At 41.8% G+C, this 440,477-nt stretch overlaps 3 protein-coding genes across 6 annotated transcripts; 2 read left to right on the plus strand and 1 right to left on the minus strand.

Annotated features, from left to right (window-relative positions):
* Positions 1-50: 50 nt before the first annotated feature.
* UBL3 (ubiquitin like 3) lies at positions 51-57,139 on the plus strand. 2 transcript variants are annotated; one of them, XM_039718360.1, is made up of 5 exons: positions 51-1,071; positions 46,948-47,056; positions 50,613-50,699; positions 54,904-54,981; positions 55,384-57,139. In XM_039718360.1, exons 1-5 carry the CDS (start codon positions 1,045-1,047, stop codon positions 55,434-55,436), a joined length of 354 nt encoding a protein of 117 aa, XP_039574294.1. In that variant the 5' UTR covers positions 51-1,044; the 3' UTR covers positions 55,437-57,139. The 2 variants fall into 2 exon arrangements, with proteins under 2 accessions (XP_039574294.1, XP_039574293.1); XM_039718359.1 differs by lacking the exon at positions 51-1,071 and adding an exon at positions 11,923-11,949.
* A 45,046-nt stretch (positions 57,140-102,185) lies between these two features.
* On the plus strand, positions 102,186-140,137 carry SLC7A1 (solute carrier family 7 member 1). 3 transcript variants are annotated; one of them, XM_039718407.1, is made up of 12 exons: positions 102,186-102,317; positions 117,685-118,068; positions 122,819-122,977; positions 125,181-125,355; positions 127,196-127,320; positions 128,873-129,095; positions 129,883-130,022; positions 131,689-131,791; positions 133,512-133,723; positions 134,053-134,201; positions 136,314-136,422; positions 136,981-137,090. In XM_039718407.1, the coding sequence occupies exons 2-12, from the start codon at positions 117,699-117,701 to the stop codon at positions 137,088-137,090; spliced, it is 1,875 nt and encodes a 624-aa protein (XP_039574341.1). In that variant the 5' UTR covers positions 102,186-102,317; positions 117,685-117,698. The 3 variants fall into 3 exon arrangements, with proteins under 3 accessions (XP_039574341.1, XP_039574342.1, XP_039574343.1); XM_039718408.1 differs by lacking the exon at positions 102,186-102,317 and having other exon boundaries at positions 117,691-118,068; positions 136,981-140,137; XM_039718409.1 differs by lacking the exon at positions 102,186-102,317 and having other exon boundaries at positions 117,933-118,068; positions 119,210-122,977; positions 136,981-140,137.
* Positions 140,000-378,766, minus strand: MTUS2 (microtubule associated scaffold protein 2). The gene is made up of 16 exons (XM_039718410.1): positions 378,492-378,766; positions 303,637-305,071; positions 302,400-303,560; positions 296,256-296,496; positions 286,592-286,798; positions 204,899-205,060; positions 196,557-196,655; positions 191,269-191,477; positions 164,722-164,788; positions 158,290-158,504; positions 154,568-154,673; positions 152,232-152,305; positions 150,705-150,803; positions 150,272-150,391; positions 147,850-147,947; positions 140,000-144,852 (listed from the first exon to the last, which is right to left on the minus strand). The coding sequence occupies exons 2-16, from the start codon at positions 304,765-304,767 to the stop codon at positions 144,636-144,638; spliced, it is 4,206 nt and encodes a 1,401-aa protein (XP_039574344.1). The 5' UTR covers positions 304,768-305,071; positions 378,492-378,766; the 3' UTR covers positions 140,000-144,635.
* Positions 378,767-440,477: the final 61,711 nt, after the last annotated feature.

Consider the following 440,477-nt stretch of genomic DNA (forward strand, 5'->3'; position numbering starts at 1 on the left):
GGCGGCGGAGGGCCCTGGCCGCCTACAAGCCCCATGGTGCCGCGCGGGGCGGCGGCGTGTGACGCGCTGGAGCGGGGGTGGCGGAGGCGGCGGCGGAGGGTCCGTGTCTCCCCTGCCGCGTCCCCTCGCTCGGCTCGGCGGGCGCCATGTTGGCTTGAGCCGAAGATGACAGGGGGCGGCTGCGGGCGAGGATCGCGCTGAAGGAGCGGCACCTCCGGCTCGCAGCGCGGCTCTCGGGGGGCGGCCGGAGCCGCCGGCGGACGAGGCGGGGGAGGGAGGGAGGGCGGGCTGAGGAGGCGGCGGCGGCGGCGATGCGAGCGGAGAGCTGAGGCTGCGGGAGGCGGCCGCCGTCGAACGCCCCCCGGCCCCCTCCGAGCGCCGCGGGGGAGGGCTCTCCCCTCGGAGCGCCCTCCCTCCCTCCCTTCCCTGCCCGGCCCGCGTCCCCGCCGGGCGCTCTTGGATGCCGCACACCGCCTAGGGGGGGCCGCAGCCCGGCGTCCTCCCCAGCGGCCCCGGGCCCACCCCGGCCCTCCCGCCTCCCTGCCCCGCCGCCCAGGGCAGGAGCCAGGTCCTGCCTGCGCGGCCGGGTCGCCTGCGCCGACTGAGGAGGTGACTTGGACGCACTATTATCCCGTGTGAATCACCCCGTCGTCATTTGTCGAGGCTGGGAGAGAAGGCAGAGGGCGAGAAGGGGGGAAAAAGCCCGCACGCAGCTCATGTGGCGGTGTAGTCCTGCTGCCTGGTCTACCTGGCACCGCCGGTGCTGCCGCTGACAGGGATCTGCTGCCATCTCTGGTCTCCCGCTGGCTCCTCCGGTCCAGCCCGGCACCGCTGCCCCTGGATATTCCTGCTCCTCAGCCGGCCGCCTTCCCCACTGCTTTTCGGGCACCTCTCTCGCGTAGGGGCCGTGGAAGCTGCTGCCTCCGATACTGACACCGGTTTTGCATCTTGAAGATCTCCGGCGGGCTGCTCTTGGTGCTGCTGCCTTTTTTTTTTTTTTTTTTTTTTTAAAGTTGAATTAAAGCCATTTAGGGTAACATCAAAATGTCCAGCAGCGTTCCAGCTGATATGGTGAGTGTTGTACTGCTTATTTAATAGTTACATGATAGAATAACGTTTATTTCAGGCTGGTTTTGACAGAGAACAAGGAAATAAGGGGCGTGGGAAGAAAAAAAAGGTCTTGGTTACATATTTAAGGAACATAAAGTTCCCACTTAATTACCGTCCCCCTCCCGCTCCAGATGCTGGTTCTGCTTCGCTTTTTGGTGATGGAGTGGGAGATCTGCAGCGTCGCCTCCCGTGTAGCGAGGGAAGGGGGATGCCAGGCTCCCTTACCTATGGCTTCAGTCAGTACCTGAGTGACCACACTCGGGTCGTGCAGCACTGCTCTTCAGCTCCGTCGAGCATTTTTTGTGGGGGAGATAAATACGAAGCAGAGTGTTCGGGATTAATTGCTCGACCCATTTCTTTCTTTTTTTTTTTTTTCTCCCCTTTTGTTTCTTTCTAAACCTCTTAAACTTGGCTTGTGTCTTGACAACGCTTTGTCTTCCGATGTTGATGGGAAGTTAATCTCTTCACTTGCTGCCGGCTCAAGAGCGAGAGAGAAATTTTCATGCGCTTTATTTTCATGGCGAGGTCCTTTGTGCACTAGCTGCAATCTGGACATTTTTCAAGGGCACTCCTAGTACTTCTTATGGCGGACTATACTTCAGCTTGTATTGGATACTCGGCTCGGTACATTTAAATCAGGAAGGTATAGCAGATCATGAGGAGCTAGGGTGAATCAGGTCTGCTAGGTAATCTTCCGTTCAGCACGACTTTCTCCATTTGTGTGTATTTCCATAAATCAGGATATATTTTCGTAAGTCACTTAATTGGAAAAAACACCCACGAACTTGTAGCTGCAGTTTGGTATGTTAATTCTTTATTCTTACAGCACAATATTTTCACATATCTCCACATGGCTTTTCATATTTGAAGGTACTGTTTTCTCCTCCCCAAAAGCAGAGGACTTGTCTATGCTTTTGGGTTTGGTTTTTTTTTTTAATTTCAGGATGAAGTTCTGTTTTGTGGGTACAGCCTGCCCCGGCAGTGAGAACAATCAAACCGAGTAGCCCTTGTTTAAGCCATTGATGTACAGTTAATTGGGATATGTACGGCCACTGGGCTGTTGAAATAATGGTATCTGTTTAGTTGCTTGCTTTCTGCATTTCCTTCCCAGCTTTTGTACAGCAGTCACAATGAGTGAATTTTGACCGCAAAAAAAGCAGAAGCAGTAAGTTACAGAGGATGATCAAACAGCAAGTTACAAGCTTACAGTTTTTCTTTTCTTCCCCCCGCCTTTCTCAAATACTATAAATAATTTTTGCTTCCCCTGGATGAAAAGAGTGATGAAAGGATTTAAACTCCGAGGCAATAAGCTCCCCAGCTATCAGTTTGCACGTATTTCTTTTTAGTGTCTCTCTGTCTGGCTGCTAGAGCCTTTTGAACGCTCTTCTCTCCTGCACGTGGCTGTCTAGCGTTATGTCACAGAAATCCTCGCCTGGCCCGTGCAGGATTAGGTACAAATCTTTCAGTGCTGCTTTTTAAGTTGCCTGGAGGAGTCCCTTGACTGTGACATGAAACACACTCCTCCTCCCTGTCACCCTGGGCTGAGCTGCCACCTCCGTGCTCCTCCTGGGGCCTGCCTGCCCGCCTGGGAGTCCCGCTGCTGCCACTAGCCTTGTAACGCTTGACATTTTCTGCAAAGTTTTAGGATTTTAAGATAGGCAAAATACAATTTTTTCCTATGAAAACTGTTTCCTTGTGTTGTTACAGTGTAATGAGAATACCACTGCTGGGGGTAGCTGGGCCTAGTGCTGCTCTGTTTATTCAAATCAGGAAGAAGCTTGTTATACATAGTGATGTTTAAATACTGAGTCATTACAAAAACATTTGAATGAAGATGTTACCAATGTTGGTAGAATTTAACTAAATAAATAGATATTTCCTGGCCTGTCATGGGATCATTTTTCTCTTAATTTCTGCATTATTAGATGCAGTTTCTCTCTGAAAGTTTGAAGTGTGCTGTAGAAATTACAGTTATTAATTACAACTAAAAATATTACTTTATGAAAAGATTGCTTGAAAACACATTTTTGGTCTCCATTTGTTGCCATCCTCCATATTTGAAAGGAGTTTGTTCAGGAAGGAAAATGGGATTGCCATTCCTTGGCTATTTGAAGAGGAGTCCTTACCAGGCTGTCACCATGTTTATATATGTTTTTATTTAGTGTAGGATTTTGCAGTTTGCATTTCTCTTACACACCCACTGTGTAATTTGCATTTGCAAAAAATTGATTTCCCATTTCTGTAGGAGCTGGCAGCAGTGTGATGGAGTGTCATTTTATGAAGACTCCATTATACTTAGTAAATCTGCTGTGAATTACATAAGTATTGTAATAATAATGTTTGAAACTGTTTATGTCAGATACATGAACTAACCTGCTCATAATAATAATAATAATATTATAATTGCTGCTTCTTAAAAATGTGTTAATTTTTCTTCCTGTCCCACCTTTGAGAATGATCTGCTATACATAAATTAATAGTAAATTATCTGATTTCCAGTAAGCTTTGGATTTCTGAGTAGACATAATTTGACCCAGTCTCCTGTTCTCTGACACTGAGTTGACTTGTTTCCAGAACTACTGCAGTTTTTACCAGCTAACCATTTCAACATCACTTCCTAAATAATTAACACAGTACTTTATCATTTGCATTCCACTAATAAATTGGATAGTGACACACCACATTCCCGGTGTTGTAAGTTTGTGGTGCATTATTCCTTAGCAATGTTTCCTTATTGCTTAGCATTATTCCTTAAGCAATGGCTTAAAACTCCACTCCTGGGATGAAACCTGCTAATACTGACTTCTCTACCTGAGTAGTTTCATTGACTTTGTGTGGACTGGATGTGTCTGGGGCAGTTCTTGAGGACTGAACTGCATCTAGAGCCTAATTTTGCTCAATTTTTCACATATGCACTGATGACTGTAGTGGCAGCAGGGCAACTCTGATTTTGTTCAGTAATTTAGTCAGGTAATTTATCAGTTTTACCTTTTGGTAGCAGTTAGACTGTGAATAACAGAGCTGTTTGTAAGTTGTATTTCTTTTGTAATGATAAATAGACATGCAGTAGTTTATGGACTTGTGAAATTAATCACCCTGGCTTTTTGAGTGGACAAAATGAAAATGGTTTGATATTTATTGAAACACTCTCGCTGACAATTTTAAAGCAAGTTATGAAAAACGTATGCTCAGTCAAGAAGTTCTTACTCAATTGAATTATCCCCTTTATTTTAGTGGAGTTATCAGAATCTGGGAAGCTTCCTTTCTGTATTCTGTGTGCCTGTGATACTTCTTTTGACAGTTAGAATTCTTCAGGGATTTTAGGGGTCCACAGAAAGCTGTCTGCATGACTAAAAAGTTTTAACAGTGTCCACTGTTTCCTGTAGTCCGTGTGTTTTATGTCGGTGTGAAAAGGCTCTGCCAGCACTTTCTTTCTGGGCAGTTCTTTGCATGCCCTCTAGGAGATCCAATTCTTTTTCTGTCTGAGCAGTAACAGAGGGTGATGCTTCTGGCTCATGGTGGGGTTTTTATTGTTGGTTTGTTGGGTTTTTCTGCATTTAGTAAACAGAAAAGTGTTGGAATCTGCCAAACAATTAAAGGTTTTAATTTTAATGTGCACAGCTCTTCAATCCATATGCTGTACTTAAGAGATGTAGGTGGTATGGGAGAGATTATTTTTAAGAAATCTGAGTGTTTGGTGCGAGACATTTGCAGACATAGAAGAGCATGGAGTGTATGGTCTAAAATGCTTATACGTGGTCAATGCTAAAAGGGGACAGTAAGTGGAAGAAGAATAACAAATAGAAACCCTGCTCGTTTCACTCCTTGTTAGAGTTAATATCGTTAGTGGAAATCTGTATGTGCATCTTCTTCTTTAGGAAATTTAATATAGAATGTTGATGAATAGTTGAACATATATAAGGACTTAACTTCTAATGCATATTAATGGAGACTGACAGTGGAAAAGGATGGACAGAAACTGATGCTACATCGGTAAGGGAATTTTGACATCCAAGAATAAGGTTCAGATATGAGAGACTTAAAGGAGTAGTTGGTTGTATGGCAGCTGAGTTTCGTTGTCCATCATTCCATTTGAAAAATTATTTAATTTAAGAATAATAGGTGTAGTAGCATTATAATACACTTGGAACATAGAAAATAATTTGTTCACTATTGTGCTTTAAGAAAATGTGAGAAGTCCTGCATCTCTGCTCTTCTGTTTTATCTGCTTTTCCTTTTGCCTTCAGTGGATCCTTTTTGTGGTTTTGAAAATTATTGTATTCCTAGTAGCCTATGTGCATAACAGGCCTAAGTTGGTCCCTTATGTTTTTTGCAGCAATTGAAGTATGATTATTTCTCTGTATTTTTGTATCCCCCACATGTTGAAAGTTCTAATTCATTACATTCTGTAAAAAAAATAGCTAATTGAGTTTTTCTGTATGGGTATCTTTTCCTTTTGTCTTTTGATTTTTTTCGCACCACAATTGTTTGCTGATTATAACAGAAATTAGTGGCCTATCTTTTGCCATTCTCAATGTTTGTTTTGGTTTTGTTTTTCTCCTCTTGGAGAAGGAATTGGAGGTGGGATCTGTGTTAGCAAGAAGAGCTTGGAGAAGCTTCTTTCTCACTCCTTTTGTATTGAGCCAATATATAAGCCAGTTGAGCCTTTGTAGCATATTGCAGTGCTTCTTGTAATGAAATGAAGAGTCTGTCTCTGTTATTTGAAGCAGTGGCCAGGGATAAACTTAAAGCTCATCCTCAGTGTGTATATATTTGGGTATACTCCAAAATTATTTGTATTTATCATTTCTCCCACCCACCGTTTTTTTGTTTCACAGATTAAAAATGTATCTAACAACCAAAAAGAAACATCTTAGCAACCACTGACATTTTTAGGTATGACACTGTAGAAGAAACTTTGTAACATAGTAATACATCTGACATATTCTGAAACAATGGGAAACAATGTTTGCATGACCGTCATCTCGTTTTCTTTGAGGTGAGCAGCTGTAACCTGTGGTTGGATTGATCCTTACTCTGGGCTGTGGTGCAGCTCTGTACTACAGATAGAAGTGTAGGCTGATGGTATAAACTCTTCCTTCCTTCCTGCCACCCACCCTTGTTGTTGTCATTACCTGATCTGATTTCTTTCTGCTTTTGTTGTCTAACTTCATGAAATACTGGGGGGAATATATGCTGAAGGAGATTTAACTCCTCCCACATGGGGAATGCTGGGATGTAGCTGCTGGGAGCTTCCAGCAGGACTGAGAGGCGAAAGACGAATGCTGAGTATATGTGAGTGTAGGAAAACAATCATATCTACAGCAGGAATGCTCAATTCTGCATGCTAAAAAACTAGCAGACATCATCTGGTAACTCGACAGTCAGACCCTGAACGGGAACATGTTGCACCTGTCAGATGTGGAATTAGGGACACTGTCAGGTATCTGTGGTCAGTGTGTCACCGAGGGGCTTGTGACTGCTTTGTGCTTATCTAAACCTGAACTTTCGATCATTCGAAGCCCAGATCTCAATTCCTTGGTTTGGCTTAAGGCTGCAGTAGGAACTCGGGCTGCCTGAATGTGGTCCTTGCAACAGTCTTGGTGAGAAGTATTTTCATGATTCTATGAACAAAATGACTAAAGGCACGCTTTACTACTTTTTTAGTTGTGAGTTCCTCCTAGGTGTAACTTTTGTGAATATTGAAAGCCATGGCCATGGTATTTGTAATCAGTGGGATTTACTTGTTTTATACTTCTGGTCAGTCAGCTTTGTTACTCAGTAAAACTCAGAATATAAACTTTTGGAGATGTCGCTGTACCTGCTTATGTAATAGTGAGCAGAATGGAGACCTCGGTTCTGACTCAGCCTGCGAGTGCTACACTAGGTTGCAGGAATCCAGAAATAACTGGAATGTGACTAATCATTCTTGTGGTTTTATGTAAAAGAGATAATTCAGCTTATTTTCAGTCTCTCCCGAGTACAGTATTGGATCCACTAGGTTGGTTATTTCTTATTCTGAATATGGTGAAGACATTGCTGCTGATCACTATTCTTTTTCACATTGAGTCTGTTTTTGCAGCAATTCATTGAGCCTACTAAAGCAGCAAGCCTTTCCTGACACAATTTTGCATGGGTAAACTTTAGCTCATTGTAATTATTAAAGGAATATGATTGAGTGTGTTGTTTTCATTTTAAAAACATTGGAAAATGAGCAGCATGTCAATGCACTTCAATATCTGAAAAGAAATTTGAAGTGAGAGAAAAGTTGCTCTAAAAGCTTTTTAACAATGTAAATAAATTATTTAGGAGGTCTGTTTGGTTTTGAGAGCCATACTTAAAAAAAAAAGTTAAGACCTTCTTATTTGTAGGTTTTCTAAGCCTGAGAAGTATAGTTCTGCAGAAATGCTTAAATGTTGCAGCTGACAGCTCTTATATATTTGTGGAAATTTGGTGTATTTTGTGGTCACTAACTGGGATTGTGTTTAGCTCCTTGACAGGGGATAAATTTATTTCTGCTTGTGAAGGCCTGCTCTCAATTTGTAGTAAGACTCCACATGTACGGTAAAATGTGATTTAAAAAAATAATGTGCATTTGCCACAGATAGAAACTTTGTGTAAAATGAAGATTTGGCAGATTGTACAACTCTGACAGTGTCATCAGTGTCTTGGAGTTTTTTTTCTTACTTTCTGTAAAGAAATTTGAAAATAGCTTGCCAGTGACAGGATTACATTTGTGGGTTTGTTTTGGTTTGGCTGCTTACTTAAAATTATTTGAGAGATTCAGTTTAGAGTTAAATGGAAGGCTTGTGGCAGAGTTTAGCTGAGACTTTATTCCATGAGACTGTTGTTATGGAGACAGAAGCAAGCAAGAAACTCCTTGAGTTTTATGTATCCCATAGAAATTGGCCAAGTAAAACCAGAGATTCTGTCTGGGAGTTTGGTAGGTTTGTTTTACTACTACCTAACAAGAAATCTGTGCCTTAGTGGGATGGAGGTACCCAAATGATACTTGATGTTCACACAAGGAATACAAACTGGAATTGTTTGTGTTGGTGTCTACCTGCTGTGATGGTTTTAGTCTCTCTCAGGGCTGGTATGATTTATGACAAGGGCTTGGACCACTGCTGAGGAACAAAGATGGTCTTGTCCTGGGGTGCTCTTTAGCTGCAGCTGAAGGTCTGGATTTTATTTTATTTATTTTTTTTTTTTTTTTTTTAGTGGTCGAAAGTTTTTCTGTAAGCTCTTCTGTGGTCTTCACTATGCAATATTAACTGTTTTATGTTGCATAAGAAATTATTTCCAGCACTTGATAAAAGTGGGATATCAATTTCAAAATGAACAGAAGGAAGCTATGTGTGTTCTTCTTTGAGACTGAACAGTGTATTTTATCTCAAAAAGAACAGTACTTCACAGTCATATACTGTAGCATTGGTTGGTGTCTCCTCAGCAAAATTGTGATGTTGTAATGCTCTGTGGTTTGGCAGAGATCCACATCACCATAATCTGTTTCTGATACTTAATATGTGCTCTAGATGGTACTACCTAATCTGTCCCCAGAATCTGACATATGTTTTTAATATAGAGGAATAATGGAATAGTGATAAAATAGTGAAGTGCACTGCTAGTCAAAAATCTTTCATAGCTAAGGTTGTAAATTCAGGATTCTCTTCTTGAAAGTAGATTAATGCCAATGTATATGTGAATGTTTGTGGTATATACTAGTAAGTCTCAGAAAACTTACTGTAAATTACATTACTATAAAATAGTTCTTCTAAAACAGTATTTCTTTTCAGTATTTCTTTGAAGATTAGATATATGCAAGAGTTTTCAGGCATGCTTACCTTTTATATGCTGTAAGAGAGTAACTAGAAGCCTTTGTGTGCTTTTAAAGTCTGGAATACCTGGTTGCAGTATTTTCTTTTATTTATTGGATTCTTGTTTTTATGGGTAGTAGCACCAAAATAAAGTTAATTTTTGAAACAGTGCTTGGTTGTTGTATTTGGTACACAACACATTACTTAGGGCATATTACATATGAACATTTATGCATTTTTGCCTGTGAGTTTATTTTTAATCTGTGCATCATAACAGTTGTGTGGTGTGACAGTGAAAGCTTAGCTCTCACTTCTGAATCCAGGTTATTGACCCGTGATGCAAACAAATTCTATTGCAAGTTTTAGTGATTTATGCTTTGCAAACTTGTATAGGTATTTTTTGGCAATAAACCCAAAACTTGCAAAAACCTTTATTAAAATATTTTACATGTGAGGAATAAATCCACATTTGCTAAGTCCACATGATTTGGTAGTAATGTTAACATGAAGTCCCAACACAAAATGAGTAACTTCTACTACCCATATTACAGCACGTAAGTGAAGTACTGTTTGACATGAATATTCAAAGGTTTTGTACCAAAATGTGCTGTAATGTGTATGCTTCATGCTCCACGAAAAGGTGTTTTAGAGACTACCTTTATAATTTAAAGTCATGTTAAGTATTTTTTGTAAGGTCAGCGTTATGCAAGTTCATTTCAATCTCAAGAAAGTAGGAAGGGAAGCTTTTATCTCAAAGAAAAGATTATGCTAGTGGGTATTTCTAGTATTCTAGACATAAGACTGAGATTTTTGAGTGCAATAGGTGAGGTGTGGCACCAAGACAACAATTTGTTACTGAGATATTTGACTCTGTTTTGAGGATCTCATTTTCATAACTAATGACAAGATAGCTAGGAGCTCTTAACAAAGAGAAACTGTAACTGGGTTTGATTTCTGTCTGCTTACTGCATCTGGCCAGTATATTTCTGGATAAATCAGGATTTCATGTAAGTCTGCGAATGGCTTTTTTATTTTTTTTCAAATGACATATGTTTGAAATTATTTGGAGGTTCAAAGTAGCCATCATAGTGGGTGGAATGATTGGTAAACTGTGAATGAGATTGTGATGAGGGCTCTGGTGAAAGTGGCAGCAGGTATTTGCAAAATTGTTTTTGCAACAAAAAATTAAAATTTAATGAAAAGTTAATTTTAATTTGGAGAGGATCACTTTTGAATTGTTTCTCCTGACTAGGAAGAGAGAAGGTGGTTCAAAGGATAGCCAGGAAAATCCCTCTGGAGGGCTGCAAAGTGGTTGCTCAATATTTCTTGTTCCAGCATTCTCATGCAGGCACTTGATGATCCCAGCATATGTGCTCCTTGCACTTAACTGCAGGAGTAAGGAGTGGAAAGTTTTTAAGGGCAAACTTTTGGTGGGGGTGGACTCCAGAAGTGCAGCTGTAACTGTCCCTGAATTAACTACAAGGACTGAAATATCCCTCTGCAAAGAGCCTGGCATTTTTAAGCTTAGATTGTCTTTCAGTACAGATTTTGTGGCTTTCAATTTTATCTTGTGTGTTCAGCTGCTGTGAGTGCAGTGTATGTACCATAGTGCTGTGTCATACATGGAAACCCCATATTGGGGGAACTCCCTCGTCTTGCTAAATTAAGTGCAACTGGTCCTAAATATCTGACTGTTCAACAATATTTATCCATCCTTGGTGTAAATGCTTAATTGTGTCTCTTCTTCCAGGATCTTGTGCTTTTGCCCCTCCCGTTATTCAGCACGTCCTCATTGTTCACAGACTGGTTCGATGTCTTATCTTCCTACACTGTTCAAAATTTTCATCTTGTGCTTTTGCCCCTCTCCTTATTCAGCACATCCTCATTGTTCAGGTTCGATGTCTTATCTTCCTACACTGTTCAAAATTTTCTTGGAAGATAAATCTCAATCTTCAGCCTTCCAGTGATACTAGCTTTCTTAAAAATATAATCTTCTTAAAAAGCACTTAATAAAAATACATCTATTTTTTTGGGAAGTAGGTTCTTATTTATCAAAAATGGTGGAAATGTTGTGGAAATGTAATTTCACTCAAATATACTCTTATGCTAGATAACTGCAGCAGAGCTGCAGGGAATAAAATCTTACAGTTTGAATTGGAGTGGTTTGACTCAAATATACTCTTATGCTAGGTAACTCTGCAGCAGAGCTGCAGGGAATAAAATCTTACAGTTTGAATTGGAGTGAGTCAAACAAAATTCAAACAAGATCAAGACCTTCTTGTGATTTTTTTGTAGTTTATTTTTTTAAATGACATTTCTTATTTTAGTCAAATTCTGTTGAAATTTCTCAAGCCAGCTTCGCTCTGGTGCATCTTCTGTGCCTGTCAGTCTTGCTTCTTCAGCGTACGACTTTATAAGCATTTCAGTTAAGCCAACGTGCTCTGTGCTCATATGAAAGGTTTATTTCAAAAGACTTGTGGACAGCAAGTTAATTAAAATCAGGCAAAAGACAATGAAGTATTTACACATTAAGAAATGCTCCCAAGAACATTTGGAGAACGGTTGTAAATGTATTTGTTAATGAGTTGTAAAAAGCAAGTTTTGAGGCTAATGCATATGGGGAAGCTGGTTTCTGGGGTTATGTTAGTATTTCTTTCCACTCTTACTATTTGAGAATCATGTGATTTTATTATATGTTTTTGTTGGTCTTTCAAAAAAGTAGTAATTCTGAGCTCTTGATTGTCAAATATTGACTTAATATATCTGTCAGTTTTCATGTTCCTACTTTTTAAATAGCTTTCCCTCAGTTTAAATCTGGAACAATCTCAGGAGAAGAAAAAAAATCCAGAGTAATTCCCAGTGTTCAAGGACATGGGGATTTAGTTTTATTCTTAAATGATCTCCTTTAAATTCTGTATTAATTTTTTTTTCAGGAAATGAAAAGTAGGAAAGACAGCTTGCCCTAAGCATAGAGCACAGAATGATTATCAGTCAGTGCCTTTATCTCCAAATGTGCTGCTTGGTAAGTTTCAAAGTCAGCTTTAAAAAAGCCCACAACCAACAGACAAGCACCAAAGTGAATAATTCAGTGTGCTGAGTAGTGCCAGATAAGGCAGAGTGTAGGTAAATAGTTTGCTGCCTTTCATACTTGATTCTGCTCCTGCATGTCTGTCCTGACTTTGATGCTTAAATAAGTGTCCTAGGTTATGAATTTTATTATAAATAAACTTGTGGTTTGGAGGTGATTTTGTTCCCCATTATTGTTCTCTTCAGCAAAGAAAAAAAAAAAGAAACTTCTTGTTTTATCTTGTAATTCTTAACATATAGAAATTAAGACCATTTGAAGTACAGTTTTGAAGTTGTTTTTTCTTTTCTTTGACGACTAGGTGTTTTGCAGCAAATGGAAGATAGAGAACTATATTTGAATGAACACAGCATTTTCTGCTGTGTTTTGTATCACATCATTTTTCTTGTAAAATCGCATTGTAGCATGTTCCAAAAAATGGGATCCAGTTTTTAGGAAGATCCGTAGCTCTTTGTTGTAGCAGTTTAAAATTTTCTCTGCAGAAATCACTTACTCAAAATCCATAGTATAGTATGGATTTTGAGTAAGTAGTCTTGTATTTTTGTCTTGTGTTTAACTTTTTGATAAAGCCAGCAGTTATTTTGTGGGGCTGTGTTGAAAGCTGTATTGGCTAACCCCCCACAGTGTCTGTGGAGCTATTGGAATAGAGAGGAGAAGTCTTTTGAATTGCTTCAAAGTAGTTCTTGCTGGATGGCTGGATAAGATGGCATTCACTTGTCAGTGCAGGCATTTTGGAGTAGTGTAGCAGTTTGTAGCATGGGTGGTGGTAGCAGCTGAAAGGAGTTAAAGGGAAAGACAAATTGTGATTACACAATTGTGTAGTGATAAAGGTGTAGACACTGAACATATCAGTGTCAAAGCTATCAGGCTTATTTATGGACAGTAATTTGCTGTACAAGCACAATGGGCTGCAAGAAACAGTCAAGGAGTTATAATGAATTTCTCTTACCATGCATAGGTTGTACTTGGTGTGATTAAATTCCATTTAATTAAGCTATTAGTGTGTCAAATGATAACAGGTTTCTGATGAAGAACACCCTTGCTGTTCCTCTGCCTTCCAGACACAAACATATCCAAATCCATCACTTAATATTTGTATTTTCAGTATTGCTGCTGAGTGGAGATAGAAAAGCAGTGTGTGTTACTTTGCTGGATGGAAAAACTGTTGAGAAGTGTCCATGTAAACATTATCTCACCTTTTGGCAAAAGTAAATCTTACCTTACCAAATACAGGCTTTACAGCAATAAAGCTTCAAGCACATGATTCAGTTGCCTAAACATGGCATCTGGTGCCAGTGTGCACATGCCAGCATTCCAGGATGGCCAAAAAGGGCAGGCAGCAATGGTGGCACATGAGCTGCAGGAGACCCATGCCCGGCAGGAGATGCAGCTGCTCTGGACAAAGGGAATATTTCTCAACACCTGGAAATAGCACTAGATGTATATCTTTAGGTAATTCTTTTGAGTTGTTGGGGCTTTGTAAAACCTCATTTCCCATACTTTTATACTGGTTTTTGGTAGGTTGGCTTTTCCTAGCTTAAATTAATTAAATCTTGTTTAAAAATCTTGAAATGGTTCAATTTGCAGGTAATCACAGTTCTACCAGCTTTGTTATTTCCTACAGAAAATTCTCACATCTACGGACGCGAACACTCCAAAAGAAAGAAACTTTTCTGGGTTTCAAAATACATTGCTGCCATTTGAGTGTAGCAGATCTTCTCCTAACTGCAGCAGTATTGAAACATTGTACAGCTGATTGTGGTGGTGAAGTAGGTACAGTGTGGCTGCAGATCTTTGCTAAGCATGATCCCATCCAGCTGTTGGATACAACCTGTTAAAAAGGAAAAAAAGGAGTTTTATACATGTTATCACAGTAAATTTAAAAGTAATCTTTTAAATTACCAAATAAATAAAAATTGGGTTGATTTAATTTGGGCTAATTCTGAAAAAATTTAAAGGGCATTATCCATTCTCATCATAATCTGTTGTATAAAGTTGGACTTGAATGGTCTGTCCTAAAAATCACAGCAGAGATGTGGTGTGCTTTTGCTTCAGTGTGTAATGAAACCTGTGGAACACAAGAGAAAGATCACTGCCTATACCAATGCTATGATGCTTTAATAACTGAACTTTTTATAGTGGAATCTTGGAAAGAAAGATATGGATTGGTTTGGGGGTTTTTGTATTAGATTAAAAGAAAGAGGCTTACTGCTTGAAGCTTGACAGGTCTCTCTTGACATTTGGCCTGAAATGTTTGCAAGATATTTCATATCCTCAGAGCAGAAATGAATATGAGTGGGTTGAAAAATTATGCTTACATAATTAAATAATGAGGATTCTTTGGCATTATGTAAGATATAAATGCAGGGAGGTTTGTTATCATTGCCCTAGGAATTCAATGCAATTTCTCCAGTTGGATACTGGAGTAATTTCACACTTACATTTTGATGAATATATTTTCCATTTATATTTTGGAGGGCAGCTTTTGATATGTGTGTACTGCTAAAGATTACCTTACAGGTTGAGTGAAGCCTTTCTGGTGTGTTTCATATTAGCACTTCCATCTGAATTTAAGTTTTGAAACATTAGTTTTGTGTATTTGTGTTTTTTGTTGTGTTTTTGTTGTTGCTGGTTATGGTTTGCTTTTTAAAGTTGATGTAGAAATCTAATGGTTATAAATGAAACCTTTCAAGTATAAAATGTCATGAAATTTATTTTGCTTATACACTTTTTCATGCTTTGAGGAACTTCATGTAGAGGAATCTTTACATGGGTAACTGTGTAAATAGATATATATCCAAATATAGTCTTTATCTATACTATCCAAATATAGTCCTTTGACAAAAGTAAACTCTGTAGTTTTGTTTCTAGCAGACTTCTTTTGCATGGCCAGATTCCATTACTAAGAGGTCAATGAACAATTGGCAAAGAATTTGTAGATCGAGAACCCTAGAAATAATACTTGTCCTGAAGAGTCAGATTTTTTTTTTAAATAATTTTAAATTACAAAGGAGCAAAGAACTGTCAGCCCAGAAATACATTTGTTCAACTCCATCTCTTTTCTCTTGTGGATACATGGGGTGTTACACATACAGCTTCTGTTTGAGGTTGAGTATATAATAAGTGTTGAATGCAGGCAGATTTGTTTAAATGACTTTTTTATTGTTCAAACAAAGCTGAAAATTATCTGTAAGGTAAAGCTGTGACATAGTTCTGTATTTCCACACTTTGGAAAGCATTAAACTGCCAAATCTCCGCACATGTATGTCTATGTTTAATTTTATTTCCTTCTCTGTGAAGATTGATGATGAATAAATTATTTTATGTTTAGGAGTTATGTGTCTGTTAATAGAATGTGCACAGTATTTTATTAAATGTTAGCTTTTAGGGTTTAATTTTAATGCGAGGAGAATGTTTCACCCAATGTAACATGTTGGAGAGCTCAGCCTACATAATTCATGTGGGCTTTGGAGTAAGTCGTTTGCACATTTGTGGCATCAGCATGGTATGTATTCGGGGAGAATTGACTGCCCAACCTGTAGAATTTGTTAAGTGTTTGAATTTTTGAAGTCTGATAATTACAGAATCATGGAGTACATTAAGTTGAGAAAGACCTGTAAGGTCAAGTCCAGCTGTCAAGCCAGCGCTGCCAAAGCCCCCCCTAAGCCTTGTCCCTCAGTGCCACATCTGCAGGGCTTTTAAACACCTCCGGGATGGTGACTCCACCACTTCTCTGGGCAGCCTGTTCCAGTGCTTGATGGCCCTTTCAGTAAAGAATTTTTTCTTGAAGTCCAATCTAAACGTCTCCTGGTATGTATTCACTTTTCTTTTTCAGGGATGATTAAGTCACTGTAAATGAGCACATTTATTACTTAGACTTGTAAAAATAGAGGTCTTAAACATTAGAATAAAGAATTGCAGTTAAGTAGTTACATTCTGTGTTTTGCTTTCCTTTCAAATTGATGAAGTATGGGGCTGTACTACTTAAGCTTGAGCCCAAACTGAGCTTGTTTTTTCTGGCATTAAATTTGATGATTAAGAGTTCGCAGGATTGACAGACATTTATTTGCAAATTTAAGAAAAACCCCTAATTTAAACCAGTGTTTTTTGATAGGATACCTTCATTTTTTTTCTGTACCATGTGAAAAGGTTAAGGCTTCGATTTATGAAGGAATAGAAGGGAATGATCTTTGTTATTTGTAAAAAACAAATCTCTTTTTCCCCTGAAATCCTGTGATATAAAACAAAGATAACAGCCCTACTCTTTTCTCTGTGAAAATTGCATGTTGTTGCATGGCATTGCATTCCAGAACACCTGTGTAGAAGACAACTTGGTAGCTATATGAATGAGGGGAAAATTTTAATTGTTGGTAATTTTTTTAAAGCAATGTGATATTTAGATACAAGAAAGTCACCCTAAACTCCTCGTATGAATGAGGGGAAAATTTAAATTGTTTGTAATTTTTTTAAGCAATGTAATATTTAGATACAAGAAAGTCACCCTAAACTCCTCACTTTTGTCAGCACAGATTTTTTTTCTCTGATAACAGAAATGTGGAATAGGGTATAGTCTATATACACACATGCACTTCAGTTAAGTGCTTAGTTTTGTTTCATCTGAGAATTATTCTAAGGGTGTTTAAATATTATATCTCAATTATGTTAAAAATAATATTTGGAGACTGAAGCAAAGACCAATTTCATAACCTGTGTCACCATCTGTTAAATACACCAGAAGCTTATTTTTTTTTCTGGATGGGTTTAGCCAGCTGTCCATTTTATAATGTTGCCTGGATGGAGGCGTGCATTTAAGAATAACACAGTAGGCTTTCTGTGAGTTGACAAAAAGCTTTTTTATTTTCATCTGCAACTCCCCTAGCTTGTCTGACACTTCCTTATATTTAGTCTCTGGCTGAGGAATGTATTTGAAACCTTTCCCCTGCTGCACTCCTCTGGTTTGTGCTTTCATCTGCTCCCACTGCGGTCTGGAGCTGCCCTACAGGAGGAGTTGTGCCTTCGCAGCGACCCCTCTGCCAGCCATGTGGATGTCTTTGCTCGCGGCAGCCAAAGTCCACTCTAATCCTATTGACATGCAGCCCACGTGGAGGTCACTTAATCTGTCCGGTGCTCTCCTTGCTCTATCTGACCCTATGAGATGATACAGCTTCTTGTAACTTTATTTTCCTTGACATGAGTGTCTTGGGATGGTCATTTAGACCACTAGAGTTTGCTGAAATCATTCTCTGGTTTTGAGTGTTGTCTTGACAATAAAAAAGGTCTGTTCTGTAATGGTGTCAGGGTGACCTGGCAGATTTTAGTGTTGTTTGTGTACTTGATTATAATTTATATAAGGGATGATCAGACAAGGAAAGAAGTCAGTATTTACAAAAGCCTGGGAAGAAGGTTATTGCAGGTCAGGTAATCATTCTGATCTGCTGTTCAGTTTGCAGCAAAACAACCTCTATTCAGGAAAAAATAATGAATTGTAGAAAATGGTTTAGAATTAACTTTTTGCTGACTGCAATTTAGAGTTGGCTTTAAAACATAGTTTTAGTAGTTATCTTTCTGACTTCCACAGGACTTTTGCCTTTTTTAAATTGCAGAATAATGCCTTAGTAAAATTGAGCAGAAGTCAGTTGAAGAAGTTACATGAGGCAATGCACTGTATTTTCTGATTTGGATTTCCTTGAAATAAATTGTGTGCTGTGTCTGATCACTCAGAGTGGCAAAGCTCCTTTCATTGGCTCACTCTGTTCAGTGATAAGACTGCTGTGCTGGGAAAGATGGAGGCCCTAGTTCGTTTATTCTTCATCACTGTGTTAGCTAGACGTGTCCTTAAAAGCATGGAACCTCTCGATGCAATGTTGTTTATGAATACCCCAGTATATTCTTGCCCTGTCCAGCTTCCATTTTGATCTTCCCAGAACAGCAGCACTGTTTATGTTCAGCTTGATGGAGAAACATTTTGCTGTTTGTCCAAACTTTCATAGGCAAATGAAATTGAAAACAAGAATTTGTTGCTATTGTATGGGGTACATCTGGACTACTAATCAAGCTATGGTATCAAAATACTTGAAAGTGTTCAGCTTGATGGAGGAACATTTTGCTGTTTCTCCAAACTTTCATAGGCAAATGAAATGAAAACAAGAATTTGTTGCTATTGTATGGGGTACATCTGGACTACTAATCAAGCTATGGTATCAAAATACTTGAAATGCTTGGGGCTTTTTTATGCATATGTGACTTGGCTAAACTGACTTGAGAATTAATTGCATCCAGTCTCTGCTGTTTGTACATGGTTTGCTTTGGCTTAACTTTATTGGCCCAGCTCATCAGAGGCTTATTGTAGGAAGATCAAGGACCTCGAATCTATGCTTTTAAAATCTCCTTTGCCGCAGCCCTTGTCTTCAAAATCTCACTGGAAGCTTTGTAGCTAAAACCAGTGTATATAAGATGATTGCAAGATGGTCCATTTATCTGTGTTCCTGGCAAGCACCTCTGGAGATCATGTAGTTCAACCCCCAGCCAAAGCAGGGTCACCTAGTGCAGGTTGTACAGGAACACATTCAGGTGGATTTTGAACATCTCCACGTGAACCAGTAGACAAAACTGTGCTGTAAGCTCTGTTTCTCCCTCTGCCTTCCCATCTAGTCATTATGTCTGTACATGATTAGCCACGTAATACTTGCCCTCCACTGGTCTCCACATCCTTATAGTAGGACTTAGTTTGAGGTCCTACTGCTCCAGGAGGAATTAGCCAGTGAGTGATTTGAGGGAGCAGTAATCTACCAGAAATTCCCCCAAAGCTTTTCCATAGGTCCAGCTTAAACCCACTGATCTGGTGATAGTAGGTCATTAGATCTGACCCCAGCAAAGAGGAGAGAGTGGGAGCATCCCTTTTATTGATAGCCTGTGTCACCTCATGAGAGGTAACAGGAAATGCACACTCGTAGTGAAAAGACCAGCAAGCTGAATGTTAGAGATCCAAGCCTGCTTACATTTATGTAACCACCACTGTTCTGAGACAATGCCAGTCTCCAAGTCGGATCATAGCAGTGAACATAGCTTAAAGGATTAGTTGCTTGTCAGGCAAAACAGAAGCGCTCTTCTGATTTTTTTTTAATCTCATGAACTGAATATATTAATAGTGAAAGGCAGGTGAATACCTAAGTAGTCTTAATTTTAGGTACTTATTGCTATTGTAGACTTCTGGTGGAATTGAATAACCAAGAAGAGAATTTAGGAAATAAACTTATTTCATTTTAATACCTTTTTGATACAATATTTACTCACTCTCTTCTGATATTCCTGGTGCCATATTCATCAGACATTAATCTCCCAACAGGTTCTGTTTTAGGAGAGGGGGGAGGAAGTAAGTCAGAGGAACAGTGAGGAATCTGCAGCAATAAGTCTGTTGGTCTGAGAGAGGACTTTTAATACATTACAGTTTTAATAAAACTGTAGTGTGCATGGGTGTTAGAAGCATTGAGGGTGTTTGCTATTCCTGTAAATTTTTTTTTGTTTGGTTTTTTTGTTGTTTTTTTTTTTTTTTTTTGTAGTGTGCATGGGTGTGAGAAGCATTGAGGGTGTTTGCCTATTCCTGTAAATTTTTTTTTGTTTTTTTGTTTGTTTGTTTGTTTTTGTTTTTTGGGTTTTTTGTTTGTTTTTTGTTTTGTTTAGCCCTTCAGCTATCAGTTGTAGTAGTGAAGTAATAGTATAAAATGTTAAGGTAAACTAGAAGATTACTTTTTTTTTAACTCTTGGAGTCTCATAGAAAATTTGTAAATCAGAGTTTGCTATGCAGACATATAGTTCTAGACTGATAATAAATCATTTTCCCAGAACTTACTAGCTGGGCTTAGTGAGCTTACTAGCTTGGCAGCTGAGGCTGCCTGACATGAACTTTGAAGCTCTATTCAGTTTACCAGTGCTTTGATATATGCAATGTGTTTAATACAAATGCTAAATAAAAGTAAGAAAATCTCTATTTATAGATCATTTGAGTCTTAAGATTAGAAGAAACCTCTGCAAGTTTGTAGCCCAAAGTATAGCTAGCTGTGATGGTGGTTCAGAGCAGAGCTAACCTCAGACTTGGATTATGCTGCTTGAGCCTTTTACATTTGAGTTCTGGCTGTGCTGATTTTGCTGCCTTGTAGGGCCAGAGCTTAACATGCCTTCACTGGGAAGGTTGTCTCTGCATGGGCAGTGGACATGCTGCTTGAGCCTTTTGCATTTGAGTTCTTGTAGTGTCCAAATGTGCTGATTCTGCTGCCTTGTAGGGTCAGAGCTTAACATGCCTTCACTGGGAAGGTTGTCTCTGCATGGGCAGTGGAATTTCCCTTGCTGCAGCTTGCCATCATCGAGATGGTAAAAATGCTCTCAGATACTTTTGCTCTTGGAAACCAAACTACATCAGAATTCCTTTTATTTTAAAGTCCATATGTGATTGATTTGTCATCTGTAGTGGATAAGGATTTTACCTGTACATAGGAGCTTGAAGATATATCTCTGAAGTTTTACCAAAATAGCCTGTCATTCTGCATTTCTCACTTCATTTAAATGTTTGCCCCCATCTAAAGATGGAATGGTTGTGATTGTGTAGATTTGTATTGAAAATCAAGCTTACCTGAAATACCAACTAAAAAGGCCATCTCAGTTACTTGGGTGGAAGTAGGAAAGAGAAAGTAAATTTATTTTCTTGTGTTAAGAGGGACTTGAAAATAGCAAGATACTTCAATTGAAACTAGATAGTGAAATAGGAACAAAGAAAAGAATTCTTCCTAAATACTAAACAGGCTTTTGTGTGTGTGAAGCTTTGGAGAGGAGCAGTTGGTCAGATTTTTGTAAGGCAAAAAACAATAAACAAGTAAAAGTTGTTTTGGTTTTTTTTTCAGTTTGTAACAGGGAAAAATGCTTTAAAAGTGTATGCAAAATGTTATGTTTTCCCATCCAATCTTCTGGGTCAGAAGTTAACCTTTTGTTCCTTGCACATATAGTAACCTGTATTTTGTTCACATATACTTTATTTAATGTGTTGGAGAGGTTTTTTGGTTGCTTGCTTGCTTTTGGTTTTGTTTTAAACTTTATTTTAAGCATTCAGGCTACTGAAAGAAACAACCAGAAAAAGGGGAAAAGAAACCAGCAAATACTTATTTAATCTGAGTGGTGTCATTGATACTGAAGGATGTGGAAGTTGTGTTTTAAGTTGTTCTCTAAAATGCTTTATTGCATGTGTTGCATAAATTTTTGAAAACAGATAGAAAAGTTTTTTTTTGTTGTTTTGTTTTTTTTTTTCAGTTTGTAACAGGGAAAAATGCTTTAAAAGTGTATGCAAAATGTTATGTTTTCCCATCCAATCTTCTGGGTCAGAAGTTAACCTTTTGTTCCTTGCACATATAGTAACCTGTATTTTGTTCACATATACTTTATTTAATGTGTTGGAGAGGTTTTTTGGTTGCTTGCTTGCTTTTGGTTTTGTTTTAAACTTTATTTTAAGCATTCAGGCTACTGAAAGAAACAACCAGAAAAAGGGGGAGAAGAAACCAGCAAATACCTTATTTAATCTGAGTGGTGTAATTGATACTGAAGGATGTGGAAGTTGTGTTTTAAGTTGTTCTCTAAAATGCTTTATTGCATGTGTTGCATAAATTTTTGAAAACAGATATTACAAGAGTTGTCATCTCTGTAATATGTATCCTGGTAGAATTTGGTACTAATTACTGGAAAAAAAGGGACATCTGGAGCAGAATATTGCTCTTAGCTTTTGTTATCAGCTAAGAAAGGGGCCTCAGTGATCTTGTCCCTGTCTGGTCAATCATGTGATGTGTGTTTCACTGTCCTGTGTTTCTCTTGAATGTCCACGCTGTCACTGTACCTTGCTATTTGTACATGACAAACTTTTTCATTTGAGTGTCTGTTCCCCTGGCTTTATTTCTGAAAAGCCCTTCCCTTTTCTGAAGTGATGAAACACAGCAGTTCAATCCTGCAGGGCCACTGGGAGCTGTGTCCCTCAGGATAATGCCACATTAGATGTACAGTACCTTCATCTGAGTGCTATCAAGCAGTGTCATCCTTGCAGCAGGCTGTGTAGTATTCTAGGTGGTGTGACCATTTACTGAGTAGTGTTTTTCACTCTGTCACTGCTCGTGTGTGTGTTGCTCTCTCATTCCATTTCAAGGTGTGAACTCAGTGAAGAAAAGCATGTTTGTAGCATTTGCATATCAAGGGTGTGTGGATGACTGCTTATACCTGGTAACTCTTTTGATCCTTTCAGATATGGGAAAAAAAATATGTGCCTGTCACTCTAAGAATTGCAATACTGAAAATAAAATTATGACCTAAGAAAATGCCCGAACCACCCATAAAGCTCTGTAAAGAGTTTGGGTAACATTCTAGGAAGGTGATGCTTCTGAATATCTTAATTTTAATGAAAGTGACGCTATGGTATTTTTTTTCCTCTCTTCAAATATGGGCCATGAAGGGAAAAGTTCATGCTGTTTTAATGAATTAAAAAGTTACCTTTTCATAGTCATAGTAGTTAGAGGAAGAAATCATAAAAAAGCACAAAAAATACCTTCAAATCCTAAATTACTTTCTGAACAGGTATTTACTCTCTTCAATATGTTTGTCTTTCTAAAGAGATCCAAGGATTGGTATATTAAATGTGCATTTAATTCTCAGTGCCAAGGGAGGATTATGAATAAAATGAGAATAATTTATAAGTAGGTTTGTATACCAACAATGAAAATGTTATGATAAGACATGCTTTTCTTCCCTGGACTTCTGCCTGGCCCGAAAGTCCTGACATCCGTGGCATGGTTGTGGGGGAAAACTGTGTTAATTCAGGTATTCTGTAGACAGACATATGGTAGGAGAAGAAACAGAAGGTTGTTTTTCTTTTTTAATTAGATAATGGTGGAGATCCTGTAGACTGCAGCATCCTACAGTGCCAGCTGGAAACTGTGCCATGCCCCTTGCCAAACTGCTGAAGCTTTCCTTGTCTGAGCTTGCTTTATCAGGGCTTTTTGCAAACTCCACTTGCTCTAAGCACAGAAGTAGTCTGTCCCAAGAATGGGGAAAATGAAGAGAGGAGCTTGTAGGCTGGTTGGTTAAACAGGGAACTCATGGTTGGGTTTTTAAACCAACCCCATGGCTGGGTACAAGCAGACCTGCAGGGCTCTTGTTGTTGGACCAGATTATTTAATATCTTTTATCAGTACCCTGGAGGAGGAGACACTCCTGCCTCGTGAACTCTTGTGAACACCAAACTGCAGGTGCAGTTGACCTGCTGGAGTTGCAGGGCTGCCGTGCAGAGGAACCCAGCCAGCCCAGGGAATGGAGCAGCAGGAGCTTCAGACAATTCAGCAAGATCAGATGTCTTGCACTTAGGGTGGACTAAGCTCTAGAAGTGATGCATGCTGAGGACTGACTGACTGGGGGCCAGACATGAGCTGCCAGGGCATCTTGGCAGGAGTGAAGGCTGACAGCACCCAGGTGATTCCAGGAGGAGCATAACCTAGGGAATTAGGAGAAGTGAATGCTTACCTTTACTTGGCACTCAGTAGACTCCATGAGGAGTGGCCAGCTTTGAACATTGTTTCCTGTACTGCACTGGAAGAGGAAACCTGTGCAGTGTGTTCAGCAGAGAGGAGTGAGGTGGAGCACTTCTTTGAGGGAGGCTGGGTGAACAGGGCTTCTTCAGCCTGGAGAAAAGCTGGCTTTGGGGAGACCTTACACCAGCCTCCTTGTATCTACAAGAAGCTTGTCTAAAAGCTGAAGCAAATCTTTTTACTAAATTAAGAGAATGAGAGAATGAGTAACAGTGGTAATAAATGGGTACAAGAAAGGTTTTGAAGTAGGGGATGGGATAGGGAAATACTTGTGGCATTTTTTTTTTTTTGTTTTACTTTGGCATTCACCTACAGGGAAATACTTGTGGCATAATTTTTTTTTGTTTTACTTTGGCATTCACCTATATAACATTTTTTTCACTCATTCGTAAGCTTGCTTCATGTCCTTAGTGTTAAGGTTTACTTTGAAATTATTTTTGCTTAAATCTAGGTTTAGATAAAATTTAACCCTCCCTACTATATTTATAATATTTCAAATAGAAAACATAAATGATGTAAAGAACACGACTACAGAAATGGAAGAGGAGGTTACAGTTAAGTGATTTACATTAAGATTGAATCTGGAATACTTCCCTCTTATATCCAGATGGTTTGCCATATTTTATTTCTTGAAATCCACCTTGACAGGGATGCTGTCTTTTTGTGATTTGTTCTATATGTAGTTGCTTCTCCTGGAGCCTCTTTAATTTTTTTGTAATTTATTTTTTTTAAATCTCTGGCTTTTTAGTCCTAAAAGGCTGTGAACATATTTAATCACTTCATTGAAGCATCTTAATATATACTTCAGACAATGTCTTCTGTTGTGTTATTACAAGTACTGTATTACTTTCCTGAAGATGGAATTGCAATTTTATCTGGTGTAATTTGCAATTGTTTTTGTCCTGCTAGGAACAACACAAAAATACTCAGAACTTCTTGTTCCAACTGTGCCCACTCTAGTGCCTGTAAATCCTTGAAAGAAATGTCATCTTCAACTATATCTTATGTCTGTGTCCAGTGTTCATTAGATGATACACTTGTTACTAACCTCTCAATGAGATGTGTGCATATATCTCTCTATTGGCAATAAATTACAGCCGTGGGGTTATAATGGATTTGAGGAAGTCCATCCCTCAGGGATACTGTAACTTTATTTTCTCTTCTTTTTTCTGCAGTATCTTTATTGCTTTAGATGGCTCAAACTCTTTCACTCCAGGCTTTCTTGTGGCAGTTTCAAAACATACTGTCCTTGGTACTTTGCTCAGTTGTGTTTGTCTGCCCATCTGTGCTCTGTCTCTCCTTGCTACAGCTTTCCCAAGCACTTCCTTGTTCACAGAGATCCATCTGCTGCCAGGTTTGTGAGAAAGCCTCTAGTCCAGGCTTGTCTTTTGGTCCAGCTAACATCTCTGCCCCTCTGATACATCTTCTACTAGCTTGAGCAGAACTGGGCCTAAAGCTGTTCGCTTTACCTCTCTTCTGGTTACAGGAGCAGCATCAGCTTTCTGATCATCACTTGGGCCTGTAATCTGGGTGACATTTTTGAATGGGTGTGATTGAAAGGCCTTAATAAGATCTTCATCTAAAGCTTTCAGATTCTTCTTTCATAGCAACTCTAAGTAACTTACATTTTCTCATTTTCTTGTCCCTACAGCTTGTATTGTCCAGGTTCTCCTTTTTTTTTTTTTAGTTGCTGCAGTATTCTTTTTTCTGACTCATTTTATAAGCTTTCAGAATTATCTGCAAAGATAATACATGTAATGTTTGCATTCTTAATATGCCTATTCACTGTCTCTTTCTTCCCTAGTTCATGAAAAAATAGGTTGCTTATCTTTGTATTATACACTTCTGTTTGCTGCTGGATTGTTTGTCTCTCACTGGCAGCTGCACGTGCACTTAATGATCCAGTGAGTACATCTTGACCTTTATCCCATAGTGCTCATTCTGTTCAGAAAGAGTATTGTGTATGTCTGTTGCAAAACTAATATTTTCTTTTTTTTTTACCCCTTGAATATCTTTTGCAAATTTCCCCAAGGATTTTGATAATACATAGGTGTTATTCTAAGACCACTGAGCATAATAATAGTCAGCAGTGCTACCTTTGTGCTTTGTCTGTAGAGGTTTTGTAATTTTTGTCAATCTTGAGTTCTAAGGGACAGCTTGTTTATTCTGGTAACAGTTAAGTGTGCTAGACTTGGATTTCTGGGCAATATTGTGACACAGATAAGTAAGGAAAAGGTGGATAGTGTCTGTCCATGTTTGTAAGGAGCAAATGAAAATTGTAAGGTGCTCCTCAGTGAGTCCTAGCCAGCAACTACTCACAGCAGTCAGAAAAATGGGACAATAGTAATAAGTACAAGTAGGAAAGAGTTTGAAGGTAAAACACAAGCTTACTTTGGATTGTGCTGAGACTGAGCTACCTGCAGATAAAATGAATTGTCACATATGTGACTAAATTAAGGGAAAGTGCTTCAATGTATAGTGTCAAATAAATGTGTGAACACAAATGAGTCGCCTTATACTGGGTGCAGATAATGACAAAACAGTGCTGAAAGGGGGAAAATTGGGAAAATAAGTAGGAAAATTGATAGGAAGCTGAAGTATTAAAAGAGGTGGAGAGAGGACAGAGCATCCAGGATCACAGCAGATGACTAAGGATTAAACAGTCATCAGAGTGGTTGCTTGCTAGTTTTGTTCACTTTCTGGGAGTCAATTGATTTTTGGCTTCTTGACAAATTCCAGTCAAACAGGAAATGTGATGTAATCCATGTTTTCTAGTGATTTGTACTGTTTTTCCCAAGGAGAAAGAACTAACCCACCTAGAAAAAGTAAAGTTAGTTGTATAGGATGATTCCTGAGGGAAGCTGAATATTGTATGGAATGCTTATAGAAAGACTTCCTCAGTGTTAGATACTTACCTGTGTTGTTGTGGATGCTTGGTCTCTTGAATAGCATTTACTTTTTCATCTAGTTGCACCTAGTTCTCTGTGAGCTAGGAAATAAACCTAAGCTACAGACAGCAATGTGGGCCAATGAATTAATTACCAGAAAGCTGTCAGCTAAAATGACATCTGCAAAGGATGACTTGTTGCAAAGCTTCCCTTTAAAATGTAACTCTTCCAGGAAAGACTAAATGTTGTGTTCTGATACAGTTTCCAAGATAACTGTAAACAGCTTATTTTTCTTTGCTTGAGTTAGAAGGTAGCTGTGTCAGATAGCAAACATCAAGGGGTTGGAGTGGGCCTTAAAGATGATCCAGTCCCAGCTCCCTGCCATGGGCAGGGACACCTCCCACCAGACCAGGCTGCTCAAGGCCTTATCCAACCTGGCATTGAACACTGCCAGGGTTGGGGCATTCACAGCTTCTCTGGGCAGCCTGAGCCAGTGTCTCACCACCCCCACTGTGAAAATTTTTTTCCTAATCTCTAACTTAATTTTCCCGTTTCAGTTTTCATCCATAACTCCTTGTCCTATCAGTTCCTGATGAAGAGTCCCTCTCCACCTTCCCTGTAAGCCCCCTTCAGGTACTGGAAGGTTGCTATGAGGTCTCTACACAATCTCCTCCAGGCAGAACAGCCCCAACTTTCCCAGCCTTTCTTCATGAGGGAGTTGCTCCAGGCTCTTATCAACTTAGTGGCTTTCCTCTGGATGTGCTCCAACAGCTCCATGTCCTTCTGTTGGGGACACCAGAACTGTAGGCAGTTCTCCATATGGGGTCTCACAAAAGCACAGTGGAGCACATGGTACTCATCACTTGAGCATTACCACTGGGCTGAGTTCCTTTCCATTTGTATTAATACAGTTGTTTCAAGCTTTAAGTTAAATTTTAACAGTTGCTTTTTAAAAAATAAGTGGAAATGTTTGTCCTTTTTCTTTGTTTCTTCAATGTTTTCAGAAGCAATTACTTCATTCCATCCCTCTTTTGGACATATAAAGCAAGCCCTATCTTGAGTCAAAACTAGTGTAGAAAATCTCAGTGTCACAGATGTAGGTCTCACTGTGATCAGTGCAGAAGGTTTCAATGGAAAACCTCAGTAAGTGTTGACTGTCCCTTTGCTGCTAACATTGAATGTGTTAGTAATGCAGTGAATGTGGGCCTGTTTGTCTCTAAAAATGTTTTTCTGGAAAGATTGGAGTCATATGTACAACCTGCAGTTTTATACAACAAAAATGTTATTGTATTGTTTCTCAAGCAATTAAAATAATTGTGGCTCTTTAAAAGCCCTAGCAACTCTACCCCTTTATTTTACATAGAAGTATCTAATCTCTTAAAAGATATGTATTCCCAAGCACTTAATGCTTTTCTGGAAAGGGAAGCAATCAGTGTTATTTCAAGAAATTAAATATTTGTTCTGTGTTTTGTACTGCTTTCATACTTGAACCATGTGCTAAGGGGAAAACATTTTGGTTAGTAATAGACAGTTTCAATGCTAGAGCACAAAGTGCTTTACGTGTCACACACACAAAAAAAAAAAAAAAAAAAAAAAGGAGAAGCTACCACAAAAATATACTGAAGTTCTTGAAGTACTATTGGAAAAACTACTAACTGTTGTCCTTCCTAAAGCACTCTGGATCAGAAGTCATAAGGTCTTTAAAATCTGTTAATTTTGGAAGCCAGTGGGGTTCAGTTCCCTTCTCTGCACATTGAACTGCTGCCTGTGGAAGACTGGTAAAAAACCATGTTCTTCTTTCTCTTATGCTCAAACTAAGAGTATGTACTGAGGGTGGTACTTTTACACCCCTTTCCATAGACATTATGTCTAACTGAAACTATTTCAAGTGTGCACAGGTATGACACAGTTTTAAAAATGGAAATGGAAACCTTTCTCAATTTGAGGCTTATGCCTTTGGCCTGTTGTCATGAACTTATGCTTCCAACTGTTAATCTTGCTGGTTTGCCTATAGGATAATTTTCTCCCATATGTATTTCCTAGTGTTTCTGTCTGCACTCGTTTATGTGCAGGAGACAAATCATATGACAGGCCGTGTGTGGTTTCGGAGAGACAGAAGGGAGTGGAAGGGGGTCCATTTAGCAGCTTGTCACCTTTAATATTTCTCTTTGGTTTTCTTCTTAATGCTTTTCTACAGAGCCGTAACAGCTCTGTAGGAGAATCTGTTTGCCTTCAGCCCGTTGTTAGGAGGCAGCAGAAGCAGCAGCCTGTGGAGCTGCAAGTCAAACTTCAGGTCATCCCCACCTACAAGCACATGGAAATGCTGTGGAGGCCTCACTTGTAACTTCTCCTGTTGAATCAGTGTCAGTCGAACACTCAGCATCCATTCAGAGCTTCGTTTGTTGAGAGAGAGGAAAAAATAATAATTAAGAGTCCTAATGACTTTGTCTCTTGTGGTTTTAATGTCAGCTACGCTTCCTTCCTTGATGAAACAAACAGTATAATAACAAGGAAGTATTATTTACCGTTGTATTTTCCTTTGGAAAGTTTGGAAGTACTTAACTGATGAGTGTGAATGTAGCTTGTGAGGCAGAGGAGGGTGAAATACTATTTTGATTTATGTCCCTATAGTAATTTAGCTTATTGCAAGTACCTTCCCTCTGTGCAAGTTCCCTCTGTTACCAAACCACAAAAGAATTTATTAGTTGGCAAGAAACATTTGAGTTTATGCTGCAATTTGCAGAGTTCTTAAGAAATGTGTTTTCTCTGTATGTATGTGCATGTGTTTTTTTAGTAATGATTATCACTATTTAAAGAAAGATCAAAGTTAATGTTTTTTCAAGCTTCCCAGTGTGCACCTTAGTGCACTTGTATTTGACTTGAACTTTATCTATACGTGGAAATATCATATTATGAGTTGTGTTAACTATTAAACATTAACTGAGAAGATAATGGAGTCTGAGGAGTTGTGAATTGTTATTAACCCTGAAATTTAAACAAAGTGAGAAGTTCAAGTATATTAAAGAGTAAAAGTGCTGGTTTGGGAGTGAAAGGTTACTTTTTCTTGACTAAATACAATGTTTCAAATAGACCCAAATCAGGTGTGCCACCTGCTGAATTACTTCATTTTTGGACCTGTAAAACATGCTGAATTCCCCTTCTGAGGCAAGAAAAGGATGGGAAAATGCTCTAAGAGTTAATAACCATATAAATTGTCTTAATATAAAGGGTCAGATTCTAAGAAAACAGAGGATGTGCAAGGTGTTGTCTTTGGACAGTGAGGGAGATTAAGGGTCAGATTCTAAGAAAACAGAGGATGTGCAAGGTAAGTATTGAGTGAAATTTACTAGTTTGTTTTAATGAGACAAAAGATGTAATTTAGTAAGAATCATTGTGAAAATGATTGTCTTGATTTACATCACACAGGGCTGTTAATTTTCAAGACCCCAAACCAGTCATTGAAGGCAGGAAAACGTTCTTCAGTTATGGCACAGTGGAAATGAGACTCTCCATAACAGTTTTACTCCTTTCTCTGAGATATCCAGAATAGGTTTGTGATAAAATAAAGCTCCATCTGCAAGTTAATATTCTCTGGATAGAGTTAGTACTGAGAAGTAACTATGCTTAATAATTATGGAGCTGCTTGCTAGTACATGGAATTTACTGTTGTTTATTTGGCAGAGTTTTTAATGGGCAAAGTTAGACGTGCCTTTTGTAAAAATACTAATAATATTTGAGTTGCAAATAAATATCTCAGAAGTTTAAGAGAAGTTTAAACTTGTGACCTGACAATCATCTAGAATGTAGGATTGAAATACTGCCTCCATTTTCTTTGTGAAAGCACAAATTATTAATATTGTATGTATTATTAATATTCTCACTATTAGTGAAACTAAATTCTATGGGTAGTTTATCTTAATTTTTCACAGTGACATTGCATGGGAGTTATTGTAATAAAACCAGATTGACTCACGGTATGTGTAATGCTTAGAAAACCGGTGGGCTTTAGCAACACTAGTCACATTTTAATTACTTAATCTCTTCTCTTATGTACGTTCCTGTTTGTTCAGTGTTTTGAAGTTTCAGATCATATCCTGATGGAGACTTATTTTATAAAGACGTATTCTTGTTTCCATGCTTAGTGTGTTGAAGATTAGTTCTGTTTTGTTAATCTATTATACTTCCTAGTATACTACATATAAATGTGTGTAATGTAAGTAATATTACATTTATTAACGTAAGGATTTTAGTTTATTATGGAGGAAGTCCATTTTCTTCACATTTAAAGAAAGGAAGATGGATTATGGATCACAGATGTGATCTCATTTCCAGAGTGTGGATGGGTACAAGAGTGCAAGGTCTGTGCTGTATAACACAGCAATCCTGCGACCTTTCCTATGTTGTTTTGAGATGACACCAAGGCTTTTGAGATTTGGCTGTTAGCAGGTAATCATGATAATGGTCTCTTCTTCGGAGAGCAAATAGCACCCTGATGACTTTACTGACGCACTTGGGGAGGAAGGTGAATATGATCAGCTGGTTCAGTACTTGCATAAAAAGCTAATTAAACTTCTGAATCCTACCTTTGAGGCATGTATTGGAAAGGTCCAAAATACCATGGGTTTTGAAGAGAGGAATTTTGCTTACAGTCGGTTACAATTCTCTTTGCTGCAGTTATTAAAATTTGAAACATGTTTTTGCCAGGATAGAATATAAACTTTGGTATTTTATTAGAAATTTCTAAACATTTGCCTCAGTGGTACTTTGGCCAAGCTTTTATGGTGGGCATATCTTATTAGGTGTATTCACCTGCTCTTTCTTGGAAAGGTTTGCAACTCAGGAGACTCAATTGATTATTGCCTTAGTTTTACTTATTTTTAATTGTTTGGCCATGAATATTTGTGGCCAGTTACTTTTCATGGCTTAGAGCCTCATAGGCTTCAGGTAGCTTTACAAAGTTTGTAGCTGGTGGCCATCAGTCTTGTTGCATGCTGTGTTCATCACCACTGTTCTTGATTTTTTTCCTTTTGCTGCCGTTCTGTTTCTCTTGCTGATGATATTACTGTGTTCTTTACAGTCTAGAATTGAGTTGGGTTTGGGTTTTTACGGGTTTTTTGTTTGTAGTTATTGTCTGTTTGTGTTTTGCTTTGGATTTGTTTGTTTGGTTTTTTCCCAGGGAGACAGTTTCCAGGTTCTGCAAGTTTTTGTAGCTGTCATCTTGTTCCACTTCTACATTTGTTCTTCCTCTCTGCGCTGCCTTGTCTAGTTGCTTTACAGGGGTTTCAAGCTTTATTAAAAAATCTTGAATAAAAAAAAAAAGTTTTTTGAGCATCACTTACAGTACAGATTAAAACAGAACTGAAGTGTCCCACATGGTACTCATCTGTCAGATAGCTGACATACTAACAAATGTGTTCCTGAGATGACAAGATGGAATGTTTGTGTAATGTGATGCTGTTTAGCTCCTAGACAGTAACCTGCAGCGTACGTTTATTCTGCTGCTCAGATCCTTTATTTGTTGTGTAAACACTGCATAGTGTTCATATAACACTTATTTGGAATGATCTGATGGGCTGTTTCTTGCAAGCATTGGTTGTTGAAGTAATCAATGGAATAGTTATATGCCCAGGAGAATTCATTATGTTTGCTAAAAAGTAATTTCTGAATGAGGATGGGAGTGTGAAAAGCAGATGATGCCATAGCTGTGTCTGGCACAGTAAGGGACAGTATTACTTGTCGCAGGTTGATGCTGATTGACTCTCTGCTGAATGGTCGTCCAAGCCTTGCATGACTTGAGACAATGGTTTTCTTGATAGCTGTTTTGTATGACAAATACACTTTTCTTTCTAAATGCCAGATCTTCCTTTCAGCTTTGTATAATTATTTGTCCCCCAAACCGATAGGGAAGAATGGAATAGTTCTGACCATGTGGACCTTCATTCTCTTCCTCTAGAGCAGCTGTATTTTTCTAGGCCTTCTTGTGTGTATGTGCTATACCCTTTGTAAGAAATGGTTATGCCTACAATTCTACTACTGTGCTGTAATTTTGACTTGCAATTAGCTAGAAAATCATTTGCTGAAAACTTTTGAACCATTACACTGTTAGCATTTATATGTACAGAACTGACATTCGGCCAATATACATAGATATTTCCCTAAAAACATATTTATAATAATGAATGTTGTGTCTCCTGACAGAGAGGACTTGCTAAATTCTATTCTTATCCTCTTCTCTTCAAAAGCATGGTTCCATTAACTTTATTATGTCATGACAGGAAGTGCAAAACTATAGCATCTTTCTTCTCTCTAATCAAAAGATGCCTTTATATATATTTATACATACATATATATACACACACATATACATATATGCATATATATACATACATATATATATAATTATTTTTGCTAAATATTGGTCATTGTTGCTGACATGACATCTGTCCACAACTCTTGAGTTGAATATGTTGAACCTCAATAAGGAAGACAACCTTCTGGCTTGTTTGTTTTTGTGAGAGGTTATTCTGTTTCTTGCAACATCAAAGTAATGCCTCAATTGAGATAAATACAAAAGTTTAGTAATTGTCCACGGAATCATTCTTCTCTAACTGTAGCTAGTGATAACCAGTGGTGCCAGTGAGATTTTTCATAACATGGTCAGTTGATGCTATCACTCTAGACTGTCAGACCTTTTCCTTAATGAAAATAGAGGGTTAGAAGGTCTTTGGAACCCATTATAGCATTTGTGGAACTGTTAATAAAACACTCTTAATTTTAAATCAGCATCTGTCCTGTGGCCTGGAAGCAATATTACGTGTCAGGCATAACAAGTAGCTATCCTGAAAAACTTAACAGTGTGAGTACTCAAGAAACAAAAACAAGGAGTGAGAGTCAGGTCATCTCTGATTGGATCATCTCCAGGTCTCAGAGGGCTTGGACATGCAGAGGTGGTGAGTACTGTGTGCTAGCTGTATTGACCACATGCAAAAACATGAGGACAGACAAATTTAGAGTTTTGGAATATGACTTAAGTCTAAAATTATTTTATTCTAGCAAAAGTCACAACATATGAGAAGAAAAGCATGTTAAATTATGTATTCTGCTGTTGCCTATGTATATAGATTCAAACAAATTAGTTCAGGAAGGTAATACTAATTCCTTTTTACTTTAAAGGTAATACACATAGCTACATGGGGAGCTGTCAGTGACATACCTCTGTGGTTGTCCATACATAGTGTTTTGTAAACCATAATTAAGATGCAGGCTAGAACACATGTTGCCCCAGATTCACAGAAGCCAACCTTACTCACTGCTTTGACACAGAGCAGATGGCTTGTTATAATGTAGTTGTTGATGCAGTAAGAACTGAGAGCCGTGACTGGTGTTGCTTATAATCACTACTGATTAAAAGACTGCATTGCCTTCAAGAAGCCATCAGTGTTCTCTCTTCGTAGAAAGGATTTAGTGAGATCCTAGACCAAGAGAATATTTATGCTTAGAAGATGCCTGAATATCAATTGGGTCTTAAGTTTGTGCTATTTGTATGAAGACGGATTTTTCTGAAGGGCTGGAATGAAGCATTTTGTGTAATTTGATGCTTTTTGTGAAGACTCTGGGCATATAAGACTAATGAAGATAGAAGAAAGCTTTAAAAGTCTTTTCTTATAAATGATTTTTTTTTTCCATCTTCACAAAAATTTGTTTTTCTTTGAGGAAAACTCTTGTGTGGACAAAAAATTTAAGGTACCTTGCCATGCAGACACACTGTGGTGGCAAGTACTTCACAAAGCCATGGGTAGTCATAAAGGGATACTGCATCAGAAACTAGATCATTCAAGGAAGTTGAGTGGTAAGTTAACAGCTGGTAAATTGTATGTTTCTGACTCTACAGAAGTCTTAACAATTCTGGAAAAGGAGGAGACCAAAATGAAAGGGCAGCTTTAACTCTTTCAGTCATTAATAGGCAGTCTGGATGTGCTATTGCTCTCAATAACGGAAACAGGATAAGAATTACTTGTAGACTGAGACCTGGTTGGAACAACACAAGCACTTGACTGGCTTCAGAGGGGAATAAGCTGTGCCTTTTAGTGTTCAACAGTGAATTCAGAGCACAGTAAATAATTGCATGAGACCTTATTTGTGATGTCATTCCATTAATTCAGTCAGTTGACTTCAGCAAACTTAGCTTGGGGATGCATTAGTGCCATAATGTTTCAATAGAAGAAAAACATGTAAGCTTTCTATAAACATGGCTTAAACTTTTGTTGAACATTAAGGGAAACTCACTGAGGAAGGAAAAAAAAAGGAAAGAAAGCGTGTTCATTATTCTAGTCTGAGAAGTACAGGGAGAGGTCAAAGTCAAGCTGTTTGCTCTTGAAGAGTTGTATTCTGAATAAATTGGCATCAGCATCAAAATCCTTGATTTTTATCACGTAATTCAGTGTTTTCACTGGGCTATTTTAAAAGGAAAACAATTAGAAAAGGTTGTGTTCTCATTCATGTCTGAGTTGCTTGGTTTTGCTAAAGTAAAGGAGCTCTCTGGTCATTGAAACATCCATTTTGATTAAAATATGAACTATATTTTGCATCAGAGACAAAAATATATAATGTCCTGTCTCTTGCCTTTAATTGTCACAGTTCAGTGGTTTATACAGTGCTTTGGAATGGCAAAACTAGCTGACTGCCAGAGAAGCTAGGAATTGGTAGCTGTTAATAAAAATTTAATTTTATGGTATGCCCACCCAAGATTTATATAGTGGAATGGCAAACCTGGCTGACTGCCATGATACACAGTAAGCCCAGAGAAGGTAGAAATTGGTAGCTGTTAATAAAAATTTAATTTTATGGTATGCCCACCCAAGTGATCTGAAATATATCTCTAAGTGAAGGTGCAACTCTTTGCCTCTTTCATGCTTTAAAAGATTTTTAAGATTTTTTTTTTTCTATTTTGTTTTTGACACACATTCTCAAGGCCTGAAAAATTTCATACTTTGATGCTGACCAAGTTAAAGGATCTGTCAGCAGAGTCCCAATATGACTCTGAAGTGAGAAGCTGCAAATTTGACTTCCTGTTGCTGGTATTTCCATTGGGATCTAGATATTGAAAAATACTAGGGAAGTGGTTTTTTTACTCACACACACACACACATATATATATACATATATACCATATATATATTGATAGCTCAGAGTTATGTGAGGGGACTTCCATAGAACTGTGTCACTATCCTTATGAAGTGACTTTTTTCTCTTGGAATTTTTCAAGCTGAGTTTAGTTGAAATGGAAAATAGTATTTTTTAGCTATAATCTCCTACTTAGTCATAGTGTGATGTTTTCTGTACTGGACAGTATACTGCATTAAGTGGCATATAATGCAACAGTTATTGCAAGAGAAAAGACAAGATAAAAGTGGATTCAGAAGGTTGGGTTGTTCCCATGCTCTTTTATTATTTTTCTTCTGTTCCAAATCAGGCTATTTTTGTCCCTTTTTGGGGACCTGAAGAATAGCACATTTTAAATACAGGCTTTGTGTGGGAGATCAGTTTGTTTCTGAAGAAAAGTATAATCTCATGCTGTAATCTTCATGAGTAAGACCTCATTAATCTTTATGCTCTCATATGTAAGGAGTAGACCATTCATTTCCAGGACAGTGGGGTGATTTTTTTGTGGATTTGTATGTGGTTTTTTGTATGTGTTTTATGTTTGGGGATGTTTTCTTTTTAAATAAAAGCTTTTTTCCCTTATTTAAATATTTCCCAAGAGATTTCTGAATTGGCCAGTTACTTGTGTCTTTTTATGTATATGTTCATGTACCTGAATATACACACTGAAATAATCCTTAGTCGGTATTCCTACTTCACGTGGTAGAAAGGAGAAGCAAAGGGAGGAGCATTTGGACTTCTGCAGCAAAGTCTAGCTCAAGAATGCAGAGAGCTCAATGTGTCTTTATTATGTTTAGGTAATTTAATATGAAAAATTATATTTTAAAACTTCATTCTAAAAACAAACAAAGAACATTTTAAAAACCTCAAACTTTTCTCCTGAAAATTAGGATGTGGAACTAGAGGATATCCGTGAATATGTGCTGCTTGCAATTATAATTATTTTGATTGTTCCAGTAAATAGCAAACTCCCTTGAAATGTCAATTTTTCCATGTATTTTTAATGTTTTTATTGTGTTCGCTTTTTTTTCCATGAAAGAGCTTTAGTCTTGGTCAAATTGAAGCTGATGTTTATTTTCATCCAGGCTATAAATGGAAGACTCCTTTGACTTTTGTCTATGGTATGACCTGTGTGGGTTATAAATTGTGGTATCTCTCAGTCTACTGATCTTCTAGGTACATGGTTAAATCAAATTGAACCCTACAAAGTTGGTTAAAAGTAAGAAAAAATAATGGATTGGGGATTATGAAGGGATAGAGAGTATCTGTCTGCCACTTACACTTGGAAAAAGTAGCTATGTATGGAACTGGTTCAGTGGAATTAGATGTTCTCCTTTGTCAGCAGCAGTGGTAGTGTTGACTTTCAAACTAGAGGTGTTAGGCATTGCACAACATCAGTGTTCACAGACTGGGTGGTCCTGCATTGGTCTTTTAAAAGATGCCACTGAACTGTCCTAAATAATATTTTAAAATAATACATAAATATTCTCTCTACAGAACACAATGGAACAATTATTGAGTTATATCAGAATTAAATTCAAATTTAAGTGACTAGAATTATCATTAATAATATTTGTGGGGTGGACTTCAAAGCTTCAAATATCAGCTTAATAGGAGAGGATGAAAACAAGGTGTTGGGCTCATCCAGGGGCAGCTCTTGAGAAGAGATGGCAGAATGGTAACACAAATGGTACACGCTGATTTCACTTTTAAATTCTGGAGTCAAACACTGGGATGTGTGTCATTAAAAGATATTTTTAGGGAGACAGAGATTCTCACTTTAGAAAGAGACCCTGGGATGCTCTTCTCTGCTATTATTATATGTAAGTTCTGAGGAAGGCATATAAATACCTGTGTTGGAGCTTCAGCGCTAACTCCATGCACTACAGGCCAGGGACCCCAGGATATGTTGCAGCAGGATGGCCGTTCCTGTTTTACAGGTCCCTCCTGAGCAAGGAGCTGTAAACCACCGTAGTTACCAAACCACCTCCCTGTGGCCCTGCTGACCAGAGCTAACTGGTTCAGCCTGCCAGCATGAACTTCCTTTGTGGGCATTGGCATTGGATGCAATTTTACTGCTGTTTCCACTCTTGTGTTTGGAATTGACTGGCTCAGTGTGGCATAGCAATGGCTAAAATGGTCTCTACCAAAATTTCACATTAATCTGAGTATATCAGTTTCTCTGTTTCGTGTTTATTCCTCAGTGAAAGTACACTTATTCCAACACTGAGTAGGAAGGATGAACTTTGAAAATAGCAAACTTGGATGGCTTATTTTTTGCATTTTTTACTACCTATTTATATTAAGTTTCCTGCTCTTCTGACATATGTTAAAGACAAGTTAAAGGTTTTCTGTGTCTTGTAATTTGCACATTAGGATCATGATGGACTAAGACAATTACAACATGTGCAGGGTGAAACTGCCCTCACTATGGCTAATGAGTAATCAGAGTAGGTCTTTGAGTCTTTTCTGTCAGAGTGAATTCTCCTGGGAGGCAGCAGGAGACAGTTTATGACTAAAGTATGTGCTTGGGATACAGTGGCCAACATTCCACTTGACCTGAGAAGATCAGGTACTTGGTCCAGGTAAAGTAGTGCCTCAGTTTTCTTTTACTGCAGTGAGACAAATTATTCTGTGTTAGAGTCTTACTTCATTAAATCATGAAAAAATCTTTTGCTAATAGAACCAGTATGTTGTAAGAAAAAGTTATTCTTCTGGTTTTGAAGTCTTTTTAAAGTTGATTTTCAGTGAAAATTCTTAGTTCTCAATTAGCTCAGCAGACACGTTAGCGTGTTGTGTTTACTTCATGCCTCCCCACAAAACCCAAAAACCCAAACCAACCCAGAATTGTTCCAGGAATGCAAATAGTCAGGATAGTAAAGGAAACAGTATGTAAACTTGACTGAAATCCATTGTATTTTGCTGGTTATTTGTCACAGTGCTTGTATTAATTTATTTTGAAGAACAGTGTTTCCTAGATATTTCTTCTGAAAACATAACACTGGAACTCATTGGAGGACATTGTCATTGTTATGTTACATGAACTGAAGTGAGGAAATGGATGAAGTGTAACCAAGCACTAGGATTTTAAGTTCAAGAGTGTAGTGGTTTCCATAGAAACAGCTGGTCCTATCATAGCTACTGAATTAAATGCCTGTAGGATTTTGCTTTTTTTCCCCTCTTTAAGTAAAATTTGTTTATGATCTTTTTTGGTTTTCTCTTTCTTTTCACTTCAAGTTTCTGAAATTTTCTAACTAAATTTTTAGCAGTGCAATGCTTCCTTAGTCATTCCTTGTTTGAGAAAGCAGTGGCACATAAAACCATATTTGTTTCACTTTGTAGTAATCTAAAGGTGAGTGTGTCATTGGAAGTGGTATGAAGTTCACCTTAGCCCTGAGTGGAGTGACGCAGGGTGCTGTCACATTCACCTGGTGTCATGTTGGGATTGCCCTACTTTCACAAGTGGTGTGGCTTTGAACAAGTGATGCAGCTGGCAATGGATCTTCACAGCTTTGTTCATTCATGTGGACAATTTATATTTATTTTCCTTTTCTGTGTCAGTCTTCTTTTCATAATGCAAAGTAAATTTATTACAGGTACTGCATGGTGCTGTAGAGGTAGGGCAAAGCTAAATACGGAGTTCTGAGGGTTGCCAAGTGCTAATTTTAGGTGTTCAGTTAAGGAAGTGGGGTTAAGTTACCTGTATTTCCTATAAAGTATCTGGTGAAAATAGATGTCTAGAAGTGGGATTAATGAGAACTGTAGTTTAATTTATTTTACCAAGTGACTCTTGAAGAAGGGTTCAGAATGAAGGATTTCTTTTCTCTCGTTGAGAATGCTTGCACATTTAGGCTACAAATTTATACTTTTGCTGTCTTACTTTCTTACCTTGGGCACCTTAGCTAGTTTCTGGGCTGAGAAGGAGCTAATATTATTATTCTAGATGTGTCTCAAATTCCCAGAAAGTTCTGGAAGTCTTCAAAATGCTGCTTGGGGAGATGACTTTGTTTCAGTGACCATGAGCTGATACAGTTAAAATCAAATGGAAGAATAAACAAAGCAGGAGTATGTGTAAAGGCTTAGAATTTCAAGGAGGTAGGTGCTGATTAAACTAAATGTACTAGGTTAGTAATAGGGAGTCTGCCTGAGGAATTTGCATGCTTGGGGTTTCTTCAGGTTGAAGAAATTAAGTTATAAAATATCTGTGTGCTAGTTGAGTGAAAAGATGTGAAGAGAGACTTTGAACTTGACAGATGAGTAACTATCTCGGGAAGGATGCTGAGAAGGAGCAGAAAATAAATAATGGAATAAAATTCGTGATTTCTATTTATCCAAATTAGATCATGACAGATTCATCAGCCAGTTTTCTCTGGAAGGAGAGTGTTTTCCACATGGGGGAGATGCAGAAGAGGTCTGATCTGCCTGAACTTCAGTGAGTAGTTGATGTTGCGTAGCAAAAGGATCAGCTGGGGAAGGCAGGGCTTGATTGAGTGTGTGACTTAGGAGGAGAAGATGGTAAAGTACAGTGCTCAGGATGTAAGTGTCAGGCTGCCAGTTATGCTTAGTGGAATTCCTTAAAGATAATTTTGGGACCAGCTGTCTTTGTATTGTTTTCGTTTATGCCTCTAGGACAAGGAAAATCAGTATGCTGATGAAATTTGTTGATGATGAATAGTATAGAAGATGATTGTGGTGTTGTGTGGAGATGGGATTATCTCAAAGACTGAATTAATAGGAACAGAATTAGTTGAATTACAATAAAAATATCCTGTACATTATGGGTGATTAAAAGCTGTATTTTGAAATGCAAGCTTGAAAGTTTATGTCATAGAAACAACTGGGCTAGAGAAGAGCATAGTGAGATTATTGCATTACAAATGTAAGACAGTTGTGATGTTTGTAATGGAAAATGGAGAGGCTTTTGCAGTCGGTTTAAGGAGGTTCTAGTGTAATTTCATAAATTCCTGAAACACTGTGTGTCATTCTAATTATGCATACTTAAGAAAGTTTAAACAAAACTAAAGATATGCATAGGGATTAAAGTGGATTGTGGAATTGTTCACTTTGGAAAGGACCTTGAGCAATTTTCTAGCCCAGCTCAGCACTGAATTTAGACCAGATTGCTTGGGGCTTTGTTGATTGGACCTTGAAAATCCACAAGACCAGACCTTCCAGAGCATGAACCTTCCAGGTCATTCAGCATTCTGAATGACCACTGTTTTGAGATCCTCCGGGTGAAAACCTTTTACCTGATCACAGTTCAGTCTCTTGTTTCCATTTATGACGATTATCTATTGATCTTCTCTCTTGGACCTCAGTAAAGAGGTCTTTGGTAATTTAGGCATGGGAAGGCTGCTAATAGGTCCCCTCCAGGCGTACCAAGCCTAGTTACCTTAATGTCTATTGATGTGCTTCAGCATTCTGAAGACAATGTTCCTACCAAGGGCCAGCCTTTTAATGAAGAAAACCTTTGCTTTTTCATTCTACCTAAGTGTGTCCTTGTCTGCAGATGCAGAAGAAAGCCATCAAAACCCTAGGGTTTTTTTGGCTAAAGCATGATGCGCATGTGACATCAGTGAGTGTAACTTATTCAAGAATAAATTTAAGCTGGGAATGAGAAGTAAACACTCAGTGAAACAGCTCAGGTTCTACAAAAGACTTCCAGGACATGTAAAAACTGAAGTTCTTCATTGTATTCAGGAGGATGAATTCCAGCAGTGATGTGGTGTCCAGAACCTGCAGGTCCCTGCTGACTTGGCTTGTGTGATGCTTAGAGAGTTACTTGGGCTTGGTTCAACTTTGTATGTAAATCTGGTGGAATTCAGTCACTAAAGTGGGGATGGGAGATTTAGTCTAGAGCCATTAGGAAACCTTAATGTGTCTTTAGAGAACCAACTTCTTACAATAATGAACTTGAACAAGAAGGTAAGTGTATTGGAGGTTGAGGAAAAAAATGTTTTGTGTATGTATTTCAATCTTAAAACAGCTAAAGAAAAGCAGTTGGTTTAACTTGGGGCTGCATTTTAATTGGAAGTTGGGGAGCAATCTTAAGCTGCTACTGGAGCATAAAATTGATAACCAACTAGCTTGTTTAACTGAATAGATGAGAAGTCAAACATTAAGAAATGAGATTTCCAATCTACACAATGTTTATTGATATTACAGTGACTTCCCATTTATTTAACATTAACTGTGAAATTAGAAGCACTGTGGTACTAAGATATTTTGTAGGTATGCCTTAAAGAATGAACAAACTTTGCAGATGCCTAGAAAAAAAAAAAAAAAAGAAACCACTACAATTTACTCTCTGTCTGCATACATGTGACCCAAATTTCTCTTCCAAAAATTGTGGTCACAGTTATTATCTTCTCATAAATACAGTTTTATTTTTGGGTGGTTTTCTCTTTGGTGCGGGGGTTTGTTGTTGTTGTTGTTTGGATAATATAATGAACACTGAAATTTTTTATTGTGTATGCAGTGCAACTGATGGGGTAGTTACTGGAGCTGTGATTATGAGATTGGGGTGGGGGAGAGGGTGAGATTTGCATGCTTGAGATCACAAAGAGAATATGCTATTACATAAGTGTGCAGAGGGGATGTAGTCTGCAAATTGTATTTAATCCTTCTTCTGATACTCTGGCTGCCCTTGGCTGCTTTCAGCAGTAGTGTTGCAGTTGGTGCTACAAAGCAAAAGTGTGAGGATTTGATCCCTATCACTTTGTAGCAAAAGGCTGGAACTCCCTTTGGTACCCTGAAAAAAAGAAAAAACCCATAATCAGGACAGTTGTTGTAACATTCCCAGCCAAAGAACGAACTTGTCAGGGCTATGAGAATTGCAAAAGTTTTTTGTGATCAAGACACTTGACAAGAATAGGTGGAGGGGCTTTAATTATACAAGGAATACAGATACAACCTCCTTGGCAGCTTTTAATGTAGGAAATGGGATAGCTAAGATTGCTAAGAATCCTTTCTTAACTTGAAAAATAAAAACTTGACGCTTTTGTGTCAAAATTCCTCTACCTAACCACGACTTTTTTCTTCACTTTGAGTAATTGTGTTTACATGTATGCAGCTATCTTTTCTCATTCTTCTTTTAATTCTGAGGTTTCTGGAATTTTGCCAGAAATATTTTTTTCAGATCTCCTATAGTTTGTTTGCAAGATTAAGTAGTACAGCAGTTGCAAGTTGTTACATTTACCAATATTCTTGAGGGAAATGAGATTGGATTCTAAATTTAGAGGCAAGTTTTAGGATTATTTGCTTCAAACCCTTTGGAGTAGTATGATACGCAACTCAAGACTAAGATTCCTTCAAGCCAAGATTAAGAAACATAAATATATATATATATATAGAGAGAGAGAGAGAGAGTGAGAGAGACAGAAACATGTAAACTAAATATGTCAGTGCATGCTGTACTGTAAATAAGAAAATATTCAAACCTTTCATTAGAACAGACATATCTTTGACTGTCTTAAAAATTCATTTTGGGCTTCTGGTGATATGTGATGATTTTTTTAAAAAATGAAAATATTTGTCCTATGTTTTATACATATTTTGTAATATACCCTGTAAAACTATTATCTCAATGTGCCTTTTATTTTTATGGTAAGACTATAAGAAATGCTCTTCAGCATCAAGAACCTTATCCATCTTGGGGAAGTAGAGGGAAAGAAGGATCTAACATTTTTCACTCTTATCCCCCACCCCCGTCCCCCTCCTATTGCTTATATTGATTTTATGGTGTATATTAACTGCAGAGGTGTGACTTAATGAAATTTTTCAAGAAGCCAAGTTAGTTTTGGTTATTTTTTAGAGATATTAATCTCTTTTCTATATTCACTTTAGTGTGCCTGGTGATCTCAAAACTCAGTAGTAGAGAATAAAAAGAAATGTGTCTTCTTAATGTTGTGGCAGAAGAAGAAGAATTACTTTACTTCTGTGTTAATGTAGTGCCATAATCATACTTCTAAGTGCTCAGCAGGGCTAATCTTCTGGGGTTTTTTAAAGTCATCTCCTTACAGGATCCAAACCTGATAGTTCTAGGGAGTGGATGGTTTGGTGTTCTGCCTACTGCCTAGGAAAGTGCTGTGGTCTTAAAACCAGGTAACTCCCATCACAGCTAAATTACACACAGATGAAGCAAAATAAATCCTTAGATAAATGATATAAATTCAGAGTTTAGGAACTAACTGCTTAGCCAGAGGGAGCAAGCTAAGAGGGATGTCTCAAAAGCCACTTAGAGTATAGGAAATGAATATGGGGAATTGGAGTGAGAGGCAAAAGGGCTGCTGGTGAAGAAGCTAAGGTAGGCACTGGTGTTGAAAATTTTGGGTTGGTTTGTTTGTTCTCAACAGGTAGCCCATTTCAAGCATAAGTAACAGTTTCTGATGTGGTCTGAACTTCCTAAATTTTTGGCAGTATGCTGGTATTTTAAAAAGGTGCGTTAATGCTTAAAAAATAATTTAAAATAATACGTATAGAGAGAGTGGAATCAAATGCAGTGCACCCCACTTCCAAAAGCTGGAGTGTGGCAAACTGATGAATAGAACTTACTTTCTACATATGCATATGCATGCATATTTTTTATAGTGTCATCTGAATATGTACTTGGTAACTGACATGGTGCTGTTTTGCAAACTGTTAGTTAAACAGGAGAGATTAAAAAATATTAGAGAAACTGTGTGTCTGTGAGCCTTATATAAAGGACCTGGCTGAGAGGGAGGGAGGCAGCTCAGAGAGCTCTTGTTATTAAATTCATTATGAAACAACTGTCAGATCAATTTTGATGTTTCCTAATTCATTTCATGACAAAGGTAAGTGTAAAGATGTCTTGCTGCTAGAATTCTTTGATGACACGAAGTTTGAAAAGTGCTTGTAATGGAGAGAGGAAGAAGAACTTTGAGGGATTTCTTAGGTCCAGTGCCCAGACATGGGATAAATCTGAAACATCTTTGTGATACAGAATACTTCTTTACACTTAGCCCCCTTTCTCTCTGAGGGATGGAGTAATAGGAGTGGGATGAAATTTGTAGCCATGTGCTTTAGGGTGCTACAGCCAAAATAAAAGCTTGGAGGCTGAAAAATTGGAAGGGTCAAAATAGAGAAGGGTGCAAAATAACCCAGCAAACAGCATGGTGCAGTTGTGAAGAAGGCATATGTGGTCTTGGGACACAGTCACAGATGTAGACAGGAAGTTACTGGTGGTGTTCTACAAGCAGCTGGTTAGACATCATGTAGTATGCTTCAGAAATTGTTGTTTGTTTGAGGAGGAAATAGAAAAAATTGTGCAGAGACAGGCTCCTAATGGATGAAAGGAGGAATAGGTGTCTCACTGGAGAAAGCTTGAAGAGGCTGTCTGGGGTAGTCCAGCTAAAGAAACTGTGTATGTGAGTGATGTCTATACATACACAGGTACAGTCAGTAAAGGGGGGCGAAATACTGAAACTGAAAGATATAAGCAAAACAACACCTGAATATAGTCCAAATTTTGAAGCTGTAGTTTCATCACAGTAGTCAGGTTTTTGGAGTAAACAAGAAGAGTAGAATTTGATGTGCTTTTTTGGCTAAATGTTGGTGAAATTTGAAAATAATTCTTTAATCATTGTGGAAATTCCAAAGAAAACAGTATGGTGTACAGCCAAATGTATTCTGAATTTTATGAAGAATTGTCTTCGACTAAGCAGCATTCACTCAGTTTCTCCCTTTCAAGTTTTTTTGTCATTTCGTGGTATGCAGTGATGCTCCTGGAGTGGCTGTGGTGCTTTCTCAGAGACAGCTACCATTTGCTTTCTTGGGCTAATGGGAGAACTTGTATTTTTCCAAAGGGTGTTAGTGGGAGGACAGGGAGGAGAACTTAGCCTTTTATGCTCACTCTTTTTATACTTGCTACACTTTGAAATAGACACTGAATTGCTTTTAGGAGGGGTCATTTCCTTCATTGACCTTGCAGTGTGCTGGATGGTAGAGATTGTAATTTGGATATCTCCATTAGGTGCTTAAAGATTGGTCCGATGAATCCAAGCCAAAGCATTCAGGAGGGAATAGATGATCTGTCTAAAGAGCTCCTGAGATAAGTGGAGAGTAGGCAGCTGAGGCAGGGCTCTTATGTTCAGAAGATGTGATGCACTGAGATATTTTTCAAGAAGTCTAGCAAACTTGGACTTTGCTGTAAATTTTGCACTTGGTTTTTGATGTAGAAAACAGTTTGCTGAATTCCAACAAAGAAAGCTTTGTTGCAATTTACCTAAAGTGAGAGCCACAGCTTGAGAGTGTGACTTGGAAAAAAGTATCCAAGCAGTTAGTCTGCTAAAGTCTCACTGAAACTTGATGAAATGTGGGCTTGTAGGTCAAAGTACAACAGCAGCTAGACTCCTGCTTGCCATGGGCATTGCTAAGTGTTAGCTACCCAAATGTATTTTGTGACCTTGCTAACAGTCGCTTGCGGAGCCAAAATTTAATCTCTTTTGCATCGTAAATAATGTCATAGTGAGCTCTTTATATGTGTTATTTTAATGCTATATGGAAAATAAATTCTATTCAGTAGTTTGCAAATAGAAGAGAGGAAAATTATGGCTGAAGGTGCTGGTGGTTATATGGAGGAAATTAATGAAAGAAACATTATGGTGTGATGTTATTACTGTGTTGCATGTGGACCTCACTTTTCTTGTGGTGAAAGACAGTTGTGGGATAAAGTTTTGGATTCAGAAGACCGGCTGAGGGATTATTCAGGAAGGCAGCTTTGTGGCAGCTTGTGGGAGCAAGGAAGGATGCTGTCTGACTCTCGGGCATTTTGGAGGAGATGCACTGGCTGAGATCAGGAGAGACCATTCTAGGGCTTTTATTTAGGCTCATACGGTATTCAGGTGCAGATTTTGATATTTTAATTGTCTCTTAAGTTAATTTTTCAGGTTTATATTTTTCCTCTTCATTCAGGAGCTATATTGCTTATGTGTCATTGTTAGAGTATATTTCTACCTTATTGAGAGCTATTTTTTACTGGCACAATTGATTCAATCGCTAACAGAATCTTCTGGTGTTTATAATCAAAAATACCAGCTGTTAGAATTTAATCTTCCTAGATTATGGGTATGTGAACAACATTTTATTGACCTCTTTGACCCTCTTTTTAACATATGTTAACATGTTGAACTGTTTTCTCAAATCATTTGGATCAGTCTTCCAAAAGCAACGACAGTTTTTAATAACTGTAAAAAAGAAATAATTTAAGTTGTCTCTGTAAACTTTCCTAATACTGATGTTTTGGGGTTTTTTACCAGATAAATTTGCGCCTCATCTTGGTAAGCGGGAAAACAAAAGAGTTCCTGTTTTCACCGAATGACTCTGCTGCAGATATTGCAAAACATGTGTATGACAACTGGCCAATGGGTGAGTAGCAGCGTGCCTTTGGCTTTGTAACTGGTGAGCAAGGAGATTGCCTGTATATGCAGACTGAAGTGTCAGTAAACTGATCTCTTGCTCAACATTCAAATTAAGTATGCTTATTCACTATCTGGACAAAGATTTATGTAGAAATACAGGTGTCCTGCCTTCTTTTTCACAGTTCCTTCAGTTGGGCAGAATTTTAGATGTCAGGACTGTTTTCTACTTTATTTCTAAAATCTGCTTCCCCAAATTGAAGTACTTCTTTCCCCCTGTCTTTAGACACATTTCTTTATCGATTGATTTAGAGGATCTAGTAAGTGTGAGGAAATGTTGGAGATATAAAACCTCTTATGTGAGAACAGCTAAAATAAAACATGGGAAGTCACAGGAATGCATTAGTGAAATTGAGTCTGAAGTACTTTTTCCTTACTGCTTAATCTTGGAAAGGATCTGTAATACTGATATTTTTCCAGGGAGAAAACAAATATAAAAGCTCATTTTAAGAGACATTAGAAGACTGGATGTTGTTTGTGTAAATATAGTTGGTGTCATACAGGAATACTGGCTTTGGAAAATGGACTTGAGAACTTAAGATGTGTATTCACATATGTGAATAGCTCCCCAAAACAAAGTGCTTCTGTTCTCCCCGACTATGATTTCATGGGAAAATAGCCAAAACACAGACATAGCATTACATAGGATGAAAGAAAATGCTTCTTTTGGTGCAGGACTTCATTTGGGTTACTGTTTTGATGTTAAAAAGACTACTATTTAGACAAACTAAAACATTGCACTATCTGTTTCTCTGGTGCCTTTGTCAAAGACATATGGTGGATAATAGTTTATGCCAAAAAGTTAATAGTGATAATCAGTATTTTAAGGCTTAAACTGGTCTTTGAGGTCAGGAAAATGTTCAGTTTGCTGTTTGATTTGCTGGGATGCAGTATTATGTATTTAGTAAAATATGTAATGAAGGAGGAGGTTTTAAGTCCTCTGAAGCATCAGTTACAGATGTAAAATGCTTTAAAAATAGGTTAACATAGCTTCTGTGCTGTACATATTTTAATGTACGTATGTACATAATGTACAACATAGTTGTCATATCCAAATGTTCTTTGTGTACATTTATTTGAATTGGTAGAGGCAGAACTGGATTTTTTTTCTTACTCAGGTTTATGCTTGTGAACATGTGATGTCATGTTCACAGTCTTGTGAAGAGCTTGAAAGTTGCAGATTCTGAGTTTAGAGTTGGGAAGAAACCCAGACCTTAAAGTCTCTTCTTTAGAAAACAGTAGAACCAGAACTGGAAATCTCAGTTCAAATACCTGCAGTCCTGAGGGAGTACTCTAAATTTTGATGAATATTTAATTACTTTTGCAAAGAAGAATAGTCTCAATTTAAAAGGAAAAAAAAAAAAAGTCACTTCAGAATAGCATGTAGATTTTCACAAACATTAGCCCATTAGCTGTTTTCAGACTGAGAGTGCCACAGGACTGAGAAATCTTGATGAAAACTAAAGTTGCCTTGAAACAGGTGTTACAATTTTTTTTACCACCATTTTGACTTGTCATGATCTTGTGGGGAAAAAAGGAATGAGATAACCTCCGTCACATGCTGGCAGGATTAAGGCAAACGTCGCCCCACCTCTTTTGCCAATACAGTTGTTAATTAAGGATGCCTCGACTTGCAGTAGAAAATGCCAAATTTATTTTAATGTGTATCATCTAGACAGGCTACCTGTTCTCTTCTTCTCCTCCCCATTTTCTACCAAATAATATTAACTTCTTTCTGGTACAGCAATTATCTGAACTTAAAAAAAAAGGTAGATTCAGTGGGTCCTTGGCTCATTTAGTCATCACTGGAAATTAAAATCTGAATTCATGTCAGAAAGAAATGTTTCAGACTTCCAGCCAAGAAGCAGAAATTAAAAGGATGGGTAACTTGGCAGCTTAACAGTGAGAAAATACCTGTGCCAAAAGCAAGTCTGTCTTCTTTTGATTGTGGTTTTACATCATTATGGCACTGTCAGCTGACTGAATTTCTCTTTACAGCCACAGTATAGTGGAGTTCAGACTGTATGGAGTAAAAAGAACCAAAACAAAACTATTATGGTAGCAGTGTGATAATTCAGATCCTTGATGTAGCCCACTTCACAGCACAGCGGAATGGGCATGTGCTTGAATTGCAAGACAATTGAATCAGACCCTAAGTGGAAATACTTGAAATTCAAATAGCTTTGGTTGCCTAATTTGATCTAATCTTATAAACCAGGCACATGGGAGCACCTGGGAGTGTTGCACATTCTACTGCTGGTACCAGCCTTGCTCCCACCATGGTCGGGCTGAGATGGCTCCTGCTGCCCAGTCTGCCTGCTTGCTTTTTGCACCAGATGCCTCTCTGTACACTCTGCAGCTGTGGCTTTTGTTTTAAATGCTTCCCCTTCTACCCTTTTCAGTTCTTCTCCTTTTGTGGTGCCAGTTGCTCTTGCCTGTATGTTAATTGTGTGTTCCCAGTGAACAGGTTGGTTTCTGTGGCTTGTCCTGATCCCATGCTGAATATTGATTTTGCTATATAAACACTACAAAAACAGAGAGGACATTTGTGAACAACTGTAGCCAGATATCTGGTCATCTAAGAAACAGAAGACACTGTATTCCCAGAGAGACCATTTAAATTCAGCATTTCAAGGCTTTATGATACTTGTTCTGAAAGCAAAGTGCATATTTATTTGTTCTTCACATTGTGACAGGGAATGGGAAAAGAGTAGGAAAAGACCATTTAAGCTTATCAATTATTTATGATAGCTTAAGCATTATAGGAAAATGCAAGCTTGCTTTTTTTGAACCACTGCTTGCCACATAAAAACATTGAAACACATAAAAACACACATAAAAATGGATGGACCTTGGAGAAGCTCCTTAAAATGTATTGGTGGGTGTGTGCTCTGAGAGAGCCTGCGTTCGGGCTCTGTGGTGGCGGTTGGGGGCTGCTCAGGCCACTGCCCCCTCCAGACATGGAACTGGTTGGATCTGGCTGTCATCGAACGGCGCTGAGCCGCCTCCGGAGCTTTTTTTCAGTGCTGTGATCTCAGAGTCCTGGTTCAAGTGACCCATCACATGCGCGCTCGCTCTGGGTGCCGCAGCTTCCCGTTGCTGGAGAACGGCTCCAGTTAGTCAATTAGCTGGTGGTGGGGAGTGTGGCTTGGGAAACTTCAGAATGGCTTGGATATCAAGATTCAGGAAGCAATTTGCATGTATGAAATATTTTCTTTAGGACTTGTGTATGTTCTAAATATATCCTGCAGTCTGTGACATCAGTAATATTTATACTTGCAGACATAAGATTACGTGTTTCAATGCCCAGGGTCAAATAATAGATTCAAGAATAGACTTCAGGAGTGCTGGCCTTGAATTATCTTCCTGTACCTTCGGCCTGCCTTCTCTCTTTAGTGTTTTGTGCAAAAGAGTCCTTTCCCGATTTTCTTCCTGGGTAAAGGTGAGAGAAATAACAAAAGATGTTTTTATTACAATGTAACTGTGAAAATTCTCTCTCTCTTCAGATTGGGAAGAAGAACAAGTCAGCAGTCCAAATATCTTGCGGCTTATTTATCAAGGGAGGTTTCTTCATGGCAATGTGACATTAGGAGGTATGAAAATAATTTTCATTGTACGTGTTACAGTTAGGCAAAGGGGATATTTACTTACAGTTCAGTGAATACTACTTTACTGTTCAAGATCAAGGATGGCCTGCTTTATACTGCTGTTCTTGTGCATAGAGTGGCATTGTACTTTATTGCATATTTTTCCATCTTGTTACCACGAGCTGTTAAACTTTGCGAGGTGCCACCTGCTAAGTCAAGTCTCCTCTCACACAAAGAAACTGTAGTGCTGCTTTTATTTGTTGTCTTTCTAAATGGAATATTTTGTTCCACCTCTCTCACACTGCATTTGCAGGACAAGCTACTTAATAAATATCTGAAGTATTTTAAAATGCATGATAAACTTTATGATAATTGGTCAAACAATACTTTAAATCTTCGTGCAACGCAGGAAAACACCCTATGAATGAGAATGAGGGGAAGCATTCTTGCTGTCCAGTGCTCTCCCAGGGATACAATTGCATAGTTATGTGAAAACAACAGTAAATGGCTTCACTTCGTTTGCTAAGGAAATGCAATTCAACTGTGCCCCCTCGTGGCAGCTGTTTCCTCACAATTACGCGTTTTGGTGGGAACCCTTGATAGAGGTGTGACACACATTTAAGTCATCCCTCCTTTTGTAGGTGGCATTTGCCAATGGGAATATCAGCTGTATCAACGGCAAAACAATGTGAGACTCCCCATTCTGTGCCAGTTTAAAAACAAATCAATGCTCCTACTTTGTATGTTCAAATTATTTATGGTTTGGTACCTGAATTCAGTACAGAAATGAGAATATAATATAATACAAAATCACCAATGAATTTTTTTTTAAGTTAAGAGGAATCTGAAAAGAATACTTCTGGACTGCCTATGCTGATTTGCCATGAAGAATTGACTGGGATGATATAGTTATTGATTCACTTTCTACCATTCCCAGTGTTGCCTAGTGATGTACTTATAGATTTACTCTCCACATATATAAATTTTTAATGCTTCTATATATACAAACAAGATCATTGTCAGCTCAGCTGGAAGAACTCTGAAATTTTTATTCACTCTTTAATTTGTATTTTTACCAGGTGACAGTGAGTGCAGCTAGTAGCAGTTGGAATAGAGTTGAAAGACAAATGTTAAGTCTTGGATCATCTCTGCAATTAAAGATGCTAGTCTTACCCTACATTTCCAGGCAAGGATAGCTAACTGGGATTTACTTCACCATTTATTTACTTTATACTTTGCTGAGTGCTGCTCTTTACCACCAGTATTTTTTTCCCTTCAGTGACATTTGTCTAAATCTGAAAAAATGTTGAATATTTGTTGAATATATTGTTTAATGAGTTAAGCTGAAAATAATAGCTGCATGCTGCTGACTGTGCATCAACTTAGGTCTATGAATTTTGAACACTTACTTGGGTTCAGGGCATTTTAGTTCATTCTTAATCACTCATGCGTTGAGATTTAATCATCATGTTTTTACCCCAAGGATCTTACATGTATATTAGTGTTTTTCAAAAGTATTTTCGTTACTGTATTGTTTTAAGAAAAAGCATCCCTGAAACATTGGCTTAACTTCAGCACTAATGAAGTTATCAGGAGTAAGATTACACTGCTGAAAGTGGAACAGGAATTCATGAAACAGCCTGAAAAGTCTCTTATTTTAGTTTGTGTTGTTCATTGGAGGTACCCTTAAGTGAACTTGTTACCTTTAAAAGGGAGGTGAAGGGGGGAGTTTATTAAACAATATTTTTATTATGTTTCTTAGCTTAACTTACATTAAGCTTTTCTAGCGGCAGTTCTCTTTGAATGAGTTATAGCACTTAGTGTCATATTTGCTTTAGGTGATTAGGAATTATTGACTGGAATTTGGACCTCCTGAAAATCACTTTATCATCCAGTGAAACAAAAGTTTCCAAGGAAACAGTTTGGTGTTTTCCTTTTTAACTGGAGTCCATTTTTGTTCACTTTTACCTTACATGTCTGTGTAGTGTTATGAATTTGAGACTTCTATAAACAAAGATGCCTCAAAAAAGAGAAACTGGTAGGAAAAAGTGCTTTTGAGTGAAAAAACTGTATTTTCAATAAATCACCCTTTGTGATACCTGAATGTCCTGTCACTACAGGAACAGCAGAGCTAATGGCACTGGGAGCAGTGTGGAACAGACACCTCTGTAAAGCTGCACTGCTCCTGCCTGCAGTGCTTGAGCCACACTGCTTTGTTGTGTCCTGCCTGTGCAGAGAGCTGGAGAGTTGGCTAGCAAGGCGTTGTTCAGCTTCCAACAGGAAATTTAATCCTTTAGCTAAATATTTGTACTGCAGTTTGCATTTCAAATAATATTAATTAGGGAAGTAATACATAATCAACAGGTCTCCATTTCTTGGTAGATAATGGTAATCAGCAGGATTTGCTTCCTTATTTACTGGGGAAGGGAAGTTTAACCCACCATGTGCCATCCACATTCCAAAAGGGGGTGAAAAGTAAGTTCTGACGATAGAAAATACAAAGCAACAATGGAATTGAACAGTTGGGAAAGGCATTAAATACAAATTGGGTAAACTGAGAGAAAGGGGTGAGAGCACAAAGAGAAGAGCAATAAAGGATTACTGAGCATAGGATAGGCTGCTCAGTTCTGTTGTGGTGCTCCAAGCAAGAAGCTGGAAATTTCTAGCAAGAACTTGCGTAAACTATGCAAACTACTAGCTGAAATTAGTTAATATAAATATTAGCATAGTACTACTTGATTACTGTAAATAGTTAATCTCCACAACTCACCAATCAAGTCTCATGAATTGTGTTGATATTATGAAAGATGTTCCTAATATGATTATTGTGTAATTTAAGAGTTTGTTATGAAGGCAATCCTTTTCCATGGAGTTTGCAAAGAGCATATTAACAGTCAGAGTTTTAACTTGTATCATGGCATCAAGTACCCAAAATACATCATCTTTCAGTTATCAATACATCCAATCTTACAGTTTCTAGTTGCAGGCACAGGCAGTGCTTCAATTAAACTAAGCAACTTTCAGATTTGCCTTTCCACAGAGATGGGTTTTCCCAAAGTACAGCTGCTTCAAAGAATCTTTGTGGAGTTCTGTTTCACTTTGTGTGCTTACACCTGTGTTTGAACCTGTGTTTTGATCATAATTTGCATTTATTTAAATAAATATGTAGGGAATGAACATGATTTAATAGTGGTGTTGTAGTGAGGCTTTTATTGGTGAATCCTTAATCCATGCTGTAGGGATTAAAACAGAGAGGCATTTTTTGCTTCATTTGCCTCTTTAGGTTTATTGCACATTCCTTATTAATTTATTCACTTAAAATGCAATTTCACTGTCTGTGAATATAAAAGTTGTAACTTGAGTTTGACAGGACAAAGTCTACTCAAATCAGAATGATTTTTGTATTAAGGATTAAATTCTTGTTAAATTTATAACTTTTTTTTCCACTATAAAGTGGGAAGGACAGAACTTTGCTAGAAGACCATCTTTGCCTTTTATTTCTCAGAAAAACAATCAAGGAAGATACTCTAAGTATACAGTGTATTTATATACTTAAATTGGAATGTAGAAAAATTATCATTTTAGTTTCAGACACAAGCAGAATGAATTGTGGAAAGGACGATCTTTTAAAATTTTGTGTTGCTAAAGCTCACAAAGGCAGCATTGTGAGAGCTACTACTTTAAATTTGATATTTTTCACATGCAGCTGATGTTACAGATTACTATTATAAAGCAAGAGGCAAGATTTCGAAATTTTGTATTTCAAAAAATCTGTGTTACGGATCAAAATATGTTTTAGGAAAATCTGTTTTACCATAGAGGCTCAGTGTTTTGATATCTCAGGAATAATACGATTGGGTGGCTATAATACGATTGGGTGGCTGCATTAGCAACTTTTTTTCATCCTTATCATTAAAGAGTGCTCAACACCTGAGTCTTGGCATGAATGCCCACTTCACTTTTTTACTCAAAAGAGGAAAGCTAATCTTCCTAACAGGAGTATCCTGTGTTTAAGAATGCAGTGTTGTAAGTGACTGTTGCCATGCCCTGAGTCCCTGATTTACCAAACTTCAACCAGTAAGCTGTTCAAACCTAACAGTATGAACTCTTGAATATGTGCTAATCCAATTATAGTTAGTTTCAACTGGGTGTTTTGAAGAAAAAAAGGCTGATACAATGTGTTAATAACTCTCCCTTTCTCTTTTTGCAGCATTAAAACTTCCTTTTGGCAAAACAACAGTGATGCATTTGGTGGCTAGAGAGACACTGCCAGAACCAAACTCTCAAGGTAGGCTGGGCACTGGAGGAGTTTCTTACTCAAGTACATGGCAAAGTGGTCAGGTCTCTTACAGGCTCTTTGAGTATTTCATAGTAAAGTCAAATCCTTGTGCTCTTTTGTGAAGAAGCTAATAGAATGCTTTTGCACCCCTTTCTAGAAAACTAAGAAATTAACTTTCTGGTTTAGCATTTTTATATAGTGCAGAAACTTACTCAGACCTTAAAAGCTCTTGTTTTTATGGTGAAAAACTAGTCCTGATTTATTTTTCAGTTCTGTATGCATGTGCATAGCAATAAATAATTTTTTTACTGGAAACAATTAAGAACAGACTTGTATTAAGCATGCTTCTCACACAGAACTGCCTCATGTTTTAGAAATGGAATGTAAGTAAAACTTCCTTCTTCTTTGCAGGTCAAAGGAACCGTGAAAAAACTGGAGAAAGCAATTGCTGTGTAATCCTGTAAACCCTGTTAGCTTTACCTGCTAAGTGTGATGTAATATAGTCTTTGTCTTTCATGCTGCTGGAATAGAAGAGGCCCTACCTTGCTTCAAACACCTGTAGGAAGAGCCTGTCTGTAAATCCATGGAACTGAAATAATACATGAACACTGTCTCATTAGTCTAAAAAAAAAAAGTGAAAGATCTATGAACATTTTGTTTATTTTTTTCAATTCCTCCTTTTTGTTTGTTGAATAATCTTACAGTACATCACTTTTTGAAAGAATTCAGTCTCCAGAAAAGTTTGTGGTTTTTTCCATAGCAGGAATCTTTTTGCTACCACAAAAATCTGCATTAACCGGATCTAACCAGTCAAGCTTTCTAGATGCAATTTGCACTAAATATGGTTGACAGTATATTTCTCCTCAACAATCTCTAACAATATTTGAGACATCTAGTAATAACCCACAATGTATAATGCAACACTGGAAAATAGTGTATTAATAAGTAAAACAAATCTCACTTACGGCCAAATCAAAGGAAAAACTGTTAAGTCAATTCTACCTAAGTCAACCTCGGTGGCCAAACTGGCACAGAATACTAACTAAACCAAGTCTAACTATATATCTTTTCACTGCAACAAAGAAAAAATACTATGTGCCTGTAATTTAAAAGCACTCTGTAGAGGGCTGATGAAACTGATTTTTTGTTACTGTGTGCACTCCAATCGTGTGTTAGTTGAGTGCTTATTCAGACAGCACAAACAAGTGCAGAGAGTGCATTTCCTAGCCTTAATATGGGAGGGGTAGTTTCCTGTAGTTCATAGGCTTTTATTATTGTGCATAAATGTTAGAAAACATCATTTACTAATCAGTTTTATGTATTTGAATATTGGCAATTGGTGTTTTTCAGTCATTTTTCTCATCTGTACCTTAGACGTCAGTGTCATGCTTACTCATTAGAGATTTCAAAAGAATTATTAAAATTTAAAAAGCAAAAAGAAAAACTTCTGCCATAATACTAGTTTTGTTTCTTTACGTAATCTGCATTTGGTATTAGTGCTTGCAATGGTATTAAAATCAGAAGCTGATTTTTGAAGGCATACATAATTGAAAAGGATGCCATTCTTTTATTTCATATCAATAATTTAAATGTTGATATGCTAAAGAAATTTGCACAGCACTAAAGCATGAGCTAGTTTCATCTAAACCTGTAAAAAATAAAAATAAATAAAAATTAAAAAATATAAAAGATTTTATATTTTTTCACTGGGGAGGAATTCTTCCTGGGTGAAATTACAAATATGTGTAGAATATATTTAATAAAAATCTTATAAATTACATAACTATAGAAGTTAAATATAGATTGGCGTGTAGTATAATAGAACAATATTCCATATAAATAGCTTTAGCCTTTAAAAAACTGAGTCACAGGTTGACATTGTGTTCTGTACTTAAGTGTCCACAACTCTTACAGATGTTCTGTGTAATCGTTTTTCCGAATGATTGGCATCATTCAAATGTAAACAGGTTATTTTATTCATTGTTACTGCTTTGATGAAATGCTTTATATGCAGTAGATTTACAAAAATATTGTTCATACTGATCAGAATTAAATTTGTATAGAGCAGAGTTTTAAAACAAATTGTAAATAGCACTAAACATTTTCTTTCTGCAACCTGTACTGATAGACTCTTCTGTAAACTAAATAAAAGAATATTGTAGTGCATTTCAGTGGTGTTTCAAGGGTTGTAATTGGGCCTGAACTGCTTTTAATAGTGTTTCTTAATCTGGAAATTAAGTAAGGACTCCATTTTACTTATTTTTTAAAAAGGAGGGGCACAAAGCTTGCTGGAAAATGCTAATGGGATTTATCCTTTCACTCCATAAGTGGCCTGGAAGTCTTTCTTGTGTTGAAGAGGAATGTGAACATGAGCAGTTGCAAATGTGCAGCCGTGTCACACTCTTGTGTGCCTCACAGGAGCCGTGTGCTCATACTGTGAGTTTTTGCAGTCTCGTTTGCTGATCCCAGAGAGCATGGACATACCCCTTGAGGTGCTGGAACTGAGATGACACCATTGTGTGCTTGTTACCAAAATGAATCTTGGGAGGGGGCTTTTCCTTCTGCTCTGCAGTGTGGTTGCTAAATAAGAAACTGTAGGGACACAAACCTTCTTCTTTAAAAAGACAAAAGTGTGATAGACTTCCCTTGTCCAAAATGCTGACCTCCCAAGTAATACAGAATTAGATGGGAAATGGCTATGACAGCACAAGAAAAAGGAATGGTCTGAGACAGGACATGCTCAGTTAGTTAAAGAAGTCTTTCAAATGCATTGATTTGAAAAACAAATGCATGAGATGTAATTCTGGTTTGAAAAAGTAGCCAGGTACTTAATACAGAATAAATACATGAAAATCCAGAAGCTTCCAGTTAAAGTATTTGGTGAGGTTCTGTAACAAAGCATGTGGAGTTCCCTTTTGTTAAGGTGAATAAGATGCATATATGCACATGTCCAAGCAAATCCTTAAATACTGCCTGGCATTTAAAGCATGCCAAAATGACTCCTGCAGAAAGTGGATAGAACAGTTTGCCTGAATTTTCCCACCAATTGTCACAGTTCTGCCCTTGGAAGAGCATTTCTGCTTGTGGTGTGAGGAGGGTGGAAAACTGGGGTGGGGGGATTGCTAAAAGATGTGTGCTTTTTTCCTTGTGTGCTTTGTATTGTGGTTTGTGCATTTGCCAAAGCAAAAGCAGTGGCTCTTTGTCCCACATTTCCCAGCCTTGCTAAAGCTCATGCATATGCTTCTCTTCTTCTTTGATGGGAGTAAAGTGGATACTAGCAGCCCAAAAAGATTAAAGCTAAGTCTTTGCAGGGTCAGGCTGTTGGATGGTCTGATGATACACTGAAGAGTTTGACATTTGATTTGCACTGCTAGATGGAAATGATCTTTTCCCTATGCATGAGATGTCATGAAGGAAGGGAAGGACAGGATGATCGAGAGCCCTTCTTATTCTGAAATACCATGAAGGGACTCCATCTGTCTCCTCTGCCATTGTGTGTGTGTTGTAAACCATCACACGTGAGAGGAGTGACATTGTGCCCGACAGCCCAGAGTGCTGTGCAGCCCTTCAGAAGGACCTCAACAGGGTGGAGAGATGAGCAGAGAGGAACTGTCTGAAATTCAGCAAAGGTAAATGCAGGGCCCTTCCCCTTGCACCAGCACAGGCTGAGGGAAGGAGCTCTGCAGAGAAGGACCTGGGGGTCCTGGTGGACAACAAGGTGCCCCTGAGCCAGCTCTTCCCCTTGCATCAGCACAGGCTGAGGGAAGGAGCTCTGCAGAGAAGGACCTGGGAGTCCTGGTGGACAACAGTGTCCTTGTGGCCAAGAAGGGCATTGGTGTCCTGGGGTGGATTAGGATAGAACAGCAGTGCCAGCAGGTCAGGGGAGCTGATCCTGCCCCTCTACTCTGCACTCCTGAGGCACATCTGGAGTGCTGTGTCCAGTTCTGGGCTCCTCAGGACAAGAGAGACATGGAGCTCCTGGAGCAGGTCTAGTGGAGAAGAGCAAGGAAAAGTGAGGGACTGGAGCATCTCTTACAAGGAAAGGCTGAGGGAGCTGGGCCTGTTCAGCCACGAGAAGAGATGAGTGAGATGGGACCTCAGCAGGGTCTTTAAGTATCTAAAGAAGAGCACCAAGAGAATGGATCCAGGCTCTGCTCAGCTGTGCTGAGCCATAGGACAAGAGGCAATGGCAGAAACTGATGCACAGGAAGTTCCACCTGAGCATGAGGAAGGACTTCTTTAGTGTGCAGTGACTGCACACTGGAACAGGCTGCCCAGACAGGGTATGGAGTGTCCTCACTGGAGACATTCCAGAACTGTCTGGACACCACCCTGTGCCACTTGCTTGAGCAGGGAGGTTGGACCAGATGACCGACTGTGGTGCCTTCCAACCTGGCCCTTTCTGTGATTCTGCAGTAGCTGGTAGCAATGAAAGTGCTCCACTTCTAACTTCTCTTAAAGGATAACAAAATTATGGCTCTGGAAGCAGTCATGGGGATTAGCTCAGCTGCTGGAAGAAGAAAGTGTGGCCACTGTAATACTAGAGGCTTTGCTAAGGTGCTGCATCAAGATTAATTTAATGCTGATCTCTGCAGTTTATGGATACCATTCCTTAGCACATTTGCAACAGAAGGAACAATGATTTAAGTTAGAAGAGAAACATAAGCACTTTGTAAAAACTTCCTTCCTCTCTCACAGGTAAGAAGGCAGGCTGGTGTTTCTGGGCTAGCTAGAAATCAGGAGTGGCTGCTGCTGCTTTCCAGGGGAGTAAAGCTTGTGTATTTTGTAGTTCTGTGTGTGTTCTGATTAGATTTCTTACACAAAACTTGCTTCAAGAAAAAAACAGACGGATGGATATACTGCTCCCTCTAAAACTCTCTTGCTAAATTTATGTTAAGCGTGAGCAGATTTTGAGCTATGTGTCCTGTGTAAATTGGCATTTATACAATTAACAGCAGTTACATTATTGAAACCGGGAGGAATTCTGTGCCTAAATCAGAGGAAATGCTGAGATCTGTTAAGAGTTAAAGGAGAGTTCCTTCCCTCTATTTCTGCTGCAGTACTGAGGTTCTTCCTAGATACCCTGTTTTGGCCATAGCTTTGAGTTTCAAGCTTATTTTCAGAGCACAATGAAAGGTTTGTTGTTACTCAAGAGGCTGATGGTGATATATGGTTCATGATAATAAGCTGTTAACAATCCTCATAACGTAGGATAATAAAGGCAAATTTGTCCTTCTGTGCCACATGTACATACCTGTGAAGAGATTTTAAATGTGCAAGCAAATTTGCTTACCAATTTATTCCACTAGACTGTAAAATTACAAAACCCTTGTTATGCTCTGGGTTTTTCCAGTAGTTTATTATTGACTTCTGCTTGGCTTTTTTTTTTTTTTTTTTTGGATTCTTTAATTAATCTGGAAAAGGACTAGTGAGATAGAAAATAATGAAGGTTATGAAAGTCAAGCTCACAGAAAATAAAAAAGAGACTAATGATATGTTATCAAGCTCAGGGAGTGGATCACAGTGACAAATGAAGTTGCAGTTTGGAATGTGAAGGAGAGCATAGGCAGAGAAAGCAAAGTATTCTAACAACTCTTATTTTTTAAATTACCTGGATCAGTCCAAATCCAAGTTCTGGGCATCATGGGCAGATGCTTTGTATTCCAATTTCCTTAGGATTTTGAAAATGCAAAATCCTAAGGAAATGCTCGTCTCACAAAAATTCTGAGACAGCAGAAATATTACAGAGAGATCGAAGAGAATGAGAGGTTAAAATAGCTACAGTGATGATGAACACAGACAAAATGGATGGAGAACTATTTTTGTCTTGTAGCTTTATAGGCCCAGTTTTTACATTTGTAAAGCAGAGGTGACAAATTCAGATTTGATAGAAACATTTTTTTCATTAAATGAGTGGCACTCACTGCCACCAGAAGTAATTTGAGGAGAACAGCTGAATTAGATATAAAAGTAAAATGGATTATTGTATCAATGAAAGTTGATAGAATTTCCAGAATTAGCAACATTAGTGATGCCAAACTCTTTCCCAACAAAGTAATATTTTTGTCCTTCAGACATTGGGAAGAGCCCAGCTTTGAGGGGAAAAATACTTCTGGCATGTTACCACCTCCATTATGTACAAGCAAGTGCATAATGTGAGCCCTGGGGCCAGCATATCTGTACTCCAGCAGGAGTTTATCTCTACAAATCTTCTGCTTCCTGAGAAGAAATTTTGATCAGAGTCAAGGAGATGTTTGTGCTGGAGAAGGCTGGAGGGAATAATTTACTGTGTTTTAGCTGGTAGAGAATGGGAACTACAGTTCCTTAGGGCAGAAGCTGCTGCCTCTTGAGTGGTGCCACATGTCAGCACCCTGCTTTTATCACTTCCAAGGATGCTGAATTTATAGGTAGTAAATGTTTTGACACTTCTAACGGAAAATACACTTCAACTACTATTTTCTTTGTATAGAGGCAAAGTAGTGGGATGAAACAACAATTTTACCTTTACTTTCCTTGAACTAAAAATCAGGAAGAAACAATGGGAGAAGTTTTAGGCACCTACCATAGGATCAACCATTAAATGTCTGGTGAAAAAAGAACTGACCAGCAGCTATCCAAGCAAGAAAGAACAGCTGTAGGAAAGAAGTGATCACTGCCCACAGTCAGCAGGTGATTGCAAGGATGAAATAGCTCAGGTTGAGAATGAGAGGCAGAAGGAGTGACAAGTTGTCACTTTGGGACTTGCAGCTGTTGCCTGGCAAAAAAGGGGAATAGGATCTTGCACCAGTCATTAGGGAGCAGAGTAACAGAGTGGAACTGCCTGTAGAGGTTAGATTGGAAAATTAATGTTTTTAAAAATCCATTATGCTGGAAGCCAATTCTGTATTGGATGGATGATATTGGACTTCCAGAATGAGGGAAATATATACTGGTGTATATCTTACCTTGATTTGCCCGTTATCTGTACTGGCTGAATTAAAGAAATATTGGGTTTCAGTTTGTTAATTTGTGCAGCTCATGTGTCCCTAAATAAGGCTCGTTAATCCCCGGTGGTCCCAAGGTTATGGCTCTGCTGGAGCTGGCAAGGAGCTCCAGGGTGCCCTGCAGCCTCACCAGGTGAAAAGTCACTGCAACTGTGCCCACTGTGTGACAGGAAAAGCACAAAGGTCTTGAGTGGCATAAAATGTCAGTGTGGCTACTCAGCAGGTGTCCAGACTGGGGCACTCCACCGAATCCATAGGACTGTCCAGCTGAGCTGTCTTTCAGTGAATTCGATGTGTGCTCTGCAAAGCAAAGAGGCAAGAGTCTTCTCTTGCACTCCTGCATTAACCAAGTGATGCCAGCCAAACCTTTTGGTTCCTGTCACCATGGCTGACAGCATCCCAAGGAAGGGTCTGCTCACAACAAACAGATATGAAGGCTGCCTCAGGCTCTATTTTTCTTGTGCCCTGAGCAATGACTGTCTCTGGCTTCATCACCAAGGGCTTTGAGCATCATTCTCCTGCCAGCAGACAGGACTCCTCCATTGCTCGGGTTGTTGATGGGCAATCTGAACTGCCTAGAGGAGAGGAACATGCTTTGAGCTTCCAAGCAGAGTGCCCTATTCATGGCAGTGGCCAGCCCCCAGCTCCAGCTGCATTTGCATTTGGTGACCAAACTAGTGAGAGCTGCTTGCCCTCCTGCAGCAGAGGGGCTGGAACTCCTGGGCTGCTTCTCCAGTCTGACCATGAGAGCAGCTGTGGGTCAAGAGCACCCTAAGCTCTGCCCCAGTGCAGAGGTGAGTGCTGTGCTGGCTACTCTGGCGACCATGGGGAACATGGGATGGTTTGGGACATGCTGGCCCTGTTCTTCTCTGCTGCTGGAGCTCCCTGTCACAGTGGAGCAGAGCTGGGATCACAGGCCCTGGCTTCAGCACCCGGAGCTGCCCTGGGAGGAACTCGCCTGGGGCTGCTCAGCTGCCAGTGCATTTTAGCATCTCAAGGTCTGTGATGATTAGAATAATCCTGAGCTCCCGGTTGGGAGGCTGGGATGTAACTGCAGGGCTGGGACAGCCTGAGGCAGCCCTGTCCTTGGAGAGCCTCTGGGGAGGTGCAGTCAGTGCAGATCACTTCTGCTGGCTCCGTGTGGCTGCACAACTGCTCAGCTGTGCCCCAGCCCCTTTGGAGAAGTGACCTCGATTACCACACTGACCTTGCACGGCCCAACCTGACTGCCAGGGAGCAGCCTCATTGCCCCCCTTATTCCCAGATCCAGCACCCACACCTGAGCTGGTAACTCCTCAGGAATCACAGGCTCCCCTGAGCTCCCTGGATGTGTGCTGCCACAAGTGGGATGGGGGGACCTGAGCTTCCAGAAGGTCTTGGAGGATACCAGGCCTAAACCTGTTGCTTTCCTTTTGCCTCACTGGCCTGGCAGCTTCCCCTGAGCTTCAGGGCTGTGGGGGTTCCATCTTCAAAGACACAGTTTCTCCTGCCTGCTGGGTAAAAGCCTGGGGAGGCTTTTGTTCCTGTTAGATTGTATGTGTGCCTGGCTGTTCTTTTCCACCTGAAAGTTAATAGTTAAGGCCTGGAGACTGCAGCCAGGCACTTAGAAGCCTCTCCTTGCCTCTGGAAATTAAGGTGGCTTGAAGGTGTGGTGGCTTGTTGCCTGTGCAGGTGCCAAACGCCCACCCTGCCTTTGAGGAGGGCTGGGCTGTCACTGATGTGGGGCTGTGCACGGCTGGGAGGATCCGTCTGCGGCAAGGCTTGCATGCACAAGCTCACAGGCTGCTTGAGGGAGCCTGGTCTTAAAGAGTTGGGTTGGTGTTGTGGGATCTAAATCTCTAACTCAGCTTCCCTTTGATTCAGCAAAGAACTTTCATCCTGTTTCCTGGAAAGGGGAACCAGTGTGCAGAAGTCAGTCAGCTCCGGTAAGAGCTCTGCTGGAAATAGCTGCCTGGAGGGCAGGTGTAGGTATTCCCCTGTGCTCCAAGAGGGAAGAGCTGGCCACAGACAGCAAACACGGGGATTCCTCGCATCCTCCTTAGAGTGAAATAGTGCTGCTGCCAGGAAAAACCTGACTGGTTCTTCTGGTCCCTGTAGGTTGATTCCAAAACCTGGAGAGACACCTCTCCTTTCTCAGGTGAAAAAAATGAAAAATGGAGATGAGGCATCTCTGTGTTGGTGGATTAGGGCACACAGGAGAGCCTGGAGATAATGAAGCTTCTGAGAGCACGGCATAATTGGCGTTCAACAACTCACCTTTTTCAGACAGGAGAGCTACTTAAATGTGAGTGGTTCACCCCTGGGATGAACACTCCCCAACTCGCCAGATGTTTTTTTGAAGACAGCCAATGGGATTTGCAAAATCCCAGACTGAAGCTTATTATCTGCTGAGTGAGAAGACAAGGGAACTTGATAGCCCTCCAGAGCTCCTGGCCTTGTGTGGGGCCAGAGAGTCTCGGGAGCCCCAGCCACGCTGGCACCGGTGTGGGAGGAGAGAGAAGGGGCCCAGCAGCTGCGGGGTGGAGCTGCCTCAGCCCTGCTCACCTGCTAAAGGAGGCTTAAATTAGGAATGTGGGCACCCCTAATTGCACCATCAGGCCAAGTAAGTCAAAAGGGTTGTGAGCCAAAGCTGAAATAAAGTATTTGTGGAATGGGAAGGAGATCATACGTTCAACTCCCCTGAAGCAGCATTGCTGTCAGAGATGCCAGGTTCCAAGGTGAAAAGGCAGCACGGTAATGGAAGAGGAGGAAAAAGGCTGAGTGCCATTCAGCTAGGGAAGCAAGCAGGCTACTGCAGCATCTGGCATCAGCAAAGAAAGGCTGCTTGTAAATAATGCTGCTTCCAGCACTTTGGGATTTTGGAGACTGTCATACTGGGGCTGTTATTGATCCCTGGGTACAGGTGCTGAATTCCGACATCTGATAGCTCATTACAGCTGCAGTTCTCGAGCTTGTTTCTTCATAGAAGTACAGTTTCTACTGCTGGAAAGAGCTTTGTGTTAAGAAATGCTCCAAGGGACTTAAGCTGGTTTTGTCAGGAAGCACAGAAGTGACTGGTGAGGGGAGCTGAGGCCATGGCTTTTCATCTGACATTTGTGCCAGGTCCTGACAAGGGACTGACAGCTCCTGCAGATCAGGACTTTCCCTCCTGTACCCGCTGCCATTCCTGCATCAGGGTATTTGTGCTTGCTGATATTTTCTTAAGGGTGAAAATAAGGTCTCACTAAAGGATAATTTCCAGAGCAGGCTCTTTTTGTCACCTTTATAGTACTGTAAAAGTAGCTTGACTTTCGGTCCTAGTTTTGTAATGAAAACGGTATTTTTCTACTGAAAACTTGAAAGAAAAAGGGATTGTAAAAGACTAAAGATGCAGGAGCTTGTAATAGATGCTATTATTCATTTCTAGACTGAAAATCCAGCCACGATGTTGGCATCTGATTCAACAAAAATTCCTTCTTTTCCTGTCCCTTCTTTACACCTCTTTTGAGCACTGAATTCACTCAATCAACATGAAAAATCACCTTTCTGGGTGATGTGACATCTTGGCAATGCTGGACCATCAGTCCTGCTGTGCTGAGAAGAAGTATTTCCTCCTTATGGCTACTCCATCACTGCTCCCTATTGGGACTGCTGGCACGAGCATGGGCAGAGGCAGAGGTCACCACCTCCAGCTCTCAATCACACCTTGGATGAGGCTGCCAGGTTTTCTGGTGCTATCAAGAATGGTGCTATGAATGGGCAAGCCTCTGAATTTCTTTAGAAAAACCCTATAATAATTCCCCAATTTGTGTCTCTGCATAGTTCCCGTACCAGTGGTCTGTGCACTTATATACTTTTTTTTTTTTGATGTGCCAACTACAGGATTTGGTTGGCCAAGCTGCAGCAGGAGGAATCCATCTCCTTTCCTCCTATGAGGCAGGCATCTTTATGATACAGTTGTGTGCAGAGCAATAGCTGCTCTGCTAGTGCAGTCATTACTAAGCAATCTCAGGGAAAGTTCAGCAAAAGCAGCTGAGAGCTGCATCACAAACATCTCACAGGGAAGGAGGAAAAAAGGCTACTGTACTCCAGGACCATAGAGAAAAGGCTTCAGTCTATGGATGGGAAGGTGGGCTGGTGTGCAGGTGCATCCCGTGATGCCTGACTTTGGGCTGGTGTACATTAGCATTGGGCACACTGGGGACCAAACCAGAGGGCTGTCTGCTCTCACCAGCAGCTGTTTCACAGCCACACTCAGATTCCTCTTCCAGTGCATCCTCTCTTTTGGGCTTTTTGCATTTGTCTTATGCCAAGCTGCAGGATTGCATTCACCATGTGTTTAGAAGGAGGGAAGAGAGATTTTTCTCTGAGCAAGTTAATACAACTCTAAGCTGACATAATATCCCTGTTAGGGAAAGGGCAGACGATAAAGGAGCTTGCACTGACTTTGCCCTGTTTAGCTGCTCTGCTGTGTTGGTCCCTCAGCAATCCATCTGCATCTGTCTGAAGACCTGAGGGTCCACCTTACCTGAGTACTTGAAGCTCATGTGTTACATGATGCTGCTGTGCAAACTGGTCTGTGCAATCTGTCAAGCCTAACTGGACTGTCGGAGAGCTACGGCTGTCAGATAGATCTTGTTCAGTCTTCCTCTGCCCAGACTACCCTGGGATTTATTAGCAAACTGAAAATTGCTGCACAGTTTCCTTTCCTTCCCTTCAAAGGCTCCTTGGTCAGCTCTTGGGAGCCGTTTGGTTTGGCAAGTGTGTGTTGTTCTCTCAGCAGGCACCTGTTCTGCTGAAAACATTTTGGAAATCAGAAAGGCTGATGCTCATTTACATGAAGGACTGCATGTGCCATGAGGGAGGTTTCAGCATTAACAGATGGGAAATTTGCATGTGGATGGAGCCTTCATGCCTTTGTGTCAACAGCGATGCAAAGGGCTCACAGCCCATTGAACCTGGATTACACTTGCATCCTTAAAATCAAAGCAATTCCTAATGGATAGGGACAGAGTCCTACCTGAGCACCACACAGGAGCACCAAGTGCAAAAGGAGTCATGAAGGAGCTAAGATCTTTCAGAATCTCCTCTAGAAGAAATCGTTTGAAATGGCTTACAGAGTGCTGGAGACCCAGTTGTCAACACAACGTTTCACAGTCTTTAATTAGCTGAGACTTCATTTTGTCAAGCTATCCTCGTTGCAGGAAATGATAATGCACTAACAGAAGCAGCCAGTGCAAGGCTATTGATTTTTAGGTGTGTGCTGAAAAATGAGGAGCACAGGAAGCAGACTTGGCTGGTCTCCAGGGACTGCCAATAGAGAAGAGTAGCAAAAAGAAAAAGCTACTGAGAAATGTGGCCTCGTCTTGTTCCTGTAGGAGCTCATGGAAAGTTTTCTGTTGACTCCAGTCATTACTTTGTTTGCATTTGGCCCCTGTACCAAACATGGTGAGAGCTGTGATGGAAGTTTCCCAGTGAAAGACTTTGTCCCTTTTCTGAATGCAGGATATCTCCGTCCTTTTCAAGATTAGAGTCAAGTCCCTCTGGGAAGAAGATCCCCCTGGATATCTGAGTAAGTCAGCAGGCTGGATCAATCTTCCCCTCCCACAGTTTTCATCTGAGGACTTCCTCCAGGGGGCTGCAAGGAGAGAGCAGTCTTTCTTTTGGTGGCTTGTCTGCTCATGGTGGAAAAGCAAAACAACATCTGCAGATGCAGCCATGCATGGGACCTGAGGACACTTTTATCTGCCCAGATTATTATAGTACCACTTCACAGCTTCTGTTAAATTCCTCCTAATCTTTGTCATGTCTGCTCTTTGCGAAAGCAAGCTACTGATCTCACAAAGACTAGTGTTAGCACACTTCTAAATAATTACTGAGAAGACGACAAAATTTGTGAAGAGAGGAGAAATTAGCAGTGCCTCCAGAGACCAGCTTTTCAAATTTACCATCCTCTTCCTACTCTCTGCTGTGTTGAGGAGCAGAAGCAAAGACCTGTCTAGATGATCAGAGGATAATGGCTTGTGCTCTTCCCACAGCCCAGGAAGCGGGGTGCCAGGGTGTCACCATGATATTTTATGAAAATCCCTTTGCTAGGATTTTCTCCTGAGAAGCTGAGAAGTCTCAGAGAAAATGTAAACAATAATTATCTGATGGCTGTGGAATGTGGTCTGGACATTGTTTACCAACAGGTGCATCTTTGATTGGTCCATATGGATTGTTTCTGCTTGATGGCCAGTCAGGGTCCAGCTGTGTCGGGCTCTCCGGCTGTCACAGGTTTTTTCCTTCCTTTTCCTTTTCCTTTTCCTTTTCCTTTTCCTTTTCCTTTTCCTTTTCCTTTTCCTTTTCCTTTTCCTTTTCCTTTTCCTTTTCCTTTTCCTTCCCTTCTCATGGATCCTTTTTCTCTATTCTTTTTAGTATAGCTTTAATATAGCATTTTTAATATAATATAATATCACTATATAATAACTCAGCCTTCTGAAACATGGAGTCAAGATTCTCATCTCTTCCCTTGTCCCGGGACCCTCGAACACAACCACACCAGGGCCATCGTGGGCACCTGTCCTGTTTGGCATTATTAACCAGCTGCCTGGAGGAGGCAACAGAGGGCACTTGTCAAGTCTCAGAGCTGACCCTGCTCTGGGCAGCAGGTTGGGCTAAAGACCTCCTGGGGCCCCTGCCAGAAGTATCCAAGGGTCCTAAGATGAACAAAATGCTGAACCATTGTTGGAGCTGCCAACTACAGCCTGGTGCATTACTTACCCTCTCACACAGCGGCAGCTCCACCTTGTTTGGTGGGTATTTGGTGCGTGTATGGTGTGTATCTATTTCCAAATGGTTTCCTGACAATCACAAAAAAACCCTCAGATACTTCCATTAAAAACGACTCCAGTGTGAGCAGTCATACCAAATGATGTGGCTGACTGCTTTAAAAGCTATTTACTCGTAACTATTCCCAGAAACCTTCTTGCTTAAAACCAGGGAGAAGTACAAAACTGGTTGTCACTATGGAAAAGGCAGTCCTGCTCTTTGAAGAGGCCCGGGGGAGGATGGGAGGGGCAGGAGTAGCTGCAGCATCCTCTGGGGAGGCTCAGTGGGGACAGAAAAGGAAAACGGTGATGTGCATGCAGGGGGAAGAGGAGGAGAAAGCCTCTCTCTGGCCCTGCCTGGCATGATGGCAGGTGATGAGGACCCCTGCACACTTAAAAGCTTTTGCCTTCCAGATTGGAGTGAGGCAGGCAATCCATATCAAGGTAAATGTAAGAAAGGTCAGTCTGAAAAGGGTAATTTATTTTCTCTCTTACATTTAACAGCGTCTCCAATTCAGGTGATTCTGCCAAAAAAATACATGGATAATGAGACAGGAGTAGGCAGCAGTTTGTTCCCTGTCCGGGCCATTTTTTCCTCTGGCAGATATCTCATAGCTTAAAAAAAAAAAAAAAAAAAAGAAAGGTACAGGTTCTGCTAAACAGCCCTGGCTTTCCTGTACATCCTCTGCATGAAAGTGGTCTCCAAGCCCCTAAATCAATACATTCCTTCCTGTCCTTCTGAGATCACTTATCTCTGTGACTTCACTGCTCTTGCTGCAGACTGCTGAGCTCATTGCTTTGCCAGTTGAGCTGGGTGCAGTGAAAGAAACCTTCGAATTCCCATGCCCCAGATCAGTTTGCTGGCTCAAAGGCATTTTCCTTCTTTGTCACTGCAAATCCCAGTCCCTGAAAGCTGCAATTCTTGCTGCCATTCCAGCCCCTGCCATATCACCATTTGCCATTGGTGGCATAACAAGAATGTAATTCCTGATGAATGAAAAAAACCTACTTTACAATGGACCAAAAGTGCTCCTAGCCTTCACCAGGAGCCCGTGCAGTGGAAATCCAGTGTTTATTTTGGAAGGTACAGGCGGAGGTACTGCTGGATCCCCCTCTTGTCCCTGGCTGTGCTGTACTCCCAGTCACTCCTGCACCATCCTGCAGCGGGCAGTAGAGGTGACTGAACACACTTTTACTCCCTTTGAGGTGTTTTGGCTACTGCTTTAGCTGGATTTTGTGCTTTTGGATTTTGGAGTCAGATGACTTTAGATTATACCCTGATATAATGTTCATGGAATGCCTGGGGAAAGCCCTCCTGAGCTCCACTCGACTCCCCCTGGGTGTGTGCCCCATGCCAGGGGCTGCTGCTCCCCCTCAGCCCTTGCCAGACCTGCCAGGGCTGCTCCCAGGCTCCACAGCAGAGACAGGGACTGGGGCAGGTGGCACACACCGCAGCTTTGGCAGGATCAAATGCTGTGTTTGTCTGCTTGTAAGGAAAGGGCACAAAAGAAATGCATCTGTTTCACAGCAGTTGCTGCAGCAGAGCCACTGATGGTGGAGTTTCAGGGACAGAGACAGCAGCTTCCCACTGCTGCAGCCTGAGCCTCAGGGTGCTCAGACAGCCCCAGAGGCACCTCCAAACCAGGCAGCAGGGAGTGAGTGGGGGATAGCTGTCCTAGGGTGGCTTTATGTCCCTAATCCAGGACAATAGCTCAGCCCAGGCTCTTGTGTGCTCATATAGGTTTGTTCTGGCATGTCTCTCCTAGGGAATTTCATCCCTGATGCAGAAGGCTTCCCGAGCCACAGACATTGGCTGTGTGGGAAGAGGTTGTCTCCAGCAGGCTGTACTGGCACCTACAAGCTTAAAAATTTTCCCTCACCTTCATAATTGACATAATTATCCAATTACAGGAGTGAGATGTTGACTGAGATTGATGTCAAAGGGGGAGCCAGCAGGATGGCTGCAGTCAGATGAAATTCTGGCTGAAAAGAAAAATCCCTCAGCTGAGGCTCCTGCTTGAACACCAGGGAATTTCTCTTTGTCCCTGCCATTTAACAGAGCCACTTCCATTTTCTGCTGTTCCTGGTTTTCCACAGGAGCCCACTGGGACTCCTGGCAGAGGGTATGTGTTCTTTTGTGATTTCAGGAGCACAGAAAGCCTGTCAGTGTGCCCTGGTGTGGTTATTCCTGCCATGGGAGAGCATCCTGAAGGCAGCACATGAGTGTTGGGTACAGCATGTTCTTCACCTCCTATAAACCATGAAGAAGAGGGAGAAAATGGGAGGAAATTCATCCTGGGGTGTATTTTGCTTATATGCAAAACTTTATTTTATTGGCTATTTCATGATGGCAGAGACTGCTCCAGATGAGAAGGGCAGCTTGGCTGCAGATGCTCTGCCTGCACAGGAGGGCATGGCTGGCTGTGGAGGCTGCAGGTATCTGTTCCCTGTTTCCCTGCACTGCTGCTGCCTCCTCAGCACCAGCACACTGCAGTGAGACACAAAGGGGAGGCTGCACACATCCCCAGCAGTGCTCAGCATGCTGGCTGCAGGAGGGAACAGTGGTCCCTTCCCTGCCTGAGGAACCACCCCTGGGCTTTGCCCATCTATTTTTAAAGTACATTTTTTTGAGACTGATCCCTGTGCAGTGGTGCAGAACCACAGCTGAGCTCTGAAGAGAAGAAGGCATTTGGAGTCCTGAATAGGCTTCACTGGACTGAAGTTGCCAGAAGCAAGTTTCAGAGGGGTTTTTGGCTCCTTCCCTGCCTGCTGCTGCTGGCATGCCCCCAGCACCCCTCTTCCTGCACTGGCCTATTGACCCTGTGGCTGGACACAGGAGATGCTGGTCTTGTTCATGTCTCTTAATGGTATTTTTTAATTTGCTTTTTGATCTCTTTTAGTGCCAAAGATCTAAAAGGCTGTTATCACCTTGTAGGGCAAAGCCTCCTGTGCCTTCCTCCAAGGAGAAAAGGGAGGGTAGGCATAAGTTATCCTTGGGGCAGAGGTGATGGGCTGTTTCCCCTGGGCACCTGCACATCTTTGCTGTGTGTGCTGTAGGTGTGCTCTTCAGGAAGCACCTTGAGTGTCCTTCTCTGTCCCGGCAAGGGGGAGGTGAGAGGAGAAAAGCACAAAGCTACAGCTGCAGAGAGCTCTGGGGTCCTTGGGCTGGGCACCACCTGCACGTGGTTCGTGTTGTTTTGCTGTGACCACTGCCAGACAGAGCAGAAGGAAACATGAATGAGAATGATCGCTCTGCTCTTCTCCTGAAATCAGAAACATTCCACAGATGACACCTGGCATGAGCCTGGCAGGCAGCAGTGCTGTCCCTTAGAGAGGAATGGATGAGCCTTGTATCCCAGCCTGACTGCTCTCCTAAATAAGATGGATTAAAATGGCAGAACATGCTTTGTCCTGGATCAGGAGGAGCACAGCTTTTTCTGCAAGGGAGGCTCAGCTAAATGAGGCTGAGCTGACTCTTTTCAAGGAAGCTGAGCAAGCATGGGCAGTAGGTGAGCTGGGACCCAGTGCTGTATGAGTGAAGGGCCTGCTGGCCATGAGGATGCCTCTGGAAGGCTCCCCAAGCCAGCAGAAGTGTGGAGGGAGGGCGGATGCAGAGTCAGTGGGCAGCAGCCAGACACCCCCACTCTGGGGCTGGGCTGGGGCTGTGGGTGCCAGTTGAGCAGCAGGAGGCTCAATTCCCATTTAAAGGCTTTTCCATCCTTATTTTCTGTGACTCTGCTTCCATGCTTGGGGATGGATTTCTTTGTCAGACATAGAAATAAGGAGGTCTGTGTTAACAGACAGAGATCTTTATTGCTGGATATATGTATTGGACCTTTTGCTCTTACAGGACATGCAGTGAGCCAGAGCTACCTCTTCACATCCTCATAGAAACCACTGCTGTCATGGCACAAACACTTAATTTTAGCTTAGATTTCTGAGGAAATGAGGTCCATAAACTCACACAAGGCATCTGTCTCACCAGCCAGGCACCCAAGCTGGGGCTGCTTGCTCTCAGCAGCTTCTGATGCCACTGAAAACTCTCTCAATCTGCAGGCAGGTGCCACTCCCAGCAGTGGGAAGATCATAAAGGAGATGTTAGGAGTTATGTATGGCTGCATGGCTGAGAGGTCTGGAGACCTAGAGGGGGGAGGCGGGAGTGTGAGCTGAGCTATTCATTGCTGATGGCCACGCAAGGAGCTGGGGCAGGACACCAGCACGTGGAGATGGCCTGCCTCCCACTGGAGCTGCCAGGTAGATGGATGCCAGCTGGGGACAGAGGTGGGAAATAGGACATGACTTCTGCTGTGATAAGATTTTGGACCCAGTTCTCGAGGAAATCTGTCTTTTCTTCCTCTGCCATCCCCAGGAAAACCACTGCCTGCAAAGTGGAGCTGGACTGGACAGCTGGAAGAGGCAGAGTTGGGGAGAAGCTGCCGAGGGCTGGCCGGGGGGGCACAGTTATTTCCCCCTGTTTCTCCATGGTTAAATCAGGGCAATGCATTTGCATTTTGTGTGATGTCAGAGGAGCCAGGCCCTTCACCTCCCTCCTGCCTGGCCCTGCCTCCAGGCAGCCACATGTTCACTATTTCAACTCCCACTGCGTAGGCTGGAGCGCAGCTTGGGAAATCCTCATTTATATTGCCAGGGAGTGCAGAGCGTGGCAGACAGAGGCCAGGGCACCACTTGGCACAGAGCAAGGAGACAAATGCTCCTTTCTTCTCCTCTGTGCTCTCTGAACTCGGGGCACCCTGTGTTAATGGACTCCACGCTGCAGGAGGATGGAGTGCCGTGAGGAAGAGTTTTTCCATTTTGAATAACTAAGAGTAAATCCTGCCTCATTTATCCCCTTTTCTGTTTTTCTGACCCTTTAAACATGTAGGCTTCTTTAAAAACAAAACAAAACAAAAAACCAAAAGCTTTGTGAGATTTTACCCTGAAATAACTCCAAATCTCATAAATTCAAACACACTACTATTCAGCTGCCAAGCATCATAATCCTCACAGTGAGACTGCAGGGGGAAGCACATTTAGATATTACCAGGGCTTGCTTTGCCACATCACTGGTTTTATGGGAATAAAACTGTCTTGCAGACTGAGCTCCACGAGCCAGTGGCTTAATAACCTTAACTTTCTCTAGAGTGTTATAATAACATTTTTAACAGATCCCTGGTGAAAAGTAACCTACTCTGACTTATAGATGCCATTTTGCTGTATCCTAACATCTAGTCAATATTTAGAGGGCTTGAAAGCTATTTTCATCTGGAGAGAAAACAGCCCCAGGATGGTATCCAGCGTATTTCAAGTATTTTTTCTGCTGTTGCTTAGCATTTGTGTTTGTTCCCATTGGTCTTTTCACTCCCCTTTCTAACATTATGCCTGTTCCAATCTGTGAATATCCAAGAAGCTGTTTGTTGTCTGCAATGATGTAGAAACTGCATACATCTAATATTTGTCTGGAGTGGTAGCTTTTGTGCCAGCTGACACGGATGGGAACTCCAGGCTGCCACGTGACAATGAAGCTCTTCCATGGGACAGTGAAGCTTTTCAAGAGCAAAAAGATGACCAGGTTTTGACTGGTGACCTCCTGTGAACCAGATTAGGGTATGCCAGAAAACACAGGTTTGAAACCCTGAAAGTCCTTTTGACTCCGGGGGGCTGATGGAGTCAACTGTGCATTCATCTGCTTGCGTGATGTGACTGTGCTCCCCTCAGACCCCGCAGAGGAGCAGCTTTCCTCTGCAAGGACTTGCTCTTTCAGGAGCCTTTTCCCCTTCCTGAGCCTTTCCAAATCAGTGAGCTGTGAAGCTGAGCCCTGGGGCAAAACCTACCACACCCCGGGGGTTTATATCCCCAGCTTTATCCCCCATCCCAGGGCATGTACAGTTCCATGAGTGTTCATCACTGTGATGACTCTGGTAATGTGGAGTGGCTGTATGTACTCATATTTTCAGAGCAAACAATGTCATGGGGCAGTGGGGATGCAAAGGTGGGGGGATATGAACCATCCTCCACTTCCCACCTTCCCAACCCAAGTAGTTTCCAAGAGGCAGCAGTGTTGCAGACCAGCTCTAGGGATGTCCTCTCTCACTGGACCACGGGAGGAAGGATGCAGAAAAATCAATGGGCAGCATCCATTTACTGTAATGGGCTTTTGTTTGGGTCAATGGGCTTCTTCCTCCTATTAATCACCACTGCAGTCCACTGTGCAAAGGCAGCACTTGAAACTAAAAGGGAATAAAATCCCATCCCTTCAGGGAATGAAGGCAATCCATTAGCTATGCTCTCTCACTTGCATAAGTTCTGTCTGTCTGTCAGTCTGTTGTGACTGAGGTTACAAGGGGAGGAAGGGCTGGGCTCAGTTTAAATATCCATTTATCATTTCAAGGATTACTCAGAAAGAAGTGGTCAGCATGCCAGTTTCCCTGAATAATCCTTGACATTTCTAAGAGTCAGACATTTCCCCGTGCTACTCAGCTTCCTGACAACCTTTTCTTCTGACTTAACTGGTGATGAAATTAGATTTTAAAATTACCTGGTAGCCCTTGCAGCTCCTTATGGAGAAGTGTCTATCAGGAGTTTGTCCTATGATGGGAACTGGGTGAGGCTCCTAGCTGTGTGCCACAAACAGCCCCTTGGCCCCATGTTCTCCCAAAATCCCTCTGGGAGCCAGCTGCCACACATGCTCACCCAGACCAGCCACGCTGCTGTTCATGCTCAGTGATGAGGAGTGGCCGTGCTGCCTCCACAGGTGTGGGAACCAGATCTTCCACCCCTAGGGGAGTCTCTCAAATATTTTTTCCAGTGGAAGGCAGCAGCAGTGAGGTGCCTGTAGAGGGAAAATTGCTCGGCCACCAGTGCTGGAGCCGGGTGCAAGACCCAGGTGCTGGTGGGACTTGGTGAGATCCAGGCTTCCCCCAGGCCCATCAGCCTGTGAGTGGGTAATAAAACTCTTGGCGATTAACAGGCTTCTGAATGGGGCTAGGACCTGGAAACAGTCCAGGGAAACACAAGCTGCTCACGGCTGTGCCATGGCACACAAAGGAGCCACAGCCCTCGGATAAATTATTCATTGCCGCTTTCCCAGCTCAGCTCTCTTGATGACCTGGTACCACTGATGAAAAAAGGCCTGCAGGGAATAATGGACAAGGTGGGACTGGAAGATCAGAAAGCTTGGACAGAGGTTTAGCATGCTGGAGAAAATCATGTCAAATGGAAACCAACAGGAAGAGGCAAAGATTGAATAGGGAGGTGGAAAGGGAAAAACCTGGTGCAGAACTACGGGAAGTGATTAGAGCTGTGGAACTGGCACCAGGAGAGGAACAGTTCTAGAAACTGCAAGGACTGGAGTGCAGTCCCAACATTTTGCCCAAGTCAGGAATGAATGTATTTAATATGACTTGACTGAATGGGTCAGGATGTGGAGCATGAGAACGGCAGCAACTCAGGAATGGGGACCACAGAGAGAAGCCAGCTGGGCTGGAGCTGCAGAAAATAAAAGATGATGTGATGAGGGAAACAGCTAAGAGGAGAAGCTGCCCTCTTACTGAAGTGTTGGAAAAGACAGCTGAGATGACTGGGATGCATGTCAGGAATGTTGCCTAAAAGATACCTTACATGGCAATGCACATGGCAGCACTAAGAATAGAGGAATGCTGAGCACAGGGCAAGCAGTGAAGAGCAAAACTGATCTAAGTGGTTTGAAGGCAAGGGAGGCTTCTCCAAGACTAACAGGGTAGAAGGAAACCTCTACTGAGCTGATGGGCTAGGAAAACAAAACAGAAAGCCATCGTCGTTTTCTTGGTTCAACTAATTAATGGAATGGTATAAAACTCAACCCATCCAAAGAGTGCCTCTCACCCGGGTGTTGGAGGAGCTGCTGGTCCCTGGGAGGGCTGGTAGGGAACTGAAAGGAGCTGTCACATCCTGGGAAGAGGATCAGGATCCACCTCTACTCACAGCCAAGACACTGGAGTGCACATATGGTCCCCTGTGTGTTTGGTGGACACTGCTCATGGACAGGCTTGAGTATTTTGTTGCAGCCTGTGAAATAACAGTCTTCATACTGTCTAGGCACCCACATCCCACTGTAATCCTTGGAGTGGGGCTAGTACTGGAAGAGCACCATTCTTCCAAAGTGTTTTGGCTACCAGGGAGGAGCTGTGGGGTATCACAGCTGCCTGCTGTGAGTGGGGAGAGTTAAGGAAGATTCTGCATGCAGCTCTTTTATGGCTTTCTGAGATTCATCTTTGCTTTGATTTATGCTGAAATTTATATGCACCTAGCTCATGTTTTGGAGCTTTGAAGTGTACTTCAGGCAGCAGCAAAGGGGCAGTGGATATTAAATGAATAATTAAAATGAAGAAAAGCAGTTAGTACAAACACAGAGGCACCTATACAGAGAAATGATCCCATCACTTTTCTCATAAAGATTAAAAAGTGCCTTATGTAGGTCAGGATATTTGGCTTTCAGGAATTCAGATGGGAATGACTTAGTGGAAGTAACAAATATGGCCAAGAAAGAAAGCAACAGCTTTGATTTACACTGTTGAAGGGGGGCTCCTTCTCCAACAGGATGGCTCCCACTGCAGTGGTTCTCATGCCCACCAAAACCAGAGGGGGGCCGTGCCTTTGGGCACAGCTACCAAGGCAAACTCAGATGGGAAGCAGTGCATCAAGTGAGAACATGGTTATTTAAAATTCATTAAATGAAAGCAGCATCTCACAAGCCAATGCAGCCTGTCCATCACATTCTACCAATTGCCTTGGGGGAGACACCCCAAAGCCAAGAACCTCCTTCCTTCCCACCATTAGTGAGGTGCACTCCGTGGCGTGAGCACCTGGGTTTGCAGCAGCTCCTCACTGCAGGAGGATCATGATTTATGGAAAACCAAGGACATGGTTAAAGTGTTTGTATACTTTTCTTACTGAAAACATGAAGCCTAAATACATATGCAGAGCTGGCCTGGCTGATAAATCCATCAGGGCTTGCTTTCTCCAAGATCAAGCTGTCAGCTTGTCAAAGGCAGCTGCTCAGAGCCTGAATTTTGTTTCTGCTCCCACATTCATCAAATTTTAAGTCATTTCCAGCTTGAATAGTTGTTGTAGTTCTTCAACAGATTGTCTGTGCATCCCTCTTTCTCTTTGGTGAGGACCCTGGGATGGGAGGGAAGCTTGGGCAGGTCCTGGTCCCCTTCCCAGATGCAGCAGGGCATACCTCCAGCCCCTCCAAGGACAGGTGGCACTCAAGAAAACCCAGGAGAAAGATAAAAGCATCCGGTTTCTTTCCACAGGGCTGTTTTTCAAGATTCAGGAAGTGCCAGAGACACACTTATGGCTGAAATTGCTTAGCTTTGTTAGTAGTAGTAAAGCAAGAAAGTATCATTCCTTTTTCCAGGAGAAAGCATTTTAAGGAAAATTTTTAAGGGAACTTCTAGAGAAAAAGACTGAATAAAATCCTGGTAGCAAAGAAGGAAGCATTGCACTAAAGTAATAAAATTACTTTGCTTCATCTCTTGCATGGTGAAATACTTGGCTCAATCTTTTGTGAGGCAACATGTTCTGAAATTCATTTAATGCAAAAAAAATCCCTGTCAGTTGCTGAAATGACAACAAACACTTGACAGATTTCAAAGTATCTACTTGTGTTTCCCAAGTTTAGTTTTATAGGGAATTCCAAAACTTTCTGGTTTTGATCCAGCAAAGAATAATAGCCCGTTGAAAACCTGGGGAATTCCCCACGAACATGGAAATTCCAGCTCCTGCACTGTGCTAGTTACTCTCACTAGCTTTAGTTTCTGTCTTGAACACTCCCTGTTTTCCCTCTGCCCCCTGGGACACTGTGATGCAAACATGAGAGACAGCCAGAGCTGCCCAGCCACGTCTGCCCCCTCCCCTGCCCTCTGCAGCCACAGTCTGGGGAAAGCACCAGCTCAGCAGAGTGAGGAGGGACAGGGAGCTCATACAGCACGGGAAGAGCTGCCCATGTTTCTTTGTGCTTTGGACAAAAGCAGTCCAAGAAGCAAGAAGAACAGGGCTGCCAGCTTGGCTGAATGTGGTCATGAAGGCTGGGAGTGTGCTCATGCCACTGGAGGAGGCACCTCGCTGAGGGGGAAAGCCTTCCTCCAAACCTGCAGGCAAAAATGAACTCAGGTTTGGGCAGATTGTTTGCAAAAATGGAAAATCAAAGTCTTACTGGAACTGCAGCATCAGATAAGCCTGGTCCCATCTGGGTTTGTCCCTGGCAGGGTATGCCCAGGTGGCTCCTGTGCCTCGGCAGGAGTGAACTCTTCTTCTCTACCTGGACACCTATACCCACCAAATGAACAGGATATCTCCTCCTACAGCTGATCTCCACTCTGCAGTTAGGTTAATTGTTGGGGGATGGAAAGGTGGATATTGAAGCACTTGTGAGAAAACTGCTTTTTCTCCCTCCCAAGCGTGATTGTGCCAGAAAAGGGCTGAATAGAAATTGATTTAGCCCTAGATAAAAAAAATAATGAGAAAGTTTTCCCATCCCTGCTGGGTTTTTATTTTTTTTCTGTCTAGTTTCCACATTTCAGCATCACACAGAGAGAGGGATGGAAAGTTGGATGTTCAAGGACTTGTGAGAAAACTGTTTTTTCTCCCCCACTCCCAGCATGATTGTGCCAGAAAAGGGCTGAATATAAACTGATTTAGCACTGGATGAAAAAAATAATGAGAAAGTTTTTCCCATCCCTGCTGGGTTTTTATTTTTTTTCTGTCTAGTTTCCACATTTCAGCATCACACAGAGAGTTGCTTTCCATGGAAAAACTGTACTTACCACCAGGAAAATCATCTTGCTGCTCTCATGATCAACAGAGCTGCTTGCCTTGGCCAGGAGTTTGCTGTCCCAAATGTGTTTGCATGGGTTCACCCTGTCTGGACCCAGGCATGCAGCCACAAGGATACATGCCCTTCATGGCTCACAGACCCCCAGCACAGGCAGGCCTTGTGCACCTCAGTGTGAGGGTGCACTCATACTTTACTCCTTGACACGCTTTAGGCTCTTTGCAGCAACATATTCCAGCGTGAAGCTTCCCTTTAGGATGAGAATGAGGTTGCACAAGAGCCCCAGCTGTGATTCCACAGTGCAGTTCTTAAAAGCATAATTGTATCATGTATGCAATTTTTACACAGTTCTGGCAAACATTTCTGGGCATTGCTGCAGCATTCATGAGAAGCAAGAGTATGCCAGCCTCTGAGAGCATTCCCACTGGTCCCACATGTGCTCCTGAGTCCAGTGACAAGGGGACTGACCAGCATGCAGACCTGTGGCAGGATGTGCCTCCAGCCAGGGACAAATAAACAACTCTTACAAGGAAAGAAAGGAAGTAATTGGGAGAGGGAAGGGCAAAAGCAACAAACTGAAGGAATGGAATATTTTCTGTCATTTGCTATGACAGAAAATAATTTTTTAACAATACAGAACATGTTCTAGTTGGGCTTTTAGGTGTATCTCCTGTGATTCACAGGCTGACTCATATCAGAGCATCACCAGTTATATAAAGGGATGTGTTCTTGAAGGTGTGTTGTGGCCTGAAATTTTCATAATGGATGAAATTTAGTAGAGAGGGGCCTCTATTGGTACATGGCTGGATCATTCTGGCAGTGACATACTGCGGAAAGAAGCAAGAACAGGGCGAAGTCACAGAAACATGTGCTTTAAAATTAGGAGCTCATGAAGTTTGCCCCAGAGAAGGGCTCCCCTGCAAGATGCACTCCATGTACGTGGTCACTGGCAGCAAGGCAACTAGTCAGGTCTCAGATGTGTATGGATAAGGGCTAATAAGCCCTATTTCTGCTTCCTAGTGGAAATTCCCAGGGAGACTGAGAGCTGTGGACTGATGAGAGTCCTCAAAACAGACCTCCTCTTGCCTTCTGTGCCTCATCAATCACCTAGCACTGCTTACAAAGCTGCCATCCTCTGTGCCCAGGTGGAGCAGGGCCCTGCACGCTGGGTCAGGGCTGCCTGAGCCCACTGGGACCCTCGGGGAGTGCCCTTGGCAAGCTGCTGTCACCCTGCTCAGTGCCAGCACTGGTTCACAGCGCAGAGAGCCTCTTGAGCCTTCCTGTGCTTGCCCCTGGGCATGAGGAGAGTGCTCACAGCCTCTCTCAGGCCTCCTCATGAGGCTCGAAATGCCCACCCCATCAGCGTATGCTGATTCTGGGAAGTTTTGTTTGTTTTGGGCATGGCTGAGCAGAGCCAAGGGATCACCAGGTCTTCAAAGGAGGTTTTCCAGCCACCATGCCAGTGTAGGGCCTGCAGGCCAGCACCACAGCACATGGAGTTCATTGCTCTGCCAGCTTCTCCTCCCGCCCCGTCACCACAGGGCAATGTGCTACTGCCCCGCCAGGGCACAACCCCTGCTGCAGGGGGATCTGCTCCTTCTCCTGTGGTCCCCAAGGTGAAACAGAATCACAGAATTATTTAGCTTGGAAAAGACCTTTAAGATCATCAAGTCCAGCCATTAACCCAGCACTGTCAAGTTGACCACTAAACCATGTCCCTCACACATCTACACATCTTCTAAATCCTTCCAGGGATGGTGGCTCTACCACTTCCCTAGGCAGTTTATTCCAGTGCTTGACAACACTTTCCACAAAGAAATTTTTCTAAAATTCCACCTAAATCTCCCATGGAACAGCTTGAGGCCATTTTCTCTTGTCCTGCTACTTGTTACCTGGGAAAAGAGACCCCACCTGGCTACAATCTCCTTTCAGATAGCTGTAGAGAGCAATAAGGTTCCCCCCGAGCCTCAGTTTCTCCAGGCTGAACAATCCCAGGTAATGATCAGGATTTTTACAGAAAATAACCATTTGAAGGAGCTATATCACCAAATGCGGCACATTGTTAGTGTTTCACTCAGAGGACTGGATATTCTCCTCTGGATGTGGATAGCTCCTGGCACTATAACCAGCTTCAGGTGCTGTGAAGGTGGCACACAGACCCTGAAAGCCCTCATTTTGAGACAAGGGCTTTCTCAGGGAGGATCAGGGCACAAACATAACCAAAAGGCTTGTGATACTGATGAAACTTTTAGTACTAAAGAAATACTTCTAACTTGTGGTGTTTGTTGTTGATGCTACAGCCACGTTCTTCATGTTGTCTTACTGTGATGTGGATTTAATGTTTAGATTTTTTCTTCATAAGGCCAGTTGCTTCATCTATTTTTTTAAATTTCAAGTTTTCATTTATAAGACACAACTACTGTCAACATGGAATACTTATAGTGAGCAATTAGGATAATTATTTTTATTTAGGTAACACCAGAAAACTTTCAGTGAGGGCGAGGTCACTATGATTTCATGCATTGTTCAAAGAAAGGGCAGAGACTGTTTTCATTCTACCTTGTTGTCTGTGTCTTGCTCTTTATTTGTAAAGATAAACATGCCCAGAAGAGAGACTGAGCAAGAGCTGAGGACTTGGCCCAGTGACGTTGCTGCACAGTTAGAGGTAATGCCATGGAGAACTGTCCCCAGGAACACAGCTGAAAAGCCTGGGGAGTGCTTTCAGGCTCAGAGATTGCTGGGGCACATGAATCACTGCTTTGCTGCCTGTGGAAATGTTGTGTTCAGCACCACTGCAGTAGGAAGTGCAAATCACAGGGATTGAGCTGCGCCAGGTGTGGGATGCTGCAGATTCACAACCTCATGCCAAAGCAGAGTTGCTTTGGGGGCCAACAGAGAGGGTTTTCACTCTCTGGAGAGGGTTCTGGCACTGGAATCCTGCTCTGCATAGGCAGTAAAGATGAAACAATCTGCATTAAAACCAACCTGGATGGTTATTTATGAACAAACTTGTCTGGTGAACAGCACTACCAAGGGCTGAGCATTAACATAAGAGGTGGTTGAACCCTGAAGTGTCCTGCTCAGATGCTTCCTGTGACATGGATACCCAAAAACGTGGTTTAGACACCAGACTTCCCGGTGTTGGCTCTGTACAGACTGTGAGGAGCAGGGCCTGTGTTCAAACCAAAGTCTACCGGCACCTCCCTAGGGTGTTTTGATGGCTTCTCTTTATGGATCATGTAAGCAGGCAGGGTCTGGGCATGCTGGAAAATAGGACTTTGAATTGCTCATTGCTCTCTCAAACACCGACTCCACAGGAGGCACCAGTGACAATTGTTGGTATCATAGACAATTACCTCAGTATCATCTTAGTCACTTTTTGAGACATTTATCTAACCCAAGACAACCACTGATCTGCACATAGGTTCATTCTAAAATAATGGTTTTCCACAAACAGAACTCTAAAAGATATTCATGATTAAAAACTTAATTATTGCATAAACAACTTTAGCTTAATTGCAAGCTCCAGCTGAACAGACCCACTGGGACATTAGGGAATTACAGCTAATGCAAACAGAACCCTGATGTGTTTCTTCTTTCTTAACACAATATTGTGTTAAGTAAAATCCTTGAATTCTTCCAGTGTTATTCTAAAGAACTGTGTGTGATAAGTCAACTTGGTTATGTATGCTTGTGTGACAAATTGCCAAACATCCCACAGGGAAAATATGAAAAAACAACAGAGAAGTCATTCTGAAGAAATGAGACTTTATTGACTTTTTGTGCCACTTTCAAAGGCCATCAATGATATATTGTTGAAGACCATGATTTCACAATTTCATTGCAATTCCAGAGGGTGGGGATGGGGAGCAAAGCAAATCTCACGTTGGCATATCATTGATTGTGTGATTTTTCTTCTTCAAACCAAAAAAGAAACAAAGCAATTGAGGGAAGAGTGATGGAGAGCAAGGAAACATTGACAGTCCTTGATTCACTCCTTTCTGATATCTATGACAGCTGGTGTTGGTCTGTTACAAGCACAGGATTCCTTGTAACAGAAGAGGATATGATGGGAAAGCAAAATCCATCATCAGGGAAATGACTTTTGAGCAGATCAAGAAAATTTGGATCCTTTACTTGGAGTGGTTTGTTTTGTTTTGTTTTTTTTAAGAAGAGAAATAATAACTAGAGACACAGGTATCTAGTTAGTCTACAGTGGCATTTTTTTGTTCTTTTCTTCTTTGCCATTGCCAAATACTGCTGTTCCAGCAGATCAAAACTGAATAAGGGCTTTTACTCTGTGCCGTATCACATTTCTGTTTTGTAAATGGCATTCCTTGAAAAAAGAAAGCAGCGTGTGACAATCCCACTGGTTCATGCAGGACCACCCGCTGCTCCAGCTGGGGCTCAGCAGGTGCAGAGGAGCACAGCTGTCCCCCACTCGTGCACAGCTGCACCAACCTTCTCCATCCATGTGCCCACGAAGATTTAGGGCCTGCTCCACCATCTGGTTTCTACCATCTTCTCCAAACCTTTCAAAGTCCCACATCATACACTCCATTACCAGAGGTGACCTTTGATTATTCCCTTTGCCATATGTCTCATAGCTCAAGGGCTGGTTCTCTTTTTCCTCCTTACTGTTTAGTCTCCATGCTGATGCCATTACCATCTTTTTTACCTATTGATACATATTTTTACCTATTAGCAGTGTAGTCCCTATCTCAAAGAACGTTGTGGGCTTGACAACAGTGATCCACGTCCTCCAACACCCCCAATGGCCTTGAGCTGTTAATTGTCAAGGACTACAGTGAACGACATCACCAGAGGATCCGGTGCTGTTAATTTACAAAAGCAATAATTTTTGAATGCAATCATCTAAGTGAGCTTGTGATACGAACAATAATGGAAGAAGAGGAACTGGGGAGGGCTGCATGCTGAGGAAGCAACAAGGAATGCCAGGAATGAGCATAATTGCAGGTGGAAGGGTAAAACTATAGACAAGGCAGGAAAAAAATAATGAGGTAACTTGTGCTAAATTGCAGCACCAAGCTGTGAGTGAATTGTCACCATGAAGTGGTGTCACAGGCAAACCCAAACTGTGTGTAGGCCTTCAGAAGTTTTTTGATATTCCTGCTTCCAGATGTTGTTTCTCGGGATTTGGGTCCTACTGGAGATGGGACAACATTAATTCAAATGCTGACAGTCACTTATGCTGCTTCTTGGAAGGCTGCAAAGTGCTGTTTTTCTTCACATTTCAAAGGAAATGTCCTTGAAATGTCAATAAGTGTGACAGTGTGATGAAAAGGATTTACAGCAGACCTGCCTGGAATGTGTATGAGGGGACAATGACAAGCAAGGAAAGAAGAAAAGAAAGCAGGCAGAGCTGTAAATGAATGAAAATATAGGGTTTATTTATTAAAACAGAATTTAGTATCGCAGTAAATATCTTGTTGTTCTCTATTACACCAGAATATGTGTTACATATCAGCATCTCCTGCAAGCATCAGAAACATCATCCTGTTTCTCTTAGCAATGGGAGCCTTTCTTTCTGGCTAGATTTTGAATCTGATTTCCAGGTTATCTTAATTACTTTCCAACTGAGTCAAGATACTGGAATGTTTATTTTGGAATTGTCCAAAATAAGCTTTTTCTTCTTTTCTTGGAGATTCACTTCTGTTTCTGTATGGAGTTCATGAAGTTCTGGGTATTTAAATTTTCTGCAGCTGACCAGTGTCAACGAGAGCTCTGCACACAAAAGGCTTTGTAAAAACAGATCCTTGGCACTACTGCAGATGAAATGCATTAAATGACCTGTGTGAAACTGTGGAAATCAACAAGTATTTTCCAGTAAACTTAGAGGAGGGAGAATAACCTGGACAACTCTGACCAATTTTGCAGCTATTCCTGCGGTGAGAGTGGCTGATGAAAAGGAAGGGAAGGATGGGAAGATGCATTGAGACACTTATCTCTGTCATGTCTTGATTAATACAACTGAAAGGCAGAAGCTGTAATTGAACACGAGGTCCTGTGCTGAAGTCTCTGACAGACACATGCTGTGAGGAGAGCTGATAAGCCAAGCTGGTTTTGGTACATGAATATTGCTATGTATTATGTTTACCTAAGCATTAAGGAGAAAAAAAAAATTGAAGAGAAAAATGAGCTCTTTTCTGAGTTTGAAATATTAAATAGAGGCTAAACAATTGGTTCTGAGCCCTAAAAAGCCTCCTTACATGAATCACTGATGAAGTGAAGACATGAACCTTATTTAATATATCAGTTCCTAGAATGGGACTCTGGGCTTTTTACTATGGAAAAATCTTCCCTGAAACTAATGGCTTTATCAGTGTGATTAGCACCATCCAGAGTCTGGTGCCTTCTGAAATCAGGGGTCCCTTGTGAGAGGTCCAGGACAGTACTTGGCTCTTGTGAGTGGCTGTCCTTCCTCACGCACAGGTGCTTAAAATAGGGAGAATGTAGCTGTGTGACATAGTCATAGTTCATGGGGCTGGATTTATCTGTATGCTGGGGAATGAGCTGATTGCTCTACTTTTTCATGAGCTGATTTATTTTGCGTTCTGGTTATGAATGTAATTCCTTAAGGGGAAAGACGTCTTGACTGCAGTTATATTTGTTCTTGCTACAGAGCTACTCCCCATGTCAAAGTGCTTAATTTACTTTCCTAACGTTGTCAAGTTGCTCTCAGATTTAGAATTCAAGCTTTGATGTACCAAAAATACCAGGACTCTCCAAAGTACAAGTAGTCTGAAGTCTGTGTAAAATCGCTGCCCTGGAGACTGCTGAATTAGTTGAGAATTTTTTTTTAGAAAAAGATATTGAATAATAGAGCTATATTTGGATGTTCTTTTAAAATCAGTGGCTGTCTAAGAATGGTAGCTGCTAGCACAGGCTTCACTGTAACTGGAAAATGGATCCATCCAGAGAGTTCAATCACACATATATCACACAGGCTGACAGCTCACATTCTATTACCTTTCTTTAATGCTTCATTTCTAAGTTATAATTATTTTAATGGGTGATTAATCTATTTTTGAGCAGTTTAAGGAATTTCTGGTATGGGTAAGCAGGCATAACTTTTAAAAACCTTTACTTCACATAAATTTGCTCTATAATTGATCATATAATCTCTGTGATACAACCCCTAAAAAATTATCTGACTAAAACCTATCATTTTATCTCCTTTGAGATACATTTATCCATTAGACAAGGTTCTCCATTCTCTCTTTAATTATTGTTCTGGCAATACAATTTTTGGTGGCTGTTTAAGAAAAAAAACCTGGAGTTCAAAAACTCCCAGTAGAAACTGTGGTGAATATTATTTCATTATACACAGCACAGAAAACATTCTATCTGCTGAACCCTTTGTGGCTTACTGGGAGAGTCCTGGAACAGAGAGAGGAAAATGCCTCTTTCTATGGGTTGCAAATTTGACCATATCTAAGTTTTAATTTTGAGATGAGACGGGAGTGCCAAATGAGTCACTGGCCAGATGAAGAAAAAATGCAACAGACTCCAATTTTCTTTATTGTTTGTCAGCCTTGTCCTGGCCCTTTTTTTTTTTTTTTTTTTTTTGCATAGAGGACAAAAATAAGAGTTCTAAGCCTCCTTCATTCTTCAGGAAACCATGGAAAGCAACTGTCTGGGCATAGGAGCTCCTAATTTGATGGTCATTGAAAGAGAAAGAAAGGCATAGACATGAAAGCTGTTCTCCTGACCAAGTCGGTCAGGAGAGAGATTCAGGATAGGGTACTGTCCCTGCCAAGCAAACTGTGATGAGCAGATACCCAAGGAAGGAGAATATCTGCTTTTCAAGGACCACCACTGCAAGGAAAGGCTCTGGAGTTACTGGTGCATCTGCTTCTCACACTGAAGACTGGTGTGGGGGTGGATACATCTGTGTTGGATGTTTTCCCACACACTGCAATTATGAAGAGGGGATTACCCAAGGATTTTCCCTATTCTGAATGAGGACAAAGGCAGATGTGCCAATCTGTGATGAACATGTTGGGAAAGAGGAGCTGCTGCAAAACACTGTGTTCCTTCTTTATGGTTGTGGGGTAGGAGGGCAGATAATTCAGGATCTGGTCTGGTCCTGTTTCTTATGACCCCATGAGGGAAGCTGGAAGGAGGAAAAACAAGGCAAAGCAAGTTGTGGTAAGGAGAAGAGTATATAGTTTTCAGATACAAAATAAAACAAATGGAATCCTAAAATATTCTTTGACTAATGCATGAATGTACATACCATCATCAAAGAATAAATTCTCTCAAGAGAGGCCTGTGGTGTCCAAAATATCCACAATGTTTTCCCATTCTGTCTATTCTCATATTTTTAATGAAAATACATATATATATAATATATATCACAAATTTGTGATATACTGGAATAAGTGTGCAGGTAAGAAAGGACACAGTCACAGCAGGACACAGTAAGCCAATAATACCTTGTGTGTGTGACCAGCTCCTGCTAGACAGATCCTCATAGTCTTCATCACTGATGCAAAGCGCTCTGTGAACAGGAAGATCTCCAAGTGAGGTGGCTAAAGCTGCAGCCATTGGGGAAAGTCAGCTCTCTTCTGGCAGTCCAAAGATGGACTTCAAGGGATTAAAACCAAAGTATTAGGATAAACCCCATGAAGTGTGACTGGCCCAGAACTGTGTGATACTGGTCAAACATGAAAAAGTATTATTTGCTGGTCAGGTGAACAAGTCAGGTCCTCTTCTTTGACAAGGACATAGGAATGCTTCAGCCAGCACAGTTCTTGGATGAGCAGAAAGTATGTCTTTGTCAGCTTTCCAGGAAGATGGGTGAACTTTTGTCTGCATTCCTAGCTGAGACTCATTCAGTATCCTGAAGGGCAGAGCTCCTTTGATCGTGTTTCATCAGCCTGCTTTGCTGAGCAGGTTTCAGCCAACTTTTGATCTGTGGCTGGTAACACACTCCTAATAAGCCAGCACTCAGTTCTGCAACCAATCAGCCTCTGGCTTCAGGCAATGGGCTTCTTGAGAGGGCACCTGCTGTGGCAAGAGTCTTCCCCTGGGCTGCCAGGACCACAAGCTAATTGCCTCATCCCTCACATCTGGATTCACTGCACTCCCTGTGAGAGCAAGCTGGGACAATCTGACAGGAAGAACTGCTCGTGGTCAGCTGTGAGAGCTACAGAGAAGCCTCTGGTGATGTTTTTTCTCTTTGTGGAACAGCATTCCTAAGGCATATCCCATCAGCCCAGCCTCACCATATCCTTCTTTCTCAGTGGAAGATCTCCTCTTTGGTATTGGCACATTTTGCTGGCAGAAAACAGGTGAGCTTTAAACAGAGCTAACAATCGTCTTGTAACATAATTTCTTCTATGCCCACCATCACTTCCTTTTCTGCACTTCAGTCAAAGTACCACAGTTCAAAGATTCCCAGGTGCCAACCATTTTGGGATATCTTTTTTTTTTTTTTTCCCAATAAGTTGGTCACACCCAGATAAGAGTTCAGCTCCATGGTGATGCTCTGTAGATGTCCTCAGCTGGCTCTTGCCGGGGGAGTACTGGCCATGGAAATGAAGCTTTTTCTTGTGAATCCACATCTGCTTGCATTCAGATGAGTCTGGCTTTTTGAAACAGTCACAGCATTTTGGTCAGATGATCACAAAGCATCCAGACAATACAGCCATGCACTACAATGTGGTGAAGGTCATGCTTATGAATATTACAGTGGGTGGCTAATTGTCTTTCCAAATATCTTAGATGCAAATGAAGTTTCAAAGAATAAATATCTGAGCTTGCACCTTCAAATGCAGCTAGTGGGTGTCTGGAGAGCAGCTCAGACATGAGGGAGTGATACCCACAAAATACCATTCATTTTAGCATGTTCTTGGCAAGTGCATGCCCGGCTGTTAGCCTAGCTAAAGATTGTGTTCCAGCTTTTCCTGATCTCTGAGTTGGGGACCATGCTATGGCCTATCACATTTCCTGAGCTTTATTTTGCAGAGTTAATTTTGAGGAATATCAGATAGGCTTCCACAGCAAATAACCTACAAAGAAAGGATAGTTCCCCTAATTTTTACCAAGTTGTCCATGTAAGAAGGGGAGGCAGGAGCAGAGAGGAGAAGCTGAGTGTCACTGAAACTGCTGGGCATGTCTGTTTGCATTGGTGTCGGTGATTTAAGTCTTGTGACAACAAAACTGCATATTGCAGCTCTGAATGGGGCTGTGTGCTGTAAGGCAGCTCTTCTGCAGGAACTGGAGCTGTATGAGTCCTGCTGGCCAGCCATGGCTTGCCTTTAGCTTCTCAGCTTGAGCGGGGATTCTCATTAAGCCTCTGTCACAACTAGTTCTTCACTTAAATTACAGCTCAGCAGCACTATTTAAAAGGTTTTAACTCAACAGATGTCTTCCTGTGTGGACAGCATCTCAAACCATGCTGGTGTCCTGGATACTGATTCTGGCTGTGTGGATCTCTTTGGTACATAAAATTGCCTGCCAACAGGGCAGGGTGTGTGCTGAGCCAGAAGAGATTCGTACATCTTCTCAGGAGTATCTGTTCCTATCATAGTCCTGAAACAGACTGTACTCTCTCAGTGTGAAATCCCTCTATTCCAGTGACTTGGTCCCTCTTCTCCCAAGAGTCAGATGTGTGTCTAATGGCCCTTGTGTCCTTTATTACCTCAGCCATTGGAATAAGCAGCTACCGCTGCACCAGATGCATACAAAACTGTTTGATTTTGCCTTACTTTGTACAGACTGTTTTTAGTGTGTTTGGAAAAGCTGCTACAGTGAAGGTTATTGCTGATATTTCTTTAACTGCTGGCATCAAGTAATAACATGGTTGATGTTTCCTAAGGGACTACTGGACCCTGCAATGTCGCCTGCTGCTTCTTGGAGTTCTTGGTTTGTGTATTTGCTGTAATTGCTTTCCCAGGCACCAAATCAGTGTCAAGCTACAGCTTCTCTGACATCCAGCAATCTCTCTCACAAAAAATAAAAATAATTCTTGTAACATTTAATCATGAAACCTGCTGGTGGGATGTGCAGGGCTATGAAAGCTTTGTCAATAGAATCAGTCTTGTACAAAAACCCCCCAAAAAACAAAACCAGTATATTATGAAATATTAATTCAAGTTGCCAGCTTCAGCATTCTAGACTTTTGCATTTTTGAAGTCATCAGCTTGAAGGAAAATATGTTTTCAGCTCTTGGCCCACCAAATACAGAGCAGAGCTGTTCTGAGAGTTTGTCAGCCTGATCCTTGGCTAGACTGCTTGAATCTTATTTTCCATTTGGTCTAATCATCCCCAGCCTTGAAATAAATTCAGCATCTGGCAGTGGTATTATTTATTTATTACCTCTATCTTTATTACCTTTATTATTCCAATTCAGCCATTGGAATAAGCAGCTACTGCTGCACCAGATGCATACAAAACTGTTTGATTTTGCCTTACTTCGTACAGACTGTTTTTAGCGTGTTTGGAAAAGCTGCTACAGTGAAGGTTATTGCTGATATTTCTTTAACTGCTGGCATCAAGTAATAACATGGTTGATGTTTCCTAAGGGACTACTGGACCCTGCAATGTCACCTGCTGCTTCTTGGAGTTCTTGGTTTGTGTATTTGCTGTAATTGCTTTCCCAGGCATCAAATCAGTGTCAAGCTACAGCCTCTCTGACATCCAGCAATCTCTCTCACAAAAAATAAAAATAATTCTTGTAACATTTAATCATGAAACCTGCTGGTGGGATGTGCAGGGCTATGAAAGCTTTGTCAATAGAATCAGTCTTGTACAAAAACCCCCCAAAAAACAAAACCAGTATATTATGAAATATTAATTCAAGTTGCCAGCTTCAGCATTCTAGACTTTTGCATTTTTGAAGTCATCAGCTTGAAGGAAAATATGTTTTCAGCTCTTGGCCCACCAAATACAGAGCAGAGCTGTTCTGAGAGTTTGTCAGCCTGATCCTTGGCTAGACTGCTTGAATCTTATTTTCCATTTGGTCTAATCATCCCCAGCCTTGAAATAAATTCAGCATCTGGCAGTGGGAGGACCCAGACCTCAGCGCCATTGTTAATACTGGATTCCTGCAGAGAGCATTCAGAGAGCTCTCTCATTCTCTTCCCAAGTTTTTTCCCCCTCCTGTCACCACAGACATTTTCTTGTTTAAATAAAAGCTGCCCATCTGCTCTGGTCTCCACAGCGTGCTTCTACTCAGCTTTTAGCAAAGTAGCCTGAGGAAGTGCCGTGCTTTCTGGGAAAAATCCCAGCAAACCCCCTTCTCCACTAGCCAATAAATCAAAGCCCACACTCCAGCACCCTGTGGCAGGAGGGAGCAAAGATGGCATTACTGCAAAGGGGGGAGGAATCCCAGGAACACACAGAGCAATAATAACAAGAGAAGGCTCGTGGTTGGGCGTTCCTCAGCAATAACCGTGTTTTGGAGGGTTTGCCAGAGCTACTTAGGGCATGCTGCAGAGCTGTAGTGAGATTCCTGCCCCACAGTGCTCAAAAGCCTCTGTCAGCTGCCTTAGTCCTGAGTGCTTACTGCACAGTGCTTGGTACCACATGTGAAATCAAATGGAAAATACCCCCAGTGAAAAAGGGAAGCCATTCAGGAAAAAGCCACAGCACAAGGAACTGCAGGCTCTGTGGCAGACACCACAAACAGAGATGATGTCTGTCATTTGGAAGGAGATGCAAAACCTGCAGCGGCTCAAGCATTTTGCATTGACAGAGGTTGCCAGTAGGTGCAGAGCACACAAGGGTGATCAGCCCCAAACCAAACTGGTATTTGTTTATTTAAAATGGGATACAGATGCCCACACTGGTGTGGTGCTAAAATCAGTTTTATCAACACTGGAAGAAACACTATAGGTAAGACAAGACATGCAGTAAACCCTAGACACTACACAAACTGATCTTGAACAGGAAGGGTGTGAAATGCAAACTCAGGTAAGTACCAAAGTGAGTGTAAACTCGTTACATTCAGAATGTATACCTGCAGGAAACAGATCCTCTTTGTTATTTGGGAAATCCTACATGCTGAATTTCAGCAGAAGGAATGGGCACCAGAGAAAGAGGAGACTGAAAGAAGGGAGAGATCAGAACTCTCTGATGGAGAGATTTGTAAATATGTTGGAAGGGAGTGATTTCATTACATGCAAAGGAAATGTTTTCTTTAGGATATACTTGATGCCAGATATTTTTCCACACTTCATCATCAGCAGGTCCCTGGTAAGGCTGTAAAAAGACAGCACATTTTTTTTTGCATTCTGATTGAGAGATATTCTTGTCTCCAACCACAGCTAATTTGCATAAAGCAGCTCAGAGGTTTTCAACAGGCCAACCAACCATCGTTTCTTACTGTGAGGAGGGATAGAGACTGCCCTCACAGATCTTTGGAAGAACATCTCAAGCCAACAGCTATCTGGCATAGTGCTGGTAAAGATGATGCTGCATTTGGCCTAAGAACTGGAAACAAGACCCCTTAATTCTGCATGTCATATACTGAGACCTGGAAAACACAGTAGCAGAGATTGTGCCAGCACACCAAGCTGGTTGGACACCAGCTGGAGCACTTGGGCTAAAGCAAAGTGACAATAATAGAAGACAGCTGCAATATGCTTGTCCTGCCAGAGAGAAAGGTTTACAGAAAAAACATGTGTCTCATCTTCCTCAAGCAACACCTAGCTGTGTAATAGAGACTGAAAGAATGGGAAGAAAATCTCATTCAGGGGAAAAAACTGAAAGAATGCTTGAAGTCCTGCTGTAAGGGCAACACTTGGTTGGCTGAGGTAGCTCTGGGCAGAGCCAGAGGATAGATTTGCCCAGGGTGCAGATATTTTTATGACACTTCTACAAGTGCCAACACATACACCTCGAAAATCAATAGGACATTTTAAATCAGTGAGGTTGTTTATTTATGCTGGAAGCTATGTGTTATGACCATTTCAATTCTTACTTGCTATTACCTTTGGCTTGAGGAAGAAAAAGGCGTGAGGAGCTGCCCTCTTTAAGGGAGCCTGGTAAGAGCCAGGCAGAAAGAGCTGTGCTTGCAGAGCTGTGTCAGGCAGCCCAGAGTGGCTGGATGTCCCAGTCAGTGTCCTTTGCTAGGACTGATTACAGAACATATTTAGCTTGCTACCATTTAAATGTACAAATGAGTGCTCTGTGACTCAATTAATAGCTTCAGTGCTCCTCGGCTGGCTCTCTCCCTTGAAGGGCAAAAGGCAATCTCTGTGACTATTATCGCTCCTATAATGATGCAGACTTGTTTTGATTTTTGTGATGTGGCACTCCAGAACCAGAGCATTCTCAGCTGGATCTCCCAGACTTGCTTTCCCACTGTGCTCCCTCTTCCAGGGCAGTTTGTCATATATCTCATTCCTCAGGGACAAAGACTCAAACTGTTCCTTTTGTCTTCAAGGAAAATTGCTACCATTTCTGGTAACACTAAATTTAGCAGGAATCAATTGATTACCTCTGAGGAAAGGGTGTCACAGTGAACACCCATCTCCTCCCCAGGCAGTGGGACCCACTCTTGATTTCTACCAGCAATTCTCCACACCCCTCACTTAGTGACTGGGAAGGGTGGGAGCACAGTGCCCGTCCTGTCTGTGCTGCACATGGTCACTGCTGGGCAGTGATCTGATGAGCTTCAGCAGTCCCAGGACAGCCACAGCCATCGTGTCACTGGGCAGGAACACAGTGGCTCCACGGTGAGCAAGCACCACAGAATGACAGGCACAGTAATGGTCTTGTCAGGCTCTCTGAACCCTGCTCAAGGTCAAGGCCCTGGGCCAAGCGGTGGGCCTGGGCTTTCCCAGTGATGGAGACAAGTTTTCACATAACACTTCCCTGGCTTGCAAATACCAGGAGAACCAGGCTTGTTTGGGGTAAAAACATTGCATAAGCTGATTAGGTATTTTCTGTCTGAATTTAACTCTGCCAGAACCTGAGAAACAAAACACAGTGGGGGAAGTTGGAGACAGCAAACACCAAGCTGCTTCATTTCAGAGACAGCAAGGGTCTGAGAGGACAGGGCAAAGATCAGAGGTGCCTCTGGTTTTGCCACTCAGATGTTTTGCCTCAAACACATGTGTTTTTTTACTGAGAGACTGGAGGATGATATGTTGCTCTGGAGAAAAGTATTAAAGGCTACCAGTGGGAGGGAAAGTCTGGGGAATTTCTAAATGGCACCACAGCTGGGGTGGAACATAATTACTCCTCTGGAAAAAAAGCATAAACAGCAACCAAAACCCATGAGGTCTTAGAGAATTGCATGCAAGGTACGTGCATTAAAATAAAGCCATATTACAAACTTAGGAGAGGGTAGTAAACTACTAAGAATGCCCAAAGAGGAATGGGCCACATTAGGCAAGCTTAAACAGGAATCACCAGAGGCACATAATTCCCTGCTGCATTTTCATTGACATGTTCAAGTTTCCTGCAAGGGCAGCCCTTTCTCCTTGAAGACTCATAAAACGTTCCTTCATGAATTCCTGGTTGTAGGCAACCACTGCAGAGCAGGAGAGGGAGACGAAGGACAGGGGCTGGGGAAAACCTATGAGCAAACACAAGGCACAGATTCTGCTGGAAGGTTATTGAGGAGAGATACTGGAAACGCATGGGAAAGATGTTCACAGCTGCTTCTCACTGCCTTGGTGTGGTGCAGCTTGAGGGAAGGAACAGAACAGAACAGAAGGAAGCAATCTCAAAGATGCTAGCTTGGGAGATGCTGGTTTCAGGCTGCATCCAGGCCTCACCAGGCTGCCCTGCACCAGAGGGGCTGTGAGATTCTAAATCAGAAACTATACAGGCCTGAACTGTCTCATCGTGGCAGGATTATTGAATACAGAAGAAGAAACGCTGTGTTTGAAGGAATGGAAAAGCCTAAACAAGGCACCTGAAGGAGAGGATCTGAAGTTCTTTGTGAGAGCTAGGCCAGACCATGGACCTGGAAGGATCTGCTTTTGTGAGAGTTCTTTGTGAGATCTTTGTGAGATCTTTTGTGAGAGTTCTTTGTGAGAGCTAGGCCAGACCATGGACCTGGAAGGATCTACTTTTGAAGGAAATTGAAAGAGTTTTCTGATGCACAGCAGGGTCCAGATAGGGGAATACTGGCAAAAAGAAAAAAAAAAAAGAAAAAGAGCCACTGGCTCAGAGTAACAAAGATTTGGTAGCCAGGAACAGATGGCAAATTGGTAAATTCAAGTAATGGATTTACCCATTTACCCAATCAATGTCTTGTTGTGGTTTAGGAATGGTATTCTTCAATTTAGTAGTCCCACTAAAAAAAAATAACACATCATCCCTCCCCCTCTAGTTGGAAGCACAAAAAGCAAAGAACATGGATTGAGATAAGAACGATTTACTGGGAAGAGTAATGAGATAAGAAAACAAACAGTAACAGCAACAATATTAATAATAAAAGTTATAAGACAAAGAAACTATTTATGCAGAAAGCCCCAACAAATACAGACCAGCTCGTCCCCACCACAGCTCACCTTCTCCTCACTGGAAAAGAAAGCCCTTCTCCTCAGAAGCCAGAAAGTCCCTTACCCCTGGCACAAGCAACTAACATGAGGTGGTACAGAATAACTTCCAAGCCACGTCCACACCACTCCAGGCTTCCCCTCCTCACAGCTAGTGCAAAAATTAACTCTGTCCTGGATAGAAACAGGACACTTGTGTGTCAGCAAGAACATGAGCTGTGGATGGCAATGACCCCACTCTTCATTAAGCAATGGGGAGACCAAAAGGATATTTCCAGAGGGTGTGCAATTTTTGTGGGGGAGATGATGGACATGTCAAATGGAGGAGGGTCAAAGTCTGGGCATTTTTGGTATAATTAAGCAGGTTCAAGTAAAAGCTGCAGTAATGGGTTCTTTTGTGGGCACTATGGGAACCTTTAAATAAGGAGGAGGGATGCTTTTCCCTCAGGAGCACTTCTCCCAGGCTACATCCAGGAAGGCTGCTCTCATGGCAGTAATAACCAGCATCAGGATAATCTGATTTCAGCCAGTGCCTCACCGTGTTGTCCCCACTGGAGGTGTCAGGAGGGCTCAGCCATCACCCTGCTCAGCATCTGACCTGGCCAAGACTTGGGAGCTTCATTTCCCCCACTAGCACTTTGCAAACTGCATCCATCTTATTCAAGCCAACCAAACCACCCGGCCTCACTACAGCACAGTCTTTGGGTGGGTATGTTTTCCCCTTACATGTTTTCCCTTTTGTGTCATGGATACGAAATAATTTCTGGTGAAGAACACAACCACCTCCTCTATGGAACACAGGTGCTCCACAGCTACAGGGTTTTCGCTTTATGTCAACAAAGGAGAGTTTGTAGGGGGTTTCTTGGGGAGTTTCTCCATTAGCTCAGTGGGAAATTCCACATTGCCTGGAGAACGTGAAAGAAATTAAGACCTACACATGTATTTAGGTACCAAGATCCTACTGAAACCAGAGGGTTTAGGTGCCCAAATGTTTTTGGAAGGTTTGGTGGTGGGAGCTCAAGCCGGGGAAGCGAGAGTCTGTCCTTAAAGGCGGGAGCCCCCCGTAAATCCTGGGGCCCTCAGGGGAGGGAGAGGACACCGGGGATGTGGCCCAGCGGGTGACAGGGTGAAGCCCCAGCAACGCGCACGGTTGGCTGAGGCTGGAGCGCCGCGGAGCAGCCGCCGATGCCGGGGGCTGGGCTGGGGCTGGAGGCGATCCCGCCGCGGGCCGGGAACGGGAGCGGCAACGCCCCCGCCGCCCGCACGGGGGCGCCGCAGGACGGCGCCTGGGCCCGGGGCGGCGGGACCGGGATGGGCTGGAATGAGCCGGGATGGGCCGGGATGGGCCCGGGCGGGAAGCTGCTCCTCCCTCTCCAGTTCCTGGGTATTCAAGGTGTGAACACGTCCTTGCATCGCAGCATGGTCCCGGCGAATCGTTCGCACCGCGCTTAGCGGCGGTGGTGACAGGCACAGCCTGCTCGCTTGTGGCATGGCTTGCCTGGTTTTTTTTCCCCCGGACCTTGCTCATGTGCCCAGAAACCATCGCCTAGGCCAGTGGCAGAGCGAGAGTTTAGAATTTGGCTATCACGGGTTGCCTGGGTTATCAAGAGAGACTGGAAATGGTGCGAGGCCACTAATTCCTGTAGTACAGAGGATGCACATGGAGCCCTATACTCACAGTTTGGACCTGCTAAAGATGAGACTGTGTCTAATTCAGGTAGGAAGGCAGAAATAACAAACCCTCTCTATTACTGCAAGGACTAAGCTGGGAAATGTAAAGAGAAGCAGCAGAAAAAATACCCTCACTGGAGAATATTCAAGCACTTTGGTTGCAATACTGTGCCATGTGCTTTAGGATGAGCCAGCTTGAGCAGAGGGGTTGGACCCGATGCTCCACTGTGGTCCCTTCAGCCTGACCCATTCTGTGAAGAGGGTGCAGAGGGTGTATGTGAGCAATGTAAGAGAACCACAGAAACAAGATCTGAGTTTGGGAGGACATGGCATTAAAACCAGTCCGTCCTGCATGAAGGACTGGCTGAAGGGCAGAGCTCAAAGGGCTGTGAAGTGAAGGGGGCTACATCCAGCTGGTGACCGGTCCCCAGCAGTGCTCCTCAGGCATCAGTTCCAGGGCCAGTCCTGTTCCTGTACTTCCCAACGATCTGGATGCAGGAGTGCACTGCACCTTTACTGAGTTTGCTGGTGGTACCAAACTGGGAGGTGCTTTTGGCTTTTTGAGGAACAGGGAGCTTTGTGGAGGGGGATCTACAGAGATTGGAGCACTGGGCTATGATTTGTAGCATGAAATTTAACAAGTCCAGATGCCGGATTGTGGCCCTGGGACAAAGTAATGCCAGACACGAGTATAAACTGGGACAGGAGTGGCTGGAAAGCAGCCCTGCAGAAATGGATCTGGGGGTCATGGTGGGCAACAGCTCAATGTGAGTCAGAGTTGCAAACTCAAGAATAAAGGGATGTGGTATTACACTTGTGTATCTGCACAAGAAAAAGGGCATATAGTTGGGATATAGCTTTGGTAGTGAACATGTTATAGAAGAACTACTTACAAAAAAAAAAAAATAAAAAAATTGGACCAGAGTGTTGATAGCATTTCAGTAGAATGGGGAAGAGGTTAAAAGTATCTTTCTGGGGTTTGTTTGTTTGTTTTTCCACAGGGAAAACATAAAGAAATGTAAGAAAATAGTGACTGGAGTTAATCAATTCAACAAGCTCTGGGGTTGCATATGAACATGTATGAGATTTTACATCAGAGGTAGAAAATCCTTCTGGCATTTGTGTGCTAAACAAAGGGAAAACTAACAAGGACATTGTGCAGAGTTACCTGGATAATTGACTGTTCAAGGAAGGATGCTAGGTGTAAACACTCTGTGGGAACAGATAAAGAGGTCAGTCAGTCTATGCAGCTATGTTTTGAAAGTCAAAAACTGTAGGAATATAGCATCAAATGCCAAAAGTCAAGCTGCGTTAGACCTTGCAAAGATCTGTGAAGATGGATGCGGAAAGGTCTGTTAACTGTATAAATAGAAATAAAATTTAAAAAGGAGGAAGTGGGGCTGCTGTGTGCAGAGTAGGAGGCTGAGATCAAACACAGTATTTGGATTACACTCTGGATCATCAAGGGCCAGACCTAGGGGGGGGGTACACAGTCTTGAAATGCCAGGAAGTTAATTTAGCTCTGGGAACAAAATGTACAATGCTAAGGAAGATGTCTTATTCTTCTGGCTTATAAATGAGAGAAAGTCACATTCTGGGGGCTAAAATCTACAACAACTGGCGTGGTGTCTGAGCTACTCATGAGGAAATGCCAAAGCCACCTGTCCAAAACCATCTTGTCTGGTTCTAGGTTCCACTTTATTTTGGACAGTTTGAATCTTGACGTTTCTTCAAGATTCATGTTCAGATGTTATCTCATCCTGCTGCACACTGGACAGTTTTCCCATAGTGGTCTCTTATGAATGGGAATGGGATCTTGTGAAGAATGCTCAGACACCATGCTGTTCTTCCAACATCCACCGCTCTTCTGGAATGTTTGCCATGGGGTCAGCCATGGAAGTTTCATCAACAGTGTATTTTCCAGATTGGGACCATTGTGCTTCATGGGAGGTAATGTCAAAAGCCTAATCCAAGTCCACCAGTGTCTACCATTATTGAATCCTGCGCTGCACCAAAAGCAGCATGGCCAGCAGGCTGAGGGTGATTCTCCCCCTCTACTCTGCTCTTGTCAGTCCCCACCTGGAGTGCTGTGTACAGTTCTGGTGTCTCCAAAATAAAAAGGTCATGGAACGGTTGGAGCAAGTCCAAAGGGTGGTCACAAAGTTGGTATGAGGACTGGGACACTGTTGGGTGTTAGGTTTTGGTTTTTCTCTTCTTTCCTGTGGAAACGTGTAGGAGCCTGTACATTTCTTCCTAGTGAGTTGCTAATCGGAACTGATGGCTTGAGGCAGGGAAGGGGAACTCTTAGTTTTTGGGAGTTTTTTGGTGCGGGGTGGAGATACCAAGAGATTCAGGCTGAGAGAAGGGGCTGAGGACAGTTCCTGGCTGGCTCTCGCTCTCTCGGCACGGAGGGGAGACAGGCTGCAGGCATTGCGGAGAGGATTCACCACCACTGTGAGGCTCCGTCCCTGCTGCCTTCTCCTGCCACCACCATGACCCAGCGGGGAGCCTTTCCTCTGCTGCTGGGCTCCCGCACTCCCCTGCCAGGACACCCCGCAGCTTTTTGCCATGGAGTTTTGGGACATTCTTGTTCACTGCCCCAAGATTTCTGCTCATTCCTGCCGTCTGCAGCCTGCTGCTTGCGAGAGTCCTGTTAGGGTGGCCGAGATCGGCGTTTGTGGAGCGAAGCCTCTCCCCCATCCCCTCCCGTGTGGGCCCCGCCGCCATTGCCGCGCTGCCCTCGCCACAGCGCCCCCTGCCGGCGCGGGAGTCACCGCAGGGGGAGCAGCAGCGCCCCCTGCCGGCCGCGCCCGGAGCCGCACCGAGGGGAAAGCGGCGCGGCCCAAAGGCTGGCACTGGGTTGGGATTCTGTTCGGTCAGGGCCCTCGTCGTTGTTGTTTGTTTGCTTTGTTATGCATACCAGTAAAGAACTGTTATTCCTATTCCATATCTTTGCCTGAGAGACCCTTAATTTCAAGATTCTAATAATTCGGAGGGAGGGCGGTTATATTCTCCATTCCAAGGGAGGCTTTTCTGCCTTCCCTAGCAGACATCTGTCTTGTAAACCCAGACAGACACCTCTCCTGTGAAGACAGACAGAGAGACGTGGTACTGCAGTTAGCTGGATAGAAACTTTCAGACACAATTCTGAGTATTAGATAGCAGGCATTCTTTGTTACAGCATGCTGGCATTTGGAGGATATTTCCTCTAATCGATGTCCCGACTGTCAGGTGTACAGTTTTTATCATAAACATTGATTACATATTCATTAGCTATCCCCATTTCCTTGACTTTATTCTACAAAGTCGTAATCGTTATCAAAGTCCTTCTATTGGGTCTTTGGGGTCCATCATCAAATTCCAGTGTCCTTTCCAGGGGGCTATTCTTTACCCCTGCTTTTGATTAAATACAGCATCATTGTTTTGCTTAACTTCTACTATTTCAGCCTTGCAGAGCTGAGCTGGCATCCTGCTTGCGTTTTGCATGACTTCTGTTTGCCTAAGTTACATCCTTTATTTATTTCTCCAAGGCTGTGCTGTTCTGTTTTACTGTCCTTGGTAAGAAGTAAAGTGTTGCTCCTTATCAAGTGAGCGAAATACTGTTCTACTGTCCTTATCAGGGGCTGTTCAGCCTGGAGAAAAGTTTGTGTGGAGACCTCAGAGGAGCCTTCCAGTATCTTAGGGAGGCCTGCAGGGAAGCTGGTAAGGGACTTTTCATCAGGAACTGTAGTGATAGGACAAGAAATAATGGGTAAAAAATTGAAAAGGGAGGAATTTAAGTTAAATATTAGAAATAATTTTTTTACTCTGAGGGTGGTGAAACACACGGGAAGAAGTTGCCCAGGGAGACTGTGGTTACCCCAGCCTTGGCAGTCTTCATTGGATAATGCTTTGAGGAACCTGGTGGACTGGGAGGTGTCCCTGCCCACAGCAGTGGGAAGAGGTTGCCTGGGGAGACTGTGGTTACCCCAGCCCTGGCAGTCTTCAAAGACACACTGGATAATGCTTTGAGGAACCTGGTGGACTGGGAGGTGTCCCTGCCCACAGCAGGAGAGTTTAGGACTGGATGACCTTTAAGGTCCATTCCCAACCCTTAATATTCTATGATGCCAGCTGCATCCATTTCACGCTGGCATCTCTTGCTGGACCACGTTCTGCAGAATCCATCAGCTCTTGGAGCAGGGTGTGTGTTACAGCTGAATGGATGTTTCAGTCGAACCCAGCCCCTCAGTTCTCACTCCCAGGGAGCACGAGGAGAAAAAGACAAGCCGAGTAGCTGTTCACTCCACGCCAGAGGGGCGGCATGAGCGCTTTGCAGGGAGCCGGCCTGTGAGGGCCCTCCCTGCCCCGGGAGGCGACCGGCCGTGCCCAGCCACGCGGTTCTCCCGCGCAGGCGATGCGCCGGCCTTCCGCACGCCGGCGCCCCCTCCATCACCCGCCCACCCCCCATCCTGCATGTAGGGCTCTTCCCACGTGGACCAGCGCCTTCTATTCATTGGGAGGCACGGCCGGGCGGGCGGGGCCCGCGCAGGGGAGCTAAAGCGGCAGCGGGGAGCTGGGGGTCGCCGCTGCGCTGCCTCGCCGCCTGCCCGAGCCCCCTGGCTGGGTGAGTGTGGGACGGAGCGGGCGGGGGCCCCTCGCGGTGCGTCCATTTTGCGCGGTGCGGCGGGCGCGGCGCTGCGCGCTCCCGGCCCGCCGCCGGCCCCGCGGCGCGTCCCTGCCGCAGCGCTCCCTCCCTCCCTCCGTCCCCTCGCCTGACCCCCAGCCACGGCCCTTTTTTGCCTGTCTTCTCTGCGGTGCGAGCAGGGAACGTGCTGTGCTGGAGGTGAAGGCCCAGGGGCCGAGGAGAGACCCTGGGCCGTGTCCCTGACGCCCTTCCCCGTATCCAGGGTGGCTCCCGAGGGGCTGCCATGCTGGGCTTTGCTTCCTTCGTCAGATTGCAAAAGAGACTGAGAATGTACCGAGAACGCGGGTATCGTCCATGGGGCTCATGGCCAGGCCCGTATCCCAGGAGTTCTTGCAGCCTGCTGCTCCCGAACCTGTTCCCGTGAGCAGGACAGGGAATTATGTCCATTTGGACTGTCAGTGCTTTGGAGGCAGCTGTTCTAACAGATGGGGTCTTACCGTGTTCTGCATATGTATGTGTCAATGTGGGTGGCAGATGGGGTGGAGCGAGGGAACCCACTAAAAATCCTTAAGAGGAAATTTGTAAGGCTGGAGAGGGAGATTGAGACTACATAGAAAATTGCTAGTTACCTCTTTTGTCAGCTGCTAGATACCTTAGTTTTGGAGCAAGGTGGTCTTTTTGTAGGTGCTCTGTAGAGTCGTAACAGAAAGGCAGTTGCAGCTCTACAGAGGCTGCAGATCTGGGCCGAAGAGCTGATGGTAATGGTGCTGAAGGTTCATGAGTCAGCCGCCTCACTTGGCTGTGGTCATTTGCAAACGTTACTTTGTGCTTGAGCAGTGACTGCATGGTGAAGTCCAACATCAGTGGGTACCCTACCCTGCCTCCCTTTGCCCAGCTCTGTGGACTGTTAAGCCACGGGGACAAGTGTTGAAGATGCTGTCATGCGTGGCAATGCAGGTGTCATGTGTGACCCTCTGCAGTGGCACAGCAATGCCTCTTGAAGCCATTCGTCCACTCACTGATGCTCGACTGTCTGCTGTCTCCAGGTTAGAGGCAAATACAATGAAAACTTGGAAAGAACAGGCAGAAATGTATCTTTCTGGTCAGGTGCTCTATGGACTTCTGTTATCTTCAATGGCCATCTGGACGTGTTTTTTGGACAAGCTTTCCATATAATGCAAAAGACTAATGGCACAGGCTCCTTAGCTGCAAGTGCTGACCCTGGCACAAAGCAGGAGCAAGCTTGTGCATTGCCACAAGCTTTGAAAGTTACTTTGCATTCAAGAGCTTCAAGTATCTTGCATTTTGAGTGATCTGGCAGGGTCAGACTTTGACTGTGCTCCATCACATGCATTCTTTAGATGGTCACGTTGGCTTTGAAATAAAGCCTTTTCTTGGGCAGGGGAGCTAATTGGTATTTAGTCCCTGACTTATGCCACTTTGGTGGTATTTGTAAAATTTTGAGTCTTGCTGCTTGTAGGGCTGTGCTTAACAGTGAGGAGTGTGTTCAGAAGGCACTTCTTGTTTCGAGTGGGCTGTAACAGAAACCTGAGGCCTGCTGGGTTTCTAATTCAGGCAGTTCAGTTGTGCATGTGGTTGAGATGCAATATGCTCTTGACTCCTCATGGAGTATATTCTTGCAATATTTTTTCTTAACAGAAGGCATTACCTCAGAGAAGAGGAAGCTAGTAACTCTTTAACCAGTTACTGGAGAAACCAGTTCCAAGGTGTATTGTTGAAAGATTTGTCACTCCCTCTTTTTTTTTTCCTTCTCTTTTCCCTTCTTTTTTTTTTTTTTTTTTACTTCCTCCTTTCTTCCTGTGTAATCTGTTGCCATGTGGTGGGTAGTGTTCATTCTCATGGTGGTGTGCCTGGGTTCTGTGTCTCTGCTTTCAGTTGTGTGACATGGTAAATGGTTGGATTTGGTCATCTTGGAATCCTTGTCCAACCTTAACAATAGCATGATTCTGAGATGACAGGAGCGAGTTCCAGTCTAGCTGGTGTTGAGCACAGTTGCTGGCCTGGTGTATGCAAGAGGGAGGGGGAGAAAAGGAGTCGTGGGAAAAGAAGAAAAAGCACATGGGAAAGAAGAGATGGAGAAATATGGTTCATGTGAAGGAGGGCAGGGGTCTTACTGCAATTACTGCCTCTGCTACCTTTTAGTTCACTCTTGATCTAGCAAGTTCCTCAGCCTTGAGGACAGATTAACTAGACTTTGGTAGCCTTTCAGAAATGTCACTTCCAATTGCATCCCAGCTTTAAGTGAATAGAAAACAAAGTGGTAAGTTTAATTTTCTTCTCTTGACCCATATCTGTGATGTTAAAAGCATCAGTGTAGAGTGGGGCAGGAGGAAAACTTTGTCTGCAGATGTGGTGACTTGATTCTGACGGGGTTTATTGGCTCTGCCTTCCAGTGGTGGCAAAGGCAGATGGGGATGCAACACAGCCTCTTTGGCACTCCTGAAGGATGAGCTGGGAAATCCTGCTGACTTAACTCTGTTGTGGAGAAGCTAGTGCTACTGACCATCAGCACCATCAGTGAGGCTGCGTGGTGTGGAGAGCTACTTCAGTGCTGCAGCCAGAGTTGGTTGGGGTCAGCTGCAGTCAGTGCTGACCCAGAGTTAGTGATGCTAGTCAGAGTTTCATTTGGGAATGCTCATGTAGGAGGTTTATTTGAACGTGTATGCAGCAGGAGTAAATGCGCTGTACAAGAAATTACTGTGGTTTGATAAATGAACTGTATCCTTAAGCTGAAGAATAGCTTGTTTTTGTCAGGTGACAAATTCTCAAAATAAACTAGTGGGAAAATGCATTGTTGAGTTTGTAGATTGTTTTTTTGAAATGACTTTTTTATAATGCAGTTTCGGCTAACAAAATAAATAACGTGTTGTATCTTTAGAAAATATTCCACAGGGAATTAGTTATCTGAGGTAACCAGAATATAGTTTTCTATCCTGAGGTTGCTGATTGAACGTTACTGGGGGTTGCACACTGCCTGATAGCTGGTTGATGACCTGTGTGATAAAATCCCCAAGCAATGGGTGCTGCTGCATGCCACTTTATTTGTTTTTCTCCCTCCAAAAAGTTCACAAAACAGGGTGACCTGTAACATATATGATGTGAAGATTCTTACTGTTTGTCTCACATTGCATTGTCTCTCAGGCTGGTTTGTGTGCTTGTAGCTTCCAAAAGGAGGCCATTGAGAAGAATACAGCACTTGGCTATCTGGGTGGAAGTGCAGAAGTGCTGTACTTTTGTGTGTCTGTCCGTGCTGACCTCAGGTGCATTAGGCACGAGTGTTCTGACTGTGTAGTTGGCTGGTCGAAAGGAGCAAAATGTTCTAGTAGCACAAGCAAAACGAAGGCATAACAGCCAGAAGTCATCAGCTGGATGATGGATTAGGGTGGAGGTGCTACATCTAGCGGGAGAAAAACAATAGGTGTTTGTTGGGGTTTTGGAAGTGAGAACTTCTGTGAGATGGGAGCAGAAATTTGGCTTCCAGCAGCTTTATATTTCAGGAAAGGTACCAACACAAGCAATACAGTGAAAAGTGTAACAGCTAAGTAACTGGGAAAGAGCTGAAGCAAAGCGCTTATGCTTTGCTCTGGAAGTGCTAGAATCAGTACTTGGACAGTCCTGAAATCCAAGGTTTTCTCCAGAAAACACTATTATTTTTGAGGAAAGCAAGAACAAGCAGGAATTGTTGCTCTTGTGAGAAAGGTGCATGTCTTGAGTTGTTAAAACCCCTAAGACTATTCAAAGACTTTCACCATCCTTTTATTGTGTCCACAGAAAGACCAGTCAAAATTCATCACGATGTTTCTGCTTCAGCTGGGTCTAGGTGCAATCCTGTCTTCTGTCTTGTGCATCTGTCTGGTGGAGTTTTTCTAGATGTTTGTTACAGTAGTGCAAAGCAGGTACCTCTGGAGGGCCATAGCTCCCATCTTTCCTCCAAAGGGAAAAAGTTCATGCCTTTCATGACAGGAGGTGCCTGTCTTAGCCTGTTAGTTACAGAGGGGGGTGAGATGATACCCTGTGTGTGCTTTGGAGTGGGCTGAAACTAGTCAAGAGGAATCCTACCCCTCATAACCTCGTTGGCATGTAAAGAAACACACGTATGATCCCCAAAAAAACTTACACAAGCGATGAAGCCTCACTGTTGGGCTTTGGCAGCTCCAGATAAGCCATCACAGATGTTAGAACACTTTTGAGTCTGTTTTTTCCTTCGAAGGAAATAGCTGGAGAGCAGAACAGCATGGTGTAGGGCACCATCAAAAACACAGCAGCAGTGCTTTACTTTCCATGCTCCTGTTCATACCTTGGGGAAAAACGGTAATTATCATTTGTTTAACTTACTTTGTTTTAAAACTACCTATTTTCTTTTGCAAGTCCCAGCACAGGGGAGCTAAGCAGAATGTTTACAGCCAGTTGTTTGTTTCCTTCTTGCTGTCACTTAAAGCACCTTGCAGCAGCAGAACTTCTTATACTTCAAAGTTTCTTGTTCTAGGTAAGTGACATGGGGAGAGATGGTGTTGTATATGTTCTGAGAGGTGTTGCATTATACATTTCTCCACACTTCTCAAGACTGTCATATCTAGGTCTCTCTGTGTATTCCCCCCATAAACATAATTAGGAATGATTTCCTTTGATGCCAGAATGATGATGTGGAAAAATATAACATTGTTTTAAAAAGTTGAGCAGACTGGATGATATTAGTCATTTTTCTCCCAATAAAAAGTGTATACTTACTCCAAACACTGTATTTTGCTGAGAGGGACACAATTATTTTTAAGGATAGTATAACTTCCCTTGACAGGACTGTGTGCTGGGTGGCTTCACTTACCTGTGTTACTGGGTTGGAGAAACACTTTTTGGGGCAGACCAGGCTTCTGCATGAAGGGCAGGGAGGTGCAGGTGGCAATTCCAATACATTCAGAAAACTGAGTAAGATTTTGGCCTACAGATTGGATAACTACTACACTGGTGGAGTTGAATAAAAAGTAGTGGTTTTTTTTGCTCAGGATTTAATTACTTCTCTAAGTTGACTTGTGCTTCCAAGGGAGCATCTTTCTTCATGGAGAGATGTAGGTCGCAAGACGTGGTTTTCTGCCACACAGATGGCAGAATAAACTGTAAGGGTGTCTACAAGGTATGCTTGTCCTTGTGCAAACCAGGGAGCTCAGTCTGTGTGGTATTTTGCAGTAGCCTCATGTTGAGGTTCAGGCCAAGTCTGCCAACTTTTTGCATTTCTTACCTCCTGGTATCATTGTATTGTCCCTGCTGTCACTGCTCCTTCAGCTGTCACATCCAGCAGCTTTCTCCCCAAACTCCTCTTGGGGCTGGCCAATGTGGAGCCCTGTGTTGAGGTTGTGCAGAATCCTTCTGTGTGACATTGGCAGCAGTAAGATGTGAAATATGTGGGTCGTGGTCTGGCTCACAGTTTGGTTGGTCGGTGTCATCTTTGCTTTTTGAGGGGAAAAACCCCTTAAAATCCCACAAACTTTAGCAAGTCTTGCTTTGATCCAAAAAAGGAGCAGGAAGTCTTTTGTCATGCTTTTGATAAAAGTTCTGAGATAAATATGAAATGGGCTATGTTTGGATGCCTCTTTTCCCCAGTCCTTCCCTATCAGCAGCCTTGCAGCCATGAATGTTTGGGTTAGGTGGAGGCAAAACTCTACTTAAACAACAGCTTTCCTGTTCTGGAGCAGGAGAAAGCTGAATGGTGAACGTGTGCCTAAGAAAAGAGTATTCACCCAAAGCAAAAAATCCTCCACACCTACCTCACTCTGAAATTTAATTCCACATCAGTGTTCTAGCACTTTTCTGATGAGATTTATTTAAGTAGAATATATCAAAACTAGGTTGTTGTACCTGTGTGTGAAAACAGGAATGGTTGGTTACCCCACTGACATACTAATCAAACATGATGCTTGTATCATTTGCCATGCTCTGTACTTAATTTAGACTTAAATGCCTAAAACAGATACAGTTTTCCAAGGTATTTTGTTGCAAATCCATCAGTTTAGGAGCTGCGAAGTCTTTGCAGTGATGGCTTGTGGGATAGTATACAAAACACCTTTGAGACTGAATTTTTTTCCACATAGCCCCATACTTTATCCCCTCTGCTCCACCTCCTTGCACCATCCTCTGCTCCTGTTTTTCTGTGCTTGTGTGTCTAGGCTACACTGATGTAGGCATTTCCTGTAGACCTGGCAGCCAGGTTTTGTGACTGACCTGCACAACCAAGTCCCATCCCAAAACGACAGTCCCTGGTGAGGCACGTGTCACGGACTGGCGGGGAAGGGGAGTCTTTGACTGGCCCAACAAGTTGGAACATTGCCATATCCCTGTTACACTGGGAGTGTGGCCACACCATTGGTGCTCAGCATGCCCCTTTTCCTTTTATTGGGCTACCCAGGCTGCCTCATTTAGGGCTTCCTCATGTGGGAGCTTCTCATGCTGTTCCAAGGCAGCTGAGGCTTTGGTGGCCCATCCAAGTCGTGCACTGTTGTCTCCTTCAGCACTGAGTGACCCTGGCCAGTGGGGTGGGTCTGATCAATGGGCAGTACTAGTTGGATCAGATGGTAGGATTCAGTCATTGCTTTCATTCCAGTGTGCATCAGGGCTCTGCCTGTTATGGGAAGGCCTTTCTGAAGAACTTGACAGTGGGAATTTCTTGCAAGAGGCACCTGGGGAACTGCAGACATGCAGCAGCCTCTCTGCTGCAGGAGAGGATGTGTCTGCTGCACACACCAGCCAAGCAAGGGTGTGGAGTGCTTGTCTGTGCCTGCAGTGATGAGCACGTGATGCTTGGAAGGAGCTGATCCTTCCCCAGCCCTAGAATTATGGCTGGAATGTGGGAATACTGTATCTAAAAGCAAACGTTTTAACTCCTTTCACAGTCAGCATCTCTTTTGTATGGTGTAAATCATAGTTGCAAAAAGCTTTAGTATTAGGTCTGTAGTCATGCAAGCACCCTCAGAAGGCTGTAATACATTTTTTAATTCAGCTGGTGTGTTCAATGAGAAATTAACTTCAGTTTCTTCAAAAAAAGGGAAGTTTTTTTTTTAATTATTCCACTGTGTTGAGTCACCCTCCAACAGCCACACCAAGGTACAGGGTTGGCAGGTCTCACTTGGAATTCTTGAAGGCCCTTGAATGGCCTGCAAACCAGTGGAAAAACTCCTAAATTAACAAAAATGTATTCTAATTACTTTGCTAATGACTTTGTTTTGATTGCAGAAGCCTAAAGGAGTGATGCAGCATATTTTGAATTTTCATAGAATGCTTGAATGGTTTGGATTGGAAGGAGCCTTTGAAGCTCCATACAGTACAATCCACCTGCCATGGGTTATTCAAAGCCCCATCCATCCCAACTCTAAATGCTTAATTTGCATACACAGTTACCCAGGGATAACAAAACCTTTCTCAGAAGCCTGCCATCACCTTGGCATAAGGCAAGGAGCCCTGTGACTTGACCACATACAATTTCTGTTCCTCTTTCTCCCTGAATGAGTTTGTCCACAGTGAGTTCTCCTTTATGTTGGCCATTCCTCTGAGGTTTGTTACAGAGTGTTTTCTCTGAAAAAGCTATTCAAACCCTTCCATCTCATTCACAGAAACAACACTCCTGCTGCTTTCCCAGGGAGGGAAAGGGATCTTTTGCTTAAATTCAGTACCCTTTATGGTAATGGAGGAAGTTTTTAATTGGGACAGCATTTTTTAAATTGGGACAGTTTTTTTAATTGGTTCAGCAGTGCTGGGAACGTGCCTGTTTGAGAAACATCTGATCTGCAGACATGTTGATCCACAGGGGTGGCCACAGGTCCGTGGTCCAGCCTGTCACTCGGGCAGGATGCTCATGGGTCACTTGGCAAGGGTGACCAGGGTCTGCAGCTGCCTCATAGTCCTGCCTCCAGCTGGAGCTGCCACTGCTCTCTTTGACCTACCTGCTGGCCTCTGCCTGTTCCCCGCTGCTCAGGGATGTAGCAAAGTCCAATTGTTTCTATCCACTTTGATCTGCTCCTTGTCTGCACCTGAGAGTCCCAGATTGGCTGTGCCCTTTGTACTGGATTAAAATAATGGTGTTTGGGGAAGTCTTCTCTTTCCTTTCTTCTATCAGTCTGATTGGATGTGTCCCATGTCTTTACAGGATACTTTTTGTTCTGCATGAAGGTTGGGGCTCTTAATGTTTTGTTTGTTTCCCCACTATTGTTTTAATAACAAACCAACTTCTGTTGCTGTCTAACTTACTTCCTTATCCCCTAAGGGACATTTCCCACCTTCTTCCAAGCAGCATTCTCCAAGGACCACAACTGGTTTATGCTGAATGACATGGCCAGGGCTTTTGGCTAAGCAAAGTTCTATCTTCATTTTATCTGGGTTTAGGGAGACAGAAGCTCACTTATTTAATATTGTTTCCCAGAGCATTATTTTTTTTCTGTTCAATACCAAGGCCGAGTCCCTGGCAGATTATGGATGATGGGTTGTTTCAAGTGAATCCCTGCTAGTCTGTCTCAGGCTTTCAATTGGGAAGTTTAATTATCAGTGGAGATCCCCTTTGGTGTTATGACAAATTGAGGGAGTTAAATCAAGCAATTTTCTTGCAAGGTGTAATTTAAGTCATGCTGAGGAACTATTTGAGGAGACTGTACTAGAGCTGGTGGGAGACTTTTCAGTTAGATGTTTTTTCATCAGAAAATAGTTATTCTGGTAATTAGGCGTGATGCCCTTTAATGGCTAGGCAGGAAGACATTTCCTTAACTTTTTTATCCCTGGGGAGCTCTGGATGGCAAATGTGCTGCTGTCCTTCTCAAAACATCCGGGTCCTGTTTTGAGCTGACAGGATCCTCGCCAGCTGAAATTTGAGGTGTGGGCTAAAAGGGCTGAGGGCACTGCAGGCATCTTTCACTGGATGGTGCTTCTCAGATGGGAATCTGTCCTGGAAAGTGTCACCTCCCTCTCTTCTGCCCTGGCTGCTGTTTGTGGTGGCCTGCCATTTGGTCAGCTGTAGTCACAGTGATGAGTTTGTTTTGGTGGTGGTGGTTTTCAGCATGATTCCCTGGGTGGTTATTCTGGTACAGCTATGGATGTTAGGCAGCAGGCTGGGGAGATGAAGATGTGGTTTCATGATTTAACCCTGCCAAAACAAAAACGTTGTCTGGCTGCTTCTGTTTTCCCTGTTTTGAGGCAGGGTGCACTATATCCAGCTAGAGTCTAAAAGGTATTTCTCTAATCTGTTTTTGCAACATTTGGGTGGTGGAGATGTGATGTTGTACCCTGTCCCAACCTTTCATTGTGCCCGCAGTTGGAAAGTGATTGGAACATCAAATTCCCCACTGCAAATTAAGCATGATATGATGTGTGTTTCTGCAGTAGGGGAATTAGTGTTTATCCAGCCTTTTCCCTGTTCAATGGCTTACTGTGTGCCATGTTTGATGATAATCACAGCTGGAGCTTTGTGCAGAAGAAAGGGCATCACAACTTCTATTTTGTAGATTTTGAAGCTTGAACTCTTGAGTGTTTCAAGTACTCTTCTCATGACTTCCACAGCAGGAACCTCCCTCCTTTGGTCAAAAATAATGGCTCACTTCAAAATGGATTTTGTGTATCATCACAAATAACCCAGATTGACTTTTCTGCGGGTGTTGAGATAAAACACTGAAGTTTACCTGCTTCAAAATTTTGGGGAAGTTGAAAATTCCTATCTGAAGTTGTGCAAAAAGATGATCTTTGCCATCCTGGAGGTTGTCCTGGGATGAGGGGTTTTTCTGACCTTGGTACAGCCAGTAGCTGTGACAGTTTGGAAAGCAACTGGGTGAGCTACATCACCCTGGCGTTTGCCCATGGTGGTAATTGAGCACTGTCTTCATGTCCAGTGGGACTTGGTGGTCACCTTTCAGTAATTGGTTGCTGGTCAGTGGGTGGTGTAGGGATTATAAAGAGCACCTCACTGTACCTTTTGCAGTGGAAGAAATCCTCCAGGTCTATGAGACACCTGAAGAGGAGCGGGCAATGCTGGTTTGAAAATGTTCCTAGTACTCAGGAGACTGAGGAACAGAAACCTGCAGCATGCCCAGCTCTCTGTGACAACAGGCTGGTCCCCCAGTACCACCTCCCTCGTGGTGTTAAAGAATCTGCTCAACAGAGGAGGGTAATATGATCCCCTTCAGACAGGCAGTGTGCCTTGAAGCAGGTGAAAAAGATTGGGGTTTGTGTACACTGCACAGCCACTCCTGTGTGTGCCTCTGTCTTTGTTTAATGTGTTGTCTGTATTTAACTCCCTGGCTCCCTTCCTCTGAGTAGCAAATGCCTTGCCAGTGGCTGATCTTGATTTCTAATGACAGAATTGGCAAAGAATTTAACATTAATGTCCATATATGCATATAAGTATATACACTCAAATGTAATCTAGATTAATGTATATTGAGATACATGCATACATTTGCACACATACTATAAAAAAAGATAATCTATAAGGGAACAATTTAACAGCTAATAGACAATACCTTCATTTTCTAGTTAAAATACTTTAGCAGGTCAACATCTCTTCACACACAATGAAACAAATGCAAAGAATTTCAGCTACTTGGGTGACTTTTGGCTTGGACTCCCTGCCATTGCTGCTGCTATAGTGAGATAACTTCCAGCTTTGCATAATGCTTGGTCATGCCTTTGCTTTCACTGGCATTTTTGCTGGTGGCTGCATTGCAAGGGGCTACAGTCAAAATCTCTGAGCTGGTCCTCAGCATTTGTCCCAAGCGTGTCTTTCTAAACTGCCTGCCCATTCCAGCACAGCTCATAGGGACACTTGCAGCCACTTCAGGGACACAGCCAGATGCAGCTTCGGGTCTGATGCCACATCCTTTGCTTCTGTTTCTAAAACTCTAGAGATAGCTGCTCACATATGTGTTGGGAAGGCTCAGCATCTTCTGTAGTCATCTTGACTCTGCTCTGTTGCTTGTTGCAGAGCAACATAAGGCATTGGTGTTTTCCAAGGCAAGACATTTTGGAAGGACATACCTGACACAATTCTCGCTTTAAACTGGAATGGATCACACCCAGGACTGATGTGCCTTGGTGATTTGGTTTTCTGAATGATGCTTCAGAAACCATTCAGGAGATCTAGTTTGGTCCCTTACTTTATGATCTTTTGCTTTTAGGAGTCTACAGTCAAATCTGACACCCCAAAAATACCTGTAATGCTAACAGCAGTAGTAGGAATTGAGGTTTTCCACCTCTTTTCTTCTGTAGGACTTCTGTGTGAATGATGCTGTCCTGGGGACTGAAGCAGCAAAACCAGCCTTTTGGAAAGGGCTCCCAAAGGGGTTTGTTACCTATGTGTTGATCAACTGGTTGGCGTCATCACTCTGTGCTTATTTGGGGACCATGTTTGAACTAAATATACAGGGTGAAAACCATTCTGCATTGTCAAATATACCAGCACCAGCGCAAGCTCTTTGTTCTGCAGACTTGAAGCAGTGATTATATGGCTGTATGAGGCATATTTTTCCTCAGCATCCTTTTGGTCTTCAACAAATGTCAGATTGTCCACAGGACATGACTTAGCTGTGAGAGAAGGGTACTGATGGCAGTAGACATTTCCATGTGTTTCAAAATGGATATAAGCATATGTGGGGCAATGTTGAATGAAGATTTCAGCTCACTCCTCCTCCAAGGAGATGTCTGGGGTCTTGGATGTAGGACATGCAGCAAGGTTAGGGTTAGGTTTTCTTCTTTCCTTAGTAGAAAACTCGTTGTTCTGCTTAATCAGCTTTAGTTTTATGCTCTTCTGCAAATTGGAGAAGAAAATTCTCAGGAACAGTAATGCCTTGAAGTAGGTAAGGGGTGGTGTTTCAGAAGTTGAAACAACTTGTAATTGTTGAGGAAGTGATAGTATTGCTTATGTAAAATGGTGCTCTGTCAGCTTATTTTTACACATGGTGTTTTATGTTTAGCTGGACAGATGTTTATTATGGTTTACTTTTTTGCTGTCAACCGCATGGCAGATTGCTTATTTTCTTACGGGTTTGAGGAATGGGGAAGGAAATCTATCAACCTGATATAATAGCTATGTTAACCATTAGATAAAAGGAGGAAGAATATCTTATTTTATTTGAAAATACAATAGAGTCAAGACACAAAAAGTTGGACAGGGAACAAAAGTAATAAACATGAAATGCACTGTAAATAAAACACCAGTAGCAGTTGGACTATTGAAGTTGGTGGGAGCTTTGCCATTGACTGTGGTGGGACAGGATTCACCCAAGGAGGTGGCCCCTGGCCCGGGGTCCACCCTGCTAGGCGACCTGGGTGTGTCCTTGCTTCCCACCACTCCCAAAGACCTCTGCTCCAGCCAGAACATGGAGATACCCAAAGTCATGGGGTGAAACCATTTCCTACCCAGGGTCTGAGTAGCTGGGACTTGCACCTCGGTGTTTCTCATGGGAGAAACCAGAGCTAAGGCAGGGGTAAGTGTTAGGCATGCACAGAACAAAACTCATCTATATTCATTCAGATTCAAGTTTCCTCAGCTTGAAGGTGGTTAGGTACCATCTGGAAACATTTCTGGAATAATTTATATTGTTTTATGTTATTAGGACTGCATTATGCCACAGGAATACTGACTGTGCATTCAAAAAAAAGGCTCATCTTTTCAAGTGAGGCTGGGAGTGGAACCAGCCCAGAACAAAGGGTCACTTCAAAGTCAAGGATGACTGTTTCAGACGGCAAAATCACAGCTGGATCCAACATCTAAGGAGGGGAAAAATCATAATCTCTGCCAAAATCACCCTTTGATACACTTGCAAAGATAACAAATGATACACAGAAAGTTTTGGGCAGAGGTGTAATGACTGTACTGCATCCTGCTAAACCAAAAGATCATTCTCCTGAAAAAAATCCCACTTGTCTTCATTGAAGGTCTCTTTGTTAAGTGACAGTGAATATAATTGAAAGTAAAATGTTGATATGGTACCTGCTGTTTCAAAGCAAAGAAAACGTGTAAGAGATGCTTGGATGGTGATCAGTGGCCTGTGAGATGAATGACAGTGCTGTGTGTAAGGGCCACAGAACATGGCTGCATTGCAGGCTCCCTGTTTATTACCTGCAGGCTATGGGAAGTATTCTATTCACAACAGAGATGCTCAGACTTTTGACATCTTTTTTGTGAAAGAGGCAGTTGATATCTTCATCTGGAGTTCACCTGGAAGAGCACTGTCTGCTGGCATTAAGCCAGTTGCACGATGTTGGTCTTAATTTCCAGGTCTGTCATAATTAAATAGCCCCTCTTCTAAGCAAATCATTAATAAAAAGCAGTTTTGCTTTATTCTTGATGGCCGTAGTACAGCTGTGCACACCTGTAGATAGGCCCAAGGGAGCTTCCAAATGAAATTGCTTTGAAATATGTTTCTTCTGGAACACTCTTGAGTGATATATAAACTTGAAATAATTCAATAGGTTTATTTTTTTAGTGAATAAATTGTACGTCTCCCTGCCCCCTAGGACCTTGCCAAGTTCTCACCCTGATCCTCCACCTCTGCACCAAGGGTCTGTTCCTCTCCTGGGGACATTGCCCCTCACCAGCCCTGTTTTTGCCAAGGAAGTGATTTCTCATGATGTGTGTGTCTGTGACAAGGCAGGGAATTGGGGACCAGTTACCCCTTCATTTTCAGTGCAGAATTAAAACCACTAAGTTATGTTTGTTTTGCAGGGTACCAGATTTTGTTAAGGTAGATAGATGGCTGTGTAGGAACTAAAAGGTCTGGCATTGTTGTTAGGTAGCATCCTAGAAAGCAACAGAATTCATAGGAGACACTCCAGTACCACAATCTTCTTGTCCTTTTAATCCAGTTCAAAGTTTGTGAGTGCTATGTCCCAGCTTTGGGGAGCTGGGCAGTTGTCCAGCCAAAAGCAATCCTGGCTGCCATGGATTTGGGTAAGGTTCAGGTGAAAAGGAGGTTGTTCACTTAATCTGACATGAATGCATTTAGGTGAAGACTTAGGTGTGTCTTCCTGCTGAAGGGAGAAGATAGTTTTCCCTCTCTGTATGTGTTGGGAACTCCCATGGTTAATGAAACAAGATTTTTGTAAGATTGGCCTAAAACCTGCCTTTCTTTATTTGTCTAAATCCATGCCTGTTGGGAGCATGTTTGAGAGCTGTTGGTGGGGTACAATTCCTGACACAGTGGGTCTTGTAAATCCTCAGCCCTGTTCCTGCAGTTGTAATTACTTTCTCATAGTAGGGGAGTTAGTATAAAGCCAAGAAAAAGGGATTTAAGCCAGGACTTATGACGGGTGTCTTGGAAAAGTGAAGAGGATTTTTGGTTTTGTAGTTGATGCTGTGGTAACAAAATTGAAGCATGAATTTAACAGTTGCCTCAGTTAATTAAGTTTCTTAGCATGTATTTTCCCACCTTTTTCACTAGATTTTAGCTGGAGCTGATGAGGTACCAGTCTCACTGAAGTGTACTGTAAATTGCATTTAGGAGTATTTTTGCCTGCACGTTATTCTCAGCACAGTATTGATGTCCGTGTGCAGTGTGTACTGCTGGAAAATGTATGTCTCAGTCCAGCATTGCATCAAAATAAAAGAACCTTTTTCCTTTTCCATAATTAATGAAGAAACATTTTTTAAGCCCTGTTGCTTAAGCCAGGTTTAATGGAGGGGTGAGGCTATTGGAGCTGAAGGATGCAGTCTGAGATGGAAGATGAGGTTCATCCTTGTAGGCTGTGGCCACACAGCCTGGAGATTTGTAGAGCAAAACAGAGAAAATCTGATGTCTGCACAGCACATCTTACGGAGGAGGTTGTCCTGGAGTGGCTGTTTCCTCAGGCTGTCAGGTTGAGAGGTGTTATGTACATCCCTGCAACGTCCTCAAGTTTAAATTCATCCCAGTAGTACAGGGTTTATGCACTCTGCAAGCTCTCCGCAATGTGAACCAAATTATGGTAAATGGAGAAACTGGGACATTCACTTTTAAAGTACTCTCTTGCCCAGAACAAGAAAACCCCTCTGAAAGAGAAAATTTGCATTTTTAATTTGTCCACTTGTGTGTGAACTGCCTGTGGAGCAGGGTGGGAGTGTAATATTGCCTCTCTCCCGGGATTGCCCAAGGTTTGCAGTGTGACTGAGAGTTAGAAGCAGAACTTTGGTGTTGTTTATTTTAATTCCCCATGGTAAGTCTAGATAAAATGTCAGAGGAGACATTTCATCTTGTAAGAAGGTGGAAGATGAGAAGTTTCATGTGCTGAAATGTAACAGGGCCGTAGCATTGTTCCTGGTGCATTGATGCTGATGTAGGAGGGTCTTCTGCTCTAGATAATGATGGCAGCATCTTTCTTGCAGGCCCAAACAGGAAGATGGAGTGTCAAAAAATTACCAATTTTGGAAACCAGCTTCTTCGCCGGAAAAACGTGGACTGCTCTCGAGAAGACAGTCGCCTGTCGCGATGCCTTAACACGTTTGACTTGGTGGCCCTGGGTGTAGGCAGCACTTTGGGTGCAGGTGTCTATGTACTGGCTGGAGCTGTGGCACGGGAAAACGCAGGACCTGCCATCGTCATCTCCTTCTTGATTGCCGCCTTGGCTTCGGTGCTGGCCGGACTCTGCTACGGAGAATTCGGTGCTCGAGTCCCTAAGACAGGATCAGCTTATCTCTACAGCTACGTGACTGTGGGTGAGCTGTGGGCCTTCATCACGGGCTGGAATCTAATCCTGTCCTATGTTATTGGTAAGTATGCTGGGTGTGCTGCCAGAGCCTAGCTTTAGTTCAAGGTGGCAGCCTGGTCTGTAGGGTCACCCTTGTTTGCGTACCTGTGTTTCTGTTACAAAATGGATGTTTCACTCTTGCACTCACCCAGGGTTTCAGGCCTCATCAGTGGGATGTGCCTTTGATGGCTCCTGTGCTGCTGACTGAGGGCTTATTGCTGCTGGGAGTTCCTCTGAATCTCCACCTCATCCCTCTGGCATCCCCTGGCTTCTGCACGCTTGCTAGGGTGCTAAAGAGTGTCCTGTCTGCTTAGAAAGGAGCTGCTCACGCAAAGATGCTTTTCTACAGAGTGTCTGTACTCACAGTTGATCAAGGATTAATTCTGGTCCCTTTGGGATCTATTTAAAGTATCTGGAGATAAGAGTTTTGTCTTGTGAATTGCTGGGGAATTAATCTTGAGATGATCTGCAGGTTCACAGTCTCTGGAAAATACAAACCAAATCCCTCCTAAGCCCTTGATTCCCACTAGGAGAGGCCCTGGCTCAAGCTCAGAGCATGCGCTGTGCAAATCAGCTGATGCATTAAAACTAAGCCACACTTTGCTAATTAAGGATTCGTGTCTTTTCAAGTACATTCTGGGCAGGCTGCTTGTTATCACGCCTCTAAGGCTGCAACAGACTCGCCAGTTGAGACTGAAAGCTTGCTAGTTAAACTGAAAACCAACATTTGCTAAATTACTAAAGGGAGTTGTTTTTTTAAAATTCGTTTTATGGGATTTGTAAGCATTACCTCGGAATTTAGTTTCCATGGTGCTTGGAGGGTAAGATCATATAAAGAACAACATAGTGGCATAGCAGCTGCCTGTCTGAGATCATGCTGGCTTTCCTCTGTGTGTTACCTGAAATATTTTTCTCCTCTTCGACTCCTTATTAAAAAAAAAAAAAGAAAAAAGAAGATGAAAAGCCAGAGTAATTAAACTCCTCTCCTTAAGAAGTCTGAGTCCTGTAGCTATTTTGTGAATTACATTCACTGCAAAGAGTAGATGAAAATAATTTTTTTAAAAGTAAGCGTATGATTTCTTCCACACTTCTACGATGGACTCTGCTTAGGCTACACGAAGAAAAATTGAATAGACTTCTTGGTAATTTTTCTTCTGTTCCAGAAAGGTAATGATAAATCGTCTCCTTCATGCCCTTCATCTAGTTGGTTTTGGGGCCATTCCTACCATGATACTGGACGACCAAAATGAGTGACATAGCCGTGGTTGCTGTCCCATAACCTGATTCTGCAAATGCACAATGAAAAGTTTTGCCTACTGAATGTTCTGCTCCGAGGATCTGGGCTCAGAGTGGTATTTCCGAGATTTTTTTTTTTTCCTCTCATAATGGATTTTGAACAACTGTCTCAATTCGTATTTCAGAGTTGACTGATTAGTGTATTGTCACAAGGCAGAGAATTCAGTTAAAAATAAGTAGATACTATCCATGAATGTGTTCAAATACAACTTCATTACTTTTATTTCAGTCCTCTATCAAGAATGAGTATTTGCAAACTGTCTTTCTCATAATTTGTGAGAAAGGGTGGCTAAGGTGGAAAAACGCTGGGGGAGGATATGAGGTGTAGGAAGTCTCTTTATCTTACCCAGCTTTTTTCTCAGAGCTAATTGCCCCTCTTGAGAGCAAGGACAACTCCCAGCAGCTTCTGGGGCGTGGAGGAGAAGGATATGTTGGCTGCCACTGTAAGGCCCCAATCAACTCTCAATGAGACTTTTGAAAGTGTTTATAATGGTTCCTGTACTCTGAGTTAGACACACGGGAGAAATACTGACCAGATAGTCTCAAGAGGCCAAACAACACAAAAGTTTACTGGCAAACTTTGAAAAATTAGGTGACTTTGGCTAAAGACTTACTACAACATCTGATCAACATAAAACACTTCTCACAGCATTAATTTAGCCCATCCAACTTAGCAAACTTTAAACCTGTTCCATGTTAGTTACTCAAACTCTTCCAAGAGGAGGGAATTAGAAGAAGGAGCAAAAGACAGAGAAGATATAGAAAAGCACACATAGCTACCAGTGCCTGGGTTCCAGCAGTGTTCAGATACAAACTCCAAGAGGAAGGTAGGGTCAAGATGTGCTGCACTCATGCTCAGCCATAAAAACCCCTGGGCCTTTGTGGGCCAGGTGGGACTTGTGGTCATTTGGCCACTCGGGAGCCGGGTTAGGCAGAGTGGAGGGAGCCCTGCCCCTGGTGTGCCAAAGCAGTGCTGGAATAGAGGCTGGGGGGTGTGGGAGCAGGGCACTGCCTCAGCAGGGCAAAGCTTGACCTGCTCACTCTCAAACACACAGACATCCTTAAATGCCCTGGTACATCAGTCCTTCCAGTCTCTGACAGGTACATGCTGCACTTCAGAGCCAGGGCTTGAGAGGGGCAGAAAGCTGTTTTTTTCTTAATCTTGCTGAGAAAATGCCAAGCAGTGTATCAAAAATGTGCATCTCTAAAGGGCTCGGTCAGCTTGGTGTTTTCATGCTGAGGTTCTCAGACAGTGGCTCAGGAAGTATTGGAGGGTGGAAAAAGAAATCCTGGAGTCCCAAGGATGGGTGGCCAGTAACTTTTAATTAATTGAAGTGATTTTACCTGGGGGAAGGCTCATGTGGAGCCTTGGAGGTGGGTGATGAGAAATAAATGGGGGTGCAACTTATCAGTTATGGCCTAGAGAGAAGGAGACAGGTGTCCAGGTCTGGGATCTGATGTGAACTTTCTTCTGGGATGATGTGGGTTTGGGGAACTGTGCCAGATTGTGGGATGTGTTTCAGGAACTAGAAAGTGGTGGGAGCTGGTAGTATGATGAGTAACAGTATCTCATTACTCATAGGTAAGTAGGTTTTCTGGGGTTTTCTGGCACTTGGTGACCTCCTTGCCTGTGCCTGTTCCTGCAGCAAGCCCAGCACCTGAGCTCTGCAGTCCTGGGAGCTGCGTGCTGTAGGCAGGAGCCAAATCTGCTCTGGTGAGGCTATGCTGATGCAGAACTAGTAAGTCCTTCTGGGTACCAGCTGAATGTCTTAGCACTGTGCTCTCTAACAACAGCAAGATATTATCCAGGTGTCTGTGCTGTTGAAAGAATGTGAAATTCCCCCTGCTCCCTGAAGCCTGTTGGTTACAGAGAGTTCTGGATAAATGGCTCATAGTTTTGTGGAACTGGCATTGAAGCAGCTGGCATCTAATATAACACATGCAGGAGCTGGGTGTTCCCGTCCGAGAATGTAAAATATTAGAGCTAGGACAAAAAAATAGCACTAAAATAGTCTTTTTTCCTCAAATCGTGCCAAAGCTAACCTGAAAAATTGTAATGTGGTGTACAATAACTTCTGCAATTTCTCAAGATTAAATTGATGGCAGTGATGTCCAAACTCTTTAAAGGTGTTCACACTGTGCACTTTTCTGTCTTGGTGAACAGAAGAGTCTCCCAACAGGTCTGTTCTGCAGCTTAATTTTTATGCTGTTGCAAAGCTGGATTGGGCAGGCGAGTGTTCCCAGCTGTGCTGCAGGTGCTGCCCACCGCTGCTGCAGAGGATTTGGCTGTAGGTGAGCACAGACATTGTTTGACAGGATTGCAGGTGCTGGAGTTGGGACCTGAACACCCACTCACAGGTGAGTGTGGCAGGACAGACTGTTCTGGGTGGAAAGGGGCCCCTGATGGCATCCTCTGAGGAGCTGCTCTGCAAGCCAAAACCAAGCCAAGCTCTTTTTTTAACTAGGTAGTTATGTACAGTAATAATTATGATATGCAATTAGGTGCTCTTATATACAGTGTGTGTACTGTATGAGACATTGAGAGTGTAACAGTAGCCACATTAACACAGGAGAGGGAGAAGTTGGCTTTCAAAACCCAATTTATTTTACAAAATACTGTCACTGTCTGGTGGTAATTCTTTGTTGTTACTATTTCAGTTCTCTAAAATTACTTTTATGGCCCAGACACTGTCCCCAGCTTGCTTGTCCTGAGACCCAGGTTCACTCCTCACCTCAGCAAGCTGCACACAGTTGGATGCACTCAACAGAAACAAAAAGCAACCCAGAGGATGAAGCCTGAGCATTTGCTGCAGGCAGGAGCTGTTTCACTTGCTGTGGTCATCCCCAGCATTCTGCAATAGGCTGACTTATCCTCAGATAACATGTAAATTGTATCTGAGTCTTTTTCCTGCTTGGATGCTCTAGCACTGGAGGTCACAGCAGACCTGGGTGTTGCCAGAGTGCAGAGCTGGCCACTGGTGTGGTCCAGGCTCTGGTGCTGCAGCATTGCACTGCTGGAGGGCAGCTGGATTCTGTAAGGGCCCTCTGCCTGGGCTGCAGCCACCTGACTGGGGCTGCCAGGGACTTCTGCCAGCATTACCTTTGGACCTCTCTGGTGACAGAAATTACCAGGTTTCGGGGAAGGACAGGCCCTTGGGAGTTTAAGGAAAAGGTCAGTCAGGGCAGTATCAAAGGCAAAGTTGAGGTTTGCAAAAAAGCCAGACTAAAAATACTTTTCTCGTCAGCTCAGCATGAGTCTGGGACCCACCACTGTGTGTGTTACTATCAGAGCAGATGCCAAGCATGAACACAGGCTGTGGGCTGGGTATGGATGTGAAAGGCTGCTCCCAGCACCTGGGAGCACATGCAAGGTTGCTTCGAGGCCCTCTGTATTGAAAAACCTTACAAGGCTCCCCCTGGTTTGGAACATGTGTCAGCCACAAAGGGTGATCTCTGTCCTTTCTGTCCTCTGGCAGGAACTTCGAGTGTGGCCAGAGCCTGGAGCGCGACGTTTGATGAAATCATAGGGCAGCACATTGAAAAATTTTGTAAAAAATACATGACGATGGATGCTCCCGGAGTGCTAGCAAAATACCCAGACATCTTTGCTGTGGTGATAATCATCATCCTAACAGGTGAGGCACTGGAGGAGTTTGTGGGTCTTGCATCTCCTTCTTCCGTCATCTCATTGTTTGCTTTTGGAATGAGCATGAAGTCCTGATTTCTTTTGAACAACATATTAAAGACTTTCTTTGCTACAAGTATTGGATTGACCTATATAGCTGCTGTGGAGTTTGCACAGGGCATAGCCTATTTACAAGGTTTTTAATTAGAGGGGAGCATTCTCAATATTTTTTGAGCTACTTTTAAAACCTTCAATCAAATTTTGTATAAGGAGGAAAAGAAAAGATGACTTGTTATCCTCAATCAGGTATAGGAGTTTAATCCTTCCCTCCACAAATCCTATTACACAAGAATTTCATGCAGTTAGTCTATCAGCCTTATTCCCCCTTTGATAATCTGCCAGTTTTTGATGCCTTGAGCCATGAAAGTGAGGGGAAAAAAAGAAAGAGGACTTGGTTACAGTTTCATGTACTACTGTTTTAGTTTTGGGTTTTTTAAAATATATATGGGCTTCAATTTGCAGAAGTGAATACAAGACTCCAGAGAAATAAATGTGTCACAGACAGTCCACACCTCTTTTTTCCCTAAAAATGTGCCAAGCCTTTGTTCATAAATCGGAAAAGTTTTGACAACTTGCAGGATCAAAATTCTTGTGAATGTTTACCTCTACGCCAGCTGGGTCTTGCAAAGCATTACCAAGTTTAGGCAAATTTTAAAAATTATGCTTCTATACTCCTCTCTGGTTTCCAGCAGGCAGAAGCTGCAGTGTCACACTGGCAAGATTATCCTGACATTTCCCACTGATCAGAATGGCCTTCTCAGTGTGAGCTGTGCTCATGGGGACAGGCCTCATAAACAAGGGATGCTTTGGCATTTGGGTTTGCATTTGGATCTAGGACTGTATCAAGGGCTGCTGAAGCCAATAGCAGCCGTCTGTTTTCAGGATTACATCTGAATGGGAGAGATTTTCCCATTTGTTCCTTTGTAAGTTATATGAATTGCTTTCATTTCAAATCAGAATCTGATCTTTCACTTCAGATACAATTTACAAAATTTAGAACTCTTCATTTGAGCACTGCTGAGGTATAAAATTACAAAGGTTACTTTATAATAAGGTGGCTTTATGCTCCTGCATGAAGCAAATTCCAGGATTTTAATAAAAAAGGCAAACCATTATTTTCTAAAAAAAAGCTGCTGAAAGAGCAGCTTTAGTCTCAAATACCATCACCACAAGTATATTTCTGTTTGCACTGTCTCGAGCTTCAGATTTCTATAGAGTACATTATAAGTTTTTGTGGGCTAGTATGCAGTCCTATCAAACACTCTTCTGATATGGCTGTCTCAGCTTATTTCTTGCCTTAAAAGAAGGAAAGGTGAGTACACAGGATGCTCCTCTCTCATTGAAGTCCCTTGGAGTAGCAGTAAAAGAACACTGTGTTGTGCTTCTCTTCCCCCTCAGGCCTATGTGAAGTTTTTTTACTTCTCCTTCAGCCTTAGATTTGAGTTAAAAGTTTCAGTTCTTAACAATCAGAAACCTGAAGGGGAAGTTAAGAGAGCTTGTCGACCTGAGAAGCCAAGCTATGCCTCAGTGAGATTTTGTTTGCCAAGCCCTGTATCCATGCTCTTCTTCAGATAGATGATCTTAAGACCAAGCTACAGTCCTTCTCTCACTGAACTCACAAAGCTCTTGCTGATTAAGTGGGAGCAGGATTCCTGAGATGCCACCTTCTTCTTTGTCTTCAGCTCTAGAAGTAGCTGTTAGAAATAGAATGCTCCTGGTTTTGGTCCCTGCTCATAAACAGAGGAACCCTGTTTCTAAGGAAAGTTGAGTGCTGTATATAACTTCTGCATTTGGCCAAGACCTCTAAGACAATGTTCCTTCATTGAAACCCATCTGTTATGCTTTCTCCTGGTCTCTGTGTGGAGTTTGAGACTGTGGGAGTAGTTTAAGTGTATTAGCAAAGCACTTTACCGGACACAGTCCACATGGGCGTGCTGAGTGGGAGAGTGTATCACATTCTGCAGAAATAATGTCAGAGCTGAAGTCCTCATCCTACTTCTGGGTGAGTGAATCCTCAGCTACTTGGCTTTATGAAGAAACAAGGTGTGATAATTTGGGCAGAGCACAGCACAAACACAGTTGAGCTATGTCTGTAAGTCTCCAGCACCTGCTGCTGGTGGTGAACTACCTGACCTATGCCATTTTTTCCCCAGGGCTTTTAGCTTTTGGTGTGAAAGAATCTGCCCTGGTGAACAAAGTGTTCACCTGCATCAACGTCCTTGTCCTTGGATTTGTCGTCATCTCCGGCTTTGTGAAAGGATCTGTTAAAAACTGGTACCTGACTGAACAGGACATTTACAACACCAGCCATAGCATTTTCAAAGACAAGTAGGTTGGATGTTTTCTTCTCATCTCAGGAGCTGGTGCATTTTCAAAAGCAAGTTTAAATGGGGGTTGTGGACTCAGTTAGAAACCCAGTGAATGGGATGGCTGCCTCCTTTGCTGCATACCTTGGAGGCAAAGCTGTCTTTGGTGCGTGTTTGCTGAAAGCAAGCTGTGCTGATGGGCTGAAAGTGCTAGGAGCAGGCTGTGTCATTGTGAGCCCTGCTGCAGGATGGGCCATTTCTGGCCTTATAACCAATATAGCACCCAAAGCTGAGAGAAAAGAGGCCCTTTAGACAGTGTTCTACTCAAGTCTACATCAGGCTGACTATGGTGCCTGTATGAAGCCATATCCAAGTATAGCTGAGTACTTTCTTTGAGTACTTGGGCAATATCCTTTTGGCATTGTTGTACCTTGTAGAGACCTTGTCCCAAATGCCTTAAAATGAAGGCAAGTTGCAGATTATTTTAATGCATTGCTGCAAGCATATCATAAATCTGTTTTTAATGACATTTTGCTGCTTGGCCAAAATTCTGTCATCCTACACAAGATCAAAATTAAGGAGCTTAGAAGGCTTACCAGTAAGACAAAGCTATTAATTTTTTCTTGAGACTGTACCATAAAGAATAAGGGCCTTTAAGTATCTCCATATATATCAGGCCTTTTATGATGGCCTGCAAGGAAGCACAGTTGGGCAAAATTTGGTGAGATTCATAAGTGTTGTGTGGGTCAAATTTATCTTGTGTAAAAGTCACTTCTTGAGCCGCTTTTCAAAATTCAACCTGCTGCAAACAAATTGCTTCTAAAGGACCAGTCCCTTCTCCTTCTCTCCTGCTATTCCCATGCAAGGAGCAATTACTGCAAGAGTTTCAAAGTATGAGTGCAGCTCTTTGACCTGTATGGCTTACTATTTTTGTAAAATCTGTCTGGGGTTTATTTTATCATTATTTCCAGAGTGATCCACATTTGGGTTGTGCTATTTCTGTTGGCCAGATTTCATCTAAGTCGCAGCAGAGCTTCTGTGAGAGAATTCAGATGTTTATATGTGAGAAGACTTGCAGATTTGGGATTTAGTTTAGTTTAACTGCCTTAATTCATCTTTACAAAGACTTTTCACTGAAAAAGTGACCTAAGTCACTTGAAGTGAAGGGTGTGCTTATTATGTCACTCAACACAAGGCACATGGATATGGGGTTGCAGTCCAGAGTGCTCTGGGATCAGCCTGTGTTTGTTGACTTAAATGAACTTTGGTTAAGGCTCAGCAAAGCAGTTGGTGTGTTGGGGATCCATGCTCCACTTCTGTGTCATGGTTACAGGCATGGTTGGAGTATGAGCTTGGCACACAGAATTTCAAAGATGAGAATTGAAAATGGGGTGGATTTTAAACAATTATGGCACCCTGCATTCCTTTCTTATGTCTACTCACCTACCCTTTATCTAAAGTAAAAAGTGGATGGTTCACATGTTTCTCAGTCTTCACCTTTTCCAAAGCTTCTGTTCAAATGAATATATGTATCTACACACATGCAGTAATATTAGGAGATTATTTTCAATATTCATGCTATTTTCTCCTTGTCTTAGCCAAGACATTTTTATCCACCCCACAGAAGAGGTGGTGGGAACAAACCATGAACCATTTTTATTCCATGCCTTCCCCAGGCTGTTGCAGGCCAGTCCAAAGCGCAGCAGTGGGTAGGGCTTAGCATTTTGCCTGGTATGCTAGCTTATGAAAGGGAGAGCCTGCTTCTTCAAACTTTGGCTGTGGATCTTGTTATGAGCTGTGTGAATAGCTTTGTGACTCCCAGCTAGGCAGGATCACTTCTAATTCAGTGCCGTGCCTTTCAGTCAAACACAGGAAGAAAAGCTCTACGGTGTTGGAGGGTTTATGCCCTATGGATGGAAAGGAGTCCTCTCAGGGGCAGCCACGTGTTTTTATGCTTTTGTGGGATTTGACTGTATTGCTACTACAGGTAAGAGGGAAGATGTCTTCATTCTGGTTATGAACCTGGCTGCTGGTAGATTGACTTTTAATAACATTGCAGAGTACAGATAATAGGGAATTCAGGACATCGCATTTGTCGTCCCTCTGAAACTCAGCTCAAAATAGGCTTTTGGCTCAGCTGCTCCTAATAGTGAAAGTGCTGAATTTGTTCAAGTCCCTGAGTGCCTGAGTGCTGACTTCTAGCTGCTGTGGCACACGGATAAACTGTATAACCACGAGCTTCCTCCCTTCTTTGCCTGCAGGGCCCAAGCTTGTGGATGGTCAGTGATGACACAACCAGGTCAGACTCCACAGAAAACATGTCCAGGTTTACCAGCTAGGCAAACAGGGAAGGCCCAGGTTCACGTGTCTGGTACGAGTTTGAGCCTCTAACTCTAGATGATAATTTAATCAACAGGTTATTCTGGAACAGAGTTCTTCAGTGCCTTCAGGTGAAGAAGCTCTGATGGCTTGGAGTATTTTAAAGATCCAGAGAAAGAGGAAGCCTCTGAGGAGTAAACTGCACCCTAGAGCTGTGCTTCAGAATCAGGAGATTTTACCTGTAAATGTTAAGAGGTCTCATTTTGAGAGAGAAGCCATCAGCATAGTCATATTTCTTGTGGCTAAGATGAATCTTAATTCCCTGAAGAAAGGATTATCCTTAATTTCACATTTGGCAAGAGCAGTTGGAGCAGAGAGAGAAGGGAAACATCACAGACAAATAAAGCATTACTACATCTTCTTCCAAGCAAGGAGTTGGAGAAGTGTTGGCTCCATTACTCCAGCCAGCCCTGGAGCCTCTCCTTGTGGGAGAAACATTCATCTGCTTTTGACTTGTAGGTGTAAGGATCAAATGCTGTACCTTAGGAGCTCTTGCGTTCAGAGCAGTTTTGTAGGACTAGGAAAGCTCAAATCTGTTCTGTAATTGATCAGTGCCTGAATTTTGAGGAATTTTCGGGTTTTTTTACACACATTTTTCCTACTTGGTTGTTGAAAATTTTCCATAAAAACTAGTGGAGGTCCTTTTGTTGTGAGGCATTTTTCAAAGATCCATGTGACTTTCAGACACTCTGCCCTTCTCCAGAAATAGGCACCTATGGTGCCATGATCCTAATGTATTAATTCTGGTGGAGATGGTACTAAAATGGACATCCATGGATTTCACCTGCACAATAATTTCTTGTTCCATCATCTGTGGTCATTGAACTCTTCTTGGGTCTGCACCGTCAGTAGGATAGAAGGAGTAGGATAGAAGGATGATCTGTTTTGGGGAAAGGACTATTTTTAATCCAGATTGTTTCTGTGCCTGAGTTTACAAGGCTTCCATGAATGTGTGTCAGAAGAAGTGACAGGAGCAGCAGAAATGGGATCAAACAGGCTGTAATATCCCAAGTGGATGGAGCAGGCCATCAACAGCATGATGGTGAAAGAGCACTTCTGTACCCATGATACCTTTGAAAGCCCCAGCCAGCACCCCTGCCCTAGGTTGGGATAAAGGTCTTGCTTGTCATTTAGCTGATATTTAAATTTCTTTCTTCTAGGTGAGGAGGTAAAAAACCCTCAGAAGGCCATTCCTATTGGCATTGTGGCATCTCTTCTCATCTGCTTCGTGGCTTACTTTGGCGTGTCGGCTGCCCTGACACTCATGATGCCTTACTACCAGCTGGATACCAATAGCCCTTTACCCAATGCCTTTAAATACGTGGGTTGGGATGGAGCCAACTATGCAGTGGCTGTTGGTTCCTTGTGTGCACTTTCTACAAGGTAAGACACTGCTCTTCATTTCTGCATCTCTCAAGGTACATCTCTCATGTACCTCCATCTCCTTTAAGAAATGGAGCGGAGACCAGGGATGAAATTCAGAGCTACTGACCTCAAAAGGACCAGGATTTCACCCTGTGGTAGGTACCAGAGAAGCAGGTGACCAGTATCACTTCAGAAACTCCCATCTTAGCAGAAGACCCAGCAGGTGCATCTCAGGAATATAAATCTGGATTGAGTGACTAAGTCATGGAGGAAATTATGCAATGCAAGCACGGTTTGGGGGCAGGACATCCTGGCCTGCTGGGTGGAGAGCAGACTTGTGTCAGGTGGTGCAGGGGGCATCTTCAGGAACACATGGGGCTTACCATATCCAAGGCCATCTGTCTGCAGGTTACCTGCAGGACAGCCATCTGGATGGGAGGCAGGGCAGGCTGGAGGCAGAACCTGTCACCTCTTGAACTTGGAAGGCCTATTCCAGATCAACTTAGACATACTCAATTAGGTGAGCAACTCACAGAGGCTCATAGAGGTTACAGCTCTTTTACTACCTGAAAGTCAGGCTGGTTTTATGCCTGTGGCTAAGTTTAGCTATCCAGAATCATACAGCTTCACCTCAGTTACCAGCTATCAGTAACGTGGGTATTCAGGGGGAGCCCTTGAGGAGAGGCTGAAGTGAACAAAAGCCACCTGTTCTATAGTTACACTGCCATAAACTTGCTTTCATTTGTGTGCCTGTGCTCAGCAGGAGATGATATAAGTAGATTATTTCTCCTTCCTGTGTCTGTAGTCTCCTTGGCTCCATGTTTCCAATGCCTCGAATAATTTATGCTATGGCAGAAGATGGACTTCTTTTTAAATTTTTGGCTAAAGTCAACGAGAAGAGAAAAACTCCCTTAATTGCAACAGTGACCTCAGGAGCTACTGCAGGTAGGATCCAAAGACTTGCAAAAATGTGTGGAAAGGAGACATAAGCTCATCTTCAGGGCAGATAAGTCCGCCTGACTCTAGCCCACTTACTAATTGGATATACTGCAGAATATGGCATCCCAGAGGGTGTCCTGGATTTCCAGGGGCATGCCCTGAAGAGTCTGGGTGAGCATGAGCAGCTCACTGTGTGCTTGTCCCTCTTTCTCAGAGCTCATAGCTTACAATCCTGTCTCATGCCAGGAACTACCTTTATCTGCTCAGCCAGCCTTGAAAGTAATTAATGCTCTGCAAGGTAGCAGCCAGCGGTGCCTCAGCATCCTCCTGGCTGTTGGCCTGTAGACACTGCACCGTCTGTGGTAGCAGCTCTGCAGAAGATGCCAGAGCAGCCGGAGATGAGCAGATGGCCCCTGTGGCACTGGCATTTGTTAATCAGTTAGTCACAGCTGGCAGCTGTCCTGTTCTCCCCTTCTCCTGGCCCACCAGAAATACAGGAATGAAACCTCCCGGACAGCAAGGATGAGCAGCTTACCCTGTTCTTGCAGCCATCCCCCTTCCTTACAATGCCTGGCAAAGAGGAGAGTGGCCTTGCTGCTTCCTCTTTACCTTCTGCTGCAAATGCAGGATGAGCCGTGGGTACAAGAACGTGCCACCTTTAGTGGGAAGTTGCTGCCAGACTGCTGCCTGGGGCTCTGAGCTCCTGTGAAAGGGCTCAGCTCCTGCTGCTGGGACTCGCAGAGCTTCCTCACAGCCTCCTTCTCCCACACCTTCCTCTTCAGGTATTCTTGGGTCCAGACCATGGTGGGGTAGGAACAAGAGCAGTATAAAGTAAAAAAAAATTCCAGCTTTGTGTTCTCATCCAAGTGGTCTGTAGTGCCTATGACGAAAACCCACACAACACTGCAGGGACAGCATTTGCCAGCTGAGTTTGAAGGTTGGGCTGGTTATTGGGCTCCAGGTTGTGCATTAAGGCTGAGCAGGGCCAGGCTTGGCTCTGAGGTCCCTACACTCTCATATGGCTGTTGGTGCCACCTGATGTCTGACTGTGTGTCTTTTATCCACTTTGCCTTCTGAAAGCTCTGTACAAATTCCTGTACAACCAGGGTTACTTGGTGAGGGTGTGTAAGCAGGGTTATCCCTAAGGAATGGCAGCCTTTTTCTGGAAATCCCCGTGATGACACCTGCTACTTCAAGATGCTCTCTTTGATGCTTGGTCCCATTGCATGCACAAGCCTGATTGCAACCCAGCTGAGCTGAGACACCAGGGCAAGGTGCTGCCCATCCTGTGTTGCCTCTAGCTACTTCCAGGAGATAATTGTGACTTTAGGAGTGCTGCAGCTGCACTGGGGGACTAAAATGAGGTTGTGGCTTAAACCCATGCTTTTTGTTGGTAGTTGGGTGAACATAGCTGTGTGAGACAAACAGGCTGGAATTTACTGTAGTAAGCATTTCCTATTGTTTCAGCTACTGAGGCTGGGACAGCCTGTGGAGTCTTAGGGTATTCGTGCACCAGGGCCTGCCTTTTCTTCTCTTGGGACATCTTAAGCTCCCCTTCCAAGTCCTGAGGAAGAGTCAGATGTGTGCTGCATCAATATTAACGCTGCTGAGATGTGCATGTTCTGCCATGTTGCTGATTTTTCTTCTCTCTTACATTCCTCTCCTCCTACAGCTGTTATGGCCTTTCTCTTTGACTTGAAAGATCTTGTGGACCTCATGTCCATCGGGACCCTCCTGGCTTACTCCTTGGTAGCAGCCTGTGTGTTGGTACTGAGGTAAGAATGTAGAAGCTTTGTCTCTTCTGGCACACAGAGAGAATTCCACACAGCAGTCAGATGCCCTCATAGTTTCTATGGACACATCTCCAGCTACAGGCATGTGAAGAGCTTGTTTCTTTAATTTCACAGGGGATTGTGTTAGTTGGATCTACAGGGAGGTCCTCTGAACTTGGTTAACCCTTTTTCCCTGCTTAACCCTTGTCCTGTGCCAGTCCTGCTGTGGTCAACTCTAAATGCCCCAGGAGATAGGCCAAGGGGTAGGGAGGAAAGATGTGTGGTCCTGGATGCCTGTCTTGTCCCCACTCTTGTCCCCAGTGGGGATACCATTTCAGGTTGTCCTCCTTTTGAAAGGGGATTTGAGATGAAGTCTAGTAGCAGGAAAGAACTGAGCATGTGTTTGCAGGATCAGTGTGTCTTAGAAGTGCTGAGCTCCCACAGCTTCCCAAACCTAAGCTTCAGTGCTTGGCACCTTGCAGACAACAGCACTCAGTTAATGAAAAAAATATCTGAAGATCATGTTACTGAAAAGTACCTTTGTGTTTGGAATGACTTACTCAGAATCCAGTGGAGGCTTTCACAGCAATTGCACTGATCTAAGAACAGTTTTGAAGCAGGTGAAGGGCCAGTGCTGTTCTGTGGTACCATTGCTTTGTGTTTGTGCTCTGCTCCCTGCCCCTTGAAAATGCTTACCAATTTGCCTTATCCGTCTTAAGTTTCCTGATTTCCCAGCCTACTCTTTTCCTCAGAGCTAGAAATGGCTTTTTTATGTGATTTTCCAAGCTGCTGTACCTATTGCATGACATTTCCCCCATCATGGGTTGGCACTACTGTTTTGTAGTGACCTTGGCAGTGGATTTGTCTGCCTCTTGACTACTTAATGATGTAGCAGCTGAATTGTTTCCAAAGCTGTAAGATCCTGCCACTAGTTTCTTGCTGTGGCTAGACCCAAGGATTTCACTGCGTTTCACAATTCTCAGTGTTTAACAAAGGCCTCATTGTGAACACATCCCCACAAAAACAGTTTTAAGGTGACTTTCAAAGTGGCCCAGTCCTTTAGTCAGACTTGTGGCTGAGTAATTTGACAAAACCTTCTCTAACGAAGAGCTGAGGCTGGAAGAGTTTTTATTTATGGTTCCACATGGTTGTGTGTCACAGCCCTGTTGAATGTGCTGTCCACACATGCAACAACAATTCTTGCTTCAGCTTTTCCTTCCTTGTGTGGCAGCAGATAAGCTGGCAGAAGAGCCTGGGGTGGAGGGGTATGGAGCACCAGAAATGCTGCTGCAGGGTGTGATAGCTGCAGAGCTGTTAGCTCAGCCACCTCCGTGCCAAAATGCAAGAGCTGAGCTGCCACAGGTGACACAATGGCCTGGTTATGACAATTGGTCTGTCCCTCTGCTGTTTGCTTCCCCTGTCACACAGTCATGTCTTGGTGACATGGATGACAGGGCTCAGGAAAGGGAGCACTGTCTGCTTTAGAACGCTTACGTTACAACCACGCTGTGGGTGATAAGAGCTGGCCATTCTTGCTTACATCATGATGACATCATTCCTCAAATTTCCCCTTGAAGCAGAAGGGTATAGACATGACGTGGGCCTGTTCTGATGCTGTAAAGGTCTGGCAGGTATCCATGATTGTCTGTGTGGCTTTTAAATGAGTGGTACCCTTATTTAAAAGCCAAACTAACAGGCTCTTTATGTCATTTCCTTTTCCTAGGTACCAGCCAGAGCAGCCTAATTTGGCATACCAGATGGCAAGGTCGACAGAGGAGACAGATAACAACGAGTCTGTGAGCACCAGTGAGTCACAGGCTGGGTTTCTGCCAGAGGAAGAGGAGAAGTTTTCACTCAAAACCATACTGTGTTCCACAGATTCAGATCCTTCCAAATTCTCTGGTTTGGTGGTGAATGTCTCAACCTTCATCTTAGGTAAGTGCTGGGCAGTGTCTGGGGCAGAGTCAGCTGGTAGGGCTTTGTACTCACCATGGTGGGAAAACTCATCTCCTTGATGTGATTTTGATGAGCTTTTGTAATGGCCAAAATAACTGAAGATTAAATTTCTGACTTAAAAGAAATCCACAGATGGATTGTGTGGGGGTGTATAGTGGGAAAGGCATTTCTGTTATGGTTGGGGGTTTTGTGAGTTGCTGTTTTGTTTGTGAGCTTTCAGATTCTGCTTTGCTTGCTTATGATTTGTTCTTGGATTTTCCCTGTACCTAAAAAAAAAAAAGTCAGTAACCTTTGGTGTCTGTTCACAGGTTTCCTTATTGTGGGTATCTGCATCCTGACTTCCCTTGAGCCAAGCATTCTGATAAGCACTGTACAGATTATTGCCGCCATCCTTGTTGTCACTATCATCTTCATTATACGGAAACAGCCTGAAAGCAAAACCAAACTCTCCTTTAAGGTGAATGTCCTGGGACATGTAGGTAGAAAAGAGGTGTCTGGGAGGTGGTTGGAGGAGGAAGTGCATGTGTTGTATCAGAAGGGGGACACTGGCCAAATGGATGTGCATGGAATATAGGCGTGATGTCAGCTTTGCTATCCAGGAGAAGCTGGAAAGGCAGAACCTGCTGCAGAGGTGTGGCTGGAAGGGAAGGGCAGGACCCTCCTTTTGAAAGCACATGGTTATAGGAGAGGGAACAGACAGACACTGGAGGAAAGGGGATGGTTGTGAAGGGCCACATCAAATTATGGATATAGAAGGAGAAAGAACACAAGAAGTAAACTTGTTTGCAAAGGTCTAAGGCTCTAAGTGCACTTTCATGTCCTCCTTAGTCCCCATAGAGGCTGAGGGATGACCATTCTCTCTTAAACAGCCTTAAGTATGAGGAACTCTGTTGTTTTCCTGCCCTCTCCAATCACACCATCCGTTCTGTATTAAAGAAACACTGGGATGGGGTTTTTCTCCCGGCGTAATCCTACACAGCCATGCTTTATCATATTGATTTCAGGTAGCTCTGCAATTTATTAAATTAATTTCGGGTTATAATTCCATCCTCTAAACTGCTTTCATTTGGATTGCTCTTCAGTTAAATTTTTTCAGTAAATTCACAGATGTTAGTAACTTAGTAACAGCCAGAGTTCTCCAAGGTTGTGTTTGCAGCTCATTTTGGGGTAATGGTCCCAAAGATGGAAACAGAAATGTCCAGGAGCAAAAAAGTTACACATTCTCACTAGATTGTATTTTCTGAACATACTTCTGAGGAGGTCTATTCACCTTTTGCTCAGGATGTCTCACCTCTTTTTTTTTCCCCTCAACCATTGCCCTGTCCAAGGAAAGAGAAAATTATAGCTGTCACAGCTAAATCTGTAATCAAAATCATAGAATCATTTTGGTTGGAAAAGACCTTTAAGATCATCGAGTCCAACCATTAGCTCAGGACTGCCAAATCCACCTCTAAACCATGTCCCTCAGTGCCACATCTACATGTCTTCTAAACGCCTCCAGCTATGATGATTGCACCACATCCCTGGGTTGCCTGTTCCAATGCTTGACAACCTTGTTTCTTATCTCCTTACTGTTCTCTGGGCATTTACAACCTGAAGGTGATTTTTCTCCAAAATCACTCTGGAAATCCAAGGCTGACCTGTTTGTTTCCCAGTTGTTTTACTGTATTTTTAACAGGTAATTTTTCTCCCTTCCCCAGTCTTCAGAGACTTCACCAGTCTACCAAGAGCTGTCAGAGTTGCTTATTTAATAGTTTAGAGATCACTTCTGCAATCTCTGGGTACATAACTCACCCACCTAGGGAAATTTTATTTCTCTCTACTGACTTGACAAAGCCAACTTTAGAAAAATATTCTTGTTCTCTTTTCCAATTTGTGTGCCTATCCCCTTTCTCTAATGATGTGAGCAGCTACTTTACATAAATATTTTCTGGCAAAGCGTAAATTAAGAAAGGCCCATATTTCTGCCTGTTTGTTTTTGTAGATCTCCTTTTTCCCTTAGGAGTGAAGTTCGCTTTCCACTTAATTCCACCATATTAAGAAACTTTTCTAGTATTATAATTTGCCTTGTTTGATTTTATATTTGCAGTGCTATTTTCTGTATTCTTATTTTTGCATTTTGGCTTTGCTGTCTCATTCTTTGATTCTCAGACCACTAAGACATTCTTGGTACTGCTGTAGTCATCTCTTGCAGTATTTGCTGGTTTTCCTTGCTTTGGGATAATTTTCTCTCTATTACTTCATTGCTTTGGTACCTGATGGATGAAGTTCCTCAGGTCCCTCCTCTTACATTCCCTTTACCTTCATCTCTTGGTCTTCAATATGTGCTTGTCATGATACAGTCCTTGTTTTTTACTCTTCTCTCCTTTGCCCCACAAGTATTTAGTATTGCCACTGAAATTTGCCTCTTGCCTCCTTCTAGACCACAAAACAGGCTTTTAAAACGGGTTCACATCTGGCAGCTGAAGGGTTGGTAACAGCCATCATTTCTCATTTACAAGAGATGTGATGTTGGTTCCTGCTCATTAACTGTGCTTGTAGATGTAACATATCCCTTGTTCTTTCTCAGGTACCTTTTTTGCCCTTTCTTCCTGTTGGGAGTATTTTTGTGAATGTTTACCTCATGATGCAGCTAGACGCAGGCACGTGGATTCGGTTTGCAATCTGGATGCTCCTAGGTGAGTTTAATTGAAAAATGCTATGTTCAAAGCTACTAGATTTTGTTCACCCATACATTTATTATAGCATTCCAGGGAGGGATTCTGCACTCTGGTCATCCTTGGGCAGCCCTGGTGACTTGACTGAAGCCCTTTAGTTAGCATGTAACAAGCTTTGTTTCAAATTCAAGGGTCTTGAAGCCTTTGTGTGGACAAAACAACAACCCATGAACCATCTTATGGGTCTTGTTGCCAGCAGAAACTCGGAGCATTCCTTGTTGGCTGGCCTTGCACTGCTGTCCAGGTGGTGGAGCTTGTGCTTCTGGAGCTGAAGAAGCTGAGCTGCATCCCAAGATGCTCCCAGCAGCCACGTAGATAAGGGGGCTGGGATAGATTGACTTTTAAAGACTGATGCCTGTGTTAATGGCTTTTTTCCCCTAAAGAAGATAGTGGCTGTCTGCTAGAAGCTAACCATGAGGATAGCTGGACTTAGACTGGTGTAACTTGTGTCAGTGGCTGTGAGTAGAGGTTTCTGTTTCTTTACAGAGCTAACAGTGCCCTTTCCCTTGGCTTCCACAGGCTTTATCATCTACTTTACCTATGGAATATGGCACAGTGTGGAAGCCAGCTACGCAGCCTCAGCAGAAGCAGAGAGAAACACAGACACTGGCTCAGACAGCTGTAAATGACTGTGCTTGACTTACGGGCGACTGAAAGAATGGCTGCAGTGAAAGAAGCTTTGTGGTGGGGATCCTGAACCAGATTACACCTGTCATCAGTTATGCAGAAATAAGGAAGCAGAATGCAGGCCTCCCCAGCTTGGTTACTGCAGCTTGCAGTTTGTTTAGCAGCACAGTTAAAAGGGACCACAAGATGAAAAGACACAACTCTGGCATATTCCCAGCAACACTGGCAGCTCATCCGGGCGCTTCCCTCTCTCCCTCTCCGGTTTTGTTTTTTTTTCCCCAGTGTGTAGAAAGAGAACTGCTTCTGTGTGCAACTGCTGCTATGAAACCAGGCCTCACAAATGTCCTTCTTTCAGTAGCCCTGGGAATTACCTCCCAACAGATATTCTACTCAATTTTACATGGAGCAGGTTTTGCAGTGCTACTGTCAGGCATAGATCAGTATCTATCCTTCACCCTATGTGGGCTGTACCCTCTGTGTATGCACACATACAAAAAAAAAACAAACAAAGGTTCTCGCCAATCACTAGATTCCCCCAGGTTAACAAAGCACTGCAAGATTTGCATTCTTTAAAATATCAGGACTTACCTTTTTTGTTTTTATTTAACTGGGTTTTTTGGCTGCGTGCTCACATGCTTTAAAGCATGTCACTGCTGTGAAAAATGTTGGGAAGGTTTGTGGTTGCTGATTGTCAGGTGAGTAATCGCTCGCCAGCTCACAGTAACACCAGCAGGTGTTTCTTCCAACTGTACACTCCACAGAGGAACTGCCAGCTTTAGTCAGGAAACCATGTTGTGCAAGAACTGCAAAGGCTTGAAAACAACGTGTGTCTCCAAAGAGCAATCCTGCCTCTCTGCCTCAAAAATCACCAGTGGCGTGGCTGTAGTGGTGGGGGTGGCCAGCAGAACTGAGCTAGCTCTGACAGCGAGTGCAGCCCAGTGTTCCTCCCCCCACATCAGTCTTCTGTGCTGGCTGCCTGGCATCAGCAACTTTGGTTTGGCTTTGGTGGGTGGAGCACATTCCTGCCGTGGGAGGGGAAGCACAGGAGAATCCTCAGAGGCATGAAGTTCTTACATGAGCAATGCCTGGTGTCAGCCACCTGCCCAGGGGAGGCTGTGGGAGTGTGCAGGGACTTTCCAGTCCTGTCAGAGTGTGCAGCCCAGAAAACAGCATTAAGTTCTAGGGTCTGACTTGCTGAGGGGGGCTTTCCCTTTGGAGTTCGTCTCCAGAGCCTGCCTGTATTGAAAAGTGGGAAATTTGGAGTTGAGGGTCTGTATTTGATTGGCAATGCCTTGGTTTTGGCTGTTAAGAAGATTTTTTTGTTTTAATTCTCTCTGATAGCTTTCCCTAGCCAAATTAATCCACTACCCTAAAAAGGCTTATTAAAGCACTCTGAAGGTGAGCCATGCCCAAGTAATGCCACTGATTGAAATTAACGCTTCAGCTTGTACTGAAAAACAAATCATAGAATTGTGGAACAGTTTGGGTTGGAAAGGGACCTTTAAAGATCATCTGGTCCAGCTTGCCTGACATCAGCAGGGACATCTTCAACTAGATCAGGTTGCTCAAAACCCTGTCCAGCCTGCTCTCAAACACTTCTGGGTTGGAGCATCCCTGATAGACACAGCAGAAATCCCCTTTCCCGATGTGAGTAGGTGCTTTCCTAGGTGTCCTGCACACTACTGCCTCTGAACACTGGACAATCTTTAATTGGTTTGTCAGCATGGCTCTTGCTGATGAAGCGACAGGCTCTTGCACCTGTCATTGAGTTGCAGAACTGAACAGACCCCTGCATGACTTGCCCAGGATCTCACCAGGCATCTGATGCAGCAGAAAAGGGAATCGGACCATCTCCTGGATTTTATGGCTGGATTGTGGACCATTTCTCATGTTTCCAAGAGACTTTTGGCCTTTCTGCCCATTGAAGTGTTTTCATCTTTTAATTCTAGCACAGTGGGAGGCTTTTCTTGACAGGATTGCAATTTGAGGAAGTGAAGGCAATGTGTTCACTGCCTCCTAGGTGCACTTCAGGGTGTGTTATGAGTGCAGCTTCCCCCACAAAATGAAGTTGGGGGTCTGCTCCAGTCACTGGGTCTTGACCATCTGCCAAGTCTTTGCTCCTTGTGCATATACAAAGTCTTATTCAAGCAGGGAGAGATTGATACAGAAATTAAAAGCCACTAAGTCGAAGTCTATTTTGTTTAAACACAAGCAAGCTCAACGCGCTCCACAGCCTCCCAAAAGGCACTGAAAATGTGGTGGGAGGGCAACAAGATGAAAATTCAGACAGGATCAAAGTTTTGTATTGTACTAAAAATATAAGGATGTTTTTCCTACCTGGCTACCAGCTTCTGTTCAATGAAAACATGAAGCTTATGTCATTACCAAAGCTTCATCTGTGCTGAGCAAACCAAGGGCCTGGTGAAAAATCTTTCAGGAGGATGTTGTCAGGCACATATGACTGCGGTCCCTTTTTTAATCCTTGGGGCAAAGCCTGAGCAGCTCTGTGGCTCTCAGCAGGAGGGCAGGCAGAAGGGAGCAGGGGTTGGGGTGTTGAAACTGAGTGAACTGGAACATGGGGGAGTTCAGGTATTTGCTGATGAGCCTGAAACACTGGCAGAAGTGTTCCTGTTACCACATGCTGCAGCATAACCCTTTTATGGAAACATTGCAGATGACAATCACTGTTCTGGCAGCCCCAGTCATTTTGGAATTATCCTAGAAAATGAGTCCATGGAAACTCATAGCATATGAGCCACTGTCAGGTAAGGCAGCTGACCAGCCCTGCTGCCAGGAAGCTAATGGCTAGCTTCTGTCTTTGCCTTAATGGGGTAACCCTCTAATGGGCTTTACTTTGTTTCCCATTCATCCCAGTTTCTGTGTGCACAGAAAACACGGCAGAACATGCTGGTTTGTATCCGTCAGCCCACAGGTGCACTGGCGCACGGATTTATTATCAGGAATATATTACACTTATCTGTACATCATAATTGAAATAATACAAACTCTTCCTGTAATCATTAGCCACATAATAAACCGGACCACAGAACTCCTGCTGCATGGGAAACTGTACAGAGGCTCCTCAGAGTGTCCATGGGACACAACCACCATCAGTGCAGACAAAATACCTGATTTTGCACTTGATAGTTTTTCCTTTTCTCCCCCCGCCTGCCACCACCACAAGCCTTTGCTGCTGTGCACCAAGTGGGTCAACCCGTCTGTGCCAGCAGTCACTGGAGGTCCAATCCCAGTAGGGACAAATGGTAACTTCCCACAGTAAAAAGGAGTTTCTCATGCCCTGCTTGCTGCTGGCTCATCTGCCATCCCATGGCTGATACACCTGCTCCCAGTGCCCATCTCTGGAGCTCCCTGGGAGCAGCTGTAGGCTGGTTTTATTGCTGCTACACCCTTCTGCATTGAGTAAAGATTAACGAACCCAAACAGCTTCCTTAAAGACAGAGATGATGAAACTCTTCCTGCTTAGTGCTGGCTACATTCCCTCTGGTGCCAAAGGCCATCCTATTTCAAATGGGAAAGTCCCCACAGTGGCCATGGCATTCGGGAAGTTTCCAGCCCTGCAAAAGCAAACACTTCCCCTTCCCAGCCTGGCCCTGCATCCAGGGATCTCCATTCCCTGGGAATGGCTGCCCCTTTCAGGAGCTGCTCCCTTCCTCCCACTGTCCAAGTGACCTGGGATTTTCTTTTGCGTCTACTTCAGCATGCAGAGACAAGGAGGGACAGGACAGAGGAAAAGTATAAAAATGGAATAATCTTTTTTCGGGAAAAAAAGTCTGTTTCTGGGCTTGCACCAGAAGGAGACAGTCTTCACACCCCCCACGGGGACAGGTTGCTGGGTCCCTCTGGTTAGGCAGAACTTCCTGCAGTTTTGCTAGTGATTGGGCAGGCCCCAGAGGGTGTGCCAAGGAAGAATCCAGTGAGAGCAGGATTGGGAGGCAAAAATCTGATGGGAAAGGGATTGGCAATGATAACAAATGATGGTGGAGCTGAGTTCAGTCCCAGTTTTCCCACCATAAAAGCCCCACTCCCAATTCACTGCTGGAAGCATCTTTTGAATATAATTTTAAACCAACAAAGTGATAAGGAAAGCACCAGATATAAAGGGGAAAGATTAATAAATTACAACAGGTTCAGCCAGCCTGTCCTGGGCCAATAATATGCTTTAGTGCATTTAAAGTTTTGAGTAGCATTAAGATAACAACTCCAGTTGTATCATCTCAACCATTTTTACAAAGGGTAAAAAGGAGAATCCTAGAAACTACCAACAAGCCACTCTGACTAATCTGATGGTCCTCTGCAGTGGTGTGACTGTGTTGGTGAGTGAGGGATGAGCAGCTGATGCCATTTACCTGGACTCTGTAGGGCCTTTGACATAGTCCCACACAGCATCCTAAACTGGGGAGATACGGCTTTGATGGATGGAAGCTGGATATGGAATTGGCTAAATGGTTGCACCTAGAACAGCTCAATGTCCAAATGGCAGTCAGTAAGAAGTGGTGCCCCTCAGGGGTCAGTATTGGGACCAATATTTAAGATATTACTGTGTAATAGCTTAAATGACTCAGACAGTGGGATCAGGTGCATGCACAGCAAGTCTGTGGGTTGACACCAAGGTGAGTGGTTCAGTTGGTACACTGGAAGGAAGGGATGCCATCCAGGGGCATCTGGACGTGCTTGAGAGGTGGGGCCATGTGAACATCATGAGGTTCAATAACACCAACCCTTGGTATGAATACAGGGTGGGGGATAAAGGGACTGAAAACAGCCCTGCTGAGAAGGACTTGGGAATACTGCTGGATGAGAAGCTGGACATGAACCAGCAATGGGTGCTCAAAGCCCAGAAAGTCACTTCTCTCCTGGGCTGCATCCAAAGCAGCGTGGCCAGCAGGGCAAAGGAGCCATTCTGTCTTTCTACTCTGCTCTTGTGAGACCCACCCTGGAGTGCTGCATCCAGCTCTGGGGATAAGAAGGACATGGACTTCTTGGAGTGGGTCTAGAGGAGTGCCACAAAGATCTTAGAGGGCTGGAGCACCTCTTCTATGGAGACAGGCCAAGACACTTGGAGTTGTTCAGCCTGGAGAAGACTTAGGGGAGATCTTTTAGCAGCCTCCCAGAACCTCAAGGGGGCCTATAAGAAAAATGGAGAGAGACTTTTTACCAGGGCCTGTAGTGATAGGACAAGGGACAACAGTTTTAAACTGGAAGAGGATAGATTTAGATTGGACATAAGGAAAAGAATTTTTACAATGAGAGTCGTAGGAAACTGGCATAGGTTGCCCAGAGAAGTTGTGGATACCCCATTCCTGGAAGTGCTTTAGGCCAGGCTGGATGAAGCTCTGAGCAACCTGGTCTAGTGGAAAGTGTCCCTGCCCATGGCAGTGGGGCCTGGACTAGACAGTCTTAAAGTTCCCTTGTAACCCAAATCACCCTCTGAGTCTGTGATCTCACTGTCTCAGAATTCTGTTGGTGGAATGGAAGATGACCGTGCTGTAGGTGTTGCAAATAGCTGTGCAGTTACCAAGTGTCAAAATGATTAAAGTCATACATGGCAAGAAGGGGCTTTGTGTGCATATGTGTGCTATTTATCTATCTTTCAGGTTGTACTTGCTGGACACACTAAAATTTAGCAATGCATTTCAACAGTAGTAGCTGGCGTGGCATAATCTATTCTAAGAAGATGCTCAATTTACTCAGTATCACAGTACCATGCAAAAGCTGCTACAAAAATAAATTTCTCTAAAAAGGAGAAAAAAAAAATCATCTTTCTTTTTAACACTGTGGAACAGGCCACAGGTGCTTTGATGGTGGTTGAAGCTGTATCTAAGCTGCAGTCTGTGAATCCTGAGTATTTCCCAGGAAAGCTGAAGCACAGCTCCCACTCGAGCAGGATGGCAGGACTGTGCAATGCCACCTCTGTGGGTGCAGGGCCTGCTGGTGCCACCACACACCCAGGTGAGAAAGCCACTCTCCCTGCAGCACACCTGCACCTCAGGGATTTCCTCCAGGTACTGTTGCCCTGCTAATTTTGGCCCCAGTGCACAGAGCAGGCCTGCATGCAGGCTCTTTGCCCGAAGCTGGGTAGAAAAGATCCCACAGATCTCTTTGTTTTTTGAATTATGCTTAGGGATATTTTTATCTTAGTAGTGCCCATGAGGGCCCTGCAGACACTCTCACCCCAACTACCCCTCGGCCTCACCATCCCCTCAGGTGGGATATCACCCCAAGCCTGAGTGAACATTTTTGCTTCTTGATGGGAAAGTTAAAGGTAGTTTAGCCACTCATTTCTATGAATCTTCAAAGTGCTCTGTAACTCTGGGTAAGCTGTAGCAATGTGAAATAATGCAAATATGTGGAAGGAAGGAAATTCAGGCTTCATCTGCACATATGAAGTTGGCTATGCTCTATTTGGCATTTGAGGTGGAAGGAAGCTAGAGCCCTAGCAGATGCCCAGTATCTCATCTTACTATTGGAAACCTCTCATCCAGCAAAGGTCAAGGGTAAGCAACTTATTTTCTCCTTCTTGCTTCTGGGGCTTGAAATAAAACAAAATGGACAGAAACCTACAGCTAGAGATTTTGATTGCATCCTAACAACGACAAGGTAAAACAAGATAAGATCTGACTGGAATTGAAATAAAGACACTAAAATTGAACCATATTAACCAGTAACCTCTACCAAATTTGCTAAAACTCTCAGTTTTCTCATCTCTAGCCTATCTCCACTTACAATATCAATGCTAAGAGTTAAAAAGCAGTGGATGATATGCATATTTTCTGGTGTTCAATGCAAAGGTGATGGTTTCGAAGGCAGTACTGTCTTAAAATTTCAAATTCGCTGGTGTTCATGTAAGATAGAGTACCACTTGGTGGTCACTTAGAAGGCGCTTCTACTTCTGTGTAACTTTCTTCTAGGTTGGGTATAAATATTCCTGGGAGGCTAAACAGAAATGCATTTGTTTAGATACAAGTCTTAGGCACGAGTTAGAAAACTGCTGACTGTAATGAAAATATATCAGCACTTAATAGTATCCAATAATATAAAAAATGTAATTCAGAACATCTGCAACTACATATATATGTGTGTGCGTCTATATGTAGGTATAAAGGTACAATACATACATGTATATAAACACAGACACATATACAGAAATATTCACACAATTTGCAACTAACCTGAAATACTGCAGCAAAAGTTCATTCTGATGAACCATTAATAGAGCATTTCCCAGCTTTTGGCTCTAACCATAGTTAAAACGTTCACACATCAAACTAAACCTTTTGCTATCCTAACTTTCTGCTCTTCTAGTTCTTGGCTATCTTTTTTGCTACCCTAATCAACATGTCAGAACCAAGGATTTCTGTATGGGGGCTGTAAGAGTACCCTGCCTAGTGTAAAGCTATGCAGCTACTGAACATGCTTGCAGCCATGAACCCTGGGCGCCTGTTGATGGTAGTGCTTCCTTGGATGGTAACAATTTGCAGACTGGAAATGCATAAAAGGCAGGGACCCTTGGGCACACTGCTGCTGATTCATCGCCTCAAGGTTCTGACTTTTGCTGGAGAGGAGTTCCCTGATGAGCAGCGGTAAAAAGGAGTGGATGCTGCGGGCGGGAGTTTGACGGGGCTCACGGCATCTCCCTCCTGCAGCTTCCAGAGCAGCTCCTCGTTAGTCCTGCTGAGCTTCTTCTTCTCCTCCACTTCTTTCTCAACGTATTCTTGAAGATTTGCATTCTCCTCTGAGAGTTGCCTGGAGAGAGAAGCAGCATGACATGTAAGGCACTCCAGGGCAGAGATGGTGGCATTCCTGCAGGCACCCCTGCCCCTAGGGCTGAGCTGCCAAAGCTGGGGCACAGCTGTCCCCAGATCTGTTCACTGCTGGGTGAGAAAGTCATCTCCACAAGTCATAGCTTCCCCCCAGTGTCTGATTCAGCTTCCAGATGCACCTGTGTCTTTGCTGTACACCTCTCTGAGGCATCTCAGCTGCCAAAGCTTAGGTGGGATGAGCCCCAGCCTTTCTCCCTGGCCTTTGGCGTGTCAGAGTAAGTGCAAAGAGGGGTGACAGCAGTTGCATCCATGATTTTTCAACTCACTGCTACAGTATGCAAAGGAAGAGCAGTCTGGCATTTCCATGCTCTGAATTCCAGCTGATGTCCTAATGCAGGACACAGCTCAGCTTCAAGGCTTTCCCTCTACTCTGTAAAAGGTCATGAGGTTATGGGTCCTTCTCCTGCTCCTTCCTCCTTTGCCCCAAAGTAGCTTCTATTCCTGACTTCAACGTTAGAGAAACTTCATCAGTAATGACCAGGGAGCTGTTCTCCCCAGAATGCCCAGTAACTTCATGGCTTTTCTGGAGCTGGCGCGTGGAAATCTCCCACGGCCACCACAGCCTTAGTGAGTCTGCACTCACCAGCCAGGTGAATGGTTTTGAAACAAATGGGGCAGGGCAAGTAGACTGTGGGACCTGATCCAGACGTGTTTTGGGCATGTGCTGACAGCACCTATGTCCCAAAGGATGCGTGCAGGAGCACCAGGCTTCTGCAGCCCCACTACGCTTGGGCAAGAGCCAGCTCCTCATGTGATCAACCTGTGGCAGCTCTGGGCAGGCACCTAACCTGATTTACTGGCAATTTAGGGTTTTATAGGAATGAGCAGGGAGGAACCCAACCTTCCCCTAGGTGTTTTCAGTGTTCAGCAGCAGTTGGGTGTGGATTTTGGCCGCATACAAAAAATTCTGTACAACTGCTTTTCTGGATGTAGCCTGAAGGTTGTAGCAGATGTCATGGACTGCTGGTCCACTCACCAGAAGTCTATGAGGGGGGGGGTTGGCATTTCTGATTTTGTTTAGAAGACATTTTTAAAGAATGTTTGGTTTTTTAGCCTCAATTCCTACAAAAATGTAGCTCAGGTAATCAAGAATACGTCTCTTTCTTCTCCCAGTCTCTGAAAGTTCTGCACTGTGAAGCAAGCAGTGGCTAGCAGAGTCACCTTGAACTCTTGGCTGTTGGAAACTATCATTCTTCAGACATCCCTAGTCCAAAGGACCAAAAAAAATGCTGGTTGATTTGGAGGGAGGATCTGAAGTGCTGGGAGATCAGATCATTTATTCAAGTTCTTGGGGAAGTCCCAGCAGGGGCTCTGTGGAGCTCTCGCATCCAAAACTGGGTCATGATCTACCTGAAAGGCTCTTGTCCTTCCCTTTGTACCTGCCCTTGTCCTTAATTGGAAATATCTCTGTGATGCACCCCTCACACCCCAGTGCCTCTGGGACCCCTCCTGACGGTGCTGCAGGGGCTGGCTTTGCTGTTCCCCTCCCTGCTCTCACTGCTGCTGGGCTGCCACGGCTGCTTGGGCACCCAGACTGCAGAAATAGCTCTAATCCGGGGCAGCTCCCTGAGCTCGTTCAGGCTGTGCTTCCCAGGCAGGGCCAGTAAAACAGAAATCAGCATCAGGGTGGTTACTGCTGCTGGGGAAATGCATGCTTTAATAACTCCAACTTTATAGCCCTGGCTGTCCCTGTAGCTGCCCCACAGCTGTCCCCAAAGAGTTACTTGTTGAAAATTATTCTCCTCGATGTTGACTTCCCAAGCTAACTTTGAGTTCAGAATTTCTCCTAAAAGGTGTTTTTGAAAGCAGTACCTATGCAGTTGCAGGCAACAAGCAAAGTGCTGTGGCTGGATGCCAGCAGGGAGGGGAGGGAGGGTGCTGCTCTCCCAGCCAGAGACAGGGAGCTGCAATGCAGAGATGCCAAGCGCTGAACCAGGCACCCTGGCTGCTGTCAGGCGTGGAGAGAGACTGCCACTTCCAGGCCACAATTCATCCAGCCCAAAAGCAGGCATCTCAAACTGGCTGGTGAACCAGACCTTAAAAATGCCCAGTTTTCCTCCCCCAGCACAGAAATGATGTAGACACCCACCTCAGACAGTGAGCTGTGTACTGCAGGTATTTACAATTGGGTGAGAGAAACATAATTCTCACCCCAATCTGAATGTTAGAATATCTGCATGCTGGAGACAATTTCAAAAGGCTGAATCACTAAGAAATGAGGCATAAGATAAAAACTAAAATCAGAGATAAGACACTGACAGTTTAAAAAATTGGCTAAAAATTAAATTTTTGGCCAGTGGCATCATTTGTGGATGCCATGACAGCTAGGTAGCTGCAGTGCTGGGACAGGACCAGCTCTAGTTTCACTCTCTGGCACCCCATTTCCCTGGCTCCAGCTGTGGTCTGCAGCCTTACAGCATCATATAAACTCCCTGGGACAGGGACTATCCTACCCTGCTCTTTATGTCACCTAACAAGGAGCTTTGTCATCCTTGTCCCATTGTGGCAAGGTTACAAAAAGGCAGTGCTGATGAAAAAAACCTGCCAAAGGTTAATCCTGCCTGGGTGACAATGACATCCTTAGGATGTCTTTCCCAGGATTTTTCCATTTAGCATCCTCATTACCCACTGACTAACAGGTCTCAGGGCACTGATACTGAGATCAGAACCATTGGCAAGTTTGTTCTCAGCAGCCTGTAAAAAATCATGGAAATACATAGACAGATACATGGCCTTCCTTATGTTAAAGGAAGCAAACCCCAATATAAAAATATATTTTTTAAATAAAACAAGCAGACCAGAACACAAATACATTTTCAGGAGGAAATAAGTTTTCCCCCTTCTGAAATAAGTGTCAGCCTTGGACAATTAAGATCTGGGGTTTCCTTTCAAGCTCAGACTTGCAAACACCAGCACAAACCTTGTTATGACAGTATTTTGCTCAATCCTGGCTCTGAGTTCTTCATTCTGCTGTTGCAGCATGGTGATTTTTTCTTCCAGTTTTAAATTTTTTTCAACCTGCAGCAAAAGAAGGTTTGTTAAATCTGAAGAACACTCGGCACCTGATACAAGATAATTTGTTCTATATTAATCTGTGGAGCAACTTCTAAAATTTGAGGATGGGTGGAGGTGGTTTTCTTGACTGCAGCTGAGATACAGAGATCTGACTCACAGCACATCACGCTGGTGGAGTACCTGGGGCCATCAGCAGAGCACTGAGCAGGGGCAGAGCTGAACCAGCCCTCACTTATAACTGAGCAGGAGGAGGAGGGTCTCAGTTTTGTTCAGTGCAAATAGATGCTTTCCTCAGTGGTGTCCCAAAGCTTTTGTCCCCCAAGGAGCCAGCATTACCAGAGGCTGGAAAAAGTGCTGGTGACACTTGAGGAGCACCCAGCACGGAAAGTTGCCCAACACTGTGGTACGAGTGGTCAGTCCAGTGGTGAAGGAGGAGTGCAAGGTGGGATGATGTACATCTTCCAGACATTACAGTCTGACATCCAGCCTCCAGGATTATGATTCCTCAGGTATGGAGAGGAAAAAGTCACCCACCAGGGCAGATGATGCCCAGCAGCAGCCTAAGAGTGCTGCTGCATTCTTATGAGATGGACTGGCGTCTGAAGACTCTTCTCACTGCTGCTGACAGTGTCAGCTTAAGTGACAGGCTTAAACCAGACATTTAACTTTAAGCTGTAAGTAATTGAAATTAATCCTATCCCAAGCACAGGTAGCTTTTATTCAGCACAGTTCAAGGGCAGGGTTTGAGGACATAGTAGCACTGTATTAGTAAGATGTTTACAGCATGTCCCACAACCTCAGGTACCCTGTTTTCCCCAAGCTGTGAATTTGACATACATTATCACCTTAGTCCTTGGTTTTCCAGCTGAAAATTTTGCTGAATTCGACACTTTTGAAAGAAAACAAGATAGCACAGGGTAACCTTATCTCTGTGTGAGGTTGGTTATTGAATTTCCCAACCTTTTATAAAGATCCACAATATTGTGCACAGGGGATAGCAATAACTCACACTTAATGGTGGAGACATCAGTTTTAGGTTGTGTTTTCTGGTCTGTGCAGGTAATTGTAAGGTATACTCCTGATTCTCAGATATTCTGGTCTGTCCCTGTTGATTTTGTTAGAGCAGCACATGGATTCTGTCCTTGTTTTGAAATGCTCTGAGAGAGGAACAACCATCACAGGCTCCCTCTCTGCTTCTTCACTAGTTTTCACAAGTAGCAGCTATGCCACCTTCATTTCCATCCTCCCTGTCAGCTGCCAAGGAGCCAAGGGTGACCCTGTGTTTGAAATGCTCTCTTGCTCCCTTGTGAGGCATTTGGAGATGTTCTGTAGGTATTCTGGCACTTACAAAGGTGTATCTTGAAATGGAAAGCAGTCGTGCCTTTGGGCCACAGCAGACCCAGTGTGTTACTGTGATAAAGGGCTTGAACAGGACTATGCAGTTAATGAGCAAAAGCAGCTAAAGGACCAGGAATTATATAGGCTGTTGTTTGGGATTTTTTTTCCCCAATGTTTCCAAATCCTGGCTTGGCTCCAAGAGTAACACATTGGAAAGAGCAGAGATAATAAGCCTCAGTTGCAAAGAGGCACTTTTCTCTGCATCCACTTACTAAAGCATCTGTTCAGCAAAATAATCACCAGAGTTCTCAAATTTCCCTGTAAATGGAAACAAATCTTGCTGAATGCTGTGCTGAACCAGCTGCCACAGCTCCCAGCTGAGGTATTGCCTCATCCTGTCACCACACTGTTTTACTGCCACTGCAGGTTATGCTGTACAAAATGAATCCCCTTTCCCACAAAAAATGTAACTGATGGTGGACTGGGGAGTTCTTAATTAGGAAATCCCACAAGTAGAGGAGTAGAAAACAGCATAGCCTGCAGAAAAGCATTACTGGAGGGCTGGAGAGACCTCTTCTAGAGTAAGCCTTGCTAGGGACTGCTTGCTGAGTGCTGCTAATCCACACATGGCTCCCTAAATGCCTGCAGGAGCAGCAGCAAGACACACCATGGCTCAATCTTCCCCTACGTGCCCTCTCCAGCCCTAAAAAGCTCCCTGTAGGGGCACATGTGCAGGCTGGTGTACCCTGGACTGCCACAAATTTCCCTTTCCCCCATTCTTCCTCCACCACTCACCTTGCTGTGTCACCTAACATGCTGAGCAGGTACTGTATGAAGAAGCAACCCAGATTGATGCATGTGAATCTCTTTGACTGTGTCTTGCCCCAGCCTCATGTGGGTACTGCCCTCTCTTAAATTCATCTGCTGTAACCAAACTTCTCCTGAATTACCTCTGTGATGTCTCCTCTGTAGGAAAAATGACAACTCACCTGTTTTTCTAGCTCCATAATCATCTTCTCCTGCTGGTGAATCTGGAGGTTCTTCATTTCCAGAACATGTTTTAAGCTCTTCAAATCTTTTTCTAAGTGTAGGTATGGAGCTCGCACAATCTAGGAAATATATCAGGGATTTGGATATGTCAGCCATACATACATCTTCAGCCATAAGAGACCTTCATGTAACCCTGTGGTTTAGGAGAATCAGTGGTGTGAAAACTACCTGGACCTCTGCAGCCCATTTGACCACTGATATTGTCTCCACTTTGGCTAAGATTTGTGACTCTTCCTCAGAGCTCAGTATTCAGGGTCTCAGCTGGGACCTGACCCCTGCCCCTGGAGTGAGTATCCAGTTGCTCTTCATTGAATCAGGTGATGTGTAACACTTAGAAACATGTATTTTGATGTAGTTAGAGTGGTTATCTACCTTCAGCTGTTCCTCAGTGTTTTTCTTCAGAGCCTCTTCAAACCGGTCTGCTTTGGCCTTAAGAGATTGATTCTGGAAGGTGAGGGTGTCTATCTGGTCCTGGGGGGGAAACACACCAATTCACACATCAGCTGTGTTATCAGCACACTCACCTTCATACTGGTCAGTCTGCACTGCCAAACCAGACAGTGGTTTATCAGGGAAGCTAAATAAGGCTTAGACACCCCTGTAAGTTGATATTTTTTTATGTCAGGCCACTTGAAAATAGAAGGGGTATTTGATAAGCCTCAGGGAATCACAAAATCCCTGTGACACCTGTGGCTGATGCTAAATCACCCCATCACCTTGTGCTGGATGAGAACAGACATGTCCTTCCTTGGAAGAGCTGGCATTTATATCACACGCATTTGTGTGGTCCTTAGAGTCCAAATGAGGCAGGAGATACCTGTTTCCTTCCCTTTTCTAAGCTTCTAACATGGTAACAAGCAATGATGAGTTAGTCATCATTTCATCTCAGAGCTATACATGGGAACAACATGTTATTTTAGGTAATCATATTTCTGTTACCATCAAAGGCATTTCTGTCTATACCACACCTGTAAAATCCACAGTTGCTGTGAAGATGGTATTTTTATCTTTCACAGTTGTGATTTCTTGTCTGGAACATTACATCAGCCCTTATTGCAAAACTGCTGACATGCCTCGAGCTGTCGCAGCAGTGCAACAATATGTGCTAGTCAGGGGGTTTAAAAATTGCAATTCATCTCTGCCTGTGACATCAAACAGGACTTGCATTAATTGCTCTGCCATCTTTACTCGTTCACACATATCCAACCTTAGCTTGTGTCACAGGGGCCCAGTTCTGCCCTCCACTCCTTGAGATTTCTTCATCTAGGGAGTGAGAACAGCATGGAGTTTTTAGAAGGATTAGACGACTTTGGCCTTGGTGTTAAACAGTGGGATGTGGGAGCTGCGATGAGCAGGGCTGACCCTGGCCATCCACAGCCTGGCTGCACAGCAGGGACTGCACTGCCCTCCGGTGGGACTGGAGATGTGGCTACAGCGTGGGACCGGCTTTCCCACATTCAGGCAGCAGGGAGGAGGTTGAAGCACAGACACAGGCACAGGGCCAGGCAGGGAGATGTCTCCATTTCTGAGCCCTGGGGGTGCCAGCTGGCGGGTACCGTGCAGACAAGGTGATGCTCATGGTCACTGCAGGTGCCACAGTCCTCCCCACCAAGCAGGGAAGAGCTCAAATTCACCAGCAGACAGCAGGGTCAAAAAGACATTTCTTTCTTTATCCAGATGACTTTAGGACCCTTTAAGTTTTCTCTCTGTTGTTGTGAACCAGCCCAGGGGGAGGAGAAATCCCGAGGGTTTTCTGTTCTATCCCAGTTTGGACAGGCAGAGCACAGGAGGTACCAGAGCTGGTAAGAGCCTGGCGTGCTGGCAGTGGAGAGCGTGTCCAGGGCTACCATCAGCTGCTCCCTGCACCATCACAGGGTGGGAAATAAAGAAACTGCTAACCTGGAGCGACAGACGCAGCTTTTCAAATGTCTCTTCTAGTTGTGCCTTTTCCAGTTTGTGAGCAGTGTTCAGTTCTGGAGAGGTTACACAGACATGACATTACTGAGTGAAGTCCAGCAAACCAGGGTCTGAGAGCACACATGTTGCGAATCAAGTGCAATTGGGGATGAGTTTTAGGACATGGAATGGGAAACTGGTAGCAGTATGCAATATGTGACCTTGGATAAATTGTTATGAAAATCAGAGTTTCCTGATCTTTCACTGTTTGCAGGCACCTCTGTTTCTATGTGACCAGATTCTGATTTTTCAGACATGCTCAGAATTCTCAGCTCCCAGGCACTCTGATCTGAAAAGGGTTAGTCTGACAATGGGCCATTTGCCAGTTCAGAGTGAGAATCCCTAGAGAAAAGGATTTAAAATTGGATACATTTAAAATCTTGGGTTGCAATTTCTTTGGGGGGATAGAGAGGAGGGCCACCACCTGAGATGCAAAAATACAAATGACAGTGCTTCTCCCCAAGCTGTGGTAGATGAGCTAAGAGGTTCATTCCAGTAGTGAGACAGAAAAGACAAAAAACTTGATTAAAGGTTTTTCTCCTGTAATAACTCACCCTGGGCATACTAATAACCAAAAATTGAATAAACAAAGTGAAATAAAGTTTAATCTCTAAAGCAATGGCATCATTCAGTGGAGTAGTAGCAGCTGCCTTTTTAGTATATGAACACTGTATTTTGTGTTTTCCCTGCAAAGGCCATGGGTTGTGCCCTCTAACCCCCCCAGCAGCTGCAGCTGCAGCAGCGAAGTGTGACACGCGGCAGCGGTGTGTGACACAGGACAGCGGTGTGTGATACAGGACAGTGGTGTGTGATACAGGACAGTGGTGTGTGACACACGGCAGCGGTGTGTGACACAGGGCAGTGGTGTGTGACACGGACAGCGGTGTGTGACACAGGACAGCGGTGTGTGACACATGGCAGTGGTGTGTGACACAGGACAGCGGTGTGTGACACATGACAGCGGTGTGTGACACATGACAGCGGTGTGTGACACATGGCAGCGGTGTGTGACACGCGGCAGCAGATGTGTGACACAGGACAGCGGTGTGTGACACAGGGCAGCGGTGTGTGACACTCGGCAGTGGTGTGTGACACATGGCAGCGGTGTGTGACACAGGACAGCGGTGTGTGACACAGGGCAGCGGTGTGTGACACTCGGCAGCGGTGTGTGACACACGGCAGCACATGTGTGACACACAGCAGCACATGTGTGGCATATGTGTGACACATGGCAGCTGTGTGTGACACATGGCAGCAGTGCCAGGCACACCCGCAGCGGCTGCAGTGCCTTTTCCAGGCACAGGAGGGCATTTCACACCCACACCACGAACAGGGAACACAAACTTCGGCCACCAGACCCCTGATGAACCGCAACTGAATTTTATCATCCAAAAATACTTTAAAAATTGAGAGAGAAGAATATCCTCAAGCACGAATCACCTTTTTACTTATTTGTTTTCAAAATGGCATATGTTAATTTACAAATGCTGTGCTAGGTACCTCCTCTGCCCATGAGAGAGGAGAATAGACTCTTCTCAGTTCATGTTCTGCTCTGGATTGTGTCTCCAATTGACAATGCAGAGCTAGGCAATATGGCTTGGTCTGGGAAACATGGGAAAACCTACTAGAGGTATTTAAAATGTAGGAAAAAATAGGGAGATTGTACAGATTACTGTTAAATGTCAGCTAAAGCATGCATGAAGGCAAATGTTTAGACATTGAACTGGTAGGGAGGGAAGACCTCTATCTGCAGCATCAATCCTGTGGCCAAACTGTAACACAAAATAAAGGCAAGAGTGCTGAGGTGCAGATTTGCACCAGTGAGAGGCTTTAGTCTGCTCAGCATGGCCAGAAGTTTGCTGCTGGAAATAATGAAATTTTGGAAGCTGTTTTTAGAAGCATCTGTGGGTATTTGAGCACCTAAATTCAGGGATGTCCCAAGAGCTCTATCCTCCTGAGCATCTGAGGATTAGGCTCTTGAAAAATCATGTGTGAGAAGCGATGTGGAATTTGGATTCTATTTTCAGCAACACATAGAGAAGGCCTTATCTTTGACCCAGAGATACCCCTCAGATAATCTCAGGTCAAAGTTAGATGCTGTAGAGTGCAGACATCTCTCTCTCTGCCTTAGCATGAAACTGGTGGTCCACCCACGTGAAAGCACTAGACCAACACAAATTTTCTGTGTAATCTGCTCTGGAGGAAGAAGCAGAGTGTCACTACAGCATTAATTCCTGCTCTGGAACAGCTGTGTAGCTGTTGGGTTGTCCTTGGCTTACCTTGAATCTTGCAGTCATTCTCATCCTGCAGTACTGTAATGGCCACTATGTGGTTGTTCTCCAGCTGTGACATTGCAGCTTCATGTACAGCTGTGAGATCTTCCACCTGTCCCAGCAACAGTGAGCACAGACATGGACACATGGTTAGACAGGCTGTGGCACGCTGACCAGCCTCTGCTGGAGAGCTCCAGTGAGCTGGGGACAGCAAAGGGATCTACTGAATGTGACACTTCCAGCACCCGAGCCAGTTTTGCCATGTTGATGCCTTGAGTGGTAGCATGTAGTCACTGCTGATGGTATTTTTGTTCCTTCAACTTAATGGTGATGAAGAGGTACATAAGAAAGCAAAAGGTCAAAAAGACCTTAGGTGGAGATGTTGTTTGTTAAATGTTCAGAAGTCTCAACATACCATTAATCTAAATCATAACAATGCCCACACAGCCCACGGCCATTGTGGGAGTGAGCAGTGCAGCTGGAAGAGAGCTGTGGGCAGCCTGTGCTCCAGAGCACCCTTTGGGCTTGGGACTGTTCAGTACATTGTTTGTCACTAGACTCGGCTAAAGGCAAAGCGGGATCCCTAATGATGGCTTTTTGATATGAATCATTAAAGGAGCTACAATAGAAATCCTGATCAAGACTGGGTCAGTGATCCAGAGCACTTTCTGAATGCAATGCATCAGTTTGATTTTCTGGGGTTTGTAACCACAGTGATTTTATTCCCTACATTTAACACAATATTATCTGTGATATCTGGCAAGGCAGGGGATCAAACTATTTTACATTTACAGTGAAACAGCTGTTCTGTTCATGGCTAAGTGACTTGACTCTAAACAGCTTTATTTGCTCACAGTTATGTAAATAATGGTAGAAGTTTACTGCAGCTGAGTTTGCCCTGACTGGAATAAATGTTATTTCACTGCTTTTAGTTGTCAAACATATGTATTAGGTAACCCACCAGAAGCCAAATTTCCAACCATATTGGAGAAAACACATTCTTAGAATGAAAGTTGGGCATTTAACATGGAATTTTAAATTATCCAAACTAATTTTCATAATAATGTGGGAGATAGCTCAGTGGTGAAGAACTGTTTGCAAAATAATGGGAACTCAGCCTGCTGATGTATTGCATGACAGAGCTGAGAAAGGTGGGGAGCAGATGCCTCAAAGGGCTACTAATGGGGTAAGGACCGTCACCAGGCTTTCCCCGGAGCACAGTGTCCTCGTATGTGATGTCTGTAAGCTGAAGCCTCATGAGCATTGCCATGTTCTTTACCTTGCCCTTGCTGAAGCCTTTATTTGCACTCTAATTGAGTCTCAACCAAACAGCACTTCCTAGGAATGATTATCCTCAATGCTCACACCCTCAGAAGGTGAAGGGGTCTCCTCTTGCTGCTACCATCTTTGACAAGTTATTTATCTATAAACCCAATTAAACACGTCCCAAATTATCTGTAGGGATTTTTCTGCCTTCTGTGTGTTTCATATCCACATCCCAAATGGCTCTCTTTCATCTTCCAGTGTGACGTCCTGTCTGCAGTGTTCCATGGCAGATAGTCAACTTGGCACTGGGAAGAGCTCTCTTGGATGCTAGTAACTTACTCTGTAAGCCTGATCACCTCACTTAACACAAGTCATGTTTATTTCTGGCTGTGGAATCTACCTCAGGTGGGATTTTTAAGGCTTAATAAAGTAAAATCAAGAGGAGCTCTCGTGGGAGAAGTTCAGTAAGCTGCTGGGCAAGGCAGCTTGAGCTGAGCACCCCAAGTGAGAAACACTGGCAAGACAGATCACAGCCTTTACTTTGCAATTCTGCCTTTAGCTGCAAGGAGATGTGAGAATGCACTGGCACACAAGATCATTTTGTGACGAGTTTGGCTCTCATGCTCTGCTACCTCCTCAGTGACAGCTGAACCTCCAAAACCTGACACAGGAAATGTATCTCCAAACAAATAACAGCTGTCTGGTAATGAACTAAGTGGTGACTGAAGCAACACAGCATGGAAGGCTAAGCTGTGACTGGAAACCATGACTGTAGGATGTGTATCTTCCAAATTAGATTTATAGACACAGAAATGCAGATCCATGGTCAGAAGGATTTTGCTATTGTTATTGCCTTCAAGAATGCAAATTCAAATCCCCCTCATACAGATGGGCTGCTCAAGCACAAGGCTTTTCTCATGTGCATTGCAAGAGCTACATTTCCTTGGCCAAGAAATGTGGGTGAGCAGCTTTCCAGCATGGCCTGTCAGCCCCCACTGATCCAAGAGTGCTCAACACAGGATGGGTCTACAGCACAGCAGGAATTCAAAGGGAAAACCTGCTAAAACTCATCATGCTAACTAAACTGTGAATTGAAAATGTGGGTTAAAACTCTGAGATACCAGGGCGACAGCCACACTTTCAAAGCAATGGAGAGGAATGTTTGTGTTATTTTCAGTAATCAGGGAACACAGAGCTCTGGAGCAAACCAAGAACTGTTTGCCCCACAGAGGGAAGGATGTGTTTCCACTGCTCCTCTGTGATGATGAACAGAGTCACAAAAGATGAAAACATGAGAACAATAAACATACTTCTAGTCAAGTCCTACAATGACTTTGAACAGCTTTCTTGCACTGATCAGCTTCAGAGGAGATGAATCAACATCTGTTCTTGTGGTCCTGGGAGCTCACAGAAACACTTCAAAGAGTAGCAGAGCTAAGCTATAAGCTATTTCATAAAAAAATGAACAAAATCCTTCACAAATGCTGATGTCAGGTGATCCAGGAGAGGTAAGCCTTGGCAGCCAGAGCCAGCATCTTCTACCAGGCAGACTGACACACTGACAGTGAAAGCAAAAAAATGTCAAGGCTTTTGGGAACACAAACCCTCCTTCATATCAGGAAGAAAAGCAGAAAATTTGAAGGGCATTGCAAGAAAACCAACTTGCATAAAATGAAATGAGAACCAAAAGACATAGCTCAGCATAGGTTCTAACCATTTACCGAGAAATATTTTTTAAAATCTGATTTAGAACATAAAGACCTATTTGATAGCACCTTCTAATACATCTTTAGAAATCAGTTCATGAACAGAAATAGGTAGTTTGTCCAGGACAAAACAGCCCAGTTGCATTGAGTTACAGTGTTTGTTCTGACAACAGCAGACAAAAGCAGCTGCTTGTGAGAATACTCCTGTCTACACACAGAAGGCAAAGCAAGGAGAAACACTTGGGATGTACAGTCCAGGAGATTAGGCTGAGTGGTGGGGCAGCAATCAGGGGACCTGGAGTGCATCATGTGCTTGATGTTTAGGCAGCATGTGTTGCACGGTTGCTATCACTTCACTGTGTTGCCCTTTAACGAGCAAATAACAATGGGCTGGCTCTGCTGGCCTTACCTGTGTGGAACCCTTATAACCCTTGGTTTTAGTCATAAATTGACTAAAATAGGTGGGTTGAGGAGCAGGTATGTGTGGGCAGCAGAGCTAATCTTAATATTTTTATTGTAAAACATCAGCAAACATGTGAAGATGACATGGCAATGTAATAGACTAGTGTGTAGAAAAAATAGTGGAACTAATAGGGAGAAAGAGTAGTAAAGTTATTATAGAAGTAAAGGATTAAATTTTTCCACTCAAAACTCATTACCAGTGTCTTCATGCTGGAGTGTTCAGTGTATTTCATTACCTGAACCCAGTCAGTACTAGAATGGACTACTCTTCAAAGACAACAGGTGGAGACTGACCTGATCCTGATGCTGCAATTTGGCTTGTTCCAGCTGCAGCCTGTGCTGCTCCTGCAGGCTCTCCTTCTTGGCTTTGTACTCCTCCTGCAGCCGCTGCTCCAGCGCCTGCATCTCCTGCTGCTGCTGCCTGCGGAGCTGCTTCCCCTCCTCCTCGAAGCGCCGCTCCAGCTCCTCCTTCTCGCTCAGCAGCTTCTTCCATCTCGCCGTGTTGAGCTCTGTGGAGACAAGACCTCACAGTCCTCACGCTGCCCAGGACCAAGCAGTGGCATTGGACCTGTTGGTAGGGCAATGATCTTGGTGCTTCTCTCCACTCTGTTGTACAAGGGGTATGACTGACCACTTGACCAGAAGGGTTTATATCTCATACATCCCAGTTTCCAGCTGTTCGAAGCTGCTCATCCCATAAGCCTGTCTCCAGCTCCAGCAAGGACCATTCAAATCCATTAATGCACACTTGCCTAAAATATTTTTGTATTCAAACCACTATCTTGTGTGCTTCATGGCATCAGAGAGTACAATGAAAGGCTGATACTGAAAGCAATCAGAAAGTGTGAAATTTTTACTCTGGTGAACTAACCCAGTGACTACGTCTCAGAATTCACACCAGTGTTTTCCAACAGTTCTATCAAGTCAAGGAAAATCAGTCCATTCCCCCATTTGGTTCCTCACCTTTATTATCCCCCAGGTCCGAGGATAGTAATGTCACAACCACTGTGTCCTCAGCCATTTGCTTTGCTAAAGAACAGTTGCAAAAAATCCAGATATTGAAGACTTGATGCAAGCTGGACAAGATCAGCCAGAGTACATGAACAGAGCAAGTTTGCTCATTTGTAAAGATCTAACAGGTAAGCAGTGATTAAAATCATCATGACCATAACATTCAGAATACCAAAGAAGGAGAAATGGGTTTCTAATGGCACTGCTAGATCTTCTTTCTGATTCAGACCCATAGCTGATTTAGAAAGATGATCAGGTTTTTGAACAATCTGATTGCATATTTATCCTTCCCTTGCCTTTCAAGGTGCCATGTGGCACTGTAAGTCAGAGGATTAGGAGCAGCTGTCTCCCTGCTGAATGCTTCAAACCCATATTTATCCTATGCTATGACAACATATTTGTTCAATACCTCTATCTTCCTGCCTCTTTCTGCTACAGTGTCAGACTGTGCTCATTTTTCCCAGGACAGCAACAATTTACCAAGTTACCAGTGCTGTCCCCACAGCTTATGTTAGGTGCACCCATGCCAAGGCAGTTTGACACCCAAGCAAACCATTCCCTTCCCCACACAGCTATTTTTCACCCTATTTAGAGCTCTGGTCCACACTTACTGGACACCAATATCCAGACTTGCTCAGTATGTCTAGACAGATAAACCCTGCCCAGCTCCTGTTCTGATCCTGGCATTTTCTGGAGCACTGTGAGGGACTCTGTCCCTGTCAAGCTGTCTGCTCCTGATTGAAAGAGTGATCCAGTGTGTTCAGCACCTCAGTGGCAGCATACAGAAAGCTTTCCCACTTGCATTATATCCAGAATGGAATGGTACCTAGCTGCAATATCTTGTCTCCTGGCAGTCTGGATTAGAGCTCGAAACCCTCTCTCTTGCTTTTTGCTTTTTTATTATCTTTGGCATGTAAAGGGATCCCAGAGCAGGAGGGGTTGTGCTTGCAGCTCTGCCTTCAGTAGAATTCAAACTTACTCAAGCTTTAAATAGGAGAAATAATGAACCCCATCTCTCTCCAGCCTCTCTAACGAGATTACCCAGCACACAGGGAAGTCTGGGAAGCAAAACGTGCTCTAACCAAAAGTCCATCTGAAACACATCCTGAAACCTGTAATACAAGACTCTTCACAAATCAGACCCTGATGTTGGTGCAAAATGGAAGGAAGAGGGAAGCAGGGAAAGTGAGCTTGCAAGGCATGTTCCCCATACACCCAACAATGCTCCTGGAGGCAGAAAATGAGGCAATTTGCCCTATAGAGAATATTAAACACCTCTAATGAGAAGGAGTGATCCCTACCATAAGTCTCAGACTAAGACAAATGAGGCTGAGAACTGAGGTGTTGAGGAAAAAGTGGATCTCTTCTTAGCAGGGAGATGGACCTTAGGGCCTAGGTCTTCTGGGACAGACACAGCAGGAGGCACCAGCCCTGGAGCCCAAGGGTGTGCAGCTATGCTGCCCAGGGAGCAGGAACCAGTGTGGGAGAGCCTGCCCTGCTGGAGCCAGCTGTGTGGGCCTGGTGAAACAGCTGGGTCATCTCCAGCAGGGACCCCATCACAGATGCCTGAACAGATGACCTGCTGGAAAACTCCAAATTTATCTTACAGGGATACTGTTAAAGTGAGCTACTGGAAAAAGAAAAAATGACTCTGCAAAGTTATATGAATGTATTACTGACATGGAACAGGACAACCAGAGCACAACTATTACTGGTCTGTTTTGAAGAGTTACACCCTGGCTTTCTTCTTCCTTCTCTGTAGGGATCTGCATTGCTGCTTGCAGGCTGGAAATGACTCTGACACAAGGTGGCATTTCCTGGGATGGCAGTGCTGGGTTAAGTGAGACCAGCTACTGCAGCTTCCCTACTCCTGAGCACTGGGTGCACAACAGATGAGCAAAGCCCACTTCAGGCTGGGCTGGGAAGGCGAGGGAAAGGTAGATGTCACTAGTGGACTGACCTTCCTTGCCACACCACTCACAGTCAGAGCCACAGTGCAGCCTCCCCAGTCCTGGCACTTTGCATTCAGGAGTGTAGCTTCTGTAGGAACTCTGGGCTGGTGTCTCATGGCCTTAGAGAGGGACTGTTTCCTTCTGACATGAGAAATGAGCTCTTCTTCCTGACCCTTGGCCCCAAAATCACAGAAAAATCACAGCCACCACACTCAGGTTAAGTGTCCTCTGACTGGAAAGCATATCCATGAGGAGATGGCACAAAGGCTTTGGCTTCAAAATGCTTGAGAACACAGATAATACAAATTTTAAACTTGACATCTCTTTGCCTTTCTTTTATCTAGGGTTTTTATGCATCTCCATGCCTCCTCTCAACACACTTCATGTCATTGTTCTGACAGTGAAGGAGCAGGTAATTCTGACATTTAATTTCCACTAGTTTGCAGGGAAACAGCTGGTATTCAAAACCTCTTTATTGAAGGAGACTCAGTGTTGCAGCTGAAAAGTGCTTATATTTATAATTTATAAAGATCGGTCTCTTGAGTGTAGAACTTGAGTGTAGCTTGTCATGTTTTCCTAGCCTTGCTATTTCTAGCAAAATACATGAGCAAACCTTATTGCTTTAAATAACAAGTCCCTCAGTGTTTACAGAGGCCAATATTCCTCCCCAGGACTGGGAAGGGAGAATCACTTTCCTATTTCACCCACGCTGGTTTCAGATGCGCTGTGATACTTTCACGGGAGTGCTGGGGGTAGAAGTGGACAGTGTTGTCTGACCTCAATATTTTGCCTGGCTCCAGAAGGATGCAGGTCTCCCTAAGCTATTTTTACACATGGTCCATCACTGCTATTGCTTCAGCAATGGTTTTATTTACCACAAGAATTTTCCTTAAACATATATTCTCATTTTTCTGAACAGTGGGGTCTCTGTTGCAGTTTCATTGCTTTGCATAGCAGAATCCTGCAGTTTCTGTTGAAGTTAAAGTCTGCACACTGTGAAAACCAAGCACATTCAGCGCCCAAATTATAACTCTGAATTACAGCTATTGCCTAAACAATGACATCTTGGACTCACTGCCTGTATCAGACCTGGCTAGTCCTTGTTTTACTGATCCATTCAGGCATTGGCATTAGTGAGTCTGACATGGTGAATTTACACATGAGAAATCAGGAATTTCTGACCAACACCCATGCTGTTTAACTGGACTGGTTATTTTTGAATTAATGAAAACCTACTTATGAAAGTGATGGAAGCAAGTCAGAACTACAGCTTGCTTGTAGTCAAAATAACACACTTTGATTTTCCCTGAATTTCTTCACAGACTCACCCAAGATTGCTGTTGTCAAATAAAGGACGGTTTCATTCTTTATTTGCATAAATAATGTACAATATTGTACAACACACTGATTCATCTGATAGTGAGACCAAACTAATGCTCCTGTAGCACAGGTTGGCTGCATGTTTCCAATAGCACCCTCATGCCTGCAGTAATAACCTCAGCTTGAACTGCTTTAGAGACTGCAAAGAAAGGCACTGATGAGAAATGCCCTCATGTACATGGCATTTACCATTTCACCTCACAGTTTTAAAACACTGGTTGTTTCACAAAATTAAGTTTTGTAATTTTATGCCAAAGGAAAACAGACTGTGCAGCAATGGTTTACTTATACTAAAAAACATAGTCCTTTACCTTCCATATGTAACAGGATATGGCACATATACTAGGGATGTCTAGGGACATGTACTAAGATTTTCATTGCTGATGAATTATTTCATATTCTGCTGAAGTGCAATACCTGTACATGTTCATCTTTTTGTTCATCCCTGGTGGGAGTTCTAGCTGGCCATGTTGCATCTCAGGGTTGCACAGGGAGGATTTCCTCCACCAAGCAGGTGACCAGCCACCTGTGTCACTCACAAACAGCCTCTGCTCAGCATGTCCATGTCTTCCAGAGTGATGGGAGGAAGAGGTGGCCTGTAATGACTCCTCTCCATTACACATGCCCACAGGACCACTGAGGAAGGGACTCTCTCACACCATCTTTTCCCTTTCTGAGGAAAAAAGCCCATACACAACTACAGCTTATCTCCCTTCTGAAGCAGTGCAGCTCGGGCTGCTTTTCTGGGGTGTCTGTGGTTCTTACCAACACTGTCCCCACACATGCCACCAGGTCTCAGCTTTGTGCAGAGAAGGTGTCTGCTGCTGCATGTGCAAGGGCAGGCAGAGCAGGGATCTCCTGTTACTGAGCACGCTGCTCTGAGACCCCCAAACTGACACCAGTTACACCCTTGGCAAAGTTCTCTTCTCCAGCAAAACCACCAGGGATTTGTACTCACTTCAGCTGTACAAACATGGTGTAAATGGAAGCAGAGCTCTTTATCTCCAGCACTGAACCTCTCTTTCCTTCCCATGTCACTGCCACTTAAAAAAAGCACTCAGGAAAATGAAAAAACCCAGTCTGCTAGACTGAGGTAGAGCTCTCAAAGGAGAAGTGGCTATTGAACTGAGAACTTCAGATGTGCCCTGCCTGAAGAAAGCACCAGTGGCAACAATTCTTCTGTAAGAGCTGTAGAGAAGCAGAGGATGGAGGAAGGCAGGGAACCTGTTTTGCTGCAGTATACACTGGCCATGGGGACACTAAAGCTTTCTATGAAATGACAGTCAGCCAAAGCACTTCAGAGAGGCAAAGCAGGGAGCACAAGATGCTGGGCATCTGAAAAGGGCTGTGCCCAGCTTTTCTGAAGTGGGCTGTCATGGGCAAGGTGAAGGCAAAGCACAGGGAGGATCTGCAGTTCTGCCCATCCCACAAGGGTTTGGTCTGAACCTCTCTTTGTTGGACACGTCATGCTCTGGCCACATGACACAATCTGTGCTTAATGGGTGACCCAGGAACTGGTTTCCCACATGCAGGGAAAGCTGAGAGGTCCCCCCTATTCACAGCTCCAGCCATCAGTGGTTCCAACACCTGCTGGTACTCAGGGTACCCCTGATGCAGTGGTCCTGCTCTCCTTTTGCCCTGAGGTAGATGAACCCAACATCACCTGGAAAGATCTAAGCCCAGAAGAACTCAGCCTGTTGGCTGAAGCCAGAGCAAAAGTCCACCTTCTCTCTCAGGAGTGGCAGCGTCTTCACACTCTCTCTCCAGTCTAGATCAGAAACTAAAAAGGAAAAGAGGGGCATGCAGATATACGGGGAACACACAGACCAAATGGGATGCATTGCTCTTTCTGTCTTTTGAGCAGGAAGAGACCTTAGAGATATTAACAAACAAATTCCAAGCTTGGTATCCTTTGGTTTGTAGCTGGACTGCAATGTTCACAAGCTGGTGATGCATTCCCAGTCACTGTGCACTGCAATGGTCCCGAGCTCCCACTTCTCATCACATTGTGATTTCTTCTCAGCAGTGCTGGTGTTTGAGGGCAGAAGCTATGGATTTATGGAGAACAATTTGTATAGCAAAGATGATGCACAAGTGTGTGGTGTATGGAGAACAATTTGTGTAGCAAAGAAGATGCACAAGTGTGTGTGGTGAGGGAAAAAAGAGCCTGGCTCCACTGTGTGTGGTGATGAACTCATCTGCACAGCAAAGAGGTAAAATCAAGGTTCCCTGCAAAATCACAAAACCCTTTGCCACTGGGCTTCAGAAAACACTTCATGACATGTATGGAGGTTCCTCAGGATCAGGCCACAGGGAATAATAATAACTGCTTTCATGTAAAGTGCGAAAATCACCTTGTTGTTACTTTTCTTGTACTACTTACCAACTTCCTCCCTGATCTTTGCAAGCTCGACTCCTAACTCCTTTATTTTCACAAGGGCATTTTCATTCTGTTTAAGGAAAAAGAGAGAAAAATATGTATAGTACCCAGGTTTATCCCAGATAAGCACTTTCACATGTTCATTTAATAAAGCAGATTAGATTGATTCCTCATACTACTTTTTTTTTTTTTAGGGGATTTTTAGGGGAGGGGAGTGGGATTATAATGAACTCATTCAGTTTTTAGATCAAGCTTAGGAACTACAACTCACGGTTTCAAGTACCTTGTATGTCTACGAGTACATGTACACACACTCGTGTACACAACAGGGCAGAATACTCTGTTAACTCCTATGTGTCTAAAAAGACATCTTGATTTTTTAATAATTTTGTGGTCAGTCTGTGTATTATTTACGGCTGGACTGCATGTACAAGATGGATTTATTAAAACTGTTAAATTTTTTTCATCCATTTAAAGCTGCATTGAATGACCTTCAATCAGATTAATATGTTCACAGAGTCAAACTTACAGAGCAGACTGCTGTACTTACACCATTTTATGCATGGTGAGCATTCCCATACAAACACCACTAATAACCTGATGTTCATGCCTGTCTCCACATCTAGCTCTGTGATTTTATTTATTTATTTATTAGGGCTCTTTTCCTTGACTAGTCTCAAAAGAAACCTGAATATTTAAAGAGTAAAATAGATGAACTGGCTAAAGGAAAATTAAAATGTATTTACATGAGCAATGTTAAGGTGTTTTTACCAGAATGCAAGGATTTTGACAGCAGATATCTGACTAGTGCTGTGCAAACTGACAAACAAAATTCTTGTCTCCATCCACTGGAGTCTGATTTAGTACAATAAATCCCAGCATAGCAGTTCAATTATATGGGCACTTTAAATTGGGATGTATCATGAATCATATTAGAAAGAAGACAAAGGAATGTACCCTGCTGGGAAGATCACTAATGATTAATAAAACTAGATCAGGTTACTATAAATATGTCCCGGGTTAGAAAAGGTCAAGAATCCTTAAAGGACACTACAGAAAAATCATATTCAAGAGAAAAAGCAGTACAGTAGTAAATTGAATTAAAAGGAGTCCTAAAAACCAAATCTTTCTGTATTAAGCAAGCAAGGCTAATAAAAATCTAGGGCACAGACAGGATTAGTTTGGCTGCAGGATACATAGCAGATAAGATAGCAAGTCAGTTCTATATTACAGAAATGAAAGTGGAAAAAAAATCAGAACCTAATGTTTCTGTGTATTTTTCCTGCACCTAACTTTTAACTCTGTTAAGAGAAGTAACACAACTTCATTTCTGGTAATACCAGAATAACAGAATCTGGAATTTGAATCAATCCTTTACATACTGCCCTTTTGGGATGGTTCCCACCAGGTCCAAATGACACCCTTTCCAGAAAGTTTGCTGTAAATGGAGTGATAAACTGAACTGATTTGAGAGCCTTGAAGGATTGAGGAGACCCAGATGATGTGGGCATCTTTCATTCAGTTATGGGAAGAAGCCAGGAATGCAAGGCCTGGCTCCTCCAGTGACTCCTCCTGGCTCCATACTCTGCTGAGTAATGCACAGGGGGCTGTGAGCCAGGACTGCAGAGTGTCCAGTCCTCACCAACTGCATTAGACTCAGAATAGAATAAAATTATATGGATTCTTATGGATTTCTTTTTCCTAATTAGTCAAAAAGTTATGAAAAAAAAAAAAGTCCAGATAAATACAGCCTGATATATTAAAAAAACAGATTCCTTCACATAGATTTCCAAACCAGCAGCCTTACAGGAGTAAGGGTTCCCCTTTTGGAGAATACCATTGTATCTGCCCATATGGTCTGATTAGCTCACTGGAGTAATTTTCAGAAGTGTTCCTGACAGACTGCCAGGCCTGGTGCCCTTGAAGGCATGTGCTCAGGGATGTACTGGATGCAGGACTTGCAGATGGGAAGCACCCACTCAAATTACCAGCTCTCATTCTTTGAAACAAAAGCCATTCAAAGCAAGGGAGCTCTGCACAAATCATAGCCTGCACCTACAGATGAGCAGAACTCAATGGGATTGTTAAAAGCAAGTAAACCCCCTCCTTTTTTGGGAAAAAAAGCATTTAAAATTTTGATTCCCCATAAGAAATATTACAGGCTCCACATGTTACATTATCTTTTATCTTTCATAAGGTTTTTACTACCCATGAGGACACTTGGTGGTGGAATCCTCTCCAAAAATGTGGAGAACTGCCATGATGCCAGCTTAAAAATACTATTCCATAACTCCAGCTCCAGCATACACACCAACCCACCAGGGCAGTGGGGGTCATGTCTGCCTCCCACCACGCTGGGGCTGTGGTTTCCAGAGCAGAGCAGCCCCTGGGGCTTCCTCCGGCAGCCAGATCAGCACAGCTCAGGTGCCTTTGCTGTCATTTTACTGCTCTGCCAATACTTCTTGCACTGTTTTATTTTGGTCAGAGCTTCCTGTCTGCTCTTTGGGACTTCATACTCGTGTTTCCTGGGAGATCAGATGTGCAAGGGTTGCCCTCAGTGCCAAGGCTTCAAGTAGTCCCTCTTTCTCAGAGGGTTCTTCTGAGAGCAACAGCATGAGTCCTTATCTTCCTCTTGTGGAAGAGAAGCGAGGTGCAGCTCTGGCTGATCATCAAGTCAGCCTCACGGTTTCCTGGATGTGCAGTGAACTCACAAATCCCTGACACCTTCTGTAACTGCAACCTGCTTTGTCAGCGTGACACGATAGGTTTGGCCTGCACATGTTCCTGCTACACTGTAAACACCACAAAGCAGTGCAAAACAAAAGAGCCCCTGCTTGTTATCATCAGTGTGGCTCTGCAGATAACCAGCACTCCACTGCCAGTGTAGCCAGGGAACTGGGAATGCCAGCGCTGAGGAAACCAAACATTACCATAAGGCAAATCTGGATCTGACTTTGGAATGTAAAGCTACCACGTTCAGTGCTGAGATTCCTATACATCCACTGTCAAAACATCAATGCAACTCAAAAAATCACAAGCACACAAGGAAAACTTCCCCGAAACAAATGGATAAGAAACCAAGACAAGAAGATGTCCCATTGGGTTAATAAGTCTTCATTAATTATCTCAACAAAGTATTTGAAAGAGAAAACAGGATAACCAGCAGTAGAGCAAAGAGTTGAGGTGCCCTCCCAGGAGTTTTGTGTCCACTAAGGCTCAGCATATCAAAGAAGCTTTGCAGGGATTCTCTACTAGGTCACCACTTGGAGTTGAGCCATTGCAGGCAAACATCCAAGGGCCAAATCTAACTTAGGTTTAATAAGGTTCATCATCGAGTGTACACACCTGTTTTCAGTAGGTGAAAAGATCAGAGGCTGTGTAAGGAGACTGTATGAATATCCACCATTTCCAGTGCAGCAGTTAAATGGCAAGGAAGAAAAAATATTGCTTTGATGTGATCTGGAATTCCTTTTTTTTTATGCCCAAAAAAGTGAAACCAAAACAGTGTGTTTTGCACAAATTAAAATGTCGCATTTACTTGTCATGTACTTTTAATGGATGATGGAGCGCATTGCTTTTTAGAAAAACGATGACAAAAGTCTTCTGTTGGCTACATCCCAAGAAATTACTCTGATAGTGAAGTAATTTTCATAAAATAAGATTACACTCATGATGGAGATGAAGAAAAACTTCTTCATTCCTGAACCCTGCAACATAATGATTAAGTCTTGTGCCAGGAATATGTCCCATCTCTTCAGATAGCAGAAAGAAAAGTAGAATAAAGCAGGTAGAATATGTTTGTCTTACTGCTCTGTTGAATAGAAGACACAGCATCAACGCTTTTTCCAATCATCAGCTCTGTAAGCATACACATCTCCCAATATTTCTCCTGTGAAAGGCTTGATGTTCGACAGCATTTCAGCAAATGAAACACACACCAAAAATGGCACATGTGAGTTCTCTGTTCAACTCAAAACGCGCTGAAGATGGACTGAGGCATGACTTACATTGGTGCAACAGCTCCAGAAAACAAGGCAGGTAGTCAGGCAGGTAGGCAGAGGTGTAGGAAGAAAACAGGAATTTGTACAATTAAATAGCAGTGGCCAAACCTAGCATTGTAGTTCAGGAAAAAAATCAGCTTATTTAGATATAACTGCATGCAAGGACCTAGAAAAATAACTTGGTAGGAGAAGTCGTAATATGGACCCGAGGATGGGCAAGATGCTGGCGTTGCCCAAACAGATTAACAAAGGAAGTAGCGATGAAAGCTTGTGGGCAGAGGCTGAATGGGGCACTGAGCAACCTGATCTCATTGAAGATGTCCCTCGGACATCTTCATCTTTGGGGTCTCGGACTAGATGAGCTTTAAAGGTTCCTTCCAACACAAATAATTCTGTAATTCTGTGGTTCTATGAAAGTCTGCTTTAGTTGCATGGAGCTTCAGATGCCAGATATCCCCAAGGAACATCCTAAGGGAGATAAGTCAAGATTTTACCTTGGACCAGGAGTAATTGAGGGATGGGGAGGCAGATTTGAGGTTTGTCTTAGAGTCTCTCTCCTCTGAGAACTACAACCTAACTGAGAGGTACTAATGAATTAGAAATACAAATAAAGTAAACCTTCAGGTACTTTTTAACAATAGGTAAGTAATAGTAGATCCATAATAGAAATGAAAATGGGTCAGATCAGGCAAAGAACACCAGAAAATTGCTCAGACCCACATGGAAGTCAGCAGCAGCTAGGAAGCAAACATGGGAGCCTGGAGTTACCTTCCCAAACTGACATGACTCTCCACCCTGCCAACTTAGCATGTTTGCTTATATTCTATGATCCAAATGCATGTACAGTGTCTCCACTGTACAAACACTTCTCAGTTCTCCACGGTATCTCCTAAAATCTCTCTGCAAACAGATGCCCTGTAGCACTTTTTATTAAAACTGCTCCTCCAGAACAGCTGTCTTTTATGCAGAAGCTTTCAAAATACTAAAAAAAAAAAAATCCCTGACCTTCAAACAGTGCTTAGTCACTGTTGTGCTGTATTCAGACTTCCCTGTGGCAAGGTATTATATTATAATTGGAAAGAGAATCATATACATTGGGAATTCTTTTGTACCAATAAATATTTCAGATGACACTTGTAGAAGCAATAACTGAATCCCACTGCGGCTGATATTCAAAATTATCCAGTCTTCCTTTAAAAAGAGGTGTTTTAACACTGCTGTTCAACCATGCTGGCTGTCAGGCAATCCTTCTTCATAACATCCTTTAGGTTAAAGTTTGGTTAAAGTTTACAAGCACTTAAATATTCCACAATGACTGCATTTTGCCAAGTTTTATATTAACCCACATATTTTTTCTTAACCTGGTTAGTAGCATATCTCAAGCTACATTTGAACTATTATTAGGTAAATGGGAGACACTATCAGTTTTTCATTTAACAGAGTTATATGAATATACCATAAAGCCAAACTCCACCAGAATACACTGCACAAACATGTCTTTCTGCCAAGATATTTTCTATTAAGCAAATTAAATGCATATATTAATTTTCTCACTCTTCTATACATAAAACCCAGGCAAATTTCTGGAAGAATAATGGGAAAAAAACTATGTGTTCAGAGTGTCCCACAACTTCTCTTGCACACGCTATTTTCCTGTTGCCAGTAGCTCTCTACATACTTCTGCACTGACATTTCTTACATGATCCATTTTGGTGCCTAGGAATGCGTTTGATTTAGATTCACACAAACATAAGAAAACAGGTAGTTCTGTCTTGTTTCACTTCTCCTAGACTGGAGGATCATTCCTCTGTTAGAGATGCAAAACTTTAAGACAGCTAGAGGCTGAATAATGTCTCTTCGGACTTTAAAACTCTCTGCAAGTTTCCTTTATAACTTGTACTCCACACGGCTATTAAAAATGTAAGAAAAGCAGAGCAAAACGTCAATCCGACTGCTGCTGCAGAAGATGCCGGCAGTCCCTCCTCGTTTCACGAGCATCCAACCCTTCCATTTAGACTGCAGGATAAACTTATGTAAGGCACTGCAGTGCACGAGAAAGCGACACTTAGACCTGTCCCTGGTGAAGGGGAGATCAGCACACTGCAAACAAGCCGAGCATCGCTCCCCTCTGCGCCACCCGGGAAGCGCATCCGCACCGACCCCAGCGAGAAGCAGCAGCAGCAGCAGCACAGGCTCTGTCGCCGCTACCGTCCTTCCCTTTCCCTACAGGACTTAAAAAAAGAGGCAAAAGTACCGTCTCGTCCTCGCACAGAGAGGGGGGGAAACACGTGGAGCAGCATTTGCCCATGGTGGCAGGACAGCCACCCGCCGGACCGACACCCGCCGGACTGCCGCCAGCCTGGCCCGGAGCCGGAGGATGAGCCCCGGGCGGCGACACTGTCACAAAGGGATGTCACGTCCCGACACCGGCCAAGGGGACTTGTCACCCTGCTGCCTCCCGGGATGCCGCGGGATGCCGGCGCCGGGGTCGCGGGGCGGGGGCTGCGCAGCCCGGCGGGTTCGCCCCCGGCAAGCGCTGCCCGCTGCCCGCCCTGCCGCCGCACCGCCGTGGCCCGCCGGATCCGGCCTCTCCCGAAAAAGGTTTCTCCGGCTGGCAAAGGCTTGCCCGCAGCGGGGCACGTCCAGCAGCGCCATCGCAGGGAAGTGCCGGGGCGGGCGGCTGCCGGGACGGGGCTGGAAACTTCGCAGCGACAGCCCCAAAGGCGCTGACACCCGAGACTGCGCTGCGCTCTCAGCCGGGCTGCCGCTGCCTTCTCTTCTCCGCGCCGCATCCACGGCCGCTGGTGAGCGCGGTCCCCGTCCTGCGCATCCTCGGACGGCGCCTTTGAGCTGAGCGTGTCCCGGCTGCTGTCCCGCGGCGCTCCCAAATCCACTCCCGGCTCTGCCGCACTGGGCCCCTCCCGGCCGCCCCGCGGTCCTGCGCGGTCCTGCGCGGCCCTGCGCGGCTGTGCGCGGCTGTGCGCGGCTGTGCGCGGTCCTGCGCGGCTGTGCGCGGCTGTGCCCCGCGGTCCTGCGCGGTCCTGCGCGGCCCTGCGCGGCTGTGCGCGGCTGTGCGCGGCTGTGCGCGGCTCGGCGGGGCCGGGCGCTGCCTGCCGGAGGCTCTCTCCACGCTGCGGCAGCGGCCGCCGGCTCGTCCGCGGGCCGTGGGGTGTCCCCCCGCTGCCGGGTGTCCCCCAGCCTCCCGAGACGCTCTAATCGCCCCGAAAGGACTTTCCCTGAAGTTGTTTGTTTAAATCGTGAGGACGATCAACACCCGCTGGACCTCGGTGACTCCTTGTAATGGAAAAAAAAATATCTCTGCAACGTACTCAGAGACTTCGGTAATTCTCAAGGGCTGGCCATGTATACATGTATTTACATCACCTAACCTTAAGCTGCCTATACACACGGGTGTGCTGTGTATGTCCCGTCTATATCAGTTTGCACACATTTTCTTAGCCAGACTCAGGACATGGAGCTGCAGCAGACTCATTTCTCCTGGGCTGTTGCCTTTGGCATGACATATTTTCCTCTAACAATTTACATTAAAGACAATGCTGGGAAAAGGCAAAAGAGTTCAATGACTCACACCTAAGGTGGTATTTGTGCTGCATCCATTCTTTAAACCTAAAAACCACTATTTTCCTGAAAGCCAAATCACTACCACACATGCAGAAATGTGACATTGCCCGCACTGCTGAGCAGTTCTGCCTTCCCGGTGGGAAAGATGCTCAAGTCTGTGCTTCTCTGGACAGGTGTTTTTGTTTAAATGTTTGTTCAACTGTGACTGGTGATGCACAAAGTCATTTTAAAAATAGTAGGAGCCAACAAGAATGTGAAACAAAACTGTGTTGAATTATATTTAAATTTTCAGGTAACTTAGGTTTGTGTCAACTTCTTATTCTCTCTCTCACTCTTCCTCAGTCCTACCAGGACTTCAACTAAAGTTTTAGAATATCACAGTCAGCTAATTAAAAACTAACAAACAAACAAAGGCAACAAGACAGAAACCCTACCTATCAAAAAAAGAAACAAAAACCCAAAACATCAAACCAAATTTAAAATTGCACTCCAAATACATTACTCCAAATGTCTTTTAACATTTGTGCTCAAGACCTAACTTTCTTTACAGCATCTGAACATTAATTTGGTTGGCTACTGAACAGCTGCAGAGTAGAGGTACAAAAAGACTTCCTTGTATGGTGAAATCATTTCATCCTCACTGTAGGAGCTTCTTTTTCTTGACACACAACCTGAAATCTGTAATTTGGATCTTTTACAGCCCAAATCCCGACTGGAAACTTTTTATCTGCCATAGAAAAAACCTACATAACTACTTGCAGATAAATTACCATGGCCATTTCTCTGCGTTGGCTGTTAGAACTACAGTATTTAGATTCATGCCTGACTGTCAGGCAGGGAAAACAAAACCTGGTCATTATTCCTTTTGTTATGCTTTTAAAATGAAGAATTCATGGTCTTCAACTGCTTTATTAAAAATGGGGGATTTGCTGCTTGCACATGATTATAAATCCAAGGTAAAGGTTAGCTAGCAAGGTCCATACATGACTTTATTACCACTTAAGCACTAAACTGGAAGTAAAACTTAAATTAAGCAGAAATTATCTGTTGTCTTCTGGAAAAGGTGAATTGAGGTCCCACAGGCTGATTGAGGATTGATAAGGATAAGGATGTGCTTGGGAGAGCTGCTGGATTCTTTGGTCAGCTTAGATCCTTTTGGAGAAAGTGAGACTAAACTCAGTTTCAATTAAACCTTGTCTTTCAGGTCAAGGTGTGTAGCATTAAGGTGAGAAAAGACCAAAGTTAAGAAGGCAAATGGAAAATAGAAACTATTTTAAAGAGCAGTTCCTCAGTCAAATCCAGAAATGAGGAGGATGAAGATAGAATTTAGGAGGGGTCTCTGTACTGACAGGTAGGAGGACTCTAAGCACACACCTTAAGGCAGCAATGCCTCAGAAATTAAGGATATAGAAAGGGAAATGAACATAACTGAGACAGGAACAAAACACTCAGCAAAGCAGGCACATCTGAGGAGAGGGCAGCCCCTGCATCCAGATTCTATGAGAACTGGCACTTTAAACAGCAGGATCAAAACAAAGTTTTAAATTATTGATTCTTAATTTTAAGCTGCTAGAGACGTCTGCCTGACTTCAGTGGTGTGTGACACTTGGATCAACTACTGAGAGGAATAATATTTTAAAAATACCTTGTTAGGTACAACAGAGCACCAAAGGCAGATAGATCCACACCAGTGCAGACTGCTGCCTCTGTACACCAAAATAGTTGATATTTTTAGAAAAGGGTAATATGTAACTCCCACCTATTGGAGACCAAGTGACCACGTGGTGCCGACCATAACATTGATCATCAGGCTGGGGAAGATTGGGAGTTTCTGGAGAAGTGTTAAGTGGGGAGGAGGCCTTTGGGGGAAAAGGACAAGGAGTTGCACTAAATGGAACTATTGGGCTGAGTGGAGATAATTAATAGAGCTGTTCAAAAAATCAATCTTGGGGACAACTTGCATAGCTCACTTTTGACCCTGGTGAAATATTAGTGAATGCTAATGCGACGCTGGGATGCACTGTCCATCAAGGGGTGAGTTAAAACACCAGGCTTGTCAAGCTGTATGCTATTTAGGGCTATAGGGATGGTCATGATAAGAAATATAGAATATTGAGCAGTCCACGGTCCAAATCACAGGAACAAATAACAGGAAATTCAAGTAGAAGATGGAAACTCATCAGCTGGAAATGACATCAAAAACCTGTGTTACTTATCCAGTCATGGGATGAATAAGAATGATGTCACTGTACAGATTGGAATAAAGAATGGCTTAGGCTCTAGGAAACACTAGGAGGGAAGTTTAAATGCTTCAAGAAAGACCACAGAGAGATCTCACCTGAAACCTCACATAGTTCTGATTCCCCGTGTTTGGGAGATAGCAGTTCTGAGGCAGGGAATATACAACCCACACCACTGCAGGGGTGCCATGTAAATACACATCTATTTCTTCTGTGAAAACAACAGCAAAGTTGGAAAATCACAGCTTTCTATAAATATAGGGAGAACACTGAGTGAGGCAGAAGTACTTCAAGGTCAAAAAATGTTTATACGTAAGGATAAAAGGGTGTGAACTTGGGCATACCTAAATCACAAGAGATTCTGAAACAGGTCTCTGGTAGAATCAGAGGAAAAGAGAATGACTTTCAAGCTGAAAATCTATAATTTTAGGGAAGAAGTTATAGGGTTTGGCAACAGGGAGGGTCTGCATTTGATGACCTGAACTTTGCTAGCATCCCCTTTCCATGCAATACTGCTTGTCTGTGCACTGTCACCAACAAATTGCTATGAATTTTGCTGATGGTCCACACCCAGAATGTGAATGTGCCTCTGCAAACTGCTTTGCATGGAGCTCTGTCCCAACAGATCTGGCTCACATTTCCCTCCAAGGCAGAATGCACAAGTCTGTGGATAAGACAGAGATCAACGTAGGCTGGGAAAACCTGCACTGTTAGTTAAAAAAAACATTCTTTATGAAAGCTGTGGTTTTGTTCCATTACTGGAAAGAGAAAATACAGATAAGTTCCACAAAGAAAGGTCTTCCTTATGTATAGGATTAGCAACAGACATAAGAGGAAAGTAGTCTGATAAAATTAGATTTTAAAACTTAAAAGTAATTGCCTAAAACAAGCGGCTTAACAGGGTATGTTTTACAATATTTATTGACTTCAGTGGAAACACAATGTACTTAGCACTTGACAGGGTAAGGCTGCTAGGTAATTAAAGGCCAAGGAGGATACCTACATGCTCCCAAATGTCCCAGAGGAGTGGCTTAGCCTATAAACAACCTATTCTAATGGTATAAGAGGCACCAGGGGCAGCAATGACAGAATCAATGCATTCCTCCATGATTCACATAATACAATTCCTATTTACTGCCCAAGCAATTCCAATATTTTACATCTATCTGAACTAAACTGGGAGAGGTAGGGATAAATTAGCCATATGTCATAATTTACTATGGTCCCCAAATGGGACACATTATTCTCTTTAGCTCCATAATGGTCTTTGTGTTTCAGTGCATACACTCTGCTCTGTAGAGAATAAACAATACATCATCAAGGTTCTATACGTATATTCTAACATACATAAGAAGATTTTAATTAGTAATTATTAGTATCTGATATTTCCCTATTTTATGGAGGCTGGCTAACCTTCCTGGGAGAGATATAGTCCTTTCCCTGGATTTTCACAGTGCAAAGATGTGGCAAAATGTGAAGATGGAGATGCATGGAGAAGGAAAAACAGAACTGAAGTCTTGGTAAAGCTCTGGGAGATAAAGGTATTAATGTAGGGCTATGCGTGTCCCAGAGCAGCAGAATCCTCAAGGGAACTGCATATTATTCATCCTTTTATGAAATGCTGGAAAGGCTTGCTGAGGGGCATAGCATGCGAAGTATGTCAAACAAATATTTAATTTAATTCGAATAGATAACACTCTGAGGGCACCAGCAGCAAAAGACAGTACAGGAAATGTGAAGGGATGCAAATTTTTTTGCAAGAAGACTGCCAGCTCTAGGAATACGTTGATATCCAGTGCTTATGGAAATAAAGAAAAGAAGCAAGGAGAAAGCTGAAGGAGACAGTGGTTAGTGGTGAGGACCAAGGAGACTGAAGACAGCACCATGGGGATACAGAGAGAGATTACTGGGAGAGAAGGTTGAGGTGAGGTATACCAAAAGTTCAAAAACTTTTTCACCTGATAAAGAAACAAAAGAACAGATTCAAAAAAGAGGTGAGACTAAGGAGAAAGGAAAGATTGTACTGCAGGTGGCATTTCAGAGGACAAAGGGACGTGCAGCGGTGAAGGGAGACGAGGAACAGGAGACTGCAGGAATGAGGAGAGACGTGACAGCCAGATGCAGAGGAGCTGGTGCATAACCGAGACACTGCAATGTCTGAAATGCCTCAGCTCTGGAGAGTGATGGATAATCGGACTATCGGCTGTGCCGCCTCCTGGCATTCTCTGCAGTCAGCAGCGGGAGGCGACCGTGACGCCGACATGAAGCACGGCCAAAGGACAGCATGAGGAGGGCTCTGGTTGGCGGCATTCACTGGGGACAGGATTTTTGTCTAAGGCAGTGCAGAGGCAGAACAGGGCAATACTATTCCAGCAATGCATTTTGAACAGGAGGCTCAGAAAATCATTGGGTGGCATGCTAAAGGTGGGAGAGCAAGGCAAGGAGAAGGGACATCCAGCACACTCTATGTGATTATCACAGCCTATTTCTCTGCATGTGCTCTCTTCAAACACTGTTACAGTTTGTGTGACAGAATGTGAAGGTGGACTTTGTCAGAATTTTGATATCTGCAAGAGAGAAGCTGATTATACTGACAAAGTTGCAGACAAGTAGGGAAACAGAATCTATTTTTCAATAAGCCAAACATTGGACTCAAAGACTGAAATTGATTTATTGTCAGTATTGTTAATTCTTCAGTTCTGCAAGCAGTATAATTTGAAAACAGCCTCAACTACTCCTAAATTCTCTTTCCAATTTCACTTATTGAAATTGCCAGTCATATTGTATTTTTGTGAGTGCTTGAAACCAATGAAGATGAGTGCTGCTGTCAAAGGAAGTGTTTTAATCTTCCCCTCTCCTGGTCACTTGTTTTGTTCCAGCTTCCTTCTTTATAGTCCCTGAAGTGTTTGGGCACTGAATCAGACGGGGCTTAAAACTAAAGCAGGGATAAAGTGGTGAATGTGGGGCCCAGCTTCCTTCCTTATAGTCCCTCAAGTGTTTGGGCACTGAATTAGATGGGGCTTAAAACTAAAGCAGGGATAAAGTGGTGAATGTGGGGAGAGTGAACTTTGCTAGCACAGAGCCAACTTCCCCAGGACAAGGAATGGAACCCACACTCTGCTGTTAGCCAGGAGGAGAATCCTGTCACAGGAATCCTGAACCCTAACTTTGTCAGACTGAAAACTACAGTGGAAATTTGAGGAGAGTGAATTTTGCTAGCACAGGGCCAACTTCCCCAGAACAAGAATGGAACCCACACCCTGCTGTTAGCCAGGAGGAGAATGCTGTCACAGGAATCCTGAACCCTAACTTTGTCAGACTGAAAACTACAGTGGAAATAAGAAAAGCAAATACATTCACTATCACACTTCACTTTCCTTGTTGGAGGTACATGACAAGTTTTCTCTGACACAGCTCTCTCATCAGCAGCACAGTTCTCCACATTGGTCTTCAGACATACACACGTGTTCATTATTTTCCAGGTTGGGGTTGTTTATTTTTGTTCTTGCCTAACTTTAAAAAAAATAATTCAGAAAATGTAACAGTGATTTTGGGATTTCTGAAGCCATGAGCAGTCAGTAATGAGTTTCAGTGAGATGACTCAGCTAGAGCTGAAAGTCATGCCAGATGGCCCCAGAATGGCAATTTCCCTTGGATTTACAGTGAGGTTTCACATTTTATGCATTACTCAGTACCATGAGGCTTTAATGATCCTCAGGCAACTTATATGGAAGCAAGTGTTTTTTAATATACTTTTTCAACTATACAATTATGCTATTGCATATTTGGATGAATAGAATGTTTACTCTAGAATTTAACAAATTAACACGGACTACATGCCCTCTGTTTGTCAAGTGAGAGAGCCCAGCCAGATGACTCCTTTTTTAATTCAGCTCTCATATAAAAAGAATGTGAGGATCTAAACAGAATTCCTTCAGAGTTTTGTTATTTCTGCTAGTGTAGCCTCACATTTATTTTAGTGTCAGTAGTTTGCAAGGCCATGGATTAAAATTCATGAGAGAACAATGCTTTATTACTATGTTTTCTAGTTCTTGATGTCTGGAACAGAACAAAGTAAGCATTCCAAATGAACTAGCTCTCGCTCTCAGGGAGTTCATGTTTTCTCATATGAAATATCATTTATGCACCAACATCACAAGGAAAAATGCATGCTTTCACTGAACTCCTCACCTACTCTCTTCCCAGGAATACATCCCCTGCAAGGCTATATCTAAATTCCAGACTTCTGAGTAGCTGCAAGCAGATGGCCATTTTCTTAAATCAACTTTGCAGAGAAATGTTCCCTTCTCCCAACAAACAGGTAATCTCTCTTCCACTCCCGAGTTACTCTGGGCCAAAGCCAATGACAGCTTCAAGCTGCTGTACTTTGAGGCCAAGCAGAGCAAGGCACAAGTGCTGACATTCTGTGACAGCAATGTCAGTGGCAAAATATTCCAGCAGATTTACATGGACCAAGTTTCTCCTATTGGAAAGATTCTCAGTGCTCTGCTGAGAGGAGCAGCACTTAACACCATTAATGAGAATTCAAACGATCAGTTGTGGGCTTAGGAGGTTTTTGTACAAAGAAAACATAGCTCAGATGATTTTTAGAAATGCATCACTTATATTATTTTATATTACATTTATATTATGCATCATTTATATTATATTATATTAATATTTTTAGATGCATCATTTATACTAACTCCTCTGTAGCTGGAGTTGGTTTGAAGAAATAATAAATAATAAATGATAAATAATAAATAATAAACAGTTCTCAAATCATGATGATAACCACACCACCACCTTCTGAAGTTATGATGTGTGAGAAGTGATTGTAGGAAGCTGCATGTGAATTAGTTCTCAGGGGTGAGAGGAAGGCCAGAAAATTTCAGGAGGATTGCAGCTGGAGCCTTTTAGGGTTCATTTCTGGAACCAGACAGCTCAGACCTGAAAGGGGGGTTAAGCAAGAGACAGGTTGTGTGTTGGGTATATGATCCAAAGGTGCAGATACATACTCTTGGATGGCTGTGAGGAGTATCAAGGAGATATACTTTCCACTTGATAGCAAAAATGTCCTAGGAACACAATAATTACCATTTATATATATCTTTGAGTCATGGTCTGTCTAATCTAGATCCTGCATCAAGCCATGATTACTGTTTCTGAATTATTGAAAATTCAGAAGAAGGAGCAAGTAACCCTGCATTAAAGAGTGTGATGAAAAGCTGTTCTACATGGAAAATTCATCTTAACATCTATCTGAAAAAGGCTTCCAACTTTAAAATAGGCATCTCCCCTCTAACATGTATTGCACCACCAAATATTAAATGTCACAATATTTTTGCCACCTACAGAATTTAGTAGATTTTAAGGACGAATGATAAAGGGATGGTTGAATCAAATATGGTGAATTTTTTTTTTATCACAGGACTTGACGTTTTACATAGTTGCTGTTCTATAACTACATTTGATGAAAACATCCCCTCTATAAAGGCATACATTGGCAAACTGCTGACATGAAGGCATGGATTTGCTTTCTCTTCTCACAGTGGTTTCTTCTAATAACTGATTATCTCTAGTCGTAAAAGTCTGTGCTTCCCTCATGTGTTGAAGCTGCAAAACTTCTGCAAAAGTTTAGCAGAGGTTTCTGCTAAACTTTCCCCTGAGTAGGGGAAAGTGCTTTCTGGTACACAGCAGTACCTCCTTATGAGAATTATTCTGCTCTGCACTCAAGCCACTTTGCCCTTTTTTGCAAACAAATCAACAGTTCTCTGCTGTCTCTCACAAAAAGGGATTTTTCCAGACCTCAGAGTTACTTATTACTTGTCTCTTTTTCCTCCCCATTTTTTCATTGTCTTCTGCAGATGTGTGAGCAGCAGTGCTAAATGTCATATATTCAGTATCAGTCCCCCCAGTGCTGAACATGCAGGTGTTGTCACTGCCTCACTTCTACTGGCTGCATCTCTGCTCACTCACCCAAAGATCTTGACAGCTTTTCTTAACACATGTTGACAGTAGGAGCTCACATTGATTTGTGCTGACACCAGAAACTCTAATTATTCCTGGGGGTTACTCCCTTCCAGCTGATGGCCAAACCACAGTTCCAGGCAGAGCTGGTTTCAGCCTGGCTTTGCTGCATCCATCACTCAAAACCAGTGTGGTGGGAATGTGAGCGTGTTGGTTTTACATGCTCAAAAGTGCAGGCAGCTTGCACTCTACTTATCAAATATGTGGCTCTCCAGCTGCTAAAATCTGCAACCACAATCCACATGGACTGCAAAGGGGATATGAAATTGTACTTGAAAACTGAAGATCAAATGAGCTGAAGAGCAAATCAGAACTTATAAAGGAAGCGCTGCATTTCTGTCAGCATGTCTATATGAGAGGTTTTTGCAGAGGTGGCACACAGTCTTGCCAAAAGTAAGGTGAAATAGTTGTCATGGATATCTGTATTTTCAAGCCTTGTTTTGCACTGGAACAACCTCATATCTGCCAGGAATCTTGATTAAAGGGAATATGAAATTATACTTGAAAAAATGAAGATCAAATCAGAACTTATAAAGGAAGTGCTGCATTTCTGTCAGCATGCCTATACAAGAGGTTTTTGCAGATGTGGCCCACAGTCTTGCCACAAGTAAGGTGAAATAGTTGTCATGGATATCTGTATTTTCAAGCCTTGTTTTGCACTGGAACAACCTCATATCTGCCAGGAATCTTGATCAACAGGGAAAGTTCCACTGCACTGCTGCAACGTCCCTCTTGTGCGTCGGCTCAGAATGCATCTGCTGATGGATCTACATAGGAGGAATTATGATATTTACACTGTCACCCCCCGGGACTGCGACTGTCATTTTGGAGAGACAGGGAGTTACATCAGCAGAGTGTTCTAGCTTAGGAGCATGCAGTGGGGAGGGAGCACAGTAAATAATCTGAAGTGTTTCTACAAATGACATTTAAAAATGCCTTTGGGGCAGGGGAAAGAAGACAGAACATTTTTTAAGTGTGTCTAATACTCAGTAACTTCTAGTACTGCATTTTAACTAAAGATTGGTAAAATTGAGTTTTACATGAAACAGAAGATATTCTAAGACTATGGGAAAGAAGTTCAAGCATTATATATGAATGGCACCTGTATAAATATATGGTATCATACCCAACTCTTCCCTGCTTATTTCTAAATTAATCCTTTTCATGTATTTAACCATTGCTTTGAGTGTGTTATGCTCCTTTGCATTGTGTTTGTTTTTAAAATACCAGTTAGCAAGAGGTGAAAGCAAGAAAATCAGGACAAATATGTGTAAACTTGTACCAAATCGGAAGCTGATCTCTGTTTTTTGCAGTCAGAGCAGAAAGAAATCCCCAAACCTTTTTCTTCTGCAACATGGATCCTACTGGAAATGCAGAGATATCTGGACAACATCCAGTCCCTCCTAAACATTTTCCTTCTACTTCCAGGGCAGAGTAACTCTGCAGACACTTGCACCTATCAAGCATATCTTTCCCTAGCAGGTCTGTTATCTGTGGGTTGTCATTGCCTCTCCAGAGGGCTGGGGAGCGTTGCCTATCAGAGCCCTGCCTTGGTGCTTACCTCCTGCCTGGCTGCTAAGTGTGAGGCAGCTTAAAGCAGGCAGCTCAGCATTACACAAGTTTTTCCAAGAAGCTTCAAAAAGCATTTCCAGAAAGGCAGACAACTTCAGCTGCTGAAGGGATCACTACTTAACTCTCTTTTGGTCAGACCAAACCCCCAGGCTAAGGTCCAGCCTGAGCAAGGTGCCTATGTCAGGCACAGGAAGAATGTCCCATGTGCCAGGTGATGCAATATTCCAGAAGAAGGGGGAGAACAGCTTTCTCTACTCTCTAAAAGACCCTATGCAGAACTGAAGAGTTGTGGGACCAAAAGGGTCCTCCTGCAGCATGCAGCCAAGTGCCTGGGGTACCAAAGCTCAGGGGTATAAAGGCACCTCCAGCCTCAAATTATGTCCAAGTTCAGGCACCTCTTGGGTGAATGGTGGGGAACCCCAGTACTCCCCAGCCAGCATACCAAAGGTGGCAGGGCTTCTGGTACAATCCATGTGCACACACTCAATACGTCCCCGGAGGAGAAGCATCGCTCTGGGTCTATTCATTGATTGTAGTGTACTAAGAAATTTAAAAAAAAACCAACAAAACAAAACAAGGAAGAAATACAGCTAATTTTCCCCCACAGATGAAATGGGGGTGTGGTAATAAGAATAGCTGTGGAGGCTGCTTGCCTCAGAAGCAGCCATGAGCCCAGCAGTGCTGCTGAGGACATGTCCTGCTGCTCATTGCTGCAGCTGCCTGGAGCCACGCGCTCGCTGCACCACGGGAAACACCAACAAGGGCAGATGGGACAAACCTGTGTGGGATGTAAAATATTCATCACACCCGTTTGGTGTAAACAAACATGAACAGTGGGAGTATCCCTGTCTGCAGAAGGGAAACTGCTTGCTGGGCTCTCTTTTACAGCTCACAGAGCTGCATACACACAACCATTGCTGCCTCTGTACCTCCTGCTGTATGTGGGCTTGCGTTCATTTCTTGGCTGCCCTCACTATTTCACTGGCAGGACATCCCACTGTCCAGTCCTCATCCAGTGGTGCCTACCACTGTGACCCTGTTGGTGATCCCAGGCCCTCTGGTGCTCTAGCCCTATCCCCTGTACAGCCACTGGAAACACAGATCCTCTTCCCAGAGGGTACCTGAAAGCAGAACACACAGCATGGTGTGTGCATCCATGCAGGTGTGTGTATCCACACACAAACACCTGCCTATCTTCCCAAATAAATCCCCTAAGAAACTAAATGTATGGTAATCTTCAGTCTCAGTCACTTTGACACACCAGTTTTCATCAGGGTTTTGCCTATTTAGATGTAAAATGCTCCAGGACTGGACATCATCTTTGTGTCGTCCTCAAAATGTCTGGCACACATTGAGATAATTGTGGAATAACAAAAACTTTAATGTCTTAATTTCTATTAGGAATTCTATATAGAACTCAAATATTAACAAAAAGGAATACATTAAGTCAGCCAAGTTCTTTCTGTTTTCAGCAAACCCAGTTCAATCCCATCATCTTTTTTGATCTTTGTTCTGTGTAATTTGATTAAACACAAGCTAATGTTAACTTAAACAGATTGTATTCCACTGGTAAATAAGAAGATAAAAAATTGATTTTTTAAGTGAGGCTAGCCTTTACATTTTGTGATGGCTAAAACCCAAATATTCCTGCAATTAAAAAGCTGGCACATAGTTGGTTTGGTGGACATTTAGCATTGCCAGAACTTTATTATGGATAATAAATTGTTCCTTTTTTTTTTTAAACTGCAGAAGTATTAAGATCACTTGAAGAAGCTGAAGTTCTCTTGCACTGATCATTGTTGCCAATATTACTATAATGCCTATATAGGTCATTATTAGACATGTCTGTATTAATGGAGTTGTGCCACTCTGACCTGAGGGGGATGTAATGTAAAACCACCAAAGTACTGCTGCCAGAGGTGTGAAAACCCAAGCAGGGAAAAGGTAGGGAAGGCCATCTGAGGGCAGGAGAGCTCCTGGGATGCTGCGATGGCATCGCCAGGTGAGGCTTCAGCCAAGGAATGAGGGATTAGGTGATGCCTGAGGTTGGTCACATAGGAAAGAAGGACTTGGATCTGCCAGAGGGACAGCTTACTGAAGAGTAACCACCAGCATGAAAATATGTGTCAAGTTACTCAGTGGTCACTGCTTCTTCTGGGAGGGGAACTCAGTATTTGACCTCTCTCTAGGCTGATTCCAACATTCATTAGACTTCTGTTCAAAAATTTCATTTTGAAATGACTTCTGAAGATTATCTGTGAGCTGAGGAATGGCCTCCCCCTTAACAGCAACTTTAAAGAGTGACATTTGGTCTTGTTGTAAATACTTCATGCACACAGATATGTGTGTAAAACAAGAAATGTGCATAAAAGTTTGCTTCTGAAGGGAGGCTCTGCTTTTTGACTCCCAAAGAGAGAATGGGATCCCTCTGACCTGGACAGGCCAGGTCTTGTACACCCCACTGCTAATGAGAGTTATGGTTTCCTTGTTCACTTCCTGAAAGGTATCTATACATTTTCCTTTGGTAAATATTTTTGTTCCCACATGGAAACAGAATAATTGTTCAGTTTCTGGTGTGATTAATACTTTCATATATGAACCTTGCACCTATTGATCTACACTGAATTGTAAAGCCTTTGTTTTGTTACATTCTTATTAGAAATCTTGGTAGAATGCCTTTGGGGAGTAATCAATTAATCAATTAAAGGAAAAAACCTCCAAAAAGCAAAACACCAAAAAGCAAACAATGATTGATCTAAGGATATTGCCTCTTGGCGGTAAGAGAGGAATTTAAAATGCATGGAATTCAAAAGAGGAACACATTTCCATCTATTCCTTTGCTAGCCTAAAGAACAGCATGAAAACACTGTGATTTGGGTTTTCCCTGTGCTCTGCATGAGGAGAGGACACAATAGCACTGGACCCTACTACTCATCACTGCTTTTCACACCACTTCCAATGTGTTGCCAAATCCCTCAAGCCCAGACATATACCCAGCTTGGAGGCTGCCAACATCCCAAGAACCACTTCCAACTCTTACGTGTTTTTCCTCTGAATGCAGTATAAAATCAAGGCTGTCAAAGTTAGTTGCTTACACAGAGATCAATAATACAAACAAAAGGAGAAAATAATTCCACTTTCACCTGATGCTTGGCACACATCCTAAAAATATTTCTCTTCAAGGACAACATGCAAATCAAAAGGCCTTTAATTTTTAATGGCCATTTATAACTCTTCAAGGGGAGCATTAGAATGCCTGGGGCTATTTATTTTTTATCTCAAAATTTAAAATATTTATGTGTAACTAGCCAAGTGTCTCCTTTTATGTGTCTCCAGCCAAGGATACAAACATAAGTTTTTTTGGGTTGTTTTTTTTTTTTTAAAACAAGGCCATGTAACTAAACCAATGCTTCCCTGGGAAGCAGAGTCTTCCACCTTCCAAAACTAAAATTTGCAATTTTGTCACAGCAGCGTCTCTAAGAAGGTTACTGAGGACACAAGGAGAAGCCACAAGGTTCCTTACACCTTTTTCCTTCTGTTTTGCAGGGCCTGAAGCAGAGCTGGCCATGCTGTCTGGAAGCAGTGTAAGATCCAGGTACCCAAAGCATGAGGAGGGGAGAGATACTCAGCTGCTTTAAGGTTTCTTTCCCAATAGCACCTTACCTACTCACTGTCTGACTTTTAGCACACACAAAAAATAAGCAGGGGGCCTGCAGAAGGTGATTTCCTTAATTCCACAAACCCCAATCCATTCCTTGGGTAGACTGACCATGTGTAAGTGGCCTGCAGGTCCCATTGCATCTACAGAGCTTTCATTGTAATGTTTGCAAGTAAAGGAGTACACCTCTGGACTCTTACTGCTCTGTTTTACCATAACTAATAGCCCCACATACCAAATTTTGTTCATTTTTCCTTAAAAATCAGGTCAGGAAGATCTAAATGATGACAGAGCTTCTTTCTATTTTTTTTTCCTCCCAAGTAAACAAAGTGTTTTGTTTTCCCTGCAATACAATGGTTTTGATACATAACCCTAAACTGTCAGTGTTTGAAGAGACCAAAGTGTATTTTTATTTTCAGGATACAGAATGAAAATATTAAGCTGCTCTGACTGCTCTGGTCTTCCTCATGAGCAATGAAAAGAATGAACTTGCTCAGTGCAGGACACATAGCCTAACTGTAATAGTGAGGAGGGAAGAATGGCACTTTTCTAAGGACTATTCTTGGGCCAAATTCAAACATATTTTGCAAGTGTTGGGAAAGCATTACCCCTGAAATCCAGAAGGTCAGTCTTTCTGATGAGTGCTGGCTTCTTACCACCCTGCCAGCGGCAGGCACGAACAATAGATATATTTCTCTTGAACTTAATTCTCTGAGACATTTGTGAAAATAAACCATTTTCAGCTGAGATAATCCCTTGAAATGTTAATGTTTTGGAGGCAGTGGTGGGAAGTGCCAAGTGACTTAAAAATAGCATGACCAATTTTGCCTCTAGCACAAGTGGTCATTAGCATCTGGCCAAGGATGTTACATGACACTGGGTGGCATATTGTCCATTCATAGGACAGGGACATTCCTCTCAAAAAGACACACCAGCACACTCCTATTCATTATTCAAATGAGGGAAAATATTTTCCTCGCCCATCCTAGATTTTGCAGGACATTCCTGTGTGTGTTTACTTTTCTGGAATACATGTATTATATATGTACATTATATATACAATATTGTATAGCCATGATTAGATGTGCAGACACACACTCTCTGGTTACTGGTGACATGCATTTCCCAGTCCTGGTAGACACAAAATTCTGGGATGTCACCAAATACTACAGTGCTGTCACAACTCCTGTTCAAGATATCTCTGTGGTTCCTCCATTCGCAGCTGATCCAGCTGCACTGGTGCTGGGACCTGCCTGTGGGAAATGGATTTGTAGATCCATTTCCCACACCTGTCCTGTGGAGTTTCTCCCTGATGAAAACCATACCAACAGGCTGTGCTGCAGGTCTGGAATTCCTCCAGGCCCAAGCAGAGTACGGGACAGACCACCCCAGCATAACCCTGTCCCTCACCTGCTCCCACCCTTGAGGTCTGCAGCCCAGAAAGGATCCCTTCCCCTCACATGCACTGGAGCTCTAGAGCCCTCCTCTGAAATTTCAGAGGCAGACCTGGGACTCCACTTTCTGCCTTTCTGGATTGTGAGAGCCATTAGCCCAGTTTCCAACACAAACACTTCTGTGGTGTACTAGAGATATAAAAAAGGATTTTTCCCCCCATCCCTTTTTCTGTCCAGAAAGCTTTTCTCTCCCGGATTTGTCACTTTGGGTTACTCCCCTTTAGATGGCACTGTTACCACTTCCAAGAGAGATCCCTGCCGGGCACTGCTCTGAACAGGGCTGAAACTGGGCCAGGACTGCCACTGTCACTGGGTTAACAAGCCAGAGCAGGCCAGGAGTGATCCAGACCAGGGCTCTGGAAATATTTGCTCTAAAAAGTCTTCCTGGTATCACTCCAGCTCCCATCACTCAGTTGCTCACTCTGCAATGCCAGCGCAGCACAAGGGCTGTATGGGCAAGAGGAACATCTGACAACCTTAAGGACACATTTAATCTGCTCCTCTTCACAATCAGTTTGAAGTTGCTCCAAAAGTCAACAAGAGTCATGTGCATATACAAGGGTCTTAAGCTAATACATCTGCTAATTAAATAATAATTAAAAGCCATGCTCTGCAGAGGCACTGCAATCATTATTCTCATGCTTATGTCAGAATCACTGCTTTAATATTTTTCATGTCTACTGCCTCAGTTATCACCTGCTTCAATTGCCTAGGCTTTTCCCAAGGACAGAAAATTGTTTTAAGTGGCATTTAATGGGTCTGCATTAAATACTGCTACAGGTTGTGCACTTCTAGATGCCAATTAAAAGAATCTTGCCAATTAAGAGCATTTTCAAATGAAGAAGAGACATGATTCCAGGATACCATTCAGCAGTGGTCTGAAACAGTCAGAAAACAAATCAAAAAAATTATAAGAAAATGGTCATGTCATCTTAAAGCACTCAAAGAAACTGCTGGTGTGGTCCAACACTCTTTATTACATACAACACTCTCTCTCTACACAGCTAAACATGTTTGTTGGACCGCTTGCATTGGTGTTTTCCTCAGCTTTGGAAAGAGAAGAGAAACAGTGTAAGCAAGACAAGAGAGGCACAGGCATGGGCTTTCTTGCACCTACTTACCACCTACACTGGTCCTTGGGCTCTTTTTAAGAATCAGTCCTGTCCTCACTGCCTAGGAGCACATTTTACAACAGAATTTAGGTCCGAATCTGAGAAAAATCTATGTTTTGAACATTATTTTGCTGTGATGTAAGGAGATAAAGACATTGGACACAAAGGACTGTTGGCCTAAAAGAGGCTCCCTGGTATCAAAATAGGATTGGGCCCTCTGCTAAACAAGAGTGGAACTGCTAGCTGGACAAGTCAACCCCAAACTTCTCAGGAATAAGGCTGCACCTTTTTCTTGAATTAATGTTTTTCCTTTGCCAAACTGCAGTTCTACTCAGACCTCAACCATTTTGCCTCCAGGGTTCTCAGAAACGGATACACCCAACTGTTATTATTTTTATAATGTGAAATGTTGGTTTATTTTTTCCCATGCTGCCCTAACTCAAAGACAGCCAATTCAATTTTGTTCAGGCTTTCAGACAATAATGCCACCTCAGAAAATGCCTACAGATTGTATTTTCAAATGATACTGAAAAACTTGTAAGCCTGTGTCTATGTTGCAAGACAAATGACTGCCCAGTTACACAACTGCTTGAGTAGTCCCAGATTGTCCCACTGCATGTAGGCTCTCAGCTTAAGCATTGAATTTAAGAGTGCAGCAGCCTTAGTGCTCTCTGGAAGTCTCAGATGAGACAGGCGAGTAACTCAAGCAGAAATTCAGGTCTTTGGTGCTTTAAATAGTCTTCATGCAGTGCTCACCTGCCTGCATGCACTAAAAATGGAGCCTGAAGCAACCATACTCCTAAAGGAGGTACCACATCTGCATGGGTCTGGAACAAATCTTCATCTAATCCTGCCCAAACCTGCAGGCGCCTAAATTCTACAGGTGTATTATTTTTCACCTCCAGGCACTCAGAGGAGCATTACTGCAATCCCCCAGCTGGCCTGAGAAACACAGAGGAGCTGGGAACATGAGGTGCAGCTATGCTTGGCCAGACTTGGAGAAGATGCTATTAAATAAAGACACCTGAGCTGTTCAATTTAGGAGGCATTTTCAGGACAGATCCAACATGCACCACCAGCAGAACAGTCATCTCAAAGCTCAGTTGCAGCAGCTGCTCTCATTTAAAACATATCCAGAGGAGATGAAGGAGATATGAGAGCTCCTTCAGCAAATTGTGAATGTGATGAAAAATCTCTCCCCAGTGGACAGTGCACAGACAAAGCTGAGCTGACAATGCTCTGCCCTTTTTTATTTCCCTCTGATTTAAACAAGGATACTCCACAGCCAGCTCAAAAAAAACCCACAAACAAAACAGCAACAACAACAACAAAAAACCCCAACAAAACACCACCAAGCTAAAAAAAACCCAACAAAAAAAACCCCCACAAACAAAACAGCAACAACAACAAAAAAAAACCCCAACAAAACACCACCAAGCTAAAAAAAACCCAACAAAAAAAACTCGAAAAGAAAAAAAACCCAAAAAACTGCAACAAAAACCTAAACCCATCCAAAAATGTTTAGAAATACCTAACAAGCCCTGAAATACAGCAAAAAAACTCAATTCAAAAAGAAAAAAATCCAAAAACCGCAAAAAAACCACCTAAATCCATCCAAAAATGTTTAGAAATACCTAACAAGCCCTGAAATACAGAAATGTCAGGTCTAAAGAAAAATAGAGGGGAAAGATCTCCTGGGAAGGTATTTAAAATATTTAGGACATTTTAAGAACTTGTTTTTTCACTTCACTGAATTCTCCCTGGCAAGATCAGCTCCAACTTAGGGAAGAGAATGAACTGCTATTTATTCAAAGGTAACCTTTCCCACTAATATAAAAACCCCGAAAACTAAATAAAGTATTTCAGAATTTTTAAGACTCACTTAATTTAGGTTTTGTTTCCTTGCTTTTCTTTCTCCCATTTAACACAGAAAATTTATTCTTGTCTTTTCCAAAAGCAGGCAAACAGGCCATCAAGGGTGTTATCCAAGCCTTGGGTCCTACTGCTGGGGATTGTCTGCCTGTTTTACAAGGTAGCCAGGAAACCAGCTTAACCTGGGATGTTATAAAATAGATGGGCATGGTGTGACCCAGGTCTGGACCTCAGAGCCCAGCTACATTTCCTAGATCACTAAACAGCTTTTGAAACAAGCAATACCTTCACGTGTTTCATGGTTATTTTAGTTGTCTTAAAATGTATTCATTTTGACTTGAGTGAATAAATAAGGTTCTCTAATTACCAGCAACACTTTCTTTATGTTCTCTATACCTGCTGCGTGTAATCTTCTGCATGCTGAGATAATATTATCCTAACATCTTCAGGAACTGGCAGCCCTGTGACAGGGACACCCTCCCCAATTCATGGTAAATAGGAAGAGTAGATAATTATTGAGGGAAATCAAATTGCTTCCTTCATCTAACAGCTTTGGTTGCTCACAAGCATTAATATCTCAGTTACACTTCCCATTCCAGCTCTAGCAATCAGAGACTGGGGCTTCTAAGTTTCTGGATCTCCTTTACTCCCAAAAGCCTTTGCTTGTAACAAATACTTCATTCAAAATACTTCCTTTTCCAAGCTCCTACACCTTTTTTTTCAAATATATGGCATCAAATTATTCAACTTACCAGATTGGATGACATCTACACTTCACACACAATTTCTTTGGCCACCCAATCCCCAAGCTTGGTGACTTAACAGAGGTGCCAGATTTCCTTTGTCATTGCAGTTTTCCTTTCTATAATTCTACGAAATTTGAATTCCCTTCTCATAATAATCATTGTAAAGAAATTACATGCTTTGGTCCCAAGAACAAATTTTCAGTGACTGTGGAATAAATTTGGGAAGTGACAGGTGTAAAGGCAAGGAATCTTTTCAATGGTAAGAAGCACCCATTGCACTTACCTGCCTGAAAAAGTACTGTGTTGTTATAGCAAAGACATCAAAGCCACAGCTGGCCCTTTTAAGCTCATCTTGGATATTGATTAATTGCCGGGACTGCTCATCACACTTTTCCTTCAGTTTCTGAATAAACTGCTTTTCCGTGTCTCGCCCCTCTCCTGGTTTGGGGGAGAATCCATTTTTTGGGGTAGTTGGCCTTTGCTTGGGATGTCCTACAAAGGAGGGAAGAAAAGACCATTTGGGTCACCTAGTTTACATGTACAGATATGACATTTATGCATTTCTATGGCCTCTGGGACTCATCCCTACAAAAGAAAAAAAGGTCTACAGCGCTCACACAGAACTTCCAGTCTTTCAAAAACAAACAAACAAACAAACAAACAAGCATAGTGAAATATGTTTCTTTAGGGGTCAAAGCTCAAAGCTCTTTAACAGTCATCTCACCTCAGGCTCTGAGACTGAAAGTCTTCTACAAGCTGAGTAGAGCTGTCCAAAGAGTGTATCACTGAGAACTGAGGTTGTTGGAGGAAGGAAGCACCTCACCTCTGCTAGACATCTACAAGAACAGAGGTTTGCATCTCTCTTGAATGGCAGTGAGAGAAATGGGCACTTCCAGGTCAGGATTCACTTTATCTTATTGATGATGTGGAAAACAGCTGGGTGACATTTCTACTCTACACATGGTATCTTTGTTCACATGAACCCCCAGCCTGGTGACTTGACAGTGGTGCCAGTTTTCCTTTGCCCTTGCAGATTTAATTTTTCCTCTACACAGGACAACGTGGGGCTGGAGTTGTCCCTCCCTGAATGCAAATATAGCATGGATTGCTTGCTATGGGATATCACTTTTTATCTACAATGCTGCAGTCTACCTTGAGAATTCCCCTTGCTCTCACCTTTACAATGTGTCCAAAATTGCAGCACTTCGCAGATATGCACTGAAGTGCCACCAAGTGCCGCACAATGCACAAGAGTTACATCACTGGCTCTGCATGGCTGCTATCTCAGCATCATTGGTCACACCAGAATCATGGTTTGCCTGCAGAAATAGGCCCAGATGGACTCTGGCTCATTTGATGTGCTCCAAGTTGGCTTGAAGCAAGCCTGATGCTGTACAAAGATGTGAAAGTACATATTTTGTACATCTTTTGTAGCTTGTGTTTAGGGTATGGTGTCATATTCATATCAATGGCACCAGAACTGAAGCTTACTCATGATTAGCCACTTCAGAAAAGTGAGCTTTTTTTCCTCAGTTCACATCCTGCTTGAGTCAACTATCCATTTCTGTAGATATACCCAGTTATGAGGATGAAGCAGGAAGGGGCAGTGTTCTGGTGATATTGAACTGCTCAAGCCACTGCTTGGAAAGTCTGCTCTGTCTTTACCTTCTTTGCTTTCTGAGAACTCTCCTCTGCAAACATTTATGGCCAGCTGGGCATCATCTTTGCACAGCTTAGTGACTCTTTTTGCTCAGTCTTTCTTGCTACCCTTTTGCTACCCCTCAACTGATGGTCTTTAGTTCATTCCTGAATACTGGCCAGGAACCCCCAGTCTTCAACAGATCCTCCCATTATCCTGCAGTTTTTGCCCTAGAAGCTAAAATCAGTAAGAAAGAGGGAAAAATACGAGTCAGACACCTTCATCCCATGTGTTAATAGAGATGGTGGACGTGGGCCTGGAACATTTCTGTGTTAGTAGAAAAGGTTGTGTGTGCAAGAATGTGATAAAAGGGGACAGTTTGTAGTTTTATAGTCTTGTAGTATCTAGTTCCTAAAAACAATAGAGAAACCATGTGTACAACAAGTCTTCAGCAATCAATGTAATAGGAGACAGTCTTCTGCCATGAATACTACCTATTCCTTTCCTAAAAAGCCAAAGAATCCCTCCACAGAGATGCCTCTGATGGTATGAATCTGAACCAATTTGTAAAGTAGAGCATTACAAATTTCAGAAGTAATTTTGTCAGATGTGCTTTAGATCTTTTAGATCTTTAAGACTAAAAGGGTTAAGGTGGTCTGGGTTTGCAAATAGATCCTAAGAGCAGTTTTTCAAGATCAGGCAGGAGAACAGTATGGCTTCCCCAGGGCAAAACCCCAGAAGCCTATTCCTACTTTTTCAGATTCCCAGCTTGTGTAGAGCTGTTGGGAGCATATCTTCAATCTTGCTCAGCTACATCCTGGCTCCAGGCTAAGCTTACAGGGTGCCAGCTCCAGCAGAGATGCTTTCTCATGTCTCCAAGCATCTCGTGGTGCAGCTGTAGAGAGCCACGAGCGTTAAAAATCCCTTTGAAACTCTTTGTGTCCATGACCTGCATTTGTGACAAAGAATACCATGTTCTGCAGCAACATGACTAATGCCATGTCATTGGAAGACCCAAATAATACAGCACAAGGTGTTTTTGTCATTAAGAGAGCTCAAGCAGCATAGCTATTGCCCTCTATCCATTTTTTATGTCACTTGAAGCCTGTCAACCTTTTTACGCAGTAAGAAGAAAATACAGACTCTTCCATTCATGTCAAGGGGCTCTTAGCTGTGCAGTAGGTAATATCACAAAGTAAGAAACTCCTAAAAGCAAGAGCCATAAATATCTTTCTTTTTAGTATAAAAATCTTGGGTTGTTTAAGCAAGACAGAGATGTTACAACAGAAGGCTTAGGGAGAAGTGTAGGGGAAAGCCCTTGAAATCAGTTCAGTTTTTAATTAAAACAGAAACCCATCAGGTTGCTTAGTCTTACATCTTTCTAGCCTTCCTGTTCATTGGAAGATTTGAAGTGTACATCTCTGTATTGTCCTTGTCAGTATTATAAGCTGTCCTTGTAAATTAAACGCTGCTATTCTCCTCAGGGATAAATCTGAATTTCTCGGTTCATTTGGGTCTGAAAGGCAGCTTACTAAGCTTATTCTGCCATTGATGTCTCTCTTCTGTTGCTTTGCACAAAACAGGGTATATATTAATGATGCTGGCCCTTATCCTCAATGTCCTTTTTGCTGATGGTGGGACCAGAGGGGCAGACCCAGTGTGTGCTGAAATCACTGTACCCCTTTGATCCGCTTCAAAACTCCCAAGTCTTTTTTATCTACATGACTGTTTGAACTAAGGAGACATAACAAGTATATACTCATAATTAACACTGTCCATGAGGATTTAGATGGGGAATGCAATTAATTTGCCTTTTAACTGTCCAATTTCCAACATTTTGGTAAGGAAAGGGAGCAAATTACTTAGAGACAATTGTTATCAAGCATTCTGTAGAGTGACAGATGCCAGAAGCAGTTGGCTCCATTCTAAAATGGAGTGGAAGGAGAGCACTTGTATCTATGGACATCTGGTCCTATACACAGATCTCAGGAAGAGTGCATCAAAGGATAAAACTGAGATCCCTGCAAGACTGCATCTCAAATCTCCCTTGCAAGTCTTCAGATTCAAAGCTCAAAAAATTTGTGTCCGACAGTCAAAAACCAGCACTGATTAAAAGGAACTGAATGTGAGAAGGCCAGTAACAGAAGCAGATACAATCTAGAAACAGCACTAAGAAGTTTTGGAACCTGTTTCATGGCTGGATGTAGTTGTGGTGGAATTACCCGTGAGACACCTTCTCTCCCATCAAAAAGTGTAAACGATGCAGGAGCTTGTGATTCTGATGGAGGAAAGTCTGTGACTGCCCCTTATCATCAGCTATACTGTGTATCCTCTTCAAAGGTTGCTTTGAGTATTTTTTAAAATTGTTAAGTAGGTGAAAAAATTATCATGATTGCTTTGTTTTTGCTGGATTTATTATTAAAAAATGCCAAAGGCTACTCAAAACAAATAAATGAAGATGAGGTTTATTTTCCTACTTGATCCTTAGAGTGATAAACAAATTTACATTGGCTTAATTGCAGACAAGCAAGCTGAACAAATTTTTAATCAGTCTGATGGATGGAGGTCAGTTATTCAACCTCTCATGAGAATGAAGAAACCTTTGAGGCCTCATGAATTGGATATGCCAAAACTTCAGGCCTTGAAAATTATCAAGTCACCCGTGGAGATGCAGACCTCCTTAAGACAATACAAATACTCTGTACAAATATTTCAGTGTTCCATTTTGCTTTGTAATCCCAGTGGAGGCAAATCAGCTGAGCTGTAACACGCTGCTACAGCCACAATCAGTGCTGATGCTTAAACTGGACTCCCACCGTTATAAACACCAGTGAGCTTCTGGTCTGGCACGCTCTGCAACAAATTCTTTGGATTTCTCTGTGATCTCACCAGGTGCAAAATAGCCTGTAAATTATATGACTCAGAGGACAGTGTTAAGTCCATCTTTTTACTCTAGTATCTTTGTAAGGAGAGGAATATTGTGTCCTGTTGGTGCCCGGGAAGATTAAATTTAACCTTCCATTTTATTGATTTTGGTGGTTGAGAAGAAGAAGAATAGAGATTGAGTTTAATAATAATGGAGAAACTCTTGGTGCAAGTTATAGGAGCTGGAGAGCTGCTCTACATGATTTATGTTTTGCCACCAAAGGAAGCAACATGGGTTTCTATCCCCTACAGTTATAACTTAAGTATCACATAGCTGTAGAGTAGACATTTTAAGTATCCAAGCAGTCTTAAAAATCAGGTAAGATAAACTGCAAGCACAATGAAATCAGCGGGACCATGCACACTCATTTCAGAAGCATTTAGATCAACCAAAGGCCGGCCTCACAAAAGCCTTTAGGCACCTTATCCATTTATTAATGTACACTCAGTAGACATAAATATAAACAAGTTCTCTTTGTTTTAGTAAATAAAAAAGGTATTCTTCAGAAATGTTAAAACCATGTGCTTGTGCTCAATATTGAGGTATAAGTTGATAATGTCCCAATAGCACTTTGGAGCTATTACTATAGATAGTCCCTTTTCCAGTTATGCATAGAAATAGGCCAGGAAATTTAGTGCATAAAAGTAAGAGAGCAATACATTATCACTCCAGGCAATTCTCTGAGGTGTTTTTTATTTTGCTATATGTATTTGTCCTCTTACATAAGAAAATTGTAATGATAAAAAAATGTTCCTGTGCCCTTAAACATGTAATAGCATCAACTCTTTGAAAGAGAGATGATTGCATGGTTATAACAAAGAGAACAAAAGGCTATTCAGCTCATGCCTTGCTATGATAAAACCTGCTGTAGCCAGCTTAATGAAACTTGGACACAATCAATCCTCACTTAACAGTAGTAGGTCTCAGATTTGAGTGTGTTAACAAGAGATGCAAAGTCAACAAGTTTAAATCTTTCCTGAAACAGTGCTTTCAGGTTCATAAATACCTGGTGAATGGAGTTTTGTGGCTGTTACTGCTGATTTCTTAGGGGATGAGACAGCTGGTCTGCTAGCATCCTGATCTTTTTGCACTTCTTTCTTCACACCTGTTTTAGGAAAAAAAAAATCAAAGGTAGAGACACCTGGTTTATTATTCTGCTCATAACTCTGCAGAACTGTGTCACTAAGATACACATCAAAATGGCAAAATGTATTTCACCAATACATGTCCTGGGCTCTGCACAGAACAATGCTACACACACTTCTGAGTTGGATGTCAACCTGACGTGTCTGCAAGCACGACTGTGTACGTGCAGCTGAGCTGACATGCACAGCACTGAAGGAGGACAGAAGAAGACCTTACACACTCCCTTGGCTTTCCAGTCGTCTGCACCATGACAATGCCATTAAGGCACAAACAGCTAACCCATCCTATCTGTTCTCAGTGCTGTGTTCTTTCTCTTCACCTTGCTGTGCAACCTCATTCTGGGCTGCAGGAGAAGCGGAATAAAACTGTGCAAAGCTGACTGAAATTGCCTGCAAGTCCCTGCCCTGCCACCTTTTCCACAGGTAAGGAAGCTGCCTTTTCTGGAGACCAGCTTTCCAAGATGGTCTCACGTAGCAAAGAGAGAGGCCAGAACCAGAAGCAGGCAGGGGAGTGTCAGAGCTGTGCTGGACGTGGCTGCCAGGACACGAGAGTGGGTCTGTCTGTGCAGTAAGGCAGGCAGGGACAGAGGTGGGCAAGAACATTGGGGGCATAAACCTACAAGACACTGTGCCAGTGTGGGATGAACCAGGGCATGGAATATTTCTGAGAGGCAACTCTGTGTCTGTTATTTGTCCCACCACTGGCACTCTCTGCTCAGGGCCTTGGGATGATCTGCCAGCTGTCACAGCTCTACAGTCACAGACTGCCTTTGCACCAGGGAGACACAACTTCCTCTGAAACCAGAGTGGCCACCCAAGCTCAGCTCCTCCTGCCCACCCACAGCTCCCATCAAAATAGCTGTGGGGACCATGCTGAGTGCAGTAACATGAGGTCTGGCCCTGTTGACCATGGTGTGACAATCACAGGATCTCAACCAGAAATTTTTCATCAAAGAAGTAAGGAGAAAGAGCAATAAAAAGCAAACCCCTGGGACAATAATGTATTTTCCTGTTTGCTTTCCTTTTTTTAACCATTAGTATTTGTTGAGGGTTGTATTTTAGCCTGAAGGGCTGTATCACAGCACCTGGATACACAGGAAAAACAGAGAGATTTAAGGCAAATGACTTGCTATAGAGGGAAAACAAAGTCTGCCTTATTGACTTTCCCTTCTCTTATGAGTATGCTCACAGATATCTTATAGGAAAATGTCCCACAAAATCTGAATATCTGAAGCAGGAAAAAAAAAATCAGATTTTCTTGGTGGTGCCTAATGACAGTGGCAGTCCGAAAGCTAACAGTATCTTCCATTTTGCTTAATACAAATTGTGACCTGGCTCTTTCAACAGTGGAGAAAAATGATAATTTTATATGGGGATCATAATCTTGAGGGACACTTACTGCTTTACTAGTTTTCCGCTCCCTCCAAAGCCACACCTAGTCACAGCTGCAGTATATATAGGTTTATTTCTGATGCATCTTTCACCCTTCCACTTCTGCCTGCATCAGGACTTGCATGCAGAGAGCTGCAGACACAGCATTTGCCACGCACCAGAAGCTGAGCTGTGTAATTCCTAGCACTGTCTCTCAGCATTTGCTTGCAGAGTGCTTCTGGAAGGAGCACATGCACCTGCATGTCCAACTGTTTCTGGGAGAGAAGATGGGACAAGTTCTAAAACCCTCTTTGACTCTCTTCCACTGTTCATAGGCAAATCACACCATCACCTGTCAGGGGCTTGTAAAGACTGAACACTTGCTCACACCTTTACTTTTGTCCATCTCCATTTTCTCTGCTGTTCCTAAATACAACATGTTGAGGATGTGATTCTCATTTGTGATTAATACTTGTCACAGTGAGGTGACTAAAGATAGAAATTGCCCATGCCTGCCCCCTATTACACTGTAGTTTACTACAGAGTAGGACACAAAATAAGTTTATGGTTCCTTTTCATTACTAAGGACCAACCTTAGATGACAGCTGTGAGACAAAACCAGGGCTTGCTTTATAAGACATAGTTTATATAGTTATAGATTCAAACATCACTTTTTCATGGTAATAAGGCTTTGGCTTTTCTGGGGCTTTCAAAACAAAAATATAATGCACAAATGGGCCATATACTGAGTTCTTCCATAAATATTGCTATGCCAGATGTCAAACACAGGCAACAGCAGAGAAAAGTGTGTGCTTTCCTCATGCTTTCCTTAGGCATATAAATAATTAACTACTTTTGATTTTGAGATGTTTTCAATGAGGAACACCTGGGGAATACGCTCAGTCCCTTGACCTTAAGCACAAAACAAGAATCAATTCCCCAATTAGAGCTTGGTTGAGAGAAAATGGAGCAAAGAAGCCCAGGATTTTGCAGAGGGCAAGGCAGGCTCTGTGCAGAGCAGTGGGAGCTGTGTACGGGCGCTGCCCAGTAGGTGCAGCTGCATGGGGGAGATTGGCTCCGGAAAGTGGAAGACCAGCAGAAAGAAAGTGCAGACAGATATATGGACAAGGAAAGATAAGCAGGACTAATAACAAGGAAGATCAGTGCCCTTGCTCATTTTAAAAGACTAGGAGAGCTCCTGAGGTCTGGTGAGGCAGCGGCGCAGCAAGCGGGCAAGGGAGGATGGGTTGTGGCGCGAGGGAAGAGCCAGTGCCCAGTACAGCCTGGCTGGGAAGGGGACAGGGACAGGGACACATGGAGCTAGCTATTATTCAACTTCTCCTTCAAAAGTAGGAGGGCCCTGCTGGCGTCTCTGTGGCCCTCCTTAGAGGAGAGGGATTTAGAAAGCACACAGCAGGCAAAAGGAAGGACGGTCTGCGGGAACAAACTGTTATCGTTTTGCTAAGCTCATCACCCACAGGGAAATTTTAGGGAAGGAGCCATCCCTGGCATCAGACCTCATATAAGAGCTCGAGCTGAATGCTTTTCTAAAAATGGGGCTTGTTCTTGTCTTTTGAAACAACAGCTGTTAGTTGGTTCAAAGAGAAACATTCAGAAAGCATGTTGATTTCCTGCAGGGAAAATAAATCTTTAGATTACAAGTGTTTGGGCCCAGATTTTGTCATTTCACAGAAATATAGAATTTCAAGTTTAAAATATCTGAGGGAGAGCACTGGTGTAGTAATCAGCATAATGTGCAGTAGCACAGGGTATAGTGCAGCAGGAGGTTATAAAGTTTGATCTTTTCTAGCTTGAAGTGTATGAAATTAATTCAAAGACTAAAATGCACAAAACACTTCTGATGCTCCAGGGTAACTCAGGAAACAAGACAAACATTATTCAGTTGTTATTACAGGCCTGAACACATGTAAAACCTCAAATCATATTCTGTCATATATATTTTGAAATGTCAAAAGATGTTATGTGTGCAATCATAAAATAATAAAAATTACATGAAATTACAAAAGGAAATTAAGCACCATAAGGGTATATTTCTTGAACTTGCACACTTTTTTCATTTTCTTCTAAATTCATCTTTTATAATGTATAGTAAATCTGATCTGGAACAAAATTTATTCAAATTCTTAATGTTATTGCCCACAGACTGGAAATATGGAATTCCAGTTAACTCTGTGTTAAATGCCTGTGCATTAGCCTTATTCCTGCATAATCAGGGCTTTTAGCACTGAGCTTCCCAGCAAAAAGCTCCTGGTATCTCAGGAACTTCCACTAACTTCCAGACTTTCTGGAACACTTTCCAAGCCACCTTCTACCACTGACAGAGCTCATGCAGTGAGAAATTTTGTTTCTGGTAGCCAGTAATCAAAGCCACAAAGTACTAATTTTTATGTGAATCTACATTCCATTTAAGGTTATAAATCTCTCAACATTTTCCCTCTTTTAAAAGATATACTTGTGTAAATAAATGGATATTTCAGGCTGTAAGAGAACAATGAGCAGAAATATTTGTTTGTCGTTTCTGCTAGTGTGCTAAAAAACATTTTCTTTTGAAAAAGGCTTCTAAACACACAGTTCTGTAAAGGTATTTACATTTCCTAATTAACATACACAACCTGCTCCAAATGAAACAGAAGGAGCAAATACAAAAATAATTAGAAATACAAGGCAAAACATTCCAGAAATCACACAGAAAAATAGCAGACAAACAAAGCCACTTTTCCATTCCTCCAGCAGTGCTGAATGCTAGCCTAGGGACCAGAGCAAAAGATACCTTGTCCAAGACATCTCCTCAAGCACTGCAGAATCAGCACTTGCATTTGCCTGTACATTTTTGAGTCTTCAAAAGCCAGTACACTGGGATAGGCTTCAATTTGCTTTTGTAGTTCAGACTGAAAGCAAGTTAACAAATTGTACACTGAGTATTTATTCCAAAACAAATCCTAGCACGCAGTAGACATCATTAACAATTCAATGGGACTAACTGCATTCAGATGGATTCCAACTGTTCTCAGGAGTATTTTATAAGTTAACTAATGCAGTTTGCAAGTTTAAAAAAAAACAAAAACAAAAACAAAAAAAAAACAAACCCAAGGAAATATCTTCAGTCACTCACAGACACAGGGAGCTCCTTTGAGCTTTCTTCTGCCTTTCCCCCTGATACCCATGACTAGTCATGTCCTTGGTGAGTAATGACAGATCCCTGCATGCATTGTTTGAGACAAAATGAACAAAGCTGGAAATATGATGGATTTTGTAGAATGAGAGGAGTCTAATTTTCTCTAGAGACCCTCTACTTCCTGTGATCTATGAGACACTGAACAACTGAATAAAGAAGTAGATGTGGAAGAAAGACTATGTATTTCTTGAAGTATAAACTGCTAATTTTCCCTTTGTGTTTGTTTCAAATTTAATGTCAATCTGATAAGAAAAAAGGATAACTATTTAATTGTCTTGTCTGAAAACGGTTGCCTTGTTCTTGTATTAATATAGCAAAGTCTCTTTAGCTAGTTCTTCAAAAAATAAAGGAAAAAATAAACTTGATACAATGAATCATTCTTTGGACTGAATAGAAAATCTCAGGGTAATTCAGAACATCCAAAGTTAAGTTGAAGAGTTAAAACAACTACTCCTCTTTCTGCCATTTTGCATGGATCCTATGGCATTTTATTGTCTCCTCCTGTTTAAGGTTGAAATTTCAAACCAAGACACTTCCTCACCCAGCTGTGCTATGGCATGTTTCAGAGTGGTTCCCAGAAGAAAGGCAGCAAAGCTTGCAGATGAGCTCCCATTTTCACCTGCAGGGTAGTGCTGCATATCCCAGTGTTCAGTACAGGAACAATATGAATGTGACCCACTGCTATTCAGCTTGGAAGGAAACGTGTTTGCAAGGGGGAACAAAGCAGCAGCAGACTCTTCTCCCTTCATCCCTGCAAGAGTGCTGGTGTTCACTCTTCCCCCCTCAGCTGACCTCAGCTCATCCCTCTCCCTCCTGCTGACATTCTGCTGCCTGGATTTTGCAGAATCTGATAGAAAACCCCACATTTTACACTATAAGATTGCTGGTGAGAGCTGAGATAACGCTGGCCTCCTATTTTTCATCTTGACTGATTGCATTTAACAGCCTGTCCTGTTATATATGATTTACTGGTACTTGTAGAAACACAGGAATTGACTGGGTGAATATTTTGAACAATGCTTTTGATTGTCTTTAATTTAGGGACCCAAGTAGGAACAAGCTGCTCAAATGAATACCTTATTGCCACTGTCATTGCACCCAAATTAGGATATTTCTTATGCATGTCAACAGTTATTAAATAACAACTAAGCAGAAATAAGAATCTCATAACACACACTCCTCAAATTCCATAACAGGGCACAGAAAAAAATAAAATCCCAAAGCTCTCTGATTTCATAGACAGTTGGGTGGCAGATCCAGCCTGGTGGACAGAACTGAGTCTCTGAACATTGCCTTTTGCAGATATTCCCCCATTTTAAGGGAAATTTAAACCAGAAAATTAATATATGTATGTTCAAGTACTATGTATTTTAACCAATATCTGTGGAAAGAGGAAGCTTACATGAATTTCAGAGCTAGATTATAGTTGCAGAGTTCCTGAAGGAGAGCTGCTTTCACCTATCATTAAACAAAATATGAAGCAATATAGAATGTAAGTTTTACTTAGATTATCACTGCACTTCCAGAAGTAGCTAATATATTTAAGTGAAATTAAAAGATTTCTCATTTTCTAGTCAAGTATGTGCTTTCTTTTCCCTTTTCTATAAATTGACAGACATGTAAATATAAAAAGGGCTGTGCAATACACTGAAACCTAATTAAGTGCACTCTTTTCACAGAGCAGTTGAAAGGCCATCAGTTCATGCCTGCAAAACCATTTGCATGACAACGATCTTCCACTGCTATTGTCCCATGCCAGAATTCTTTTCTGATCATCTGAAGCACAGCATCATCTGCTGCACAGCAGAAGCTAAAGAAGTCCATTTTCATTAATTAAATATTTTTTTATTCCCTGCAGTCCAATTTATTTCACAAGCACTTTTAGTGAAATATCAGGAATATAATGGCTCTTGAGCAGTTGTGTCTTTATATTTTTAAGTGAAAATTTACAGTTCATGTGGTTTTCTCAGGAAATAGCTAACACATGAACATTTTCATGTGATTTTTGATGGCTATTTTTGATTCATTAATATAGGTAGATATTTTCATTTGTGAATTAATTTACTATTCATACATAGATAAAATCATGCACATATCTGAAATACAAAGGTAATAATTTTTACATTGCCTGATATTGTACTGTTTCAGAAATATTATTTATATTTAAATTACTGCCATTTTCTTTGTAAAATACTTTCCTCCTTCCTTACATAAAATATGCTGTGTATAATACACGTAGTGCCTGTGCTCCTCAGCTGTAAGTGCTCTAAGCACTTCAGTTTAGTAACTGCAATGTCTTACACAGGAGATTGGTCAGATGCTAAATATATATGCAACATCAAGCCTATAGAAATCACTGTCCAAAGGATACCTAAACAGAAAAATTTACATTCTGTAAGTATCTCTATCACATTGGGATCTACACCCAGTGTTCATATGCCACTGCAAGAGAGCCAAGATTAGAGCTGCTTAAAAAACGTTAACTTCATAGATTCTTTAATTTATTTCAACCTTTGCTCCTATCAAATACTTAGCATTTTGAGGGACTGTGACACTCTTTTAATTGAAAAAAAATAAATTGCTGCTGACTTGGCTCATGAAAAATTAAATCAGAACATTGGACTATCATAGTTTCTTTTGCTTCTGTCTGTTGTGTATAATAACAACTTCCTAAACTTGTCAGCTGCCCCTGTTCAGGAACTGTGTCTGACTGTTTGCATAACACAGGCAGGTAACCCTACTTCCATGTTTAGTTTCCTTCCAGAATAAATCAGGCAAGTTTATGACATGGTAATTGCTGAGTTATCCCTTCATCCTTACCTTGACCCATGGGACTTTTATTGTATTTGGTTTGGTGAGTACCTGGAGTCCAGCCAAGGTCAAACCACTACAACAGGTTAATCTGCCTTGAAACCAGGTGGCAAGAACTAGCAATGCATAAAGTCTTTGTCTCATATTTTGCACCGACTTTTCCTTCCCAGCTCCACTTGCAATGCGTTATCAAACCCAATGGAACTTACATAGAGATGAAACAGTATTGAGTAAGAACCAGCCTGGATAAAATTATTCATTTTGGAATATAAAGTGTTAGATCTAACCTGAACTTGATGGAACTGGTCATTTGAGACATAAATGAATTGAGCAGAAGGAGAGTTAGGCAAGGAAACAATCTGGAAACAAGACTAAGATTTTTTTGCTTTGTTTGCTTGCCTCCTTCTGCCTCTCTGAATAAAAAAAACAAAGATTACTTAAACCTAGAGGCCAATATCCTCATCACTGCAAACACACCTAGCAATGAATTATCTGCTCGATTGAATGCTTTGGTCTCTAAAACAATGCAATGTTTTCAAAAAGCTGCTTGTTGAGAACCAACAACATATCCCTAAATCTCTGGCATGTGTAGTTAGGGACAGTAAATGCCTTCAATTCTACACATAACTCACAAAATGAGATTATAGCTGTATTGTTGACCGCCTTCAAAAGAGTCTACAGTAAATGAAGTCCAAATCAGCACACCGGCAATGGGCCCAAGGATGGCATGAAAACTAATTAAAAACAAGCAGTAAACAGCATCACAGCAAGGTTTCTGCATTCCTTGGCCTAAGGCAGGTGGTGTTTGAAGTTCGGAGCACTTACCAGCGGGTGCTGTGGCAGTTTTTGGTGCTGGCAGTAAGCTCCTGCGTGGTGTCGCTGTGCTGCTCGATACCTGCGTCGCGCTTTTGCTGCTCCCCTTGGGAGCATCCTTGGAAGGTGCAGATGCCCTGGGGGTGGTCTGCTCTTCAGTCCCACAGCTGGAACCTGCAGGAGACCGGAATTGCACTAATTAAAAATCCATAAAAAATGTATGTGAACTGTGGCATACAGACTGAACTTTTATCAGCAATTATAATCCACAGTGACACGTTCTCCCTGCAGCTTGGGCTAAGTGACATGGACTTTCTCCAGTAGAAACCCTCAGGTAGAAATAAAGAGTTCCCAATAATTTACTTAAATGCTAAGTCTTGGCAGCTGACTAGCTGTCAGTCACAGTCTGATTCCAACAGGAAATTAAGACCTCGTCTTTGTCTACCTCTGTGAAGGTACGTGGCTACAACACTCATAAAGAAACCGAGGAATTCCTAAATATATGGGTGGATGAGTTTATGGTTTTTTAGCTGCTAGAGAAGCCACACCGCACAATCACCCTGTCACTTGGAAACTGCTGATGTTTGAAATAGAAGGGAATAGCAGGGCTCTGGGGTGCAAAGTTTCAAATTCTCCTGCTCAGGTGGAGATTTCCCACTAAGAGTCCCTCAGATCACACTCAGACTTTGAATAATAAGATAAAGAACGAATAAAAAATTCCGCCTTAACTCTCACATCCACTTCAGTCACATTCTCATAACACATATTAGGTTGCCAAGTTTTCCACTTTAAATTGACCTTTTTCAAAACTTTAAATGGGTTTGGTGTCCTCCTGCATTTGCCATTACAGAATAATGACATCCTAGATTCCTTGTAGACATAAGGAAAACAATATTTCCTTAACATTTGAGAAAGGCAAAGTTGGAATGTTGTTTTTACCTATCTTTCAACGAGGCCTAAGAGGAGCAAAAGATTACAGCAGATCTGGTCTTAAACATTTGCAGAAGAATGAACATTTTGTTTGAAAAAATAGTGGAGATAGTGCAAGAAATGCAAAGGATGTCAGAAAAGACCTATAATTTTTATTTCAATTGTTTTACAAAGATACAATATAATATTGGTTAGGTACTGCCTGCGGGAAAATGATAGCATTATCTTAATAATTGGCACATCCAAGTCTCCAATATTTTTAGGATGTAGGCTTCTTGAAAATGTGCAAGTAAAGAAGAGATTTCATTTTTGCCTTTATTACTGAAAATCTACTAGAGAAAAAAAAGTAGGTTGGAAAAGAAAATCCTCTTTCTGATAAAGGAAGAACATCCTTTTTGGCTCTGTAAAAACAGCTTTAAGTTTTGCTGTGTCTTTGAGGATACTTGCATATATGTCTTAATTTAAAGGGTGTATGTGCAGTATAAATGGACTTCTACGAACCTATGTGACCTTTCCAAGCCACACTAAAAACTCAAAAAAGTGTATTGTACTCTATACAGGAACAAAAAGACCTGAAGCATTTGTCACCTTTACACATCTCTGCACATAACAACCCCTCAGCACATCAGGTTAATGTTGAATATCCAAACTGCATGCATTTTTCACCTGTGTAACAAACATTTAAGTCTATGTGCTGAATTAACTGTGACAAAACACTGCTGACTTCCATAAAGTCACAACAGCAGAAAATCTGGCCCAACCTAGCCCATCTCCTCTGCAGCTGTGCACGAGGGCATCTTTTCTGCCAGGTGCCCAGGGGATGCTGCAGCATTTGTGTCCACCTCAGGCTGTCTGCACCACACTCCTGAAGCTATTCCTGAAGTGGTCTCATATATATGCTTACCCAGTCAGCTTGGGTAACACCACTTGTACAAATCTTTTTGCTTTCTTCAGCTATTTTTTTATAAGTTTCCATTGCAGAAGCACTAACCTTGAAGAGTAAATTACTCTTATTATTTGTGGAGATATGGAGTTCAAGTGTTCTTTAATGGAAACCCTTTATTCTCAATTTCAGCATTCATTCACTGCTCAGCAGTGTGGAGTGAGGGAAGAAGGGTGAGGCTGAGAGGGAGCAGGTGTTCCCTACAGAGCCTGGAGAAGACCATGGGAAATTCCAGAAGGAATTCCCCAGCAGCTTGTGGAGAGGACCACGGTGGAGCAGATATTCACATTCCACACTGGCACAGGTGGACATGGCCCAAAGGAAGCTGCATCCATGGAGAGCCCTTGCAGGAGAAGGGCCCTGGAAGAAGCTGGAGCAGGTTTATCCTGAGGGACAGCAGCCCTGGGCAAAGAGCCATGCAGGAACAGGAAAAAGTGTGAGATGGAAGAAATGGCAGAGAGGAAGTGTAATGGACTGTGACCCCCATTCTCCTCTCAATGTGCTGCTCAGTGGGGAAATGGGATGGAGGAGGTAGAGGAATTGGGAAGGGAGAAGTGAAGATGAGACTGTAAAGAAGCAGTGGGGGAAAGCTATTTTAGTTTTTTGCTTAGTCTTTGTTTCACACCTTGCAACTCTATTTTAATTGTTAATATAATAAATAATTTTTCCAAGTCAATTCTTTTTTTGCCTGTGACAGCAGTTGGTAAGTGATCTCCATGTCTTTATCTCTACCTGTGGTCTTACTCACCTTATTTTCTTTCTTGCCCTGTACAGGAGGTGAGACAGCAGCAGGGCGAGTGCCTGGCAGCCAGCCAAGGTCAACTCACCACAACAGCAATACCAGGACACCCAGGATTTGCTGAGATAAGGTCAGTGTTTCTCTTAAGAGACATTGTCTCTCACTTTGATGGAGATTGGAAAGAGACAGTGGGATAAAACAACATATGCGTGTATAATATGCCCCAAAAAGCAAATGTTTGCCGCTTCCATGGATATCACTAAGGCAGCCTCTAGTTCCCCAGGAGCAGAGGTAGGTGAGTTTCACCTTGCTAGATTCCAGAGCTCAAACAGGAGTCAAAGAACAAATTAAATTAAGGACCTAGGAGAACGCATATTTCTCTTGATCTAGGAGGAAAATAAAGATTTTGATTTCCTTCAAGGAATCCACTTATAACAAAATGAGAAAGATTGTTCATCAAATGGTCCATCTGTTAGTCCCTCATGAAATAATGCCTCCCACTATTATCTGCAGCAGGTGAATCAGTAGCATCTGCCTTTCCATGATACCACCTCTTATTTTTCAGAACAGAAACACCAGATGTGCAGTGGGTGAACAGTTACCAGGTGACCACATCCTTTGCTGTACCTCTTCCCTCCTACTCCTCTACTTTGGCATTCTGTCCAAACCAGGGGAGACTCTGCTTGCCTTTGAAGCCCCTGGCGAGTCATTTGGGGTCTGCTACATAAAAGGCCCTGCATTTTTGCAGATTCTGTGCTCTGTGAGGAGCAGCACTGCTGACTTTGCAGTAGAGTGTTTAACAGGCTATTAATGATCTGCTGGGGCTGAAGGCCTTCAGCCTCACTTTTATCATCTCCTCACTATGAGCCCCAAGGAATCCTACTCTTCTGCTTCTGAGAAAAAAAAAAAACCTATCGAAAAGAAGAACATTCCTTTGAAGACTTGCAGTTACTTTGGAAAGTCCCAGCTGCAGCCACTCTTCCCCTACACTTGGTTGCCAGGAGACATGGAGAGATTAGGGCTGGGAACACATTGTAGGCTGCATGCTCAAAGAATACCATGACCAAAATCCCACTGGCTCCTAGGTATCTTTGAACCACTGTTTCTCAGTATGTATCAACATTCTTTTTACCGTCTGGCTGCAGCTCATTTCAGGGGTTCCTCACCCTCAGAAAAGGAAGACTTTTTTCTATGTCACTATGAGTTTGTGCTTCTTGTAGGTGCTCTTTTTCTGGAATTATTTAATAATTTAATAAAAAAGGATAGAAATATCATATGATAATACTTATAACCGGAAAACTAGCAGGAACATGAATGGGTAGAATTCTGCATTTGATGAGAAATTAATTAGGCCATGTTGTGTGGCAGGTCTTGATCTGAAACAAGACAATGATAGGAAGGGCTGTGTTCTGGAGCCCCACAGCTACAGATTTCCCTGTCCGAAGTCAAGGGCAATAAAGTCTCCTTTTGTTGGAGAATTTGCATCCTCTCTAGGAAAAGCAGCTTGTTTGACAATGCCTACGGGTGTGTATCTTGCTGACAAACAAACTGCAGAACAATGTTACAGCATGAGTGCAGCTCCCCGTCCTGTGAGCTGCTATGTGCAGCCTATGACACTCAGAGACATGGAGTGAGTTTCCAGCTCTTACAGTGGGTCAAGCCTTCCCTGTGCTGGCAGGAGGCTTGGAGCTGATAGCTCCTGCCACAACTGTAGTCACACTCAAGACACCGGGAACACGCTGGCATCGTGCGTGTTCACTGAAGGACAAACGTCCCAGGGTTATGGGAAGGCCTTTCCAGCATAAAGATCCTCAGACATTACCTGATGCCAAGTTAATGAGAATGAAGTTGTGCCTAGCTGTTGCACCAGTGATCCCACTTAGCAATTCTAAATCACTTCCCAGTCACGGAAATGAAGAAGCTTTAAAAAAGGATTTGAGCCACTTTCCAAATTCACATAGCAAGGAAACAGCAGAGACAGAGAAGTGAGCAGAAAAACCTGATGATGAATGAGGCTGGAATGACTATTTTTCACCTGCAAAACACTGGGAAGTATTATTCCTCTGGGTTTTACTAGGCTGCACTTTTGTGCCCTAGTTTCAAGCAAAAGTACAAGCATAATGTGAAATTTAAAGTCACTGCCATGGGGAATGATCTGATAAGAAAAGTACCTAAACTGCTGAAAATAATCAGGTGATGCTTAAAACCAAAACCTGCAAGACACACTTTTCACAAACTTGGGACATTTGCCCACCCTTCAGGTAATGCCCATTCTTTATTCCTGATTGTTACTTGTGAAGTGGTAAGTCAATTTTATAGAATGATTACCAGATATGCAACCTGTCAAACGAGATTTTTATTTCACTACTTTAGGGGTTTCTGTTTTGAAGTCCAGCATGGTATATTTCAATATGAGGTTTCACAGTGTAATTTTCAAGAGACACAATTAAACATTCAGCTCTGTAGCTCAAGCTGAAACAAAGCTATGGACCAAGATGTATGGTGTGATCATTAGCCCTGAGGGCTAACCAGGTTATTAAGATGTTTTGATAGTGCATAAGATTACTAGCTGGCTAATTGTTTTGGTTGGGTTTTTTTTTGCCTTTGCAGAGAGACAGTGCCTGGTATTTCCTCAGGCCTAATATGCAAGAGATCAGTCACCAGCTCATGACAGGTTTATTTTCCATCCAGAAAAGAAGATGCTTAAGAATTGATATCCACACAATGCTTAAACCTAACTTAGCTCAAAGTCTTTTTTCCTACTGCTTTTTTTTTTTTTGGCTCAGACAAAGACATTTGAACAATAATTCCCTGTAAAATACTTATTTTGTGCCTGATAATATGACTTAATAAAAGCTCATTTTTCAGAATCTTTACATTCAAAATGAAACTTGAATTTTAAATTCAGGTTAATAATTTCTACCAAAATAAGCAGCCACAGTTGCAGTTCCTGTCAGCACAGCTTTAGATAGTTTTCGGTCTCTGCAATGCCCATGATTACCTCTAAGGTTGCCCTGTCATTGACAGGGAGGGAGTTTTGTGCCCTTTGTGCCAATTAATCATTGAAGATTGATGAAAACTGTGATCAGCCATGGCTTCTGTACATTAACACACCTGTAAAAGATTGCTGCATGTTCATCCCTCTCCCCGTGTCCTCCAGTCCCAAAGCCAAGCACCTTTCTCCTGTGTCACCTGCTGTCAGATGGTTCGGGCCCCTGGACCTGGCTGTGCAGAAAGCTGTTGGGCACCTGAAGGGTGGGAGCCCTGCAAGGTTGACCACCACTGGAAGAGCTGCAAAAGCAGCTCTGTGCAGCTGCACTGACAGGCTCTTCTTCCACCTCCAGCTGCCCTGGCTGCTTCTGCAAGGGCTGTATCCTGCACTCACGGCTGATCCAGGCAAGCAAAAGACAGAGATGGTGTTTTTGGCAGGGCAGAGGGAAGCATCACCTCTTCAGCCTGTGCTTCCTAACTCAGGTGGCAGCTGAGCTGCCAGGGCAGCACTGGTAACTCTACTTCCAGCAGGATGCCCCTGCACACATGGCCTTTATTTGAGGCTTGGTCCATCAGACTGTATTTACACTGCTAAACAAAAGCTGGCCAAATATTGTAAGCTGCCTCATCCTGACACCACCCAGGCTGATCACAGCAGCTTTTCCTGAGAGGGTTAGAGTAGACAAAACCATGGCCACAGTGTGAAGAATAGGGTGAGGGATCAGGACACTGGGCTTGGCCTGGCTTCTAAGCTTTCCCTTTCTCACCAGCACAGCTGGAGCTGCAGCCAAGGAGCATCCACTGAGCTGGGCCATGTATGCTCCATGTCACTGGCAAAGGAGGTCATTCCACTTAGTCTCACTTACATCAAAGTGGGCTTAAGAGAAGTAGAGGTGTGTTGCCCCTGCCAAATGGAATTGAAGCTCCTTCCTTTACATGATTTCCTGGTTTTGATGACATTGAGTTTTTGAAATCTAGATTAATTTTTGTGGCACAAATGCATCTTCAGTGCCCTTCATACATAATAGATAGCAGAAATACAGCCTTCTGCTGATACACCTCCTTGTATCAATGCTAACTAATTCATTTCACATCACCAAATAAAATACATATTTTAGGATCCGGCTATGTGAATTTCTTACTTGAGTGGAGCCATGTGCTACTCCCTCCTGAAGTGTTACAAGCCTCATTGGGCAAGGTGAAAATTTCACCACAAAGTAAAATCTCTGTATGTGTTACTGGGAATTACAGAGAGCTTGCTGACTATGCCAGACTTTGGAATCACATAACCCATTTTATTTGGGTTCTGGTGAGATGTTACCTCTCTGTCAGGAAAGATAAGCATTTTATTATGGAATAAAGTCTGTATGTTTGTGGTCACGGATTCTACAGCTGCTTGGCTAGCTGAGAGCTTTTGCATTGGCTGGCTAATAAAAACCACATAGGACATGGAGCGAAGACAGCATTGTATTTTACTGATCCATTGTAGTATTTGTCAGAAGGGATAAGTTTTTTGGAATCATGCCAAAGATTGTTGCACAGACATTTTAAAATGGGCCTCAGACATCCCTGTTTATCTACACATCCCTGTGTATCTACCTTCTGAAAAAGGAATCTCCTGGCATTACTTGGAGCTGAGCCATCAAAGGTCATTCATGACCAAATCTTCCCTGCAAACTTTCCTCATTCAGTGCATGGCTCTGATCACAGTGACAAGACACATCCCACATCAGGAATACTCCACTGGGGTGTCTCTTGTGGTACTCACAGGAGCTGACACAGTAGAATTATAAACTGAGGGAATGTTTGCTTCTCTAACTGAGAAGAGAAAAATATACCTGCTGTAAGTTTCTGCTCTAGACATATGGATTAAAATTTCTAACAGATCAGATCAGAGTAACCTGATCTTACTCTGTAATTACTGAAGCCTATCAATTAACTGTAGCAGGTTCTTAAAACCTGACATACACTTGAAGGCCAGCATGTAATCATAATGTTTTGGAAGCTCTTCTTGCTCACACAAGTTAAGAACATTTCAGTTAAACATTTAAATTCCTCTACGGTTCATTTTGGGGGAGTAAATAAGTAACTATATCCAAGCAACAGGTTTTCTGGGATTCTTTGTTCAGTAAATTTATAGAAATTGATTGTTATTGAAGGCTGAATTTGTAAGAAACTGATATTTAATCCCTATGAGGGCAATTGAGGTGTTTGTTTTTGGTGCAACAAAATTTTGACTTAGGCTGGATGTTCTAGGCAAAAGACTACTCTCTATGCAAGCAAAAAGCACGTGAAGAAAAACAGGAGCACAGATTTAATTCACGGCTTGTCTGACACAGTCATGGACTGTCTTACAAAGGAGATGGATGAATACAGGTCCAGGGGCCAGTTCTCCCTCTCATTGCCCAGCAGTGTAGTCCTCTACACCACAAAATTCCCAGGCACTGTAGAGCTCTCAAAGTAACACCAAGCACTGATGGCATTTTTGCCACAGACACATATATGGTCCAATGCCCTCGGCTGCCAGAATGACCCCTGGGATCACCAGAGGATGGCCAAACATTAAAATAACCAGAAAGAAGATACAGATAACTTCCATTTTCTACTACCACTAAAGCACTAATGGCATGTATCAGACTACTTAGGGGGAATTTTCCTGCACAGGAAGATTTTGATGTTCCTGGGTAGTCCTTCAGTCTCAGCACCCACACTTCTAGAAACACTAGTTTTGTAGCATGACTTGTGCTCATGACCATCTGCTTTCATGGCACTGAGCCTGCTTCTGAACTGGCATACCAAACCCTACGGGGCACAGGCACCCATGAAAGACAGAATTAGAAGTGACATCTGCTCTGCAAGAGGTTCCTCCTCATGGCAAGAAGTGCCAAATTAGAGCCACATGCCTTATTATAAGGAGTGACATCTGTTGGCCCTCATAGCGTTTTGTCATCAATAAATGCCTCTTCCCCAGAATCGCTGCTTTTAATTTGCTTGAACACTGGCTTGGAGTATTTTGACACTTAAAGGTATATATAATCCTTGGGAAAAGTGTTAATGACATTCCAACAGATAATGAATTTCTGCCAGCTTTAGCAAGCCATGCTGGTTGCCACAGCCCAGCAGACTAGGAGAGGTTAAGCCATGCTCTACCAATTGTCAGTGCTTAAGGCCTGGTGGCATTCAGTCCTGCTCCTTCCTGCCAAACCCACAACAACGTGTGTGCTGTGGTTTACACGGAATTCTGCTAGATCAAAGAGCTGGTGCATGTGTCTGACTCCTTACGTGGCATAATGATGACTTCAGAGCACGTGACACACGCTAAGGAGGGGAGATGTCATACTGAAACCTCAAGGATGGAAGAGCCTCAGAGAGTCCCCAGTTAGTCACTAATTAATTGCATTTTATGAGCTCAGGCACAGATCCTCAAAGCTGCTTAGGAACTTAACTCCTATTTCATTTCACATTCAAATTTAACTCACTGCGCTTATTCTTAATCACCATCTCAGCCCTGAAGGAGTTTCAAACCCACAGATGTCTCCATTTGAGAGAATGAAGGATGCAAGCAGCTGAGCAGAGCCTCCCATGAATGCTGAACAGTGCTTTGGTTGGAGGAAAAAGGAGGTGATTGGCACCAAATCTGTGCTTTGGAAACAGGCAGGGACTTTTCTAAGCTGTTGAGAGCAGCCATTTGCTGTGCTCACATCATGTTCATCCTCTTGGACAACATGCTGTTCAAGAAGAAACAAGTGAACCTGCTTTTCCCAGTTAATTTTCACAAACTCCTGTGTAAGTAATGCACAACATGTACAGTGCTGCTCTGGGCTGACTCCTGTCTAGATCTGTGTTTTGTGGCTATTTTGGATGTCATAGAGAAAAAAAAACCCAAAGCAAAATAGAAAAAAACCCATAGCAAAATAGAAATCTGTAAAAAAATTATTTGTTGTAGTCCAGAATTTCAACAGTCGGGAAACATTTTTTAGTAGGAAGATTTATTTTTAACCCACATACTGGCTACATTGTATATTTTAAGACTCCCAAAAGAAGTTTGACTTGCAAAATTCTGCTGATAAAATGTCTTCCTCAAAAAACATCTTAAAATGTTCAATCTAACTAAGATGTTTTTTCTAATAAATATTTTCAGTTATGAGGAGCCTGGGTATAAAATTGCAATTCAAAACCACCAGGAGAGAGAAACACAAGCAAAACAGGCTCCTTTTATAAATGGCATTATCCATGGTGAAAAAACATAAATTTTTAAATTATATGGCTGTTAAAAATTTTTCTTATCTCATGTTTACTAAAACCAGTGCCTTTAGTAGATGATTTTGGGGAAAATTCAATTATTTTACAGTACACGAATCTTAAAACTAGCCCTACTAAATGCCGTGACCTAGTGATTCAGCTAAACAAGTTTTACGAAGTGTTTTATCTATGATTATATTTCTATGAACTGGATAATCTAAACCAGTTGACCCATAATATTTTGCAGACATCAGATATTTAATTGCATTTATTTCACAAAATGAGACCTCTTAAAAATATATACCATTAAAATTCCATTGAAAACCGCAACGGTTATATAGATTAGGTAGATTCTTTAAAAATGGCAGTGACTTTATAGAATAAGTAATTTAACTCTTCTAGTTGTTAAAGTATTAAAACTTTTGTTCATTTGATCCTTTTACAGATTTTTTTCCCCTTCATACCTGAATGTATCTGACTGGCTGTAGCAGAATCAAACTGAGTGGCTTCTCTTCATTACAAAAAATGCTACTGATAAGAAATAAAATGTCAGACCATTTCACTGGAGCATGCACAATTGATTTCCACAGGCACATCCAGAGCACCTACCAGAGGACTGTGGAATGTTCCCCAAGGCTTTCCAAAGGCAAGTACACACATAGTCTGTGCAACAAACAGGAGGAACTGGAATTCTGTGACCACTCTGAGATTTATGATGGGATAGGAATTACAGAAACTTTGTGGGAAAATTCTCAGGACTAGGAAACCACAGTGGGTGGCTACAAACCCTTTCAGAATGATACAGAGGGAAGAAGAGGACATGGAGCTGCATTTTCTGGAAAAGAGAAAGTAAGCCGCGGAATACTCCAGAGTCCCCAACTCTGGTCCCCTAGATCAAAACCAAAATGGAATAAGTGGAGAAGTTTCACAGGAGGTCCATGAAAATGATCAAGGGCTCTAGAACCTGCACTATGAGGAGATACTGAAGGAGTTAGCTCTTATCTGCCCAGAAGAGAAAGCTCAGGGGGAACCCAGTCACAGTATTCCAGTACTTGAAGGGCTCCTACAGAGAGACAGAGTCTCTCACTTCACAAGGAGCCACATGGAAACAACAAGAAGGTACAAGCTGCACTGGGAGAAGTTTCATCTCAACCTAAGGAGCAATTTTTTTACACTAAGATCAATCAGTCACCAGCACAACCTCCCCAGTGATGTAGTAAGAGTCCCCATCATTAAAATTTTTCAAGATGTGACTGGACAGGGCGATAGGTAGTCTCATCTAGGCTCCCTTTTCTACAGAATGTTGGACCAGATGATCTACAGATTTCCTTCCAACATGGCCTACTCTGTGATTCTATGATAAGGGAATAATCAGCAAAGACCCCCAAATTCCAGTGCCAGGATTAAAGTAAGGACTATACACTACTATTTGGTCAGACAGTTTAAATATAAATTATAATACCATCTATACTCTAGATATGTATTTCTTACCGAGTTTGTGAATGTGAAAGATACCAGACTGATTACTCAGAAAATCTCCTCTTCATTGGGCAAACACAGCCTGGGCAGCCAGGCACGAAATTCCCTGTCTCAGTGGTTTTGCCACATGCTCTGGCACCAGGGAGCCTTCTCTGAGTGGCTTTTGTGGGCAGGTGCTGTGTTTTCCCATGTCATCAGGGTATCACTGAAATTAAACTAGTTATAAAAAAGTAATGAATCTGTTCCTGGTCTTCTGCATGAGTGGGCAAGTTGCTGCCAGGCTGGATCCATGACTGCAACATCCATTTTGGCATGGTATAATACTGTGCGGATTGGTCCTGGCCTGGCTGGAACGCCTGATAACACTCCTTTATTGGACAAGATCATGCCTCTAAATCCACTGCTTTTGAAAAGCAAGGTCCTGATGTTACAAAGAAATAATTACCTGTACTCTCACCATTGGTCTTTTTCTTAAACAGGACCTTTGAAGATAAATTTAATTGCCCATCTCTGGCATGTGGAAATGGAACTGCAGGATTAATGAGAAATACCCTGTTAACTTCAGCTCCATATGAATTGTTCTGTATTTAAGATTTGTAAGGGACTACTTAAATAAAAGCTTTTTAATCATACATGTAATATGAGGGTTATTGAGTAAAGCACAATTTCTCGTTTTGTACCATTTTAAATCCAAGTATTTTTTCAAGACCCCTGGAATTATCAACAGGATTGAGAACAGTTTTGCGTATGTGGGGAGTAGGTAGGGATGTGAATGAATGCAGATTATTTTAAATAGGCACAAGGTACAGTCAGGAGTAACAGCTGTAGCATTTTATACCAACACAAATAATATCCTTTTGTATATCAGGAATGTTTAATTAACTTTGCATGTATAGTACAAGTGCAGAACTATTAAACCAAAGTGTTGTCTACTGGAAGATTGTAATTCAAGTGATTTCCATTGTACTTCAGTTTTAGGAAAAGGTCTCCAAAGACCAAAGTCTGCAGGAGGAGTTGGATAGTTCTTAGACCTGCTAACAAATGGCAGAGGCCACAGGAGAGTGTAAGCAGTAGATCTTCTTTTGAGTTGTTTTGCTGGTTCTGCAGGGTTTCCTTTTCCAAAATATCCTGAGTTTTTCTGAAATGGCATGAGCCAGTTTCCTTTGCCTCCACAACAGCAGAATCTGACAGGACCCTCACAGGGCCCTTGGTGCTTCTCTTATATTCCTGAATCCTGAAGGCAAGTGTTTATGCAAAAATTTCAGTTGGTATTAGTGTAAAAGAATTATACTAATATGAATAATAAAATAATTACACTATGCTTCTACTTTTTTACCTTCTTCTTCAGCACTTATGTGTAGCCTGAGAGCATTTCTAAGCTTTTCCTTTTAAAGAAATATCCTGAGTTTTTCTGAAATGGCATGAGCCGTGATATCACACCACACTACTGTGATGACATGGAGGTTAAATGTGCATTTGCTCTAAGGAATGCTTAAAAAGCTCCTCCTCCTCTCAGTTAAATATGAACACATATCTCAGGACACCTGAGTTCTAGCCCCTGACATTTAAACATGGTGGTGGTGGTAGACCTTTAGAGCACTGATACTGAAGACAAAGAAGGAGGCTCTTAGAGGAGACAGAAGAGTTTTACTGCTCGGCAGAAAGGCCAATTTTGGTTAAAACTGCATGTATAATACTTGTAAACTGCTTAGGATCTGGGAAACAAGACAATGTACCAACCCATCTGTCTCTTTCTAAATTTTCAAAGTCCATAGATGAAGGAGGGAGTGGAAGATACAGCTGAGGCTCTTTGCAGAAGGGTTATTATTCTTTACATCAAAATACAGCAAGAACTTATGGAGAAAGCCCTGAGGAGAAAGACTTGGGGTTCCTGGTGGACAAAAATTATTGTCTGAGAGCAAGAAACACTACTAGCTCCACAAGACACAGATGGAGATAATATTTTATATTACAGACCATACGTCTCCTAAGTGAAGCATAGCCATTATTAGAAATTAAGATCCACTCCACCAGAATCCCAGCCTCAAAAACAGTCAGTGGTTCTCAGTAGCTGGGAAAAAAGCAAACAGATTCATCTTTTATGACTGGTAACAAATTTTTCTTCTGGTTTTACATTACACAGTTTCATGAACTTCCTTTGGAGTTTGTTTTGGTTTTGTTTTCTCGCTTATTCAATGAAATGACAATGGAAAGCCTGAAAAACAATAAGGACTTTTTCAGATTAATCAACACACCAGATATCACTGGTTTCTCTGGAAGGGTTGTGATTTTGTTCAAATCCATAATGAAATTTTAACTGATACACCCCAGACAGGGTTCTTACCCTCTTTGTATTCTCTAAAATTTAGGGGAAAAAAAAGAAGTTTAAAAAAGGGTTCTGTGAGTTTGGAAATGCAACATATTTTGCAAAAAAACCCATCTAAATTAGATAAACTGGGGGTCGTGCTGGTAGTTCCTCAAAGTATTTCACCTTCTTGTGCTTGTTAGCAAAATGCAAGGAGTTGCAACAAATTGAAAAACTCTTTGAGCTCTGGGCAATCTGGAAGCCCATCCCTATTTAACAATCCCAGTACCATCACCAGCTTCTGCCCATCTACTTGTTTTTTCAACAATCTGCTCTGTGAATAGGAGGACTAATGTAATCTGGTGTCCTTTGAATTTTTGTGCTTTATCCATCTCCACTGCACTGATGATGGCAGCCCACCCAAGTGCCAGTTATTCCTAGAACAGCACTCCCAGCTCCCCATCAGCTACAATATGAGCTCCTACCTGTGGATCCTCCTTGTGTCTTCAGTTTCAGTGTTTCCCTTCTGGAAAGGCCTCATAAATGACACAGAGAACCCTCTTTGCCCTGCCAAGGCCTCTAACTGCTGTTCTGCCTCTGGTGTTGCGGCAGATTTTACTCCAGGAGGCCAGAAAGGCTCTGCACCACCGAGACCACAAGATAGGAATTTTTCTTAATGGAAAGCACTAATTTGGATCTTTGGTCTTCAGCAAGCTGCTAATTCTATGAAACTGGTAGAATCTGGAGTGGCTCCTTCCCTCAGAGCAATTAAAAATGCAGGAGAGATGGAGAATTAATACAGGACTAATCCCACTGCATTACATAGATTTTGTTTATTTGGGAAATCATGAAAAAAAAATTAAATTGAGAGAGAAATCCCAAACATTTGAGTCACTGTGACCACATTTAAAAGTTAAACATTACCTGGAACAACAAGGATGGCTTTTGGGACCCAAGGGAAGAAGGAAAAGCGCTTCCTTGTATCTGTCAAAATGACTGCATTGATACTGGAAAGGAAGCATGGATCTGGGCTTTCCAGCTGGTAAGCTGTGGGAAGCCTCTCTAATGCTATGCAGACACTCCAATTTAAGAAGGCATACAGTCCTAAATTAGAAGGCTGGACAATAAGTTCAGCTGTCATACATTTGCCACTAAAAGATCTGTTTTTAAGAAATGCATTATTAACTTAAATTCTACATGATTCCTTCAAAAGCTATGACTCTGAGTGGATTAGTGAAGTGGGAATGCTTTCAGGCTATGCTTAATACAAGTCTTATTAATTTAAAGCCTTATGATTGCCTTCAATGTGATTATGACCCAAAGTCAACCTCCATTGTATCTCTCAAAGTTGTTGTAAGACTCTTTATGTGGTGGAACAATCACTTCTGAAAGCCTGACTGTTTTTCAGAAGGTAAATACAAGTCTCTCAGTCAGATTACTTGAGCCTCAAGGCCTGGGCTCCCTAGGGGCTCCCTTCAAAAAACTGGGACCACCCATATCCCACATTACACATAAACAAACACACATTTGCATACAAGGAACTCGTACAGGGTTATGTTTTCCATTTGCTCTCCAGAAGCAGAAGAAAGTCCAATAAGGGATGAGGAGGATCTGTTGACAGGTTCTCCTTCCTGGGCCTTTCCAAAGCTCCAAGTGAACGGAGAGCAGCTGGGTCCCTTGGTATTGAGAAATCACCTCTGGGTTTGCAGTGAAGCAAATCAATATCCCAGCTGCCTGCAGCCAGGATGAGGTTTCTGAGCTGCACAGGGGCAGATAACCCCATGAGGACCCTTGTCACCTGGCAAGGGTTACAGCCATGAGCTGGTTGCTGTGGGGTGCAACACGGCCATGGCTTAGCCAAGCAGCGACACAAGCAGAGACTCCCTGGTCCACAGCCACTGTCCTTCCCACCACCCAGAGCAGATAAGACAGTGTGTCACCTCTTAATTACATGAATAAGTACTACCAGACTGTATTTAATGCAAACTCAACATCTGACAACTGCTAACCTTCAAGATGAAAGTTCTCTTTATTTATTGCTATTGTGTAAACATATAGACTGCTTACACTTCAAGTGGTTTTGCAAATACAGCAGTCTATATAAGCTCTTTTATGTACCTAGAATGGGGCCTCCCTAGCAGGGCTTGGAAATAATTCAGGTTGCCTCTGAACAATTTAGAGGCACAGCATGAAACAGAGACAGAAGAGTCACAATTACAGAGATATCTGATATCTAGCAACAGCTGTGACAACAACAATTCTTTGAAAACGGTGTAGGTGTATCTATGTCATAGTTTTAAATAGGAGCACTCAAAGGTAGCAAACACCTCAGTAAGAAACAAAGCTGAACTGTGAGAGCTCTTGAGTTTGTACAGCCCTCAGCAAAATGAGGCTGAAACTGGTCGTGCTTCTTTCCCCCCCCCTACAGAACGGGTGCAGAGCAACAACAGATAATTGAATCTCTTTAGAACATCAAGGCCCGGCTTTGGGGAGGTCACTTGAGAACAAAACATGAGCCCTATTGGCAGACAACACACTCAGTTAACCCAGTTTTCTGTCTTCACTGGTGATCAGCAGCAGAGACTGAGAAAAAAAGAAAGAACATAGAAGCAGAGCAAAAGAGAGTGAACCTCCTCTCCTCCCATGTCTTTTCCAGCCTCAAAAGTTCTTTCTGTGTGCAGAGCCACAGAGGGCTTTCAGTTCTACAGGCTTGTCCAGTCTTTCCTTGTGCCCATGGAATCTTTTAGCACTTTCCACAGCAGTTCTGCACTTTAGTCCCTCCCTTCTTTGCTCTGTACCCACATTTTTGCATTTCTGAACATCTTGCTTTTCAGTGTACAATCAGCATGCCTCTGATGATGAGGTAAATACAGGCAATTGTGTTATATTCAACAGAATATGCTGAAAACGGAGGCAGGCTGGCACCTGCACCAGCCCCTCCAGGCAGCTCAGCTGCACGAGGAGCAGGGTGCTGCTCTGCCTGCCGCCCTGCCTACTGCTGCCCAGCCCCAGAGCTCGCCCTTCCCCAGCACCACTGCCTCCCCACCTTCCTACTTCCCACCCTTCAGCTGCGAATGTGTTTTCCTGACACTGAAGTCAGCACAAATGCATCAGTGTGGAGCATGTGCTGGTTCCTCAGAAAGTGAAAAGCCCCTTTTAGAAAACAAATAATTGAGGAATATCCCAAAGGAGCAGCTAAATGGCATCTAGGCATTGCCTAAGATCTCTGCCAAAATGTAGAGTCAGTTCACACATCATGCAGAAGTATTTGATTTACACAGTCAGCCTCTACTTATATTTTGATCCCCATGCACTCTACCCCATGCACTCTTTCTTCTCGGCTCCCAAACAGTTGGAACAAGTCCAATATAAAGACCAAACCTTAATGACCAGGAAAGGCTTTGGATAGAGAGAGGGTGGGTGGTCTCCCCTGACTTTCTTCTATCCTTTCTCTTTTTCAGCTCTCTTGGTGTGAAGGCATATGTGTGTTGTGGAGGGGTGCTTGAGTGTATGGGATGAGTAATGTGCTTTCCTTGTTTAGCCCTGTTACATACAGACTTCAGTCACAGAGAGGAAAAACAGACCTTTGCATTGGAAATGGCCTGGGAACCAACCAGCCTAAGTAAAACCACACAAATCATGTGGATACACGGAGCCCAGTTGCAGAGAAATTTATTTATTGAGATCCCGAGCTCCTTTTTGACTCACACATATCGATACTCATCAGGAATTAACTCCGGGAGTTTTATTGCAGGCCTTTGCCTTGGGTTAAAAAAAAAAAAAAAAAAAAAAAAGTAAAGGCAGTTGAATGGCTCAGCCTCGTATTCCTTTTGAATACATTTTCCCATCGATTTTCCCTTTTCTAGGCACAATGAGTGTGCCGGGAGCGATTGGCGGCGGCGGCCACGGGAGGGCAGCGCCGCTCCTGACAGCGCAGCCCGAGCCGAGCATCCTCCGGGACCGCCGCTTCCCACGCGCCCCGCCAAGCACAAGGGGAGGATTGACATCTTAGTTTACCTGAGGTGCAGGAACAAACAAAGGGCTGCTTGTTTTCCTGCTGGGTAGTCAAATCCTGGCTTTACTACTTTCTTCTGCCTGTGTGTTTGTAATTTCGTCAAATTAATTATTCATATAATTGGGAAAATATTTAGATGAAAATTCTTCTGTCTGCTTACCCTAGATAATGGAATAAGAAAATAATAAACATCGCAGAAATGACAGAGGATGAACTGTTTCCAGTGAAATTGAATTCAGCATTTTATGGAGTAGGAGTGTTCTACAAATATGTTGAAAATGGTTCTTTAGTTCCAAGGTACACTGTGAATTCATAATTTTGCAAAGAGAACAGGAGTTGTTCATTGAACTGATATCAGCTGCCAGATATGAACAATAGGGTTAAAAGAAAATAATTTCTCTGGAAATAAGCCAAAAAATATTAATCTGTTCAATCTTTCTGATCCAGCGATCCAGGAAATAATCAGCCTGACGGTGCTGGTTTTGGCTGGGGTAAAGTTAATTTTCTTCGGCTGTGTTTCAGATTTGTGCTGGAAATGGTGTGGATAACACAGGGATGCTTCTGTTGTTGCTGAGCAGCGCTTGCACAGCATTGAGGCTTTTTCTGCTCACATTGCCCTGTTCATGAGTGGGCTCGGGGTGCAGAAGGAGTTGGGAGGGGACACAGCCAGGACAGGTGACCCCAATGGACCAAGAGGATATACAAGACCACATAACATCATGCTCAGTATATGAAACCTCTGAAGGAGGAAGAGGGGAGATTGGAGAGATTAACTTCCCAAGTCACCATTATGTGTGATGGGGCCCTGCTCTCCTGGGGATGGCTGAACACCTGCTGGCCCATGGGAAAGCAGGGAATTAATTCCTTGGGTTTTTTGCTTTGCTTTAATGTGTGTTTTTTTCTTTCCCTATTAAACTGTCTTTATGTCAACCCATGAGTTTTCTCACTTCTACCCTTCTGTTTCTCTCCCCCATCCTGCTGGTGGGTGTGAGTGAGCAGCTGCCTGGGGCTTAGTTTCTGACTAGGGTTCAACCATGACACAAAGTTGTAGCTTTGCTCATTTGCTCAGAGCTTCTCTGTAGTCCAGCATGAAATGGTGCTGGCAAGAACTGAGACCACAGCCCAGTGCAGCATGCAGCAGTGAAGGAAAAAGCATGTTGCCATGGGTCAGTGACTGGATTTTATTTTTGGAAATCAATACTGTCAAGAAGCTACATGTTTCTTTCCACTGCTGCACAATCATCAAAACCTCAGACTAGAACAACAGCATGTGTAGCGACACCATAAATACAAACGTGACCTGTAATGTAGCCTGGGGGAAGGGCAGCAGTGCTTGGAGGAGGTTGTGATGAGGATGCTGGACTTTTCTTGCCTCACACATCTGTAACTGCTTCAGTGCTGCCCCTGTCCCTGCACAAGTTAGTTGCCAGGTGACATTTCCCTTCGCTTGTCCCACCTCTCAGGAGGATCTGAGCAAAATTCATAACTGCCTGAAAGGAGGATGTAGTGAGGTGGGGTCAGTCATTTCTGACATGTCTCAAGCGAAATGATGAGAGGAAATGACCTTAAATTGTGCCAGGGGAGGTTCAGATTAGGTATTAGAAAAAAAATTACACTGAAAGAGTAGTTGGGCATTGGAACAAGTTATTCAGAAGGCTGAATGAGTCACCATCTCTGGAAGTGTTCAAGAAACATTTGATGTGGCACTTGGGAATATGTTTTAGGGTTGATCATGCTGGGTTGATGGTTGGACTAGATTATCTTCAAGGTCTCTTCCAGCCTTGATGATTCCATGAGAATGCACAAAGACCTCCTTTGCTTTTAACATCATATTACATCTAAAGGGAGCATTTCCCTGTGACCCTGGAAACAGGAGAGAGAAGAATAGGAGACAAAAGAGGTCACCTCCACTGATTTCTAATGAAAAAGTGCTGAAATAAAAAAAACCTTCCCAGAGAGGAGCCAAGAGTCAGGAGACATATACAAGACTTTGGTGACGTCATGATGGGACTCCATACAAAGGCATAAGTGACTAGCTGTAAATATGACTCAGACTATGAGGATCAACTTTTAAACATTGCCAGTCATGGAATAACAGGGATTTTGGGGACAGGGGTTGTCTCCCAGTCCAGTGGGAGAAACCCCTAATGCCAAATTCACCTTTTCACCATCACTTCAACACATAGGAAAACCCATTTTGGGGTTTTCCTTCCCTGAGGATGAGGGAGGCAGTAGAAGATTGTTTCCTGGTTCTATATACCAGAAAAATGAAGTTTAACAAAGAGAAACAAGGGCAAAACAAAGCACCAGAGCACCACACTTCATCTCACACTAGTTTGCGGAATCAAGATTTCAGTAAGGATTACAAAATTCACAGATATTTGATACTGATAAACCAAATTGTAGTCTTCTGGAGCAGATGTGCACCAAACAGCTGAAGATTCCCCAACATTATCTATGTTCAGGTATCTCTAAAGCTGCCGACAGAAAAGTACCACTTGCTGACACCTCATAACAGTTTGTGGTCTTTTGTGGCATTGGACATTCATGTCCAATCTGAATTAGCAAAAAGTTATCCAGTCAAGGTCCTGAAATGCAATATCCTGAAACCCAGGAACCAGTGGGGGGACCAAAGCACAGATTAGAAGAAAGCCAAACATGAATTCAGTTTTCACATTTCCCACTAACACTTTTGTGACCACAATGAACTCAGCAAGAATATTTCCCTAAAAAACTGACTACCTGAATTTGAATGACTCCACAATCTTTTCATGGTCAGCAGAGAAGAGCAGACATCTGCAAAACCTCTCTTCTAGGAAGACCTGAGTTATTTTCAAGAGCTGCCTGTTCCTCTTTGCTGATTAGAAAAGAAGCCTATGGTGAGTACTGCAGACTGAGGCAGTCTAACTTTGAGATATCTAATTAGGATGGATGAATCTCAAACTTAATCTGCTTGGGCCTTTAATATCTCATTTGCAAAATAATACGATGGACAATAATAATAAAAAAATTATAATGATGTTATTAATGCAAGATGACAAAACATAGCTCTCTATTCATCTGTAGAACACCATTTGATCCAGCAATGCATGAAGTATCATAATATTCATTTTAATTGTTTTGCTAAGCAACAAAGAAACTAGAAGGCAGCCAAGTGCCAATAAAACAGAATTAATATGTGCTGCTGATACAACTATTTGAAGCTGAGCTGACTAAGTACCATCTACCATCATAAGGCCCTCCTCCAGCTCAGGACTTACTTAGGTCTTTAGCACATGCTTAGATAGAAATGCCCTAATAATTGTTAACTGGACAATTAAGTGTTGCCTGACTGCTCTGCTGGAATGTAACCTGAGACTGGACCTTCAAATTTCCAAGAGAATATAGGACCTGTTGCAGTGGGTCAGGCTGATGCTCCATCTGGGTTTGTATGCAACTGAAATAGGTGCATTTCAAGGTGAGAAAAATTAGGACAATTGTGATGTCACAGTACATAGAGAACTCACTTATTCTGGATGATTTTTGACAAGCTTAGCATTGTAGATTTCTTAGCTTTTATTCATACATGTGTACTATAGATTCAGAGAAAATGTAACATCTTCAGAGGATATCAGCATATCATAACTTGATGTAAGAGATTTACAGGAATTTACTCTCTGTAAAAATAAAAAACCTTTAATCACTTATTCTGTCTGACAAAACAAGGTCTGCTTGTTCCATGTCAGAAAGCTTCTGAAGCAGAAGTTTTATCAATACTTCTAAGTCCCTGATGTTATCAAATGCAATTCGCAAGAGTTGAGCTTTACCCTAAGGAGACAATCTTCCCTAAATCTAAGATATCTCATGGATTAATTCTCTTAAAGCATGAAGCCATTACGTGAAATCACAGCAAGCAATTTCTTTTAAAAAGACTGTTCTCTTAACTATAAATATTTAATAGGCAAAATGAAGCTATGAATCAAAAACTATGAAAGTAAGGCACAATGTACAGAACAGGCCTCTTGTGACTGACCCGTTTGACTGGTATCTCTACTGGGAGGAATATAATTGTTGACCAGCAGCCTCAGATGTGCTTTAGGACAAAAAAGGCAGAATGAAATGACTGGCCACTTATTTTCATGTTTTGGTAAAGCATGAATTACTTTCCACCCATGAGGAAGATACATTGTATGATTAGATGGAAGATATTAAACTAAATTAATTGGATGTTATGGGATTAAAAAATAAACAAAAAAGCACGCATTTGCAATCATGTGATTGACTGAGGGGATCTAATCTTTGAAAGATAAAATAAGCAATTTTCCCTCTTATAGCAGTCTCAATGGATATGTATTTTCTGCTCCCAAACTGAGAAATGCATAAAATAAGTATTAATAAAAAATGAAGCTTGTAATTTAACAGAAGAAAGCTTCTAGATGTAAGGTGAAACTAAAGCTATCACAAAGGATGCTAATTCATGAGCAAAGGAGAGGATAGCTGGGTTTTTTCTGCATCTCTATTTCTGCAATGATGGAGTAAAGTGCAACATTTTCTCACAGCTGGGATATTTATTAAGAGCCCTGTCCCACGCAGATCCTCTGGTGCCTAACAGTATGTGAGCTCATACTTTTCCCTTTCTCTCTGGCCAAACACTTACAGGGTAGCTCTCCCTCTACACAGATGTTTACTTTCAGGAAATTTCCAGGGATTTAAAAGTTCTTAACCCCCTGTCAAAATCAGAGTTCAAAAGAACTACAAGAACTTCCAACACACATGGCTGCCTGAGACACATTTCCAGAGGAAGCCAGGCCAAAGGGAATGTATGTGGCCTCAGGTATTCCTCCTGTCCTCAGCACCTCTGCTGTTTCAGGTGCATGTGTCCTCTCTACCTGCATAAATGGTAAATGACTTCTCTCTCCAGCTGCATGGAGAACTTGGCAAATGAGGAAAAAACCCAAACCCAAATACATAAAAAGAACTATGGAATTAACCATGAACAAAGATAGTGTTAGCCACACACAAAACCCTGAGCCAACAATTAACTTGTTTGCTTTATATGTCATTGAGGTGGACGTACTCTAATAAACTTTGTATTATTTTTTAATGGAAGTAATTCAAGGTCATCTAAGATCTATGTACTCATGATTAAGCACTGACTAAGAATGTGATATTAAAAATATAAATTGCTGGAAGGTCCAGGACATCTGGTATGACCCCTTGTGTTTGTTTGAGGGCATAGGCTTATGCTTACATTGCACAGAATGTGCTGTGCAAGTAGCTAATGTTGCAGTGAGGATGTGACACAGTATATATGTGACACAGAATATTTCAGGTCACTGTGTGCTGAGCTCATGAATTGTATAATGTTTTCTGAAGCATAGGAACATAAGCAAATCTTACAAAACTTACAGTGAAAGGCATACACTTGGTGAAAAGAAAAAAAACCCAAAGTTTCATTTAATAAACTGGGTCATTTAGTAAACAAAAGAAAGTTTCCGAAAAGGAAGCATTCTTTGCAAAGTGATAATATCAATGATGGTATTCTTGCTAGCATGAATCTCAGGCTGCACGTCTTAAATTTAACCAAAAAAATCATTAACCTATCTATTTTCAGCAAAAAAAAGCTTCACATTAGAAAACTGCAAGTGGAGTGGATTATTTTAAAATAAGCACCATTCAAGAAGCACCGCTCAAAGCAGACAATATGCAAACCATGATCTGAAAAGGACTATTGTATTAGGAAACCAAATTTGATTTAAAGGGTTAGTTGGGGTAAGTGATTGACTTTCACTTTCCATGCAATCAGAAATCAATTGTTCTGAAAAAATTGCCATCATATGCTTTTGTGAACTAGAATTGAAGAAAGTAGGGACCAAATTTGCAGTTAAAAATAAGACCTTAAAATGTCTCTGATGAAGACTGAGACTGACAACTCAGCTCAAAACTCAGAAAGTCCAACACGACAAGCAAGAGAAGCCCATGTCATCTAGTTTTAAAATTTAAAGGTGACAGAATGACAAACAGAAGAAACATGAACAGGAGACGCTGCTTTGCAGTTCAGTTCTGTGGCCTTTAAGGTACCATTTTTCCTAAACAACATTTGCTGGGCAAATGTTTAAGATCTGCATGGACCTCTGGTCCATCTAACTTAATCCCAGCCATGTTAGAGATATGCCAGCCAGGCACCTTAACACTGAACCCCAATACTTGAGGCAGGCACCCACAGATCTTCATTCAGCTGGAGGAGTGCTTGCCGTAACTGGAGAGCAGGAGCCACCATGGTGCCATCAAATGTCTGCAGCCACGGCAAGGGGCTGCAATCTGCCTCTGATTCCCAGGGGCTTTTCCAATTGGATCTCGAGGGAAATCCTCACATCTGATTATCACATGGACCTGGGGGACTGATCAGTCCCCTGTGGCAGGACTGTTGTGCCGCTTCAGGCCACCATCCATGGGGAATGAAACTGCACTGACACCTTTAACCCTTCAGAGAGAGGAGATTTGGGAACATGCCTGGAAAGCAAGCACACAGCAGCTATGTGGTGAAGGCAGTGGTGGCTGGCAGGGTGCATGGGGGAACCCTTGCTGACTGCTTGGGCTAAACACTTGTGACTCACGGGCTTAGTGCAGAGTGGGGTTAATTTGGGCTTCATTAGTTAATTAATAAATTATTGGACTCCATTTGATCCTATGAATGCCTTCCTATACCTATAGTGTCATCCCCACCTACATTTCCTCACAATCCCATTGGCCTAGCTGGTACAACTTTGTTTCCTCTTCACACAGGTGGATATGCCTCACACTTGCCTCAATTTGCACACTCATAAGCATTTAACTCCCTCATCCTCCTTTCCAAATGTAGCAACAATTACACCTGTGAAAAGCTGAGATTAAATCCTGTGCTAGAAAGTTCAACACCAACTTCTGCAGAAACAGGGATTCACTCTGGCACAGCATTTGGGTCCTTACGGACATAGTTATATGTGTTTTTTATTTGCATATATTAGCTTAGCTTGATATCCGTCTTATCTTTACCAAATATTTTACTGCCTTCCCTTTCTTCCATTGCCCCAAACAATTCTCAGACTTTTGTTGTTAGCTATCTTCTTCTTCTGGCACGAACAGTATCCAACTTGTTTGTTGGTTTGAATAATTTACATGTCTGTGCAGCCAGGATCTGAGAGCGAGGTGTTTATGTGAGGTCAGAGGCAAGAAAGTAGATGAGACATTCTCTTTGATCCGACCTCCTTTGTGTCTAGTGACTTGTTGCCATGACTCTTCCACTCTTGTTTGATTTCTTACATTGTGTGCAAGGTTCAAAGCAGTGACAATCCTTGCAGAGCAGGGAGTCAGGAGCTCAGACGCTTCGAGACACCATAAATGTCTGTGTAGACATCATCAATATTTAGCAACCTAAAACCTCGGAACAAGCAGCTTTCTGACAAAAGCTAATGTTGTGACAACAGAGAAACAAAGGATGCAAATCTTCTTGGGAGTTTCTGCCAGCCCTCCTGAGCACAGCACCCATTCATTGCCTGCCACAGCACCTCAGCATCATTCAAACAGCAGGAGAACATAAAACTAGCATCCATTTATTTTTCAAGGAGGCAGAAAAATAAGCAAGACAAGGTAAGAGTAAGACTTCCAAAAGGGTTTTAGGATACAATCTCATTTCAGTCACCATCTGGCAGTGTAACCTGGTACCAACTCAGCCCCACAGCCCAGTAGGCTGTGGGGCTGTATGTGCACATGAACTGGTGAATGCAACACATTCCTGCAAAAAATAGTGCAGCAGCTGCTTAGACAAACACCCCTAAAATCCCATGCTGTCTCCTGACCCCTTGGGCTGAAGTGCAAGGTTGCAGGGTAAATGCAGCCACTTTTTCCAACACCTGGCATGTCTTGCTGAAGCAGGAGGTGCCGGGGTAAGGAGGGCAGCCAAGGGTCCCACTGCAATGCCTGGCGCCGTGGTGACCTGAGAGCACCAGCACTGCTGCACTGACACACAGGCTGTCCAGGGGCTGCCAACCTGTGCAGCCAGCTGCTTCTCACAGGGCTGTCTGAGCTCCACAGCTGCTCACAGGGAACAGGGAGGGTGGCTGTGGAAAAATCTACACCTCCTTTGCAGGATAGCTATGGAAAATCTACACCTCCTTTGCTGCTGGCTGCTCAAGCTGCACCTGCAGCATTTCCCTGTCTGTTCCTCCTCCTGTCCTCCTGGGTAGAGACAGAGGCACTGTGTCCCACTGCTGCTGCCCATGGCACTACTGGTGTGCTTCTCTTGGCCCTCTGAGGGCGTGGCTGTGATTCCTTTGCTCACACTGAGCAGTGCCAGTGGAGTCAGTGGATGGGTAAGTGTGGACAGCAGCTCCAGGAGGGAGCCATGAACAAATCGCAAGTTTGCTGTGGATTCTGTCAAAGCAAGATTGCTGCCCTACACTTGTCAATATGTTAACAGGTTGGATTGACCTTTGCAGTGGAATAATGCTTCTCCATGAAGTGATTAAACCTTCAGATATTGCACTTGATTCACACCAGCACTGTGCTCCTCAGAGTGCCTGTTATACATGTTTGTAATTAAAGCATGGGTGTTATTAGGAAGTTGGTCTGTCTGTGAAAAAGAATCTTATAAAGAGACAGTAAAGACTACACAACCAAATAAGTATATTTATCTGTGAGCCAAGTCTTTGGAATTAAGTGAGTCTCAAGTCATAATCCTTCATCAACTCAGGCACCTGTTCAATGAGCACACGAAAGTGTGCAGTCCCAAAGCAAGATGTATTCATCTTCAGGGCACAACATCAAAATTTTGACTGCACTGTAGTCCTAAAATCATACGACAGTGAGTCATCTTCTGCTGGGGAAAGTGGTCTAAGGCTTAGAAAGTGTGTTTTCTATTCAATTAGTCTAGAACAGGTTAAAAAGTCATTGCTTTGATGACAGAGTTGACTCCAAGCTGGCAGATACCCACATCTCAAAGCTAAAACTCCACCTGCCAGCCGGCTCCTTTCCAACAGCATCTGTGCTCAAGGCACATACAGTGCAAAGCTTGTCTGTGGAAGCAGCGTGCTGGGGACAATAGACAGACCTGCACCACGGCTTGGGAGAGGGCACAAGCAATGTTGAGCAGGGCTAAAGGAGCTTCTTCTCCCTCCTGCTTCTCCCAGCTGGGTTCAAAAATGATCCTCTCTGACTCTGTGCCTAGCCTGGTCTACTTCTACTGTCTGTCTCTCCCTGCAGCAGGTCCTGGCTCTTGGGGCAACAAAACTCTCTTGCTGCTGCCATTCCTCAGGGTGGCTCTTTCTCCAGAGTTTTCCTGCCTTAGGACAGGAAACAGAAACAGAATGCTGCCCAAATTGTGCAGCCAGATGGCAAATAAAATCCCCAGCTGTGAGGTTAAATGCTCAACCCTCACACCCTCCTAGGGCTTCCCTTCAAAGGCAGTGCTGCTCCAAGGCTGATGGGTGCTGCTGTCACCTGGTACCAGTTTATTCCTGTTTGCAGCTTGCAAGGAAACCTGGCAGCAGCCTCCCTTCACTGCACTCAGTCCTTGCTCTCTTCAGGAAACACTTGCAGCCACAGGTATAACACAATGTACAGCCGCATTAGAAAAACACAGAATTTAAATGCTCCAAAACACAGAGCATTATTTTTCCTGACATTGCAGCTTTTATCTGAAGTTGTTCCTCCTCCTGGGCTACCCACTGCAATTATAACACAGAAATCCCTGAGGACTGTCCTCCCATGTTGCAGCACTCCTTCAGCCTCTCTATGACTAATCAAGTACATAAGCACGAAGCAAACTTGTACTTGTGCCTAGTCTCATCTTTTTCTGTCTTAGGCTATACTGAGAATTAACAACTCTTTCACTTGACCACAACACAGCCCTTGTTTAACCAATCCATTCCCTTCCCTCTGCATTACTACCAACGAAATACAACCACTCTTTACAGTCTTAGAAAACATTAACATATATCCACACCATGATTTTTTCCATGGTCACTCTCCTAGGATAATAATTTTAACTCATTTGGTAAACTGTGGAAGATATCAGAAAATTTATTTAAAGTCACATGCTTCAGAAAAAATTATCACAAACCTTGCAGAGGTGGGAAGAAAAAATAAACACAAGTTCATGGACTGGAGTGGACCCATATGAACATGAATCTTGTAGACATTTGAAAGAATTTGTTAAAATAATAGATAGTGAAAACTGCATCTACACAAAAACAGGAGCTCAATGAGGTGCAACAACCTGGATATAATGCAAAACGGGGCATTTTACAGAGTAAAAAAATTATTTGCAAAATACATTTTTGGGGTTTTTTTTTAATAGAGATTTTTTGGCACTATGACTGCTGTTCCTCCCATATATACCATGCGAGCTGTGACCAGTAACACAGCTTTAGCCAGCAGCAACAGTCCAGGGTATGATTAGCTTCTGGATTTTTATTGTTCTTGCCATAATTTATAGTATATCTGTAGGACTGAGTAGGTAAATTTAAAGAATGGTGAAAATATGGCCTATTACTGAAGTGGAACTGACACTGAATTTAAATTGCATCCAAAGTGTCTTATCAAGTAATAGGCAATCCATCATATCAAAATTCCCTCAACTGAAAATATTAATCATTAGACAAAGGCTGTTAGCCCACCATAGCAGAAAGGATATTGGTTTTGTACCTACTAGCTCTGCTTACTCTAACAGTAATGCCAGTAGCTACATTTAGTATTGCTGCTGACATGTATTTAAATTTCAGGGCACAGTTTACAGGCAGAGGTTGTCTCATTTCAGTCAGAGGTTTTCCTCAATAACAAATCTTTCCCAATTTTGGTGTTTTAAAGTAAGTCCTCAAATGGCCTACCACAGGCCTATTGAGAGACCATCAATTGATACTTTTAGAAATATGATGTCTTATTTTTCAGTTATAACCTCTAGGTTTAAATGGATCATTGTTAGGAGAAATTTTGATTAATAGACCACTGTTTTTGGGAAACCTCCACACAGAAGCAGGACCTGTGGTACCTTTTGTGAGCTGTTCATGGCTGGAGAAAGCAGGCAAATGTCTTCCAAAAAAATACAATGGAAATGCTTCTTTCTGTGAGACCAGAAGCTGAGCTCCATTTAAGGGGGTAGGCAGACACCTGTGGGATAAATCACTGAAGAGCCACTGTAGTCTTTGACAGGACAGCACCAGTGGAAGGTCTGGCCCCATATCAGAGCAGATGAAAAAATGCTGAAATTCAGGACACTCTCTTTCTTCAGCATTTATCCTTAAATGTGACCCTGCCAAAATAGGTCCCTCAATTCCATCTTCAAACACCTTTAACTTTCTTTTTATACTTTGTGCAACCTTACAGGCAGAGCTGAAAGTCGTAATCTGAAGTGACATCTATGTTGATCTCAACTTTATCCACTTCACTTCTGGTTTTCACTTAACAAAGGGACACACAGACAAAACAGTTCTCACAGACAATGAAGTTGTCACCAAGATAAAGAAAAAGAAAAAAAAAAAGACTGAACTATAAGGACAGGTTAAAAAACAAATATAGCTTTTTATAAAGGAGACCAAAAGGTGTGGGACTTAAGAAATAAGACTCTTTCCCAGCAGTTTCTCAAACTTTCTTACATTGTCATTTACAAGTACTGTAGGTGAGGCAGCTGTTCCAAACTCACTTTCTGCTCCTTTCTAATCCAGCTATGTATATGGTTTTGCATCTGGGTCAGTTTTACTACAACATCAAATGTTTAAACATTTTCAGCCACCACAGAGCAGCAGTCCAACCTCCCCAAGACCAACAGGCTTTGCAAATACACCAAACCAGTCATGGTTATATCAGCCCTGATGTGCTCTGAGGACACTGGCAACATGCACCTCACCCATCTAAATTTTCTGAAGAGAACTGCTCCTACCCACAACAAGGACTTGTGTTTAGGAGCTTGGACAGTGTACATAGTTAACAGAATACAAAATCTAAACCCCAATGGTTATGTGCTTCTATTCATCACAAAATATATTGAAAAGGAGGGAGGGGGGGAAATCAACAAACAGTTGGGATGATCATAGATTAACTTTTCCTATTACTGCCTCTCTTGGTGATCAGGCAAGCTCCTTAACTTGTCAATCCTAACATCAGAAACAAATGTCTTGAAGGTCAAAATGCAGCATCATGTAAGAGACCCCCTAAACCTCAAATCTGTCATTGTCATCAGCATGATGCAGACTCTTTCAGTAACTGCTCCTCACACCAGGAACATAACAGTCTGGGCATCCTACAGCCCCGGGTTTGCATCCTTCTACACACTGCACTGGATACCCTCCCAAAAATGAGCCACTTTACTCTAGAAGGAGGATGCTCTAGATAACTGACAGAGGACAGAAGTACCCAGCTGTCAGCGGGAAATCTGTTTTCACAGAAAAGCCACTCAATCTCTGACTTCTCAGTCCCTGGCCCCACAAAGTCTTAAAAATATCTTCAAAAGCTGAGTCTGAGGACTGAAATTCATAACTCAAGTGGACACTTAAAATTACGGACTTTGAGAGGAAGGTTACTTTATGGCACATAGCAATTTTGCTCACTCCCAGCTAGACCCTTGCTGTTTCACAGCTGGTTATTACTTTTCCTTCTTTGTCCTAGAAGAACTAATGCCTTTTTCAACTCTCACTTATCTAAGATACACCTCTAGTCTTCAAGTACCAAAGACTTTTTTCCTCTACATCATCTAACAATGTAATCAACTTAAGCTCAAAGCAGTTTAAATATAGTTCAAAGCTTATGACATCTGTACCAACCCTGAGGAAGATCTCGTGTCTGAAACGTTGCTTATTTTTTCCCCCAATTCTGACCTATATTCTAACAAATAATATTATTTTTTTCTGTAAATATTTTGCCTCTTTATATCATTTTACCACCCTGGCTATAACAAAACAAATGCACAAATATTTCAGCTTATGAAACCCTGAATCGTGTACTTTCAAAACAATTCACCTAGTTTTAAGAAATACCAATGCTTTGTAGCATCTGCATTTAGAAAACATAGAATCATGCAAATGAGAATGATTTTTGGATCTGCTTGCATCTGATAAAGCCTGGGGAATACATGCTATGGCTATTTAAATTTGAGATCCAATAAAACCTCTGTGCATGCTGGATTCAAAGATGGATTTGTTTTACAACAGTCTACTTATCTGTAGCAAAACACCTAATTCCCAGGTGGAGTTAAAAGTAAGAGCACTTTGTTTCCATGCAAACACTAGGGAAGTCTTACAAGCAACTGACTGCAAGGCCTGAGACTTTCCAAGCCTGTCCTTGCTTCCCCAGTTCAAACTGTGACCTCCCATGTGTTGCTCCCCTTTCAGTTTTGGTTTTGGGGGGCTCTCATGCCCCTGCCATGGGACCTGTGTTTGGAGGTGCTGCGTATGAGCATTTCAGTGACAGCTCCTTCAAACTGTGATCTCCCATGTGTTGTTTTGGGGGGTGACTTTCATGCCCCTGCCATGGGACCTGTGTTTGGAGGTGCTGCGTATGAGCATTTCAGTGACAGCTCAGACACCGGGCACTCTTTGTATGTTTCAGAAAAAAAAGTGTGTCTGGGGGCTTCTTAAATCCCCAAAGCCCAGCAGGGTAACCTGTCCTGTGCAGGGAGTCCAACACACCCTCCCAGATTGCTGGGACAGCCTTTGTTACCGGCACCTTGGTCACACACATCCTTTCGTGGCTCCTGGCACCTGCACACTTCTTCATCCTCCCCTGAAATCTCTAGGGATTATTTCTGCTTTTGAACATCTGTCATCTCTGCCAGGGGCTCGACACGCCCTGCTCAGGAGAAGTGGTGTGGAGTAGGTACCAGCCAAGCACCTCCCAAAAAATTGTGCTCTTTCGTGGCATAATTGGGCTTGCATAGCCAGGAGATATTTCATGGATTTTTGCCTTTGTCTTTAAATCACATTTCTTGCCTCAGCTTGCCAGACCTCTGACTAAATAGCATTTGATAGCTCTCAGGACACAATGTGAGAACATGTCATTCCCATGTTTTGAGAGCAGAGAAGGGGAGGGAGAGGAAGCTGCCCATGGAGCCTCAAGGAGTGCTGAGGACATGGGGACGGTCTGGCAGTAGGTGACACTAGGTAAGAACTTTGGGAAAAAACCCAGCAATGTAGTCAGGGCAGGAGAGGAAAGAAGAAAGAAAGAAAGAAAGAAAGAAAGAAAGAAAGAAAGAAAGAAAGAAAGAAAGAAAGAAAGAAAGAAAGAAAGAAAGAAAGAAAGAAAGAGAAAGAAAGAAAAAAGAAAGAAAGGAAGGAAAGAAAGAAAAAGAAAGAAAGTATTCTGGGTTGAATCAGTTAGATGTTTGAGATGAGAAGGTGGATTCTGACTCCACAACTTTTCATGAAGCATCATTTTTCACACCAAGTGAAAACAGATTATGAAGAATTAAAATGGTTTTGCAAAACAACGTTGGCATAGGCATAACAGCCTATGAGTTAATAATTAACTGTTGTTAATTTTGTTAAAGATAGTGTTATTTTCTGTCTTAGCTTTGACAATTATTTTTCCCCACTTTAACACAATTCCTTCTATTTAATGTCTTTGTCACCTTATGTGAGAATACTTCATTTCCACTGCCTTTCCTGTATGTCTAAATATGCTAGTTATTTTTAAAAAAAAACTTTATTAACTCCCTTGAAAAACCACAGTGATTGAACAGATTTTTCTGATTTCCTGTGGTATTGTGCACACTGACTGTCTTCAGTGGAGGTCCCTGCCAGTAGCTGCATCAGGGGATTCTCTCAAGAATATATAATTTGAATTAAACATTCTTCTCATATAAGCTAAGCAATTATAAAAAAATACACAATTAATTCTGATATTGGTTTATTACTGAGAAAGCCTTATTTAGTTTCCTGAATTTAATAAATTCAAGAAAATATCACAATTTAACCACAGCAAATCCCTAGCTCTGACACTTCAATATTTAAAGAGCTCAGTCTTCATGTCCGTCAGGCTCTGAAAACCTTTTAAAAACTCACCATCCATGACTGGCTGTGCTATGTGGGCACAGGTCTGGCAGGCCACAATATTATCCAGAAATCTCTCCACCTCACACAGCCCCCATTGAATGTTTTATGCATAGGACTGAAAAGGACTCTGTGTCACATTGCCACTGTTCCTGCAGTTATCCTTTCAATTTCTTAGAGTTTTGCTAAAAAACCCCAGAACCAAACCAACACTCTAGCCATCTGTGGATGCCAACAGTGAGGTCACCTACCCTCACCTGCCTCAGTCATGGACATCAAATTAATCACATGGAGATCTGGAAACCTTCAAAGTACAAGAAAATTCAAGCTGCATATGTTGGCAATGCTTAACATCATAGGTACCAGTTGTCAGAGCAGTGCAGCCTGTCCCATCAGACAGGTCTACTCTAAGATTATAAAACATTCCCTTAATTATCACTTCTAAATGAATCACTTCTTACATCTAAGTGGACATGAACTAGTGAACCCAAGGCTATGAACAAGAGAAGGAGTAATTTCTTAGATCGGATTGCCATTGATTCAACAAGTCAGCTATTTTTTAGCCAAATCCTGCGCTTATAGAGTGGAGGAAAATGTTCAATAAAGTTCTCTGAAATTTAAATACATTTCAGTCCTAGATTGCCATTGATTCAACAAGTCAGTTATTTTTTAGCGAAATCCTGCGCTTATAGAGTGGAGGAAAAATAATGTTCAATAATGTTCTCTGAAATTTAAATACATTTCAGTCCTTTGGAAAATAGTATTTCATTTGTTCAGGCTTTTGATCACTTACAGGGAAATTCAGTGTAGGACCTATTACACCGCTATGCTTTTAAAAGTTACCTGCTTATCTAATAATTTGAGTCTGTTTTACTAAGATTCCAGAAAGCAAAGAAAATTTATTTTCAATATAAATAAATCCTATCAGCGATGTCCATAGCTCATATAAACTATTCAAGATCCTTCCTTCCTAATTGTCTGTCCTACAATAATCTTTCATCTGGTAGCTCATGATGTGATTTGGGGGAAGAATGTCCGTGGCAATTCTGTAAACATGTGATGACAGAGAAGAAGGTAGGACTGAAAGATGACATCATGGCAGAGGGCTGTTGTTATGCAAAAATTAATAAAGCTCATATTCCATTTCACTTAATATCAACAACAGTCTGTGGACATTATTAGGGATTTTGAGCCCTTACTTTTCAATAAACTTCACAGAACCCCTCTAGATTTCACAGCATAGTCTATAGCCCAGAACTGAATTTGGAGATTATAAATTGTCCTTATGGATTTTTGACTTGGAAGTCACCAGTTTTGTGTTTACATGCAGTATTTGCTTCAAACTAGGTTAATATGAGAAGCAGTCAGGAAGTATTAGAAATACAGCAAACAAAGATCATGCACTCATGCATTCCCTGAGGATGCACACAGCCTGCTCCTAGGTTTCCAAATGCAAGCCCCAGAATGCACATAAAGCTGGGGAGGGCACACAAACAAGACATGATGCCAGCTATGCAGTTTTAGCCTAAAAAACACCTTAGTGACTCAGTTGTCTATCTCACACCTCTTAGATGTGCTCCCCATCTCCCTGTAGCCATGATATTCTCACTCCATGATTTTTCTGATTCCCATTTTTTTTCTGTTTCTAAGGAAGGTGGGTACTGCTTTATGGGTGGGTACCACCTAGATAAGTGGTATTGAGAGATGCATGGAACCTCTTATAAATTAAAAACTGCTGATATTTAAGCAGTCTTATTTTTAATGGATGTTGACTTTTTGTTTCCTCTCTCAAATTGAAGAGATGAAATTCAGTTTTCATAAAAAATATCCATGGTATATAAAAGAATTACATTTTTTACTAGTTGTCCTTTGAAATTAAATCAGAACTTTGTGTCTCTTCAAATCTAATCTTTGCATTTCCAAAATGCCACAGTAATTTTGTTTCTGTCACACTTAATGACTTGGGCATGGGTCATCCTGATACAAAGCATTACATTGAGAAATTACCAAAAGTCACAGTTTTTCATCTCTTGAAGCCATGAAAAGTATTTCATTTGAGCCTTGTTGTTGAGAAACTACGGACCTGCTTGATTTTCAAGACAAGTTGCTGAAAACTGTAACAAATATAAAAGAGATTACAGGAAAAATTCTCTAGATTTTCACTGTTGGCACCCCAACAGGCTAAGAGTCATAATTTCCAAAGACAATAAGCACATCCCTAAGGGATGGCATCAACCTGAAGGAAAATCCATCAGTGCTCACCTAGTTATGAAAATATACTGAGTAACAACACGTAGCCCTTCAAACAATCAAGAATATATATGTATAAAGGTCACCTTCTGTAGTTTGTCTTTAATTGTTATCCCCTAATGCATGAAACTCTTACTCAGAATTAAATTCCTACAATGTCTACTGAACTGTTCAAACATTGCAAAAGAAATATCTTTATGTAAATAAGTACACTTTGAAAAATTAATGTAATTTTAAAGATGGAAATCTTAACCAGCAAACTATCCACTGAAGTCAAAATTAAGGTTTACACAGCAACCTGAGCTACCTTTGCATTCCATACCACCAAGAAAGGGAAGTACTTCTGGAAGAAGGATGCAGCAAAGCAGAGCCTGAAAGCCATGACCAAAGGGACATGAGAGCTGTGTCCTGTGCCTGAGCTCCCAACACTGCCACAGCTCACAAGTCCTCTGACATACAGACATGTAAAAATTCTAAACTTCACATAAATGCTATGGCATAGTAAATAAATAAAGATGAGGGACTTAACTGGTCATGGGGTCTTTGCCTACTCCCCTCCATTCTTTCAGCTCAGAGCAACAATTTTTCTGGTTAAAAGATTAACTGCTTTAGTGGTTTCATTAAAGCAATGATAGGTTTATAGTTTTAGTATTACATGAAGTCCTATAGGATCTCCATATATTATACCATTGGGTCCACTTTGCTTTCTCTGTCTGAAATAGAAAAATATTTTTATTTTTAAAAAAGCAGGCAAAAGTTAATTTTAAAAATAACAGTGTTTTTCTTCTTTTTCCTCACAGTTTCTTTAAAAGGGTATAATCAATAAAGTCTCGTTCCCTCTCTGGTTACCAGTAAAGGATCTATGGAGTACTCCCTGATAATAAGGGGAAGCCAAGCCTCAAAGAGCACAAGAGAAATATAAAAGGTCTGTAGTCAGTGAGAGTGACTGGCTGTACCATTCCCAGTCTTTGGGATTAAATACTGCTTTCTGTTGTCCTTGACTTTTTCTTCTGAAATGTCTTATGGGAGACTGGTCATTATTGGAATGTAACACTTTGTTGTCTTGAAGATAGTGAAAATACAGTTCATAAAAATCTGAGATTCATTCTGCTTTCAGCAGTAGGCTGAAATGATTGCTGCTTTTTCAAAATGTGTATTCGGTGTGCTCTAAACACAGCTAGAGTAAAAATACAGTATTGGGGACAAATCAATTATTTATTATATAATCTTGAACAAATCTCTTACAAATTTTTGAGCATGAAAATAACTCATGTGTGACAAACCCAAACCTCTAAGATGTACAGATAGGGAATGTATAACAAGAGAAATTATATTTCCTGAGTAGGGATTTCAATCTTGTCAATACTCACGGTTCAGGCACTACTAGGAAAAGGCGTTCTTTAAACAGATGTGGCTTTTTTCAGCTTTCAGATGCTCTGAAAACCCTTTTCTATCTTCCATGCACAATAAAACAGCCCAGTTCAACATGGGACTCTTGGTAGGGTACTCGCTATATTGTGCTTGCACTGCAAGAGCCGGGCTTTGAAAGCCTACTTGTCCCAGATGCCACAAGCAAACTGCACCCAGGAATCAAACCAGGATGGATGTTCTTCTCAGCTCAACACCACAGAAACAGAATCAGAGAAAAGCAATCAAGGTTGAATTTTGTGTGTTTTGTGAATCACAAAGCAATGCTGTCTGTATTCTCAAGGCGGCAGACACAGCGGATTACAAAGCAGGCAGGCCCTCTTTGATCCCTGGAAAGAGAGAGGGAAGCCATCCTGCTCAAAGCCCAGCTCAGTCTGGGGAGAAAGCACATTTTCTCAACAGTATTTTTCTTTTTGTCACTGCAGTCATTTGCAGCTCTCCAGAGGACGTGACGCTAGTGTAACCCCTATGATTGATGGGCAAGAGGTTATGAGGAGCTGCCATAGCCTAATTGTGTGTGTGGCATGGCTACATCCATACTGGGGGGCAGCCTCTCAGAGGGATCGAGGGATCTTGTATTTGTGGGGACCCTCGCGGCAGGGAGGAATGATGAATCTGACCCCATGTTCTCAGAAGGCTAATTTATTACATGATGATACTGTGTTATATTAAAGAATACTATACTAAACTATACTAAAGAATACATAAAGGATACTTACAGAGTGCTAAAAAGATAATAATGAAAACTTGTGACTCTTCCAGAGTCTCAACACAGCTTGGCACTGTTTGGCCATGGAGTCAAAACAACTCGCACCACAGCCCAATGAAACAATCACCTGTAGGTAAACACTCTCCAAACACATTCCATATGAGCAAAACACAAGAGAAGCAAATGAGATAAGAGTTGCTTTCCCTTTTCTCTGAGGCGTCTCAGTTTCCCAGGAGAAAAATCCTAGGCAAAGAGAATGTGAATGCCACAGAGGAACATCTCCAACCCAGCTGCACCTCGACTAGAAAAGTGATAGATAGGCCAAAGTGCTGAGGACGAGCACTTTCTATTGAAAACCCCATTTTCAAAAATCTGTCACCTAAATACACTTTAGTAACTCGGAATCTCCTCCCCCACATACACACCCTCCCCCAACCACTTTATTAGATTTCTTAGTTTATTTTTAGCTGAAAGTGTTCAGTGTTTTTCTTTGCTTCAGCTGCATTAACCTCCCTCAACCCACAGGCTGGATTATGCTCAGGGAGTAATTCCAGGCTGAGCAGTGAGAAACAACTCTTTGCAGGATATTGTTCTCCAAGGTTTTGCTGCAGATGGTGGAAAACCCATGTCTACTAGCACTCCACTGGATGAGAGTGTTGGTCAATGCTACTGGGAGCCAATGGGGCAGGAGTGTAAAGGATGAGAAAGAACAATGACTTTATGGTTAAAGCAACTGACTGCCACACTGGAGAGTGACCTGCACTGCAAAAACAAATCATTCACTTTGGGAGAGCAATACATCACCCAAACCAAATGTTTTACAGGTTTGAGGAACATGCAGTTTGCATGTTCCTCCTCCTCTGAGCATTCCACACAAGGCCTTCTGATGTGATTTTTGGAAGGGGTGTCTCTGTAAAGGGACCAGTGAGAAATGTCCTTCCAGAAAATAATGAAAATATCAGTGATAAAGAAAATTTTTTCTGCTTTTGTATTTGGAGCTGGCTACAGCTATTTGTTATAAATTTATAATAGAGTTGGAAAGCAGAGAGTGGATAAGGATTGAGGCCACAGTTTACACAAGGAAACTACAACAAAATGGTGAAGAACTCTTTTGCCTTTGAAGCTTACACAATATTTTTTCCTGATAGGCTGGGGTTTTTTGTGGGGTTTTTTGAGCTGCAAATATTCTTTTCTCTATACTTGGTGCGCTCATATACAGTCACGCACCTAAACATGCAGGCCTATAGTCTGCATAAAAACTGAAGAAGGATATGCATCTTTTAAAAATTGCCTCTATCCAAACTGTTTTCATCCCTTGAAATGAGATTTTCATTAGTAGATGGTGGCTGGATTAAAAGCTGTGCGCTCAGCTTTTCTTCTAGGGTACCAAATATGAAGAATATTTAATGTGACAAAAAACTCACATGTTTATCAATATTTTATTAGTAGTGGAATGTGTCTTCCTCAATCCCTTTTGGCAATATTAATTTACTGTACTCTTCACAGTTAAAGGAAATCACCTGCTGTTTCATATCAATATAAAAAAGGAAAACAGAAGTCTTCAAGTACTCATTATCATCTTCTCTTCATAAAGAACATTTTGTTTGTTTGATTCCCTTATTAGATTGCTCTTTTCTTTGTTATCCAGAAAAAACCCACACAGCAACAACAATAAATCTAGTTAATTGTGTGAAAGGCTTTTATGTACTTTTTGTGTGTATAGGAACAGACAGATTTTGTACCTCTCAGTGCTTTTCTCATTTAAGTACATTAATATTTTCAAAGGCAACAAATAAAACCTTGATTTCAAAGCTCTATAGTTAAAATATTACTTTAATTTGGAAGACTAAAAAAAAAACATTGAGAGGGAGATGCAGAGCTAGAGTTTCAAAACACAAAATGTGTCTGGCGTTGGAGCTCCTTTCAATGTGGCAGCAAGAACATAACAAATTTTCTGTGACCTTGCTTTGTGCCCAGCTCATATAATTTGGTGGAGGATGTCATTGCAGTAATTACATATTGGGTTCCCTGCTGCCATAGTTATCCATGGTGTTGTGGGGCTCAGAGGAGCAGTGCTTCAGTGTGATGGATTGCTATGGAAAATTGACCATGCTAGAAAGCAAGCTGTCTGATAAAAAGAGACTATCATGGAATTGCTTCCTTGACCACTACCCCAGGGAAGGGTTTCATGCATAAAAAGATGTGTTTTAGTGATTAGAAAATGATGCTTTGCACAATATTATTTCAGTCTTGATTCTCATTGACCAATTTGTTTTATTTGAAAACCAAGTTCCCCAAAACTGAAGATATCAATAACTAACCGTATTTTGCACAGCCAGGGCATCTTTCTCCCGTCTATTGAGAATATCAGATATGACCTTGGAGGTCAGCTAATCTCTGGTGCCTGCAGCAGAATGGGATACTAAACATGACCCGTCCTCTGCAGTCACCCCAGAATTTCTCACGCTTCTCACGTACAGAAACGCTTTCCAACAATGAGAAGATGGATAATTCCCTCCTATTTTCTGCCTATTACAGCCTGATGTGCTGCTAAATCACCATATTAAGTATATTCTAATTGTAAAAAATACATTTCCTTAGGAAGACTATGATTATTCTTTCACAACAATGAACTGCACGTAGTGAGCAACTTTTTTTCCTCATTACTTATTTTTTATATGTGAGCTTGCCTTCTCTCTACCTTGCAAAGGCACAGCCATTTACAGCCAGGTTTCCAAAATCTCAACTCGTACCTCCACTGAATTCTTTCTGAGAAAAACCCCACTTTTCTGTTTTTCACCATAAATATTTTGTTGAAGGCAAGTATTTATTTTCCTTCCTATTCCAATTGTTTGCAAATGTGATGGAAGTATTGTTTGAAATCCCATTTTTGGGCCAAGGTACATTAAAGAAAATTTCATTCTAAGCGGAAACATTTAACTTATACATTTTTTTAACAACAAAAAAGACCTTAGAAAAAGGAACATATTTGCACCAAGTAATTGGATCATGAGAGCCAAAAAACTATTTAGATCTTCAAAATGAACAAATATTTATTTTCCTTCCTATTCTAATTGTTTGCAAATGTCATGGAAGTATTGTTTGAAATCCCATTTTTGGGCCAAGGTACATTAAAGAAAATTTCATTCTAAATGAAAACATTTAACTTATACATTTTTTTTTAACAACAAAAAAGACCTTAGAAAAAGGAACATATTTGCACCAAGTAATTGGATCATGAGAGCCAAAAAACTATTTAGATCTTCAAAATGAAGAATATTGCAGAAAACTTTGCCAAGGAAATATTAACTCTACTCTCTTGTGCGAATGGATCACAATTACAATCTTTAATTACACAGCCGTATCCTGCTTTTCCACTGCTCCTTCCAGATCCCAGTTTCAACAGCATTCCAGGAACAATCCTGGGGGTGCCCACTGAGCAGTGAGGGCTCACTACCAATTCGCCTCTTGCTTCCTGTGGTGGTTGCCATGCAGGCTGTCCACCAAGTGATAACAGACACAAAGTGTTACAAAGATAACTTTTTTTTAAATTATTTTTTTTACTTTTTAATTTTTATTTTCACAGAATATTCTGAGTTGGAAGGGACCCACAAGGATCACTGAATCCAGCTCCTAAGCAAATGGCCCATATGGGGATTTAACCCACAACTTTAACTTTGTTAGTATCATGCTGTAATCAACTGAGCTAATCTCAGAGCCATTTATATGATGATTACCTAAAAATACTGCGTGTTGTTACACTCAGATCTTTTCTTTTTCATAGAACCACCTGTAGGCTACCAACCAAATGACCAGGAACACCTATAAAGGGTTCTGGAAGAGCCTGTTGGTTCATACTGGCAGGCACTCATGCTGGGGAGCTCAGGGTTTAATGTTTGAGCTCTTAAAGTTAGCCTGAAGGACATAGCCAAAGCCAGCAAAGAAAGAAAACAGAAGTGTCCAAAACTTATGGAGAAATCTCAGAAGTTTGCCTCCCAATTTTTCTCTGATCAGAAATAGGTTATCCAAAGTACTGTGCAGAAAGAAAAGTTGAGAACACTTAATCCAGCATTCACAGAGAGTTAAGAAAATACACACACGGATACGGCAAATTGTGAATTTATAGGAGTGTTTGTACAAGAAGAAGGCAATATCTCATTAGGGACTGGGAATCTGCACAAGAGAGACTAGGAATAGCTAGAAGGGACAAGTTTAATATGTAATTTCTTTGGGAAGTAACTAGAGTAAGTTAAACAGATATAATTAAGCTGAAAATCAATGGCAAGCATAAACAAGGAAATACCCTGGGTAGATATCAGATCATTTATTTGTTTTATGAATGAAGCCAGTCAGTGCTTGCCCTACACTTTACAAGCACAGCCAGGAATTGTCCAACATGTAAGGACTCATCTAGAAAAGCCATTAGCAGGAAAGTAGCAGGAAGAGGCTCTCTCTGCTAAGGCTCTCAGCCAAACAAGTCATTAATAATTGAGGGGCAGACTGAGGTATATATCTGGTGCAGCTGATAGAATTTTAAACAATTACCAATGCAGAACTACAGGCAGCATTGCAGACAACTAGCACAGTTTATCAGTCCCTCTTAACATGTCTCTTCAGGATGCAAGTTTTTGCAGAATAATTTCTGCTTTTCTTCATATTGCAGGCATGTGGGTTCTGTGTGCATGTGTGTGCACCCAGTATTAAGGAGATTATAGACACATAAACAAGCACCATGAATCAAATGCTACTGGAAGAGAAGTTTTAACTAAGAGCCGATAGGGAAAATTACTTTGAAAAAAACAAGTAGACAAAAAAAGAGAAAAATCTTCAAGCAAATAGAGATTCACAGAACTATGAAAACTGCTGAAATCAAGGAAATTTGTAATACAATATGTCATGGCCAATTAGACATAGCAGAAAAATCTCAAGCCAGTAAAAGTATTCATGTGCAATGCATTTTTGCTGAATGGATTCACTCATTCCTTTGTGCATTTACTTCTCTCAAATGAAAATTACACCCAGGAGAAATTAGACACCGGTATTGCTGCATTAAGCTGGTACAGGCCAAAACATGTTCTCTGTAAATCAGGATTATGACTACTTAAAAGATGCACAGCAAGAACCATTTCCAAACCATTTTACAGAATTATTCATCATATAAAACTATCTGCTTTACTAGAACAGGGCACAAAAAAGTCATAAACACCAGCTTGGGGCAGCTCAAAGAGCAGTCATATAGATGTGTTCGGGTTTTTCTTCTTTTAGGCCGTTTAAGATAACCTTTCATGTGCCCATGAGTCCATGCAGGCACATGTGTGCTTTAGTTGGTGGCTGTGTACTTAAAGTTCACGTGCACACAACAAAATGCAATATATGTTCTTTACAGCTCTTCATCAGATTTGTATTATGATTCAAATGATATGTCACACCTTCTCAGCAGTTTTTCATTCAGATATTGAACATTATTTGCTAATAACAATCACAAATACAGCAAGTGGAAGAACTATTTTCACAAAATAGTAGAATGCTTTGGGTTGCAATGGACCAAAAGATCATCTAGTTCCAGCCCCCCTTGCCATAGGCGGGGACACCTTCCACTGGACCAGGTTGCTGAAAGATCCATCCAACCTGGCCCTGAACACTGACAGGGGATCCACAGCTTCTCTGAGCACACTGTACCACCTGCACAGTGAAGAGTTTCCTTCACCATGTCCAATCTAAACATACCCTCTTTCAGTTTATTAATCATTGTCCTATCACTAAAACCGACAGAGCTCTCTGATAAGTCTGGCCAGAAGACCCTTTCACACTGAACCAACAAAAATTGAAGTATTAATGAAATAGTAAAACATCTAATAGAAATTGGTAATTATGACTTGAAGTAAAACCACTTGGGAAGCATTAGGAAGTCCAACACTGCTTTCTGCCTGTTCTATAGAGTGTGACTCAAAAAGAAATAGTGACGAATTAAATGGTGTGACCAGTTACTGTATTTATGAATGAGGAAGAAAGAGAAGAGTGAGGAAATATGTGCTGAGGCTGTGGGAAAGAGCTGTTCCTATTGCTTTAAAAGATACTAATACTAAGTGAGACCGCTGGTTGCGTGCCTCCTGAAGGCTCCTCAGTGTGTGCAGAGGAGCCCATCCGAGCATGAAAGAGCAACCAGGAAATGCTGGCCTTGAAGGAATAACTCCCTACTTCAATATTAACCATGTGTAAATTATTTAGCCTGCTCTTTACACAGATTTTCAGTTGAGGAGAAGGCAATGAAAAATTGCCAGCAACTATCAAATCTAGAGTCTTTGCCTGAAAAGATGTGAATGTGTTGAACTCTGCCAATTTCTGTCCATAAATCATTCCTTATCAGCCCCTTTATACTTCAATTTGCACTTTTTTGAATTGTACAATACTCAGCTTTTAAGAGACATACACTAAAGAACAATAACTATCATCATAGTGGATCTCAGATCGCATTATCTGCTTTGTACATTGCTTCAAAAGGATTGTTTAAAAAGAGTTATTTAAAAGATTGTTTCTCTCCTTGTATTCTGTAGTGATAACTTGCTCTTCAGTTGAAGACAGGAGCATTCCTTTCTTTTTTTTAAATATCGTAAATCTCACAGTTTATGCCTAATGTGCTGCTGACAATAACATTATAACATCTACCAGGTGTTTTACAGGCCAATATGGTCAAAAGGCAATTTTTATTATAAAATACCTCTAAAAAATATTTCTGGAAACATTAACCTCTGCAGAAATCAAGGAATTTCTTTGCATTAAAGAAAAAAGAAACTTGTCTATTGTCTGTGCTGCTTTCAGTCAGAGTTCTTGTTCTGCTACCCAAGTCATCACGGCATTATTAAACATCTCTGTCCATAAAATAACACAAGTTCATAACTTCAGATCTCCCTTTATCAGTCTTACACCTTTAGACTTCTGAACTGTACAGCTAGAGAACTTGGCCAAGAGATGATTATAGGGTGCTCAAAACAAACTGCATACCAACTTGTGGACATAATAAAATAAATAAATGATAAATAGAAAAAAATCTTGCCATTACAAATAAGTGATCAAAATATGTGCAACAGACTAAATCAGAAAAAGGAAAGATGTTGAAGTATGATTTTTGTTTTGTTTATGTTTGTTTTGGGGTATTTTTTCTGTTGGGGTCTGTGTGTGTTCACACTTGTTCAATTTAATATTATTTATTGAGGAGAGCCATTTCAGCAGTGAACAGCGCTGGTCCCTTCCTCCAGCCACCCTGGGAGTCAGCAGGAGCCTGCAAGAAATGCTCAGTGCCCCTGTGCAACCCAGGGGTGCAGGTGGAATGCACATCACTTCTCAGGGTCTCCTTTGGATGACAGCACTTCCACAACCTCCCATATCACACCCCCACAACCTCTCTTCCCTGCCTACAGCACCTGTTATTTAAAAAGGAGTTTTATAACATCCCACTTCAGTGCTTCTGCAATTTTCACCCATTACCTACTTGTTTTATCAATTTTGGCTACTGAGAACAGACTATTACTTCTTGCAACGCCTTTTCATGGCTTGAAGACTTACTGTATCCAGCCAGACTTTTCTTCCTTAGGATGAAGAGTCCTGCTGATGTCAAATTGACAACAATATTTCATTATAAGGAATGGCTTTTTTCTGCCTTCCTAATTTTTTTGCAGAATACAAGTTGTACTATTGTTGCTATTGCACCAATCTCTTGAGGTTTTTCCCCTCCTTCTGCATATCTTCTTTTTCCTTTTACCTTCTGTTTTCCTTTACCTTCTCTTTCAGAAAAAAATTCTAACCAAAAAAACCAATCCAAAAGTTAAAAGGCTAAAAGGAAGAGGGTATAAAAATATGAATATACAAATTTTTTCACATTTTCTGGAAACAGCTTTAGTTTTCTGCCACCTTAATATACAGTTGGACATATGAAGCAATATCTTAAAAAAATGTTATGAATGTGCTATTATTTCTACTCAGTGCAAAAATAAGACAAGGAATGCAGTTACAATTATGATGACACATCTGTGATTCTAAAAAGGAGACTTTCTAAATGTAGGCAGCTTCCATTATACTTGAGTAAGTTAAGATGAATGAAAGCCCTGATGAAATCATCTTGACTATTATGTGTATGTAAAAATCAAAGCAGGAGAATCTCTGTTCATACAATGCTCCTGAGACGTCCTGTAATACTTAAAAATGTTCTGGCCTGACTATGTGTCATACCTTAATAGCAAAAAAATAGCAAAATACAGAGACTGACTGGAGAATCTGTGTACTGAAATTCACTGTCCTGATATGCTTAGCATCACACAGTGCTGATCACAGGCTTGAAAGGTGTGGGGCTTTTTTAGCTATTTCTACACTGAAGTTCTTCCCAAGACTCTCCTCCCACATTAAGAACCTTCTGGTTTCTAAATTTATTAAAATTTCAGGTCCAAGTTTCTACACATCTTTATGTACCCAGTTGTTTTCAAGCCAACATGATCCATTCATTTAATGTTTTCTTTATCCTCACTTTTATCCCCACATCACAATATTTATATACATGACTATGTAATGCTAAACAAGACAAGTCTTTTATGTTTTATATATCAGGCTGTTCATCCTTCTGATCACTTAAGTAGCCCTTTTTCTGCATCTTTTGGGTGAAGGACACCTTTATGCTGGAAATCAGTGGAGAGAAAAGCAAACCCAGATAAAATTTGTGGACACTTCTCTCAGACACCAGCTTACATGTTCAGCTGTAACCGCAGTGCTTCCTTACAGTATTTGCTAGCAGTCCTCAGAAAGTAAAAGGAAATAGATCCACCACCATGGTGGTCGCTAAATGACCACCTACATGTATTTAGAGGCTACACTTTCTCTGGGCCTTTGCTTTGCCAAATTATCAGGAGACATGGGAATTTCCCCTCTCTTGTGGCTATGAACAGTTTCCTGCCACAGGCAGGCTTTTCTGCCTTTGTCCCAGCTGGCGTTAATCTCTTTGAACTAAGATGAAATTCTAAAGGAGGTCTTGACAAAGTCTTATGAGGTGGAATTCACATTCCTCTGCTGAAATAATCCTTTCTATTAATATCTGGGATTGTTTCTGATATTTTAAGAGTCATGTGCCATTGATTATATTACTGGTCACAGGGTAGGAAATATAACCAGTTCTTCCCATTGAGGTTTTTTCAGATGATCCTCTTGGCTTGAAGTAAAAATTCCTGTTATTAGTTTCTAAGTGCAGTAACTTGTATTTTTGTACAATTGAATTTCATCCCACTTCTGTTACTAGAGACTTCAAGGTCATCTCACTCTTTGTATGATAAACAAACCTCTTCTTTATTGATGCAGCTTTCACACCTCAGATAGTCAGCAAATTTCATTAACAAACCCCCACCAAGGTCAGAAATTAAAATACTAAATAAGATTAGTCCCCAAATCAGTTTTGGAAGGACTCTATTAATATCTTCACCTTAGCCTAAGAATTCTCTTTTCAGTGGCACTTGAGCTTGTCTTTTCTCTGACCAATTCCTCACCAATAATGCAATTTGTATACTAATCCTGTTTTCTCCAGGTGAAGGATCACTTTTTTTAGGTATATTGTATCAGCAATTTAGGGAATTGGAATCTCCTGCTACTGTAGACTCTGTTGTCTTACCAAAGAGCCAAATGACCCCTTTAAAAGGAGGTGCCAGGAACAAGTACCTGACTCTCATGGACATCCAGGTGCGCTCCTGTCCCAGAAATGCATGGAAAAATATTCCCCCACCTTAGTCAGTGTGGAAGCAAGAGGAATAACTTTTCCCAGATGACAAAGGAAGCAATCAGCACAGTGCCCCTCGCAGATGGCTGCTCCTCATCCTCCTCCTGCCACAAAGACCAGTGCAGGAATGGAGGTCACAGCTGCTCCTTGCTTGGGAGAGAGGGCCTTGAGAAGAAGATGGGAATATAACTCCCACCCTTTGCTTGTTGTACCTAAATGACTCCCTCAGGGATGTTTCTCTGCCCACCCTTGTTAAAGACCCTGATTCCTTGATCCTTCCCTTTTTTTTTCTTTCAGTAAGACAGAGTACTCTGCCATTACACACACACTCACTCATCCTGGCTCTTTCATCTTTAATTCATGATAATTTTTTTTTATGACAGAGAAGATTTATTCAAACAAGAATCACTTGAGTACTAGCTGATAGCCTTCTTTATACAAGAACTAGAGTTTCACAACAATCCCTACACTCTAGCATTAGCTTAACCTAAATGATGCTTCCTCAGAAAGCCCAGAGTGCCTTCACCTTTTATATGACACCCTAAAGACCATATGGAAACTCATTTAAAAAGAATGAAGTGCACTGACCTTCTGTCTTTTTGCAATGCTTCCAAAGATCATCAAAAGCCAGTACAAAGCTATCCTGACAGATATATGGAGCATGGTGTATTCTTTCATTGTTACCAACTGCAAGCAATTTTTATCAATTACACACACATCAAGCACAGATTACACACTGGCTACAAGTTATTGCTGTCCTCATAGTTATTGCCAGTATTCTGCTGTGTTGGAGCTGACAACAATTTTGAACAGAAATAAACATTTTCATTTAAGCAGTGAGGGATAACAACTGCAGTTAGTCCATACAAGCAATTAAATTAATTGAGCTTGCATTCTGTAGAGCTGCCCATTAATGTATTTTATTTAAATTTACTTCTTTCCATTTGAAAGAAGCAGACAGACTGCAGCCCTGACGACTGTACAGCAACTGCAATGTGTGTTAGAAACAGCACAAAGGGGTGAACAGTTCCCACTGTGATAGTTAATAACCAGAGTGTGGGCTGAGAAAAACACAGGTGAGGATAGACTTCGACAAGAATCAACTTTAATGGACATTTTTGAGGATCATATGAAGGTACCATGAAGCCCCTGTGATACATTTTTGTAAAACAATATCTTTTAAAACATCAACTTGGCTTCACAGAATGTTCAATAGGTTATTTACTTCAAAAGAAAACAGAAAATGCTCTCTAACATGTGTAACATTTTACTGATGTGAGAGAGGGGGAAAGAGAGAAAAGGAGCAGGTTTGAGAGTGACTTGGATCATGTAATGCAAATTTTAGAGTATTATGTATTCTCTACTTGGAGCAGCTATTAAAGTATTTCCCCAAGGCTGAGTTAATTTAATGGCAAGGGAGTTCAAAACAATGTCAAATTATGCATTTCTAAACAACACTGAGTATTTATGCAACACCAAATAGTATACAAGTTTGATTTATCTTTTTCTAGTATAGTAAGGATTTAGCATTGAGCCCAAAATTCATCTTTTGCCTCCTCAGTTTAAAATGTTTGATGTTTCCTTATCCAACGTGGAGAGCTGGGAGACAAAAATAAATGGAGCACACTACTTGCTGCTCTATTTTTGATAGCTCGCTGATTTTCTTGAACACTACTGCTTACAGCATATGAAAGATTTCCCAAGGATAGAAATATTCAAAGTACAGGCAGGTCTTTTTCCTTTGTTGTCAGCAAACTGGCTTCCAGTAATCTCAGAGGTAAAACGGGAAGAGAAGCATGCACCCCAACATGCAGTACAGGAAAGCCAAAGCACATTATGCCAAATAAATGGTGCATGCCCCTTGAGTAATTAAAAGGATGCAGGAAAACATCTGGGCTCTTAAAAAAAGTGTCAAGGGAGTGACTGCTGGGGAACCAAACAAAGGAAAGAAGGATGTGTGTGCCTAGGTTTCCCTCAAAATTAAGAAACGCCACACTGACAGCAAGTGCAGTGACAGTGGCAGTGACAGCTCCCCAGAGCAGACCTGCGCCGGCAGACCAGCGCCTGAGAACAAAAGCCGTAACACTTAGCGTGAAAGTGCCTTGATGGAGGAGAGCTCATTTCAATAATACCCCAGTTAAGCCCCCACATTCTACCTCCAGGCTCTTGTGGATGGATTTATGAGTGCGCTGCTGCTGGGAGATGTGGCTGATATGCGTGTCCGAGACAGATAGGATCTAACAGTGGGGCTGGTGTGATGATTATCCAGGCAGCTCGAGCATATCGATCTGCGTGACAGCCACACGTCCAACGGTAGCACTCCAGAACCACAAGCAAGATATATGACCTTCTTCAAAGAAAATCCCAGTCCTTGACCTGCAATTGGAAGTGAAAGCAAAAATAGACATGATCTGATCTTCAAAGATTTATTCTGCAAGGGAGGGAAGGATGGAATTTAGCTCTAGCTGAGGCACCTGTACATAGATACAGCAAAGCAGGTGTGTCTCTGTGAGCTGGGTATGCTACCAGCAACCTAGAAAACACAGGTGGAGGAGCATAGTGGATGTTTTTCTCAAGGAGACACCAACACAAGATCAGCTGAACATATGTCTGTGCTGTCCCCAGAATCTGTGCCAGTCTATTTTAACTGGTCACAGGAGACATTTTCTGAGCAGAGTGTATCCTGATATTTTCTATATCAGGATTTACTTTTGCTCTGATCTTTTGAGTGTTGTTGTCTTACAGCATGACTTGAGGGAGATGTGTGGAGAGATGATACGTGGAGATGGAGCTCTCACAAAGATTGGCAGATACTGCCCTGAGCTGTTACATAGAGAGGCCAGTCTGCATAAATCTGAACTGAATCACTTTCCTGACTGCATGAGGGACATCCCAGAATTTCTGGGAGGATAAGATCTCACACTTCAAAGAAAAAAGAATAGGGAGAGCTCCAGGAATAATACAGATACAAGAGGCAGTGGTGCTTTCCTAAATGTCTTTTTAGATAGTTTTGGTTGTTGGTACTCTTTTATTTTACTCTTTAAAGACAATTTCTAAATTGTCTTTAAAGAGTAAAATAAAAGAGTACCAAGGACCAAACTCAAGCACTGGGTTCTTGACTTCCTTAATGATTAATTCAATTTGCTAACTGTGCTTTTTGGCTATTCCAATGACTTGTCTCCAACACAGTTCTGCTACAGAGGGAGCTGGTCCCCAGTAACACATTGCCAGTTCATATGGCTTGACTTCTGAGACAGGAGTCAGAATCCTGCCTCCATTTTACTCAACACTGCGTCAAATTCCCAGACCCCTGCCACTCATCAGATCTCCAGACAGAGATGCTAATTTCCCAGTGACTAAACACTGGGGTCTTGGCCACAAGAATCACCTGTGAACAGCTTATGAGTATTTAAAATCTAGTGGCAAGCCATGGTCTACATGGGCTGAGTCCATGAAAAGATTTGCTTTTAAGATGAAGTAAGTGTTGCTTTAGTATGTTCAAATGCTACATCATCCCCTCATTTGCTGTAGTAGCATTCTCTTCCTCCACTGAAAAAAGCATGGACTGTCACTTTGAATTGTAAATTCTCACAAGAAAAGGGAAAGAAATGCATTACATACACTCTGATATATCACCCAGACTGCTTGTCCTTCTCAGTTACAGAGCAATTTTAAAGAATTGCTAAGCCAAAGTAAGAATGGTGTATTTGTCAGTGACATTCTCTGTTAAATCATGAAGGACCTGGAGAATGATAAAGGCTGAATACACACTTAAAGCTTTCAGGGGTAATTTTTTTCTATTTCTCTTTACCTTAAAAGTTCACAACCAAGAAGTCTCAGCAGGGAGGTAGATGGAAATTTTCCTAACTATGATTTAATACAGGAATACCTGCTCCTTAACTTACTCATTTACACAGAAAATAAAAGGTGAAGAAACAAAACACACAGTAGGGGAAAAGTGACAAGACAGATGCCTAAAGTAATTCACAGAAAATCTCTGCAAGTATGAGTACATAGTTACCTAATGTCACCTCCCGTAATGTCTCTGAAAGGAAAGAGACCTTTCAAAATAATCCCTGCAGGTTTCCACTGGAATTTACATTTTTTTGTAAATATAAATATCCGGGACCAACACTGTCAGCTGTGTCAGGCAGATGAAAAATGGGCATTACAGACACTTCATTTTTCACTATCAAGACATCACCAGTCAATGCAATCAGTGCAGTTTTTTTTCTTTGATCTCACTTTGAATTACATAGCTCCAATGCTCAGGTCTTTACAAAGAAACTGGAGTTCAAGATGGGAAAACTCAGTGTTTTGGATAGTGTTTTGTCTCCACCACAGCAGAAAGATCAGACAGATGTGAGGGGTTTTTATCCCTGAAGGAGCAAAGCAATTATTCACAGTCAGAAGCTAGTGTAAGCAGTGAGAACAGCCTCCCTGGAAAATACTGTGAGAAAAGTGAAGAATCCTTCCTCTTCTTTCCGCCCAGTGACAGTTCAAGACCTTTTTGCCAGAATACTCATCTTTTCATAATTGAAAAGCATTCTCAACAGAGTAAATATATACCACTGATTTCACTCTATAGATGAGAAATGGGAGCACAGAAATTTTATTTTTACCTCCTTAATAAAATGATCCACCATGTGTTTCTACCTTATCACAGGAAGTGTCATCAAGCAATAAAGAGCCCTTCTGTACCAGCAGAAGGAGGTAGCAATAACTATTTGACTGCGGGTCAAATGCAAAGGCCAAGCTCACTTGGTCTGTTCAGCCTGGAGGAGACTGAGGAAAGACCTCACTGCAGTCCAAAACTTCCAAGTGAGGAGAAGAGGAGGGGCAGGCACAGATCTCTTCTCTGTGGTGACCACTGACAGGAGCCAAGGGAATGGTACCAAGCCCTATCAGAGGAGATGTAGGTTGAATGTTAGAAAAAGGTTCTTCACCCTGAGGGTGGTTGGGCACTGGCACAGGTTCCCCAGGGAAGTAAGCACAGCACCGATGCTGATAGAGTACAAGAAGTGCTTGGATAATGCTCTCAGGCACATGGTGTGGCTCTTGGGGATGGTCCTGTATGGGGCCAGGAGCTGGATGTTGATGACCCTTGGTCCCTTCTTACTCAGGATATTCTGTGACTCCATCAAGTTTTAAATCTCTAATACTGATGTTGGCAATAGAAAGGAAAAACACTGACGGGTTGAACTGCAAATACAGTATTTGTCCTACCAGCACATTGCCACCAGACTACACCATTTACTATGACAGAGTTACACAAAATTTAATGCTTAATCATGCATCAATACAGGCCTTGGAAGATTTGGAAGCAATAATAATAATAACAGATGTTAATTAGCTTCACTCAGCAACTCTTTTACACAAGTTTCTACACAAGTTTCAAGACTCAGTTGCAGGCTCTCTTTATACCAACATGACATTTATTAAGAGCACAATATGCCTGTAGGCTCATTTTACTAAGTAAGGCTTCCTATTGTCACTGTCTTATCTTTGGAATTTATGGCTGTATATACAACAAAATACAAGAAATTAAGTTACTAAATTTGTTGTAACTGGAAGAAGAAGAAGAGATAAAAATATCTCTTCACAGATGTTCTCAAACAGCAGACATAAGAATGATTCCTGGTTTCAGTTAGCATCCATTAATTACTGACTCTGGAAATTAATAGGAGGTCATACACAGTGGAAACATTTTTCAAACCCCAGCAATATTTCATAAAGATTCTTCTTGCAGTGCTTCAATGCTAAAAAATGTTTTGAGTTGTCTGACAAAATATTGGAAATCATTGTCCAGAGCTCTTACAAAGGAGCAAATGGTGAGAGGTTACATTCAGTCATGGATTCATCCTTAGAAGAGGAGGTAGAAAGCTTCAGTGAGGCCACTTAAAAAATGTTCTGAGTCACAGACTTTGACCACCTCCTTCATATACGGTTATGTGGCTGTACATATGTGATTCTTGGATTTTTTATCTTCTCTGACTGCCACCTTTATTTTTCTTTCTATAATGTTGCTTACATCCCTTAGGGAAGTTACATATATTTTTCCACTGTCCTGACAGTAAGCTTTGTTATTTATTTTCATACTTGTGGACAATGATTAGTGTCCTCTGGTCCTTTTTACTGTTCTCACATCATCCAACTCCAAACATTTAGCTTAATCCATGATATACTGTAAATTCATCCCTGCAGTTCTAATATTCTTCTGTCCATTCCTCTGGATTTACATCTGGTGAGGATTCTGTGAAAAAAAGGGCTGGAGGAATCCTGTACAAAGGCTGCCCTCCTCCTTTTTGAGCTGTCTTCATGATGAGGTTCTTGCCCTGGGTCCCCACCTGAACTACCTCAAGGGCATCACAGCCATGCCCATCCCTGACCATGGGCCAGCTGGTACAGAGCAGAACTCTACCCAACAGGTAACCTGGGGCTTGACCACACCTGCCTCATTGCTGTGGGCTTGCCTGAAGATCACTGAGCTGGGCCTGCCCCTGTCATGGAGTCCAAACCTCATCCTGACCCTGACTCACTGATTTGTGTTCCTGCCTTAAGTGCAGACTGGCCTCATCCCCACAGACTGAACTTTCCTAATTACATACACTGCAAAATAATGAGGGATGGTTGGAAATATAGACATGCACTATATTGCAGAATTTTATGATGTTCTGCTTAATATTTTGACCTATATCTAGACTGACTACTTTTAAGCAAACTACTGGCATTGTTCCCGCATATCTGTGAGCTGCTCAACTTTTTCAGCTCTGAAATTAAGCTAATAGTTATAGCCTCCTGTGGTTTCCTACAAGCACTACAGGAAGTCCAAAAGAACTATAACATTTTTTTGGAAATTAATCCCTTCAGGAAAAGAATATAAATTAAAATAATTGCAGTGACATGGCAGCCTTTCAAAAACAATGCATTAATTATTAATCCCCTGAGATACGACATGCAGAGTTCTTTAATGGGTGCAAACTATATGTAGGAGGAGGTGGGTGAAAAGGATCCAGCTTGGACTTAATTTTGCTTCTCTGTTTCTTTTTTGCTCATCTTGAGCTATTGGGAATCCTGAAAAGAACAATTTTTGATTATTTGGCAGATTGGAGAAGTTTTCATCTTCTGGTTTTTAAAAACAATAGCCCAGACATTAAAGCTTTTGCAACCTTTACCTGCTCCATCTTTATGAAGACAGATGTTTTCAAGTCTAAATCCCCTGGCTAGACCATCATGTGTACAAACTACAGCATCTTTTTCCTTCCCATAATACAAAAGTTACTCTGTTTGGTTCCAACAGTGGATGTAATACAACTCACCTACATAAAACCAGGACATACAAATTGTTCATATTAAGATTACATTGTTTCCAGTGGTCTCCCACTATGATAACTACAAGGAAATCAAACCTCTTCCAGTTTTCTTTCAACAGCTAATGTCAGGAAGGAAAAGATTCTTATTGCCATACCTTGCTTTACTGACAATTTATCTACAATCACTTTTGAAGAGAATCTGTTTACCTTTTTTGTATTAATGTTTGTAGATGAGCATAAAGAGTACCACGTGATTCTCATAACAATAATGCTGATTTATACTTGAGAGCATACAAGATACAGAATAAGCAGCTAGTGTTCTACAACACCAGGAGTAATTAAAACTGTAACAATAGAACAACTCCTCCAAGTGGATGCACAAAGAAGGCATGGATGGACAAAGGAGATATCCAGATAGCAAAAGAAAAATTAGTGGAATATACCTTGCAGAATTACCTTACTTCTATTCATCAACAGATTAAAAAAAAAAATTAAAGGCAGGAAGGTAATTAGATGCTTGTCTCACAAGACATTAAGAAAATTGAAGTAGTTCTTGCCTTCATATTATTAAAGATGATCTTGTTGACATGTAAAATAACTTCTCTAAGATTTATAGCCTCCAAGCATAAAGACCTCAGGGATATCTGTTTGTTCCTCTCTTTTGTACACATAGATGTACCAGAGGGGCCTCTGCTTGTCTGGTATGTGTGATGTGCTGAGAGATGAAACTGCAGCGAGAGCTCTACGCCTGGAGGATGGAAGGCACATTGCTCCAACTTCCCCTTCCACAGCACTTATCAAATGTGCCTGGTCCCATCTTCTCACTGCAGGAGGTACTCACATGCCTGACTTCCAAAAGACAGGGCCTATTTTTGGGGCACAACTGGTAGGAAAACCTGTTGTGCTGGATTTGTCTGGTAAGGCTGGTGGGCCCAATTCTTTCCTCTGCAATTTCTCTACTCCTAATGATAAACAAATACCACTCAGTTTTAAAATTTTTTTCTGAGTGTAGCTTCCAAGCAAAGGCCTGCAGATTACAGAATGAAAATAACTAAAAGATCAATACATTAAGGCTGAGGACTGACAAGAGTGAACATGCCAGGAAGAAGGACAATCCAAAAATGAAACCAAATAAAGCACCAGATGCCCCAGAAGGACCAAGGATTAGGTACTAATGGTACATGTGGCAAAGGCAATGATGAAGCACCAGGAGGGCAGAAGCCCAACAGACCTGAATAATTCATCAGCTTTCAGACCTTACTTGTACAAGCAGACCGAGACACTGTTGTTCCTCAGCACACACTGTAGAACCCACGGGACAACGTTATGCTTCTATTGTTTCTATTTTTCAGTATGCTGGAGGAGTTATTGGGAAGCTTCCTTTTCATAATAGTTGCTTGGAAGCTGTGAGATGCTCTGCTGGGAGCTGCTGAGTAGGAAGCAATGCTAGAGTTCCTCTTAGGTAATAGCTGAGCAATTCCAAAACAAGATGTGCCTCAGTCTTGGGATCAGAAATCCTAACATAAAGCAGTACTTTCAAAACCCACCTTTCTCAAGTACTGTGAATACAATCATGGACATCCCTACAGGTCTCCCATTCATTTTTCAACGGCTTGATCTTATCGGCATTACAAGCATGGCTTGGTAAGTGTTTAAATTGGTTTATTCACTTACTGTGATTTCTAAGACACATTCAGAACCCGGTACAAATTCAGAACAGGTACAAATGCTGCAGATTTATTTTAAACAAATATTGACACCACTGATAAACCACTTTAAATGATGCCATAATTTATCATAATCAGTTAGTCAATTTGAACTTGCTCCAGTGAGAAGTGAAACATTATTTTTAATCTTGTAAGACATCAGGGGAACGTCAAACCTTTGCAATTTATCCCACAAAACACTGCACAGAGAAGGCTGGGAGAGCAAGACCAACTGAAAACAATTTAATAGTTTGGGTTTGTTTTTTTTTAAGAAGTGTGAGGCCAATCACATTCAAATGTTACCAACAAGCACTGATCAACAAATACAATCCCTCCCTTTATTTGCCATTACAGACAGGATATTGCAAGTACACCCTAGGGCTGTCTTACCTTCACAGGTGCAAAATGCATAGTCTACAAGCAAAGCAGGTAGCAATATTTCAGATGGTGATTATTTTTTGCATGAGTCTTAAGAAGCTATTTGCCATTCCATTTAAATGGCAGCTACTTGAACCACTGTGAGCATGAGTGGTGCTGAAGTGGCACATTTCTGAGCCAGCATGGAAACATTTGTGGATAAATCTCAAAAACAGCCCAGTAAACAAATTGAGGTAACTTCCTCAGAGATGAATATACAGATGAAAAAATAGTTCTATTCTATTATATATATAATGCTCACTTGCACAGGTAACAACAACAGCAACCAAAAAAAAAAAAAAAAAGACCAAAAAACAAAAAACCAAAAAACCCCACTGAAACAAAAAAAAACCCCAATAAAAAACCCCCAACAAAGTAGTTAGAACCATCTAAAGTATTGGTTCCCCTGTGGCTTTTGACTGAGAGGCTAGTAGGCTGTGCTTTCTCAAAATTAATCTTTATGAAATTGTGAAATTTTACAAGATTGCCAGGGACAAGATGCTTTCTTCTGGTTGAACATTTCACTCACAAACAACACAGACCCTCGCAGCAGGGTGACTCAGTTCACTAGCCACATATTTCTGACAGCTAAGATGCACAGAACTAAGAAAATAGAGAAACTTATCCTAATGTGGCTTTCTGAACTCTCTCAAGTTTGGACCTGAAGATCTCTTTCTGCTGTGGAACAGCTGGTGCACCGCTGCTCTGACAACTCCACCTTTAGGAGGCTAATCTTATTTTCTCTTCCATTTTGCACGTCCAAGACCTGCCTTTGATAACTTCCATGAGACAATACAAATGCAACCAAGAGCACAACAGGTCACACCAGCAGCTTGGAAAGCCAGCACAGGACAAATCCATCTGTATTCATCTGCCTTTTGTGCAACTGCAATTAGCCCATCCATGTTTCTGTACCTCTTCCACTTACAAATATGTCAATTCTCTATCACTAAAGAAGGAGGGAAATAATTTGACTTTCTAATTCTAAAGTACTTTTACACCATCTAAAATAACAACATATGTGTAAGGAAAATCCTATGTAGCCATTGTTGAGTATCCTCAGACAGTTTTGGATCAGTTTCATTTTATAGCACATTAGCTAAACTTACACTCTTCTGATACTCATTAATCACAACACAAAAAAAAATCAGCCGAATGCATGGTAGGCAACAAACTAGAAATAATACAAATACTCTTTGAAAAGAGCAAAGACACAAAGAGATCATTGTAAATGAGAGTATCTGGGACTTCTTCTAACTGTATTTGCAGCAATGCATGGATATGCCCCATTCATTTACAGAAAGAATAGTGAGGGCCATCAACACTGTGGTTTTATCTTTTTTAGTATTTCTATTGCAGAGTATAAATAGGAATGTGTTCTTTGTTTTGCAATGCACCTTTTCTCACTCTGCACAGTAAAATACAATGATGAATACAATACATTGTCATCTAAACATTAAAAAGATCACCAAAGACACAAATAACTCAGATGGTTAAAGATACACAGAGAAATAAAAGCAAAATTTCTGTCAAAATACATTACCTGCAATAAAGCTGGCAAAGCTCTATGAGTGCACAAAATTACTAGGCCATGCATTTGCTTAGTTTTACTGAAGTCTTTTGGGTAAGTCTCCTGTGGGAGAACATTAATGGAAATTTGCAATTGTATGTGGAAATACAAGAGTTTTGAAAAAAGAGAAAAAAAGTGATAAGGAAAAGAAAATAGTTTTCTTGCCAAGATGAAGTTGTAGGTGCTCTCAAAATCTCTGCAACTCAACAATTTTTTTTTTATTCTTGAGAAGGAAGCAGTATGCAAGGTGGTGAATCTGCTGAGGAAACAGAATTATTTAAGTTACACAAAATGTCTGAGAATGGAGAGGAATTCCAGGAGGATCTAATCAAAGTGGATGATTGGGTAACACAGCAGTAGATAAATTTTAATGAAGGCAGGCACGAGGCAATGCTTAGTAAGTAAAACTGTTCACTTCAATTTTATATTTACTGATTAGCCAGCATACCTGGGGCAAATATGCTAGCAATGATGATAATATTGTCTGCCTTCTTCTCAGTGTGATAAGAAAAGGTCATTGAGAAAAAAGATTTTCTGTGTGAATATTGTTTATTTTTCTCTCCTCTCAGTGTCTGCTGTCAGTTTGCTCAGTGTTTTGGATACATGTGATACAATAGCTCACTTTTCAGAAGGAGAGCAGGGAAGGGTAAAACTTCTGAGACTGTAAAAAGTTTAAGAGATTCCCTTTTTTTTTTTTTTTATTTCCAGCTCTCTAAAACATGTGAAAGGAATGAGATTTTGAAGAATAGAGCATTAGCTGGTGGCAATTAGGTGATTCCAAATGCAAGTCTCCCTCTTTTTTTAAATTTCCATCTCTCTAAAACATGTGAATGGAACAAGATTTGAAGAACAGAGCATTAGCTGGTGGCAATTAGGTGATTCCAAATGCAAGTGAAAGGGAAAAATTACTATCAGCATTGGAGTTAATGTAGTCTGGTTCCTCATGTCTTCTGGCTAGACCCTTTGGTGTCTAAGAGAAAGAGTGCTTTGAATGAAGGTTTCTGCAGACTGGGACACTTGCACTGCCATTCTCCTGTGAGGATTTCCTGCTATTGAAGATGATGAGAAACTGCTGTGGCTCTGCCTGCCCCACAAGGATTTCCTCATTTTTAGAAGTGCAACTTGAAAATGTGTGTTTACTCCGAACTTGTCTAGTGACTTACATGGCTATGTGGGTACTAGGTTGGAGCTCTCAGTCTGCTGAAAGAAGTTCCTGCCCTTGACATCTTGTAGCATCAAATAAATAAGAGAAAATAAGTAATACAAGAATATAAGGAATACTAGAAAATATATATTATCAATTACTAAGTGTTTGCATTGACCAGGGCTTAGGCACATTAAAAAGGCAAAAAAAACCCCAAACCCAAAGTACTCAAAATGATGGGGTCTTAAGGTAACATTCTTCCTCCAACCAATTTCAACAGCAAGATTAGCCTGAGGATACTGTTTGGCTGATCTCCTCTTGCCCCATGATATGCATCTTAGAGGAGCCCTGTGGATTAGGAAGCTGCAATCAGTATAATCACATTTTTATACAGAAACAGTATGAATGGGAAATGAGAAGAACAGTAATCTCTTTGCTTAGACAACATTCTAACTCCTCAGCAGAGGAAGTTATACTTGAAGGCATTCATACAGAAAGGGTTACACAAAGAGGGGAAATACAATGACACAGTGCCAACAGGATTTTGCCTAAAAGATGCTGGAGGGAAATAGTGAACTTTTAAGAAACATCTATTTCATAACAAATTTTACATTACTTACATTTCCTCAGAAGTACTTTCTTGCTGCCTGTGCAATCAGTTTTGGCCATTAACAGAAATAAAGACACCACTTGAAATACAGCAAGTATCAGAACCTCAAGGACTTCATGCATAAAGAATCCATCCTGGGAAGCAGTAGCTATCATTATTTTAGTCCTTTATTTACTGTTTCCTAATGCAAAAAAACCCCCATGCTTCTCTCCAGCACCTCCGAACTCTGTGTTACCATTCTCACTCCTGTTAAATATGCAGCGGGGAGGTAATCTGCTTAGCAACCAGCACAAACATATTGCACCAGAGGAAAAGGAAGGCTCTCTGACAAGCAAACTTGGCTAGAAGTCAGCTAATAGACCCAAAGGCACCTCAGTCAAATGTCTGTATTTTCTGAATAAACTATAAATTAATAAGAGGAACAGCAGGGACGGACTAAGTCAACAGTGATTTCAGGGCATACCCAAGCAGGTGAGCCACTGCTCCTGCACACTGTTATTATGGCAGGTAGGTAGAACAGATGAGAAGTAGTTGGTTCTCAGTGCAGAATTTCCACTGTGCAATCTATCTACCTGAAACAAATAGTTTGGCCTCCTTGTGACCCCAAGTCACTGCAGCAGCAGGGGTGCACCTTCATCAAGAGGTTGCCCTGGTATGGCCAGATGTATGTGGCACATGCTAAATGAGATGCATCATTTTGGGCTTTAAAAAACATTTCCACAGCTGCACTGTGGAAAATGGCATTGCACATGGGGTGCTCTTAACAAAAGCAACACAACAGAAGTGAAGCACCAAATTTAGGCATCTTTTACAGAGTCAGACAGGAAAAGGAGGAGCAGGGACTGATGTTACTGATAGAGACAAAGACTTTGAGGACTTTTGAGCCATCCAGTGCTCCCTCAGCATGGGTGTCACATTGTCCTTGCAGCTGTGCACAGAAGAAAGATTGTAAGATTGGCAAAAACATCTCCACAGCAAGCAGCTGTCCCTCTGGCTCAAGCATGTCCCTCTAGCTCACTAGAGCATGTTGTTGAATTCTGCAAGAAACCACAGCCTCATCTGGGATCTGGTTTGTTTCCATCCCCAGAATCTGTGAGGACTTGGGCATTTTCTGCTGCCTGTCTTACAGAAGAAGAGGTAGCAAAACAAGACATGTAAGAACCCTTCACTGCAGGAGGGAGGACTGTAAGAAGATCCTCAGCTGCTCTTCAGGCTAGCAACAGAAAACATGCTCTCAGCATTTTATTCACACCATGTCAGAAGACTCATGATCTTCAATGGCAATTTGGGGACATAAATGCATGAAAACTCTCCTGAGAACTGACAAGATTCACCCTCACTCTGCAACATATGGCTGGAAACTTAAGAGAGGATGGGACACCTCTGATTAAAAATAATTGTCAAGGATGCAGCGTACTCAGAATGAAAAACCATAAGTTTTTGGACTCCATTCTGACAAAAGGTCAAGACAATAATGACTCTAATGAGGCACAAAACATCTAGGAATGAGTCTTGGCTCCTTCAAATAGTATGTAAGGCAGATCAAGGCAGACCATATGTTCTGCTAGAATAAAACATATGCTTTAAAGGACAAATGATTCATGAAGGGTTGGTTAAGTGGGATGCATCATGGGCAGGTACAGAAGTTCAGGATGCTGCTACTACAAGCAGCTGTCTGGGGGGAGATGACAGCCCAGTACATTATCTGTACATGGGGGTAAAAGAGAGGATAAAATATACCAGTGTTGGGGGTGGCAGTATTGCAATCCAGTTTCTGAATATATTAACATGGAAAACACAATGTTGCAGGAACTCTTGATACTCACTGAAATAATCTTTCCATTAATCTTCAGTTGATTACAGTGACTGTTTTCATAATAAGAAAAACTCAATCTCTGATGTGCCGTGTCACACAATAAATAATAGATTCAGCCTTAAAGCATGCACAGCTAAAGATGAATAACAAATTTTGGAGAGAGCTGTACATCATCCACAATGGCAAACAGAAAGCTAACAGAGTGGAAAGCAGGCAGATCAAGAGTAACAAATGTCCATAGCTCATCTTTAAAGATAAGCCATGGCATTGGCATTTAAGGTATGAATGGATCAGAGCTGACTCAATAGAGAGTAACAGTAGTACAGTAACCTGTACTACTCACTTGCTTTCTTCATAGAAGATAAAATGAAAAAGTGCCCTGGGAGGTAAGTGAGGCCTAAAACCAGCAGTAACTTCAGGAGGAGGCACATAGCTCTGGCAGGCTTCTCTGACCATACTGAACCACATTCCCTGTTGCTAGAGCCACGAGTAGCTTGGACACAGGGAGGATTGCAAGTGCCAAGATCTGGGTATCTGTATTTCTCTCCTTGAGATAAGATTCATCCATGCAATCACAGGTATCTAAATGCCATTTTTAGACATCTTTATGCCCCTGTGACATCTGCATGGCATTGGAGACATCATACAGTCAAACAAGGTGGAGGTGATCTCCTGGGCTTTCCAAGTCTGCACAAGAAACCTACAGGCAAACAATTGAATCCCTCTCAGAGCATCTTCCTTGTGTATTTTACACAGGCACTATTCTTCATTATGTGTTCAATACAGATCATCTATCTCATTTGTGATAGGAATCTTCTTTTTGACAAAAAAAATCCCCTCCAAAACTCTGCAAAATCTTCCACAATGAAAACATGTTTATTCTCAGAGGATAATAAACTGTCCCTCAGTCGAGGCCACCCTATCTAAACAAGTCCTTTCCCAACCAGGCTTTCTCAGACAATACTTAGCCAGACCTGAACAGGTGGCTGGAGAGCTGAACCTTTCAAGTTCATTTTACAGGATAAACATGTCATTTTAATGCCTCTGACATGGCAGTGTTTTGTCCAGTGCATAAGCAGCATCCTCTCTCTGGCACTCACAGGTAGCTCTCCAAGGTTCACAGTCCTGATTTTTGTTTATGGTACTTTTAAGGGCAGACCTTTGTGGTACAGAAGTCCTGTTTATATTTAGCTGCTTTAGAGGGCAAGATGTGACATGGAGTTCTTTAATGCCCTTGTGCTGTGGCTAGATCCCTAAGTCTCTTGCAAGGGAAGGGGCTGCACTTCCATTTATTCTGACCACAGTGTGACTGACTTCAGACAGTGTTGGAAGGAGCTGACTTTCTCTGAGTGAAGAAAAGCTTGTGAGAAAACAGAGCTGGTCCAATTAATACAGAGTACCCAGCCCTACCTCTGGTTTCTCTATTAGACCCCAGGAAAAATGGACAGTTTATCTATATGTAAATATGCTCACGGTTAAACTCCCTTTTTTCTCCATAAGAAGTCTCTATCCTACAGTGCAGTTATTTACAAACTAGCTTAAAGGGCTCATTCACTGCCAAAGCCTACTTATGGGAGAAGAAAGCAGGTTTATTTGCCCTTGACACAAGAAGCACATTTAAGTTTGAATGACAATCATGACTCTTGTGCTATGCAGGGTGAGTCAGTGCTCTCTGAGGAGGCTTTCAGCTCCAGATGGTGCAAGAGCTACCTGACAATGAGGACCACTGGTCTGACCTGTAGCCAAAGAGGAACCTCAAATGACACTGTTGCAGTGGGATAAGAGGAGGATGTGATGTATCTTCAGAGGAGGAAGTACCTGAGGGCAATATTCAGGACAGGTGTACCCTTGTTACACGTGTGGCCAGCAGTAGCTCACAACAGACAAGCACAGATCATGGTGGGCTTTACCTGCAGTGCCACCACCCAGTCCAGCACGGTCAGTTGCACTGGGGACCTGGAAAGAAAACATTTTGCTTCTCTAGAAATAGTTCTTGTTCACCATGCAAAGTCTTCAGGACATTATAATTAGCAGCTGTCACCTATTATGCAGCCCCGAGAAAGGCCCACCTTCCATCTGCTGATGCAGATGGGTTGATAAGGTGAGCCCAAAATGCCTATCACCTTGAAAATCCAGTGCTCCTTCAGCTGTCTATGGAAACAGTATCACACTATGACAAGGCTGCTCCTTTCTCCCCCAGCAGCAGCTTGGGATACTTGTTTGGCATGGAAACATCAGTGCCAAGAGGACTCAGGGACAAGGTGAGTGACCTGTTGGGTCTCAAAGTGTGCATGGAGCAGGTAAATGGGGTAGTGGTGTAGAAAACAGAAGAGCTTTTAAAGCAAACAGCAATGGATTTTAGGATGGACAGAAACCCGAAGAGTGCTGCTGCTGTACAAAGCACATCTCAGAAATGCCCGGATAGGATGTTTGAAATTAAGTTGCCTGGTTGGCAACTAATCAATCCACATGGCTGGACTACTGTAAGCAAAACCAAACAGTAAATTCAACTTATTTTCTTATTGTATTCTTTCATTTTAACTACTGAATGTACCATTTGAAACATAGAGAAGGAACATTTAACTTGGCAGCATCTCTCTAAGCACAGCTAGTTATGAGGCTAGACATTAAAATATTGAAAGCTGCTAATACATATATACATAATATTACCAGTAACAAATCGTTTTTAACAGCTTCATACAGTGGGATTTATGATGACTATATTAGTGCATTCATACTGATAAACACACCTCTATTGCTTCAAGAGAGGTCTATACTGGACATTATATTATTTCATGCATAATAATTTTTCCTCCCTCTCTGGAACATAAATAGTTCATAGATAAGGGCTCACAGAAAGGGGTTGTAGCTAGTGATACTAATAAAGCATTCAGCATGCCCTGAAATGCAGTTTAAGACCATCACTGTACCTCAAAGGAAGGAAAAGCATTTACTTTTCTGCTGTACTATAGAGAAGCTTTACATTTGAAAAAAGCTATTATTTGAGTTTAAATCTTTCAGGCAATCTCAGTCAGTTTTCTTGCCACCATATCTGATACCACTGCAAGTTTCAGCACACACATTTCCTAGTAACTAAGCTACATTTAAAAGGTCTTTTAAGGGCAGAACTCACCACCACTGTGTGCAGCACGGGGCTGTGCACCCATCACAGGGCTTCTGGCTGGACAACACCATTTGCTCAGCTTGCTAGCAATGCTCATTAGCACTTGCTAAGTCCTGAGTATGTTCACAAGGTTCAAAAATTATTTGGATTAATAAAGCCCAAATCAACTCCCACATATGGCAGTGCAGAGCACAACGGGGTCACTAGATCTCCAGCATGTGGATTCTTAAGTAATTATAAGTGCATGTTTAAGAGATTAAGTAGCACTGTCCAAGGATTCAGAAGGATTTTGAATGCTGAGATATTTATCAGGTAAAATATATATGTAACTCTCAATTGTTTTCAGTGATGCATTAAATGCATGCAAAATCTTTAATGTAGCTTCAGCTACAGTTCAAAATGAGGTAGTCTAACAAATGTATTTAGGACAATGAAAAAAAATAAAAGAAATCCACATGTGGAAACAGGACCAAAGGCTTTATTCAGAATCCTTTGAAGAAAATTCTCCTGTGTTTTTCAATCAGCAGTGTGCTGGTGCAAGTGCTGCATGTTCATGAAGTATTAGTACACCCTTTCTTGCACTGGGGTTTCTCTGGCACTGGGGAGGCTAAGCAATTGCTAGTATCAAATTAATTTGTTGATTTCCATTGGTAACAAAGTTACTGCATCTTAAATTACAGATAAACTATTCCAATAGAGCAGAGAAGAAAATGAATAAATGTATCTTATTAAAAAAAAAAAACAAACAAAAACCAAAAAAACAACAAACTAAACCAAAACACCAAACCACAAAAAAACCCTCAAACAATAAAAACAAGTAGACATGCCCGAGCCATTGCAAAGGTAAGATGTATAGATCAGCTGAATAATTATTAGAATATTTTAGCATTTTTAAACCAGATAGATAAATATGTGTTTACTCAGTGCAGCTGAGATGTGCTGTGGTTCAGTAAACATCACATTGCTAAGGAGAAGGTGGAACATCTTAATGTACTCACTACTGCACAATAATTAAGTAGAAATAATTTGCTGCAATTGCAGCTCATGCTGGGCAACCTCTCCTACAAACTCATTTTACAGATACTTGTAGTTTTACTTTATTGAGTTGGCGAAGTGAGCTCCGGTTGGAGCAAGCAGCATATACCAGCTCTTTTTTAAATTTCTCTGCTTTTCTTCTCTAATCTATCACTAAAAGACACAAATTTACCTGAAGAGAACTTATACTTGGGTTCTCATCTCCATTTACGGAAGGTTTTGAAGGTGAGAGGGAAGAGGATAAAGCACATTTTAAGTTGTCATGCCTTCAGCCTACAAGAGACTGGAGCCGTAGGAGTTCAGCTGGGTGAATGCCATACCAAGAGCAGTCAGCACATCAATACCAGAGGCACTGCTACAGCTCACATTTTGCAAGTAAAAGGACCAGTCTGGGGGGCAGTCCAGATCTTTTAGTGATTCCTCATGGTACATTTCTCCAAGGAAAAGCTTGCAGGTCGTGTATTTGCCAGTCTTCACAAGGACTGGCTAGGGAGTTGGGGCCTTGGGTCACCTCCCTGGCTCTGCTTGTTCTCTGATTGGTATCCTTAGGCAAGTTTATATCAACTCTGAAAGATTTCATTTCCTTGACCATAGGTGATAGACTTCCATTATGAAAAGTTTTACAAAGTGGGATTTATATTAGCTTTCTGTAACTAGTCTAGGTCAGGGAATCACACTCAGGCAAAGCAGAAGTTCAAAGGTAAGGAACAGAAAATTATCAGAGGTCTTTGAAAGCACAGCATAAGAAAGAGCTGAAGCACATGGATTGATTCATTTCTACAGAGGGAAATGAGATGAGACATGACAGGAGTCTTCAAATATGTATTAGGCAGAAACAATTCTCTGTGTGTGTATTGGGCAGAAGCAATTCTCTGCATTCTCTTCAGACAGAACAAGACAAGCAGGCATAAACTCTTGTAAGGGGAATATAGGTTAGACATCATTAATTATTTTCAAAAAATATAAAGGAAACAAGCTTCTTAGTCAAGGTCCATCCTTTACACATGTGATAAACAACAGTAGAGAAAATCTGCCCCAAATCATGCTCAGTGTTACTATCATCTATCAAGATGGACTATCTTGACCATCTATCAAGGACTTCTCACCAGGCTGCCCCGTTTTCAGTGACCCTACATCTCTGATCTCCCTGAGATAGCTTTATGAAATGCCTTACTTATATTCATTACCATTTTTAATGAAAAAAGTATCTTATCAAATAAGGTCTTCTCTGGCTGATTTCTGCCTATACTTTTACTTGTGTACTAGGATATAGTACACATTAGGACCACATTTCTAGGCTCATTTCTTGTGGTCTATATGAAATCACCTTTAATGTCTGACTTCCATCTTTGCTATTTTTTGATCAGCCTGCTCTAATTTCCCTGCAGTTCACATGACGCAGTTCTCTCTTTTCCCTGTGCAGTTTTAACAGGGAGGCAGCTCGGCTGCTGGTTCTGTAAAAAAGTCACCCATGGGACTAACTGAGCTCCAAGAAACTGTTTCATAAATTTGAATACTTTGATATGATAAATGCCAAAGCCAGCTTTACAGAGATGAAGGTCTATATCTACTTCACTGTTGAAACATGCCCATGGAGGTTCTCCCTCAACTCAGGAAGTCTGGAGGGGACATCATTGCTCCATAAATGCATAAATGTTCCTAAAACTTTCCCCAAGGAAGCAGAGCTTTGTTCCACTGGAGCTGAGAACAAGTGGCTAAGTGTGACATTTGACCAGAACACTTCAGACATGGTCTTGAAGCATTCTCATGCTTCCCCTAACATGGTTTTGGTGAACTTCTCATCCAGGGCATTGTTCCCACAACTGGTGGTCATTTTCCCTGTTGTGGTCCCAGAAAGCCTGTGTCTGGGTCTCAGACCAAGTATCCTAGGACATGGCAGGTTCAGAGAGCTGAAGGCACCTGGGCTTCAAATATCCCAGGTAAACCTTCCAGTATGCTTCAAGATGGCTCGTATGAGAGCTCATCCTTTTCACAAGGCAATAATCACAACACTTTCCTGCCTCCCAACAGTTTTCTGGAAGAAAACAAATTGTCATTTACCAACAGCTTTTGACAGAAATTTATTTAGAAATATCAATGTATTGAATTGTACTTCAGAGCCAAAAAATTGATGGAACAAGTTTGTCCACTGAAAAGAAAGGTTTCTGTGTCTAGCTATATCATGCAATACAGAAATGCTAAAATCTGTCACCACACTGCATCCCTTCAGCCAGCAGGAAAGTGCAGGCAATTTCTACACAATCAGTGGAGCTGGTACTAACACTGCCATATGGAGAGGCTCTCCATAGTTCAGCTAACTTGAACTCTTCATGCAGCTGTAAATAGATTAACCTTCAATTGTCTAATAATCTGTTGTGGAGGCTTTTTTAAACAAAAGTGAGATATTTGAAAAAGATGCTTTTTATCTGTTATTGTTGGACTTCCCACTTGCAGTCACAGTGGAAACACCTTGTTCCCAAGTTCTCTGGATGATATGAATTCCCAGCTGGTGCTGCAGCAGACTGCTGAGACCTCTCCTTCCAAGGTATATGGCACTGACTAGGCCTTGTGAAGCCAATGAAAACAATTATTCAAGTTAGTATGAGTGCAAGTGATCCTTAAGCCCTTAATTACTCCCTGTACTTGTACTGTTTAATTCCCATGCATCACTCTGAGTTCTTGGAGAGTTTGTCTTGAAGCCCTGTGCTGAAAATCCCCATGGCTCATGGACAGTTTAGGACTCCTGATGCAGAGTGGGTGCCAGGGCACTCCCAGCTAAGCTGTCCCTTCCCATCTCTCAGCACTTGCTTTGAAAATTTTTATAGCATATATCCATTTTCTTTGAATCACTACCAGAAAACTGCTTCATCTCCAGGATACTATTGCAAAAGAGAAGGGAAGTGTAAAACCTAAAGTCCTCCAGCCCTTACCAGATGAACAGCAATTTATATGGGGTGATTTGTTCACATATCTTTGCTAAAATGTTGCCAGAACTACATAGTTTAAAAAGTGCTAAGCATAATAGAATGCAATAAAAGTCCAAAATGAACGGTGGCTTATTTATCTCCAGGTCGGCAAGCTAATGCTGAAGAGAAGTTAAATTTAAATAAATTTATTCTAAGTGTAACCAAAATGCTGTAAATAACATACCACTTGCTATGCAGGAATATGCACTACATATTGGGGGATATAAAACACACTAAGTGCTGTACCGACCTAGTTTATTTGGAGCCAGTAGGCTCCTACATCTCCTGTCCCACCCTCAAGGCAAAATTGTATTATTATTATTATCAGGTCCAATGCCAAGCTAAGGACAGGTTTCAAGAAAGCTGAGAGTGTTTGATTCTCAGCTGCACCCCTGGTGCAGCAGGACCCCCAGGTTCCAAGCGCTGCAGCTGAGAAAGGCGAAATGTCCGAAGGTGCCAGCAGCCGGCTCCTTGTCTGCACACTCACAGGCAGAGGGGGCAGCAATCTTGTTAGCCACGGGCAGAGTTTGTGCACACTCACATCTTGTTAGCCACGGGCAGAGGTTGTGCACACTCACATCTTGTTAGCCACGGGCAGAGGTTGTGCACACTCACATCTTGTTAGCCACGGGCAGAGTTTGTGCACACTCACATCTTGTTAGCCACAGGCAGAGCTTGTGCACACTCACACCTTGTTAGCCACAGCTAGGGTTTGTGCACACTCACACCTTGTTAGCCACAGCCAGGGTTTGTGCACACTCACATCTTGTTAGCCACAGGCAGAGCTTGTGCACACTCACACCTTGTTAGCCACAGCCAGGGTTTGTGCACACTCACATCTTGTTAGCCACAGGCAGAGCTTGTGCACACTCACACCTTGTTAGCCACGGGCAGTGTTTGTGCACGCTCAGAGGGCTGGGCACGTTAACCACCACAGTTGGTTTGGCTCAGAGGGCCAATGTGACTGGGCACGTTAACCACCACAGTTGGTTTGGCCAGCCCGAGCTGCCAATATGAGATGCGAGCACACCTAGCCTGGCTCCAAGTGACAGGGCATTATGTCAAGCAGTGGGAGGAACTTGCGTTGGCAATGGAAGTTGCAAAAAAATTGAGAAATCCAAGTCTTGGGAAAACCCTGGCTTCTTTACCCAGTGAAAAACATCTAAAAACTCCAGCAGACCTTCCTTCCCCAATAAACTTCCCTCTAAAATACCTATACAGTGATGTAAACTTTCAAACAAGCATGCAGTGTTTTCCTGGAAGCATTATCAAAGGTAATTACATATACATTTCATTAGTCAGTTATAAACAGGAAAAAAAAGCAGGGTGAAGCTTTGTGTCTGCTGTAGTAGAGGCAAATGTTACCACAATTCTTATTTAGCACCAGTCTTCCAAATCATCACTGGGTGCCATGCAAGTGATGGGCAGCACCCACAAGAGAGGGAGCTCCTCGTCTAAAGCCATGAGAGAAAACAGCAAAACAGAGATAGTGCACAGGTATTTTGGAATCAAACATTATCAGAATGGCCACATTTAAAGAACTATAAATCAGCATTCTATGGTATTTTAGCAGGATAATAATTCCAAATATCTGGCTATATGGGCAGGGGAGAGGTCATCAATGGACCTTGCTGCTTTGCTTCAACCCTGCCAAGATGCTTCCCACCAGCCTGGCAAAGGGCAGAAACCACTTATGACCGCTGCCGAGATACCACTTAGGGAAATGCTTGCCATCCACCAATTAGAAGAAAAACAAAATCAAAAATTACAGTTACAGAACTGTGGGCTCCATGAAAAAGTCAGTCTGATTTAAAATATACAAATCTTTCATGTTTTAAGCTAGTTTTACTAGTTGGGCTGTTTTTTAAACACGATAGCTGGCATGCTTCACAGTGGGGAGTACCAAAAGAATCATAGCTGCAAATTGTTTACCATGACAGTCTACAGTTTTATCTTCCAGCTGTCACTGATAGGAAGCTTCTATCACTTAGTGAGCTGCTTGGAGGCTTTTCTCAATTAATCTGAATTTTTTATCTGCAGGTACTTTTGATTCACGCAATGGGTAGAGAGATGACAGTTCAGGAGTGCACACATTCCCCGAAGCCATCACAACCGAGCTCCAGAGCAGGACTGTTGGTAAGCCATGCATAATTCAGCACCTTTCTTAGAGCAGCTATCGCTCTGCCAAAGAAGTGGGACTTGTGTGCACAAGAGACAGTTTCTTAGCATCAGCTTTTTTCTTTTAAATTTTCTTGCATCTTTCCTTCAGGTTTAAGCTTTTTTAAACGACACCTTTTTAAACTACATCTTAGACATTTTTAGAACATACTTCCAAACTATTCTTTGGAAGGCATACAGAGACCATGACGCTACCTCTTATTCTTCTTTCCCACACAGTTTGACAGTGTGCAGGCCTGTTCTGTATCTAAATTTACAAGCTGTGACAAGTGATAAATATCCTAATTCTAAAACACTATTGTGTACCTCTGAGACAATTAAAATTCCTTAGATACCTAGAAGCAGTACATAATACATTTAGTCAACATTAGAACATGTCAGAGAAGGAGTGTTTTATCCCAGGACACATCCAAGCATCTAAAAATAGGCCTTCAGTTTAAATTAAAGTATTGTAATAACATTCATTGGGAAATCCCCTTTCTTCAGATTACAAAAGTAATATTAACTCGTAGATTGTCTCATGTGCAGTAAGAACTGAGCAGAAGAGTTTATAAAAAACATCAAATAAATTATATATTCTTATTTTTAAGAGGAAAAAAATCTGGCTTAAAATGATCTATTTTTAATTCTGTCATTTAAACCCAAAAAAAATCATACCACACACTCGAGGGCACAAACTGAACTCCAGCCCACACTATTCCATACAGTTTAGCAACAGGGGAAGACAACACAAGGGTTTCCAAGGTTTGGCCACAAGATATTTTGATTGAGACATGCCATTTTATTCAAAACTCAGCATTCCTCACTCAGTTTTGCCCAGCTGCTCTGGAGGTTGTGCATACCTTTCCAGAAATGGCTGGCAGAAGCACAGTACAACTGCAACGTGTGATAGACAGGAAGTTGATCACGGACTGAACTTCAATATTTCACCATCAGGGCACCAGAAATGCACAGTATTTCTGAGATGCATGGCAATGGTAGGAGACAACTCCTTTACCTTCATTTAATTTCATTCTCTGCTTTTAGGGGTGGGGCAGAAGGGCATCTCCTGACCCTTCTCTGCAAATTAGAAGCTGTTTTCTTTCTTTGTGGCAGTTTAATTAAGGACTATAATGGAATTCATCTTCTTTGAGAGAGTAAGTCTCTCTTTAAATAAGAAAACAAATAGAAAAGACTGGTGTCACTGGAGAGAAAGGTGGTAGGAGACAACTCATTTACCTTCATTTAATTTCATTCTTTGCTTTTAGGGGTGGGACAGAAGGGCGTCTCCTGACCCTTCTCTGCAAATTAGAAGCTGTTTTCTTTCTTTGTGGCAGTTTAATTAAGGACTATAATGGAATTCATCTTCTTTGAGAGACTTACTTTAAATAAGAAAACAAATAGAAAAGACTGGTGTCACTGGAGAGAAAGGTTTGTGACATGCAAAAACTAACTGATGTGGCCTGGTTTTGTCTCACCAAGGACCACTGTGCAGCATTAGTGTTGCTAGAAGTTGCTGCCGGCATCAGCCCAGCTATGCATCCATCTCCCTTGCATTCTGGTTAGCAGTTTTTGCCTTTTTGCATAGCAGCACACACTGCTCAATGCCTAATGGCCCAATGCAGGTAGTGTGCACTAAAATAACAGAGTACCCTTATGACTGCCTGGTGAATCAGCACCCAGGGAGTGGTGTGCCCCATTCTGAGACAAACCCCACTGGCGCACGATCGATTCGAGGTTTATATGGGAACACTGACAGCTCTTCCAGGAGATCCAGGTCCCACTTCTGAATCAGAGCACTTTATTCTTCCATCCTAAATGCTCATATTTCTGCATAAGTATTTCTGACCGTTCAGCCTTCTGTGGAAGTAGTGATGGCAATTTACACTGTGTCAAGACAGATGAGAAGATCATGAAGTTGGGAAGAGCATGTATTAAAGATTTACACCATGTAGCCCAGCTTAATTGACTCCTTGCCACAGGGAACAGAGAGTCATAGGCATGTGTGTAAACAGAAATGACAGCACCTTTCTCCTCCAACCCCACCAATTCCACAGGTAGACCCTTAAAGCTGCCACATGGGAAGCATACTACCATTTCTTGGGCTCATCTCCAAGGGACTGAACATCTGCTAATGCTGATTGTGGTGCCACTGATGTCCTGTGTGCCAACAGCCCACAGTTTCCAGTAACTCCCACCATGGAGGAAAAGACAGTGCAATTGTTCCTGTTTTATTCAGCTTAGTGTTCTTGGTTGGAGGGTCTCAGTCTGTCATTTTTCTGCCAGTCGTGGTTTCACTTTTTTCAGACTTTAGTCAGCTTTCTTCTAGCATTAAAATTAACTCTGGAAGTCCCAAGTTGAAAGCCAATGGTCTCACACTTGTCACAAGACAAAGAACCACTACATTCTGAGCTGTTTAGAGCCTCACGTAATCTTGTCCAGGCCTCTAGAGATTGCCAAGCAGCAAGCCAGAAGGAAGTTGCTTAAACTGCAATTTTCAAGTTCTTGGATCACAACTAACAGACCCATGGCAATAATGAAAGCTGCAAAAGATGCTTATCCTTCCTTTATTTCAGATATTCTAAAAAGCACCTGGAAGACTTACATAAATGACCTCAATTTTAACCCATTTGGACTAGTTTAGTGTGATGGAAAAAAATGTCATGAGTGTTATTCCAGCCCAACCTCTACATGGAAAATGTTTTTCCTCTAAAAATAGTGCTGCACTCTTTCGGCTGTAACACTTCTCACGCTACTAAATTAGAATTCACAAGTCTTCTGCAGGATTCCTAATGGGATCAAAGATTAGAAACATCTTTGAAGTTTGTCTTCCTTTGCTCCACTGTTAATACATACCTGCACTAATCCACCATGGTTCTTCTCAACTAATCAGTCACTCTCCCTCCCAAAAGGGACAGTTTACAGGCTTTTTCCAAATCCCCATTTGTTTGTGTTCATTATCCACACTTCATTTTGCAAGAGCATACAATTTTGTTAATTGATTTTTCATGTTCTATAAAGAGGACAGTTTTGTTTTCTGAAACTTTTTGGTTTAAATGAGATTTGCCAGTCACATTTACAGTACCAACTTTGGTCCTGTTTATTGCTGGCAAGGCAATTGGATTGAACTGTGTGTGTGACAAATTCACAACACTTTACTTTTGACTGCAGCTGTTAATAATATGATTGCAAGGAGATCATCTCAGTTCCACTTTTTAAATTTGGTCCTTGTTGAAAGAGATCAAAGAAATCTCAAGCTTATTTGCTTCTTGTTTAGGAAAACAAGCTAACAGCCTCACTGACCCTAAGCATAAATCACACAAGGGAAAACATAATTTAAAAAATACTTTCAAAATTTATATAACTCCAAACTGTTACACAGGTATTTTTCTTTGTCTCACTGTGACTCAAATTTGGCTCATAACTACCATATCAAACTCCTTATATCTTCAAATTAGTACTCATTTTTTGGGGGGGAAAAGTTTTCTTTGGAAGAAAGCCTATTATCATAGAGTCTGTAATGATTTTTGTCACTGACAGTAATTGGTTCAGTCAGGCAACTGTTTGATTTACTTAAAGATTTCAAAGCCAGAATGCCTCACTGCTCACTGGCTTCAACCTCACAGACAATACAAAATGCAGAATTGCACCAGAAGCAATATGTGATGCTTTTTAAAGATGTATCTTTATAAAGTTTAATGCATCTAGATAACCACCGGCTTGAATTTCAGAAAGCACTAAACCTGGAGACGAAGTCAGTGGAATACACCGGTGAGAAGCCCCATAGCTAGACATCCAAAATTAACCCTTTTAAATATTGAAATATAAACAGAAATGAAATGCATGAGAGAGACATGGTGAAACAGAAAGTTTCTCTAAAATCCTGCAAGGTCGTACTTCATTAGTGGGAGACTATGAAGATTTTTACTGTGTTTCCTTTAGAACACAAAGAGAGAAAAAAATAGGAAAAAAAATGGAAAAAGAGAAATGGATGAGCTCTCATTTCTTCAAAGCTTTATTCCTTAATTTTTCTCTGGGCTAAATTAAAAGATTAATCCATTTCAATGAATACCCACAGGGTTCACTTCCAAATGAGTATTTCCCCTCTCAACAGATAGAATAGGAAGATTAGAGAACGAAAAAGAGACAATTTATAGTGAGTTTTCTGGTCTTAAAAGGGGTTTTAATTTGGATGTGACAGACATGTTCCAGCTGCTCCTTGTCTTCATATTTTCAAAAGGACACTTTAAGTGCCACTGTTCCAAGTGCTGAGTGTCCCCAGAAAGATGAATGCTGTTCTTGTGTCTGTTACTGGCTCTGGACTGACCGAGGTTTTTCCCCAGACTGTAAAATTCACCCTGCACCACCAGCTCTCTTTTCCTTCATGTCTCTCTCACATCCCTACCAGAGGGGATACCCTTCAGGATCACTGAAGACTAGATGTTTTAAAAAATGTGATATAAAGATCAAGGAAGAAAAAAGGTTGTTTTAGAAAAGGCTTTGCTGCTTTCTTTGTATCCCTCTAAAAATTACTGAAGTAATCTTATCACAATAAATAAAGTAGTCATGATCTCCTATTGACCAAGGAAGCACAAAATCGACCACAGGACACCTTTAAAATAAAGAAGGGGCTGATGAAACCTCCCAGTACAGGGTCACCAAGCAGGTTGTCACAGTAGCTGCATCCAGCACACTGATCATTGAATCAACATTTTCCCACAGAGTTAAAGGACAGAGACACCTTGGGTGTCTGTAATGGGAATAATCTAATCCTGGGCAATGTACTGCCTTCTCCAGTGAAACTGGTGTCTGGCAGCCTGGTGTGCAAGTGGTTTGAACTGCTTTTTACCCTCTGCAGATTAAACACTAAGAGTCGCTGTGACTAAATTAGGTGCACATAATCAGTCAAATAATCCTGTGTGGAAATGGGCCAGGAAAGAGGATTTGTCACTATCTGTTTCCTCCTTGTCGTCCCATTACCCAATACATGTGCAAACATTTGTACTCTCCCACCCCATTTTACAGACAGGAAAGTGAGGTGGATCATTTAAGCCACTTTTTAAAAGCCAGACAGAAATAAGTGCCAAAAACTGGAACTGGAGCTGCCGGGTATGAGCCAGGACAATTTTAGAACACAGACACAGAATCTCCCAGACCGGACTTCTTAACTAAAACCACAGATTTTATATGGCACTTTATAACAATAACAAACATGATGATTAAGCACTAGAGTTGAGCTGGCACAAAAGCTTGGCAAAATTCTTTCAACATTTCTTTGCTCATAAAACGCAAGCTTTGCAGAATTCAGAGTTTCATGGATTTCTTCAGTTTTGACAAACTAAGCTCAGCAAAACTGAAAACTCTTTAAATATTTCAAGTTGGCATCTTCATATAAAAGTAGTTCTGCATTTCCAAACCAGCTTCATCTTCCTGCCTCTACTTATTCATTACAAGAGGTGGTAAGATCCTCCCAATGTGGAACTGCTCCCCTCTGCATTGTGTTTTGATGGGCAGGGTAACAATGGAGATAGAAAAGACATTATCTAAGCTATTAAAACAATACCACATTAAAATACTATCACAAGCACCATATCTAAAACCCACTGAAATTAACAGCCAACTTGTACTTCAGCACTATTGTTTCAATCTCTGCAAACAGAGAGAAACCTCTGTGCCCACAACCCCAAGTAATTATTTGAGTCTTTTTTCCCCCCATCATTAGCAACTAGAGTATGAAAAGTAAATACTGCTAAGTCAAGGTAGCTAAAATATCTTATAGCCCTTGCTCTTCCTGGCTGGCATACTGCACTTTTCCAGATGCTTCATCCCACAAGGTTGAGAATCTCAGTACTGTTCTATTTTAGTCCTATTCACAGTGAAATGATGGCATAAAGTGATTCTTCCATCAAGGCATTAATATCAGAACAAGATCAGAAGGGAAAAAAAATTAAATTTGTCATATAGAAAACTGAACAGAAAATCAGTCATAGAAATATAATTGGAAAATATTTTCATACAGGAAACCCTTCATATTAACTAATACTTATGTATTTAAGAACAACTGGTTTACCTGTCTACCACTTGACAATTTTGAACATTCTATCCATATTGGAGGCAATTAGGCATCTATTCAAGGCTTCTGTGCTCACTTTAATTTCTTCATTTCTCCACCCACCTGAATCTGACACTTTGACGTTTTTGCTTATTAGAATGGAAATACAACATTTAGCAAGGCCAGGAAATTCAAGGTCAAAACCAGTGAGAAATATATATATCGAAGAAAGGATCATGGAGGCTTACATCAATAACACATGCAGTTTCATCTTTCTATCATTTTTAACAAAACAATAGCTATCGTGAGACACCAAATCAAGTTTTGAAATATTCATCACCATTTTCTTGTTCACTCCCAAAATAAATTGCTTCAGCACTCAGAGCTGTGGGTAGATATTGAATAGCATTATGTCTTTTAGTCTAGCACGTCGACAGAGAATAATTGCCTCTAACACCATGCTATTGTGCTATTTAAAGAATCTTAAGCAACAGGGATTTCATCTCTTGAGTTGGAAGATTATTTAACAGACTAGTAGACCTTGTGACTATGAAGCATTTCCCAATGTTATACCAACATTCTTCATCTCCTGAACTCATAGCAGTTAGCATACCTTAACTCATTCTAAACAATCCACCCTTCTTCCTATCCTCCACACATCAAATTCTTCCACAGTGCCTGACAAACTCTTTCCCATGTGGTACTCTACAGCAAGTTAGTCTATGCTGATGAAGTACATAAAGCTAATTGTGTGAGCGGGACATTCAGCTGGTCACTCAAAATGCAGATACAGGCGAGAGAACTCTGAGCTCCTCAAACCAGTGAAACAGAAGGTACAGTCTGAGCATTGTGTTACCTCACTGCAGAGTCACAATCCTGGGGACCACATCCCACCACTGTGGACCTTTGGTGGATGACGTGAACCTCTCATGCAAATTTTATTGGGGCAGACAGAGGGAAAGATTCCATACAGTGCATTTAAAATTCCAAAGGAAAATACACAGAGTTAAATATTTTGTTACAAGTTGTTTAAATTGGAGGTTTCTTTTTATGTTTACACAATTGTTTCTCTCCACACCAAATCTTGGTGGTTTCAATTTTAACCTGACTTTCTAGTAATTCACTTTTTCAAATGTTTTGCAGAATACATTCACACTCCTCAAGTGTGAAGTATCTCAATTTTTCAATTCTAGTCAAATTAGACTGCAAACAAACAATAAGTTTTTAGATGTACAAAACTCCCTTTTTCTAAATAAAGAATAATGGTTAAAAATATCAGGCATTTTTTGAAAACTTCCAAAGTAGTATACCAGACCTGGGGCTAAATTTTAATTTTGCAGGTAATCGTAAACAAAGATATATTGGGCAAACCTATCTGTGCCACAGAACAGATCTGTGGAGTACTGGTAGCAGGACCAGGAGCTGAGCCTCAGCCTGGGCTTTCCCAGAGGCTGCTCCTTCAGGAGCCTCAGTACAAAATTGGGCAGGACCTCATAGGACCAGGGCCCCATTATGACTGATCCTGATCAGCAGCTGGTGGCAATACTGTCACTTGTTGGAATGTTATTGGCAAAGGGCAGCCTGGCTGACACCCGCAACCCTGGGATGGAACTCCTAGGACAAGCAGACAAGTACTGAGCAGTGTGTCCTGTCTCACCATGGGAAAAGAGCACAGTCCCACAGCTTCAAATCCATTTAGTTGAGTCAATCTGAATATGCAAGGTATCACCAGGAAGTCAATCGAGAAGCACAGCACAGGCTCCATGCTTTTAGAGGGGTCACAGGAAGGGGAGAAATCTGCTGAAGAACAAGGCTGCCGCATTGAAGCTCCATTAACAAACTTCCCCTCAACACAAACATCATGTCTCCTTTTTCTAAACAAGTGGGTTTTATTCCCTAGACAGAGACACTAGCTGGGACTTCTGAAAAGAAATGTGTTTAGGCAGAACTAGCACCATAAGACATCTGGCAGAGGAGAGAAAAGCAAGAACAGGATCTCACTGGGGTCCCTTAAAGAATCACTGTTTACCCTAAAACACTCTGTCCCTAAAATAAACCAGTGTTTTCCTCTCACCTAGCCATAGTCATTGGCTTTCAGTAACCTACAATATGTCATGATTTTGAAATGAGCCCCTTGATTTACAACAGTAGCAGCTCCTCTATTTATAACAAATGCACACTTGTAAGATGCTATCAACTACTTTTTTCTCCCTGACATGCAGAGATAGTACTTAAATAGAAAATTGTGTTACGTATGTTTGAAGACTTCTAAAGCTAGATAATTTTGCATTTTTCTACCCTACTGAGCTAGGAAATTAACAGTAAAGCTTTTTCTTGCCCTCTAGGAGACCTGATTTAGTCAAAGACATGATCTCAGGTAGTAGCTACAGAATCAGCTATTTATTTAATTTAAATAAAACTGCTCTTCCAGCAGACAGTGAAGGGAAGAAATAATATGTCATGCTAAGATTCCTGAGCCAGTACTTCTCCCCTGCATGCTTTCTGTGCATGTTGAAGTGCACTGCTGCTCTGTGTTAAATAAGCTGCGGTAGAATGGAAAGCAACTAATTTGTGCTCCCTGGGTGCTGGGCAACTAATTTAACTCTTGCTGGCACATAGACTATAAATAGAAAAAGATGGCACAGTTTCATACAGATAATATTTCTATGAAAGTTAATAAATTAACAACGAGGAAACATTTTTTCTTCCTACCTATCTACCCCATGAATAGGAGTAATGTTGTCTTTAATCCAAAGCAAGCAGGTGATGTTAGGTGTTACCTGGTGTGATGGCTCACCCAGTCATGACTTATCAACTTACCCTAAACACCAGATGTGCCCTCACCTGCTTGGCAACACACCTTCTCCTTCCCTCACTTTTGTCCAGGAAAAAGCACTATCCTTTTGGAGCTACAGAGTAGAAAAAGACTTCTGGGCCAGACAGCTGAGCATGTCACAAGAGCCACATGACAGAGATGACCCTCGGGAGAGGCTCATTCTCTTGCTCTCACATAGAGGTGGAGGGAAACTAGACAACAGCTTCCATGAGTTATCTAACTTGGCAGCAAGAGCAAAGTTATAGGTGCTGTTTTTCATCAGGTGATGGGCTGAGCTCATCTCCACATGAATTCATACAAGCAGAACACTTTCCCTGGGTAATTTTCATACCCATCAAAACTGATCTTGTAATATGCACAAGATGGTAACATCATCCTGATCCCAACACTAAAGAGTGCTACCATCCTCAGCTAAGTCAGCTGAAACAATGCTTCCATGTCCTTCCAGTGACTGGAATGTGGTTTCAGTTTTTATGGGCTTGATGTGAAAAGATAATATAAAAATACACCAGAATATAGAAATGAAATCAACTTCTTTTAAGAGAACTGAAGAATCAGACGTAACTTTCTATGCCCAAGATTGCTAATGCTTCTTCCACATTTTTTTTTTAATAGAAATCAATTGATTCAAATTCAGCAGCTTGGAGTATTTTGCTTTTAGATTTGTATGAACCTGTATACCTCCAGTGTGTATAACTTTCTACGCCCAAGATTGCTAATGCTTCTTCCACAGTTTTCTTAATAGAAATCCATTTATTCAAATTCAGCCACCTGGAGTATTTTGCTTTTAGATTTGTATGAACCTGTATACCTCCAGTGTGTTCAAGGACAGTGCTGTACCTGCAGTTGTCATTTTTTCAGATTCACACCTGAAACTGCTAAACAACAATATTACTTGCAGAGATGTAGTTTATATCTAATCAGATATCAGATAATTCTGTCCTTAACACAGGTTTTATGTAAATAAAGACTAAAAGGTGACAACACCAGATAAAAGGAGAAGTTTTCCAAAGGCATAAATGTAGGGTAAAAGCATAAAGCGAAAGAGGCTGACTGACCTCAAAGTAAAGTCTATCAGGAAATAACCAAAAATAAGCGATCAGTCCAACAGTAAAACAAGATACAAGCATGTTTGGGGTCATTGGAAAAGTTAAAAGTCCCTGCTGACATTAGTCTTTTGCATTTCAATCACCCCATGTAAAGGGGAAAGAGAAAATCCTTAGGGTTTTGAACTATACTAATTGTATTTATTTTAATTAATTTCAAATCAATAAAAACAGGGAAAGATTTAGGAGCCTGCAGCATCTTGTCTCCTCTGCTGCTTCAAGTCACCTGGTGCCCCTGTCTGCACCCCTCTTGGGCTGATACCACTTGCTTTGATATTGACACAGCTCAGGCTCAATCCAGTCTTCAAAGAAAAATGGGCATGAAAATCTCTCAATCCCCCTTCCTGCTCTGAGCCCAGGGCATGTGCACATTTCCCAAGGACTGCAGAATCCAGTGGGTATTATTTTGTATTTAATAAAATTAACAGCCTTTGCAGAAAATAGGATTTGGAATGACATTTCTGCCAGGGGATCATTCAAAGTCTGGTAGATGTACAACGATATCAGTTCTGATCTCTTTCATATCACTGGCTCAATTTTTCATATCACTAGCTGAATTTATTGTACTGAAAATTAAGAAGCAGAAGAAAAGTAGATGAGAAAGACTGTATCTCTTATTTTAGATAATATTTGTCCTGTTCTGCATTGGCTGCCATTTACTTGCCAAAGACAGTTCACTCTGTTTATTTACTATTTCAGCTTGTAAGATGGCATGTTCCAGGTAAAAAAAAAATGTAAGAAAGAATGACTCAGATTCTCTCTTAATGGAATTTTCTCTGTAGCAGAGAAAACAATCTCCTCAACACTCAGGCCCTATTCATCTGTTACCATTAATATTTTAAACAGTTGTTACAATTTAACGTTTGTTTATTAATATTTAATAATTAGTATTAATATTTTTTAAAAACTTCACTGGGCAATCAAGACACCAAACCGAAGTCAGTAGCACAGAAGAGACTAGCAAGTACTGCACAGATTTCATTAGTTCTGAACTATCTGGAAACTACAGTCTGGACAATCCTGGAACACATCTGTTTAACAGCCCTACAGAAAGAAGGGCACTTTTGGGACTTACGGTTAGTTGTCCTGCTCTGGTCACTCTGAGCGCTGTCGTTTGACTGGTTGCTGGAGACAGAGGACACACTTGAGCTCCTGACAAACCCAAATGCAGCCAGCTTAGCTGCTGGCAACCGTGAATAACCTGGGGGACGAAGTCCAGACGGGCAGGGCTTGGGGAGATTTGATTTTGCAGCACTTGGACATGATCCTTTCTTAAGATCAACTGAAAGAAGGAAAAAGAAAAAATTTTTGTTAAATAAGTTAACTGTGAGACACTGACCATTAATTGTATCTCCCAGCTACATAAAGGCAGTACTAAGACTGAATACAAGTTTAAAGAGCTGATCAGACTGCAGTGATGTCTTATTTTTTGCTGCACTGAAAAGATATTTGGTGTAAAAATTTCAGGTCACAATCATTTTTAAAAGGTGAAATGTGCCACGTACTCATGGGGCATAACTCAAACTTCCAACAAAGTAACATAGTTCAACACTGTTATGAATTTCTTTTAATGTTATCTTCTTCAATGCTGTATCATTTTCTAATTTTACGTTTATTGAGGGCCAATTAAAAAAACTCACTGAGACAAATATGCTACACATAACTTCCAATTTTGGAAAGTATTGTAAACCAGCAACAATCCTCTTCAAGGACACAGAACTTCTTTGTATTTCATCAAAGAAAAAACTTCTTTGAAGTTCTTCTTTTAAATTCTACTAAAAAAAATTCCCTTCTCTTGCGCCAAGCCTGGGAACAAGGACATGACCTGTAAAGTCCTACTTTTTTAACATACCACTGGCCATTTCCATTGGTGGACTTCTCCTTGCTAAGACATCAGCCCATGTGAGTGACATCCACCGGGTCTCAGACAAGTGCCAGCAGCAGGTTTATGGCACCTGGAGTTAGACCACAGCTGCAGCTCAGCTGTGGTGCCTGCCTGTGGCTACCAACCTCTCACCTGTCCTCAGCTTCTGTCCTAACCTGTACACTGCTGCTCTTGCTCAGGCAAACTTTTCCAGGCAAATACAGAACACAGGTTCACAAATGTTCTTCTTTTTCTTCACAGGCCAAAGGTCCGTGATCATGGCAGTCTTGCCTTCAAGGTCAAGGGCCAAAGATTAGATTTTCCTTTTGGTTGGAAGGTCTGGATACCAAGTGACACCAGACCTCAAGTGTACATAAATTTGGAGAGAGCTTTTTCTTCCTAGATTTGAGAATACCAGATTCCTGTTCCTTGTGGAATTCTGTGCAGCAAAATTACATATTTAAAAAAAAATATTAACAACAATCTCCAAAACCTGATGCTAGAGTGTTTGATCAGGACCAGTGGGATAGGAGAAAAGGCAACATTAAAAGCTGTCAACATATTCTGTCAGAAAAGGCCACAAAGTCACCCTTTCAAAACCTGATGCTAGAGTGTCCCCCCTGCAGTGGGATAGGAGAAAAGGCAATATTAAAAGCTGTCAACATATTCTGTCAGAAAAGGCCACAAAGTCACCCTTTTTCTGTTGTTATTCAGTGAACATTATTTTTACACTAGCCCGACACAAACTTCAAAGGAAGAAGTAAACAGTCATAATATAAAGAAAAATACAAATTAACTGCACAGTAAGAATATGGTCATATTATTACAGTATTTAATTCTTTTGTAAACTATGTAGGTCACAGCCTTATTAATTTTAATGAAGCATTTCACTGTGAGAAGACTTTAGAGAAAACAAGACTAACTCCTTTGAGCAGAAGAATGTTACAGGGATTTTGAAAGATATTTGTGTACCTCATCACAATACTAATGCTAAGCTTTGTTTAATGTAACTAAGCCTTTCCTTTTGAAACAGAAATAGGTGTAACACCCAGCTAAAAAGAGTTTTGTTCTCCTATAAAACACGTTCCTGTAAAGATCTAAAAAAATGCTCCTTGGTTAACGAAAAAAACTATATACTCTAGGCTCTTAAAAATTCATTTTTGTACCCCCTTTCCCCAGATTTGGCCCTTTATTAAGGCACAAGGAGATGGATATCTGCAACACCTTTGCCAGCCCAGAAGTACATGCTGTGCAGAGTAACCCAAATGAAACTAACAAATATCTATAGTGAGTAATAAAAGACTACTAAAATCCTCATTCACTCCCCATCCCTGGCACCAGCAGAGGCAATTTTAGACTATGATCATGAATGTGCCTTCCTTTGGTAGCCATGGGTTCTGGGTGCAGATGAAGGGCAGAACAGGCACATTAGCACAGAGAAGAGATAGGCAGTGATGGTCACCATCAGTTCACTGCCAGGTTTGTGCAGTGCTGCTTTGACAGTGGTCTACTACAGCTGATTTATGGCCAGCTGCAGAGCACCCAGACTGCTTCCAAAGCCAAGACTTCTTCCCTACCCACTGCAAAATACTCCGTGTGCTGCATCAGCTGCAGCACCAAGCCCAGGCACCCTCCAAATCTGAAGGTGAGACAAGTACTCGTGGTAAGCAGCTGCAGGGGCGAGGAACTGCCCAGCTCAGTGACAGCAAGGAGAAGATATGGGGCTGTCTCTCGTGGGTTTTACAGGTTTCCAAAAAATGCACCTGGACTACATAAGCTGAGATTTCTTTTTCTTAAACATCTCTGAAAATTGAGGTGGAGGGAGAGATATTTCCATTTTACAGCAACAAACTATAAATATCATAGACTTCCTGCAACAAAACAGGGGAAATTCCACTGGGGCAGTGGAAAAAAGTTAGAAATGGCTTTATTTAAAAAGAATTTCAAACATGCTTGGGCTAGAGCAGTGTGGCTCACCTGAGACTTCCAGGTACCCAACTCAGCCACAGGGATACCCACACCAAGTCCCCAGATTGACTGTTCTCTGCAGTTTGTGACCAAGCACCATGAATGAAGAAGAAAAAGAATTTCCTTAAAACCAAAAGGGTTTTGGTTACAAACTGCTCAACCATCTTTATCTTTTCTTCAAAGTCATTCTTCCAGACTTGGGCAGAGGATTCAGTGTTTTTTTTCTCATACTTTTTTGTGTGTTTCTAGTTTATGACTTCAATTCCAATTCCCCCTGAACTAACAATATTTTGCATCTTGAACTCATCATCATCCTTAAATTATTTTTCACTTCCTTTCTTTGTAATCCACTTCTTCTGTACCATAAGGACCTGGGGGCAGGACATTATCCTCATTAGGGATGCATTCAAATTCTTAAAGCTAAGTAATATTGTGTATTCTTTCTCATTAAAATACATGAGACACCAGCCTATTGTATTTTCTGTTCTAAACTTCATCAAGTTTTCTCATGCATGTTTTTTGCTTTATTTCTGTTTCTTAAAAGTATAGAAGTACTCCTACAAACAAGGTCTGGGAGTTCAAAACAAAAGTTATTTTAATGAGCAGCTTTTATTTTAATGAAAATCTGCCAAAATAAGCTTAAAAAATCTTTCTAGTTGTCTCACTGCCTGAAGCTAATTATAGAATTAAGTATTGTTGTCTGTATGCACACAAGTGATTTTCTATGACACTTCAAGCTGTTCCCATCCAGAAATATAAAAACATTTTGAGTTAGGGACTGATTGACACAAACTAGATGTGCCTGGGGAGACACTGTTAAAAGTCTGAACTTCACTTATGCATCCCCACTGCATAAGAATTGCATCTTCGTGCACGGTTAAAAAGCAACTTTCATGTAATTTCTCTGTGAAATTTGAAATATGTTTTAGCTGAAATGAATGAAAAATTAAAGAAATGAGTTATACAGATATGTTCTTATGAAAAAGAGTAGCAGTTCAAGACTTTAAAACTCCGTAATTCAGGGATCCTTGGCAAGTCTTTGTTATCTGATTGTAGAGCTTTTGGTTTTCTTTGCTTTCCCTTTTTTATTTTTTTAACCAGCGTTCCTGCTAAAACTTTAATCATTAGATGTCATTTTCTCTCACTTACTGATGATCTGAACATCACTATTCTCACTGCATATTGGGAAATAAAGAACGTATCTCCAATGTCACCGCATCAGTCAGAGATAATACAAGCTGAGTTAACCCAGCTCAGAGTTAACCCAAACATTGGTATCTTTGCAGATCGAAAACAAATCATGCAAGTGAGAAATCTTTTCTGGTGCCACTACATTTGTGGTTTCCCTGTATAGACTAACAACTTCTCTCTGAACAAGAACTGAGGAAAGGGGCTTTAGAACAGAGGCTTTAATGGCTTACACCTAAACAACAGAGAGCAGGTTGAGCCCAGCTGCCCTGATGGTTTCTCATTCAAATACCATCAAGCCTGGGACAGGTCAGTTCCAAAGGCCAAACAGTTGTCACTGCTGAGCACTGATTAATTTCTGATGGGTCAGTCCACCATCATATGGTAGTAAATGCTCACCTCCTCACAATTCAGATTTAAAAGCAGCAAAAACTGCTCTGTGCCTTGCCAGCTCCCAGGCAAACCAAGGCTGGTTAGCACATTCTCAACACCCCAACAACTTGTCATCTCACAACTCATTCAAGCTGCAAATGTCCGTGTTCGCTCGGCAGCTACTGTGAAAAGCACAGCATCCCTCAAAGCTTGCAGCACAGAAATCATCCATGCATGAGTCTCACTCATTGCATTTTCCACTGGCAGCCAGAGCAGCCAGAACACTTCTCTGCACTGGAGCTGCATCTCACAGGCTGCTCAGAAGGGCTGTGGATGTCCAGCCAGAGACAACACTTGGCTCTCAGCAGGAAGGAGGCAAGGTAGGAAGTGTTTGCCTGCTCCTACACCCAGATTGCTCCACATACTGTTCTGATGAGTGACAGCTTGGTACAACTGTCATAGAGAGAACCCTTCCAATATGATGGGGTTTGGTTCCTTGATGGGGTTTGGTTCCTTGAAGACACAGTAATTGGAGCAGAGAGGTGGCAGATGGCAATGTCTCAAGTAAGATGACAATGTCCTTAAAAAAATTCATGAGGAAGTGTGTCCCTTTGAAACCTTTTTTATTTTTTTTTAACAGTCAGATTGCTCTCTCAAAGAAAATTGAGAGTGTGAACTGAAAACTCTGCAGGTTAGTGCAGGACAGAGAATGTTTTCCTCTCTGAACTATTCCCTTGTCCCTCTTTCCTTAACCAATTAAGAAGTTTGCCAGTTCAAATCTAAGTACCTCAGACTGCAAGTACAGACTGAGCTGGAGTAGCAGTATGGCAATATATCAGGAAGTTACCTCAAAACCTCTTTTCTATCTTCAAATTTAATTTACATGTTCAATTAACAGGTCATTATTAGGTTATTTATTCCTGAGAATAAACATGAAAATAAAGCTTTCCTGCTGGGAAAAAGCTGTAGACATATTTTGGCATTTGAGATGAAATACATTACACATATGCAAAGACACAAATAGATGCATATATCTGTGTCTGTCCAAGGACTGACAAATATTGCAGTCCTGATTTATGGGTAAATTCTATCTTCAATGAAAGTTGACTTGCTTAGAAATAAGAGGAGTAGCTAGACCCTCGGGACTGACAAGTTCAATACACAGAGAGGTGATAGGAAGTAACATTTCATTAACTCACTCTCTGAGAAAAAAAATACCCTAAACACTATGGAAAAATGTAGAATTAAGTTAAATTAATGAGCATAATTAAAGTGAAGCTTTAATGATGAGATCTCTGTTACACTTTTCAAAATCAGACATTAATTCCATCAAAATAATCAGCTAATGAATGCAAATCCTAACACACTTGCTTCAAGAAGTCTTTATAACCAAGGAAAACATATTAATATTTTACATGTTATAGACACAGTATGCTTCAATGCTTGTTTTGACTTACAAGTTTCCCATAGAAAGAGCAGAGTCTATTTTCATAAAATAAACAAATATTAAGATTTCAGAGACTCTATGGCACCTATAAGTCTACCATAATTCAATAACTTCTTATTTTACCTACTTTGCAGAACACTTTTTCTTACAGTCAGGCTGCTTGTCTGACCCACCTGAGGCAAAGCACCACCAAAGGAGCAGCACTGCTTAATAAGGCAATTGCAGCCAATGCCACCACATGTCCTACATCCTACTGATGAAGAAGGATCACTGATCCAACCACACTTTAGGCATCACACTTAGAGATCACACTTGAGGGAGCACTCATCATTATTTTACTTTCTACTTGGCATAACGTAAAACTAACAAAGCCCTCAATGCACTCATAATACTTGCACTCCATCACAGCAGTTCAGGGATTTAATTATCAATTACTTCAGAGTCAGTTTTATGAGGATTAGTATTATACATGGGCCAAGCCACCCATCTTATCAGTGCTGCTTAACCAGACTGCTGCATTATGAATGGCATGGCACAGGGGAATAAAATCCTCCTTAAGAGGCACTGCTGCTGCCCTCGATAGCGTGCCATGGCGATTTCAGTGTCAGAGCCTCCGTGGTGCCGCACACCGTGTCACGGGATAGCAACCGGTCAGATCCCTCTGTTTCCATTACCTCAGGGCAGGGCTGATATCACCAGCATTGGAAACTGGATTAAAAGCTCAGGATCAAGCTGCAAGAGATGCTGATTAGCAATCTTGAAGGCAGGCCTGGTATCGCTGACAGAAAAATACCCCTTAGTCCCTAGCTGCTTTTGCTGAAGTTACCCAAGCTCTCACACCCCACAACACCCGTGAGCAAGTCTTACTGGCTCTGCATCCCAGTTGCTGTCCATGTGCTCATGCATGTTATTTACTCATGTTTGCAAATATGACTCCATTAAAGCTGTGTTTAATCCTGTATTTCAAATAGTGCAGCAGAACCAATGATGCAGATCAAATACACTGCAAATAATATTACAGCTAACACACAAATTTAAGGGAAAGTGGTTGAAAAGGGTGTTGGGTACCTTAACACATATGGCTAAAAGGTGTCTGGTCCTATTATAAGCTCCACTAATTAACACTCCAACAGCTCTGGCATGCCAGGGTGTGCTGTCCTATCCATCCCCTCCATGGCAACCAGCAACCCATCTCTGGTCTGCATGTATGCTGTGCTGTGGATACAGGCACAGAAATCAGTTCTCTGAGGCCTCTGCACTCCTATACCACTCTTGTGCTATCTTCTATCACCTCAGCCTCTTTCATGAGCAATTCATTATTCTTTTTAAAAGGAAGTATTAAAAACAAAAAAGTCTGGTAAGCTGGCCTATGAAGTTATACACTGCTGAGAGAAGGATTAAGTCATTTGAGACATACAAGGAAAAAGGCTTTAGTCAAGAAGAAGATGATTATAACAAAATCTTAAATAGATAATTGGGAAATAAAATACCAAAAATAAATGAATGTGAAGAAACCAACATATTTCAGAAGTACACAAAAGATAAGTATGAAGAGGCATTGAACCAAAGGAGAGCAGTGAAAAGTACTTTGCAACAGAATAAGGTATTGCAGAAAAATTAAACACATTCTTCATCTTGCAAGGAAAATGGAAGGTGAGATGCCAGAAGTGAAAACAATGCATCCTGGGGTGGACAGTGAAAAACTGGAGACAATAGCAACCTCTCCAGAACAAGTCTTGTGTAATTTAAAATCCATAAAACAGTCAGAGCCCAAAGATCAGATGAGACACACTTTGGGGTCCTGAAGGAGATGACAGACAGATTATTGGACTACCAGGAGTTGTCTTTCATACCCTTTCTGAAACAGCAAGGTATCAATAGACTAAAGAGAAACAAGCAACATAACAGTTGTAGGAAGGAAATTATGGAGAGCTATGAATTAAATTTGACCTCCAAAGCAGACAAGATCCAAAAAAATTATCAATTATTAAAAAATATATAATTTTTAAAATTTAAAAAATGACCAAAAAAATCCTTTTGAGAAATACGAAAATGTTAAGAAATACAGCTTTAGTGGGATAGAATCACAGTAACAGCTCATGTAATTTTCTTACGTACACTCCTCATGTACTGGCTTTTTTTAAACACAGTACTACAGACAAAAAATGGGACTGATAAGCTGGTCCTGTTCAGATTTTAAAATGTCACATAACATAGAAGATGGTAAATTAATACATGCAAGACAAGCTGCTGTATGGATTAAAAGTGGCTAAGGAAAAGTCTGCTAGCATCAATGATGCAGGATAATGTGGATAATGGATGGGTGATGGATGAATAAAAATGAAGGCAGTGCTCATTTCTGAGGATCAGAAAAAACCGTTTATTTGGTAATGGGTTCTGTTTGCATTTTCTCTCTTATCAATCTCCCAAACTGGTTCCTATAACACAAGGGCTTATCCGACTCATATCCTGAACTCACAGATTCTTGCAGTTTCATTTAAATGGAAATGATGATCCAATTACTCTCTGCACCTGTATTCCCATGTTCATTGCTGACTGAACTCAAGTCACAGGGCTGAAATGGTATTTACAATCCAGTCTGCAATCCCAGGGTGTCTCAGAAGTCACATACAGTGAGTTCGGTCAGCTTCTGCTAATGGCATCAGATACACTCCACATGCAGAGTCAAGCAGTGTATTACAGAGAACCTTGATTTTCTGATAAGCCCCAAATCCTGTCAACCTGTATTACTGACTGAGACTGTCCTCTCAGGGTAAAGTCAAGATGCTCTGGTGCATTTCCATTCTAAATTTTTCTAAATTTCTCCTGCTTTGTAGTATGGACAAATGGACTCTGTGGAGAGATGGTAATAGTTTTCAAATACCTGCAAAGAGGAGAAGACCCCACAACTACTGCAGATGAAAAGGGAAGCAAACTGCAACAAAAAGGGTTAGGCAAAACACTAGGGAACACTTTTAATTCAAAAATAGGTAATGTATTGGAACAGTCCTGCTTTCAGAGGCTCCAAGACCTCATATCAAATATTTTTATAAATAGTTTTTCATGAACAGGTTAAATAACGATACATCAGAAGGAATCCCATCCTAGGGCAAGAGAAGAGATCATATGACCTTAAGTCATTAATTAACTCTAGCCCTTATGACTACTTTTAAAAATCTCTGCAGCGCTCTAGGCTGTTAAACAGCTGCTGCACTTCACTCTGACAATGACTGATTTTCAGTTGTCTCTGAACTTGCTCCTGTGCATTTTTCAAACTTCCACACTTTTTCAGTCTATTAAGGAGTGTCCTGTAGAAGTAATTACTCTCTCTTTCTTGTGACATCAAACACTTCTCCTTCCACCTCTTCTTGTGCTTTTCTCTCACTTACCCAGGATCATGCTGAGCTGGGCAGTAGCCAGGAAGAAAAGGGCATTAGAAGTGATGTCTCCAAAGAGGTGTACACCAGGCCTTCAGAGAATCAAGATCTCTGCTGGAACACTTGAACACTGCCCAGGTTTTCAGAGCACAACGTGGTGGGCAATGTCAAATCCAGACGGAGTCTTCATGATGGAAGAAAATGTCCCATTATATTCCCCAGAACAAAACCAAAGATTTTTCAGGCATTTACAAGGTGAAGGAAGACAAAAAGATGAGAAATGAGAATTATTATTGAAAACTCTTCTCTTTCTTTGGCAATGACCTGCGAAACAACCTTTGCACAAGTCCCAGACTCCCTAGTCAGCCTTGCTGCAGGATAAAAAGACACACCTCAAAGGGTGCTGTTGGAGCTTTGTAGGATCAGGTCAAAATGTTGTTAATTTTGTGATTTTTCTGTCTCCAAAAAAGGTATCTTATTGGTGACAACAGTAAAGGGAAAGAAAAGAAAGTTTATACTTTACCTGAAGCATCAGGATGGTAGAGGCTGGGAGCACTTGTTATTTCTCCTTGCTGATGGAGACAACTCCCTGAGGATCTTTGACTTGCAATGAGAATCCTGCTCTTGGCAGATGGCAGCCTGGACACTGCACCCAGCCCTAGCTGTGGCTTCAGGATCATGGCAGATCGATAAAAGCTTGGTGGCACCTCATAGTGGGTGTACGGTGGAGGGCAAAATTCATCTTTTGCAGGCCTTTCCCCAACCTGCAGAAAAAATCATTGAGGCAGACGTTACACAATTAATCAACAAACCCAGACAATACGGAGCTCCAAATTGCTTGTAAAGGCTAAATTTCCCTCCTTGTGAATCTGGTCCTCAGAGCACTGCAAACTCTCAAAAATGTATGGTCTTACTATATGACTTGCTCTTCAAAAACATGTATATTACACTCTCAATATGCAATTACACCCAAATAATGAATTGATGCCTTCCCAAAAAAAAAAAAAAAAGGACAAATGGAAGACCTTCAGTTAATGAAAATGAGGGTACTGTTAAATCACAAAAGGTTGTATTATTTACAGAGGTAGGTATACTAAGAGACTGTGTAAATGGAATTTTAGAAGTTATTTAAAATATTATTGCCCAGTTCTGGGAGAAATTGGTTTTAAGTTAGCTAAAAATAAAGCTGGAGGTGTTTTAGGTACATTTTATCAGAGAAATTGTACTGCCAAATAATTTCTGTGACAACAACAAAAAAAGAACCCCCTGTATGTTCTCACTGCAAAATGTTCATTGTAATCTGTGCCCCTCTAATTCCTGGAAAGAGACCTGGTTGTGGATGTGAGCACATTTCTCTAACTTATGCTTTCAGAGGCCTGTTGAATATTCCAAATCAGAGCTATAAAACCCATATGTTCATGAGAATTGGAGGAGAAAACTATCAGGTTTACAAATGTGAACCTTTGCTATTTATCACAAATAGGTGATGCTTTGTTAAAATCAGTGTCAAATCTCTCAGTATTTTAATGGGCATTTACTCTAAGAACAGCAGAATAAGTCCCAAGCTGGAAGCACTTCCAGCTCATAGCTGGCTCAGAGCACTGAACTTGCACTCGAGGAATGATCTGGTTCTGTGATTCAGCCCTTGTGTCTTTGTGCATTCAAGCTGGGCTCTGACTCCCACTTTTCTGTGCTGCTTCGTGACTCAGGCCAAGAGTGCAGAGTTTTCATCCCTCACATTTGCAAAGAATTGTTTGCTCTTCTAAGTAGAGTCCAACTTCTTCACTGTTTTCTTATAAAATGCAGTATCATCATAATGTAGAAAGGACCTATGAATATTTTTTCAGTCATCCCATTTAGGCCATGGAAAAAGAAAAAAAAACATAGGCAATAGGAAACGAAATTTGTTTAAAAATTAATCAAAAAGTGCCACGGGCTACCTAGGAAGAAATGTAACTGCCAATTAATTAACTCTGCTGTAAGTTATGATGCATATAATATGCCAAATCAATTTCTATTTAGCAATTATAAGCATTAGAATATGCACTTCAACATTGGCTATAAAAGCTTTGATCCCAGCTCCTTCAAGAGCTTTAATCCTAATTTAGAAAATCTTTAATATGCTAAGAGACAAGATTAGCCTTAAACTATGAAATATAGAAGAATATTTGAGGCCTTTGCACAGGAACTAAGAGGGCAGATGCAACAAACATTGAGCTTTATAGTTTTGCCCTATATTTTTCCCTCTGTTTGCAGTCCTATTTCCTGCCATTAGATCTTTCTCTTTCCTTTTTTATTATACCCCTATGACCTATTTAAAGTTAGGATGCAGTTTTTTGCTGTATAGTATGAATGATTCTGCAGACTTGGACTGCAGATGTCTGGCTTCTTACTTTCAGCTTCTAGATATGAGATTGTTTTTCTGGATAAGCCTCAGTTATCTTCTCTCTCCCTGACAAATTTATTTCTATCAGATTACACTATCCATACTATCATTTCATACTTAAATGAAAGTTAAGCACCAATGCCAAGTATTTCAGTTTAAGAAAAAGAGAAAATCATTAAACACAGAAAATAAGCATTTTTTATAAACTGGGTCAGTTTATTAAAATCTTCTCTCACCTCATTTCTTTTTCTTTATTGACAGTATGCTAAGAGTAACAGAAAAGGGCGACAAATATGGACACAAACCAAATCAATCACAAGTATAAAACCTCCTCTCAAAGAAAGAGCCTTTCTCAAGGAGAATATCCTTCTAGATATTATAGAATAGAATAGAATAGAATAGAATAGAATAAATTTAGATTGGAAAAGACCCTTAAGATAATCAAGTTCAACTGATTTTGCCCAAATATCTCTCAATAATTAGAGAGATTTTTTGAAGACCCCGGTTTTGGAGGACATGAATTTGCTATGAAGATACACTATTTTTTCCTTTCTATTTAACTGTGAATTCATGAAGTGCAAAATTCAACTGGTCTCAATAGAGTTGTACAAAATCATTGCCATTTTAAAGCTCTTCAGAAAGATGTGGATTAATATGACCCCTGTTAGCACCCTGTACTAGGTTTTTGTATGGGGGACTTCTATGGAAATTATCTGTTGCAGCCTGTCCACCATAAGATCAGCCCAGAGTTTTCTTCTGTGGGTGTCTGCTCATTACTTACACACCCATGAATAGATTTGTTAAAATGAGACAGAAAAGTCTGCTATAAATACTTTGAGCATACAGGAATTTCCACAGGCTGGGTGTTCCTGAGCAGAGCTGGCAGCATGGCCAGCAGGTACAGATGCCCAACACTTTCCTTCATGTTACTTTGTTTATAACATCATCAAACATTAATGCCTCGAGGAAGAATTTGCTTGTCAAGTGCCTGCTTCAGGCAACTCTTTGGGAAAAGAGTTTGCAACATCAGTTCAGGCAGTTCAAATAACAGGATCAAGGGGAGAAACTTTTGGTTTGACTCTATATAAAATAACTCCTCCAAGTCCTTTTTACCTCAGCAGATGTTTTGTTTCAACAGACTTTAGTCCACCTTCTCTGTACCACAATGATGTCTATGCTGGGGAACAGACCCAAAAAGGTAGTTGAATGGGGCTGTCATAGACCTAGTGAGGCAAGCAGGAGACCTGGTGGTCAGCAGACCTCCTTACAGACCCTCACCAAGTCAGGGTTCGTGGCAGCAGCCATAAAACAGTGAATAACGTGGCCAGTGACCACTCTCTGACAGTGCACAGCCTGTACCTGTATGAGTAAACTCTCTATCTGCAGACCAGGCTGATCCATGGTGGTCCTTGGCAGCAGCCGCTGGGTGAGCATGCTCTGGCAGAGCTGGATCCTGAGCTGGGAAACATGCTCCCAGTCCAGCAGTTAACCTGTCCTGAGCCTTGGAGGCCATGTCATTCCAGTGTTCAGTTCACTAGGACAGCTACAGTCTTTGGGTCCCTGTAACTTGATTTGCCCTGTAACTTCCCACAGAGGCAACTGGGAGAACAAAGAACCCACAAACACCTGCTGGTGCTGACCAGAAGAGGGTGAGGTCCTCAACAATGAGATAAGGAGCCCACGTTGTGATCAAGGATGTGGACAGCAGTGACCTGTCCTGGAAAAGGACTGATTTTCTTGAGCATTTTGCATTTCACCTTGAGAGGTTTTCTTTTCTTTTGCCCATTCAGCCCTAACTCGATTCCATTGTGGACCCAACCCCTCAGCACCACTGGACTGCCTTCATGCTGGAGTTGGGATTTTGTCTGAGCTGCCCTGAGTGGGCTTTGGCACAGGCAGCTCAAGAAGCCCTGCAGGCTTCCCTCTGCACAGAGGCAGCCCTCGAGTCTTTCTCATAGAGTTGTCCAGGCCTTTTCTTGGAGTCTCCTGCCAAGACAGCACCTTCCTATTTCTTCTACGCCTGGCACCCAGAGGGATATTTAATTGTTCCTACCACTTAGCTGAATGATGCTTAGAGATTGCAGCTATTAACACTATCATGGCTATATAAAGAGCTACAAAGTGCTAATCAAAGCTCTCTAAAGACAATATTGGATGTGTGATATAGGTCAATCTGGGATTTTTTCTCAAACCAAGACAGTGGCCATTATGCCAGAGTCTCCTCGTCTCCAAAACCTCTTAGTCTTCCACATTCTTCCTTCAGCTCAGTGATTTGGATCTATTTCAATGCATCCTAATTGGTTTCTTTTGGATTACACATCACTCATCTGCTACTAACCCACACTGTGCACAGCTGCTCTTTTAAGCATCTGTTCACCTTCATGGATTGATCATTTTCCTTTCTCTTGATGCATACTAAGCCAAATCAGGCCTCTTTGTGTTCCTCCAGCTGGCAGGACAGCCAGGTTATTGCTTTTAAGGTGGCAGTCCAAGAAAGCAGATTCCATCTTCTGCCATCAGCTCCTGAATCCTGGCCTAATGCAAACTCGTAATGCAAACCACAGTTCGACTTTTTCTTCTCAGCCTCTTCTCCAGTCAGTCCAGCTTCTCTGAAGAAGCAGTTTGCTTGGGTTCAGATATTCCCCCGCTGAAATACCCACCAAAAATCATATTTCTTGGAGGAATAAGGAAGATCCTCTCCAGCTCCTAAGTGTCCTACTTCTAACCCTAGTCTAGAGAAAATCACACTGCAGGCTTGCCACAACCTGAATCCTTCTCATGCTAAAAACAGTCCTTAGCAGTGCTCAGAAATCTGTCCTTTGTTCACAGATGTGTCTGCTGATCCTGCCTGATTATCTGAACCCCAACTCTCACAGACACCTGTGGCCTTCAGAGGGTCCACCCTAGAAACAGTCAAACAGCCACTGCAGAGTCTGGGTCATTTTGGCTTTCATTCCATTGCCATGCATTCAACAGCAGTAACCCAGTAATTCCCCTCACCTTACAAGGCAATTGTGAAAATATACTAATGATGGCTGGAATAGACAATATCCCAAAGACTTTAGTAATTAATTCCCTGGACATAAAATACAGGGGACAGAGCTGAAAACTGAAGTTAAAAGAAAAAGGACAGCAAGTACTGTTCTTTCTGTGCTTGTGATAAGAAGTAAGTACAATCTTTGCTCACTTTAGTAGGTTTCTAGTTAATATGCCATAAGGGTCAATCTACACTCACACACAGTATCTTAATTTGGGTATTTGCCAGGTTTTGACTGAGTCACTAAATTTTTTATTTCAATGCTGTTCCTTGGATCTATACCGTATGTAGAATGAGCTAGGGAGTAAAATAGCCTTAATAACAACACAAGACACAGAGCAAAAAACCATATCCTTTTTTTTAAAGACTCCTTCAAATAAAATCATTTGTGTTATCTTCAGTGTTTGTATGTAAAGTTTGGTTGTTGAACTACCTCAGGTCCCAAGCAGTGGGTGCAAGAGGACATGACAGACACGGCTTGCTCTTTCCTGTCCTTTCTCCACCTACCAAGCAAGCTCATCCTTCCTCCACTGTGCTCACTTCACAGTGGGAATTTTGGGAACCCAAGGCTCCTGCCCAGTTTAGCAAGGCAGAAACACAGTGAGATATCTGGAGCCAGAGGCGTTTAGAGGGACTTTCATCACATTTTGGCTGCTTAGGATGGCTTTCCAGGGGAAAAAAAAAAATCTTTTTTGAGGTGCAGGTCAGTGTAAGAAACAGCATTAAAATTAGTCAAAAGTAAATCTTCTTTTGTATTATATGTATAATCCAAAAAGAGCTCTGATAGTCCCTGGGTTTTCATACACCTAAACAGAATGGAATTAGTTTAGACCTCTAGTGCTCTGTCTACAAAAACCTGCCAACTTTCCCATTAGGAAGGAAGAGTCTTGGGCAAATTACAATCACTTCCCAAAGCTATTCTTCAGGAAGTAAAAAGAAAAAAAAGATTATTTATTCAATTCAGCATGTCTTTTTCTTTCTAAACATCCCTATTTATAATACTAGCAGGTGATCAATTTACTGGAAAATACTGGAAGAATGCAGTAAAAACTTCCAGTAACAGCTAAGATATCACAACAGGGTCAGTGCTAGAAACAGTTAGATAAGTTTATTCCTAATGATCACACATTGTTTTAGGATTTATTTCTTATTTGAGGTTTGAGAACTAACTTCTGGCAGCAGCAAATAAGCAAATAATAACCACTTGGCACACAAAAGCAGCTGTCTAAGCTGCAGAAACTTACCTCCTGCAGAAACTTCTCACTCATCGGACCAAAGTGATGACCGGGGGGCCTAATTCCTGACACTACTAGTCCAGAACCAAAGAGCCTTGGCTTCTGGAGGTCAGGTTTAAATTTGTCATACAGGACGCTGGCGGGCTTTGCCTCCCCTCCGTTGGATGCCTTCTGCTCCGCAGGGACGGGCACGCCGCATGCGGAGCCGTCAAAGGGCAGCCCTGCCGGCGCAAACAAAGGGTCCAGCTGCTCTATGGAACGAGGGTTTCTCCTAATGTACGTGATGATTTTAGGTCTCACAGGCTTGGGCCGGGGGATGGCAGGTTTTATCTCAACGCCTTCTTCCAGCTTTTCACTGCAGTCACTGTCCATACCAGCCTTATCTGTGAGGGAGCCCTTGGGGTGGACCAGGATAGGTTTTGGGATGGCGCTGCTGCAAGCAGTCTTGATAGGCACTTTAGGGGATAAGTTTAACAACTGTGTGCTGTCAATGGGAGGTAGGACTGAGGAGGGTGACAATTTGTCATCATGAAGTGCATAAAGGTCCTTCAAATTACTGTTTGATAGTGTGGGCTGACCATGAACATCTGGCGTTGCCATTGGGCGCACAGGAGTTGGGACACATAAAAAGACATCAGCCTTTGTTGGAATGTTGCCGCTCTCTGGTGCTTCCTCTGGAGGATGTTTCTCTACATTAGCTGTTTCTTTACTTGAAACGGAAACATTTGAGGTTTCCACATCACTGTTGTGACTGTCAGGTTGTTGGTTTGACACTGTCTCTTCACTGCGTGCTCTGTGATGATCTGAGGGATCAGAAGCAGGCACAACAGCATCCTCAGTGCTTTCTTTGACTAGCATCAGTTTATTCTCATTAACTTCCAAGGGTTTGCTGTCAGGTGGATTAATATCATGTATAGAAGATATCTGTTCACCAACTGTTTCAGCACAACCTGTGTCAACTTCATGCAAATTTTTGTTTTTTCTCAGTGTCACTTTGACACTGGATTTACTACTGCAGGTGAGTGGAAATATTGTTTCCATTTCCTCATCAGTAAAACATTCCTCACCAGCCTGGCTGGTTGCCCTGCTGTCACTGTCATTGCTTACTCTTCCTTCCCTACTGATGGCAATGTTATCATTTTGCAATTTATCATCAGGATGGGTTGCTACCTGGCTTGACAACGGGTCCTCCACCCTATTATAGTCTACTGATGGCAATGTTATCATTTTCAGGATGGGCTGCTACCTGGCTTGACAACGGGTCCTCCACCCTATTATAGGTGTCATGAAAATGGGATACTTGAAATTTTGACATGTCAGACCCAGAGCTTTTCTGTTCCTGCACTGCTGTATTTTCAGCTCTTGGACACCCCAGGAACTCTACCAGCATAATTCTCTCTATCTTTTGTGGACAAGTATTTTTATATTGTAGAGATGGTGCAGTCCTAAGCTCCAGTTTTTTGCTTTTATCACCCTGACCTAATTGTGCTTCTGATTTACTAGCAACCTCGCTGAGCTTAACAGCTGAATGTTGAGAATGAGAAGTATGCAGTGTGCTTTCAGTGCTAACATTTGGTACATTTTCTGGTTTACTTGTTTTCTTGTTCCCTGAGGTAGATGGTGTGGAATAAAATACAGTCTTTTCCTCTGAGGTATTGTCAAGTGGACAAAACACCATCCCAAGAAAATGATCCGTGGATGTTTTTTGGGATTTCTCTGTACTTCCTACCAAGTGGTGAGACCTGTCAATGGAGTCCAACGATGCAGAAAGCAGACGTTTGCAGGACACGCGACCCACACCGTCTTTTGCAAATGTTTCGGGCTGAGGAGAAAATTTACTTGGTCTTCCCAAAGAAAGCCTTTTTATTCTCTCCACCTCCACAGTCCTGGACATTTTTCCCTTAGGAAAGTTCTGTGTGAAGTCAATATTACCTTTGGAGACAACCTCCAGGTTGGCATCATTTGTGCTACTTTTCAAATTGGACAGACTTTGTCCTCGGCTAATCCTGATATGCCTTGATATATCCTTAGCTTCGCTGGTCCTGCAATCTTTCCCCATTTCCCTGCTTGTGGTGGAGGGCAGCTTACTCTCCTGTGCACTGGTGTGACAGGTTCGAGAGTCTTTGAAGGTCAGAAGTTTATTCTGCTCTGTAGGCAGCTGAGTCACTTTCTCTGTTCCTCCAGAGTATATATTCCCACTCTCATCTGTCAAATCATGTTTCTTAACATCCCCTTCAGTGGTTCTAACTTTTGTTACAATTTGGTTGGCATTGGTATCCCCAACATTCACTGTGCTTTCATTGTTGTTTCTTATTTCACTGCGGTTGTCGTGAAGCTGGGAATAACAAGACTTGTTTGGAATTAGTGGAGCACTCATTTTGAAGCTTCAGATGACTGCCTTTTTTTTTTTTTTGGCAGCTCTAATTAATGAGAAGGGCTTTTTATCAGGTTAACTTTTATGCATGCTTCAGTTATATATTTAAATTAAAACTGATCAGTAGAAAATTCATCATCAGAAGGCTTGAAGTCTCTTCTCAGAGTCACATTTTTCTGCTGCTCAGTTGTCTTTTCTGCAGCTTCTGGACCTAGGAAATCTTTATGATGTACTGTAGAGAGGTTCAGCAAAAGCAGAATAGATCTGCCAAGTTCCCTCTGAATGAGAGCCAGTTAATCCAGCCAACCTAAGGGGAAAAGAAATCCAAACACAAATAAAACAAAAACCCAAACAGACAACATTACACTGAGGTCAGAATCATGCTAACTAAATCAAACTTAAAACCAACAGCACTCTCAGGTATAACCCCAGGAAAGAGTGTTTTCAAACTTTAAATGCTGTTTCAATTACAGCTTTGCTCCCAGCAAAAGTTCTTAGTGTAGCACAAATCTCTGACTCGAGAAGTTACACACAAAAAACTGTCCTGGTTAGAGGAGTGGTTGTCACAGTTTTTAAGACACATAGGTTTACAACTGGAAATAGCCAGGCGAGGGTGGGATCCAGTCTTGAGGGTCTAAACATTTGCATATTACTTCAACAATTATTACACCAAGAGTGGCTGCTGAAGCATTTAAAGCATCACTGTATAGATTAGTCATCAATAATAAAATTCCAGGTCCACAGAAGTTGTTTATGGGTTTCTCTCCTTGGTTTTTAGGAATCACTACTGTTCTTGTGCTGACACCCCATCCCCTTTGACATTTCTTAGCCGGATTTATAGATTCCAAGAAAGAAAAGCTATGGCTGGAGGCCTGCAAAGGAAAATTGTATTTTTTCTGAGACAGATGAATGTGTGCATTTTTATATATAGAGGATTATACACCAATCCCAATACAGTGCATCTCTTTTTAGCTCCCTCACACATTTGGCTTCAGAAGCCCAGATTTTGGCCTCTATCACCTCCAACAAGATGAAGGTGAGATTTCTGTTTATACCATGCCCAAATTCACTCTCTGAGATATTTCTTGTACCCTGTGTATTCATACCCTTCATCATAAAGAAACATGGACACTGGAAACTGGAACATGCCCCACATTTCCCAGAAGCTGGAATTCAAAACACTTGTGACACTCCCAGCTGTGCTGGGTTTCTGGCCAGGGGCCCACAGGGGCACTAATTAGAAGTGCAGAATAAGTCCAGTGCTCTGTCTGCAGTATCTGGGTGCCAGTCTGGGTCCCTGTGTTCACTGAAAGCATCTTCACACACAGTGTGCAGAGAGGATGTGCTGGTGTGCTTCAGAGACCAGACCAAGCACTTTAGCTTAACGTTGCTAATACAAATTTATTAACATGAAGGTCAGCAAAGACCTGGCCCCCCTCAAACACAGGGCTCTGCTCAACCTCAGGATGCTGCCAGCTGAGACTAACCCCTTAAAGCTGACAGCAATGGACGCCATGCACCCAACATTCCAATTTCATCTCTTCTTGTGACATCCAGCCTCAGATTACGGATGTCAAAGACTTGAAGAATCCACTACATTCTTACAATTAACACCCATACAGTTACCCAAATATATTTTTTTTTTTTTTGCAGAATATTGCCTGCTTGACTTTGTAATGTGTTTTATGACTACCATTACAATAACTACCCTGCCTGTAAATAATACAAGGTTCCATTCTGCTATAGAACATACAGGACTCCTACTAAATTAATATAAAAATATAATGTATTTTCCTAGTAGGGAATACAAACTTTGGAGCTTGGTTCAGTCAATGTGTTGAACATTTACGTATTGTGACAAGCCCATTTGGAAGTAAGATACATGGTTTTGTGTTACATTTGGGACCTCAGATTTGATCATTCTTCTGTAAATAGCTGCTATTTAAGAAGCTTTGGCTTAGGTTTTCCACAAGATAGTTTATTTTAAATGGCACTGTCCAGACTCAACTTCACTATGCTCTTTGGAGTCAGTGAGATGAAAAGACTCAGCTGTGTCTGGGTTCTGCTGGCTCTTCCTCTATTTTTTATTACTCACCTCTCTTGACTGATGTTGGCTGACATACACACGTCTGAAGTCACTCCCTGCTGTGCAGGAATGCTCTGAGATGAGAGGGACATGAACCTCCTAATTTCAGATGCCCTCCTCAGAACAGGAGAAGGGAGTAAGAGGAGTCTCGATCCCAACAAAGACAACACTACATCACTTAGCAGCATATCACTAGGGACTCTGGACAAGAAACATATCTGCAATCTTCAATTCTGAACTTGGTATATGTAAGGATTTATATGGATAAAGTTTTCTTGATACTGTATAATGTAAAAATATCCCCTCTGAACCACTGAGAGTATAAAATGAAGTCATAGCTCCCCATGTCACAGCATCTTGGCAGGATCTATAAGTGTATTTGTGGCAAAAAAAACCCAAACAACAAAACAAAACAAAAAAACAAAAACAAAAACAAAAACAAAAACAAAAACCAACCCTTTACAAAGTGATGTGAACATGCGAGACAGTGGAACAAAATTATATCCACCAGACTATGTTTAGCTGTGAATCCCACAGGGAGAAGAAAAGTTCAAGGAGCCAGAAACACAATTAAATACTTCTGCTTAACTCCAGCCCGTATCAGGTTCCTTCTAAGATGTCTATCTCTTATGAGACTCTATTTCAAGCCTGAGCCCATTTAATGATGATCTAGGAAAGAAGCCTACAAGAGTTTCTTCCCATCTGATATTGCAGTTCCTCCACTCCACTCCAAGTTACATTTGGCCAACAGGTCTCACCCTAACCTCTGGAGACATCAGGAGGAAGGAGAAGTTGAGCTGGATGATTTTTGCCCTAGGACATGCAGTAGGGACTACATCAGCAGAGCTCAAGTTTGTAAAATAAAACTGGCTGGAAAAAGAAAGGAGCAGCCCGCTTCTGAATAGTAACAGCAGTGCTTTTCTTGGTTAAACAAGCAGTCTAGAAATATTGTTATCCTCAATAGGAATAAAAAAAAAGAAAAATTATGAAGAATTCCACAATATTGGTTGTTCATTCTGTTTTCAATTTGCCACAAAAATAGCACAGCAATAATTATGAGATATGTAAAGGAATTATCAAAGCACATGTACAAATAAAAATGGAAATAAAGAAATAAAACCTGAAACATGTTGAGAATTTTTCTTCCTCTATAAACATTTCCTAATGCAGGCTGTTGCAGCTGCTTACCCATCCCAGTACTGAGAGTCTAAACCCAGAATATTTACAGCAAGATACACCAAAAACATCTGGGTGTTCTGGTATCACTGTGCATGGCTTAGACTGAATGCTCTTTCAGTACAATATGTATGAGAAGCACCTGAACACTTCATTAACCATCTGCCACTGAACTGATGCCTCTTGCTACTACCATAAAACAAAACAAAACAAAACATAAAAACCCCAAACAACAGAAAACAATGAGTAAATTGCTGGGGTAGAGCCAGTAGCCTGTGAAAGGTCAGCCATGGGCCAGCATCCCCTGTCAGCTGCCCACTCCTGCAAGGCAAAAGCTCCCAATCCAATGGGGTAGTGGGTCATGCTGCCCAAGAATAGGATTACACAGGCAGGCTGTTCACCTGGAGAAGAGAGGGTTCCAGCTAGACCTCCTTGCAGCCTTTTAGTACTTCAAGGGAGCTTATAAAAAGGAGGGAAAATTACTTTTTACATGAGCAGATATTCACAGGACTAGGGAAAATAGTTTTAAATTAATAGAAATTTAGATCAGATATTAGGAAAAAATTCTTTACTGTGAGAGTGGTGAGGCACTGGAATAGGTTGCCCAGAGAATTTGTGGTTGTTTCATCCTTGGAAGTGTGCAAGGCCAGGTTGGACAGGGCTTCAAACAACCTGATCAGTTGTTGGAAAGGGTTCCTGCCCATGGCAGGGGGTTGGAATAGAAAATCTTTAAGGCTGTGTTCAACCCAAACCACTCTATGATTCAATGACACATGGGGAGAACCTGTACCCCAGCCCACTTGGCAATGACTCAGAAAGGAGTCGGAGGCCTGATGGGGTATTTGTCCTCACAGAAGGTAGCTACAGCTGCTTGATCACAACCCAGTTCAAAGCACAAAGTGAGAAATCTCCAGCCATTTCCCTCAGAGGCTATCATAATCCAAGTTTTTAAACTTCTGGAGCATCCTGGACAACAGCTAAGCACCAATTCCAGCTCTCCTCCCCTCTACACAAGCAGCACGCATCCAAAGGATGAGAGTCTTGGATGCATTACAACACCCACAGATAAACTCCTGAAGAAAAAGACCCACAGGAAGAAATCTTGGCCCACGGGAAAGACACTGCTGTTGTCTGTCCAGTGCAGTGATGCAGGAAGATGGATGAAAACAGATGAGGGATACATTTGTATGAGGTAGGAAACAGATGTGGTTTTTAGAGTTACTACAGAAAACGGAACAGATGCCTCCTGAAATGCACAGTTGTCCCAAGAAATGCCACTGGGGAGGATTGGCAAACCAGGCAGAGCTTCACTGAGGCCTTCTCTGGGAGACAAGATACCACCACATCCAATGCCAGCCCTGCAGGCTGCCAAGAGCTGAGCCCACAGATGAAACAAATACAGTGCTGGATGGAAAGGAGGTGGGAATATCTCCTTGGGAAGCCCAAATCTTCATGAAGAACTATTTCTGATGTGACAGAAGCTGAAAGCTGATACCAGGATATTAAATAAAAGAGCCAATAAACCTTTTGGAGTGGGTAACATACAATTGGAATTAATTAAAAGCGGTAGGAAAGTGCCCATCCAGGCATGCAATAATTCTGTTAATGTGATTTGGAAGGGTGAGAACTAAAGATTTGGATACAGTCCCCGACAGCTTCTATTCATAACAAAGCAGACACAGCTGTTTGAGGAAATTACAGTATAATCTCATCTTTGGCAGATCCTGTGGAAATGTTGCTGTCTGTCATGAAGAGGACAGTACTTCAGAGAGACAACTTTCTGCCTAACAAGCAATTGGAACATAGGCAGAGAAGAGATGATAGAGCAAATGTTATATTTTTACACACTGGAAAATGGCAGTTCTGATTCAAAAGTAAAACTGAAATTATTTGAAGATATTAAAAGCTTTTGTAGAGTAGGCTCTGTAGCATTTCCAGAATTTCAGTTTTAGTGTATTTAGTGTCCCTATAGCAAATAAATTTTAACGATTTTATTATTTACATATTGTATATTTTATACCTTTATAAGTATAATTATAAAAACTGAAGCTAGAACCATTTACAGTTTCATAAGCCAAGGCAATTTTTTATATTATACTTTAATTTTTATTCAATAATAAAACAGATTTTATCCAAACCATTAATACACTTATGCTGGTCTATCAAATCAAATCAATCAATCAATGGTCTATCTAATCAATTTATGCTGGTCTTTCAAATTTTATAAAAATTATAATGAACAAAACAGACTTCAAACACATGCCATATTTAGCTTCAAAATTTTCTAAATCAAACATTTTCATTTTCTGTTCCAAATAATAGTTCAAGATCAAATTTACTTCATCTTGCCAAGGTTTTCAAATGGAAAATCAGGTAACACAGAAAGGTTACCTCCTCTACACAAATCAGTATTTTTATTTTCCTAAGTAACAGGGTGATAACAAGCCCAGTGGAGAGCTCCTGGTTCTTGCTTTCATTAGATTCAGGATGAGCCATTTCTTTTTGGCTCTCTTCCCTGTATTTCCAGAGAGATTTTTGGTTCAAGCCTTCACTAATACAATTTCCTTATACAACACACCTGAGAGATCCCTTGGAAGCAGCAACACTTCCAGTTTGCTGGAAATCACCACCACGAGCAACACTCCTGAAAGCACAGCCAAAGGTAAAGGTGCTAACACAAGGTTGTCCCTTGACCTTCCCAAAGAAGGAGAGGTGGCAGCACGTGAAACTGCGGGACTGAAAAATAAACATGAGACTCCAGCCCTGGAAATCACTGTAGCAGCTGGCAGCGTCATGATGTGTAATTGGCTTGCAATGGAACTTTCCTTTCTGAATACGCTGAAAAAAACCCAAAGGAGATATTCCACATTAGAAGTGCTTACATGAATCCTCACCTGCCTGTGTGAGCTGGAGCACACCAACACAGCAGATGGAGCAAAGGGAATGCACTGCTTCTCCTCTGCTGAACACCCCTCCTCAGCACTGCAATGCTGACCTCACAGGCCCTACTGAGGATGGAAACAACCACAACCACGTGCTCTTGGCTAAAGAAACCTGCGTTTTCATGGTCTCCCTGGGGAACACATCCTCAGTTTTTCCTGCCATGGAAGTGGCAATGGCAATGCGAGAGCAGAAATTTTTGTACAGCTTTGTAATTTATCTCCGGTTACGCTGTCGTGATCTGTATGTCTTCAATGAAAAATCATCAAAAACCTTCCCAAATAATGTATATAATTTTATTTTCTTAAGAAACTTGTAAATGTATGAGTTTGGTGGGAGTTTTTTTGTCAAAACTGCATTCTGTAATATGATACTCTAATCATTTATCACCTGTGAGGGCTGAATTCTCAAAGTACATTATATGAAAAGTATCCTGCTGACTGCTATTTCAAAGGAGTACAGGATTTGGGATTAAAGATTCTCATTATCAAAACTGACACATAATTTTCATTATTAACATCAATCAAGTCTCCACCAGGCATATACCTGAATAGTTGCTTTTCAATACTTCTTTATTTTTACATTTCTACTTGCTTTCAAATATCCACTGTTGGATAAGCCAACATACTCTGATATAAGCAATCCTATTAATTAGTTATCCCCCAAAAGGCAGAAGTCTCTGTCTTAGCCATGGCAACTAGGAGGCTGATTGATAATCACAGCAACTAACCTTTGAAAAAATATCTGATTTTACTTTAATTCCAGATAAACACAACTGGCTAAAGGTACAGGAACGGCTCATAATTTCTGGGGCACAATGCTGTTCAATTTGAGGACTTGAAAGAAAAACAAACAGCAGAACCTCAGGGAAAGCTATTGTGAAGATGGTATCAGATAAGGACATCCTGGCTTTTTAAGAAGTACGAGCTGGTAAATCAAGCAAGGCAAGACCTCAGCCCAAGCCATGAGTATCTTTATTGCCACAGCCATGAGCAAAACACAGGCAGCACAAGAAAAGCTCGAATCAAAAGCCCAAAGGAGGGAAAATTATCACTTATCACACCAAGGCACCATGGAGCAAATGAAAACAGCAAAAAGGAAAGCAATAAAGTTTTCTTGGAGAAAAACTACAGACAAGGCAACAACTGATTCCTCCCAAACAAATGGAAGAAAAGTTATGTATCAAATCAAGTCCATGCTGCCACAATGCAGCCCATCTATAGACATCACCCAGGGGTCAGGCCCAAACAGGAGGTGTGGGGACAGCACTCTGCACTCTTCCTTTAGCCCAGATGCCAGCAGGGGCACCACACATGCCCGGCTGCACCACTGAGCACTCTGGGGCACAGTGCCACTGATGGAAACAGGAGATTGCAGTGAAAGTGAGAGAGGCACCATCAGCTTCTACTGCTCTCATTCAGAAGGGAGGGAGCAGCAAAGGGACTCTGCCCATCCTTTCTGGTGCCTTCACCTCACAGAGCCCAGCCAGAAACTTTCTATGTCCCTCTCTATCCAAAAACATGAACTGCAGGTCATCATAAAATCTGCAACAGCTGGACGGTGGATGCGTGGGGCCCCAAAACACTGCTTAATTTATTTCTGTGCAGCACAAAATCTTGACACGGAAAGGGGATTGTGAAATATTTCCAAAATGATCATTGTTTTTTTTTGCTAAGACTGCTAAATCTTTCCTGGCTTCCAAAAAACATCTGGGAGACAGAAATAAATAGATTTAGTTGTAACACTCAAACATGAAAAAAAGTTCATAAATTTGCTTCCTATTGAGCAAAAACCCCAGAAACTCAGAAGCTTTGTCTACTCCAGCAAATTTACCCACTGCTGATAAAGCAGTTACAGCTGATACTGAACTCAGTTTAACTTCAAGTGTAGCCAAGGGTAAACTGTCTTTCCACATAATTTCTTGAATTCTACTGAATTCAACAGCAGGTAAATGCATCAGTTCTCAACCGAATACCTAAATATGAATTTAGAACCCTAATTTTAGATTGCTAGGTTTGCACATTTCAGTCTGAACCATGATCAGCTCTGTAATGCTGTCAAATTTCAGAAATGCTACTGCAGTGAAAATTTCTAAACATTACTACAATCCATGAGTAAAAACTGAAACAAATGCAAAGCATTATCAGAAATTCTGCTCATTTGCTTAAACCTCAGTAAAAAACATCTTCCATAATTTGATCTATATTTCCAAAATGCCACTATATTTGCAAAATACAGATCAAACATTGGAGATTTGGAAATCTACATTTCCAAAATGTAGAACAAGGCATGACTTATGATTACAGACCTAAGGCAAGAAAAAAACACTGTTAATTTGTTTTAAAAAGCAGTGTCAGGATGAAAACTGTGTTAAAATCCAGACTGGGCTCTGGACTAGAGGAGCCTGGTTACAATAGCTACTACAACCAATTGAAGGGCATAAATCTCAGTGTGGTTTTATTCACACTTTTACTTTGCTGTCAGGCTCAGTAAAGTAGGTTTCCAGGTGTAATTCCATCTATTAGTAAGGCAGGAGGAACATGTACAGTTATTCCACTCAGGCCACTCCGACTGAGCAGCTGGAATTTCAGGTGCTGTGCTGCCCACCTGCACCACATACCTGTGGAGGGCAAGGGCTCAGCAAAGGACTTCCCACCTAGGAGCACAGAAGGCAGAATGCAAAATCTTAATACTCAGAAAGGTGAAGTGGAACTAATGCATTATCTGCCTGCTGCTATTGATCCTGGAAGTGTACTACAAGCACTCCACAGCCAGCATGCTCTGGAAACAATTACATTTGCTCCACTTAAAAAATCTTGTATATGTTGCTCAAAAACACTTAGAACAAATTGTCTGTCAAAAGATTGCACCCCCATTTTCATAAATTAACAGAAATTTGATTCAGCTACAGCTCTCTATCACCACACATTCCAATCAGAAAGGCTTGTGTACTTAGGGATTGCTTTCTCTATTGTATTTTTCAACATCAAATTTATATACAATAAAATTACAGGATTTAATAGCTTTTTGTTTATGTGCATTTTGTTAATGCTGTTAATTAGCACCCAAAGTTGTGCCCCAGGCATCTCCTGTACCTATCAGATACAAATCAGGGGAAAACCAGCAAGCTCCCACCTTCTCAGCCCAAAGAGAAAGGGATGTTTTGCGTTCAGTGTTTCAGTAATTTGCAGTAGTCCCGCTCTCCACTTACCCCAAACATACTCTTGTTTTCCCTCCCTCCTTCTGAAGCTGGGAAGAGGTTCAGTCTTTGAAGCATGTGCCAAGGAGCTGGGCTTTCAAGGCAAAACACTGAAATCAGGTTAAAAAAAAAAGAAAGGGGTAAAGGAAGCACCTGCAAATTCCCTTCCTTCTCCCTCCAGTTTGACTGCATCTGCAAACTGAAGGAAGAAGGATGTGGTCTCCCAAGGAACTGCTCTAGACTTTCCAGCTTTGCTGGTGGAGCTGGTTGGGGGATGAGTACTGGTAGAGGACAAGCTGAACATGAGTCAGCAGTGTGTCCTTGCAGCAGCAAAGGTTAACCCTGCACTGGCCTGCTCCAGCCAGAGAGTGGCCAGCAGGTCAAGGAAGAGACCCTTCCCTCTGCCTGGCATGCACGAGGCATCTGAGCACTGTGTCCAAGTGTGGGGCCTCAGGCTGCTGAGAATGAAGAGGATCCACAGAAGGGCTACCAAGAGGGTTACAGATCTGGGGCATAAAAAGCATGAATATAGGGCCAAGGGGTCAGGGTTGTGTTAGCCTGAAAGACTGGAGCATGGGAGTGACCTAATAGCTTCTTCTCAACTGCCTAGAAAGGGGAATAATAGAGAAGGCAGAGCCAGACTCACCTCCTAGGTGTTCAGCCAAAGAAAAAGAAGCAAAAAGAAAATCAAGCTGCAATAAGGAACATAAGAGGAATGTAAGGAATGTAAGAGTGAAAAAATGTTATAATGACAGAGGTTATAATGACACTGGCACAGATCACCCAGAGAGGTTATACAGTGTTCATCCTTGGAGGCTCAAAAGGGTTCTGAGCATCCTGACCTAGAATCGGTCCAGTTGTGAGCATGGCTTGGAATAGGTGAAGTCAGACAGAAGTACTTTTTTTTTAATCAATTTTTTCCATGGTTCTGACAGCAGCAACTTCAAAGGGAGACAAATTCCTTTGGCAAGGACACACTGCTGGAAATGTCTCTGAACAAGACACAATGCAGCCTGAAATTATTATTTTTATCTGCAATAAAGTGAATTTTGCCCAAAAAGAGTACCCAGAAAATGTAGCAGCCATTATTTGCTCAGCACTCTGGGAATGGAGAAGAATCACCTGTAGTGTAAAGCTACTTTGCAGTTAAAAGCCCCAGTTTTGGGTTAGAAGAAACAATAATGCTGGAGCCACCAAGGATGTGGCAGAGCCAGGGTACCTAACATTTACCAGTGAGTTACAGTAGCTCAGGTAAAACTGGAAGGCACAAGTTCTCAGGAAACAGGAGAATACCTTCTTCATCCCACAATATTTATTATTAAATCTATTGAGTTTTAGGCTGGCTCTGTCTCTACTGGCCAGGGCATTTCATAGTGTGGCCATGGTTAGATGATGTAAAGTAAGGTGACAAAATGAATGTGACCCCTATAAGAATCTACTTTGTGCCGGTAAATCAGTGCTACTTTATTAGTGAGTGCATTTGCTAAAACTCAGAAAGATCATTCAAAACAGAAGTTTCATATATCCAAACACTAAACTATTCATTGTAAAAGCACTTAGCAAGAGATAGTTGTCCCAGGACTCTGCTAACTCCTGTGGGGAAAAAACTGAAGCTAAAAATGGCTCCTTACTCTAAATACCCTCTCTGCTGAACCTGGTATGTGAGTGCTACACTGAGATCCTTTTTTACTCAAAAGTGTCAGAGAAACAGGACAAGAAATTCCCTCTGTTTGACATCTGTGACATTTTTGTCAGTGAATTATTACTGCCAGAAAATTATAGTGCCTATTTTCTCCATTATGTTAAATTAATCGTTCTCCCAGCGACATACAGACAAGAATAGACTCAGCTGCTCAAATTCACCTTGGTGGAGCAAGTAAAAGTTTTAGACTACACGCTGGCATGATGGTGTGAGAGAGACAAAGGGCCTTGACTCTGTGCAAGCGCTGCTCATCAATAAATAAAACATCCCTGAATTATGAACACTGTTCCCAGCACAAATCCAAAACACTGTACCACATTAGCTGCTGTAAAGAAAAATAACCTTATTCAAACCAAAAGCAGCACACAAAATTATGTTAAAACTTCTTTTATTCTGCCTGAATCAGCAGCTTATTCTTTCAATTAAACCCTACATTCTAATAGAGTAACAAATTCCATGCTATAAGGGTAATTACACACGTTACTGAAACAGAACTCTTTTCTAGCAGGAAAATGAGCAGAAAATCAAAAAGAACTGAAGAAATAAGGCAGACCATTTCAATCTGTAAGAAGGGGAAAAAATTGTACTACAAGCAAGTCTACCACTTGCAAAATGTGTATCTTAAGCTGAATAAATATGTAATGATGACAAATGAGTAATACTGCAAGAATGCATAGCTGGACATGGCCAGGCTTTGGTCTGAGCTGCAGCAAGGCACTCTGAGCACCCAGCTGCCCTTATGCCTTTCACTTATATGGACACCATTAAAACTACAGATCTGGTCTTCCAAACAGAGAACTTTCCTATGACAGCACCATCTACTTTCAGGAGGTCTGTGGGACTGTGCCTTTCATTTTCCCAAAGTAAAGACGTTTCAGTGATCCAAAGTTGCCATTTTTTTTCTTTCTTAGTTCCTTCAGCACCCTGGAAAAAAATTTCTAATGAAAATATCTACTGTTGGCTTCCTTCAACTTCTTAATCCACAGTGCACCAGTGGCCAAGTAGTCAGTAATATTCCCTCACTGTGTCCTTAACTGGAAAGAAATTGTAGATGTTTCGAAACAGTTACAAAAGAAGACAGCACTGGAAAACAGCAGACAACAATTTACCTACGTGCTCTCAAAGAAGTACAGAAGGAAATATATAAGGACTAACTACTGTATTTTCAAATTCATTCTGAGTATTTTAATATACATAAATGTTACTTAGAATGTTAGGCAGATCACAATACAACCCTCAGAAGTAGAAATGTTGCACTAATGGGAAAACTAAAGATTGGTTTTCCTTGAAACTGCAGAGATCTGCACCTCATGTACAGCTCTGAGCATGTCAATGTTTCAGTAAGAAATTGCAGGTCATCAAGAAAAACACAAGATAAATGCTTAGTATGAGAGCAGTATCCCATAATTAACCTCTGCATGCTAGCAAGGTTCATCAAGCATTGTACTTAAATTTCATAAGGAGACATGGAAATATTATTAGATGTTTTTAAGAACATTTTAGACAAACCTTAGAAATTATGTGATTCTAGATTATCTTGCCTTGAAGAAGAGGAATGGATAATGTGACCTCCCTCCCAGTCTTCTTCTGTAACTTATGTGTGAAACTTTGGGAAAAAGCAATAAAAGAAACTAATATATGCAACATGGATAAATAATGACGATGGGAACTATAAACTCCTGTCCAGCAAATGCTTCCATACACGCTGAACTTTATTATCTTAAGTCATCTTACAGATGTCAAGGGGATGACTCAGAGCAGTAAAATTAGGGACATGCCACAGTGTTTGCACTGTGAGTACAATAACTCTCACTCCTGTACAGCATAAGGAAAGATGACTGTTCACACTTCTATGCTGCCTCTTCAAGAGCTTCCAAATAAAAATAATTAATGTCTGGAAACATCTGGCTAGAGAAGAACTCTGGTAGTACAAGAAACACTTGTAGGATTCTGGACGTAGAAAAAGTGATGGGGCAATGAATCAGTGAGTTTGTAATGCATTTGTACATTCATTGGAAGGGTATGGAGATGGAGTAAGAATGATCTAATGTCAGAAGCTCCCACTTTTGAAGTCAGGATGCCTTGACACCAAATGTTTTAGTATACTGGCACATTTTTGCCATGATCTATAAAGAGACCTTAATATTGTCAGTCTCGAAGTGTTTTTGTTCAATATTACAGGATACTTCTATACAGTTAACAAGTGGATGCATCAATGATTTGTGGCTATAAATCCAATAGTATACCAATTTTGTGGGGGAGTATTTCTTGGGATGGGATCTCTTAGAGCTGGTCTGGCTCTTGCCAAAGCACAGATAGTAGGCATGATCCCTAGACAGAGCACTAGGGATCTTCTTGGAATGCTTACACAAAAGTAGTGATAAAGGCTAAGTCACACCTGGCTTGTCTTTACTGGACTAATATACATTATGTCACTTTAATAGCTTTGATGCAATTGCTTAGAAGGCTGGATCTGAAAAAGAAATAGCAGTTCAGCTGGTCTGTCTAACATACAATACTCCTAAAGTAACACTATTAGGGGTAATAGAAAGAAAATGAGGAAAAGAAGATTGAAGTGAAATGAACACTTCTCCTGCTGTGACTCAGTCCAGCACCATGAGCTTTACTAGGGGCATTTTTACTGCCTCAAATGGCGCAGGACCAAGCCTACTGCTATAATCATTAAAAAGTGATTAAAAGAGAGTACTGAAAAATAAACATCATGAAACTATTGCCCTTATGCTATGAAATGGATTATATATGGAGCTTGTTCATTCAGTCTCATTGTTTACTTACAGTAACTTACACAAGGCAATAATGAATATAAATATCCAAAATCACAATGGAGGAATGAAAATATCCCCTTGCCAGGAGTAACAGTAAAGAAGCAGGGTCCCTCTTGGGTATTCCACTCTTCTGAAACTGAATTAACTTTCAAGAAAGTTTCCACTGGTTAACTGACAATGATGGCAGTAAATACAATACAAAACCTGCAAGAGTGCCTTTTTAATAATTGTGTGGTTTGTCTTCTTATATTTGGCAAAGTGTCTAAATACCGTTGCGGCATTATATTAAACCATCCCACAAAAGACTCAATCAGCTAATGTACCATTGCTGGGCTTGAAAAAAAAAACATAAAGAAGACCTATTTATAGATAGCTTATCTGTGCTCGGTGTTTTGGGTTTTTTATTCTTTCAAGGAAGGAAGGCTGTTGCCAAAAACTACATGCCAGTATCATTTGGCAAACTTTCTGTAGTGTTATCTGATCTGCAGAGACATTAAATCTGTACTGCAAATACATATTCAACAACTTATTAGAAGGTGGAATTTGTGGCCTATTACACAAACACATATACAGCTGATAAGACATCATAGAACAGCTCTTGTGGAGATATTTCCCCATAATTCAATCAATGCAAGCAACATATATGCAGCTGACATCTCACTGAAAAATCTTGGAAAGCCTGCTGACAGAAGTGGGTGTGCACAAACATTAGCTACGTTGCCATTTTCATATATGTTTGCCCCCCTTTGCTTTTTTTTGCACTCAAAAGCTGCATCTTACACTAACTATAGCCTGCATTTTAAAAAGGGACTGCTTATGTAGGAACTTGGGCATCTGAATCACTACACACCAGGTAATTACAGAAGTAGGAAACAGCCATGTGAAAGGTTTTCTTCCCTTGTTGGCATATAAAGTTTAAATAACTAAAATGCATTTTCAGGAATGACACACTAGATAGTAAACTTCAGCCTAGACATAGATTTTTTTTTTTTAATGAATGAAAATAAACCATTTACAGAAGGGTTTTTTTAAGACAGGAGAGTTTTTTGAAAAACAAACAGTGATAGACTCTTCACTGTACACCAGCAGTAGGCATTGCCATCATGTAAACTCAGGATGTTACAAGCTGTGGGGACACTTCTGCAGATCTTAAATCCATGCAAAACCTATTCAAGATCTTAATTACTTCCTCTGTAACACATGTATACCTAATCATGTTTCAACTTTCATCTTCTCTCCTTCCTCTCCCATAGTCTTGACATCTAATGTTCTGTTCAAACTACAAGCATGCAGAAAATCCTTTTATCTTATCCTTGGGGAAAGTGCAAAGCATCACTGAGAGGTAACAAAGTCTCTACGATATCTATCCTCTTTATTAACTGAAAAATGCCAGCCAGTTTCATATGTTGCAGGAGTAGGCAAAAAATCTAGTGGTGTGAGCACATAAGGAGTCAGATGGTGTCTCTGATCCAATTTCTGCTATGTGATCTGAATTCTGTGCTCCTATCACAGACATGAAAGCAGAGACATACAACTGCACTGAAATGCAATCAAAATTTTTCTGCACTTTGGTCTTACTGCACATACTTACATTTTTGGGATGTTCTTTGAAGTTACATGATTCAGCAAGGACATTTTCTGCTAAAACACAAGGCTCGCAAAAACAACGACAAGCAAGAAACAGATTTCACAATTGACAAGTTACATGTGTTAGGGCATTATTGATTTTGATTCCCTGAATTGATTTTTAGGATGAAGGGAATATTAGATCACAGAGACCATAGTATTTGATCATGCAGTTGAATCTTAGGAATTCAAAGGCATTGTGTGTTGACACCAAGAATGTAGATAAATTAGAGGATTTCAGTGCTTGAGAAACCAGGCCCAGACATGCAAGATGAAGGTATAAGAAGGCCTGAGATCCCTGCACAGTGGGGAGCTGATGTGCTGCCTGCACTGGCAATGGTCCAGGCCAGCAATGATGCCCCCTGACACAGCGAAAAAATTATGAGTTCTCTTGTCTTTGCTAATTTCTCCCCAGTCTTAAATCTGTTCAGGATTTGGAGCATCTTGACAAAGGTTCATCATCCAAGTAATTAAGAAATTATTGTTTGTACCTCTTATCTCTGTTGCTCAGAGACATGTCCACCAGTTTCATCCCCAATCGTTCAGAGAATGCAAAAAATCCTACAAGGTAAAGTGAGCCTGCATTCCTCCCATTTGATGGGATGCCCCCATCAAATATAAATAAATAAAAAAAATTTGGTAAATTGCATGTTAAAATAAAAATACCACCACATTAGTGAAGGCCACTAGCAGAAGTCCTGTATCAAAACTGCATCAAGAGATTTTAAATTCTAAGCTATTCCACTCACATACTTGTGTATTGCTACTTGGGAATCGGTCAACATCTCACTGCTCAGAGAACACTTGGAAATTACCTAATTTTGTCTTGCTCTTACTTAAAGATTGCAGTGAGGACAGTGGAAGAAGCCATGTGTGAGCAGCCTTGACATAAACACAGCAGCTAAAAGCCCTGGGTAAGGCAGGACTCACGTGAAGTTCAAATTTGTCTTTTTTAAACCCTGTGTAATGAAGAGAATTTAATGAGTAGTTCAGTAAAGATCTGCAGATAAATGTGCACCCAAATAAAGCACCTCAATAATTTCCCATGATAGATGAATTCATACAAAGTGAAATTTCTCAAGAGGAACTTTGGGAATAAAATACCTACATTTATTAACAAGATTGCTTGTTAGATAAAAATTGTCCTGGCTATAGCTGAAAGACTACACTGTGGGAAGCATATGTGAGTTATTTGTAGTACAGCTCTTATCACCAAAAGGAGTCTCTTTGGATCAGGTTTTGCATACGAAAAGAGATTATCAGTGAAAATTATCCTATGTGAACTGTGTTACTTTGTTTACACAGAATGTCCCCTTTAATTTTTTTTATAATGAATGGTATTTCAAATTCATCATGTCAGATGAAGATACAACAATTACACCTTTCAGTTGCAATTACTGCTATTTGTGCAAATGTTTTCTGCCCGTTTGGTTTTGCTCTATTGTTGTATGAGTTATACTGGCAAGAATTTTTCCAAATAACAAAAATGCCCCTATGACACCTCACTTTTTTCATATAATGCCATCATTTATGTTCTCATAGCACAACTCCCTTGGTGAAATTACATACTTCAAATCAAAAAGGATATTAAGTGTTTAGCAAAAAGAAAAAGGAAAGAAAATGGTATGGTAGCACTTCAGCCAACACTTAGACTAAAAGTACACATGGCTAAAAATGCTCCTGGGCAGTGGGGACAGCTGGATTGAAATGGCCCATCAGTCCATCTCTATCCCTGCAAAAATTATTACCCCCAAAGGAGGATGGATACTTGTAACTGCATTCTTGAGTGTTCAAAGACTGCACATATTCTAAGGAAATGTTTGGGAGAACATTAACCTTCATGGACCAAAGTTATGCTGCTGACCACTCCAAAGATTTAACCAGGAGGAGATCAATGAGTGTTCAGGAAGGCTCCCTGTTTAGCTTACCTGCATGGATGTGGCTGGGAGAAGTAAAAGAAAATGTATCTGATGAAACTTCTTGGGATCCTGTAGAGAACCTCACCATACTCCCAGACTCCAAATCCCAATGAAATAACCCTGAAAGGCAGGAATCAACCACTGAATAGTAATGGCCTACTACTCCTGAAATGCTTTTTCTTTGGATTTTTTTTTTACTTTTTGCTCTGGAAAAGAGCTTATTTACAAAACACCCCAGTAAAAATGCAATCATGCAAAAATACCTCATTTACATGGTATTTGCAGCTTCAAATTTAAAAACAACCATAGTCAGTGGAATCCCCCAGAGTGCAACTGAGCATCTTCTGCCCCATTTCTCACATGGTACCAAAGCCAGAGTCAAACTCTGTCAGGAGGAGATGCAGAACCTGGAGCACCCCATTACTTTTTGCATGTCTTTTTCTCCCTAACTGCCTAGAGCACTGTGCAGGACAGGCTTTTATCCTCCAGATGTTCCTGAACCTTGCATAAGTTCCTGGCAAGAAATAATAGAATACCTGGAACTGGAAGGGACTCACTAGCATCACTGAGTCCAATCCTGGCCCTGCACAGGACAGCCCAAGAGTTGCACCACGTTCTTGAGAGCACTGTTCAAAAGATTCTTGAACTCTGTCAGTGTTGGTTCCTTGACCATTTCCTTGGGGAGCCTGTTCCAGTGCCCAGCCACCCTCTGGGTGAGGAATTTTTTCCTAATATCCAACCCAAACCTCCCCTGAAGCAGCTACAGGCCATTACCTCAGGTTCTGTCTCTGGGTACCAGAGAGATCAGTGCCTAAATGTTCACAGCAAAACATCTGCTGCCTTTAAGAAAACAAATTTTCACCCCTTTGGGGTTACTAATGCAGATCAATTTTTTCAATCAAAATAACCCCATCACCCCATTAAAATTCTACACATTTCTGGCAGGAAAGTTTCTATCTTGTCTTTTTTTTTTTTTAAGAAGAGATGAGAATAAGGAAGTTATGACAATGTAAGTATATTTTTCAAAAGCTAATTCTGAAAAAGCATTTTTAAAAATAATTTTTTAGTTTTTCTTTTTTTAACATTTTTTCCCACAATCCAGTCAATAGTTTTTGGTCTTTTTACTTGACATTTTAGGACAAAAGGGTCCAAGTCAGCCAGCATAAAGCCACACCATGACCTACAAAGAAAGTGCAAAGCCTGTACTAATATGCCTCATCCCACAACGGATGCGAGGACAACATCAGAGTGCTGAAGAATATTTGCAGAGACAGCAGAAGGAAAGCTGAGAGAAAGCAGGAAGGCAGGAAACAGTTCATCAATCTTAATGGATAATGAGATTATTTTAAAAAATGAAAGAGAAGAAGTGTTGAGAAATCCATTATTTGCAATGTAAGGACAAATAAAAGTAAAAGAAACTGGAATAAGCTGATAACCAAGAAGATGACAGGGTAGTACAATCATAGAAGAGAAGGAAATTGCACCCACTTGCAAATAACAATTCTTGCCTTTCTCAGGCAGAACTGTCACTCACACAAAACCCTTTGGACTTTGGAGAAGTTGAAAAAAATGAAAGAATACCACAGTGTATGCAATCAAGACTTAGGAAGTGAATAGAGTCAGGCTAAATCACTCCCTGTTACACACTGTTTCCTAGTGTTTTGCTAAAAAGAACACTCTGGAGCAACCATATTCTGTTCTCATCTGATCTAGATACTGAGAAATTCTTCCCTCTCCTTGCGCTCTCATAGACTTCTTTTACATTAATTAATTTTCTTTGCAATGAGATCCAGACTGTGACCCTTGCACCTACCTGGAAACCAAAGGAGAGAGCTGCTCATCTCAGAGAGGTCCCCATTGGGTTGAGGAGCATCTGTCTGCCCTGACACACAATCAACCAACCTCTGTCATTTTCTCCACCAGCTCCCAGCCAGCCTGGCCTAGCCCTGACCTCCTTGGCAAGAGGAATATTACACTCAGCCAAGTCCTGGCTTAGCCCAATCCCTGTTTGATCAGCGGAAGATTACGTTAGGAGCTAGGAGCTTTGCTATCTGAATGCAGCATGTGAGCATTCAGGCTGGCTTCTGCCTTCCTGTTCTAATTACCAGATAATCACCTTCAGCATACACACCTTCCACAGCCACCTCCCCTGCAGAGGGTCCAAAGCTCTCCTGTCATCAGCTCTGTCCATGGAAAAGGGATCCCTGGGTGAGAAATTGTGGCATGAAGCCATTGTCCTTATCATATACAGGGGGATGTTTTTTGAGAAATACAAATGCAAGCAAAGTGATTAGCCACGGCTGTGCCCTACAGAAATAAAACTGCTTCCTTCTGATAAGCAAAGTAACTGTTTTGAATGTGACTTCACCTCATTCTGTGCTGCTACACAAATCAGGGATGTTATCTTGGAGACAAGGACAATAATGAAAATAATGTATTTCCATGACTTCCATGGTATCAATGTTATCTTCTTAAAACCAGAAAGTTTTACAAGAGAAAGTCTGATGTCACGTCTGGCTCTGGTGGCATCAGGCCGTGTCCAGGTCTGTCCCTGTTCCAGCACTTGCTTTCTGTGGCAGTCAGTAAGCTCACAACACTTTTGTCTTGCCTTCACGGATTTGTAACACAAGTAGCAGCTCAAACCCGAACACTCAACAGCTGGAACCACTGGAATCAACTGATCATAAAGTAATTGCAAGCTTCGATGTGATGCAGCCGAAACAAAGGCAAATGGAATGTTAGGAAAGCTTTTTCAACACAGACTCACAAATTTAGGTGTCTCTGTATAAAGCATTGGTGAGATACCAAGTGACCCAATTGGCAAACCACATTCAATGCAATATGCAGATAATGACATTTAAGGTAACTGAGGGAGATATAAACCTCTTTAGGGAGAGGAGCAAAAAAAATGTGGCTTGTTTAGTCTAGTCAAACAAAAGTAGAGACAGGCTGATCTCTCCCTCTCTAGGGGAGCATAAGGGAATTAATCTGAGAAAAATAGTATGAGAATGATACATGAGAGAAGATATTTAAATTTGGGTCATAAAAACAAGTGAGTACAACATGGCAGTCAATGCAGCTAGGTAGAAAATAGAAGAAAATTCCCAGCCTTTACAGCAGAGACTTTTGCTATCCAGTTATTTCTAAAACATAAAATGGGAAAATTCCAGAGGGATTAGATGATGTGAAATTTGTGGCAGGTGGTGCAGGACTCATGGACCAGAAAGTGCCCTCCAGGTAAGTGTCATAGCGAAGCTCTACTAGGAAAAAGGAGAGACAGTTTGATCCTGCTGTTGGGAGTCCTTGCCTATCAACAATCACAAACCTACATACACAGCTCTGATGGGAGCAGGGCTTCTGGCAGAGCTGCATCCATTTGGGAACTCTTATACAGCCAATACACAGCTCTCTTGAACATCTTAGCAAAGCTCGGATTTGGATTCCCTATCCATGGAGAGTCAATCTGCAGCTAAGCAAACACATTGTTATGATCCTTCTCCATTACCAGAAACAATTCTTTCCTGCAAGAAGTCATTCCATTTTCTTTTCAGTCCTGGCACACAAAAAGATCAAAGCAATATATTTAAGCAGAGAAAATTTGGAAAGAAGTCTAATCTCATTAATTTGGAGCAACCTCAGAGATCGACTATGACATAACCAATCCAAGATAGAAGAATGTAACAAAATACATTACAGATATTTCACTTAGAAATATAGATGGGTATTGTTTGAAATATTGCAGCACAATGTTAGAGTTGGGGGAAATAGGGAGAGATTTGCTTAATCTTTAGTGATACAGGCCTTGCTCATTCCTGGCTCCACCTCAGTCTTTGTTAAAAAGAGTAAACTGAAGGTGTGCCAAGTAATTTATAAAAGCAGATCCTTTATTGCTTTAGAACCTTTGAATTCATTATTGGGGATTGATTCGCACACTGCAGATGTCTTTCGCCTGCTTGATTAGCATGGGCCACTAAGGACATCCAAGAAAAAACAGAATGACGCATAAAAGCAAATTACAAAAAACATAGACATGTATACTTCATTTCTTTTTGATTCATGGTAAGCTCCCCCCAGATTTTTCTCTCCTATTTTGCACCTCACTTGCCCTGTGTGTTTAACTCTCTTGCTTTTTTAGTCAACGTCTGTTCAAGACTCGCCAAAAGACTGTGGTATTTGGTCAAAAACTGCACAAAACCATTTGTACACTCCTTGTGCTTCCCACAGCAAGGTCCTGTTCTCAGATGGATGCTCTGTGAGGTAATATAATATAAATAGCAGCTGGAAAGTTAAGACAGAGCACTCAAACCTCACATCCAGCCTACTCCCTTTGCACAGACATAGCTCAGACACACAGGGCACCATCATGCTGTGAGGGAGCAACAGATTTAAATCATCTGTGATGCTCAGGTTTATCCTGTCTAATGCTCTGTCATTCAGCTATTCAGTGGGAAGACATTTCATACCTCACATCTCAGAGTAATTTCAATTTTTGTACCCTTACATGTTGCTTTAGCCAATCCAAGCTGCTGTGACAACAGGCTTGTCCTGTATGGAAAGGAAAAAGGCTTAGAGGATCTGGAGCAAGGAACAAATGTGAAAAAGAGCTCCAGTCCTGTAATTCAGAGAAGGAGCACCAGGCAGATGTTTGTATGAGAAAAGGGGTCACCAGAGCACTGCGCATGAACAAGTGAGACAATGAAAAATACTGTTGAAAGCTGTATGGATGGGGACCATACCATGGGGACCACTGGTACTAAAGCTGTTTATTATTAGCTCATGTCCTATCTGCATTAACCTGCAACAACCTATCCTTTGCTTTTATATTGGTAAAAGTGACTTGAATCAAGATCTAGGATTTGATTTACTTGTGATCCATCACTCACAAAACATAGCAGCAGATTGTCTTAGTTATGTTTAAGACTGAAATCTTAATTGGCAATCTCCCAACCAGTCCAGTCTATTCCCTATTCCAGTACACAGATCCATCAGGAGCTGCAATTGACTGCAGTCTGTTGCTTTAAAGGGCAGCATTTGTAGAGTAAGGGCTGTGATGAAAGGCTGGACTCATCTCACCTTTTCTGCAAGCATCTACAGCTGAACTAGTCATCTTAAGTTCCTTTCACAAACAATAGAGAAAATTAAGTATTTCCAGGGCATGATGCATTAAACTCATTCCATGTACCTAGCTCAGACTGAAATTATTTTTTCTGCTGAGCTAAACACTGCCTGGACCACACCTGCTGTCTGTGGTTCAGACCTAGACACCTGCAGAGCAATCTCTGGATCTGGCCAGAGTCTCAGGCTTGGAGGTCTCAACTCTTGTCTCTGGGCTCCAGCCAATGTTAGTGAAGGGCAAATCACTTCATCTCTGTAGAGCAGAGTTTCTTTTCAACAAACTTTTGCTGCCCAGGATGTAACCATTGCGCTTAGGCAAGTCATACAGGCATACTCTGCAGCCTGCCTGAGAGGAGAAGGCTCTTCTTGATGGAAATTCAAGTTAAACTTGTGGTCTGAATCATCCTGAATCCTTAATATGGTTAAACTCAGGTAAATCTTGGCTCCCTGTTTTGCAACAGTATTTTCTACAGTTAGAATGCTGGATCCTATAGGCAGGGATCCACAAAAGCCTTTGAAAAACAGGTTTGACTCCTTCAAGGAAAACCACCACCCAGACTTCTGGTAGCTGAATGTAAATCAGGCAGTCAAATAGTCTGCTTTGTAAAAGTACTCATCTTCTTGCAGTTCAAGAGTTTGTCTTCTGTTGCAGAGGTGACTCAGCCTGCACATTACCTACTCTGGACTTAAAGCCAACAGAGGTTTTAACAGATTCTCGTGGAAGCCACGCACTGGGAGCAGAGAGTTGCTGCACCAGCAACAGATCGGATTCTCTGGGTCATCACTAACAGTCCTGTCAGCATCCTTCTGGCTCTACAGCACAGGTGCCCTCACAGGGGTAGGATCACCTCTTCAGTCAGAGTCAGGGTTAAGCAGACACTGCATTAAGAGCAAACTTTTGAGTTATGCTGTGCTATGGATCTAAAGACTCATGCAAATAAGGAAAACCTTTGTCAAATACAAAGGTAACAAAAGGGAAAGAATACAGGTTTTATTTGGGCATTCATAAGAGGTTTCTAGGTTGACTGCAGCCGTCATTGTGATAAGAAACAGTGAGTGACTGTACCCCTGAAGCAATTTAATAATCTAAGATTCTGAGTTCAGTAGTCTCATCTTACCTGTTCCTTTCTCAATTATGAGAAGTGATGTTTTTTTCCTGAAAAGTTATGTACTAACTTGGGAGTTTGTGTTGGGTGACACTTCTGAGAGCAGTGAGCAAAATCCAGAGCTTTCTCCCATGCAAGACCCTTCTCCCTCATGACAGCAACACTGCTTCATTTACAAGGTGCTTCTTGCTACCCATAAGTCTTCTAGAGCTTTCTCCCATGCAAGAACACCCTTCTCCCTCATGACTGCAACACTGCTTCATTTACAAGGTGCTTCTTGCTACCCATAAGTCTTCCCTTTCCCATTTTATCCCACCCAACTTTCACAAATTCTACTACTTTCCTCTGTTTCTGCCCTCAGAATATAAAATAACTTATTTTTTCACACAGCCATCCACCCCAAAACCACTTTTATCTTATATAAACTCCCCAGCGTTCTTTAAACTCTTTGATTCTTTTTTTTTTCTCTCTGAAGGGATAACACGATATTTCTTTCCTCTCTGAGGTTCCACCAGAGATTTTCTTTTTATCAATGAATATAGGTCAGTGAATTTAGACCATATGTGTTGCTCCACTGGGTGATTGTTCCATTTTTTAGTAAATAAGGCAGGACATCTGTCTAAACAACACAAAAACCTAGAGGGGTTTGTCATATCAGACTGGTTTTATACACCTGAAGTGTTAAAAGACCTTGAGGACTCTGTAACACAAAAGGTCAAATAGAACCTATGTGCATTTAAATCTGAAATTATTCTTAATAAGAGCTCTGTAGATAAATCAATTTAAAAGGAACAGTTCTTTGATTGGATGTGGAATTACATCAGAATTCTGTGTTGGGATGAAAATCATCATCAATCAGAATCTAGTGAAGTCATTAAATAAAACCACAGTTTAAACTTTAGTATTTCTACTGTTTTGAAATGAGGAATATTTCTATTATTATTTTAACACTTCTGATGGTTGCATTGATTATGCTGACATCTTTGATCAAATTATTGATGTGTCTCCATGTGCATGGATAACCAATGCTTTATTTTTCATATGCTCATTACAACAAAATAAATATTATACCTTAGTTACAAGGTACAAAAAGTATGTTACGGTAACTTCTCTTAAGAAGAAAACAGGGAGAAGTTAATCAATGCATAAGAGTCTTACACTCCATTTAAACTGCAGTGCCTGAGAGCAGTTACACCTAGAATACAACCCACAGAGCATATTGTTAGTAAGCAGACTTTGACAAGCTTTGAGAAGGAAACTGTGTTAAAAAAAAATAGATTGTTTTAACACCTTCTATTAACATTCACTTAATCCAGGCTCTTAAATCGGAAAATGGAAAAGTCTCCAGAAAGTTCTGCAATAAATACTAGAGTATACACAGATGGCGATGTTGGGGCAGAGCGCCAGCACACAGAATCGCAGCGTTCGGCGAATCACAGGCAAAATAATTAATGGCATTTCTAGCAGCATAACACCCTGCAAACATACACACTGCCTCGTGGAGTACTTGTCAGCAGTATTAATCTGGGAAATAATTAGTCCCTGTAAAGTTCTTTCACACTCTTTCACCAGATGGCCAGGCAAGATCGTCAGCTAAAATCCTGCTGTTTCAGCACTGGAGGAAATGCCAAGGAGTGATGCTTTATGCTACCCTGTGCAAGGTCTGGGCACACTACACTGTGCTCATGGTTTCGTTCTCCCAGGTACTGCATAGCAGCACAACATGCTTCACAAATCCCACCAGATCATTTTCTGAGCATCACTGCCAAGCGTGCTTCACACCCCAACATTTGCAAGCCACTCTGCAGAAAGTTCTGCCATCTGCCAAAACACAGGACCTCTCCAAATGGAATTAGATCAGAATTTGTATATTTAGAAACAAGATCAATTCCAGAAGAGACAGCATAAAAAAAGAAAAATGTTAACAGCAGCTCACAATTACAGTGGCCATCCAATTGTGTAGAAGCCTCAGCTTGACAATCAACTAACCTCCACTTTATTGCTCGACTTTGTTATTGAGCAAACATTTAAGGAACTTCCCAGTGACATATTAATTGTTCCCACAAATATCCACTAGTGGTTTACTCTGCACAGGCTGTATGCATATCAGCTACTGATCTGATGGCTGCCTGGTAACACAGAAGCACACAGCTGGGGTAGGGCTATCCAGCAGAAATGCATACACTGGCCTAGAATCACATGCAAGCACTGGAATATTAAAACATACCCTCTATTTTGTTTAGGGTCCCTGTATCCTAGAGCTAGCTCCAAGATTCTGGAAGTCAAAGAAGAATAGTCTTTTCTTAGAAACTCAAGACCTGCTCAAAGACATGGATTACTGGATACGACATTTGACAACGCCTGTAAGATTCATAAGCAGCAGCACAGGGAATTCTGGAAAGTTAACACTTCTCCTTTGAACAAGGAGCAGTGACTCTGATTTGTCTGACTAGGGGAAAAAGAAAACAAAACAGGGCTCTGAGCAGCACTGCTGTGGCTGTAGCTGAGGCAGAATTTCCATTTCAAAGCCTGGTTTTCCATGTCCTACTTCTCCCTTATAAATACAAGCTGCAAGTTAAAACTTGGCCCAAAGAGTTCACCTGTCAGGTTCAGGAATGAAAGACTGAATCAATTTTCTAAGAAAAAATTGAAAAGGAAAAAAGATACTATTGTTAGTACAAATATATTTACCAAAAAATCTGCTGGCTTTTTGGGAAGGCTGTGGGGAAAGAGAAAGCCTTGGCTGCTTGGTTTTCAAGAGGTCAACAGCATGCCACAGCTGTACACTCCTGCAAAGACAGTGACTATAAAGCCCAAGACGTGTTTATCTTCAGTACAAAGTAATCTCAGGCCTGGACATGAGAAAGGCACTTCAACTTTGCAGGTTCAGTTGAAGTTTGCATCTTCAGTTTAGTTGTCTAAAGGACAAAACTTGTTTTGAGCGGTGCACCAGTCTTGTCTCAGTCAGAGTTAGCCTCAGCTGTTTGATATGTCAGAGTGCCTGAAGGACACAGCTCAGTCCGTCAGTGGCTGAATGAATCCAACCTGCCTGGTAATATCCAAAGACTGGATGGCTTTCCAGGGGAGGAGGAATTAGCCTTCGCAGAGATTTCAGCTATCTAGCCCGAGTGCAAACACAGAATGTATTGATTCACCAGGATGTTCTACCAAAATTCCACACAGCTCAACACAGTACTTCAGTCATTTAGGGTGAGCCTGAACTGCAGCACTCCTCCAGGAGCAGTGAACAAAGCTTTGCCATGCAACTGCTTCCCCTTCCTCCTGTCTGTTTGTCCGTCAGAGAGAAGCTTTGAGACCAAATACCACCATGCCACTTGTCTGTGATAACAGGGACGTAAACAGGAGGGCACACGGTGCAGGATTAAAGCTACTTTACTCTTCTATGCAGCTGTTTGGATCAGGTTACTCTTAACAGCATCCAGGCACCTTCCAACAGCCCGTTAAGTGACGTGGCTAATCTCTGTTATCTACGGTTCACTCACTCCTCCATCCCGTTTGATTATCCCATCAATATGTGGCAAGTTTCCCACTTTATATGTAGCCATGACCTTAGCTGTCTTTGGCATGTTAATCAGTATTCAGCTTGCATTTTTCAACGGTACAAGTCTTTTTCTGTGGATAACAAAATCTAGCAAGAGCACTGCCCCCCACCTCACAGTCACTACTAAAACACACCCAAGTAATCTGGTACAAGGCTTTTTCTGTGGATAACAAAATCTAGCAATGAGCACTGCCCCCCTCCTCACAGTCACTACTAAAACACACCCAAGTAATCACTGGTGAGCTTTGGGGAGCGCTGGAGATTAGGCCATGGGAGTGATCCTTTGAAGAGTCTGAACACTACAGCTGACATCTGCAATAACCATCAGGGAAATCCAGGGGTTCGTTTTCTCTGCAAGAGCAATGAACATTTCAGACAACAAAGCAGTCAAAGAGGAGATAATTAAAGAAGACTTACTGAATAATTTATTTTGTGAAAATGGAGTTTAGTGTTTGGTGTTGCTTATTTAAAGAAAATGTCAGCACTTCAATGGAAGAAGTTGTTTTCTGAAGGTACAGAGACGTGAGAAACACTAAAATATTAAGAAGTGCATTAGAAAACAGTGATTACATTTTAGGATTGTTAAAAAAAAAAAGTCATGACAGCTTTACTATATTTTATAGCTATTCTGCCCAAGACAAATATTTGTTAGTACATTAGCCCTGCTTGCAACATTTTCTATAACATGCAGAAACTTTAACAGGCTGATTGTAAAATCAGAATTGATTTCTCTAGAAAGCTCCATTTTGGACTTGGCTATTGTTCTCCTACCATACAACGGGCATGGTTCTCAGCAAATATTTAGATTATATTTGACCAAGGCTAAATTGCCAGACAACATTATGGTCACCTCACAAACAGGGACGCAGATAAGGCAGAGATGCTTCATGTTTTCTTTGTCTTCATCACTGATGACAAGCTAAGAGAGTCCAGTGCCCTGAGCTGGATGACCATGGCTGTGAGAATGATAAACTCCCAGTGAGCCCTGAACTTGGGCAGGATCTTCTGCTCTAACTCAGGCCGTGGCGTATGGGTGCAAACTAATAGGTGTGAGGGTCTGGAGCAGATAGCAGTGCCCAGCAAAGTGTTTCTCCTCCCAGTTTAGTTCCATTACAAGAGACAGTGGGTGCTGGAGCAGTTGACATTTGCCCACTTTATCTAGAAAAAGGGAGACCACTGTAAAATACATCAGCAGAAAAATCAATCTCACCTAACTTCCCATGCCTACATTGAAGACACTACATCTAAATTTTTTACAATTAGGCATTTAAGATTAGCATTGACACCTATGTCACAGTCTTTGGGCAGAAATAATCCTTGTGAAAGTCTAAAATAATCCCTGTGATTTCCCACTCTGGAAATACCAATGTCTGTACACTGACTGAACAGAAATGCAAGCAACTATTTCCAACAGGAACCTCAATATGTGCCTGCAGCTAAGCATGACGGATGCCAGCCAGGATGTGATGGGGTTTATTAGCCAGCCTCACTAGGAACAGATTTAATGCTTACTGTAGCAAGAGAAAATGAGACTATAGCTTTGTGCTGATGTTTGTGCCAATTCGGATTTGTTTTTCTCCCCCACCCCAAAAAAAGACCTGCAAGATCTGACCAAGCAATTAGCAGAACACTAAGCTGGTAAAGAGGCACTGGCTGAAATTGAGAGATTTTGGAAATGGAAAAAAGAATAATAAATTATCACATTACTATCAAAATAATCTCAGTTTTTCTCCAGCAGGCAGCAAAAAGTCGGCAGAAAAGGATGTCAGGAAAAAAAGGCAGAGGGAGATGGGAAGAGGTCCCATCTTCAGCTCCACCAGACACCATTTCCCTGATTAAAGAAGGCCTTCCTAGGCCATCAGGAAAACCACAGTCTTGGCTACAGGAGCCCATAGCATTTCCCATAACACTGGGTAGGCAAAAACCCAATTCCCAGTATCATGAGGTCAGGATCACAGGACCCTTTCAGTTCTTCACTGCTCTTTTGGGCAGAGGACCAGAACGGACCAGGGCTATACATCAGTTTTCAAACTGAGCTACCATACCTTTGAGGGAAAAGGAGATCACCTTTTGCAGCACAACAGCTACAGACAGGAACTTACATCAAATAATAATCTCAAGAGTAGTGAGTGGGGGGAAAGGTTAGTTCAAGTTTATGAGCAGCAGATAAACACCTTTTGTCAGATGAGAAACTGATTTTTCCCCTTTATATCCATCAATATCATGCTAATAGGAAAGGAAATGTGATGCCATGGAATAAGGCATCCTTCCATCACATCTAATTACGCATACTTAAAATGAAGCTTCCTAATTTGGCTTGGGTTGGTTTTTTTTTTTTTGCTTTTGTTTTGCTGGGAGAATTATCACATGAATTATCATTGCTTTTCACTCTGAAAACAGAAACTTAGCAATTTCAATTGTAGCTGAGTACTAGAATAAAAATCTGACAAAACGTGGTTCTTGTAAGGTACACTGATTCCTTTAGGTGAAGATTTTTTTTTCTGGAACATGTAGTCTGATAGTAGTGTCTGTATTTATTGTGGAATAAACTCAGCAATGAATGGCATAAAATGAACAGAAGAGTGTAGTCACAAAGCAGTCAGCCACACATTTTACTCATTTGTACACTGTTTATCTTCTGGTATATGTCACAAGAAGTAATCATTTAAATAAACAACTTTTTTAGTAGGTAATAAAATGTTATTGAGTTTCCAGTCTCACAGCATGTGCTACAGCTATAAATCAGATATTCTAAACTTGTCCTGATTTGCAGCACTGGGAGGCATTTCAGAAATGCCACAATTGAAAGGGAGGAGCTGGATTTTTGTTTCTCTATAGTGTCTGTCTCTGCAGCAATCCCGAGAAGGCCACGGGTGTTTGGAAACGTGCCCATGCCTTTTCAGCTACATCAGCTGTTATAATATGCAATGTTACCTATCCTTCAAACCTTGCCTAACTTTCATATTATGCAATTTTTTATTGCCCAAGTGAAAACCACTTTCAGATGTCAGCTACAGTTATTGCTGGAAATGCTCTGCTGTAAATTATCAAATGCAGTGCACTGGGAAAATCTGCCAAGAAGTGATACAAAAATGACTTTGATCAACTCTGCCATCCCAGATGCAGAAGAACAAAGCAACAAGAAGAACATTTGGTCCATCTCTCCAGTTAGAGATGATTGCCTACAACCGGCCCCACTAGCCTCTGTTTCTGGGCTCCTTGAGGAAGAAAAGGTAGAAGCCAGCCACCCCTTTTTATTGGTCTCTCTACTTACAGTCTTTTTTGATGAAGATGATGGCATCCGTGAGGAAGACAGGGGTGTTCCTGATCCTGAATGACTAAGCTGGCCAGTAACTTCCTTTGTTGAATCTCTCTCTGTCTTCAGCTCATATCTTCTACCACACAGAGTGTGTGCTGTCCCAGGAATGTGAGGAGGACTGGATGCCTTGGGAAAGGGATTTCACAGCGCTCTAGGATGCGTGAAACCTTCCTGACAGCTCAGCGGATGCGTCAGGGTGATTAATGTTGCATGCTGCCACCTGAGAACATCTGCCGAGAGACAGGGAGATGCCTCATCTGTCCCTTTCAGACAAATATCATCCAGACAAGGAAAGGTTAGTGTATTTTAGACAACTCCTTATGCCAGGGCAGTCCCACACCAATTCTACAAAGACCTCCTATAGAAACAGCTTTGCATTAAAAACATATATTAACTTCCCTCTTACTCTAGCTCACAGCATGCCTGAGAATCCTAAATAGCAGCAAGTGACCCAAGCAAGGAGAACACAGCACCAGTTCAGAGCAAAGTTGGGCAAAGCAGTTACACAAAAATTTAACTTCTCGGATCGTCACTGGGTAAATGATGAGGAAATTTCTGTTCATCTGCTCATATTTTCTGCTCCTTATATTTGAAATGAGGCAGAGTTATGCAGTATTGTATCAAGCCCCAGTTCTTTCTATGCAACAAACAAGGAATTTTAAAACTGTTTTAAAATCTGAGATAGCACTGGGCACTCACCAAAACATAAGGATTCCAAATTTTGGCATGAGATCACACAGTCTACTTTTAACCACACTTGAAACAAGTGAGAAACGCTGCTTGGAAGCAGTTAATACACAGCTGAAGTCTCATCTCTGCACAGTGCTCAGGAGAGCACTGTTTAGGAAATCATGGTTTGGAGGCACCTACACTGAGCTGGCCCTGTGCAAACACACTCAGTCCAGTGTACCTGGGGTAAAATCTCTTAGAGGGTCTCGACACAGATTTTTCCATCAGTCTCTCAAGAAAGAGTACTGGATCACCTCTCTTATAAACACAGGCTGAGAGAGCTGGAGTTGTTCAGTCTGGGGAAGAGAAGGTTCTGAGGACACCCTACAGCATCCTTTCAGTACCTAAAGGGGGCCTACAAGAAAGAGGGGCTTTTTACAAGGACATGTGTTGATGTACACACTAAGGAACAGCTGCTCAAGGAACAGCTTTAACCTGAAAGCCATTGTACATGATGGGGCCCTGCTCTCCTGGAGATGGCTGAACACTCCCTGCCCATGGGGAGCAGTGAATTAATTCCTTGTTTCCCAGCTTTTACTCTTCCAATTCTCTCCGTGATCCCACAGATGGGAGACTGAGTGAGTGGCTGTCTGGGGTTAAACACTGCAGTGCTCCAAGTGATTATGAGCTGACAGAGTTCTGCTTTCTACATTATTTTTACACCTTGGTCAAGTTCAACAGTAACTGCATCAGAAGCTTCTTGTAAATTCAGGGTTGCTCCAGGAACAGAAACAACAGAGATTATGGAGCAAAAGACACGATTTCAGAAAGAAAGAAGAATGTACCAGGCAAAGAAGACAAGTGAGGGAATGACATGTGGCAGATGCTGGCCATGTGGCTCACTCTTAGGTACACTGGAGGTACCAGTAGAAGGTCTGTAGTAAAACTGTTAGCTCTATTAGCTCTGTTAACCTAGATGAATCCCCAAGACTCTCTTGGGAGGTCATCAATCTTTGGAAACTGTGCATACAAAGGCTGGAAAGAGGAGATATCAATACTAGACAAATAAGACTTCTTGCCTTGAAAACTATGAGTACTGGTTTGAGGACTTGTAAAACTTTATCATAATCTCTGGGGAAATTGTTTTAATCACGATTTAGACTAAAGCCTTATTACCTGGGAAAGTGCTTCTCCCTCTCAGGCCAAGATTTTCTTCTTAATGCCTTTTTACTGCTATGTTGCTGACACAGGAACTTGGCTTTTTTTTTTTTTAATTCCCATTTCATGTTATAATCCTTCTTTACAATTGTATTATTATTATTACTTATCTATGTTATTATTGTTAAAGTAGAAATTGAAAAACTTTATTAAGAAAATTACAGTAATTAAACTTGTACATGAAATGGAAGACTTCTAACAATTCACTGCACTTCCATATGCAATCTGTTGCCACAGTTTATATGAGCAGAGAATGACAACAGGCATCTAACTTTCCTAGAAACATTAGCCATGAACTATAAGCTGCTAAAAGTTTTCAGACACTAGAAAGGGAACGGCTATTTTTTCTTATACCTCACATCCATTCCTTGTAACTGAGGTTCAACTCCATCAGGGCCACACTGTAATTTTTTTCAGTCTAAGCAGAACTGCCTAATTCTTCAGGCAGTCCCATTACATTTATTTATGGAGTCATGTCTTGTTGAATGCACTGTTGGCTGGGTCTGACTCTGCACAGATAAATAAGTTGCCCCATACAGCTTCAAATGTCACCATCACACAATGGAAAACATCCCAGGTTAGAGAGATGTACTGTGACCAACACATCGAGAACTTTTACTCCCCTTTTGCTGATTGATTGAATGATTATACCCATGAAATTGATTATTTACACAGTTGCATTGCCTCTTGGCTAGAATAAGCTTTTGCCAGTCAGATGGTCCTGAAGAATCACTACTTGTGGAATAAATCTGATGTAATTTGATACACAGAATGACACACAATCAAGATTAAATGATCCTTAGATAATTCTTCCATGTGCAATCATCTCAGGAAGACAATTTTAATAATGATATTTTCTTTTTTATTAAGTTCTTTGGACTATTTTTTCAGATAATGAACAATTACATCCAGGAGAAGAAGTTATTGTCAAGTTAATATTTTATTAATTCTTTACCTGGAGGCAGTATCCTAAAGCAGAGGAGATAGCTCTCACTGAAATACTCAATACTGAAGGCCTTTTCCAGTCTACACTTCCACAATGCCTCCTTATTATTATAAATACTAATCTCCCACTTTTAACAGTCCCAGCTTGGCTATGCCAGTGTTTCACTTGTTTGTTTCTCCCTTTTTCTTCATCATTCATACTCCTCCATTTTTGCTTCCCTCTCAAAAAACAATAGTAAAGGGAAGTCTTAGGATTGGCAAGCATGAATATAAACATATAACAGCGTTTTAAAAACATGTGAATCTTCCAGTCTCAAAGTATCATGCCTGTTCAGCAATAGGAATAATCCATGTCCAGGACTGAGCTGAAGAGCTATCAGTGGAACATATTCCAGCCCGATCAATCAAATGCTCCACTTCCCCAGTAGTGATTAGGATGAGACAGCACCAAGAAAAAGCCTAGTCCCCGTGTTGCCAAAGTTGCAAACTTTAAAAAAGCACAGGTTTTTCTTTATGTCTAGACTTTTTTTCTGAAGTAAAGGCACATTGATGTCAGTGTTGCTAAGAGTATAAACTTCCATGTGATATTCAGAAACTGGTTCTGGAACAATTTAATTTCATCTTTTATGGCATGCTTCTCCCAAACAAGCTCTTCATGGAGGTGGGATTAGCGATTAAGAGATGCGGAGGGTGGAACAATATGTTTGTGAAAACTGGAATTAATGTGATTATGCTAAGCAGAACATATTCTGGGCATCAGTGGTTTGCAAAGATTTAAGGAAATGTGCCCCAAGCATAGAATATCTTCTCTGGAAAATAAAGCATGATATTCAGAGAAGGCTGGGATAAAGAGGTATTTTATGGGCAAGCAGAGGAAAATCAACTGTTACTTTATATAAAACACCTTCTCTTTGTTCTGCTCTTTTAATCTTCACCATAATAAAACAATTATAATAAATTTATGATTTTGAAGAATCGTTAGTCCATATTTTTCCTCATTGGAAAAAAAAAAAAGAAAGGAAACAAAATATACAACACAAGCAGATAATAATTTGATCAACGCATAAGAAGTACATTAGGCATGAATATTATCAGTTACTACTCATTCTAATACTCCACTATCAGGTCTAGTTCTCTGAAGAGTTGTTCCTTAGAGGAACAATCCCAAAATATTTTCCGAGTCCATGAAATGTCACTGTTTTGATGTTACAATTTGACAGGTTTCATGAAGCATGAACTTAGCCAGAAGGGCAAACAGTCTGTGATGCCAATAATTCTGATTGCTTCAGAAAATACCTACACCCAGACCTGTGCACAAGGGTTTCCCCAGTGAGGCAAATAATGTATTTTTTATTATTACACACATGATCACAACTGGCTTTTGCTTATGCTTCTTGCTTACCTTGTTCTAACAACTCCACAAGTCCTGCAAGCATATATTATATCCTATACAGTGACACATTACTGCATTTTACTGCTGTAGCATGGTGGTCTGTTGTGACACACCAGCAGAGCAAAAAGTAGGACAGGTCATTTGCAAGGTAACATGACTAACATGGCTTTTAAGAAACCAAGCTGTTGAAATTTTTTCACTTTGTGATGCCTCTAAATGCCATAGTTACCTTCCATGTCTTACACAAGCAATCCCTCTCACAGAGCCCTCCAAGGCTTTTCTGCACAGTGGAGACTACTCCAAGCACAAAGCAAATGTTCAATGATTCATAATGTTTTGTCTTCAGAAAATAGACAAAAATATCTCTTCACCTTGGCCACAGGATGACCAAGCATACACATGAACAAACTCTATCTACTGGTTTGGTTTTAAAGCCAGAGTCAAAGCAACTACAAGAGACAAGATATTCCCAAATGATAAAAATTTGCACCGAGGTAACTCTAACAGCAAACAGCAAACGGTATTCTAGATATATTTGGTTCTGAGAAGAACATATCCACCCTTTCTGTGCACAGCAGCACTTGTAGAACTATATCTCAGTAATATATAAATTTCACATGCAGAAGCCCACACATGCAACAGCAGAAATAACCAGCACTATCTGCACTGGCAAGGGGCTATATTCAGAAAAAAAACCAAAAAACAAAAACAAAACAAAAAAAACTTACCCAATCATTTGTGCACAAAGAATAGAAGACAGCTACAAGTTTTTTGTTAAGACAAACAACTTTGACCAAAAATATTTGTCATTCTTTTTTATAATGAGAATTACAAATATGGAGATGTGGTACAATAAAGAATCCTGAATAATTTCTTTATTGAGAAGGTAAAATTAGGCAATTAGAGCAAACTACACTAGCACAACTGAAAAGCTGAGTAATTTTCATAACACAATTGATTTCTTACCACATGGTGCCATTTAAAGGATTAGAACAACTCACCAGGGTAATATCAAACTTGATTAGAAGCCAAGGGACCTGATTGTTATCTCCATTAAGCCAGACAAAACATAATTGACACCAGCAACTCTCAATTTTCACCAGTGTAACTAAAAGGAAAGTCAAGCACAGTATCTTTCACTGGGCTAAGTCATTTTCATATTTTCGAGTGATTGTTTCAACCCCCTTGAATATATCAAAGACAGTGTTTCTGGTATTTTCACAGCTAGGTGTGCTGGTATTACATGGGTCTGAGTGTCTTCATATAAAGAACAATTCACACAGCAAACAAAAGGAATATCTTATGTAAACTTGGAGAAAACCTTTAACATGCTCAGCATGCCAAGACCTTGCCTCTCCATAAGTAAACATATAAAGATAACGAGATGAAATTTTCCAGATACTGAGATACACAAGTAAGACGTGGGAAGCTTTTCAAGATTTCCTGAGATAGGTGTCACAAATCACAGTCAACAGATACTTCAGGGCTGGATTCATCTGAACTCAGACATCTACGTTGCAGGTAAATATGCACAAGGTTGTTGGCTAAACTACCTCTGTCCATAGTGGTTAAAACAGTAACTTAGTAACAGAAGGATTTATCTGAGATAAAAACCGTCATATATATGAATGTGTCTCCAAAATTATTTCTCCTCTTGGGATAGAGGAGAGGGACTTCAACCAGAAACCTCAGAATTGTATTTAAATTTGAAAACAGAAGGAGCCAGCATTAATTGAAATGTGGATGAGGTATAATATGCATTGAAGATGAGGTAATCTGGGGTTATTCACCTCTGCTGGTGAGCTGCTGCAAAGAACCCTTGCAGAGCAGATGTTCCCTGCAGAAATAATGAGTGTCCATAAAAAAACAAACAGCATGTCATTACTTCTCAGCCTGTCTTCCAATTTTCTTTGCTCACCACTAATATACCTGCCAGCCTACCTTCTCCATTTTCTATAAACTTATTTTCCTTTTTATTTAAGTTAATTTTTTGTCATCTACTGAATATCACAAATGAAAGGTAGGTAACAAATTTATTTACCTATATGAATATACCTTTATAACTTCAAACATTGACAGATTCTTTGATTAAAATCCAGACAAACTTTCATGAAAAACTTTATCTAAATTTATACTCTGTAAGAGTAATACAAATGTTCATACAATTTTAATTATATTTCAGTCAAGGCTTTCTCTAAACAAATAAACATCTATAACTCACACCTTGGAGAGGTTGAATACCACTTGAAAGGATGACTGTAAACTGAAGTAAAACTCTTTAGCCAATTTTCCTTCTCTGTGCTGAGTAAGACCCCAGAAGGAAAACCACCTGCACATGAAATCCAGAATGATTCAGTTCTTCCAATAAGAAGCACTATAAGAAACAGCTCTGCTGTTCCAGGCAGTTTAAAGCCAGCAGCATCCAAGGGCCCAGCTGAGGAAAGTCCCAGTGTCTGCTTCCCTGGAAGCAGAGAGTCTGGCACACTGAACACCCTTCCCAAAAAAGGGGCTGAAAGCAACAAGCTGTGCCCTCCACTGGACGACCAAAAACCCCAGCTTTGGTCCTGCACTGAGAACAGGCCTGGCCCCTTTGGCTGTGAAGCCAAATTTCTCTGCAGTAGGTGATGTGTCATGGAGAAATCTTTCTAGGAAATATTAATGGTAAAAGGGTAAGTATTTCAGGCATCAGCCTATGGAAAATGGACCTAAGAGACACCTGTCTGACACTTTCATTTATGTCCTTGTCCTCTGCAGCTTATGGCTTGGCAGAGAGGGGTGGTGTCTTGCATGTAATTTTTGTCCTTCTTGGATCCAAATATGCCCAATATATGAGTGTTACATAGAAAAAAAAAAGAAAGAAAATCACATTTCAATCAAGATATTAGCAGCTAAAAAAGCTATTACAGCAACTGGAAGCCATGGAGATTTAATCTACTCTGACCATGCTCTGTCCTTCCACTTCTGCTGCTGATTAGAGATCAGAGGCACCATCTTCACAGAATAACAGAATGAAATCCCTCAGGAAGTCACATTGCTTCTCCCGTAGGAACAGACAGAAATTTTTCTCCAGAACCATAACTCCCTGCTGGTTAATTACATCTCGCTAGTGAGGCACAATAGCAGAACTTTTAACTTTTATTATATTTCTCCTGGCCAAACTGGCTGTGAACCATGCCCCAAAAATCAGCTGTACCAGAAAGCAGGAGGAATGAACACCTAGGTGGTCCTGGACTGAATGAGCCATCCCAACCAAATTTCCACATATGCTATGATGCCAACCAGGAAACCTCCATGCTGGCAAGTTCAGGAGCAAATCTCCCTATTTTCTCAGCTGGTTTTAATTTCTGATGCCACAGTGATGATTGCACTTGGTACAGCAGTGGCACTTCTACTGTCACATGCTGCTGTTGCTAGCATAGCAGCCCACAATCAGTGTGAGGCTAGAAAATCTCCTGAGCTGTGCAGTTCAACAAAACAGCAGGTCCTTTGGATACCGTCTATAACTGTAAGTGAACAATTTCAGTAATGGTTTTGTCAGTCCTTCCTAGAAGCAGTACCAATGGGCCACAAATAACAAAATGAAGTTCAGCTGCTAAAAGAAGAACATGACAATGTGTTGAAGGAAGGGAAAAGAAATTATTCTCATAAAACATTTGTATGGCCTTGTGAATTCTGCACTGCACTGAACACAGGTCACACCTTACACTGCCCTGAAATTCTTGCTGTTGCTAAGACAACTCCATCAATGTAAAAGAAGCAACGCAGACTCCAGTGGCGAGACCTCCAAAGGGGGTGGATTGGCTACTAGGCTTTGCCAGAAGACAGAAGGTGTGTTGGAGCAAAGGGCAGGATGGCTGTTGTGGCTCTGGAAGACTGTCTGACACAGGAACTCAACCAAGAGTAGACACAATGGGCATACAGTGGGAATATCCCAATAAACAGCAGGGGCTCCTTGTTCCCAGAAATGCCACTGTTTCCTTGATGGAGTCAGGCTCCAGGGAACAGCACTGGAGGTCCCAGGAGGACCGCCAGGAATTCCAATAGCAACGTCTCCTACCCAGACTAACTACGTCCTCTCATTTCTGCCTGGGTATTCCAGCAGCAATGTATCTTCCTAAGCTGGGAGTTACTGAGTCTTTAGGGAAAGCTTTTCCCTCCAGCACTGGGCTTGAGGCCTTGTCCCAGGGTAAGACAAAAATGACACAGCAAGCACATGCATGAAGGAGACCACAAAGTAGTTCACAGTACAAGTTCATGAAACCTATTTGGAAAGCCCTTTGCAGGAACAAAATCCCATGCTATGAAAGGATCCACAATCTGGTTCTCCCCATCAGTTTATTCCAAAAGGTTTATACCACATTTGCATAGAGTCTATCCTTTACTGGATGCTGGACTATTTGCAGACCATCTTGCACAGAATATTACTTGGATTATCCATCTGAAAATGAAAATGTCAAAAATCCTACAGTGTATCACAGGAAATTGCATCAGTGAAGTTAATAATTTAATGTTTTCTGGAGGAAAATATCGTTATCCTTGAGGGAAGCACACAGAAGTGCATACCTGACAGAGCTCACCTAGACTGCTTTCAGATGCCTCAGTGCTTAACATAACACCACTGATTGGCCTTCCTATAAAAATTTATTATTTTAGGTATAGAAGAAAAAGCAGATTTAAGATTGGCAAACAGAACACGTTACAAGAAGGCAAACCTCTCTAAGTTATCCTCTCAGGCATTCACAGCCTAAAGCAATGAACTGCAAGTACTAAGAGAGTAAAACCTGACAGCTTGTTTACATTGTGAGGTTCATATGCATCCATATCTTTGCACAGACAAAAATATACTGTCTCTTAAAAGAACTCTTCCCAACAAGGAAATACAAATCAAGCAATTGTCTCTTCTCTATCTCCACTCTGAAACACACTTTAGAAAGGTTTTCACTTCACTTCCAGCAATCTCTAATGATGCACCTTTGTGGGAAGAGAATTCCAGCAGCACATACATTCTTAGGTCCTACCACTGGGGGCTTGGTCACATTCACTGAGGTGACTGGTAGGTACCTGCTGTGCTTGCTTGCATTATACCACACCTCCCTCACAGTCCTAGCCATTCCTCCTAGGAATTTCTCCTATTTCACTACAGCATTTCTAACACAGCAGCAAAAACTTGTGCACTAATACCAGGATTGGGACATGCCAGACACATGTCTGATTTGTATGTTCTAAGGTTTAAGACTTCCTATTCTTCTCTCTGCTCACATATTTCACATGGCTCAATTAAATGGCAGAATGGGATACTGCCAAATGTTTCTTTCTCACTGAAAAAGAGACAGCTATTTAAAGCATGTTGTTACACTAGCCACATTTCTTCACAAAAAATGAATACCTATAATTACAATATCTGTGATTATATAATGTCAAACACAGGAAAAATAAGCATTCCAACATTTTCAGGATAAAATTGCAACCTGTATTATCCACATTCAGCCTAAAAATGCTGGATCTTGTCCCAGTCTCAGAAATAAAATATACCCAGCAGTAATTGAAAAACAAATATATCTGATTATAATCTTACCATACTGTAGCTTTTGCATTCCTCAGCTATGTGGCAAACAGATGGAAAAATCCCATTACATGCACCAGGAGACAAATGTTTAAGGTATCTCTGCAAACATCAGTTATCTTTACACTTAGATATTTCTGGCCTTGGAGCTTGAGCCCTATTGCATTACATCTGTGAAATATGTGGCCATTCATTCATAACAGATTTTGACAGTGGCAGCGGAGCCACTGATCAAAAACACTGCTGGGCTTGTGGGTTTGCCTTCACATTCAGAAGGTGGCAGCCCTGGCTTCCTTTTCACCTGATGAGGGTTTGAAAGTTTGTGAGGGTTTGAAAGTTTGTCCACGAGGAGCTGAGCAGCTGGAGGCAGTGGTGGGGACACACACCTGGAGGAAGGCTATATATAATGCCAAAATCCCCTCCAACACCTGACAGTGGGCAGAGACCATCCCAGTTCACAGCAGCTCCCTAACACCAGACTTGGGCAGATACATCCCTCCTGTAACAAGCCAGGCAGAAATGAGAAGGGATAATTGGTCTAAGGAAGAGATGTTGCTGCTGGACCTCCTGATGAGGGAGCTCCCAGTAATGTTCCTCATGGCATGAGTCAGCCAAGAAAACAGTGGCATTTCTGGGAACCAGGAGCCCCTATTATATTTGTTGGGATACTCACACTATTTTCTCCAGATCGTTCCCCATCTTCTTGTAGCATGTTGGGCTGTGGTTACCCCTGATGGGCAGGTGTGGAACACAGGGTGTGAGAGAATTGTGCTATCATTTGCCCTCAGCTAGAAACCACAGGTTTCCCTCTCACTGAATGACATGAAACTCTGTCAATTGGCTCTTTCTCCATAAGTTACCAAGATGCCTTTATATTACTTGTATATAGCCCTATTGATTTTTTCAGTACTTAAATCCTTTAAGAAAATCAATGTTTCAGCAAATAGAGTGGAGCAGAAGTATCATGGAATCCCATTTGCCATTCCAGCATCAGAGATCATGGTTAAATTAAAGGAAATAACTTGTACGATGTGGGATGATGGATTTAGAGAAAAACTGCAGAAGACACGGAAAATGGGAGAGTGGAGAGACATGAAATTAAAAACAAAATAGAAAAAGATACATTGAAGATAAAGATAGCGGCTGTGGATATGACTTAGTTAATTTTAGCAATCCAAAACTTAGTTGTCTAGTCCAAGTTAATCATTTTAGCTCTCTGCATGTAGTGAATAGAGAGCAGGAGCCATCTCCACAGAGGATTCAGCCTAAGGCAGGACAATGCATCACACATTCCTTCAACTATCCCAAGGTCTGCACTCAGAGGGGATGCATAACTTTTGTGTTTTAACAGCACTGGAGTTGATAAAGGATCATGCATCATTTTGAGTGTTGTATCTATTTAATAGAATGCCCTCTAACGCAATATTTTTTGTTTTGACAATAAGAATAATTTGGTTTTCTTGGAAAAATCTGACATTTCTTGTGTCAGAGGAAAGATGTCCTTATAATTGCTTATCAGCAGGTCCTGGTCTGAATATTCAAATAATTTACAAGCACAAAACCTATTTATTTGTTGTATTTTATTGATAATGGGCCAAACTTATCAGTAGTACAATCCTATGTATTGCCATTCACTTCTAAGTTGCCACATATGCTTACACAGCAGGGAATTAAGCCAGATACAGTCAAATGCTTCATTACTAGTCAGGTCAGACAATAAATCAGATCTTCTGTTTGCAAAGTACTGCAATTTGTGTCTAATGACTGGAAGAATTGGTATATAAAGTAATTATCAAAACTGGAAAGCAATTATCTCCTAATGTGCAAAACCTCATCTAAAATTTGAACTTCAAAGGAGGAAAAAGAATGGCAGGTGTAAAGGCTTCATGCCTACTACGTCCTTCTCATACATACCATGAATTTTGGCATATTTTATACATGAAGACATTCCATTGCCCCGAGACCCTGAACATTTCTGACACCTACCAACCACTGAATTTCCTCAGTGACCTTGCCAACTTTTAGTACACAACCAGTTTTCTCAGTTACCATCCTTTCTGCATCTCATAACACATGTTGTCAAAAAGATAAGAAATATGATCACATCTACAGCTTCTAATTAATACACAAGTGTTCTAAATAATTTGCCTAAGGTGTCAGTCACAAAGTAGGACAAACCTTTATAGCCAAGCTTCAAAAAAATCTAATTAATTGTCTCCCCTCTGCATTTTAACTGACGAGCCTACTGCACATATCTGCAAGTGACCTATTATTTCCCAAAAAACAATCACAGCTCAAAGAAAGTCCCCAAAGACAAATCACACAAGGGATGTCTAGTCCAGCTCTTTCAGAATTAGAACAAACACCCCAGATTGAGATTTTCTGACTATGAAACAGGTTAGCTTTCACAATTTTACCCAAGTTTCTTTTTCTTACATTTCCAGAAATCCCTTATTCAATGCTGAGTTGCAGCACTTGAACCTCCAGAAAGATGAGCCTTCCCTCATGGGAAGTTAGGTGTGGGATCAGAATTTGGTTTATAACAGACCCCTAGTTTCAATTTCAATACAACAGTTTGTTTCTTGTGAAATTACTAATATTAATCACCTAAGGCCAGTTGGCTGAAGTGGGGTAAGAACATTCAGATGTTTAAAACTATTTTTATTTTACAATCTGTTCTTTAGTTTGTACATCTGACAAAGAGCGGAGGACACAGAAAGCTTGCTGAAAAATATGGATTACTGGCCTACCAGTGCAAGTCCAGAAACAAAGCATGGGCTGCACATAAACTGGTATCTTATGCTACTTTACAATAATAAGGCAGTGCAATTTCTGGAGGTACCCACTAGACTATGTGGAATTGAGTTGCTGTCTGCAAGGTGCACACCTCCTGTATTACTTACTATTTGGTTTCTGCTGAAGATGCTCCTTGGGGAAGACTCTTGCTCTGTTCATCAGAAGCCTTCAAAAGATATCAAAATGGGAAAAAAAATTCACTCTAGGTCAATAGGAAAGTTCTTTGAATTATAAAATAATTATTAAAATGCCAGTATGTTTTTTTTACACAAGCACCAGTCTAGATTACATTTGAACTACCTTTTCTATTAATTTCTATTTTCTGACATAGATTTTATATTTATTTCATTGTCTGAGTTGCAGCTTGCACTTCAGCACAAGCTTTGGGCCAATGCAGTGCTGGGAGAACTGAACACTCTGTGAGCAGCTTTCAAACGTGGATGCAGTGCTTCTGTGGCAGGATGAAGTTCTGGGCTTTAAAAGTCAGAGAAAATGAAATTTTCAGCTCAGAGGATGAGTGACTCCAAAACACTAAAGGATGCAATCTGTAAGACCTGTTGACAGCTTAAGTGATGTGTGATATAGAGGGTGTAGGTAAATAACACTTTCTAATTTCTCAGAATTGTTTTGATGGGAGAATTACACATGCTTTGGAAATTCTAGTGGCCATGAAAATCTTTGTATAATCTCTCTTAGGACAGTACACAGGTAAAACAATATTAGATTAAATACTCATAAAATATTCTAAGAGCACAATAAATAACCTCTTACACTGTTGGGTACACTTTTCTTTACTCATTTGTTTAGAGTACAAGTAGTGACTATTGACTATTTCCTCAAAAGAGCATTCTGAAAATTTAACAAATGAAAAGTTATATTTTAGTATGCAGTTAGGTGTTTTCTCTCTTTATCTTACTATTTGCAGTTAGATTTCTTTACTACATACTTTTCCTGAATTTGCTAAACAAATATTCATGCTCAAGACAGGGCTGCGAGGAAGCACATATTTGACTGATATCCCAGAAGAATGTGATCTGGGCTGTGAAAATGTGATTAGACTGATCTCTCCCCATCCAGAAAAAAAAAATTATAAATCAAAGTTACTATATAATTTGATTACAGGTATTCAATGGAAAAACAATCCTCATTGTCAGTTATATATTTCCATTTATATTTAAAAAGCTATTGATTCTGAGGTATGAGGAGGGTATCTCTCTGTGCTTCATTATTCCAGGTGACACATGACAAATTATGTTTTTCCATGGGCTTTCGCAGAGCCTCTTTCAGAGAAGACCCTTCCTTCAGCACTCAGCTGTAAATCCAGTTTTTTTACTGGAAGAAATGCTATAGCAGAAGATGAAAAAAGTGCCTGTGAGCATGTTAATCATGGAGTGATTGATGCTGCCATTACAAGAAAAGGTTAGACAACCTCCTCAGCAGTTTTCACCACTATTTACAACACAGTGCCAGTCATCCAAACTAAGGACTGATCAATGCATGGGCTTCAAATTAATTTAATAAGAGTCCTCTGAATGTAACGGCAAGTCTGACAGCATTCATCTATTTTTGTTTCCCCTCCCTCTTTCAGCACATTGCTGAAATCTGAAGATATCTGAAACATGAAATTTTAGAAAGAGATTAACTTATTAGAGAGTGTCCAAAGGAGGGCAATGAAGATGGTGGAGTGTCTGGAGAGGAAATCTCTTGAGGACCTGCTGAGGTCACTTGGTCTGTTCAGCCTGGAGCAGAGGTGACTGAGGGGAGAGCTCATTGCCGTCAGCAACTTCCTCAAGAGGGGAAGAGAAGGGGCAGGCACTGATCTCTGCTCTGTTGTGCCAGTGACAGGACTGGAGGGAATGGCCTGAAGTTGTGTCAGAGGAGGTTTAGGCTGGATACTGGAAAAAGGTTCTTCACCCAGAGAGTGGCTGGGCACTGGCACAGGCTCCCCAGGGAAGAGGTCACAGCACCAGCCTGACAGAGCTCAAGAAGTGTTTGAACTCTCAGGCACATGATGTGACTCTTGGGGATGGTGCTGTGCAGGGCCAGGAGCTGGACTCAATGATCCTCGTGGGTCCCTTCAAACTTGACAATATTCTGTGACTCATGGTCAGGCGACCAAAGAGAACTTCTTGCTCATCCTTTCTCATACTGGCATCAGCTGCTACGAAACCCAGCTAAGAAAGCAGACAAAAAGGCAGTAGCCAAATTACAAAACAGGAAAAAATTTAAATTATCACCTCTACACTTTCTTCTGTGAAATAGTTTCACAGAACTCTTGCCTGCTGCACTGTTAACATGACTTCATGTATTTTTACCGGAAAATATGTGAATTCTGGAATGTGGGTACACTACTAATGGAAGCCCTATTGTGATGTGAATCGAAAAAGACAAAGTTTTTAGAACTTCTCTGGATGCACTTGTCTTCATAAATTATTTGAATGTAAATATATCTATTGAATCAAAGAGCAAGCCACTACTTCTACATACTATACTTTCTTTAATAATTGGTTTGATTTCCATATAACTTTTTTATTGTCAGCTATAAAAAAAAAACACACCTGAATACTAAGAAAAGAAACAATTAAAGAAATTATCATTTAATAAAATTACCTTCCTTTAAGTCCAGGATTGCATCATTTATTTCCTTTATGCAAATTTATTCAATAATTAGAAGGAAGAGTATCAGTATTTTAGTTCCTCTAAGTGATTTAACTGATATAACTAAGCACTGCTGCTTTTTATTAGACAGTATAACAAAACTGTTCTGCAGCAATATAGATCTTAAATATACCTGGGCAGTAGATGTCCCTTTCCATCTCCATTACTGATTTTATTAACATCAGTGTCATTACTTTGAAGCAATAACCAATGACCAGAGTTTTACCTGTTACATTTCTTTCCAGTCTTGAATATATAATTTTCTAGTTAGCTGAAGACAAACCTCCTTGTTCTCTAGCCCATCTTTTCCAGGTTAGTCCAACTACTTTCTTGAATAATACTTCTAAAACTAAACCAGCCAAGCTGCTACCTGATGAGTCATCTTTTGTAGTCATTTAAATGACCATAAGTGAGTACTACTGTGGTCTGAAAATGCTTTCCTTAGCTTTTCAAACCTGTTGTGAGAAGCTCTCCTTCCATAAACAAACACTAACAGAATTACCAATGTACTGCTTTGCTAAAGGCTTACTGGAATTGCAAACTCATTAGGTGTTTTTCACTTGTAGTCTCAACCCAGCCAATTATTGCATAATTACTCAGTGTACATATTGCAGTGGTGTCTGAAGTGGGTCATGGTCATGGTCAAGCATTCAGAGATCATGTAGGGTGAAAAGCACAGAGCCAGTTGCAGTTTATCTCCCTTTCACTTTATCATGGACAGTGAGTCAACAATACAGCAATGAATTGTAAAGAAAGAGCTGCCAAATAGTCTCATACACAAGATATTTAAAACTAAAATAAACAGAAAGGGAATCAGGTACATTCTCAACAACCATATGCAACAACGCACTCAATTCAGGTACTTAATTTGGGTGACAGAAAGACGGCATTTAAGTCATAACACAGCTCTCATGTGCTATGAAGTTTAAATGTTATCAGACCACATCCCTAGCTTTAGCAGGTACCCTAACTTTAGCAGGTTTCCTGCTATCACTCTTTGAGCAGATCCTGAGTTACCCTTTCTTCCAGTCATGTAACCAACTCACAATGTTAATGCCTCCAACCTCTTCTAAGACAGAATGTGACATTTGCAAACCCTTCTGCCTTCTGTGTGGTTACCTGTGAGCAGACTTGGTTGTATTCAGTGGTATGTTCCCTTGCAACAAGGAACAGGGCAGCCTTACAAAATGTAAGAATTTACACAAGAATGTGGGGGGAAAAGAACTAAAGTAAAACTTTCATGTGCACCCATGGCTGCAAGTCCACGTGCTCCCAGGTTTGGGGCCTCCTGGATAGCTTCTCTTTCTAGCTGACAGCCTACTCTTAAATTTTAACTCTGATCCAGGGGTTCACCATCCTGTTCCTGGCACCATAAGAAAATGACAGTCACTAAGATGCCATTAAATCTTCAAAGAAATTATTTTCACAGTTTCCCGTAATTCCTCTGTTTCAGGCCAGAAACGCTTACTATCCTTTACTTTTCACCTTCCCCATTTAACAGAACTTAACTCCTCCGTCCACTCCATCAGCGCACAGAGAATAGAAAAAAATGTCTCCCAAACATACTTAGCCAAAGTCATCCCCAGTTAATAGGAATCTTTCCTGCGGAAAGACCTTATTTGATTTTGCATTGTAGATTATGATGTCCTACCTATAAAGTTTAAAGCAAAGAAACACTGACAACTCTTCTTTTTATTTGCTGCTATGCACTATCCATTAAGGCAGAAACACTACTCCACTTACCTTTTGCAGCAGGCCATACAAATCCCTTTATCAGACAGAATATGATAGGCCACTTTGGCTTTCTGGTTCTCACTACTCACAATAAATCTCACAACATACTGCAGCCTTAAAAAACCCTTTCTCATTTTTTTTCATGCATGACGTGTAAGAATCACACAGAGAGAGGCCAAAGACATGATTCTGTGTAAGGGCCTCTTCATTTGTATGCAGCACACCAGACTCCCACCAGTTTGTACCTAAATGTCAGTCCTAATACGTAGTTATCACAGGAAGATAGCCAAGGTGATTTATCTTAATCATGAAGGCAAAATATTACTATGTTTCATGAGCAAAAAGGCACATTTTGACCCACTTCTTCTGAAATAGCTGAAACTATAAACAATTTATAATTTTTCAGCTGTTCTTTAATTTCAACAAGCTATGTGTTGCTGCTAAGGCCACCAGCATTTGAAAAAAAGGTTCTTTGGATACAGTTTCCTAGGAAAGCAGACTTTTTAGAAGTGCAATTTCTTGTTTGCTGTCAATCAGGAAATGTCCATAGATGGTTCATAAAATCTTTTTGAAACTGAGGGTTGCAAATTATGCTCATGAGCACTATTAGACACAACTTCAAGATCTCAAATTGTCACTGAACAAAGGGCCAAACTAACTCATAAAATTAATTTATTTTGCCATACCCTCACAAATAATCATCTGGTCATTACCAAAATTTTGAGGTCAGTGGGAAGAAATCTTTGTTCTCTGTGTTGATGCCCTTCCTGGAGCCAAGACACACCTCAGGAAAATATATCTCCAACTATTAATTCAAAGTTTGTCTTCAAAACTCAAAATATGTTAATAAAAACTGCAAAGGAATAAAAAAAAAATGTATCAAAAGGCTTCCCTATCAACAACTAAAACTGAGAATAATTAGGAACTTTGAATAACATTCTACAGTCTCACAGGATCTGTAGATCAATGCAGTAACAAACGTCCAAAAGCCCAAAGAGAATTTTAAAGAAAGATCATAGTTTGTCTGATTGCAAGGGGCTTCAAATCCTCCATCTCCTTCAAGAGTGTGGCTTCCAGCAAGGAGGAAAACTTTTCCAAGTGAAGATAGCTTGGCTGAACTCACCAGAGAGCTGCTGTGTCCTCACACAAACTTACCAACAACAGAATGGGCAACCAGCACCTCTTGTCTCTCATTACCATGACCTTCAACTGACCAGTTCCCCTCCTAGAGCCAAATTTGCCTTATTTGAGCCAATCAAAGGAATCAAAGGATTGTTTGGGATGGAAAAGATCTTTAATATCATCGAGACCTACCATTAACCCAGTTTTGCCAAATCCATCATTAAACCATGTCACCAAATACCACTCTACACATATTTTAAATACCTCCAGGGATGGTGACTCCATCACTTCCCCAGGTTGTCTGTTCGAAAGCTCAACAATCCTTTACAGGAAGCAACTTCTAATTTTCAGTCTAAACCTCTTCTGGTGCAACTTGAGGCCTTTTCCTCTTGTCTTGTCACTTGTTACTGGGAGAAGAGACCCCCACTTGGCTACAGTCTCCTCTGTTGCAGAGAGTGATAAGATCCCACCCTCAGCCTCCTTTTCTCCAGGCTAAACACCCCCAGCTCCCTCAGCTGCTCCTCATGAGACTTGAGTTCCAGAACCTTCCCCAGCTCCGTTGCTGTTCTCTGGGCACACTCCAGTCATTTTGTTCTTATGGAGCCTAAGCACTGCAACTTCATGGTATGTAGAAAGGTTGTCATCAATGCTCAGACTTTAGAATAGGTCTTGGTTTAGCAATGCATTGCTCACACCTTCATTTTACCTTTATAAAAACAGCCTAACTAGGAATAAAGGCAATTCCCTCGAATCCAGCCCGTAAGCTGTCCCCTTTGCCATTGCCTTTTGTTGAGCGGCCATTCTGATTTTTATTGCAATCTTACAGAAAAGCATTTGCACTGATTTTTTCATACTTTTAACAGCAGTTCAGTCATTTAAATCCATGGTAAAAGATATCAGTGCTCCAGACTCCCATAGGCCACCATGATTCACATGCAAAGTATGTCTGCCTGTTTCACTAGTATTTCCTAAGAATAGTCACTATCTGCCAATTTACACACAAATCCATCACTGACAGGGAGGTCATATGCCAACAGTGTATTTCTCTGCTGTCTTTAATTTAGATTTATAATAGTATTTTTTTCACAGATACAAGTTGGCAAAATACTGGTCATACTGCAAGGAGTTTCATTTTCCTTAGGGGAAAGTAGATGCCAAATTGTGATAGAACACCAGGAGGCCATAAAAACGGAATTATAAGTCCACAGATACTCCATGGTAAGTTGACTAAATAATTTTTTCTTCCCCGCCAGAGGGATTATAGCTGAATTGCTGCATCTGCAAAATCCAAAGTCCTTTGCTGCTACAAAATTATTTCCTACTTGGGTCCAAGCTTTATAGTAGCTGGCTTCCCAGTCACAGAAAGCCATACATTATTTACAAATCTTTGAGTATAAGTCTGTTATGAATACATTAACTGTTCTCTTACCTTCAGAACTCATTAACAACAGGAACAAGTCTTCCAGAGCTATTTTCCACTATATACCTCCTGCATATGCTGAACCTGCTGTGCCACTCAAAAGTGGTGTGTTTCCAATGTTAGCCTTATTTTAAAGAGTGAATTGAAAAAACAAATTGACTATAGGGAAAAAAAAAATCTTTAAAAATACCCCCAAAGCATGTTGAGCCAGTAGGTAGATATCCACCCACTGGTATTCATGAACTCTGCCTAGATGCAGGGATTTATTGTTGAAGCACTGCAGACTTTTTAGCCTTGCTTCTAAGGAAATAGAGGATTACGAAATCACATTGTATGACATTTGTCATTCCTTCCTTCCTTAGCCACCCTTGAACCTCTTGGCTAGTTTTAAGCAACTTTGATAGCTGCGTTCAGGGAAGAAAGAGGTCTCAGAGGCAGAAGTCCTGACAGGTCTTGTGAAAATTAGAGGCTGGGTAGGTACAGAAGACAGAGAGGAGTATTTTGCCTACTCAGGGAGGCAACAGCCTGTTGTCTGAACCCACATACCTAACTCACATCAGCCACAGCCTGGGCTGATGTTCACCCACCAGGCTGGGAAAATAGAGCAAACACAGCATGCTGCAGGAGCTGAGAGGGATTAGAGGATGGAGGACACAAGCCCACACAAACAAAAGTTCTCACACTGAGGCTGCTTGGTTTTTCATAACTCTTTTCAAGGACAACATCAGTGAGTAGAAAACTTATGTTTTAATTTGTAAGGCAAACATGTATATAATTATGAAAGAGTATACTCTGCCAGGCTGGTTATATGAAATAGGCAAAGTCTGGTCATATGGGGCCAAATAGTATAAACTGGAGTCATTCCACCAAATTCAGTGGAAAAATGGCATCCTGTCCTGGAAAGGCTCACAGACCTCATGAAAACCAAGGAACACTGGTGAGAAGTGAGACCAAGATGAGATGGGGGCCCCCTTTCCCTGCAGATCCCAGCTGCACAACACCATGGCTTGCTCGTGAGCAGGCAGGATACTCTCCTTTCCTGCACTCAACAGCAACTCATTCAGATCCCTCTTCAGAGAGACAGGCCACTGCCATGTTATATTGGAGGAATTTGGACCAGAACTGTAAGGGAATTCTTAATTGCTGTACTTTAGCTCTGACTTTGCATTTTGCTATGGACTGCACAGATAGGCCAGCTTTTATAATTGCAAGCACATTTTACATAGATATAGATATATATACATTTCTCCTCAATGGTAAATTCAGTCTTATGTACTGAGAAAGCAGAGTGCAGTGATCTGCTTTTAGCTGGTTAAGCAGTCTGAAGTGATCCAAGAAAGAGAAATCAAGGAAAATAGAACATTATTTCACTCTTCAGTCAGTTTGCCTAGTTACAAGGCTCTTGCCAAACAAAAACGTAATATCCCTGCTAAAATTAGGATATTAGTTCTAATTACCGGGCACATAAAAATCTTAAAATTCTGGAGCTAAACTGATAATGTTGCTATGGAAATAAGCTTAATTACTACAGACCAGCTAACAAGCTTCTCAATGCTGCTATCTTTACAAGCTACCTCCGCTCCTGAAAATTTGTGGTTTTTTCCTCCCCCAAATGGGACTAAATATCACTAGTGTTAACAGTAATTAAATTCAGACATTCCAAGTCTGAGACTATTCTGAGAATTGCTTCACAGAGGCTAAGGCAAGAGAAACACAAAACGCAGTGCTTCAGTGTAACCATCCAAACAGTCAAAACCACATTTTTATCAATGTACTAATTCAAACACACCAAAATTTACAACGCAATGTAAATTCCCCCTGTACATAACAATGAATGCATGCATGCTCATCCCACACACTTCCCCCCACCCCTCACACAGGAGGAAAATTTATGAGAAGGAGAGTCACACAGCAGAGGGTTTTCCTGCACTCTCCAGACTTTGGTCACCAATTACTCCTTATGAATGTGTAACTGTGCATATGGAGACACACGTGCATATGGATCTATGGATATATGCATGTGAATGTATGCACGCAAGAAAAAGATCATTCATGAGCAGACTCTGGCGTTTTGCTTTCCCACAGCAGGAAGCCCCACACTCCAGCTCAGGGACGGGCAGCTGGCAGGGCAGAGGAAAGGCAGCAGGGCTCGAGCTCCAGTGTGACCATGACTCCATATGCAGGGTAAGGGTCCCAGAGGGGATAAACTGGGGATGGAGGGGGCAGAAGACAGGCAGGAGACCCTGATCGAATCCAAGAATTGCCCAGCTGCAGGGGCTGGGACAGAGCTGGTCTTGCATACTCCAACAAGATGAACTCTACTCCCTCCTCTTTCTGAAGGGACTTTCATTCCCTGGGTGTGCCTATTTATCCTGCTGGAAAGACAGCCATGCCTAAGCCCACCTGGGGCAGCCACATGTAATGAACATGACCCACTGGCTACGAGCCCACAGGCTGCAAAATGCAGATAGTCAAAGTGAACTCCACAAACTCTCAGTGACTGAAAATCCTTCCTTTCCAGCATTTGGAGTAATCTGCAAATTTTCACTGATAGAAAAAGAGCTCAGATTTATCAGATAAGTTATAAGCTATATGTCATGAATCATTTAAGCAGTCTTAACAAGTAGCTGAAATCAGAAAACCCACAAGGAGAACATTTCACAATGATCCTTGTTGCTGGCCTGCAATACAAACTTGCTTACATCCGATCTGACAAAAGTCACTCGGCTGACTTTGGTTTAATCACTCCTAATTAATACCAGTCTGAAAGCAAAATATTTTGTTTAACTTTCCAAAGAAAAAACTAGTGCTCAGTTCTGAAATGTTAGCTTTTTAAAAGATTCTTCATTCATATTACTTTCCAAAGATTTTCTTAAATCTATTTAAAATCAATGCATGCTTGCCAAATTAAACACAGTAATAATTCAGAGATAATTGGTCTCAGAATAACTTTACCAAAAATTGAAGCAAAAATGCCTCTAAAATTCTGACACTCTGAAACTGCATTTAGACCACAGAAGACATTTTCTAATTGGTTCAGAGTTGAGGAAACACATTTGCTAGTTACTACATATTTTTTCCTTGGTGAAACCATGGAAGGTACATCAGTTCTTGGATTCACAGAACTTAAGCCCAGAGGAATGAACCAATTATCTGGTCTGACCTCTGTATATGAGGAGTTATTAAATTTCATTCATTAGCTCCCTAATTGAGCCATAGAAGTGGAGACTTACTTCCAGTTGGAATTTCAGTGGTATCAGCTTTCAACTATTAGTCCTTGACAGTCCTTTCTTCACCACTCTTTTGCTGTCACTATCCTTTTATGGCTGAGTTTATATATGACATCAAGCCACCTCTCAGGCTTTCTTTGAGGTGTTCAGTGCTTGTAACTGTGTTTTCTTATTTCCATGGTTCCTTTCTGCACCTTTAGTTTTTGATGTTCTTTTTAAAACAAGGATATAAATTCTTCAAAGTAAGGCAAAAAACATCTATTTTTTCTTCCATGTAGTTTTTACACCCAGTGACTAAAATAAGCATTTGGCTGTAACCTCACTGGAATGCTTCAGCTTTCCTCCAAATATTTTAAGAGCAAAAGTAGCATCCCATAGAACTTGTTTTCTGTAGCCAGGTGGATTGCTTCAGGCTAACTGGCTTCATTAAACATAAGCAATGCCTCTTCCTCTAGCTTAGGCTTCCTAGAGGATATTTGGTGTCTATCTAATGCAGAGGATAAGTTCTGCTGGAGTAAATGTTGAGTATCCCATACAGACGTGTGATCTGTATGATATGAAACAGACTCTGAAAATACATCTGCAGAGTTTAACTTCCTATTGTTTTTAGCAGCACAACTGTTGACATCAGTGCAAAAAGCAAGTGCTGCTTAAAGAGTCCAGCAGAGTCAGCACCCACCTGCACTGGGGTGCTTCTCAGCAGCAAATCCCCTGATTTGGTCCACAGAGGCAGCATGTACTCCATTTGAAAGGAAGAAACACATCTGATGGGCTCTTCAGTACTTCAGCTGCTGCTCCTGGAGCAAGTCCTCAGGTCACACACAGCACTCTGCACATTGCTGCCTAAGGAGAGATGACCAGGATGGATGTGCACCAGCACATCAAGCGTCAGAAGATGCAGAGGGCAGGTTTAAACCACACTGGGTGTCATGCAGAAATCTTCAGGTTAGCTGTCCATAAGCTACTTCTGGACTCTCCTCAGACACTTACTAGCTTATAACTTATTAGCTTATTTCTTACTAGCACACTAATGCAGCTGTCCTGCCTGCGGGCCTTGCTGTGGTGGGGACATCCAGCGTACCTGCGTTAGCAGCTACGGGAAAGCCCAGCCCTCTCACAGGTCTCACAGGAAATGTGCCCCAGGAAATAAGGGGCAGGAAAACCCATCCCTGAAGGAAGTAAATACCACCTGATCTCCCCCCAGGGGCAGCTGGGAGAAGTCTGTAATGAGCTCTCCAAATGTTTCCGCTCACAAGGCTGTAAGGAAAAGAGGAGACAGACACTTTTCTCAGCAGTCACTAATACACTGAGCCAAACAGCGAGAGTCGTTCATCCCAGCTTCTGAGACTTATGTAAAGCAGTCTCCATAGTCTGCAGGTGCACAGGTAAGTCTTGACCCAGGTTCATGACATGCACACCAGCTCTGGGGACAAGGCAGAGGTGACAAGTCTGCAGCTGGTAAGGAAGAGACATGCTGGCCATGCTCCATCCCCACCAGCAGCCATCCTGCCCCACACCACAGTCCTCAGACTTTTGCAGAATAAACTCTTCCAGCGCAGGTAAGGGCACCCCCAGCACACACACCAATTAATGCAATGGCACTGCTCCCCGTGCATCCTGAGGGCAATCCCTGGGGACAGCACAGCTTCTTGCATGAGTGGTGTTTCTGCTTTCCCTGGGCACTCTCCTCCAACCCACTTGTGCTTTCCCAGGGAAACAAAAAAACGTGCTGCAGTGAGGCAGCTGAAAAGAAACAGAACGAACACAGGGTGGGAAGGGGATGGGGGAGTAAAACTGTGTCTTTAACCTTTTTCTTGACTTGTATTTGGCTTTGAGTGCTCCACTATGCAACTTTAATAGAGTTTCCCTGCAGTGGGGTTACATGGATCTGTGCAAGCACCTGCAGTGTCAGCAGACTTGGAGAGAAGGGCGGAGCATGCCTTCTTGGAGACTTTTCCACAGAAAAGTTTCCAGGGCTCTGACGTCCCCACTGAGATGAGAGGGCACCAATCTTCAAAGGCTCTTCTGAACTCCCTATATGGAGCTGAGTTTATTTACTTTAAGGACATTCATCCCCTACGGCCAACAGGGAGCACAAGGGCGCGAGCTGCTACAAGAAAAAGGTCTGCTTGCCATGACCTTGCATCCCCTGACATTGTTGGAAAGCTTTCTGAGACAGCTTGGAGTAGTGCACTGGATCAGGCAGCTAATTATAAAACTTGACTGACTTTGCAAGCATACCTGACTCCCATGGAGACTGACAGCAGGGCTCAGAGGATTTGTCCTGTGTACAAAGATCAGCTGGTTTTCAAATGATCATTAATATAATTTCCCCAAAATCTGTAGCATGCTGAATCCCCTGTTCTGCAAACATGATCAGGCCATCAGGTTCAAACTCCCACATGATTCCCACCTTCCCCGGGAAGCATCTTAAAAATCACTAAAAATGATAACATTTCTTTTTCCACTTTCCTCTCTCAAAAATATTGTTTAGTGCATCTGTAAAACCTCTAAAATCAGGTTGACATCTTTGGAAATGGGCCTTGTTTGGAATTTCTCGTCCAGAAAGGCAAATGTTTCACTATATGGTGGCCACCTAAATTCAGGAAACTGTGTAATGAAAACTATTTTACAATCTTATCTATGATTGCTGCCTCCTATATACTTTACAGTTGACATATTTATAATACAAGGGGGATGTAAAATATATCCACCTAGATAGTAGTCAGTCAGTCAAAAAAGGACCAGCACAGCATAAGTCCACAGAAGATTTTAGCTTCTGCCTGTCCCAGAGAATAATAGCTGGGTGTCTGGCTCTGCAAGTAATGGATTACACGTGCACACACACAGAACACAGACACCTGTGCAAAATGAATGGTCTGATTCTCTAAGAATAAGAATTCTCTAAGAAAATGTGGACATTCCCTTAGGCTGTTTTTTCCCCTCTCTACTTGCATAGGCAGTACTGAGCAGAGTATGTGGTATTGGAAACTATTACATCCTGAATGACTGATATAATTGCATTTGAATCTTACCACAACCTCCACATATCCCCAAACCCAAGGCAAATTTAACGGAATGGGCTGCTATTCCATTCACCTGCAAATATGCTTCCCAGATGAATTTTCAGGTCCTTTAAAGCGAGCATAATTTCATGATTCCCTGGTTGCCACCCAGTCCAGGCTCATCACAGCACTTTCATTACTGCCCAACCAAACAGCAAAGAGTGTTTGCAAATGTTATTAATGGTATTGCAATACCCTGTATGAAGAGTCAAATGCAATATGCCAGAACTCACCCCAGCCCAACAAATAATACCAGCAAACTGTAGCAAAACTGACAAGTCATTTTAACGCAAAGTACTTTCAAAAATGTCTTATTTAGGCACACAGTGCAGTGGCTCATAAGTAGCAATCAGCAGTAGGATACTTACCAGCTCAGACCCTGGTAGGTGAGTTGGGAGCTATGGACTTGGCTGAGGAGCCTGCGCAAGCAGCACAGAGCACTGCTGCTCAGAAATGGAGCAGCTGCCTTGGAATGGGAAGAGATGGAGCCCAGATGGAGACGGAAGCATGCCCTACCTGGCCTGGGCCCACAGCCCCTGGAGGCAGTGGAGCAGGGAGAACAGGCACTTGGTCAATTTTGACTAATGGTTATACAGGACCTGAACTGTTATGGGATGAAATTAAGGGCTCCCTGCAGCCACTCAGAAATCCTGGATGGACATACAGGCACCTGTGCCCAAAGCACATGTGCAGCCACTCCTGAGAGCCGTGGTGGCAACAGCCTTCTGGGACTGGGGCCACGTAAGACCACCTGTGAGCACTCAGGGTGCTCTGAACAGCAAAGCAGAAGAGGATATGCCTCTTCTGCTTGGGCAAACCCAGACACATGGACTACTTGATTAAGTCTTGCCCCTAGAACTCTCCTTTATAATGCATAGAGAGTGCCTCAAAGAACAGGCTGCTGCATTTCCTTTAAATTCAGTCCTTGTCTGCAGTAGTTATTTGAAAGACCTCTTGATGAGTGAGGAACAAGGAGAATGATAGCAACCATAACAGTGACCTATGCTTGAGGGAAAGAAATCATTTTGATTAAATGGGTTAAAACTGTTTTTCAGCAATGTTAACCTCTGTCTTGTAGGGATGCTATATAAACAGCTGGAAGAAAAGCTATGCTTATTAATGATCAAAACTTTCAAGGCTTTCAATTAATGAATGAAAGAAAATGCTAGCTAGTTACATCTATGTCCTCTGAAAGATTCCAAAGAGGGGAGAAATGATAGGACATTTCCAATATTTTTTGGATAAAGCAATTGAGCACAAGAAAACTAAAAATCTTTCAAGTGACTTTGAATACGCCTGATGAAACAAAAGCAAGTACAAGTAAAGCTTGAAAGATTTCTATGTATGCACCTTACATCTTCTATTTTGCTTCTGGAGTTGCCTCAAAGAGGGTTTTTTTGTTTTTTGTTTTTTGGTTTTTGGTTTTGTTTTTTTTTGTGGTGATCAGAAATACAAATAAAGAAAGAAATTAGGAAGAAATCTAACAAATGTTTTCACCAGTCTTTCCAAAACCAGATCACAAATTCCATCACTGGATCACTGCTTTCATTACAAATGCTTCATTCTAGGAGCTCACACCTTTCCATTATTCAAATGAGAGCTAAGTTTGCCGAGACCCTCAGCAAAGAGACACTGGACTCTGCTTTGCACAGAGCCCCTCCTTCAGAACCCTTAGGTACAGCCCATGAGCAGAACAGTCACTGTCATCCCTTCGATTCCTCAGGACAAGACCTTTTACCCTTCAGGATGTAAATTACCAGCTGTCAAGTGGCTTCAATGGCACTCAGCTCCACATGAAGAAGAAGCATTATAGAAATGTTAATCAATTCTAATCAATACCAAATCCTGGGTCTGAAATGAGCTGCTGGCAGCAAAATGGCAGCAGCTGAGGTTCTCCAGCAAACACTTAGAGTACAAAGGGAACACCACTGGCCCCGAAATATCCCTCACATTTAAAAGCAGGCTGGCAGGAGTGACACTGAGGAGCTCTGGCACAGCAGGTATGAACCTGAATCAGCTGGCAAAGAGAGTGGGTTTTGATTTCCAATGCTATCCACACAATTATTTTCATTAAACAGGATCTCATGTCAAGTTTTTCACCCTGTGCTCCTGTGCTGTCCCTGTACTGCTGGGACCCTCAGCTTTGGCCCCAGGCCAACATCTCCCATGGCAACCCATTCCAAACCCATGGAGAACAGACCGTGTGGTACCTAGGTGGGCTTGAACCCCTGAAAACACTAATGGCTGTTTCATTTCAAGAAGGGGAGAAGACAGACTGAGAAGAAAGTTTTTCAGTGGAGGAAATGTGACATGGCTCCAAACTGAACAACAAAAGTACACAGCCAATAAGATACATATTTCAAAAGTAAGCTATTGCTAGCAGAACAAATCCAAACAGAATTCAGGGAAGCAAGACAGAGCAACCAGACACTTGCAATACGCTCCACACAGTGCATTGATGGACAATAAACCTGTCTGAACCAATACAACAAATTGGATGTGGCTTCCTGCATCTTTCATGGGCCACCAGCTGCCATCTGTATGTCTCCATATTCATCTATCATTATCTCATACTTATTATAATTGTCACAAGCTTCGTGAGAACACCCCTCACAGTGATCCCAGTCTGTCTTCCACATTAAAATCAATGTCAACATCTGAGTCCCAATGGACTGAGTCTTTGTTATTTCTAATTCTGGGGACAGAACCCTTTTTTTTTGATACACAAGTTAAGAAGCAAATTACTTTGATATTAAAATATTCAAGAAATAATATTTTACTGTAGTATTTGGGAAATAAAATATTTTTAATAGCACCAAAATATTGCTTGATTCTGCCTTTTACTTGTATTTTTGGTATAATAATTACCTTTTTTTCACCTTCCCAAAATCATAAACAAAATTATATTATTTTATTTTGAACCTCCAGGGGTATCCTGGTCCAGTTTCAAAATATTTTTGAACGTTCTATAAAATTAAAAATTCATTCAAACTTAAGCCTTGTGAGTTTGGCCCATCAGCTTTTTTTCGAGGGGAAAAAAAAAAACAAAAAAACCCCAAAAAAACAAAAAAACAAAACCCAAGGAAAAAGAAACAAAACCAAACCCCACACCAGAAACATGTTGGTCAGCTCCTGAAAGTATGTGCTTTTAAGGAGTCCCAGCTGGCCTGGAAGGAGGAATGAAATATTAAATGCTTTTAAAAGAAAATAAACCTAATTATCTTTCTGTGCATTCATATAAAAAGATCCTTGACTTTTTACCTTTCTTACTTCAAAAACAGAGATATATAGATAGAGAAATTTGGATTACTTACAAGTTAACACTGAAATTTCAGTTCATAGCTCTGTAATACAGTAGGATGCTCAAACATCAGAAATCTTTAGCAAGTTAGTATTAGCTGTGAAGTGTTACTAATTCTGAATTCCTGGTGGTTTGCCACTTTAAATTAAGTACCAGATGAGATCAAATGAGGGGTGAGGTTTTTTCATTGTTTGCTCATTCTTGTGTATTTATGAAAGTAATTTTCTAAAAGATCTTGGGCAAAACACTGTAAAAATTGAACACACAAAATATTTCAGTAAAATACAAAGAGGCACAGTATGGTATCTTCTGATAAATAGCTCTCTTATTAATTGTGTATCCCAAACAGAAATTAATGCAAACCAATTTTCTCCTGTAAGATATAATTTCATTCATTCCAGTGACCTGGACCACAGAAATAATCACCAATATTTTACCCTGACACCTGGACATCCATTACAGGATCCCATCCACACATTCTTCTTCCAAGCAAGGAGCTCCATTCTCCTGAATCAATTAATCTCTGTTTACTTACGTGTTTCCTCATCCATAACAGCTCTGATTTAGTAAATCCCTTCTAAAACTAAATTTCAACATTAAACATAGAGCTTCCACATGTGAGCTGGCAGAATTCATCAGTGTCATATGGATATTCCCCAGCTACAGGCAACAGGAATTTATTCAGCTCAGGTTTATTGCTGGAAGTGTTCCCCTAGCACACAGACTGCTTAGCGCTGCTGAAGTGTGTGGTGTGCACTTTAATCTCAATAATACAATGTACTCCTAAAAGCAAAAAGTTCCAGTTCCTGGCTCTAGCTGGTACTACACACCTCACACAGATCAGTGAGGCTGGTCGCTTTCTGAACAGAACATTTGCAGCAAAAACCTCAAGGCATGCTGATTTGAAAACAATCTTTCCACCCTTGTGTATAAAGCACACTGAACTAATAAGAAGAGGTCTAACACAGACATCAAACTACTTTTGTTGCCCTTATCTCGGGGCAAAGGTGAACACAGAACAAAATAAGGACTTTGCACTCTGCTGACCTGAGGTAGGAGGTGAGGACTCAGCTAAATTGCTGCAATAAGTGCAGCTCACTAATTTTTCGTGAACACAAAGAGATGGGCAAGACCAATTTTGGTGGGAAAAAAATCCCCACAGAGCAACAACTAATTGCTGAATGCTATTTAGTGTTTTTCTTAAAGAACTTTGCTCCAGGAGGCACAAGATTAAATAACAGTGAAAGCATTCACTTAAATGACATAAGTTTCTATCCTCTATGTCTGAGGAGGAAAACTCCCAAGAGCTCAGAAGACTTCTTATTTCAGCATGTCACCATCCTGAAAAAAATTTGCAACAATCACAGCCTAGCTTAAAAAATTAGATTTTATGAATTTTTAATACCACACTTTGTGTCAGGGTTGGATTCACTCTCTCTTTGGGTCTCTCTTAATCATATTTTTGATTTCTTCACCACAAGCACTAGACACTTGGTTTCCATCTTCAGTGAAAGTTGTGACATTGGTGTCTGTATCTGTAGGAGGGACCACACCAAATCTGCAGGACTTGCAGAAAATTGCAAGATCTACTCGAGTTACCCCTGCCCTGGTGGAAAAAGGTAAAGTGTCATGGCCATTCACTCCCACAAGTAAGCTCTCAGCTGGATTTTCTCATTTATTTATTTTGAAAAAGCAGATTAGGTCAAAATCTGTGAAGGTCAAGAAATTGTAGACTGCTTCTTCAGCTCTTCCAACACCAAAATCTGAAAGCTCTTCAAACACCAATGCTAAATTCTCACTACCCCTAGAACCAGGTTTACATTTAGTTAGAATTTTTTCCATCCTTTTCAAATATACACACCACAGCTTGATTTGATACTACCCAGTCACAAACCCCAACTTCACACTGAAATACCTGATCAGTAACTCTTCAGAAAGTCAAATATATTGAGCCACTCCAATTACCTCTAATAAAATTCTTGTGCTTTAATTTGGAACAACAGTTCAAGTTTTCCACTCTGGCAAAATACTCTGAAATACTGCAGGACTTTAACAAAGTTCCTGTAATTCTGTGGAGAAAGAGGTTGTTCCTTTGGTTTAGAAACCCATGGTATGACCTGGAATAGCAAGTACAGACATCCAAGTGCTAAGTGGAATTAACACCACTGTTCAACAGGGTTATGATCCAAGAAGTCCTCACCAATCCAGGTGTGGGCAACAGCACACCCTGCAACACTTTTGTTTCTACTAAACATTTTCTTGAGTGCTCATAATCTTTCCTCTTGAGCACTGGGAAACGGGGCTCTTCATGCATATACCTGCCTCCCCAGTGGGGACATATAGTTCTGTGTCTAAAGGACTGGCAGCTCTCTAAGACCTTTAGGACCTCATTTAAGTCCTGGGGGCTTGATTTGTTATATTTGTTCAGATCCTAACATCATAACCACGCTCAGGGCAAGCTTTAGGAATTGCTGTGGTTTATGGATTTCTTATGTGAGCTACACCAGCCCTTGAATCAAGCCCTGAGATTTAACTTCTGCTTTCCAAACTAAGAATCTCTTAAATTTAGTTACAGCAGCTCTAAAAACCTTAGGCCCTCTATGGAAAGGCATGTGCACCTTGATCTTCTCATGGGATCTGCTCTGCAGTCAGTATGCCATAAAGCATATGGAGGAAAATAGTCCTGCATGTAGCCCCTCCTCAGAGCATCATTGTGGGGCTCATCATCCCATCCAAGTCACTGCCAAAGATCTCCTTGCTCCTCCTTGATTCCCTGTGGGATGAGACTTGTCAAGAGTGCCCCAAGAAAGTCAAACCTACACCCCATAGGTGTAGGTTTGACTTTCTTGGGGCACCCTGACCCTCAAAGCCACTAAGGAGTCTCCACAGGCACAGAACCCAAAACACAGCCCTGCTCTGGTTGGGGAAATAAGGACATGGAAAGAACCAGCTGCACACCCTGGCAAGCAAACTCTTCAGCCAGTTTTTGCCAGTGCTGCTTCTATTTACTGACTCCCTTACTCTGAAACAGGAATTCCCTAAGAGGAAAGTACTGGAGCAGCCTGGGCAGGTCCAAGCACTGCAGCAGCCTCTTCTTTCTATGGCAGTAAAGGGTACAGTCCCCATAACATGCAACTTTTTCTGCTGCTTTATCATAGGAGAGGTTTTACTGTCTTATATTTCTTATATCAGCCACCTCTCTTCAGTACAAGCAGATGCTAAAAACCCATGATGAGGCATTTCTAATTCCTCCACTTACATGCTCTACTCTGAGTACAGTAGACTGCTACTGAAAATCCTCCTGGCAAACAATGCAGGATCAAAGAGAAGAGCAGAATTCTGTGTGGCTTATTACTAAAAAATGAATGGTGGGGCTAAAACAACAGCTTAGGAAATTATGTAAGGAGTAAGTATACATTCAAAACAACCCCTTCTAAGCAAATCCCAGAACACTCTACATAACAGCTTTTAAACAGAATATAATAACTGCTATGCAGTTCAATTGTCTTGATGTAAGCTCACCAAAAAAGATAAATTTTACAATCTTTTCAACCCAACACTGTCATAGAAAATAAATCTTAAATGGCCATAATTTTAAACTATATACCAAAAAGAGCCAAAACAAAACAAAAACAAACAAACCACCCAAAATCCACAAAAATTTTAACCCGTTATGGAAAATAACGGTGAGATGTTTTCTGCTATATGCCTACAAGCCAATTGCCAAAAATTATTAGGACCGAAATCCTCATCACTGAAGAATATATAGAAGAACCAAACCCAGCCTGCCCTTTGTTCACACCACACAAACACAGTACTACTCTCTGGGAAGTGATGCTTACCAGTGCAAGCAGGACTACAGACCTCCTTCAACAGTGTCCTCATAAAACAGACTTTCTTTTGCAGCTGGGTGGGTTGCAAGAGAAAAGTGAGCAGGTCTTTCTTCAAGCAGAGTAGTAGTAAGAGGCTGCCAGTGCAGCCAGCAGCCACCACCACTGAGCCCACCCAGCTCAGCTGCTTGACAGAGCCAAGATGCAGAGGGCACATGTGTCCTGTGCAGGCAGAAAACATCTCCTTGGTAATTAGCAGCAGAGCTCCTACCTGGGGAGGCACTAAACTGCACTCATCATGAAAAATTAAACATCACCGATTGAAACAGAAGCATTTGTTCTCCGGTGTCAGGCTTTGGCACCATAACAGGAGATGACAGACTCAATTTCAAATAGTGATTGCAAGAGACGATGAAGGGAAACTAGTCAGAAACCTCAGCTTAGCATGCAGAGTATTACACTGGTGACAAGGATTTTGTTCTCAGATCTGTTTGTGAGAAGCAGTTTTGTACATTCAGCAAAGGAATCAGAAGGGAATAGCAATTACAGAGAGCTGCCGCAGCTGAGCTTTTTACACCATCACACCAATGCAGCCCATTTCCCAGCAGGATGTTCCTATTGGGAAAACCTGATATCAGCTTGACATTACTGTCCTTCCCCGAGCAGTTCAAGCAGTAGGATGTTTCTGAGCAAAACTGTAATGATTCAATAGAGAAATGTTCCACCCATAGAGGGACAAGATGTTACCTCACCAGAGCCAGCAGCTTTAGTGGATTTATTGCATGTTATCCCACAGCGGTTATTTTTCCTCCCAGTTTTAATTTTGCAGCACATAGTGGTTCCTTGGTACAAGAACAATTTGCATAACCAAGCAGAGACTCATTTTGAAGCACACTTACAACAGCATCCAAATGCCATGGTGTACACAGGGCTGGGAATGGCACATCAGGTTTCAGTACTGTTATTAAATCTTAATACTTCCTGAGGGCTGTGCAGTCTTAATTGTATCTCGTGCCTTTGCCATAGCACTGCACATAGTGTCATTTCAGTACAAATCAGATGAAAACCCACCAGATTTATCTGATTGGTTCCCCTATCAAAGTTTTCAAATCTCGTTTTCTCTGGAAACCTATGAGGAGAAGATAAGCTGCAATACAGAGAAGTGAAAGATTAAAAACACATTGTTGTAGTCTTGTATTGGTATAAAAAGTGAAACACCAGGGGAGAAGAGAGTGTGAAGTGCTTGCTGTTCTCCCAAAGATGCCAAATGATGTTTTCTGGCAACTAACACTTGAATTTCAGTTTGCTTCCTCACAGTCCCTTCAAAATGCACTGCCTTTTTTTTGTTTTTCCTTTGTTATTCTTTGATTTCTCTATGGAAATATGGTGAGACACCACAGCATGTTATTTGTGTAGATGGTGTTTTAAAAAATCATTTTAGGAAAACACACTGTGCCATATTTATTCAATCTTGCAGTGGAAAGCAGTTAGTGATGCTGCTTTACTATGTCAGCCTGCAACTCCAAGGTCTGTATTTAGAAGTACCAAGTGAGGATTTGATGAGGGTATTGCATCACTCACTTAAAGACACTGTGCATAATTGGAAACAGAGCTTCTGGACTTCCTTGGACTTTATGTAGCTGCTTGTTTATGTTTGCAGTCTGTCCTGTGGTCTGCATCCTCTTTTATATACACAGCTTCTGTGCTGGTTTTCTATGAGATGTTTTCCTTGTGCTTCTTTCTCCTTTTTAATTGTTCAGTGTTCGAATTAATAAACAGCTTAGAAAATGAAAATGTCACAGCTTAGTGCAGATTGCATCAATTACTAAAACAGGATGCAGGACAGTTAAAGGTACATTCCCCAGTAGCAATAGAGCTGATCTTCTTCCAGATGGAATACAAAGCAAAAATATCCCATTGACTGCAATGAGAGCTGGTGGGCTTAAAAGATTCTCATGATCTTACAAATTAAGACAACCTACTTTTCATGAACAGTGACAGAACTTGTAGTCTAAGCATCATTCAAGAGCTATAAAGTACACAATACGCTCAAAGGGATTAAATTTACTTTAAAAAAGCAATTTGCAGATCTCATGAAAAATGTTATAACAGTTTGATCCAAATATGTGCAATCAAAACTACAAAAACTTGCTAACCTCTCACCTTCACTCAACTTGACCTATAATGAAATACCTTGGGGAACGAAACAGGCCATAGGATATAACTTTTAGGGGTTTTTAATTCTTTGAAATACTTGGTCTGGGCATAAGCAGAGAAGTTGACAGGTGCTTGGGGATCAAAGGGTAATTTGGGCTTATCTTTATCAACTGGATTTAAGGAAATAGCTGAGATCTGATTGACTCAGATAGTTTCTGCCTCTGTGGAAGAATGCAATAATAATGCTTACAGAAGCATTCATGGGGCTCTGAAAACATCTAGCACAATCCAACAAACCCTGATACACTATTTGTAGAAGCAGAGAGAAGCAAAAGAAGGTAAAAATTGTCACCATGGCTCCTCACAGCCCCTCACAGCCCCCATGCAGAGATGTCTCTGTTTCCTTCTTGCACTCCTCTTTTCACTGCAACTGCTTTGAGTCATTCATCAGAGAAATAGGCTGGGGGAGATTTTCAAAAGAAGTGTCCCAATCTCAGCTTGGGGACATGGACCTGCTGCAGGGAGGCAAAGCCCAGACAGTGTGGGTTCAAAACTACATTTTCTTCCTGGGGACATCTGAAGCAACACACATTAACTGTGAGTGTTAGAAAACCACTTTTTCTGAGGGATCAATGGCAAATTATGTATTATATTAACATGAAGAACCACAGCTCAGCAAAAGAGGTATTTCTTAATGACTGTAATGCTCTCCAGCTGAATTCCTGTCAACTAAGTTTCCTTCCTGAAACAGGCAAGAATTGAAAGCACAACTGAAGAAATTTTTTCTCATCTCAGCTACTTACTATGTTTAACCCCTTGAGACATGTATCTTCTAGTGTCTTGTCATCTCCAAATAAGTCCCCATTTTCAGTTGTTCACAGGCAGACAGTCAAGTGCTGTAGGCTTTATACAAACACACAGTAAGAAATGGAAACCACCTCAAAAGTTAAAGTAGGATGAGTTTAAAAGAAAGCGTGGGGAAAATCCAAAGTCATGTGGAAGAAACACCCCAGCAAAAAGCATTGTCCCAAGTCAATGGACAGATAAAAGAGAGAAGCACTGACGACCTCCTGATGCTCAGTTTAGTGCTCTGTTAATTGAAACTCTTTAAGCACTCCATCCTTCTACTATAAAAAACAAGCACCTTATGTGGTTGAGGAGAGTGTGGGCTCCATGTGCGCTTTAAGAAATCTGAAATTTCAAACATAATGATGCTCTAGAATGTAATTCCCCAGGGCATCCCTGAAAACCTGTGCTCTCTGTGGCTGGGAAAGGGTTCACAGAAAGGCATACATTAGGATGTACAAAAACATTTTCTGAGAAAACAAAACATATATAATGCTTTAACTGAGAAAACACAGAATCAAAGTTAAAGATGAATTATTTTAATTATTTTAATCTATCCTGTGGCAGACAAATTAAATACAGAAGTGTTAATCCTTGAAGGCATATAGATGTTTGATTAGGCAAAGTGTATTGACTAGCAAAAATTTATTCCAAGATCAAAACCTGTATTGATTGCTGTCCCTATGTTTACCCAGTTTAACCAACATGGCCTAAGAGATTTGTGTTTAGTGAGGGTGGCTCTGAGAAGGGGCAGTTCCCTTTTCTTTTTCTGCTCTTTCCACCCCATTTAACAGGACTCCATGATGGTGCCCTTTAGTCCCCACATACTGTGGCTCCCCACCCACTTTGCTTATGCTTAATTCCATTCTATCTCCATTTTCCACCAGCAGGAGCTAAAACTGAACACTGGGATGGGAGTTAGATGTAGAACAGGGAGAGCTGCTGCGGGTATGTGTGGCAGCTCACTGTTGTGACAGGCCAGCCACTGCCCTTCACTGAGCCTTCAGTGCCAGCAGAGTTTCAGGGGCACTTGTGCCGCAAGAAAAACAAGGTTTTTGGCTGCTCTCTTCCCAAGGGCTTTGAACGAACAGTGCCATAAGCTAGTGTCATGCTCGGTCTGGAACAGTCCTTACTAAATCCTTATCCAGTATCAGGAGACACCACATTACAAGATGATAACTTGAACCTCTTCTCCTTCCTAGCTCTACTGTTTATGTATTTTCAGATCATTTCCACAGATCTGCGTGTTTATGTTTGTAGTATTTGAACCTTACGGGTAGAAAATATAGTATTTCTAGTTCCCCATCTAGAAACTTCTATTTGTTCTCAGCAGAGATTGCAATGCCTCCCAGTCTAGTACTACCTTCAAATTCAATTGATTTTTGTATTCACAAGCCAGACTTCATGGGAAATTCTGAGGGAACACAACGGACATTACATCCCAACTTAAAGTATGATCATCTATCATTACCACTAATGCCATTTTAGGTATGTCTGATATTACTTGGGCCCAAGAAAATTTATTTGGTGTGGCAGGCAAGAGTAGCGATGGTAGAAGGTGCTCCTGCCTATGAGTTGGAATATCTGGTCTTTAGGGTTCCTTCCAACACAAACCAATTTATATTTCTACAAACTATATCAATACAAGGTCAAAATTAATAATGTCACCTTTAAAAGTCACTTCAATATTCTGGGATTTTCCTTTATTGAACCACATGTACATTGATAATGAGTCCGTTATCTCCATGATATCTTATGATTTTTCTCTTAAGAGAGTTTAACTATCACTTTGCTACAGTCAGGATTTAATACTATATAATGATCTAAGCCAGAATAATTCTTTTAAATCATTGCAATATTGCCCTTCTCAAAGAGAAGATAATTCCAAAATTCTCATGACTGCTAAGCAAATTTGCAATGATGTAGTAAAGATGTAGGTAATTTCCTATTTCATAGATCCTATCCCTCATGCCTGCAGGGCATATTTAACTGCCTCTTGCTCTCTCCCGAGTGTAGCTGTTTATTTAGTGTTTCATTTGTCAGCTATCCATGCACCTTGTTGGGGGCTTTTTCCAGCATAGATGAACAAGGAAGTGTGGGAAGGAGAAATCAGCTACAACGAAAGGGTTGAAATGCAAAATATTTTGAAGTCTCACTACACTCTTTTCTGGGCTACTCAGAATAAATGTGAATGACCTACATACTGTGCATACACTTGAACTTATCAACTGGGTTAGAAAGGTTACATCTACAGTGGCCCAGCTCCAGTTCAAAAGCAGTGCAAAAAGAGCCCTCACAAAAGGAATCTCAGCCCTGCCTATTCACGTTAAAACAGAGCAATTATTCTTTATGATTCGCTGTTCCATAGTTCACGATTCTCATCTCTCTTGGTATTCACTTCAGTGCTGGACCCAGTGCTTGTCATTCAAGTACGGAAGGATCTTTGCAGATATGAAATGCAATGCAAATACCAAGCTTCACAATTTATTTTTTTACCAGCATTTTCATTTGAATTTAACTGCTCGGGTAATGAGTAGTTTAACCCCAAAATTATAGCAACTCTGAAAATAGCCTATAAAGTTTTATTCTGCCTATTAAGATTAGACTCATATTTTTTCTACTGGCCTTCAGTGTTGCACCAAAATAAAACAGATCTGGTGTTGCCACTACAGTTATGACAAACACATTAAAAAAATCATGCAAAGCCTAAGCACTGAGCAACATAAATCAGGATGCATAATTACACAGCAGCTGCTCACTGGCAGGAAGGAACCCTGTGAGCAAAATTTGGCCTGGTGATTTGGAATAGGATTCAAACAGATGCCTACACTTCTCAAACGGCTAAGACTTAGTTTACTGTTAAGACATAATATTAGCTAGATCCAAATCGTTGTAACTCTTTACAATTTATTTTGTCTAGGGTGTGGAGTCATAAAAAATAATGCTCAAGTGTCAACCCCCTTGTATTTCAAACCTGGTTTTGTTGTTGCCTCCACACTTGGGATCAGAAACGAAAGGTGTGTATATCTCCAGAAGATGCTCTGGGAGTGCAGATACTTCTCAGATATATGTATCCAGCATACAGGGGTGTCAAAGGGTTTTGGCACTGCCCAAAAACTCCTGAATTGCTTTTCTGCATGTAAGTGCCTGCCTCTCACTTGAATGCCCAATGTGCACCTCCAGCTCTTCTCCTGGTATCTAGCACTGGGTTCTGAGGCTTAGTACTGCAAGTGACCAGAAGCCTGAAAATGAGCAAAAATTAGCACCTAGCTTTACATAAGGTTTTTTAGCCCTTTTATAGGATTTAGCTCTAGCTTTCCTAAAGCTCACTCATCAAAAGCAGTTTTTGAAAATGGGAATGGCTGTTTGAAAATCTTAGACATTACTAAGGTCAGGGAGACTTCTGCTCTAAGGGAGCTGACAGCTTTAGAAGGAAACCACAGGAGCACAGTGGGAAAGTGCCTTAAATACCCAGCCCTGTTTTCAGTTACCAGCATGAGCACCCTTTCAGGGAGAACAAGTAACTCCCTTTGCCAGAGCTGTTCCAAACAGGCCATAGCCTCCTCCAGCGCTGACCCTCCCACAGGGAAGAGGGCACCTGCAGGATGTCCTCATCTGGGTCACAACCATCTCCTGCACCAAACAGTGCAGAGGGCTCTGCATTGATGGGAAACTGGACTGGGTGACCTTCTGCACTCCCTCCCAGCCAACACTATATCCTGTATCAGAGGGCTTTGCATTGATGGGCAGCTGGACTGGGTGACCTTCTGCACTCCCTCCCAGCCAACACTATATCCTGTATCCTAAAAGGAGCTAGAAAGCTAGAAATAAGCTTGTTGATTTGTATGTGTGTGTGTGCATTCAACACGTCCTGTATCCTAAAAGGAGCTGGAAATAAGCTTGTTGATTTGTATGTGTGTGTGTGCATTCAACACATTGCCACCCCACTGAGCAGGGAGGATGGGAGAAGGGAGCTGATCTCAAGATGGGAACCTGGGATCCAACAGATCCCAGGATGCAGACATGCAGACACATGGGTAAGCAGGGTAGCACACTCTTCCAAATAATGACAACAATCTTTTTAATGTATTAAAAAGTCAGCCAGAAAGGTGGTAAAGCAGATTTTGGGGGTGGAGGTGGGGGGGCAGGAAGGAAAGATCAAAATAATAATAGTTTCAAAGCACTGTACTTATTTTAGACATTCTTACAGCATGTTTCCATAGGAACTGGAACGCAAAGGAGCACACTGCAGCAGTGTTCACAAATGCTGTGTGGTTTGGTGGCTTGCAAACGATCAGTTAAGGGCACCATGACCACTCAGAGTCCCAGGCACCAGCTGCCTTTGCTGCACAACAGGATATTTTGCAAAATCTAGGAAAATAACCTTTTTTGCATTTTTTTTTTCCCTGTCATCCTGCAGGCATGGCTGCTTTCACGTCCATGTGTAGCCTCATTCCTGAGCACTCCCCACCCAGATCCACCTCATGTGGGGCATGAAGACAGCAGTGTTTAACCCTGATTGTTTGGTTGCTGTGGAGGTGGTGTGTCCTAAGAAGTAGCAGGTGGGTCTGGTTTTTGTACCCAGCTTTAGTACCCACCTGCTGGGTGATCTTGTGCAAGTCACCTCAGGTCAGATCTGCTCCATCTGTCAGCTGCTTGAAATGCATCTCACCCAGCTCTGCAGGTGAGCACTTCTCTGGCCAACTGGACAGCTTCTGTCCTGCCTGAGACACCCACACCATGGACAGGTCTCTTGTCACATCCGTACACTAAGCCCTTTGCCCACATGTCAATGTGCCACGTGGCAACTGATTTTCTCCATTCAAAATTGCCCACTGCAATGTGAGGTCTGTGCTGCAGCTCACCAGAGCAGCATTTAACTGCATGAAGTGAGTGTTGCATGTCTTGGAGCAAGGCATGGGCACGGGGTGCTTTTGGAAACCTTGCTGGTGAGACAGCACTGGAGGATATTTATGATGTAGGGGGCCAGACCTGGTGTAGCATCACCCCTAACTCCTCCTGTGCCAGCCCCCTCCATAAGCTGTCCTCAAAATTAAAACAGGTTCTTTCTCAGAGGAAAGTAATTAGTTGTCTCCAAAAAGCAGCTCTAGAAGCAAAGAAACCCAGGCAACAAGACAAAATCCAGGCAACAAGAACCTGGGACTCAGCAGGAGAATGAAGCTATTTAACTGCATTTCTCAAAGAAAACAAAGATGCTCCAGAGTGTGAGGAACTGTGCACCTCACCCTGTGGTAGTGAGCCTAAATGACCAGTTTAACTTCAGATGGTGAAAATGAGACAAAATTCCTCCCACGTCTAGTGCTGTCATTCCTCAATGCACACAACAGTTCAGTGGCAACAATCCCATTTGTAAAGGATTTTCTCACCAACTTGTGACAAGGGCTGTGTAAGCACTGGTTACTTGTACTTATGGATTGAGAAAAAAGTAGAACTTTGTAACTTATGGATTTGAAAACGACGTAATATTAATATATATTGAGACCTGCCTCACTCATACAAGTAAAGGTGGATAATTTTTAACAATCATGGTAAAATATATCCTTCCTTGGACTTGCCAGATTTAATGTCACATGCCAGTAAGAAACTAAGCCAAAATTCTGGCCAAATGCCTCTGTCCAGAAGTATCACCCATACCATAGCCAGCAGAATCACAGAGAATCACAGAAATTGGAAGGGACCCACAAGGATCATCGAGTCCAACTCTTGTCTCTTCACAGGACACCTCAGCCCAAATGCTCCATCACTTGTAACCACCTACAAATATATTTATGCTGTTGTGAAAGTGCAAAAACTCTTTTTAAAGCTGCATTTTGTAAATTAATTCAGTGGTTGCCTACATCACAGAGGTATTTTATAAACACTATTACAAAAACATATAAATTTAGATATTTAGATACTCCACATACTGCAATGCTTCTTTCTCATCAAAACAGCTTCCACTGTACATATTGCCATAGGAATTAATATTTAATTACAGATTTAACAAATAAATATAAATGTAGGATGTCTGCACCCAGGTCTCATCTCAAATGTTACAATGACAGTTCCTGTCAGTGTAAGGATAGAAGTGTCTGGGCAGCCTTGACAGCCTCACACAGAAATTCTGTATTTAAAATCTGATTACTTAAAAGAAGAAAATTCTGAGTATTCAATCTTTTCACACTTATCCAACAAAGCAACTTTGGGAATGTGCATTGAAACTTTCACTATGTTTGCACCCTGTATTTTAAGGATACAAAGCAGTATGTTACAAATATAGATATTTATGATTTTTTGCCTGTAAAGTCATACATGGAGGTAGCAGAAGACATGCTTTTAAGGTAAATTTTCAAATCTGAGTGAAATTAAATTACTTAAACCAGTGCTGTAACAAAGACACTAAAGCAGGATGTAAATTTTGCACACCTGCATGTATTTGCACAACTCCATAGGCAAGCACCAAAATTCCCAGCAGGGAGTAAAGTCACAAGCCACAGTGAGATGGACTAAACACAGAGAACAGTTTGCTTCACTACCCAAACTAAACAAAACAACACATATAGATGCAGTGAGTATATAGATAGTGTAGAGATATTAGGATTTCTGATACTGCTATTTTTACCTTGGATAACTCAGTCTAAAATAAAGAAGAATACAGTGTCCTGCACTGGACAAGCTGGCTGCTGTGAACTCACCCAAGCATTCAGCTTTCTGTTCTGGGTTCCCTTGTGGGCAAGACAGATCCAGATCTTCTCTCTCGCATCCAAACTTTGTTTGTTTTTACCCGAGACCACATCTCACTCCGAGAAACCATTGCTTTCAAAAAGAGCAGAGTGAGCCCAGCAAGGGTCAGGCTGCAGGACTTCTCTAGGGGCTAAGAACAAGCAGAGATCTGCCAATCTGGCCACCCACTCCAGAAAGCATTTCTCCAGCTTAGCTTTCCCACCGTAAATTCTTCATGCAGAGAAACAATTAAAAATTTAAAAAAAAAAAAAAAACAAACAGCCAAACAAACAATCCAGTCGTTTATCCTCCAGGCTGGAGAGAAGGAAAGAGGCTGCCACAGCAGTGCCTGTTTTGAATGCTTGGCAGGTACACAAGCACAAGAGGGATGATGCTATAGATAAGCATAGACAGAAATAGCTAGAAGGATGAGCTGGCTCAGGGTAGCAGTGATGAAAGGCAGCAATCTCCCTTCTCCTTTTCCTGGTGTATGAAAACTAGCAGCTGACCCGCAGACTCACCGAGAGTGTTGGCAGGAGAGGGTCCCTCCAGGCTCTGAGCCTCACACTGGAAATATCCTCCTTGCACAGATCCCCTTCCCCATCTTGAATACATGCTTTGAAGGCTGCATCTTCTCAGCCTGCTTCTGACTCAGAGCACAAAACCTGCTTGCTGCCTGTCGGGGGTTTTGGTGCTGTTCCCAGAATCCTGCCAGGAAGCTGCAGCTCACAGATCCCCCTGCGCCAGCAGGAAAATCCAGTAACTGTGGCTCAGAAAATACTGCCAAAGCACCAAACTGAAGTATCTGGGCAGCCACCTCATCTCTCCCCCATGAGCAGCCTCACACAGCTCTCCCTACTGCTCATAGCAGCCCACAAAGAGACAGAGATGTCACCTGGCACTTATGCAATTCTGCTGCAATAATACAGAACAGTTAAATGCAAGAGTTTCACGCAGCTGCCACCATTTAATCACCATTTCTTCCCTGCTCCTTTTCTGTATGGCAACAAATTCTAATTTTCTTCTAAAATTGGAAAACAGTCTCACCTGAATGTGCCTGCACTGGGGAAGAAGAAGGATTAAAAATCCTGCTTTTTAAAGCTGCTTGAGCAGGAAAAGATTAGTCAGTGCCTACTTTACCCTGTGCAGTATCAATATCCAGGAACCCAGATCCTTGGCTGTCAGTATGATGGGACACCAGAGAAACTTCACGGCTTGGAAAGGGTTGAGATGGGCAAGGACACTGAGCTCAGCTAGAGGTGGCTGTCTGGGAAGGGAGACAGTCCTCCTCAATCTGAGAAAACTGAGAAGGAGGGAAGCAAAGAAAGGCAAGAGTCACAAGCATTAGCACTGTGGTTTCACTGATGGGGAGCAAGGGTGATTGAGGGCATGACAAGGTGTGCACCAGAGAAGAGATAAACTACAGAAGACTAGGAGTGGGTCACAGACAAGTGAAACTATGCAATACAGCAGAATTCATGAGTGGGGCAAGCAGCCAGGAATGTGAGAACACAACAGAAGGAGGGAACAGGCATGGGAAGAAAGTGATGTCATGAGAAGTGGAAGGAGAATAATGATCTGAGAAACAAATTAAAAACTCAGTGCTTAGAAGAAAATAAGAAAAAATAAATTACAAACTAACACCCAACCTAATTTTAAATAATTTTGTTAATCTCTTGAGCCTGAAAACATCACATTCTGACACATGTTCTGATTCCCTTGTTACCACTGAGGGATACATTACTTCAACCACTAAACCATGTTCCTGTACCCAAGAGGAAATGTCCTGAGGGACTTTCCTCACCTCCTTCAGAGCAAGGGGACAGAGGACCTCTAGCCCAGTGTTGGTGGCAGGGCAGACAGGAGCCACGCCACCACAGAGCGTGGTGGAGCCTCTTCACCTCCCATGCCACCACTACATCAGCCTAGTGGAGGGGCACGTCCAGATGTGGGATCAAACATTGCTGTTATGGGAGAGCTGCTGCCTCGCTCACCAGCTGCCAGCACTGTCAGCTCAGGCTGCTGAGGAAACCTCATAGGCTACAGCTATCCCATTCAATTAGTCATTCCCAAGTAGCTTCCTGGGAATAAGGTCACCTTCCAAGATAGGACTGAAATGGGTGACTGCATGCATCTGCCTGATGGGGACATGGCCTGACCCTCCAACTCCTGAAAATAGACCTGGGAACCCACTGGGAGAAAGTTGCCTGGCAGGGGTCTAATTTAGGACAGGAACTGCTCCAGCAGCTTCCCAGGGTCAGCAGACAGGCTCTCCTTGGGGCCTGGCAGTGCCCTTTGCTAATAGAGACAAACCTGTAGCTTAACATAATACTGCAGCTGGTCAGAGAAAACCTATTATTTTTTCATCCCACTGCATTTGTCTCGACTACCCCAGAAAATCAGAAAAAAATAGGATGTTTGTCATGGTAGGAAAACTCAAGAACCTTAAATAAATGGCTTTTGAGATAGGGCTGATAAAGAAAAACCTTAGGTTCAGAAAGATAAAACCTACAAGCGACAGCAGAGATACAAATGGAAGCTTAAATTTGACGTGGAAAAAAAACCCAAAGCAGCAAGCTTTAAATAATTTGTGCCCAGGCAGAGTCTTCAGGCACATTTATTTACTGTTTTCCATGAAGGAAACCATTATTGTTAGAAAAATTACTGCACATTTTTTTGATGATGTTGTTTTGTTGGATAAGAACCAATGCTACCTGACAGTGCTTCGGCAGTAGTACAAGAGCACTAGAGCACCCACTGTAGTTTAAATTAAAACTTTTCAAACTCATTAAACAAAGTATATGCAGACCATTAAAATAAAAAGGGCATTTCAAAAATTCACAGGGTGCAAACTGTTCCTTTCTAAAACATTCCTACAAGCTAGGGTTACCTCCTTTCAGATTAATGGAGAAGTAGGTATGAAAAGCAGGTAACCGTGACCTAAAGAAACTAAGAGTGAAATGTTTCAGCAGTTGATTGGAATAAGTACTTTGTACCAAGCTGCTGATGATTGCAGACCTGCCCTGTGTTTTTTTGCACTACTTTCAAAAATAAGGTGAACTGTCACCACGTGTTCTTTGTCAAAGAGGAGAACACAGTTAAGTATTTGCAGTTTGATATTTACCATTTAAATAATGGGTAAGAAAACAAGAACAGTAACAGATGGGCTTCTTTTAACTGAATTTAAGTTATTTAGAGCTATTTCTGGGTAAAAAAAAATAAAAAAATAAAAAAAAACACAAACCAACACACACACCAACAAGCAAACACAATATGCCTTCCTGCTGCATATTATTCATCTGAGATTTAATATCTACATTTGTTGAAATAAAAGTGAATTGGAGTCCAGTTTTTAAAGTATATAGTTGATACAATATAGTGCCCCATTTTTAACTTGCAAAGGTGTTGAAGGAGCTGTTTTATTTGCCAAGAGTCCCTAAATATTACTTCATATTTTCACTGGGATTTGGATGCTGATTATTTTCACAGCTAAAAACCTGCCTGGTATGTTTGGTCTTCCTCACCAGCACCCCAAGTGAAAAATCTGTCTTAAGGTCTTTATTCCACCAGGAATAAACACTTTTGAAAACTAACTGGGAGTCTCCTTATAGGCAACAATACACATACAGCTTATTTCCCAGTATAGTTTTAGGAGGACACTCTTCCACCTGAATTATTATTATTATTATATAAGCTCTTGTACAAAGACCACTATTAGTAAATAAACCAGTGACAGATACCAGCACTTCTCATCAGTCAAGCCAGCAACAGCCAGAAAAACATACAAACCCTTTTGCCACCAAAGGGATATCCCCAAAAATCAGATGCAAGAATACCGTGGACCTAAGCAGCTCACAAGAGCAGATGCAACACCTCTAGAAATAAAAAATTAAATGCTTTCTTTCTCTACAAAGAACTTGTATGTCAAGCATGTTGTGCTGGTTGTGGCTTGTAGAGTTAATTCTCTTCACAGTAGCTGCTAACTGGACTGTGTTTTGGATTTGTGCTGGGAAAAACAAAGTGTTGATAATCCAGAGATGTTTTGGTTACTGCTGAGCAGGGCTTACACAGGGTCAGGGCCTTTTCTGCCTCTCACCCCACCCCACCAGCCTGGGGGCTGGGGGTGCACAAGGAGCTGGGAGGGGACACAGTGGGGACAGCTGACCCCAGCTGATCAACGGGGTATTCCAGAGCAGGTGCTGTCATGCTCAGCATGTGAAGCTGGAGGAAGAAGGGGGGGATATTTGGAGTGATGGGGTTTGTCTTCCCAAGTCACAGTTCTGCATGATGGTCCCCTGCTCTCCTGGAAATGGCTGAATATCAGCCTGCCCATGGGAAGTGGTGATTTTGATTTCTTGTTTTTCTTTGCTTGCATGAACAGCTCTTGCTTTCCATATCAAACTATCTTTATCTCAACTCACAAGTTTTCTCATTTTTACTCTGCAAATTCTCTCCCCAGTCCTGCTGGTGGGGAATGGATGAGGGGCTGACTACAGGCTAAACCATGACAAAAAAATATTAAAGTCTACAGCTTAAAGGAGGTTTTTGGGTTGTGTTGTTTGGGTTTTTAAAATCATAGCTTCTGAAAAAAGTCATTACTGATTTGCTTCAGAAATAAGCATATTTTAGCTTAATAGACTTATGTATTTATCCTTTATTTAAACTGAAAGCATTCACATTCAGTTACTGTGTAGCAGAGCCTGTGCAAGCAGCAAGTTAAGATCACCATCAGAATCACTTTTCCTCTGACATCAATACATGACTTCCATTACAGAATAGAAACTGTCTAGGAGAGAAGTTCTAATTGTCCATACTGCACTTCAGCATGCAATTGTAGAATAGCTTTTTGGGGGTGGATTTTTTTCCTTTCTTTTAGTGTTTGTATGATTGACCATGTTGAAATCATAGAGATGAAAATCCTTGAGCTGCCAAATCGTCAAAGCTGCCCTCAGCCATTGTGAGATCCAGAAGTACTCCTTGATTTCTCCACACACATTCATCTCTGTCTTTTCTGAGGAACCTGCTAACTAGGATTATCTCACTGCCTGCCTTCTACTGTATTAAAATGCTCATCACTGGGGTGTTCCATGCTTTAATCATCTTTCCATAAAGGAATTTTAAGGTGTTTTACAGCAGTAAAACACATTCTCAGATCAGAGCTGAAGCCCATCTGGCTTCTCACCCTATTTCCAGTATCAGTATGAACCATACTTCATAGGATGACATAAGAGTAATGCAGGGAGCATAGAAGGAACAAACATTCCCCTCCTCTATGACCCCATAGCCTCAGATCCAGCCATTACAGACCAAATGAGCTTTTACATGTAAGGGTTTACTTTATGTCCAAGTACATCCTAAATTACTACAGTTTATATGCATGACCTGTCTTCTTTTCAACTTCCTGGCCAGCTTCAAGCAACTGTGGTGGAAGTGCTGAATTCCCACAAGTTTTCTGAAAGTTGGTGATCACGGAGTAGAGCTGAAGAAAGCATGTAAAGTAGCTTTCACTTCACATGACAACAGAAAGTCTTCATTGGAAAATTTCTCCTTCACGATGAGAAAGCTGCAACTGGAGTAAGTATTTTATGATACACCAAGGAATTGATCTCTTCATCACAGTTTCTCTCCCATGGTGACTGTCTATTGTCTAATGAGGTGCTACTGTGATTTATGTTTCCACAGCAATTCCAGCATCACTAAGGACTCTCCCCTGTGTGGCTTCTCTGGCTTCCTACAAAAGGGCTTTGTACAATTCAGTAAAAAGGGAACTAATCATGAGAGAAAAATCCAATAGAAACCAAGCTTCAGTTGTTCTGCTAGTTTTGTGACCATTTCCATAATTCTGTAGTCTTGAAACCCATAAAATTGTCCCGTTTTAAAAATTCTACTAATTTTTGGTGTATATGGACATGTTAATTGTGTTTCATGGACACATTAATTGATAAATGCAACATCTCTTTATGTGAAAGGGATTTGCTCTTTTTCTCCTGAATCAACATTTGATTTTAAAGGCTGTCCCATTGCTTTCATGGTAGAATGTAGAGTGATTGGAGCTCCCAGCACTCAAAAGAAAATTCTCTAAAGTTAATTGAACACAGTGGAAGTGCACCAGATAGTTCAGAAACAGCTTCCTCCTACCCTTATTTTTGCTGATACTCTTATTTGGACATGGCAACATGTTCTGCATACCAGAAAAACTCTCTAAGTACTCCTAACACTGTGTAAGGACTCATATTTACATGCATGAGACTTGTCTGTTGTAGCTCCAGTTTTAACAACAAATAATTCAAACATGGGGCAACTAGGGAAACAGAAGCATGGGAAGAAAAACTCTAAGTACTCCTAACACTGTGTAAAGAACTCATATTTACATGCATGAGACTTGTCTGTTGTAGCTCCAGTTTTAACGACAAATAATTCAAACATGGGGCAACTAGGGAAACAGAAGCATGGGGATGCCTGTTGACCTAGCAAAAGATGATAAATCACACCAGTCACAGATCTCTGGTAAGAACCAAAACTACAAAACACTGAGTAAGAGGTTCTAAATACTAATGTCCTTTTCTCTAGCTACCTTACTGGCAATCCTGTGGATGCTAAAAACCAAAGTGTCCTTCAACACTTGTCCTTCAAAAAAACACTTCAATTCTATTGCTCTTGAAGTTTAGATTATTCCCAGTACCACTGTTAGACTTCCTCCTGAATGATTGGTTTTACCATTGTAATACTGGCGCCTGATGTAAACACACGGTTACTTTTCAGATTACTTTTACTGAGGGGACTATCCTAGTACCTGGATTCAACCTCCAGTCATGCTTGGTATCAATTAAATATTTCCAGATGCCTGAGCAGAGTCTAAAAGAGTACCCATGCAATTAGTGAGTGCCATGGATTCTCATCAGCACATGTGAAAATGGGTCAGCAACATTTAGAGGGGGCACATGTAAGAGATGATGTCTCAGGATGCCTTCCAGCTCTCCTCTTCTAAGTCTACAACATACACCATTGAGATGAAGCCTGAGTGGAGCAGTATCTGTTTCTGACAGACTGCAGACCATTTCACCACCTTTTTTGAAAGCTTTTGTTGGGTCCCTGAAGTTTACTTCCTCATCATCCCTTCATGTTTTATTTCTGCCACCCCTTAGACTTCTTTCAATTTTTGCACCTAATTATCCTCCCCTGTCTTTTTTCTCTAACCTCAGTTTAATGCCTTCTCTTCTGTATTTCCACTTAAATTTAAACCATGCTTGCAGTACTGTACTGATTGTTTCCCTAAATCATGTATGAAAACAAGTGATAAGTACCATCCTAAGACACAGCTGAAGCTGTCAAGGATTCTCTTGAACATTTAGCTATGAAAGACCTTCAGCTTTCTGAGAGATTTTGTTTTACTCATTGCATCTACTGTGGCTTAAGATCATGCTGAAAGACACTCTGAACACTAACAGTTAAGCAGTGCAAGTGGCTCAGTTCTGTGCTTTTCATCCTTAGTGTGCCAGATATTTTTACGTTACTCCTACACAATCCCCAGCAGCCAGGGCCAGAGCCTGTGTAATGATGTGTGTCACTGAGAGCCCTCTCCTTCAATCTGCAGTGCCCAGCCATGCCAGCAGCCAGTCTGCTAAATGATCAGTTAGCACCAAGAATAAAGAGTTTAAGCTGTGTAAATAAGAAACATTCATGTAGTTGGGAAGGGAGGCATTAGTCATTGTGCTAACAGAATATCCTGACTACAAAAAGGACCATAGTACACACAGATCAAGGATCCGCTTATCACTGATATCAAATAAGAGGATTACATATTGCATTAACCAGAGATTTTTTCATATTCCCTGCTCTCCATATCCCAGGCAATTTTCTCTGGCCTCTCAGAAGAGAATACTCAAAATGAACTCTTGGAGTATAAAAGTTAATAAGCAGCAGAGATAGCTGAGATTCACTAGATCAGCGGAAGTCAACTTCTCAGCAGCAAAATAAAGATTTCTTCTGTTCTCCAAAGATATTTGCTTGAGCACAAATTGTTTTATTACACCCAGAACAGGAGGTGGCATAGACTCTTCCACCTTACTTCGATAAACTGCCTACACTAATTTGCTCTCGCAAGAAAGAGAGGCTGTTCCCTTATGGAGTCTGGGGTTGGATAAAGGAAATGGTGCCTGCAACAGGGCTTGTCAGCTGATCAGCAAGGCCCAACTTTACTGCAAATGGAGACCAACTGTGCTCTCTAGTGAAGAGTGGCTATTTACAGTTCTGGGCAGGTCAAGGCAAAGAGGAACCTCTGCACTGCTATATGTCATGTGTGTATAGCCACTCTCCAGGAATTAAAGTGATGTGTCAGCTCAGAAGAATGACCAGGGCACTTGAGGAGGTGCTCAGTGATGGCTCCACCTAGTAAAGCCCTCAAGTCATGTGTAAAAAACCAGACATCCTGCAAAGCGAAGCTCCAGCTCTGACAGATCTCCACACTTAAAAAAATGAGACTCCAGGACTGTCAATTCCACTCTCTGCTGTGGAACTTTCCTCAAGATATTGTCCTACCAATGGTTTGCAGATGCATTTTTTCAGAATCAGTGCCATTAATTCTTCCCTTGGATGAAGTGGCAAAGTACAGCTTTTGTAATTCCAGCTGATAAAAAACTCTACTCCAAGAACACAGCATAAGCCAGCTGGATTTTTACAGTAGCAGCACCCTTTCCTTCAATGCAGCTTGCAGTACCATAAGCTAGAAAATTAAGGTAAAATCCAAACTCCTTTAATAACATTTAAAAAGTGAAATGAGGTAAAGCCTGAAGGTTGTTATAAAATACTGTGTCTTGAGGACACAGACTGTGTTCTTAATACAACAAACCAATGAAGACCTAATGGGCTCAATCCACTGAAATTTGAATGGAACTTGTAAGCATGTGAAAACTGTATTCCCAGACTTTTGAAGGCAATAAGAAAAAGCAGATGAAAAAATAAAATAAAAGAAAAATAAGAGAATGTTAAGGGGTTGGAATGGACCTTAAAGATCACCTAGGCCCAGCATCTGTCACCATGGGCAAGGACATCTAACAGGCAGGACACGATGTCTCTGAAGCAGTGCCTGCAAGACCCAAGAAGAATTTCTGTTCTCACTGATGAGGACAGGATGATCTGATGGAGACTTGACCCCCATGACAACACCTTTCAGAGGATATAGAAAAGAAGGATTGTTGTTGGATTCCCACCATCTTACTCTAAACATGAAAGCTGAACAAAAGCCACCAGAGCCTGGCAGAACAAGATATGTGGTCTGATTCATCCAAATGGCTAGTGAAGCCAATAAGACTTGACAAGCCTCACTTCTCATATGAGTGTCATTCTACATTATTATGTGCTGATTTAAAGCCCCTCTTCAGCCAGCCCATATTAAAACAGAAAATTTTGCTGTTAAATCAAAGAACCCACCCCAGTAAATTGGGTGTCCATAAATGGCCATTCACATAAGAGCTGGACTTGATGGTTCCTGCGGGTCCCTTCAAATTCAGAAGATTTTCTGAGAGTGAACACTGTATAACTCAGATGTTACTCTGTGGTAGAGTTACTGGAGCTAACTCAGTGCAAAGCCAGATGAGACATTCAAGTCCCAAGTAGTTTCCTTGCTTATTCTTGACCATGAAAGTCAAAAATGCTGAAATTAATCCATGGAGTTCACTTTATAGATTGTCTATCTTTGAGAAGAGATTTTTTCATTTCCAGGAAGGGCTTGCACCAAAGGGCAGAAAACTGAAATCTTTAACATTCTTGCTAGTTATTTTCTTCATAATTAGAAAAAAAAGAAACCCCAAATCCCCCACAAGATTAGAACTGACCCACCATTATTGACCATGCACAAAACTCATTATGGTAAACTACATTACAACAAAACTATTTTTACCACCATCCCCATTCAGCTTCACCAGTTCACAGTGTGTGGAAATAAAATCAGTTTAAATGTAACAAATGTAATAGTGCTGCTGTTAGAGTCACTGGCAAGTGGTTCATGAGTGAGGAGTCAAAGTGGCCAAGGATCAGGTAAAGATGTTAAGGGCGTTCAGGGCTAAGGATAAGAACTTTCTACTGTCCTGGCCACAGATGAGAGGGAGCAAAGGGGGTCGGCACAAAAGGTGCTGCTGCAGCAGGGGAGGTCAGGAGAGTGGCTGATGTACACAGCTGTGATGGGAAAAGCACTTCCATCAGACGTGGGGCACTGAATATCTAAGGGGTGTTACAGGAAAAATTACAGGATTTCAAATAAAATGTGTAGGTAACTCCCTGCTGTGAGAGTGGGAAGTAGTCAGCTCTCTGCACAGAAAAATGTACAGGAAAAAAAAAAAAAAGAGCAGAATATTTATTTTAGCTACATGCCTGAAATACTGATGAGCCATTCACAGAGAGAAACCAGAGATGCAATAAGGTACAGAATGCCATGGCAGGACATCAGGCAGATAGTCTTGGAAAGAGCTGACCAAGCAGTGGTAACTGCAACTGTGGAAGGTGGTAAAACCAGGTCAGTCCCATCCAGGAGCTAAATAAAATCCCCCACTCAGGGAAGGGGATGAGAGGATGAATTTATAAAGTAATGTCTGGGCAAAAACATCAGCAGGTTTCCAAATAAAATGTTTTTCATGTGAAGTGCAGTGTCAACAGCAGGAACATAAATCCAAGAACATTTAATTTTTTCCAGAAAAAAAAAAGCTGAAAAAGTTGAGGAAGAAAATGTGTTAGGCATAGAAAAGTTTGAAGAGACCAATCAGTAGTGGTAAAAAGTGCAGCAGAGTAACTTTTCAAAGAGCTGTTTCCTTCTTCATTTCTTTATCAATAGATAAGCATTCCCCCTTGCCTCTATCCAGACTAGCAGGGCTATGATACCACATCACATAATTGCAGGTCAGTGGAGGAATAACAAAATTTTCTCCTAACTTAACCAAAGCATTATTTTCAAAGCATGTCAGTATGAATCTACACACAGTCCATTATAATTTGTGCTGTGGCCTCTTCTAGTTAGGGGATGAATCTTTTGGCAACATGGTATTTCCTGACCCTCAGCACACTGTTCTTGCCTTTTTCCCAGGTGAAGGAAGGTGGGAAATCAAAAAAACAACCGATACAGAAGGTTTTTACTGATGGCAAAAGTAACTGGTATGAGTAGGGGAGTCAAGCGAGGAATTTATAGCATGGATTAATCAAGGGAGACCAGAAGAGAGACTTGGGAAAGAAAAGTCTGGTTGCTGACCTTGAGGGTGTGGAAGGTGGTTACAGTCAAGACCTATTTTCTCTCACTGTCACAGCAAGTTTAATCTCAATCATTTATATGATACAGGGTGCAAATAATAATTTCTTCCCATTTAGGATCAGGTTTGGCATTGGAAGAGCTCAATCTCCTTCATCTACTCCTCTAAACTTTCTTTAAACTTTTCTACCTCTTCATCACCACTTGCAACATGAGCAAAGCAATCCTACTCATATCCTTTAGAGTTTCATCTTCACTGAACATTATCACTTGTCCCCAGAGTTCTGCTTTATATCCTATTACATACTACATGGGAATTAACTTAGCAGATGCCAAGCCAATTGCCCAGGGAATTTTAGCAATGTAGTCTTTGAAATTTACTAAGAGTGGAACATGTATTTGCTGCAAAAATAGAATTATGTGGGTTTCTCTAAAAACTGTGGCAGGTTCACAATTTGGTAATGTTCTAGTCTAAACTAGAAGTAACATAAACTCCTAAATATACGAAATATTTATATTACCTTTTGTGAGTGAAAACCGAGAAAACTACACATTCTAAAGACAGCTATATGCCTAAATTCAGGCCTCCTCTGTTCAGAAAATCCTTAAGAGACAAATATCTAACAAATTCTTCAGGAGAATTTGGGAGAGAGATCATACATGTTTCCCTTTATTTTTAAACAAAGAATTTTTGGTATATTCTTGATCTTTTCTCATATTCAAAGGTGGAACAATTATTTACCCTTTTTCTTTGCTTTTTTATGGAACTAGCATGCAAAGCACACTTTTGACTCCATAGAAACAGCATTTTAATGTCAGTCAAATTAATAAAGCCCCAAAATTTACAGGAACCAATTTTAAACAGCAGGGAAGACAGAAGAAGAATGTTCCTGCAAATCAGAAAATAGAAAACAGGCTCCAAGCTTCCTACATTTATTTTTTGAATGGTTTATCATGTCAGCAAAGACCTCCACTTCCTCAAGAGTTAAATCACTTGAACAAGAAGCAGCCTCACTCTCTCCTTTAGAGGCACCTTGACAGGTGGTAACTGCTCATACCCTGAGTAATATTTGGGCAGACAAAAAGCTTACTACAAGTTTCTGGTAAGTGTTTCTTTTTCAAAAAGTCAAAACTAATATGAAGTATTTTATCCCGATATTAACTAATGTAATAAGAACAAAGCAGTGCAGGAAAATAATTAAACCCTTGCCCTATGAGAAGAAAAGTAAGATCATTGCTGATGTTTCTGGGAAACCTCCTACTACTGTAGTGATGGATCCCACCAGTGAACACAGACAAACCTGTAGCTGCAGCTCAAATGTAAACAGATTACATGTGACAGAAATTATGTGAATTCTAGAAAAATATACATGCCAGGCTACAATCCTAAAATAACTAAATATACATCTATTTACCTGTAAAAGTCAGTGAAATAAATAAGAGCAGAATAAATTTTGCATTGAAAAACCCTACAATTAAAAAATTATGTCATTGCTCCAAACCATTAAAAATAAATTAAAACACATTTGTCAATTGTTAATTCAAACTTCAAGAACAGTTGCATTGCTTTTTCTCCTCAAACTGTAGGTATTAGAAAAAGCTTATACACATATGTATAAATAACATGTATGCAAATCAGGCATTTAAAAAAAATGAAATATCAGGAGATCCAGAAGAAAAATTAGTACGACTGTAATGAATATCATTATAATCTACTAGAAAAAACAAACAAACAAACCCCAAACAAACAAAACAAGGAAGACTGTTTTAGTCTCAGTCCTTACTACTCACACAAGTTATACCAAGCTCTCCATGAGCACAGACTAGATAACAATGTCTTGTTTGGGGAAGAATTGAATTCTCAGGCCCAAAAAGTACACTCAAACTAGATTCCAGTGCCACAGAGCTACACACCTCCATGTCAGCCTGTCTCCATCTTTCTCACTGATAAATAAACCCAGATGTTGTGCCAGCAAAGGACACCTTTAGATCCCAAAATCCTTGAAGTGGATGAGGAAGGGTCACCCTCTATCCTACACCCCATGCCAGTGAAGCAGCCCCTGGCACAGTATGCAGAGAACAGGGATGCATGGACAGAAAGCCCTGAGAAAGTCTGCAGATCTCATGCCAGTGAAGCAGCCCCTGGCAGAGAACAGGGATGCATGGACAGAAAGCCCTGAGAAAGTCTACAGAGTTCACTGAATTTTGAATGGCTGAAGTGCTACCAGTCATCAGATTGACTAGCAGAGTCCTACAGAATGCAATACTGAATTTTGAATGGCTGAAGTGCTACCAGTCATCAGATTGGCTAAATGCAGAGATGCTCACGTCCTAGTGTTAGCAACTCACTGGGGGCAACCACAGTTCTGAATGAGATACAGCACTGCCTCAAAAATGCACACCCTTTATTCATTCTCTAGAGCTATCATGTATTTCCAGATAGTGCTTTGAACTTGTATCAGCAAGATCAATAGTGCTGCCTTTTATAGATTGGAGCTCTGCGGCCTCACAGTTACTACTTCTGCATATATGAAAGACTAGCAGGATATAAAGGGATCACATTCAGCTTGATGTGTTAAGACACAAGAAAAAAATCAAACAGGCAGGTCTTTGGCTCCAAATTACTCCAAAGGTCAAGATGAAAACAGAGCACATTACCTGCCATGCCAACTTCTGAGCAGTAGTAATATTTTCTTAGCAGTCTTGATGCCAAACACAAACCCAGCCTGCAACAACGCTAACACTATTGCCAGTAGATCTTCTGACTTTCTAGAGTGACCTGTCAATTTGCTCACCAGTAGATGATTTTTCCTTATCTAGTATTAAACTGGGATTTGTACCTACCAAAATACGTAAGCTTCAAAGGAGCAGAATATTGTTATGGTAGAGACTGCCTACTGCAGCCTGCCTCTCTGCTCTCTGGCTGCCACAGCAACTTCACAGTGGTGGTTCCTACCCCTCCATCTGAGAAGCTTTAGGACTAGAAGGAAGGGGTTTTTCCAGCTTCCAGCTAGAAAAACTGACATTCATTTGCAGCCGGCCTCCTGCTTGCATTGAGGCTGTTAAGTGGAATAATTCAAAAGTCAATACCACTCACCCTGTGTGCCCAAGTACTCTGGTGATGGCCATATTTCACAAATTTTTACTGGAAAAAAAAATGCAGATTTTTTTTCTGAAGTAAAATAGAGAAATAAGGGTGTTGCACAGGGCACTGTGGATCCCTGAGGAGACCCTGAGCTGAGTGCTGGGCAGTGCAGAACAACTCTCCACATAGAGGAGAGCAAGTAAATCCCTCCCTGCCACAAACCCACCTCTTTTTCAGCACTCTGGACACAGTCTAAGGAACGTCCCCACATTCACAGGCGGCAACATAATTCTGAGACTTCACAAGATTTTTGTTTCATCTCAAAGGCCTTTAGGAGTCTATAGATGTGATGGTAAAGGAACAGAAGTAGGATGAAACTTAAAGAGAAAAGGAAACTGCAGCATCACAGCTTATTTTGGACAAGAACAGAATATAGGCAAGTTATGGAGGCATCAACCTAAATGCCACCTTCTTCTTGCCACATTTGATTCACAATTTCATTAAAACCACAAAGCTATTTTTGCAAGAATTCAGAAAAATTCTCCTCAAAAACTAAACTTGATGGGAATTCCAAATACATTTCTCTGTGGCTCAACATGTGATCATAAACTCAGATCAATCACCTTACAGATAATTAACATCAAAATCAACCAAAAAAAAAAGTGTTTCATTTTTATGCCAGCTGCTTCTGGACTGCTTAAGGGCTGCATATGGCCCCAGTTGAGAACATCTCCTCTTTTTGTGTGGTAGACATCCAGTCTCAGACAACCTCAAGTACTGCGGATGTTCTAGCATCTATACAAGTGTGCAACTGACATTATATGGATGATATCCTGGAATACATGATTAATTTTTGTGTATTTTGTCCCTCTTTGAGACAGTATGTTATATAAGCAGCAGTTTCAATGATTCAGGCAGGCAGCTAGAAAGAACAGACCTCAATTGCTTTCTTTTTAAAATGTATACTTGTAAATTAAGAAGCATTTCAAGATTAGGCATCTGTCCAATTCTTTTTATCATTTAGTGTGTTATGCTAATGAGGATGCTGTTTCTTTAATTATATCATTTGAAGAAAAAATTGCATTCAGTCCCTTGATCTTCTTTAAAACCATTCCCATGCTTGATTCCCCCATAGGCTTTTAATCACGCTGCCTCAGTGTGAAACTCTGCATTTGAGCAAAACTCTTCCCAAAACTGGTTCACTGAGAAAGTTTAAATTGTTGTCTCATTGGAGCTATGTCCTCTACCACTTGGCAGCTTTGGGAAGAAGAGGCATAAGATTCAAACTAGCACTAGTTAGAACGAAGAGTAAGGATGGCACTTAAGATACTGTGTATATAACATACTAAATGCCAGGACTTGTTAGACAGGGCTAGTGAGGCAACTGAAGTGAGCTATAAAATAATACCTTTCCATGTAACTTCACAGTAGAATTCAGTAAATCCTATTAACATCAAAGCATGTATCATCAGCTGTTAAACTTCACTATGCAAAATCACCCATGTATGATGTTCATGGGATTTTGTTATTAGTCAAATACTTCACTGTGCCTTTTTTGTCTGTTTTAGTACACACACTACAATAACTAAAGCAAATGTATGTTCCAGTTATGGTATATCCATTTAGAGTTTAACTGAAGTATTTGTTAACATGTTGTGCTTTCATCCTACACTGATAGACTGGATTTTGTTGAAACTAAGAACCAAATTGCACTAACGTCTTGAAGCAAAGTATTTACAAACAAATATTCTGACACCTCATTTATCTGTTTTGCCATAAAATTGGCTTATACATGATTAATTATGAAAAATAAGCACAGCATGCTTTGATGCACTTTTACTTTGAAATCCAGGTCACACTTTGTTTTGAAATTCAGAAAAAACAATATGAATAATATAATTAACATATCAGAAGATTCTTTGCAAGTAACTTTAAGCAAGCTAAACCAGGAGCTTATGAAGTTGTTGCTATTTTGTCATTGCAGACAAATAATTTCTTAACCTTTGTTTATATACTCACTTTAATTGACTAATTCTTCACACTGAAGGATTTTTGGAGTAGGCATCCTCCTACTAAGCCACACAATACTCAATGAAAACAGTGTTCTTTTCCCAAAACATCAACAAGCTAACTCCTGCTCTCTGGACTTGTTTCCAGCTGGGATGCTGCTCCTTAGAAACAAGTCAGTAACAATGTGGTTATAGATGGGAAACCAGAAACTTGAGATGTAGAATCATAGATTCATTTAGGTTGGAAAAGACCCTTAACATCATCAAGTCCAACCATTAGCCCAGCACTGCCAAGTCCAGCACCAAACCATACCCTCAAGTGCCATATCTACACATCTTTTAAATACCTCCAGGGCTGGTTACTCCACCACTTCCCTGGCAGTCTGTCCCAATGCCTGATAACTCTTTCTGGGAAGCAACTTTTCCTCATAGCCAATCCCTTCATGCAAGTTGAGGGCATTTCTCTTGTCCTACTGTTTCTTACCTAGAAAAGCCTGGCTACACCCTCCTTTCAGGCAGTTGTAGAGAACAAGGTTTCCCCTGAGCCTCCTTTTCTCTAGGCTGAGAAACTCCAGATCTCTTAGCTGCTCACAGGACTTGTGCTCCTGACCCTTCTCCAGCTCCATTTCCATTCTCTGGACATGCTCCAGCACCTCAGCATCCTTGCAGTGAGAGGCCCAGAACTGAGCACAGGATTTGAGGTGCTGCCTCACCAGTGCTGAGTAAGGCTTTCACAACCCACCTGAATACATACAGTGAATCATTCTACAGGTTCTCCACTCATGGCACTTAGTTGTCAAAATACCTTTGTGATGACACATTTCAGTATTATACTGTGCTTTTCTCAGGCATTTGCATTTGATCACCTCAAGTGAACTATCTTCTCTCTGTGCAGACCCTCCCCAAATCTAGATGCAAGAGTCATTTTTGGAATCACAGCAAGATCACACCTTGACCAGCTACTTGCTTCATTTAGTGAGAATTTAATTTCTAGGTGCACGCTGTTTTCACTAAAACATTTACCTGGTTATCGCAGTAACAGCTATTTCTCACAACCTTACTTTCATGACCTTCGCAAGGAATGAGTAAAGGGAAGGTTTATCAGCTTTTGACCTCAACTGCTTTTTAAAGCCAGCCCCAAAGCCAGCTGCAGCACCAGCTCCAGCTCAGGAAGTTTGCCTTGTCTGCACAGCAGCTGAGCAGTGACCACTGGCTTGCAAAAGGCCACATGGGCTGGGAGCTGCCAACTGAAGAGGTCTGACCAGCAAACAAGAGCCTCCCCATGTCAAAACATGGGGCCAAAATACTTGTGATTGGTGTATTGCAGAGCTAGAAATAGAAAGCAATTCTTTCACCATACTGTGGTATTTGAATAGCTTCTCTTTTAAAAGGGCAAACAGTTCATTCCCCTGAAAGCTTGCTTGCAATGGCAATGACTGAGCTTCATTTCAGTAAATATTAGAATTGCCTTTTTCAAAAAGGAAGCTCAATTCTTTTAAAGGTTAAGAAGGTAACAGAAAAAGACCACATGATTAAAAAACCCCAAAACACTAAAAGGCACTGTACTTATTTATGAGAAAAAGGGTGGGAAGATAAAGCCATGGATACCACACGTGCAAGAAGAAAAACAGAATCTGGAGTACTGGCAAATGACAAACAGAGAGAGGCTGAGGTCTGCTAGAAATCTATCAAGTGAGGTTCTTCTCAAGCATGTACCCTCAAAGGTATGAAAAATATTGTCACATTGAATTTTATTCTAGCAGAGAATCTGTTCTGGAAGGACTACTTTAAAAGTGTGGCTTTGGGAAAGTCTGCAAATTTTAGTCATGGCTTAATACAAGTGAGCAGTGAAATCAGCTCCAGCTGATATCATGTTGGACTCCTACTGGATACAGGTAAACATTTTAACCAGAAAATTATGATTCAATACAGGCAAAGGGCAATGTTCTAATTTCTTTTGCAAATGGAAAACAATGTGCAATCTTAACCAGTATCTCATTTATTTGTTTGGATATTTTAGAAAGACCGTTTCTCAAAATTAAAAACAAATCATATGTTAAACTGAGCAGGGCAAAATAGTCACATACAAAAATATAAAAGGACCTGCTAAGGGATGCTTTATCACGTGCCAAAAATAAAAAGGAAAGTCACTGTGCTATAGACATGAAAGGAAGCTTTTATGGTTGAAGAGTCCTGGCTACAGAGAGTGAAAGCAGCAGCGAAGAAATCTGTAAAACAAATGCATAGTACATAACAGATGGGGGAAAGACACTGTTAGCAATGAATACAAATTAACACTGCAGAAATGCAAGCAAACAATAGAAGCAAAAAAACAGTAAAAAACTATGGTGAGGTTTATGGCAATAGGAGCTCCTCCCTAAATGAATAAGAGAATGCCAAACAATGACTTCAATAGCTGGTCATTCCAGACAAAAATTACCAAAAAATTCCGAAAAAGACAAATTTGACAACTACTTCTCTGCATTCAGAAAGATGCAAGATGCCCTATGCACTTGTTACAGTGCTAATGATATCACTATAACTTGAGAGAGCTTTAAAGGGCCCCTCAGTTCAAACCCTGCATTCAAAAGCAGAGGGCAGATGAATCAATAACTTTTAATTCAATGACTCTTTTAAAAGCCATAGGTGCCCTAAAGGTTCCTGGTGACTGGAAAGACTTGCTATCAAAGCAGCATTTACAAGGGTTAAGTGGGATAAGCAAAGCACCTATCAAGTAGTTAGACTGACATCAGTAGTAAGCAACAGCAGGGAAAGATTAGCATGGGACACAATCAATAAGGCATTGAAAGACAGTCACATAATTAACACCAATCAACACAGCTGTATGGAAAACAGGCCTGGTCATGTAAATCTGATCATTTGTATGCAGTGACATCATCATTTGATAATGGTATGTGCTGACAGGACGTATTTCTAGTCCTAAATTCACACTAGGCAGTGATTTAAAATCATGCTATACATAAAATCCTGAATTAAAAGATTCACCATACTAAATCAACACTGCTCATAGCAAGGGAATTTCAAAAGTGACTAGCTAAATGGATAACTACACAGACAATCAACATCCTGGTAATAGAATCCTTGTCAGTCCAGCAGGGGAAAAAAGTGAAGTACAACACTCAGAAGCTCAAAAGAGATACAGGCTGTCTTGGAAGGCAAGGCTCATTATTTACTGAAAAAATTTAATGGTGACATGGTAGATTAAGTACTACTGGCACCCTTTATATCAAGACGTGGTCTCTTTCAGAAAGATGTACTAGATAAAAATCAAAGGACTACTGCTGAAATACTATGAATTCCTCTGACCTCCATAGAGAAGGCAAGAAGAATAGATATTCATGTGGTCCTCTTTGGTCTTTAAATTCATAAACCTGGGAAACAATGACCCAAACATTATTAATCCCTCAGGAATTTAATGTAATAAGTGAATCATACTTAATCCATCAGATACAGGGAAAAGTGTCTTCAGTATCCCTATGTGTTTTCAACCATAATCCAGTGTTAAATTGCCGGATGACTATTAAAATATTATCAAGTCACTTCCCTGAATTTCTGATTTTTTGGCTGAAAGCAACAAAAATCTATTCCTATGCACAAATAGAGAGGTATCAAACTCAAAAAATATCAGTATCAAACTCTTGATCCACACCTCCCCACATAGATCACTCAGACCTGTTCCTAGGAAGTGTTATTAACAGTAACACTACCAGAACAGTATTTTCATGGCATATCAGAAAGCCTTCTAGCAGGCACAGCTGTGACTAACACTAATTTCATGCAATTAGGGTTGTGCTCTTATATGCCCATCATCTTACTAAGCCGTGCTCCGAGATCAGCACAAGAGGTGAAAGTCATGTTACCCCTGCCAAACATTATTTGATTCTGTCTGTTTGAAACAAAGCACAGGGTTTTGAAAATGCGATTCCTGGAAACAACTCTGGAATGGCCAAGAAGACTTTATACTTCCAGTTTTGCAGCAGGCACCAAAATTCCTTCAAGATTTACAACCCCCATGATAAGTAGGCACAGTTACAACCACTTTTAAACCAGTGTCGTTTGTAAAAATTGAAATGCATTTAAAAATATTTCTATACAGTCTTTGCATCACTCAGTGTCCTGCAATGTCCTCAAAGAGAAGATGTGCACTGCACTGGGCATTCTTTTCTTTCACGGGACAGCACACAGGGCTGGAGCATCACAAGCCACCTGTGAGCCCACAAGCACAAGATTCCTCCTCTTTGGTGTTTAGCCAGCTGACTGCTGCAGGATGTATGTGCCACCCAGAAGACAGTGTCACTCCAGCTCAATCACTTATTTCACAGCCATAATCACAGTATTTGTGACTGAGTGTGACTGTCACCAGAGAAACTGTTTTTGACTTTGGGTCTCCCCAGTGGAAAGAGCAACGCTTACGCCATGCTGATGTCTGAACTTGTCCAGCCAAGCTGTTTTATATCACTTGAGGGACAGGATGATGCCTGGCCACAGGAGATGCCTACACAGAGGCTTCAGCAGGCATTGTTATTGCTCACCATGAACACAGCCTTGTGCCACTACAGCACAGTTTTACCAGGATCTATGTCACAGTTATCTCCCCACTGTGACAAAGTTATGCCTTCCCAAGCATGAAAGACTATCCTCAAATATTGTTATAATGCCTCAAAAAGTAACAGGATTTAGTTTAGATATAATACATTGGTTTAGATAGTCTTATTTTCAGTGTATACTATGCCTCGCAAACAAAGCAAAAACATCAGGAAAGCAAAGGTCTATCTGTTCGATAATTTCCCACAGTAAAAAAGCCTCATGGTCTGCTTTGAAATCACCTTTATCTCTACTTCTTACACAATCATTAAATGGAATTTTCATTGGATAAAATAGTACTATTCTAAAAGAATCAAGGCCTTCTTGAAAGTTATTTGGTGGCAAACACATTTAAAAGATGAAATCAGACAATAATACAGAAGACAAGCTTACCCAAAATGCTGGAAAAACAAGTTTTTCTTCCATTGGTGATAGTTTGCCTTAGAAGACAGTCCAAGGGGGAAACCTTTAAAAAAAGTTTAAAAAAAAAAAAGGAAAGAAAAAACAAAACCAAAACAAAAGACTAATTAGAACTAGAGTAGGTAACAAGGGCATACACCGTCAAATCTTCTGTAAACACAGTGCTCAAGATTAAACATCCTGCTCTTCTGATTAGGATCCTGTCCAAGTTTCCTGGCATTAGCTCACAGATAAGCTGATCTGCCTTAGCACTGACTGAAGTGAAGCAATGCACCTACTCTTAAAAGGGGAAGAGGATATAAAACCTTTGTGAAACAAACTCCATATTTTCTGTTCCTCTTCCTCTGGAATATCTTTAGAGTAAGTCAACACTCAAGTCAAATTTAGGTACAGAAACTGAAGGGGAAGCACAGATTACACCCAGTCAGGTTTTCATGTAGTTACAGAGATCATTGTTTTAAAGACACTCTGTGCTACTTGACACCCTGTCCCCTTGCCACATTTTGGTATGGGATATGGGTATATTTGGATATTGGTGACGTGGTGTTGCTCAGGGAAATTTAGCTGCATTTGCTTGTGATGAGATCATCCAGAAAAAGCATGGAGGGAAAGAAGAAAAACAAGAAAGGGTGAGGAAGATCATCCGGAAAGCTTAGAGAAGGAGCTTCTCACAGAAGTCAGGAAAAGATTGCAATCAGAAAAACTAAACATTGTGAATCAGAGAATGTGAGTTATGTCAAAAAACAACAGGTCAAGGCAGAGAAGGGAAGAAAGCCACTCCTGAGATTTCACAAGCAGTCAGGAGATCTGCTTTTACCAGTGGTAAAAAAAGGCTGAAGCCAGACTGCTGAGATTCAGAGATGAAACAAGAACAGGCTCTCTCAGGTAGCACTAACCAGATTAAAAAGATAATAAAAGGAGGTGAAAAACATTTTGGGTTTGGATTTTAGAGAGGAAAAATATATATGCAATTTTTTAAAATTATGTCAGTGATGTGCATTTATATATATTATGATGGGAAACAGACAGGGGATATTAAAGTGAAGAATTAAGACATATGAGTGCATGGAAGACTAGAATGAGGGATCTTACTGTGGGACATGCAGAGCAGGTGGAATTTAGGTGAGACCTGACAGTACAAGAGAGAAAAGGGAAGAGAGAGAGAAAGGATGGGGAAGGAGAGGCAAGGGAGGAAGGGGAGATCATGACAGTCTTTTTTTCCTTGTCATGAAGACCAAGTGGAGAAAAGTTAGATGAAAATCTTGGAAAATATTAGAAGATGTAAGATATAAATGGCATTTTAGGAAACCGATTCAATCAAATAATCTTTCAAAATGTTTTGTTCACATACAACTGGTATGGTAACCACTTAGGATTTTCACATCAATGTGGTAAAATACCAAATCCAAAATAACTCTCAGCCGAGCATGCAGTAATGGCTATGAAATCTGTATTTTAGTATGAAATTCCAGGTACACTTTACCTTTCCCCCCCCATCTTCCATTCCCCAACAATGCAGGTTGCTTCTTTTCAAATAACTCAGTTAAATTAAGTTATGTGTTCAGCCTCATTAGCCACCATCTCCATTCCCCTGCAGTTTTAATTAGATAGGTCTCTTTGTGCACAGCTACCTCAATCCTTCCCCCCAAACAATCCAACAATGTTGCTTCTTTCACATCATCATTCTTCAAATGCTCCCTATTACAACAGAGGCAGCCCAGGTGATCAGGGCAGTGCAGAGCCATGGAGATGGCGAGGCAGGATCTGTACCCAGCAGTACACACACACTCCTTGGGCAGGGCTGAGCTGCCCTTCCACACTGTTTCACCCATTTTAAATAAGAAAATTTAATTAATGACAATTAATGACAGAAGGGTCAGACCCTCTGCATAGACACCAAGACCCAAACTTTTCCCAGCAGCCTCATTTCTGCTCCATGAGCCATCCAACACCCCCACACCCACCCCATGAAATCACAGAGCAGGAGCAAGGGCCCTACACCCCACCAAAGCTGGGGGGGTCACAGGTGTCCCCTGACCTCAGAATGATACCTGGCTGCAGGTCTTCCCCCACAGCACCCACCCTGGCAAGCCCAGCACATCCCTCAAGGCATCAAGACATGGCACCATCCCAGAGACAGAAGAAAGCCTCACAAGGACCTGCTCCAAAGGTCTGACCTAGCTTTAGGGTTTTTTAGGGGTTTTTTTAAACTATCACAGGAAAAAAGGTACCAAAGCCATAAGATGAACAGTTTTCAGCTGGAAATTGAGGTAAATGCTAATGTTTCAGGAAAAAAAAAATTGAAGTGGCAAAGGATCAGGTCTACTCGTGAGAGGCAAGGCAGGACTTTTTAAGGGCAGAGCTCCTGCTTCAACCTCTATTTGCAATCTTTTAGAAGAAAGAGTGTAAATGCAGCAAATATGGTTGGCAGAATACCCCTCAGAGCAAAGAACGTCTGCTCCATGGCTGTCCTGCAGCCCCAGAGGAGAGCCTGGGGAGCTCAGCACCACTCCCAGACTATTCCTGGCTGCCCAGGGTCAGCAGTGGCACAGCAGGGATTAAAGCAACTTAGATTTGTTATGTAAGGGACATGTTGCTCATGGCTTCTCTCAAATCCCAAAGATGTTGCTATTATGTAATAGGAGCAATCAAACAGGGCAGCTTTTCTGTGATTTGATTTTTTAAAAGTGCTGAGCAGCTGAAAATGAACAGTGGGATTCTGTCAGACTCAGTGTTATGTTTTCCACTCTAAATCCAAGTTTAACCTTAAAAATGCTGCAGCTTATAGGGACAATGACTCAGCTCTCACTCCACTCTAGATACAGAAAAGTAAAAGAAAGCCAACTTCATCCACCTCCCCACCAGGTGAAGAGCACGGCTTTTACCTTCTGAACCAAGCCCGAGGGCTTTCGTTGCTTCAGCATCAGTATCTTGCTGGGTCTACCGACATTTAAGGATTATTCATATGAATAAAGGCTGTGGACCTGGCTCTGAACTTTGCTGCTTGGATTGGATGGTGGCTGTGAGCCACCCTGACACTTGGGCTTTCATCAATGAAAAATGCAAGTTCATTTGCCAAAGCCTCAAGAGTTTATCTTCCTAGATTATTACTGTAACAATTTTGATGGTAATGCACACAATTTTGCATTATACATCTATGCATACACATATTACTTAAAAAAGCATGCATATCAATGCAACAAATTCCATTGTTTCTGTAAATCACTTTGGGGGCATGCTCCAGCAACATGAAGGATGGATAAATGCATATGTTCCAGGGAGTGCCAGTTGAAAATTTGAACAAAATTTGATCAAAATTTGATCAATTTACTGTCATATCAAGATTAGCACTTCAGCCAGTCTGGTTTTATTTTAGATTTACTAATTTCCAGCTTACAAACAATGCCCAAAGATTTTTTACCTTTTTTACCCCTAATATTTTCTTAGTTTGTGATCTAAAAAGGAGAAAAGCACTCTTTTGATGTAGAGCTGGTTTCCTATCTGTTCTCCTAGCCTCTCAAGCTTCTAGCACACTGAAGAAACAATCCAGTTCCAGTGCTCATACTAAATACTTGTTGTGATCCTTTTAGCATTAAACCCCAAACAACCTATTCAGATTGTGATGGTGATACAGCAAACCCGTCCTAAGCACTTGTACCTGGTCTGACCCTTCTAGTCTGATTCAGGCAGCTGTTTGATTCCACCAAAGCTCAGCTGTGAACTGTTTTCAGAGGCTGTGTTACTGTTCCTTCCTTTTTAAAGCCTCACCATTATATCACACCAAGAGCAAAACAACTTTGCAGCAGCAGCAACAGAAGGACCTAAAATCCCCATGATCTGCTAGACCAGAAGGAACAAATTCATCCTCAGAGCATGAGTCTGCTGAGGTCTTACACGGTCAAGTGTAATTTACTTTTAAATTTCTTATCTGTGCCCAGCATCCTGTCTGTGCATTCCTCCCAGCATTCTGGCATGAGCAAACTGCATCAAGGTCAGAAGTACTTAATACAAAACTTTATATTTTTCTCCCATCACGATCTAATTCTTGTCCAGTAACACTAACATACTGTGGAGCACAGAAACACATTACTTGGGTAATGGTCCCTCTGAATTTTTCTGGCAGGATAAATTTGAGAATTATTGTGAGACCTGCCTCAGACTGAAATCACAGGTGGCTTGAAAGGTTGTTGTTCCTTGTGTCCTCTGTGAAACTTGGCAGAGAAAACAGGCCAGAGGGCAAAAGCACTATCAGAGCATCTCTATTTGAGCTACCCTTGCCTGCCAGACTGGCTCTTTGACATCCCTAGTATTTTACCATACCATAGAGCACCCCATGGGGATAAACATGGAAGCCAACTCATTTAGGAGAAGCAATCAAATAGCTAAAATTCAAAAAGTAAAATTTAATAGAGAAATTAATTTGCCCAGCATCTGTTTTAGAGGCTTGTTTACTTTTTAGCTATGATTTCAAAGGGAAGTCATTCTCCTGTAAATGCTTGGTGATTGTGCCCAAGAAGTGAGACTCACAGCTGTGCAAAGAAGAACAAGTTATATCTTTCTTCCAACTTTGCATCCCATGCAGCAGCTGTTTCAAAGCAGCTTATAGCCTTCAGGTTATATAAGGAGCAGCAACCTGTATTACACCAACATCAGAATTAAGAATCACAGCTGCAGACCAGGAGGGGAACCCAGGAAAATTTTGATTGTTTTTGCTAGTTCTGTGGATTGCATAAAATCACTGATCTGCAGGTTATGTCACTAACAGCAAAAGCCTGGTAGCTGCTGCTACACCAGATGCTTCTGAGGATTAAGCCATTTTCAGAGACGTTTGATATTGAGACCTCTGCTGGAACAAAACAGACTTCACCATCCACAGTCCGCAAATGCTCTGCAAGAGTGAGCCAGCACATTCCTCCCAGCTTTTGGAGAAAAGGCTAAGGCATGGTCTTAAACCAAAATTACCATATTTATAGAGGAACAAAACTTTTATTTCCTCACCTTCCAGCCAATGCACCATTGGTGCACTATATGCTACGCCACACTACATCACAAAAGTGACATTAACTTTTCCTTGAGCAGAAAACAGTTCCTGCACTAAAATGTGAAGATTCACTATCCCAGGAGTTTAGGAACTCTTTGCCTGACTGTCAGCTTTGTAGCCTCTTAATTTAAAAAGAAAAGACAAATCCTTTAAGAAATTACCAAGGTAACTGCTTAAATAAAGTCTTTTAAAAAGCAAGGTCTAGCACACAAGTCTTTGAGGAGAGCTGAGGGAGCTGGGGTTGATTAGCATGGGGAAAATAGTCTTGGGGGACATTATACGTTTCTACAACTGCCTGGGAAAAGGGTTGTAATGAGGTGAGCGTGAGCCTTTCCTCATGGGTCATAAGCAACAGAACAAGAGGAAATTGCCTCAGATTGTGACAAGGGAGGTTTAGGTTGGATATTAGAAAAAATTTCTTCACTGAAATAGTTGTTAAGCACTGGAACAGGCTGTCCAAGAAAGTGGAGTCACCATAGGTGGAGGTATTTAGAAGATATGTAGATGTGGTACTTGGAGACGTGGTAGATTGGCAGTGCTGGATTAACAGCCGGACTGTTTTTCAAATGCTTTCAATAGTTTACATTTATATCTCTTGGCTGCAAAATAATGACCTGGTTCTCTGTCATAACAGAGTAACACAAGACAGAGCTTTAATTGGTATAAATCACTTGGTTGTCACGTTACAGCAAATTATAGCAGCTAACCATTTCTCCACTTGCTTAGCACCCTACTCACCCTTATTAAGGAAGTTTTTCTTATGAAATCATTGACAGAGGCCAGTCAGGTGGTTCCAGTATCTTTCTGGTCACCTTAGATGAAGCATTGGATCTCATCCTCTTTCCAGTTCCCCACTGGAAAACCCAGAATAGCAAGATGATACCATATAACAGCAGTGGGCAGAACAACAACCAAATCAGGTTTCCAGAGAGTACAGCATCAAATGCATACCCAGCAACAGAAAGTGACAGCATTCCCAGCCACACAAGGATGCTAGTTATACCAGGATATGCCAGAGTAAGTTATACCAAAATCCCTCTGAATTATTTTCCTAAAGAAAAACTGTTTCAACAGGTTTGAGTTTGCAGTAAAAAGTTCAGGTACAGAGCAAACTACCATACACTGAAGTTTTGCTCTCCTTTTCTACTTTCTTTTTAATTTCAGCTACTTATGACTTTAACAAAACTGACTGCAGGAGGTTTGGTAATAGTTGCATTTAAACAACGTCAGTATAATTATAAATAACTTCTGATAAAATGCAGTACTTGTCTAGGGAAAGCATTTGCTAAATCAGCTGTGTCTCAATAGTCTTTTTAGCAAGCCTCAGCATCCAGACAGAGGAGTAGAAAAAGAGATCCTCTTGCACTTCTTGCTGCTGGGATTTCAGCAAATACCTTCATCCAGATGTCCGTCATTATGCCTAGATCTTTTCTCCTGCAGAGCCTTCAATCAAATATTAAACCAACCACTGTGTATGAGTCTCTACTGTATTGTGCTTCACTTTATCTGCCATTATATGGCTTTCCAGAGAGCACATATTTAACTGGAGTTGGCTGTAATTCTGTCCTATGCTGATTTCTGATACTTCCTGAATGAACTTAAGAAACAGAGAACACACACTGAAAACTGAAAATCTTTGTTTTCCTAACTTAAGAGAGAGGACTAATCCTCACCGGTTACCAGCTTCCCTGCACAGGCCTGATGTGCTTTACAGCTGTGAAAGATGCACTTCTGCTGTTAGCTCTCCTCTCCTATCTTCCCAAATGCCTAGCATTGCTTACTGTAACATAAGTGTATTGATAACATAAGTGCATTTTGCATAAAAATGTACACTCCAGAAATTAAGGCCATTAGTTTAAAGTTGCTTTCTTGACTGTTATAGTTGCTATCACTAAAACAAAAGATAACACCCCAGAAAATTTTATCAAGAAAAAGCTTTGCAGTAAAAAAAAAAAAAAAAAAAAAAAATTAAACTACTTATCTGGCCAAACCCTACACTTGCCATTTGTTCGATCAGTAGCCAAATATCCACTTCTGTCCTTAAAGAGCCAAATATACAGAAATATGGTACCATATTAAAAGCTACTGAAAGTAAACCACATGGACACAGCCTTGCAAACATTTTCCTCAGTGCCTCTGTCCCATCCCACCATCCCTCCCCTCCCCACACCCCACCCATTCCCAGGTTCCCAGCAATTTCCAAACTCACAGTGCAGCACTGAAAGAATTACTTACAGAATCCCCCTTTTGTACCTAAAAATAGAGCTGATTCTCCAGAAATGAAGGTGAGGCTAAGCACCATGGAATGAGAAGTTAACCCTCATTTGCACACACGTAGCTCTCTCCTACCGCTCTCTGGCAGCACAGGCTGCGCTGCTCTCCACAACAGATTGCATAAATAGGAGACAAGTAGCTGGGTATATTTAATTGCATTGCAAACAGACAGACCCAGTAAAGGGTTTATGTAGCATGGGATACAGAAAAGCCCACAACCCTGCTTGAAATTGGGGATGAGAAACGATAAAACCCACAAACACTGCACTGGATGTAGGGAGCATAAAACAATCCCTCTATGAAATCACACACGAACCAAAACAAAGCATTTATGCATCACATTACAGCCAGCTCATCGGCTGCCAAGTGCCTCCTTAATGCAGTCATCCGTTGCAAAGTTAACCTGCATGCAAACACTTGACAGGCAAATGATTTTGCTACCGATGCCTTAGTATAAGCAAATATTTCTAACGCTTGACCCGCAGAGAGATGTTTATATTTTTTTATTTTTTTTTTTACCGTTGCAGGTTTTAATGCGATGATAAATGCCAAGGTTCCCGCTGGCTTACTCTTTTCATGTTTAGCTCAATGAGGATCATTGGCTCCTAGCAGAGGTACCTGTAGGGAGCTGGCACCGGCTGGTGCGAAGGCACACAAGCCCCCTCTGCGCTGCTACCTTCGGGAGGCAGCGATGGGCACCGGGGAGAAAGAAGCAGGGCAAAGACAGAGAGGGAGATAAAGCGGAGAGGAAAAGAGTACCCGTACTCATTTAAACAGAGCTGGAAACGACCGATCTAGATGAACAGTTCTTCAAGCAGTGGCATTTTACTTGAGTAGGAAGACCTGGATTCGCTACGCTGTCTTCCACACATTTAGCTTTCCCTCTTAGAAAATCGCTGCTTTTGATTCATAGTAGCTGCTTTACCTTCCATCATCTTTCGGAAAAATAAGGGGATGCTGTTAGATGCCACGGACGGGGCTGAGTGTAATAGCAGCACTTCAGCCCTGCGCGCCCGTGGGCTGCCGGCAAGCTTGGCACTTCCCTGAGCCCTCCGCTGGCCCGTGCCGAAGGCTCGGCCGTGTCCCGGGGTCCCCAGCCCTCCCGGGACCCTGTTTCCCTAGGCACTGTCGCCCCGCTGGCAATTCCGATCCGCGCACGGGCAGCGAAGCCCGCTCGAGCCAGTCCGGTTATGGGCATCCCCAGAACTTTTGTCTGAATGGATTTCATCACCAACATCATCCACCCTGATAAGCTGCGCTTGCTCCCCCATCTCCTGCCCGCACCAGGGGTACAGGAGCAGCCGCCGCCCCCCTCCCGCAGAGGAGCCATCCCCATCTCCTGGAGCTTTCGCCCGTGTCCCGGGGACGGCGAGCATGGAGCAGCCCCAGCCGCGGGGCGATGCGGGGCAGGGAGGGGCGCACGCCCAGGAGGCGGCAGCGGAGCCGGCGCTGCCCGCGGGATGCGCGGCGCTCACCTGCCTCGGTGCCGGTGCCGGTGCCGGTGCCGGTGCGGGCCCCGCTTTTATAGCGGGAGCCGCCGCCCGGCAGCGCCCTCTGCGGGCCCGCACCGCGGCACCGAGACAGCGCCCGCCCGCCCGCACGGCTCCGGGGAGCTAATGCCGCCCCCCGGCTGGTTCTGCTTTCCAGGTTAGCGCCCTGGAAGCACGTACGTGGTTGTTAGTAGGTTATCGAATGGGTTTTTGGTTTTTTATTTTTGGGGGTAGGGGAGGGAAATGTTTAGGTAATAGTGCCTCCGATGGCATCAGGCAGGAACGGGACTTGCTCGTGGCATGGCTTTTCTGCGCCTTGCCTGGCTGCCCTCCAGTTCTCCCTGGCTCCGAGTTAATCTCTCTTTCACTTTACAACGAGCAAGATAATAGAAAAACAAATAAATACATACGCGAGCAGAGACACAAATTTCAGCAAAACTTGTAACTCGAAGGGTAATATCCATCACTTTTGCTATGCTTAAACTGCAGCCCAAGGGTTTTACTCCCGTAGCAAAGAGAGCTCTGTGGTACCGGCAGAGGATCTTTATTGTGCGTTTACAGCCTTATCTACACCTACAGCCCGTGCTACAGCTCTCTCTGTGGGCATTGTGACATTCCCGGTGAGCTAGCGCTCATTGTTTCAATCAGCTGTTAAAATCGGCAGCAGGCACGAGATCAGATGGGAGTTTTATGATCTGTGTCTAATGCTGGGCAACTCAATTAATTTTTATGAAGTCCTCTGGGCAAATGCATGAGGATCTGTTCAGGAGGGGGTGATGAAGGGATTCCTGCTTTGCGAGGTCAGCCAGATGATGCACAGCATCCTCCTGTCTGGGAACCCCCGCAGTGATGCCTGGAGACACCAGGAGAACAGCCAGGAGCCAGAGGCCATGAGACAGAGAGTGCCCGGGAGTCTAGGGAGACGTGGGAAGAAATGTCCATTATCTGCACCCCAGTGCCAGCCTGGCCCTTTGGCAGTTGGGATTCAGGACAGCATTGAGGAAAGGCTTCGCTTTTCCGGTGCCTGCCTGGTCAGGCTGGTGTTACAGCCTCACACGGCAGGACAGTCACTGTCACAGGATATATCCTTATTTCCCAGGCACACAATAACTTCCTTATTTCTGCCTGCGCTCAAACACACTGTGCTTGCATCTGTCTGCAATCTGAAGTGCCAAGTACCATCCCTGTGGCACCATAAGGGTGTCTCTTATCCTTAAAGGACCTTCCTTTAAGGTTTGTCTTCCTCCTGAATAAAGCTGTGTTCCTCCCCCACACCCAGCCACACCACACTGGACTAAATGCTACGCTTCAGCTACAAAGACAATGAAGATAAAGGATATCAGCTGGTAAAGTCACTGAGAGCCTCTCTCTGGCCGGGACAAAGGAGGACAAACCCTGACAAACCAGGCACTGGCTGGTTTATCTGTGGTGGTTTAGGACATGAACCCTCCTGCCTCCCAGCAAAGCAGGCAGGACAGGACACATGGCTGCACCTCTGCTCACAATCAGAATATTATTTATGTTCAAGCCCTGAGCTTATCTATGGCTAAAATAAAGAGAGGGGATTCTGAGGAAGTGGATGAAGCCATCCTGCACCTCAGCCACTGATTTTCAGGAAGCAGCTGTGCCATTTGTCTTGTCCAAAGGCATTACCATGAAGCCATTGATGAGAGGGAATTAGCAAGGTTTCACTGCCCTCTTTTACATCAGTATTTGAAAAGACCCACTGCCTCTACTAAAGGACAAAAACAGAGACAGTCCAAATTTATTCAAAATATTAATCAGCCTGAAACGATCTATTATGGAAAAAAAACCCAGATACATGCCAGCATCAAGTTTCTTCCCTCAATCATCTTTGCAAACAATCATTGCTCCCTTCCTTTGACTTCTGATCATGGAACTATTGCACTCTAAAAGATAATTCATGCTGTTATCACACCTAATTAAAAGCTACTTAGCTGTAGAATGTGGGCCTCACTTTATTTTTAGATTCTGTGCAGAACTGAAATTATCTGCTGTAGACAATTCACATAAACTTGTTTTTCTTCAACATTTGGAAGAGAGAACTTTAGTCTATACAAATGTTCAATGAAAGATTTCTTATGCAGCTCCAACAAGCAGAAGGCACAACAAAAGAATAGTTGTTTATGCTGCAAAGAGTAAAAGAAAATTATGAGAAACTGAAGAGTGGATGGCTTTTATAAATGCAGGCAGAGCAGTTTCAAGCTGAACCCACTGTGTCAATGCATTTAGGAACAAGCTGCTGCAGCTACAGAGAGGTGGCAGAATAGCCTCACACATAAAGGTGGAAAGAGAAGGCAGAGTGGAGGCCCTGGCCCAGGGCAGGGACAGCCTGCCTTGGAGCACACCAGACTGGCTGTGCTCCAGGTGTTCCATGATGGAACTGGGGAATGGCATAACCACATGCCTTGGCCAAGGCCTCCGGGTCTTCCCTCCCTGTCGTTAAGAGCATGGAGAGTTGGCACACTGGAGGAACCTCTTGCTGCACATCCAGGCTTCATCCCTGGTGTTTAAACAGGCACCAGGACACCTCAGTGGCTCTGATTGTACTGGCAGACACAGTAGGACCAGGGAACTGGCTGGATTGGTGATCATCCCTGCTGATTAATTGTAAGTGTGCTGCATGGCCAGTGCCATGTAGCCTGGGCACAGCTGGAGGGTGGCATGCAGGAGGGATTGTCTCCAGCAAGGAGCAGAGTTGGGACTGCAGTGCTTCCTATTTCCTTCACCCTACACAGTCTGCCAGCTCTGTCACAGGAGGCTTTTCAGCCACAAACTTCCCTCCAAGTTATGCAATCCACACCCTGTTTCATGCAATAAAACATCATTCCTGTGAGCTGCTGCACAGCTTTACATTTGCTCAGGCAGCATAGGTTGGGAAGGAAAAAAAAAAAAAAAAGAAACATCTCTGCATTAATACCAATGTCTTGGGGCCACAGGGGCACCAGATGGGAGCCTAGGATCAAGCACTGTGCAGCATGGATATAGCCAGTCTGTGCCCCTGGCAGCACTTAGTGATAAATACAAAGCCGGGGATGCCAGAAAGCTGCATAAGGCTCATTTCTCTCCAGAAATAAGCAAGAGACACAATCAGTGTTCAGCTTTGCAGATTATCTGGGAATGATGAAAGTCAGAGGGAAAAATAGCCTCCCCTCCTATGCTCAGATAAAGCTGCAAAAGCTGCAACATCATATTAAAGGCTATTAGCTCCAGAAGATTTTTAAAAGGTTTTTGTACCAGGGAGGATACATAACGAAGGGTCCACAGAGAAGCTCCTGGGCTGCAAGCACTGCTGAGGGTACAGGAAAAGGGACTGGAGCTGCAGCCTAGGGGCACAGATAGGCAGTTCCCTGGTGCCCAGCTCTGACTGGGTAAGATGCATAAGCTGCTGTCTCCCGGGGGAACTTTTCCTTAGCCTTCCAGGTCTGACCTGCACACAGTTTATGAGCAAAATTATTGCAGGTGAAAGTGTGATTTTTATATATTCTTTTCGGTTGTGGGGTGGGGTTTTTTTTGTTGTTGTTGCTATTTTTCATTTGTTTTTGGTTTGGGGTTTTTTTTTCTCTGTATTTTTAATGTAGGTGATTACTGTAGTCCTAGCAGCTATTTTTATTTAAATGCCACCTTAAACTTCAGTTACACCGGGTAAAACTCGAGTGCTGACATACTTGTCCCAGTCTGAGGCTATCTGATACTAACTTACATATCTTCTTGTTTTGAATAGCTGTAACAACACAGGCACTTTTCCATTAACACAAGCAGTGACTGGGTCACTTAAACAGTTATCAGTGTAGTTAAAGTGGGACAACTCTTGTGTCCCAGTAAACACTGAGAAGCTGGCTCTGTCTATGACTGCTGCTCTTCTCATCAGACTGGCTTGACACAGCCTCCCAAAGAAACCTGTGCTGTGAAGGTGTAGGGGAGCTCTATGTAAATTACAGCTAAACCATCTTATTCTCTCATCTGTGGATGCTGGCTGGCTAATTTAATAAGAAATAAATGGCTGCAGTCAGGGCAAATCTATCATGAAAAGCAAACAGTCTTGCCCAGGAAAATATCAAGTTAATCTATGAAGCTGACTTTTCCTTCATTTAAATTATGAGGACTGTCTTCTATACTCAAGTCACTGGTGACTGAAAATCCTCCAAAAACATTGCATTAGGCATGCTAACAGCAATAACCTGCTTATTTTTGAGTAGAGTACAACCAATTGGTTAAGATGACTTCAAATACTCTTCAAATGGCTGGATTATTTTAAGCCATAAATTCAAAATCTTCTGGGATCACAATAGTTGCTTCTCTGAGCTGTGTTACTGCTTGATAACAGCAGTGAAACACTGCAGACAGATGATAAAGCAGTTTGATGTGAGCTCTTATGAATGACACCGTGGAAGAGATCTGTCCCATGAGACCTGAGGAATCCCAACCATGAAGAAGAGTAATTGCGGTCAGATAAAAATGGCAGCTTGCATAGCACATCAGCTTGCTATCTGAATAAATATAATTGAGCACATTTACATGGACCAAGGAGACTTTCCATGTGCATAATTTCTAATCATCATGAGAAAAGACTGCACGATTTCAGTAATATTTATACAGTAATATTTGAACATAATATTTATTTTATATTAAAATATTTCATTGTTATAATACAGTAATATTTATACAGTAATATTCAAAAATATATTCCTAATTTTTATTATCCTTTTTATTTTTTCCCCCCAGTTTGTGCTGAAGAAACATTACAGTTGAGAAAAGCTCAGCTGTTGGGGCAGCCCAAGCAGTGCGACTCTCTGTAGATGATGGATTTCCATGGATTTATGCAGCTGCATGTATGGATATGCATACACATACCTATATGCAACTGCACATACACAGTCAGCAGTCTATTTGCAGATTGCCTGCATCTACTGCCTTTTGAGCCACAAAATTCAAGAGTTCCTAGATCCAAACAGTTCGTGTTCAATAGCAGCACTCAAGACAACAGGATGGTCACATTTCGGAAGAACCACCTCCCTTCAATTCCTCTGCCAAAAGGTGGCATTTAGAGACTGTCAGAGTTCAGAACAGGAAAACAAGGAACTTCAGTGTTAAGCCTGGACTGGGCTTTGGTGGCTGCTTACACACATTGGGCTGCTGCCATCAGGGGACAGACTGCACACAAGCTGTACCTTACTGACCATGGGTGGGGAGGTCTGATTCTCCAGTCCTTTCCCTCACCTCAGTCCCAGCTTGCTTCCTCATTTCCCCAGCCCTGCTGGTTGCTGAGCCCACACCAGAGCCAATTCATTTCATGAACCCTGCTCAAACCACTCCAGCTGCCATCACACAGCAGGGCTGCATTCCTGCTCTCCTCATAGTGGTCTCAGCACTTGCTGGAGCTGCTCTGCACCACCCCAGCACTGCAAAAAACTAACGGGACAACAAAGGTCTTCTCCTGAGTTTGCAATTGAACTGCAGCAGCAGCAGGGCTGCAGCACAGCACTGGGGATGGAGGGCAGGAGGCAAGACCCTTGGAGTCAGCACTGGGACAGGCTGAGGGCTGATTTGGCAACACAGCCAGTCTGGTTTAAGGTGGTTCATTTTCTGCCAGGTTGACAACTGACTGGCAGAAAATGGGGGAAAAAAGTAAGAAAACTGCCTCACAAAGGAATTCAGTGAGCGTCAGCATTGGTACATGAGGTGGAGTGGGGAGAGCAGGAAAGGGTAAGGGGAAAGGAGAACGTGGAGGGAAGAGAAGGATTTCAGTTTTTGTCAGAGCTGGTTAGATTGACTCAGTGTATCATGTGGCTCTGCTCATTAAAATGCAGCTGGTCACCCACAAAACTTTCCCTACACAAAGGAGGCTGGGCCCTTGTTCCTTCTGTACATGACTGGAGGAATGCCATGGAAAGGAGTAGGTGGAGGGAAGGATGGCCAGTGGGAGTCTCAGTTGTGAAATCACAGCCTGAGTCTTAAAATTCTGCCCTCACACTAGGCTGCCTTAGGGAATAGAGGTCCAAATTTTTTAATTTCCAGAAAATTGTTTTAGGAAAAAAGCTCTCAATGCAATAAGTGGTTGGACTTTCACAAATAGTCAGCAGAATGGGCTGCAGGCGGTGGCATGCAACAGTCCTGACCAATGGTCAGATTGCATGGCAGCCACACTGCCCCTTCAGCCACCCAAGAACACACAGAAACAAAGGGCAGAAAGAGAGGACATGTCATGGAGTCATCCTGTATGATCAGCAGAGGAACAGGGAGCAACTACCTGTGCAGGAAGCAGAGATACACCCTGTCCAGAAAGCGTGGGTAGGGAGAAGGACCTGCACCTAAATTTAGGAGCATAGTAAAGTGAAGTTATTGACATTCATGCAGCCAGCTCTCCTCTGGCAGCCCAGAAGCACTCATTTGTCCGCGTAACTAACATCACATCTGTATCCTTCACCTCAAAGATCCACAGTGATCATTCAAGCCCCTGCTCTATCAACCATCCTCATTACTGTGTTCTCCATCCTTTACCTTGATTGACTTCTGATTCATCTGAGGAGGAGGGAGAGGAGGAGGAAGATCTGACTATTAAAAAGCAGCAGCAAGAATCCTCTCAAAAATTTTACATCAAATGTTCAGCTTGGCTGGTAAAGTGACTGAATTCACTGGATAATGAACCAAATTTCCCTCAGAATTAATGAAAGAGAGGAGAATGTGCCAGGGACATAAGAAATGCACCTTACATACACAAGAACAGAGTAATATTATGTGGAGGATGAAGATGCAGGAGCAGGGTTGTCCAGATCATCACCTGAGGAGGACACAAGCAATCCACTCTCCTGGCTACTTTATCCATGAGAATGAACACCCAGCATCTTTTACTGTGAGTGTTTTTGATGCCTCTTTCTGAGGCACATTCAGCATCATCTTCCTCAGATGAATCAAGATCAGTCAAGTCAATGCAGCGTGAAGGGCAGAAATGGAAGATAATGCTTGAGTGCTCTCTCTAAAAAAGCAGCCAAGATAATTTCCTACACTTACCTGCTCATTAATTCTGATAAGAAAAATTGCTTCCCTACCATTGCATGGCCAGTGCTCATGCTTTTCAGGAACATATTCTCAGTGAAAAGGAGAGTAGAGTTGTGTATTTCTTCTGACTAGCCAAAGTAAGGGATGAAGGTGTTCCACAGCTCTCTCAAGGCCCGTGATTTCAGTCCTCTGAATGAGAGCAGGAAAATGCAAATACACTCCAAACTGGAGCTTCATATTTGGAGGTGTCTGTGCTATGGGGGAGCCAGGCCTGTTCATGGGACTTAGGCAGGTTGGATACAAGACATCATTGCAGTCAGGTGTTTTTACAGAGGGTTATGGATCTTGCCAGACCTGCTGGACACTCTCATTTTAGAGATTGCTAGCAATGCAGTGGTCAGGGTAAGTTGTTGTAAAATCATAACCAAAGATATTCTCCTCAGCTGCCTGCTGGTCTGATTTATACCATGGCTTTGCAAATCAGCAGTAGGAAAATATACCGTGCTATCACCAACTATCACTATTTGGACTTGTGATAATCAGACAAAGAACAGAGTAGTTTTTTAACAGAACATTAGTTTCTGTTTGGATTACTTCTTTTGAAAACTCACAGTTTAGGATGCACTGTAAACAGTCACCAGGGAACAAAGAACGTGGCCAAGCTCTGGCTGAACCAAGCCAACATTGCTGGAGCAATGGTAGATCTACATGCCTTTCTCTGCATCTCCTCCTGGGAGAGCTGGGAACTGTCAAAATCAAGAATAAATTGAGAACAGGGATGGCTCAGCTTTATCATTGTATCAGCTAGTTTTCCTCAGAGTACATTTAGATAATAGCACTAAAGAAAATAGAAGCTGGTTTACAGTAGAGCTGCTGTTACCTGTGTCATTCAACTGCTGCAAAAGCAGCACCAGGTAATTTCCAGGGAAAACTCACTGCATATAAATATGTGAGGGAGGAAAACAGCCACAAATGAGGACCAGGAGGAAAACAACAGCAATACAGTCACAGCCAGGAAAGCAAAGAGAACTGACACTCGTGTGGATGCAGAATAATGAGCTATGTGGAGCTATGACTGACAGTGGGACTTATCAGCAGCCCAAAATTGCAGGGATGCTCCTCCAGAAAACGATATTGCAAATGAACTGGAAGAATGAAAAATTATGACAGTGACTCTGACAAGCTCCGAGGAAAGCGAATTCTTCAGCAAGTGCTTTAGCAGCCCATAAGCAGCAGTGACACTGGCTGCAGATTCTCTCCTGAGGGCAGCTCAGTCCAGCAGTCACAGAGAGAAGGAACAGTGAGAACAGAGCTCAGCCCTGACAGAGATTTCTACATACTGCAGAAAACTGAAAAGCTTCAAAGAAAGACCATTATTTATACAGAACTTATACTAAAACCTGTGCCCTCTTGTGTGCCATTCTCTTCTTATATGTCAATTTTTTCTGGCTTTATGGCACCATCCAGTAACACCTCAGTTACATTGTCAAACTTTTGACTTTCACGCTTTAAAGCCCAAGGTTCAACAACTGGGACCAACAGTCAACTGCCCTGTGGGATTTGTGGAGAGTTTGAGGTATTTTCCCGCTTTGCTTTCTACTGGGACAAAGTTTCACATCCCTGAGCCTGAGTTCACCTCCAGAGACATCACAGAGCTTGGGATGTTCTTGATGAAAGTACCTCCCTGCCAATGTGGACTGCAGTTTAAAGAAGGGATGAGTGGAGGAGGAGGAGGAGGCTAGCTGAGCCACATGCCATCTGCCTGTGCAGGGCTGATGCTCTGTCAGAGTTTATCACAGCCATCATTAGCCTCCACAAGATTTGTAGGCAGCAGGAATGAGACACAGTCAAGAAATAAGGATCCTCTTCTGGCTTCCCTAAGGGCAGAGGGAGAAGGCTGCTCCAGGGCTTCCTGCAAGCATCAGTTATTACAGGCTTCCCCAGGGCAGGCCACCTGTCAGCCTCCTTCACCATGGACATTTCCATTTGGACACCGCCCTTTGAGCTTGGCTTTGCTTTATAATGAGACTGCGTGGACTCTGAAGCAATCGAAAGAAAAAAAACCTTAAAACTGTGATGTATCTGCTCTTCTGTGAAGAACACATTTATAATTGAGTCCTACAGACAGGGCAGGACTGAAATGGGATTTTCTCCCACTCTCGTTTCTTTTCTTTCTTTCTTTCCCCCTCAGCACATGCTTGTTTCATAAGTTTTCTGCACTAACCTCAGAGATGGACATGTTTTCATTTCAGGCACTTGACCTATTGTCCTTGGGTATTGTATTTAACCAAACTCAGCTCTAAGCCCCTAAGAATGAATGGATTACTGTCTCTCTATGAATTTTGTTAAAATGCTGTAGGAAATGTCAGCTTCACAGTTTCCAGGGTTTGTGTTTAAGGAAAAAGGATTACTGTGCCAAACAGTGAATTATAAGCTCCTAGGTCCTACAAATGAGACTGATGTAAATCTTTCTCATCATCTGGGAAAATCTGGGATTAAAACAGTACTGCTGCAGTCCAAACACTGCCTTGTTTGCCCTGATATCCTCTGCCTCCCTGCCCAAGAGAGGCCATGCCCAAGCAGTCTCCCTCAGCTGGGGCTCATCATCACAGCTGGGGACACACAGGGGTGCTCCTCACACTGGCAGAGTCCTCCCTCAAAGGGAGACAAAGGTGTGACTGCCATCCAGCTGGACACCTCAGAGCCCCCATAGGGAGAGCCCCCCTCATTTTAGCTCTGGGGAACCCAGGTAAGGCTTTTATTGAACAGCACAAGCTCTGGAGCTCCTGGAGCCTGTTTTCCCCAGGTTTGGCACTGCCTGCTTGGGTTCCCTGTGACAAGGTGAGACATCTGCATTTGTGGAGGCTGTAAGGGCAAGGCCCCCATGTGCTGTGTGGGGATCAGCCAAGCTGCTGAGATACCCTGTGGCTTCTCTGATACCTAATAGTGCTCAGCTCACCTACCTTTGCTTCTGGGGGAGGGCACATGGGGTACTTGGCTGCTGCCTTCATGACACAGCTGAGTATTTGAGGTATTTAAGATTTCTATTTCCATATCAAACTTGGCTGAAACCAGCCACAAGGAATTAGGAATCCAAGAGATTCAAAAGACAGGTAATATTTTATGGTGTGACTCTTGGGGATGGTGCTGTGCAGGGCCAGGAGTTGGACTCAATGATCCTTGTGGGTCCCTCCCAACTCAGTTTATTCTGTAAATCTGTGATCAGCTTCCAGCAAGCCTCAGCTCAAGTTTCCTTCATTCCATCTCACCTGGCAGGCCTGATCCTTTGCCACATTGACTACTGCCTCATCATTTACACCCAAAAGTATGTGTAGATGTGTTATCACAGCTCCTTACAGGCACTCTTGTCATTAACCACATCTCCACTTCAGGATGCTCACCATGTCCAGACACCTGGAAAGGGTGGTGGTCCCTGGTGGATTTAATGGCCACTTTTCCTGGGAAGAAAAAAGGTGGAAGGGGAACCAACCATACCAGAGAGTGTGCTGATACAAGAACAACATGGGAGAATATAGTATGGAGACAAATGGGGGAAAAAAAAGAATGAGAGAATGTGAAACAGAACTAGCAGGAAATTGTAGCATGAGGTAAATAAATCCAGTATTAATCTGATCCGAATTTACTTGCTTCATTCACGCATATGCCAGTAAAAAAAGTGTGTCTATATTCCTTCCTAAGGATTAACCATTCTCTGGGAGAAATACTGTTCATTTCCAGTAAGGAGAGCACTAGCACTTACAAAAAGAATCTCAGGGCGTAAGATGAGAGGACACCTGGCACTGGTCCTTATCCCATAAGTGGTCTCCAGCTAGAAATCAGATTTGAAGTAAATAAACAAACCTGAGCAGGAGCATGCTCATCTAGGTGCTCTTAAAAATGAGCAGTATGTATAGTTCCTATTACAGTGACATCTGCTTTGTCCTTAATGAGTGACAACTGAGAAAGTCTCTTCCCAAAAACACTTTTGACATTATCGACATAATCAGAAGTCATCCCAATATATGCAGGCAATTAGTGATAACCACATCTCAAATAAGAAGCAAATCTACCACAAGTATCAATATTCATCTGGAGAGTATGAATCTTTGAGTCATATTTAAATGAGTTTCCTTAATTAAGCTGACAATGAAGTCAGTTCATGTTTATGAAAGTGCACCTCTTCCTCTATCATTACAGGTTAAAGATTCTCTGGAAATTTCTCTCCTTCCTTTATTAAGAGCTTGTAAAACTGAACCAAGTTTGACTTTCTGCAGATCTGGGCCTATCCTCAAACGTGGGCTCACCCACATGTCTTGGATGCTCACAGAAAAATAACTCATGCTTTAAAAAGATGCAGCACTGCTGATTCTGATGTAAGTAAGGGCAGATATGAGTCTTGGCCTGCATTGATGGGCTGCTGCCTGTCAGAGTATGAAATAGCACTGCATGCAACTGTACAGATCTGCATTTAAATCCGCTTCTATGTTTCAAAATCACACATAAAATTACATATAAAAAGATAGAGACATGTATGAAAAGGTAATACTGCTAGGGTAGAACTTTACAGCATTCATAAAAAGTGGCAACTCTGGTATTAAATGACTGTGCAGCTGCACTTGCTTTTAGTTTTCAAAAGATGGTGCTTATTAGCAAGAAACTATCTGATAACCAAATAAAAATGCAAAAATAGTTGCCTAAATCTGCAAATGCAAGACTTCCCTGCACAGATTTATTAAATTGAAAGTATGAATAATGCTCTCTGAGCTAATAGTTGTTTCTGCAAGGATCTGGGGTATTTTTAATGTGCCTGAGACTTTAGCTCTCTGGCTAAACTGATCTTACATACTCAGCTCAGCCTGCCTTGAGCCTGGATGATTTAAAAAGAGCTATAACCCAGGTTGGAATTGCAAGTCAGATCTAGGGCATCTGTGCCTGGGGTATTGTTACATTGTCTACAAGCATCACTCAATCTCCCTTTGCTTTCTGCATTCAGCCCTTGTAAATAAAGTAAATACTGCCTCCAGCTCAGACTCTGCTTTTTCAATCCTAAGTCTCAAAGCTGACAACAAATAGGAGGTATGCATTATCAACAGGAGTTTGCTGAAATCTTGATGGAGCTATTCAAAGCAATTTTTATGTGAGAGACTGTGTTTGAGATAGGAACCCACCATGTCAAAGGGCAGGCTACTCTTTCTCCACCTGACACAAATCTCTCCGTTAACATTTCAATAAATGCTGCTTCTCAGTTTCCTCCTGGGAAAGGATCAGGGTCCAGGGCAACAGCTTTTTTAGGGATTGTAGGAAAGCAGATTTTAACTAAGTAATAGAGTTTTCTTTCAATTCTGAAGATGAGTCTGGAGTGGTTCATGCCCTGAGTACATAATCATCTCTAGCCTTATATCCAGCATTTCCTGATGGATTTCTCTCTTTGCACAGACTTGCATCTCTTTTCAAATAATTGCCATCTCCTTTTCTTGTCCTTGAAAGCTAGCTCTTTTGTAAGCTACTGTCCAATTCTATCTTCCCTTCATACAGTGTGTCATGTTGTGATCTCCTTAAACCAGCTGAGGAGAGGCATTAGACACTGTTCAAAGGAGATAAAGAGTGTGTTTTGAAGCTTCATCAATTTAATTTTTACCAGTTAATTAGAATCAAAACTTTAATAAAATAACAGCTACGCTAAAAATGTGGATGGAGGGGGATATTCAGTTTGTTGAATTGTTGGGGAATTTCCAGCTCTGGTTACACGGCTAACCTCAGACAGGAGAGCATGGTTGACATCCCAGGTCAAAAATACATGCCGGTATAAGCTGCAGAATGCCTGCAGGCATCTGAGCCACTCTGTGGGGACTTGCGGGATCTTCCAAACCGTTACCAGTCAGCAGAGGGCAACACAGTCACAAAAACAGGGAAAAGCTTCCCAGGCTCTTTACAAATGTGTAACCCAAAGCCACAGCTCCCTGTGCACACGTGAGCAGGATCAGGTTCCAGCCTACTGCAGCCAAGGATGAAACATTTTGTACAAAACCCTCTTTTCCCCAAATACAGCTGATAAGCAAATGAAAGGACACATGATAAGTAAACCAACTACAGTTGCCAATATCCCAGTAGAATTTCTATGTGATAACCAAGAAATAAGTGACTACAGCAAAACATGTGAGCTGGCTGCACACATTTTAAAGGTAAATTCAGCACAGGGATATGGGACAGACTCTTAAGCTGGAGAACTAAACAAATAGAAATTCTGGTGTAACCTTGAGAAGAAATTTATAAGAAAGAATCCTTTTATTCTTGATGGCAATAGTGCAAATACTAGATCAGACCCTAAGGGTCCAAAATCTAGCACAATATGCCCTACACCTATATGGCACCCTGGCATCCAAGGGGCAGTAGTTTGGAGGGGTTTAGTCCCACTCTGCACCTGCATTTTCCTTCATGGAGGGTGGAATTTGTGTGAGATTAGGGTTGAGGTGAGACAGATACGTGCACAGTGGGGAAACTAAACAGACCTGCAACAGGAACAAAAGATAAGAAACATGGCAAGACAGAGGCATCCACTAGATATTTCTGACCTTTTTTTTAAAAATAGTCATTGCCTGTATGCCAAATCTCTGAGAATATCAAAACTATATCAGCTTGGATCAAATATCAGTTAGCTCTTCTGACAATGACCAGAAGTAGATACCTAGAGAAATGTTTAAGCAAGGAAATGCCTGTAGAGATACTGCCCAGAACATCCTGCCAACTAGTCACAACCTGCAGGGCAGCAACAGCCTGGACCATAAGGGCTGTGTTTGTGTTTACCAGCCCTTCACTGATTTCTCTGATGAGAATGAAATGCATGAAGACCTTTATCACCCTCCAATTCCTGTGGCAAGGAGTTCATGGAGCCCTTTTGAAGAATCACCTGGGTTTTGCCCTGAAACTTCTTACCCACTGGTTTCCCTCATGCTTGCACTGGAAGGGGTGGTGAAAACCCTCTCCTGTTCCCTATTGCCCCAGCACTTAGAGACTGCCTTCCTCTCTCCGCTGACACCTCTTTTCCAGATAGAATAACTGTACTGTTTATTTCTTGTAAGGAAGAAGCCCCATTCCTTTGGCCACTGTTGACATCCTGCTCTGAACATTTTCCTGTCCCAATCCAGCTTTTTTGGGAGGCAGTTAAACTTTCCACTTCTGTATTGCAGGGAATGACTGTGAACTGTATTAAAATAACAACTATAACTGAACATTACTAAGGTACAACACTATTCAGCTGCCTGTCTGCCTTGTCACTATGCAGCAGAGATGTACAATAAATACTAGTAAAACTTAAACAAATGACAATCAGAAGTCAAATGAAACTAATGAAAGTCAGAGGATGATGAAAATAATTCCTTCTTCTTTATTCCCCACCCTAGAGAGGAAAATCCTCACAAATCACCTCCTTCCAATTCTGTAACACAGCATCCTGTATCTTACTCTAATGGCATCTGTTTTGATCTCCCATAGTCAGAATGGCAGTTTTAGGTTTCCAAGCCAAGCACAGCTTTCTTTTCCCATAATGAATTCTGCCTTTCCAGCATATCAGCCATAATGTGGTTGCTATGGAATTGGTTTTGCCTTTTGCTGTTAAAAGATGATGGGCTTTCTCATTTAGCAGCATGCTGTTCCATGGGCAGGGCCCCCAGCATCTGGCACACCAGAGGCACTGATGTTCATTCCTCTTTCAGGTCTTTATGATCCAATATACATTTTCCATGCATGCTCTTTCCGAACAACACTTGCTGTTTTATTTTTTTAATTCCACTTTATGAAACACAGTTGGCCACTAGGGATTCTCAAACAGACTGTTCCATTTTCAGAATGGGGAAAAGCACAAAAGTAAAATCCATAGCTTTGGTTGTTACCCATCTAAAACAAAAAGTGCAAGCATTTTTACGAAGCCCATGGCAGCCTGAGGCTTTGCTGAATCCCCCCTACATGCCGGGACACAGCAATTCTGCTGCAAAACATGATAACTTTTGGATGGATGGTGCCTGACTTATCCCTCATATGCATACACATACCTAGATGTAACTGCACATATGGGAGAGATTCATGCTGCTGCAGGTGGGTAGATATTCCCCAGGCTGCTCTCCTAGATCAATACTACCAGCCAGGATTATTTGGCATCCAGCAATAAGCTCTCCCTGCGCTGGATGTATGGCCAACACAGGCAGCAGAGACATGAGGGGCCCGTGAGGGCTCTGCCCGAGCCGGAGCCGTGCTGCAGGACACGGATACATCCAGCCCCCAACAGGGCTCCAGCCCCTGAGCGCCTGGAGGAAGTGCGAGGTTGTCCTGCGGGCACGTCCTGCTGGCTGATAAGGAGTGGGCTGCTCGTGCCCGCAGGCAGGCCGTGTCCCCATGCAGGCCGTGTACCCAGTCAGGCTGTGCCCGCAGGCAGGCCATGTCCCCCGTGTCCCCAAACAGGCCGTGTCCCCAGGCAGGCCGTGTCCCCCATGTCCCCAAACAGGCCGTGTCCCCACGCAGGCCATGTCCCCAGGCAGGCTGTGTCCTCAGGCAGGCCGTGTACCCAGGCTGGCCGTGTCCCCAGGCAGGCTGTGTCCCCATGCAGGCCATGCCCGCAGGCAGGCCATGCTCACAGGCAGGCCGTGTCCCCAGGCAGGCTGTGCCTGCAGGCAGACCGTGTCCCCAGGCAGCCCATGTACCCAGGCTGGCCGTGTCACCATGCAGGCCGTGTCCCCAGGCAGGCCATGCCCGCAGGCAGGCCGTGTCCCCCGTGTCCCCATGCAGGCCGTGTCCCCAGGCAGGCTGTGCCCGCAGGCAGGCCGTGTCCCCACACAGGCCGTGTCACCACGCAGGCCATGTCCCCACACAGGCCATGTCCCCATGCAGGCCGTGTCCCCAGGCAGGCACACCGGGCTGGCCTGGCTGCGCGCCGCTCCACACGTAGCGGGAAGGCGCAGGAAGGATTTCCTCTTCTCGCTCCCGGCCCCTGCACGCAGCCCGAGGATGAATCATGAGCCTTCTTCCACTGCAAGATACCAGGGAGCTTTTTCAGCATCCTGGATGCAACCTGCCCCGAAAGCAAGGTCTGAGTTAGTGGTGCTCTGCACTCTCGAGCTCTGTAAAAAGATATACATCAGCTGCACGTTTCATTTTGCTGTCCCTTATGGCAGGAGAAGTGAAGGCAGAAAAAAGCAGAAATTCCATAGATGACTTAAGTGGAGGCTGAAAAAAAACCCACTACAACTCACAAATTTAATTTTCCCTACTGTTTGCCTTTTGAACCTCCTTTCTGAGATGACATGGACAGTTTCAAAACTGATTAATGAATGTTACATTGTTGACAAGCAGGAATAGCATCCCACTGGATCAAAAGAACAGGCAGCCTCATCAAAGAAAGGCCAGACACAAGGGATTACACCTCACATGCCACTGGAAACCCACCTATGAAACTAAAAGAAAACTAAATGTTGTCAAGGGGCATATGCTCAAATTTTATGGTCTTCCAGGACTGAAATATCAGACTCCAACCCAAACTGTGTAAAAGCACTACAATTTTCAGACAGAAAAAGCTGTCAGCTGCTATGCAGCTGCTTGACTAGAAAACACTGACTTTTGTCACAGAAGGGTTAGGAAACAGTTAAAGTAACTGGGTGGTTATTTCTTAAAAAAAAATAAAAATCTTTATCTTACAAGCTAAACCTGCCTGCATGATTAATAAATGGAGAATCCAGGGTCAGGTTTTGTAAGGGCTGCTCTGCTGCCAGCTGCCCACAGGCCAGGTGGGTTTGGGAGAGCAGAGCTGAAGTGTGTCCCCTGCTGCAGCATATCTGGAGAGCATGGTGCAGGAGACTGATCCATGGGGCAACACAGTGTCTGAAAGGTGGTCTTACATTAATAGTTTTGAAACAGCAATCTTAAAGCCAAAATCTCCTTAGACATCAACAACCATGAGAATTCAAGGCACCTGGCAGGACATTTTGGGATTTGATTGTTGCAGCCTAGGTAGGTCAGAAGAAAGTTGTGAAATGTCAGAGATATTGCCCAACTCCTGACTTGAAACCCACAATGGAGAACAGAATCCCTGTCTAGATGAGCTCTGGCCAGTACTGGAGTCAAAAATACCTTCAGTGTTTTTTTCATTTCTGGAAAGATCTGTGGGGGAGGAAAAGGCTGTCCTGGGAAGTAGAAGCAAGTGGCTACACAACTCTACTTGCCACAGTGAATTAGGCAGTCTGCCATAGGGCCAATTCAGAAAAACAAGTATCCCCTAGTGAGCCACAGTGCTGCACAGGACATGGACAGCCTTTCCAGCAATCAGCTGGCACAGGAGCATGCTTCCTCTCAGTCTCTTCTTTGCTCTCACCCTCTGCTTTGCTCTTAGCCTCTGCTTTGCTCACAGCCTTAGGCTTTGGTGGGATGGTGACAAAGACACATTTCTAAATGTATGTATACATTATTTTGCAAGAAAGTATATTAAATACTTACTTATATTTAAGGTGAATTTACGGCTATTTGAGATTAAAAACAAGTATACAATATGTGACCTAGTCGATTTTTATTTATTTGTGAAAATTGTTGGCAGCAGGATGGAGGCTGCTCTGTGCATGTGCTCTCCTAGGAGATGTAATGGTACTTTGATTAGAAAAAAAAAAAAGAAAGAAAGAAAGAAAAAACACTGTCTTGTGTCATTTGGAGATTTGGAGATTTTTAATTGGAATATCTTCATCGTAACTTCCTCTCCACAAAGGGAGATGGAAGTTTCAGTTCCTGCTCTGAAGACTGCTGGCAGTGTTTAGACTTATGCCCAGCACAAGGGCCTAGATATATCCAAGTGGGCATGTAGAATCAATAGCATGGAAAACAAAACGAGAAAAGTCCCAGCATTTATCTGTGGTGCCCCACTGCCTTCCCGTGGAAGCAGCAGTGGGCTTGTGCTGGCAGATGCATGGCTGAGGCATCAGAGGAACGGGATGCAGCAGAGGGAGGCAGTGTTGCATCAGCTGCATTTAAAGCCGCTCTGTTTTCCCTTCATGAACCAGGGGAAAGTACAGCTCTTAAAAGCAATTGAGAGGAGGAGTTTGTATTCAGCTCTCTTTATTTTACCAGTGGGAGCTTTCAGCTTTCCTATCCTATTTGAAACTATATGCCTTAGTGCTTCAAAGTCATTTTGGAAAGGGAAATGAGCGCATTAAGCTGCGTAACTCCTGCAGCATAAAGAGAGGTCAGGAGTTGGTTTTGCATAAGAATTATGTTATCCAGTTCATGGGGAACTATTACTGCCAGGAAGGTTGAGGGATAAAAATGGAATGGATTAGACAGATCCTACTGTTCCTGATCACATCAGTGCTGATGAACAGAAAATTTGTTTTACAGTTGCACAACCAATCAGCCTAACTCCAGCCCTCTAGAAACAGGACTCCACTGTAAATCAGTCCTTAGCACTCCCTTCAGAATCAGTGGCAAATTCCAGGTGCTGTCAGGCAGGATTTCACTCCCCATGGTAGCAGCCCCTGTCCTGAGATGCCACACAGACACTGTCAGATCAGCACTCCAAATCTAGTATTTCAGAGGATTTCATCTGAGGAACCCACACCCAAAGAAGCTGAATGTGGTGAGCTCTCCAGAAGTACTTCCTGAAATTCAAATGATTCCATTTATTTTTCATTTATAGTTGATAATCATAAGTGCTGCTTTAAGGATGCTAAGGTCATGCAACCCACTGTGACACATTTGCTACATTTTGTTTTCCTGGAATTAGGTAGCCTTTGCTTCTCTTGTAGTATCTGTCCTGCATATCCAAGATTGGCACATCAGATAGAAGCACCCCAGAACCACCACTGGGCTTTGTGTCCTTCTTTGGGATTTCAGGGCAGAGAACAAAGCTGCTGAGATGAGAATTGAGCCTTTGACTCATTAAATATTAATAACTCATGTGGGTTTTTTTTGTTTATTGCAGTTTGGTTAATTCATACCCAGCTGATTAAAAATCACTCTTCCCAAATATAAATCACTTTAATGATTTAATGCCAGACCACAAAATAGGATGTGTCATAATCCACCTTATCCTTTATTCAACCAAAATAACCACAAAACAAAAAACCAAAACACCACAAACTGCTTCATTTTTCTGCTCAAACCATATCACTGTTTGCTGGGGCTCATTTGCCTGCAGGCCCTAGAGACACTATTTCATCTTTCTTACTCAAACAAGCTTCAGTCCTCGGGAGCAGTGATTCCAGACACACCCCACAGTGATTCTGATCTGGCCTCTGCTCATGATGCTGAGGCAGTTATTGGGTCCCCCAAACACCTCCTCCCAGATTTTGTCCCTCATGTGCACTCCTTAGAGCCATTGGGCTAGAGCTGTCTGGTCTGCCTGAACTGCTTTTCCAAGTCAATGCTACAGAGCCCCAGGCCCAGCAAGGGAGGCAGAAGCTCAGGCAGCAAATGCAGGCCATGAAGGACTGGATGTGTCTGCTGACGACTATTTTTGCATGTCCAGTCCTGCCACAGCTGCTAGAAGTCAGGGTGGCATTGATTCTACGATGGACAGGGAGGAGGGATGACAGCAGTGTAACCTATAACTAAGTATACCTTATATTAGGATCAGCTCTCTGAATCTATGGCCAAATTACTTCGCTAGTTTTTCAGGTAAGTGTTTTGCACAGCCAAGAAATCCCTGACTCCTAAATTCCTCCCTTTCCTCTGTCACAAGACCACAGTTCCTTTGGATTTGGAAGCCCATCTGAATTTCATAACCAATAATTTAGTCACTTATTAGCATAATGGTTCATATAAATAGACTGCTTGAATATGAATGCAACCATCATCATCACCCTTCACCTTAAGCAGGGAAAATGAGTGCAGTGGGTCTGCACTCATCATCCTGCTGATCATTTTTTAGCCTTGAAAATCTCTCTTTTCTTTGAAAAGGATCCTGCTGCAATTAGTACTGATACATGGCAGTTGCTGTCTCAGAGCCAAAAAGAACGGATATGTATTTTTAGACAACACTTTAGGGTAAATCAACAGCCAGGTACTTTCCAGGTACCTATGATACCACTGCTTCCCTACGGAAAATGAAAACCTGAAGAGTATAAGAACAGCTGAGATATTTAATCTGTTCACTTTCATAGCTTTTGTGTTAGATCACTAGTGATACAGAGCATGGAGAGTGGGATTCTTATGCATTACTTCTGCTCCCAAACACCTAAGTATCCAGCTCCAGCCTCCAAATGCCCATTTACACAGACTCATTGTCTCAAAAGTGCCTGTGCCCCATTAAATTCTCAGCTGTAGGACTGAGACGTGTGCTCCAGAGAGTCTGCCTGGCACTGGCCTCACATCCTTTCAATATGTATATGAAGGAGGCAACAAGAATAGTGCCTGATGGCAATGGGAATGGAAATGATATGACGTACATATGTGATGCGATTTTCTTTCTTTCTTTCTTTTTTTTCTTGTGAATAAAGCATCTTGTGAAAAGAGGAATTAGATGCAGTATTTATAACAGTCCTTCATAAACATCCCCAAATTCCAAGCAGAAGACAAAAGGCATGAATCATATCACAGCAGGCGCTATAGCTGGGGAAGTGGCCTTTATGAAGATTGCTTCCGTAATTTGGGCTCCAGAATGAAAGAGAGCTGCTCTTAGGAGATCTGTAGGAAGTTGATAATGGCTTATTTAATTGTAGTATCACTAATAAAATCTGTGTTTTCATCAGGAACATTTCCTTAGCTAAAAATGCCATGATTCTTCAGCTGTAGTTTGATCCTGTTCATTTTGTCTATAAATGATATAATGCCAAAAAAATAGATTAGGACATTATAGTTTCCTTTAAAAGGAAACTTTTAAACTGTGGCTTCAATCTACACCATAGAAGATGATAATCCCATAATAACTGACTTGGTATGCAGAAATAAAACAATTACTCATAAAACAGAGATCATAAAGCAAGGAAATTTGTTCTCTATCAATTATAGAGGAAATGAGACTATAATTTGCTCTTTATGACTTGACAGCTAAAAATCTCCTATTAATTGAGCCTTGTCATTAAAGGAATTCTCCCCTTGCATAATTCTCCAGCAGTTTTGGTGGCAGTTTTATGTTCTTAACCTATTTGGTGACATTGAACTTGCACTTTGTACAAGAATATCACCTCATTCATATTAGTCATGGGAAAATCCCAAAATAGAACGGATGTGATCTGGAGAAACTTCTGATGTCTACACTGAAAAGCATAAGACCATCTAGATTCACAGGATTGATGGACAGATGATCAAGTCAAAGGGATCTACACACACCAGTCATTTTCAGATGCATCTGACTTCAGACAGCTACAAAGGAAAATACTAGCTATCAACATAATTTAAAATTAAAATATAAACTACTAACCTACCTGGTTTTCCCACTATTTAACGGCAAAAGTTTAGCAAAGCTGACAGCAGATCTCAGATCATTTGGCAATGCCAGCCCTAATTTATAGCTAGACTTTTTTCCTACTGAAAGCAGGCAGGGATTTTTTAGGAGGCAAATGGTTAGTGGCATTAATGAGCAGTATTGCTGCACTCAGACATCTGTGAACACGTTTCCTGTACACATACAACAGAAGGGGACAAACTCCTGTAAATCATAGGGAGATGTGAGGCAGTGATGGCCAACAAAGACCCAGTGACTAGGAGCATTATTGTCATGGTATCACTGACGCTGGCCTTGTACCTTGTTTTGTGGGTCCCACAAGGCCTGGTATGTAGTTTCCTTACCTTTGTATCATTAATCTCCAGTGCAGATGCTGCAGCTGGATCCAGAAGATGCACTGAGGGCACAAAAGATATGTGAAGAAACTTCTTCCTGCACACAGAGATTTTGGTACAATCCACATTACCCTGTTTAAGGTGCTCAGCAGCTGGAAATCATTTCATAGCATCTTCCACAAGAGAAGTGCTTGAGGTCAGGGAGGAAAGATACAGAGTTCCTGAGGAATCCTGCACAGAACCACTGCCTTGGTAGTGCTAAGCACCAGCAAAGCCAGGCAGAAGAGGATACAATGAGATTTTAATGGGAATATATCACTTCCAGCTTCTTAGGACTGCATTCCAGCCAAGGGAAGATAAGATTCCAGCATTCCTTTGCACTTTACCATCAAACCAAAGAAATGCAAATGATAGCTGACAACAGCTTTAAGGGAGGAAAATGGATGAAAGCAGAGTTTTCCCAAGCAAAGCTTCAAAGCATGAAAGGCAAAAAAATTCCCAGAGCTGTCTACTTGCAAGCAGTACCAGACTGCCTGGAGATTACTCCAGACAACAACAACAGCCTCAAGAGGATAGGCAAGATAGAATATCATGATAGCTGCAAAATCAAATATTGCCAGATATTCCCATCCTAGTCCCACATAGGAAATTACTGGAATGATAACCAGGCTCCCTAATAGCCATTTTACAGATTGTGTGATATTGCATAGCATTCAGGAAGGTTCATCAGCATGAAAAACATGTGTGAGAGAGGAAGATTTATTGTGCAGAAATGTACAATGCAGTCACAGCTGAAAGCTATGATTTGTTACTGCTCTCATGCAAATTGGAGCAAATTTGATCACATTTAACATCGTACATATTTTCATCAACAGGGAAAAATTCTATAGACAGTATTCTGGAAAATGAGAAGTTACAAGTACAATCAGAAAATAAAGACTGTCAGTTTTTGCTAGCTGAAGGAATGGTTGATATTGAGGGAAAAAATTACTTTAGGGAATAATTATTATTATAATTACTTTATTTCAGTTTTGTTGTCTAGCTGATAGGACTCATCAGTTGAGACAGGCTTGCTCTGATAATGCTGACAGGGTCACAACACTGGGGATGACAGCTTATTTTCTCATGACTTCTTATCATACCGAGGATTGTCTTACTGATAGACATTAATATGACAATGCTGCAGCTGCCTCCATCAGATGTGCTCCCCGGAGTTTTAAAAGCATCTGTTACTTTTCACCTTTCTGAAGTAATTGCAATTGTCTTCTACCTGCAGCCTCATCATTCTGCTGAGATATTTCTACACTATGTCCATTACTGAAGGGGAATGAACAATATATCATCCACAAGAAACAGCCACTCACTTTGTCTTTCTGAATTTATCACTTCAGAACACATTAATGCATTATAATATCTATACTTGTGTCCTAATCTGCATCCATTGTGTTCCTTCCATTATGTGCAGTGATGAAACAGTTGTTGCACAGGTATTATTGCTAATGTCCATGAAATATCACAAAGTCTCTCCCTTTTTTTATTTTTAATAGGACTTACAGATTTAGAAATTCTACCTCGATCATATATTTTTTCCATTGTAAATTCATTTTAGGAGAGAATTTTTTATGAATTTCCACTGTAAATTTGTCTTTGGAGAGAATTGTTAACATTTTTTTTGTCCCATATGTTGCTCAAAAATAGTATTACTATTCAACAACCTTTCATCATTCATTAGAAAATTGGTGTGGGAGGGGAAGTGAGGGGAGGCAGCAGAGGAATCTCTATCTCACATGCTTCCCCTTAAATTTGCCGGAGCTATCCTAAATGTTTTGACCTTCTCTGCATCCTCTTGAAGCCGCTTCTTGCAAGAAATCTGGCCATTGAAATGGATGCAATCAAAACAAAGAAAATTCAGAACTTCACTCTCCTGTATGGTAGTAGGCGTGATTCTTTAAATTTTATTATAAATTTCCACCATTTACTATGGGATTTCACACCAGCCAGTTCTGAAATTGGGCTGAATTTTCTACTAGCTTAGAAACAAAATTCACTCTTAAGATTCTAGGAATAGTATAATTTCCTCTCTCATACAGTGTTCCCTGAACTCTGTAAGTACACTCATTTCTTCAGCTGTGCTCATTAAATAGGTAATTAGTATCATGGATATGTAAGAGTCTGAGGTGATTTCACAAAAAAAGTATAAAATATTTTATGTTCAGTTCAGCATGAATGAACTGTGAAATTGTATTTGAATTAGACTGAAGAATTGCACTAGGATGGAGAATTAAATCAGTCTTTAACCAGTAATTTCAGGATGCTTACTTATTGAAAATGTGTACTTTGCTACCCTCAATTAATAAATGCTTGAGGCTACATTAATTTCAGCAGCTTTTCAAAGACAGGTAAATAGTACCAATATTACTAAGAAGGAAGAATCAGATATACAGCAAATTAAAATTTGCTGGTAAATTAAAATACTGGTACCAAATTTTCTTCAGAAGATGAAAGAATGAGGATGAATCTCACCTCCCCCCAGTCATCCCAAAATGAGGTATCTAGTCTATACCACACACCCAGGGAACAGCATGGGGAGAAGAGAAATGGGAACCCCCAGACAACCCAGCCCCACCTTATCCACTTTTTACCTCTCTTCATCCAGGCTGTGACAAGCAGTGAACAAACAGCAAACAGCATTGACTGTGCTTTGCATATATCCAAAAGAAATGAAAAGTGCAAATGACACTGCAACAGCAACCATGTCAGATCTCCTGCAAACATGAGCTGAATTTGCTCACGGCAACAAGGAACAATTTCCAGAGAGGACCTCAGTGTAACAGCCAATGAAGGTACAGTTTAATGAAAAGTTTCAGTACCTTTAACCACAAGTCGTGCTGTCACATCATTAAAAAAAATAATATTTAATTTACAGGAAAAAATAACGTGGTCTGCGGCTGTCATGTAGGCAAAGCATTGGAGTGGTTTGGTCAGACACTATCTGATCTGCAATAAACCTTATCAATGTAAAGTAGCCTTTGTGGTTTGGATTGGGATGAGGCATGCTAATATTTTATTTCCTCTTTTATTAAACTGAGGCCTGAGTGACTGTCAGAAGTGTTACTCTCATTCAGAAATTAAAACGAAATAGCTGAGCATGGAGATAATACAAATCAATCTCTGCTTGATTCACATGTAACTAAATAATGATTTTTAAATAATTATATTTGTTGTTGATATCCTCCTGAACATGCCAAAAAGTCAAGCCAAAGAAACACAACTCACCTGCCACTACCCCATGAACCCAAGCCTACAGGTGGGTTGGTTGTAGACATGAGCAAGGCTGGCACCTCCTGCACTGACAGAGCTCTTCTGGAGGCCCAGAGGGGTGCCAGCCCCTCAAGAAACACAAAGACAAGCAACAAAGGGAGGGCTGTCTACCAGTTCAGTCTTGTAAAAACTAAACAAAAGCCACAATCAGGAAATTTGAAATAGAAAGGACAAACTTCAAGCTGTCATATTTCTAAATGAGTGTGTATTCATTTATCTGTCAAAATATTTTCAGGGGTTTCTATAAAACAACAGTATTGTGATGTCAGTCCACTCTTTAGAAAGTTTACAACAAAAGAAGAGGGGGAATAGAGGGTATTTCAAGTACTCACTCTTTCACATGTCTGGTTTTTCCCAGGTAAATATTACTTACACTTCAATACAATATGTTATACTGTAAAACTATTTTATGAATCTATTTGAATCTCTGACGATATTTAGTGATGTCTTTGTTAATGTGGTTTTCTTTCAAGAACAACAGAAATGTTTACTTTTGAAAGAGGAACTTTTCTTATCTTGCCCTGAAGAATGTATGCAAGTTCAGGCTCAAAATATTGTACTTATAAAGGGTTTTCTTGTCAGTATAGAATAAACAGAGCTTATCCAAGTTCAAAAAGAAAATGTGTGAGAAGGCATAATCACTTTGACTCAGAGACTGAATTGCCGGTGTTGAAATGGATGTGGATGGAGCAGGACGGGCAGAGAGTAAAAACAGTGTAAAACAAAAGGGGAGCTAGGGACACTGTCTGGAGAGCAGCTTGATCTCCTGGTGACAGCATGGCTTTTTGGTTTCCATCTCTTTTCCATGCTTCCAAGTTTCATTGACCTGACATCTTCAAAGAGCTGAAAACAATTATGGAAGGAGGCCCAGCTGCTTCTTTGAGGTGTCAGTGCTGGGGAATAAGGCATGGAAATAACAGAAGGTATTCCCAGGCCTCAGGCATGCCAGGGAGACAAGAGCTCCCAAGGCCATCACAAGGACTCAGCCAAAGAGGTTGAGGGGATGTAGGAAGCTGGGCATAAAATGCATCAAAGGAGGGCACAGGGTACCAGGGATTTTGGAGTGGCAAAGAGGAAAACCATCACAACACAGTCAACGAGAATCAGCAGCAGAGAAGAAAAGAAAAAGAAAAAAGATCTCTGAGAGTCAGGCAGTTCTTTCTCTGTTTGCCAAATTAATTTTGCAATTAAGTTCCTAAGTGCTTTATTAGCTGTTCTTTTTCCCATTAAGCAGTTTTAGCAGCCATTGGCATGCCATATAAATACAGTCAGAGAAAGCAGACAGCATAGTTATTAACAGGAGGTTCAGTGTCTGTGAGGCACACTGCCACTATCAACTTTGTTATACAAAACCACTTGATAACTGGTTCCCCATTTCCCCACCACAAACAATTTTTGAATAGACAGAAGGCAAAACTTGCAGCAAGGTAAGCTTAAAGCTCAGCAAGCTTAAAATTCCTGATCAGGCTCAGCTCACTTTCAAAGATATCTGAAAATTACTTGTACCTTCTCATAGAAAAAGCAACCATCCCCTAGCTCATGCAAAAAATAAAAAGTTTTTCCAGGATGTTATACAAACTCATACATTTATACAGCTAAATAATTCAGGGCAAAACTGCCTGTAACTAACTGTACATGCTACATGTACAGTTTGTATCTTCATGCAAATTTATTTGAGCAGCTTCTCCTTTTTGTTAATTTGTATAGCCTTTGCTTTGTATGCTCCCATTTTTATGCTCCCGGTTTTTATGAAATCTTTTCAAAATGCTACCTTTGTACTTCTATCAGCACTGCCCAAAACTGCGTGTAACTAACTGTATATGTTATAGCCCAAAGTTTGTATCTTCATGCAAATTTATTTGACCAGCTTCTCCTTTTTGTTAATTTGTATAGCCTTTGCTTTGTATGCTCCCATTTTTATGCTCCCGGTTTTTATGAAATCTTTTCAAAATGCTACCTTTGTACTTCTATCAGCACTGCAGTCCGACTGAAATAAGTATGGCCACATCCAGTTGACAAAAGTCCACCTACTTCAAATTCCCTTCTCTGGCAGGGGCCAATAACAGATGCTCAGAAAACAGGTTAAAGAACAAGTACATCTGCTGACTGTTCTCAGGATACCTTCCCCAGTTCCAGGAATCATCAGTTCAGGAACTTCTTGAACCAGGAATGTCATCTGCCATGGTTAGGTTATTGGGTTTAATAGGTCCCCGAAGGATCTGTTTAAAGTGCTTAACCTGAGCCTTCACACTTATCATTCAATTGGCTAAACTCAATGCCTCCCCTTCATGAGTTCCAATTTTCAAAGCAGTGGAGCTGCTTTATTATTTGCTTTAGGAGTAATAAATGGCATTCAACACTATTCTAGAAGAAATTCTTTTATCATCATGACTAAAGCTGGATTGAAGTGCCATATTATTTTCCAATACTGCCCCATTTTCCTGTATAAGAAATCTTGCAAGGCACTTGTCTGAAAACAGTACATGACAAATCTCCTTCAGGTATTGTCATAATCTGAAAGAATTCAGGAAATTTTCTGCTGCTGTTCTATGATACCTAAGAGACTGCCAGGAGACCTAGTGCAACTCAAAAAAAAAAAAGGGGGGGGCATAATTGGGATAAATACCCAGTGATGTTTATGTGCACAAATATACAGCAGAATCATGCCAGGAAAGGAATTATTTAAGTTCAAGCAACAGGACATATTGAACATCACTTTACAGATCTTTCTGAACAGATCTGGGCAGATGTTTGGAAAATCTGGGTAAGGGTGTATTTGGGTATTTTTGGATGGATAGGAATAAGGACTGATAACCGTGTCCGCTGCTGCTTTGAATGTCAAGAATAGTTTTGGTGGTCAAGTGGTGGAGAGAAAATGCCCTTATAACTTAAACCACAGCTAAGCAGACTGAAGTCCTGCTTCCTCTGAAACCTTTCACAGGTTCACCTTTGAGACCATTTTCTTTTTCCCCTGAGAATTTAAAATTGAAAAAAGCACATGAAATCCCTCTCTGGGGTACAGACACAGTCTCACCCTAATTCCAACTCCTTCAAATGATGAAGACTTTGTCACTGATCTCAAGAGTTCAGCTGGACTGCTCAGGTTCAAGTCTGATGCACAGTCCTCTGGGAGAACACCAGCAAATCTCTCATTGACTTTGAGATGAGAACAGCTCGTCATCTGTTACCACCTTCCTGATGGTGGTGACAGCTTAAATACTTGTATCCTAAACACACTGCATTCTGCTTGTTGATCTTTGTGAAGCTCCTCAAAAAGCTGCTTCTTCTCATGAGGGCAATGGTGGATGATGAGTCCTTATCTCTGAAAAGGGAACGCAGCCAACAGTCCCAACAACTTACCAGGAATGAAAAGCATTTTCATATAACAAATGGGGAAAGAACTTTGCTCTAGCAAGATTTTAAGAACAGATGAAATTTAATAGCCTCCTGCAACAGAACAGCATGTGACTCAGAGGCAGCCACTCCAGCTCTGCCTCAGCTGCTTACTTTCAGTTCCTCGTTTAGGAACTGTTTACATTAAACAAATGAAAATTTAAAGAAGGAAAGAAACCTGCTGTTTCAGATTAAAAGATCGTGTTGGCACAAGCATGCCTCTGTCCACTTCTGCAGAGGGTGAAGTGAACTACAGACCGAAAAGAGGAGCGCTTTGCTGAGTCACGGAAACCAGGACTATCTCCAGCGTGCTGCTGATCATCACCACCCAATACCCGGCTGCCGAGGGAGGGGACAGGGAGTGGCAGGCAGCACAGCACTACCAGTACCACCAGTTATTTTCCAAAGCACGTCCAAGGTGCTGGACTGGAGCTGTAAAATGGCTCACTAGAAATTCTGTATGAAGCAATGCAGTCAGACGAAAACAACTTACATCAGCTATCTACAGTGAAGAGCTATCACATGCCTAGTACATAAATGCCATTGAAAGCAAAACAGGAAGGAAAACAAAAGACCAGATCACCTCAAACAGAACCAAGAAGCTGCAATAAATAAATCTCAAATCCTCAAGTAGTCTGAAAGCCAGTCACAGCAGATCTAGTGGCTCTTGTAGCTTTGTTTAGGACTGGGCAAAACCACAATGGGCTCTCTGCACAAGCTGCACCAGAACACAGTGCGAAGGGAGCTGCTAAATTCTTCTCCACTGAGTCATCTAAACAGAAAAGCCACCAGTGTGAAGGGCTTTCAATGGAAAATACCTAAATCTGACATATGAAATAATCAGAGATGAGCAAGGACAACTTGCAAATACACAAGTACGAGAGGTAGGTAACTGAAAAGCAAAACTACTGAATAAACCACACCATTTAGAAATGGTTGCTGTTATGTGGTTATGAGATGAGATGCCAGCAAAAACACCAGTTCTGTTAAGATTTTATTATTCAGAAAAAAAATACATATTTTGATGCCTTACATTTGCTTGAGGATTCAAACAAGCACAAATTTTCAACACAACACTTCAGAAGAGTAAAAAGTGCCATATGGCATGGACACCACAGTTATCAGTAGTGCTGGTGCTGTGACAGAGGTGTTCAGAGCACCCCATTTTCAGGAACACAAAGTCAGTGGGATGTTGTTGCCCACACCTTTACAGTTACATCTAAACTTAGGTATGCCTCTGCAGAATTACATTACTTTCTTTTGCTTCCTCCAGGATTTGGAGAACTTCCTTCACACATCTTTGTTTGCCCTGCTCATGGGCATGACACAGGGTATGAAAGATTTCTGCAGAACTACATTTTGTATAAAACTATCTGCCAAAAATGTGCTTCTCTTCCCTTTTTATGTTCCTTTTTTAAAAAATTGTGTTAACCACTGCTCTCAAGACAGCCTTGAAAACATGAGTTGAACATTAGTACAAACTATACAGTAATGTTACTCTGTAATCCATAAACAACATGCAGAGGGCTAAGGTTCTCAGTAGATTGTTAGCACTGTAACTTAAAGCACACTCAATTTTAAAAAGTACTTAACTTCTTAGAAGGCAATTAAAATTACATTTTACAAGTCATTTATTATTTAGTAATTACATTTACAAGTCAAATATTATTTAGTAAAGCACTACTATGTTTTCACCAAAGCTTTTCTCCAAAACATCTTCATCAAAAAAATCTTCAATTCTTCAGACATTGAGCATATCATAAAATGCAAACCAGTGCAAACTGCAGAGTTGCAGCCACCTGTGATCTTTGTGAAGTCTGTTCATGGGCATATCACTCAAATTTGGGCCAGTGTGAATACTGGTGGCAGGGGAGAGAGGAAGGTAGCTTGCCATGCATTGTGTTGTTTGGAAATGCTCAACTTCAAAGAATAAGCATCAGCCAGCTAAGTCTGATCTTAAAAGTCCAGTCATATCTATGGCTTTTAGTTCCCCTTGGAGTGAGGGGGACTGGAAAAAAATGAGGGCCAAGTCTCTTCCAATGCACCTGCCTGAGGGGAATATGTTGTGTCAGCACTGGAGGATACTCATGAACAGGCTTTGAGCTGTTGCACAAAGGCAAAAAGGTGCTTCCAGGTGACCAGCTCAGGCTGCAGCTTCGCCTTCAGCACTGGTGAGATCGCTGCTTGGCTGGAGCCACTTGGCTCTGTAAACACAATCCCAAGCTTAAACACAGTTACTAGGAAGGAGAGAAGCAGAGGACATCTACAGAGCACAGATCCACAGCTCCACTCTTGGGCACTGGGAAGGCTGTCCTGAAGGAGCTGTGTGTTTTAACAAGTTTGGCCAGCAACCTGGACCACACTCAGACCGTTGTGTTCCTTTGTAAGTGACAGGCTCTTCAGCACAGCTGGATCTGGCAAGTGAGCCTCTGGACAATATTCCTCTGTGGAACAAAAGGAAGTTCCAACAGGCTTAAAATCCCTTCTTCACCCTGCTCAAATAAATGTTAACAGCTGGATGAGTGACCTGAACAGCCCCTGTCACCTAACAGCCTCACATGATTGTTTTGGCTTTACCTTGTGACAAACAAAATGCTGTCACAGGATGAGTCAGACTTTGGACTTGGACAGGTCGAGAAGGACACTGTTCTCTACAAGCTGATCTCATGCCAGAGTAGCACTTTTTTTGAATCAGTCTGCCTGTGTGCCTCTGTGAGCAAGCCTATAGCTAGACCAAAGAAGCTCAAGTAAATGATCGAGGCCACTGAGCTTGTATGCTGGGTTGGTCCTATGCTAAGAGACACTTGACAAACCAGTGTTGTCCCTAAATTTGGGACTGAATGATATGTCACATGGCAGTGAACAAGTTAAAGCATTGCTCAAGATCATATGACCCATGTTATGGATAATCTGCCTTCAAATCACTTTACCAAGGAACTCAATTTTCATGAAGTTTCTAAACTGCCCTTCTTATTTTAATAGAACAAATACATCAGGGGAACTTTGAAGTTCTGAGGTGCTTTTAGCAAAAGGGACTTTTTGCAGAACTTGTAATGGAGAACCAGTATTTAAGACTGCAGGGTGGTCCTTCAGGATGCGCTGGCTATGTCACCTCTCCTTGGTATACCACACCTGTGACAAGGCCAGAATCATGACTCGGTGCTCTCTTGGGCAGAGCTGCGTGCTCGCCGTGCTGTGGGTGCCGCGTACAGCAGGGCGGGCAGAGGCCGTATCTAAACCGCACCACTGCGGGTCCGCACCAGCACGACCTTTCGTGTGGAAATGCAGCAGGTGCCCAGCAGCTGTCCACAGCGACAGGAGGCCTGTCCCTGACACCCGCCTATGCCAGACCCAGAGAGCGAGATCTATCTCTTCCTGGCAGCGCTGGGTTAATGGTTACACTTCATGATATTAGAGATCTTATCCAACCTACACAGCTTTATAATTCTATTAATGAGAGACCATCTGGTGGCTAACAAATGTTGCTTTTCCACACGCTGACAAGCCGAGAGCCCGCGGAAGGGGAGCAGCTATAAAACCTCTAAGCTCCGTGAGCTGAGAGCGGAGCGCACGGCAGCCCGGGGCAGCAGCACGGCCACCTCTCCCTGCCAGGCTGAGCTCCAGGCCGGGGCGGCGGCGCTGAACGGGGCCAGCGACGCCGCTGACGCCGCAGATCCTCGCTGTGTAAGCAGCCGAACAGGCCGCGGGAGCGCCGAGCGGCGGCGTGCTGCTGAAACCCCAGGGTGCTGATGCGTCCTGACCTCTGGCAGCAGCCCCGCGCGTCCCGGGCGTGGGGACAAGCACGGCGGCGGTGACAGCGGCGGGCACAGGGACCCCGCTCCGCCGCCGGGCCCGGCCCCGCCCGCCG

This window comes from Passer montanus, unplaced genomic scaffold, assembly GCF_014805655.1.
Source record: "Passer montanus isolate IOZ18808 unplaced genomic scaffold, ASM1480565v1 scaffold4, whole genome shotgun sequence".
Classification (NCBI taxonomy): Eukaryota; Metazoa; Chordata; class Aves; order Passeriformes; family Passeridae; genus Passer; species Passer montanus.

Excerpts from the sequence above, each read along its gene's own strand:
- UBL3 (XM_039718360.1), top strand. The coding sequence starts at position 1,045 with ATGTCCAGCAGCGTTCCAGCTGATATG. Across the intron at positions 47,057-50,612 it reads GTATGACAACTGGCCAATGG|ATTGGGAAGAAGAACAAGTC; the intron begins GTGAGTAGCAGC and ends CTCTCTCTTCAG. Across the intron at positions 54,982-55,383 it reads GCCAGAACCAAACTCTCAAG|GTCAAAGGAACCGTGAAAAA; the intron begins GTAGGCTGGGCA and ends TCTTCTTTGCAG.
- SLC7A1 (XM_039718407.1), top strand. The coding sequence starts at position 117,699 with ATGGAGTGTCAAAAAATTACCAATTTTGGAAACCAGCTTCTTCGCCGG. Across the intron at positions 118,069-122,818 it reads AATCCTGTCCTATGTTATTG|GAACTTCGAGTGTGGCCAGA; the intron begins GTAAGTATGCTG and ends GTCCTCTGGCAG. Across the intron at positions 125,356-127,195 it reads CATAGCATTTTCAAAGACAA|TCAAACACAGGAAGAAAAGC; the intron begins GTAGGTTGGATG and ends CGTGCCTTTCAG.
- MTUS2 (XM_039718410.1), bottom strand. The coding sequence starts at position 304,767 with ATGAGTGCTCCACTAATTCCAAACAAGTCTTGTTATTCCCAGCTTCAC. Across the intron at positions 154,674-158,289 it reads AATTGCAGCATCAGGATCAG|GTGGAAGATCTCACAGCTGT; the intron begins GTCAGTCTCCAC and ends TTGCTGGGACAG. Across the intron at positions 147,948-150,271 it reads TTATGGAGCTAGAAAAACAG|GTTGAAAAAAATTTAAAACT; the intron begins GTGAGTTGTCAT and ends CTTTTGCTGCAG.